The sequence below is a fragment of the Microcaecilia unicolor genome, chromosome 11, assembly GCF_901765095.1.
Source record: "Microcaecilia unicolor chromosome 11, aMicUni1.1, whole genome shotgun sequence".
Taxonomy (NCBI): Eukaryota; Metazoa; Chordata; class Amphibia; order Gymnophiona; family Siphonopidae; genus Microcaecilia; species Microcaecilia unicolor.
In genome coordinates, this window is record NC_044041.1 from 77,109,230 (window position 1) to 77,583,006 (window position 473,777).

A 473,777-nucleotide genomic window follows, 5' to 3' on the forward strand; every position below is an offset into this window, starting at 1 on the left:
GAATGTTAGCTGCAGCAAACACCTTTTTTAGGTGTATTTCCCGGCACCAAAAATTGACCCCTTAATAACAGACACAAACAGAGTTTGAATTAGGGGAAGTGAGAAGTAAGCAACGCCAATTGTGAAGACTTCAGTTCCGGCTCCTGTACGTTGGCTCCTCTTTCATATACATTCATAGCAAAATTAAATTATTTGAAATAACATTTCTGAGAAGTAAAAGTGAAAATTGATGAACTGAACTTAGAAGGGATTTTTTTTTTTGTAATGATAAATTTAGCCTGTGGTGGCTGCCTGAAAACCCAGCAGGGGGAGACACTGAGCCCTTCAGCCCATTGGAAAAACAGGCAAGTAGGGGTGGGGGGTGGGAGTGGAGGTAGAGGGGGCTGTGATGGGCTGGAGTGCCGGGGAAGGAAACAGGGATCCGGGAGGAGTAAAGAGAGAAAAGAACAAAGAAGATGCGGTGAAAAAAAGGGGGGAAGTGGGAGGCGATCGTCCTTGCCAGGCTCCGCAATTGTCAGGAACTGAACCGTATAAAACCATTTTACACTCTTGCCACAAGAACAAAAAATAAATATATATATATATATTTTTTTTTTGTTAAAGCTCCGATGGATGTGTGAAGCAGCAGAAAGGAAAAAAAAAACGGAGAGTCGGGTCTGGATTATACAAGCAATCATTAACCAAAAAGGGGGGAACAAAACGGGAAATTAAACTGGCCGGACAAGATATTGCAACATTTCCCTGGAAAAAGTGTTCTAAAGTTCGTCGTAATTAGAAGCCCTGGAGTTCCCGAGCTCCGATCCTAGCTTTCGGATTTCTCGTTTGTTTGGGGGTTTTGTTTTTTTTTGTAACTCGGCCTCGGAAAATATCTTTTTTTTTTTTTTTCGGAAACTAACAAACCTGAAAGGATAAATCTTAAACAGGCAGATCCTCAGAAGGAGCCATACACAGAAAAGGGGAAGAAGAAATTAAAACGTCGCTGGAAGGAAATGGGGTGAGCATCCACCCATTTTTAAACTATTATTTAAGACATATGAGCAGGGGCTTTAGAGAGAAGGATTGAGGGGGGGGGGGGGGGGGGGGATGTCCCGTTTTAAAGCCCTGAAAGTTGTTCCGTTCAGATCTGTGGCTGATGTGACTGGTTGATGGATGGTGCCTGGTTAAAGAGGGAAGGGGGAGGCTGAGATGGGACGGATCGAGAGCTTTTGTTACTGAAACAGCGAAATATCCAAGGGTTTGTGAAGGAAGTTGAAGGGAGGAGAGTTTGAGAGAGCTCTTTATATCTTGGAAAGATTAATCATAAACCCCCATCCCTCTTATGGACTGCCACTTCAAGCCATGGTTAAGATGAGCACGAAGAATATAAATATCAATTGTTCAGTGCCACCATGAGTGTACAGGGTACTGTATATAATAAGCAAGTGAAAGCAGAAAGTTGTAGGTCCTTTCCTCAGGGACCTTACAATCCAGATGTGGGCCTGGTTTACAGCCCAGGTGTAAGGGAAGGGAGTTGGGTTTCAAACTCCTGCAATATCCAATATCCTTTGGTGAGGAAGTATTGGCAGAGGAGGAAGAGGACCAATTCAGCCTTAGCATCAGCAACATTTCTGTGGTGCTGCCCCTCCCCCCATGCCCAAACTAAATTAGCTTATAAGATTTCTCTATAAGCACAATAAAGTGTCAGGTGTAAAATACCAATATTGTTATCCCCTTCACCTTTAAGTGTCTCCCACTCATGGCAGGCTCAATGCGGCTTACATGGGGCAATGGAGAGTTAAGTGACTTGCCCAGAGTCACAAGGAGCTGCCTGTGCCTGGTGGGAATTGAACTTAGTTCCTCAGGACCACAGTCCACCACCCTAACCACTAGGCCACTCCATGTAAGCCACATTGTAGGCTCTTTGTGGCTTACATGGTACCGGAGAGGCGTTTGCTGACGCCGGTAAGAACAAATACAAAGTGATGTTGTCGTAAGATAAAGTTTGTGTGGCACAGCCACAATTAGGGGATCATACAACGGAAGAATTGAGTTATGTCCATTACGTACTTAAGTTTTGTTGTGTCGCAGTGATCAGGCATTTAGGTTGGATCAGTAGCCTTTTTAAACAGGTAATTTTTAGTGATTTCCAGAATTTTTTGTGATTTCCGGAAGTTTAGGTGGTCGTGCGTCATTTTCAAGGCTTTTGGTAATGTGTTCCACAGTTGTGTGCTTATGTAGGAAAAGCTGGATACGTAAGTTGATTTGTATTTGAGGCCTTTGCAGCTTGGGTAGTGCAGATTTAGATATGTTCGTGTTGATTCTGATGTGTTTCTAGTTGGTAAGTCGATCAAACCTGTCATGTATCCCGGGGCTTCACCGTAGATAATTTTGTGAACCAGGGTGCAGATTTTGAAGGCAATGCGTTCTTTGATTGGGAGCCAGTGTAGTTTTTCGCGGAGGGGTTTTGCGCTTTCAATTGAGTTTTTCCAAATATAAGTCTAGCTGCCATATTTTGAGCGGTCTGAAGATTCTTTAAGGTCTGTTCTTTGCATCCCGCATAAATTCCATTGCCGTAGTCTACATGGCTTAGTACCATTGATTGTACCAGGTTGCGAAATGTTTCCCTCAGGAAGAATTGTTTCAAGCGTTTGAGTTTCCACATTGAGTGGAACATTTTCTTTGTAGTGGATGCCACTTGGCTCTCCAGTGTTAAGTTACTGTCTATTGTAATGCAGAGGATTTTCAGGCTGTCTGAGATAGGATGGGTGTAATCTGGGGGTTTTCCATTCTGTGAATGGATTAAGGTGCGCTGGTGAAAGTTCCTTAAACAGATAACAGCAAATGGGATAAGTGCATAGAATCCCTACTGCCAAAGAATAAAGAGGAAAAACCTAAGCTGGAGTCTGACATCATAATAGGAAAGAAATTTGGCAGACTGAATGGTCTTTATGGACCTTAGCTGCCATCATATCCTATGTTTCTGTGCATGTCCAATGCCACCTCTGTAACTTTGTCACTGGCACATTCTTCTGTTAGCTGTTGGTTCTTCTGGTTTTGGGTGTAAGTGCCTGACTCGAAATACCATCATTCCTGCAGCCACACTAAAAAGGCAATTCTATAAGTGGGTACCTCCATTTAGGCACTCAGAAGCCATGCAGTGAGAACCTATTCTGTAACACAGGTGTTCTCAACCCAGTCCATGGGACACACCTAGCCAGTCAGGTTTTTAGGATACCCACAATAAATATGTATGAGATAGCTTTGCATACAATGGAGGCAGTGCATACAAATTTAATTCATGCATATTACATAAGTACATAATTATTGCCACACTGAGACAGACCAAAGGTCCATCAAGCCCAGTATCCTGTTTCCAACAGTGGCCAATCCAGGTCACAAATACCTGGCAAGATCCAGAAAAGCTCAATACATTTTACGATGCTTATCCAAGAAATAAGCAGTGGATTATCCCAAGTCAATTTAATAATGGTTTATGGACTTTTCCTTTAGGAAGCTAGCCAGACCCTTTTTAAAGCCCGCTAAGCTAACCGCCTTTACCACATTCTCTGGCAATGAATTCCAGAGTTTAATTACATGTTGAGTGAAGAAACATTTTCTACAATTCGTATTAAATTTACTACTTTGTAGCTTCATCGCATGCCCCCTAGTTCTAGTATTTTTGGAAAGAGTAAACAAACGATTCACATCTACCAGTTCCACTCCATTCATTATTTTATAGACCTCTATCATATCTCCCCTCAGCCGTCTCTTCTCCAAGCTGAACAGCCCTAGATGCTTCAGCCTTTCCTCATAGGGAAGTTGTCCCATCCCCTTTATCATTTTTGTCGCCCTTCTCTGCAGCTTTTCTAATTCCACTTTATCTTTTTTGAGATGCGGCGACCAGAATTGCACAAAACATTCAAGGTGTGGTTGCACCATGGCCCGATACAAAGGCATTATAATGTCCTCATTTTTGTTTTCCATTCCTTTCCTAATAATACCTAACATTCTATCTGCTTTCTTAACCACTGCAGCACACTGAGCAGAGCATTTCAACTTATCATCAACAATGATGCTGAGATCCCTTTCTTGATTGGTGACTCCTAATGTGGAACCCTGCATTACGTAGCTGTAGTTCGGGTTCCTCTTTCCCACATGCACCACTTTGCACTTGCTCACATTAAATGTCATCTGCCATTCAGACGCCCAGTCTCCCTGTCTCATAAGGTCCTCTTGTAATTTTTCACAATCCTCCCGTGATTTAACAACTTTGAATAACTTTGTGTCGTCAGTAAATTTAATTACCTCAATAGTTACTCCCATCTGTAAATCATTTATAAATATGTTAAAAAGCAGCATTCCAACCCCACTGTCTACCCTTCTCCATTGAGAATACTGACCATTTAACCCTACTCTCTGTTTTCTATCCTTTAACCAGTTTTTAATCCGCAATAGGACACTACCTCCTATCCCATGACTCTCCAATTTCCTCTGGAGTCTTTCATGAGGTACTTTGTCAAATGCCTTTTGAAAATCCAGATACACAATATCAACCGGCTCACCTTTATCCACATGTTTGTTCACTCCTTCAAAGAAATGTAATAGATTGGTGAGGCAAGATTTCTCTTCACTAAATCCATGTTGGCTTTGTCTCATTAATCCATTCTTTTGAATATGCTCTGTAATTTTCTTCTTTATAATAGTCTCTACCATTTTGCCCAGCACCAACGTCAGGCTCACAGGTCTATAATTTCCCGGATCCCCTCTGGAACCTTTTTTAAATATTTGCGTTACATGGGCTACCCTCCAATCTTCCGGTACCATGCTTGATTTTAAAGATAATTTACATATTACTAACAATAGTTCCACCAGTTCATTTTTCAATTCTATCGGTACTCTGGGATGAATACCATCCAGGCCAGGAGATTTACTACTCTTCAATTTGTCAAATTGCCCCATTACATTCTCTAGGTTTATAGAGATTTCATTCAGTTTCTCCGACACGTCAGCTTCGAATACCATTTCTGGTACATGTATCTTCCTCGGTGAAGACTGAAGCAAAGAATTATTTTAATCTCTCCACTATGGCTTTGTCTTCCCTAATCGCCTCTTTTATCCCTCGGTCATCTAGCAGTCCAACTGATTCTTTTGCCGGCTTCTTGCTTTTAATATACCTAAAAAATTCTTATTATGTGTTTTTGCCTCCAACGCAATCTTTTTTTCAAAGTCTGTCTTTGCCTTCCTTATCAGCGCTTTGCATTTGACTTGACCTTGCTTATGCTGTTTCTTATTATTTTCAGTTGGTTACTTCCATTTTCTGAAGGATTTTCTTTTAGCTCTAATAGCTTCCTTTACCTTACTTTTTAACCATGCCGGCTGTCATTTGGTCTTCCTCCCTCCTTTTTTAATACTCAGAATATATCATTTTCGCCTTCACACATGGAATTTCAATCCACAGGGATTCCAAGATGTGTTTTGTTTCCTGTAGAATTTTCAATCCATTTGATTCAAGGCGTTCCTTAACATACAATGCTACCCCTCCACCAATTTGATCCACCCTATCACTACAATATAATTTGAAAACAGTGGCTAGTTATGGCCCGAGGACTGGGTTGAGAACCTCTGCTATAGCAGCATTTGAGCACCTGGCAGAATACTAGTGTAACCCAGCATCAGCATACCTTACAATTTAAATACCTGCAGTTACACCAGCCATAGACCTGGCATAACCACAGCTGCACAAATGCAGCAAGGACACATATAGTTTACAGTAATCTGTAAGTTACGTGCATAAGTGGGAGCCCTGCCCATTGCCTGCCCATGCTCCACCCATATGAACGCCCCCTTACGTTTACTCTTTATGCCACTTGCAAATGCTCTTATGGGCTGCTGCTCAGAACTTCCACAGTAAGCCAACAGTGCAGAAACCTAGCTCGCCAATGCTCAAAGGAAACGGTATTCAAATTATATGTGCACTGAAAAAGCGAAAGCAAGGGGGGGGGACATGCTTGGTGCGTGCACAGAAGAGTTTTGCAGTAAGCTTAGGTCCTGTGCACATGCGCCTGGCACACCCGAAAGTTTGGTGTCTGTTTTCTGCACCTTTTAAATATAATTGTTTCAAAAACTTTTTTAACCTGGAAGGCTTATATTTAAGCACAGGAAACAGGCGCCAATGTATGCTTTCACTTCTGGGTTTGCTCTGACTCACACATTCGTCTCACTACAAGTGCTTAGGGGCTTGCACAGGCTTCCTTCTGCATCCAAAAATATAAAACCGGGCAGATTTTAAAGACACCCTAACGTCTGCTCCAAGCTGGCATAATTTTTTCAGCAACAAGGTGGCTTTGTTTTGTGCGCTGTTCTCTGAGCATTGGGAGGGAATAGGAAATTACCTTATTAACATCTGTTTGGCAACATTAGCTTGCTATTTGCACTAATCTTTGGAATACTCATTGTTTCCTGTGCTAAAGCCTCTGAGCATTCTGCACTCACTAATGCGGGTGCTAATCGATTGCAAAATCACCTCTAGCACCCACATTTGGTTCTGAGCGTCAGCCCATTATTTTTTATTTATTTTATTGTTGTTACATTTGTACCCCACACTTTCCCACTCATGGCAGGCTCAATGCGGCTTACATGGGGCAATGGAGGGTTAAGTGACTTGCCCAGAGTCACAAGGGGCTACCTGTGCCTGAAGTGGGAATTGAACTCAGTTCCTCAGTTCCCCAGGACCAGAGTCCACCACCCTAACCACTAGGTCACTCCTCCACTCCACATAGGTGTCCTGCTAGCACTTACATGTGTAAGTGTATAAGTAAATGTCCTTTGAGCACAGACAGATTTCCTATGATTTGCAGTGGTAGCATTGTCCATGAATTGCACTGTTGTTCTTGGATGGTCTGTTGGCTGTTGGAGTCTCTCAGGAGCACTGACATGCCACCATCACAGTTCATCAGGGATCTGAATTTTCCCTAAGCACCGGCATGGTATGTCTTATGTTCTTATGCCAAAGTCTTCAGCCTTTATAATGAAAGAGCTGGCTAGATTCAGATCCATCTACCAAGCAGTGGAAGCAGCAGGAGTTCCAGGTCACTGACAGCTCCTTATACTTCTGCAGGCTTTATCAAAGAGATGTTTCAGACAGTCTGCAAAGCTGAAACTCTCCCTGAGGCTGTGCAGCCCTGTGTGCCTGCAGGAGACAAGAACAATTGCATTGAAAAATGTGTTTGAAGATGATCACCAAGACATCTCCTGTTCCCTCCCATCCCACCACAGTCTATCAAGGTGTCCCAAACTCCCATGGCAGCTCCTGAATGGTCTAGTGCAGGGGGGACTAGAGGGCAATTCTCAGATCAACACTTCAGCGCTGTGGACGTTCAAGGGACATTTCAATATGACCCATTTCTGGAGTCAGCCATAGATGTAAAGTCTTTGCAATAACGCTGGAATGTGTTCTTTGGCAAACCCTCACTGTCAGAAGGACAATAGTTGTATTTTTGGGTCTCAAAAAGTCTGATGAGGCTGATTTGGGCTGTGAAGACTCTATTACAACTTGCTTCTGAGTGGGATGAGTGACTCTAGGTTGTTGAGTGGGTCTGTAGCAAATTGTTTCTGCAGCTCCCAGTTTTCCGGCTCCCCTTGCCATGGTGTTAAAGTTCTCACATATGGAATACACAAGAGAAATAAGTCATGTCTGGATCCCAAATGTAAGTAAGGGGGAGGGGAAGTGCTGTGGTGCTGATCTTCATCAGAATCTCAATCCTGCCCCCATGCAGGCACTAGTTCTTGGGTCACACACTCAGCCAAACATGTTTTACCTGTATATAATTTGTAAACCGCTTTGATTGTACCACAGAATGGCGATATATCAAATCCCTTCCCCCTTTCCCTTTTCAGGATATCCACAATGAGTATGTATGAGACAGATTTGCATACACTGCCTTCCTTGTGGGCAGATCTACCCAATGCATATTCATTGTGGATGATCTGTAAACCCGACTGGGTAACTGTATCCAAGGGACTGGATTTGAGAACCCCATCACTAGACTGATATATGTACTGTGGGGATGGAAATTAAAAAAAAAAAAAAAAAAAAAAAGAGAAAGAAAACAGAGGTGAAACAGAGGTGGTCTAAAAATAAATCCCAAAAGGATGAGATGGATTTAGATGCTGACCATTTGCTATTCAGTAATTGTAGCCTGCTTTACTCTAGAAGGAACCACCCCTGTCACGTCCTTCCTCTTGGGCTCCTCCCCAGCCACCCGACCAAGGACAGAAAGTAGAAGTTGGTAGGATAGGCTTAAGAGCAAGTGGTCTCAGACTAATAATCTGTAATAGAAAAAGTGCTGAATGATGGGAAATGGGGAGGGGAAGAGTTCTAAAATAGAACTGAAAAGTGTTGTGTGTGTGTGTATGCTAAAGATAAATCAAGACTTATTCATAAGGTTTTGCTTCATGAGGATGGTGCAGCCACCTTGGGGGGGGGGGGGGGGGGAATGTCATGGCAGCAAATAGGGTGTTAGGTCACACTACAGGACAGCCATGTGGGGAAGACAAAGGGGGAGAATATTAAGATTTGTATGATCTAGTTACTATGTTCAGGGCTTTCTCATACTTTCCCTTGTATTTTCCAAAACCACCCAAACATCCCCTCCCTTATCCTCTTATGTTTGTGTGAATCATTTGCATTTTGTTGGCTGCAGTGCTTTGTTCACGATTCTTCAGTCTCTCTTTAAATGAATAATGCTTCAAGTCTCTCTTTTCTTCCAGTTTTCCCTTCCCCTCTTTCCTTCTTATCCAGCCTTGCTCTGATCTCTGTCCTTTTTTTCTCCCCTCTCTTCACCTCCCACTCACCCTCTTCCCTCCTTTCACTGTGATTTGGCATGAGTGCTTTTTGCTACTGGTCTGATTCTTTGATTTACTTCTCCTATTGAGACTGACATAGGGAAGCTACTGCTTTCCCTGGGGTTGATAGCATGGAATGTTGCTGCTATTTGAGTTTCTGCCAGGCACTTGTGACCTGGATTGGTTGGCTACTGTTGGAAACAGTATACTGGGCTAGATGGACCATTGGTCTGACCCAGTATGGCTATTCTTACGTTCTTATGTGGGATTTTTTTTTTTTTGGGATAGAACTCATTGATCAGAACGCTCTTGATGGGGGTTGCTATCTTTAACACCTCCATCCCCCTAAAATAGAAAAAGAATAAAGCTAATTGCTGCATTTTTGATTAATAAGGTGACAGCAGATATGAGTAGGGCACGAAGTTGGCACTTCCAAAACCACAAGGGAAGCATTATCAGTCCAAAAAAGGGATGTTTTATTGAAGATACATCAAACAGCTGTGTTTTGGCACTCAAGATGCCTGCCTCAAGAGTCTGGATATTGAAATGTAGAGATATACTTCTACACAAAAATAGGTACTTGAGATATCCAAGGTGCACTTGTTAAGTACTCGCATGCAGTCCTTTATCTCTACATTTCAATAAACACAGCTGCTGTGTCAAGTCTGTTTGATGTATCTTCAATAAACATCACTTTTTTGGACTGATAACGTTTCCCTTGTGATTTTGGAAGTGCCAACCTTTCGCCCTACTCCTTGGCCTTCTGTGTTATAATCATAGGAATTGGTGCTCCTCCACCTTGTATAGTTGCTATACCGACATCAGATAGGAAACATCTGTAAATTTCAGTCCTTTGCAGTGCCACAGATCCCAGGTGAGCTCTGGCCCTCTCCCCCCTCTCTTCTTCAACCACCGATACAGAGCTGCTGTGATGACCTGCTGCTTCTTGCAAGAAGACAATAGGCTATCCCTGGGATTTGACCTTCCAGTCCTAGTGTACTGTGGGATTTATAGTCCTGCTGCTTCTATTAGAAATCAGCATTACAGTTTCCAAGATGCATCAAGAGGAAATGTCTGAAAGGCAGAACCAACCCAAAGTGGGGTTATTTGGCAGCTCTGGTAATATGAGGCAGCAGAAAGGTCGTCACTGGTAGACAGAGCTGAGAAACAAAAGCCCTTGTGATTAGGAGCACAGCTGCACCCAGCAAGTGCTGAAATGTCATGAAAGGGAAGTGTGAACACTGCTGATCCGGTGTACCAAAATATCTCCAAACAAATGAGGATCCTCCCACTCAGAACAAAAACTGTGCTGAGCCAGGCATGCACACCACACACCCAACCAGACAGACATGTATCGCACACACAGCACCCACCTAGCCAGGCATACACACAATATGCACACACTCAGTCAGGTAGTCACACTGCATGTGTACACCCCTCCAACTGTATGCAATGCATATATATATGTATATATATACACACACACACACAGGACTTTTTTTTTTGAGGGGATGGGGTACTTGAGGGTACTGAGTACCGGCACCTTTTCCTTTGTCTGCTAAAATTGACCCATGGTTCTCATATTTTAATGAAAAAGCTCAGGCTCTACCTACACATTCTGTGTTGTCATAGATTCTGTGACTGGTGGCAGGAGACCTGGCTATTGTGGGGTGGGTTCCACCCCACCCCTGAAAGGTGGCCTGGCATTTGAGTACCGGCACCTTTTTCGCTAGAAAAAAAATGCACTGTATGTACACACCCAGTTAGGCACAAACACCACACACGTACACCCAACCAGGCACATGCACCAGATGCACACACCAAGTCATGCATGTGTGCTCTGCATACTTACAACCTCTGAGCCATGCACATCCGCTATACACATACCCAGTTATACACAAACCGAAAAATCTCCCCACTCAGTGTGTCTTCAGAAAATGAGCCATCGGACATGGAACATTCCATACCTGTGTATCTTCAATATTAGCATTTCATCATCGGTCCTTCTCTCTTTTTGTTGTTTATATGATATACATTTTTATATTCAGTTGAAATATTCATATAGTATTCATATTTAACTATCTGGATTTAGAATATATAGCAAACACTTATAGTGGATATACAGCAAAAAGGAGAGAAGGACCGATGATGAAATTCTAATGGGAATGTACACCGATATGGAGCTTTCCATGTTTGATGGTGCATTTTCTAAAAGACACACGGGGTAGGGCGATTTTTGATTTATATATGATTGTTCAAACATGTCTCAGATTACGGGATAGTACAGATACACAGAACATGTACCGTGTGGACACACTTCACTGTACCATAGGTGTACATCGCAGTGCTGTATCTGAGTTTTTTTGTGCCACTTGATATTATCTGTACATCAGAGGACAGCTATGCTGAGTGTAACAGTGTCTCGCTGGCATAGTCTGTCTTCAGGTGGTGATCCAGATAAGATGCAGTTCAGTCCCACTGAGGCACCTTTTTTTTTTATCTTGGGCAAGTCAATCTACTCTTTGTTGCCTCTTGTACAATTGTAAAATTGAGTACAGACTTGGAAAGGCAAGTCAATAAATCTGAAATTCAAATAACCATAAAGTTATAACATTTTTGAACTTTTAGGGGTTTTATCCCCACTTTATTAAAAATGATGTTTTTTTTTTTCCCTTGGAAGGGCTGTGTAGAGTAGCTTGCATAAGTCTAAAATCCCTTCAGATCTACTAAAAATCAAAGCATGAATTGAGATGTTAGATCACTTGCTGAAGGTCACACAATAACTAATGCAGAGCTTCCCAAATTCAAAATCTGAGTGGGTACTCCATTGGACATCATTAGTCCATGCTACCCAGGAGTCGCATGCTTTCCGTGGCTGTGTAATTGGGGTCTCAGGCACTAATGGCTGTGATGTGATTAGAACCTGGACCCTCAGCCTTGCAGCTGGGTGGTCTGGTGCAGTAGTCCAGTAGCTTGTGCCTTGGTCTCTTTCGATAAGCCTCAGGGATTATTTTCTTGTCTGTTCATGGACAAGTGGCACTGTTATCTGACCCACCACATGATCCATCTCAGTGAACTTCAGTAGCATCACCCTATGAAGTACAGTAAGTTGTAAACCTCTCCTCTGCCATGGGGAAGGCTCAGGAGGTTGAGAAGCAAGTGCACCATTTCAGTACCATTTTAGTTGACTTCTTGCAGCTCATCTGGGTAAGACCATTGCTGCTGGAAAGAAGGAGGTTCCTGCTACAGTTTCTGGCAAGCTTTGGGGTTTGCTTGCTTGATTGATGGTAGTAGATATAGTGAAATGTTCTGACTTGGCATTTATTCAGCTGCTGGTAAGACACACCCCAGGTGGTTAACAGTGACTGCAGATTTACTGAATATTAGTATTGTAGGTTCTGCTTCTGAGCTCCTGAAGCTGATAAGGGTGAAGCTGGAGGGTGCAGGAAGCTTAATCCTCCAAGGTGTTTAGGATCGGTAAAAGAACCACAGGACAGTTGTTTCAGCATCCTGAGTTGTAAACAAAAAAAAACAACAACTCTCTACTCATTGAAAACTGGGTAGATTCCACTGGGGTAATCTGTGATCCTCCTCCCTCTCCCCCCAGCAAGTCATGGATGAGTTAAACCCAGCTTTCCAATAGGAGGAGGAGAGCTTGACTCTTACAAGGGTGAAGACTCTGAATCCTTTCTGCTGTATTTGTATATGTGACATCTGTGTTCCTAAGACTGGATTTCTGTGATAGTATAAGCACAGAGAGGTCTAATTATACCTTCTGGTAGCAGCTGACTCTGAGCTGAGAAGGATGGCTGTGTGTGTGAAATACTGGAGAGATATAGGAGGCAGTTGTGGAGAAGGGTGGTGAGCAGTGGTTTAGTCAGGAATTTTCAACAGGAAGTGCATCTGTAGCCTGGCCCACAAAGCTCTGGCAATTTCCTCTCTCACCCCCCCCCCCCCCCACCACAGTTTACAGTCCCTTATCTTTCTGTTTCCTTCCCAGTCCATAAAGCTCTCAGAATTTCCTCCCTCCCAACCCCCACCCCGTTTACATTCCAATATCCCTTTCCACCCTGCAAAGTTCTCACATACCTTCAAATCATCTTCAATCTTTTCCTAGGCAGCATTAGTGGCAACGGCACTTATAGGCTGCCTGTGGTCTGCACTGGGGCTTTGTCTCTGAACCGTCCCGCCCTTCAGAAAACAGGAAGTTGGGTCAGGAGGGGCAGGATGGTTCAGAGAGAAAGGCCCAGTGCAGGCTGCCGGTAGCTTATGAGTGCTACCGCCACCGGCGCTCCCCGGGCAAAGACTGGAGGTGGTTTTAAGGCATGGGGGGAGGGAGGGAATTGTGACCGTTTTTTGGGGCCAGGAAGGTAAGTGAAAGATCCTGGCCATATGCAGAAGACGGGAAGCAGACGGAAGGGAATGCAGCATGGCACCATTAATAGTAATCGACTAACAGGAGGTGCATATGCAGCACATACACCTTGAATGACTGGCTACATCACTGGCAGTGAGCATTAGAGCACCTTCACCAGTACTCTGTCACACACACATCTTTGTGAGGATGTTCAGATATAAACTCAAAGGGACAAACGTCTTCAGATATAAAGAATGTGAGGACCTTTCATAAAGGATGAACTGCCACATAAAGCAAACTTTGAAATTTTGGGGCTTAGTTGGTTCAGTATTGGAAACTTTTCTAAGTTTGCTTTATGAGGTGCTGGTGTCTTCCATTACTGGGAAATGAATCACTGTGGATGTAGCCAAAATTGTTCTGTGGCCAACATATCCATACCAGCTTGATTTAGTAAAGCCCAACCCAGCAAGATTCAGGAGGAAATGAGCTGGACTGAGCCCAGCAAACTTCAGATGGAGACTGTTGCTTAACTATTGTATTCTCATAGCCTGAGTATGATCCATGAGCCTTTGAATTAACTTTCTAACCAATGTCAGCAGTGAGGCAAGTGTTGCTGCTTACAGTGGGCTTTGTGTGAGTTTAAACAAACAAAAAGATTTGCAGTCAGAAAGTTCAACTCCTCACATAATACATGTCTTGAAGGCCTGGTGGAGGTGCCAGCTGGACCATTCCTGACTGACCAGGCCAGAGGAGGGATATAGGTAACAGGTTCACACATTCAGGCCTGTGATTCATACATTTCAATTATAAGATCACTGAGCTCCAGCTAGGGGAAGGGAGCATTACAGCAGTTCTGCTATGCAGCCTTTCTCACCCTGCATCCCTTTCCTAGAGCTCATCTCAAACACCAGACAAAAAGAATTATTTTTCCTGGAGCAGTACGACCTCCCTGCGTTGCTCTCTTCTGCTTCCAGACTCTGTTGGGCACCACCAGAATACAAAACAGAGACTTTATCCACTTTTTCCTGTTCATCAATTAATCTGCCTTGTTAGCAAGAAATCCCTTTTCTAAAAATAACGGTGGACAGCTGCAGGCCAGGCATAGAGATGTGTCTCCAGCACAGGGCACACTCCTCCTGGAAACTACAAATCCATGCCCATCTCGTTGACATGAAGTGAACACGACGTTCTTATGCTGGCAAAGAGAAGGAAACTCCTTCTAGGAAAGCTCTGTTTAGTAAAGATCTGGCTTGAATGGGACAATCTGGCAAAGAATACTCACATAGAGATAGAGAAACTGTAATTTCTAAGACTGGAGGGCTCAGGGGATGGACAAGGATGCAGAGCCTGTCAGCTCTAGGACAGGAGAGTTCAGGTGATGAGCACAGGATATTTATTATTTTTTTTTTTTATTTGCTTACACCTTTTTCAGTAGTAGCTAAAGGTGAGTTACATTCAGGTACACTGGGTATTTTCCTGTCTCTGGAGGGCTCACAATCTAAATTTGTACCTGAGGCAATAGAGAGTTAAGTGATTTGACCAAGATCACACGGAGCAGCAGCGGGATTTGACCTGGGCACCTCTGGATGTCAAGACCAGTGCTCTAACCATTGGCTACTCCTCCTATACAGAACCTGGCACCTCTAGGACTGGGAGGGTTCAGGAAATGGACACAGGGATACAGAACTAAACAACACTAAACAGAGCTGTGGTGCGCCCCCTACTGAAAAAGAGCCCACTGGACCAGGACAAGCTTGAAAACTACCGACCAGTCTCTAACATTCCTTTCCTGGCAAAACTTATAGAATGGACAGTCTGTAGTCAACTCGACTGACTAATTGAAAGTAATTTGCTAGACCCATGTCAATCTGGCTTCAGACCTGGGTACAGAACAGAGACAGCAGGCAGGAAGAAGCTTGCTGACACCAGGCTCAAGCCTAGGTGCCCCCCTTGGAGGCTTGGCCCGGGGAATTTGTTTCCCCCCCCCCCCCCTTGGCAGCCCTGGTGCAGATAATTAGCAAAACTGGACAGTCAGAATTTAACTGACTTTCTCAGATCACCCGAAGAACACATTTAAAACAGCCTCTTCTTTTCTATCTTCTGCCGTTTTCCAGGGAGGAGGGATTCTGATTAGGCTGCACCTGCAGCTTAATTAGGAGTGATGATCATTAAGTCTGTGTAAGAGATGCTGATGAGCTTAGGAAGTTCATGGAAATGTCCCAGAGTTTCAGATATGTTCTTTGTTCATAGAGCTGAGATGCAATCTGTTGAGAACACACTGATTGTGTGGATCTGACTAGGAGACCTGATTTAGGTAATACTGTGTCTGTAAGTAAATCTCAGGGGTGTGTGTGTGGGGGGGGGGGGGGGTGCTCTCCTCACTCAAAGCCCCCTTCCGTGATCTGTGAATGCACGGAACCCATCTAACCATTCACCTGGGGGTAGATGTTTCTAGGGGGTAGCAGTGAAGACCTGCTACCAAAGCTAAGTAATAAGTCCTGGCAGCCATCTGGGTACAGTTTTGCCTGCACAAAGAGTAGGGAGTATGCAAACAGCCCCATTTATCCAGCTAGTCAGTTTTTGGAAATTTCCCTTGGCTTATTATATATTTTATAAGAAATAGATTTTAAGTATGATATCCAATTATGGGCCCTGTTTACTAAGCTGCGCTATAGGTGTGCTAGCGTTTTTAGCATGCGTTAACGTTAGAGACACCCATAGGAATATATGGGTGTCTCTAGCGTGCTAAAAATGCTAGTGCACCTTAGCAAACAGGGCCCTAAGTGTTTTATACGATTTTTGATGACTGAGTGTAACTATCAGTGTCTTTTGGGGGGAGGGGACAGTGGTATAGGGGGCCTAAATGATAAAGAGAGAAAAGGAAAATGTATTTACATCGGAGTAATGTACAGGTCACCTTCACAGTCAGAAGAAATGGGCAGAGACTTAATTGAAGACAACCACAAGATTGCTAGGAAAGGGGAAGTAGTACTGTTAGGTGATTTTAATATGCTGGATGTTGATTGGGGCGTTCCTGCTGAGGGGTCGTCCAGAAGCAAAGGGATCTTGGATTCCCTACAAGGGTAACAGAACCAACGTGGGATGGAGCTATTCTGGACCTGGTGCTTACAAACGGAGAGAATGTTTCTGATGTCACGGTGGGAGACAATTCGGCATCTAGTGATCACCGAATGGTGTGGTTCAATATTAAAACAGAGGAGAGAGCTTATTTGTGATTGAAGGTCCTGGATTTCAAAAGAACTACTTTTGCCAAGATGAGGGAATTTCTCAAAGAAGAGTTAGCAGGATGGGAACAGCTGAAGGATGTAGAACAGAAGTGGACAAGACTGAAAAGAGCTATTTTAAAGGCAGCTAACATTTATGTTAACAAATTACATAAAGGAAAGAAGAAAAGAAGGCCGCTCTGGTTCTCAAACATAGTAGCCGAAAAGGTAAGGGAAAGGAGGTCAGTCTTCATACGGTATAAGATGACTCAGAAAGAAGACAGGTGAGAATATCTGGATAAGCTAAGAGAAGCTGGAAAAGCTGTCAGGAAAGCAAAAAGGCAAATGGAAGAAAGATAGCTAATACGGTAAAATTGGGGGATAAGACTTTTTCAGATATGTAAGCGACAGGAGGAAATGCCAAAATAGCATTGTGAGGCTCAAAGTAGAAGGAGAGGAATATGTGAAAGCTGATAAGGGTAAAGCTGAACTGCTTAACAATTATTTCTGTTCTGTGTTCATGGATGAAAGGCCGGGTGTAGGACCGCAGAAAACAAATGCAAAAGGGGATGGATGTATGGTAAATCAAAATCTGTTCTCAAATGACAGTGTTCGTGAGGAGCTAGCTAAACTAAAAGTAGACAAAGCAATGAGGCCTGATGGGATACATCCGAGGGTGCCCAAGGAACTCTGATGTATGCTGACTGACCTCTTCAGTGCTTCTTTAGAAACTGGTGTGGTCCTGGAGGACTGGAGAAGGGCACATATGGTCCCTTTGCACAAGAGTGGAAGTAAGGAGGGGGTTGGGAATTACAGACCTGTCAGTCTGACCTCGGTGGTGAGTAAACTAATGGAAACGCTTCTAAAGTGGAGAATTGTGAGGTTTCTCGAATTGAATGGAATGCAGGACCAGAGGCAGCATGGCTTCACTAGAGGCAGGTCGTGCCAGATGAATCTGATTGATTTTTTCAGCTGTGTGACCAAACAGTTGGACGTGGGAAGGGCTCTGGATGTGATGTATTTGGATTTCAGCAAGGCCTTTGACATGGTTACACAAGGCAACTCATAAATAAACTGAGTTACCTAGAGTAACTGACTGAGTTAAAAATTGTTTGAACGGAAGGAGACAGAGGAGCTTGGGATGTTATCAGAGGAGTACCACAGGGATCGGTCCTAGAGCTGGCTCTTTTTAACATCGGTGTGAGTGGTATTTTGGAAGGGCTGTCTGGTAAGGTTTGTCTCTGTGCGGATGATACCAAACTCTGCAGCAGGGTGGACACCGCGGAGGGTGTGGATGTCATGAGGATGGACCTAGCGAAGCTTGAGGAATGGTTTGATATTTGGCAACTAAGATTTAATGCTAAAAAATGCAGGGTCATGCACTTGAGTCACAAGAATCCGAGGGAATGGTATAATATAGGGGGTGAAGTGCTTCAGTGTACAAAGAAAGAACGGGACTTGGGGGTGATTTGTGTCTGATGACCTTAAAGTGGCCAAACAGGTAGAAAAAGCGATGGTCAAAGCCAGAAGGATACTTGGGTGCATAAGGAGAGGATGACCTGCAGGAAGAAAGAAGTGATGGTGCCCTTGTATAAGTCTGGTGAGGCCCCATTTAGAGTACTGTTTGCAATTCTGGAGATCGTACTTACAGAAAGATATAAACAGGATGGAGTCAGTCCAGAGGGCGGCTTTAAAATTGGTAAGTGGTCTTGGATATAAAACATATAAGGACAGGCTTATGAACCTCAACATGTATACAATGGAAGAGAGGAGGGAAAGAGGAGATATGATAGAAACATTTAAATATCTCAGGGGCATTAATGTACAGGAAGTGAGCCTTTTTCAAATGAAGGAAAACTCTGGAATGAGGGGGCATATGATGAAGTTAAGAGGAAATAGGCTTAGGAGGAGTCTAAGAAAGTATTTATTTGTGGAAAGTGTGGTGGAAGCGTGGAATGACCTCCCGGTGGAGGTTGTGGAGACGAGGATTGTATCAGAATTTAAGAGAGCATGGGACAAGCATGTGGGATCCCTTAGGAAAAGGAAGAGTAAGGGTTATGGAGGATGTGCAGACTGGATGGGCCATTTGGCCTTTATCTGCTGTCATATTTCTATGTTTCTAAATGACCAGATGACCACTGGAGGGAATCAGGGATGACCCCCCCTTTTCTCCCCAAGTGGACAATGACCCTCCTCCCATTTCCCCAAAAAATGTGAATAAAAATAGTAGTTACCAACCTCTATGACAGCCTCAGATGTTATAGCTAGGTCCATTAGAGCAGCATGCTGATCCCTAGAGTAGTGTAGTGGTGGGTGCAGTGCACTGTAGACAGGTGGACCCAGGCCATACCTCCCCCTACCTGTTACATTTGTGATGGAAACTGTGAGCCCTCCAAAACTCACTAAAACCCCATTATACCCACATAAACGTGCCCCTTCACCCATAAAGGCTATTGTAGTGGTGTACAATTGGGGGTAGTGGGTTTTGGAGGGCTCAGCAGACAAGATAAGGGAGCAGTGATGAGATGTGTACCTAAGAGCATTTATATGACATCCACAGCAGTGCCCCTTAGGGTGCCCCATTGCTCTCCTGGGATGTCTGGGGACTACTACTATTACTACTATTTAGCATTTCTATAGCACTACAAGGGAACCAGTCTGCTAAAAATGCTACCCCCTCCTACATCCCAATGGCTTGATTTTCTACATTTTTCACTTGTGGGGTTTTTTTCTTTCAAAAATGACCTGAAAAGATAAATGCAAAGAGCACAAAACCTTGTTTGAAATGGTATTTAAAAAAAAAATAGAGACGTTTTGCTTTTTTGAAAATGATTACATTTCCTATTCGAATTTTGGAGTTTTAGCGCAAAACGTCCAAAGTCCGACTTAGACATCATATCGTAAATGCTCCTCCACAATGCTCTATGTGCCAATGTAAGTACTGTAAAGGGGTTTTTAGTGCAGTGTTACATTTATTACACTTTCATTTTTGCCTTCTAGAAGTTTCAGGTACCAAATCCTTGGACAAGACTCTGTTTCAAAGAATGTGATCAAACTGACTTGAGAGCGTTCTGCCCCTTTTATTACTCCCAGACTTAAATATGACTCTCAATTGGCCAACGACCTCTGCAGCTGCACCCCAGAGACCGTATTATGGGCCTGATTCTATATTTGGCACTGAAAAAAATCAGCGCTGATTAAAAACACACCTACATATATTCTATAAACCCTTATAGAATACGCGTAGCACTGTCCACATGACTAAAATTTAGGTGCAGTCGTTTATACCAATGAAAAGCTGGTGTAAATGCCCACGCCTAAGTTTAGGCATGGAACAGGTTATTCTATAACACTGCGTGTAAGTTTCAGGAATGCCCACCACCCACCCAAGCTCCTCCCATGACCACGCCCAGTTTTGAGATCTGCATGGTAGAATTTACATAGACTATGTTATAGAATACACTTAGCAAGTAGTGTGTGTAAACTTTAATTAGAGGCAATTACAGTGGTACCTCGGTTTTCGTTGACTTCGGTTATCGTCGTTTTCAGTTTTCATCATTTTTTTCTTCGAAACATTTGTCTCGGTTTTCAGCAGTTGCCTCAGATTTCATCAGCGTGCCCACGCTGCTAATTTTGCGTTCTCCTGTGGCGTTCTATGGCATTCTCCTGTGGTGTCATTTCTCGTTGTGTGATCATCACCCCTAGCTCCATCATGGGTCCAAAAAAAGTTTCCACAGCCAGCAGCCCTTCGAAGAAGAAGGCCAGGAACACGATAGAGTTGAAGAAGGAAATCATTGAAAAATACGAGAACGGCATAAAGATTGCCGAAATCGGCCGCATGTATGGGAAGTCGCCATCCACGATAAGTTCCATCGTGGCAAAAAAGGTAGCAATAAAAGAGGCTAATGTAGCGAAAGGCGTGAATGTGCTAATGAAACAAAGATCAGAAACAATTGAAGATGTGGAACAGTTATTATTAATTTGGATCAGTCAAAAACAGTTAGATGGCGATTCTGTTTCTGAGGCCATCATATGTGAAAAGGCCAGACTGTTGTATGCCGATCTCATTAAGAAAATGCCTGGGACGAGTGCTAGTTTACTTAGTGATTTTAAGGCCAGCAGAGGCTGGTTCAAAAAATTGAAAAGGCGCACTGGTATACACGGTGTCACTAGGCACAGCGAAGGTGCAAGTTTGGACAAGTCTGGGCCCGAAAAATGTGTGTCCGAATTCAAAGATTACATAGAAGCTGAAGGATTCATCCCCCAACAAGTCTTCAATTGTGATGAAACTAGCTTCTTTTGGAAGATAATGCCAAAGAGGACGTTCATTACACAGGAGGAAAAGGCACTGCCAGGACATAAGCCTATGAAAGATAGGCTAACTCTTTTGTTGTGTGGTAATGCTAGTGGTGATTGTAAAGTGAAGCCCTTACTGGTGTACCATTCAGAAACTCCTAGAGTGTTTAGCAGAAACAACGTGATTAAAAGTAAATTGTGTGTGATGTGGAGGGCAAACAAGAAAGCGTGGGTCACGAGGCCAATTTTCATTGCGTGGATGAATGAAGTGTTTGGCCCGAGTGTGAAAAAATACCTCCAGGATAATCAGTTCCCCTTAAGTGCCTCCTGTTAATGGACAATGCTCCTGCACATTCTCCAGGTTTGGAAGACACATTGTTGGAGGAGTTCAGTTTTATCACAGTGAAGTTCTTGCCCCCTAATACCACACCACTCGTCCAGCCCATGGACCAGAATGTCATTTCCAATTTCAAGAAACTGTACACAAAAGCAATGTTTCAAAGGTACCTTGAAGTGACATCAGATACAGAATTGTCCTTAAGAGAGTTCTGGAAAAAACCATTTCTACATTCTCAACTGCATTAGCCTCATAGATAAGGCTTGGCAGGGAGTGACATCCAGGGCGATGAACTCTGGCTTGAAGAAATTATGGCCGGGATGTGTGCATAAGAGAGATTTAGAAGGGTTTGATGACCCTACACATGTGGTGCAGTCAGTTGTTTATTTGGGGAAGTCCATGGGTTTGGAGGTGAATGGTGAGGATGTGGAAGAGTTGGTGGATGACCACAGTGAAGAGCTCACCACTGAAGAGCTGCAAGACCTTCTCCTAGAAGTGCAACAGAGGGCAGATGAAGAATTTGCTTCAGATGAGGAGGAAGAGACGGGAGAATGTGCCTTCCTCAGAAATTAAGGACATCTTCTCCATGTGGAGTAAAGTACAGGGGTTTGTGGAGAAAAATCACCCAGACAAAGCTGTTGCAGGCCGTGTCTGCAACTTGTTTAATGATAAGGTCTTGCCCCATTTTAGGCAAATCTTAAAGAGGTGGCAGAAACAGACCTCTTTGGACAACTTTCTTGTGCGATATGGGTCCACTGACTCTGAAACTGGTCCTAGTGCCAAAAGACCAAGAAGGCAAGTGGACCCCAGATAGTGCCTTGATACCTAAGGTCCTTATGGTGGGGGATTCCCCTTCCAAACAATAATACGCCAAGAGGCTGAAGGATTCATCCCCCAACAAGTCTTCAACTGTGATAAAACTGGCCTCTTTTGGAAGTAAATGCCATGTTAAATAAATGTTCCTTTATTCTTTACAGTAGTCTTTTGTAATCATTTTATATTAATTTCTTATTGCCTCGGTTTTCGTTGGTTTCAGATTTCGCCAATTGTTTTCAAACGGATTATAGACGAAAACCGAGGTATCACTGTAGTGCCGCTGATTGCTTGTTAATATCCATTTATTGGCACTGATTGGCTTGTTAACCAATTGAGTTGCGTGCGTGAATCAGAATACGCCCAGATTTGTGCGTGCAACTCTGGTCGCACTACATAGAGTTTGCAGGTATGTGTTTATTTTGCATTAGGGTTATAGCAGGCACTGTTGCTCCAGGTGGAGGCTGTAGTGACTTGACAAGCTACATGCTGTATTCAGACTGGTTTATATCCTGTTCTCTGGGGGAAAAGATCTGAAACTGTAATTCAAATTTCAGAGAAGGAAGGAATCATAGCCCTTTGCATTTGCTATTGTTTTAGTGCAGGCACACTCTAGTCAGAGGGTTCAGTAATATCTGTTCTTTGTGCCAGCCGGAGTCTTTGTTGCATTTCTAAAATGTAATAAAAATGGGTAATTAATCCACAAAGCAGTGCTCAGTGAGAAAGCATCATCCATGTTCACAGTATTGTGCAGTCACAAATCTGAGGATGATTGCAGAGTTTCTTCTTCAGAGTATAACTATGTAGAGGAAGAGGAATTGGACCTGGGAGGGCAGTAGTAGAAGAGGCATCACCCATGAACTATGGTGTTCAATTCTTAATGTTTTGGGAAATGCTGAAATGCCTCTCTTTTGTTCAGATATATGTTTTCAGGCACTGGCAGGCAGCTGGTCCTCCTGAGTGTTACTGATTCCTCCCAGGGCAATTGGACAACTTGGCGTACTTCTGTATTCATCCCCAGTGCACTGCACCAGCCAATGCCCAGCCAGAGAACTAGAAAGAAGGGTTGCTTGTTCATTGGCAGCGGCAGTTCTGATTGTCTTAGGGAAATGGAAAGAAAGTCGGAATTACCAATGCCCACATTGCAGTGCAGGAGCATGACTAAAAAGGTGTGGACTCTCAAAAAAGAAGAAAACCAGCTTAGGACAGAACTACACAATACCTAAAGAAACAAGCTTTTCAATAAGGAGGGAATAACTCACCAGGTCAAAGACAGCACTAAGATCCAAGAAAATATGTATAAACATATACAAAAGAATGTTTTACATATAAATTCACCACATTACCCAACGCCAACACCCAAATCTTTCACCTTGCATACTTTGACTCTGATAGCCCTATACAGGTAACCAAATCAACCCTATCCCCCTCCCCACCTATACTCACACAAACCCCATAAGATGAACTGAGATTAGACAGTATTGGGAAAATCCATTTCACATATGTCCCAACTCCCCTCCCAGTTTGTTCAAGATCATGCACTTTCAAGAAGAAGGGCTGAATATAAAAGTCACAAATTTGCAGGAACTTTCTCCTCCATTTAAGGGTGTTTCTTGCAACCTGAAGTTCCATCAATAACAAAGTATAAAAAGTATTCTGCCAATTCCAGAAAGAGGGCAGGGCTTGCCAAATTTCTTTTTTGGAGTATGCATTTTTTCCCCCACAGTAATGACCTTAACAATAAATATTTTGGTACCTTTCCCTGTGATATGGAAGGCCTGTTTTCCCAAATAAGAAACTCCAAGCCTGGATACAAAGAGGTTGCCCAATCAAGTTGAATAATGGAGCCCCAAATTATTTGATTTTAGTACAGGTCCAAAATGCATGAACGAGAGTATTGCATGCTGTATTGTACTTTAAGTACACAAGAGTGGCCACCAGGCCCACCCTGTGCTGTACCTGTGAAAAGTATGCCCTATAGAGAGTCCTAAATTGACATTCCTGCAGTTCAGCACTATAGACTATTAAGAGACTTTGCCTTACTAAAGTGACCTGATTAAGAGCTCCCCTGGCGACAGAGGGTAGTGGTAAATGGAACGCATTCTGAGGAAAAGAATTTTACCAATGGTGTGCCTCAAGGTTTGGTTCTTGGGACGGTTCTTTTTAACAGTTTTGTAAGCAATATTGCTGAAGGGCTGTCTGGAAAGGTTTGTCTCGTTGTGGATGATATCAAAAGCTGCAATAGGGTAGTCAACAGGAGGAAGGACTTAGCGAAGCTAGAGGAATGGTCTGGAATTTGACAGCTTAGATTTAATGCTAAAAAATGCAGGATCATGCATTTGGGCTGCAAAAACCCAAGGGAACGGTACAGTTTAGGGGATGAAGAACTTTTGTGCACGAAAGAGGAGCAGGATTTGGGTGTGATCGTATATAATGATCTTAGGATGGCCAAACAGTAGATAAGGCGATGGCGAAAGCTAAAAAGATGCTTGGGTGCATAGGGAGAGGAATGGCCAGTAGGAAAAAGGAGGTGATAATGCCTCTGTATAAGACTCTGGTAAGACTTCATTTAGAATATTGTGTACAATTCTGGAGAGCACACCTTCAAAAAGATATAAACAGGATGGAGTCGATCTCGAGGGCGGCTACTAAAATGGTCAGTGGGCTTCGTCATAAAGCGTATGGGGACAGATCTAAAGATCTCAATATGTATACTTTGGAAGAAAGGCAAGAGAGGGGGAGCCATGATAGAAACATTTAAATATCTATGTGGCATAAATGCACAGGAGGCAAGTCTCTTTCAATTGAAAGGAAGCTCTGGAACGAGGGGGTATAGGATGAAGGTGAAAGGGGACAGACTCAGAAGTAACCTGAGGAAATACTTCTTCATAGAAAGAGTGGTGAATTTGTGGAATGGGCTCCCAGTGGAAGTGGTGAAGACTAAAACAGTATCTGAATTCAAGAGAACTTGGAACAAGTACATAGGATCTCTAAGGGAGTGATAGGGAGAGTAGATGGCATGGATGGGCAGACTGGATAGGCCATATGGTCTTTATTTGCTTACATTTTTCTATGTTTCTATGTAAGTGCCTCTAATCCCAGTATCAATATTATATTTAATGGAGGGGGTTCTTCATAGACAATCTTTTATACCCAACTCCAAATGTTTCTGAAAAATATTCTTACATAGATCTCAAAGGGATTTGAGTAATGGATCTGTCAGATAAACATGTCACCACCATTCAGGCTATATATATGAGCCAGGCATTTTTTTCTTATGGTGGGCATGTATTCCTCATTGACCCATACTTTTTAATATTTAAACTTTCACCCATCATTTTAAATCTTAAATGTTCTATCTTGTAAAAAATACACTTAGCCTATGTGAATCTTCTGTTCTTTTTTTTTTTTCTTCTTTCTTTTTTGTTTATCTCTTGTATACATTGAAAGAGCCCAGGTTCTGCACACCCAGTGCTGCCTTTTCATAGATTCTGTGACTGGTTGCAAGGTGCCTACTTATTGTGGGGTGGGTTCCTCAGTGATCAACCCACCCCTGAAGGATGGCCTGGAATTTGAGTACCGGCACTGTTTTGACTAGAAAAAAATGCACTGTATAAAACTGCCCCTGAAATCCATAAGGCCTAGGTATCTTATGCAAGGAACTTTGTTGTATGGCCCAACAAATCTTATTATCTGAAATAGGTAGATTAAACAAATGTTTATCCCTCTCATCCACGGTGGGCAAGCCCATGCTGGAGAAGTAAACATCCAGCTCCCCGCCAGGTAGATTTGAACAGAATGAAGTATAAAAATCTCTGAAGACATTACTAATTGCCTGGTTGGATCTCTCTTGTATCCTAGAACTATTTTTCATCTGAGTGACCCTATGATTTCCCTGCCATATTGTAGCTAGTTTAGCCAGCAATTTTCCCCCTTTATTGCCATAGCAGAAAAGATTGCATTTATAATAAAAATATGATCATCCTGTCCGCCTTAAAGCTAGTTGTATTGCTAGGAATTGGGCCTTATTATGGGAGGATAGATTCACACCATAGACCTGGTGATCCTGCCTAACCTGTCACTCTAATTCAAGAAGCTCCTGGTCCCTTCTTGTGACTGGAGTAAGCCAATATCTCACTTTTGCTATTTATCATAATAAAATAGGTTGGTCTCTGTGCTCCATGGTATTCCTCGCAAAGTCATGCCACCTAACAGTCAAAAATTCACGAAACTTCATATCTAAATAAAGCTCTTGCAGGATATTCTGTGCGATTACAGAGTTTACAAATCCTACGTGCCCCGGCCATGAGAGGAGTTAGATTCTCGAGGATAGTTTATTCCATTTTTTCGTTTTCTGCAATTTCTTACAGAAACTCGCTTCCTGTAGGTATTAGATAGGAATCTTATCAGCTTTTTCTTTAAAAAATTAACATTTTTTTTGTTCACTTGAGGTTATTTTTAGCTTGAATTTAGCTTGTAATTTTAATATTCTATTGATGTAATTGTACTGTATTTATAATGACTGGTTGTACCGCCATGGACCCCTTCGGTGGAATATTGCAGTATATAAGTAATATATTGATACTGATCATTTACACTGATAGGGCCTTCGAGGATTAGTCTGACCCTACCCAAATCACTACAGAGTGCACATCTGAAAACAGATTCTGAGCCACAAAGTGATAGTCAGTATGCAACTGAGTTGATTTAGTCATGCTCTTGTGGATGTGGGACTCTCTACACATCCAAAAAGGTCCACAATAAGGGAATGCCTTTGGAAGGATCATATATATCTCGGGGTTGTGGATGGCTTTTATCTGGTTCAAGAACTTGATTAAAATCTCTCCCAGGTATGGTTGGAAGATTATCAAACTCTTGCAGATGATTCAACAGTAGTTTGTAAAACTTCATGACATAGGTATTTGGGACATAGAGCTTACGCAATAATAATTGCTGTCTCTCTACTGTGACATGAGCTATAACATAATGACGCCCAACTTCCATCATTACTTTATACTTTTCCACTGCCAGTTCTTTACAAAAAAAAGAATAATCATCCCCACTTTCCTATCTACCATAAGTGCCTCTATATAATCACCATCTCTTCAGCTTACTGCGTTCTACGGAGCCAATATGTGTCTCCTGCAAAAATACTGTGGAAGTTTTTTTGTTTATTCAGAGCTTGTAGAATTTTGCTGTGTTTAATAGTTGATGAAACACCCCCTATGTTCCAGGAGACAAGTTTAAGCATAGCCTAAGCAATAGCACCAAGGTATGCTGCCCAGATGCTATATATATATATACACCCCTGAGAAGGATTGTCCCAACCACCAACCTCTCCATTCATCTGTCCCACAGAGAGCTCACTCCCACATATGAGGAAGTGTCCAAATTTGTAAAGGTCAAGAAATCTTAAAACCTACCTTTCCAACTTGCCGCTCCACACAAGTTACCCTCTTCCATGTCATCAGCTCTCAACCTATCCAACTTATCTAGTACCTTATGTCCCACATAAGGACCTATCACATATCTACACCCTCCACTATTATACTCAACCCTCCAAAGGAATAAAAAAGCGAGAAAAGTGATATATCTAAAAAGATCTCTTGACATATGTTACGTCATCCCAATGTCAACCACCCTAACACAGGGAGAAATGTGCAGACCAAACCACACATGCATGTAACTCAAAAGGTCCACTCCAATAGCAGACAATCATTGTTCCCTCACCCCCCCCCCAATAAAAACAAACATATGTCACATAAGTGACAGACAATCAATCTGGCCCTTACAGTCCTTGGCCAGCTATGAATCTCCATGCCTTAATGCCTTACCGATAACAATTGGAGACCCAGACGTTGCTAAAACTGCTGCTGGAACTTAAGCAATACAGGCCAGGCACCTTGTCAAGTCCAGAACACACAAGTCTGTCCCAAACCAGGCTCCACCAAAACCAGTACATGTAGGACAGGGGCTATAAGTGAAATATCCATCAAGCGAAGTGGTCCATGGTAGTAATCAACAATGAAACGAGAAGAAAAATCAAAATAAAATAAACAGATCCAGGAGCCGGCTAAAACTTGATGGCAGATGTGAATTTATTGTGTGTGGATTCAAAGGAAGACTGTAGGATGTGGCAAAGCAAAGAGTCTCAGTGTAGAAGTCCATTCAAAGCAAAGCAAACCAAACAATTCAATGTGAGAGAACAACAAACAATCCATCAAGCAATGCCAGTCCTGCAGACAGAAGACTCCACCAACGCTTAGAAATTAGATGTGAGTGATCTGGGCTAATTGAAAGAAACAATTGTGAAGGTCTATTTGACAACGAAGTATGTTGAAAGTATATACTTAGTGCTCTTACACAATCCAGTGTGTGTAACTGCTGCTCTCTGGGTGACTGATGAGGAGGAGGAAAGAAAACTGGATTGATTAATATGAAAAGAGTATGCAACCTTTGGTTGGAACTTTGGATGGGGCTGTAAAATGAACTTGAGGGGGATAATTGAACGGGCGCCCATCTCTAAGGACGGCCCTGTAAAGGGGCGGGGCAACCCGTATTATCGAAACAAGATGGACGTCCATCTTTCGTTTCGATAATACGGTCGGGGACGCCCAAATCATGAAATTTAGGTTGACCTTAGAGATGGTCGTTCCCGGTTTTCGGCGATAATGGAAAGCGAGGACGCTCATCTCAGAAACAACCAAATCCAAGCCATTTGGTTGTGGGAGGAGCCAGCATTTGCAGTGCACTGGTCCCACTAACTGAATGGAAAAAGCCCTTCCCTTACCAATCCGGAAAGGAATGGGCATGCAAGAAGGAAATTGCATGCAAATGATCTGCTCGCTGTTAGCTCATTTGCACACGATTTCAACCTCAGTCTGTCCCTGTCCTTTATACTTCCTTGTTCTGATCCCACCCTTCCTGGCTCACTTCCTCCCAGGGCAGGACTAGTGTTCTTATGGGGGCTCAGGTTATCTGAGGGACTATTCTTAAGGGTGAGGGGCAGTGTTCTATAAACCCCCTCATAGGGTTCATTATCTGAGTTTGTGTTAAATGACTTGCCCAATGTCACAAGGTGCTACAGTGAGAATCAAACCTAGTTCCCTTGTTCTCAGACTTCTGCACTAACCATTAGGCTACAGAGGGAACAGGGAGATAAGGTAAGAGAGATGATAAGGTGATTAATGAGTTAAAATTGTACATGCAGGTAGAAAAGGGTGCATATAACTATCTCAGCTAGAGTAATGTGTTAAGCAAGTCTTGCTGCACTATATTTACAGCGGAATTTCAAACAGATGTCAAAATGCGTTGAGTTTTCCTTCCTAATCTTATGAAATAACAGGGTGTGGAGGAGTTGAGTGGGGATTTCTCAGCTAGAAAGGCAGAGTTTTACCACTTGTATTATTTTGATTTCTGCTGCACCGTTCTAGGGAGCAGCCAATTTTCAGCACACGAGCCCACGTCTTCCAAATTGATCCTGCCACCAAGAGGAACTGGATCCCAGCCAGCAAGCAAGCGGTCACAGTCTCTTATTTCTACGACGCCACACGCAATGTCTACCGGATTATCAGTGTTGGCGGCACTAAGGTACCTGGGGTAGAGGAAATGGATTTATCGCTAGCCATCTGGGGTAACAGGTTTCTAGTTACACTGGGCTATTTTTATGTCTTTACTGTACCATGGGTCCACATCTGGATTTTATTTGCTGGTAAAGGTCAGTTCTAGTTAATGACTTCTCCCAGTGAATAAAACCCAGTCCTAGTCTTGTCAGTTCAGCTCCATGTTTCCCAAATGGTCCTGTTTATACCCTATGCACTTTATCAACTTGTAATTCATATTTCACGGTAAAAATAAAACATGGAAAATTAAGTCACTTGGCAACCCCACCCCTCTACCAGGTGTGCAGGCTCTCTGGGACTATTCCAGAGGCTTGGATTCTGGCTGTCTGGGTGGAGAAAGATTGAGCCAGGCGGTGAAGTTGTAGGAATTGTATTCCTTGGATCTCTCAGGTCCATGTGCATGTGGAAGAAATGATTCCCATGGGAATTTATAGGGCAATGTTTATTTATTTATTTATTATTAGGATTTATTTACCGCGTTTTTGAAGGAATTCACTCAAGGCGGTGCACAGCAAGAATAAGTGAAACATAAGCACTAGACAATTACAGCAGTAAAAATATTCAAATAACAATACAAAGTATGGCATAGTATACTACTTACAATGTCAACACAATATGTAATAGAACATTTTAATAGCGTAGGGTATAAGCAAAGATGGAACATATAGATAGGTAAAAGAGTAAGGAAATAAGGGGACTAATTTAAAGAAAGCTGCACATGAGGTCAGAAAGGTGATTAAATATTATCTCAGGTATGCTAGGAATGGATATGTTTGTTTATTAAATGTAATATACCAGCTTAACAATACAGTACCAATAATTTACAATACAGATAAGACATTAAAGAACAATGTCAAACAAAATATAAAATTAGGCACACCAACATTTTAATAGGAAAACCTAACCTAATCAAAAGATAATACTCAAAAAAGCATACTTCCTATAAACAATGACATTTCTTTACCAAACAACTTGCAGAATCCCACCTGCACAACCTTCACAAATCCTCTTAAGGAAAAGCCTGCTTAAAAAGCAAGGGTTTTAACGCTACCTTAAATTGTTTAACATCATCCTCTCCAGGGACAGCTCTGGGCAGCTCAATGCAAAATCGCAGAGCCAGCCAAACAAAAATGCCCTTGTATGGGTCCATTGATATAATGCTTGTGTCTGACAAGGCTCCATCAATCTGTGCTCCCGTAAAGAATGCAAAATATCAGGAGTAATCAAAAAACTAAAATAAGGTGGTAATTTTTGATAAAATGCTGCATGAGTCAGTTTCAGCAGTTTGAACTGGCATCGCTGCCAAATGGGGAGCCAATGGTAATGCGTAAACAATGGCATAACAGCAGTCTGATTGCTACGTTCTGCACCGATTGCAACTGCTGCAAATTAAATCAAGACAGACCCACATAAATGATGTTCCCATAACACAACCGAGAGATCAACAAAGCATGCATGTATTATGTTGAAACAATTTTTATTGAACCAATACAAACACATCAAAGCAAACATACGTATGAGTTGTTCAATGTGTACATAAGTAGGGCTCCCCTGAACCACCCCTCCCCCCATTGCATGTGATAAAGCAATTGCAATAAACAAACATAGAAATCAAGCAGCCAAAGAGAAGACTTTCTGGATGTCTTGATCTATAAACTCTCCCAACCTACCCACTCCCTCCCCCCAAAAGAAGAAAGAAATTTGTTGTCTGTCTTTCCCCTGTTCCTTCTCGTCCCCTCGTCCTCCCTCCCCCTCTCTCATCCTCTCCACCTTGGCTTTAGTCAAAGATGGTACCAAGGCCCATCTCAAGAGACAACAAAAAAAAAAGGAATAAAACAAGGCCAAAAGAGAAAAAGGATGAATTCTGGTCCTTCCATTGACTATATGAGATAACCAAGGCTGACTCTCATCAAAAATATGTTTAATAGAAAGCAACTGCCAACCCCCCCCCCCCCAAAAAAAAACAAACTCTCTTTACAACTGCAGAAACCTGCTCATCAAATGTGAGCTGAGAGTCAATAAAGACAAGATATTTAAAGACCATAACTGTGGGAATTGTCTTTCCAAACAACTGTGGCTCCATTGTCAGGACCGGTAATCGTCCAGTCAACGAACACGTAACAGTCTTTGCTACATTCAAAACTAATTGATTATTCTCCAACCACAACATTTGCATAAACAATGACTTTGCTATATGTGGGCCTGGGTGGGCACAGGCCCATCCATTCCTGGCTCAGGCCCACCCAGCGGCGGAACCCCACATCAACATCTCTCCTCCTCTATGGCACCCCGGTATCTGCCCACCCATCGCTGAACCCCCATCCCTCCCTGGTGTACCTTAAAGGTGTCCCTGGCGCCTGCAGTGATCCATTATTGCTGCCTAAGCTGGTCCCACAGGCTTCCATTGGCCAGGTCCTGGCTTTCTGATGTCATTTCTTGATTCCTGTCTGGCAGGATCCAGCCAATGGAAGCCTTCGGGGCCAGTGCAGGCAGCAATAATGGATCACTGCAGGCACCGGGACGCCTGTAAGGTACACCGAAGAGAGACGGGGTTCAGCAAAGGGCAGGCAAGTTCCGAGATGCCGAGATGCCACGGGATCAGCACAGGCAGTAATAATGGATCACTGCAGGCACCGGGACGCCTGTAAGGTACACCGAAGAGGGATGGGGTTCAGCAATGGGCGGGCAAGTTCCGAGATGCCGAGATGCCACGGGATCAGCACAGGCAACAATAATGGATCACTGCAGGCATCGGGGATGCCTATAAGGTATACCGGGGAAGGATGGGGTCAGCGACGGGCAGGCAGATGCCGAGACGCTGCGGAGGAGGAGAGATATTGATGAAGTAGGTGAAAAAACCTACATTTTAGGTCTATGGGGGGGGGGGGGGGGGGGTGGCATGGTGTGGAAGGACCCATCTAAATTAACTCTGGGCCTGTCCAAAATACTGGGTCTGGCTATGCCACTGTGCACAAATAGCCAAATCTAGATGCAGAGAATTAACCCTTCCTACAATGAGTATATCATCCATATGTATTCTCTACACTTGACTGCTTAATCTATTCTGTCACTTATGAACTTTAATGCAATACCTCTCTGTATTTCTCATTCCGGAAATGATGATCGCCATTACGGAACAATGTAAGCCACATTGAACCTGCAAATAGGTGGGAAAATGTGGGATACAAATGCAACAAATAAATAAAAATAAATAAATATAACAATACGCATTAAGACCCAATGCTTGAATCAATGAAATAAGGGGGCTAAAAAAATATTAAACAATATTGGAGAAAGTGCAGACCCCTGAGTGACGCCGAATCACTGAATATGCAGTAGGTCTCACTACCACCTGAAACGTCCTTTGACTAAGAAAAGATCTAAACCAGTCTAAGGCCATATCTTTAATCTCAATACTTTCTAATCACTTGATCAACAAATCAAACTCTGAAGCCAAATCTAATGAAAATACCAAAGCAACAGCACCACCGGAGTCAATAATTTTGTAAGTATCATTAAGAAAACAAGTTAAAATAGACTCTGTACTGTGCCCTGTCTAAAAGCCCACCTGAAATTCATGTAACACATTAGTCATCTCCACACAATTAACAAAGTGCTGAAGCACTACTTGCTCAACTTTCTTAGTGGGCAAAGTCAGATTAGAAATAGGTCTATAATTCTGTACATCTACAGGATCACTGTGAAAAGATTTCAGAATAGGACATACACTAGCATATTTCCAAGGCTTAGGCACTGATCCAGAGAGTAAACTATTACTTACCATAAGAAGCAAAAGAGGGGGAGAAAGCGACATACTGTGGTACATATCACAAGTGACATTAAAGTGTGCAGGAGTAAGGGGCTGGTTTCAGGGACCAAAACTGCCCCCTGAGGTAGAGTACAGGTGGCAGCTGAACATCCACTGAGAGTAGTCACTGCTGGTTGTACCCTTATTTCAGTGTTTTTACTGAGGTCTCTTAAATTTATGTAAAATAAATCAAGATGAATTGACTAAAAGTCTTTTTTGGAGGTAGATAGTGGGAATAAAATTAATAAGGCCACAGGCAAAGGACATCTTGGCCCAGCCAGACTGTCCACTTGCCCCAGTCCACTGTGTCACCACAGACCCTACTCAGATTTGAGTCATCGCAGGTCTAATGGACTTGAATTTCTTCCATTTTTGCTGGTTACCAGCTCAGCTGTGTCCTGACTGTCCAGTCTCTGTGCTAAAGGTTTCCTCTCGTGATCTTTCAGGCCATCATCAATAGCACCATAACCCCCAACATGACCTTCACGAAAACCTCCCAGAAATTTGGACAATGGGCGGACAGCAGAGCCAACACGGTCTATGGGCTGGGCTTTGCATCGGAGCACCACCTTTCTCAGGTAAGACTGAAGGCCATTAATCTACCCTTTCCCTCTGGCTGGCACTGAAGAGGTGCTGAGCCCTGGCCCTTCATCCTCCCAGGGCAGGCTGAGTTTTGCTGGGATTTTGCAGGAGGTTTCTTAGGAACTGAGAAGATTGGAGCCCTCAGCCCCACAAATGCTGGAAATATGGAGGGTTGATTTCTGTATCCTGGGTTACTGCCCGAATGCTATGAACAAAATGACCTATGTGGAGGCATTAACCTTGGACACAGAAATCAACCTTCCTACCTAAGCCGGGATATATTGGAGATGATTGTTGCTAATGCTATGATGATTAAATGGACAGGATTTGGCGGTTTCACGCAAAGAGAGATGACTACTTTCCTTATATTACAAAAACAAGGAAGCACAGAGACACTGTAGTCTGACTCCTCTTGTGTGTGTCTCCTGTGTTTGTTAGAGGTGCTTACAGATGCAGAGCTAGCCAGATTCATTAGGTTATCGAGATGCCTTCCCTTCACGGCCTTCTTTCCTGGTTTTATTCCAAGGCCTTTGCTCTTTTTTGGTCTCACTCTATTTTCTCTGTTATGTTTTCTACTTTGTTGGACTAATACTATTGAGATAATGCCCCTGAACATAATCTCCTTTCCTAAACGTGCTTGTCTGCTGTCTGTGCTGTGTTCATGCTTTATATGGGACTTTGATGAAGAGCAGCACAGCAGCACCTCTGACTTGATCAGGATGGAAGCCACTATGCTCTAAAACCTCCTGAATAAATTTTAAAGCAGCTGCAGCCAAGAGGATCTTTGGGATTCAGCTGCTCAGGGTTTAATATACAACTGTCTTGTCAACCACCCTTGGGTCTGTTGTGGCCTGCAGATTGACAGGCAAAATGGCAGAGACCCCAGCTGTGTGGTAACACTTCAGCTCTCAGAGTGAGGAGATCAATGTTGACTTGTTCCACAGATGGAATGAGTCTGTCGCTCTTAGCCCAGTCCTAAGTGAAACTGAATCAGGGCATTAGTGGCTGTATTCCCAGCTAACTCAGGGCTGTTTTATGTGGGCATGCTGGATTAGGTTGGTGTCATGTTTAGCGCATGATAATTCTTTGTCCTGCATATGTACAGTTTGCAGAGAAGTTCCAGGAGGTGAAAGAAGCAGCCCGACTTGCAAGAGAAAAATCTCAAGATAAAATTGAGCTCACAAACTCGGCTCTGAGCCTCACATCTCAACAGGTGGGTATGGAGGGAATGGTGGGTCTATGATCTACTTATCTAATCCTCACAAACCCAACTCTGAACCTCAATCTCAGCAGGTGGGTCAAGACAGAGAGGAAGTTTAATGGTGGGTCGATAATTAGTCCTGGACCTCCAAAGAGCATAGATGCAGAAAGGGTTTTGGGTGATTCAAGAAGAGGCACTCTTACCTCCTTCATGACATTTTAAAGACAGTACATCCTTCCTGCAAACCCCTCTTGCTTCCTGCTCCCCCTCCCTCCATCATGATAAGAATCATTGGTGGCTTCCTGAACTGATAAAATTGACCAAAAAAAAATCTCTGCTACGGACTATATGAGACATGCTTATTTCCTTGCACTAGACCTCTGATAACTTGTGTTCAAATGTTTAACATTTGTTTTTAAAATGTTCTGGTCCCAGACATTTGTGGTTTATAGTTACACGGTATGGTCCATCCAGAGCATTACGCGCACAATTAGGTGTCAGATTGGCCAGTCCCTCAGCTAAGGAGATTAAATATGTCACAACTCAAGAACAAGCAATTACCGGGCTTGCTCCACACGTTTGGAATTTCCTTCCTGGAGAGGCAAAGCGCTTTTTGGTCAGTTATTGAGCAGGAAGTGATTGGATGGGGTAGTATGTTTTGTTTATATTTTGGCTGGTTTTAATGTTGTTTTAAGATTGTTAGTAGGTTGGGAGTGTTTATTTTATTGTTCTATGTATTTAAGGGTCCCTTATTCAAAGCGATTTAAGCTTCCAGAAATGGCTCCTGGCCAGTTAAATCACTTGTTCGGGGCTGTCTTAACCTGTTAGTGCCTCTGAATATCACCACAGACCACTAAATTCAAAGTGTCCGGGGGCACAGTCGGCATTTTATGTGGTTAAAAGTGCCAATATTCAGCACTTAAGCGCATAAGTTTAGTGGTCAAATTGGAATGCATAAAACAAGGCCCTATCTTTATGCGGTGTCGCTAAGGCAGTTAAGAGCTGAATATCACAGATAAGTGTATAAGTGACAGCCAGCCTCATCAACCTGGATATTCAATGCTGGTGCCTGGACATGGCCTGGAATTATATATCCAGGCGGTATATCAAGTATCAAGAAACTTGAAGTAACACCTGTGGCAGCTAAAAAAAAGTTCACTGCCACTGCCTGAATATCAACTCATTAGTTTATAATTTTAATATTGTATTGTACTGTATTATTTCAGTTTTATGTTGTGTTATTGTTATACATCCTTTATCCCTATAGCAGGGTAAAATGCAGTCTGAATAAGTTGATTTAAATACAATTTAAATCTTCGCCCAACACGCAGACTAGCAGATATCTTATGCTGAGTTGGTTTGATTTTGAAGGTGACTGGACTAGCGTGGTGATGCCATCCAGGACTCTAGAAGCCTCTTTGCCACTGGGTCATGTGATCTTTTGCCACACATCCTGACAATGTGATATCTGTATCAAGTCATAGGGGAAAGGCGGCATGCTGGGGAGTTATCACCTTAAATATTGTGCAGAAAAGCAGGTCAGGGACCATGGCAGGTCCCCGTGTTCATTTATCTTTCAGCAGCACATGACCAGACAGGAAGAGCTTAAAATACCACAGTTGCTGCTTGGAAAAAAAGGAGGGCAGAATAGGGGAAGGGAGGGAGGGAGAGAGAGGCAGCGCAAAGATAAGATTAGGCTACAGCTGTTTGCATAACTGGGTGTAGAGAACTGGGCCTTGTACAGGCATTAATGTGCCACACTAAACCTCTCTCTTTGTGTAGAAGGAAAGTAGGCCAAATTTGAAGAATCAGTTTTTTAGGTAGTGAGGACACCATGTGATGGATGAGACACAGGTTCCAGATGTGTCCCTGTTACCTGGAGTTCCCTCCTTGCCTGTGGTAACTTCTGATGTTGCTGTCAGCCATCTGGTGACAGATGAAATCACAGATCACTCTTTCATGTACACTGTTGGGAATATGTAACTGAGAATACCCAGGCACTCTTTTATAATGAACCTCTTTTCTAAGAAACCCTTGTTGTAAGGTATAGTCAATCTTTCTTGCCTCATGTGGTATTTTCTAGGTCTGCAAGACTCTGCTGTAGTAAAGAGTTTGTGAGAGAAGAGATTCAGTTTGGTTTGTGTCCAGCATAATAAAACCTAGCACCAGGACTCCTGCCAGGGATTGCTCTGTTCCCCAGTGGGGTATCTATGCTTTCCACACGGGCTTAAGCAATAATGAACATGCCTGCTAACATAATTACCGCATATTGCATCAGGCTCCCTTAGCTGAAGGAGAATGCAGTGCTTTTCTTCTCATTTTTGTATGATCTGCCTATATTTGTTATATGATGTTATAAGCTGCCCAGACTGTCTCTAATAGGTGGGATATTAAATAATGAATGAATTTGAACTTGGAACCGAGGCTAGAGGGCTGGTTTCAGCCTAGAATATCCTTAACTTCCAGTTCTAAAAGTTCTTTAGTAGGAAACAGAACAATGTCTATTTATATAGCCTGGTACAGGGGTAATGCCCACAGAATCTAAATTTGCATAGAGAGGGCAAGATTATTGATGCCCTTGATATTAATATCTGTGGCAACTTTGGATCATTTTGTTGCATCCTAAATTCATTTTTCATCTAGTATCTTAGTTGTAATCTGCTATGAACTATGTTACTGGTAGTAAGTAGTGGGCTATAAATAAACTAACTGTATAATAGGAAGTAGAAATGGGATTAGAACTCAGCTTTGCCCCCCCTCCCCGCCTCTGGTGAATTTAGGGAAAGAAGAGTGGCATAATTCCTAAAAGTTATTCTTTCCTGATCTTCCCTTTTTGTCAAACCCTTTCCCTCCCCCTCCCCCTTCCCCTTCTATCTGCACCTCCTCTCTCTCTGCTGCATTTCCTGCTGGAAGCACAAAGCTAACTTTGGGGATTTGTACTCAGCTCCTGCTTGCTGACTCTGAAAAGCTGAACAGAGCAAAGACCTCCTGCCTTCTCCTCATAAATCTATATTTCCTCACTCTCTCTCCAAATTCCCAGTATGTGTTAGGAATATGTATTTGATTATTGATGTACTCAGCACACTGACTTTTATTGCCCAATTGGTCTTCAGAAAATAAATGTAGGGCCCTTATTCTAATGATCTTTGGTAACATTTTTGCTTGATGTTTCTGTCCGCCTTTCTTCCTTCAGCTTTGACAGAGCAGCCAAGGTTACCAGCCAAAGCAAGAGTGTAGGGCTCATTACATGCCTGCTATTGTGTATACCTGTGGGATGTCTGTAGACTTCACAGGAGACAGAGAGACTGCACTGAGTGCCCCTCCAACAAGCTTCCCGTATCTGCATGGTGTCTGATGTCCTTGTGTCAAGGTCATCTGGGTGGGCCGTTCTGCAAATGAGCTGTCAGCTGCAGGTCTCATTACTCATTTTGTTATGTTGTGTGAGAGCCAAACAGGTCAAATACTTTACCAGCTAACACTTGTTTAACCAGGCAGGACTTTCCTACTCTAAAGAGTTGTTTCTTAGGGACTTAATGGCACCAACAGACCTAAGAGCCTAACTTTGTCCTGGTGAAATGTTACCAGTCTCCTGGTATTCTGTTACCAGCCAGCACACATATGTGGACTTCTGACATATTCACATGAGTGACCTTGAGGATGAGGATCTTATATCATATGCAGTCCTAACTGGAAAGGCACTTTACCTCCAACCTAATTAACACACAAACTTCCAACCTGCCCTGCAGTACATCATCTTTCCCTCTCCCCACACCCTAATATACACAACACAGCTTTATCAAAGTCCTGATCTAATGCGAACAGTGAAGAGCAGTACAGAGAAGAAGGATTCATTATCTCTCTTTGTTTCTAGCTCTCATACTATAGACTTCAGTCCAGGCTGAGGCTTTTCAGTGGAGGAACTTGGTCTGTTCAATACAAAGCAAGAATGGAGCCTTCAGGAGGAGTTTACTGACATGGTCTGTGCTTCCACTGCAGTGCACTAACACCATACAGTGCTCAAGGTTGCAATGTTTTGCAGCTGACTGTACAGCATGCTGGCTGGTGATCTCTACTGGGCTATAGAAACATCCATGTAACCCTGCAGTTTGCAGGAATGCAGATTTCTTTACATGGAGGCATGACGTTTATTCATATTTATGTAATCCCCTGGGAAATTGGAAGTGGTTAACTGAAGGGATTTTCCCCAGGGGATTACTAAGAATGATGTTAGGAGCTTTCCAAGTTCACTGGGGGGAGGGATAGTGTTAGTGTATGGGGGGTGAGAGTAAAGAACCCAGCCTAAATGGAGGAACTGAAGGGTGTCATATGTGGGTGGAGTTAAAATGTTATAAAAGTGTAGTGTTATAGATCACATGGTCTTTGGTTGCCCTCACCCCCGCCAGGACCCGTGAGGAGAGGGGATGTCCTGATCAGGCCCAATAAACTAAGGTTGAATAAAGCGGGAGTTTCTGCCAACAGAGCATTAACTGATAGGAGAGATATGGGTGGATACTGTCTCCCAGAAGCGTAACATTCACCCCAAAGTCTGGATCCATCCTGTGTAGCACCTTATAAATAATCATTAGCCATGTGAAATGAAAATGAAAAACAGGTAACCAATGGAGGGATTTGAGTATGGAAGAGACGTGCTTGGGTAAATTTCTTCAAAAAGTCAGTAAATAAATCCTAATTAGTATGGTCATACTGACTCAACTCACCAATGAACCTGGATGCCATTCTGCAGCTTGTGTACAGTTGGGGTAATCCTAAATAAACTGCCTTACAATAATCCAGTTGGATAAGCATCAAAGACTGCACAGCAAGTACCAGATTGGCAAACGACAAATAAGGCTGTAAATGCCACAAGGTGTAGCAGCACAAAAGTGAATTTAACTCCGAGCAGACCCCTGACAGCTCATACTTATTTTCCTCTCTGAAATTCCATACTTAAAGAGGAATCCATCCACACCCTGAGATTCTATACATAATCCAACCCCTCCCCCTCTCGAGATTCCATACTTAAAGAACCCATCCCCCTCAAGATTCTATACACTTAAGAAGAATCCATCTGCATTCTGAAATCCATACTTACAGAGGAATCCATCCACACCCTGAGGTTCCATACTTAAAGAAAAATTCATTCCCCCTCCCCCGAGATTTCATGCTTAAAGAGGAATCTATGTGCACCTTGAGATTTTGTATGTAAAGAAGAATCTATCTGCACACAGGAGCCAACTTTCCCAAAAAATTGGGTGCCAAATCCAACACAAATTACCCTCCATGTACTCAGTGAAGGAGTTTGCTCAATACTAGACGTACTCATTACCCACTGCACCCACAGAACTGGGACCTATGTATCCACACCCTAAGATTCTGTTCATAAAAAAGAATCTATCTGCATCCTGAGATTCCATAGTTAGAGGAATCCATCCATACCCTGAGATTCCATATTTATAGAAGAATCCATTCCCCTCAAGATTTCATACTTAAAGATGAATGTATTTGCACCCCAAAATTCTATATGTAAAGCAGAATCCATTCTCCTCCAAGATTCCATACTTAAAAAGGGATCCATCCACACCCTGAGATTCTATAATCCACCTGTACCCTGAGATTCAGTACTTGTAAAGGAATCCATATGCACCCTGAGATTCTGTATGTAAAGAAAAATCCATCCACATCCTCAGATTCCATACTTAGAGGAATCCAAGATTCTATATGTAAGGAAGAATCAATCCACATCCTGAAATTCCAACCTTAAAGAGGAATCAATCCATCTGCACCCCAAGATTCCATAGTTAACGAGGAATCCATTTGCATCCCGAGAATAATCCATTCTCCCCCAAGATTCCATTCTTAAAGAGGAATCCATCCATATCCTGAGGTTCTGTATATGACTCCATCTGCATCCTGACATTCTGTACTTATAAAGGAATCCATATGCACCCAGAGATTCTGTATGTAAAGAAGAATCTATCCACATCCTGAGATTCTATACTTAAAGAGGAATCCAAGATTGTATACGTATGGAAGAATCCATCTACATCCTGAAATTCCATACTTAAAGATGAATCAATTCACATCCCGAGATTGCATAGTTAAAGAGGAATCCATCCATACCTGAAAATTTATACTTGAATCACCTACGGAATTTCATTCCCCTGCAGTCATATATTATATCCTGTAGAAGGCCCTGTTCCTCTAACCATATAACCTCTGTATCCCCAACATTCTGCTTCAAAGATGGTCATAAAACTACTTTCTCACATTTTCCAAACACGCATTCAACTTCTGAAGACCATCTCCCTTCTTTGCAATGGGACACAGTATCTGAATGTCATCATCAAAAAATAATAATAATAAAACCACCAAGACTCCCAAATAATCTAATGCAAAGGGTGTTTATACAAATTTAAAAGGTATGGAGATAACAATGTTGACCCCCATGGCACACCCTATCTCAACTCCCATCTCTTTCAGGTATAAGGGCCCATTACTACCCCTTGTTGATGGACAAGGCAAGAATGGAGCCAAGAAAGAACAGAACCTCCAGTGCCAACTTTCTGTAACTCACTCAACAACAGCAACAGATGGCTGACCATGTCAAATGCTACTGGCAGTCAATCACTACCAACACTGTACTCCCTCCACCCCTACCCCATTCATCTAGCATGAAAAATCATTAAGTATAGACTTCTGTCCCAGAATTTAATTGGAGCTGTGTTTGTACAGCGCTGCGTACACTTTGTAGCGCTCTAGAAATGTTAAATAGTAGTAGTAATAAGGATCCAGCAGGTTCTGATCATCCATAAACTCCAATAACCAACGAGTGACCATTTATTCAGTAATCTTACCCAAATAGGGAAGATTTGAAGTAGGATGATCATTCTCAAAACACCTTTCATCAGAGCTTTGCTTTTTCAAGAAACGTCTTATAAAAGGCAGTTTTGATTTATCTAGGAAAAAAACCATCTGTTAAAGAGCCGCTCACGAGTCCAAGCAGTTTCTGCAATATACCTGCCTCATCTTACAGCTCCTCTAACTAACAAAGATGGACAGGGATCATCTGTCCTAGTAGTTGGTTACATATCAGTACTCCAAAATCTATGAAGGCCCTACCATTTGGAAAGGATCCCAAATAATCTATTCCACTGTCCTGGTAAGAGATTTGCAACTCTCCAATAGCATTTCCCAAGTATCTACATCCTTCCAAATAGATCCTGTCCTGAAAAGCTTAGCCACTCCTTCACACTGTTTTTGATTCCAGTGCTTTACAGACAGACTCTGAGCTTCAATCAACTTATGTGTGCGAAGAAACAATTTCCTCACATAAATTTTTATTTTCTTCAGTTTTTCAAGACCAGAAGACCCACTTTACTTCCTTTACTACAATCTCATATTTAGTAGCCATTGACTTAAAATCTACCCTACAGCAACTTGGTCTTCAAGGGTCAGATGTTTGTTGAGAATGATTCCTAGTATTTTTTATTTGTGTTTTGATTGTGTAAGATTGTTGATCTATTATGAGGCTTTGGTAAGTAATGGGCTAGATAAAACCAGGAGTTTGGCTTTGTCTCGGTTCAGTTTCTTTGACATTTGTGGCCCAATTTTCCATAAGGTTGAGTCCTTTTTTGGCCTTATCCAGTATCCCTGTGATACTGTTGTTGAAAGGTACATAGATGGTGACATTGTCTGTGTATATGAATGGTTTTAAACCCATTTTTTCCCAGTTTCTTGCCAAGTGCAGCCATCAGGACATTGAATAATATTGGTGATATCGAGGAGCCCTGAGGGACCCCACATTCAGGGATCCAGGAGGCTGAAAATTCATTGGACATCTTGACAAGGTAGGATCTAGTTCTTAGCCGTTAAACCAGGCTGCTACCGCTCCAGTTATTCCTATGTTGTCGAGCAGGGTGATTAGCATTGTGGGATCTACGAGGTTGAAGGTGCTTGACATATTGAATTGTAGTAGTAGTATTGACTGGCCTTGGCTTATTATTCTTCTGAATTTTGTGATCAGCATGGTTAGGACTGTTTCAGTGCTATAGCATGGTCTGAAGCCTGATTGAGAGCTGTGAAGGACTGAGTAGTGCGTTAGGTATTCTTTAAATCGCTACTGTTTCTCATGGAGCTGTGCACAAATAGGTGTAAATTGTCTCCTGTGCTGTTATTGTTCTGTGGAGTAATCTTGACAAATTTTTATCTGTTCCCCATCAAAATCAAGGTGTCTCTCTTCAAGCGGTAACCACAGAGTATTTTCTGTTTGTGGATATAATTTTGAACTTTGACCACCACCTCACAAGGCTGATTGTGCCCATTTTGTAGACAGCCCACTTGATGTGCCCGCTGAAGGTACAAGGGCTCAATGTTATTGGAAAGTGCAAATTCGATCTTGAGCCACATCTCCAACAACGCGGGCAGTGTGCAGTCATGTAGGTGTTCCAGTAGGCCCACAATGCAGGGATTCCGTCTCTGAGAGCGAGTCTGAAGTTCATCAAGCTTTTTTGCTTGCGCCTGCACCTGCACTTTGAGTCGAGTGAGCGTAGTTGCGGCCTTTGTCCCTGTATCCTTCCCCATGGAGACACTTGTTTCTAGCTCTCTCATTCTGTGAGTAGTTTCCGCCAATAAGGTCTCCAAATTGGTTAACTGCCCTGATAATTGACCGAGGCAAGGCTCAAGAGCTTTGCCCACTGGCTCCACTATTTGTTGGAGCTGCTGTTCCAAAAATGCCAGCAGAGGTGAAACCTTTATTGCCATCTTCTCGTCCACTCCTTGCTGCTTTTGCCATTCTTGTCTGGAGAGTTCCCCCGACGTTACCCTGTCCATTTTTTGGAGGTATCTGTCCATTCACCAGGGGTAAGAGGTCCATTCACAGGCCATCTGAGAAGAAGGAGCGATGTTAATGCAAATAGTATTTGCATTTATATAATCATGCATGTTTGTTGAGGCATATTAGGGATTAACTTTTTCAAAGACCATGATATACCCCATTAGATTTAGAAAGGACTTATTATACTTCTTTATAATTTCATCTCCTTTCTACAAGCCCCGATCAAAAAACTTCCCTATCAACTGGGCCATAGTATTATTTTGTGCCCTTTGAGAGAGGCATGCAGGTTACTTGTACAGCAACTGGGTTAAAACCCTTTTATCACTAACTTGGTTTCCATTAAGAGCAACATAGCATTTGAACCAAGCTTGGATAACACAACCTTTCTAGCTGGGAAAAAGCTGGGCTGATCATGTTAGAACACATTATTACTGGAGAAAGGTTGTTATTAACCTTTGAAAAACTCCAACTTCATATAGAAGAGTGCTGGGGAATCAAATCTGCTTTTTGTCAGCTGCAACATTGTGTGCGCTCCCTGGATTGGAACCTCTTAACCAGAGGTGTAGCTGGGGGGTGGGGGGGGGGGAGTGCAAAGAGAGCAGTCGCTCCCCCAAATGGATTTTGAATTAAATGGCGTCTAGGTGAATTGTCCCTTCAGCCTCACACCAGCATCTATTTTGCAAAAGATCTGCTTTCCCTAATGACAAAGCCTCACTATGTTTCTGCTTTCAGCCCTCCATACAGGAGACAAATTAAGGGGTTTTTTAATAATGAAATTTTGGAGAGGGGTGTTCCCGTTTCAGGACTGCACAAAGCACTTTATAAATTACAGGATATTAAAGATATGGTGGAGGTTAAGCAACAATGGAAAAAAAGACCTTGGCAATGGATGGGTGATTAGGTGATGCTCTACAATATAAAAGGTATACCAGGGTTTACGTCCAATGCTCAATGCTAATCTTAAGGAATGTTATTTTCGTACACTGTATAGAGTGTATTTTACCCAATCACATTTATATAAGTTGTGTAGAATACAGTACCCTTCTTCATATGGTAAATGCCTGGGCTCTGAAAATACTCTATATCATTAATTTTGGGCATGCCCCAAGATTAGACAATTTTGAACTTGGATAGTTCAGTACATGTCTATTATTTCAGGATGCACTATTACTAATTCACCGGAACATCTAGTACTAGATAGAACAGGGACTTATAAAGGAAAATCTAAGGGGATACAGTTCTAATTCGTAAAATGTGTTTGGTAGTCAGGAAATGTGTTTTGCAGTTGTGGATGACCACTGAGTCCCCCACTTACTGGAAATGGAGGAATTGAGTGCATCAACTCCTTGTTTAGGAGGCTTGTGGTTTTCCCAAGCATAGAAATTGTTTTCTGATGGTTTGGAATAGCTTTATTCAAAATATGACACCGAGGGGGAGAAGTCTTATTTTAAGTACTTTATAATCAGATTGGAACAGGAGCCAAGTAACAATTTCTGTTTTTCTACCGTAATCACCAGAAGCCATAAGAAACCAGGCTGAAGGTGATAGTATATTTAAAAGGTTTTTCCTGAAGTATTAGGGGTAGTCTGGGTTGGGGAGGAAGGGAGGGGTGTGATTTACTGTTTATTATTGCATTGTTTGTTAAATTTGTGGATATTAAAAATGTTTTACAGTACATTTCATTTGCCATTTGGATACCCAGGCTTCCAATTTCCTAATGTCTTCCTGTAATTTTTCACAGTTCACATGTATTTTTACAACTTTGAATAGTTTTGTCTCATCTGCAAATTTAGGGCTCCTTTTACAAAGTGGCAGTACCCGTACCACTGTTTTGCCTTACGCCAATCTGGCATTGGTAGTCTGCAGTAAGAGGGGGCTTTGGCGTACTTTGTAAAAGGGACCCTTAATACCTCACTTGTTGTTTCTATTTCCAGATCTTTTATAAATATGTTAAATATTACTGGTCCCAGTACAGATCCCTGCGGGCTGCGGCACTCCACTATTCATCCTTCTCCATTGAGAAAAATGGCCATTTAACCCTATCCTCTGTGTCCTGTCCAATAACCAATTCCTAATCCACAACAGAACATTGCCTCCTATTCCATGACTCTTTAATTTTCTTTCTAACCTTTCTCTTCAGTTCTCAAATTTCCTCTGTGTGTCTGCCCAGCTTTAATCTCAATTTCAGTGCTGTACAAGTTTTAAGTTTAATCAGGACTTGCCTATCCCACCCATCAAATAGAACATCTAGGTGGTTTACAATCGAAAAAAAATATTAAAAGAGGGGAAGAGGGGAGAGATAAAACACGAATAGAGGGGTAATAGGGTAGAACTACAATGGTGATAGGACAGTGGAGGGAGGCACAGAAGGAGGGGCAAAGTTGTTCAGGCTCACCCTTGGGAAGGAGAGACCTTAAGTTTATATGTCTGTGAAAAGGAAGGTTTTAAGATCTGATTTGAAGTTCTGGAGTGATGTCTGTTGCCATAGGGACTGCAGTAGTTTGTTCCAATTTTCTGGGCCTTGAACTGAGAAGATCACTTTCCTAGTATGCTCGTGGAAGATTTCTCTGAATGAAGGGAGTACCCAGCGGTTTTGGGATGATGACCTTAGAATTCACGTCTGAAGTTAAGTAGAGAGCAGGCATAGGTATTGACACCAAGTGAAAATTGTGTACCATCATTTTATTGCAGGGCCTACAACTCCTGATTCTTTTTCTCGATCCTTTCTCTGGAAATAGACATATATATGTTTGTAATTTGAAAGATTTGGATCCTCTTCCCTTCTGTCTGAAGGAAACATCCCTGTGGAAAGTCCTGGGGTGTACCATTAACTTTAAATAGTTCATATATCAGTTTGTTATTTTCCAGCGCATGAAGTCACTAAAACTAGGAGTGAGCAAATGTTTACTTAGAGAGGATGAAAATATGATGTATGTAGCAGCATCTCATCCTGTCCCTCTGACACAGGGCAATTTTGGGACCTTCAGGTAGAGAGAGGAGGGGGCTGTATGATCCCATCACTCTGTGTTTGCTTTATGGATACCCTCCCACAACAGACAGCGAGTCTAGCAAACCTGTTGCTGCTTCATGGCCTAGGCATTTCCAGAAGTGATTTTCCACTCTGTTCAGAGACTACTGCAAGAGAGGAATCTGTTTTCTCACAGGTTGTGCTGCCTCTGTGGCTACTCTGCTTTATTGGTGCCACTTAGGACAAGTTTTGTATATGGTTTTTGTCAGGGTACAATCAGTGCCTCTCTAACCCCAGCATCACTCTGAGGCCTTCTGAAAGAGCTGTAGCCCTTCTGTAGTCACTGACACACTCATCTTTTCAGCTGTCAGACAAAAGGATGCATTTATGTGCACAAAGATGTGTTACATGTCTTGTGTACCCCCCCCCCTCAACACACACACAGAGCTGTCCAAGACAAGTTTATGTGCACACACAAAGATGTGAGCTATGTCTTTGCCTATTCCCTCCCAGCTGTCCAGGGTGAATTTACATGCACGCACAAAGATGTGTTATTACTTTTTTTAATGCAGATTTTAATGCAACAGTCAGTGAAACACAAAAATGAGTCAGTTTACATCATGAGGAAGTATAACCAAGAGAAACATGAGCAAACACAGTCCAACAACAAGGCAAGTAAAAAAAAAAAAAAAAAAGAGAGAAAATACCAACATCATAAAATAGGCCACACATGACTGTTGTGATTTTAAATTTGAAAACCAGACTCAAACCCCAACTAGCAAACCTGCAGACACGTCCAAACACCCAGCACAAACACACCCCATCCACCCCTAGCAGTCAGACACCTACACCCCCCCCTCCCCCAGAAAAGGACCACGATATTCGGAGTAGTGCTAAATGGAAACATGCTCAAAAATCAGCACCAAAATGTGACATATTGACTTTTTTCAAGGTGAAAGTATTGCTGATACAACCATATTTCAAAAAAGGCTATCCTTTCTCCCTCATACCCGCCAGCCATTGCCTCTGTGATTTATTTATTCATTCTTGTGTCCCACTGTTATCCAAAACCAAGTTTCGGTTCAAAGTGGCTTACAGTTTACATTCTGGTTGAAAATGACAATGATTTACATTTGCATTCTGGTAGAAATTACAGTATTAATCTACAAATAGGAAGCAACTAACAATTAGGAACCTACTATCAATGATGGTTTGCGATTAAGAAGCGAAAAGGTTTTCGATGGCTTATTTACTTATTGTTTAATTTTTTAAAGAGACTCCTCCCCCCACCCAGCGGGAAAGGATTGCTTTTTTAATAAACAAAGATGTGTTATGTGCCTTGCGGGTATTCCCCCAGCTATCTGGGATATGCTGTTGTAACCCTCTCTTTGCTGTGTCCATCCATCAGGTTGTATAATATACCGAAGGACATGTGTGTAATGCTGTCTTTGCCCCCCCCCCCCCAGGTGCTGCCATCACCTGTCATTAGTTCCAATGGACCAGGAGAGGAGAAGTTTTTCAGAAGTCAGAGTGCTGACGTGGAGCTGACAACAGAGAAGGAACGGCTGAAGAAAATGCGCTCAGAAGGGTGACAACTTTATTATGTCTTTTCTTGGGAACATTTTGATAAGTTTAGATATACAGTGACCTCTTCCCCCAGGGTCACTATCCAGCTTATAATCGAAAGTAATCGCCGGCTATTTCCCGACACAAATCGGGATATGGCCGGCGATTTTGCAAAAGCGGCGAAAAGCGTATAAACGAAAGCTACATTTGTGATAGCTTCGCCGCTTTCCCTTCGCCTCGCCGGCAAAAGTTCAAAGGGGCGTGTTGGTGGTGAAGCGAAGGCGGGACATGGGCAGGCTTGGGCGTGGCTACCAGATGGCCGGCTTTCGCGGATAATGGAAAAATAAAACCCGGCAATAAGCAGTATTTCGCCGGGTTTACTTGGTCCTTTTATTTTCACGACCAAGCCTCAAAAAGGTGCCCCAACTGACCAGATGACCACCGGAGGGAATGGGGATGACCTCCCCTTACTCCCCCAGTGGTCGCCAACCCCCTCCCACACTAAAATTATTAAAATGCAAACCTTTTTTGCCAGCCTGTATGCCAGCCTCAAATGTCATACTCAGCACCCTGACAGCAGTATGCAGGTCCCTGGAACAGTTGTTGTTGGTTGCAGTGGACTGCAGAAAGGCAGAGCCAGGCCCATCCCCCCCCTACCTGTTCCACTTGTGGTGGGTAATGTTGAGCCCTCCCAAACCCCCCAAAACCCACTGTACCCACATGTAGGTGCCCCCCTTCAGCCCTTAGGGTAGGGTAATGGTGCACACTTGTGGGCAGTGGGTTTTGGGGGGGATTTGGGGGACTCAGCACACAAGGGAAGGGTACTATGCACCTGGAAGCTAATTTGGTTGTTTATAAAAGATGTTTGAAGTGCCCCCTAGGGTGCCCGGTTGGTGTCCTGGCATGTGAGGGGGGACCATTGCAGTACAAATGCTGGCTCCTCCCACGGTCAAATGCCTTGGATTTCGTCGGGTTTGAGATCGCTGGCAGTTTTTTCCATTATCGCGGAAAAAGAAAACTGGCGATCTCAAACCCGGCGAAATCCAAGGCATTTCGCCGGCCCACACCGTATTATCGAAAAAAAAGATGGCCGGCCATCTTTTTTGAAAATACGGTTCCGGACAGCTGTTGCGCCGCCGCCAAAATAGATCGCCAGCGACGTTCAATTATTCCCCTCCACGGGAGTAATTGTATAAAGAAGGTGCTACTATTGACATGGCAAATATGTGCCTACGTATGCACATACATGCATAAGTGCCAAAAACCTGGTTATGTGCTGTATGTATATTCACTAGTGTGTATTTTATATGATGTGCAAAGTCTGGGTGGGTCACACTTTATAAGTTATTATTACTTTAGATTTTGCTCACACCTTTTTCAGTAGTAGCTCAAGGTGAGTTACATTCAGGTACTCTGGATATTTCTCTGACCCAGGAGGGCTCAAAATCTAAGTTTCTACCTGAGGCAATGGAGGGTTAAGTGACTTGCCCAAGATCACAAGGAGCAGCAGTGGGATTTGAACCGGCCACCTCTGGATTGCAAGACTGGTGCTCTAACCATAGGCCACTCCGTTGTGTGCTTATCTCCCAAATCTTAGCACAAGCATTTCCGCTAGCTCCATGGCTCGTGTAAGTTCTCATTCCTGCACATATGCTCGTATATACCTGGCCATTCTATTATTCTGTAAAGGACATACAGGCCAACTGAGTTTCAGTTCTGGTGCCAAAACCTGTGCTGAAATCCTAATTTGATCCTTTTTCAGTTTTGTCCAAAAATACAACTACTACTACTATAAATCATTTCTATAGCGCTACCAGTCGTACGCAGTGCTTCACAATTACAAGTGTGTTTTCAACTGAAACTGAAACTCTGGTGCGGTCCCTGCTCCCTCCCTCCCCCCGAGCAGCTCCTGTCTGAGGTCCAAAGCCCTCCCAAAGCAGAAATGAGCTCCCCCCCCCCCCCCGTGGGGCTGGACCCCCTCAACCCCAGACTTACCTTAAAAGCATTGGTAGCACAGTGGGGGCAGGAGCAATCCTTACTCACCCCTGCTGGCTGCATTGTCAACATGACTGCCAGGACTTCATTCGGAAGTCTTGCGAGACTGCCGCATGAAGTTGCGGCAGCCAGGTTGATATTGGAGCCAGCATGGGTAAGACTGATTGTCTATATGTGCCAGCTGCAGTCTGATTGCCTATACATGCCTTTGTTCCGGGGGTGGGGCTTGCCTTTGTTCTAGGGGGAGGGGGTCAGGCCTTGGAGGCAGTGGTGTACCAAGGGGGGGGGGAGGGGGTGGTCCACCCCGGGTGCACGCTGCTGCTGGGGGGGGGGGGGGGGGGGTGCCGCGCGCGCCTGTCCTTCGTTCGTTCCATGCTCCCTCTGCCCCATGGAGCACGGAACGAACGAAGGACAGGCGCACGCGGCACACCCTCAGTGGCGTGCACCCGGGGGGGGTTCTTTCACGGGGGGTGTCCTTTCGCCGGGGGCGCTGCACCCGGGGGGGCGGGGCGCATCAGCGATCCGCCCTGGGTGTCAGCCCCCCTAGGAACGCCATTGCTTGGAGGTGAACTAGCTGGGCCTCAGAGGTGAGCTGCTCCTGTTCGGGGGTAGGGAGCGGGAGGGAGGGGGTACAGTGCAAGTTCATTTACAGTTTCCATTTTGGCAGAAACTGAGTGACAAAATTTGGTCACAGGTTTGGGTTCAGCTGAAACCGAAAACAATGGTTTTAGTCAGCCTGTAAAAGGAAATAAACACCTACTTTTCTATAGAGAATAGGTTTCACAGAGGTGGCTCTTTACAGAATTTTCCTCTCTCTACATGGCTTAACATGTTACTGCTGGCATGGATGCATGTGTTGGGGGGTGGTGGCTTGGAATAGAACTCTGAAAACTTGGTTTGGTCATGTGTATGCCTGGTTCTGTACACATGTGCATGTGTGTGTTTAGCTGTATATACATTTCTCTGTGTGAGAGCTCATATATGTTTTTGGCTATGTGTACATGTCTGTAAGGCTCTACACACTGGTGTATGTATGTAATAATGTGTGCACATGGCTTGGTACGTGTGTAAGCTCTGAAATGAAGTTCCCTGTTGGTGCCAGAGGTGAAGCAATATCTGTACCTCAGACGCAGTGACTCCCTTCTACCCCAGGGACTTGAGGTCATGTCTTTACTAATAATAAGCACATAGACATGTAACCTGGCCTCTTCCAGAGATGAATTTCCAGCTGTTCGGTCAGTCACTGCTGAGCCACTCTTGTTCTTTCCCCTCCACCCCTCCTCCCTGATCTGTCTCCTCCCTCCCCTCCATCTCTAGGCCTCTCTCCATCCCTCTCTGCCTCTCTCAGTTTCTAGCTTGCTTTAGAGTTGGGGGTGAAGGGATACATGCAAGCCATAGGACTGTTCTGAGTCTAGCAACAGACAAGAAAAATCAGGGAAGGCTGAACTGGGCTGGACAGGGTGGCTGAGATCAGCTCACGTAGTCTCCCTTGGGCTTTTTGTGATTAACTTTCACAGCACTGAGAAAAAGTGGAGCCGCCCGCCTTGTCGGGACCTGTCCGCTGACAGCTGTGTGCTAAGGCTTCAGGAGAGAGAGAGAAAAAAAAGCAATCATATAACGAAAGGATTCTCAAACATCCTGTGAGTGAGTGTGTGTATATGTGTCTGAACCTATATAAATGTATGGAATAATTGGGACGTGAGAAGGAAGAAACAGCAAAGGTGCTCAGTCCTGGAACTAAGCAAAATTATCAGGTTAACCAGAGTTTGAAGAATGAGTTGTTCTGGACTAGGTCACACCCTTTTACAGTGCGGGAGGAAAGAACATGCATAAGCCAAATTGTTACATCTTTAAGCAATTTGTATGCTTGCCACACAGAAGCACTTTTCTTTTCCTGCATGTTACACCAGTTAATTAGAAAGCCGTCACCTGTGAAGGCCTGAGGTAGCCTCTCACAGCTGGGGTCAGATTTGGGCGCGAATGGACAGGCGGGGCAGCTGTCTAGGGCCCACTTGGCCAACTTGCGTGATGTCACTGAAGCAGAGTTTCAGGGTTTCTGGCACTTTCTGAGCCTAGTTCTGAGGTTCTAACATCATAGAAGCCTGCTCTGTAGGTGCGGTAGGTGCGGTAGGTGCTGAGCACCCCGCAAGCTTCTTTATTTGTGTCCAGGGAGGGGTAATTTTTGCATTGTGTTTGGCACCCCCAATAATTTTGAAGTGTTGGCATCTATGTCTCACAGCAGCCCTGACCACGGTGTTCGTCTTCCCTCGCCTTTCCCACCAGTACTGCTGAGCAGGTGGCTACTTGCATGATTTTCCTGTGGAGTGAAGCAGCAAAGTGTTTAATCTCTGAGGGAGAGGTGTGTGTGCACTCAGTATGCTCAGACAGTTAATTGAACGGAAGGAGGAAATGGAGAGCAACCAACAAACTCCATGCTAAGAGGAACAAGCCATGCCATTCCTGGTTTTACCTAAGAGCATTTATGAATCTGGAACTACAAGTTCTTAAGTGCAAAGGCAGGACTACCTTATCGTCTATCCAATGCCATGGAACTTCTTGGTGTCCTCCAGGTGTATATGATGCAAGGGACTAGGGGCCTCTGATGGAGGGGACAGGGCTGCATGAAGCCAGGGATTTGGGCAGGGGTTCTCAAATTCAGTCCTCGTGGTCTTCGACTCAGCCTGGTTTTGAGGATTTCCACAATGAATCTGTATGAGGTGTATTTACATTCACTACTTCCATTGCATGCAGATAGAGCTCATACAGATTCATTGTGGAAATCCTGAAAACCAGGCTGGGTTGTGGACCTCAAGGACTGGATTTGAAGATCCCTGGATTTGGGCACCTGACCTGACCTTTGGTTTTGATGTCTCCTCAGCTCAGTGTGTGATGTACAGTGGGAAGCTGAGTACTTCAGTCTCCAGGACAACAACAGTAAGCTGCTGGCAGCCCTGCAGGAGGCCAGCGCTAATGTGGAGCAGTGGAAGAGACGACTTGGGGCTTACCAAGAAGAGACAGAGAGACTGCGCCAGCGGGTATGCACAGATACGGTAACCCTCATGCCCCACAGCTGTGCTGCACCTAAGGCATGCTGCATTTCCCCCTCCCTCCACCCCACACTTCAGATGTTACAACTGAACTTATATCTGGCCTGACATCTTTTAGTAACATTTACATCTGTTCTGTGGATGTCCTTAATACAACATATCACTTAATCAGTGGGAATACTGATGTCTTGTGTCCAAGCTTGTCCCGATCATACATCCTGCAACTTTCTTAAAATCAGAAGGAGCAATGGACCCAAAAAACACAGGCATATGGCAACCTCCCTGCAAAACTCCTGCCTGGGAGACAAACCACCTTATAATCGAAAGAGAAAAACGCCTAGATTTCGACCCAAATCGGGAGATAGACGTTTATCTCACAAAAACGAATAAATCGGTATAATCGAAAGCCGATTTTGGACGTTTTCAACTGCACTCCGTCGCGTTTGCGGACAAAGTTGATGGGGGCGTGTCAGAGGTGTGGCGAAGGTGGAACTGGAGCTTGGTTATCGACCGAGGAGAGATATATGCGTTAGGGCGATAATCGAAAAAATAAAGGCGTTTGTAGCGAACATTTAGGACACTTTTGTTGGACCCTTTTTTCACACGAACAGGTCCCAAAATAGTGCTCTAAATGACCAGATGACCATCAGAGGGAATCGGGGATGACCTCCCCTGACTCCCCCAGTGGTCACTAACCCCCTCCCACCACAAAAAAATTATGTTTCACAACTTTTTATTTTCACCCTCAAATGTCATACCCACCTCCCTGGCAGCAGTATGCAGGTCCCTGGAGCAGTTGTTAGGGGGTGCAGTGGACTTCAGGCAGGTGGACCCAGGCCCATCCCTCCCCTACCTGTTACAATTGTGCAGCTTAATGCTTATTAGTCGTCCAACCCCCCAAACCCACTGTACCCACATGTAGGTGCCCCCCTTCACCCCTTAGGGCTATAGTAATGGTGTAGACTTGTGGGCAGTGGGTTTTGAGGGGGATTTGGGGGGCTCAACACACAAGGGAAGGGTGCTATGCACCTGGGAGCTCTTTTACCTTTTTTTTTGTTTTTGTAAAAGTGAACCCTAGGGTGGCCGGTTGGTGTCCTGGCATGTGAGGGGGACCAGTGCACTACGACTCCTGGCCCCTCCCACGAACAAATGCCTTGGATTTATTCGTTTTTGAGCTGGGCGCTTTCATTTTCCATTATCGCTGAAAAACAAAAATGCCCAGCTCACAAATTGTTGAATAAAACATGGACGTCTATTTTTTTGCAAAAATACAGTTCGGTCCGCCCCTTCAAGGACCCGTTCTTGGAGATAAACGCCCATGGAGATAGACGTTTTCGTTTGATTATGCCCCTGATCTAGGCAGAATTATAAAATGAGTGCTACTACTGGCACTATTTTTAAAAAGGAATGCAAGTTCTAGCTGAGCTCCTCTTAGGGTAAGTTTGTACTGGAGACAGTTACAAAGCTGTTAATATTATCAGTGCAGTACGCCCTCCTTTAATAACTCAGTGCAGTATTCCAAACTAGAAACAGGTATACTGCTGTTAATGTTATCAGTGCAGTATGCAGTTTTTTTGATAAATCTGTGCAGTACTCCACACTGGAATCAGGTACACATCTGCTCCCTCAATCAAAGAAAGGCAAAGTAACAAATTACCTCTATAGTGCAGGAGAGCTGTAAGCCTTCATGGAGTTGGGTGCAAGGCGTGGAGAAATAGAGCAGGGCCTGGGGCAGGGCTGCCCCACCCACTTGGGCCGCCTCCCCCGCCCCTTACCTTCCTGCATCTGCTCCTCACTCGGTCTGTCACTCTTCTGCTTCTGTGTGCTGGGACCCGGGTCCTGACACACAGGAGCAGGAGAGAGACAGACCAAGGGAGAAGAACCTTCTGCCTGCCTCTGGAAAGGAGGAGGAAGGGAGGGGGGGCCGGGGCTGCCTGAAGTTATGATTTTAATGCAGGGGGGAGCGGGGAGCAGCGGCGACCTCGGGGGGGGGGGCAAGGCCGTCGATAAAGGACCTCGGGCGGGGGGAAGTGCAAGGACGTCCATAAAGGACGTGTTTGGTTTGTTTTTTTTTCTGACGTCCTTGGCATGCGCAGAGCAGCCAGCATAACGCTTGGCTGCTCTGCGCATGCTCTACGGGCCGATTTTCTGACGGTTTTACGAAGGGTTAGAGAATGCAAGTGAGCTGCAACGAGCAGCTCATTTGCATTCCCTTTCCTTCGTGCATAGCCATTCCGTACCGATTCGTTATGGAATTCGGTACGGAACGGCTCTACCGAGGACTTTAGTGCATCCCCCCATCAGTAGGGACCTTGGGTAGCACTCCTCACCAAGGTCAGCTTAGCTTCATCAGAGGAAGGAGAAAACACAACTGAAGGGCAAAGTGGCACAGAAGCAAGAGAGAAAATATAAAATAATAAAAGGATATTATCACCGAGAAACTGAATTACTGTAACACTAGAGGAGCTCCCCTGTGAGCCCCTGGTCTGTTGCTCCCCTCCCCCCTCATCCTGTAACATTAGAAAAGTTCCTCTGTGACTTCCTGGGCTCTGCTGCCCTCTCCCTTCTATATTGTAACACTAGAGGAGTTCCCATGTGTTCTTGTACCCTCCTGGTCTCTGCTCCCCTCTCCCCCTCCCCCCATACTGTAACACTAGAGGAGTTCCCCTGTGATTCCTGAGCTCTGCTGTTCCCCCTCCCTCATCCTGTAACCCTAGAAGAGTTCCTCTGTAACCTCCTGGGCTCTGCTGCCCTTTTCCCCATATACTGTAACACTAGAGGAGTTCGTTCCTCTGTGTCCCTGTGACCTCTGGGGCGCTGCTCCCCTCTTCCTCCTATATTGTAATACTAGAACCGTTCCCCTATTCCCCCCTTTCCCACCTGTATGCAGGGCTGATAAACCAGTATGGGGCTGTCTAGGTAAATCTTAGGGTTTTCCTTCCTTCAATTAACTTTCAGACCCCTCCCTCAATATGGTGACAATTAAACTCAACAGACATGACCTCTCTTAGTACAATCATGTATAACCATATAATTAAACATCACTATCTTAAAAAAAAAATTTTTTTGGGTGTACATATACATAGTGAAAGCAAGACAGCAAGTTCCAAAAGCTGGGTACCCAGTAGAGAACTGCACGGGAACGGGATTCACGGGAATCCCGCGGGGATGGAGGCAGTTCCTGCGGGGTTCCCGCAGGGATGGAAGCAGCTCGGAGGCAGTCAAAAAGGCGTGGGATGAACACAGAGGATCTCTAATTAGAAAATGGAAGTTATATAAAACCTAACCTTAAATGGCTGCATGTGTGTGGATGTGTCAAGTGACGCTTAGATGGCGACTCTGGCTGTGATGAACTAGGGCTGATACCTGAGGCTGGCAGACTTGCATGGTCTGTGTCTCATACATGGCAATCTGGTTTAGGATGGGCTGGAAAGGGCTTAGACAGCAACTTCAGTGGCTGGAACATGAGGACAGTGCTGGACAGACTTTTACAGTCTGTGTCCCACAAATGAGAAGATGAATAGACTGGAGTGGGCTTCAACATAAGGAACATAAGGATAGGGCCAGATAGACTTCTGTGGTCTTTGTTCCAGAAACACGAAAGAAAGACCATAATCATGTATATAATATCACACTCGTTGATTTAATGATGAATTGATCATGAGTGTGACTATTGGCAGAGTGGATGGACCGTTCAGGTCTATTTGCTGTCACTTACTATGTTACTATTAATCCTCTTTGCTGCCAGGCTGGTGCACAGACTTCAGCTCTGACACAGGCATGAGAATCAGATGTCACCTGACCTACTGGCACGTGCATGTGGCGACCTCTTAGCACACAGTGCAAGTGAATCGGAGACAAGTCTTAGATGTGCGCACCAGAGTGTTCCAACTTCCGTTCCTTCCTTGCCTACAGTGCTGTGGCTCAAATCCACAGAGAGACTGAGGGAGCTGACTGGAATTTTCTTTTATGTACCATTAACTTCTTACGGGGATGGGTGGGGATGGGTTAAATTTTTGCGGGGATGGGTGGGGATGGGTAAAATTCCAGCGGGGACGGGTGGGGACGGGTAAGATTCCAGCGGGGACGGGTAAGATTCCAGCAGGGACGGACGGGGATGGGTAAAATTTCTGTCCCCGTGCAACTCTCTAGTACCCAGGTCCATGGACTATTTGAACATTGCATCCCTGTGGGTAAAAGAATGCACTGATAGTTCTTTGAGTTTTTCTGTGCATATCAAGCTCTGTTGATTTGCTTTGGCTGCAACCGCTCTTTGTCGTCGTCGTGGTCGTCCCCCAGGAGCTGCCACCATGGGTGACCACCTAGTTTACCTAAGGGTGAAGCCTGCCCTACTTAATCAACAAGTGAAAGCTCCTTCTTTTTAGAGATCAGGGTTCCCTGTGCATAGCTGCTGGGTCTGTGAGTACATGAGCAGCCCTGATATTTGAACTAATTCCTTCAGTGTATCCATGCTTAATGTGGCTGACCCCCAAATCATTTTGAAAAAGTTGTCTCCTGGATCATTTCAGATTTTTAGTTAAACTGAGGCACAGAGAGTTACCTTTCCAACAGCGGTATTATTTTATTTATTTGGATTTTGTTTACACATTTTTCAGTAGTAGCTAAAGGAGAGTTATATTCAGGTACACTGGGCATTTCTCTGGCCCTGGGGGATCTAATTTTGTACCTGAGGCAATGGAAGGTTAAGTGACTTGCCCAAGATCACAAGGATTTGAACCAGCCACCTCTGGATGGCAAGAGTGGTGCTCCAACCACTAGGCTACTCCTCCACTCATACATACAGTGGCAGAGCTGGGATTCATATTCAGGTCCCAGGCATTTTCCTGGCTTGGCACCTGTGTTTTGAGCATGTGTCTTTGTCTAATCTGTCCTTGGCTGCTTTTTTGCAGGTGTCAGAACTGGAATCTCAGGGGACTCCAGAACCTACCCCGGAGGGTCGAAAGGAGGAGGTGAGCCATGCGCTGGAGGATCTGGAGAGCCGACTGAGGGCCAAAGAGGAGGTAAGGAGGGAATGGAAAAGGACAGGTTCTCTGATTTCAGCCTGCCCCCATCTTCAGCACTGTTCGATCAGTATTATTCTGATACTCTTGTATAATGCTGTACACCCTGTTGCCTGGTATTTTTTCACAAAAATACAGAAAATATTACAATGGGAAGAAAAGAAACCTGAGAATAAGATCAGGAGGAATCAGAGTCCAGAAAGACAGGAGGCGGATTTTGAATTGCGTTTCTAATCTAGGGAGTGTTATTGGCAGATAGAGTGCTCAAATTGATACTAGCCGTATTTCAGAGAGAGGGTCTAAAAAGCATTATGTACACACTGAACACTGCCAGGCCTTGAAGCCTAAAAGCAGGTATGACTAGGGTTACCATATTTTGTCCTCTCAAAAAGAAGACATGTGCCCTGCCCCCTGCCCCGCCTACACTCTGCCCCTTTCACATTCTCACCACGCCCCCTGTCACATATTCCCCTCCCCCCGGGTCACATATTCTCCTCCCTTGCCCCCCCCCCATCACCTCCCCTCCCCTTACTTACTAACTACTGCCCTGGTGGTCTAGTGACCTCTTCGGGGCAGTAAAGAGCCCCCTCTTTCCTGCCCGGAGCGCTGCCCTTGCCCTGCATCCTGTTGCTTTGATGGTCTCGGGATTCAAAATGGCCGCCGAGAGTTGAAGTCTTGTGAGGCCGCTTGAACTCTCGGCGGCCATTTTGAATCCCGAGATCGTCACAGCAACAGGATGCAGGGCAAGGGCAGTGCTCCGGGCAGGAAAGAGGGGGCTCTTACCTGCCCCGAAGAGGTCACTAGACCACCAGGGCAGTAGATAGTACGTAAGGGGAGGCTAGGATAGGCCCGCCGCCCGCCCATTTGTCCAGAAATCCGGACAAACGAGCGGACTGGCAAAACCCGTCCAGACGCTTGGACATGTCCTCAAAAAGAGGACATGCCCGGGTAAATCTGGACATGTGGTAACCCTAGGTATGACTGAGTTAGGAGTCTGATGACATCTTAGCGGCTCCTTCCATCACACTGACATGTGCCATTTCCTGATTTCTTGAAAGGAAAAATCTTTTTTTTTTTTTAACTGTTCACCCTTGATTTTAGGAGATTCGTGTGCTGAAGAGCCAGAAACCAGATGCCCGGGAGCTGGAAAGCCAGAAGGAGGCAATGGTTCAGAAGTTGCAGGTATTTCCTGTTCTTAGCTTGCAAGTAGCTTGGGGGATAGAGCAGCAGAGCTCAGTCCTCACACTCTAAAGTTACCATATTTGTGGAGAAAAAAAAGAGGACGCAAAAAATAAAATGCCACCCCGCCCCCACTGCACAGTCACATTGACCCCTCAAGAAAGCCAGACTCTATAAGCAGTGAAAATATTGGTAAGAGTAATAGAAATGCATTTTCTTCTGTAGTCTAAATACAAAATGAGTAAATATGTACTTTTCCAAAAAAGCAAACATCCATGAGCAGCATGTCACCTTTCCTTTCCCTCCCATCCATGAGCAGCATGTCCCCCTCTCCTCTCCATCCTCTTCTATCCATGTGCTGCATTTCTCTTTTCAGTTCCCTTCCCTCGCCTCCATGTACAGGTTGGCTCCCTCTCCTCTCCCTTCCTTTCCATCCACATGCAACACGTCCCCTTCTCTCCCTCCCATCTATGAACAGCTTGTCCCCTTCTCTCCCTCCCATCCATGTGCAGCATGGCTTCCTCTTTTCTCCCTCCCATCCATGTGCAGCCTATCGACCTCCCTCCCCTCCCCTCACAGCCCTGGTGGTTTAGAGGCTTCTTTGGGGCAGGAAAGAACCCCACTGTTTCCTGCCCACACCTGCCACTTCTTGAAAATGGCTGCCGAGAATTCAAGCAGTGGCCTCGTAAGATTTCCGTGAAAGTATTGCGAGGCCGCCACTTGAAGTCTCAGCAGCCGTTTTCAAGAAGCAGCGACAGCAGGCAGGAAAGAGTGGGTTTCTTTCCTGCCCCGAAGAGACCACTACACCACCGGGGCGTGTTATGATAGGTTTGGGGGGGGGGGGGGGGAGAGAGAGAAGGCCAGTCTGCCTGCCAGCCAACCAGCCTGCCCACCCACCCATCAGCTAGCCAGACTGCCCGCCTGCCCAGAAACCCAGTCAGACGGGTAGGCTGGTAAAACCGTCCGGACCCCAAACAATCTCCTGAAAAGGAGGATCTCTCTGAGTGAATATGGACGTAAGTAACCCTACAACAATCCCAGGTTCCAATCTCACCAGTTTTGACTTTAGCAAGTTGCTTAACCTTTTTGGGACATTGGCTTAGAAAGTGTAATGACCATAATAGTGACATTTTGACCTGTTCACAAAAAGTGAGGCACATGAGACAGCCACACACTGAAATTTGTGGAACCACAGAAATTGTGTACTAGGGACACAGAAGAAAATCATACTTCCCTTTGCTCTCTCATATATTCATATGTTCAAACACTCGCACGGACATACACACACATGTTGCCGAGAATTCAAGCGGCATTGGCGTGCCAGGCAGGAAAGAGGGGTCTCTTTTCTGCCCCAAAGAGGTCACTAGACCACCAGGGCACCACACTAAGATAAAAGGAAGGGAGGGGAGGGATAGTGAATGGAGTCATGTGGGTGGAGAGAGGCTGGAAAATTGGGGAGGGGATCTACATGAGGGAGGGGAGAAAGGGAATCTGGAGGGGGCAAAGTGACAGGGGGCAGGGTGGGGTGTGACAGGGGATGGGGCAGGGGGCGACATGGGGCGGAGCATGTGTCCTTTTTTTTCTTAGGGCAAATCTGGTAACCCTAACTCAGAGTACATGCACACACTTACATTACTCACTCATTGCTGACACACTCAATCACACACCTTCTCAGGTTAGAAACACACACTTATTTCAGACAGACATTCTCAAATGCACATATATATATATATATATATATATATATATATATATATATATATATATATATATATATACGCTGTCTGAACTTGTTACAAGCACGCACTTGCTCCCATCCCTCCCCCATCCCTCTCTCTGTCTGTCTCTTTCTCGCTCTCTCATTGTTTCACACGTCCATTCCCAGTAGATGCCTGTAATATATATATCTCATGAATTATAAAACCTGAACACACATTAATGTCAGCCTTTCAGAATGTAGCAGTAAGTGGATTTTTATTTTCTTTTGACAGCTGAGAACAGTTTTTTGCACTCTGCCCTTCTGCTTTTTTACCTTCGGATATGCTTTCAGTCCCCAGTGTGTCTTGAGGGGATCAGTGCCTTAGGTTTGGCCTTGATACTAGGTTGCTGTGTACATCATGGAGAAATGGTTTGGACAAATCAGTGTGTGGCCAGTGTGTGCCTGTTGGAGTACAGGCAAGGAAGGGCTGGCTCTCAGCTGCCGAAAGCTCTGTCAGCAGGAGTGAAGTAACACTGCCGGTGCCAAGTCATTTTCCCCAGTCTCTCTGGAGCTTAGATAGTTCCAAATAGAACTGTCTGGGGAGTTTTGTTTGTCTCTGACTCTCATGGTACCTTAGTGTGTTATATATGCACTGCTCTCAAAACTAAAATGCTGGGGCCCTGCCTGGGTGAATAGGAGCTAATTGGACTCTCTGTGCTCTGTGGCTGGCTTCTTGGTTTGCTGTTGCTTGGGGTGGGACAGCAACCTTCCCAGAGCGCTGATCCTCTCTGGAATATGGCAGAGACAAACAGAAGTATAATAGCAGCAACAGCAGCACACCTGCCTCCCCATCTGGTTTCTGGACCCCGTGCAGGAGCTCAGGCAGCACACCTCTGATAGATTAGGCAACATGTGTCATATCTTTAGATTTAGCCGCTGCATTTGATTTTGTTGATCACCTCATCCTACCTGCTTATTTGAAAGATTATGGCATAGGCAATACCATTCTGAATTGGTTCATCCTGTTCCTGACTGGCAGAACATTTAAAAGTTCTAGCACATCCTTCTTTTCCTTCGTCGCGTATCCTCCCACATGCAGTAGCGCAGAGCCTGGTCCTGGCAGATGGGATCTTTTTTTAAAAGCCTATTAGCTCCCTTATCCCGTACAGACTGTAGCACCCTGAACGTTTTGCATTGGCACTCCCCTCCCCTGCCTGTGATTTGGTATCTCTCCCACCACTCCCTCCTCCCTCCCTGCCTGCGATCCAGTTTCTTCCCCCATTTCTCAAGCCCCCTACCCCCCTCCAATGATAAAGGATGCCAAAATCCCAGTCCAGCATCTCTCCCTCATCTTCTCTCCCCATGCCTCCAGTTTGGTGTCCCTTCTCATGGTCTACCTTCAAATTCCTAGAGGGCACTGACAAGTGGCAATGATTCACACACATTAGCTGGAGCCCTCCCTCCCTCTGCTGTCTGCCATCCTGGTCCTATTGGAAACAGAAAGTTGTATCAGAAGGGTCAGGCTGTGGTAGAGGGAAGGCTCTGGGCCAGGCATGGGCAGCGTGTCTGAATCTCTGCCACTGCCGACGCCCTTTAAGAGTTTGAAGTTTGAGAGAAAGAGAGGGAGGGGGATACTGCACCATGGGCAGTGGGGTAGGGTGGGGGGAGGAAAGAAAGAGAGAGCGATTGATGCCACACTGGGATTTTGGTGCCCTTTATCACCAGCACCCTGAACCAGTGCCTCACTTGGTCCATAGGTTGAGCCAGCCCTCACCAAGTCCCTCAGAGTTAGTCCTTACAGTTTTACTGGTGATATCTAACAATTTTGTGTTGACTCCACTTCAGGCGTTCCTCTGGCTGGTTATTAATCATCTCAAACTAAATCCACAAAAAAGTCATATGATGTAGATCAGGGGCCTTGCTCCATCTTTACAACCTCTCCCTTCCAGTCCTGGGAGTAATTATTGATTCTGGTTTATCTTTCCACACTCGGATCTCTGCATCGATTAGGTCATTACTTGACAGAGAAACTGCTATGATGCTTCTCCGTGCTTTCGGTCATTAGCTGTCTCTATCACTCTAATGTGCTTTATAATGGCGTTCGTAAGCTTGCATTACATAGATTCCAAATTATTCAAAATACTGTGATTCAACCATCACAGGCTTGCTAAATGGAATAACCGTATAACTCCATTACTCATAAAAAATCACTGGTCGCCAGTAGCCTCCAGGGGTAAATTTAAGCTTCTGTATTCAGAGCAACCAGCGCCACTCTTTAATGTCCTGATACCTCATGCTCCCTTGTGCTTACAGCATTCTCAGTCTGACAAATTCTTAACCATTCTTTCTCCAGCACGAGCACAGTTTGAATCTACTCATAATTCTGATTTTTACATTTTGACCCTATTATCGTGGGATTGATACCCCAAATACTTATGGATAGAGAGTTCCCTGGCCAGATTCAAGTCCAATTTAAAGGCATCCTTTTCCCCAGGTGTTTGATGACTGAGTTTCATGATGTGTGATATGGGGGGGGGGGGGGGTGCTATCGACAACAGGGCTTTAAGTTCTGTCTTCTCTTGTCAGTTCCTATCTGGTTGTTGCTTTTATTTTCTGTTTTAATTGCTGTTTGGAAACCGCAGTGATGTGTAACAAGTGGAGAAAGTATTACAATTTGTAATGAACACAAACCTAGACCCAGTACGACTCTTCCAGGGTCAGCGGGGGGGCCACAGTTTTAATTTCAACCTATTGTGTTCCTAGAATGGTAACTTTCCCACTGCACACCCCTTCACCCCCACCCTAGGGGGGAACTTCTGCCAAACCAACTTGGGAAGCCTCTAAGTAAATTAATTTCTGAGAAAGTTTTCTGGGTAGATTAATTAATAAATAATGGCCTGGCATGTGCTTCAGTGCGATGCCAGAGGCTCTGCTGTATGAGGGCTGTAGCTTTAAAGGCAGTGGAGGAGAGGGGGGAGGGAGGACAGGAAGAACCTCACTTTCCAGGTACAGGGACTAAAACCATGGTGAAGAGGTGCTGGTCCAGTGCTAGGGCCATGTCTGTGTGCTCCTGATTTTAAGTGTTGGTGCAGCCCCTTCTCAGCATTATCCTTGCAGTGTGCGCTCATTTAAAATTCATTAACTCTTTTAAATGACTGCATTCCTGAATAAAAGTGTAGAGTCACTTGGCAAGCCTTACTCCAGAGAACAGGAAGCCACAATGGTCCTCTCATAGTACAACTTGCCTTGAATATTTTATAACAATATTTACTGCTGGTTAGAATTTGTGGGTATGTACTGCAATGCAGGAGAAGATAGATGACCTGACAATGAGCTCCCTGCCAACACCAATCAGTGTTTCTTTCCTTGGAGGTTAAGGAGTTGCTGAAGGTTACGGTGATTGGTAGCAGAAGCGAGACTAGAATCAGGGTCTGACTCTTTCTACTGCCACAGTCATAAGTTTATAAGTAGTTTGGGTGGTTGTTTTTTATCAGGCTTAGGCACTGCTTGAGAACTGTGTATCCTTCCTTCGTAGGAGATCGAAGGCCACAATGCAGAGCTGGAGAGAAGGCTTCTGCGTACAGAACAGGCACTTTCCCAGTCCCTCTCCGAGCGAGACCGTGCACAGAGTGAGGTCAGCAAGTTCTCGCAGTTGCTGGACACCAAGATCTTCGAGCTGAGTGAGCTGCGGCAGGGCCTGGCGAAACTCATCGAAAACAACTGAGTTCTGGACTGAGGAGCAGTCATTACTATTCCGCTGGAGGCAGTGCGTGGGGTGCCGGAGCCTCTGTTGGGCCCAGAGGAGACAGGAGCTCATCCTAGCACTCTGCTGACTGAGAGAGTCAATGACCTTAAGGTCCTGAGAAAGAGATTAGCACAAGTTCCAGGTGTCTGTGTCATATGGGCTACATGAAAAGGATTTGTAGGTGACAGTAGAACACAAAACCCAGGTTAGCTGATCTATGCTTGAATCATTTAGGATATATTTTAGAAGACTAGACAAGAACTGTTCTTTGCTTCACATTTCAGTACAGAGCTCGTTAATGCAGTGGATGTGTTTGTCTGTGGGGAGGGGGGAAGGTGATGGGGAAAAGAAATTTGGTTTTATATTTCTGGTGATAGAGGATCCCTTTGGTTTACCCATGTAGCGGCCTGAGCTCCTGTCCTTGGATAACTTTTGACACATTTATGGGAGTTTGTGAAAATCCAGCTGTGAAAGGGCTACTGAAACGCACAGCTGGTTGTGTATAGCGCTCTCAGACAGTGCTATCTTTCCTTTGGAATAGAATAAACTCCTGAGAAAAGTGATTTCATCTGTACTTTCAGTTATTTTTCTGGTGTCTGACTTCTAACCAAAGAGGTGTTTAGAAAGTGCAGTATCCTTCGCCTGCTGGAAACCGCTCTTGGTATGCAGAACTGAGAAAATGCAGAGAAGAGTCTCTTTTGCGGTTCACTTATTTTGATAGATATATTGCACTAACAGATTGTCCTTGGCTTGGCTGAAGTGATGCTGAAAAATTTTGAACCTGTGAAAGTGTGAAAGAACACAAGGAGGTGCAGTGAAGCCCTTTAACCCCTGATATGTTCTCTCTGTTGCTCCTAACTCCCCAGGCATTGCCCCCACATTCTGTGGATTCCTTCAACAGTGCAGATTTAGTTGGAGACTATCAAGTCTGACTAGCACTGGAGATACTGGTAAGATGCATCCAGGAGCCTGACAGGGATCAGTACACTTTTATATGGTGCCAGTAATGTACACAGCACTGCACAACATAAGGACAGACATGTCAGTACAGGGACTCTAGGAACAATGATTGCACATGAGCCTGGCACACACAGCTGGTCCAGAGCAGCTTTGGCAGTAGCTCCTGAAAGAGGAGGTTTTCAGGATCTCCACAATTAATATATACGAGATAAATTTGCATACATTGGAGATTTTGAAAATCTGACTGGCTGTGGGATCACCAGGACAGATTTGGGAAGCTCTACATTCGGCCAGCTGTGATTGGGACTGATCAGTGAGAAGTTGTAGGTGTTTCAGTTTTGCACTGTATCAGGGGCGTAGCCAGACCTCACAGTGGGAGGGGGCCAGAGCCCAAAGTTGGGGGCACATTTTGAGTGCCGCCTCCCACTGCCATGCCTCCTTGCCCACACCACCGCCTCGCTTCGCCTCCTTGCTGCTTCCCCTCACAAACAAATACCTTTGCTGGCAGGGGTCCCCAACCCCCACCAGCCGAAGCCTTCTTTAGCACCGGTCTTTGGTGCAGCCGCGTTCGCTGCCTGCCCCCTGCTCTGCTTTCTTCTTGCTCCTCCTGCAATAACTGTAATTTTCTGTACATAGGTTTGCCTCTCTCAAAGGACTTCAACTTATTCAGTCCACTGCCCTTCAATTGCTCCACAGATCCAAACCATTTGACCATATCTCCTCACTCCTTCATCTCAAACACTGGCTTCCATTCTCCTGCATACAATTCAAGATCTTAAGCCTTGTCTCTCTTCTGCACCCATTTGGCTTGCTTTTTTATTCCTCATGCCCCATCCCAAACCCTCTGCTCTGTCAACACAGGTTAACTTTGAATCCAGAATTCTACAGGAAGACTGCTAGAAGGTTGTAAACGATGTGACCACATCACATCATTTTTGCATAAACTTCACTGGCTACAATACAGAGTCAAATTTAAAACTCTATGTTTGACCTTCAAGGCCCTTAAAGGAAATGACCCAGGGTACTTGAAGAACAGGATCTCCATCTACACACCTTCAAGGTCACGAAGATGCTCCCAACGAGTTTACCTAATCACACCCTCCAAAGGACATCATATGATGTGATACCCGCAAGCGAGCCTTCTGCGGAGTAGCCCCCACACTTTGGAATGCACTGTGACTATTTGCACTTCAGGAAGCAGGTGAAAGCTTGGCTTTTCCACAAGGCCTTTAACAGAAGAAGTAAATAACATTGACTGCACATACTATAGCAGGACATGTGTATCCACTCCTACCCTATCTAAGATAATGTTCAAGCAACTTTCTTTAAACTTGGTCCCTTATTTTCTTACTCTTGTTACTTTATATGTTCCATCTTTGCTTATGCCAAATGCTGTCCATTAAAATGTTTTATTTTGTATTGTGTTGACATTGTAATATAGCATACTATATGCCATACTTTGTATTGTTGTTTGAATATTTTTACTGCTGTAATTGTCTATTGCTTATGTTTGACTTATTCTTGCTGTACACCGCCTTGAGTGAATTCCTTCAAAAAGGCGGTAAATAAACTCACACTTCCACACCCATCATTCGTCTGCCTGGACATCACCCAAACTCTGGAACTCCCTCCCAGTTCATCTCTGTCTAGAATCCTCCAAGCTAACTCTGTGCTCAAACCTCACCTTTTCACTCAAGCGTTTACTACAGCCTAAACTTACACTCCTGTGACACTGCTTTAAAATACTTCTGACCTTCCTCCTTCCCATCTCATCGCCTACACCTTTTATTATTTCTCTATTCATCTTTGTTTGTTTATTGTAACCTGCCCAACCTGAGATTTGAATCCTTACTGCAAAAACAGTAATTGATGGGTTTTCTCTCTGAACCACCAGCAGCTCCCAGTAGTGAGTTTCTACCCAGTATTCTTCATTCTCCTGCAGAGTGCTGCATCCAGACAGGGGGAAGAGCAGTTCTGAAGCGCTATTGGGGTGGGAATCTGGGCTGGGTTAGTAATACTACAGATCTAGGTTCAGTTCCTAATGATTTGGAGTCTGTGTGTGACATGTAAGGCAGTAGTCTCAGACAAACTTTTACCATTGTTTATAGGGAGAAGAAAGAAGCATAACCCTGGCTGGTTGTGGACTGAGCAGTTATTATGAAAGCAGGTGTATGTAACCCTCCACCCATTTGCACTAGCCCCACTTAGCTTCTGTCTAAACTAGACTAGGAGTCACAATCTGCTATTCTGTTAGAAAAGTTAAGCCCCAATAGCCTGCTTTTGATTCCCCTTGCTCAGCTGTAAAACAGGCAGGGATTTCTCAACCTTTATAAAACTTGAACCCCCCCCAGACAGAAAGCAGATACACTAACAGAAAAAGCAATCAGCTGGTAACATTCCTTTCCCCTCCCCCCCTTTCTTTTCTGGCCTCAGCTATACAGCCCAAGTCTGGGTGGATTTGAACACCCACAGATTGTCTACTAGAAAACAGGGACATTAACTACTGAGCCACCAATCAATTAGTAATACCTGCCCTCTGTTTCTCCCTTTACACCTTTCCTTCTGAGACTATCTACTATAATAAAACTCACCCTCAACTTTCTGAAGACACTGACGTCACTGCAGCCACTCAGACACCGGTTCGTAAGTTCATGGTGGTGAAGCCACAACACTCACCATGTCTCCATGCCCCGCCCTCGCGTCACACGTGATGACGTCGAGGGCGGAACAATTACAAAACAACGAAAATGAACAAATGGGGAGGAGTACTCCTCCCCTTCCAACGAATAGCTGCAGACTGCTAACAAACAAAAGCGGCCGAGGACGTGCCCAACCGAAGCCATCTCTGCCCATGTCTCCTAGCCCCGCCCTCACGTCAAACGTTATGATGTCGAGGGCGGAGACATGGCCAGAGATAGATGGCTTCAACCGACGAACCCCACAGTGACCACCGACTAAAAACGTGCCAGCAACCCTCCAACCACCCCTCCACAAATGGCCCCGCCACAATTGCGGTTGTCGTTTGTCAAAGTGGTGAGTTACAGGGGAGTGGGAGAAGAGAAGGAGCAAGGCCTTGAACTCGGAGGGGACGAAAGGAGGGCGTGGGACTCGGAGGACAGAGAAGGAGACAGCAACGGAGGGAGGTGGGAACCCTTGCTAGCGCCCGTTTCATTTCAGGCAGAAACGGGCCTTTTTTTACTAGTGATATATAATAGAGAAAGAGACCCAGCAGTTGAAAGGTTCTTAACCAGAGTCCTGGTTGACAAGCAAGGACACTAACCACCCCAGCTACCAGCCCTCCCTCCTTTATTTCCCCAGTATACCTCTCTCTCACAAAACAAACAAATCCTTAAAAAAAAAAAAAAGGATATGAACCCACATAATCTTCACTATACCACAGGACCCTCTCTCATTGAGCCACCCATTAACCAACAGCTCAGAGGTTCCTTTTGCTCTCTCTTACAACCTTTCTTCCTTTAATTCCAAGTTTTAAAAAGACCTCCGGGAAGCCACCTGCAGGGGAAGATATTGAATCAGGCCCTTTCCCTGTACAAAACAGAGTCTCTTCCCAAGACATCACAGAGACACATCTGTTACAGCAGAATCAAGTGCCTTTAAATAAAACATTGTTTGTTTTGGATTTGAGGTTCTGTGCCTCTCTGTTTTGAGGGGGAAAGAGCCACCACTGAGGTAACAAGTGCAGAGAGCAATCTTATCCCCAGCTCTGGAAAAGAAGCATGTGACAGCAACCTTAAACAGCCCACCTTCAGCTCTTCAACCATCTTTATTAAATGCCCAAATGTTAGCTTGTATGCAGATTTAAAAAAAGGGTAGATTCATAGTTCTAGTTTTGAGTCCCACTTCTGAGGGAGTTGGAAACCCAGGGCGTCTTTTACTAAGGCGCGCTCACGTTTTTATCGCTAAATTTACACGCTAAAATTGTGGGCGCTCTAAATGTTAGAGACGCCAAATGGAATGCATGCGACAAAAACGTGAGTGTGCCTTAGTAAAAGATCCCCCCCCCCCCCCCCAGCAAAGGAGTAAATGGGAACACTTTACAACTGGATTTAATCACAGGTTGTCTTTAAGAGTAGCTTAAAGAATTAATTCACAATGTCATCATTTTTTTTTTTTTGGGTGGGAAGGGGGGCCAAGGCAGTGGTGCCTGAAAGAGGTGTAGTGTGTTAAAATCACATCCCACAAAAACACCTCTGATTCTAACATTTGATTTTCGCAAGCGGGAGATGTGTTAAGAGCTACAGTGTATTTTTGGAAATTAGCTGTATTTGTGTTCTTCCTTAACAAAGCACAAGCTCCAACCTGTTTGTAATCTTCTCTTCATATACAATGCAATGCAATTGTATTTATTCAATGGGGAGAGGGAGGAACTCGGATTCTAGATTTCAATTGCTAAAGCTGTTGGCCTTTTGGAGTGTCACAATTACATCTGAGTTTGTGATGTTGGACGCTGGATATCCACAGTGGTGTTTTAGACATAAATATTTGGGGTGGCAACAAGGGGGCAAGCTAGTTATTTAGGGAGGCAAGTCAGAGTGATATTTCCATACATAACCCCCTTCCCCCTCCCTTTCCCCTGCAGCCTGTTTAAACTACCAGTAAAGCCATCGCTATGTAATTGATAGCATCATTCAACAAATTCTTCTATGTGAGCGTGAAGTTTGGATTCTCTACAGGATTGGTCAGAATCCCAATATAAGCCTTGAAGCTCCAATTCTATATCACAAACATAGCCGCCGAGAGGGGGGTCGGGGGGGTCAAAATTTCCCAGGTCCAGGCCTCCGGGGGGGGGGGGGCACATTGCAGGGATCTCTCTCTCTCCTGGTCCTGACAGGACCCGGGTGATCGCATCCCGACAGGAGCAGGAGAGAGAAAACTCCGGCGCTGGGTCCTCCTTGCATTGCCTGCCTAGCAGCTGCTGGGCCCTCAAGCTGCACAAGCTCAGTTTTGAGACTGAGCCTGTGCAACCTGAGGAAAGCAGCTGCAGGGGCAGGCAATGTTGGGCAGAGGAAGGAGCCACGCTGCCTGCAGCTGGCAGGCCAGCCAAGGTACTTCGGGTAGGTGGCAGGGAGGGGAGGCAGTGGCGATGACGATTTTTTTATTGGGGGGGGGGCAGTGGCGATGATGATTCTGCCCCGGGCCTGGCGGCAGCAGCCCTGCCCCAGGCCCAGCTCAGTCTCTCAGCGGACCTGTTCACAAACTCATATTCCCCAACAATGAAGCTACAACTGGCCACAAAAAGAATATTCAAATTATGACAATCAGCTCAGGAACAGCATGCACTCCTTCCACTGCCAGATACCTTGTTTAAAGTAGATGTTTTTTTGTTTGTATGGTGACTCTCTCAGTGCTTCTCAACCAGTCTTTGGGGCACGCCCAGCAGTTGGGTTTTCAAGATATCTACAATGGAGATACATGTGATAGGCCTGTATAGCAAGGAGGCATTGCGTGAAAATCTCTCTCATGCATCTTCACTGTGGATCAGGGGCGTAGCTAGGTGGGGTGCAGGATGTCAGGAGTCAAGACTCACAGAAACAGATCAGCGAACGCGCCGGAGACTGGCGCTGAAGAGGACTTCGGCTGGCGGAGGTTGGGGACCCCCGCCAGCAATGGTACCTGGCGGTGGCGGGGGAAGAGGGGGGTCGAAAGAGGTGGGGGAGGGGCGGTGCCGGGGGGGAGGGCTAAAATGTGCCCTCTTACCTCGGGCTCTGGATCCCCCCCTCCCACTGAGGTCTGGCTATGCCCCTGCTGTGGATATCCTGAAAACTCATCTGGCTGGGTGCTCTACCAGAAGTGGAGATCACACTAGTGCTGAACCTTTTTATTTTTCAAACAGGTCAGACACTTTGAAAAAATAACAGTGTACCTGAATGTAACTCACCTTGAGCTACCAATGGCGTAGCCAGACCCAGTATTTTGGATGGGCCCAGAGTTAACTAAGTCAGGCCCTTCCACACCATACCACCATACCACCTCCCCACCTCATCAATATCTCACCTCCTCCTCTGCATCTCAGCATCTGCCTGCCTGTCACTGAATTCCCGTCCTTCCCCGGTGTACCCCACAGGCATCCCCGATGCCTGCAGTGATCCATTATTGCTGTCTGCTCCTGCCCTGCGGCATCTCGGCATCTGCACGCCCGTCACTGAACCCTGTCCCTCAGTGTACCTTGCAGGCATGCCCGGCGCCTGCAGTGATCCATTATTGCTGCCTGCGCCAGCCCTGCAGGCTTCCATCAGCTGGATCCCGCCAGACAGGAAGCAGGAAATGATACCAGCAAGGGTGGGACCCAGCTGAAGGAAGCCTGCAGGCAGCAGTAATGGATCACTACAGGCAACGGGGATGCCCGTAAGGTACACCAGGGAATGATGGGGTTCAGCGACGGGCAGGCAGATGCCGGGAGGTGCCGCGGAGGAGGAGAGATGTTGATGTGGGGTTCCTCTGCTGGGTGGGCCTCAGCCAAGAATGGGTGGGCCTCAGAGACGGCCACAGTAGAGAAGAGGCTGGTGCCGGTAGCAGGGTAGCATATGGGAATCGCTGCCGCCAGCAGCTTTTGGAACATGAAGAAAGAAGGTAAACTCAGGGAACAGAGTGAAGGAAGGAAAGAGGCCAGAACTTGGCCAGGGGGCGGCAGCACTGTCTCAGGTGGAATCTTGCCTCGGGCTGCCCCTGCTCAAAACCTACATAGAAAACTTACCAAATCATAATAGCCCTAACCCACCTATGAACATAGGCCCTAGAGCACCAAAATAACCTACTACTGGGAAACTGGAACAAAATGGACTGCTACATAACCCTAAACAGACACCACATGCCAGCAGAATCCTTCACCTCAGTTGCAAATGCAAAACATGACTCTCACCTGATGCCAAATAGGGAACTGCAACAAAACATGTAGACAAACCTAAAAGCAGATACCAGACTCTGCATGTTGTGCAACACCAGAGAAATAGAAAGAAATGCATGTGCTCCTCTACAGTGCAAAATAAAGCCGACAGATGTAAACACCGACAGAATTCAATCAGTAAACTGAACATAAAATAATTTTTCCTACCTTTGTTGTCTGGTGGTTTTATTATTCTAATCATCTTGTTCCCAAGCTCTGGTTCTGCTTTCCTCTATCTATGCTCTTAACTCTTGTTTCCAGGACCTCATTTCCATTTCAGTTGTTATTTCTTTTCTCACCTCCTTCACTTTCTTCCTTATGTCTGTTTGGCACTGATCTTTCACATTCATCTTTCCTCAATGTTTCTGCCTTCTTCTCAAATCTATCTAGCTTTCTTTCTTCCCTTCCCTTCATGTGCAGCCTGTCTCCCCTCTTCCCTTCCCTATATGTGCAACATGTCTCCTCTCTTCCCTTCATATGCAGCTTTTCATCCTCTCTCTTTCCTTCCATTCTATCCATCCATGTACATTTCCCCCTCCCTGCCCTCCTATCCAAGTACAGTCTTTCCCCCTCCCTTCCCTTCCACCCGTGTACATTTCCCCCTTTCCCTTCCATTCATATGCAGCATTTCCCCCTCTCCCTTCCTTGCCCTCCTATCCAAGTGCAGCACTCCCCCTCTCCCTTCCATGCCCTCCTATTCAAGTGCAGTCTTTATCCCCTCCCTTTTCTTCCATGTACATTTCCCCCCTCTCTCTGCCCTCCTATCCAAGTGCAGGCTTTCCCCCTCCTTTCCATTCCATCCATATACATTCCCCCCCCTCTCCCTTCTATTCATATGCAGCCTTTCCCCCTCTCCCTTCCCTTCTATCAAAATGCAGCTTTTCCCCCCTCTCTGTTCCCTGCCCTCCTATTCAAATGCAGCCTTTCCCATTCTCTCTTCCCTGCCCTCCTATACAATTGCAGCCTTTCCTCCTCTCCCTCCCCTGCCCTCTTATCCAAGTGCAGCCTTTCCTCCTCTCCCATCCCATCATGTAGCACCTCTCCCTTCTTGCTCCCGATGCAGCATCTCCCTCCCTCGAGCAGCAGCGATCTTCAGTCACTGCTGCCTGTGCCGGATCTGAGAATCAAAATTGCAGCTGTGACCTCTCACAGTAGTCTCGCGAGAGTTTGCAGCCACCATTTAGAACCACGGAGCCAACATGGGAAGCAGTGATTGGGGGATCACTGCTGCCTGACCACACACCAAAGCCCTGAGTCTCCAGACCTACTTGAACCATGCAGGTAGGTCCAGGAACTTGGGACTTTTGTATGCGGCTTTCACTGGAGGTGCAATGAAGATTTTTGGGGGTGCATATGGATGGATATCCAAGGTCTGAGTATGAAATTACAAGAAGCCATTCTCTGTGACCTCCATGGCTCCTAACCCAGCAGTGTCTTCTGTTGACTGCAATCTTTCTCATGCATATTCGTGATGGTTATTCACTGGCTGGAAGATGCCTATGGGCTCAGTACAGGCGCATTGTTTCAGAGCAACTGGAACCTAGAAAATAATACAAGTTCATATTGTAAATTCCATCCAAGAGAGCCCATTTATAGACATTCCTGTATCTTCTGAGGCGGATCCAATATTTTCCATGAGGACAGGGCCCTGAATTTGATCTTCTGCTACTGTAAATGTTACAGTATAGAAACTGACAACCAAGAGAACAACCAGCATGTTCCTAGCTTACCTCTCCGTCTGTCTGTTTCTCATTGGATCCTTTTCTTTTTTACTCCCTATCAGTCCATCTCTGCCAGTCCTTCCCACAGTGCTCAGCTCTGGAGCCAGGAAACTTTTAGCAGGTTGATGGCAGAAGTAATATTTTAAAGCCAGAAATATGAACTTCTCCAGATCTGAAAGCACTTTTTAAGTTTTGTTTTCTAATGCAATCATTGGATCCAAATAAAGCCCCAAATTTTCAACCTGTGACTATTTTTTACGTAAATAATCCGCTTTCTAAAAGTCCAAGAGCTCTCTGTTTAAATCACTAAAAAGACAATGTGACACTGGTATTTCTATTAAATGAGCATAAAGCTGTCCTGTGGTCAGAATATCATTCTATAGGTGTCTTCTTATCACAGCAATCATTAATGTATGGTTAGAAGGACACATCCTAGCTGAGCAACAGTACTTCTGATCCCTACACATCATCAGGAACCTGCTCATGCATCCAACTCAGCTTGAGAGATGCCATTTTTGCTGGACAGGTTAAGCAGAGCTATGGTGGAAATGATAACCCTCCCTCTCCTTCTCTGCACATATCCAGCAGATAGCCAAGACCTGTCGCTTCTTCCTCTATAACATTAGCAAAATTCGCCCTTTCCTCTCTAAGCACACCACCCGAACTCTCATCCACTCTCTCATTACCTCTCGCCTTGACTACTGCAACCTACTCCTCACTGGCCTCCCACTTAGCCATCTATCCCCCCTTCAGTCCGTTCAGAACTCTGCTGCACGTCTTATCTTCCGCCTGGACCAATATACTCATATCACCCCTCTCCTCAAGTCACTTCACCGGCTTCCGATCAGGTACCGCATACAGTTCAAGCTTCTCCTACTAACCTACAAATGCACTCGATCTGCAGCCTCTCACTACCTCTCTACCCTCATCTCCCCTTATGTTCCTACCCGTAACCTCCGCTCTCAAGATAAATCCCTCCTTTCAGTACCCTTCTCCACCACCGCCAACTCCAGGCTCCGCCCTTTCTGCCTTGCCTCACCCCATGCTTGGAATAAACTCCCTGAGCCCATACGCCAGGCCCCCTCCCTGCCCATCTTCAAATCCTTACTCAAAGCCCACCTCTTCAATGTCGCCTTCGGCACCTAACCACTTTACCTCTATTCAGGAAATCTAGACTGCTCCAACTTGACATTTCGTCCTTTAGATTGTAAGCTCCTTTGAGCAGGGACTGTCCTTCTTTGTTAAACTGTACAGTGCTGCATAACCCTAGTAGCGCTCTAGAAATGTTAAGTAGTAGTAGTAGTATGCAGTTTGATGACCAAGCCAGCACAGACTTGGATGCATGAGTGGGTTCCCGATGATGTGTAGGGTACAGAAGTACTGTTCAGCTAGGATAAATGTCTTTCTAATCACATGTTAATTGCCAATATAGAATTCACACTTAGCATGCATCATTCTGGCTCCTAACATTAGGCAGTCTTTTGAGAATTACCCCTATAGGGGCAGTGCCAGCCCAAGGCAAGATGCCGCCCTCCCCCAATTCACAGCATTTACCTGTTTTGTCATGTTCCAAACCCGGCAGCAGCAGCAATTCCCATATGCTGCCCTGTTGCAGCACCCACCTCTTTTACTGCGTCTCTGACAAAACAGGAAGTTACATCAGAGAGGCGGCTGCAGTAAAGGGAAGAGGCGGGTGCAGGTGACAAAACAGGTAAACACTGCGAACAGAGTGGCCAATCCCTGAAGAGTGGGGAGATGCTGCCCCTGAAGAGTGCTAATGATTGGGCCGCCTCTGTATAGATGGTGCCTACTATCCTATCCTGTCTATCCTCCCTTATCCTAATCATACATTATCAAGCTTCAACTTTATCATGTTTCATTACTGTTTAAATTTCTCTCACTATAAGACTTTGTATTTCGAATTACTATGTAAGCCGCATTGAACCTGCATTGTGTGGGAAAGCGCGGGGTACAAATGTAATAAATAAATAAAAAATCGGTGCCAAAAAAATAGCATTTAGTGCTATTCTATAAATAACGTTTAAAGTTGGGCACCACTTATAGACTAGCACTTAATGCCATTAACCGTGACTACATTTAGGTGCGGCCAGTTACACCAGTGAAACCCTGGTGTAAATCCTCATGCCTAAATTAGGTGCAGATCCGCCGAATTCTATAACAACGTGCGCTCATGACCCTCCTATGGCCACGTCCCCTTTTTAGACCCACACATAAATTTAGGCACTTAACTTTGTAGCGACGGATTCCCCCTGCTTCCCATTCCCAGTTTCTTCAGCTTCTAGGTAATGCTCAGTCAAGGTTGGAGCCTCCTCTATTGTCTTTAATCCTTGCTGAGCTACTCAAACTTTAGCTGGGGAAGGCAGAATGGTTAAGAATTGTTCCAAAACAATCAGTTTTACTATGGCCTCTGAAGTTTGTTGCTCGGGTTCCAACCACCAAGTGGCCCAATCCACAAAGTTTTGGACTACTGCCCTTGGCTGCTCCCCCTTCTGAAATTCCCTTTTCCTACACTTCTTCCAATATTGCTCAGGGGAGAGTCCCAGTTGGTCCTGTATTGCAGCCTGCACTTCTTTATAGTCCAGGACTTTGGTGGTGTCCAGTTCCCTATGTGTTGCTTGGGCTTTGCCTGTTAAATATGGAGCCAGTCTACTAGCACTGCTCAACTGGCTACCCAAACTGTTTCAGACGCTACGATTCTGCAAATAACAAGGAGAAAACAAAGGCACAAATATGGGTCACCCAGTTTTGGAGCCCTCCATTCCCAGCACCACAAAAGCCCCTCGAGCACACTTCCCCCAGTCAAGGTACCTTTTACCTGGTTTTCCTGGGTAGGAGCGCCTTCCCTGAGGAGACATATAGCCAATGCTCTTCAGAGGCAGGGCTTTTTTTGAGTACTGGGGGGTACTGAATATCGGCACCTTTTCCATTGCCTGCTAAAATTGACCCATGGTCCCCAAGTTTTAATGAAGGCTCTACACACCAGTTCTGCCTTGTCATAGATTCTGTGACTGGTTGCAGGGGGCCGGGATATTGTGGGGTGGGTCCCTCAGTGATCACCCCACCCTGAAGGGTGGCCTGGCATTTGAGTACCGGCACATTTTTCGCTAGAAAAACTGGACTGTTCAGGGGGTTTCTGCAGATCCCACCCTTGCCACAACTTGTCGACTGTTGTTCTCCAGCCTCTCTTCTCCAACCAGAAAACAAAGGGTAAGGAAGTCGTAACAGTGGGAAGAGAAGGGATTTTGGATTTGGTTTGAGTCTTTTTCAGTTGTAGCTTCAGGTGAGTTACATTCAAGTACAGTAGGTTTTTCCCTGTTCCTGGAGGGTTTACAGTCTAAGTTTGAACCTGAAGCAATAGAGTGAGTGACTTGGCCAAAGTAACAAGGGGCTGCAGTAGAATTTTAACTGTGACTTCCCTGGTTCTCAACCCATTAGGCTAACCCTCCACTCAGTGGGTAGAGGGTGAGGGTGGGGGTGGAACAGGGAACAATTCAACATTGGTACCACCCCCCCCCCCCCCCCATGGCTACCAGAATATATACTTATGCTGAGGACTGGGTTGGAGAATCCACCGGAGCAGTCTCAGTGTCATGTTCCAGGTTTTGGCTGTTGCCAGCTCAGGGGATTGCATCCCTCATGAGAATGAGGTTGGTGGGATGATGTCACAATACTGCTTTCTCCAACCTTACATTTTATTCCCAGATTTATTATTTTATTTTATCAGCAGTTAAATTATTTTATTTCAATGAGCTGTGAAGGCCTGGTCAGAATTTTAACAGAGTAGCTGGCCAATAATAGCAGCCTTAAAAACCTAATGGCAGCTTTGCTGAGTACACAGATGCTCTGGTCTCCTGCCTGTCGATAATGAACAATAAGCAAAGGACTGCGACCAAGATTTTTTTTTATCATATTGGAAAAAAATGCCTTTACTTTCTGAACTGATTTTAATATATCAGAGATTAAGATAGCTTTTACCTACAGCGACTCAGTGAGACAGCTTCTGCTTTATCCTGACACCATGACCCTGCACAAGTCCTTTTTTTGGGTGGGATGAGCCCTATAAGCTGGGATGAGCCCCTGGAGAGTCAGCAAGCGGCTTCTCTCTCTCTCTGGCTGCCTCTCAGACACAGACAGTACAACCATGCCATGCTGCTGGCTGAAGGTGATCGAGCTGTGTGGGGCGGGGTGAGTGGAGATGGACGGACAGAGCATCTTAAAATGCAGCTCACAGAAGTCCACGGCGGCCCTGCTGGGGTGACAGACTGCGTCTCATTATTTTATGGTATCTGCAGCCCCCGCCCCCGCCCCCACCCCACAATCCTCTGGCTCAGACTCAGCAAGCATTAGCTTGGCTGCTTCTCATAGCGTCTGTCTGAGGCGCTTCACAGCTTCCTCAAGTTCCCTCATCTCAGTCTGTCGTGGCTCTGCCACGCCATGGGAAGACAGTACTGCAAGAAGAGACATCGCCACTAGTTACAAAAGGTCAAATAACCCAGGGGTCATTTTCCTAAATGTTTATCTGCCCAAAACCTTATTCACATTTTACAAATATTCCAAGTTCCTTTTCATTTTTATGCCTTCAAAAAGCAGCCATTTAGCATTATGTCCTCAGCAAGGTCATCTGAGGACACATCTGAAGTGATAACACTTATTTCTCATGGTCTGGGCTTTAGCCCAGTACCCAGCTCTAGTTTAAAGCTTAATCAATACAAAATAACTTAAATGCATTCACATCTTCTTTGTGATACAAAGCAACAATTGACTTTTTTACACAAGGTCAGTGGGATGCTGCAGAGAATAGAATTTATGGTATCAAAAGTGGAATTTTAAGACATTAAGAATTCCTTCAGGGAGGGGGTAAGGGAGATGGAAAAGTGACTCTTGGAACTGGAATCCTACATTTTATTAACACCTGAAGCTGAGCCAGGGAATGTCTGCTTGTAATACTATACACTCCAACGTCAGTGCATTGCTGCTGCTCTGCTTCTGCTACGTGGCTTCACATTCCCTACAAGGGCTGCAAATTAGGAGGGTGTGGAACAGCCCCACACATGCTCAATTTCATCCAAATTGCTTGCCACAATCAGAAACAGGATGCTGGCATGAATGGACCTTGGCAAGATAGATTTTCTAGCCTCTTTAGTGGTTAAGAAAGCGTGAACCTTTTGCCCTGCTTTATATGCAAACACTGCCACCTACAGGCTGCTGTATCACATAGCAGCTTTTATCTATATCCGGTCACTGGCACCACAGATACAACAGGTTACAAGACCACAGTAAACAATGAAATATGTACCATAAATATTTGAACTAGTGGACAGATTATCAAGCACAAAATTAAGACCCTGTTTTACTAAGCTAAAGTGATGTGAAAAAGTTCTCCCCCTCTTGATTTCCCCAATTATAGCATATATGTCACAATGAATAGATTCTGAATTTTAACATAATAAATAGAAATAAAAAAAAAGAAAAGAAGTTGATACCTTTTTTTATTGGACTAACAATACATTTTTGATGAGCTTTCGAAATTCAGAACTTTAAACAAAATGTAATGGTAGTCAAAAGGGAACACAGTAAACACATAACACAGTTTTTTTTTAAGTAATAACTTAAATGATCTAAGGAACAAAGTTATCCATCACCCATATGAAAAAGGGTCCTCTTGCAGTTTTTCCACAATCCTCTTGTGATTTAACAACTTTGAGTAACTTTTGTCATCAGCAAATTTAATTACCTCACTAGTTATTTCCATCTCTAGATCATTTGTAAATACGTTAAAAAGCAGCAGTTCCTGCACAGACCCCTGGGGAACCCACTACTCTTCTTTGAGAATACCGACCATTTAACCCTACTCTCCGTTTTCTATATTTTAACCAGTTTTTAATCCACAATAGGACATTACTTCCTATTCCATTTGCCCTATCCTAATTTCCTCAAGAGTCTTTCATGAGGTACTTTGCCAAATGCCTTTTGAAAATCCAGATACACAGTTTCGACCAACTCATCTTTAGCCACTTGTTATTCACCCTTCAAAGAAATGCAGTAGATTGGTGAGGCAAGATTTCCCTTGTCTAAATCCATCTTAGCTTTTTCTCAATAATCCATGCTTATGTATGTGCGCTATAAGTTTGTTCTTTATCATGGTCTCTACTATTTTGACGGCACGACGTCAGGCTCACCGGTCTATAATTTCCCTGGAACCCTTTTTAAAAATTGGCATTACATTGGCCACCCTCCAATCTTCCGGTAGTATGCTTGATTTTAAAGATAAATTACATATTACTAACAATAGCTCTGCAAGTTCATTTTTTTCAATTCTATAAGTAAACCGGGATGTATACCATCCAGTCCAGGTGATTTGATACTCTTTCATTTGTCAAATTGCTCCATTACCGGTATCAAGAATTTATTATCTTTTACTCTATGTTAATCAATAGAAATCAAACAAAATAAAACATGGAAAATAAAATAAAATGATGCCTATTTTATTGGACATAACTTAATACATTTCTTGATTAGCTTTTGAAGGTTGCCCTTCTTCGTCAGATTGGAAATAAGCAAATGTGGTAGATGACAGTATATATAAGTAAAACATCCAAGCATTTCATTGACAGTCTAACAGGGTGGGGATGACTTCTATTGATTACCTTTAAAAGTGGACTAACACAGCTACCACACCACTCTACCCTATGTTAAGAAATCTATAGGTCAATTATCAACAACGAATCCTGAGATACCACTTGATGAGTTAAATTTGTTTGTTTGTTGCATTTGTACCCCACATTTTCCCACCTATTTTCAGGCTCAATGTGGCTTACATAGTACCGTGAGGCATTACCCACCTCCGGTGAATCTGTCTCAGACCACAGAAGATGAATCTTTGGGAGTACAAGCTGCTACTTAATTGTAGATTTTGTTCTTCAACCAGATCGTGATTGGATTTCAAAGACTTTTTTTTTCACTATAGACAAGAATTATTTTTTAATTATAAAATTAAGGCTTTTCCTGATGTATCTAAACAAACTAAAAAAAGGCATCAATCCTTTTTAAAACTTCGCCCACGTGTCCTTCAATTAGGGGGAACTTTCTGGCTTAATTTTCCTTGTGTCTTATTAAATTGGAGTCAGTTAAATATGTTTTTTTTGAAAGTGAGCATTTGGAGTCTTTTCTGGACTCTAAACAAAAGCCCGGTCTCACCTCCCCTGTTACTAGCTCCTGTAATATCTACTCCGTAAAATGAATTGTAAAACCTGGGGGGTTCTTCCTTCACTTTTTTCCTTTATTATTTAAATATGATTCCTTGAATTGTGCTTTGCCTCCGATAATTTGTGGACTTAAAAAAAATTGCTCCATTACATCTTCCAGGTTTACAGAGATTTGTTTCAGTTTCTCTGACTCATCAGCATTGAATACCATTTCTGGCACTGGTATCTCTCCTACAGCTTCCTCAGTGAAAACCAAGGCAAAAAAATTATTTAATCTCTCCGCTATTGCTTTGTCTTCCCTGACTGCTCCTTTTACCCATCGGTCTTCTAGCAGTCCAGCTGATTCTTTTAAGCTTCTTGCTTCTAATATACCTAAAAAAGGTTTTGCTATGTTTTTTCCTCCAATGCAATCTTCTTTTCAAAGTCTCTTTTTGCCTTCGTTATAAGCGCTTTGCATTTGACTTGCCATTCTCTATGCTATTTCCTATTATTTTCAGTTGGATCCTTCCGTTTTCTGAAGGATTTTCTTTTAGCTCTAATAGCTTCCTTCACCTCACTTTTTAACCATTCTGGCTGTCATTTGGCCTTCCTTCCTCCTTTTTAATACATGGAACATCTGGTCTGGGCTTCCAGGATGGTAGTTTGAATAGCATCCATGCCTGAAGTAAACTTTTAACCTCTGCAGCTGCTCCTCTAAGTTCTTTTGGTTACCACTCTCTTAATTTTATTGTAGCCTTCTTTTTGAAAGTTAAATGCTAACGTATTGGATTTCCTATGTGTACTTACTGCAGGGCTTATCTGATCATGTTATTGTGCACACTTTGGGTAAATATGAAAAGCTGGTAATCATGATTTTTATTTTAATGTTCCCACAAAGTGCCTGTCTCAGATGATACTTAACTACATCTTCATTGACTTGTTGAGAAGTCCTTGTTAAAATGGTACTCCTGCATGTTAGACTGTACCTGCAGATCCTGGGACTGGAGGTTAATGATCTCCTGTGGGTTTAGCACAGGGCTGCCACCTCTGCAAGCTCAGACAATTGCCAGTGGGCCTCATTGGCTCATATTCATACAACCAAACTTTAGATTTTGGTTTTGGCTTCATCACCACCACCATCTTGGTGCCGTGGCAAGACTGAAGGGCAAAGCCCTGAACTGGAAGTGATGGCCCAGCACTGCAAAATGTAGAAATCTCCAATGCGGTGGATATGCAAGTACGCCTCCTTGAGACCAAGGACTGTGAGAAATTCTCCCACTTGAATCGAGGCTATGACTGCTCTTAGCGTTTCCAAGTAGGACACTCAGAGGCAGTGGTTTAGACATTGAGATTGGAGACTGGATGAAAGGTGCCCTCCTTCCTTGGGACAATGATGTAGACAGAGTCCCTATTCAGCCTAGGGAACTGAAACAATGGCCTGGATCACCAACAAAGAATCTACAGTGGCCTGAACCTCGACTGCCTTGGTTCCCTTTTGACAAGGAGGCTACAAGAAGAGATGAGGAAGCAGGAGTCAATCTCTCAGAATCAGAGACTGAAAAGTGTGTCCATCCACCTGCTGGAGACAGAAAATACTGAACAGCTGGACTGGATGCCGAATGTCTCAGCTCAGTTTTCTATCTCCAACTATCCCACAGGTTCTGGAATAGTGGGAAGCTATGTAATGGAAGATTAGTGTAAAGTGATTCCACATCTACTGTAAGGAGTAGATCTGATTTATCCTCATCAAATTTATCCAAAAGATTAATAACATGGCTAAAGTATCATGCATAGGATTTGATGAGTAGTAGAAAAGGTTGCAGAAAGGCATATATAGTCACCATAATTTGAGGCCTGCTGTATTTGTCTTACTGTACTCAGAATATGAAATATTCCCAGCTTCGGCAATTTGTGTGTGGTAAAACACACAAGCATACTGTTTTACCACAGGATAATAAAGCCCAAAGACTGTGAACAAATCATCTAGAATAAGTAACTTTGGGAGCCAGGGCACTAGAAACATGGATACTTAATCTGAGTGGCTACTGGGGGGGGTTAATCATAATTTTTATTAGTAACAAAGCAGCATAACATGAGCAGTTATAAAACATTGGTTTATACAATTGTCAACCCCAAACCCTCACCTACCCTTCCCTTCTCACCCAAGAAGAAACAGAAGTTCCAGACTTGGTATACTCTTATCAAAGTCCGAGAGTAATCTTTGTTTAGGATGGGTTGCAAAAACCTTCAATCAGTCAGCAATTTAAAAATGCAGGTGTGTGTTCCATGGGGTAGGGCAGTCCACAGTGGTTCCCCTATTTGCTGGAACTTTTTCCAACATGCAGGTTGTTTCCAGCTTGCTTTATAATGTTCTAAAACCATAAAGGCATACAAAACGTTCAACCATTATGTCACATTGGGGGTGATATTGCTCAGCCACTGCAGGAGACTAGTTCTCTATGCCATCAAGACCATATAGTACAATAAAGATTGCTTTGTCTTGGATGGGTTAGGCACATCATTGGCATAGTTATCAAACAAAAAAAAGTCTGTGGTTGAAGAGGAATACGAAATCCGAAAATATGCAGTACTTTGCTGGACATGTCCCCAGAATCATGGGATAGCCGGACAAGACAAAAACATAAGGCCAAAAGAAGGCACTTGCTCAGCAATGTTTCCTCTAAGGAGTTGCCTGGTGTGTGCAAATTTTTTTCATGTGAGCAACAAGTTTTAAAAAACAATTTTTGGGCACCAGTATTAGCAATTCATTTCTGTATATAGCACAAAAAAAAAACATTTTCGTAAGCAACGCTCCTAACACAAATGAGCATTTATTTTATTTTAGTTACATTTGTACCCCACGCTTTCCCACTCATGGCAGGCTCAATGCGGTTTACATATACAGGTACTTATTTGTACCTGGGGCAATGGAGGGTTAAGTGACTTGCCCAGAGTCACAAGGAGCTGTGCCTGAAGTGGGAATCAAACTCAGTTCCTCAGTTCCCCAGGACCAGAGTCCACCACCCTAACCACTCCTCCACTCCTCACACACTCCACATAGAGGGAACATCACTGCTCAGTGCATGTCAAACACTGACTGCTTTTTAATATTCCCATTTGAAGAGCTCTTCTAGGGGATATATAGGCTTGATAGAGAAATTTATATTGCTCTTCCCTGTGAATCACAGAGGTCAGTTTTACCAATGGCTTATATATCAGCCCCTGCATTAAATCCTCAGACACATCTATCCCCAAATCCTGTACCCATGCTTCTGCCCATTTTTGAAAGCTCAAGGACAGCAACTCTGCTCTTAATATCTTGTGATAAAAGGATACCCTCTGAGTCTTATCACCCCCCCCCCCATAAAATATCTTCCTATATTTGTTCTGTATAGGTGGTGGGTGTTTAAATAACAGCACAAAGGATCCTGTGCACCTTCCCATCTTGATAGTACCTTAGTGCTTAGTTCCCAATCACAGCACCATTCCAAGAACAAGCCATTCCATATCTTTGAAGAAAGGAGAAAAGGATTAAAAGATGACATGACAAGGGCCAGTAATATGGCTGCCTAAGGAGCTTGCTTGTGCCTTTACCAGCTTCAGCACATTTTCAAAGGGAAAGGCAGCAGTAAGAGAGACCTTGAAGCAGCTAAACTAGTACTGATAGAAAGAGCGATTCCCCTGGAGGCATCCCAGCCAGTCAGGTTTTCACTGGAAGCAGTGCATGCAAATCTCTCTCCTGAATATTCATTGTGGGTATCCTGAAAACCTGACTGGCTGGGGTGTCTCCAGGACCAGGTTTGAGAACCACTGGATGGAAAGTTGAATGAAATCCTTGGATAAGCCACAAATCTTAAGCCTTCTTGGTAGCTCCAGTTCCACATTTTACCAAGGATCCACAAGATCAGCCAGTGGCCAAAGTTTTTAGCTGTGTTCACTATTCACATTCCATGTTTACCTCCATAAAAACTTTTATTTCTCCATATGTGTAAAATAAAACAAAATCTATTCTCTTTACTCCATAGTACCCCTCCCCCACCTTACACCTTTTAAAGGTAAAAGCAGTCAGTTAAAAAAAATATATATATTTAAAGTTTATGGGTTTTTCAAACTCACTAAAACAGAACAAAGGAATGGTCAGCTCTTCCAGGCTGAGACAGAATTGGTCTCTCTGTTATTCAGCTGTGATGGTCAGTGTTTAAATCAAATTCCAGCCACCAGAGGTTTTTATACTCAGATATTCAGTACCAGTATCTAGAAGACTATCGGTGTATAACCTGCCCTCTGGCAGTCAGCCAGGTATCAGCAATATTCAGACTGGTACCCAAACAACTAAGCAGATAAATGTTAGAACAGCTTAACTTTATCTGGTTAGCAGACTGAATATCTTTACTAACCAGGTAACCTGCAACTCTGCTCAGGTTCTGGTTAGAGTTAGGGTAGTCAAAAGGGGATTTTCAGCCCCATTACCCCTGGATAATGCTGTTGAAAACCTAAGTATGGCTGCAATCCACCCCTACCCTGATAAATCCCGAGTATCGACACGAGTGCTTTCATGGTCTGTTTTATTAATGTAACTGATAAGCCTGACTGGAGGACAGCAGAGTATGCCTCCACCATCTCATAGCAATTATATGGTATGAATCAAATGACAGAAACTCCGCACACAGGAGCCTGTATGCACATGACCAAAGCTGCCAAGTACACACCAATCCAAACTATGCTGGGCGACTGGAGAAGAAATACATCTCCCCTCCCTCCCTCCCTCCCTCCCAGATATTCAAAACCATTTAACCGCCCAGGAACGACACTTGGCTAGTTAAATGGTACTTAGCCAGCTATCTGGCAATATTCAGCTGGCTGTCTTCCACTGAATACTGCTGGATAGTGCCTAGCAGATAACCAGTTATATAGCGCGATATCCGTCAATTTTCGGCACATCGCCAGCTAAGTTTGGCAGCCAAATTTGGCTGCGTCAATAGCAGGCCTATTTCTGGACAGTTCCAACTTAACCAGCCAGTGCTGAATAGTGGCTTGGTCAGTTAAGTTGGAACCGGCCAAAAATAAACCGGATATGCAGTGCCGCTCACTGGAAATGGCCCAGTATTGAATATCCAGGCTCAGCACTGACCATAGGAGGCAGCATGGCTACCTTCTGCAGTCTGAATATCAGCCCCATCGCATCGCAGTATCTGCATAACATGAAATATCTGCTCACACACGGTCCTGAGGATGCAGACATAGCTGGTCTCTGGCTCTTTCATTCATACACAGGGTGCACATAGTCCGGACCCCACCCCCCCCCCCCAGCCTCATCTATGCACACACTATCTCCAGGTGTGAGCAGGTCCATGGGAGACAGCTGATCCTTTGGCACTGCCCTGGGACATGTAGTCAGCTGTGATGCAGCTGTATCTCACCACACTGGTTCACATATTCTCCCAAAACTAGTCGCCACCAGCAGCCACTCTCACAGTCCAATGTGGCAGGGACAGGAACTGGCATATAGCTACTGCAGGAAGAAGAGGAAGCCAGTGACATCACGCCTTCTCCAGGATCGCCTGCTTCTGCTTTTGTTCCCGCTTCCTCTGCAGCTGTACTTCCTGCCTCCGCTGCAGCGTCTCCTGGATTTGGTCTTTAAATTTTCGCTTTTGTCTCTTGATTTTCTCCAGCTCAGCTTTTCTCTTGGCTTCCAGATCTGGATCCTGGAAAAATTGATAAGCATTAAGGAGGCACTTTGCCAAAGCATTTTCCATTGGTAAAGCATATTTTACAACAGAATCAGGCTCTTATAAAACCGAATGGAGGAATACACCTGCATAAACATTCCTGTCAATATGATGGTAATAGGGGTTACCGAGGGCACACACTAGAAGCGGGTGTAAATTTGTGTGGAGCCTGCCTTATTGCATTGCATATGGATTTTTCAGTCTTGTTCCCTAGAGCAGATGCAGACCCAAAATGTGAATTCATGTTGGTATTTATAGATTGGCTGTGCAGAGCAGATAACAGAACGGTGATATCCTTAATTTATAATGTTTGTGGAATTTAATGATAAATGTGTGAAGAACTACTAAAATGGACCGATGATGAGAAGCTGGGAAACCAATTCATGCCGAATAAGGTAAGGGGGTAATTATATATAGATAGCCTAAAATTAACCAGGGCCCTAGTTTGGAGGAGTTGGGGGGTGGGGGGGGGGGGGGGGGGGGGGGGGGGAGAGAATGACACCACTCTCACAGGGTGTAGAGTGCTGAATAAAGCTAAGGGGGTAATTCTGTAAAGATCACCTAAAGTTAGGTGACAGGATGGGGAGAACTAAGCACAGATGCATCAACTTACACTAGCTCAATGGCTGACATAAATGCTTGCGTCTAACTGGTGCGCATAAATGCTAGTATTCTATAACACCCGTGCGTAACTGCCTGACATGTCCTGACTCGCCTATGCCCCTCCCAGGTTCACATCCCCCTTGAAGCTATGTGCTCTGGAATTTGTGCGCACAACTTACAGAATACCGACTAAGGGCAGTTATGCATGTTACTACTAACGGGAGCCAATTAAGTTCAATTATTGCTCATTATTAAATTACATTGCGCGTGCAACTGAGCTTATTGTATAACCTGTACTAGTTGCAAATTTGCACGCTAGTCGCCAATTTGGGCATGCAACTTCCTAGAATTTTTTTTTGAGGGGGGGGGGAATGTCTTTCTCTGTTGATGGTCCATATAGTCACGTTATGAAGACTGAAGAGGGAGGCACGCTATACATTTGGCCTTTATAAAAACAGTCATAACTTTGGAACTTTAACAGGGGTTACTTTTTTTTATAAAGATACACCCTGTATAAAATTACACTCTTGGGTGCCCTATTAAAAACAGCCTCTCCAAAATCTCTCTCACAAAGTTACAACTACTCTAAAGCAGGTATTATAACTTTTCCATCTACATTTGCAAAGATGTGTGTATTAAAAAATTGTTTTGCCACCCAAACCTTCCCCCGGCAAGTCTGGCATCGCCTAACCTACCTTCCTCCCCCCCCCCCCCCCACCCTTCAGTTCTGGTTTTTCTCCCCTCAGCTTGTAGCTGTTGCCAGCAGCAATTATATCAGGCCTTCCTCTGCCAGCCCCGGGGTCCTTCCCTTGGACACAGCTTCCTTTTGTTGCATGGGCGGGGCGCAGTAGAGGGAAAGCATCGGGGGGGGGGGGGGGGGGGGGGAACCAAAGGTGGTGTAATCACTGGAAAGCCTGATGTAATCACTGCCGGCAACAGCTACAAGTTAGTAAACTCGTGGCTGAGGGGAAAGAAACTGGAAGGAGGGGTGAGGAGGAAGCAGGTAGGGAGACTGGATACCCGGGAGGGAACAGGGGTGGAAAGGAGATGAGACATTCTTCATTGAAGGAAAGGAAAAGGTAGAGGCAGAGACAGAGATATGCTGCACACAAAGGGAAGGGAGAGACATGCTGCACAGGAAGGGGAGAGGGAGAGACATGCTGCAAAGGAAGGAAAACGAGAGACATGCTGCAAAGGAAGGAAAACGAGAGACATGCTGCACACAAAGTGAAGGAGAGACGTGCTACACATGAAGGAAAGGGAGAGGAAGAGACATGCTGCACACAAGGAAAGGATTGGAAAACTGCACATGAATGGAGGGGAAGGGAGAAGTGGAAATGCTGCACATGAATGGAGGGGAAGGCAGACAGGAAAACTAGATAGATTCGAGAAGGAGGCAAAAAAATGGAAGAAAGCTGAATGTGAAAGATCAGTGCCAAACGTAGACATAGGGCAGGAAATGAAGACGAAAGGAGATTAGAAAAGAAATAGCAAATGGACACAATGCCCTGGAAACAGAGTTTAGAGGGAAGCAGAACCAGAGACTGGGAACAAGATAATTAGAATAATAAATTCACCAGACAACAAAGGTAGAACAACTGATTTTATTTTCAGTTTAATGACTGAATTGTGTCATTGTTGAGAATTTTCATCTGTCAGCTTTATTTTGTACTGTGTAGGAGGACATGCATTCTTTCTATTTCTGCACAACATGGAAAGTCTGGTATCTGCTTTTGATTTTTGTCTACATTTCAGTTTTTGCCTTCATGTTTTGTGGTCCCCTATTTTGGATCAGGTGAGTATCATGTTTTACATCTGCAACTGAGGTGAAGGAGTTTGCTAGCATGTAGTGCCTGTACATTCTATAAAAGTCTAGCTTGTTTCAGTTTCCCAGTAGCAGGCATTTTGCTGTGGAGAGTTCCTGAAACAAGGGAATAGGTCACATGCAGGCCCTTCATATTCAAGACACTGCTGAATTAAGGAGAGAAGTAATCAGCCTGGTGTTACTTAATGTGGATGGTGTACCTTTCTGCACTGCTGAACTCCAAGGTGAAATCAACATAAAATATGTGTGACAAACTCTTAGTATTTTTTTTATTATTATTTACATTTTTTTAAATCAAATCTGTCCTTCTTTCTATGTTTTTACAAGAACTGACTTTCTCTATGACAATAAATTCAAACCTTATAATAAAACAGAGAATAGACTGCCCCCTCATCCCCAAATTTCCCCTACTGTTTCTCTCTGGTATACATCTTTCAAATTCTGGCTCAATATATTCCATTCCTGTTCACATTTTTCATGAGTCTTATGCCTGAGAGCAGTCAGTTGCTCCATTAACATCACTCTCCTAAATCTACTGATCCATTGTCCCATACTCTGGGAACTCAAACACTTCCAAACAGAAGGCAAGTTCGCACATAGCTGCAATGAAGCAAGTCTCTATTGTTTTTCTACATTTTTGGGAGCTCTCTTCTGACCATAATTTCGTTTAAAAGTAAGTTGGGTTCCAGCCTTCCAGAAAACTTAAAAGATATGCCAAATTACTTGCTGGATTTGAACCCATATTTCTGCGCAAGTGCACCCACCAGATACGAAAAAGGTGCCAACTTCCCCACAACTCCTCAAGCATTCTTGGAGGTAGTCAGGAACATCCTGGGTAGTCAAGCAGGTGTTATGTACTATCTAAGCCAGTTTTTTTTTTTTTTTTTTTTTTTTAACTACAACCGACAGAGATGACCTGTCAACCTTTTCACATATTATCTTCTACTGTTTTCCATTAACAAATTCCCCAGATCTTCTTCACATTGAGTCATAAATTCAAACTTCTCAAATGTGTTACCCCGTATTATATCATATAATTCTGATATCAGCCCTTAAAATATTTGGCGTGTTTAGCTCTAGATATTTAGTCTTAACAATATCATCCATTTCAGACCCTCCCTCACAAGGGACACTTGCCCACGTTCAGTCATTTTCTAGAACCCTGCAGTCTGCTTCTGCCTCCTTGTCACCTCTTTCAAAAAAGAGTTTGCTGTTGGCTGACTCCTGGAAGCAACCCTTCCTTCCAACACGTTCTCAAGTTTTGACTAAAGTGGACTATCTATGCCGAATATCTTGCCTTACTGCACTTCGTCAAAATTGTATGCTACATTTTACCCGAGTTTGGGACCCTTATGTTACATGGCAGGAACACAGAGCTGTTTGGAGTCTCCCTGTTCACTAATCCTTTTCCTGCTATTTCTCTAGCGTTAGGGGTGGGGGTTTATCCCTAGGTATGTGCTTAGCATTGTACCTAAGAGTGCAGCTATGACTTGTTTGTATTTTTGGGATGATGTTTGTCTGTTTTTCTTTCTTCATGTTTGAAAATGTGTTAATAAAGATATTTTAAAAAGTGCTTAGGGAATCCTCTGTAAAACCTAAAGCAGTTAATAAATAGTCAGAACTCACCTTTCCGTCCAAGATCAATTGCTTCCTTTTATTTTTTTCCCTCTTTTCATCAAAGTCGGTGGATTCCAGCTTCTGAAGAAGGAAGAGAAAGTGTTGAGTGCACAGGGCTGACATATGCCTGTAATATTCTCCCAGGTGAAGGGCGAGAGAGGTGGCAATAAACACAGTGGACCTAAGAGGCAAGACACTCACAGCAGCTGGCTGGAATTTAGAAGAGCTTTTTGATTAGCCAAAGGGGATCTGGGGACTGGAGGGAATTAAGTGGGATCCAATGTGCTCTTCTAACCATCTTGATGTGAGAAGGAAAGAGAAATTCTGTTCTGAGGCTTGAAGCTGGAAAATGTCTTTAGAAGTGTGGGTAAAATAATTGGGCAGACTGGGTGGGCCAGAGGGACCAGGAGGTTATGTGCTGGGGCTTGAAGCTAGAATGTTTCCTTAGCACTGTGGGCAGAATAACCAGGCAGACTGGGTGGACCAGATAGTCTCTCTCTATGCCCTCATCTACCAAGATACCATGGAGTTAATAATCAAGCCGTCCCCAATTTGTACATAGATATGTGCAGGTTTTACTGTTTAATTACTACACTACAAAAACCGCTCACACAAGTTTGCACCTGCTTTTTGCAGACATATTTTCCTGGGGCAAAACTAATGCGTGTAGGTTTGATTATCAAAATCATGCATATATTCTTCTTCTTTTTATTATTATTAAAACCTTGCTATACCACATATATCATACCTTTGGACCTAAGCAGTGTACAAATCTAAATTAAAATAAAAGAGAAGAGAATGCCATAACGGGAAGATAGTCAAACCAGTCTCCCAAACACAAACAAACAGAAGCGAGAGACTCTCAATCATCAATCATAAAACCAAAAAACATTTCTCAGGTCGGACCCATCCAGCAAACTCACTGGAGATTAACACTGAAGGCCTGTATGAAGTGTTTTTAAAATGGGGAAAGGACTCTTTGGACCGGATATGTGCAGGCAGGAAATTCCACAGGGACGGAGCTCTAGTTTTCTCCCCTGACCTAGCCTTACCCCAAGAGTGTCTCCTAAAATACCCAGTTAAATGTACATGCGATAGTTAACATGCGCAAACTCTTCCCCATGTTTAGGATAAGTAGTAATCCAAAAGCCTATTCCCACAAGTAAATCAATGTTTTACTCGCTGACGGAGCCTTACTGTCCTTCCTCATGACTGTCAGGCTAAGGAGATTAGAGATCCCTCAAGACCAACCCTTCTGACTTTGTGGCAACTCTTTATAAATTAACTCAAGGGAAGGAGAAAAAGAACCCAAGTATCATCCGCCATTAATTCTGCAGTAGTGAAAAATACAATATAAATATACAATACTATACTTGTATTCCACGATTACAGAAATACTGTTCATTGCGGATAACACATAAGACCACCAATCAAATATTGGGATGTAACAATATACAATAAATCAATATGCAACCCAATTGGCTGCTTTCTGCAGAAACTGAAGCCAAAAACAAAACTGCCTCTCCTGAGCCCCATCCTCCCACTCCCGGCAGCAACCCTCTCCTGGGATTACCTTTCGTTAGTGGATAGTGGCCGGCTTCAGCTGAAAATGGCTTCCAGGACTTCTTGGCAGTAATTCTGAGATTGGAACCAGCATAGGCAAGAGCAATCCTCACTCGCTCTTGCCAATGCCGGTTCCAATCTCAAAATAGCTGCCGGGACCTCCCGCAGCACTCACAAGACTGCTGTGGAAATCCCTGAAGCCATTTTCATCTGAAACTGACCATGCGCAGGAGTGAGTAGGGATGCTCCTGTGTCCACTATCCACCAACAAAAAGGTAGGCCCAGGAGAGGCTGGTGTGGGTTTGGGGTCCAGATCTAGATCTGGGAGGGAGCTGCCGTCAGTGATCCTGTCTGCTGCTTTTGGGGGGGGGGGGGGGGGGGGGGGAGAAAGAGTGATCGCAAGGAGAGGGGGAAAAGTTTCAGTTTTCACACTGGCATTTTCAGGCAAAATCTGAACCTGAATTTTGGAACTGTTATGGTGCCAAATCCGAAATTCGGTCGGCCTCCAAAATCATGAAAACTTATATAATTGATATCTATCTTTAGATCTACAGGTAAAACTGTTACAGAGCTTAGCTGCCTGATAAGAAAATTAAGAATTAAAAACTCGTTTAGATTTAATTTTGCTTGCTGAGGGAAAAGAGTGATCAAACTTTTATCATGTAAGGGACCAAATAAGGAGACAAACTGTGTATTATTTTAATACAAAAGCACTTAATTAAAGAAAAAAAAAAGAGCCTCAAATGGTAGTCGGGGTAAGTTTAACAAAGGGGCGCTCAATGACATTTCTGAGCTCAACACAACCTTCCATGTTTTTCAACATTTGCAAGTGCTTAAGCAATTTAACTGTGGTACTTACATACAAAACATTACAATAAATAAAATTTTAAAACTCACTGATATTAAATATAGTCTGACGGCATCACTGCACATAACAATGTCATTCTTCATGAAAGCCTTATCCAGAATCCTATAAGAATAGCCCGGAGAGGTGGGAAGGATAGAAAAGTGGCAGTGAAGAACAGGATGAGTGAGGCCAGGGTGTGGATGAGAGCTGGAGCGCTTGAAGTCACAGAAGACATACTTACAATTTCACACTCCCTGCGTGTCACGTTAACCTGGGTCAGGATTTTTAGCACCTCGCTCTCTTCCACAGCGAAATCCTTCAGTTTTATTTCTGTGAAAGGAAGAAGACATATAGCACAGGTCAGAGTAACTACAGGTTAAAAGGAGGGAGGGATACAGCTTCTGTTCACAGAACTACCATGATGCATCAGGGACCTCAAACTATACAGACTGCATTGCACACAGTGAGACAATGAACACTGCAACCCTCCTTCAAAAGCATTGGAACAATCCTACTCACAGGAAGCAACATCCAGTTCCTAACCTACCGTTCTCTACCCTTATGACACACCCCACCACTCATTTTTTCACGATATCCACCATGAATATGCATGAGATACATTTGCATGCACTACCTCCCTCATGTATATTTATTATAGATACCCTGAAAACCTGACTGGCTTGCTGTGCACAGAGGACTCAGTTAAGAAGCCCTGCTCTATGAGCTTATTTGTAACAAAAGCACAAAAAAGCGCCAAGAGCCGTCAATAAGGACAAACAGTTATTCCCATCTCTAGATCATTTATAAATATGTTAAAAAGCAGCTAAATATATTATTTGAAACGATTTTTATTGATGATCAAACATATGAAACAAAATTAGTAAAGACACACAATCAATACTCATAGTGACACAACATATGCCTTAACGTACATCTTAACTATATCATCAGTTTTACAACATTTACCCCCCCTCCCCCCCTTTTATACACACTGTATCTGGAATCTCTTACATAACATAGTAAATGACGGCAGAAAAAGACCTGCATGGTCCATCCAGTCTGCCCAACAAGACAAACTCATATGTGCTACTTTTTGTGTATACCCTACTTTGATTTGTACCTGTCCTCTTCAGGGCACAGACCGTATAAGTCTGTCCAGCACTATCCCCGCCTCCCAACCACCAGCCCCGCCTCCCACCACTGGCTCTGGCACAGACCGTATAAGTCTGCCCAGCACTATCCTTGCCTCCCACCACCGGCTGGCTCTGCCAATCTCGGCTAAGCTCCTTAGGATCCATTCCTTCTGAACAGGATTCCTTTATGTTTATCCCACGCGTGTTTGAATTCTGTTACCGTTTTCATTTCCACCACCTCCCGCGGGAGGGCATTCCAAGCATCCACTACTCTCTCCGTGAAAAAATACTTCCTGACATTTTTCTCGAGTCTGCCCCCCTTCAATCTCATTTCATGTCCTCTCGTTCTACTGCCTTCGCACCTCCGGAAAAGGTTCGTTTGCAGATTAATACCTTTCAAATATTTGAACGTCTGTATCATATCACCCCTGTTTCTCCTTTCTTCCAGAGTATACATGTTCAGGTCATCAAGTCTCTCCTCATACGTCTTGTAACGCAAATCCCTTACCATTCTCGTAGCTTTTCTTTGCACCGCTTCAATTCTTTTTACATCCTTCGCAAGGTATGGCCTCCAAAACTGAACACAATACTCTAGGTGGGGCCTCACCAACGACATACAGGGGCATCAACACCTCCTTTCTTCTGCTGGTCACACCTCTCTCTATACAGCCTAACAACCTTCTAGCTACGGCCACCGCCTTGTCACACTGTTTCGTCGCCTTCAGATCCTCAGATACTATCACCCCAAGATCCCTCTCCCCGTCCGTACCTAACAGATTCTCCCCGCCTAACACATACATCTCCCGAGGGTTTCTATTCCCTAAGTGCATCACTTTGCATTTCTTCGCATTGAATTTTAATTGCCAAACCTTACTTCATGGTAATGATGCCTTCCAAAAGGTTTTATCATACCTTACACGTCTAGCAGCTAAATATGTTAAAAAGCAGCGGTCCTAGTACAGACCCCTGCAGAATTCCACTATCTACCCTTCTCCATTGGGAATACTGACCTTTTAGCTCTACTCTCTGTTTTCTATCTTTTAACCAGTTTTTAATCCACAATAGAACACTACTAGTAGACCCAGGACAGCAGAGGAGGAGAATGGAGCACAAAGTATAAGCTGTGTGCCTCCTCCGCTTGCTTGATCGCTGTAGAGAGGGAGGGAGGGAGGGAGGGAGGCTGAGCCACTGGAACCATTGCCACTTTTGTCTCAAGGCTGCTGCCGCCTCTGCAGTATTCTGCACAAGTTTTGCATTCCACAGTTTCAGAATGTCAACATTCTCAAAATATTTGGGCTCTTTTCTAGAAAGTGGCACCACTGAACAGCAGCACGCTGAATGACAAGAAGCCCATTCAGTTCCCATGGGCTCCCTCAAATTCAGTGCATGCTAATCAGTAGTGCCACTCTGCAAAAAGAGCTCTTAGCTTCCTAGGTTCTTTGTGGTTTTAGATTTTCCTTTTCAATTTTTCTGTCAATCATACTTGCCCACCCAATGTGGTGCCTATATGCATTTTTTAAACAGCCAATGTAAAAATAAATACTTTTAAAGTAAAATACAGCAGGCACTCCTGTTTTAAAATTAATACTTTTGGTAGAACAAAAAGATGTAGAAGAACAGGAGTGTGACCACTGCAAAAGCAAAAGGTGGAGGAGTCTGAAGGGTCATATATCTTCAAAAAAAATTCTTAAATTAAGATTGCCTGCCAGAGACACAAGAAAAGATCCTTATCTAGTTCAACTGTTTATTGCCACAGACCCTGTGCGGGACTCAGCTGCCACCACAGGCTTTCTGTGGTACAACCAAAGCGGTTTGCATAGTACATACGTGTACATCACAACTTTGCAGCTGCTCCTCCCAAACTGCCTATCCCCCTCCCAGTCCCTTTACTGTACGTCATCAGCACTGTTCTGATATTTTTTTTTAGTCATGGTATAAACCACTTACATAAGTACATAAGTAATGCCACACTGGGAAAAGACCAAAGGTCCATCGAGCCCAGCATCCTGTCCATGACAGTGGCCAATCCAGGCCAAGGGCACCTGGCGAGCTTCCCAAATGTACAAACATTCTATACATGTTATTCCTGGAATTGTGGATTTTTCTCAAGTCCAGGAATAACAAAAATAAACCTTCATACATATTCAACTATCCATTTTCACATATAAAGCACACTTTATAAATTAACTCCGGTCACGTGATGGAGTAGAGGAGAGCGGCAGCAAGTTGTCTTTCCTCCTGAGCCCCTTCCCGGTTCTCCAACTTAAACAATGCGAAAAGGGACGGGAAAGGAAGAAACAGCAAGCTAAGCAAGTTGCTAGTATATGGATCCTTTCTTAATTCGCGCAGAGGCGGGCATGCCAAGCAAAACAGGGAAAAAAGAAACAGCGAAGCCGTGCGGGCCTCCCGAAGCCAAGATGGCGCGGAGTCCCGGGGCCGAACCGTCATTGTTCAGCGAACCCCAGCTGCAGCAAATAATAGCAGCAGTTAAAAGTGCGACGGAACCGCAATTTGCGCTATTAACACAACAAATGTCAGTAATGGACAAAACGCTGGAAGAAACAGTGAGACGCACAGGAGATCTAGAAAACAGAGTGGCTGAGACGGAAGATCGAGAAACAACAATGGCATCGTCAGTACAGGCCCTACAAAAGCTGGTAAGGGAGCAGGGACAACTGATAGACGAATTGGAAAACCGCTCACGCAGATCGAATATTAGACTTGTAGGCTTTCCGGAGTATGTCCCGGATCAAAATTTGCCAGCGGTTCTGGAGCGCTGGATAAATACCGAATTAGCGCTGACGGATAGCATAGGGAAATTATGCCTGGAACGGGCCCATAGACTCGGCCGCAAACAAGAAGGAGCGCAGCGCCCCAGAGTGATAATAGCGAAGATCCACAATTTTTTACATAAAGTGGAAATCCTCCGGGGCGCAAAACAGAGAAAGGACGATCTTCAATATGAGGGCCATACTGTGAAGATATTTCAAGATTACTCTTGGGCACTACAACAGCGTCGCCGAGAATTTAACCCTATTTGCAGTGTGCTACACAAAAAAAAAGAAAAATTCATGTTGGTGTATCCAGCCACATTAAAGATTCACCATAATGGGAAATGGCATGCTTTCACAACACCTAAAGCAGCAGCAGTTTTTCAAAAAGCAATGCACGTAAAAGCAGAATCCCACCAAAACTAAATAAAACCACAAACACAGCATCTGGAAAAGGAGACCATGTGGATTACAGTAAATGGAGGAATTCCAAGAACTAAGAGGCAGTGAACAAGAAGGTGAATGGGGAAGACTGCTAGACTCAGTCATGTCCATAGACATCGCCACCGCTGCCAGGTTTGGGAGGTGGTGGAATATAATATTATTCTGAGTAAAAGGGTCGAGACTGTAACGAAACAAGCCAAAGGTTCAAGTTGGAGTTATATGAAAGTGTTTGTTTGTTAAGTTAACATGTAAAAATGAGGAATAGCAATGTTTATAAATGTTAAAGATCATATGATGGGAAAATAAGGATTCGGGGGAGGACCGGGGGGGGCTATCACAACGACCTATGATCATCCAAGATCCAGGGGGAGACGAGAAAGGTAAAGAGGGGTGTAAGGGAAGACAGAGAAGAAGATGGGGGAGGGATGGGGGAAGATTGGAAGGGGAAAAGGGAACCAGGGACTACATTTAACAGACCAGGAAAAGAACCAAAGAGAAAAAGAAAGGCTCTATCCTTCAGACCAAGTCATAGGCACACAATATAAACAGATATCCTCAGACCAGGCAAAACAAATCAGAAAGGATCAGGGCGAGGCTGGGCGCCCGATCCACCACTACAGAACCTTTTCTTATAAGAACCCAATAAAGGATGTAAATGGCTAAAACCATTAGATTTAATACCTGGAATGTAGGAGGAATTACCTCTCCTGTCAAGCGCGCTAAAGTACTGACAGCGTTACGTAGGAAGCAAACCGATATAGCATGCATCCAAGAAACCCGCCTGTCCCAGGCAGAAAACCAGAAATTAAAAAGGAATTGGGTGGGCGAAGTATATGCCTCTCCAGCAGTGGGTCGCAGAGGGGGTGTAACTATTCTCATACGAAAAGGGCTAGTATCAAAATCAGAACTAATCACAGTAGATCCAAAGGGCAGATATGTATTATTACATGTATGGCTACAGGGCAGAGAACTACTGCTGTTAGCCCTTTACGGGCCTAATATATATGACAATAATTTTTATAATCATTTGATACAATTATGTAGGCCGTACAGATCTCTGAAGCTAATGGTCATGGGAGATTTTAATCTAGTGGCGCGACCTATGGAAGACTGCTCAGATCCAAACAGGGCCCATAGGGGAGGCCCAAGGGCTAGGACACTATCATCATTCATGCGAGCCTTAGGCCTGGTTGACTCTTGGAGAACCCTGCATCCGGGACAGAAAGATTTCACCCATCTGTCGAGAGCTCACGGGACGTATTCCAGGTTAGACTATATCCTAGTGGATCGCTCTTTATTTCCTAACATGACCTCAGTGGAAATAGGGGCTGCTGACATATCAGATCACGCTATGGTCTGGTTGGACTTAGAGGCGCCAAAACACTACCAACAGAATGGAAGGGGATGGAAGTTCCCGGCCTATCTATATAAAAATCAGGAATTTGTAAAATACATGCAGGTAAAGTGGGATGAATACGAGCAATTTAATGGACAACACAGAGACAACCCCACATTGTTCTGGGCTACGGCCAAAGCAGTGATGAGGGGTGAGGTGATTGCATATGTAAATGGTAGAAACAAGAAAATTTCTAAAGCTATTATAGATTTAGAGATGAAATTACGAATAGCTAAAAAGAAAGTTATAAGATCACCTACAGGGGCAAATAGAGATAATATGCAGTCGGTGCAAGTAACACTTAATTCCCTTTTACACGAGAGAGCTACAAGGGGAATCTTATATAACAAATACAGACTTCAGAGATTTGGGAATAGAACGGGCCCAATGTTAGCGGGGATGGTTAAGGCATGGAGTAATCAACAGGTAATAACAGCATTGAAAGATGATCAAGGGAAATTACAACACAAAAGTGAAAAGATAGCAGAAATTCTAAGACACCATTTCTCGAGAATATACTCAGCCCCAAGTAAGAGTGATACAGGAGAAATAAATCAATATTTGAGACAGGCCCATCTGCCAGAACTTACTCAACAGGAGCTAGAGTCCTTGAATGGTCCAATCACAGGCAGGGAAGTACAGGAATGCATAAAGACCTTAAAATTAAATTCAGCGCCCGGCTCGGATGGACTGACGGGAGAGTTTTACAAATTGCTAAGCGCCAAGTTAGTTAAGCCACTGATGTTAAATTACGAACAAGCAGTACAGCAGGGACAGGTGGCGGATCATGCCAATGAAGCCCTAATAGTTCTTATAAAGAAACCAGGTAGAGCAGAGGAACTCCCAGACTCGTACAGACCGATATCCTTAATAAATGTTGATTTAAAAATATTATCAAAGATAATGGCAAACCGCCTCTCTAGGATATTACCCCGGGTGATAAGCATAGAACAGGTAGGCTTTGTTAAAGGGAGGCAAATAGTAGGAAATGTCAGAACACTACTAATAGGAATGGCCTCATGCCAGAGATCTGAACAACAATCCTTGGCAATCAGCCTGGATGCAGAAAAAGCTTTTGACAAGCTGCACTGGGATTACCTGTTTGCAACCCTACAGACTATGGGATTTCAGGGCTGGTTTGTTCGGGCACTTCAAGTATTATATACGGATCCAACAGCTGCAGTGTTAGTTAATGGGATAAAAACACCATCATTCAATATAGCTAGGGGGACACGCCAAGGTTGTCCGCTCTCACCACTTTTATTTATCTTGTCCCTAGAACCACTGTTAAGGAGACTATGCCTCAGGACAGACATCATGGGAGTAGAAGTAGGAGATACCACAATCAAAACATTAGCATTCGCAGATGACTTATTAGTTCTTCTTAAAAACTCTAGATCCTCAATACCGGCACTATTACAAGAGATAGAATCCTACGGGAGGCTCTCCGGGTTTGTGCTGAATAGACAGAAGTCACAGGCACTTCTAGTATATGGGATGCCACCTGAAGGGGGAGGAGGGGAGATACCAGTATTACCAGAGGGGGTGCCTCTGAAATACTTAGGAGTATATATCTCACAGAACTTGACCCATCTTTATGATAGTAACGTTCAAAAGCTACTACGAGACACAAAAGACAGACTGACTACATGGCAGGGATACCCACTATCATTGATGGGCAGAATTGCCTTATATAATATGGCAATAGTACCCTGCTGGTTATATGTATTTCAGGTTCTGCCGTTATACTTGAAACATAGGGATGAGAGGGAACTTAACAGGCAATTGCAAAAGTTTCTGTGGAATGGGAAAAAGGCGAGGCTCCCTTTGAGGACATTACAAGTGCCTGTTGAATATGGAGGCTTAGGCCTTCTAAGCATTAGGCAAACGACAATTGCAAGTGGGATGAGACACATAGCAGATTGGTATAGGAACACGCAAGATTTCTCGGATACGTCACTGGAGTTAGCTTTGACGGACAATGTACATTTTAGTTGTATACTACATGAAACAGGAGGAACCCTGCCTTATGAACTTGGACGATCAATGATAATGCCTACAGCAAAGAAAGTTTGGCGATGGGTCTGCAAACTCCATAGATTCAACGCGGGAGCAACTCCATTCATATCCATAACAAGAAACCCAGCTTTCCCAGCAGGATATATGTATCAGATCTTCAAGAGATGGCAACAGCGAGGAATACAATATGTGTACCAGATCATAAACGAACGGGGACGCTTGATGCCCTTTAAGGAACTGCAAGACAAATATTCTCTCCCAAATGCAGATCTCTTTCATTATGGTCAGTTGAAACACTATATTGACAGCCTAAAATGGCAGAATTTGGCTGAAGATGTACAAGAAGAACTAGCCGCAGCATATTCCTTATCTGCCCAACAAAAGGTTCCCTTGTCGCTATATCATAGACACATCCGGGATACTGCAGCAGAGCTGCCTTATGAAAGGCTAGCTCAGGCCTGGTCAGATGAACTAGGGGCGACCATACCAACAGACATCTTCAAAATTCATGTTCTGAACTTGAAGAAATCTACAGGCTTTGTTTGGTGCTGGGAACTACAATAAAAGTTTGCAGTCCGAATGCATATAGCCCCCAGACGGGCATTCCACATGGGATTGTCCCCGGCAGGGGAATGCCCTAAATGCAATCATGTAGGGGCCACGTTGGGACATATGTTCTGGACATGCCCGCATATTGCAAAATTTTGGAGACAACTGTTAGCAAATATATCACAGATGTGGGGCACTCGCTGGCTTCCGGATTACAAATTATTATTCGGCCACGTTAAAGTTGTGGCCCCAAAACCCAAAGGACTTAAAGAATTTACAAACAGGGCGGTCATTGCAGCCAAAAAGGTGATCCTGCTGGAATGGATGGCATCAAAGGCTCCAACATTACAACAATGGAGATCTCAGATGATAATGTTAATGAGAATGGAGAGAATTGATGTAGTCCACTTGGACAATAAAAGAGGACAGCAGTTTGAACGGAGATGGGCACCATTCTGGCAAACACTAACACCAGCAGCACGGGGACATTTGTTGAATCTATGATAATTTATAATAATCTAAAATAATGTTACGGAGGGAGGATAGAGAAATACTGTGTAAAGTAGTCTCGGAGGGTATGGGAAGACGGGAGGGAGGGATAGGGAGGGATTGGGGGGGAAAGGGGAGATAGAGGAAGGGGGGAAAAAAGGAAAATGTATGGAGCAGGATGATTATTGTATAGACAGCTGGAAATTTGGTAACCATTGCAATGATGTACGGTTGAAGTAGTGGATGTATCTAGTTGATGTGTCACAATATGTCTTGTTCCAGAATAAACAGATTTAAATATAAATTAACTCCTACACGTGGTCTCTCATTAGCAGGCAGTACAGAAGAGAAAAAGTTTTGTTAATGCCAGTTCTCCCTTCAGAGGGCTGCAAAACCGCTACCCCTCCCCCAAGGAAGAACTCAGCACCAGGTCACAGGTACTCACTGATCTGCTGTTCAATGGTGTGCACAAGGTGAATGTCATACTGCGTCACCAGGGTTATAGCGATTCCGTGGCGTCCTGTGGAGAGAAGGGAAAATGAAATTTCTTAATACAGCACCAGAGCACAAGGTTTGGAGACAGTGGCTGGGCCAAATGCCATAGGTTACACAGGACAGGAGGTGTCCTGCCAGCAGCCCCCTCCAACCCACCTGCTCGAGCTGTGCGGCCCACACGATGGACGTAAAGCTTTGGCAATCCAGGTGTGTTGTGATTTATCACCACTTGGACAGTTGGAATATCTAACCCTCTACAGGGAAAGGAAAAGAATAAAATTTAGGTTTACATAGTCCTGCATCACTCCACTCATATGTTTGCTTTGCTGGCTGTTGTGTGCTGCTTCCTTAGGCCCAGCACAAAATGCTGTACCTGCAGCAAAAGCAGGAGAGGTTGAGACAGTCAACTTAAAACCCAACCATAAAAATTTGAGTCAAATTCTTGCATGTGCTCTGCTATGAGCCTGCCAGGTTGTTGAAGATATGCCTGGAATAACTGAGGCTTTAACAGGGAAACATTCTCAATGATTCTAATAAGTTCAAGGGCCATTCCTGTGTTCTGGTATCTCTTAAAATCCATCCAGATGAAGAAGTCTTATTTGTAATTGCTTATGATTTGTTATTTTATCTATTGGTAATTATATATTTTTTCTGTATAAGATTTTCTGCTTATATGATTGCTAACCACCTAAGGCCCTTTGTAGGGTATGGTGCAGGTTATAAATACTAAACTAAATTGAACTTAGAATATCTTTTTGCTTTTGTAGTATCAGTAATACAATTTCATTTTTATTTAGATTACTGGACATGGTTTGACCACACACCCCCTGTTGTATTTATCACCATTCTCAACTCCATTTTTCTCTTAGCCATGCTATATCCATGGGTGTCTGTGTGACACTTACACCAGGCTGTTCATAACACTGAGTGCAGAAGCACCCTTGCTTCACTCAAATGCACAAAGATGGATGTGGCTAGGTGGAAGGAGCATTTAAAACCTAACACTATAGCCTCAAATGGACTTAAAAAAGCTAGATTTTGCTGGCTGTAACTGACAACTAAGAATGCATTTATAATTCAGCAGGTTAAAAATTTGTTGTTAACTTAATATATCAGTGTTTCTAATATTCAAAGTCAGAAGTGATTGCTGATATGTATCTATCTACCATGTCACAAGGGAGTGAATTAGATATAAACGTTTGTGTGCACTAAGTTAAATCATTTTAAATCCACAGTGATTCTAAAAAAAATATGTTAGGTCACTTGATAAATGTGATTGTTTGGTGCTAATCGGATATGACAGGCTATATAGTTGATTAAATGTTTCTTATGAGCCATATAAGGTAAAGCACAAATTCTCTGTTGTCTGTACAGTGTCCTTGAGAAGGGAGCAGCTCTCTTATACATAATCCAAGCTGTTTTCCTAAGACCAGTTTTGTCTGGCTGTGTTTGCTAATTTCCCAGGTAGTCCCAGCAAAGGGTCTCCCGTCATCTACCTTGCAGCCACGTCAGTCGCAATAAGTATCTTGAAAATGCTGGACTTGAATTTGGCAAGTGTTGCGAATCTCTGTTTCTGTTAATAAAGAAGAAACTAGGATTAGAAACGCTATTGCAGGTGGCACAGCCTCATGGGTGAGGTGTAATTGTATCTAATCCTAAGTATATTGTACAGCGTGTTGTCTTCTTTTTACTTGGAGGAAAAGTCTCGCGTATCATGTTGTGACTCTGGGATTTGCAGTTATACTGTCGTACACTTACGGAGTACTCACTAGCATCATTGGCATAAAAACCTCCAGTGTGTTTATTTTACTTAATTCTATCATATTTCAAATCCAGAATGTGTGATATTCAAATAGTTTGACTTATCGTGGCAGTCATCCAGTCTAGTATTGTCCACAGCCAACTGTGGCCAGAGTTTCCGGTCCTTCTTCAAGGCGGACCCCTGAAGGAGGACCTGAAACTCTGACGATACGTGAGGCTTTTCCTCCAAGTAAAAAGAAGACAACACGCTGTAGAATATACTTAGGATTAGAATTGATTAGTGTATAGAGTATAAGTATCCTTAAGTTTGCTCATTTTGAGGTGTAATTGTACCAGGAATCACTATGAAGGAATTCTGAAACAGATAAAAGCTATTTCAAACTCCACTGAGGTTAAATTGGAAGCGAATAAATCAGTGTTATGTTGATCTGAGCTGGCATACCTTCCATCCTATTTCTGCTGATGTTAAAGTACCCCTAAATAAACTTTTGCATTCTCAATGTATTTTAGATGTTGCTCCAAAATATGTTTTCAGTAATCCTACTACTACTACTACTATTTAGCATTTCTATAGCGCTACAAGGCATACGCAGCGCTGTACAAACATAGAAGAAAGACAGTCCCTGCTCAAAGAGCTTACAATCTAATAGACAAAAAATAAATAAAGTAAGCAAATCAAATCAATTAATGTGAACGGGAAGGAAGAGAGGAGGGTAGGTGGAGGCGAGTGGTTACGAGTCAAAAGCAATGTTAAAGAGGTGGGTTTTCAGTCTAGATTTAAAGGTGGCCAAGGATGGGGCAAGACGTAGGGGCTCAGGAAGTTTATTCCAGGCGTAGGGTGCAGCGAGACAGAAGGCGCGAAAGTCTGGAGTTGGCAGTAGTGGAGAAGGGAACAGATAAGAAGGATTTATCCATGGAGCGGAGTGCACAGGAAGGGGTGTAGGGAAGGACGAGTGTGGAGAGATTCTGGGGAGCAGCAGAGTGAGTACATTTATAGGTTAGTAGAAGAAGTTTGAACAGGATGCGAAAATGGATAGGGAGCCAGTGAAGGGTCTTGAAGAGAGGGGTAGTATGAGTAAAGCGACCCTGGCGGAAGATGAGACGGGCAGCAGAGTTTTGAACTGACTGGAGAGGGGAGAGGTGACTAAGTGGGAGGCCAGCAAGAAGCAGATTGCAGTAGTCTAAACGAGAGGTGACAAGGGTGTGGATGAGGGTTTTGGTACAGTGCTCGGAAAGAAAGGGGCGGATTTTACGGATGTTGTAAAGAAAGAAACGACAGGTCTTGGCGGTCTGCTGGATATGAGCAGAGAAGGAGAGAGAAGAGTCAAAGATGACCCCAAGGTTTCGAGCTGAGGAGACAGGGAGAATGAGAGAGCCATCAACAGAAATAAAAAACGGGGGGAGCGGGGAGGTGGGTTTGGGGGGGAAAATGAGAAGCTCGGTTTTGGTCATATTTAATTTCAGGTGGCGTTGAGACATCCAGGCAGCAATGTCAGACAAGCACGCTGAAACTTTGGTTTGGATGCAAGGTGAGATATCAGGGGTAGAAAGGTAGATTTGGGAGTCATCAGCATAGAGGTGGTAGGAAAAGCCATGGGATGAGATTAATGAACCAAGGGAAGAAGTGTAGATAGAAAAGAGGAGGGGATCAAGAACAGAACCCTGAGGTATGCCGACAGGCAGAGGGATAGAAGTAGAAGAAGATCCACCAGAGTGAACACTAAAGGTGCGGAGGGAGAGGTAGGAAGAGAACCAGGAAAGGACAGAGCCCTGGAATCCAAGTGAGGACAGGGTATTGAGAAGTATGCTGTGATCGACAGTGTCAAAAGCAGCGGAAAGATCAAGAAGAATGAGGATGGAATATTGACCTCTGGATTTAGCCAGTAATAGGTCATTGGAGACTTTAGTAAGCGCAGTTTCGGTTGAGTGGAGAGGGCGAAAACCAGATTGTAATGGGTCAAGAATAGCATGTGAGGAGAGAAAATCAAGGCAGCGGCGGTGAACAGCACGCTCAAGTAATTTGGAGAGAAAAGGAAGGAGGGAGATGGGTCGGTAATTAGAGGGACAAGTAGGGTCAAGTGAAGGCTTCTTAAGGAGAGGTGTGACCACAGCATGTTTAAAGGCAGCAGGGACAGTCGCAGTGGAAAGTGAGAGGTTGAGAATGTGACAGATAAAAGGAATAAGAGTAGGAGAGATGGCATTAAGAAGGTGGGTGGGAATGGGATCAGAGGAACAGGTGGTACATTTTGAGGAAGAAAGGAGAAGTGTAGTTTCCTCAATAGTAACTTCAGGAAAGGAGGAAAGGGAATGAGGGGAAGGAGAGAGAGGGGAACGAACTAGTGGAGGGAGAGCTAGTGAGGTAGAGAAAGCAAGGTTTATCTTTTGAACCTTGTTGTGAAAGAATTCAGCAAGGGTCTGAGGAGATAATGAAGGGGGAGTTGGGGGAGGGGGCACCTTGAGGAGAGAGTTCAATGTGGTGAAGAGAAGTCGAGGATTAGAGCCAAGAGAGTTGGTCAGTTGGATATAATAATCCTGTTTGGCACATAAAAGAGCAGATTGGAAGGAGGTCAGCATGAACTTAAAGTGTAAGAAATCAGCAAGGGCCCGAGATTTCCGCCAGAGGCGTTCGGCGGAGCGGGTACAGGAACGTAGGTAGCGGATATTAGAAGTCAGCCAAGGTTGGGGTTTTGTACGCCTTACAGGGCGGGTCATCAAAGGTGCAAGAGTGTCTAAGGCAGAGGATAGAGTATTGTTGTAAGAAGAAACAGCCTCGTTGACAGACGTGGATGGTGCCACAGTAGAGAGGAGGTTTGAAACATGGGAGGATAGAGATGAAGGGTCAATGTCGTGAAGATTCCTAGATAAATTAGATAGGATAGGACGGGACTGGGAGGGAGGAGATTTAAGTGTGAAAGTTATAAGATGGTGATCAGAGAGGGGAAGATCGGAGGCAAGGAAACTAGAGGGTGAACAATTGGAGGAGAAGATGAGATCAAGACAGTGACCATTTTGATGAGTGGGGGAGGTGGAGCATAGTTGCAGATTAAAGGACGACGTTAAAGCGAGTAACTTGGAAATATAAGAGTTGGAAGGATCATTAGCAGGAATATTAAAGTCACCAAGGATGAGAGAGGGGGAGGAAGGATCATGGAAGAAGGCAAGCCAGGCATCAAAGTCACTGAGAAAGGATGAAAGGGACTTATCAGGGGGACGATAAATGACCGCTATTCGAAGAGGCAGAGGAGAGAAAAGGCGGATAGAGTGGACTTCAAAGGAGGAAAAACAGTGAGATTGAGGTGGAAGAAGGGGTTGAAATCTGGAGGAGGGAGAGAGAAGTAGTCCAACACCGCCCCCACGGCCAGCAGGGCGAGGAGTATGTGAAATAGATAACCGCCATGGCACAGGGCTGCGACTGAAGCAGAGTCATCAGGGCAGAGCCAGGTTTCTGTTATGGCGAGCAGATGGAGGTGACGCGAGATAAAGAGGTCCTGGATATAGGGGAGTTTGTTACAGATAGAGCGGGCATTCCATAGGGCGCAAGAGAAGGGCAGAGAAGAGGAGGGGAGTAGAGGAATAGAGATGAGGTTAGTTTTTATCCAATGGGTTACTTCAGGTATTAATGATTTGTTAAAACTAGGGTCTTCCCTTTCGATATGGATAAAATTATTTTAACACCTATACTCAAGGGTTCTGAGTCACATCTTACTCTATCTTCAAGTTTTCATCCAGTTGCCAGTATCCCTTTTCTTAATAAACTCATGGAATCTTATGTGAGCCAACTATTTGCAGAATATTTGGATACATTTTCATGTTTCCATATCTCTCAATTTGTTTTCAGATCGGGTCACAGTACAAAAACTCTTCTTTTAGTGTTGACTTCTCAGATTAAGAAGCAACCAAGTTTGGGAAAAAAAAATTGCACTGCTCCAATTTGATATATCCGCTGCATTCGATGCGGTAGATCATAATTTGTTATTGGAAAGACTGAGTGGGATTGGCCTTGGTGGCTCTGTGTTGAAGTGGTTTCAGGAGTTTTTAGTAAATCAGAGTTATAGTGTTTGGAAGAATGATGCTCTCTTCCATTTTTGGTTTCTGGGTTGTGGGGTGCTCCAGGGCTCCCTCCTGTCCCCTCTTCTTTTTTAAATTCTTTTATGGTTTCCTTAGGTGACATTCAGCTCTATTCAGACAAGATGTTGTTATCATCCTATGAGGATGATATTTTGATTCAGGTACCAGTCTTTGACGATCTGAATAAACTGTTCATCGAACATCTTCTTGTATGGAAAGGATTCAACACTGGGTCTTAGACAATACGCTGAAGCTCAATTCCGTTGCTATTCCTAAGCAGATTGTTCTTACCCAAGACAAGATCTTTCCAGTTGAGGATAAATCTAGAATCCTTGGAGTGATTCTAGATTGTTCTCTGTCTTTTCAGCCCCAGGTCAATCAGCTCTGGAGGAAATCCTATATAATAATTCTCACCTCCAACGTTCTAATGTGCCTGGTACCGTAGCTCCCTCGGAGGTGGTCTGCTAGGCAGTTTAGAATGCACTGACATCAGTGATGTCACTGACAGCTGATTCCAAGGCAAGGGGAGGAGTAGGGAAACACGCGGTACTCCTCCCCCTGCCTGGGAAACAGCTGTCAGTGCCCCCCCCTCGGCGCAACACCCAAGACCCTGCCCTGCAAAACCGCGAGCCAGGCAGGGGGAGAAGTAGGGAAACACGCTCCGCGTTTCCCTACTCCTCCCCCTGCCTACCAATCAGCTCTCAGTGCCCCCCCTCGGCGCAACACCCAAGCCCCTCCGCCCTGGCGCAGCACCCAAGCCCCTACCCCCCCTCGACGCATCACCCAAGACCCTCCCCCCGGCGCATCACCAAAGCCCCTACCCCCCCTCTCGGGCACATCAACTCCCTCGCCACCCGCAGCTGCCAATACTAACGCTGTCCGGCCGCTGCTGCTTCTCCTGTGGAGCAGCAGTGGCCGGTACAAAAAGAAAAAAAGCCAAAAAAAGATTTTTAACCTGAAACGCGGCTCCGTAGACAGCCATCTGGCATTGGCTGTCGTCATTGAAGCCGCTCCTCCTCTCCCCTCCACGTCACTGCCCCTGCAGGAAGACCCCGGAGGAGCACAGCGACATCAGAGGGGAGAGGAGGAGCGGCTGCAGAGATGACAGCCAATGCCAGATGGCTGTCTACGGAGCCGTGTTTCAGGTTTAAAATCTTTTTTTGGCTTTTTTCTTTTTGTACCGGCCACTGCTGCTCAACAGGAGAAGCAGCAGCGGCCGGACAGCATTAGTATTGGTGGCTGCAGGTGGCGAGGGGGTTGATGTACCCGAGGGGGGGGGGGGGGTAGGGGCTTGGGTGATGCGCCGATGGGGGAGGGGAGGGTTGCTGGACATGGGTGGCTGCAGGGGGGCAGTGGAGAGGAGGGTCGTTGGACATAGGTGGCTGCAGGGGGGGCAGGGGGAGAGGAGAGTCGCTGGACATGGGTGGCTGCAGGGGGAGCAGGGAAGAGAGGAGGGCCGCTGCACATGCGTGGCTGGAGGAGCAGAGGAGGGTTGGTGGGGAGGGGGTCCTCAGACCAGATGGGTGGCAGGGGAGACAGGAAGGACGCTGGAGGGGGGGGGGGATTACCTTGCTAGCGCCCATTTCATTGCCTACCGAAACGGGCCTTTTATACTAGTGATTTATAAATTGAGACAACTAAGATTGGTAAGATCATATTTTGATCAATCTGCTTATTCCCTGTTAGTCCAGATGTTTGTCCTTTCACATTTAGATTATTGTAATTTTCTCTACCCAGGTTTATCAACCAAACTGTTAAGGAAACTACAACTCATTCAGAATACATCTATTAGGCTGATTTTTAACCTCAGAAAATTTGATAGCATCTCATTTCATAGGACAGCTTTGCACTGGCTTCCAGTGCAACAGAGAATTCTGTTTAAATCAACTTGTATAGTGTTGCAGGCCATTTATGGTCTCACATCTTCCTTTATTACCGATTTAGTTTGTATTCCTATGGGTAGATTTTCTATGCGATTGCATAATTTGTTGATCTTATGACCTTTGGCTTTAAAGGGAATTCAATTCTCTAGTATAGTTAAAACTATTTTCTCTATTTTTGCAATTCATTACTGGAATTCTCTCCCTACTGGTATTTATTTATTTATTTACAGCACTTATATCCCACAATTTCCCACCCAAGGGTAGGCCCAATGTGGCTTACATCAATCTACATAATCATACAGCAGGCAAGGTCAAGACAGTAATGTTCTAGAAGTATAATGGGAAAGGACAGAAGCGAGATGAAGAAAAAGAGAAGAAGCAGAGGTGGTGGTATGACAGCGGGGAAGACAGTTCAGAAGTTAGAGGTGCCAGGCGGTAGTGGTGTGTACGCTTTGCCAAATAGAAAGGTCTTGAGGCGCTTTTTGAAGGTAGGATGATCAGTGGTAAATTTCACTAGCTTAGGTAGATCATTCCAGAGATGGGCACTAGTGTAGGAGAAAGTTGATGCGTAGGTTCTTTTGTACTTAAGTCCAGAATATACTGGGTAATGGAGGTTTAAGTACGATCGTGCAGACCTATGTGAGTTCCTTGGTGGCAAGTTGATCAGGGTGTCCATGTATGCTGGGGCTTTGCCGTAGATGATTTTATGTACTAGGGCGCAAATTTTAAAAGTGATACGGTCCTTGACGGGAAGCCAGTGCAGTTTCTCTCGCAATGGTCTTGCACTTTCAAATTTAGTTGCACCGTAAATTAGCCTGGCAGCAGTATTCTGAGCTGTCTGTAGTTTTTTCAGTATCAGAATTAAAGTTAATTATATCTGTCCTTTCATAAAAAATTGAAGGTCTTTTTTTTTTTTTAATTATTTGTTTAAAGTGTTCTATAGGATGAACAATTTTACATGATTGGTGGGTTCCTCAATCATTATTATTATTTCTGGGTATGTTGTAACTGATCTTTGTTTTCTATATAATGTAAACCGAATTGGACCCTTTATGGGGATTACTGCATTATATAAGAAATGTTTTGGTATTGGTATTAACAATTTAAAGGACCCTGACATAAAACGTGAAGGAGTTATCTAACAGTAGCAGCTGTATTTTAAGTAGTACATAACTGTATTCTCCATGGTTCCCATTTATAAGCATTATATCATTTTGTTTCAATTTAACAAAAACAGAAACTTGTAAAACTTCTCTCCAAGACTGAGCTGGGGGGGGGGGGGGCAGTAGTACCCCTCATTCACATGTGGGCCTAGGACCCTCCTTACCTGCTTCATCATAGAATGCAGTGCAACAGACGGGAAATTGAATTCTCGTAGCATCATGTTCAAAATTTGGCAGGTCCTGAAAAATCCAAAAGCAACAGGAAGAGAGGTGAGAGGAAGTAGTGCTAGCTCCTCGTTTTTACATTTCTTCTCAAAGGAAAGAAAGGAAAATTATGTCTTACCTCAGGCCTCAATACATTTTCATTAAATCTAGGAGCCAGCCACTGAGACCTCTCTCACTTCTCCATCCCCACCACTCCAACATTGTCCGCAGTGAATTTTATGTTTTCTTGGGGGGTTCGGGGGGAGAAGAGGGAAGAGAATCCCCTGCCAGATCAGCAATAGCTATTTTAGAAACTGATTTACTAAAATTCTTTTCCTATTCTATGTCCTTGGGTAAAGAAACTTTAGTAAATCAGTTCCTCATAAGTACACAAGTATTGACACACTGGGAGAGACCAAGGGTCCATCAAGCCCAGCATCCTGTTTCCAACAGTGGCCAATCCAGGTCACAAATACCTGGCAAGATCCCAAAAAAGTTCAATATATTTTATGCTGCTTATCCTAGAAATAAGCAGTGGATTTTCCCCAAGCCAATTTAATAATGGTCTATGGACTTTTCCTTTAGAAAGCTGTCCAGACCTTTTTTAAAGCCCGCTAAGTTAACCGCCTTTACCACATTCTCTGGCAACGAATTCCACAGTTTAATTACATATTGAGTAAGGAAAACCTTTCTCCGATTCGTATAAAATTTACTACTTTGTAGCTTCATCGCATGCCCCCTATTCCTAGTATTTTTGGAAAGAGTAAACAAACGATTCACATCTACTCCACTCATTATTTTATATACCTCTACCATATCTACCCTCAGCCGTCTTTTCTCCAAGTTGAAGAGTCCTAAATGCTTCAGCCTTTCCTCATAGAGAAGTCATCCCATCCCTTTTAACATTTTTGTTGCACTTCTCTGTACCTTTTCTAATTCCACTATATCTTTTTTGAGATGCGGCAACCAGAATTGAACACAATATTCAAGGTGCGGTCGCACCATGGACCAACTCAAAGGCATTATAACGTCCTCACTTTTGTTTTCCATTCCTTTCCTAATAATATCTATTTGCTTTCTTAGCCGCCGCAATAAATAAATGTAATAGATTGGTGAGGCAAGATTTCCCTTCACTGAATCCATGCTGGCTTTGTCTCATTAATCCATGCTTTTGAATATGCTCTCTAAATTTTGTTCTTTATAATAGTCTCTACCATTTTGCCTGGCACCGACATCAGGCTCACCGCTCTATAATTTCCTGGATCCCCTCTGGAACCTTTTTAAAATATTGGTGTTACATTGGCCACCCTCCAATCTCCCGGTACCATGCTCAATTTTAAAGATAAATTACATATTACTAATAATACCTCCACCAGTTCATTTTTCAATTCTATCTGTACTCTGGGATGAATACCATCCGGTCCAGGAGATTTGCTACTCTTCAATTTGTCAAATTGTCCCATTACATCTTCTAGGTTTACAGAAATTTCATTCAGTTTCTCCGACTCGTCAGCTTTGAATACCATTTCTGGCACCGGTATCTCTCCAACGCAGGCGCCTTCCAAGTTACTGGCAGAGCCAGCAGTCTCCCTTCCTGAAGCATGCTGTCAGCTGTGTGACAGCAATGCCTTGATAGGCCTTGATAGGTTCACATATCACCATGACCTAGGTCCCCTATCAATCTCTCTCTCTCGTCTAATGTTGTAGGTTACTGGGGCCACACTCTCAGGGGTCCCACAATTCCTAGAAAGCACCCACAGACCCAACATACAAACCACCAGGATTCTTAGTCAGTCCAAGACAACAGAGCCAATAAACTAACAAGGTTTATTGTTACAGAATTAGAACACTGAACCATATAAAACAGATGGAAAAGTAACAGGCAATAAAGGGAAACTGAAATGGGACTTGATATACCTCCTTTCTGTGGTATTTTGCAACTACATTCAAAGCGGTTTACATATATACAGGTACTTATTTTGTACCTGGGGCAATGGAGGGTTAAGTGACTTGCCCACAGTCATAAGGAGCTGCAGTGGGAATCAAACCCAGTTCCCCATGATCAAAGTCCGCTGCACCAACCACTAGGCTACTCCGCCGCTCCAATAACAAGTAACTGAATCTAAGGATCAATATTAAAACTGTCTACCCACTTTGTCACTACCTGGGTAGCGCCTGGGGAGTTTCAGGATAATAACTGCTCACAAGCCTTGAACAGTGTCTCAGGACAGAGATGTTTACCTCTGTGCTCCCATACTGAAACTACAGATTACCTAACAGCTCAGGCGGGAAAAAATAGTCACTTCTTTAACAGTTTTATAAAAAAAAAAAAAAAAAAGTCACCATCTGCTGGCCAAACAAGGGAAATGCACTGGGGAACAAATATGTCATACATTCACAAAAGTCACAGATATAAGTCCCCTGTCTCTCTCGCATGCCCCGCCTCCAGCCTAAACTCAGTCTCTCTCATGCCCCCCCTCCAGCCTTAACCCAGTATCTCTCTCATACCCCACTACAGCCTTAACCCAGTCTCTCTCCCATGCTCCCCCAGTCTTCCCCCAATCAGTCTCTCTCATGTCCTTTCCTCGTGTCTTACTCCAGTCAGTCACTCTCTCATGCCCCCTTCCCCCTCTCATAGTCACCTTACTTCCCTACTTGTAGCGCCGTCTCTGAAACGGCTTTCCTGGCTCTGCACAGCGATTGAGTTTGCCATACACTTGAGCCACGCTATGCAGGAAGTTCGGGACATCTCGCAGAACTTGAAACTGTGAGATTTCCCATTCTTCCTACACAGTGCGGCTCAAGTATGTGGAGAGCCATTTCTGAGGTACAACTTTTGGGGGTATGAAATCCTGGTTGCCATGGCGACCTGGCACTTGGGATTTGTCGAGCCCTGTCTTACTTAATAAGTTTCTTTCCTTTAGTCACAGCAGAGCAATCCAGAGATTTGTGGGTTATTATTATCTACCAGCAGGTGGAGATAAAAAGTACCAAACTAAACTCTGCCACATAGGACGGTATGCTCCTTGGTCAGTTGGTATTTCTCATAACAAAGTACAAGGAATAATAAGGCAAACATTTCTCTCTCCTCACAGAAAACTGACAACTAGCATAAACCTGACAACTAGCAGAGCTATGTATAGGCAACCACAGCAAGAAACCTAAGCAGAGAAACAGACTTAACTGACAGTGTCAATCTTGAGAAAGGGTGGGACTCTGCACTCCTCTGCTCTGACTAAAGGAAAGAGAATTATCAGGTAAGATATCAGCAGCAGACAAATTCAAAGACTCATGGAATGTAGCAAAGCAGTCCATAAGTAGGGTGGGAACCAGACACAGCTGCGGAAAGAACTAATGCCATGAAGAATGTCTTAGACCTAGCCAAAACCATTAACTGGACAAGGTCTGGAAAATGCATGCCACAAGGAGCACGTAGGGAACCTTCATAGAAGATAATGAAGAGAGACGTGCCCAGAGGACTTACGCCCAAGCGATAGGCGCCTGACTCCAGTGAGCTATGGCTGCATTGCCCCGACTGGGGCCCACCAGTATCAGGAAGGGAAACTGCGCCCAGTATATCCATTGATAACAGACAGGCCCATAGTGACCACGATATAAAGCGGCAGATGAAACCTTCCAGGATGATTTTCCTCCCAAATAGTGGAGGAAACAATTGATTAATGGAAATGGAAACGTGGATATCACCACAGACAACAATGGCAGGACAGTGCTGACAGTCACCCTTGACTCCAAGATACAAATAAGGGATCTGCACAGAACACTATTAAGATTTCAAATTAGCAATGGAACTAAGCAAAAAATGTCAAACTGGGGTCACGCTAACCAAGCAGAGACGGAGCCAGTTCGACTATGATGGCACACAGGAGAACTCTGACATAAGACAGGGAGGATCCTGTTGCATGATAGGGCTGAGACCCAGGATAGGGTAAGACTGTGCCCCAGACTCGGAGCCAAGCAGAACCCTATAGACATATGATGAGCTGAAATATGACGCCAGCTAGCAATATTCTGCACAGAAAGGGCTGAGCTGTGCAATACAGAACACCAGAGGTATAATCCCCCAGCTAGAACAGATTACCCAACGAAGTGGGAAAAGTCATAAATGGCAAGGATGAGACCAGTACGAGAGTTAGATATGGAACAGCATCCAAGCTGCTGTGCACATTCAGAGACGGGTGCATTTACACCTCCATTAATAGCACAGCGTTCCTCATCCAGAGATAGAGCCGTACCCCAGAGCCAAAGAGCACTGTTTCATAATCAGAGATAGAGCTGAACCACACATCCAGAGACAGAGCTTCGGACAACTACAAGGATGAAGCTACGAGGCATAACCGGAGGAAGAAGGAGCTCCACTTCCTGCAATGAAACCTCATTGCCGTTTGTAAAATGGTAGTCCTTCCTAAACTGTTATATTTGTGTAGCACGTTGCCTATTAGCGTTTCTGCCTCTCAGCTTAAAGCTGCTGGACAGGAAGATGTTCTCTTTCATGGAAGAAGTGTCCATCTAGGCTAGCTAGGACTATTTTGACCTGCCTTAGGGCAGTGGGAGGATTGGAGGCAACTAGACTTAGGTTGTACTTTTAAACTGCCCTGGTACTATTTTCCCTCAAGCAAAAGCTATTTTCCAGTGCATTGCTATCTTGCAAAGGGAACTTTCCAGATGTTGGTGGACCAACCACCTACCAGCCAGAAAGGACCTGCTTCACAAGCTCTGGCAAGCTTATTACCTCATCAAATTGACAGCACACAGGGCCACTGAGAGTATGGGCAGGGGGGCATCATTCCCTGGGTCTGGCCTCCAAGGGGGCACCAGCAAGCTTCTTCCGGGACTGTCTCGCTCTGCTCCTGTGTACCGGCGGGGACCCGGATGATTACATTAACGCGATAACCCAGGTAACCCGAGATATCGCATTAATGCAATCATCCAGGTCCCAGCACACAGGAGCAGTCAAGACACAGAAGGGAGAGGGCAGCCTGAATGTGTGTGTGTGTAGGGGGAAAGCTTGCCTCGGGCCTGGCTGTGTCTCTCGGTGGCCCTGACAGCACATAGACAAGAGAGACTAGTACTTTGAAAAAGTTTGGCAGTCTTTTATTGACTGGTATGCACAAGACAGGGTACAAACGTAGTTCTCTTCTACGCTTATGCGGTACTGCCATGGGATATTTTTACACCACAATCCTGGATGCTATCATTTCTGGATTCTTATTCCACCTAATGGGGGGAGGTTTGGGAGTTAGGAGGGTTTTGTTTATAGTCCCCTTTTGGCTCTGTGAAGGTTTGATGTTTTATTGGCTTGGAAACTATATACCTTTTTCCAAAATTTAATAAACATTTTAAGTTAAAAAAAAAATTCAGAGAGAGCAAGCTTCGCTAGACAAATACAGAGACATTCAGAGACAGAGATGCGCTCTAGATGTTAAGATGGAGCAGCAGTCTTCATTCAGTGATGGAGCTGCCTTCAAACATGGATCCCCAACTGACATATATGGAGCTGAGCTTAACAGTCATAGAAGGCAAAGATGAAGAAGCGCTCAAAGGGCAGCTATGAAGCTGCACCTTGTCAACCAAAATGGAACTGTGCCACATAAAGAAAACACAGCCACAAGTCAGAGATGGTCATGTTCAGAGTCAGCACTAGGGCTGCATTCCACACACAAAAAAGGAGGAGTTTGCCCGCATCCAGATACGGAGCCATTCCAAATGACAGAGAAAACTGGGAACGGCACCCCCAGATGCAAATGAACTGAGACTGGGACCAGCAAAGCAAGTGTGGACATGCTAGATATGGTGATGTGGCCACTGGGTGTAGCCAGAACTGAGCTGTGAGATGGAAGTGCTGCTGTATGCTGAAGTCAAAGTCTGCGAATGCAGTTGTGAGTTAAAGGTTGACGATGCCGCAAGGGACCGAAAAACAGGCCAGACAACTGGGAGTCTAAGGCTCCTGATGCCGCGTGGGATCGCCGCCTTAGGGAGACCATGCCAGGATGAATGACAGGCTGCTCAAAAAGAAATAATGATTTACCACAGGTACACTAACCCGAACAGCACAAACCTGACAGAGGGAAAGAATGAAAGCTCAGACTCACAATTTTGCTGGCCTTACCAGTACCCACAGGCCTTCTGACTCCGATCAGGTGGCTGAATCCAGACAGTTGAGGGAACACAGATGCACCCCCTCTCCTCCAGAATGCCACATAAGCAGAAATCTGCTCTCTTCCACCATTAATATTATTTTTTTTAAAGTTCTATGAGAAGGAGGAGGAAAGGCGTGGCAGGAAAGGGGGGGACTTCACACCACCAGGTGTACCCTAATTCAAGCATCTCTACTGACCTAGACACCCCTCCAAACTCAACTGAACCAGGGAACCCGGAACAGGAGCCACAGAAGCAGGCGAAACCAGGAGCTCGTGAGAGACTATCGTTCAGTTTAGTGCTCTTTATTTCCACCTGCTGGTAGAGGTCATAACCCACAAGTCTCTGGATTCATCTGCTGCTAATGACAAGGAACGTGTTTATTTTAGAAGCATCAGTGGACAGGACTGGGGGTCCTCTGCTATTTGTGACAGATTTTCTGGGATTTCTGCTCAGGATTTGATGGGACAGGGTGAAACAGGGCAGTAGAAAGGATCGTAGGGACGTCTAGAAATCTTTGAAGGTTGTGACCATTTTACTAAACAGAGAGATTGTAGCCTATGAGCTTTTTGAGATCCATTGTTTAAAAAGGGATCTGCATGGTCTGTGAAACTATTTTTTTGCAGCCAAAACCTGCTTCAAATCTCAGTTTTCCCCAAGACTAACACACCTACTTAATTTGTGCACTACAGACAGACAAAACATGTTTCCAAACTCACTTGCAGGTGCTTGTGAAGATGATAATGGACCAGTCCTCGTGCTCATCCTGAAATTTCTGGATTAAGTGGACCAGGTATGCATCCTTAACTTTCTCTGGCACAAGAATGTATCGCTGATCCAGTTCATCCACTGTCCGCACCCTGGAAAACAAATCCCAGAGCTGATCGGGTTCGAAGGAACTGCTCATTCTGTTATAATTCTGATTAACTCCGTTCTGTGCCATACAGGAGCATCAACCAAAGACTCACTCTGAACTGGACTCCCAGAAGAAGGGCTTGTTCATGGCAATTGTCTTCAGCTGCTGCAGGGTGTCAGTCAGCGTAGCACTGAAGAGCAGTGTCTGTCGCTGTGCGGGGATGGCACCCAGGATCACCTCCAGGTCCTTTGTGAAATCCGTGCAGCCCTGCTCAAGCAGGCGATCTGCCTCATCCAAGACCTGATCCATGGGTTGGTCACACAGCACGGTAAGAAAAGATTTTGAAAAAAAATATAATAAAGTTTAGTACAGTGCTAGCATAATCTTATGATGAAGTACACTGTCACAAAGATAGTGATATCACAACATTCAATACTATTCAGCCTATACAGTTAGTTATATTTTTTATATTCTGCTCTAACCAACCATAGTTCTAAGCAGATTACAAAAACAGAACTAGATCAATAACCTAGGAAATCACAAAAAAAAAAAAAAAAAAAAAGAATAATATCTTTACTTAGCATAGTAATGATATAACTATCTAGAAAGAATGTATTTGTGAAACAAAATTGTTTTAATTGCTTTTTTTTAAAAGATGCCACTAATTTTAATTGTATATAAGTACATAAGTATTGCCATACTGGGACAGACTGAAGGTCTGAGAGTGAACACTAATTGTAAATCTGACTATGTCGTCTATTGTTTAGTTTGCCCATGCGGTTTACTGTATGTGGGACAGACCTCAAGGACTCTTTATGTCCGATTGATTGAGCACCGTAGTGTGTTAAACACACAAAGAATGCTTACACCTCTGGTACTTCATTGTAACACAGCACAACACTCCTTTGCTGAACTAAGATGTTTTGTCTTACAACAAATAGAAGCATCTCGAATCCGCATTGGGGTTGATAGAAAAAGGATCCTATTCCAATGTGAACAAAAGTGGATATACCGTTTAAATTCATTAACCCCTATGGGTCTGAATGCAAAAATTGAATGGGGACATTTTTTCTAATTAGAAATATCCTTTCTTGTATTAGGAGTATATTCTGTATAGTTGACACCATTATTTAGGAACATACCTTTTCGGTTAGAGTGCTCAGATTATTTACTAATAGCTTTTTGACAGAGTGTGTTCCGCACAGTTAGAAGGTAAGGTGAAGAACACAAGCTGATTGGTCTAGCTAATCATTGGCGGCTGACGTAACAAAACCTTTAAACGAGCGAAGCCATCTTTACTCTGAGTGGGTCCGTTGAATTGTTAGATCCTTCAGCGTAGGTGGTTGAGTAAAGAATTTCGAGAGAAATAAGTAATGCAGCGCTGTATGGAGGTTCCAACGCTCTAACATTTGTGTTTTTCTTTTCTAGTTAGACGCAGACCATCTGACCCTGACGCAGGCGACGAAACGCTGGCCATTGTTGGTCTTGGTCGCGTCCAGCATGTAACTAATGCACTAACTAAAAGAAGGATTGGACCTTATAAAAGCTAAGTAGCTGTTACGTAGAAACTTTACGAATGCCCATCATAAGCTAAAAATTTAATAAGAAAAAAAGAATAAAAACATATGTTGGGTACAGGCTGTTTTTTCTATGTGGGGGTGTTGCCGATGATGAAGCAGTCCAGCCCTCATGAGCTCCACATAGAATAGAGCCGGGGGCTTCTTGAGGCAACATCTCCCTTAATCAATTTATTGTATTTTTTGGTCAGAATATTAAGCTGATGTTATTTTTCATATATCTCCTCCACATTTGAATTTAGTACAGACTGAAGGTCCGCCAAGCCCACCATCTCATTTCCAACAGTGGCAAGATCCCAAAACAGTACAATACATTTTATGCTGCTTATCGTAGAAATAAGCAATGGATTTTCCCCGTCCATTTTAATAATGGCGTATGGACTTTTCTTTTCGGAAGCTAGCCAAACCTTTTTTAAACCCCGCTAACTGCTTTTACTACATTCACTGGCAACAAATTCCAGAGTTTAACTGCACATTGAGTGAAGATATATTTTCTCCAATTCATTTTAAATTTACTACTTTGTAGCTTTATTGCGTGCCCCCTAGGCCTAGTATTTTTGGAAAGAGTAAACAAGCTATTCACGTCTACCTGTTCCACTGCACTCATTATTTTATAGACCTCTATCATATCTCCCCTCAGCCGTCTTTTATCCAAGCTGAAGAGCCCTAGCCGCTTCAGCCTTTCCTCATAGGGAAGTCGTCCCATCCCCTTTATCATTTTCATTGCCCTTCTCTGTACCTTTTCTAATTCCACTATATCTTTTTTGAGATGTGGTGACCAGAACTGCACACAATATTCGAGGTGCAGTCGCACCATAGAGAGATACAAAGGCATTATAAAATCCTCATTTTTGTTTTCCATTCCTTTCCTAATAATACCTGCCACTAATTTTACCACACTGTTACTACTATTACCCTTCTCATTGTTAAGGATTGTTCTTTGCTGTACACTGTAGTCAACATTTTCATCTACATCCTTGTTATACTTATAACAACTTACTAAACAGGTACTACTCTGACCCTTTCCACCGTTATATTGATTATTTTGCTGTAAGCCACACTGAACTCAAGATTCCTTGGGATAATGTGGGATATAAATGTCACAAATAAAAAATTTGAAGTTTGACTTCCTTAGGCAGAGTAGCCCAGATGTTTGCTGCTTGATAAGAAAAAAGAGAAACAGATAAAATGCCTTTAGGACTTGGCAATGACAAAAGAATTAGGTTTCAAGATGCATACTGATTAATAGTTGGTCTACATATAAGGATAAAGCAATCTAATTATGTGTCTCTTCAAAAGTTACTGAAAATGTTATTTAGAAAATTTTTAAATATGCAGTGGTTGTGTTATACGATGTATATGTTTTTTTTTATTAATTTGTATAATAATTCCTGGAGATGTTCCAGTTTCTTTTTTTTGTGAGCCACAATGATATGCGTGGGCTATAAAAGTGTCATGTAATCTCCAGGCCATTCCTCTCTGATGTGAACACCTCTCAAAAACACAAGGAAGGGAGGCAGCCCATCTCCAGGGCCTGGAGTAGTTCTGATGAGGCTCTGATCTCCACATTAACCAGACTTTAAATAACAATTTTAATCTAAACAGTGATCTAAGATCTAGAAACTACATGCAGTTGGGAGGAAGTGATGTCACTGAACAGCATGGCTGCATAAGCGCTGAGCTCCCGCTCACCCGCACTAAAATTGTGGCGATTCCCTAACATTCGGTGACATTATCGCTATCCAGAATATCAAGGGGAGACTGCTAACAACTGCATCGCAGCAAGATGAGCGCCCGATCAGAATCGACACTTGTCCCGCTTTGCTTTTTCGGCAGGGTAACATCGCAGCATGCACGCAATCAAGAGATGGAGGCCCCGTGGAACCCGGCTGCCTCCCAGAACTCGCCCCGGAGGTAGTTGTTTGCATAGGGGGATGAGTTAGAGGTCCAAGAGATGCTGAATCTACCTGAGCTAAAAGACTTGCTCCATGAAATCAGATCTGACTTAAAGGCACTGCGGGTGGATTTAGCCACGTTAGGAACAGACCTGCGGGGTGATATTCAGGAGCTGGGTGGCAGATTGGAGGAGGCAGAGGCCCAGCTGGAAGAACACTCTGGGAAGTTAACCCTAGCGGAGCAACGACTAGCAGAGCTTGAAGTGAGACAGCAATCTTTACAGGACAAACTTGAAGACCAAAAGAATCGCAGCCGCCGCCGAAATCTGTGATTTCGGGGTCTCCCGGAGACTCCTCTATATCAGGACAACGAATCTGTTGTTCAAAAAAATAGTAAGCTCTTTGCTGGTGGGAGCAGGGACCCAGGTCGAGCCTAGTTTGGTCATGGTGGCGAGGGCGCGCAGAGCGCTGGGGCAGGTGCACAACAACACTGCTAAAGATATAATTGCCTGTTTTCAAGATTATAAAATCAAAGAGCAAGTGCTAAAAGCCGCACGACAGGCACAGAACTTTCAACGAGACTTGTACAACATAGAAATCTATCAAGATCTGGCAGCGGCAACCTTGGGGCGCCGAGCGGAGTTGAAACCAACGGTTACCAGGAAGCTGAGTGAGATGAGCCTCCGTTACAGGTGGTGTCACCCATTCGCTTTAATTTTCTACAAAGATGGTCGTCAACACTAGATTAAGTCAATTGCTGAGGCATGAGAAGTTCTACCAGAGGGAGATACGACTTCACAGCGGCTGGCCTCTAAATCAACTGGAGCCGCTCCTGCCGGCGCCCCCCCCCCCTCAAAATGGCAGCGAGTTATGAAAGGCCATAAGTGTCTGCAGAGACAGCAATCAGCAAGTTAACTAACTTGAAGCAATTTTCTTTATGATGTGCTTTTCTTTTTTTTCTATGCTTTCTTGCTGGAACTATGTTATGAACAGGGGTCCTTAGAACTTATATGCTAAATGTATATATAACGAAAGTGCTTGAGGGCACCCTCTTTGAAGAGTTATGTTGTTGTTCCGGATGGTTGGGGTTTCATGATTTAATAGCTTTGTCTGAATCTGGGATCTATACTGCATTTTGAATGTTAGTACTTTGATATACTGTGTGGGTTGGGCGGAGGTCTTATGCTTGCCTTGCACTTCCTTTGATGACACCCCCACCCTCGCAGGGGGGGAGGGGGGGGGGGAGTCTATAGAAAATTGTGCCAAAAGGTTTTTGTTTGTGATGTGAGTGAGATTGGGGGCAGTCTGGGGAAGGGGAGCGATACTCGGTGTGTGAATGTCTTAAATGCCTAGTATTTCATTGGTGCTCATGAACACTAGGGGACTGAACTGTCCACGAAAGCGTCAGCTCTTTTTTTGGGAGCTACTCCGCCTTGGGGCGGATGTGGCCCTAGTACAGGAGACTCACTTAAAGCCCGTTCATGAGCACTTATGTTCTCATCGTAAATATCCGCATCTGTACTTGGCTTCTAATACTGATAATACCAAGACCCGAGGAGTTATGGTGGCATTCAATAACTCCAAACCATGGCAAAATTTGAAAGTGGTCAAAGATAGAGGGGGGGGGGGGGTTGCTATATACTAGTGGTCTTTAAGTTAGGGGGAACGATATACACTTGGTGAATGTATATGGTCCCAATGCGGATCATGGGAAGCACTTTTCTAACTTACTACTACTACTTATTTCTAAAGCGCTACTAGACGTATGCAGCGCTTTACACTTGAACATGAAGAGACAGTCCCTGCTCGACAGAGCTTACAATCTAATTAGGACAGACAAACAGGACAAACAAGAGATAAGGGAATATTAAAGTGAGGATGATAAAATAAGGGTTCTGAACAAGTGAATAAGGGTTAGGAGTTAAAAGCTGCATCAAAAAGGTGGGCTTGCAAATTTCTTCAATGGAGGTTGACCTCAAGTGGGCTACCGACACTCCCAAACTTAGACCAATTGCTGTTAAAACAGTTTTGGTCTAGGATAGTGAAGTTTATCTTTCAGGTTACCTTGGTCCAGTATCCTATGAAGATGGACCATTGTCTTTTACACTTCAAGCCATGGGGAGTAAAAAAGCCAGTACACAGTTTTGCCGTGCAGGTATATTAGTCTTGGCAGCAGCGTGGAAGAGCCCTACACTCCCGGGTTTGCAAGCGCTTCTTATTTTTTGTTACATTTGTATCCCACATTTTCCCACCTATTTGCAGGCTCAATGTGACTTACATGATACCGGAGAGGTGTTAATAGACTCCGGAGTAAAGCAAATACAGATAATGGTTAAGTTGGGGTAGGAAGGGTAGGGACCACATGAAGAAACATGTGGTGGGGCCATATATTCATATTCATCTGATGTCCAAGTTAACAGCTATGCACACAGGCCAACTGTTGACTTACCATAAGATTTGGGACTTATATGTTCAATGGATCTCACGCCAGGCTGCTTCCTAGAATTTCTTTATTTTGCTGGGGAGGCTTTTCCTTGAGGATGGGGGGAGGGGGGTGTTGGGATCTGAGGAATTGTACTAGGGAGAGAGGTTATGGCTGTACAATTATTGTTATATGAACATTGGCTGTTTATGTTGCTGTTATCTTTTTTCACATTAATAAAGATAAATACATGTTAAAAAAAAAAAAACTACATGCAGTTATTTCTAGGTAGGAATACTTGGGTACCAGTTTTACAGTCCAGGCGATAATTTTCCAAGACAGCAGCTTCCTGCAGCCCCTAGAAAACCAGAAAGCAATGGAAAAACAAACAAAAAAGAATCTTTCCAACACTTTTTCTTACCAGAAATTTGATTTTTTTGATACTGAAGGTGTCAGAGCTCCTGATGTGATCTGCCAGGCGTCCTGGTGTCGCCACAACAATATGAGGCTTCCGAGAGAGTTCCAAGGCTTGAGTGACCATATCTAAAAAAGCAGGACACAAAGCACAGGGAAGCAGTGCTGCACAGAACACTACAGTTGGGATTTCAGAGACAGATCAAACTGCAGAATCAGACTTTTTCTGAGAGGACAGAAGGGGAAGGGCCCTAGAGAAGTGTCCAACTTCTCCCTTTTTGGGAAGAGAGCCATTTTCAAACAGTTCACACAGCTTCAAACTAGGCAAGTGCTTTTAAAATATGTTTAGCCTTTTGCTTAGCGGATAGATATTAGAGTGAATTCATCTATGACACGACAAGCAGTGTGCACAGCCAACAAATGAGTCCACCTTGGGTACAGTCTGGCTGCACACTGTGATTAGACCTTAAACAGCTGGAAAGTGCAGCCTATGGACATACCACCAGCCACACAGAATTACATGGGCTTCTGTTCTGACATATGCCCAGAATCTTTCCAAAATCCTTTCATAAGAGGCTGAATTAATTTTTTTCAATATGAAGATTAGTTTTTTATTTTTTTTTAATTTGTAAAGTTTATTAAACATACCACAAATATAGCAACATTACAGTGACTCACCCCATTCACCATTATCATCCGCCACTCCAAAATCTTCACTTCAGGGTACAGACACATATTCAATAAACAATATCAAAACCTATTTCCCTTTCGTTTTCCTCCCCCACCCATACCCCCTTCCCCCTCTACCTCAGTCCCAATCATTCCCCCCTTGTCCTCCCCTCTGTTCCCTCCTCCTTCTGAATTTTCCCTATTAGTCGGTCAAAGTGTACCCATTCCTCTGCCTCTGGGTTATACCTTCCCCGCCTTTTGTCTGTCAGTTCTTCCACCGTGATAAGTCCCCTAATCTTCCCAATCCAATTTTGTACTGTGGGCCCCTCAGTTTGCTTCCAGAACGCTGCTACTATAGATTTTGCAGCTTCAAGGCCTACCCTCTTAAACCTGTGTTCCCATTTTGCCCCTCTCTGGTTCCCCCATCCTAGTAAGCACCATTTGGGATCATACGGGAATGGAGTGTCTAACACCTCCATCAATAACCCTGTGATGCCCTTCCAAAATTTCTGAATTTCCATGCATTCCCACCACACATGATAAAAGGTACCTTTTCCCTCCTTGCACCTCCAGCAAATATCTGAGGCCCCAGGATACATCGCTTTTACTCTCTCTGGCGTGTAATACCATCTACTCATTATTTTATAGGCATTCTCTTTGAGCAATACACATAAAGAGGCTTTTTTAACCTCCCTACATACCCGCCCCCATTCAGCATCCGTCAATTCCTGTTGCAGATCCTTCTCCCAGTCCTGCATACATGAATGTTTTACAAATGTTGACCCCCTGATATGATCATAAATCCTGGAAATTCCCTTCCCCCATAAATCCTCCATCTTTTCCTTTTCCACCAATTTGTCTTTAACACACCTAGCCGATATAATGTAGTGCTTGACTTGTGTGTAGGCATAGATATCAGAGGGCGATAGCTCGTAGGCTTCCTTCAATTCTGTAAAAGGTTTAATACCCTCCTCTGTCAGGAAGTCACGAAATCGTATCTGCCCCTTATGAAACCATGTGGTGAACACCCCTCCTTGAGCCCCCACTGGAAAGCCCGGGTCCTGCGTGATCCATGCAAATGTGGATCTAGTCCTAGATCCCCTCAGCCTATATTTTAGTGTTCCCCATAGAGTCAAAAGCTGTGAAACAAAAGGATTTAAAGTTAACCTCTTGTATGCGTTATCCGGGAGAGAAGCCCACAGAAGCCCCTCCAGGGCCCCTTCTTGGACAAAAATCTGCTCCAACCTAGTTATGGGAGATAGGTCTACCTTGCTCCAGGCCGCTATTTGCTTTAACTGAGAGGCCCAATAATACCATAAAATATTTGGCATCCCTCTACCCCCTTGTTCGGGTTTCCCCCACATTATTCTTCGTGCTAGTCTTGCTGATGTTCCCCCCCAAACAAAAATCTCTAGATCCGATTGCAGCCGCACTATTTCCCTTTTCGGAACCAGGATTGGCAGAGTTTAAAATAAAAATAAGAGCCGGGGCAGAATATTCATTTTCACCGACGCAATGCGACCTCACCAAGAAAGCCACCCCTTCATGTCTCCTCTCAGGTTTTTCAGTAAGGGTATGTAATTTAATTGGTATAATTTGTTTAGGTCCTTCGGGATCCATATCCCTAAATACCGAAAATTATCTTTGGTAACTTTAAATTTAAACGCCTCTTTTATGCTCTCTTCCTCCGCCTCTGATATAGTAACCCCCACAACCTCGGACTTATCGTAATTCACTTTGAACCCCGAAACCCACCCATAATTTTGAAGCTCCTCAATCAATGCGGGCAGCGCCGACATTGGAGATGAAATATAGAATAAAATATCGTCTGCGAATAATGCGATCTTATGCGCCCAACCTCCCATCTGGACCCCCCGGGCTTCGTGAAATGAGCGAATCCGCTGGGCAAATGGTTCTATGGCTAGGGCGAATAGTAATGGGGATAATGGGCACCCCTGCCGGGTTCCCCGTTGAATACTAAATTGCTCTGAGTATCCCCCATTCACTTTGATTTTGGCCACCGGGTGTGCATATAATTTCCTCAACCAACCCATGAAACCCCTCCCCATCCCCATGTGTGCCAAAACCTCCCATAGGAACTCCCAGTCCACCCTGTCGAATGCTTTTTCCGCATCGATCGCTAAGAGTGTTAAGGAGTCCCCTCTTCTTTAAGCCCCTGAAGCCTGAAGTTATTGCTGGAGCTCAGGAACAAATTGATTCCTTATTACAGCAAGGTATTATTGAGAAGTGTAATTCACCCTACAATACTCCATTATTCCCTGTTCCAAAGAAGGAACCTGGAACCTTCCGCATAGTGCAAGACTTACGAGCGCTAAATGACCTCACTTACGCCACATTTCCAAATGTGGAAAACCCGACTACGCTCCTCAATAGCATCTCCTTGCAGACATATCATTCCACTATTGATTTATCCAACGCCTTCTTCTCCATCACTCTCGACCCTGTAAGCCGCCCATTAACGGCTTTCCAATTCAATAACACAACATATCAATGGACCCGTCTTCCCCAGGGGTTCACCGACAGTCCTACCATCTTTTCCCAAACTTTAGCAGGGCACATACAGGAATTTAAACGTGACAGGTATGTTCTTCCACCACATACTTCTATTGTTCAGTATGTGGATGACATGCTTATCACATGCCCTGACTTTGACACTTGTGTTCAAGTCACCTGTGACTTTCTTGGCTTTCTTGCTACGAAAGGCTACAAAGTTAACAGGAAGAAATTAAAAGTTGCTCAGACACGTTACCTTCCTTGGCCATCACATTGGCCCCCGTCAGAGTCCGGCGGATATTGTCCCCAACTTGTCTATGCGGTATAAATCCCGCTTGGTCTTCATGAATCAGAGTGGGCAAGAGCTTACCTAAGCGGTCTGCCATCACCTTGGCCAGGATCTTAACACCAATGTTTAACAAAGAGATTGGCCTATAGGACCCACATAGAGCTGGGTCACGCCCCGGTTTGAGGAGAACTGTTATCCCTGCCGCTTGCATACTGGTAGGCATGTCTTCCCCAATAAAGCAAGCATTTCCCACTCTGATTAGTAGAGGAGCCAGTTTGTGTTTAAACACTTTATAATACTTCCCCGTGAACCCATCCAATCCCGGCGCTTTCCCTCCTTTTAATCCCTTAATGACTCCTAGCACTTCCTCCATTGTAATTGGGGATTCCAATTCCACCCTTTGATTATCTGTTATTTTACTGAGGCCTAGATCCTTTATGTAATTTCGTATCTCCTCCAGATTTGCCCCCTTTTCTTTAGAGTACAGTTTCGTGTAATACTGCACAAACTCTGCCCTTATGTCTCCATCCTGATGTACCAGGGTTCCTCCTCCCCTTTTTAATTTAGTTATCGTATTCTGTACTTGTCTGTGGCGTAACCTCCTAGCTAGCATGTCACCTGCTTTATTGCTATATTCAAAAAATTTCTGTTGTAATAATTTCCTCTGAAACTCCATTTTCCCAATTTGTATCTTTTGCAATTCCGCTCTACAGGCCAGTAGTTCTCTAAATACCTGTGGGTCCCCCTTTTGTTGATGGTGCGCTTCACAATCCGCCAGCCTTTGCCAGATCTGTACTTCCCGTGCCCCCTGCTCCCGCTTTCGTTGAGCCCCATTTTAAATCAAGTGCCCCCTCATCACTGCTTTGAGGGCATCCCATAAAATCCCATCTGAGACCTCCGCGTTATCATTAAGTATTAAATAGTCTTTAATAATCTCTCTCACTTCCTGACAATCTTTTCCGGAATCTATCAGAATTTCATTTAATCTCCATACCGTTCCCCCTCCAACCTTACCCAGCTCTACCCACACGGGAGCATGATCTGAGGCGTGAATGCTTTCAATTTCAGACCCTTTAATTACCCCCCATAATGATTGACTACCCCAGATCGCATCTATCCGAGCATGTGAATAGTGGGTAAAGGTTTTTTGCCCCGGATGTTGCAGCCTCCAAATGTCTAATAAGTAGAGTTCTCGCATTAATTTAAGAAGCTTTCCCCGCGTATACTTCGCCCCCAGTGGTTTCCCCTTCGAATGGTCAAGCCCCGCTGCAGGGAAATTGAAATCCCCCCCTAGAACTATCTGGCCCGCTGCAAAAGATACTAAGTCTGCTCGTATCTGGTCATAAAAATCCCCCTGCCCCTCATTTGGTGCATAAATGTTAATGAATGTGATTGGTTGGCCCCTAATTGTTCCTTTAAGTGCCAAGCATCTACCATCATGCCCCCTGTAGTTCTGCTCCTTAATAAATTGTAAATTGTCTTTGACATATATGACCAGCCCCCCCAGTTTCCCCCCTTTAGGATTTGCACACGGGTACCCCTCGCCAAGTACCCTGTTCCTTAGCAATCCTTCATCCCTCCTCTGAATGTGCGTCTCCTGTAACATTACCACATCTCACTCCAACCTACGTAATTCTCGAAAAATAATACTTCTCTTCCCTGGGTTGTTGAGACCATTCACATTCCATGACCCTACCCTCAGAATCCCCCCTCCCCCTTCAACTGGCTGTCCGCCCTTCCCGCCAGTTCCTCCCGGAGTAAATGAGTCTCTGCCAGATACTTCCCCCAACGTTAGACTCCCCAATATTTCCCCCCCTCATTTATACATCACCACTCATCCCGTGTATGCAGTAGCTTCCAACTCTGCTTTTCAATTTTTTTGCAGCTTAAGCCGCTGGCTGTATCAAGTCCCAAAATGTTTCTTATCTAGAATAGTTCAGTCCACTCCATCTCCGGGCTCTCTCCGCCTCTTCTTCACAATAGTATGGCCCTTCTCTCCTCTGGGCAACAAGTTTCCTCCACCGCGCTGGTCCTTCCCTGATCCCAGCTTTGGATGCTGCACCGGGGCCTCTGCAGTCGGTAGATCTTCACAACCCATTTCTCTCAATATCTTCCATGCCCCCTTTGGCATTTGTAATTTTCTGTGCTTGTCTCCAACTGAGACCTGAAGCCCAAATGGATACAGCCACCGGTATCTCAATCCCATCCTCTGCAAGTATTGAGTCACCTCTTTAAATTCCATTGCGTTTCTGGAGGGTGGTGTGAGCTAGATCTTGATAAATTTTTGGTTTACAGTTTGTCCAGCTAAAGTCTCCCAAAGCTCGCGCTGCTTTCCAAACAGCATCTTTCGTTCCAAATTCATGGTAGCAAGCAATAATGTCACGGGGTTGGTCCCCCCTCTGTGGTCCCAGGCTTCGATGGGCTCTATCTATGACCGGTAGTTCTCCTTCTGCTCGTTCTCCTCCTCCCGACAGTTCTTTGAGGACATGTGCACTGATCTCTTGCACCACTTTCATCACATCCCTAAATTGTTCTTCTTCTGGGATGCCCTTGAAATGGAGATTGCACCTCCGGGAGCGATTTTCTAGGTCTTCCACTGTGAATTCCATATCTTGCCTGAGTTGCTGCTCTTTCTTCAGTGCTGCCTGCAGTGCCTGCACATCCTCTCCCAGCGTATCTACTCTCTCTTCCGTCTCTGCTACCCGTGACCTGATCTCTTTCAGCTCCTCATGGAGCTCTGCTACAGATGACTGGATTCCCTTCCGGGTAGTGATCATTTCCGCTTTCAAATCTTTAAACCAGCGTGCTATTTCGTTTTTATCTACATCTGCATCACTCACTGTGGGATCCTCGGGGTCCAGGTCCGACTCGGAGTCTCCGGCCGCCATCTTGTCGCCTCGTGGTCCAGATCGCGGTCCCGCGATCTTGCCCGCCTCGCCTTTTTCTCCCGTAAAATTTAAATTTTGCAAGTTTCTTTTGGGCTGCCATGAAGTCGTGCTTCTTGCTAGTGCAGTGCTACGGGCATTCCGCTCTATTTTAGAGGAGGTTTGGCTAATTGTAACTCCGTCGAGTGCAGAGCCTGTCCGTCAGACGTCCATATCCTAGCACTGACGTCACTTCCTCCCAAGATTAGTTTTTTAATGGTTGCAATCTCTCACATTGTTTACACCAGGGCACCATCAGCAGAGATTATTTCCATAGAATCATGATCATGAATTTTGCTGCATTTATCATTTACTTACATAAACTGGCATACAGGGCTCTTATCCAAGCATACAGTGCTCTTATCCAAGCTGTGAACTGGCTAGAGCAACTGTGCCACCACTAGCCCCTGAATTGTATTCTTTTACATTGCTAAATATCCCGTGCATATTGGCAGTCAAGAGCCCGCCCTTCATAAAACTAATCAGGTCTGCATCTGTGGGCTCAGTCATCAGCTTTTGTAGTCTCATCTGGTCTGGTCTGCAGCTGTGGGCTCAGTCATCAGTTTTCCTGGTCTATCTGGTCTGGATCCGTGGGCTCAATCATCGGTTTTCCTGATCTATCTGGTCTGGATCCATGGGCTCAGTCATCGGTTTTCCTGGCCTATCTAATCTGTTATCCATCTGTGGGCTCAGTCATCAGCTTTTCCAGCCTGGTCTGGATCCATGGGCTCAGTCATCAGTTTTCCTGGCCTATCTGGTCTGGTCCGCATCTGAAGGCTCAGTCATCAGCTTTGGCTGGAACTTTAATATCTACATTTAAGAATGCTATTGAAGTCTAGAATTTAGGACATAGTACAAACCTACCTTTTTCACACGTTAACATGATTGCTGCATCGGTCAGGATATTTGACCAGTGTGGAAGCTCTTGAATATCTTAAATACCTCAAGTATCACAGTAGACAACTCTTGGAATAACAATATTTTTGACCGAGTCTAAATGTTTCAGGAAGTTTACCATTAGAAAGATCTACCATAGTTTTTTCCAACTCATACAGTAGGGGTGCACAAGCTCTGTCCTACAGGGCCACAACCCAGTTGGGTTCTCAGAATTTTGACAAGGAATATGAATGAGATCTATTTGCATACACTGTCTCTGTTATATGGAATAAATCTCCTGCATATTAATCACAGAAATCCTGAGTCATGGCCCTTCTACATAATGTAATTGTCTGAGACAGGCAAGCATTTGCTCTTCTGTGATCCCTCAAGAAAGGGTTAATTTTTGCTAGTTTATGACTGCCCTTCCTACAATATAATTTATTTATTTGCTGCATTTGTACCCCACAGTTTCCCACCTATTTGCAGGCTCAATGTGGCTTACATAGTACCGCGAGGCATTACCCACCTCCGGTGATGAAACAAATACAGATTGATGTTATAGAGAAATGAGATATATGCGTTACAGACACATTAGAAAATCAAGAGAAGAAGAGTTAAATAATGTTCGTTGCAAGTTATGGTTTTGTTGTGTAGCTGAGTTCGGCACTTAAGCTGGATCCGTAGGGTATGCCTTATAATGTGAGAAGTGAAACAAAAAGATGCCTTTGATCTTACAGGAAAGGAGGGCTGCACCCTGTTGAGTGTGGATATCTGCAATTGTATTGTTTTTTTTTTTCCTCAGCACTTTAGCCAGCAGTGGCTCCTCTCTGTTACCATTTTGCCAGGAATGTCTAAAGCAGGCTTGTCCTAGTTCAGTCCTCAAGGGATATACTGAAAATCTGGGCTGTTTGCGGCTCTCGAGGACTGAACTTGGACAAGCCTGATCTAAAGGATCTTGCAATCTGATCAACTTGCGAATGTAGTTATTAACATGGGTTACAGATAAGACGTGCTATTTTACCACAGGTCCCATCTATGCAATCACCTAGTTTTGAATAACTTCCCCCCCTTGGAAGTCTTGCCAATCAAAAAATCCCTGAAAACCCTGCCTGAGCAACCTGCCTTATGCTGTGTCTCCACCGTAGATATTTAGTGCTCAAAATATTCTTCTCTCTGCTGTTTCCTCCTCTGGGCCTAACTAGTAAACTTTATCATCTTTCTTTTTAACAGCACCCTGAGGTTCTCCCATTGCAACACAAAATTATTTTTGTCAGCTGAATGAACTTTGCCAAAAACTTTCATAGCCCCAGAGACCAATATGCAGAAATCTACACTGCCCAGATATGTTTAGTATAAACATGCTTTATTAGCAGATAATATGCTGCCTCATAACCATCACTAGATGACTTAGTATAATAATAAGCAAGCAACTTTATCAGATCAACACAGAACAAGTTCTCCACCCCCCCCCCACACTTCCTCTCTTTCCCTTTACTACCCTAGCCCCCCACCCTCATCCACTCTTGATCAAATTTTTAACACACTGAGGAGAATACTGCAAGAAGCCATGTTGTTAATGTTCCCAGAAATATGGCCCAGTTGTGTTTAAAGAGAAGATTGCAACTGTTTTATCTTTGGTAAATATTAAAGGCTTGGAGTTTGAGGCTTGGTTAATTTTAGGTTCACCGTCAAGTAATGCATCTTGGTGAGACCACCCCCCCCCCCCCCCCCCCCCGGGAAAGTGTTCACTCACTCTTGGTATGTGATAACCACACTTACCCATGCCCCCAACAATAATACAATCCTTCAGCCCCAGGGGTTTCCCGAGCACTCGGAACTGCTCTGCTATCTGGTATGCCAACTCCCTGTTAAAAAAAAAAAAAAAAAAGAGGCAAATTGCATGGGAGCTGTTGTTTACGGAAAGATGCCAACAGGAACTGCACTGCAAAAGGAGGAAATAAAAAACACTAATTCCACACACATACTTGTCAAAGCCACGACTCTTCACCACCACAAGACCTAACTATAATAAATCAATTATTTCAAAGCATGTTAGCCAAATAACTTGCTCAGATCTGAACTTAAAAGAGAATTCATACTTTCAACACAAAATCATTGTTTGCTTATTTGACTTCCAAATCTTGTCAATTACATTTTATTGCTGGGCAGACTAGATAGGCCATGTGGGTCTTCATCTACTGTCATAAACTATATTATGTAACCGCATGTCCAAAGTTCTGTACCCTATCAGATACTAGACTGTGTGTGCTGCTGCCCTTCCTCTCCAACCTACAAAAATAGAACATGATGGCAAAAACAGATCATATGGCCTATCCAGTCTGCCCATCCATACCAACTACTAAGCCCCCCAATCCCTTCATCTTCCTTTGCTGATCCCATGTTTTCTTTAACTCTAATACAGCCCTAATCTTCACCACCTCCGCTAGGAGGTCATTCCACACAACCACTACCCTTTCTGTAAGAAGAAGAAGAAATTAAGTCTTACCTGATAAGTTTCTTTTCTTTCCATGAGTCCTTCCCACTATTCCAGAACCTGGTTAGTGTTAGGTTAGGAGTCACTTAAGGTGGTTGTGTTTATTGAGTTTTTCCCTTACTTCTTGTCTAAGTAAATACTGAGGAACTGGACTGGATGTCAAGAGAAATATGTCTCAGCTCAGTTTTCAATTCTCTATCTCCACCTGCTGGTTGATGGACACAACTATCCCACAGGTTCTGGAATAGTGAGAAGCTAAGTAATGAAAATATATTTCTCCCGAGTCTAACCCCTTTTACCTTCATCCTATGTCCCCTAGGGACATACACATTCACATCTTTTCCACTAGATTCTGCATATTATCCAGGAAGAACTGCCACAGCACTCACCTGGTAGGTGTCATCACGAGACAGAAGATGCCATAAGGATCTTCTGAGAGCTTCTGCAGGATGGGAAGCACAAAGGCTGCTGTCTTCCCACTGCCAGTCTTGGCACAGCCCATGCAATCCTGACCTAGGAGGAAAGATGTGGGCATAAATATTTCATCTCAGACACAAAATTCGCTCAAACTGCATTCCCACCTGGACCCGTAGACAAAGGTCAACAAACATGTTTGCTACTTTTCTGTTGGGTGAATTTGATAAGTTTTGGACTGGCTTTCAAGCACTTTACTGATTTTGTTGAATCAGTTTAAAGATGACAGGTGCATAACTCTTCAGTACTAATCACAAATACATTATACTACTCCAGAAAAAAAAAACCTCTCTCCTACAGTTTTTTTGACCATTGGAAGATGGAAAACATGAAAAGGGATCTATTGAAGCTTGAGAAATAGTGTAGAGTTTGGCAGCTGAGATTTAATGCCAAAAAAACAAACAAAAAAACCCCCAAACAAAACATATACAGGGTCATGCATTCTGGCTGCAAAAAACAAACAAAGCAGTATAGTACAGAGAATCAGGGGGTGAAATTTTTTTGTGCACAAAAAGAAGAACAGGAGTTGGGGGTAATCATAACTTAAGGTGGCCAAGCAGGAAGAAAACTTGATGACAAAAGCCAAAAGGATTTTTGGATACAAAAGGAGAGGAATGGCCAGCAGGAAAAAGGAGTGATAGTACCCCTGTGTAAGTTTCAGGTGAGACCTCATTTGGCATACAAATCTGGAATCCCACCTTCAAAAGGATATAAACTACGGAGTCAGTCCAGAAGGTGGCTACTAAACTAATAAATAATCTCAACCATTAAGCATATGGGAACAGACTTAGGGGTCCTTTTACTCACATGTGCTTACCGAAGCACAAAATGCCTTACTGCAGGGTGTGTTCAAGCATCCCGCGGTAGTTTTGGGATCGATGTGCACTACCCATACGCTAAAAAAATAAAATGTATTTTTTTTAGTGCTGAGGCAGAGAGTGGACATGTTTCTTCATTAATCAGTTAGTGCAGCTACATTACTGCGCAATTATTTAGATAGTGGTTAGGACATGCCACCTACAAAATAGGTGGCAATAGGGGCTTCTGCTAACTGGAATATTAGCACATATGAAAATGAAAGAATTGGCCATGTTACTCTCATGGTAAAAATGGCCTTAGCATCCAGGAATGATCCACGTAAGGACGCGCTAAGGCCACCTTTTACCACAGTTTAGTAAAAGGGCTCCTTAAAAATCTAAATATGTATACTTTGGAAGAAAGGTGGGATTAGAAAATATAATAAAGACATTTATTTTGAAATATCTTTATTATGTCATCAACAGTTTGAAAAATGACAGGTAGAAAAGTCAAACAAGAATGTTCAAAAAGCACATAATAACTGTGTCCATAACAAGCTTTTGTCCACTGATTTTTCGATTTTTGGGAGACTGTATGAAAACATTTGAGTCAAATGCATTATCAAAGCTGGGCAATAATCCACAGAGAAGCCTGTTGGAACTTATGGAAGTCGTGGTGGAAGGGATCCATGTTTCAATTCTCTTTTTGCATAAGGCGCACCTGATTGCTAAGCGATAAGTATTTATTACAGTAGATAAAAAAACTCTCCACGCATAACCAGATACACAAACTAATTGAGAATAGAGAGAATGTCTGTAGAAACTATGGACCTAAAAGCTAAAAAGAGATTTGTTAAAACCTGGGACCCCCTATCTATGTACTTTAATAATAAGGATATGATCCGCTTTACTGAATAACTTAGAGTTATGATGGTTTGTATTTTGTGGGGAATAAGAGACATGATGTATACCTTAGAATTAGTAATTGTAAGAAATGAGATAAGGTTGTGCAAGCAGTAGACTTGTGGGAATAGGGATGAGACTGGGGAGGGCGAGGGAGAGAAAGATAGGGGGGAGATGATAGAGACATTTAAATATCCCCCATGGACAAATAAATGCACAGAAGGCTGATCTCTTTCAATAGAAAAGGAGCTTTGGAATGAGGGGGTTGTGTGTTGTGGGTGAAAGTAGGATGCCTCAGGCATAAACTAAGAAAATTTCACTTTACAGAAAGTCTGTAGAACATAAAAAATGAAGCTTGGGGCAAAATGGAAGATCTTGAGGAAGAGGAAGGGATTGTAACATTGAGCAGGTAGTCTATGGGCAGTATGATCTTTACCTATGGGAGATGATTAAGATAAAAATGGTGACAGAATTCAAAAAAGGTGTGGAATGAACACAGAGAATCCCTAATTAGAAATAGGAAGGTATAAAAACAAGAAATTAAATGAATGCATGCATGCATGTTGGTATGTTGAGTGGTGCTTAGACGACAAATTCAGCTATGAGGAACTAAGGCCAGTACAGGGCAAAACTGCTATAATCTGCGTCCCAAGAAAGGTAAAGAAAGATCAGGTTCAAGCATGTGCATTTTATACCACATAAATGCCTCAATTCCACAACACATCAATACCAAAGGTCGTACTGGACATTATCAAACCCTCCCTATCTTTAACCCTATGTGCCTGAATCTTATCTTCCCTATTCCACCATAACATCTAATTGTATGTGTTCCCTACCGGACTTGGCGAATGCCTTTACAGTACTATGTAAGCCACATTGAGCCTGCAAATAGGTGGGAAAATGTGGGATACAAATGTAATAATTAAATAAATAAATGTGACTGTCGGGTAGACTATACGGACGGACATCAGGTCTTTATCCGTCATCATCTACTATATTACTATGATTCATCACAGAAAATAAAAGTATGCATACAGGAGGAACTAAATATGGGCTATCTCAAACTGGAAAGAGAGGCAGGATAGCTCTCCCTATTCCCTCAGATTTTCAGAAGGGGAAAACCTGGGCAACTTTTGAACCAGAAACAACTTTCAGTTTTGCACAATATTTACTGTATTATGCTCCTTAAACTGAGCTACATTTAATGAAGCCAACAGAAATTCAATTATAACACAAAAAGCTGATGAGACACAAGGACACTCTGGAAGCACACAGAAATGTTCAGGAATGAGCTATGACATGTAGAATAAAGAAGCGACAGTATGAACTGTTACAGGATGATCGCGATTGCAGAGTTTAAGTGGGGAGTGGGTGAAAAAAGGACAAGAAAATTAATTGAAGGAGCGGGATGATGGGGGATGCAAAAGGCTGAAGGTTCGCCAAGGGTGCCCAGTACGCCTGATTTCTCCCACTTCCTGGGGTGCTCCGGAACATAAATAAACAAGGCCCACATCCTCGGACTCACCATTCAATATGACTGGGATGCAGCTCTCCTGCACCGGCGTTGGCCGACTGATACCCAGCTGTGCGCACTGCTCCCGCAGCCACGGTGACAGACCGAGCGCCGCGAACCCTGCCATGCCTGTGAAGCGTGCTGCGTGCGCGGCCGCAAAACCGACTCCCTTTAGGTCCCCCTCAGTTTTACCTTTGGCGCACAATGCTTACGTCACTACAATTAAGCGCCGCAAATTAGTTCCCGAATCCTAGAAGCAAAGAGAGGACAGTGCCCATTGCCTACACTTCCCAAGCTACCATTCGCCTATCACTGGATATGACGTATTCGGGTTACGTGGTCGACTGAGACAGAGCAGGAAAATGGCAGGGCAGCAGGGAGAGGTGGATGAGCTTTTCGATGTGAAAAATTCGTTTTACATTGGTAGCTACCAGCAATGCATCAACGAGGCGCAAAAAGTGAAGGTGAGAGTTGAGGGCAAATTTGGGACAAAACAGCCCACAAGTAGGCTTAGGGATCCCCCCCAAAAAATTCCAGGACAGCTTCTAGGCCGAACCTCTTCTGAACTTTGTCTTGCTGCTCAGGTTACAAGCCGCTATCTAAGCCCATAAAATCCCATGGATTTATAAGCAAAGGGAGAAGGTAGAAAGGATGGAAGGAGTGGAAGTGTTCTTGCTGCCCTGTCTGGGGCAGCTCTCTCTCATCTTGGGGACTACGCGCCATCTTCACCGGTTACTACAACCCCTCTCCCCAGTTTGAGGTCCTGTAGCTACTCCTTTTCCGATTGTCCTAGAGCCACTCTCCTGGGATCTCCAATCTCGCCCCTCACAGGACCTCATTAGCCTCAGAACTGCGGGGCCAGTGTCTGGATCATTCTGTTTTTGTAACGGATCTGCCGAATTTGTGCTTGTTTTGTTTTTTAATTTGTTCCCGCTGCGAGGTTTATCACCTGTAAAGTAGGAAAGAGAGGAGTGCTGCCAGCAGCTCCAGGATATATAGACATCGGATTTGGTTGGCAAAGAGATCCAATTGCACTGGAAGATGAAAAAAAAAAAGTGTGGGAAGTTCGTCCTTTTATGCAGTGATTCTCAACCCTGTCCTGAGAGGGACCACCAGCCACTTCGGGTTTTCAGGATATCCGTAATGAATATGGTCCAAGATAGAGTGTAAAAAAAAAACTCCGGGGATAGAGGAATTGTATTATTATTTTTCAAAAAAGTCCATTTGATTTTAGGTGTTAATGATTAGATTGTGAAAAGAAATTTTATATATTTAGAGAATTGATAAAGTTAATTTTTTCAAAGATAATACAGTGAAGAGTTAATATTTGGGGATAATGAATATGAGTTGCAGATAATGGAGGTGATACACATGCACCTCCTGAAAATCTCTGAGGACAGATTTGAGAACCACTTCAGGGGACTGGGGAAAAGCTGAATCCTGTGCGTTTCACCTTAAATCAAGTCCATGCATCAGCAGAGTTGGATGATGCAGTTTTTAGTTTGTTGAAACTGAAATGGAGGCTTTTTGCCAGATCAGAAATTAGGATCTTGTGGGCTGTAAGTTGTTGCCATTGTCATTCACAGAACGTCAATAAATGGTTTTTGTCCTCCAGATTCTACTTAAGCCAATGGAGCTGTTCCAGATCCTTCGAGTGGGGGTCCAGAGGATCTGACTCCTTTTTCTTCTTTGCCAGCAGTTTACTCAAGCATTCTCTGCATCACCTGGCCACTTTTTGAAGTGGAAAACATAGGATCTGGGGGACGCTCCCTTTTCTTCTCTGTGTTCCTGATCACTTTGAAAGCCATAGGAGGGACCTGGAGGACACTTGGATCAATTGCTGGCAGAGAAAAAAGGAGCTGCATCCTCTGGATCCCACTCAGAGGATTCAACATTTCTTGATCGGGATCTGGAGGATTCTTGGGTAAACTAATCACAGAGAAGAAAATGGAGCCGGATCTTATGCTTTCCACTTGGAAGATCCAGTTCAGTTCTGGCAGCTTTTTATTATTATTATATTTGTTTATAAATTTCAGTTATACAGTCACAAGAATAAACTCTTGTTTCCATATCATCAAGCTGATCAATCCATAGACTGGTGGGTTGTGTCCATCTACCAGCAGGTGGAGATAGAGAGCAAACTTTTGCCTCCCTATATGTGGTCATGTGCTGCCGGAAACTCCCCAGTATGTTCTCTATCTCAGCAGGTGGTGGTCACACACAGCAGCAGCTCTGGCTAGGCCTCCAAGCCTAATCCTTAGGTTTTGTTGAGGCCTGGGGTTGAGGGCTCTTTTGAGCAAGTGCAAACCTGGTGGTGCCAGGTCCCTCCTTTTCTCCCCCCTCCCGCTGGCTCCGTTTAAAAAAAAAAAAAAAAAAAAAAAATATTTTTAAACGTCTTTAAAGGCGTTTAATTCGACGTTTCTTTAAACGTTCATTGCAGCTACTCACTGGGACACCAGTTCGTTACAGCTCGGAGCGGCAAGCAGGTAATTTTACCTTTTTATAGCGGGCAGGGGGTTCCCCGATTCTTCTCCTCGTGGCAATGGCGTCGGAGGGCGAGGGCGCAAAGGGTCGCTCCCCGGATCGCTGGAGCGCTTCTAGAGGGGATGCGGGGGTTTTACAACCTGATTCGCCCTTGATGGGTGATAGTTTAGTGACCGATGAATGTCCCGGTCGTTCCTCCGGCGTGGCGGTTTTTTCCCGCCATAAACGCCCATCCCCCGCTCCTCGCCTCCGCCATCTTGGCCGGCCACGCGGCTCGGACGGCTTCTTCGGGGCCGCCCTTGAGGTTGGAGACATTAATGCCATGAACGCCCTTAATTTGGGCGACGGCACAAAAGCGGCTAAAGTTAAGCGCCGTTCTTCCCGCGCGGCTCCTTCACGGAGTTTCGCGCCGGACGCCATTTTGGATGCGCAGCATGTCTCTCCCCCGCTATTGCGAGCGCCGGTTGAGAGTGCGTCTAGGGCTGTTGCCCAGGCTGCGGAAGTGCACAGTCTGGGGGGTTTCTCCCCCGAGTTTGTTTTGCTGCTGCATCAGGCTTTCCTCATGCAAAACGCTGCCCCTGCTCCCTCTTCTGATAAAGAGGTTGAGGTTCCCAGAGGTAAATGCCCTCGGGTTGATTTCCAGGCCTTGGAGGACTTTTGTCTCCTCCGATGTAGATGAGGGCAGCGTGTCTGAGGTCTCCCAACGATCCTTTGCGGATTCCTTGGAGGAGATAGATCCCCGCTCGGATGGAGCGGATGACCCCTCTGCAGCGCGGCTTTTTAGCCCAGAGGATTTGCCCAACCTGTTGTTACAGGCCATGGACACTTTGAAGATTTCCTCTCCGGAGGACGTCTCTCCCTCAGCCCCTGTTGGCTCTGCCATTATGCTGGGGACGAAGCGCCCGCCTAGAACCTTCCACGTGCATGATGCCATGCACACCTTAATTGCGGCTCAATGGGATGTCCCGGAAACGAGCCTTAAAGTGGCTAGGGCTATGTCCCGCCTCTATCCTTTGGCTGTGAGTGAACGTGAGGCCTATCTGTGGCCTACCGTGGATTCTTTAATCACTGCGGTGACTAAGAAAACGGCGTTGCCGGTGGAAGGTGGCACGGCCCTAAAGGACGCCCAAGACAGAAGATTGGAGGCGGCCTTAAGGTCGTCCTTGGAGGCAGCTGCTTTAAGTTTGCAGGCCTCAGTTTGCGGCTCCTATGTGGCCAGGGCGTGCCGGACTATGGTGCAGCGGGCTTCCCCCTCGGATCATTCCTTGAGGGCTGATTGGCCGGCCCTGGAATCGGGCTTAGCCTATTTGTCAGACTTGCTGTATGATGTCTGGAGAGCCTCAGCTAAAGGCATGGCTCAGACAGTCTCTGCGCGGCGGTGGCTTTGGCTGAAACATTGGTCTGCTGACCACGCCTCTAAATCCCGCCTGGCTAGATTGCCTTTTAAAGGCAAGCTGCTCTTTGGGGTCGAGCTGGACAAAATCGTGACCGATCTCGGCACGTCTAAGGGCAAGAAATTACCAGAGGTCAGGGCTCGGGTTAGTACTCGTCCCGATACCTCCATACCGCCCGGGCAAGTCGGGTTCCTCTGCCCCCTCTTCCTTCAAGAGGAATTTCTCCCCCAAGCAGCATTCCTTTCGCAGAGACCGCCGTCCCGGAGGTGCTCCCTCCGGTCCTCCCCCAGGGTCTCGTACCCAATGACGGGGCCTTGGTCCACGCCCCAGGGCAGATTGGAGGACGGCTGTCCTCGTTTCTGGGCGAGTGGACCACTATAACTTCAGACGCGTGGGTGCTGGAAGTCATCAGAGACGGCTACAAGCTAGAGTTCTGCCAACCCTTAAGAGACGGGTTTGTACTCTCTCCCTGCAAGTCTCCGGTCAAGCTGTGGTAGTGCAGCAGACCTTGGACAACCTGATCCGCCTGGGTGCGGTCGTTCCGGTGCCAAAAAATCAGATTGGCAAGGGACGTTACTCCATTTACTTTGTGGTTCCAAAGAAAGGAGGTTCTGTCCGGCCTATCCTCGACCTCAAAGGGGTCAATCGGGCCTGGAAAGAGAGGCACTTTCGCATGGAGACTCTCCGCTCTGTTATAGCGGCAGTGAAGGCAGGAGAGTTCTTGGCTTCCTTGGACATCAAGGAAGCGTACCTGCATATTCCCATCTGGCCTCCTCTCCAACGCTTTCTGCGTTTTACAGTCCTGAGACGACACTTCCAGTTCAGAGCCCTCCCTTTCGGGTTGGCTACTGCTCCGCGGACCTTTTCCAAAGTAATGGGGGTCATAGCGGCCTTCCTGCTAAAGGAAGGAGTACAAGTCCATCCTTATCTGGATGACTGGTTGATCTGAGCCCCCTCTTATGCAGAGTGCGGCAAAGCTATGGACCGGGTAGTTGCTCTTTTGAGCTCCCTGGGATGGATCATCAACTGGAAGAAGAGCCAGCTGCGCCCGACTCAGTCCCTGGTGTATCTGGGAGTTCGATTCGACACCCAAGTGGGCAGAGTGTTCCTGCCAGACAATCGGATTGTCAAGCTTCAGGCTCAGGTGGACTAGTTCCTAGTAGCCTCTCCTATTCGGGCTTGGGACTACGTGCAGCTGTTGGGCTCTATGACGGCCACGATGGAAGTAGTGCCCTGGGCCAGGGCTCATATGAGACCACTACAGCTATCTCTGCTGCTGCGCTGGACTCCGATGTCGGAGGATTATGCTGTGCGCCTTCCCGTGGACCCAGCAGTGCGCAAGGCGCTGAGCTGGTGGACGCAGACAGACAAGTTGTCTGCAGGATTGCCTCTGGTGACCCCGGAGTGGATTGTCGTCACGACAGACGCCTCTTTGATGGGCTGGGGAGCCCACTGCTTGGGAAGGACAGCGCAGGGGCTCTAGTCTCCTGCAGAGGCAAGTGGTCTATCAACCTCCTGGAACTCAGAGCCATTCGCTTGGTGTTATTGGAGTTCATCCCGGTACTCGTGTTGAAGCCTGTACGGGTCCTGTCGGACAATGCCACGGCTGTGGCCTATATCAACCGCCAGGGAGGTACCAGAGCGCCCCTCTAGCCAAGGAGGCTATGAGTCTTTGCCAGTGGGCGGAAGCGAGCCTGGAGCAGCTTTCAGCGGCCCACATTGCCGGAGTCATGAATGTCAAGGCGGACTTTCTCAGTCGCCATACCTTGGAGCCCGGAGAGTGGCAACTATCTGCTCGGGCGTTCTTGGACATCACGAAGCGCTGGGGCCAGCCGAGCCTAGATCTGATGGCGTCATCGGCCAATGGCCAAGTGCCGCGCTTTTTCAGCAGAGGACGGGACCCTCGATCCCTGGGAGTAGATGCTCTTCTCCAACAGTGGCCGACACAAGAGCTCCTCTATGTGTTCCCGCCCTGGCCCATGTTGGGCAGGGTGCTAGACCGGGTGGCAAAGCATCCCGGCAGGGTAATCCTGGTGGGTCTGGATTGGCCCAGACGTCCCTGGTATGCGGACTTGTTCAGGCTCTCAGTCGACGATCCTCTGCGGCTGTCAGTGGAGCAGGGCCTGTTACATCAGGGTCCCGTGGTGATGGAGGATCCCTCTCCCTTTGGTCTTACGGCCTGGCTATTGAGCGGCAGCGTCTGAGGAAGAAGGGCTTCTCAGACAAGGTCATCGCCACTATGCTGAGAGCGAGGAAGCGCTCTACTTCTACTGCTTACGCCAGGGTTTGGCGTATCTTTGCAGCATGGTGTGAAGCAGGCTCACTTTCTCCCTTCACTGCTCCAATTTCTTCAGTGTTGGCGTTCCTGCAAGAAGGTCTGGAGAAAGGCCTGTCGCTCAGTTCCCTTAAAGTCCAGGTAGCGGCTCTGGCTTGCTTCAGGGGCCGCCTGAAGGGTGCTTCCCTGGCTTCGCAGCCAGATGTGGTGCGCTTTCTCAAGGGAGTTAATCACCTGCGCCCTCCTCTGCACTCAGTGGTGCCTGCGTGGAATCTCAACCTGGTGCTAAGAGCATTGCAGAAGCCGCCTTTGGAACCCTTGTCGAGGGCATCTCTGAAAGACCTGACGTTGAAAGCAGTCTTTTTGGTGGCTATCACTTCAGACAGAAGAGTTTCCGAGCTCCAGGCGCTCTCATGTCGAGAGCCTTTTCTGCAGTTCACTGAGGCAGGAGTGACTATTCGCACAGTGCCTTCCTTCCTGCCCAAGATTGGTTCTCGCTTCCATGTGAATCAGCAGCTCTGTCTCCCTTCCTTTCGTAGGGAGGACTACCCAGAGGAGTACTCTGCTCTTGAATATCTGGATGTGAGACGAGTCATCATCAGATACTTGGAAGTGACCAATGATTTCCGGAAATCGGATCATCTGTTTGTCCTGTTTGCAGGTCCTCGTAAGGGTCTGCAGGCTGCTAAGCCTACAGTGGCAAGATGGGTCCAGGAAGCCATTGCAGCGGCTTATGTGGCCGCGGGGAAGGTGCCGCCTATCCAGCTGAAGGCTCACTCCACGAGAGCTCAGGCGGCCTCGATGGCAGAGGCCGGATCCGTCTCCTTGGAAGAGATATGCAAGGCGGCAACGTGGGCTTCGGCTCATACATTCTCCAAGCATTACCGTTTGACTGTGGCTGAGGCCCGGTTTGGAGCTTCAGTGTTGAGGTCAGGGATTTCTATGTCCCGCCCTGGGTGAGTACTGCTTCGGTACATCCCACCAGTCTATGGATTGATCAGCTTGATGATATGGAAGGTAAAATTATGTATAATCATACCTGATAATTTTCTTTCCATTAATCATAGCTGATCAATCCATAGCCCCTCCCAGATATCTGTACTGTTTATATTCTGGTTGAATTTTAGGTTCAAGTTTAGCCTTCAGTTACTTCAGGAGGACTTCGTGTTCAAGTTCTTCTTTCACTTGGATTCTTCAAGAGTTGAGACGACTTTGTGTTACAGTGAGCTGCTGCATTCCTCTCCCCTCCGTTTTACGGGGCTGGATTGAGACATAAATTCTGCCGGCACTCCCTCCCGCTTCGTGCGGCTGTAGGGCAGCTTTGTACCCCTCCCGCTTCGGCGGTGTTAGGGTCAGTCAGCTCCTCCCGCGGTTGCGGTTGCAGGATAAGCCAGATCCCCCCGCATCGGCGGGTGTGGTGTCCCTCCCCCGCTCCGCGGGGATGAGCTGGACGGATTCCCCTCCCCCACTTGTTTGGGGATGAGCTGGGTTAATTCCCCTCCCCCGTTTCGGCGGTGGTGAGCTGGGCAGAGTGTCCCTTCGTGGGTGTAATTCTCTAAGTGCTGAGTCCTGCGGATGGAGCTTTGATATCGACATACTGAGGAGTTTCCGGCAGCACATGACCACATATAGGGAGGCAAAAGTTTGCTCTCTATCTCCACCTGCTGGTAGATGGACACAACCCACCAGTCTATGGATTGATCAGCTATGATTAATGGAAAGAAAATTATCAGGTATGATTATACATAATTTTACCTTAAGCAACATGAACAGAAAACTTTTATGAGGTATATAATGAAATCAAGAAAATAATAACAAATCTTCCTTAGACTACTACAATATGGGAAGGACATAAAAGCCAGGAGAAAGCAAAAAAGAAGAAAATGGATAGAAAACATCCAATATTTAAACAAACATAAGACTTAGCAGACTAACTCCCCCCCCCCCCCCAACTCATAACTACTAATAAGTCCAATAGCCGTTGCTCAAAGTATCTTCTTAATATCTAGAAAAGCCCTTTGTTGTTCTGGGGCAAAGAAGACATATTTAGTTCCTCCAAATGTAATCATTCATTTACAGATAGTCTAATAAAAATGTAGCGCCAAGGTCTCTAGTCTCTTTCCTCATAGCCAAAAATTGTTTACTCATCTCCTGAGTAGATTTTGTTCACATCAGGGTAGATCCAAATACATTTACCATGAAATAAGTCCAATGCATGTCTAAAATACAATCTTAAAATTGCATTTAAATCTTGTTCAAAAACCAGAGAAATTAACAATGTAGCTCTTTCTGAGGCCAGCTGAATCCCTTGTTCCCATCCGCTCTCACATTCTCCCAAGGATTTCCATGCAGTTATAGGCACATAATATGTTTTATTAACTGGGGAAATAGCTTCTAGGGAATATTTCAAAATGGTAATAAGGTAATGCTCAAATAAATCAAGAGGTGGTATTCCAGCAAGCTTATTTTCGAAAGAGAAAGACCGCCCATATTTCGACCCAAATCGGGAGATGGGCGCCTTTCTCTCATGGGCGCCCAAATCGGTATAATCGAAAGCCGATTTTGGGCGCCTCCAACTGCAGTCTGTCGCGGGAATGGACAAAGATGACTGGGGCATGTCGGAGACGTGGTGAAGGTTGGACTGGGGCGTGTTTATCGGCCGAGGAGAGATGGGCGTGCTCGGCCGATAATGGAAAAAAGAAGGGCGCCAGAAGCAAGAATTTGGGTCACTTTTTCTGGACCCTTTGTTTTCACGAACAAGTCCCCCCAAAATGCCCCAACTGCCCAGATGACCACCGGAGGGAATCGGGGATGACCTCCCCTGACTCCCCCAGTGGTCACTAACCCCCTCCCACTAAAAAAACAAAATAAAAGAACTTTAAAAACTTTTTTTTGCCAGCCTGTATGCCAGCCTCAAATGTCATACCCAGCTCCATCACAGCAGTATGCAGGTCCCTGGAGCAATTGTTAATGGGTGCAGTGGACTTCAGGCAGGTGGACCCAGACCCTTCCTCCCCCCTACCTGTTACACTTGTGCTGGTAAATGGGAGCCCCCCAAACCGCCCCCAAAACCCACTGTACCCACATCTAGGTGCCCCCCTTCAGCCATAAGTGCTATGGTAATGGTGTAGAGTTGTGGGGAGTGGGTTTTTGGGGGGGGGGGGTTGGGGGGCTCAGCACCCAAGGTAAGGGAGCTATGGACTTGGGAGGTATTTTAATTTTTTTTTTAATTGTTACAAGTGCCCCCTAGGGTGCCAGGTTGGTGTCCTGGCATGTGAGGGGGACCAGTGCACTTGAATCCTGGCTCCTTCCATGACCAAATGCCTTGGATTTGTTCGTTTTTGAGCTGGGCGCCTTCGGTTTCCATTATTGCTGAAAACCGATACCGCCCAGCTCAAATCCGCCTAAGTGCGATGCATTTGCCCGGCACCAACCGTATTATCGAAACAAAAGATGGACGCCCATCTTTTTCGAAAATATGGTCTGGCCCGCCCCTTCGCGGACCCGTCCTCGGAGATAGACGCCCATGGAGATGAGCGTTCGATTATGCCTCTCCAGGGGATCTCGGGAAATTCAGAAACCTTGAAAAATCCATTTTAACTTGCTCCACTACCTTAGATCGTCCATCTTCTGCCCCAGTGCTTTTACCTCGGTAGATATATTTCCAGTCACAGAGTACAATTTCTGCAGCATTCTCCAGACATTTTTGAGTATGATCTCCATGGTAGAAGATGAACAAACACCTTCTCCAGATCTCTTTCCCTCTGGTCGAACAACACTGTCAGCAACACCCTCTTCAATGGTCTTACCCATAGCGGGTGACGCCGGACACAGAGGCACTGAAGATGTTGGGGGTGAATTCCAGCCCCAGTGAAGTCGATTCTCCTATCTCATTCCTTAGGAGTAGATGCGTTTCCCCAAATGGCAAGGGGGCCTCAACTGTGAAGCAGTCTATAGGCTGCTGACTCAGGGGGTGGCTCCCAAAGCACAGAAGGTGTGTTCTTGACTACCCCCTTCCTCTTTGTATGCGGCATTAGCACTGGCGGGTGGGGGGGGGGGGTAAATTACCAGCAACCGAAACAGCAAGCCACTCACACAGCCAATACTGCCACCATCTTGGACTCCTCCCTTTGGCAGCTTTTTTTAAAAGTGGAAAGCATAAGATCTGGCTTTTATTTAAATTCTTTTGCTATACAAGATGCTGCTAGTGGTACTAGAGTGCAGCTGCCTGCAGGTTTCAGGGGCTGCCATTCCGAATAGGGCACCAAATTAATTTTTCCCTGAGAAGTCGGATTTGTACAAACAAAAGGATTTGCTCAGGGTAATTGAAAAATTTGTTTCAAGGATTGCCAATAACTCAATGTCAACACTTAGTTTATGCGCTCAAACAGATCTTATTTAAGGTGGGAATACATTACATTAACATTCTGGTCTTATGACCCGCTAGAACCAACAAGTTCCAAGCGGGCAGCAATCAAGAGAAGGAGCATACTGCAGATAATTATAACAATGATAAATTATTATTATCACAAAACAGGAAAGTATAATATCTATAAAATTAAGGGAGATATTTCCTAAAAAGGAAAGTCTTTAACAGCTTCCTAAACTCAAAATAATGCCCTCTTTGCCTAAGAAAAGAGGGAAGGGAATTCCAAATGGAGGCTGCTTGATATATTAATGAAGATTGTAAAGGATGTTACGAACAGTAGGGAAACTTAATATAAACAAGTTACGTTTGACCGTAGCATTAGCCATACTGACTAGGGAAATGTCCTGTAAGATCTAATGTTTTGATTCAGCAGATTCACTATACTTAGGAAAGAACAGTGGAGGAGGAGAACATTCATGGTCATTAGCCATGGAACAAACTCCCTGGGGTTCGTAGATCTCTTCAGACTTCCATATCTTTTAGGAGAAGTTTGAAACTCTTTTCGTTTTGTGATATTGAGTACGTTTATTATTATGGTATTTTGCCTATTTTTTCTACTGTATATCCTACTGTTATGCTTTTTTTTTCTTCTACTGTGAGCCATTTTGAATGGGTTTGTTCCACAAAGATGGTATGTGCCAGCATAAATAAATACTTTTATTGTTTGTGCATGACAACATGCTTACCAAATGATATTCTGTTATTTTCAAGAAATGCTTTTTTTGTACATCTTGATGTTCCTTCCAGGTTTCCAGTTCAGAGAAGGAAGTTGAAAGAGATGTTTTTCTGTACAGAGCATACATTGCCCAGGTATGTGATCCTAAATGGACCTGTGTGCTGTTTATAGTTCATTTCTATTTATGTATAACTTTATTTGCAAATAAAGGACCTATTGGTCCATTCAACCTGCTGTGTCACTATAGATTAGTGGTCTTCATTATTTTTGAAGTAGGGGCCACATTGTCAAAAAGGTTTGTTTAATAGCCTTGACCACTTGTCTTAATATGTTGATTCAAATTTCTATTGAAGAGATATAAAGTAATTAGGTGGACTTTGTAGTTTTTAATGGAAGCCTAAGTAGTAATTTTGTTAAATTTTAACAGAGAAAATATGGTGTTGTGTTGGATGAAATCAGGTCAAATGCTGGTGCTGAGCTCGAAGCTGTTCGAATGTTTGCAGAATATCTTTCAGATGAGAGACGCAGGTAAACTGGTTATCAAAACACTAGTAAAAAAAGGCACGTTTCAGAAAGCAATGAAATGGGCGCTAGCAAGGTTTTCCTGTGTGTGTGTGTGTGGTTGCCGGTATCCGAGCCCTACTCCCTGCCCCCATGTGCTGCAGCGCGAGCACCTACCTGCACCTTGAAGGGCACTCGCAGGGAGTCCTTGGCGATGCTGTGGCCGCATTTCTGGCAGGAACGTCGCGCGCTGTTTGGGTACGCTCCCTCCCCCCCAGGGCCGTCGCTCACTTGGCCCCCCCCACCCCTGGAGGCCGACACCCCCCGAGGTAGACGGAGGCAGCGCTTTAAGGTAATGCCAGCTGAGAGGAAGAGAAGTACAGTACAGCAGCCCCGCGTTCAGCTTTCCCCTTCTCTCTGCGAAACCGGAAATGAGGGCGGGACACAGAGAGAGAAGGGGAAAGGTGAACGCGAGGCTGCTGTACTGTGCTTCTCGGCCTCTCAGCTGGCATTACTTTAAAGCGCTGCCTCCATCGACCTCGGGGGGTGAGTGGCGGCCTCCGGGGTGGGGGGCAAGCGAGCGACGGCCTTGGGGGGGGGGTGTGGGAGCGAGTGCGCGTTGAGCCTGTGTTTGTGTGTTTGGGTGGGTGGGAGGGGTTACAATTGCCGGGGTTCTGTGAAGTGCGAGGCAGTGTGGGATGCGGGCTCCGTATGTGAAATGGGCGGCGAGAGGCAGGGGGAGATGGAGCTTCCTGGAGTGTCAGTGCTCCGCCCTTGTCGTCATCACGTAGTGACGCGAGGGGGGGGCACACAGTCATGGGCAAAAAGGATATCTCGACGCCTCACACTTCCGGTTGAGGCTTCATTTAGAACGTTGGGGTTGCGAATTACTGTATGTGCAGAAGGGGCATGGCTGAGGGCGGGTCTATGAGTGACAGTAAGTGGTGCTGACAGCCTAGCGTACCAACAGTGCAGGGCTTCAGTGTTTCCCTGCCACAGAGTAAACTTCAGAATGTTGGAGGTGAGAATTATTTAGCTAGATTAGCAGCATTTCTAGGATTAAGTAACAGTCCACTGGTACCACCTGCAGGCTGATTGTAGCGCTGCACAAGTGTCCTGCATTAAGGAGATAATTTTATAAAGGTTGTTTCACATGAAAAGCCTGCTTTACAAGAAGAAAAGGCCTTTTATACAATTGTGTGGTGATATACATGCGTATAAATATCATGCCATGTGTAGGCAATCCCAGAGCCATAGCAGCGATGTGTATTTTATAAAATATGCACATGTGTAGAGTACCAACTTTAGAGTAGGGTTAATGCGTGTGGTGGCATTTTGCATGTTACAAGGGCTGGTTCTAAGAGTCTATTTTATAAAGGCACTTAGGTGCCTATGTTGTGTTTATAAAATACTACTATAATGACTGTTCAATAACGATTTCCACCATCCAATTAATAAGTACGGACCTTGGTGCATCTCACCAGCCATATACTTTTAGCTAATGAGTCTTACGCACTCACCTCCTCATCAGTCCAATGGATCAAAAAGTTTCTTTTATATAAACTTTTATAACTTTTTCAGCTTTTAGCAATTAAATATAGTTTCTCTTATTCATAAGAACATAAGAATAACCATACTGGGTCAGACCAGTGGTCCATCTAGCCCAGTAACTTGTTTTCAACAGTAGCCAATCCAGGTCACAAGTTCCTGGCAGAAACCCATTTAGTAGCAGCATTCCATGCTACCAGTCCCAGGGCAAGCAGTGGCTTCCCCCTTGTCTGTGTCAGTAGTAGACTGTGGATTTTTCCTCCAGGAACTTGTCCATACCTTTTTTAAAACCCATATAAGCTAACTGCTGTTACTACATTTTTACTACATCCTCTGGCAAAGAGTTCCAGAGCTTAATTATTTGTTGAGTGAAAAAATATTTCCTCCTATTTTTTTTTAGTATGTCCTTGTATCTTCATTGAGTGTAACCCTAATATTTGAAAGAATAAAAAATCGATTCACTTCTACTCGTTCTACACCACTCAGGATTTTGTAGACCTGAATCATATCGCCCCTCATCTGTCTCTTTTCCAAGCTAAACAGCCCTAACCTCTGTAGCCTTTCCTCATATGAGAGGAGTTCCATCCCCTTTATCATTTTGGTTGCTCTTCTTTTAACTTTTTCTAATTCCACTATATCTTTTTTGAGATTTGGCGACCAGAACTGAACGCAATACTCAAGCTGAGATCGCACCATGGAGCGATATAGAAGCATTATAGTATTCTCGGTATACTTGGGTAAAGTAAATTCTAAAGTATGAATAAGAGAAACTATATTTAATTGCTTAACGTTGAAAAAATTATAAGTTTATGTAAAAGAAACTTTTTGATTTGTTGGACCGAAGAGGAAGTGGGTGCATAAGACTCAGCTTAAACTATGACTGGTGAGGTGCACCGCTGAGGTCCACGGTATATTAGTTGGATGGTGGAAATCATTAGTGAGGAATATTAGCATTTAGAAAATAGGCGTCCCGTTAAAACCAGGCTCTAAATGTTGAATGCTACAGGAAAGAGCTCGGATCTTACTTTCTATGCTCTTTCTTTTCCAAGAGATGCTATTGTTGCTGAGTTGGATAAGAAGATGGCAAAAAGCGTGGATGTCACAAACACAACATTCCTGCTAATGGCTGCCTCAATCTATTTCCATGACATGAACACAGATGCTGCTCTGCGCACACTTCACCAGGGGGACAGTTTGGAGTGGTAAATGATAAGCAATTGGTCTCCTAGAGAATGAGCTGCTCAGGCTTCTGGAATCAGGAGGAATGGGCCTGTAATATTGGCTGAGACATATCAGTGGTAGAGCAGAGCTAATGCTGGCCCTCTGTTCATTTATTAATTACTACACTGTGGTGCTTATTTTAGAAGCTCTGTTTGTGTTTTGGATGTCTGAAAATCGGCATTTAGACATTCATATTGCATGGACGTCCAAATCCTGATTTTCTAAAACCATGATATGGACCTCTAAAACTGCAGTACAGCCATATGGCAAGAGGGTGTGGTCTGGGCAATTTTTGGGCGGGACTAGGGAGGGGTCAAAATATGGATTTCCAGCTCCAATTTTAGAATGGGTAAGGACTTCCCATGTCCAAAAAGAAGGATGCCTAATTTTAGACCTGATACTTGTAACAATTCTCCACTGCACAGAGTAAGGGAAGTGACAGTAGGTGTTTTTCTGTCCCTTGGGGGAGGGGCTCACAATTTAAGAAAAAAAAAGGAGGGGGGAATTACAGCTACAATGGGATTTGAACTGGCAGCTCTAGTTCTATGCCTTGGTTCTCCTGCGGATGCTCTAAACATTAGACATCCACATGGAGGTATAGCCTGTGTGGCCATTTTATAATATAGACATTCCTATGCTGCCACAAAGATCCACATCCCTTGTTTTGCCCTGGTCATAGTTCAGATGTTTCAGTTTGTAAAATGGATGTTCATGCTGGATGTAGCCAGCACTTGGACGTCCCTTTCTAATGTATTTCAAAACAGGCCGTATGTCAGCAGATCCTGTTCTAAAAAACATAAAAAAATTACATCCGTATCTGACATACAGCCTTGGACTTCCATATTCTGAGTTGGACGGCCTTTCTGAAATGCCTTTCCATATGTCCTGTTCAGTGACAGATCGAGATAAGAAAAGAAAAAAACACTACCTCAGATCAGTGTTGTCAGCCTGCGGAGGAACTGCCGCAGACAAACACCAAGAATACGTCTGAGGCTGCAGAATAACAGTTCAACATTTTTTTTATATCTTTATTTATACGAGAGGATTACAATGAACAATAATCACTTGTAACATTTTCCAACATTTTCTTTTGTTATAACATCCCATAATTACTTCAACCTACTATTCATACCCCTCCCCTGCCCCTATACCCTCCCTCACGGTTCAACATTTTTATCTGCCATCTGTTTTCTTACAGCTTAGCTATGATAATACAGATCTTGCTGAAGCTTGACAGGCTGGATCTAGCCCGGTAAGTGACTGTTCTGAATGACCTTCGTGTTTGTTTAGAAGTGAGACACAAATGTCTTAGCACAGGAGACACAAATCTAGTATATTAAAGTAGAAAAAGACTTGGACCCTTCCAGTCTGTCCATTTGTTCTGTTCACAGTACTAAGGATATGTCCCAGTTCCAGCAGCCAGTTACAGAGCTTGGAAAGCTGTGTGGGTTTTTAGTACTCCGTGAACATTTGTGCCATGGGAAATGGGCCATGTTCAGAACAAAAGAGCATAAGACTCCCTTGGCACGGTGATGCTGATCACTTTTATCTCATATTACAATAAAATCCCTACAGCTGTACCTGCGCAGATAAGGAACCTTAATGTGCATAACAAGTTACACGGTAGAAGCTGTCATGGAGCAATGATGAGGGATTTGGATTAGCTCAGGCCTTTTTCAGTAGTAGTTGAATATGAGTTACATTTAGCTTCAGTAGGTATTTTTCCTTTCCCCAGAGGGCTTACAATCTGTTCATTCCTAAGGCAGTGAAGGGCGAAGAGACTTTGGAATATGCAGTGGGAGCTGTGAAGTTTTTCTGAAGTGAGGTTGCTATATGTCCATGTATTTTATTTTCCTTTTTCGGAAGCAGCAGATTTTATTGAGGCTTTTAAGTTAGGGCATGTAAGTCAGGTGATCGGCACTCTACAAATGCAGGCCGAATTACCCTTTGCCATCAGGGCAAAACAGAAAGAGTCCAGGGCATAATGAAGAAAGTAGGCTTTTATAAGCTCACATACAGTAAAATATGTGACACGAATTGGCAGTGGAGTAGTACTGTGGGATGTAAACAGCTTTGGTTGTACCCACAGAAAGGCAGTATATCAAATCCATGATCCTTTAATTCAGTGAATGCAGGGTATAATTCCAAATGTATTAGGAGTCACATAGAGACATATTTTCAAAGCACTTAGAGTTTCAAAAGTTCCATCTGTTACTATATAACTTTGTAAATGTAAGTGCTTTGAAAATGAGTCTGATAGTGACATCTGGGTAATGAGGGATCTGCTTTGCAGAGGTACTTGGATGAGGCTTATTCTTCTGGTATTCTTTTATTTAAAGAGATTCCTGCCACTTTTCTAACGTGAAGTTATGTTGTGTTATACAAATATATGGCCACCTAATACTTAAACGTCCTACAATAAATACCACATTCAGGTGTTTCTTAGTGCTAGCCCCAGGAGCTTCTGTTCTGCATCATCCTGTGATCTGACTCTGCTTATCCAGTCTCTCTCTCCCCCTCCCCCCATTTTTATATTCTCATAGACATTATACTTGGCATCTTCCAGTATTTTAAATGAAATTGTTTGCCTCGCTCTCATGTTTCTCTCCATCCTGTCTGGATTCTTCTTCACAGCAAAGAACTGAAAAAGATGCAAGAGCAAGATGAGGATGCTACACTCACACAACTGGCCACAGCCTGGGTGAATCTCGCTCTGGTAAGTGCATCACTAACCATTTTCTGATGTTGCCTGTTTGGCAATTGGGCTTCACTGGTGCTTTGCTTGAAACTTGAAACTTTTCTATCTTGAGCATTGATAACACCCTGCCTTGTAGTATTTCATTGGAGAGTAGGGCGTTTCAGCTGCTGGAAGTGGTAATGGCAAGTGTCTGGGGATTTGGGCAGGAAATTCATGCAGGCTGTAAGCACTGTGCAAGCTCATTACTGTAATGGAAATTCAGATTGTCCAAAGCACTTAAAGACAAAGCTCAGTATGAAACCATAGCTAATGGGTCTCTGATAGTAATTACATGCCAGCAGCTGATGCGGTTACATGTTTGGGAATGCAGTGGAGATGTATCTGCAAAGTTAAAATTGTTCCCAATGAGAATAGGGTGTGTGTTGTGTGTTACAGTTGTGTTAACATTTGCATAAAAGTTGACTGTTTTGTGCCCCACCTTGTCACTGCTGGATCTTTTCTAGCAGCAGTGTGCCAGTAGCTTTGTTTGCATGTAATGGTAACTTTTTCTGCATCTCCAACTTCTTAACCTGAGGTTCTTTTGCAGTTTAAAAATTTGAGTTATTTGTATGGTACATATAGTTTTTGGAAATGGAGAGCATCCATAGCCACTGAGGTCAGTCTCTTAACAGTTTTTGCTCTGCATTGTAGAATTGGATAGATGCCTACAGAGCATTGCTCTTGGCCTGACCTGTGAGTTGAAGATGGGCCCCTTTGGCTGAGATTGAAAACCAGTGCCGATCAGGGACCCAGCACTTGATTCCTTTAAACAGACAAACGTAGAATATGACAGTAGCTAAAAATCTTATGGTCTGTCCAGTCTGCCCATCTCTATCATCCCTTCATCTCCCTTAGAGACCCTATGTGCTTGTCCCCATATTTACAGTCCTTGTCTCCACTACCTCCACCGGGAGGCTGTTTCATGCATCGACCGCCCTTTCCGTAAAGAAACATTTCCTTAAATTACTGCAGAGTCTGTCCCCTTTCATCTTCATCCTATGCTCATTCCAGAGCTTCCTTTCAGTTGAGAGATTCACCTCCTATGCAGTTATGCCATAAAAGTACTTAAATCTCTGTATCATATCTCTCCTCTCCTGCCTTTCTTCTAAAGTATACATATATACAAGTGGGGTTTTTGTTTTGTATACAGAGCTCGAGCAATTGGTGGGGGGGGGACAACAACAAAAAACACCTTTAATTCCTTAAAAGATGTGAATACCTACAGCACATGAGAAATACGGCATAGTCAGAATGGAAATTGGTCTAATGGAGATATCTGTTTAAATTTAGACATCTCCGCATATCAAAAATATAAGTGATGGTGATTCCTCCACCAGGATAAAGACTTCCAAAACTATTTACTCAAGAAGTGGACTGGGTAGGCAGACTTTAACTTCCAGCACATTGATGAACCCTTGCCTTTCTGAGAAACTAAGGTGATTCTGCATGGCGATATCATAGCAAAGGGAGAAAGAGACCCAGGAAAGCGGTACACATCTAAAGTCACACCTACTTTATTGGAACCACCGAAAAGGAACACACCAATTGCAAATGTACAACTTCTGCATTAAAGAGGACAGGTACACAACAAGCAGAGTTATACTTCCTCCTAGAAAAAAACAAAAAAAACAGGGATTAGGGAGCACACCAAAAGAGAGAAAATGCACATCACAAGACTTCTAGTAGGGCTATCAACCCTAACGCTACTAACCACCACAGAACCTTAACGTGAGATGAAAACAACAAAATACAAGTACTATGCAACCTGCGTCACCCAGGTTGAGCTCAAATAGATAGTGTGACTGGGTCGTCCTTCCAGGACCCAGCCAGGCTCGACCCTGCTTAGCTTCCTTCTTTACGCGGCCGTTGCCTCGCTCCACACCACCTTGGGCTGCTCTGGGACTCGGCTCCAGACCCCTGAGAGCTCGCAGGACTCCCTCCTCCCTCTGTTCTTTCCACAGAGGCTCAATCAAAGCAAAACGTTTATAAGTTAAAAAAAACTTTATTTTCTTGCTTCCATTCAACATAAACACAAAGGAACACCTTGATTCCAGGTTCTTGCAGGTCCTGCCCCTTTTCAGGCCCAAGCAGCTCCTACAATGTCCTTACTTTAACACAAAAGCAGTCTTCTTGATTAGTCCTGTTCTAATCAGGACCTAGCACATTAGTTAAAGTTTGCTGCCAAAGTACCTTTCAGGTTTAAACAGTCCATGTAACTTCACTCCTTTTAACCAAAATTACTTCTCTTTGGAACAGAGCATAAGCAGAAAGAAAACACAGTCGCTCTGTATTTTGTAGTCACAGCACTTTCCAGTATCAAACAGTTTATACAGCTTTTCTTGCTTCATCTTACAGCACAGATAAACAGCTCTTTTTCACCTTGTTCATGCTGGGGTTTGAATTGTACTCAGTTCCTGTCTCTTCCCTGAGGTCAGCACCTGTCCCCTTTTTAGCAGAGACCTTCCCCAGTGCCTCAGCCTCTCTCCTCCGGCCTTCCACCACCGTCTCCAAGGAGCTGCCAGCCACCCCCTTACAATACCTTCCCCGGTTTGGGCCAGAGCCCCAATCTCCATCTGTTCCTCCCCCAGTCCTTCAGTTACCTCCATTTTATCCTCATCTCCAGCTTCCTCCGCCCCCAACCTCTCCAGCTGGCCCTCATTACCTTCCTCAGAAACCATTTCCCAATCTTCTATCTCCTCCCCTAGCTCCTGCACAGCCGGGTGGGGAAGAGAGGGATTCTGGGAATGGTAGTTCCTCCCCTTCTTCCTTAACCCTGCTAACCTCTCAGCCTCCGGTAGCCCGGCTTTCTGAATGCTGGAGTTCCCCTGCTCTCTGCACCCCCTTTCCTCGTGACTTTCTTGATCCCTTTTCACCTGCCTTCTCACAATAGGCGGGGTAATCCAGTCAATGGAAATCACCCAATCACAACAGAAGACCAGAAAGGAACCCAAAAAACCCAGAAACCCAAATGAATGCCAATTAATGAAAATTACCACAGACTCATTAACAGAGGACGATTACCTACCAATACCAATGGGATCTTGGACCTGTGCCCACCAGTCTATAAAATCTTGCATTGGAACAGAAATGGGAAAAGAGGTGGGGGAATTGCAGTGTTCTACAGATCCTTTCTAACAGTGGAAGCCATAGCGGAATTTATAACACCGCAAGTGGAAATCGCCTCAATTAAAATTAGGGACCATACTCTACACCAGTGGTTCCCAAACGTTTTCAGTTCATGTCACCCTTTGTGTCTGAGCAATTTTATGCGTCCCCTCCCCCCCGGCCACACAGGTCTCTGCCTCTTCCTCCCCAGCCACACAGGTCTCCATCTTTTTCTCTACACAAATATAACAGTGCTAGGTTGTCCCTATAACCAGCCCCTCCAAATGACACACTGATTATGATTTATAACAAATTACTACTCTACCTATGAAAAGTTATTCTGTTATTAAACTTCCTCTTTGTACATCTGTATGCTGCACAAGCTAGCCTGTTTAAAAATATAAGTGAGATTAAATAAAAAATGCTACCAACAATAAAGAATGACAACTCGGATGCAGCAGCTAATAGGTTTGCTTGGTTTTTTTTGAATGGGAAGGGAAAGAGACTGACCTATTGACTTCAGTTTTTTGACTTCATCCCATCACCTGTTTTCATCCAACCTCCTTGGCAGTCACCTCTGCGAGTCCCGAATGCCACCTGCTCCCTGTTCCCAGTGGCTGCAAAAAAAAAATAGCCTTCAGGCATGCGCAGTCGACTCTGCTGGTCCTCTGCCCTCGCTGACATCAACTTCCAGGGGCAGAGGACCGGCAGAACTGACAGCACATGGCTTACCCCCCTTGCCCAATCACTATCCAAACAAGGTTTCATCCCCTTTATATATATATATATATATATATATATATATATATATATATATATATATATATATGCTGATGATTTGTCAATCTATATCCCTTTCAAAAAGAATGTGCATGAAATCATGACCAGGATTGTGGACAGCTTAAACCCCATGGAGTCCTGGGCATCATTGTTCAAGCTTAGACTGAACAAGTAAAAAACACACTGCCTGATACTCACATCACCACACAACACCGACCACTTCACAAATATCCGCCATGGGAACACCCCTACCAATATCTAAAAATCCTAGGAGTCACCATAGACCACAATCTATCCTTCGAAAACCAAATCTCAGATACCACAAAGAAAATGTTCCAAACTGTGTGGAAATTGAAACGCATAAAAAACTATTTCCCAAGAGATGTATTCCGCACACTTGTTCAATACAGCAGCAAGAAAAAATATTCAGAAAAAATCAATTTGAAAGTACAAGACTGTTACTCCAAAACTTACACTGGCTGCCTTTTAAAGCATGTATATCCTTCAAGATATGCTCTCTGGTCTACAGAATAATCTTTAGCCTATCACCGGAATACATGACAAACCTAATAGAACTACAAATGCGCAACGCAATCAAGGGTTAAGAACCTATCTCACCCTTCATTTCCCCAGATGTCGAGGCCTAAAATACAAATCTACATACGCAGCCAACTTCACATACATTTGCCCCAAGACTTGGAACACACTTCCGAAAGACCTAAAATGCACAAACAAATACCCAACATTTTGAAAACACCTGAAAGCCCACTTCTTCAAAAATTCTTTTTCAATGAACCCACACAGTCAAGCTGACCACCAACCAACACTTGATCACAAACAGAACTGAACTACTACTACTATTTATCATTTCTATAGCGCTACAAGGCATATGCAGCACTGTACACCATACACAAAAAAGACAGTCCCTGCTCAAAGAGTTTACAAGGCCTGCATCAACACTAAATGGCTATGAGGCATATTTTCAAAGCACTTAGCCTTCCAAAGGTCCATAGAAACCTATGGACCTTTGGAAGGCTAAGTGCTTTGAAAATATGCCTCTAAGTAACATATCTAATTTAAGTAAATTATAAGCCACATTGAACCTACAACTAGTTTGGAAAATGCGGGGTACAAATGCAGATATAAATAAAAATTAAGTCTCTTCCTTCACGCTTTATGGTGAAGAACACTGACCATTTTAGTAGCTGTCCTCTGGACTGACTCCATCCTGTTTTATATCTTTTTGAAGATGCATTCTGTTCCACAAAGAGCTCCATCTTAACTGAGATGGCAACAGGCTACTGGTGCTGACATTTAAAAAGAAGATAGAGCAGCTTTTAAATTAGAACCTGGGGAAAAGCTGACAGTCACTCAGGAATGCATGGTTCAGAGTGAGCTATTTTTGAAGGATACTATGAAAACAGGGAAGTTAAGCATTCTGATAGAGAGGTTGCAACAAAGGTGAAAGAAAGCCAGGAGCCTTTAAGGGGAGAGCAGAGTAAAGATTGCAAATCATCCTTGTCAACTTCTAATCAGCTTGTAAATACAAACAAAAATCACAATTTCCTTAGCATCCCTCTAGTCCAATCCATATGCTTGGGTTTACGCACGCCTACTAGCAGATGGAGACTGAGAACTATTGATTTCAATGTGACCTGTAAAAGCCCTGTGCAGCCCACATCCAACCAGTATTTCTCAGTTTCCAGCAGATGGAAAGGGAATGGGATTTGATATAACGTCTATCTGTGGTTACAATTAAAGTAGTTTACATATTATATACAGGTACTCATTTTATACCTGGGCCAATGGAGGGTTTCATGACTTGTCCAGAGTCACAAGGAGCTGCAGTGGAAATGGAACCCAGTTACCCAGGTTCTCAGGCCGCTGCACTAACCATTAGGTAATCAGAAAGGGAAGGTTTCCGACAGCCCTGGGCTTGACAGAAGAATATTTGCATATCCCTGTACAGAAGGCTCATCAGAGATTCCTTTGTTTTGCGGTTTTGGGCCAAAATTTCAATTCTGTGTCCTGCCTTTTGGTCTGGCAAAAGCTAGGCTAATTGCCCTGGTCTCTAATCTCTTTATCGTCCAGTGGTTCTTTTCTCTGGTCCAGATGCTCTGCGCCACTTGACCCTGGAAATGCACCCCCAACCCATGAGTGGCATCTGTGGTGACTACGACCCAATCTGGTGCGTCCAGATCCCCTTCAACAATGCTGCCTCCTGCAGACACCATGTTAAGCTCTGTCTCGCCTCTCCTTGAAGTGGAAGCTTCACATCCAGCTCCTGCGACTGCATCAACCACTAGGACAGCAAAGCCCTCTGTAGAGGCGGCATGTGAGCTCTACTCCAGTAGTGGCTTTCCCTTTGACTACCTTAATAGCAGTTTAGCAGTTAATGGATTTTTCCTCCAGGAACTTGTCCAAACCTTTTTTTTTTTTTTAATCCTGACAAACTAACTGCTGTTACCACATCCTCTGGCAATGAGTTCCAGAGCTTAACTATTCATTGAGTGAAAAATATTTTTTCTCCTATTCATTTTAAATGTATTACGATGTAACTTCATGGAGTGCCCCCTCATCTTTGTACTTTTTGAAAAGTAAACAATTCAGGTCTATCTGCTCTACTCCATTCAGGATTTTGTAGACCTCAATCATATCCCCCCCTCAATCATCTTATCTCCAAGCTGAAGAGCCCTAATCTCTTACGCTTTTCCACTATGAGAGGAGTTCCAACCCCTTTTATCATTTTGGTCGCCCTTTTCTTATTCCACTATATCTTTTTTGAGATATGGCAACCAGAATTACATACAATATTCGAGGTGAGGCCACACCATGGAGTGATGCAAATGCATTATTTATTTATTTCTGCATTTGTATTCCACATTGTCCAATCTAGATATCAGTTCAATGTGGCTTACAATTTATTTAGGGTAGACTTGTTACACTGATGTGTGGAGTAGATGTGGGATTATGTTCGTTTTCCGCTAGTGGTGTTCTTTGTCTTATTTTCTATCCCTTTCCTAATAACTCCTGTTTACTTTTTTTGGCTGCCACTGTGCACTGAACAGATTCAATGTTTTGTCCAAAATGACGACTCTTAATGTAGAACCTAGCATCAAGTAATTATGATTTGGATTATTCCCAAAGTACATTGCTTTGCATTTGTCCACATTAAATTTCATTTGCCATTTCGATGCCCAGTCTTCCAACTTCCTAAGGTTCTGCAATTTCTCACAGTCCGCATGTGATTTAACAACTTTGAATAGTTTTGTGTCATCTGCAATTTTCGTCATATTACTCATTTTTCCCATTTATAGATCGCTTATAAATAAATAGTACTGATCCCAGTACAGAGCCACGGGGCACTTCGCTGTTCACCTTCCACCATTGAGTGAAATAGCCATTTAACTGTGCCCTCTGTTTTCTGTGTTTTGGAGTTAAACAATTTTATTGAACATTATGAAGAAAATACAAGCAAACAAATGCAATGTTCAACATTTGACAATGGCATCCTAGATCCTTACTCTCCTCCCGCTCCCCAGTAAGCAGAAACTGTTGAACAAGAACTGTGAAAGAATGAAAAGAACCCCCCCCCCCCCACCACCAAACCCAATGAGAATCTGCTTCACCCAGTGAAACCACACAACGTTGTCCACCCTCTCCACCCCTACCCTCCACCTGAGCTCTGACCAAAATAAAGAAAACACAGCCTACCCAAATGAGCAGTGCAGGACCCCCACCCCAGTGGTTTAGGAGTTAAGAATTAAGTGTTTTGCTTTGTTAGGCAAGGATTGCAAATATAGGCTCCAAACCGATAAAAAGAACTTTTTTCTGTTGAGAATCCTTAGCTTGACCTTGCTCCAAAAGCATTAAACCATGAAAATGATTGTGCCAAGCCCAGTAGGAAGGTACATCTCCATTGGTCCAAATACCCAATATAACTTTCTTTTCCAGCACCCCCACCTTCCACATTAAAAGCAGCTACCATGATTCTGTAACCCAAAAGCTTTATATTTATCCAGCAGCAGGCCCACTGGCAAAAATGGAACAGCATGGCCCAATAGTGATTCCATATACCAAAGTACAGCCCGCCAAAAAAGTTTGATTGTGGGATACAACCAGAAAGCATGATGAAAAGAATTAACATCTTTTGCACATTTGAGACAAATTGGGGTATTGAGCCTACGGGAATTATAGACCTAGTCCTGGGTAAAGTATGCTCTGTATAATACTCAAAACTGGCATTCCCTCAACTCCGCACTAACCGAAATTTCAGGACTACGTTTTACCAGTGTCAACAAATTTAATGCCTTCAAAGGAAGCCCTAAATCCGCACACCATCAATAATGCAAAGGGCCACGGTCGCAAAACAGAGACAGCCGTTGTAGTTCCATATGTAATGCAGACACTGGTAAACCATCTTTAGGAAACTTTCCAAAAAATATTCTGCAACTTGTCCCTCAAATGAAAAGCCAAACCCTCCGAGTTCAAAGACCGAACATAGTAGTGCAATTGACCAAAGGCAAAAAAAAAAAAAAAAAAAATCCCCAGCAGTGGTTTGATAATGATGCTGAAATTCTTGACATGAAAAAGAGACCCATCACTCCGAGGAACATGTTCCAACAGAACTATCCCCTGTTGAGCCCACCAGCGAAAGCTAAAATTATCCTGTCCTAGCGAAAAGTGAAGATTGCTACGTAGTGGAAGCTGATTGGATACTATAGTATTACCCCCCAACAAGGTCACCCATTCCCTCAAAACACTGTGCATCAGACAAAGCAAAATGCTATTTTTCAAATGTGTGGGAGGACTTCTGAGAGGAGTCTGTCTTCTATATTTTAACCAATTTCCAATCCACAATAGAACATTGCCTCCTATGAGGGACTCTGTCAAAAGCTTTCTGAAAATCTAGGTACACTTGTATCAACTGGCTGTCGCTTATACACATGTTTATTCACTCCTTGAAAGAAATGAAACAAATTGGTGAGGCAAGATTTCCCTTGGCTGAATCCATATTGACTCTGTCCCATTAAACTATGTTTGGTATTCTATCATTCTGCCCAGCACTGACATTTAGATTTACCAAGTCTTTAATTTCCCAAATCACCTCTGGAACCCTTTTTAAAAATTGGCGCTATATTGACCACCCTCCAATCCTGAGGTACCACAGATTAATATAATGACAGGTTGCAGATTACTGTTAGTAGATCAATAAGTTTGTGTATATTATAATGCTTCTGTATCACTCCATGATGAGACCTCACATTGAGTATTGTGTGCAATTTTGGTCGCTGCGTCTCAAAAAAGATACAGTGGAATTGAAAAAATGATATAAAGAAGTGCAACCAAAATGATTAAAGGGATGGAACTCCTCTCATGTGAGGAAAAGCTTAAGAAGTTAGGGCTCTTCAGCCTGGAAAAGGAAGCAAGGAAGTCAGCAGGATGCCTCCAGCCACCAATGCTGGCACTCCCCAAGCATACTCAGTTAATGAAAGCTTTGGCTTTTGGAGGCACCCCACTGACTTCCTCACTCTTGAGGCAGTACAAGGAGGAAGGGGGCTGTTTTGGGAATGGATATCTTACATTGGTGGGGCTTCGGCATCTCCACCAGCAAAGGTATGATATCTAATGTGGAGGGGGGGGGGGGGTGAGGGAAGAGAACGTAGAGGAAATGCATGCCCTCTTCCAGTCCATCCCTGTGCACACACACCCCCTTCCCCCCCATGGACTGCTGGCTATGCCCTGCGATTAAGCGCAATTACATTATTATTATTTTTTATTTCCATAATTCTACAATACAAAATAAAGAAAATAAGTAAAACATTCTATGTCATAATTATAAAAATAGAAGAAAATATACAGTTAACCATGGTCCACATCTAGGAAGCTGTAGGAAACAGAAAAGCAAGATAGAAAAACAAAAAACAAAGGTAAATAACCATCTAAGCCAGCAAAACAGCAGGCACATATCAATATATTTGTTGTACTCCAATAAAGCTCAAACAGCCATAATAAAACACTAAGAAACTTACTCAGAAAGAACTGGTTTATGTGAAAGAAAAGATACTAAATAGTGAAGAATCAACAAAAATATATCTGTTGTTCCCATGATGAATCGGACATTTACAAGGAAATTTAAGAAAAAAAGTTGCTCCCACAGCTAAAGCTTTTGGCTTCAGCTGGAGGAATTGCTTTCTACTAAACTGAGTGTATCTGGCTACATGTGGGAACATATAAACCAACTGACCACAGAAAGGCACAGATTTCTTAGAGAAATAAAGTTTAGGAATGGAGGTCTTTTCAATTTCAGAAGAAAATTTAACCAAAAGAGTAGCCCTTTTTGTTATCAAATCCTGTGAAGATTCCAGAAACTGATAGAGATCTAAAGTATCAACTGGAGTAGAAAAACCTGATCTATTTTATCTTCCTTTCTAACCTGGACAGAACTCATAAGAATATAATATATACTCTCAACAGATAACGTCTCTGCATGAAGGTATTATAAAACATTCTTCAAATACATTTTTAGGAGCTTCAACGGAGCCAGGTAGTGAGTCACTGGAAAATTAAGTATCCTAAGAGTTTTAATCTGCAATTTATTCTGAATAGCTTCCAGATATGAATGGGTCAGACTGCCATCTTTTAACAGAAACAGCTGTAGATTGATCAACAACTGATTACAATCTTTGGGGAAAACTGTTTCCACTTTCACAAGTTTCTGGTCCAACTCCTGTATTTTAGCTGTACTCTCTTGAGAAAATTTGCAAAGTGAAAGAATAGTCCCTTGCACCAAATGTTCAGTTCTGTTTACCACTTGCCATATAGCCTGAAGTGAAATCCCTTTATCAGTCAAAATAGCACCTTACTGGGATAAATCAGAGGAAATTTGAACAGGCATAGGGAAAGGATCACTAGTGCCCTGCACCACAGCAGTTACTGAAGATTCTTCAACAGTACCAGTCAATGGGAAGAGTCCACGCCCACCGGAGAGGGCTGTGCACCAACTAAGGGCCCCTTTTACCAAGGTGTGGCACAACGGAGCCAGTGCTGGCAAAACACGCACACCAAGGCCCCCTTTTACCGCAGCTGGTAAAAGGGAAGTCTCGCTTTCCTACAAGAAACGGACGTGCGGCAAGTAAAGCACTTACTGCACAGCCATTTCAGGGGGGAGCCCTTACCGCCACCCATTGAGGTGGTGGTAAGGGCTCCTGGGCATCGTGCGACACTGCCCAATTACCGCCGGGTACACTCCAGCGCTACAGAAATAAGTTTTTGTAGTGCCGGAAATGATGGCGGTCTAGGGGTGGGAAGTACCGCTGGGCTGCTGCGGTAGCCTGGCGGTACTTCCTGTATAGCGAGCGGTAAGCCCGCATTGGGCTTACTGCCGTTTAGTAAAAGGAGCCCTAAGGAAGACATACCTGGTTGAGGAAGTGGAGTATGTTAGAGGAGAAAGAAGCCCCGCCAGGAGGGGAAATGCTCAATGCTCCCAGAGATGTCAATGCTGTAGTTGAAATCGCATGTAAATCCATCGGACCACAAACCATAGAAGATCCAGCACTTCCACCTTGAGAGCCCTGGGCTTTCCTCTTCTTACCTATCTTGGGGAAATATACTCTCCTGGCCCTGCTCCTGCTCTCCTGGCACTGATGAGGCTCTAAAGGAGCATGGCCTGCCCCTTCAGGCACACGACCACAGGCCGCGTATCATGGCAGAGTTCCGCTGTTAAGGGACTTCAAGACCCTACACTAGCTTCACAAAGCGGAAGGGCCTCTCTCGATGCCTGCTTTGATGTTAACAGGTCCACACTCAGCAGATTCCTGCAGCTCTCGTAATTTAAAATTTTAATCAAAATGCAGCCCTACAATTTATACCTGTGAGGTCTTTTTTGTTTTTTTTAATGCTGTTCTTATTGTAGTAGTGATGGGAGGATTACATTACCGCTGCATGTAGTGTAGTTCATGTTAATCTTTTTGTTACCTTTGCCTATCTGTAATAACTTTCTTTTTCCTAGGGGGGTGAGAAGCTGCAAGATGCTTACTACATCTTCCAAGAGATGGCAGATAAGTACATGGCAACGCTGCTTCTGCTGAATGGACAAGCCGCCTGCTACATGGGGCAGAACAAGTGGGATGATGCAGAGGGTGTCCTGCAAGAAGCCCTAGACAAGGTGCTAGTTTACCCTGCTTAATTCCTGCCTCTCTATTTGTGAGTTTGCTCTAGTTGTATGCTTCCAGCTGCTTGTTCTAGAATTAAAGCCACAAATTACAGTTGGGGGGAAGGGGGAAATGTTTTAAGTCGTTTTTCCATTAAATACCAGGAAAATCCCTGGTCCATAGTTAACAAAGAGATAGTGTGAAAAACATATTTCATCTTTTATATGTAACAGTCAAGCTGCTGCGCAGGACCTTTTCAGTCTCTTGCAGCCGTCAGCATGAGGTGCACTGGAGAGGTCCTGTGCTTGGGTTTCAGTGAGAGGCGGGTGGGTGCCTACCAAAGTAGTGATCCCTGTTGGCAATGAGAGGACCAGCAATGGGATCTGCATCTATCAAAACTAAGAGCAAACGGCCCAGAAGAATTTGAGTTTATTTCCTTATATTTTAGGGTTTGAAGTTTTTCAGCTAGAAACAAAAAGCTGCAGAAATTTGGAACTTTCCACATAGTTAACAAGGGCTCATGTACATGTTTTTTTTTTTTTTTTTCCCTCTGTCCAGGACAGCAGTTATCCTGAGACCCTAATCAACTTTATTGTCTTGTCTCAGCACTTAGGCAAAGCTCCAGAGGTAAGAACATTGGAGAGGGGTGGAAGTTATTTCTCTATTTTCTCTCATATCTCGTCTTGTCATCTCTCTTTGGCTCAGAATTTAAAGTAGTGGAGGAGTCACTTCCTGGTTAGAGCAGTGCTCTGAGAGCCACAGAAGCCAGGGTTCAAATCCCACTTTCACTGCTTTCTGACCTTTGGTAAATCACTTAACCCTCCACTTCCTCAGGTACAAACTTAGATTGTAAACCCCCTGGGGACAGGAGTGGAGGAGTGGCCTAGTGGTTAGGGTGGCGGACTTTGGTCCTGGGGAACTGAGGAACTGAGTTCGATTCCCACTTCAGGCACAGGCAGCTCCTTGTGATTCTGGGCAAGTCACTTAACCCTCTATTCCTTAGCATCCCTCCGGACCGGCCCAGGATTGGACTGATGGGTTGTGCTCGCCTTCCAGCAGGTTGGAGACTGAGAAAAAAACTCTGACTCTAGCGAGCCAATAGGAGCCCTGGTCACGTGACCCTAGCCCTAGCCTCAGTATTTTCTCAGTCTCCCAGCAGAAGTGAATTCTTTGGAGGCTTGTTAGAATTTCAATTTTGCCTCAGGGGTGTTATACTCGGGTGTCCCGGGTCCCTCCCCCTTTTCCTCCCCACCTCCCTGCTAACCAGTAAAAATTTTCAGGGAAGGGCCCCCTTTTGACAAGCAAAAGGGTGTTGCCTTTGGGAGAGGCAGCCAGGTTTAAAATATAAAATATTTAAAAAAAAAAAAAGAGAAAGCTAAGCAGAAGCAGTGCTTCCCCATAGACCTAACGAGCAGACAGCTCCGTTTAGTGTTTATTATTTTTCTGTCTGTGTGCATGTTAGCAGCTCCTTAAAAAAAAAAAAAAAAAAACAAACGCTGAGAACTTTTCTGTTTCTGGTTCTCCTATGGTTGAGTTTCGCGGGTGTGTAGTTTGGTAAGCGCTACGTTTGTCTTCGGAGCGTCTTTTGCTTTAAAAGATTTTAGGCGCCAACTAGTTTGTCGCGTGCACGCGCATTCCCGCGATGTCGGCAAAGCTTAAGCGGTGCGCTGTATGTCAGCGTCGGGGGGGGTTGGCTCCTCCGGCGCTTGCAAATTTTGTACAGCGGTGAATGGAGCGTCGGGCTCTACGGTTCCTTCTGCTTCGGGGATTCAGTCTTCAGCTCCCGTTCCTTCGCCGTCGTGGTATGCGCGCCGCCGCCATGTCAGAGATGCTGAAACGATGTGCTGTCCGCCAGTGTCGGGGTTTTTCTTCCAGCTCCTGTAAGTACTGTACCGCTCTGGCGGGTGTGTCGAGCCCTTCTTTGCCTTCGTCGTCGGCAGTTCCATTGTCGGTTCAAAGTTTATTGCCGTCGATGCCGGTGTCAGTAAGTTCTGAGGGGTCAGGCCAGAGGCCGCTCCCGCGGTTTTTGGCGCGAACAGCGGCCATTTTGAATCTTGCTCCATCTTCGCCATCGTGTGCACAGACTTCGGACATCAATGTCTCCAATCCGGATTCTGGTATTTTGGGAGCTCTGGTGCAATCTGGGCCTACTCAGGCAAGGGGGTTTCCTCCTGAGTTTGTGCTCCAGATGTACCAGGCCTTTTTGATGCAGCAGCTGGGGCAGGGAATTCTGTCAAGCCTGCTCTTCCACCTCCAAAAAGATTTAGGGAAGGTGATTTGTCTGGAGATTTTTATGGCAATCAGGAGAGGTCCTATTTGGTAGAGCAGGAAGAGCTTGCAGAAGATTTCTGGGATGGTCTCTGCTCTGCAGATTCAACTTAAGCGCCATAGTAGCTCCAAACATGTCTATTCACCTATTCTTAGGGCATAGGTTAAAGCATCTTTGTGCTTGCTTAAAGAATTGTTATACAAAATATTACTTTTTCCATCAAGCCATATACTTTGCATGGCTTTACATGCAGCAGGTTTTCTACAAGAAATGCTTTCTTTTGGCAGGAAGGCCCTGTGTAAATTGACATGGCTCTTTAAGCCTATCATGCTGTATTTTCTTTGCACACTGGGACGCAGCTGTTACAAGCATGTTTTTTCTGTTGGAACTTCACAGGCCCAGGTCCTCCGAAGTAGTAAAGAGAGTCATTTTAGAATAATGCAGTTTATTGTTTTTCTTTTCAATGCATCTTAACAAAAGCTCACATTTCCCTTCTCCTCCTCCTTCCCCCTCCCCTCCCCCAAGATTATTATTTTACTGGACATTCCCACAGGAAAGCTTAGGAACAGTAGGGAGAGTAGCACTGCTACTTTCAACAGCTGTTTACAACGTCTTAACGGTAATACTAGTCTACTCTTTTTACATGTTCATAGATCTTTAAATACAAAGAAAATACAGAAACTGTTTTTTCATAAACCGCTCGGTGCAAACCAATTGAGCATAGTTTTTGGGCAATTCACTGGCTGTGCACAATGCTTCATTTGTTGGCACATTTCCAACTTTACTTCAAGCTGAAGCCATCTTTTGTTCCCCTCTCCTTCTCAGAATGTCAAAATGCTCATAATTCTGTTTATTCAAACAGCAAAAGTATCCTTGGATCCTGGTATAGGCAGTTGAGGGAAGTTCTGTACTAGTTTTCAGATTGAAATACTCAGAGGGATTTTGTTGAGCAGTATAACTGCAACTTATTGTGGTCTATGCTACCAGCCTTCTAGATCTATGAAAATTAAAAGCAGTCTTCTGGTACAATTTTGCACATCTCTTCAACTCTGCATGCTGCCTGAGAAAAAAAAATGTACTCTGGTTCAAGACATTCTAGTCAGCTGCATTGTATTTTAGCCTACTTATTTCCAGGCAAGAATGATCCACAAAACTAGTAATCCTGTAGCACTTATAAGTGTTCTATTTAAAATGCCCTATGCCTCCACACAATTTGAGGCATTCAAAAAATGTTACTTCTACTATATTAAGTGTAAGCATTGTGGATCCATACTTTTGGTTTTCACTGACCTTGCTACTGCAAGTACAACTTTTCAGGGCAATACGCACAGCGCAAGACGGTTAATGGGATGTAGGTGCTATGAGAACAGTAAGAGGAGTTTGCCCATCCCTTATGGAACCCTCACAATTCACCAATTTTGAAGCCGGTTTTCCACACAGATGTGCAGGTTAAAGTTTAGCTTGTTCAATCTCAGCTCTAAGAAATTTCATATTTGAAATCTTGTAAACAAATAGCAACTCTTTATTTCTCTATTACGTGGGATAATTGTAAGAGGTACCCTGGGGGAAGGGGGTTCACTATATTGGGCTCCAGCATATCTCTGGTTGGACTGATGATTTATCAGTGAATGGCACCCAGTGGCTTGGTGGCCTGGGAAGAGCACTAGGGGAAGATTAGACTACTAATTTCACAATGGATAGGACCTTGTTACAAGACAATATCAATTTGGTTTTGGGAAGGGACAAGTATTCTTTCCCCCATTTTGCATGGTCTGCCAGGCAACTGCAGATTGACTATATCCAGGTCCTCTTTCTTTCTTCAAGTGCATCTTCTTTACAGGCGTAGTTTCCTGCTCTTTTGTCTTTCTGCCGGTTATAAGGCTGGTAGTTCTTGACAACGCCTCGGCAGTAGCCTATATCAATCGGCAGAGGGTAACAGGGTGCCGGTAAGAGGCGGAGTGTTTCCTGGTATGGGCAGAAGCTCATCTCACTGCCATATCAGCCTCGCATATAGCAGGAGTTGACCAATATTCAAGCGGACTTTCGCAGTCGTCGCACGCTCGATCCAGGCGAATGCGCTCTCAGCAATCGATGCGTTTTAGTTGCTAGTACGTCATTGGGGCACTCCAGTTTTCCATCTGTTTGCTTACAGACTCAACTCAAAGTTCCTCTGAGTTTCTTTACGCACTTCCTCCGTAGCCTCTATTAGGTCGTTTCCTTCAAAAGATAGAGGAACATGGGAAGCCAGTAATTCTGGTGCTCCCAGATTGGCCTTCAAGCTCTTGATACGCGAATCTGCAGCGGCTGAAGGTGATGTCTTCTCTTCGACTTCTGCTATACAAGTCCTTGCTGGTTCAAGGGCCGACTTTCCCCGGCTCGATTTTGTCTTACGACTTGTTTATTGAACGAGCCCGTTTAGATCATAGGGGTTTTTCTTTTTATTTCCACCGTGCTTCGGTCTCGTCGTCGCTCCACCTCTCTCAGCTATTTTCGCACCTGGAGAATTTTTGAGACTTGCTGGGCAGATGCTGGGATTGCTCCTTTTCGAGTTTCCGTGGCTCAGATGTTTTTCTGCAGCGAGGATTTGAGGAACGACTGTCTCTTTCTTCACTTAAAATGCAGGCGGCAGCTCTGTCCGGCTTCATAGGTCGGATTTGGGGTAAGTCGGGGGTAGTCTTCCCAATGTCGCCCATTTCCCATTTCTTAAAAGGAGTTAGCCTTCGGCCACCGGTCAGATCGATCTTTCCATGTTGGGACCTTAATCTGGTGTTTTCGGCTCTCACGGGGCCTCCGTTTGCACCATGGCAAACTTGTTTTTTGAAAGACTTAACCCTAAAGGCAGTGTTTTTTGGTGTCTATTGCGTCCGCTACGAGAGTTTCGGAGTTGCAAGTTTTTTCCTGCAGGTCTCCATTTGTACAGTTTTCTAAAGAGCAAGTGGTCCTTCTCTCTCTCTCTCAGTTTCATCTGTCACAGTCGGTTTTCTTCCTGTTCTGGGATTGGTCTCAGGAAATCTGGACTGACCCTACTCGACATTTCGCCCATTAGATTGTAAGCTCCTTGGAGCAGGGACTGTCCTTTTTTTCTTAATCTGTACAGCCCTGCGTAACCCTAGTAGCGCTCTAGAAATGTTAAGTAGTAGTACACACGAGCAGTAGACATTGCATGCTTTGCATGGTAAGAGAGTGCTTAAACGATATCTCGCAGTCACTGAGGTTTTTCGCCGCTCGGATTGTCTTTTGCTTGTTGCTGCTCACCATAAGAGTTTTTTTTGGCTTCTAAGCCTACGTTATCTAGGGGGTTTTAAAGAGATGATAACTTCAGTCTACCTCTCGGCAGGCAAGGCAGTCCCGGAGGCTAGTAATGCTCATTCCACTACAGCGCAGGCAGCATCATCCACGGAGTATTCCTTGATGCCTCCTGCAGAGATTTGTAAGGCGGCGACTTGGCCCTCTCTCCATTCTTTTTTCTATACATTCCAGAATTGATGTTCATTGTTGGCAGGAGACGGTCTTTGCATCGCGGGTACTCACTGCGGCCTTGCTGGGGTCCCACCCATAGAACTACTGCTTTGTTATGTCCCATCAGTCCAATCCTGGGCCGGTCCGGAGGGATGCTAAGGAAGGAGAAATTAGACCTTACCTGCTAATTTGCTTTCCTTTAATCCCTCCGGACCGGCCCAGGCCCCTCCCTGTTTCAGTTTTCTGTCTGGGTTTGCATGTTCTATTTATTTGTTTGCAGAGCTGTTTTTTGCTAGTTAGTTAGACAAAAAAAAGAATCATTGATCTTCTGTTATGGCCATACCGCTGCTCTGGTAAGGGTACGTGGTGAGCCATTACAGTGAGGCCATACCGCTGCTCTGGTGAGAGTTGTCGGTGAGCCTTTATTAGAGCACGTTTTCAATAGTGTTCCCTGGTTGCTGGAATTCCTTGGGGCACAGAATGTCTTGTTCTTCTTTCTGCTTTGTTATTCAAATACTGAGGCTAGGGTCACGTGACCAGGGCTCCTATTGGCTCGCTAGAGTCAGAGTTTTTTTCTCAGTCTCCAACCTGCTGGAAGGCGAGCACAACCCATCAGTCCAATCCTGGGCCGGTCCGGAGGGATTAAAGGAAAGCAAATTAGCAGGTAAGGTCTAATTTCTCCTTGCCCCATGTAAGCCGCATTGAGCCTGCCATGAGTGGGAAAGCGCGGGGTACAAATGTAACAAAATCAAAGATACCTACTTTACCAGAATATAACTTGCTTCAAACTACCATGGAAAAGGCCTGAGCTGAATCCAGTCCTAAAACAGCCTACTTGTGTTAAGGATGGTGGCTAAACTGTTATGGGACAGTTGTGACTCAGAGAGGGTATCACATGTACATGGGTGGGGGGGGCCTTGCTCTCTGTATTCTCCTTTACTCATGTACAGAACTGCCAAGGGGGTCCCGATTTCTGAGAGGGAGATTTTAGTACATGCCCCAGCCCCACCCTACTCTGCCTTGGCTCCACCCCCTGGCACACCTCAATTCCAGAAAATATTTTATTTACACCAGTGACATCAGGGATGGCCAAGAGGGAGTGTTTCAGTCCACTCTATTGCACCCCCTATCCAGCATCTATTCCCCACAGGTCTTAAGTGCACTTCAAAATTGTGGCACTGATTGAATTGCTGGTGGAGATGCCCAAGCCCTGCTAGCTGAAGAGATCCACTGCATGAACCCCCTACCACGTTAGTTGAGCAGTGCAGCAGTTGGCAGCATGCTTCAGCTCTCCTGCATATGCTCGGTTCAGGTACTTGAAAATGGAAAATAAGATAGTACCTTTTTATTGGACTAGCCTAATACCTTTTTCAATTAGCTTTCTGAGGCCAGAACCTCCTGCCTCAGGTCGGGTCAGGACAGTATACTGCTGTTAGGTATCCTCTCCTGACCTGTTCTCTGAAGGCTAATCAAAAATATATTAGTCATTCCAATATAAAGGTGTCCCCTTACTTTCTATTTTGTTTTATTTGCATGTATTAACCACCTTTATTAACACACCTATCCCATTACTTTATCCTAAATTAAAAAATAAAATTATTTTCTGTTCCTTTGTTGTCTGGCCACTTACTTTTTCTAATTGTGTTGGTCCCAGACTCTTGATTCTGCTTTCTTTCGTCTTCTCTTAACTCTCTTGCAAAGGTTTCCTGTCCATTTGTCATTTTTCTCTCTCCTTTTTCTTTTCTTCAGTGTATTTTTCTGCCTCTCTATCCAGATTTAATTCATTCTTACTATCCATTCTTTAATTTCCCTCTTTTTACTTCATCTACCTATGGCTTTTTATCTTTTCCTCACCCTTGTTTTCCTCATGCCCCTTCCTCTTATTCTCCAGTCTTTCACTAACTATCCTTTCCTCCTTTCCATCCAGCAGCACCCCTTCTTTCTCTCCCTACCCTTCCATCCAGCTTCTTCCCTCTTTCTCTCCCCATCCTTTCTTCCATCCAGTGTCTGTCTCTCTCCCCTTCCTTTTATTCAGTGTCTCTACCTGTTTCCGTTCAGCATGTCCCCTCTCTCTCCCCATACTTCCAGTGTCTCCCCCTTTCTCTCTGTATCCTTCCACCCGGCGTCTCCCCTCTCTCTCCCCATCCTTTCTTCCACCCATTACCCTCTCTCCTGATCTTCCATCCAGTGTCTTTCTACCCTTTTCCGTTCAGCATGTCCCCTCCCTCTCTCCCTTTCCTTCCACCCAGCATCTCCCCTCTTTCTCTCCCTACTCTTCCATCCAGCATCTTGTTTCTCTCCCCATCCTTCAATCCAACATCTGCCCTCTCCCAATGCTTCCATCCAGTGTGTGTCTCTCTCTCTACCCTTTCCCATTCATCATGTCCCCTCTCTCTCTCTCTCTACCCTTCCATCCAGTGTCTTCCCTCTTTCCGCTCCTTTCTCCCCAGCAGCTTCTCTCTCTCCAGCCCTTTTTCATGTCCCCACTTTCTCTCCCCATCATTCCCACTCATCTCTCTCTCTCTGTACCCCTCTTCCATCCAGCATCTCCACTCTACTATCTTTTTCCTCCCTTTTACTCTTTCCATTCAGCACCTCTTGCCTCCCTGTCCTGCTTCCCCTTGGTATCTTTCCTGGCCACTACTGCTTCTCCTGAATGAACAGCAGTGGCCGTGACAAAACAACAACAACAAAAAAAAAAAGCAAATGCGGGGCCGCAGCAGCCTTCAGGCATGTGCTATGATGTGCCGGTCCTTTGCCCTTGCTGACGTCAACTTCCTGCTGGGGGCAGAGGACCGGCAAAACCGACAGCACATGTATGAAGGCTGCTGCGGCCCTGTGCTTGCTTTTTTTGTTGTTGTTGTTTTGTCACCGCTGCTGCTAATCGGAAGAAGCAGCAGCAGTGGTGCTAGTGTGGGGGGAAAAAACGATTCCCTGACCCAGTGTCTCAGCGGGAGATGACCTGCCAAAGCGGGAGTCTCCCACTGAATGTGGGAGGTCTGTATGTACCATGGTCAAGTAATGACATAGAAACATGATGGCAGATAAAGGCCATATGACCCATCCAGTCAGCCCATCCTCTGTAACCCCTAACTCTTCCTTTTCCTAAGCGATCCCACATGCTTATCCCATGCCTTTTTAAATTCTGGAACAGTCCTTGACTCCACATCCTCCACTGGCAGGCCATTCCACACCACCACCACCCTCTCAGTGAAATAGTACTTCCTTAGATTACTCCTAAGCCTATTCCCTCTTAACTTCATCATTTGCCCCCTCATTCCAGAGCTCTCCTTCAGTTGAAAAAGGCTCTCTTCCTGTATATAAATGCCCTTGAGATATTTAAACATCTCTATCATGTCTCCTTTCTCCCTCCTCTCTTCCAGCGTATGCGTGTTGAGGTTCATAAGCCTGTCCTTATAATTTTTGCATTCAAGACCGCTTACTAATTTTGTAGCCGCCCTCTGGACTGACTCCATCTTGCTATGTGCTGGAGAGCAGAAGATCTTAAGTTTGAATCTTATCTCATGCTTCTGCACCTTGAGCCAGCTAGGGCTAGGAGAATGCAGAATGAGCAATATGATCAGAGGGCAGAGTAGCATTTTACGTCGGTGGCATGAGGTGCCAATTGTTCAAAGATACTGTGTTGTTTTGTGAACACATTTAGTTGTTTTTTTTTTCCCTTCCCAAGTTCCAGGACAACAGGTCAACCCTTTGATTAACTTTCCTGTCATTCTCTTCTTAGGTTACAAACCGCTATCTCTCACAACTTAAAGATGCCCATAAAAACCATCGGTTTATCCAGGAGTATCAATCAAAGGTAACACGACAGTCTTTTGGTCCTGATTAGGCTTCCCTAACTTCCCATATTGTGGCTGGGAGAATAACATTTATCTCTGTTAAACCCGGTAACAAGTTCCAGGCCTTGCAAGTCAGCCTTGTTCATACTTGATGTTGGTGCTCATTGAGAGTGTAATTCTTAAACATGAACGCAGCTGCCTATTGGGTAGAAATTTGCTTTCTATTAACAACAACTTCCAAAGGAGCAAAAGAGCCAAATTATCAACACCACATTTAAAGCTGGGTAAGCTGAGGCACAAGAAGATTGAGTTGTCACACATTCAGTGGCAGAATTGAGATTTGACCTCATGCATCACTCACACTTTTGAGTTTAACACCACACTACCTCTTCCAGTCTGATCCAGGTCATAAGAGTCTAAAGATTAACAAGTGTGGCCTGCATGCAGGAGCCCATGTTCAATAAACCAGTGGTCTTGACACAGTTCCCAGTGAAATCTGCACTCAACAAGTGTTGCCTTCTTGGTCCCACCAGGAAATCGGTGATCAAGTTGTGATGGAGCGTGAACTCCTCACAGGTTCCATAAAATGGATCTTAGCTCTTGCATGCTTTATTGTAATCTGTGTTGTCCTGGTATTTTAGCCAGGAGATCATGGCTATTTGTTTAATTTGCAGGAAAATGAATTTGATCGACTGGTTCTGCAGTATGCACCCAGTGCTTGAAGACCAGTAAGGGTCTGGTGCTGTATGGATGACCGTGATATCTGGAGAAATGGGAAGGCTCTTTAGTCATGTGATAAATGCTGTCTTTGGTGATCCGTATATAAAGTGGAAACCGATAAATTATATGGATAAAGAACAGAGCAAGGACCAGCAATAGAAGTGGGGCCATGTTTTGTTATCAAGTAACTGAAAATTATTTTTAACTGTTAGTGCTTTTCAGAATGTGCTCATGTTGCATGTTACTGGCCAGTGAATAAAGACTTTGATCCTTACACATTGTTCTGTAGCTGTGTGCTCTGACCTTGAATTTGCTTCATCTATCCCAGCAAGGCCAGCTCAGAACTTTCTTTACTAAGTGTTACAGAGAGAGTCCTAGCCAAAGTGGTTTGGTTTCTTAATATGTGAAAAATGCAGAGTCTGCCCCAGTGGTTAATGTCTACATTGTTTTCCTAATAACAGGGTGTGGTTAAGGAGTATCAATGTGCTCCCCAGAAATGTTTGCCAGCCTGGTGGGGATGGGGGAAGTACTCTGCAGTATTACAACATTTTCTGTTAATTTAGCCAGATGGTCAGTAAAATCAGCTGGGTGGTATGTTCACTCAAATGGTCCTGGGGAAAACACTGGCCATTGTCTGTTGTGTAAGATGAATTCCTGTGTACTGGGGCCATAGTTTTGTGTTTTTTATACATTTCCGGGCCTTTTCTTCAGTCAGGTTTGCATTTGTGACACTGGATGGATGGATGAAAGCATAGTTTGTCTTTCCAAAATCCTCCATTCTCAAGACATCATTGATCATGCTGAAAATGTTTCTGCTGGGCTTTTCCTTGGTGAACTTCTCAGTTGCTAGAATTCTAAATGAATGCATTGTGTGTATCTCATTGTCTGACTTCTGGATTAGTGCTGCTCCCAGGTGAGCACCTTCAATGGAGGGGCTATTTCATGGCTTGAGAGGGAAAACAAAAAGAAAGAAAATCAAGTCCCTTCTATTTTTCAACCTCCTTACAGTGGTCTGGTGCTAAGTATTATCTGATATCCCTCTAGCCTGAGGCTGGCAGGAGGGAATTAGAATGTGTGAAGCTTTTCTTTCATCCTCAAATAACCTTTCATCTCTTCTTGGGGGAAAAGGGTTTTGGGGTACCTAGCAGTGGGCATTGTGACCTTACTGCTAGGGTGAGGGTGAAGCTGCTGTCAGACTGCCTCCTACTGGGCATAAGAGGGAGACCATGGTCATGTGAGATTTTCATTCTGGGTTATAAGCAGTTTAGCTAAAGGTGGACTTCCCTGAGGTGGTGGCAGGCTGTAGCCAGAAACCTAATTTTGGGTGGGCATGAGCCCAAAGTGGGTGAACATGACAACCCTGCCCCCAACCATACATCTCTTCTTCTATTCCCCCCCCCCCCTCCCTCTTGCTCAGGCCAGCTCTAAGACATCCCTCTGATGCAACTTCCTGGTCCCATGAACAGGAAGTTACACCAAAGAAAAGGCTTAGGTCAATGTGAACAGGGGCAATGTGTTGCTGCTTGCAAAGAAGGTACCAGGGGATTGGGAGAGTGAAGTTTATTACCCTCTAATCTAGGAAGGGATCCTCCAAACACCTCTCCTTCTAGGAGTTTGGAGGATCCCCTCCAGCCACATTAATGTTGCCTGGGCCCACCTGTGGCCTCGCCATAGGAGTGTGGTAACTTTTAATGCACTGTTTTAAATGCAACGCATGAGCTTGTGGAGGAGTGGCCTAGTCGTTAGGGTGGTGGACTTTGGTCCTGGGGAACTGAGTTCAATTCCCACTTCAGGCACAGGCAGCTCCTTGTGACTCTGGGCAAGTCACTTAACCCTCCATTGCCCCATGTAAGCCGCATTGAGCCTGCCATGAGTGGGAAAGTGCGGGGTACAAATGTAACAAAAAAAAAAAAAAGGGGGGGGGGGACCCATGCCATCTTTAAAAACTCACTGCATCCAGCACTGATTCACAGTTTTGCTTGAGGTGTGGTATGGCTATTTGATCAAGCTCTACCTACACACAAAATAGTGTTTCATTGGAAAGTTAAGTATTGTATTTGCTCTGTTATCTGGTAGGTAGTCAGACTTCACTGCTCACTAGAACTGTGTGATTTTGATAGGCATGAGTATTCTGTTTTATGCATCTCTTTTTTTTCCTTTTAAAGTTGGTCTGAGGGCTGGAAAGGCCAATTGTAGCTAGACTGAAGCCAAGCAATAATAGACAAAAAAAAAAAAATTCAAGTTCTGCCTGACCATGTGATCATTTCCAATTCTGCTTCCTTATGGGGGTCTTCCATTCTGAAAATGATAGTATAGTGTGCTGTTTAGGCTAATCTGTTATAGAGTGGAGGAGTGGCCTAGTGGTTAGAGCACTGGTCTTGCAAGCCAGAGGTGGCCGGTTCAAATCCCACCTCTGGGCCTTGTGATCTCGGCCAAGTCACTTAACCCTCCATTGCCTCAGGTACAAACTTAGATTGTGAGCCCTCCTGGGACAAAGAAATATCCAGAGTACCTGCCTGAATGTAACTCACCTTGAGCTACTACTGAAAAAGGTGTGAGGAAAATCTAAATAAATAGAGACACAGGACAGCACATGCAATACCTGTAGCATACAATAAAATGCAAGTCAGGTTCCTGCCCTAGGGAGAATACTATCCACCAACTCAAGAAAAATGTCAAGCAATAACAGCAGCAGCAGAATCTGGCTCTTCCAATGACTTGCCCTAAGCAGAAGAAAAGTCATGCTCAGTCTGGGTCCATCAGCCCCTGTGGCCGGCTGCTCAGCCACCTCCCACCTGTTGTGGCAGCTCCTCCTTGGCCAGACGCCGGGCTGCATGTAACCTCGCACGCACGCCGGCACCACGCACGTCACCACACTGCCGTCTCACCCCCCCCCCCCCCCCCAGCCTGGCCGGGGCCCACAGTGTGCAGTTGCGCACAGCACGATGGCGCCATGCCATAAGCAGCGCCGCATGGGAAAGGTCACGGTAGCACGAGAGCAAGCAGGAACTGGAGCTGTTTCAAGGCATCTCCACTGGAATCAGCCCTACGCTGCACTGGGGTCAGCACACAATAGTCTTGAAACCAGAGAGGGAGGAGCAGGGGGCTGTACTTAAGTTTCAGGAAGGAAAATGTGTTGGGAACAGAGCAAAACGACCAATTCTTTCCCCTCAGTAAAAGGCTGTGCCCTGTCCTGCTGGCTGGGTCTATGATTTTCAGTCAGTTCTTTTGGGGAGTCAATCAATCACAGCAACAGCACTCCCCCCTTGGCCCCACAGAGCTATGGGAGCCAGATAATAAATACATATGTATTTTTAAATTTTTTTAACGTGTCATGTATTTATTGATATGTGTTTGTACTCATACTTGCTGGTGATGGTGGGCTTCTGGGTGGGGTAATCACCACTGCCTAAGGCAAAAAAGGTATATTTAATGATTAAAATATACCTTTTTTTGGCCCTAGGTAGTGAAGAGCCCACCCCCAGCAAGCATTTTGATTACTCTTGTAACCAAAAGGATGGCTCTGGTGGTGGGCTTCTGGGTGGGGTGGACTCTTCACTGCCTAGAGCAAAAAAAAAAAAAGGTATATTTAATCATTAAATATATCTCTTTTGCCCTAGGCATTGAAGAGCCCACCCCCACCCAGAAATTCACCAAAAATAAATGTTAATAGTGCCCAGGTTAATTTTTAAAAAGTTGTCTATTTCTCATGTTGGTGGGTTTTTGGGTGGGGATGGTCTCTGCAGTGGCTAGGTTAAAATGGAAAAAAAAAGTGTAGGCAGTTTTCTTTGGGTGGACTGGTGCGGTGGAGGTGGGTTCTGCAGTACCCAGAACATTAAAAAAGTCTTATATCTAATGCCAGGGGGATGGGTAGGGAGTAGGACAGGGCTGACACTAGGCAACAGGGAGAGGTGGGGTGGTAGGATAGGCCTGATGCTTAGCTATGGGATGGATGGTGGGGAAGGGAAGGATTGATACTGGGCTACAGGGATGGATTGGGGGGGGGGGTAAGGTAGAGAAAGGAAGGGCTGATACCAGGCTGCTGGGATAGATGGGGGTGGGGGGGTAGAGAAGGGAAGGTCTTTGTTTTTTGTAATATGTTTTAAAATTATGTGTGTTGAATTGTGATCTGCTTAGAATTGCAGATAGTGTGGCATAGAAATTTAGAAAATAAATCAAAAAATTTCTAATTTTTGGTCCTTTATTCTGTAACTGATGAGGGTTGGTATGTGATCTGCATGTGACCGAGCAGGTGAGCGTTTCTGCTGGCATGTAGTTTGTATGGGGATCTATGGTCTGACTTTTCTGGCTTTTCCAGTGGGATGTGTATTGCTGTTGTGTATATTCACTGCTGCCTTTTTAAAGGTACTGTTATTGACAGTTTGCAATTTAGGCTCTAAGAAGCTTCCTTGCAGGATTTAGTGTTACTTCACAAATTACTGGCAGTGATGGGATTTTATTGTCATTATTGAGATGCTACCAGAATTTGAATATATTGTTATATGTCATTGCTGTGATTATAATGCAAGATTTATTTATTTTGTTGCATTTGTATCCCACATTTTCCCACCTCTTTGCAGGCTCAATGTGGCTTACAATACATCATGAATAGTGGAAATGTATGAGAAAATATACATTTAGTAATAGCAGAAGGATCTTGGGTAACATGATAATGATAAAACATGATAGTAGTTTAGCAAGCAAATAATGTAAGAAATATATAAGAAAATATACATTTAGTAATAGCAGAAGGATGTTGGGTAACATTACTACTACTATTTAGCATTTCTATAGCGCTACAAAGCGTATGCAGCGCTGCACATAGAAGAAAGACAGTCCCTGCTCAAAGAGCTTACAATCTAGTAGACAAAAAATAAAGCAAACAAATCAATTAATGTGCAGAGGAAAGAGGAGGGTAGGTGGAGGCGAGTGGATACAAGTGGTTACGAGTCAAAAGCAATGTTAAAGAGGTGGGCTTTCAATCTAGATTTAAAGATGGTCAAGGATGGGGCAAGACGTAGGGGCTCAGGAAGTCTATTCCAGGCATAGGGCAGAAGGAGCGAAGTCTGGAGTTGGCAGTAGCAGAGAAGGGAACAGATAAGAAGGATTTATCCAGGGAACGGAGTGCACGGGAAGGGGTGTAGGGAAGGACGAGTGTGGAGAGATACTGGGGAGTAGCAGAGTGAGTACATTTATAGGTTAGTAGAAGAAGTTTGAACAGGATGCGAAAATGGTTAGGGAGCCAGTGAAGATCCTGTCATGTGTGTTGAGATGTTTGCCATTATTGTAGACTTATGTCTGATCATGTTTGATATGGCATAATGTAACTATATTAACAAATTTTGGGGGTTTTTCCATTGAGTATGTATGTGGTTTATATTGATGCGGGGCAGCTGTTGGGCAGCATTGTAGTATCCCAAGAAACACTACTCATACCTATTTACATAGTGCCCACCCATATTAGCTCTGGGCCCACCCAAAAAGTCAGGTCTAGCTAACCATGGGCAAGTACCTGGCAGTTCCCAAAATGTAGATTGTTCTCATAGCCCTGTATGCTAGTAAAGAAAGGGGGTGTTGATGCCCCTGTATAAATCGTTGGTGAGGCCCCACCTGGAGTATTGTGTTCAGTTTTGGAGGCCGTATCTTGCTAAGAATGTAAAAAGAATTGAAGCTGTGCAAAGAAAAGCTACGAGAATGGTAAGGGATTTGCGTTACAAGACTTATGAGGAGAGACTTGCTGACCTGAACATGTATACTCTGGAGGAAAGGAGAAACAGGGGTGATATGATACAGACGTCCAAATATTTGAAAGGTATTAATCCGCAAACGAACCTTTTCCGGAGATGCGAAGGCGGTAGAACGAGAGGACATGAAATGAGATTGAAGGGGGGCAGACTCAAGAAAAATGTCAGGAAGTATTTTTTTCACAGAGAGAGTAGTGGATGCTTGGAATGCCCTCCCGCAGGAGGTGGTGGAAATGAAAACGGTAACGGAATTCAAACATGCGTGGGATAAACATAAAGGAATCCTGTTCATAAGGAATGGATCCTAAGGAGCTTAGCCGAGATTGGGTGGCAGAGCCAGTGGCGGGAGGCGGGGATGGTGCTGGGCAGACTTATACGGTCTGTGCCAGAGCCGGTGGTGGGAGGCGGGACCGGTGGTTGGGAGGTGGGGATGGTGCTGGGCGGACTTATATGGTCTGTGCCAGAGCTGGTGGTTGGGAGGTGGGGATAGTGGTGGGCGGACATGTAGGTCTGTGCCCTGAAAAAGACAGGTACAAAGCAAGGTAAGGTATACACAAAAAGTAGCACATATGAGTTTATCTTGTTGGGCAGACTGGATGGACCGTGCAGGTCTTTTTTTTAGCCGTCATGTACTATGTTACTATATAATTTTAGTGGGGGAAACAAACCTTATTAAAAGAAAGAACGGCCCGGGTTTGAGAAGGCTGCTCCACCTTGTAGTATTTGCTTGTCAGAGCCAGACTGCTTGTGCAGAAAAGAGAGGCGTAGTGCCCCCTCGGGTGCACGGAGCCGAAGATAACATGGCGCCGTGCACCGAGGTGACATGCGCGTTTGTGCCAGCGGGGCGCCCTGGGAGGAGCAAGGTGGGCTCGATCCCGCTGCAAGAAGGGCACCCCGCTGAGAGAGGGAGGAGAGGAAACGGGGCTTAAAAGCCCCGGGGAGGAGCCCGGACAACCTCTTTCACGTCCGGGCTCCAGGTGCACAGGTGCAGCTCACCTGCATCCAGGTACGATCCAGACGGAGCGAATTACGTCCCCAGACTGAGCGGATTCGAGTGGCCGGCGTCGCCTATCATCGGGCAGGCTCCTGAGTGTTTCGAGCCCCGTGGCCCCTACAATCCCGTCGGAATTCCCCCTCTTCCCCACCTCAGGAGCACGCAAAAGAAAGGCAGAGCAACGAGCAAACATCCTTGTCTGTCGGCTACCTTGCATTCCCTCCCCCATCAGAATGGAAGCAGGTACAGAGGCGATCGAAACCCGTCCCACACAGGAAGTCAGAGCGGAGGACGGACACAGCGCGTCACCCCCGCCGGAAGTCGAGCAGACAGTGTACGACACAACTGAGACGCCACCACCGAGCACTGCAGACAAAAAGAAGCAAGCGAACAAGAAAGCAGCCGCCACCGAAGACACCATAGCAGTCAAGAAAGACAAGAAAAAGAAATCCAAAGGAAGGCAAGATGCAGCCACTTCAGGAAGTTGGCCGTTCCCACCAGCTTTCCCCGGATGGACAATGCCTCAGAACTTAGCGGATCAGGCGACGGGGAGCTCGGGGCCAGTGGGGAAAGGGCAGCGCACGATCGCGCCTCCATGGCCGTATGGGATGGGGCTACCCCCAACAACCACCATACTATGGGGCTTGGCCAGGATTTGCCCCCCCCCTTACCAGCCATGGCAGGCGACAGGTGCTGCCCAACACACAGTGGCCTCGGGCAAACCAGACCCTAGTCACGAGGACACTAAACCGGGTAACCCGATACAGGACCCAGCTAAGAGAGACGATACGCAGATGCCGGATGCTGCAGGTACGTCCGGTAGCGCACATGAGAATGTAACTGTTGGGGTGAATGCTGGGGAGAGAGCGGGCTTGTCTGGAGGGAGCAATGCAGCGATGGTAGGGGAGCAGGGCGCACACAATGAAAGAGAGGGCTCCAACACAGGCCAAGGTGTGTTGGCTAGCGGGGCTAAGAATACAAATGACAAAAAAGCGAAGAAGAAAAAGAAAGGGAAAGGAAAGAAAAAGAGTAGGCGAGGAGACTCCGACACAGAGAGCAGCTCAAGTTTGTCGTCCTCATCTTCCTCTTCATCGGATGGGGACGACGAAGCGCAGAATTAGCGACAGCCAGGGACGAACGACCACCCCCCCCCTAGCAGCATTACCGCACATATGGAGGCTTGTGCCCAAGTCCACCCGAAAAAAGATAAAGAACAAAAAATACTTCGACATGTTTCAGGTACTAGAGGGGAGAAAGAAGAGTAAGATTAGGGGAAAAGACTCAAAAGAAAATACAGTTACACGAGCCAGCAGCACACCAAGAACGTTATTTAACTGGATACTGGCATTCATCAGGGTAATAGATGCTGCGGGTCATGCCGACCCCAAACAATTTAGCCCGATGCTGGCATATGCCCACAACATATTGCTGGCCTATAGGGATTACGAAGGGTACAGATGGTTAAAATATGACGAGGAATATAGAGACAGGATGGATGGTGACTCTGCATTAGGGTGGGGATGGAAAGACGCAGACCTGTGGATGCACACTATGACTAACAGAGGAGCGGTAGCTGGCACACAAGGTAGACCCTTTCGGCCTGGGGGGCTACACGGAGCAGGGAGAGCAGCTGGTCCACAAGACGGAACATGCTGGAAATTCAACAGAGCCACATGTACCTTACCGAGCTGCAAATTCAAGCATGCTTGTACCTCATGCGGTGCACCACACCCTACCAGCAAATGCCTTAAGAAGGCCCCTGATAGAACCTCTGCACAAATATGACACACATAACAGAGTAAAAGCTCCTTCCCCGGTTAACCTAGCTGCCATGAGGCCTTGGTTAGCATTATACCTACGCAGGAAGGAAGCATTACATATCGAAGAGGGTTTTGCACATGGATTTAGAATGCCATACTACGGCACACAACAAGGGAGAATTGCTAGGAACTCCCCCTCAGTAATGCACTTGCGGCTGGAAGCCAGACCGCGCATTACTAAGGAATTAAGCTTGGGGAGAGTAGTGGGCCCCTTTGGCCAGCAGCCTTTCGAAAAGTTCATAGTCTCCCCGCTAGCAATCATTCCCAAGAAAGAGCCTGGTAAATATAGGCTTATACACAATCTATCTTACCCGGCGGGTGGATCAGTGAACGATTTCCTTCCCCCCCGAGGCTAGCTCAGTGCAATATGCCACCTTTGACATGGCTGTACAACTACTGAGGCAAGCAGGACAGGGAGCACTCATGGCCAAAGCGGACATCGAGTCAGCATTCCAGCTACTACCGGTACACCCAGACAACTTCCCCATACTAGGTTTTAAGTTTGAAGGGCAATACTATTACGATAAATGCATGCCCATGGGTTGCTCAGTGTCCTGCTCTATATTCGAAACCTTCAGCACATTCTTGCATTGGGTAGTCGAGATAGCCTCAGGGGAGAAAGAACATCATACATTACCTGGACGACTTCCTATTTGTCGGACCGGCAGCCAGCCTAGCTTGCCAGAGCACACTTACTCATTTCTGTCAGTTAACAAAATCATTCGGTATACCGTTAGCGAGTGAAAAAACGTGATCTAACTACATGTCTACAGTTCCTGGGCATCGAGCTGGATTCCTGCTGCATGGTATCACGAATCCCATGGGATAAGATTGAAAAGCTGAAATCACTCGTAGCATTGACTACGGAAAAGGTCACCCTGCGGGAAATGCAATCATTAGTTGGCAGCCTCAATTTTGCGTGCAGAGTGATCATTATGGGTTGAACGTTCCTGCGCAGGTTATCCAGCTCGATGTCCACAGTGCGCAAGCCCTCACACCATATCAGGATGACGAAGCCCATGAAAGAAGACCTTAGAGTGTGGAACACGTTCCTGAGAGATTTCAATGGCAGAGTAGTCTGGCTAGACGCCCCCATATCCAATACCGACTTACAGCTGTATACAGATGCGGCCGGCAGCATCGGTTTCGGGATATACTTCCAGGGCGAATGGTGCGCGGACGTGTGGCCACCAAGTTGGAAAGAACACCCCATTATTAGAAACATCACATTCCTTGAGCTATTCCTGATAGTAGTTGCGTTAGCTATTTGGAGGGACAGACTACGCCAGGGGCGTAGCTACGGGTGGGCCCAGGCCCACCCAATTCCAGCCCAGGCCCGCCCAGCGCCAGCTCCCATTGCAGCGGCGCGCGGCGCTACAAAAAGAAGAAGCGCTGAGCTGACTGAGCTGAGCGCCAACGCGGCGATAAGAACAAGAAAAAATGTTTTAAAAAAAACGCGGCACTGCACGCAGCCTCGAAGCATTGGCTGCTGGCTCTGTGCAGGCTCCTCCCGTCTCTTACATCACTGCCCCTGTAGCGAAGCAGGGGCAGTGACGTAAGAGACGGAAGGAGCCTGCAGAGCCAGCAGCCAATGCTTCGAGGCTGCCTGCAGTGCCGCGTTTTTTTAAAAACATTTTTTCTTCGTCGGGTTAGCGACGCGTTGGCGCTCAGCTCAGTCAGCTGAGCGCTTCTTCTTTTTGTAGCGCCAGCCCTGCTGCTCATCAGGAAAAGCAGCAGTGGCCGGCAATGGGAGCTGGGGCTGGTGGGCCTGAATGGGAGAGGGAAAATGGATGGCAGGATGGGGAGAAAGAGGGAAAATGGAAGGATGGGGAGAGAAAGAGGGAAAACAGATGGGAGGATGGGGAGAGAAAGAGGGAAAACAGATGGGAGGATGGGGAGAAAGAGGGAAAATGGAAGGATGGGGAGAGAAAGAGGGAAAACAGATGGGAGGATGGCAGAGAAAGAGGGAAAACAGATGGGAGGATGGCAGAGAAAGAGGGAAAATGGAAGGATGGGGAGAGAAAGAGGGAAAACAGATGGGAGGATGGCAGAGAGAGGGAAAATGGAAGGATGTGGAGAGCGAGGGAAAACAGATGGCAGGATGGCAGAGAAAGAGGGAAAACGGAGGATGGGGAGAGAAAGAGGGAAAACAGATGGGAGGATGGCAGAGAAAGAGGGGAGATGGATGAAAGGATGCAGAGAAAAAGGGGAGAGTGGAAGGATGTGGAGAGAGAAGGGACACTGAACAGAAAAGGGTAGAGAGATAGACACTGGTTAGAAGGAGGGAGAGAGACATTAGATGGAAGGATCAGGAGAGAGGGTAGATGGGTGGAAGGATGGGGAGAGAAAGAGGGAAGACGCTGGATGGAAGGGTAGGGAGAAAGAGGTGACACTGGATGGAAGGATGCAGAAAGAAAGAGGGGAGACTATTGGAAGGATGGGGAGACACTGGAAGGATGGGGAGAGAAAGAGGAGAGCTGCTGCATGGAAAGGGGGAGTAGTGAAAGATTGGAGAATAAGAGGAAGGGGCATGGGGAGAACAAGGGTGAGAAAAAGATGAAAAGCCATAAGTAGATGAAGGAAATTAAAGAATGGATAGTAAGAATGAATTAAATCTGGACACAGAGAGAGGCAGAAAAATATTGAAGAAAGCAAAGAAAAAGGAGAGAAAAATGACAAATGGCCAGGAAACCCTGGCAGAAGAGTTAAACGAAAGAAAGCAGAATCTAGAGACACAATGAGACAAAGTAAATGGCCATACAACAAAGGTAAAGAAAATAATTTTATTTTTAATTTAGGATAAAGTAATATGGTGTTAATAAAGTTTCAGAGACCAATACTTCCTTCCTTAGGTCAGGAGAGGATACTGTAACAGCATTATACTGACCTGAGGCAGGAGGTTTTGGCCTCTGAAAGCTGAAAAGGGTGTTAAGGCTATTAAATAAATTGTCTGAAATCTGATGCACTGAAAAGCAGCACTTTACCCTGTGTGACAAATGCATCTGAGTGTGACTACATTTTGCTGGGGGGGGGGGGGGTACAGAGAAAATTTTGTGCCCACCCACTTTGGGTTCAGGCCCACCCAAAATTGGCAGTCTGGCTACGCCACTGGACTACGCAACAAGAGGGTAGTTTTTTGGTCGGATAACAGGGCAGTAGTCAACATATTAAATAGGCAAAACGCACGTTGTCCGTGAGTGGTGGACCTAGCGCGCGAGCTAGTCATGCTGTGCATATTCAATAACATATTGGTGCGTGAGACACGTGCCAGGCGCTAGTAACCCAATTGCTGACGCTCTTTCTCGTTCAAAGTGGGAAGATTTCCGGAAACTGGCGCCACAAGCCGCGGCGGAGGGAGAGCCGGTGCCCAGCTACCTATGGAAGTTCGGAGCCCCGAGGCCTGGCAATTGTTGAAACAATCCTTGGCGCCACGAACATGGGCAACTTACACAGCAGGCTACCAGAGGGTCAGCGCCTTCCTATACACACAGGGATGGCAAGACGGACCAGTGTCAGACAGCGCGATCACGGACTACATAATAAGCGCAAAAAAGGCGGGAGGGTCCCACAGTTCCGTAGCCAGACACTTGACCGCATTCTCATTCTTCTCAAAGATCGCGGGATGGGGTGACCCAAGAAACAGGTTTCTAGCCAAAAAGTTGCTGGAAGGGTGGCGGCGCGAACGCGGCGTTAGGCCCGATGGGAGACTACCAATCACGCATGACTTGCTATTGGAAATCTGGCGTGCACTGCAGTCAGTGTGCACATCAGAATTCGAGACTCGGCTTTTCCGAGCAGCATTCACACTGGCCTTCTTCGGAGCATTGAGGGTGTGCGAATTGGTAGCCACATCCAAGAAAAACGCCAATAGAGCGGGCCTCCTGCTAGACGTGGTCAAGTTATCAGATAATATATTACGGATTGTAATCCACAGATCTAAGACGGACCAGCTGGGCAGGGGGCAGTCAGTCACCTTAACCCAGGTAGACGGTTTAGAGACGTGTCCTGTAGAAAATGTCAGAAAGTATCTAGCAATGAGGCTGACTGGTTGCGAAGCTTTGCTAGTACACAAAGATAGATCCCCATTGACCCTATTCCAATTCTCCGCGGTGTTGCGCAAGTGCTTGCTTAAGACGGGACGCGACCCAAAGAGCTTTGGAATGCATTCCTTTAGGATAGGAGCCGCCACATGCGCAGCAGCGTTAGGCTTCCCACCGACATCCATTCAAAAATTAGGCAGATGGAAGTCTGACGCTTTCAGGGGATACATAAGGGATAAGTCACTGGGTAGTCAGAGCCCTCCGGGTGACATGTAATATACACATTATTCTATATTGCAGGGTTTCCAACCGTGTGGATTGTTGGACACTCGTTCATTAAGTGGGCGGCGCGCAGAGCCGAGGCAAGACCAGGTGGCACACATTTAGGCTTGGCTACAAGAGGAGTGAGGATTCATTGGGCAGGAGTGCCAGGCATGAAATGGCCCCAGCTGGTACCACTACTCCGCCGCAAAGCTGACGTGCTGGCCGAGGAGCTTAGCCGAGATTGGGTGGCAGAGCCAGTGGCGGGAGGCGGGGATGGTGCTGGGCAGACTTATACGGTCTGTGCCAGAGCCAGTGGTGGGAGGCGGGACTGGTGGTTGGGAGGTGGGGATGGTGCTGGGCAGACTTATACGGTCTGTGCCAGAGCCGGTGGTGGGAGGTGGGGCTGGTGGTTGGGAGGCGGGGATAGTGGTGGGCGGACTTGTAGGTCTGTGCCCTGAAAAAGACAGGTACAAATCAAGGTAAGGTATACACAAAAAGTAGCACATATGAGTTTATCTTGTTGGGCAGACTGGATGGACCGTGCAGGTCTTTTTTTGCCGTCATCTACTATGTTACTATATAATTTTAGTGGGGGAAACAAACCTTATTAAAAGAAAGAACGGCCGGGTTTGAGAAGGCTGCTCCACCTTGTAGTATTTGCTTGTGCAGAATGCAGCTTCAAGAGCGTGTGTCAAGCTGGTAACAGAGCTGCCCCTGCTTGCTTGCTTGCTTTCTCTCTCTCTCTCTCTCTTATCGCCACTTGGGGTTGGAAGCCTCGCTTTTCCCCACCCCCTGTCATCATTGCATAGCTGTTGGATTGGAGAGCGGGGTGGTGGTGACTTGAGATCTTGCATATTCCCCTCCTCCCTTCCAGGGAAGCCCTACAAGAACAGGTTGCTTCTGCTGAGCTTGGGGATTCTTCACTGGGAAGGAGCCTGCCGCCTTTGGCAGATGCTGCTGAGCCGTTTGTTGTAAAGTCTGGCAGGGAGAGGGTGGAACAGGAGCAGCAGCACCTACAGGATTCAGGCAGCAGCAGCAGCAGCAGCTTCATTAACGCGGGAGAAGGGGGGAAACTGGAAAGCCTCCCTCACTCCCTAGCTATGGCCGTGCCCGTTGCTTACACGGATGCCTTGATGAAGAGCACGTCCTGCTTGCTGGGGGCCTGGAGGGACTGCAGGGATTGCGGCTGGGACCTGGCTCTTAGGACCCTGCAGGAAAATGCTTCTCTCACCCGGATCGAAGTCCTTCTGTTTCTTCTCGGTGTCATCGGATGGACCCTCCTGCGCCACGCTACCTCCCTTTGGCTCTTTCGGGTCAGTACTTTGTCATTTGGGGGGTTTGTGTGTGTGAATTTTGGGAGGGGGATAGTGTGGAGATTTAATGGTATCATTTCTCCCTCCGAGTCAAGCGTGAGCCTCGTTTGTATGCTGCGGCTGTCAGATGCCTCTTGGTGGGTGGCAGTGAGATAGACACTGGGGGGGGGGGGGGGGGGGGGGGGGGGCGCTTTTCATGTGCTAAGTATATGATGGCACTTGGCTATTGCCAACCAGGCTGAGTCCTGCTGTAGCCATCTTCGCTTTTGTCATTTTGCTGCCCAGGAAAAGGAACAGCTAAAGCCGATTCTGGGCTGACTGCAGCTCCTCTCATCCCTCCCCATAAGCAGCAGGGAGAGCGCCAGATGTAATTACCGCTTCTTGATTTCCCAAATGCGATCTTGCTTGGCTGGCTGGGGATTTAGCGATCAAGGAGGGTATCGTGTACCTGTAAAGCTGCCTCTTTCATAACCGGCAAACTGTTCCACAGGCACCAGTTAGTTTAATCCAGAGTGTTGTGTTTTAAGGACACTTGGTTACTAAGGACAAGATAGCAATTTCGCCAGTATTTGCCTTCTTCGTCTGGGTGACCTTCATACTATTTGAACCAAATTAATGGACTTTTGCTCCTAGTCAAATTATTTGCAAGAGAATCACAGTAATGGGCATGATCGTTTAAGCGCTGAGCCTATGAGATTTTAGAAGCTGAGTGGGAGGTGGTCAGGCTTGGTCAGTTACTTAGAAAGACAGCCAGCAAGGATTGAAAGGAGCTATAGAAAGGCATATATGTGATAATTCTGAGCTGGCATTGCTTTAATAAGCCAGTATCCAGCTAATAGGCACTGTGGCAGTCAGGTCCAAACTGTAAAAGGGGGTTTGGTGGAGAGTTTACAAGGTTTTGCCTGCCTTAAATTTGCTATCCTTGACACTTTGTGGGGGGTGAAGTTATTCATCTGGACACTGCATTCCTAGTGCTTCACTGGGAAGTCTCACACACACTCACACTCCAAGAAAAGCAACAATGCTTTCCTAATTTGACATTCCAAGAAACCCCATTCTCCCACCTTGAGTCTAGTGTGACAGCAGCTGTTTGCAAGGCTTTGAGACCCTATGACCCCAAGGTGTGCCAAAGTGTAGCACAAATGAACACTTTTCCTAAATTTGGGTAAATTCTTAGGGAGTTTCCTCCCCCACCCATACAGGTAATGAATATCATCTCAGTTCCTTCCCCTGTATCTGAAAGTACTGCAGAATTGCTGGTAGGCAGGTGACTGATGCAGGGCCGCCGAGAGGGGGGGACAGGGGGGGGCAAAATTCCCGGGGCCTGGGCCTCCAAGGGGGGCCCGGCGCCGCAGTCCCACCCACCACTGCCACCGGGCCCCTTCCACCCGAACCCCCACCAGCAGAAGTGCTGTCTTCTGACTCCGGCGTGCATGGCCCACATAGACGCACTCCTCTCAGCTGATCTTCGCTGTACTCTGCAGGGCTTCGGTGCGTCTGCAGGACGTCAGAAGCACAGAAGCCCTGCAGAGTACAGCGAAGATCAGCTGAGAGGAGCGCGTCTGTGTGGGCCGCACACGCCGGAGTCAGAAGACAGCACTTCTGCTGGTGGGGGTTCGGGTGGAAGGGGCCCAGCCCAGTGGAGGAGGCAGGTGGGACTGTGGTGCCAGGCCCCCCTCAGGGGGGGCGGCAACAACCTGGGGGGGGGTGGCAGTGTGGCGGGGCCCAGGGGCGGCCTTGTCCCAGGCCCAGCCCAGTCTCTCGGCGGCCCTGGACTGATGATGCCAAGTCTAGAAGACTGAATGGAGCCCTTCTTTCCCCCCTCAAAGAACATCTCACATTATTATGGGATTTTCACCTAGTTCTCATCTGAAGAGGTGCAGCAGTCTGTGAGTTGCCCAAATATTCAGGAGGGTGTTGCATTTTAAACCTGTCACAGGCTGTCCACTGGATTTCTGCAGCTCATGGGGGTGGGGGCTCCCCTAATAAAGCACTGACTGTACACACAAAGACAACACATACAAGTCAATGTAATGATGGTAAACAGAGGGACATGGAGTAACAAACGTATGAGGTCAGAGATCCAGTGAAGAGAGAGAAAGTTGGAAAGGTGTAACAGTCCATAATGACCAAAGGATAAGTAAAATGTGCGTATATGTATTTTGTATCTTAACGAGCATGAAAAGTCCAGTTGATGCATCGCTGACTGTCTTCCTCCATAAACACAAACAACCCAGCACTAATCTTCAATCACTTATTCTTAATATATATAATCTGATATGTGGTAGAATCACAAGGACAGAAGCCTTGGAGGCGGCTCTTTTCACACTAGGAATACTGCCTAGTGCTTCGCTCAAATTATCATCGGCTTCTATGTATGTCCAAGTGCCAAAACATACCAATTTTTTTCAAATCATACTTGCACCACTTAAATATCTTTGATATAAAATTCATAAAACAGCATTTACATTTTAAGTAGTATGCTATGCCATACTTTGTATTGTTATTTGAATATTTTTACTGCTGTAATTGTCTATTGCTTATGTTTGATTTATTCTTACTGTACACCGCCTTGAGTGAATTCTTTCAAAAAGGTGGTAAATAAATCCTAATAAATAAATGATCTCTTAAACAGGAACATTAGGTAAACAGGACCCCCGATATGAATCATCGTGGTAAGGTCCCGTACTGGCGCACCCACATCACTTCGGTGCCGCTAAATTCTACCACATAGCAGACTATATATATATATATATATATATATACTTTAAGAATAAGTAATTGAAGATTAGCGCTGGGTTGTTTGTGTTTATTGTTTTATACACCCACTATATAAAATTTATGGGACTATTGAAATGCTTGTCTTCCTCTGTATATACGTACGTCTAGGAAGAGCTCTGATAAATGCAGGCAGTCTGGTGCAGGATTTGTAAGGCTGTAAGGGGGCTCAGGGGTACAGTGACGATAAAAACTGCACAAAACGTTAGATTAGCACAAACTAGAAAAAGAGGCCTAGAAATAAGACAGAATGATCCAAGAAGTAGGTAAGTTGACATTTTGAAAAATCCAGCTCATTCTTTAAGGGTACATGCATGCCTCTCAGTGTCCCCATGCCATCTTAATTGTGTGGCTGAATTCATGCACTGTGCACAAATGCTGTGACCATCTTATGTCACTTTCAGGGCTGGCTTTGCTGCTAGGCAAATTAAGTGGACAGCTGGGGGGGGGGGGGGGGGGGGGAGAGGGGCAGCTTCTAGGTAGGCAGCAAAGAGCAGCTGCTCACAAAGAAAAACAGTAGGTTCTGACAGCCACACAATGTCAAGGAACAATCAGCATATACTTTTCTGGGAAAGAGGGTGGGCTGGTGTTGGGGGTGACCATAATTGTTGAGTTTAACTATCAGGTGGGAGGCATGCTAGGGGCCTGAAAGTTGAGGGGTACAAGGCTGAAGGCTAGTATCCTTGCACCAGCCCTCAGCCCTATTCACTTAAGACTGCAGCCCATGGATCAGTGAAGATGTTCAACACCCTTGTGAAGAAACAGTGTGTTTTTTTAAATTATTTGCATGAAGTCTTTATTATCAGTTAAAACATATGATACAAATTACAGTACACGAAGCGTCGTGAACCTTACAGCACGCTCCAGGTCAACATAAAGTACACCTATGTACATCAGTTCTAACTTGCAAAGGAAAAAAAGTATAACTTCAATAGTTTATAAACTTTTTAACAATTCCAAGTCCCCGGCTCCCCCCCCCCCTAGATCCCCCCCTCCCCCCTGCCAAAATACTCCAACCAACTTTCAAGACTCCATCTTCCGTCTCCGCTTACATTATGCGTGGATGATAAATGGTTCCCAGATCCTGTGCCACCTATGTATCTGGTTACGCCGCTCCACTACGAGCCTCTCCATTTTGCAGACATACCTCACTTTATGAAGCCATCTCATTATTGGAGGAGTCGAAGACAACTTCCAACAGGAAGCTATTACAATCCTAGCTGCACTTGTTGCATACCGTATCAATACCTGCTGGTGAAACAGTGTGTTTTAAGCCTGTAAAATTTATTGGATATTTTCCTGCATTATGTCTTGAAGTATATTTCTCCTATTTGGCCAGCAGGTGGTGTTTCTTTATTGTAAGCTGTTACAGAAAAAAAATTGAATGTTCTCTCTTTAATTTAACACAAACAGGAAGCAAGAAGCAGTATATTTTTGAAATTTTCTTGTTCTGGGCTCTGATTTGCCCAGGAGCTCTTTTTCATTTGGAGAGTACTGACTTTTGCTCCAGTCTTAGCCAGGGAGGAAAGAGAGACAGATCTCTTTGCTGAGGCTCGGTGAATTATATGGTTGTAGGTCAATTCCTACTAACCAATTCCCATCTAGGACAATTCCCACTGAACCAATTCCCACTCATAACCCAACAAAATACAAAACACACTAGGACAAGTAATCTTCCTGCCTTTTCTCTTCCAGATCATTTGGAGGGCCAGTACCCCCTCACACCCCCAACATTATCTTTTACACAACCCTTTCCCCTTCCAGACATGCAATTTGTATATGGGGGGCAAGGGCAATGCCCCCACACCACCCCAAACTAGGTTTCAACCTAATTCATGTTTAATATAGGATCTAAATGTCATAAATATGTAAATAAATAAATACATTTTTTTGTTACATTTGTACCCCGTGTTTCCCACTCATGGCAGGCTCAATGCGGTAGGCCATGGAGGGTTAAGTGACTTGCCCAGAGTCACAAGGAGCTGCCTTTGCCGGGAATCAAACTCAGTTCCTCAGGACCAAAGTCCACCACCCTAACCACTAGGCCACTCCTCCACTAAATGAATAGATGAATACAAACTGCAGTTCATGTGGGGGGGGGGGGGCAACCCCCCCAAACTAGGTGTCAACCTAATTCAGCTCCTCAAAATGACACACTGATTATGATTTATAACAAATTACCACTCTACCTATGAAAAATTATTCCGTTATTATACGTTCTCTGTGTACATCCATATGCTGTTCTAACCTCCTTCTTCCAGACACCATAAAAAAAAAAAGCACCGCCAGGACTTATGGGACTGAATACAAGAAAGAAACTATGGCAAAGGAGGGTGGGAAATGTCCAAGAGGGGAAAAGTCCTTGGTGGGAATTGTCCCCCTTGTGGGAATTGTCTCGGGGGGGGGAATTGGTGGGTGGGAATTGTCTGGATGGGAACTCACCTGATACCGAATTATATGTCCAGATCTTTCCAGGTACTTTTTAGAAATTAAAACAAATGTTTAGTTAGTGTTATAATTGATTCATATGTCAGCTACCTGTTATTGTTTGCTGATTGTACTTCTTTTTGTTCATTGTTCAATATTTTTTAATACAATCAATAAGTTTCAGTTTATTGCCTCTTTGTCTGGACTGATAAAGAATCCTGGTGGTTTGTTTGTTGGTTCTGTGTGCTTTCTGGGAACTGTGGGGCCACTAGGAGTGTGGCTCCAGTAACCTAGAAATCACTGGGGAAAATTTGAGAGCAGGAGACTAGCCCAGAGGCAGTTGGGACTCAGTCGGAGGGAGGAGGGTGCTAGTGTAGAGCACAAGCATCAGGTGTAGGTAGACCTGAGCTATGCTGGGGATAGACCCTCTAAGTGGCCATGGAGTAACCCCAGGCAGGTGGCTAGGTGTTTTGTGGCAACCCTAAAGAGGGGTACACATGGGGGAAAGATGATATGTGCCTTGGGAATGGGACTTGATATACTGCCTTTCTGTGGTTTTTGCAACTACATTCAAAGCGGTTTACATAGTATATACAGGTACTTATTTGTACTTGGGGCAATGGAGGATTAAGTGACTTGCCAGAGTCACAAGGAGCTACAGTGGGAATCAAACTCAGTTCCCCAGGATCAAAGTCCGCTGCACTAACCACTAGGCTACTCCTCCACATGATATGGGGCCCCTTCTCACCTATCAGGTTCTGGAGAGAGCTATGGTGTGTGGCCCCTGGCTGATGGGTGAGATAGCAGTTGTGGGAGAAAGCTCTTGTCATGGTGAATGAAGGCTCTTGGTGCTAGTGACTGTGTTGGAAGCCTGAAAGAAGCAGTAACCTGAACTTTCCTGAACCTCCACTTCCCAAATTGCAAAGGCATAAAATACAAAGTGATGCACGCATCAACCTTTTCTTATATGAGCACACAATTTTGGAACAATCTTCCACGTAACCTGAAGATGACCAACGAGCTGACCGACTTCCGCAAACTATTGAAGACTCATCTCTTTGAAAATATCTATCGAAAGGATCAAAACACATGAAATCTACGCACACTGTTAGTAATACATCAACACATTCTCATCTGTACTCTCATTTTAACATACTTAAACCTTAATCTACAGATAAAATGCTATACCCGAAAGTTTTTCGCGCTATTGTTCTATAGTCCTATCAGTATCCGTTGTTCTTCCTTTATTCCATTGTTTTGTTCCATTGTACTATTCTCTTGACGATACGTAGACTCTGTCTTAAACTCAATGCATAACAATGTAACCACAATCGAGTTGTAACAAATTGTACTTCCATTAATACTATGTATTGTAAGCCACACTGAGCCCACAAATAGGTGGGAAAATGTGGGATACAAATGCAATAAATAAATAAAAAATAATAATAATAATACCAAGGCCAGAAAAGGGATGGGTACTGAGTTCAGACTGGTAATCACTATAGATACTGCAACAGCTACCAGTTTTGATTTATTATTTGGATTTAGCCCTTCAGTAGTAGCTTGAAATGAGTTACATTCAAGTATGCTAAGCATTTCCTTATCTCCAAAGGGTTTCCAGTCAAAGTTTGTACCTAAGCCAATGAAGGGTTAAGTGACTTACCAAAGATCACAAGGAGCATCTGTGGGATTTGAATACTAGCTATGCTAGGGCTCAGCCCACTGCTCTAACCACTAAACTACCAGCAGCCATCTTCTCTGCAAAATACCACATCCTATTCGGGTCTGCTGGGTCTAAAAGTCACTACCAACTGTAAACTGTGTGCTGGCCTATGTAAAATGAGTTGGTGATAGGAGTCCACTGGATAACTAACCATGCCACTAAAATCTTCCATAGGACCCCTGCATGGAGATTAAATTACCCTAGGAGTGGGAGGGACAGGGAAGCTTGCACAGCTTCTTCCTGCTCTGTGGAGAAATGGAAGACTTATCAGTCTGGCACCTGGCATTTATAGTAAGGGACATGTGGCATGTTGCAGAACCCCTGGGAAGTGCCTTGGGCTGGGCGGATCATTGAGGCACAATGTGCCATGTGGAGTTTGACTGGAAAGAAGGAAAGGTGTAGCTATACCAGGAAGCATTTGCTGGGTGTGTCGGGGTCATATGTTGAGTGTGTATATATTATATATTTGTACTGTTTCTCACATTGAGACAGTTTAAGAAAGGCAAGATGTCAAGTTGCAGAAATCAGCAGTTCAGCACCCAAGTTGCAGGAGAGAGGTTTTTCCAGAACTACAGGGCAAGTGTTCCTTTCTATACGCAGGCTGTTTTTCTGTGAATATGAAGAGTGTATGGGGAAAGAGAGAGGCAGGATTTACTGCCCACATTCCCCCTCCCCCAGCTTCCAGCTTAAGCAGAAAAAAAATGGGAGTCTGGGGTGGAGGGAGATCATTGATGAGCTGGTTTCCCTGGCAGATCTCCTTAATTAAAGTCTTTACTCAGTAGTCATTCAGATTATTTTAATTCCATCTTCTCAGTGCATTTCAGCCATGCGCTCCTTCCTCCCACCTCATCTCCTTTATCTCTGGTGCAGATTTATGGATACTGTGGATAGCTTTACATCACCAAGTGGCAGGAGGAGAAGGGAATCATTAACAGCTGCCCCTGGCAACCCTGGCATTGCCATGGCAACAACAGCCCTGACTAGAAAAGGGCAGTAGGAATGGGCATCTGGGTTGAGAGAGAGAGAACAACAGGGATGAGGGTTAGAAATGTGTATGGGACAAGAGAGTGCAGCTGGGATAGAGGGTGTAGGAATGGGCATCTAGAGAGATGGGGGTATAAGAGTGGGCTGGGAGGGGAAACAATTTCTGCTCTGCACATTTGAAGCACTCAATTCCGCTTTCATGCAGTGACAGAAAGACAGGGCTGGAGGAGGCCTCAAGGGCTCAGTCATTCTCTGCCATCCCTGAGGGCCTCTGGGCACTTATGCTCTGCTTCCTCCAAGCTACTCTGCTTTGGAACTCAGAGTGGGTATTAATTATTCAGAGCTGACTAATTATCACTTTTATCTTTTTTTCTCATTAAGTTTCCTCTCTCTGGCTCTCTCTCCTCCCTCCTTTCCTCCCCTGCTTGCTCTTCCCTTTCCCTTCCCTCTTTCTGTCTTTCTCTCTTTTTCCCTTCCATAGGATCCAACTCAGTGGGTTCTTGAGTAACCTTCAGTACTGAGAAAATTCCTTCACTGTGGTTGCTAAACTAATTACCCCTCTGTGTATAAAACGTTGGCGTTTATGTTCCCTTCCATCCCTCCTCTCCCTCTTATTTGCCCTTCTTCCTTCTTACTCTTTATCCCTTCTTCCCCCTTCCTTCTCCTGATTATCTTTCTCTCACCTCTTCCTTTATCACATTTTAGGTGGCTGAAGGCTACTTCTAATATGTTGTCAGTCCTAAACCAATACTTTATGCCAGTGGCGTTCCTAGGGGGGCTGACACCCGGGGCGGATCGCTGATGCACCCCGCCCCCTGGGTGCAGCGCAGACCCCCCCCCAGCGAAAGGCCCCCCCCCCCCCGGGTGTATGCCGCTGGGGGGGTGCCACGCGCGCCTGTCCTCCGTTGTTCCATGCTTCTTCTCTGCCCCGGAACAGGAAGTAACCTGTTCCGGGGCAGAGAAGAAGCATGGAACAACGGAGGACAGGCGTGCGTGGCACCCCCCCCCCAGTGGCGTGCACCCGGGGTGGACCGCACCTACGACCCCCCCCCCCCTAGGAACGCCACTGCTTTATGCCCAGAGGTTAAATTTCTTGGCTCAGATACATCCACTGCTCTGGTTTGGACTCATCTTCATAGTTTGGAGATCAGTGGCAGTGACAGGGTATGTTCTTACTGAAGCGTGACACACAGAAGATGAAACACCCAGTGTCTGAGGCTGGCAGAGTAACCAGTCCTCTCAGTCTCATTGGACTACAGAAAAGTTCTTACATGCAATCCCATTTTTCAAGGGTGATCTGATTTTAGGCCAATCGTGTAAAGAGTTTTTCCCCTTAGACACCAAGGGCCAGATTCTATATATGGCGCATAAAAAATCTGCACAGAAAACATTTCCACCGAGGTGTATTCTGTAAGATTTAGGCGCAGTATGTAGAATACGCTCAGTTGATATCCCAGCGCCTAATATTATGCTCCTCCATTTACACCAATGAAATTATGTGGTGTAAATCCCTGCACATAGATTTACATGGACTGGGCCATATTCTGTAACAACACACATAAATTTGGGAACGCCCATAAAACACCCATTTCTCCGAGGACAAGCAGGCTGCTTGTTCTCACTGATGGGTGACGTCCGATGGCAGCCCCAGGATCGGAGATCTTCCTAGCAACAAAGTTTGCTAGCCCTCGTGCGCACATGCACGTACTGTGCATGCGCGACCGTCTTCCTGCCCGTAGCGCGAGCGTACTCCTCAGTCTCTTTTTTTCTGTGGCTCAGGACGGCTGTTTTTCGGTGGCTCTGCACCTCAGGAGACCCTTGCAGCGTTTTTCTCCGCTTTTCGCCATTCTTCGGAGTGTTTTCTGAGCGAGTTCACTCGTTTTTACTTTCCTCTATTTCCTTAGTTTTGTTCCACGTAAGTTTCCTTTCATTGTCATGTGCGGCCATTTTGGCTGCCTGTACGGGTTTTCCCTGGTTTTGGTGCCTTTTTTCGGCATCATCGCAAATTTTGATTTCGCCGGTGCAAGTTTTCCGCCCATGTCCTCGAAGCCTACCAGCGGCTTCAAGAAGTGCACGCGGTGCAGCCGGATGATCTCGCTCACTGATAGACATGTTTCGTGTCTTCAGTGTCAGGGGGCTGGTCATCGCCCCAACGCCTGCACTTTGTGTTTTCAGCTGAAGAAGAGGACCCAGGCGGCGAGATTGGCTCAGTGGAACCTTTTGTTTGGAGCCCAGTGCGGTACTTCGATGGCGCCAGCGGTAGCGAGGTCATCGTCGGTATCCATGTCAGCATCGGAGACTGCGTCGACGTCAGGAGTGCAGGCGATGGCTGTCCACAGACCCTCCCACGCTGGTAGCAGTGAGCCATCGAGTGGGTCTCCACCTGCCTCGAGGGCTCCTGCGGTACAGACCCCCCGGGACCGACCTCTTTCGGACCCGGCCCCGAGGAGACGTGTGGATTCCACGTCCTCCTCGTTGGTACTGGGAGGTACCGGTGACGTCCTTTGAGCGAAGACGAAGAAGCACCGTCATTGGTCATCTTCCCGTCAAGGTACTGAGAGCTCTGGGGCACCGAGGGATTCGGCACCCAAGAAGCGTCGACACCGGGAGGACCGCACACCCTCCATACAAGAAGTGTCGATGCGCTCTTCTCCGGACAGTCCGGTACCGCCTCCTCGCCCCAGGCAGATTCTGGCTTCGTCGCCTGTACCAGCTCCACTGCCTTGCTCGACAGACACTCTAGACGAGCGCCTCCGAGACATTCTTCCAGGGATTCTGGAAGGGCTGCTGCGACCATCTGTTCCAGTACTGCCGGTGCTTGCGCCGTCAGTACTGTCGAGAGATGTGGCAGTTGGCTCCCCGCTCGTGGTGAGGACTGCGACGCCGGTACCGCTTGCAGCATCGGCCTCCGCTGCCACCCAAGTTGACTCCCCATCGACGTCGCTGGAGGGAGCTTCGTCGCCGGCGGCAAGGGAGTCTTCTTCTTGACATCGCCTTAGAGGACTTAGTTCCTCGGCGTCGAGACTGGCTCGGCTTCGGACTTAAGTTTAGAGAACTTGTGTCCGATACTGAAGGTGAGGCCTCTTGGGAGGCAGAGGAAGACCCCAGATATTTCTCTGATGATGAGTCTTGTGGTCTTCCTTCTGATCCTACTCCTTCGCCAGAGAGAAAGCTTTCTCCCCCTGAGAGTCTGTCTTTCTCTTCATTTGTCCGGGAAATGTCTACGGCCATTCCCTTCCTAGTGGTTACTGAGGATGAGCCCAGGGCTGAGATGTTCGAGGTCCTGGACTATCCTTCGCCACCTAAGGAGTCGTCCACTGTTCCCCTGCATAATGTCCTGAAACAGACATTGATGGCGAACTGGACGAAACCATTAAGTAACTCGATTGAGTCCCAGTATCAGATCCACGAGGACCCAGAGTTGATGAAGACCCAGTTGCTTCATGACTCTGGAGTTGTGGATTCAGCTCTCAAGAGAGCCAGGAGTACTAGGGATTACGCCTCGGCACCCCCGGGGCGGGAGTCTAGGACTCTGGACTCTTTTGGGAGGAAGGCCTACCATTCTGCTATGCTCGTGTCCTAGATCCAGTCGTACCAGCTCTACACGAGCATCCACATGCGGAACAATGTGCGGCAGCTGACGGACTTGGTCGATAAGCTCCCGTTGGAGCAGGCCAAGCCTTTTCAGGAGGTGGTCAAGCAGCTGAAGGCGTGTCGCAAATTCCTGTCCAGGGATGCTTACGACACTTTTGATATTTATTTATTTATTTATGGGTTACTTATATCCCACATTTTCCCACTCATGCAGGCGCAATGTGGCTTACAGAGAATTAAATAAGAGTACAAAGTTAAAAGCTTAGGCAAGCATAAAAGAAGCAAATAGGGGGGGAGAAACTAACAGCGTGAACTAGGCAGGGTAAGGTACAAGGGATGCATCAATCAACATGGTAAGTTGGGGGGTAAGTCTTAGCAAAGAGGAATGTCTTTAACAACTTCTTAAAAAGGGCATGGTCCACTTGAGTTTTAAGGTGATGAGGTAACGTCTTCCAGTGTTTGGGACTCCAATTACGGGAGGACGAGGCGAAGATTTTCTTGTACTTGACACCCTTACAATTCGGAAAATGGAGGTGGAGATAGGACCGAGTAGCAGGGTTGGCATTTCTAGGCGGAAGGTCGATCAAGGGGAGCATGTAATCCGGGGCAGCCCCATAGATGATTTTATGTGTCCAGGGCCGCTGCTCAAGGTATAGTGATGCGCAGACTCTCATGGCTACGTGCCTCTGACCTGGAGAATAGAGTCCAGCAGTGGCTTGTGGATGCTCCTTGCCGGGGGGATAACATTTTTGGCGAGAAGGTCAAACAGGTGGTAGAGCAACTCCACCAGCGGGACACCGCCTTCGACAAACTCTCCCACCAGATGCCTTCAGCATCTACCTCAACAGGTAGCCTGCTCAGGCTAAGCCCCAGCGCACTTGTTCACGTTAACAGCATGTGCCCCAGCAGGCCCCTGCAGCTCCCCAGCAAAAGCAAGGGACAGGCTTTTGACTGGCTCCAGGCGAGCATAGCCGATATAAAAGTGTCTGTGCCGGACGATCTGCCGGTAGGAGGGAGGTTAAAGTTTTTTCACCAAAGGTGGCCTCTTGTAACCTCCGACCGGTGGGTTCTTCAAATAGTCCGGCTAGGATACTCCCTCAATTTGAGCTCACAACCTCCCAATTGCCCTCTGGGAGCTCAGTCCTTCAGCTTCCAGCACAAGCAGGTACTTGCAGAGGAACTCTCCGCCCTTCTAAGCGCCAATGCGGTCGAGCCCATGCCACCGGGGCAGGAAGGGCTGGGATTCTATTCCAGGTACTTTCTTGTGGAAAAGAAAACAGGGGGGATGCGTCCCATCCTAGACCTAAGGGCCCTGAACAAATATCTGGTCCAAGAAAAATTCAGGATGCTTTCCCTGGGCACCCTTCTTCCCATGATTCAGAAAAACGATTGACTATGCTCTCTGGACTTAAAGGATGCTTATACTCACATCCCGATACTGCCAGCTCACAGGCAGTATCTTCGATTCCGTCTGGGAACACAGCACTTTCAGTATTGTGTGCTGCCCTTTGGTCTTGCCTCTGCGCCCAGAGTGTTCACAAAATGCCTGGCAGTCATAGTGGCGTCTCTACGCAGACTGAGAGTGCATGTGTTCCCTTATCTCGACGATTGGCTGGTGAAGAACACGCCGGAGGCAGGAGCTCTACAGTCTATGCGGATGACTATTCGATTCCTGGAGCTACTGGGGTTTGTGATAAATTATCCAAAGTCCCACCTTCTTCCAGTTCAACGACTAGAATTCATAGGAGCTCTGCTAGACTCCCAGACTGCTCATGCCTACCTCTCCCAGGCGAGGACAGACAATCTCCTGTCCCTTGTTTCCTGGGTACAAGCGTCTCAGTTTATCACAGCTCGGCAGATGTTGAGATTGCTCGGCCACATGGCCTCCACAGTTCATGTGACTCCCATGGCCCGTCTTCACATGAGATCAGCTCAATGGACCCTAGCTTCCCAGTGGTTTCAAGCTGCGGGGGATCTAGAGGACGTGATCCAACTGTCCACAATTTTTCTCAGATCCCTACATTGGTGGCCAATTCGCTACAATTTGACCATGGGACGTTCCTTTCAAATTCCTCAGCCGCAAAAAGTGCTGACTACGGATGCGTCTTTCCTGGGGTGGGGAGCTCATGTCGATGGGCACCACCCAAGGGTGTTGGTCCCTCAAGGAATCAGGTTTTGAGATCAATCTGGAGTTATGAGCGGTCTGGAACGTGCTAAAGGCTTTCAGAGATCAGCTGTCCTTTCAAATTATTCAAATTCAGACAGACAATCAGGTTGCTATGTACTACATCAACAAGCAGGGGGGCACCGGATCTCGCCCCCTGTGTCAGGAAGCCGTCAGCATGTGGCTTTGGGCTCGCCAACACTGCATGTTTCTTCAAGCCACGTATCTGGCAGGCATAAACAACAGTCTGGCCGACAGATTGATCAGGATAATGCAACCTCACGAGTGGTCTCTCAACTCAAGAGTAGTGCACAAGATCTTCCAAGCATGGGGCACCCCCTTGGTAGATCTTTTTGCCACTCAGATCAATCACAAGGTCCCTCAGTTCTGTTCCAGACTTCAGGCCCACGGCAGACTAGCATCAGATGCCTTTCTCCTTTGTTGGAGGAAGGGCCTCCTGTATGCATATCCTCCCATACCCTTGGTAGGGAAGACTTTGCTAAAACTCAAGCAGGATCGTGGAACCATGATTCTGATCGCTCCCTTCTGGCCACGTCAGATCTGGTTCCCTCTTCTTCTGGAGTTGTCCTCACAAGAACCGTGGAGATTGGAGTGTTTTCCAACCCTCATCACTCAGAACGAGGGGGCACTTCTGCATCCCAACCTCCAGTCCCTGGCTCTCACGGCCTGGATGTTGAGAGCGTAGACTTTGCCTCCTTGGGTCTTTCTGAGGGTGTCTCCCGAGTCTTGCTTGCTTCCAGAAAAGATTCCACAAAGAGGTGTTATTCTTTCAAATGGAAGAGGTTTGCCGTCTGGTGTGACAACAGGGCCCTAGATCCTCGTTCTTGTCCTACACAGACCCTGCTTGAATACCTTCTGCACTTGTCCGAGTCTGGTCTCAAGACCAACTCTGTAAGGGTTCACCTTAGCACAATTAGTGCTTTTCATTATCGTGTAGAGGGTAAGCCTATCTCGGGACAGCCTTTAGTTGTTTGCTTCATGAGAGGTTTGCTTTTGTCAAAGCCCCCTATCAAGCCTCCTACTGTGTCATGGGATCTCAATGTCATTCTCACTCAGCTGATGAAACCTCCTTTTGAGCCACTGAATTCCTGCCATCTGAAGTACTTGACCTGGAAGGTCATTTTCTTGGTGGCAGTCACTTCAGCTCGTAGAGTCAGTGAGCTTCAAGCCTTGGTAGCTCATGCTCCTTATACTAAATTTCATCATAACAGAGTAGTCCTCCACACTCACCCTAAGTTCTTGCCAAAGGTGGTGTCGGAGTTCCATCTGAACCAGTCAATTGTCTTGCCAACATTTTCCCCCCGTCCTCATACCCGCCCTGCTGAACGTCAGTTGCACACACTGGACTGCAAGTGAGCATTGGCCTTCTATCTGGAGCGGACAAGCCCATTCAGACAATCCGCCCAAATGTTTGTTTCTTTTGATCCCAACAGAAGGGGAGTGTCTGTCGGGAAATGCACCATCTCCAATTGGCTAGCAGATTGCATTTCCTTCACTTACGCCCAAGCTGGGCTGACTCTTGAGGGTCATGTCACGGCTCATAGTGTTAGAGCCATGGCAGCGTCAGTGGCCCACTTGAAATCAGCCACTATTGAAGAGATTTGCTAGGCTGCGACATGGTCTTCGGTCCACACATTCACATCTCATTACTGCCTACAGCAGGATACCCGACGCGACAGTCGGTTCGGGCAGTCGGTGCTGCAGAATCTGTTTGGGGTTTAGGATCCAACTCCACCCCCCTAGGCCCAATTTTTATTCTGTTCCAGGCTGCACTCTCAGTTAGTTGTTTCTGTTTAGGTCAATCTCAGTTATGTCCTCGCCGTTGCAAGGCCCAATTGACCAATGTTTGTTGTTTTGAGTGAGCCTTGGGGCTAGGGATACCCCATCAGTGAGAACAAGCAGCCTGCTTGTCCTCGGAGAAAGCGAAGTTACTTACCTGTAGAAGGTATTCTCCGAGGACAGCAGGCTGATTGTTCTCACAAACCGGCCCACCTCCCCTTTGGAGTTGTGTCTTCCCTTGTCTTTGCTTTCTACTTGACTGAGGAGCACGCTCGCGCTACGGGCGGGAAGACGGTAGCGCATGCGCGGTGCGCATGAGGGCTAGCAAACTTTGTTGCTAGGAAGATCTCCGATCTTGGGGCTGCCGTTGAACGTCAGCCATCAGTGAGAACAATCAGCCTGCTGTCCTCGCAGAATACCTGGTACAGGTAAGTAATTTCACTTTCCCTGCCCATGACCACACCCCTTTTGAACTGCACGCTTTAGAATTTAAGCACAGTTCATTACAGAATATGCTTAGCGAGTTCTGCGTGTGTAAATTCTAATTATTGCCAATTAGTGCTCATTATTACTGTGCTGTTAAAAACACTGATTGGCTTAAGCCAATTAAGTTACACGCATTGTTATGGAATATGCTTAGATTTCAGCATGGAACGCTAGGCACGATATATAGAATCTGGCAGCAAGGGAGTAATTCTCTACAGGTCATGAAAAGCTAGGCGCCGGGATGCAGTGCACTAAACGAAAATTTTATGTCAGCAGTTATGTGTATAATTGCCATTCTAGCATAAGTTGGCATTGATGTGGCAACCTTTAGATGCGGCCGCTTATACCATGTCAGTGCCTGGTGTAAATGTCCATGACTCAATGTTACAGTTGCATGCATAACTGCTGATATTCTATAACCTTTTCGCGTAAGTGCTGGGCACGCCCTGACCCACCCATGTCCCTCCCATGTCCACATACCCGTGCAGTTACGTGCTATAGAATCTGCGCACTAAGGTTATAGAGTACCGAATAAATACAGTTATGCACAAAACTGCAAATTAGTGCCAATTATTTATTTATTGGGATTTATTAACTGCCTTTATGAAGAGATTCACCCAAGATAGTGTACAGCAGGTACAGTTTAACATAAAACAATTTTGTTAACAGCACAACAATAGCAAAATGACCAAATATAAATACAATGTAACTGCCTTGAGTGAATTCTTTCAAAAAGGCGGTAAATAAATCCTAATAAATAAATAAATGCAGTACAATGCAAACAATTCCATAATAGCATGGAAGAATGAATTTCTTAACACCAGTAAGTAGTAAATTTAAAATGAATCGGAGAAAATATTTCTTCACTCATCGAGTAATTAAACTCTGGAATTCGTTGCCAGAGAATGTGATAAAAGCAATTAGCTTAGCAGGGTTTAAAAAAACGTTTGGCTAATTTCCTAAAAGAAAAGTCCACAAGTCATTATTAAGATGGGAAAATCTGCTGCATAAAATCTGTTTCACTGTTCTGGGATCTTGCCAGGTACTTGTGACCTGGATAGGCCACTGTTGGAAACAGGATATTGGGCTTGATGGACATTTGGTCTGTCCCAGTAAGGCAATACTTATGTTCTTAATTATCACCAATTAGCAGCTAATTTGTCAATTAAGTTACATTTTTAATTGTCGGTGTTCTATAACCTGTGCATGAAATTTTGCACTCTAAGAACTAGATTCCTTAGCTCCGAGTTGGGCGCTGTTTATAGAATATCACCTAGCAATGAGATTCGTGGCCAAGGTTTAAACCAACAGAAACCTGGTGTAAATCCTAACAGGTAAATTAGGCACAGATCTACCAAATTCTACAATACTGCGCACATCTTCAGTGAATGCCCCGACCCACCCATGCTCTTCCCATGGGTACGCCCCTTTTTCAGTTGGATGTTAAAATATTTACTCGCACATCTTTATAGAATAGCAAGATAGGCGTGTAAATCCAAATTGTTGCCAATTAACACAATCTTGCTCAATTAGCACTAATTGGGTTGTTACTCAATTGAATTGTGCATGCAAATTGGGCGTGTGCCCAAATTTGTACATGCAATTTTGAGCACTATATGTAGAATCCAGGGGTAAGTGTAAAATTGGGCATATAAAATTCTAGAATGAGGAAGCAAATGGATGAATGCAGGCCCTAATGGTGTATGAGGCAGATATAAAAATCTGGGTTTCACAAGTGTTAGGGCCAGCCGGAAGTAGGGTAGAAAGCCTCTAAGTCAGTTTGGTAACTAGAGATTTTCAGGAAAAAATCTGCTCGATTTCAAAATGTTGTCCTTTCAGGTGAAAGTTCAGCAGTGCTCTTTTGCCCTGCATTACCTGTGAAATATTTGGTCTTTAGTCTCCAGAATTGGCTTCCTGTTTGCCTACTGAGAACCCCCATGTTTCTGTGCCCTTTTAAAGTCCTTTCTTAGGCTGGGCCTACAGTGTTTTGTTTTATTTCTATTTATTACATTAGGCTGGGTCTATAATAGAGGTATAGCTGAGTGGTTATATCAGCAGGCTGAACCCTAAGGAAGCCAATGTTCAAAATCTTGCTTCTCCTACTGATACACCTTGGACAACTCACTTTACTCTCCATTGTGTCTGGTATAAATTTAGACTGTAAGCCTTCTGGGGCAGGGAAACACCTACTGCACCTAAATATAACTTGCCTAATGCTACCGGTGAAAATATGTGCGCTAAATCCAAGTAAGTACAGTACTAGTAATCATTTTGATCCTCAAGAGGAATAATCAATGTATTCTCTAAGCCTCTGAAATCCAAGAGGTGTTTTATTTGTCTCACAATAGAAAGTTTCCCACGTGGATCTGCAAATATAAAACAGGTCAATATGTTTCACTGTCGGAGGAGCTTTCAGGCAGTTCCCTCACTTCTGAAGAAAGGACCCTCATGAATAGAAGCTCATATCTTGCCTAATTTTTTTATGTGGAATATCCGGTTACCCATCACCACCTAATCTAGGACATACAAGACTGCTCTTTTTCAGTGATAGAAGCACAGAATTCATATTAAACTTAGAGATGGTAATGGGAATGCTGAGCAAGTGTCAGCTAAAGCTGCATTTGTTTTATGTGGGTGGGGAGTGGGGAAGGGGGGATTTGACTTACAGTTTTTCTCCTGCTCCTTTATAGTTCCAACTCAATTAAACTCACTGCTGGAATTTGGCAATCAGCCCTCATTTAAAGCTATCCAGGCATTTTTATTGCTTTTTATATACCCACCCCTCCCCCTCCTCCCCCAGTGCACCTGAGTGCCTTCCACAATCCTGCAATCATGGGCTCTGCATCCAGTCAGAAGGTGTTACACTCAAGCAACGGCCACCACCATCACTCCTTCTGCTCCCCCTCCCCGGGCTCAGAACACATCCTCTGCTGCATCTCCAGCCAGCTTAAGGAGTGGAAGATCTAACTCAGGGATGGAACTGGGGATGTTCTACAAGGCAGTGCACAGTATTTTTTATTTTTCCATATTTATTAAGTTTTGCATAATGTCAGTCACAACATTCATGACAAAGAAAAATAGCACAAAATGCAATAGGAAATATAACAAAAAAAGGAAATAAAGGATACATTTTCACCCACAATAACAAGGTAAATATGGGATCAAGAAACAGGAAAACAAAACTTCTTCATTATTAGAAGGTAAAAGAAACATGCAGACATAACTTGAGTCCAATAACCCCCACCAAGCCAGTGCATAGTATGTATATCACCTGTGCCACCAGGCTGCTCTACTCAGGCTATTTTTAACAGCAAAAGACCAGACAGAAGTGCAGGATGGCTGAGGTCTGAGAGCTGTTATTGACCCTGAAAGGTATTGATAAGGGGCAGTTCCTGATGCAGGCAGTGGGGTGAGAGGTGCTCCAGCAGCACCTTCAGCGACATTTCTTGACAGATGGTGGCTAATTAATCCTTAGATCTATGCAGACGATGTCACGATTTACATCCGTTCAAACATGATCTAACAGAAATCACAAATGAAATCAAGCACATCCTCCAAATAATGAATTAATGGGCAGATGCATTCCAACTAAAGCTCAACGCAGTAAAAACACAATGTCTCATCCTCTCTTCACAATATACCAAGAACAAACCCACCACCATAAACACCCCAAACTACACCCTTCCTGTTTCGGACAGCCTGAAAATCCTTGGAGTTACAATTGACCGAAATCTAACACTAGAAAACCATGCAAAAAATACAACAAAGAAAATGTTCCACTCAGTGTGGAAACTCAAAAGAGTAAAACCTTTCTTTCCAAGGGAAATATTCTGCAGCCTGGTACAATCAATGGTGCTAAGCCACCTAGATTATTGTAATGCCATCTATGCCGGGTGCAAAGAACAAATCATTAAGAATCTCCAAACTGCCCAAAACACAGCAGCCAGACTCATATTTGGAAAAACAAAATACGAAAGCGCCAAACCCCTAAGAGAAAAACTACACTGGCTCCCAATAAAAGAACAAATTGCATTCAAAGTTTGCACCCTGGTCCATAAAATCGTTCATGGTGAGGCCCCGGTCTATATGTCAGACCTCATAGACTTGCCAACCAGGAACACGAAAAGGTCAACACACACATTCTTGAATCTTCACTACTCCACTTGCAAAGGACTTAAATATAAATCAACCTATGCATCTAGCTTCTCCTACATAAGTGCGCAACTATGGAACCCACTACCAAATGTCATAAAAACAGTGCATAACCTAACAATCTTCCGAAAATCACTGAAAACCAACCTGTTCAAAAAGGCATACCACAATGATCCATCCTAAGCACTACCACTAGATTTCTTATGCCAGAATTAACTTTCTATATCTAAATGTCTAACTTACTCTATAATTTACTCTACCATTTATGAACTCTAATGCAATACCACTCTGTAATCTATTTTATCATTTATGAACCTTAATGCAGTATCACTTTGTATTTCTCAATCCGGAAATGGCAATCACCATCACGGCATAATGTAAGCCACATTGAGCCTGCAAATAGGTGGGAAAATGTGGGATACAAATGCAACAAATAAATAAATAATTATAGCCAGTTGTGGGCCCCCATGTGCCCAACAATTCAAGAGAGAGGGTGTGGTATTGCAAAGCTGAGAAAGAGGTATCATTACAGTCTTACCATGTATTTTTACAGTCTTGTACCTGTTGGTCATCTGTTACATGTCAGACATACCTTGCCAGAAACAAGGCTGGGATGACAGGCTTAGCAGTGTGTTTTAGGAAGGAAGTGTTGCCACCTCCCCCAGCTTAGTTCAAACAGGCTGATCTAGATCTACTTTTAAGGAAATGCATGATGGGAGATGTAGTTCCTGTTGGATGGAACTACATTTTCAGGAACCAGCAGGGCAGAACCAGAAGAGGGCCAGCCTGTCCACATTGACTTGAGGGAGGTTGCAACACCTCTACACTCATTGTCAGTGCTAGGCATTTAAGTAAGTTAAACCTCTCAAATTAAAAATGACCCCTTCCCCTAGACTGGGTAAATTGAATCTGCTAAATACCAAAGGTTCATAAATTTAACCCGAAAAAAAAAAAGGATAACTCCAGGGGTGTTCTCAGGCCATGTTTATTACTGATTTTAAACAGTAACATATGCAGGAGGTTAAAACAAAGAAAATAATTTCAGTCTTTCCAGTGTAGATTTCACAAGTAGTTTAAACAGTGCAGTGCTTGTCAGTCTTTCTTATTTTGTGGCACTTTTTTTGAGTTTGTGTAATCTGTGCGGCCAAGTTTTAGACAAGCCCCTCTGCCCACTCCCTCCCAGTGACAGGCCTCATTCCAAAGTCTGAACATGCAGGGGACAAGGAGTCCTGTGAGATTACACAGAAGTTGATAGAGGAGGCACACAGGGAAGAAGTGCCTGCTGTTTTACCAGTGGGAGGAAAGGAGGGGCCTTAAGCCTACTAGATATCCAGTGGGCCAGAATAGGATATTTGTTCTTTCCCTATCATCAAGCCCATCAATCCATAGACTGGTGGGTTGTGTCCATCTACCAGTAGGTGGAGATAGAGAGCAATCTTTTGCCTCCCTATATGTGGTCATGTGCTGCCAAAAATTCCCCAGTATGTTCTCTATCTCAGCAGGTGTGTGGTCACACAGCAACGGCTCTGGCTGGGTCTCCAAGCCTAATTGTTTAGGTTTTGTTGAGTACCTGGGGTTGAGGGCTCTTCGTGAGCAAGTGCAAACCTGGTGGTGCCAGGTCCCTCCTTTTCTTCCCCCTCCCGCTGGCTCCGTTGAACAAAAAAAAAAAAAAATTTTTTAAACGTTCAAAAAGGACGTCCATTTGCAGCTGCTCACTGGAACAAGTTGTCGCTGCTCGGAGCAAGAAGCAGGTAATTTTACTTTTTACTAGAGGGCAGGGGGTTCCCCGAACGGTCTCCACGTGGCTATGGCCGCGGATGGCAAGGGTGCGAAAAGACGCTCCCCAGAATGCGTTCGCGCGCCTAGCGGGGAAGCGGGGGGATCGAAGGTAGAGTCGCCCTTTTTGGGCGCCCTTTCGGAACCGGGAGAGTTCACCGGTTTTTCCTCTGGCGCGGCGGCCTTTCCCGCCTTAGGCGCCCATCCCCCGCTGGCTGCCCTCCCGGTCGTGACCGGCCACGCGCCTCGGTCGGCTTCTTCTTGGGCCGCCCTCGAGATGGGAGATGTTAACAGCTTGGTCGCCCTTGAATCGGGCGACAGTAATAAGTTGGCGAAATTAAAACGCCCTTCTTCCCGCGCGGCTCCTTCTCGGAGTTTTGCGCCGGACGCCATTTTGGACGCGCAACACGCCTCTCCCCCGCTACTGGGAGCGCAGATGGAGGGCGCCTCTAGGGCCGCCGCGGCACAGGCTGCAGAAATGCACAGACTGGGGGGTTTCTCCCCTGAGTTCATTTTGCTGCTGCGTCAAGCCTTTCTTATGCAGAACACTGCCCCTGCCCACCCCCCTGATCGGGGTGATGAAGCCTCTATGCTTAAGCGCCCTCAGGTGGATCTTCCACCCTCGGGGGACTCGGTCTCCTCTGATGTGGAGGACGGCAGCGTGTCTGAGTTCTCCCAGAGATCCTTAGCGGAATCGATGGAAGAGACTGATCCTCGCTCGGATGGAGCGGACGACCCCTCTGCAGCGTGGCTTTTTCGCTCAGAGGATTTGCCCAACCTGCTTGTGCAGGCCATGAGCATTTTGAAGATTGCCTCTCCGGAGGAAGGCTCTCTCTCAGCCTCTACTGGCTCCGCCATTATGCTGGGAACGAAGCGCCCGCCTAGAACCTTCCACGTTCATGAAGCCATGCAGACCCTAATTTCAGCACAATGGGATGCCCCTGAGGCGAGCCTGAAAATAGCCAGGACTATGTCCCGTCTGTACCCCTTTCCTGAGGGGGAACGGGAAGCCTTTGTCTGGCCCACGGTAGATTCCTTAATCACTGCCGTGACTAAGAAAACGGCGCTGCCGGTGGAAGGTGGCACTGCCCTGAAGGATGCCCAAGACAGGAGAATGGAGGCGGCCTTAAAGTCGTCCTTTCAGGCGGCTGCTCTGAGTTTGCAAGCCTCGGTTTGCGGCTCCTACATGGCTAGGGCGTGCCTGACTGTTTTGCAGCGGGCTTCCCCCTCGGATCCTTCCTGGAGTCGGGTTTGGCCTACTTGGCAGACTTGCTGTATGATGTTTTGAGAGCCTCGGCCAAGGGCATGGCTCAGACAGTCTCTGCGCGGCGGTGGTTCTGGCTTAAGCACTGGTCTGCTGACCATGCCTCTAAATCTCGCCTAGCCAAGTTGCCTTTTAAAGGCAAGCTGCTCTATGGGGACGAGCTGGACAAGATCGTGCCGGAGCTCGGCACGTCCAAGGGCAAGAGGTTACCGGAGGTCAGGGCTCGGGCCGGCAGTGCCCGTCCTGGTCCCTCTAAGGGCCGATTCCAGGAAGCCCGTCGGTATCGCCTGGGCAAGTCGGCCTCCTCTGCCTCCGCTTCCTTCAAACGGAACTTCTCCACCAAGCAGCATTCCTTTCGTAGGGACCGCCGTCCCTGAGGTTCGTCCTCTGGCCCGCCCCCAGGGTCGCGTACCCAATGACAGGGACCTGGTCCATGGCCCAGTGCAGATAGGAGGAAGGTTGTCCTCGTTTCTGGGCGAGTGGACCAGGGTAACTTCAGACGCGTGGGTTCTGGAAGTCATCAGAGACGGCTACAAGCTAGAGTTCTGCCGACCCCTAAGAGACGGGTTTGTAAAGTCTCCTTGCAAGTCTCAGGTCAAAGCAGCTGCCGTGCAGCAGACTTTGAGCAACCTGATCCGCCTGGGCACGGTGGTCCCGGTAGATCAGCTTGGCGAGGGGCACTACTCCATTTACTTTGTGGTGCCAAAGAAAGAAGGATCTGCTCGGCCTATTCTCGACCTCAAGGGAGTCAATCAGGCCTTGAAAGTTCGGCACTTCCGGATGGAGACCCTCCGCTCCGTAATAGCTGCCGTGAAAAAGGGAGAATTCCTGGCCTCCCTGGACATCAAGGAAGCTTACCTACATATTCCCATCTGGCCGCCTCATTAGCGCTTTCTGCGCTTTGCAGTGCTGGGCCGACACTTCCAGTTCAGAGCCCTCCCGTTCGGGTTGACTACGGCTCCGCGGACCTTCTCCAAAGTAATGGTGGTCATCGCGGCCTTCCTCCACAAGGAGGGAGTGCAAGTCCATCCCTATCTGGACGACTGGCTGATCCGAGCCCCTTCCTATGCGGAGTGCGGGAGAGCTACAGACAGGGTCATTGCTCTTCTGAGCTCCCTGGGATGGATCATCAACTGGGAGAAAAGCCAGCTGCGCCCGACTCAGTCCCTGGAGTATCTGGGAGTTCGATTTGACACCCAAGTGGGCAGAGTGTTCCTGCCGGACAACCGGAGTGTCAAGCTTCAGACCCAGGTGGGCCAGTTCCTAGCCTCCTCTACTCTTCGGGCTTGGGAGTATGTGCAGTTGTTGGGCTCCATGACGGCCACGATGGAGGTAGTGCCCTGGGTCAGGGCTCATATGAGACCACTACAGCACTCTCTTCTGCGGCGGTGGACTCCAGTCTCGGAGAATTACGCCGTACGCCTTCCTTTGGATCCAGCAGTGCGAAAGGTGCTGAGCTGGTGGCTGAGGCCAGGCAACCTGTCCGCAGGAATGCCTCTTACGACCGCGGAGTGGGTTGTCGTCACGACGGATGCCTGCTTGACGGGCTGGGGAGCCCACTGCCTGGGACGGACAGCGCAGGGGCTCTGGTCTCCTGCAGAGACAAAATGGTCCATCAACCTCCTGGAGCTCCGAGCCATTCGGTTGGCGCTTCTAGAGTTTCTTCCGGTACTGGTGCTGAGGCCTGTACGGGTCCTGTTGGACAATGCCACGGCTGTGGCCTATGTCAATCGCCAGGGAGGTACCAGGAGCGCCCCGCTAGCCAAGGAGGCCATGAAGCTATGCCTGTGGGCGGAAGCGAATCTGGAACAGCTGTCGGCGGCCCACATTGCGGGAGGCATGAATGTCAAGGCGGACTTTCTCAGTCGCCATACCTTGGATCCCGGAGAGTGGCAACTGTCTGCTCGGGCGTTCTTGGACATCACGAAACGCTGGGGCCGGCCGAGCCTGGATCTGATGGCGTCCTCGGCCAATTGCCAAGTGCCGCGTTTTTTCAGCAGAGGACGGGACCCTCGATCTCTGGGAGTCGATGCTCTTCTCCAGCATTGGCCGGCACAGGAGCTTCTCTACGTGTTCCCGCCCTGACCATGATGGGCAGGGTGCTAGGCCGGGTGGCAAAGCATCCGGGCCGGGTGATCCTGGTGGGTCCGGATTGGCCCAGACGTCCCTGGTATGCGGACTTGGTCAGACTCTTGGTGGACGGCCCTCTGTGGCTGCCAGCGGAGCGGGGCCTCTTACATCAGGGTCCCGTGGTGATGGAGGATCCCTCCTCCTTTGGTCTTACGACCTGGCTATTGAGCGGAAGCGGCTGAGGAAGAATGGCTTCTCAGACAATGTCATCGCCACTATGCTGAGAGCGAGGAAGCGCTCTACTTCCATCACTTACGCCAGGGTTTGGCGTACCTTTGCGTCGTGGTGCGAGGCAGGCTCTATATCGCCCTTCACTGCTCCAATATCTTCAGTGTTGGCGTTCCTGCAAGAGGGGCTGGAGAAAGGCCTGTCGCTCAGTTCGCTGAAAGTCCAGGTGGCGGCTCTAGCTTGCTTCAGGGGTCATCTGAAGGGGGCTTCCCTGGCTTCACAGCCGGATGTGGTACGCTTTCTCAAAGGAGTTAATCACCTGCGCCCCCCTCTGCACTCGATAGTGCCTACGTGGAATCTCAATCTGGTACTACGGACCTTGCAGAAGCCGCCCTTCGAGCCCTTGCCAAGGGCATCGCTGAAGGACCTGACGTTGAAAGCAGTCTTCCTGGTGGCTATCACATCAGCCAGAAGAGTTTCCGAGCTCCAGGCGCTCTCGTGTAGAGAACCGTTCCTGCGATTCACTGAGGCAGGAGTATCGATTCGCCCAGTGCCTTCCTTCCTGCCCAAGATTGTTTCTCGATTCCATGTGAATCAGCAGCTTTACCTACCCTCCTTTCGTAGGGAGGATTACCCAGAGGAGTACCATGCGCTCAAATACCTGGATGTTAGACGGGTCATCATCAGATACTTGGAAGTGACCAATGATTTCCGGAAGTCGGATCATCTATTCGTGCTGTTCGCAGGCCCTCGTAACGGTCTGCAGGCATCTAAGCCTACAGTGGCACGTTGGGTCAAGGAGACGATCATGTCAGCTTATGTGGCAGCGGGGAAGATTCCGCCTATTCAGCTGAAGGCACACTCTACTAGAGCACAAGCGGCCTCGATGGCGGAGTCCAGATCTGTCTCCTTGGAAGAGATTTGCAGAGCGGCTACTTGGTCGTCGGCTCATACCTTCTCATGACATTACAGCTTGGATGTGGCTGCTCGGGCCGAGGCCCAGTTTGGGGCTTCAGTGTTGCGTTCAGGGATTTCCATGTCCCGTCCTGGGTGAGTACTGCTTCGGTACATCCCACCAGTCTATGGATTGATTGGCTTGATGATAGGGAAGGTAAAATTATGTATCATACCTGATAATTTTCTTTCCCTTAATCATAGCCGATCAATCCATAGCCCCTCCCAGATATCTGTATTGTTTGTGTTCTGGTTATATTTCAGGTTCAAGTTCAGTCTTCATTTCCTGTTCACGAGGACTTCGTGTTCAAGTTCTTCCAATTGAAGTCTCTTCGAGTTGAGACGATTTTGTGTTACAGTGAGCTGATGCTTCTCTCTCTCCCCCCCATTTCGGCGGTGGCTGGATTGATAACTAAATTATGCCGGCGCTCCCTCCCGCTTCGTGCGGCTGTAGGGTAGCTTTGTATCCCTCCCGCTATGGCGGTGTTAGGGTAAGCCAGCTCCTCCCACAGTTGCGGTAGCAGGATAAGCCAGTTCCCCCCGCGTTGGCGTGTGTGGTTTCCCGCCCACCGCCCCGGCGGTGGTGCGCTGGAATATTTCCCCTCTCCTACTTCGGCGGTGGTGAGCTGGGCAGAGTGTCCCTTTGTGGGTGTAATTCTCTAAGTGCTGAGTCCTGCGGATGGAGCTTTGATATCGACATACTGGGGAATTTCCGGTAGCACATGACCACATATAGGGAGGCAAAAGATTGCTCTCTATCTCCACCTGCTGGTAGATGGACACAACCCACCAGTCTATGGATTGATCGGCTATGATTAAGGGAAAGAAAATTAACAGGTATGATACATAATTTTACCTTGTACTGCCAATAGTGAACCATCAGTTCAGTTTGATGGGGATGATGGGAGGAATCTAGTGCACTGTCTCCACGGAAAATTGTAGTGATCTAGTTTCAAATTATTTGTAAAAGTACATTCTTTGTTTTGTTACTACAAAACTATTTTTGTGCCAAAGACAAGTATTTCCTGCGTACAAAAGAATTCATTATGCACACACAAAAAGAAAAGTCAAATTAGCAAACACAATCCAACTGTATCCAATGTGTAAATTTTATGTAGGAGTTACCTCCAGGTCAGAAATTTTGAACTGGATTCCCCAGGTGGTATACAGCTACTGGATCCTATATTCCAATCACTAAACTTAAAATAACATGCATTTTGTCTACCTGTAGAACAGAAGAGAAAGGGGCTACAGCAGAGAGAATAGAGGCTTTTGTTAGCTCTGCTCCGGTCCCTGAATGATAGGATAGCAGGGGTGATTTAAGTGGCTTTTCTTTGCTCCGGCTTCTCCTCCTCCCCCTTCTGTTCTGTACATAGAGAAAGGAAATGGTACTTGATATACTGCTTCTGTGTTTTTTTGTAACTACATTCAGGGGCCCTTTTACAAAGGTGCACTGAAAAATGGCCTGCAGTAGTATAGACGTGTGTTTTGGGCGCGCGCAGAATCATTTTTCAGCGCACCTGTAAAAAAAGCCTTTTTAAATTTTTGCCGAAAATGGACATGCGGCAAAATGAAAATTGCCACACGTCCATTTTGGGTCTGAGACCTTACTGCCAGCCATTGACCTAGCGGTAAAGTCTCACGTGGTAACTGGGCGGTAATGACCTACATGTGTCAAATGCCACTTGGCGCGCGTCCGAAAATAAAATTTATTTTTCAGACATGCGTATTGGGTGTGCTCCAAAAATGAAATTACCGCAAGAGCCACATGGTAGCCAGGCGGTAACTCAATTTTGGCGTGCATTGGGCATGCATAGACGCTTACGCAGCTTAGTAAAAGGGCCCCCTCAAAGTGGTTTGCATAGTATATACAGGTACTTATTTGTACCTGGGGCAATGGAGGGTTAAGTGATTTGCCCAGAGTCACAAGAAGCTGCAGTGGGAATTGAACTCGGTTCCCCAGGATCAAAGTCCACTGCACTAACCACTAGGCTACTCCTACATACTGCCTTGGTGGAGCTGGGGCTGTAGCAGGAAGCAGAAGGCTGTTTTCTATGGCACTTTCCAACAGAAACGGGACATGGGACAAATGCCTTATGAGCCTATGCCTAGCTGGGCCCCTGGCTGACACCACCAAGACCTTTCCTAAGGAATTCCAGTGAGCTAGGCAGACTGTGGATGTGGAGTTGGTACACCAAACCTTTGACTCCAACTTCTCTATTCTTCTACTGTCCAACTCCGACTGCAGCTCCGACTGCGACTCCTACTGATAAGGCTTCAATGGATCTAAAGTATTGGTAACTATAACTTTAGATCCAAGACAAAGATATGTATATATATAAGTATAAAATGATAAATTTACTCTATATTATAATGTTTGTTTTTTTTATTTCAAACCTGGATTGCTTCTGACTCTGACTCCATCCATAGTCTTGATGCTAGGGCACACTTATTGAAAGCAGCACTTTATAATACAATAAAGGCTGCAACCAACTTCATTTTTTCAAGTTTATATTTATTTAGTTTATTAAACAAATCCATAAACACTAGAACCATAGGTCTACGTATTCCCCCCTCCCCCACTGCAGCTCCTTGTGACTCTGGGCAAGTCACTTAACCCTCCTGCAGTGGATAATAAAATAAATAACATATCTTTAATCGCACAATTAATCGTGATGATAAATTTTAATTGAAATTCAGCCTTAAAAAAATTAAAGAATAAAACGTACTAAAAAGATAAGAAATATAAAATGCAAATTGAAAAATTACATAAATTACATAAAACAGCATGCAGAATAGCTATAAACAGCCTTAAAGTTTTCAGAGCCTACTTCAGAAAAGCAAGGCCACTTCCAATACAGTTCAACATTAACATTCAGCAATTATACCCATCCTCTCACCCCTGCCTTATATCTCTGATTACATTAAAGTATCACTTGTTTACAGGCTTGAGAGTGTGGGAATTGCTCACGTCACACTCCTTGCAGCCAAACCCATCCTATATAATAATTCTCACCTCCAACGTTCTGAGGCTGCCTGGAACCGTGGATTCCACCGGATGTGGTCTGCTTCATGGAGTAGATCGAACTGACGTCAGCAGCAAACAGCAACACAGCCAAGAGCAGGAGTAGCAGCTGTTTCCCTACTCCTCCCCCTGCCTAGGAATCGCCCGTGTTCCGAAGCACCTGCGGCGCGCACACTAACCGCTGTGGAAAAACCGCCGCCGCCCTCCCTGTCCTCTCCAAGTCCGGATTCGGACTGTCGGAGAGGACAGACAGGGAGGGCGGTGAGACAGCAACCGACCGGCAACTGTGAAATGTGGAGGCGGGAGGCAAAGAGAGGATGGACAGGGAGGGCGGCGACACGGCAGCCAACCGGCTCCGGCAACTGTGAAATGTGGAGGGGGGAGGAAAAGACCAGCGCGTCCCACTACAGTGCATCCATCATCCCCGTTCACTCACAACAAAGCAAGCTATGAGATGCTGCAGGATGTTTAAGACACAGGAGTGGAAGACAGCATAGCAAGTCTACCGTAAGCAAAGAAGCCCATTGGTAAATCTCTGTTTCCACTCCCCTACGCAGCCGTCATTGCCATACACTCAAAAACAACCAAACCTAGGAGCTCCTGCTGCACATTGTCGTTTTTACATTGCTGATAATGCCTTAAAACATCAAGGACACAAGGAGGGGGCAGACAGACAGACCCTGCAACTGGGAGGGAGGGGGGAGGGATGGGAAGGGAGGGGGCAGGGGGGAAGGAGGGAGGACCCTGCAACTGGGAAAAAGGGAGGGAGGGACGGAGGGGGGACCCTGCAACTGGGAAAAAAGGGAGGGAGGGAGGGCCCCGCAGCAACTGGGAGGCAGGGGGGACCCTGCAACTGGAAGATGGACCGGGGGGGGGGGAATGATGACCCTGGAAGTGGGAGGGAGGGGGGACCCTCGCACATACTCTCATTCTTACACACACACTCGCACCCACTCTCATTCTTACACACACACTCGCACCCACTCTCACTCTGTCACACACACACTCACACATTCACTCTCACACAGTCACTCTCACACACACTCACTCAAACATACACACTCCAAGGGAAACCTTGCTAGCACCCGTTTCCTTTAAAACAGAAACGGGCCTTTTTTTACTAGTATGTGATAAAAGACACCCTGCAGGGCATGGATTATCTGTGTGTTTAATTTGATGTATCTTTGTTGTTTTGCAGCCATTTGCTCAGTGGTGTGGTCTACAACCCAAGGATGCGGCTAAGGTTCCGGAGAGTGCCTGGAAACTTCTCTTCTACACAATCTCCTGGTCCTACAGCGCTTACTTGCTCCTGTGCAAAGACTATCCCTTCTTCCATGACCCGCCTTCTGCCTTTCATGGTAGGGTAAGCGCTCCTGCATCTTGCAGTTCCCCCTCCCTCCTCTGCATCCATGGTATAGATAATGGAGAAGGACTTGATGCTGTTCTGCACAGAAATTTTATAGCTGCAGAGGTGACTCTGAATCATAGCTAATAATCCAGGCTGGGATATCTTTTTTAACTTTATTTTATTGATTTTATGAATAGGTATAACTAGAATAGGAATAATAATACAAATGATGTACTGTGACTCTTCAATACATTGCTGAAACTTAGATCTTAAGTTCTCAATATATCTCCTCCCCTCCCCCACCCTAGGAGAATAATCTGGTGCAGCACAGTACAAGGTTATATGTAGGAACTGATGGGGCTAAGCCCCCTGGAGACACAGTTGGCAATCACAGTTGGGGAGGAGCTGGCTGTCTTGGTACATATGGGTACCAATGACATAGGAAAATGTGGGAGGGAGGTCTTGGAAGCCAGATTTAGGCTCTTAGGTAGAAAGCTGAAGTACAGATCCTCTAGTGTAGCATTTTCAGAAATGTTCCCCGTTCCACATGCAGGACCCAAAAGGCAGGCAGAGCTCCAAAGTTTCAATGCGTGGTTGAGATGATGGAGCAGGGATGAGGGATTTAGGTTTGTTAGGAACTGGGTGACATTCTGAGAAAGGGGGAGACTGTTCTAAAAGGATGGGCTCCACCTTAACCGGATGGAACCAGGCTGCTGGCACTAACTTTTAAAAAGGAGATAGAGCAGCTTTTAAACTAGAATGGGAGGAAAAGTTGACAGCCGCCCAAGAGCATATGGTTCGGTATGGAGTATCCTTGGATACTATTGAAACAGGACATTTAGGGAATCCCAGTAGAGAGTTTCAACAATTCTGAAAGTAAGCCAGGTGTGCTTAATGAAAGAGCAGGATAAAGGATGCACATTATCCCCTTCAACTTCTAAGCAGCTTGTAGATCCAAGGAAAAAAACACAATAAGATGGGAGAGTTACAGTATATAGCACTTAGAGGCAGATGCAGCAACCAAACGTAAAAAAATCTAAATCGTTAAAGTCCCTAACGATTTTAAAATAACGAAAAATGCACCAAAAAAAAAAGTCACACATGCTGGAATCGGTATTGAAACGTACAATGTATCAAAGAATCACAATACACATCGTTAATCGGCCCCCAAATCATGCGCAGAGCAGCCAAGCGTTATGTTAGCTGCTCTGCGCATGCCACAAACAGTCAAATCACAAGCACATGGCAAATTGAATTGACACATAAAAAAATAAAACTAAAAAAAGGATCGGGAGGGGGCAAGGGCGCTCATCAGGAGCGTCCTGTACGGACGGCCTTGCCCCCCCCCCCCCGCCGCTGCTCCCCACTTTCCGCCGCTCCCCCCACCCCGAAAAAGCAAAATTGTAGCAGCCCCTGCCCCCCTCCCTTCCTCACTACTCTCAGCTCCGCCTCCCGACATCCTCCGTCTGTGCCCCGCCCCCTTTGGGGGTCGTCGCCGCCATTCCCCTTCTCCATCGGGCCCCCCTCCCTCTTACCGGGCCCGTGCAGCGCCTCTCTCCTCTGTCCGAAGGCGCTGCACGGGCAAGAAGAACGCTGAATCAGCTGATGCCTGCCTTCGCGATAGAGCGTCTTTCTCCTCCTGGGCCCGCCCCTGTCTGACGTCAGTAACACTGACGTCAGACAGGGGCGGGCGCAGCAGGAGAAAGACGCGCCATCGCGAAGGCAGGCATCAGCTGATTCAGCGTTCTTCTTGCCCGTGCAGCGCCTTCGGACAGAGGAGAGAGGCGCTGCACGGGCCCGGTAAGAGGGAGGGGGGCCCGATGGAGAAGGGGAATGGCGGCGACGACCCCCAAAGGGGGCGGGGCACAGACGGAGGATGTCGGGAGGCGGAGCTGAGAGTAGTGAGGAAGGGAGGGGGGCAGGGGCTGCTACAATTTTGCTTTTTCGGGGTGGGGGGAGCGGCGGAAAGTGGGGAGCAGCGGCGGGGGGGGGGGGGCAAGGCCGTCCGTACAGGACGCTCCTGATGAGCGCCCTTGCCCCCTCCCGATCCTTTTTTTAGTTTTATTTTTTTATGTGTTTTCTGAGGTCCTTTGGACCAATCACAGCGCTTTTAGCTCTGCTAATGCGCTGGGATTGGCTCAAAGTTTGTTTATTTTTTCACTTAACACTTTTTCCTGGCACAGAGCTGTCCTAACGAGAGGTCCAGACCTCTCGTTAGTTTTCCTGCCTTTTTCCTGCGTAAAGGCAATCGGAAAAGGTTAGTGCATGTCGTTTCAATGGGGTTTTCACACTAATTGCTCATCTCCATTCCGTTTTCGTTAGCTGCTACTGTCGTCGGAAAATAGGCTTAAGTGCATGGAAAGGATCGGAAATTCTTCCCCGAGGGCTCATTTAACGATGAAAAACGTTTAGTGCATCTGCCTCTAAATGATGAGGTAGATATAATGGGCATCTCAGAGACTTGGTGGAAAGAGGACAATCAATGGGACACTGTGTTAACAAGGTACAAATTGTATCGCAATGATAGAGAGGATCAAATTGGAGGGGAGGTGCACTATATGTTAAAGAGGGATTTCAGTCAAATAAAATAAACATTCCACATGAAACAGCAGCATGGAATCATTATGAATAGAAATTCCATGTTTGAAGGGAAGGAGTTTTCTTGTAGGGCTGTACTACCATCCGCCAGGACAGAACGAAGAAACATATGAAGAAATGTTTACAGAGATTAGGAAAGCTTGCAAATTAGGCAACACTGTAGTGATAAATGATATGGAAATTGGAACGAGTGAGTTGATTAAATTTGCAGATGACACAAAACTATTGAAGGTTGTTAAACATGTGCGGACTGTGAAATGTTGCAGAAAGACCTTAGGAAAATGGAAGACGGGGCATCCAAATGGTAGATGAAATTTAATGTGGACAAATCCAAGGTGATGCATATTGGAAAGAATAATCCGAATCATAGTTACCTGATGCTAGGATCCAACCTGGGGGTCAGCACTCAAGAAAAAGATCAAGGTGTCGTTGTAGATAATATGCTGAAATCTTCTGCCCAGTGTGTGGTGGTGGCCAAAAATGCAAACAGGATATTTCCCTTGCTCATTCTTGCAGTTTGCCCTTGACAGTTCATTTCCTGGGCTCCAAATCTGCTGCAAAGAAATATAAGGGTTAGCAGGAATGGAGCAGCTGCCCTGTTGTAGGTGGGAAGGAGGGACAGCAGGGCAGTGCAAGAAGTAAGAGAGCCTCATAAATGTAAGAGAAACTTTTAACTGGCTGAGTAAATTCACCCCAACCTAACAGTCATTGATGAAAACTAAAAGCCAAATAAACGCAGCCTGGGATAAACTTAAGAGAGGAGTCATTTTCTAGAATGTCTCTGTAAAGTTTTGGATTATTTTGTCTCTTTTTCTTTTTATTCTTTTCTTAGCTTGAATTTTTATAGATATTTTAAATATAAACAAACTTGTAGGAGATTCCCCAAAACAGTAGATTCACAAAAGGTGATTCAAAGTCCATACAGTGATAAACAATTTACAACAGTCTGCATTTGACATGATTAGAGTCAAAGAATATAGGGCACAGAACCCACCCTTGATACAAGTTTTACTTTCTTAAACAGAGATACTTGAATTATTCCAAATCCAAAAAGGGTTCCCACATTTTATCAAATGAGACTAGGTGTCTACGCTTAAGTGCTGTTAATTTACTCAAATAACAAGCTTGCTAGGGTTTAGGTTTTATGTTGTCGATCTGTGATAAAGCATTAGTTCAAATCAAATCAATTCTTGTATATCGTTGATATCCTCTTTCCAGGGTTCAGTGCGGTTTACATTCTAGGTGAGACAAAAGCCGATAATGTTAGTTTGAGGTATGAGAACAATTAGAGACCACTGGTGTGTAATGCATGAGACCAAAAACATTATACGAAAGGATAATGGATGATACTAGGAGGGTAGAAGTTAATGGATTGTTATGAAGCAGTCTTTGGAAAGAGAAAGGTTTTTAGCCTCTTCCTGAAGCTAAGGTAGCTGTTTTCTGTTCTGATGGCAACATGTAGAGAGTTCCATATTTTAACTCCAAGTACAGGGAATAGAGAGCTGAAAATCTTCTGCTTTCGATTGTCTTTTGAAACGTTGACACTAGCATCAGTTGTTCTTTCAGTTTGTTAGACTGGACCAAATGTAGCAAAGTGGTCTTAGCAATTCAGAGGTGAAACCCTGAAAGATTTGAAAAAAATAAACAAGCAGCTTTGAACCTGAGTCTTTCTGCTATGGGAAGCCAGTGCAGTTTGTTAAGATGAGTTGAAACACTAGTATATCTATTCAATCTGTATATTAGGCTAGTAGCTGTATTCTGTATGATTTGCAGTTTTTTTCTGATATTGGCACGTAATACCAAGAAATAGAACGTTACAGTAATCTAAGTGAGGTAGGACTAACATTTTGGTCAAAGAATGATCTGACTAGACCTAGCTGCAGGGGCCCAGGCCCACTCAGATGTCACTGTGTCTCCTCACCCTCTCCCACCCTGCTGTAGCGCTTGTCTTCTACGCTATCGGCGCTGCCTCCTCCACATCACAGTCTCCGAGTCCATCTCCCACTCCCGTGGCAGCTTGCGATTTGCTACCGACACTGCCTGACAGCTGACAGACGCAGCGCAACGTCCTGCTCCGGGGGCGGGGCCTTCCCTCTGCCACGCTGATTCAACTTCCTGTTTACGCAGGGCAGAAGAACGCACGCAGCAGAGGGAAGGTCCTGGAGCAGGTCGTCGGCTCTGCGTCTGTGATGTCAGGCAGCGCCGGTAGCAAATTGTAAGCGCTGCCATGGGGGGGGAGGAGACGGAGACTTGAGGTGGAGGAGGCAGTGCCGATAGCATCAAATACAAGCGCTGCGGCGGGGGTGGGAAAGGGTGAGGAAGACAGTTGTCTGCTCGCCCTGCAAGGGGAGGGGGCTGAAGGGAAGAGAGAGGTTCTGGACGTGTGTGGGGGCAAGGAGAGGTTCTGGACATGTGTGGGAGGGGTGAGGAAGACAAAGGGGAGCAGACTGAAGGGAAGGGAGAGGTTCTGGACGTGTGTGGGGGAAGGGAGAGGTTCTTGACGTGTGGGGGGAGGTGAGGAAGACAAAGGGGAGTGGGCTGAAGGGAAGGGAGAGGTTCTGGACGTGTGTGTGGGCATCAGGGAAGGAGTGGGGGAAATCCTGGCCACACTGGATCACAGGAGAGGGGGGCAAGATGAAAGAGAGAAGTGACAGGAAGATGCTGGGAGGGGGTGAAGGTGGGGAGAAGAGAGGGAGCAGATGCTGGGCTAGAAGGGTGGAGGGAGAGAGACACTGGGAAAGATGGAACCATGTGGGAGAGGCCAAGGGGGTGGCAAGGAAATAAACGCAAGGAAGATGGTGATTACAGGGGAAAGAAATATGGCAATGGGGAATAGATTGAAGATGGAAGGGAATGGATGGCTGGGGAAGTAGAGAGATGGGGAATAGGAGAACTAGTGTGTGGAAAGGAAATGGAAATCTGACAGATATCTGAAAAGTAAAACAAAGGAAAAGGGGTTAGGATAAAATTTGGGTGGACAAAGAAAAGAAAAAAAAGAGGAAAGAGCTAAAATGGAAAGGTCAATATGTCAGAGGCAAGTGAAGTGAGGGAATGGAACAAGAGAGGAGGAAAAGACAAATGGACAGCAGCTGCTTGAAGGAGAAGTAGCAGAAAGATTGGAAAGTTCAAAAGAGAAACTGGATCAACATGATGGAAAAAGAAAATGACCAGACAACAAAGGTAGAAAAGGCATTTTATTTTACTTTGAATCTTAACTGAAATATGATGGCTTGAGAAATGTGTGGATGTCACTTTCCTCATGAGCTAAAGTGTTTCTGTTTCTATTTTGAGTTGGGAGGTGCTGGGGGAGAGGTGGAGAATAGGGGGAGGAAGGGGCGGGGCAGAGAGAAAATTTTGTGCCCACCCACTTTGGGCTGAGGCCCACCCAAAATTGGCTGTCTGGCTACGCCACTGCCTAGCTGTCTCATTTTAATAGTGTTTTCTTCCATAGGTGGTTAATATGAGAAGGGAAAGTGAGTGAAGAATCAAGCAAGACCCCTGGAACTCTGGTTTCAGACCTGACTGTAAAGCTTTGACTGTTGGACAAAGATAGTGATGATGGGACCTCAACCCCCTGATTTCGGAACCACAGGACCTTGTTTTTATGAGCATTCAATTTCAGTTTATTCTATCAGCAGTCATGCCATTCGCTATAGTTATCCAACAGTGAGCTGAGTCTTCTTGTAGAATGGCAAAACAAGGGAGGAGCACCCTGAATTGGGGGGGGGGGGGAGGGAGGGGATAGATAAGTTTGGTAGGTGCCAATGCAATAACCACAGTTTTGGATTGCCACGAATGCTCTTATGCAACATCTGCAAAACAGTGCTTATGCACTTTTGGACAAAGTTCTGGATAACAGGACACTCCCACCAAATATGAAAATAGGTGCCAAGCCTCCTCCCTCCCCCCCACACACAACAGCCTCTCCAGCAATTTTGAGAAACCATAGAGAAGAATTCCTTTTTATTTTTAAGGAAAGTAAGCATGCAGTAGTCTGAATTTTACAGGCAATGCTGTAGAAGAATTTAAAGGCACCAAGAGTCCGTGCTTTTTAACTATTTGTTAACCTTACAGTAGGATCATTTTTATTCATCTGCTTTATCAATGTATTCAGTCCATTTCTATGCCACCTTTCCATAGCAGTTCAAGGTGGCAAACAATATGAGCGAAATTGGAGGCAGTGCATGCAAATTTATCTCATGTATATTCATTGTGGATATCCTGAAAATCTGACTAGCAGGGGGTTCAACAGTACAGATTTGGTAGTATTGATTTAAAATAATTTCATTGTTTTTTCTGACGAGTGATTTTATGGCAAGCACAGAGAATTTTTCCAATTGGGATATATTAATTAATGTATTTTAAAATAATTTTCACAATGCAGAATTTTCTGGCGGTCTTGCTAAACCAAACAAGTAGCCAATGAATTCCCTTTGTTTTTCAGACTAAAGGACTCCTTCTTGGTTTTACCCCCAGAGGAGTTACACTTCCCTAAATGCACTGGGGTAAATCCAGGTTGGACTCTTCCCTTTGCTGAGAGTTTATGTACATTTCTGTGTTATGTTATAGACTGGAAGAGGGGGATTCAGGTTCCTGAGGACATTGCCCTGGCCTACCTTTGGCAGAGCAGTTTCTATGGTCATTCCACATATGCCATCTTCTACATGGACGCTTGGAGAAAGGACTCTGTGGTGATGCTGGTTCATCACATTGTAGCTGTCATCTTAATCACCTTTTCTTATGTTTTCAGGTAGGTGAAAAAGCCTGTGTGCATGGTGGTTGTGCATGTTAAAGGTAATTAGTCTGTATACTGTACTCAAATTGCAGGTTTGGGAACTACAGAACTAATCTTTGTGGGGGGGGGGGTTCCCTTACCCAGTCAGATTTTCAGGATATCTACAATGAATATTCACAAGAGAGAATTGCTTGTAAATTTCCCTCATGAATATTTATTGTGGATATCCATTAAACAAAAAAACAACTGGATGGGTGGCCCCCAGGGCAGGTTTGAGACTCACAGGTCTACTTGTTAGAACAGTGGGCTAAAAACCAGGGAAGACAGGGTTGAAATCCTGCTTCTCACGCTGATGCTCCTTGTGACCTTAGGCACATCACTTTAGCTCTGTTGCTTTAGGTGACTCTAAGCTGTTCAAGGAAGGGATTTATTGTACCTATATCACTAAGGATGTTGTAAGCAATCTTGAACATTATTTAGATAAATGAGCTAAAACATCATTATCAAATTATTGAAGGGACTGGTATGTGTACAACTGAATGATTATTTAGTAAGGCACAATGTTTTGCATTACTCTCAATCTGGATTTAGATCCTGGCACAGCACAGAATCGGTATTGGTGTCAATTCTTGACAAAGCTAGGTCTCTGTTATGTAAAAACTATAGAGCCCTTATTCAGCAATTTGATCTTTCCTCTGCATTCGATCTGGTGGACCATAATATTTTACATTCTGAGTGGTCCTTTTACTAAGCTGTGGTAAAAAGGACCCTACGCTAGCAGCAGGGGCCTTTTTGCCATGCATTGCAGCCCTTTTTACTACAGCGGGTAAAAATGCCTGAAAATACCATGGCCATGCAGTAAGATTGCGCTTACTGCGTGGTCATGCAAGGGGGAGCACTTACCGCCACCCACTGAGGTGGCAGTAAGGGTTCCCGCGCTAACCCTACGGTAACCGGATAGCATTTGGCACTGCTCAATTACCGCCAGGTTATTGCCGCGCTAGAAAATAGCCAGCTATTTTCCCCTGACATGAAAAATGGTACACGCTAGGTCTGGAACTACCACCAGTGCCCACGTTGGGCCAGTGGTCGGTCCAGATTAGCGTGTTGTAAGCCTGCGTTGGGCTTACCACCACTTTGTAAAATGGCCCCTGAGTTAGGTAAGGTTTAGCGATTTGTATTCGGGATCAAACAACTGCAACATCTGACAACAAAACAACAAATCCAGACAAAAACAGCAAGCGAATACAAAACAGCAATCAGGCATAACATAAAAATAAGTGAAAACATCATACAGGAAGAAGCTGGATAACACATGATCCCATTTTTATTTGTGAGAAAACTCCTGTACCCTCCCCCCTCACTACCTGAGGTTCCTTTCTGCTTTAGCGGTTGGGCCCCTGAGTTAGGTAATATCAGTATTACTGATAAAGTTTTGGATTGGTTTAGAAGATTTTTGTCCACCAGCAGAATGGAGTGTTATCTTGGACAAATTATCCCTGTGGTATCCCACAGGGGTCGCCACTTTCACCAACTCTTTTCAATATATTTGTAGACACTCTTAGGGGCCCTTTTACTAAGCCGCGTAAGTGTTTACACGCGCCCAACAGGTGCCAAAATGGAGTTACCGCCCATCTACTGCATGGCTGTTGCGGTAATTTCATTTTTGGCACGTGTCTAAAAAATATTTTTTATTTTCGGTCACGAGTAACAGGCGTGCACCAAGTGGCAATTGACGCGTGTAGGTCATTACCACCTGGATTCTTTACTGGTAGATCAATGGCTGGCAGTAAGATCTCAGACCCAAAATGGACATGTGGCAATTTTGATTTTGCCGCACATCCATTTTTGGCAAAAAAGGCCTTTTTTACAGGCATGCTAAAAAATGGATCGTGCGCGCCCTAAACCCGCGCCTACACTACTGCAAGCCATTTTTCAGCGCACCTTAATGAAAGGACCCCTTACTTGGAAGTTAGCAGATAAGGGATTTTTCATTCATATTTTTGCGGATGGCATCACCATTCTAATTCTTCATGAAACACTGAGGCATATATCTTCATCTGTTCAGTGTTATATGTCAACAATAGTGCTTGGATTTTAGTGTAGAAACAATTTTTATTGATGACATTTCCAACATATAAATCCAACATTGTCAGTAATATGAACAAGTTTTTTTTTGTTTGATTTAGACCAACATCGTCATCACTTTTTTCAAACTTTTGTATGTAATCTAATAATAAAATTATCAAAAACAACATCCTTAACACCCATCACATTATAACATTCTATCTCGTCTTTAACACTTTACAGAACATTAGATGTCGAATCTCATCATGGATAGTATGCCCTCCTCCCCTCTTCGTTTATTATCCCAATCGAATTAATGAAGTTCTTCCCTCCCCCCTCCCTACAAATTCCCTCCCCCCCTCCCCCCCCTTTTTGAAGCATCAGTTCCTGAGTCCTAGGGATGTTGGACCACCTTTTTATTTGTTATGTTACAGGATTTGTCAGGTAGGAATGCGAGGGTCCCCCAATCTGTTAATAATGTTACTACGTGCGTGGGGTGCAAGGACCTGTATATAGTTTCTCCAAATAAGATATAATTCTTTTTGTCTCTTAAATCGCAAGGCGACAGCTCGAACTTCCATCAACAGTAAAGCATGAAATCTATTACGCCATTGCCAGTATGTCAGAGGCTCCTGCGTAACCCAGTTGACCAGTATGCATTTTTTCCCCACTAAGCAGGCCTTGTAGACCAACAAATTATGGTGGACAGCACCAGCCCCAGACCCTTCGTCCATCCCTAATAGGGCTTGTTCCGGTTTCAGCGAAATTCTTTTGTGTTCCAAATACCCTAAAAAATTAAATATTTTAGTCCAGAACTGCTGGACTTCCGGGCACTCCCACAGAGCATGGTAATATGTACAGGGCACATTTCCACATCTCCCACAAGTTGATTCTCCTACTCCTCCCATTTTGAAAAGCCGTGATTTAGATGTATAAGCCCTGAAAATCACCCTTCCTTGACATTCTCTTAATTCTGCACTGTTTATTCGTTTAGGGATTTGTCGTAAACAACTCAACAGCATATGCAATGTCACCTCCCTTCCAAAATCTGCTGACCATTTCAGTAGAAGCTGGCTCATAGTTTGATGTTTTTTGTGTTGTATCAGTCTTTTGTGAAGGAGTGATATTGAGACCGCTTCCTCAGTAGGCATCTCATACAATTGTTCTATTTTATTGGGCACATCTGCTATGAGAAATTGCGTGGGAATCCCTATTATATAGTGAGATATCTGTTGATGTGCAAAGACATCCGTCCACGAGACTTCACCTATCCCCAATGACTCCACTCCTCTCAGCCTACCTGCAGAGTCTACCAGGTCTTGTATAATTTTAAGCCCTTTTTTCTTCCAAATTTTAAATCTAAAATTATCCATTCCTGGAAGGAAGTCTCCATTCCCCACTATAGGTAGTAATCCACTTTGATGTGCATCAAACGCCCATTGGCGGCTCAATTCTCTCCATATCAATCTAAGTGGTCTAACCAACAGACTGTTCTTTATGTGTTTTGGTAGTGAGGACTGTTTGGCCTGCAGCACATACTGCAATTGCAGAGGGCTAACCCACCTCTCCTCCACTGCCCGCGGTGTGTGGTAAGACGTCTCCCTGAGCCAATCCCCCACATGCCTCATCAAACATGCTCTGTTGTAGCGTAATAAATTCAGTACCCCCACTCCTCCTTTTTCCCAAGAGTCTAACATATTTTGCCAATTTATTTGTGGTCGTTTATGATTCCAAAAGAACTTTGAGAGCATGCTCATCAATTTCCTCCAATCTTTTTTTAAAAGAAAGAGTGGTAAAACCTGAAAGCAATACAGCCACTTCGGGAAGAGTATCATATTAAATAAAGATATGCGGCCTAGTAGGGATAGCGGTAATTTAGTCCATCTATCTAATAAACGCTTTGTATACTCAAACAATTTAGCTATATTCCTCTGGTATAATCCAGAAGGCTCCCCCGGCAATTGTATCCCTAAGTATTCAAACGAGTTATTTGCACGTTTTAGTGGACATGCTAATCTAGACCACTCTGTTTCTGTCATATTTATCAATTGAATCTCAGATTTGTCCAGATTAAGACCAAACCCTGAAAAGTCCCCAAATTCTTGTAAAGTCTCTAAGATCACTGGTAAGGATAGTTCAGGTTGTGTTAGGATGACCAGTAAATCATCCGCAAACGCAGATATCTTAAAATGTTCGTGTCCTATATGTACCCCTTGTATCTCTGGTGATTTCAAAATATCCCGAATTAGAGGGTCTATCACCAATACGAACAGAAGTGGAGATAAAGGGCACCCTTGTCTAGTGCCTCTAGCTACCTCAAATCGTCTAGATGTCAATCCATTTGTCATCACCTCCGCCATAGGGCCTTTATATAACGTTCCAATGGCCCTCCCAAAAAACCCATTGATCCCATATGCTTCCAGTACTCCAAACATAAAGTCCCATCGTACTCGATCGAATGCTTTGTGTGCATCAAAACTGATCAGTATAGACGGATCTTTGCTCAGTGTTATGTGTTCCAATGCTAATAAAATTTTTCTCAGATTTTTTGCTACTGATCGGTCTCGCACAAACCCCACCTGTGGATCCAATACCAGGTGGGGCAGAAATCTAGCTAGTCTATTTGACAAAATTTTAGCAAACAGTTTGGCTTCATAAGCTATTAAAGAAATAGGTCGATAAGATTCTGTTTGAGTTGGGTCTCTGCCCGGCTTCAATAACACGATGATTTGCGCTGTTTTCAGCGAGTTAGGGAGTTCTCCTCTTTCTACATAATTGTTAAAGACCTTAGTTACACAAGCTCCAATCTCTTCAATCAGAATTTTGTATACTTCTGATGTGAAACCATCCACTCCTGGTGATTTATAGAGTGGACTGTCCCTTATACACCACTGGACTTCCTCCTCCGTTATGGCTGCATTTAAGATGTCTTGTTGGTGGCTTTTGAGTTGTGGAAGTATCTGTCCCCCTAAATATGAAGTCGCCTCCAATCCCTCGTCTTCTGGTTGAGAATACAAGCGGGTGTAAAATTCCTCAAACACTCTATTAATATCTTCATTAGTATGGAATCTAGCACCTTTCTCATCCTGAATTTGTGTTACCCATCTCCGCCCCCCCACCTGACAGACCAATCTCGCTAAGAGTTTCCCTTGTTTGTTAGCATGTTGGTATAACTGGTATTTATAATATATCAAAGACTTTTGTGTATGAGAGTGAATCAGTTGATTGAGTTCTACCTGTGTCAGCAGCAGTAGTTTCTTATGGGAATGGGATTGCGTTCTACCATATAGTTGTCGAAGCGTTCGCACCCTTTTCTCCAACCGCCTCAGCTCGGCTTCTCTCATTTTCTTTTTATGGGAGGAGTATGATATTATATGTCCTCTCAGTACGGCTTTGGCTGCCTCCCAAAAGAGAACTGGGTCTGATTCATAGCTTTCTCTATTAAATTCCCCATACTCCCTCCATTTATCTTTCAGAAATATATGGAATTGAGAATCATAATATAAATTTCTTGGGAACCTCCAATAATATGGGCCCTTTGGTTCAGCTTCCCATTTCAGGATTACCGATATCATTGCATGATCAGACACCAGAGTAGGACCGATCTCTGCCCTCTCCAGCTGGGTCGCCATGCGTTGTGATATTAGCAGGTAATCTATCCGTGACTGAGTACCATGGGCTCTTGATAAATGGGTATAGTCACGGTCCCCTGGATGTAGCAGGCGCCAGGAGTCCAGCAGCTCCAACTCCGAACATACCCACGGTACTCCCCTGGAAAAATTCACTGGTCTTATCCGGGAGGGGCCAGTGCTATCCACCAAGGGATCAAATACTTGGTTAAAATCTCCTCCAATTATTATCGGCATCTGGTCAAAGCTTTGTACATGTTTTAGGAGTGTCTGGAAAAAATTTTTGTCATACTGGTTCGGAGCGTATATATTAACCAGTAACAATGGCTTATTGTTTAATGTAATATGTTGAATAATATATCTGCCCTGGAAGTCTTGAATCTTTCTGTGCTTCACATACTGTGTTCCTTTCCTAAATAAAATGGCTACCCCTGCTTTTTTGTTTGAAGTTGGGCTATCAACCAGGTCTCCCACCCACCAACGGCACAGTTTTTTATGTTCATCTGCATTCAAGTGCGTTTCTTGCAACATGACTATCTGGGCCTTATGTCTATTCAGCGTTTGCAATATCTTTGATCTTTTAATGGGTGATGAAATTCCCCCCACATTCCATGATATTATCTTAACCACAGTTGTTTCCACAAAAGCTCATTATGTTAACTCTCATTGAGCACAATTGTTCTGGGAGGCGAGAGCATCCCAGCTTGCCCCCGCCCCCCACTATTAGGTGGCTCCCTCCAATCCCCGTATACCTGTCCATGTCTTTACATTGAATTCCCTTACGTTGATCTATCAGCTTCCCCCTCTGTCCCTGTTCCTGATCCAAATCCCTCCCCCCTAGTGCTTGGATTTTAAACTACAAGCTTAAACTGAATTCCGAGAAAAACTGAGTTTCTGTTTCTGGACAATAATCCTGATCTGCCGATTGATCACATACTTACAGATCAAGTTAAATATCCTCTTTCTCCGGTCATCAAAATCTTTGGTGTTTTTCTGGATCAATCTGAGGTTAATTCTTTGGTTAAAAGCTCCTTTTTCTAATTAGAAAATTAAGAACAGTCAGAAAATTTTTTGAGATCGAACAGTTTAGATTGCTCGTTCAATCTTTACTTTTGTCATGGTGCTCCTAGGTATATCTACTATAACAAAAAGCACCTCCAACATTCTGAAGCTGACTCCGTGGCAGTGAAGGGTTTGAAGGGTTCGTGCTGCCTGCTGTATCCATCTCCTGTCCTGACGTTTGCATGCTTCCTGGTTCGTCACAAGCAGCAGTGACCAATCACTGGAAGGGAACGCTGCAGAGTTGCCAGGCAAAGGAACATGACATCACACACATGAGGGTGTCGTCGTCCCTCCCTTCCTCCCTCCCTCGCTCCCTTCCAGTTCCAGGCCCCCTCCCTCCGAATTTTAAACGTCATCTTCACTTACCAAGTCGAGTTTACGGCGGCCGGCAGCAGCGGTAAAAGGCGTGCAGGCTTGGCCCTTCTCTCTCTCTCAGCTCTGGTCCCGCCCTTGCGGAAACAGGAAATGAGGGCCGGACCAGAGCTGAGAGAGAGAGAAGGGCCGAGCATAGGCGGTCGGTGGCCCAACTGTTTGGGGAGGCTAAAGGGGGCGGGGTTTCCAACCATAATTGTCTGACAACACACAGAAAAAAAAATAAGTAAAAATAAAATAATCACAATTAATACCTTTTATTAAATTTAGATATTAGATATGTATCATATGTCAAAGAATAAAGTGGTTGCTCAAAGCATATACTAACCATAATTGCTCAACTGCAAAACACTATGCACAACTTTGTGCAAAAACACACTCATAACCTTACTGTACCATAAATATTACACTGGGCAGACCTAATACACCAATATACCACCATACGGAAAATGCAGACCGTCAACAATATGAAACAAGGGATCATAATACCACAATTCTCATGTAGAGCCACAAAACACCCTCTTAGTGTGGATAGTGTTCACAATGAGCTTCTTTTATTAACGACCATATATAGATCCTTCAAGAGGTATTTAGGCACCCTTTCTGATGTTTTGGTGCCACCTCAGTAAGGCTCATAACCTTACCAAACCATAACAGCACTAATTCCAAGGACAGGCCGAGCTACAACCATATGCGTGGAAAGGCAGCACTATAATTACACCGGGCTCTAAAACACCAGTACACAACCTAGTGAAACAAAAAAACAAAAAGGGCTGCAAATACTACACACTAGCAGAGTACTGCATCTTGATCACACATGAAAAACACATGACACAACAGATATGAAGGCAAAATACTAAACTGAAAGTTACCTCAAGAAGCCAGACTCAGCATGCAGCAATACTAGAAAAATTGTTATCAGGCTGGGTAGGGGATTGTGGGGGGGGGGAGAGATGAAGGAGCAAACATACGAGGCAACTTTTAAAAATGATTATGGGTGCTGAACTCCAATCAAGTTATCCCTCCCCGAGCATAATGAAGGGATTTAGTTATGAAGCAGACCCGAGAACACGGCAAGACCACCGTCCCAGCCGGAGGGAGTAGCCGGGCCCAAGCAAGCCGGATGTGCTCCCGGCAGCCACTTCCGCCCCTCATTCGTCTCCGCTCCGCGGTCGCAATCTCCCTCCCTGCAGTCCCTATAATTAGCATTGCATCTCTATCCCTCTCACTCCCTCCAATGTGCTTTAAATCGCCCATCGCTGCCGGTAGCAGCACCAACCTTATTACAGCTTGCTTCGGGGCTTCTCAGCTTGACGTCATGACGTGCCCTGCCTCCTCTGACCAGCCTTCCTTATGATACGTCCAGCCCTCGCGGAATCAGGAAGGCTGGTCAGAGGAGGCGGGACACGTCATGACGTCAAGCTGAGAAGCCCCGAAGCAAGCTGTAATAAGGTTGTTGCTGCTACCGGCAGCGATGGGCGATTTAAAGCACATTGGAGGGAGTGAGAGGGATAGAGATGCAATGCTAATTATAGGGACTGCAGGGAGGGAGATTGCGACCGATAAACAGTGCATCGGGGGCATGGGGCCGGGGGGATGAGAGAGAGAGACGCGACTGGGGAGGCTTAGCCTCCCCAAGCCTCTTATACCGGGCGCCTATGGGGCCAAGCCTGCACGCCTTTTACCGTTGCTGACGGCCGCCGTAACCCCAACTTGGTAAGTGAAGATGACTTCTAAAATTCGGAGGAAAGGGTGCTGGAACTAGAAGGGAGGGACGACGACCCTGGAACTGGGAGGAGGGAGGGAGGGGGTATCCTGAAACTGGGAGGGAGGGTCTTTTGATATGTCAGAAATCGGGAGCATTTTTTTACAATATTATCCACAGGCGGAGTGAGTTAATGCTAAATCCAGATCTGCTTTGCTGTTTCTTCATGTTTATGTTCTCTTTGATGTGACTGTTATGTGTAGAAGGTATGCTGGGAAGATGGGAGGTGGGGAAGGTGTGTGGATGTATGAGCATGCATGTGATTGTTGTTGGATGTGATTGTTGTTGGAATGATTTTTCTCTTTTTCCAGAATTTTTATTGAGATTCAGCAATGCCAACAAAAACACATAGAGGCATATTTTCAAAGCACTTAGACTTACAAAATTCTATAGTAACCTATGGAACTTTATATGTCTAAATGCTTTGAAAATGAGCCCCATAGTCAAAGCATTTGGTGTACTGTAGTAAAGAATCAAAGGTAACAATGAAAAATCACTCTGAACAAACCCCCCACCCCCAACAATGCCTTAACTCCCCCTCCCTAATTCCACCAAGAAATAGGCGCTAGAAGAGTTACACTTAATATGCCTCCATACACTCAGGTAGTATCCCCCCCAGCTCAAATGAAGCTTCCAAACATAGTAGAGGTCCCACACTTGATGAAATCGTGTAAGCTGGCCGGTTCTCAGTGCCATAAGTTTAGACATCTGGTAGATAAAATCCAACTTGCGAAGTACCATAGGTATCTGGGGCATCAGGTTGCTTCCATGCCGCTATGTGAGTGAGTTTGCTGGCTACAAAAAAGCTAGTAGCTAATCTTTGCAGATCTGGTTTAACACCCAGAGGCTTCAAATGAAAAAGACACTATTCAACCTTGGTGGGATAATTCACCCCAGTCATTTGTTGAAGAGCCAACAGTATGTCCTTCTAAAAAGTTATCACCTTGGGGCAAGTCCTCTAAATATGGTACATGTCACCTTTCATACCTCAGCCCCTCCAACAAAGGCTGCTGCCAGAGCCAAACATTTTATCGGTCTGCTAGGAGTATAGTACCAACGGTAGAAAACTTTATATCAATTTTCAACCAGAGAGCTAGACAATGAAACCTTTAGCAAATAATATAATGCCGTTTCCCAGCATTTTTGTTCATAAGTGACCCCTAGGTCCTGTTCCTACTTGTGGATATAATGCAGTAGGGGCATAGTGTAAGATAAAAAGAACAATATAAAAATGCCTCCCCTAATCGCCTGTTCAAGCAATGTCTCCTCAAGGTTCAGCTACCCTCTAGCTTTACGAAGTATGTAATCCCTCACCCTCCTGTAGTGAAACTGATGATGAGAAGGTAGATCATACTCCTCATGCAAGTCCGAAAAGGACAACATCTCTTCTTATCATAAATGTCCCAAGGTGCGAAGCCATTGGCGTTTCCACCCCACATAGATTGGAAACTGGTGAAGCCCGGGGCAGTAGGTATGGCTATCTGTCTGAAGTGGCGGTGTTCTGGGAAGAACTTATCCTGAATGGGAAGCTGTTTGAGAATAGCCAGAAATTTCTGTTTTGTTAGCCACAAGACAGACCAGAGGGGATCATACGGCAGTCAATTCCTTGTCATCTGCAGCAGATGACTCCATTAACTGATGGGTTGTATCCGCCTACTAGCAGGTGGAGATAGAGAACACTGAAAAACCCTAGTGCCTCTTGGATGGCTAGCCCCAACTGCCTTCAGTATTTCTCTATCTCCCAGCAGGTGTGGACGTAGCTTGATCAGCTTCTGGATTTCAGACTGCCTGGGGTGGCTCCTGTGCTTTGCCAGTTGAGCAGGGGTGTTGTGGCTGGTGGTGCCCACTTTAAAGGCATATAGGTTCGCCTTTCCCTGCCTTACCCATTCTCCCTGCCTCCCGGAGTCCCTCTGTTGCTGCCTGCCTCCAACTTTCCTCACAGCGTTAAAAAAAAGAGCGCGCTTTTACTGCCTGGCTGTTCTGAGGCTTTTTCCAGAAATTCTGATTCTGTGCAGCTTGACTGGAGCTCGTTGACTCGGTCTTCTGAGGTGAGAGTGGTGCCCAGCTCCTCCAGGGAGGTCCCGCAGCCACCGTTTTATTGCTATATTTCCGTCCAGTCGGGTGATGGCTGCTGAGGGAGTTAAGCACTGCTCCCGTTGTGGTAAACGCAGATCAGCAGCGTGGCTGTGTAAAACGTGCTCCTTAGACGCTCACGCTAGTATGAGCATGTCGAGCGATGTTTCTTCCCGCTCGATGGAGCTGGCAGCGGGCGCCACGTTGGAAGGACCGCATGCCTCGACCCTCGCGGTTGCGGAGGAGTCTGAGTGCAGGGGGACACCTCGTTTAGAGGCTGCCAGAGGAGCTCCTACATCCGTTTCTCCTAATTCGGAGGCGGAGGGCCAGGGTGAGCTTTTCTCCCCTGAGTTTGTGCTTTTAATGCATAAGGCATTCATGCTGAAAAGAGCTCTGCTGCAGGTGTCTGGCACTGCGATGCATCTTGGCTTCCCTCCGGGTGCTGAGGCCCCAGGGATGGCTTCAGATGTTATTTCCTCCCCTGAGCGTTGGAAACATGCTAAACATAGATGGGTAAATTTCCCGTCTGAAAGAGGCGCATATCCTTTTTCCCCCCCATGGTCGGGCTGTGGGGAGTCTGAGGGGTCTGGCAGGCCCTCAGGGACGGATGATCCAGAGGAGGGTGTCTGTTTGCCACTGGATTTGGATGATCCCAATGCGGTCCGGATTTTCCACTGCGACGAGCTGCCAGCTCTTATTTCTGACGCCTTGCAGGCCCTCTCGATGATCCTGTTGAAGGCGAGGCCTCCTCTGTTAATCTTAGGATGGCAAGTACTAAGAAGCCTACTTGGGCCTTTCCGGTGCATGACTCCATCCAAGAGCTTATTTCTGCTCAATGGTCTGACCCTGATGGGCCGTTGAAAGTGGCCAGGGCTATGAGTCAGCTTTACCCTCTGCGTGAGGAGCACTTGGCCCCTTTGGGGATGCCTAAAGTGGATGCGTTGGTCATGGCGGTGACATAAAAAGATCACCCTCCCAGTAGAGGGAGGGGTTGCTTTGAAAGACATGCAGGACCGGCGGCTGGAGTCCGCGCTGAAGCGGTCCTTTGAAATTGCGGGCCTTGCCTTGAGGGTGTCTATTTGCAGTTCCTATGCAGCCCGGACATGTCTTTCCTGGCTACAACAGGCGGTGGAACAGCCTGTCGATGGTGCGGGTCCTCTTTCTGAGGTTGCCCCATGGATGGAGTCGGCCCTGTCATTTTTGGCTGACGCCCTGTATGATCTGGTCAGAGCTTCGGTTAAACAGATGTCTGTGGTGGTTTCTGCCCGCCACCTTTTTTGGCTGCAGCATTGGGCGGCTGGCATGGCTTCTAAGAAAAGGCTGGTGAGGCTACCCTTTCGGGGCATCCTGTTATTTGGAGAGGAATTGGAGAAGATTGTGAAAGACCTGGGGAACTCTAAACCCCAGCGGTTACCTGAGGATAGGCCGAGGCCTTCTTCCAAAGGTTATTATTATTATTATTTATTGCATTTGTATCCCACATTTTCCCACCTATTTGCAGGCTCAATGTGGCTTACATAGTTTTGTTATGACATAGTCATTCCAGGTTATCAGATACAATTGGTAATGTACAAGGTTTAAGTAAGGGAAGAGAGAAGGAGGATGTTATGCAGGATAGTATAGAAGGTGGACTATAATACTGGCTGGGTTGGTGAGGTAGTTTTGTAAGGCTTGTTTATTTTCTCCGAATCTGCCTTTGCTAATCCAGCAGCGGAAGCAGTGGCCCGTCTCATCTCTCTGGGCAAAGTTACATATGCCCTCCAAATATCTAGCTTTCCCAACCTTGAATCTGCTCATGACAGGCTTACACCGTCAGGCAGTATGGACTCTTATAATTAGAAAGGAACCCAGTATGTAGTAGATATAATAAGATAGTTTATTACAATCTTACCAATGGTAATACAGGTAGGTTAAGCATTCACATAATGGAACCACATATCATGGCACGTCCTCTCTCTCTAGCCTTCTGGAGTCTCCCTTCTCTGTTCGTCTTCTCCTCTCATCTCCTTCTTCTTCTCGTCTCGTCTCGTCTCGTCTGAACTAATACTCCTCAAACTGCTGCTTATATACAATTTTGGCCCTATTCATTTCAATGGACCCCAGCTGTCTCAACTGGGCTCCTAGTCCTTATCAGTTGATCAGAATGACTTCACATGTTCCCAAACCTTCCTGTAGCCCCCCCTTTGGATGTTCTCACCGGGGGGTGCAGCTGACCCAGCACTATCTCCACGTAACCATAGCAACTCTCGCTTATGACGTCTTGCAGGTGCCAATCTCAGGATTGTTTATAGAGTAGATTGCCCCCACCCTTGCCAGTTCAGCACTTGTCACAGTGAAATGTAACTGTGTCAAAGGTGACCTCTGATTTTTACAAGCTAGCTCTCTTTTGTATCAGAGATGATTCTGATTTTAAGAAGCCTAGCTCTTATTATGAGCCATTGGCCTGTATTTTACTGAGAGCAAGAGCTAGCATAACTCTTCATTCCCCTCTTGCCAGGCCCCTCAGAGGGGGCTGGCACACATGACTACTAGTGGATGTGGCCATCCTTTCCAGAGGGCTCTTAGAGTTCTGTGGGGAGGAATGTATAGGATTGAGGTGACATGGGTGCTCTGGCACAATAAGGAACAAGGCCATAGCAAGAGTCAGTATGTGGATACATAATTATATGCTGGATGAAATGCAGCATTAGGTTTCCCCTTTTATCATAACCAACCTAAGGGGCCCAACTTTCTTACACCCACCCCTCTAGGGCGGAGCTAGACTTGGAAACATGTGAAGTCAATTAAGTCTAGGTACCATACAATGGAATCAATAAGGTCAAGTGCATATGATTGTGATTGATTAATATATCATGATTATAAAGCTGATGTTGGAAGGCGGGGGAAAGAAAACTTTCAATCAAAGTTTATCATTAGTCAAACTTTGAATGTGTAAATATAGCCAAAACTGGTGTTAAGAGGGCAGAAATATTTCATTTTAGCATTGAAAAAGGATTAATATTGGCCAAATAATGAATAACTACTGCAAACTCATGAGTATGATAATTACAGGTAAGCTATGGGTGTCATAGGCCTACATTACATATGAAGGGCCTGCTGCTTAACCTGCAGTAGTCTTATAATTATGGGCAGGATAATAGTTTTGTAATTATCTTACTGCTAGGTGTAATGGATCTAGATCATATATGAAGGCATTATTGAGTTATAGTGTTTTTGGAACATACATAGGAACATAATCTTCTTGTTCCTTTATACAGAATATGAAGCAAATATGTGTTAAATGAATTGATCTGCTTCACTTTCACTTGATGATTAAGAAATCATCAACAGTAGAAAACAGTCTGCTTAGTTACTATTTGAGGTATAGCGAAGATGAAAGGCACAACAGTTCAAAAATGGAGAGAAAACAATCCAAACCCGTCTATACAAATTAGCAAAATATAACAAACTAGAAAGAAACATATGATAGTTCAATGAAACAGCATAAGCAGAATAAATATCTTCCTTAATAAAAGAGGTGTACTTGCGTTACAGGCAATAAGAGTAAAATAAGTAAAATAAATAGCAGTGGTCCTACATTTATGGTGGAAATGTAGTTTGTCTTGTACTGAGAGTAGTAACAAGGAGGCTTAAAACAAACCTCTGAACATAGGGAATAATGCACCAGATAACAGTATCAACACCTGATTTAGTAGTTAATTTTGTCTGCTAAGGCAAAAAGGTCTTATAATATCTTTATAATGGAATCATCAGTGTCAGTATTACTGGGAATGTAAGTATAACAATGATTTCTGGCTTTAAATTAATCAAGTACCCCTCTTGATAGTGACAATAGAGGATGAAAAACCAAGGATGCCACCCACTTTAATCAATGTTATAAGTGGCATACCAAAAGTATACAGGTTCTCTATTAGAGAGTCTGATTATTGGATATGTACTCTGTTAATTTTAATTTGTCTACATCCCTGGAAAATTTCAAAGTTATCAAACAAAACATATGATGATTGGTATTGTCAGGAATTATAAAATTAAATAGAATTAAAAAGGCAAGTAATGATTAGATATAGGGTTTCAATTAAAACAAGGTAAGTCAACTGTTGGGATACCTAGGGTAGATTCTTGTGATTATTACTATGTATACTGAAAAAAACTGTGAGTCTTTTCAAATGTATAGCAGATTAGTCCTGGAACCAAAATTAGGAATAATATAAGTACAACAAGTCCCAATACAGTTGGTGGAGTACAGTGTCCTCTTGTGGGTAGGTGGACTTGCATCACACGGTTCCACTGGAAAGATGGCATGTGCAGTAGTAGGCTCTCTTTGATGGGAAATGTTCCATTCAGGTAAGGTGGTAACGTCTGTAGTTGTCAGATGCTTGGAAAATGTTCTTGTAGTCCATCAACTTGAAGTGGTGGCGAAGGCTGCAGAACCAGTGGTAACTGCTGAGCTGGTGGAGATGGCTTGAAAGGGACTGAATCAGGAACCTTGTAGATGCAGATGTCTGTTAGGTGGACCCAGGATGTGTGGTCTTGCAACTTGACTAATTTGGAAGGGTCCTACGTAAATAGGGATGTAGTACTTCCGGTGAACCAAATCTCCAACTTTGAGAGCTTTTGGATAACCGGTGGCAGGGGAAGGGCTATCATTACCCTCCCCTCTTCTGACTGAGATTTCCTGTGAAAATCGAAGACAGAAAAAGTAATGATAATAAACAGAATATTGGCAGACAAGTTGTTATCAGGATTAGCTTTAAAAAGGCAGATGGGGTGGCTTGAAGAGCCATCAAGGCAAGCGGCATTGTAGTGCTCAACTAGGCCATTGCTAGTAGGTTTGTAAATACAAATAGTATGATGTGAAATACTTAGTACAGGAATAAAAAGACTTTAGGAACTCATCAAAAATGAAAACCATTGTCTGTAGTAATTTTGCAGGGATTGCCAAATATAGGAATAATCTCTTTGATGCAAGGATAAGCTTCTATTTATTATTATTATTTTGTTAAAAAATTTTAGAAAGCATCTATGCAGACAAGCAGGTACCTTTTAACTTTGATAAGTATCTGCATATCTGTAAAATCAGCATAGGCCTGGCCCTTGCACAAGTGACCAGTAGGTATACAGCAGATGATACACTGATCTGGAATAACATTAGATAGAGAAGCTTGCTCATGTGGGATTCAAATTTGTTGCCAGTAATTCTTATACATTGCTTGAGAAACAGAAAAGCATTATGAACAGAAAAATTTAGAGAATTAGGGAAATACAGTATTGGGTAAATTGTAAGGGATACCCCTTCTTGTGAAATACCTAATCCAGGAAAGGGTACTTATTATTATGAAAAAGAAATAAGCAGTTTGTGTAGAGACTTCAACTATTGTTGTGTGTAAATAAATGTGATCTGTTTGAGAGCATATACAGAGAAATAGAAACAAGATATAAATATTATATGGGCATAACACTGTTTGTTGTTATTGTGTAGACAGACAAAAAGCATTATAACTCAAAAAGCTTAAGGTAGAATAGAAGGCCTCATATAAATAGAGCACAGAGGATAGCAGATACATTACCACATTCAAACTTGTCAAAATTCCTCTGGACCTTCTACGACTTTTCTCTTCACCATCGCGAATTGCGAAAATCTTTCTTAAGGGTCTGTCATGTGAATGTCTACATATATGCACTTATAGAAAGCACATCCAATGATACATGAACAGCTAAACCATTTTACATTGCAAACATTTCTGAAACCTATCATATTTGAAAATATCATTTCCTTATAACCTTTATAATTATCCCAAAAATGAATGGGATTCTCACATCCAATTACCTTCCTCCGCAACTTAATCAAAACTATACTGGAAATGTGTATCATGGTAGCCCCCATGGTGGCTAAAAAGAAAGAAAAAAAAACAATTTGCAAAGTCAGAAAAATATAAATAAATAAATAAATTAAAGTTGAATGGCAGGCTTTGAACCCATCAACTTGGTCATAAGGAATGAGTGCAGTAGAAATGAGAGTATGGACTGAGTAAATGAGCAGGATTGAGAAAGCAGCCTGTTCATTTCCATTGCATAAGTTTTGTTTGTGTAACTGAAGACTGCAAAATAGAGAAAAAAATAAAAAATAAAAAAACCTTGTGAAGGGGGTGGAGGGGACGTCAGGGGGAGGGGGTAGGAGGCATAGAGGAAGGAGGGGCCATGCGGGGAGAGGAAGGGAGGGCTGAGGGAAGAGGAGGGGCTATGTAGGGAGAGGAAGGGAGGGCCGAGAGGGAAGAGGGGGGCTATGGAGGGAGAGGAAGGGAGAGCTGAGGGGTAGAGAAAGGGAGGGCTGAGGGGGAAGAGAAAGGGAGGGCTGAGGGGGAAGAGGGGGGCTGTGTAGGGAGAGAAAGGGAGGGCTACGGGGGATAGGGGAGGGGTAGAGGAGGCAGAGGAAGGGAGGGCAGCGGGGGATAGGGGAGGGGTAGGGGAGGGAGAGGAAGGGAGGGCTGCGGGGGATAGGGGAGGGATAGAGGAGGGAGAGGAAGGGAGGGCTGAGGTGGAAGAGGGGGGCTGTGGAGGGAGAGAAAGGGAGGGCTGAGGGGGAAGAGGGGGGCTATGGAGGCAGAGGAAGGGAGGGCTGAGGGGGAAGAGGGGAGCTGTGGAGGGAGAGAAAGGGAGGGCTGAGGGGGAAGAGGGGGGCTGTGGAGGGAGAGAAAGGGAGGGCTGAGGGGGAAGAGGGGGGCTGTGGAGGGAGAGAAAGGGAGGGCTGAGGGGGAAGAGAAAGGGAGGGCTGAGGGAGAAGAGGGGGGCTATGGAGGGAGAGAAAGGGAGGGCTGAGGGGGAAGAGGGGGGGCTATGGAGGGAGAGGAAGGGAGGGCTGAGGGGTAGAGAAAGGGAGGGCTGAGGGGGAAGAGAAAGGGAGACTTCATTATTCAGACGTTTGAAGTAAGGGAAAAAATAAACAGAGGATCACATTTTTTCTTTTTTCCCATTTTGTTTCCAGTCTGTGAATAACAAGGTAAGGAAAAAATCTAAGTGTAACAGAATAGCTAACTCTATCTGTAAACCACTAGTTTGCGGGAGTTCATAGTGAATGTTTAAAGAACCAGGCTAGGGCTTCCGGTGGCTTTAGGGGGAAGCGCCGTAGAATTCTGTCTCAATCAGGTAATAAAGTTTTGGAAGTAGCGGCACTTCTGCTAGGGGAGGGGGAGGGGGAAGAGTACTCAGCATAACCTTGAAGTACAGAAAAATGAAACTGTCAGGCTTTCCCAGTGTGAGCATTTACACAGAGAAAAGCAGAGATGCAGCTTTAAGCATGAAGCACAGAAGAATGCATTTGTAGGTCTGAGTAACTCGGGCTCAAACCAGATGGACACAAGACCATTCAGTTGTATTTTTTCTCTAAGAATGAGTTGCACAATATATTTAAAAAGTTAGCTAAAAACAAATCTATTACAGGGGATTCTGGAGTGGAAAAGCCTGATGAACTGGGACCATTTTATTCCTAAGTAAATATCAGATAAAGTAATGGCATTAAACCATGGCATGTTAGCACAAGGTATGGTAAAAAAACAAATATGGATAATACAGTAATTCAAGACAGTGTAGGAAGTAACCACTATTTAGAATTAAGTCAGAAGAGACAGTAGGACTACTAAAACTAGAATATTACCAAACACACTCAGGATAACTTCTAATCTTTAATCTAATAGTTTAAGCATTGTTCTTCACAATAGTACAGTTGAGCAAAGTGATTATAGGGTCCAAATAATTTGCTCAGGTACGGTCCACGCCTAGTTATTGAGAATGGCTTTGGTCCGGGTTCCACAAAGGGAATGATTGCTGGACAGGGGGATTATTACGCCGGGCATGCTTATGAAAAGATTGTTGACATTTGGCAGAAAAATGGCCCAACCTATGACAGCGCCCACACCTAATATGCTCGCCACAATCTAGGCTGGCAACTTCTGGTTGTCGCAAGACATTGGGAGCTTTGTCTATTTTGTCAAGGGTAGACACAGAGTTAATTTGTAACTGACCTAGATTAGCATTGCCCGAAGTGATAGGGAGTGACAAGGGGTTCACTGGTTTAGATGGTTTAAATTTTACTGTTTTAGAGGGTTGTTTAAAGGTTACAGATCTCGGGACTGAAGGGCGGGTCTGGAGCCAGGATTCTGGTCCAGAGCTAGAAGGGATTGCAGTAGTAGGGACACTTGGCAGGGGTACAGTTTGAGGAAGAACGGGAGGAGGAACAGGTATAACAGCACCTGGGATGACAGGTTGAAGGATAATAGGGATAGCAGCACCTGCAACTGTGGTGACGGCACCTGGAACAATGGTTGGAGGAATGGCAGGGATGGCAGCACCTGGATCATTGGGCTGGGGGATGGCAGGGGCAACAGCACCTGGAATCATGGGTCCTGGACCGGAAGGAACAGGGACAGGTGACAGATCTACCGTACCGGAGATCTGTACAGATGTGGGCTTGTTCAGAGTGATGGGATGGGTGGGGGGAAGTGGAGGTGTGGGATTAAGAAGGTGGGGTGGTATGGGCGTATATCCAACGGCAATGCCACAATTTAAAAGTTTGTTGGAAAGACCTGGCTCATATGGAGGCAGAGTCACCTCATATGAAGGTACAGCCATGGGTGCAGCGTCATCCAAAGGTGGATGTGCTGGGCTTTGGGTGTTGAGCAGAGGATTAGAATTACCTTCTTGCTCCCCAATAAGAATAAATTTGTCTATGGCATTGAGATTTTTATCTCTGGACTTCATTTTTTTATGGGAGTTGTTGTAAGTAATTAAACCACGTAATTTGGCAGGTTCAAAAAAGCTGGACACGGGCCAATCAAGGGTCTTATCCTTGGCATTCCAAACTTTGAACCATTTCTTACAGATACGGGTGAGAGCCTTTGTTTCATTCTGGAAGAACTTTAGAATTGTGTCTAAGGGCTTGGGCTTGGTCATAGTCAGAAAAGTATATGGCACAAAGGGTGGTACAACTGGTGTTGTGTAATTATGTGCTTAACTTTATTACAGTGTGAAAGGAGTTTAATAGACTGACTAAATCTTCATTAGAAATTGATTCTAACAAAAATGAAGTGAATTTTATACTTACCTGTCTTCAGAACTTTCCAGTGTGCAGGGATACTTCACAAAAGGGAAGGAAACCTATGAATAAGTCTAAGTAAAAAGAAAAGGTTGCCTAGGGCAATTTCATAAAGGTACAATTATAGCTGAACCGGTCAAAAACAAAAAAGAAAATTACAATGTGCATGCAAACAAAAAAATTTTCAATATGTGTTTGTAATAGTCAAGGTACTTAGCAAAACCCCGCGGTCTAAACCTGGCCCATCAATTAGTGCGTCCACTTATTGAGAGTACACTCAGGATCCATTACAAGACACTTAAGACAGGGTGGCTAAAGGTTACCTGTATTACAAAAAAAACCGCGGTTCACCTGGAACCGGAAGAAAAAAACCCTCAACCTCTGTCAGGAGATCGGACAAAAAAAACAACAAACCCTCAGTTACTCTGAACTGGACAAACTCTCGGTCACGCTAGACCGGGGAAAAGAAGCAAACCCTCAGTTACTCTGAACTGGACCCTCAGTGTCACTGGACTGGACCCTCAGTTTCACTGGACTGGACCCTCAGTCTCTCTGGACTTGACCCTCAGCCTCTCTGGACTGGACAAACTCTCGGTCACGGTAGACCGGGGAAAAGAAGCAAACCCTCAGTTTCTCTGAACTGGACCCTCAGTGTCACTGGACTGGACCCTCAGTTTCACTGGACTGGACCCTCAGTCTCTCTGGACTGGACCCTCAGCCTCTCTGGACTTGACAAACTCTCGGTCATGGTAGACCGGGGAAAAGAAGAACCCTCAGTTCCACACCTAGAACTGGAATAACCCTCAGTCAATTTAGACTGGAATACAAAAATATCCCTCAGTATTAAACTGGAACTGTTGGTCACCTTGACCAATATAAAACCTCTCGGCCAACTGTAGACCGGTGAACAAAAAAAACAAAAACCTATTTAAAAAAAAACGTAATGGTCAGCTAAAATTATAGTACCTGAATGAGGACAAACCCAAAAAACCACTTGTTAGTATTCACAATAAAAAATTAATCTGGGGGACAATATGGAGAGTACCCCATATAGAGGCACCTAGACAATCAATTCTATATATTCACAACGGGCTGGGACAGTAAGGATAAAAACTACTTTTAAAATCAGCGTGGCTATGCTGCTTCAGCAGGGCTGAATTGGTAAGCAAGCTAGGATTGGCAGCCTTTCCAGAAACAAGAAACCCTGAAAACAAAGTAATATCGGTGCCCAATATTAAAGATGCCCAGATTTAAAGGTGGCAGATTTAAAGAGGGACCCTAAGAGAAACCCACAGCTGTGCACAAGGACAGTAAAAAGTGTGTTTGAAATCAGCGTGTCTATCCTGCTTCAGTGAGTGTCTTTAGACAGCACAAGCAGGGCTGAATCGGTAAACAATGTATGGTTGGCCACTGGCCCAGAAACAAGACAAAGAAAATGTACTGTGCAATGGCCAGTCTCAAAAAATTGTCCTGCACAAAGCCTAAAACCTTCAAAAGTACCTTGGTAGAGGTTAGAAGGTGCTTCTTACTCCCTTTATTAGTACTGGGGAAAGTGCAGCAACCCACAGACTGTAAGAAGTCCGGAACCTGCACAAAGGGTGGGATCAGTCTCCAGTAATTGGAAACTGGCTAACTAAAAAAAATTAACCCAGCTAAAGGTGGTAATTTGGGACCGCAGCCAGGGGAAGGCTGTTTGTGTATCAGAAAGTGCTGCCAAAGGAGGCATACTGAAAATCTAGAGATAGGGAATCATAAATCTCATCGGCGTTAAGGGAAGGACCCTTGCATAAGTCCACCGTCGAGAATATGTTGAAAAAAAAAGTTCTACCAGTTTCGAGAGATGAAACCGGAGTTGAAAGATATGAAAAAGATAAGAGAGGGAGTTAGTTAGATGGATTTAGGAGCAATACAGTTGACAGAGGATAGACAGCGGGAGGTTAAAAAGAATACCTGTGTAAATGACTGTTTAACTTGTACCACTTCAGCATAGAACAGGGACAAAAAACGAACGGAAAAGGGGGGAAAAAAATCACTTTCTGAGCTTTTAAAAGTGAACTGTAGAGCCTCCTCTGCCGAAGCAGTGCTGGACTGATAAGGCAGCTAAAGTGGGCAAGCTTCCCAGATTCTCATGTCCTTGAGATAGCGAACTACAGCACTTGTTAGGGAAAACCTTTAAAAGCTACAGAAAGAAATGGCAGTTTTGGGACCCTGGATAAGGATATTTAAAAAAATGTGAGAAAAAGGGTTTAGAACTTACAGCTCTTCGGTAGGGTTACCATTCGTCCGGATTTCCCCGGACATGTCCTCTTTTTGAGGGCATGTCAGGGGCGTCCGGCGGATTTTGCCTGCACCCACGTTTGTCCGGATTTCTGGACAAACGTGGGCGCGGGTGCGGGCAGGCGCGTGCGTGTGGGCGGGCGATCGGCGCCGTGGTAACCCTACTCCCGTCCCCTCCCCTTCCTTACCATGTTCCCTGGTGGTCTAGTGACGTCTTCGAGGCAGGAAAGAGCCCCCTCTTTCCTGCCTGGAGCGCTGCCTCCCCTGTCTATCATCCTCCTCGGTCTGGCTGGGGATTCAAAATGGCCGCCGAGAGTTGAACTCTCGCGAGGCCACTTCAACTCTCGGTGGCCATTTTGAATCTCCAGCCAGACCGAGGAGGATGCAGCAGGCAAGGACAGGCAGCGCTCCGGGCAGGAAAGAGGGGGCTCTTTCCTGCCCCGAAGAGAAGACCCTACTAGACCACCAGGGCTAGATAGTAAGTGAGGGGGGGAATATGTGAGGGGGGGAACCATGTGATGGGGGGCGGGGAATAGAGGGGCGGAACGAGGACCCGAAGGGGGCGTGGCGGGGGCGGGGTATGAGTCGTGACGGGGGCGGGGTAGGGGGCATGACATGTGTCCTCTTTTTCAGAGGACACAAAATGGTAACCCTACTCTTCGGGCAATTTTAAATAAAGTTACAAAGGCAGATTCGAAGCCCAAGAGGGAGTAACCAATATGTTTATTTTCTCCGAATCTGCCTTTGCTAATCCAGCAGCGGAAGCAGTGGCCCGTCTCATCTCTCTGGGCAAAGTTACATATGCCCTCCAAATATCTAGCTTTCCCAACCTTGAATCTGCTCATGACAGGCTTACACCGTCAGGCAGTATGGACTCTTATAATTAGAAAGGAACCCAGTATGTAGTAGATATAATAAGATAGTTTATTACAATCTTACCAATGGTAATACAGGTAGGTTAAGCATTCACATAATGGAACCGCATATCATGGCACGTCCTCTCTCTCTAGCCTTCTCTGTTCGTCTTCTCCTCTCATCTCCTTCTTCTTCTCGTCTCGTCTCGTCTCGTCTGAACTAATACTCCTCAAACTGCTGCTTATATACAATTTTGGCCCTATTCATTTCAATGGACCCCAGCTGTCTCAACTGGGCTCCTAGTCCTTATCAGTTGATCAGAATGACTTCACATGTTCCCAAACCTTCCTGTAGCCCCCCCTTTGGATGTTCTCACCGGGGGTGCAGCTGACCCAGCACTATCTCCACGTAACCATAGCAACTCTCGCTTATGACGTCTTGCAGGTGCCAATCTCAGGATTGTTTATAGAGTAGATTGCCCCCACCCTTGCCAGTTCAGCACTTGCCACAGTGAAATGTAACTGTGTCAAAGGTGACCTCTGATTTTTACAAGCTAGCTCTCTTTTGTATCAGAGATGATTCTGATTTTAAGAAGCCTAGCTCTTAGTATGAGCCATTGGCCTGTATTTTACTGAGAGCAAGGGCTAGCATAACTCTTCAGGCTATGGGTTATCTTTGTAGGCTTTGTTGAAGAGATATGTCTTCAGAGATTTGCGAAAGTTAGTTATTTCGTCAATAGATTTCAGGGCTGTAGGTAGTGCATTCCACAACTGTGTGCTCATGTAAGAGAAGGTGATGGCGTGTATCAGCTTGTATTTCAGTCCTTTACAGCTGGGGTAGTGCAGATTGCAAAATTTGAGGGCTCATCTTATGGCGTTTCTGGGAGGCTGGTCCACAAGGTTTAGCATGTAGATTGGGGTGTCTGCGTGAATGATTTTGTGTACAATTGTGCAGATCTTGAACGCAATTCGTTCCTTGAGTGGGAGCCAGTGAAGTTTCTCTCTTAAGGGTTTTGCACTTTCTGTGTTTCCCTCCTCTTCCAGATCTTGCTTCCGTGAAGCTCGCAGGTATCGTCCGGGGCGCTCTGCTGGGTTTTCTCAACGTGCCCGTTTTTAGCAGAGGAACTCCTTTCTCTCGGACAAACGTTCCGCAGGGGCCGGTTCAAGGCCAGGAGTTCAGGGGCGTCCTCCACAATGATGGGACGCCGGTCCACTCCTCCATGCCTGCAATAGGAGGACGTCTTTCCCTCTTTCTAGAGGAGTGGACCAAGATTACCTTGGATCAGTGGGTCCTGGACCTGATCAGAGAAGGTTACCAACTGGAATTCGGTACCCCGGTGAGAGACATGTTTGTGGAGTCCCGTTGCGGCACTGCCGTAAAACGGGCGGCAGTAGAGGAGACCTTACAAGTCTTGCTGCACCTCAGAGCGGTGGTCCCGGTGCCTCCTGCCGAACGTGGCTGTGGCCGCTATTCCACTTATTTTGTTGTGCCTCGAAAAGGCGGGTCTTTCAGACCGATCCTCGACTTACGAAGAGTCAACGAGGCTCTCAGAGTACGACATTTTCGCATGGAAACCCTGCCTCTGTCATTGCGGCGGTTCAGCCAGGAGAGTTTCTCACGTCTCTGGACCTAAAAGAAACATATTTGCACATTCCTATCTGGCCTCCACACCAGCGGTTCCTCCGCTTTGCGGTGTTGGGAAAACATTTCCAGTTTCGGGCCTTGCCTTTCGGCCTAGCCACAGCTCCCCGTACCTTTTCCAAGGTAATGGTGGTCGTAGCTGCCTGCCTCAAGCGAGAGGGTATCAGAGTTCACCCTTATCTCGACGACTGGCTCATCAGAGTGGATTCGGCAACCGAGAGTCATCTTGCCACAGCCAGAGTGGTGGCAGTCCTGCAGGCGCTAGGCTGGGTGGTCAATATACCCAAAAGTCACCTGACCCCCCTCTCAGTCTCTCGAGGTTTTGGGGGTCTGATTCAACATGGCGTCGGCGTTTGTCTTTCTCCCCGACCAACGACGGTGCAAGCTTCAGAATCAGGTCCGTCTGCTCCTGCGGATGCCTCGCCCGCGAGCTTGGGACTTTGTCCAGCTGCTGGGGTCGATGACGGCCACCTTGGAGGTGGTGCCTTGGGCGAGAGCGCATATGAGGCCACTGCAGATTGCCCTGCTTCAACAATGGTCTCCGATGTCCCAGGAATATCAACACAGACTAACGTTGCTCCCTGCGGCCCAGCTCAGTATGGAGTGGTGGCTCTCCGACAGAATGCTGCGCCAAGGAATGCCTCTTGCGCTTCCTTCTTGGTGCCTGGTAATAACAGATGCCAGCCTTCTGGGCTGGGGAGCGCATTGCCAGGGAAGCTGTGCTCAGGGTCTGTGGACACCCATGGAAGCGGGGTGGTCCATCAATCGCTTGGAACTGAGAGCGATATTCCAGGCTCTTATGGTCTTTCAAAAGACTCTGAAGGGGCTTGCTGTCCAGGTTCTGTCATACAACACGACAGCGGTGGCATACATAAATCGTCAGGGAGGCACTCAGTGCAAATTTGCCACTGGGCCGAGCTACACCTGCAACTTCTGTCAGCAGCTCACATAGCAGGTCAGAGCAATGTGCAAGCCGATTTTCTCAGCAGGCATCTGTCACAATGGTGACTATTTTCCTTGGCTGTGCTCACCTCGCCCTCTGGCGGCCAGAACCGGTGGCTGCCATAGACTGTCTTGCTGTCTCCCTACACATTCCAGACTTTCATTCATTCAGTCCAGATATTCTAGCCCTCCAGACTTGGTTGGAAGTTTGGCAGCTAGCCTCACCCTTAGCTGCCTTGAGATTCCTGCAGCTGAGCCTCAGCTGCTGATTGCCTTTATTAGGCACCTGGCCCTTTCAGCAGGGCCTTTGTATTGCCAAGGGTCTCGAGGTACCCGGTGCGCAGTTGCACTCTTGCCTTGTTCTGTTCTGTGCTTATTTCTTGGTGCCTGGGTGTACTTTAGCCTTGTCCTGTTCTGTGTTCAGATCTTGGTGCCTGTGTGTACTTTAGCCTTTGTGTTCTCTGTTTGTCTGCTAGGTTCTGCTTTCAGTCTAGCTTTATTGCTTGTATGTATGTCTTTCTTAGTGGCTGCTTGGCAGCTTTCAGTCATTGCCCTAGTTCTTGTCTGTGTAGCCTAGCTTTGTGTCCTGTCTAGTCTGTCTTATTTGGTTTCCTGTTCACCTTGGGCTTCTTGCCCTACCCTGGTTAGTCAAGCTTGTCTTAAAGTCCTTTACCCTGTATAGTGTCCATTCTTCCTCTTTTTGTGGCTGGCTGTCCTCAGCTTCAGTTCCCCTCCTGCTTGTATCTGCCCTGCTTGCTTTCAGTTTCCTTCCAGCCAAGCCTGTTTGGAAATCCTGAATCCTGATTCCTATCCTGAACCCTGTTTTGGCCATGCTTGTTTAAGAATCTTTTCTAGTTTTTTGTTGTTCCAGCCTGCTTGCTCCAGTACCAGCTTTCCTCTAAGTCCTGCCGGCTGCCTGCACCCAGGGGCTCAACCCCTGGGGAACGGCAGTCAAGTGTAGGTGAAGCCTAGTTCCAGTCCAGTGTGTTCCAGTCCGTGTGTTCCTGCTTGCTTATCTGCGTCTGCAGTCCCTGCCTTGCTGGTGTGCTTGCCCAGTGCTGGTTGGGGGGTTTTGCCTGCCGCTCCTCGGCAGTGGTCCAAGGGCTCACAAACCCAGTGTTTCCGTGAGAAGCCTAACAGCATCAAATCGGCCTGGTGGAATGGGAACTGGCAGAAGTTTTTCTTCAGATTTGTGCCAAATGGGGGACTCCTGGTATGGATCTAATGGCGTCACGTGCAAACACCAAAGTACCTCGCTTTTTCAGCAGAAGGAGAGATCCTCACTCGGCGGGGTTGGATGCACTGGCTCAACCCTGGCCCTCGGGCCTCCTGTATGTGTTCCCTCCTTGGCCCTTGATAGGGCGAGTCCTACTACGGATTCGACAGCACCGAGGTCTGGTGATTCTCATCGCTCCAGATTGGCCAAGGCATCCGTGGTATGCGGATCTCCACCGGATGCTGGTGGAAGCTCCAGTTCCGTTGCCCCTGGTGCCGAATCTATTGGTTCAGGGTCCGTTGACTATGGAGGATCCCTGCCGATTTGGTCTTACGCAGGGGCGTAGCTATTTTTGGCTCAGGCCCACCCAGTCTCAGTGATCACCAATCAGGTGCCAGCTGCCCTGCACATCACATTGCCGCTGCTCCAGTCGCTTAGCTCAGAGTCAGCCATGTGTAGAAAGTAGTGAAATACCTTTTATGAGCTGAGCCCTGCAGCTCTGGTGTTATTTTTTTATTTTTTAAAACTTACCAGCGCTACAACAGGCCTTTGGAAGCAAAGTAGCAGCCCACCTGCCGCACTGCCTTGTTTGCTACTTTGCGCTGCTCTGGAGTCAGGCATCGGGGTCTTCGCTAGTTCGCTCACTGCTATGCTCTTAAGGCGGCTTACCTCCATCGGCTGCTCTGCTTCCATTTCGCATGGCTGCTGCAATTGCTGGTCCCAGAAAACAACAAGGCAAGCGATCTTCAAAATCCAATGTGGAAAACAAACCAGCAGATCAATATAATATCCAAACAACTTTATTGAAGATACCATATGTGAGACAAATGCCCGATACAGGTCGTGTTTCGCCCAACAATAGGGCTGCGTCAGGGGCTAATCTGTATCTTCATTAAATGAGAACGGTGGTAAATTATATATCAGGACAAGGATAAAAGGAGTTTCCTTTATAAAAAACCAGCGTAAGCAGCACAAACCGGCGTATTCCTCCAGCATCCAGCCTTCTCACTGCTTGCCAAAACACAACACTAGCAGCAAACAATCAGACACCATGCACTCCGCTGCCACTCCTTTTTGCTGTCCGCCCGATAGTGAGGGTTACTCAGACGGGTAGATACACCTTTAAGAATGCTCCGCTCACCTGCTTCGCCACCACCACCACCTCGTTTCTTGCCCTCAGGAGCGGCAGCGGAGTGCATGGTGTCTGATTGTTTGCTGCTAGTTTTGTGTTTTGGCAAGCAGTGAGAAGGCTGGATGCTGGAGGAATACGCCAGTTTGTGCTGCTTAAGCTGGTTTTTTATAAAGGAAACTCCTTTTATCCTTGTCCTGATATATAATTTACCACCGTTCTCATTTAATGAAGATACAGATTAGCCCCTGACGCAGCCCTATTGTTGGGCGAAACACGGCCTGTGTCGGGCATTTGTCTCACATACGGTATCTTCAATAAAGTTGTTTGGATATTATATTGATCTGCTGGTTTGTTTTCTCCATGCTGTAATTGCTGGCAATTCCTTTAGTGTTCGCTCACTGACGCTTGTCTGCCCCTGCAGCACGTACAGCATGCAGATCCTGCACGTCTAAGGTCTCAGCGAGCCCCCCAGGACCCAAAACTGCGGCAAAGTCAGGGAGTCGGACGTCCCGGAGGCTGGTGCTGCCTTTAACTTAATAGCCCTGTGCAGCTGTGGAAATCTGGGCATTTGTTATCATCCAGCCCCAGACACCAGGAGTAAGTCAGTAGCCGCTGTAGCTGCATTGGATTGAAGCCTACTCCCACATGGCCAACCTCAGCCGATGCTAGGAGCCAACTTGGGCCTTCTCCCCTACACTGCACCACGTACACACTGATCGGGGTCTGTAGACTTTTCTGAAATCTACAGGAAACTTTCTCTGCGTTGGACTCAGGTACAAAAAGAAAAGCAGTTTTATATTTAATGGTGGTGGGCTTCACAATGTTCAGTTTAAAGAAAAGCTGTATATTTCCTGTTGGTGGTCTTCTTGGGTGGGGTGAGCTCTGCAGTGGCCAGGTTAAAATAAATAAATATATATATATATATATATATATATATAATGTTGTGCTTCTGGGTGGGGTTGGGTGATTGGGAAGGAAAGAGGAGATGTTAGACTATGGGGGATGGGGAAGGGAAGGACAGGACTGTTCCCAGACTATGAGGAGTAGGTAGAGGAGGGCTGATGCTGAGCTATGGGGGGGATGGGGAAGGGAAGGACAGGACTGATGTCGAGCTACAAGGAAGGATGGGGAAAGGGGTAGGCAAGGGCAGGACTGATGCTGGGGTATGAAGGGTAGGGAAGGGAAGAGCTGCAGAGATGCCAAGTTATCCAGTTCCAGGCTAGAGATTTTGGGGCAAGCCTGGTTTTGAATTTATATCCCAAAACAGTGTGGAATTTGTAGTGCCCATTGAGTGCTTCGAGTCCCATAAAGCAACAGCATGAAGTGGGCAAAAATCCAGGACTGTCCCAAAATTTCCAGCCTGGAACTGGGTAACTTGGCATCTCTGGGGCTGATGCTGTGTTACAGGACAATTCCTAATTTTTGATCCTTTATTTTGTAATTGGTGAGAGTTGTTCTGTGTTTTGGCATGTGCTTTGTGTGTGGAGGAGTGGCCTAGTGGTTAGGGTGGTGGACTTTGGTCCTGGGGAACTGAGAAACTGAGTTCGATTCCCGGCACAGATAGCTCCTTGTGACTCTGGGCAAGTCACTTAACCCTCCATTGCCAGCCGCATTGAGCCTGCCATGAGTGGGAAAGCGCGGGGTACAAATGTAACAAAAAAAAAAATCTGACTTGTCTGGCTTTTACAATGGGACATATATTGCTGTTGTGTATATTCACTGCTACCTTTTGTGTGTTCAGAATTGGTGGTGTTAAGGTTTGCTATATAGGCTCTAAAAAGCTTCATAAGATTTAATGGTACTTCACAAACAATCTGGCAAGGAAGGGATTTTGACAATGTCACTATTACTGAGGTCCTACCAGAATTTGAATACACTTTTTTCCAATGGAAAACTGTAAGAGGAAACATCTTAGTTGTGGACTATGACAGATCTGCCAAATATTTTTAGGCCGGTGTCCAGTTTGCCATTTTTGTCTAAAGTTTTAGAAAAGGTAGTTTTAACATAGTTTAATCAGGCATTTACATTTGTTATAAAGCAAAGTTTGACAGATATGTGCCATTGCTATAATTATTTTGCAGGATACTGTGATGTGTGTTGAGATGCTTGCCATTATAGTAGATTTATGTCTGGTCAGGTTTAAGTGCTGTTTGTCTAGTAATTGCCAAGAATTGTGGGATAGTGCAGGATAGAAATTTTTAAAATAAATTTTAAAATGGTGGTGTTCCATAAAGTACGTACGTGGTTTATGTTGGCACAGGACAACTGTTGGGAAGATTATTTACTTAGAAATACTTCATCAAGTGCATTCTAAGGCATTATTTTGTAATACCCCATGAAACACTACTCATACCTGTATACGTAGTGCCCATCCAAAATGTCAGGTCTGGCTACGCCACTGGTCTTACGGCCTGGCTATTGAGAGGGCCCAATTGAGAGACAAAGGCTACTCTAACAAGGTCATCTCCACTCTCTTGCAGGCCCGCAAGCGGTCCTCCTCCGCAGCTTATGCTCGGATCTGGCGCAAGTTTGAGGCGTGGGGTGTTTCAAAGGTGAACACACCCATGCGGGCCACAGTCTCGACAGTGCTGGACTTTTTGCAGGAGTGCTTACAAAAAGGCCTGGCTTACAATTCCCTGCAGGTGCAAGTGGCAGCATTATTATGCTGTCGAGGGAAAGTCGCTGGCTTGTCCCTTGCTGCTCATCCGGACATTGCCCAATTTCTCAGAGGGGTGCTTAGGCTCCGTCCTCCCGTCCGGTTGCCCTGTCCGGCCTGGAGCCTGGGGCTGGTGTTGAAGGCTCTCCAGTGTTCGCCCTTTGAGCCGCTTAAGCGAGCTTCGGAGAAGGATGTGACTCTCAAGACAGTCTTTTTGGTGGCCATTACATCGGCTAGACGCGTGTCTGAGCTGCAGGCGCTGTCCTGTCGGGACCCTTTTCTGCAATTCTCGGAGTCCAGAGTAACGGTACGTACAGTGCCTTCCTTCCTGCCTAAAGTGGTTTCAGCGTTTCACCTGAACCAGCCCATTTTTCTTCCTTCCTTTTCTAGGGAAGAGTTCCCAGACTCCTTTGGGTAGTTACATCTTTTGGATTTCCGCAGGGTGCTGTTGCAGTATCTACAGATGTCAAATGACTTCAGGACTTCTGATCACCTTTTTTTCTTGTTGTTAGGTCCTCGGCATGGAGGTCTGGCGTCTAAGGCCACTATAGCCCATTGGCTCAAGGAAGTCATTTTTTCTGCGTATCAGCTGTAAAGGTCGGTCTCCGCCTGAAGCGTTTAAGGCGCATTCCACGAGAGCCATTTCCTCCTCGTGGGCTGAAACGGGTGCACTCTCTCTTCAAGAGATCTGTAGTGCGGCTACTTGGGCTTCTCAGCTCTCTTTTGCCCGGCATTACAGGCTGGATGTTGCAACGAAGCAGGACGCTGTTTTTGGAGCTCAAGTATTGGCTTGTGGTGTGGTCTGTTCCCACCCTAAGTAGGGATTGCTTTTGTACATCCCATCAGTTAATGGATTCATCTGCTGCTGATGACAGGGAAGGGAAAATGGTAAAATTATGTATCAAACCTGATAATTTTCTTTCCATTAATCATAGCTGATCAATCCATAGACTGGTGGGTTGTGTCCATCTACCAGCAGGTGGAGATAGAGAGCAATTCTTTTGCCTCCCTATATGTGGTCATGTGCTGCCGAAAACTCCTCAGTATGTCGATATCCAAGCTCCATCCGCAGGACTCAGCACTTAGAGAATTACGCCCACAAAGGGACACTCTGCCCAGCTCACCACCGCCGAAACGGGGGAGGGGAATTAACCCAGCTCATCCCCACACAAGTGGGGGAGGGGAATCCGTCCAGCTCATCCCCGCGGAGCGGGGGAGGGACACCACCCCGCCGATGCGGGGGGATCTGGCTTATCCTGCAACCGCAACCGCGGGAGGAGCTGACTGACCCTAACACCGCCGAAGCGGGAGGGGTACAAAGCTGCCCTACAGCCGCACGAAGCGGGAGGGAGCGCCGGCAGAATTTAAGTCTCAATCCAGCCCCGTAAAACGGAGGGGAGAGGAATGCAGCAGCTCACTGTAACACAAACTCGTCTCAACTCTTGAAGAATCCAATTGAAAAAACTTGAACACGAAGTCCTCCTGAACAGGGACTGAAGACTAAACTTGAACCTGAAATGCAACCAGAATATAAACAGTACAGATATCTGGGAGGGGCTATGGATTGATCAGCTATGATTAATGGAAAGAAAATTATCAGGTATGATACATAATTTTACCTTCCATATCATCATGCTGATCAATCCATAGACTGGTGGGATGTACCAAAGCAGTACTCACCCAGGGCGGGACATTGAAATCCCTGACCGCAACACTGAAGCTCCAAACCGGGCCTCCGCCCGAGCAGCCACAGTCAAGCGGTAATGCCTGGAGAAGGTATGGGCCGATGCCCAAGTTGCCGCCTTGCAAATCTCTTCCACGGAGACGGACCCGGCCTCTGCCGTCGAGGCCGCCTGAGCTCTAGTGGAGTAAGCCTTCAGCTGGATAGGCGGCACCTTCCCCGCGGCCACATAAGCCGCTGCAATGGCTTCCTTGACCCATCTTGCCACTGTAGGCTTAGCAGCCTGCAGACCCTTACGAGGACCTGCAAACAGGACAAACAGATGATCCGACTTCCGGAAATCATTGGTCACCTCCAAGTATCTGATGATGACTCGTCTCACATCCAGATATTTGAGAGCAGAGTACTCCTCTGGGTAGTCCTCCCTACGAAAGGAAGGGAGACAGAGCTGCTGATTCACATGGAAGCGAGAAACAATCTTGGGCAGGAAGGAAGGCACTGTGCGAATAGACACTCCTGTCTCAGTGAACTGCAGAAAAGGCTCTCGACATGAGAGTGCCTGGAGCTCGGAAACTCTTCTGGCTGAAGTGATAGCCACCAAAAAGACTGCTTTCAACGTCAGGTCTTTCAGAGATGCCCTCGACAAGGGTTCAAAAGGCGGCTTCTGCAAGGCTCTTAGCACCAGGTTGAGATTCCACGCAGGCACCACTGAGTGCAGAGGAGGGCGCAGGTGATTAACTCCCTTGAGAAAACGCACCACATCTGGCTGCGAAGCCAGGGAAGCACCCTTCAGGCGGCCCCTGAAGCAAGCCAGAGCTGCTACCTGGACTTTAAGGGAACTGAGCGACAGGCCTTTCTCCAGACCTTCTTGCAGGAACGCCAACACTGAAGAAATTGGAGCAGTGAAGGGAGAAAGTGAGCCTGCTTCACACCACGCTGCAAAGGTACGCCAAACCCTGGCGTAAGCAGTAGAAGTAGAGCGCCTCCTCGCTCTCAGTATAGTGGTGATGACCTTGTCTGAGAAGCCCTTCTTAGACGCTGCCGCTCAATAGCCAGGCCGTAAGACCAAAGGGGGAGGGATCCTCCATCACCACGGGACCCTGATGCAACAGGCCCTGCTCCACTGGCAGCCGCAGAGGATCGTCCACTGAGAGCCTGATCAAGTCCGCATACCAGGGACGTCTGGGCCAGTCCGGACCCACCAGGATTATCCAGCCCGGATGCTTTGCCACCCGGTCTAGCACCCTGCCCAACATGGGCCAGGGCGGGAACACATAGAGAAGCTCCTGTGTCGGCCACTGTTGGAGAAGAGCATCTACTCCCAGGGATCGAGGATCCCGTCCTCTGCTGAAAAAGCGCGGCACTTGGCAATTGGCCGATGACGCCATCAGATCTAGGCTCGGCTGGCCCCAGCGCTTCGTGATGTCCAAGAACGCCTGAGCCGATAACTGCCACTCTCCGGGATCCAAGGTATGGCGACTGAGAAAGTCTGCCTTGACATTCATGACTCCGGCAATGTGGGCCGCTGACAGCTGTTCCAGGCTCGCTTCCGCCCACTGGCATAGATTCATGGCCTCCTTGGCTAGAGGGGCGCTCTTGGTACCTCCCTGGCGGTTGACATAGGCCACAGCCGTGGCATTGTCCGACAGGACCCGTACTGGCTTCAACGCCAGTACCGGGAGGAACTCCAAAAACGCCAACCGAATGGCTCTGAGTTCCAGGAGGTTGATAGACCACTTTCCCTCTGCAGGAGACCAGAGCCCCTGCGCTGTCCTTCCCAAACAGTGGGCTCCCCAGCCCGTCAAAGAGGCGTCCGTCGTGACGACAATCCACTCCGGGGTCACAAGAGGCATTCCTGCAGACAACTTGTCTGTCTTCAGCCACCAGCTCAGCGCCTTGCGCACTGCTGGGTCCAAGGGAAGGCGCACAGCATAATCCTCCGACACCGGAGTCCAGCGCTGCAGCAGAGAGTGTTGTAGTGGTCTCATATGAGCCCTGGCCCAGGGCACTACTTCCATCGTGGCCGTCATAGAGCCCAACAGCTGCACATAGTCCCAAGCCCGAAGAGGAGAGGCTACTAGGAACTGGTCCACCTGAGCCTGAAGTTTGACAATCCGATTGTCCGGCAGGAACACTCTGCCCACTTGGGTGTCGAATCGAACTCCCAGATACTCCAGGGACTGAGTCGGGCGCAGCTGGCTTTTCTCCCAGTTGATGATCCACCCCAGGGAGCTCAAAAGAGCAATCACCCGGTCCACAGCTTTGCCGCACTCTGCATAAGAGGGGGCTCGGATCAACCAGTCGTCCAGATAAGGATGGACTTGTACTCCTTCCTTTCGCAGGAAGGCCGTGATGACCACCATTACTTTGGAGAAGGTCCGCGGAGCAGTAGCCAACCCGAACGGGAGGGCTCTGAACTGGAAGTGTCGGTCCATGACTGCAAAACGCAGAAAGCGTTGATGAGGAGGCCAGATGGGAATATGCAAGTACGCTTCCTTGATGTCCAAGGATGCCAGGAACTCCCCTGCCTTCACTGCCGCTATAACAGAGCGGAGAGTCTCCATGCGAAAGTGCCGAACTTTCAAGGCCCGATTGACCCCTTTGAGGTTGAGGATAGGCCGTACAGAACCTCCTTTCTTTGGTACCACAAAGTAAATGGAGTAACGTCCCTTGCCAAGCTGATTTTCTGGCACCGGAACGACCGCACCCAGGCGGATCAGATTGTCCAAGGTCTGCTGCACTGCCACAGCTTTGACCGGAGACTTGCAGGGAGAGAGTACAAACCCGTCTCTTAAGGGTCGGCAGAACTCTAGCTTGTAGCCGTCTCTGATGACTTCCAGCACCCAAGCGTCTGAAGTTACCCTGGTCCACTCGCCCAGAAACGAGGACAGGCGTCCTCCAATCTGCACTGGGCCATGGACCAGGGCCCCGTCATTGGGTACGAGACCCTGGTGGAGGACCGGAGGGCGCACCTCCGGGACGGCGGTCTCTGCAAAAGGAATGCTGCTTGGGGGAGAAATTCCTTTTGAAGGAAGAGGGGGCAGAGGAGACCGACTTGCCCGGGCGGTACCGACAGGCTTCCTGAAACCGTCCTCTGGAGATACCGGGGCGAGCACTGGCCCGAGCCCTGACCTCTGGTAACCTCTTGCCCTTAGACGTGCCGAGATCGGTCACAATTTTGTCCAGCTCGACCCCAAAGAGCAGCTTGCCTTTAAAAGGCAACTTAGCCAGGCGGGACTTAGAGGCGTGGTCAGCAGACCAATGCTTCAGCCAAAGCCACCGCCGCGCAGAGACTGTCTGAGCCATGCCTTTAGCCGAGGCTCTCAAGACATCATACAGTAAGTCTGCCAAATAAGCCAGGCCCAATTCCAGTGCCGGCCAATCAGCCCTCAAGGAAGGATCCGAGGGAGAAGCCTGCTGCACAATCGTCAGGCACGCCCTGGCCACATACTGTAGGAGCCGCAAACTGAGGCCTGCAAACTTAAAGCAGCCGCCTCGAAGGACGACCTTAAGGCCGCCTCCAATCTTCTGTCTTTGGCGTCCTTTAGGGCCGTGCCACCTTCCACCGGCAACGCCGTTTTCTTAGTCACCGCAGTGATTAAAGAATCCACGGTAGGCCAAAGAAAGGCCTCCTGTTCACTTTCAGGCAAAGGATAGAGGCGGGACATAGCCCTAGCCACTTTGAGGCTCGCTTCCGAGACATCCCATTGAGCCGAAATCAAGGTGTGCATGGCATCATGCACGTGGAAGGTTCTAGGCGGGCGCTTCGTCCCCAGCATAATGGCGGAGCCAACAGGGGCTGAGGGAGAGACGTCCTCCGGAGAGGAAATCTTCAAAATGCTCATGGCCTGCATTAACAGGTTGGGCAAGTCTTCTGAGCGAAAGATCCGCGCTGCAGAGGGGTCATCCGCTCCATCCGAGCGGGAATCTGTCTCCTCCAAGGAATCCCCAAAGGACCATTGGGAGAACTCAGATACGCTGCCCTCATCTACATCAGAGGAGACAGAGTCCTCTAAGGCCTGGAAATCCACCCGAGGGCGTTTACTTCCGGGGGCCTCAACCCCTTTATCTGACAAGGGAGCAGGGGCAGCGTTTTGCATAAGGAAGGCCTGATGCAGCAGCAAAATAAACTCGGGGGAGAAACCCCCCAGACTGTGCACTTCAGCAGCCTGGGCCACAGCCCTAGACGCACCCTCAACCGGCGCTCGCAAGAGCGGGGGAGAAACATGCTGCGCATCCAAGATGGCGTCCGGCGCGACACTCCGCGAAGGAGCCGCACGGGAAGAACGGCGCTTAACTTTAGCCGCTTTTTTGCCGTCGCCCAAATCAAGGGCGGCCATGGCATTAACGTCTCCCACCTCAAGGGCGGCCCAAGAAGAAGTCGTCCGAGCAGAGTGGCCTGCCAAGATGGCGGAGGCGAGCAGCGGGGGATGGGTGTTTATGGTGGGAAAAACCGCCGCACCGGAGGAAGAACCAGGACACTGACCGGCCTCCAAACTGACACCCAACAAGGGCGAATCAGACTTTAAGACCCCTGCATTCCCGCTAGAAGCGCACACGCGGTCCGGGGAGTGATTCTTTGCGCCCTCGCCCTCCGACGCCATCGGCCACGTGGAGATTGATCGGGGAACCCCCTGCCCGCTACAAAAAGGTAAAAATTACCTGCTTCTCGCTCCGAGCTGTAACGAACCGGTGTCCCAGTGAGTAGCTGCAATAAACGTTGAAATAAACGTTGAAATAAACGCCCTTAAGGACGTCCAAAATTTTTTTTTTTTTTTTTTAATGGAGCCAGCGGGAGGGGGGAGAAAAGGAAGGACCTGGCACCACCAGGTTTGCACTTGCTCAAGAAGAGCCCTCAACCCCAGGTACTCAACAAAACCTAAAAATTAGGCTTGGAGACCTAGCCAGAGCTGCTGCTGTGTGTGACCACCGCCTGCTGAGATAGAGAACATACTGGGGAGTTTCCGGCAGCACATGACCACATATAGGGAGGCAAAAGGATTGCTCTCTATCTCCACCTGCTGGTAGATGGACACAACCCACCAGTCTATGGATTGATTAGCATGATGATATGGAATAGGTTCTTACCTTGGTAATTTTCTTTCCTTTAGTCACAGCAGATGAATCCATAATCCCTCCCTGTCTGACTTGTTTTTTGTTCAGATCTTTCATGCAGATATAAATCTCATTGGGAGAAGTTGGAAATCAGTTCTCAGAATTTCTACATGATGTTCTACTACAGGTTGAGATTGTCCCTCCTTTGTATGGTTATTGCTCCTGTTCTGGGGCGTTTGTTCGCTGTGAGGAAAGTTTATGTTATACCTTTATGGTTCACTCTGCTTTGGAAATCTCAAATACTGAAGGCAGTTGGGCTAGCCGTCCAAGAGGCACTATGGTTTTTCAGTGTTCTCTATCTCCACCTGCTGGTAGGCGGATACAACCCATCAATTAATGGATTCATCCGCTGTGACTAAAGGAAAGAAAATTACCAAGGTAAGAATCTAATTTTCCCCTCTGTTCCATTCAGACCCAGGTTTTCCGAACAGGCCCTGGCTACTCAGCCAGTATCCTTAACTGGGCAGCGTACAAACAGAGAAGAAAAATAGGGACTCCCATACCCCCTCTCGCCTTAGGTTGATATAACATAGCTGCTTTTTTTCCCCCCATATATAAGAGAAAATCAGTTTCTTCAACTTTACGAAAAAAATAAGGAGGAATGGGGAAAGGGAGTGCCATGAAAGGGTACAATAATTTAGGAAGTGCCATCATTTTCACGGTCGGTATCCTCGAAGCCAAGTTATAGTGAGACTGTCCTATCTGTCAAGATTAGTAAATAACTCCTGTAGTTTTGAGGGAAAGTTAGCCATATACAGCCCATCCAGTGTAGTTGCGAGATTAAAACCCAGGTATCTAATGCAGTGGGTTGCTCATCTAAAGAGAAACAGGTGTTGTAATTGTCTTGTCCGCAAGGAAGGTGAGCCCTTAGGTCCCGTAAGGCCCCGAAGGACCTCAAAGGACAGCCGTGCAACCCCAAGTCTTCACCCGCGGCGACCGCCGTTCACCAAGGGTTGAGCCCCCAGCTGCAGGCGGTCAACGGGACTTCAGGAACCGCAGGGTTGACGAACTGACCCGGACTGGGACCAGGAGAAAAGAGGGCAGATGGAAAATGGAGACGTCCATTAACAGGCAACAGTTCAGGGCAGGCAGCTAACAGCGTAGTCAGAATCAGGCAAGAGGTCAAGGCAGGCGGCTAGCAGAGTAAACCAGGAACAGTCCAAAAGTCAAAACCAGAAGCACTAGGAAGCCAACGGAGCACAGGAACAAACGGAGACTGGCCTCGGGAAACAGAACCTGAAGCAATGTCCTATCTCAGGCCCGCTCCTTAAATACTGTTCAGCATTCAACCACCCAGCCCCCATAGGCATAGCCGGCCAATCAGAACCTGGTTATCGACAGAACCCTTCTGATTGGCTCTGTCCGACCTCCCAGTCGGGACTACCATACTGGCCTCCCAATCTAACTCCTCTGAGGCGGAGCTTCGGGTTCCCGCGCCCGAGAGTGAAGGAGACGCCGGCCATCGTGCCTCGGCGCCATTTCCCCTACTGGCGCAAACACAGCCCCCATAGCCGGCGATCGAGAGACCGGCAGCCGCGATCGCCGGCCTCCGGCCCCGGACTGGGCGGCCATCACCACGGCGAGCCCCGGCTCCTCGCCGTGACCTCAAGAAAGCCGGCCTTCGTTGTGGCGGACGCCGGCTCCTGCTTCCCGCGGAGGAGCAGCCGGAGGGAGTGATGGATGTGACAGTAATATAACATAGTAACATAGAAGATGACGGCAGAAAAAGACCTGCATGGTCCATCCAGCCTGCCCAACAAGATAAACTCATATGTGTATACCTTACCTTGATTTGTACCTGCCTTTTTCAGGGCACAGACCGTACAAGTCTGCCCAGCAGTATTTCCCACCTCCCAACCACCAGTCCCGCCTCCCATCACCGGCTCTGGCACAGACCCCGTATAAGTCTGCCCTCCACTATCCTCGCCTCCCAACCACCAACCTCTCTTCCCCCACCTGCTCCGCCACCCAATTTCAGCTAAGCTTCTGAGGATCCATTCCTACTGCACAGGATTCCTTTATGCATATCCCACGCATGTTTGAATTCCGTTACCGTTTTCATCTCCACCACCTCCCGCGGGAGGGCATTCCAAGCATCCACCACCCTCTCCGTGAAAAAATACTTCCTGACATCTTTTTTGAGTCTGCCCCCCTTCAATCTCATTTCATGTCCTCTCGTTCTACCGCCTTCCCATCTCCGGAAAAGATTTTTTTGCGGATTTATACCTTTCAAGTATTTGAACGTCTGTATCATATCACCCCTGTTCCTCCTTTCCTCCAGGGTATACATGTTCAGGTCAGCAAGTCTTTGCTCATACGTTTTGGAATGCAAATCCCATACCATTCTCGTAGCTTTTCTTTGCACCGCTTCCATTTTTTTAACATCCTTCGCAAGGTACGGCCTCCAAAACTGAACAGAATACTCCAGGTGGGGCCTCACCAACGACTTGTACAGGGGCATCAACACTTCCTTTCTTCTGCTGATCACACCTCTCTCTATACAGCCTAACAACCTTCTCGCTACGGCCACCGCCTTGTCACACTGTTTCGTCACCTTCAGATCCTCGGATACTATCACCCCAAGATCCCTCTCCCCCTCAGTACCTATCAGACTCTCACCGCCTAATACATAAGTCTCTCGTGGGTTTCTACTCCCTAAATGCATCACTTTGCATTTCTTCGCATTGAATTTTAATTGCCAAACCTTAGACCATTCTTCTAGCTTCCTCAGATCCCTTTTCATGCTTTCCACTCCCTCCCGGGTGTCCACTCTGTGGCAGATCTTAGTATCATCCGCAAATAGGCAAACTTTACCTTCTAACCCTTCGGCAATGTCACTCACAAATATATTGAACAGAATCGGCCCCAGCACCGATCCCTGAGGCACTCCACTACTCACCTTTCCTTCCTCCGAGCGAACTCCATTTACCACCATCCTCTGTCGTCTGTCCGTCAACCAGTTCCTAATCCAGTTCACCACTTTGGGACCTATCTTCAGCCCATCTAGTTTATTTAAGAGCCTACTGTGGGGAACCGTGTCAAAAGCTTTGCTAAAATCTAAGTAGATTACGTCTATAGCACGTCGATGATTCAATTCTCCAGTTACCCAATCAAAGAATTCAATGAGATTCATTTGGCACGATTTCCCTCTGGTAAAACCATGTTGTCTCGGATCTTGCAACTTGTTGGCTTCTAGGAAATTCACTATCCTTTCCTTCAGCATGGCTTCCATTACTTTTCCAATAACCGAAGTGAGGCTTACCGGCCTGTAGTTTCCAGCTTCTTCCCTATCACCACTTTTGTGAAGAGGTACCACCTCCGCCGTTCTCCAGTCCCTCGGAACCTCTCCCGTCTCCAAGGATTTATTAAACAAATCTTTAAGAGGACCCGCCAGAACCTCTCTGAGCTCCCTCAATATTCTGGGGTGAATCCCATCCGGTCCCATGGCTTTGTCCACCTTTAGCTTTCCAAGTTGTTGATACACACTCTCTTCTGTGAACGGTGCTATATCCATTCCATTCTCAGGTGTACTTTTGCCAGTCCCTCGCGGTCCTTCTCCAGGATTTTCTTCAGTGAAAACCGAACAAAAGTATCTATTTAGCAAATTGGCTTTTTTTTCATCATTATCTACATAGCGGTTCGCTGTATCTTTTAGTCTCACAATTCCCTTTTTAGTTATTCTTCTTTCACTAATATACCTGAAAAAATTTTTGTCGCCCCTCCTTACATTTCTAGCCATAGGTAGAATCTATAAGCCCAGAGTTTCTGACTTAGCCTGATTAACCTTGAACCCAGAGACCTCACTATAGTGACTTAATTCCTGTATGACCTGCAATAGAGATGTAAGGAGCAACGTCAAAGGTAATAAAATACGTTAGAATGATTATTGATTAGGAATCTTTGAGGTTTTTAAAAATACTTAATCTTGGGTTTCAGTTTTGCTGTTCCTCTGTGGATAAGAGTCCCACCACAGTGGAGTTGTGAATTATTCTATTTGCTGTATTTTTGATGATCTTATTTCTGTTTTCCAAGATTGCTGAATAAAAACAACAACAAAACAAAATAAAAATAGCTACATTAACTGCTTTTACCACTTGCTCCAGCAGTGAATTCCAGAGCTTAACTATATATTCAGTTAATTTTTCCCCCCATTTGTTTTAAATATGCTACAATGTAACTTCATTGAGTGTCCCCCTAGTCTTTGTACTTTTTAAGAGAGTAGACAATCGATTCACGTCTTCTCTAAGCTGTCTTTAAAAATGCTTGCTATCTCTCTCTCTCCCTGCAGGTACCATAACATTGGCCTTCTAGTACTTTTCCTACATGATGTTAATGACATTCAACTGGAGTTCACCAAGCTGAATGTCTATTTCAAAAACAGGGGTGGAAGCTACCACCAGCTGAATGACTTCATCTCCAACATTAGCTGCATCATCTTTAGTGTCAGCTGGTAAGATTCTTTAAAAAGACCTTGCACCCCCACCTGTACACTGGGGAGCCTGCTATAAAAGAGTTTATGCTGCTGAGCAAGCAGAATGACAGGTGAGAAGAGAGATACTGCTTAATCAGTGGATCTTTTTATTCTAGTCTAGTGGTTCTCAACCAAGCCCTCAGGACACACTCAGCCAGTCAGGTTTGAATATACATGTGCTATATTTGCATACAATCGAGGCAATGTATGCAAATTTATCTCATGCATATTTATTGTGTATATCCTGAAAACCTAACTGGGTGAGTCCCAAGGACTAGAGTGAGAACCCCTGTTTCACTCCTAGCTGTGGTATGTCTCCTCTTGAGTCAGGGTTCTCAATCCAGTCCTTAGGGATTTCCTGGCCAGTTGGGTTTTTAGGATATCCACAGTGATTATGCATAAGATAGATATGCGTGCACTGCCTCCATTGTATTCAAATATATATTTCATGCTTATTTATTGTGGATATTCTGAAGACCTAGCTGACCAGGCAGTGCCCAAGGATTCGGTTGATAACCACTGCTTTTCATGGCACTCAATAGAGAGGATTTGAACCTCTGGATGTCAGGTGCTGTCTTGTATGTATGAGTGGATGAACAATGCATTGCTTTGTCTGAGTTTCTGCACTGGGTATTGAATGGACTTGAAAGATTGAGGTTATGGCACTTCCACTGCTTGGCCATTAGGAGACTTCTCTGTGACCATGTCGTAACTGATTCTAGTTGTGACTGAGAGATGTTTTCCTCACGCTGGGTGCACATGGATGGGATACCCACTACTGCCATTTCTGCTTCTTCTGTTTTTAATTGTGGCAGGTTCTGGTTTCGCCTGTACTGGTTCCCTCAGAAAGTTCTGTATGCCACCTGCTGCTCCAGTCTTCAATCTTTTCCCAACATCCCCTTCTATTTCTTCTTCAACATCCTGCTGCTTCTCGTCTTCCTGATGGACATATATTGGTTCCTGGTGAGTGGGAGCCATAGACTTGCCAAAGTTCATCCCTGGTGTGAGGGTGGGGTGAAAGCAGAAGGAATGTAAGGAGCATTCATTTCCCCCACAGAATCTAGCTGAATAGAGCATGAAGCATCCAGATTCCAGTGGCTTGGCCCTTGGGCAACTGGATTTGATTAGCTGTCTTTCCAAATTTGAGCTACCTTTTGGTAAGTTCCTTCCTCAGGAACCTTACACTGGAAGAGTGGCCTAGTGGTTAGGGTGGTGGACTTTGGTCCTGAGGAACTGAATTCAATTCCCACTTCAGGCACAGGCAGCTCCTTGTGACTCTGGGCAGGTCACTTAACCCTCCATTGCCCCACGTAAGCCGCATTGAGCCTGCCATGAGTGGGAAAGTGCGGGGTACAAATAAATAAAAAAAATAAATAAGCTTGTTCCTGAGATAATGACAGGTGAAGTGAGCAGCAATGGGATTTAAACCTGGCGTCCCTGGTTCTCAGCTTGCTGCTCTAACCCTTAGGCCACATCTCCATTGCCTTACGCTTCAGTTTGCTCATCTGTAAAGCTGCTGATTGATTATGTTGTTTTCTTAACACAACACTTAGTTTGCATTTCACCCTGAGGAAAAGTAAGAGCTTAAGCTGTGATACGGTCTTGCTCTCATTGGGTTCTGCAGAGATGCAGGATGAACGTCTTTCACCTGAGGCTGACATTTGTAGCTGATTTTCAGTGATATCCTGGAGGCAATCAAATCTGGCTGGGTGTGATGATGAGGTCAGGCTCCAGGGAACTTCAGATTTTGAGTGGGAAAAGAATTTGTATAACTGTTGCAGACTTGTTGTGATTTTCCCATAGAGAGAGCTGCGATGTGGTCAGGAGAAGAGTGATCTTGAGTAACCCCTGAGCTTCTGCCCATCCAGAACTATGGATGAGCAAAATATCTGTAATGCTGAAGACTGAGGAATTCTTGTCTCTTTTTCTGTCCCACCAGTTCATTGTGGTGTTTGTTGGAAAAGTGCTAGCTGGGCAGATGCGTGAAGTGAGCGATGTCCGAGAGTACGATCATGAGGACAGTCAGAAATTGACTCTGCAGAGGCAGAAAGAGGAGCTTCACTCTGCAGACTCCTCCAAAGGGTGAGTCGCCCTATGGGTCATAAGGTCTTCCTCCTGATTCCCATCATGGGTTCTCATCCTGAGAAGTAAGGAGGAAGAAGAGATGGCTGAGGAGAGATAGGATAGAGGGTTATAAAATGCTAAATGGAGTGGAATGGGTACATGTGAATCGATTGTTTACTCTTTAAGAAAGTACAAAGACTCAGTGTTTCCCAAGTCCAGTCCTGGAGTACCCCTTGCCAGTCAGGTTTTCAGGGTATCCACAATGAATATGCATGAACTTGATTTGCATACACTGCCTCCATTATATGCAAATCTCTTTCATGCATATTCATTGTGGATATCCTGGAAATCTGACTGGCAAGGGGTACTCCAGGAGTGGATTCGGGAAACACTGACCTAGGGGACACACCATAAAGTTGCATGGTAGCATATTTAAAACAAAAATGAGAAAATAATTTTTCACTCATTGCCAGAGCAACTGGTAAAAACAGTTAATGTAACTGAGTTTACAAAAGGTTTGGACAATTTCCTGGAAGGAAACCATTATTAAGGTAGACCTGGGGAAAGCCAGTGCTTATCCCTGAGGTTGAGTAGCATGGAATCTTGTCACATTTTGGGACTCTACAAGGTACTTGTGACCTGGACTGGCCACTGTTGGAAACAGGGTAGTGGGCTAGATGAACCCATGGTCTGACCCTGTAGAACAACTCATATTTTTATAAACATTGACGGTTTGATGGCACATGCCCCACTGAAGTACTGCCCTCTATAGCAGTCAATAGATCACCTACCAGGCAACATCAATAAGATATTGGATTGAGACGTCTTTTTCCTTCATGGTTCAGCGTCATCTCCTAAATACAGGCTGCTGAAAATATCTGGACTCCTTAAGACGGGAATGGTAACCAATATATCAGTGCTGGCCATTCGTGTCTGAGTCAATGTTTTCTAGTAATGACCACACTGGTAGTATAGGGTTACTATATTTGCCTTGACAAAAAAGAGGACACAAAATAAAATTCAGCTCCGCACCCCTCCTTACCTCCTACTCTGCCACACCCTTGCACCGCACAGTCATCACACCTTTACCCCCCTGAAGAAATCCAGATTCTACAAACAGTAAATACATTTTCTTCCGTACTCTGCTAAATATAAAATGAAAAGATGTGCATTTCTAAGCATTTCATTCTCCATCCCCTTCTATGTATTTCTCTTTTCCCTCCCTCCCTCTTCCCCATGTACATCCCTCCCAATCTTTTTTCCAGCCTCCCTCCACCCACCTTTTCTTACAGCTTTCTCATTTCCTCCTTCCACCCACATTCCATCCACATCCCCTCCCCTCACATACCTGATTATGCCCTGGTGGTCTAGTGGCCTCATTGGGGCAGAAAAGAACCCCACTCTTTCCAGCCTGGCACTGCCACTGATTACTTGCTGCTAGCACCGCTTCAAAATGGCTGCCAAGACTTCCAAGAAGTGACCTCGCAAGACTTCTGCAGAAGTCTCATCAAGTCACTGCTTGAAGTCTTGGCAGCCATTTTGAAGCGGCGCCAGCAGTGAGCAGGTAAGTGGCTGTGCTGGGCAGGAAAGAGTGGGATTCTTTCCTGCCCCGAAGAGGCCACTAGGACCATTAAGGCAACCTGAGGCCCGCTAGCCTGCCTGCCTGCTTGCCCACCCACCCACAAGCCCGGACAAACAGGCAGGCTAGAAAAACCCACCAGTATGCCCCATGGTGCCCTCAAAAAGAGGACATGTCTGGGTAAACCCGGACATGTTAATCCTATGGTAGTACATATTTGGCACATGCTATCAAAAGGAAGGGGGAAGAATATGCAACTGGGCGGGCTCTGTATAGTCAAAGAAGGGCATGGAGAGAGAAGAGGCTAACTGAGCAGGGTTCACAGAAAACTGGAATCCAACACGCTGCAGTTATATAGGGTGGAGATCTGAGCTGGACTCAGCCTACACCAAAATCACATTGAAATCTGCAGCAGGAGTGGACCTGTGATTTAGCGTTTATGGTTTTTTTTCCCCTGTATCTTCTCTTACAGGCAGCATTTGAAGAATGGCATCATAAAAAGTAAGGAGTTATAACAGTGTGGTGGCCACCGTTTGTGAGCAGACCAATCTGCTGCAACCTGCTAGGATCTTGACTAACCCCAGGCAGCATTGACTCAGGAGGGCTATCGCAGTACAGCGTAGGCGGAGAGCTGACAAGGAGCTGATGGTTCTGCTTCATGTCCTCTGATGTATGGCCTGTCCTAGCCCTGTTATCATCATCTTTTTTTTTTTTATTATTACTTGTTGTTCTGTGGCTCTGTTCTGGTGATGTCATGACACTCCCACAGGTATAAGGACTTGCTTGCCACCTGCAGTGTCCCAGCATCACCTTACTCCACTGTTGCAAGGTACCATGTACATCAACCCTCAATTTCTTAGTCTTTATTCATTTGAGTGCAGGGTGTGAACTCTTTGCTGAAGACCTATTGGCTGAGATTCAAATCATGTACAGTATCGAAGTGGTTAACAGACTGCCACCTGACCCTTTTAAAGGCATAATGAGACAGCAACCATGATCAAAGGAGGAAGATTATACATTTCTTTTAAAACATAAAATCTCCCCCATCCTAATCAGACCACTGACTATGCAGATGATGTAAGGAGACACTGGACTAGATGTCAGCTTTTTGAATCGAGGCTGATTTGTACTGTGAAACTGCTTATTTGTGCTGTAAAAATTATTTTCCTGGCAATTTTGTACTCAATGAAAATATGTTTGTGGTGGGTGCTTTACCCTTTGGATATCTGTTTAAAAAGAGGTGGAAGGGGTAAGGATGGAAATGAGCAGAGACCAGGTAGAATCTGTGGTGACACTAGGGCCAGTGTTAGAAATGTGCAAATAGGACAAATGCCCTGGGCCCCAGGCCACAAGGGACCCCCAAGCCTGCTCAAAGCTAAAGGAACTGTTTGTCGGTCAGTTTTGGGACCTCATCCAAAATTTCTTCCCTGGACCCCAACATGTATAACACCAGCCCAGAGGGATGGGGACAACTAACAGACTGGCTGGGCTAAGAGGGTCTGATGTGGTACAGAACAAAAATCATGTTTAAAGGTCTACAGCATTCACTCAAAATAGTCTCCCAAAGAACAAGTTTAAAGTACTTTGTAATCAATAAATCATTTGCGGAGTACAACAAATTTGAAAGGGAAAAGGCCTTGGTACCCTTGCCTCCACCTGTTTAAAAACTTACAAGGTGAAAGAACTTAATAAGGGCCAATTTTCTTCACAGGCATAAAAAAACCTTCCAAAGAGAATTGTTAAAAATCCACTTGTGTTCAATTACATTGGTTGCACAAACTCATACATTACTCAAAAAGGAGAGAAAGACAAAAACTTAGCTTTCAAAAAATAAGTGCTCTTCCACTTTTCATATCAATCACACCCACTGTGGCCAGAGTTTCACTGCGAAACAGTTTCAAAGTGTGACCAAACAAATCAGCGTTTTCAGGCACAAATTTATCCGTGGCACTCGAGTGACTTATTTGTTACAAAATGATTTATTGATTTACAAAGTATTTTAAAAGCTTGCTCTGTGAATATTGATATATAGACTATTTGTCTTTACTATTGAACATAAAGGTCAACAGCAAACTCTTCCATTTAAAATCTTCACTTCCTGGATTCTGGCTAATGCTTAGTGGGTCAGGGGAGGGAAATTGGGTTGTAGTTTTTGTAGGCCTAGGGTGGGATGTTGGGGTCGGATCAGAGTCCGTCTATCACCTACTTTATGGGAGTTGTTATGACCCTTTACTTTCCCTAGGATAGACCCCTCTAACTCAAGCCAGAGTAATCCTGAACTGCTATAGAGGAAATGTAAGTTTTGGTCAGAAGCAAAAGAAAACCCAGTGTGACAAGGGGAAGAAAGAAATGATTTTCTGCTTTTCCTTTGAAGAGAGCTGCACCTATATGATGGTATCATTAGATTATCTACTTGCATACAGGACCACCGAGAAAGGGGGAATGGAAGGGGCAAAATTCCCCAGGTCCAGGCCTCCAAGGGGGGGGCCCGGTGCTGGGGTCTCTCTCTCTCTCTCTCCTGCTCCTGACGGGACCCAGGTGATTGCATCCCGACAGGAGCAAGAGAGAAAAAACTCTGGCGCCAGGCTATCAGTCCTCCTTGGAGGCTGGGGAGGACCCGGAGAAGACACAGCAGGGCCTCTGGTTTGGCTGTCAGGGGCACCCCTAGGCCCTGCCAGCAGAAGAGGTCTTTCTCTGCTGCATTGCCTTCCAATGGCTGCTTTGCCCCTCAGGCTGCGCATGCTCGGTTTTGAAACCGAGCATGTGTAAGGTGAAAGAAAAAAACACCTGCAGGGGCAGGCAATGCGGCAGAGACCTTTTCTGCTGGCGGGGCCTAGGGATCTCCGCCAGCCAAGCTATTTGGAGTGCCAGTAGGTGGGGGGCAGCAGCAGCAGCAGCGATCCTGAGGGGGGAGCGGCAACGGTGGCGATCCTGGGAGGGGTGGTGGCCCTGCCTTGGGCCCGGCTCAGTCTTTCGGCGGCCCTGTTTGCATACATTGGAGGCACTGCAAACTATTAGATTACATGCATATTCATTGGGAAAATCCAGAAAACCTGACCAGGTTGCTGCTCCCGAGGACCAAGGTTGCCCACCCTTGTACTATCCCTATCACATTGATTAGAACTGGGGCCACCTCTGCTTCAATATGTGGCCTCCACCTGGTGAATACTCTCTGCACAATATAGAGCAAATTACAAATAAAAATTAAAAAATGCTGACTGCAAAACTTCTAACATTCTTGTAGAAATTTGGTAAAATACAGTTATTTTGATTAAATAAAGGTAGACATGTCCTAACTGAGTGTTTCCCCAAGTCCAGTCCTGGAGTATCCCTTGCCATGCAAATCTCTTTCATGACTATTCATTGTGGATATCCTGAAAACCTGACTGGCAAGAGGTACTCCAGGTCCAGACTTGGAAAACACTGTCCCAGTTTGCTCTCAGGATGGCATTTTCCTAAGCCAATGTTCTCAACCCAGTCCTCAGGGCACACTCAGCCAGTCAGATTTTCAGGATATCCGGAATGAATATGCACGAGAAAGATTTGCATGGAGGCAGTACATGTAGATCTTTCTCATGCATATTCTTCGTGGATATCCTGAAAAACCATGAGGACTGGGTTGAGAAGCACTCATTAAAATTTGCATGCACATCCAGATGCGTGCTATTCTATAAGGCACGGTGCCTAACTCCCATGGTGCGTATCTCAAAAGGGAGCGTGGCCATAGGCGTTTCGACACATTCTGAAAATTTGCATGCAAGCTTACTGAATACACCCAACTTGGGTGCTGGCATTTACACCAGGTTATAGTAGGCATAGGTTCGGTGCCAAAAAGTTAGGTGTGGGATCCGCACTAAATATGATTCTATGTAAGAATAGTGCTTAGCGCTGAAATTTTTCAGCACCCAAGTTTTGTCACCATTTATTGAACTCCATCCTCAATATAGGGCAGTTTTCACCTTGGTTAGCTGGCCAGATGACTTGTATATGGGGAATATGCTTCTATATCAGAAGCGTAGCCAAGTTGTGACGCCAGGGAGAGCAGAGAGTGGACTACGTAGGCGCACGCGCAACAGACCACCTGAAAAATAGATGCCGTCTGAAGTCCGTTTGGGGGAGCAATCGCTCCCCTGGCGCCCCACTTAGCTACTCCTCTGTTCTATATAAGTTTCTATGTGAGGTGTTGTCCTATCTGTTGCTGGCCAAGTGCAATACAGCTTATATTATGTGAATGACACACTATCACAGTCTCTGATGAACCTCAAGGACTCTTTAGACTGCCTCTGTGTATTTTGCCTGCTTTATTATATAGGTGGGAGTATTGCTTACCCTTCCAAATCTCTTTTTCTTAAATCGCTTCAGTTATTGGAGGTGGAAAGTGGCTACAGTATAATTCAGGAAGCGTTTTCCCCTGCAGGGAACTTGAGTTTTCTCAATCTTCAGACTTCCTTCCTGTCCTACTCGTCTATTGGAGAATCAGAAATCAGGCTGGATTGACGGATAAGAATTTAGGGGGTGAGAGGTTTTATCCTTAAAATAAGTTATATTTTAAAACTTTTTCACCTTTCAGCCCATTGCTGGGGAGTTGACATTACAACATCCCAATTGTCCCCATTAAGAGTACAATTAAAAGATTTCTTTCTGCCCCTTGGTATCAAAAACAATTTTTTTAAATTTAACATTTCTGCAAAAATTAGGGGGAAAATGCTTCCTAAAATGTGTCAGCCTGCAAAGTGACCAAAAGTACATCAGGCCAGGTGAGTGGGACTAGCATGAGGCCCTTACAAAGTATTTATACAGGAACCCAGGAAAGTGGAAACATTCTGGAGAAAGTTATATGAGGACCTAGTAGAGTATAACAAAGAATCAGAATGGCTATCCTGCATACAGAAGAATTTGGAGCAGGTAAACACCCCTATGGAATGGCCAGATTAAAAAGAGCCCCATATTGGAAGAGTCTTGGCCTAGATGGAGTGACCAATTTTTGGTTCCAACATTTAACATCCGTCCACCAAGACATAGCAAAGTGCAAGAATCAATTGATTAGGCAGCCAGATTTGATACCACATTACCTAATAACAGGCAGAACACTTTTTCTTCCAATGAGAGATCCAGGCAGCACTCCTATAAATCGGGGCGGACTGAGAGTGGTCTGGGCTCTGGGGAAATGAGGACCATTGCCCCCCCCCCCCCCAGTCCTGCTGTCTCCCTCTCCCCCTGCCACTGACCTGAGTTTGATTCCCACTGCAGCTCCTTGTGACTCTGGGCAAGTCACTTAACCCTCCATTGCCCCTGGTACAAAATAAGTACCTGAATGTATGTAAACCGCTTTGAATGTAGTTGCAAAAACCTCAGAAAGGCGGTATATCAAGTCCCATTTCCCTTTGGTCCTGCATCTAAATCAGCCATCTGCCGCCGACACTAGAACGTTCCTCTGCCACGGCCCGTGCTTGTGGAAGAAGGAAGTGATGTCAGAAGGGGGTGGGCCGCAGCAGAGGTAAGTTCCAGTGTCAGCAGCAGATGGATGATTTAGCTGCTTGTGCCCCCACCTGCAAAGGGGGATTCAGGGACGGAAGCGCAGGAGGGGAAGGAGATGGGAGCGTCCCGGTTCCAGATGAAAGGGAAGGACGTCACACATTGGTGACATGGGAGGGAAGCACTGCTCCCCCCCCCCCCCCACACACACACACACAGGTCTGGGCCCTCAGGCACTGTCCAGTTGCCCATATGGTCTGTTAACCCTGCTATAAATTATAGATCAGTAACTTGTCTACCTACAGTCTATAAACTCTTCACTACAATAGATTGTGATAGATTATGTGATCATATAGACTGTAATAACATCATAGCAATAGAGCAGAAAAGCAATATGAGGAGCACAGGGAATGAAAGACAACTTAATGTTGAATAAAACCATCATGGCCAGTGCCAAGAAAAGCAGACTGACAATAAAAAAAAAAGCCTTTGATAGCATCTCACACTCCTGGATAATAAATTGCCTTGGAAATTTATAAAATCCTGAACTGAATACATCACATCCGCCATGAAAAGGTGCCATATGCATATGGACAACTTATCATTCCTAACATCAAGATGCAGCGAGGCATATTTCAGGAGACTCCCTGTCCTCATTTCTGTTTTGTTTGGCACTTAATCCACTGAGTACTCTTATTAACTCCTTGGGCTATGAGTTTTAGCCTTACTCCTAAAGGTGCCAACGATCCAGAGGTTATATCACACTTACTGATTGTAGATGACCTCAAGCTCTACAGTTCCAGTGACCAGCAATTAGCGGAACAACCTCAAGTGGTGAAAAGCTTTTCATATGACATCAAGATGACTTTTGGTCTGTACAAATGTGCTAAGGTGATTTTCCTTAGGGGAATGTTGAGAAAAACTGAAACATCTCCGACTGATGACTGTGAGATGAAGGAATTTGAACAGGAAGGTGTACATAAATATCTCGAGTGCAGGAAGGAACAACTATCAAGCAAGCGTCACTGAGAGAAAAAAATCAGCAAAGAATATTATAGGAGACTAAAACTGATACTGAAGAATGCACTAACATCATGGAATAAGATACTGGCTATTAATCAACTGTCACTTCCTGTACTCGTATAGATTTGGTATTGTAAACTGGCCTCTTAAACACCTTGAAAAACTAGATGTGTGAACAAGAAAATTTCTCCATGCCCACGAGGTCATCTATAAGAATCAATATATGCCTTTCCTAGATCTGAAGGAGGAATGGGTCTCATAAAAATAAACTATACCTAACAAGCTACTATCATAGGCCTCCATGCTTACTTAATAGTATCATCACATCCCAATGCACAAAAGGTCTTGAAATATGAAAGAAAACTTCCAGAATCCAGTTCCATTATTAAACCTAGACAAGCATTCTGTTGAGTAGAAGGAATTTGTGAAAATCCATAGGTATCAAAAGGAAAGGAAGCAACAGAATTTGCAATAGAAGAGAACAAAAATTAAGAAATTGGATCAGCAGGGGAGAAACAAGAAGCAGCAATTGCATAAGTACAGCAGGAAATACAAAGTGTTACTCCGGAACCATTTGTTGATCAAAACCAGACACATGAATGCTTAAGGAGAGGTGACTTGAAACCTATGATTGAGTGATTAATAACTGCAGCCCAGAACAGTGGATTATAAATGAGATGGTTTACAGCAAGCATTGAAAAACAAAATAGTGCAACAGACATCTGGAATGCTAAAAACTCAGCCTGCACATTCCTCAATCTACACCTCCCCAGCTGCAAAGGACTAAAATACAGACTAACACACACGTCTAGCTTTTCTTACATGAGCACGCAACTGTGAAACGCATTACCACTTAGCTTGAAAACAAACTACGAATCAATCAATTTCCGCAAATCTCTGAAGACCTATCTATTCAACAAAGCATACCACAACGAGCAATAACTTAATGATTACACAACACCACTTCAACTACACTCTTAACAGTCACTCGCTATACCCATATGCTTAATTCTATATTGTTATTCATGTACTCCATGCAACTCTAATGTATCACTTACTCCAGAAGGCGAATGCCATAACGGAACTTTGCAAGCTAATTCGATATTGTCATCCTTGTATTTCATGTAACACCAATTGTTTCTTTTACTCTGGAATGGCGAATGCCATAAAGGAATATTGTAAGCCACATTGAGCCTGCAAATAGGTGGGAAAATGTGGGATAACAATACAACAAATAAATAAATAAATAGGTTCTGTAAGAAAGAGCTAGAAACTCATCTTGTGGCTGGCAGCAAAGTGCTGAAGGTGGAACATTTTTATACAGAAAGGCACAACAAAGTGGCATTCATTGGAACCACTATAAGCATTACAACATCAGTGTACCAGAAAAGCATTGGGATCATGACCCTAAATGAATTGTGGAAAACAAAGACGTTATGGTCACCTGGGACATCCCCATCCCGACTGATGAAAAGCTGGATACAAGAAAAGTTGTAAAAAAGAAAAACACCATAACGGCATTGATTACAGAGGTGTCAGTCCCAAGCAATTACTTGGTGAACCTTGTGGAGAGAGAGAAGATCCTCAAGTTCCAAGAAATGCAGTTGGAAATCAAGAAAATGTGGCAGAAAGATAACGTTTTGGGTGTCACAGGCTTGATCAAGAAGAACCTCCAAGCACACCTGAATAAGTTGCCTATACATATTACATCTTATGAATTCCAGAGGGAAGCTCTCTTTGGCACAATGCAAGTACTATAGCAAGTGTTGGCTTTAATTTGAGATACTGAAATCATACTACACATGCCCTGGATTAAGAGTGAGGTTCATTCCTGTTATGGCATGCTCAATACTAACCCATTTGGAGAAATTGCCCCCAAGGACACAGGAAAGTGGATGTATTAGAACATCTTTACTAAATGGCTTCAGGTCCTCTGGGGTTAAACTCTCAGCTCTTCACTCAGAGATGCTATGGGAGCTTTTGGCTTTCTGGCAACTGGGCCATTTTGTGTCAAAGGTTGTAGCCCCAAACAGCAAAGGGGGACTGGTTTGAGGCCCTGTGTCCCAGACATAAGGACATCCAGAACACTACAGCAAAAGTGATTTGGGGACAGCCAAGGTGGGTTTGGTCTAGCCATTGTTGCAGCAACTGCATTGGTTGCCTATTGCTGCAAGAGTCAAGCTTAAAATCTTGGCTTTTCATATGAGGGCCAACAGGCTTCATTATTTGACAGAAAAGCTTTCCTGGTATGTCTCTAGTCAGCAGCAAAGGTCCAGTCGAGTGGCTCTGCTGTTAATGCCTCATATCAGAGAGGTTACTTCTCCTTCTAGCCACTGAAATTAGACATGAACCTTTCTGCTTACACTTTTTTTTTTTTTTGTTACATTTGTACCCTGCACTTTCCCACTCATGGCAGGCTCAATGCGGCTTACATATTATATACAGGCACTTATTTGTACCTGGGGCAATGGAGGGTTAAGTGACTTGCCCAGAGTCACAAGGAGCTGCTGAAGTTTGTAATTTTCTTCGGAAAAAGGATGGGATTTTTGGATTGAACTCATACCCTTTTCAGTAATAGCTGAAAGTGAAGTGAGTTACAATCAGGTGCAGTAGGTATTTCCCTGTCTGTAGAGATTTTACAATCTACAGAAAGCTGCAGAAACCTACTGCAGACCTAACCATGCGGTTACTGTGGGTTGTACATGGGTTATATGCGCTGAGCAATGCAGAGAGAGATTGAACGTGGAATACAGGGCTGCACATTGCATTAAAATGAATGCTAATAAGGCCATGAGTATTCCACAGCAATGTAGAGAGGTAAATGGGCTTTTGATGCGGAATTACCATGAGAAATTTGTTGCTAGGTCTGGGGCTGCATAAAATGGTTCATGAAGAGGATTTCATGCTGATTTTTGAGATTTAACTGCCAGTTTTGTCTCCTTTTGCAACCTGAAGAAAGCCCCTGCAAGGTTCAAAGGCAGACAGGAGGTTATAGACTTGTGTGTATGTCTGAACAAAACTGATAGTGAAAGCACACAGTGAGGCCTGTTCTGTGTTTAAATATGAGCCTTGCAAAAATTGCCTGGCCATAGATTTATATGAGGCTTGTATCTAGGCACAGAAGAACAGGTGCCTGTCAGGGGCATTATCGAAAGAAGGGTGCCCATCTTCCAACACAAATCGGGAGATGGTCGTCCTTAGGGTCACCCAAATCGGCATAATCGAAAGCCGATTTTGGGCACCCTCAACTGCAGTCCATCGCAGGGATGACCAAAGTTCACAGGGGCGTGTCGGAGGCATAGCGAAGGCAGGACTGGGGCATGCTTAAGAGATGGGCGTCCTCGGCCGATAATGGAAAAAAGAAGGGTGTCCCTGAGGAGCATTTGGTCAACCTGGTCCATTTTATTTCACGACCAAGCCTCAAAAAGGGGCCCGAACTGACCAGATGACCACCAGAGGGAATTGGGGATGACCTCCCCTTACTCCCCCAGTGGTCACCAAACCCCCCACCCTCACCCTAAAAAAATTATTTTTTTTTTTTTTTGCCAGCCTCAAATGTCATATCCAGCTCCATGACAGCAGTATGCAGGTCCCTGGAGCAGTTTTAGTGGGTGCAGTGCACTTCAGGCAGGCGGACCCAGGCCCATCCCCCCTACCTGTTACACTTGTGCTGGTAAATGTGGGCCCTTCAAAACCCACCCGAAACCCACTGTACCCACATGTAGGTGCCCCCCTTCACCCCTTAGGGCTATGGTAGTGGTGTACAGTTGTGGGGAGTGGGGTTGGGGGGCTCAGCACCAAAGGTAAGGGAGCTATGCACCTGGGAGCAATTTGTAAAGTCCACTGCAATGCCCCCTAGGGTGCCTGGTTGGTGTCCTGGCATGTGAAGGGGACCAGTGCACTAAAATGCTGGCTCCTCCCATGACCAAATGGCTTGCATTTGGTCGTTTTTGAGATGGGTGTCCTTGGTTTCCATTATGGCCGAAAACCGGGGACGACCATCTCTAAGGTCGACCATCTCTAAGGTTCACCTATAAGTTGAGATTTGGGCGTCCCCGACCGTATTATCAAAACGAAAGATGGACGCCCATCTTGTTTCGATAATAGCGGTTTCCCCGCCCCTTCACGGGGCCGTCCTGCAGGGACGGCCTCAGGAAAACTTGGGCACCCCGTTTGATTATGCCTCTCCACGTGTACTGGCAGTTCTGTTTTCTTTCGGACATGCGTACAAGAACCGGCACTTACCACAAAACAATTTTGCACATACATCTGGCACGCTCCTCTCATTAGCCATAAGTTGATGTGCACAGAATTGGAATACATTTTATTTTTGCATCAGCCCCTAAGTTTGTACCTAAGCAACAGAGGGCTAAATGACTTGCCCAAGACCACAAGATGTAACAGAGGGATTTGAGCCCAAGCTTCCCTGGTTCTACCTATTAAACTAGTGCTTCACTCCTTAGCTTAGATCATTTTTCTCTTAGTTTGATAACTGTAGGCTATTTTTGTTGTTGTTAAGGTTTTATGACACTTTCAACGCCCACGATTTGAACTGGGATTGTGGTCTGTAAATGTGCAGAAGAAAAAATAAATAAATAACCAATAGACCGAATCAAGAGCTGTCCCTGAAAGGAAATGTGAAAGGCAAGAGACAGAGAGAGAGAGAGAGAGAGAGAGAGAGATGTGCAGCCAGAAAATGTTTGTTTTGTGTCTTTTATGTGATGTTAATTTTGTTTGTGGTTTTCTCAGTATTTTAACATTGTGGATACTATGATGTCCTTTTACTAAGCTGTGGTCTTAGTGCTTCCTTACACATGTCTTTCCCACACACTAAGGCGATTTTTAACACAGCCTTAAAATTAACAATTTTCAGGGCTGCCAAGGGGGGGGGGGGGGGCAATGTTCTCTGGGCCTGGCCACCAAGGGGGGGCCTGGCACCAGAAGGTTCTGTTCCCTCAGTCTATCTGTCTCCTGCTCCTGTGTGCCGGACCCGAGGGAAGAGCAGATGCAGGAAGGTAAGGGGGTGGGGGGTGGTGGCAGCCTGAGTTGGGGGGCGGCTGCAGCGGCCCTACCCTGGGCCCGGTCCTATCGCAGCACTGCTGATTTTCTATTTTTTGTATTAATGGCCATGCACTAATGTCACCCATCTTGTAGGCAGAAAGGGTTCACATGGTATTTCTGTTCTAACCAATTAGCATTCAGTAATGTAGCTGTAACATATAGTAACATAGTAAATGACGGCAGAAAAAGACCTTCATGTGCTGTTTGGTGCACGGACACCCATTCTCCACCCTCTGACATTCCTCCTCAAAAAAATATTTTTAGTGCACGATTAGTGTGCACAATTTGGGCAGTTACCACAGGACACCCAAGTGCATCCCGCAGTACGTTATTTTAAGCTGAGGGGCACATTAGTACCTAACACAGCTTAGTAAAAGGGCTCCTATGTCATTAAGATCTCTTTCTAAAGAATGCATGCTGTTTGCAAAGAGGAAACACTCTTCTGGAAAGAGTTCACACTTGTGAAAAATGTGCACTTTTTTTGAAAAAGTGCACACTATTGACAGCACATGAAAAAAAAAAAAGAGAACATTTTGTGATTTTTTTCTGTTTATTTATTTTATTAGGATTTATTTACTGCCTTTTTGAAGGACTTCGGTCAAGGCAGTGTACAGTAAGAATAGATCAAACATGAGCAATAGGCAATTACAGCAGTAAAAATATTCAACTAACTACTAACATTTCTAAAGCGCTACTAGGGTTACGCAGCGCTGTACAATTTAAACATAGAAGGACAGTCCCTGCTCAAAGAGCTTACAATCTAAAAGACAAGAGAACAATCTAAAGAATGGCATGGTATACTACTTGCAACGTCAACACAATACATTATCATTTGCTAATTAAATGAAACAACATGAGGAATGTTTCAAATTAATGCATATGCCTAGAGATAGGCACAGAGAGGGAGAAAGACAGTCTATGATCTAAAGTCAGAAGGTGGAAGAGATTGGGGAGGGAGGGAGAGAGAGAAATTTGGAGGGAGTTTGCTGAGGATGCAAGAAAACCATGGGCCCTGTTTACTAAGCATTTTTAGCACTTCCTAAAAATTAGCACAAAATGCTAGATACACCCATATATTCCTATGGGTGTGTCTAGCATTTCGCACACGCTAAAAATGCTAGCCCGCCTCTAGAATGGCTTAGTAAACAGGAACCCATTTAAGTGCAGGCAAGGGGTGACAGGGCTTCAACCAGCCCTTGCTTGACGATCACAACATAAAAAAAAAAAAGAGAGAGGGGGGGGGGGCTGGGGAGAAATAGGATAGATTTTGTCCAAATTGAATTACACCTGGGACAGTGTACCTGAATGTAACTCACCTTGAGCTACTACTGAGAAAGGTGTGAGCAAAATCTAAATAAATAATAATTTAAAAGTGGTATTGGGTAGGAAATTCAGGTGTCTTGTAGATCTGTTTTCCTACATGACACCCAGGGCTGGTCTGGTCTTGGCAATTGTGGGGCCCTGTGCAGACCAGTTCAGTGCCCCCCCCCCCTAATTGGCTTACCATATTCTGTTATGGCATTCGCCATTCCAGAGTAAAAGAAACAATTGGTGTTACATGAAATACAAGGATGACAATATCGAATTAGCTTGCAAAGTTCTGTTATGGCATTCGCCTTCTGGAGTAAGTGATACATTAGAGTTGCATGGAGTAACATAGTAACATAGTAGATGACGGCAGAAAAAGACCTGCACTGTCCATCCAGTCTGCCCAACAAGATAAACTCATATGTGCTACTTTTTGTGCATACCCTACCTTGATTTCTACCTGTCCTCTTCAGGGCACAGACCGTATAAGTCTGCCCAGCACTATCCCCGCCTCCCAACCACCAGCCCTGCTTCCCACCACCGGCTCTGGCACAGACCGTATAAGTCTGCCCAACACTATCCCCGCCTCCCAACCACCAGCCCCTCCTCCCACCACCGGCTCTGGCACAGACCGTATAAGTCTGCCCAGCACTATCCCCGCCTCCAAACCACCAGTCCCGCCTCCCACCACCGGCTCTGGCACAGACCTTATAAGTCTGCCCAACACCAGTGGCGTACCAAGGGGGGGGCGGTGAGGGCGGTCCGCCCCGGGTGTCAGTGGGTGGGGGGTGCTCCGTTGCTGACTGCAGTCAGCCCTCATCTCCTCTCCATCCTGTGCCTTTAAAATAATCTGAAAAGCAGCATGGCAGACAGCGCTTCGCGTTTGCCCTGCCTGCTTGTAAAAGAAAGCGCCGGCAAACCTCCTCGTCGACGTCACAACGTCGCGTCAGGTCTTCCCTCACTGGGTCCCGCCCAGTGAGGGAATACCCAACGCGACGTTGCGACGTCAACGAGGAGATTTGCCACTTTCTTTTACAAGCAGGCAGGGCAGACACGAAGCGCTGTCTGCCATGCTGCTTTTCAGATTATTTTAAAAGCCTCAGATGGAGGCAGGAGACGAGGGCTGTCGTCGAAGGTGGTAGGTGGGTCGAGTTGGGGGGGGGGCTTAGATGGGCGAGGAGGGTTTCAGATGGGAGAAGGGGACTTGAGAGGGGGGCCTCAGATGGGAGAAGGGGACTTGGGGAGGGGGGTCTCAGATGGGAGAAGAGGGGAGAAGGGGACTGGGCTGGGGAGAAGGGGGTGGGGGTCTCAGATGGGAGAAGAGGGGAGAAGGGGCCTGGGCTGGGGAGAAGGGGGGTGGGGGTCTCAGATGGGAGGAGATGTGGGGAGGGGGGTCTCAGATGGGAGAAGAGGGGAGAAGGGGCCTGGGCTGGGGAGAAGGGGGTGGGGTCTCAGATGGGAGAAGGAGATGTGGGGAGGGGGTCTCAGATGGGAGAAGAGGGGAGAAGGGGACTGGGCATCTCAGATGGGAGAAGGGGACGTGGGGAGGGGGTCTCAGATGGGAGAAGAGGGGAGAAGGGGACTGGGCTGGGGAGAAGGGGGTGGGGGTCTCAGATGGGAGAAGGGGACGTGGGGAGGGGGGTCTCAGATGGGAGAAGGGGACGTGGGGAGGGGGGTCTCAGATGGGAGAAGGGGACATGGGGAGGGGGGTCTTGATGGGAGGGGACTGGGGTGGGGAGGGGGTCTCATGGGAGAAGAGGACTGGGCTGGGGAGAATGGGGTGGGGGTCTCAGATGGGAGAAGGGGACGTGGGGAGGGGGGTCTCAGATGGGAGAAGGGGACATGGGGAGGGGGGTCTCGATGGGAGAAGGGGACTGGGGTGGGGAGTCTCATGGGAGAAGAGGGGAGAAGGGGACTGGGGTGGGGAGGGGGATCTCAGATGGGAGAAGAGGGGAGAAGGGGACGGGTGGGGAGAAGGGGGGTGGGGAAGGGGCCATGCGAGAAAATGGGAGCCATGCCTGGGGCTGGTGGAAAAATGGGTCTGGAGCAGAAAAGGGGTCCCTAATGCAAGGCATGTGGATGAAGGGGGCTGGAACTGGGGGCTGAAAAGGAGGGTAGGTGGGATAAGGGGGCTAGTACTGGAACTGGGGGCTGAAAAGGAGGGTAGGTGGGATAAGGGGGCTAGTACTGGAACTGGGGGCTGAAAAGGGGCAGAGGCTGAAGCTGGGGGGACTGGGGGCTGAAAGGGGGACAGGGAGAAGTGGCTGGGGCTGAAGCTCGGGACTGGTGAGAGAAAAGGGCTGGGGCTGAAACTGCGAACTGGTGGGATAGTGGGGCTGAAAAGGGGGAGCAAGTGGGAGATGTGGGCTGGGGCTAGAACTAGGGGCAGGTGGGATAAGAGGGCTGGAACAGGGGACTGAAAAAAGGGGCAGAGAGAGAGAGAGAGAGGGGACAGACGATGGATGGATGGATGGGGGAGAGAGGGAGGGCAGACCCTGGATGGATGGGGGGAGAGGGGAGGGCAGACCCTTAATGGATGGGGGGTAAGGGAGGGCAGACCTTGGATGGATGGGGGAGAAAGAGGGAGGGCAGAAAGTGAATGGAAGGGGGAGAGAGAGGGCAGACAGTGAATGGAAGGGGCAGGGAGAGAGGGCAGACATTGGATGGAGGGGACAGCAGAGAGGGCAGACACTGGATGGCAGAGAAAGAACGAAGACAGATGCTGGATGGAAGGAAGACTGAAAAGAAGATGAGGAAAGCAGAAACCAGAGACAACAAACTGTAAATAAAATATATATTTTTGTTTTTTTTGCTTTAGGATAAAGTAGTATTGTAGCTGTGTTAATAAATGTTTATAATAGAAAATGTAAATAAGGTAATCTTTTTATTGGACTAATTTTAATACATTTTGACTAACTTTCGGAGAACAAAACCCCCTTCCTCAGGTCAGGTTAGGACACTGTAACACACTATACTGTATTGACCTGAGGAAGAAGGTTTTGGCCTCTGACAGCTAAATGTATTAGTCCAATAAAATGGTATTTTATTTTCTATTTTTGTTTTATTTCTATTTGTTAATTTGTAAAGTGGTGATTGGTATTTGTTAGGTTTTTTTTCCAAATTTACATCTGCTGCCTTTATATTTTGCACAGTACTAGGGGACATTTTCTGTTTCTGTGGTGTTGCATTGCATGCAGAGTCTGGCATCTTGGGGGTTCAGTTTAATTTTTGCCTAAATGGAAAGTTTATGATTACTTGTTCTATAGTGGATTAGGGTGTATCTGTGTTTGTGAAAAAGACATGGCTTTCAGTTGGCATTGACTGTGCAGGATTGACGATCTGTACTATCTGTCTGGTTTCGTTTTACAATAGGTGAATTGATGTTCTAGTGCTCACTGTAGTGTTTAAGATTTCTTTTTCCATGTGTGACTCATAGAAATGACTGCTTATGGTATGGTAGAATTGCTCTATAGGTCCTGAGTGTTTTGTATTCTTGGTATGCCTAGTACTGGAGTTTGGAGGGGGGTGTTAAAAAATGACCGGCCCCGGGTGTCAACTACCCTAGGTACGCCACTGCCTAACACTATCATGAATAACAATATAGAATTAAGCATATGGGTATAGTGAGTGAGTGTTAAGAGTGTAGTTGAAGTGGTGTTGTGTAATCATTAAGTTATTGCTTGTTGTGGTATGCTTTGTTGAATAGATAGGTCTTCAGAGATTTGCGGAAATTGATTGATTTGTAATTTGTTTTCAAGCTAAGTGGTAATGCGTTCCACAGTTGCGTGCACATGTAAGAAAAGCTAGACGCGTGTGTTAGTCTGTATTTTAGTCCTTTGCAGCTGGGAAAGTGTAGATTGAGGAATGTGCGGACCGATGTTTTAGCATTCCAGATGTCTGTGCATCCCAGAGGTGGCTGCATCATTATTCCTGAACAGCTGTAAGTCTAGCATAGGCTAAAATCCCATTTAGAAGGTGGAGGCTTTGTACCCTCAGTTATTATATTTTATAAACTTTCCACCTGCCCCTGTTCTTCATAGGACAGGTGTTCTTAGCACATATCCCCACAGCACATGAGTGAGCCAGAGACTTCCCAGTACAAAGAATCATTGTTCACTGTAGCCATTTCACTAAACTTGTCAGCAAACCTAGTAATTCACAGGAGGAGTGGCCTTGTATGCAGAACAATGAGCTACAATTTAAGGAAACCAGAGTCGAAATCCCACAAAATCCTCCTGCTTACTTTAGACAAATTACTTATTTCCCAAGGCCTCAAGTACACACATTAGAATGTAAGCTCTTCGAGGAAGAGACTTGTACATGTAATAACATAGGCAGCCGAGACCCCTCGGGCCTATAGGTTCTTGGATATAACAATAATCATACAATAATGACACGACACATGGTATTTATTTAACATGGCACAACTTGTCCGCAGCTTTATTTATGTACACAACATCATAACCCTGGGTATACCCAAGCCGATCCAGCCTCTGGCTCATTATCCAAACCCAGTCCGCTGTCATAGCAAGACTGGCCAATCGTAAACCAGTTCCCCGCCGCACAGCAAGGGAGCTCAACCGTAAGCGCAGCTACCCCAGCTGCCTAGCTTATACCATCAGGCTTGGGTACCCCGCCACCAGCCCGGGGTAGCACGGCTTGCCCCAGGCCCCCCACCAACACTGCGGCCAGTTGAGCCAATTAACAGGGTCTAGCACATTCAGCGACAGGTCATTTCGACTTGCAGATAAGATGGGTCCATCTCTTCGAAAGAACCCTGGGCAGATCTCTTCTGCCCCATCGCGCGTCACATGCCGATTTGCCGCTTCACTTTCTTTCTGGGCCTGCCGGCGTTGGATTACTGGGATACGGAGATAGCCCTGGGCCCATTTATCCCTCTGACTCCCGTCTCGTGCGTTCTTATGCCTTCGCTTTCCTCATTCCAGCCGAGTGTGTGCCGTACGGCCGCCCGATTTTTTCGCGTGTCCAACTTCTCACCCTGCAATATAAATTAGTGGTTGGTAGGCAGTCATAAATACCAGCATCCTGGCCACAACTGGCGGCCAATCCCGCCAAGTGTTACTGAGTATCCAACATCTATCCCCGCAATGTAAAATAGTGGTTGGTAGATAATCGTGAGTACATAAGTACTGCCACAGTGGGAAAGACCAAGGGGCCATCGAGTCCAGCACCCTGTCCACTACGGCGGCCAATCCGCCCTGTGTTGCCGCGTGTTCAACATCTCGCCCTGCAAATAAAATAATGATTGGTAGCTAGTCATAAGTACATAAGTAATGCCTCACTGACTGGGAAGGACCTAGGGGCCATTGAGCCCAGCATCCCGTCTATGCCGGCGGCCAATCCCGTCATGTGTTACCGAGTGTCCAACATCTCACCCTGCAATATAAAATAGTGGTTGGTAGACAGTCATAAGTACATAAGTAATGCCAAACTGGGAAAAGACCATGGGGGCATCGAGCCCAGCATCCTGTCCCATGCCTTTGGCCTGCCCCTCCAACGGCACTTGGCCATCTTCCAGACGCCCAAACGTTCTATGATGTTATTCCTGGCTCCGTGGGTTTTCCCCGGTCCAGTCCGTAGTGGTTTATGGACTAGTCCTCTAGTAAAACTGTCCAACCCCTATTAAACTCTGTCAAGCTAACCACCTTCACCGAGTTCTCTGGCAAAGAATTCCAGAGTTTATTATGCTTTGGGTGTAAAAACAAGATTATATATATATATAATTGTTTTTTGTTTTTTTTTTAAACATTTGGTACCGTGTGGTTTCAATGTGAACAGACGCTTCTCATCCACCCGTTCTATTCCACTCGTTATTTTATACGCCTCCCCTTAGATGTCTCTTCTCCGGCCTGAAAAACCCTAACCACCTAATCTTTCTTCGTAGGGAAGTAGTCCCCTAACTGCTAGCGTTTTTGTTTTTGTTTTTTGTCCTTCGCTGCACTTTTCCAATTCTACTATATATCTCCTGAGATGCGGTGATCAGAGCACAATAATCGAGGTGCCTATCCTCACCTTTACAATGTACCCCTTGACCATTATCTGGGAGAGCGCCTGGGCCTGTACAGGTTGTCATCGGTTCATGAGGCATTTGTCCATACTACTCTAGCCTTGGAGTTGCTCGAGAACCTGTCCACTGCACTATGGTCTTTCCACGTGGGCCAAGGAACATGTTCTATGGCCGAAGGTTGTTCTCTGTGTGCTTAAGTCGCCCCAACTTAATGGGAAGGCTTTCGAACAACTCAGCACCGGGGCGTATCCTTATGGCTGAATGTCTTGCCCTGATGATCGCCCAGCCCGTTAAGGTTACCTACTAGTGATTGCATGTCTTGCCTTGTTACCTTTTTCCTTTATCCAGAAGCCCCTGCCCTGAATGCTTTGCCTGGTTGCCGACTAATGATTGCCTTTCTCGCCTTGTTACCTGTTCTCTACCACAAGGCTCCTGCTATGAGAGTTTTTTTTTTTGCCTATAAACTCCATGTCACGTGCACACCACTCAGTGCCCGAGAATTGCTGTCTCGCATATGTGCTCCAATTTTTGTGTTTCACTAGGGGAGTACCGACTGACTCTGCTAACAGGGGAAATGGTTTAGTGAGGACTAGGATGCTTTGTTGCCGGCAGTGAACTTTATTCGTACTCGCCGGGGCTCACTGCGCGCCCCAGTGCGGCTATGTGCTGACGCATTCGCACCCGGAGCAGGATGCCAAGCAACTCATGTGCATGCGCTTATCATAGTTGCATTAAACCCCCACTTACAGATCGGACATCGTCTCGGTGCACTGGCAACAATCGTCAGGCCGACTCAATGTCTGCCTTGACCATGCAGGATTCCCGCCCTTCTATCCCCGGGAGGGATCCCTGCCCTACTTGCCCCATTTGAACATCTGATTAGGGGAAAAAAGGGGCCCGCCCCTTTCCTTCGGATCACTACCTTATCTGCTCATGACCGAGCCTCCCTGCACTTGCGCATCCCTAAATGTGGAGTTCCTAACGCTCTTCCAAGACCCAGGCTGGAATCCGGAATTCTAAACACTGGGTAAAACCTTCTTCAAGTATGTGGGCTTCGGTCTTGTGCCAAATCACAACCGCATAGTGATTATGTCATTCTCCTATGCCTTCAGGCTACAAGAGTCCTCCTGTCAGTTGCTTTGCCCCATTCAAATGGTACCTAGTTCTCAACTGCTGGAAACCTGCTGCATCCAAAATTACATCCGTGAATTGAAACGGCGAGGCCCCACAATTGAAATGTCTATTTATCACTATCTTTTAGTGTATCTTTTATACATAGCTATACCTGTACATATGTTCATACCAATATACGTATATACATACACATATACTTGCCATAAATGTTGCCAACGGCATGATCTCGCTGTCATCCAAACCTGCTTTTGAAATATGAAAGAGGGAGAGAACGATATGATTGAAACAAGCCACTTTACACTCCGAATTTACCCCTTCTTCTGTGCAATTCTCATAGCTATGTTATGCTCCCATCCGCTGGTGGCTGTTGGGGACATTTCTTTAAAAGGCGATGACAAATGTTATGCTGATGCTAGTGAACCTCTCTTTAACATGCAAAGCTACCTGCTTTTATTAGCAGTGGGGGCCCAGGTTTTCTCTCTTTTTGTTGAGAGGAAGGTTTTGGTTGCCATCTCCTGTGCATTTAGAGAGCTGTTACTGGCTGGCCTGCAATCCACCACCCCCCAGTCACAGGACGCTACTCTTGCTCTCTGTAAATTTAATAAACAGGCCCCGTCTAAGGGTATTAGCACCCGAGAGGTGGCATACCTTTAATTTCCTTCCATTACATTTATTGAATACTATTTTACTCGGGACTCTGTAAATTTTAGAAACAGTCCCATTCTAAGGTATTAGTCACTCTAAGTCAACTGCGTCTCCTAGATCCATAGGGACGAGCTCGTGGACTCGCTGCTTTTTTTTTTTTTTTAATATATACCACTTACCTCCTTGTGTTCAACGTGAGCTGTAGGACACTACGGTTTTGTTTTTTTTGCATTGTTACCATATGTTGCCATCGGCATTAGAGTGCTGCCAACTGAACCTGCTAAATTGCGAAAGACAGAGAAAGAGATGAGACATAAGCCAATTCAACTGCTAACAGAAATTTCCCTGTTCTTCTGTGCAATTCTCTTATCTATATTCAACTGCGACCTGCTGGTCACTGGTGAGGACATCTCTTTCAAGGCCTTGCATTTTTTTTTTTTACCTCAAACATGCGTCTGTCCTGGGAAATGTCAGAAACAAATCAAGGTCACGTACACACACAAAGTATCACATACTAGTCTAAATTGCTGGGCAGACTACATGGACCGTGCAGGTCCCTTCCTGCTGTCATACACTCTGTTACTATGTTTGTTTGTTTGTTTGCTTGCTTTGTTTGAATGAGTGGCAATGACGGCTGCGTGGGGGAGTGGGAACAGAGATTACCCAAATTGGCTTCCTTTCATACAATGGACTAGACAGCCTACTGCTACTACTACTACTATAGCATTTCTATAGCGCTACAAAGCGCACGCAGCGCTGCCCAAACATAGAAGGCAGTCCCTGCTCAAAGAGCCCACAATCTAGTAGGCAGAATTAAGGCAAATGAATCAATTAATGCGCAGAAGGAGAGGAGGGTAGGTGGAGGCGAGTGGGTACAATGCCCACTTCCACTGCTGTCCTTGCAGCAACAAATACCTCAAATCTCATTGCACCTGGCCAATGTGAGGAACATAAACCCACAGAAGAGTGAAGAGTAATTTGACGGTGACATCTTCAACTGGGTGGGTGGAGGAAAGATAGGATTTTTGTGCATTGTTTGAGTGTACTGGATGACGGCTGCTTAGGGGTAGTAGAAACAGCGATCAACCACTTGGCCTCTATGCTTACCGCGCCGCGGATTAGATAGGCTCACTTACACTCCTGTTCATTAAACCTCCCTGCAGCAGCTCCTAGGTTTGCTTGCTTTGAGTGGAAATAGGGAGGGATTAAGCAAACAACTGCTCTTACCAAGACTGGTGCCCGGACGCCTTAAGAGGTCGTCCGGGCTTCGCTCAGGGGTTTTTAACCCCTTCTATCTCCCCTATCAGCGGGGTGCCCTCGGACGGCGGGAACGTGCCCACCCCGCTAGCACCCTGCTGGCCCCGGAGCGCATGCCCATCGGGGCACGGCGCCATGTTATCTGTGGCTCCGTGCACCCTTGGGCACTACGCCTATCTTTACTGTAAACTGCCTTCAACATTAGTTGGAAAGGTAAGCTAAAAATCACTTATTATATGACTTAAATTGTCTTGTCCATGATGATGCTTTTGATCCTTCTCCTAGGTCGTGACTCCTATGGAGACTAGCCTCTTGCAGCTATAGCTTCATAATTTGATCGGGCATTTATAGCCATCAGCTGTCCCCCTGGACACCCACAGTCCATCCTAAGTGAGCATGTTGATGGCACAAGCAACATCAGACAGACCGCCCACCGCCACGAATTAAGCAGTATCTGTCAGCTAGTTAAAATGTTCCATAGTACTGTTTGGCATCCCCCTTCCCTTAGAGAAAAGAAGGAATTCGATGGAGAGGTAATTTAAATTCCATTCAGACAACCCCTGCAGTGCCCAGGGATGGGGAGGGTCTGGGTAAGGAAGGGACCGTTTGTAGTTGTTCTCACATCCCCTGAGGTGGCTCCCTCCTGCTGTGAGGGCTCCTTTTTGAAATTTAAATGGAACTTCTGCCATTGGAGGTAAAATTTATCGGAGAGGTGAATGTCAAAAATAAGGAGGAAAAAAAAAGGGGGGGGGGGGGTCTTGGAAAGACCTAGCAACATATTACTTCTAGGGCAGTTTTTCTCATCCAAACCAGTTCTGACTGGATTTGAGATTACCTCCCCACTGGGCGATCAATTATCGGTATAAAGTCAAAGATCAATCAGAGGCAATTCAGCACCATGTGTGAAGAAGCATCAAAGATTAGCCCCGTCCGTTCCCCCTTCCCCCTAAACTCAACAGAGTCATCTGATCTCTATTCTCACTTCCAGAGCCCATGCGGTCTTCTATCAGACAGCTTTCCCAGCCCATAGCCAGTGAGAGAGGACTAGTAAATATGTTTCCAGTGTTTGTAGCTGTAACTATGGTGCTGGTATCTCTGGTAAATTGCTCTCTCATAAAGCAGCAGGAAAGCCTTTTCTTGAAGTCACTAGGTTTGTCTTCACGGCCTAATCCAGTCTCCCCTGCTCCTGTACCGTCACTGCTGTGGAAAATTTACAACCGGATGGCAAGCTTACCCCCGGAGAAGAGAAGACTGGGCCTATGCCACGTGGAGGAGCTTCAGGTGCCCGGGAACATTATCCGCTTGTTTCCTGATCAAGGTATATTTTTGGAAGAGAGAATGTCTTCCTTCTCTATTGACCCAGGTCTGCATCAGTGTAGTTTATATTGCATTTGTATCCCACATTCCCCCACCTATTTGCAGGCTCAATGTGGCTTACATAGATTTGTTAACATTGTTATATAAGGAAATCAGGTACAGTTAGTAATGTTAGAATGCTGACTGGGGGATTTAAACGTACAATTGTGTGAGTGAGATAGTAAATGACGGCAGATAAAAACCTGTACGGTCCAGCCAGTCTGCCCAACAAGATAAACTCATTTTTACATAGTGATGTTGGTTTGGGATGTGAGGGATGTTACCAGAGGAAGGAGATTGCACAGAGACTGGTGGACCTGTGTGTTTATTACTTATGGTAATGTACAACATATAAGACCTTTATTACACCAACAGAGTTCTGATAAAGCCTGTAAAGCAGAGTGGCTTAGTGGTTAGAGCACCGGTCTTCTAATCCAGAGGTGGCCAGTTCAAATCCCACTGCTGCTCCTTGTGATCTTGGGCAAGTCACTTAAACCTCCATTGCCTCAGGTACAAACTTAGATTGTGAGTTCTCCTGGGACAGAGAAATATCCAGTGTACCTGAATGTAACTCACCTTGAGCTATTACTGAAAAAGGTGTGAGCAAAATCTAAATAAATAAAGATTACAAAATGGTATTGGGTAGGAAATGTAGGTGTCTTGTAGATCTTTTCCTTTATGACCCCCCAGGGCCAGTCTTGTCAATTGTGGGGCCCTGTGCAGACCAGTTCAGTGCCCCCCTCCCTCCCGCCATAATTTATCAGAGTTTAAAAGGAAGTTTAGAACTCTTGAACCCACCTCTTCATGTGTATTCAGCACATTTCAGTAGAGTCATTTCATATCCCTTCAACTGCAGAGCCCAGAGCCTCCTCACTGCTGCAACCTGCCTTTTTGGAAGCAGGAAGTGACATCAAAAGGGGGTGGGACACAGCACAGCAGCAAGCAGTGTTGCCAGGTGGGCGGTTTTCCGCGACCCGCCGCGGGAAATTTTTGCCCGCGGCGGGTTGCGGTTTTTTGGGCTGTTTTTGGCCTTCAGGGCGGTTTTTTCGGCCGCGGGGGGGCGGGGTTAGTGACGTTTTTGGGTGGGGTTAATGACGTTTTGGGCAGGGTTAGTGACGTGGGAGGCGGGGCCGATGATGTGGGAGGCGGGGCCGATGACGTGGGAGGCGGGGGCGATGACGGGGAGGCGGGGCCGGTGACGTGGGAGGCGGGGCCGGTGACGGCGGGGGCGGGGTTGATGACGCGGGGGTGGGGGTGTCAGGGGCGGGGTTTGTGTTTGGGCGGGTTTTGGGCTGTTTTTTGGGCTCCATCGGGCTGGAAAAAAATTTTCCACCTGGCAACCCTGGCAGCAAGGAGGCTCTGCACTCAGCAGCTGACAGGATATGAAAATCGCTTCCTGATGCTCTCGACTGAAATGTGGATGCACATTAAGGTACAGAGCAAGAAGATGTTCATAGCCAGGAGAACAGATGTGCCAGAAATGTGTGGCCCCTAGGCGCGCGGAGCCCTGTGTGACTACCCAAGACTGGCCCTGCTCCCCCAGCCTGCCCACCTATTTAAGCCACAAGTAAAATGGTTAATGCTCTCGGGCTTAATTTGTGTCTCGTTTGGGTCCAACCAGTGTCCGTTTTGGTTCTGAAAGTAGTACCTCATGGAAAGTAATTAGATCTGATCATGTCAAATCCCTTCTTTCCCAGCCCCACTCCCTAGCCTGTCCCTTTCTTTTTTGCCACCCCATCAATATGTTTTGTGTGTGTGGGTGAGGGAGGGGTCTATGAGCTAAACTTTATATATTCTCTGGATTTTCCAGCAGAGCTGTATGGCTGCAGACCTGGGCTACCTTGCAGTTCCTAACGACATCACTTGTTTGAGTGTCCACTTAAAGATCTATAGCATTGCTTACATCTATACATAGGAACTAGCTCTCTGGGTGCCCCTTCATTGTGTCCAGAGAGGGGTAATTTTGTATTATGGCACCCACAATTATTTTGAAATTTTGGCACTTATGTATACCTATATCTTAAGGGAATACAAAAATGTGTCCTCCTCATGGTTACTTCCCTCTACTTACAGGGGTTCTCAGTCCAGAGGTTGGGATGCACCTAGTCAGCCAGGTTTTCAGGATACCCTCAATAAATATACATGAGAGTTTTGTATACAGTGGAGGATAGTGCATGCACATTTCTCATGCATATGGATATCCTGAAAAGCTTACTCATTGGGTGAGAACCCCTGAGTTAATCTTGGCTCTGGATTCTCACTTAGGGTGGTTCTGGAGCAGGTCGTCTGGCAAAAGGACATCAGAATTCATGGTTAACATGTTCTTTTTGTTTGCAGGGCGTTCAGTTCATAACACAGATCTGAGGAGCCCGCTTTGTCTAGATAAATGCTTGTACTTTAACCTGTCTGCAATTAGGGAAGAGGAGCAGGTAACCCTGGCACAGCTGGAGATCAGGTTCAGCCACAATTCATATGACGGACAAGTCTTTGAACTGCGCTTGTACCGGGCCCTGCGGCTGAGCCTGCGAGATGTGCCAGCAAGCCCAGAGAGCCGACGGCTACTGGTAGCGCAGTCCTTCCGCCTCCTGCATCGCTCACTTACCTTCAATCTGTTGGAGGCAGTACGAGAGTGGCAGAACCCCAGCAAAAATTTGGGACTCATCCTGGAAATTGCTGCCACTGATTCTGTATCTGTTCCAAGACAGTTAGACCAGTGCTCAGCCATGCACTCCTTTCTCTATACCTCTCTGCTGACTGTTTCTCTGCAGCCAGGCCAGTGTCAGGCTCCTCGTTATCGAAGGGATGCCACCACCTCACTTGTCACCCCTAGCAGCATTTGCCGCCGCCGCCGACTCTACATTGATTTTCGAGATGTGGGCTGGCAAAACTGGATTATTGCCCCCCAGGGCTACCTGGCCAACTACTGCCAGGGGGAATGCCCATACCCACTGGCAGAAATGTTGAATGGCACAAACCATGCTATCCTGCAGACACTGGTGCACTCACTGGAGCCGAATGAGACCCCCCAACCCTGCTGTGTCCCCATCCGCCTCTCCCCCATCTCCATGCTTTATTATGATAATGATGATAATGTGGTGTTGCGACATTATGAGGAGATGGTGGTGGATGAGTGCGGCTGCAGGTGAGATAAAGCAGGCCTGATCAGCCTATGCCTTTACCTCACTCTATGCCATGGGTTTTCAACCCAGTCCTCAACACGGCTGGCACCGTCAGATTTTCAGGATACCCATGATAAATATGCATAAGATAATTGCATACAGTGGAAGTAGCGCATGCAGATTTCTCATATATGTTCATCGTGGGTGTCCTAAAAACAAAGGTCGGGGTTGAGAACCTGTTCTATACATGGAATTGAATATCTGATACTGCATGAGCATGAAGTAAATCTGGATTGAATCAACGTTCCCATCAACCTAGAGCAGTGCTTCTCAACCTAGTTCGTAGCGCAAACCCAGCCAGTCGGGTTTTCAAGATGTCCACAATGAATATATGCATGATATACACTGCCTCCTTGATATGCCAATCTGTTCACGCATATATTTATTGTGGATAACCTGACTGGCAAGGTGTGCCCTGAGGAAAACACTGACCTAGAGCAGTGGTTCTCAGTCTAATCTGGACCCACCCAGAAAAGGGGGTTTTCAGGATATCCATAATTAATATAGATATCTCATCCATATTCATTGCGTGTGTCCTGAACAACTGACTGGCTGGGTGTACCCTGGGTTGAAAAACACTGTATACTCAGGTGTTGGAGTTTCTTCTGATCATTCCTGAAATGTATTTATTCTTTCTTTCTGTTGAAGTAAAATGCTAACTAAACTGTTCTTTTACAATAGTTTTGGATCTTGTGCATATGTTTTAGCCAGGACCCTCCTGAGGCAGACCTCTGCCCTGTGTGACACACCCCCTAGAGCTCCTATCCCACCCCCCTGCCTCACAGCCAAGCAGGAAGACAATGGATAGGACACCTGCCTCCTTTGCACCCGGTGTGGCAGCACTGCCCTCACCTAGCTTGCTAGGACCCTGCTTTTAGCCCAGCCCTCTTCCCTCCCCCTCTTTTCAGAAAAAAAAAGTAAGTGCTGTCTGAACCAACTTTAACTGAATTGATTCTATTCTAATCTCAGCAGTTATAGGCTGCTTGATCCCAGAAAATGGTCTGAAGCAGCTTACACTAGCAATAAATAAGAAATTACATAAAACATATTTGAGTTATTGTCTCCCTGCTCTGTATTCTAAGGTTTTGGGAGGGGGTGAGAGAGGTGCTATCTTATCCTAGCAACCACATTGCTTCTGGCTCAGCCATGGTTTCATGGCACCTGCCAACAGTGGGTGTTTCCAGAGTACAAAAGATTTGAAGTTACTGCCCCTGTACAGTAAGGGAACAGGTTGGAATGAGGGGAAGGGAATTGGGACTTGATATACCGCCTTTCTGATTTTTTTTTTTTTTTTTGCAACTACATTAAAAGCGGGTTACATATATTCAGGTACTTATTTTGTACCAGAGGCAATGGAGGGTTAAGTGACTTGCCCAGAGCTGTGCCTGGAGTCCAAGTAACCCCCTAAATACTTAGTCTTCACTCCCAGTCCTCACAGGCTGCCAATGGTTTAGTATAGGTTTTCAGAGTATCTGGAAAGGGAATGAAGTAGGAAGTACAGGGTTGAGGTTGAGGAGCAGATGCCTCTATTGGTCTGTACAAATGTAGTGAAGTTTGGGGACTGTAGCAGAGTAGCTTAATGGCTAGTGCAGCAACTGCTTGATTGGTCAGTAGTAGTATATGAAATGTAAATAAACTTTTAAGAACTATGGAAACCAGTGTTTAAATCCCACTGTGCCTCCTTATGGTCTCGGGCAAGTCACTTAACCCTTCCCCTCTTACAAAGCCGTGCGGCAATACCAACACAGCCCATTCACTTTGAATGAGCTGTGTCAGCATTACCCTACTGGAAGCTGCTAGTGAGGCTTTGTAAAAGGAGGGGGGGATAGGTTGTAAGCCCTCTGGGTCAGGGAACTACATTCAGGTAACTTGCCTTGAGCTACAAATGAAAAAGGCATGAGCTAAATCCCAAATCCTTTCCCTTTCTTCAAAAGAACAACCTACTAGTCTGCCATCACTAGGCATCTTTTTTGAGGAGCTTCCTTGAATCTCTGAAAGCCTGAACCAGACTCTGCTTCTCACTTTTTGTATATGTGAGCCAAATCCATTTACCCTATTGTCTGAAAGCACCTTATATAGGGGGAGATGCATCAACCAAACGTTAAAAAATCTAAATCATAAAAGTGCTTAACGAATTTGAAACAACGAAGAATGCACAAAAAAAAACAGCTCAGAAATGTTCGGTGCGGTATTGAAAAGTACAATGTATCATACGTTCGTAATCCCCGTCGGTAATTGCCCCCTTAAGCATGCGCAGAGCAGCCAAGCGTTATGCTGGCTGCTCTGCGCTTGCCACAAACAGTCAAAACAAAAAAAACATGTGGCTCCCAAAACAAAAATCAAAAAAAGGATCGGGAGGGGGCAAAGGCGCTCATCAGGAGCGTCCTGTATGGACGGCCTTGCGCCCCCCCACCCCGCCCAAGGTCGCCGCTGCTCCCCGCTTCCCCCTGCATTATAAATTAAAAAGCAAAACAAAAATCAGCAGCCCTGGCCGGCCCCCCTCCCTTCCTCTCTACTCTTTCGCCCCACAGCTCCGCCTCCCGACATCCTCCGCCCCCTCCTGGGGTCGTCGCCACCATTCCCCCCCTCCACTGGGCCCCCTCCCTCTTACCGGCCCGTGTAGCGCTGTGTGAAGGCGCTGCACAGGCAAGAAGAACAGCTGATGCCTCTGTCTGTGCCCAGTCTTCCTTCGTGTCTCTCTCCTCTTGGGTCCGCCCCTGTCTGACGTAAGTAACCAACGTAGGTTTCTTACGTTAGACAAGGGCAGGCCCAGGAGCAAAGGAGGACGTCCTTTCCTCTTGGGCCCGCCCTTGTCTGAAGTAAGTAACCTACATTGGTTACTTACGTCAGACAGGGGCGGGCCCAAGAGGAGAGAGACGCGAAGGAAGACTGGGCACAGACAGAGGCATCAGCTGTTCTTCTTGCCTGTGCAGCGCCTTCACTCAGCGCTGCACGGGTCGGTAAGAGGGAGGGGGGCCTGGTGGAGGGGGGAATGGCGGCGACGATCCCAGGAGGGGGCGGGGCACAGGGCAGAGGATGTCGGGAGGCAGAGCTGTGGGGCGAAAGAGTAGAGAGGAAGGGAGGGGGGCCGGCCGGGGCTGCTGATTTTTGTTTTGCTTTATAATTTATAATGCAAGGGGAAGCAGGGAGCAGCGGCGACCTTGGGTAGGGTGGGGGGGCAAGGCCGTCCATAAAGGATGCTCTTGACGAGCCCCCTCCCGATCCTTTTTTTTTTTTTTTGTATTGCTGCATTTTGGTTTTTACAATTAAGTTTTTAGCCGGACAGCCCTAACGAGAGGTACAGACGTTTCATTCGGTTTTCCTGTGTTAAACAAATTGGAAAAGGTTAGTGCATGTCATTTCAATAGGGTTTCTACACTAATTGCTCACCTGCATTCTGTTTTCGTTAGCTGCTACCATCGTTGGAAAATGGGCTTTAGTGCATGTAACGGTTTGAAATTTCTTCCTTAAAGGCTCATTTTTGGCTCGTTAAAGCTTAGTGCATCTGGCTCATAGTGTACAAAGCAAGCATCACAAAAGTAACGGTACAATAAATAGAACATCCCCAAATCATCCTTCCCTCTCAAATGCACATTCAAACAAGTGGAGGGGAGGAGTAGCTTAGTAGTTCAAGCTCTGGGCTTCCCATCCAGCAGTGCCTCCTTTAAATCCCACTGTTGCTCCTTGTGAACTTTGACAAAGTTCCTTAACTCTGCATTGCCTCGGGTACAACATTAGGGAAATATATAGTGTACCTGACCAGAGGTGTACCTAGCTTGGTTGCCATCCAGGGCGGAGCAGCCCCCTTTTCCAAGTGTGCCACTACCTCTCTCTCTCTCTAAGCAGTATAGGGGTGCACTGGGCGGTCACATGCTTTTGGCTCTGCCAGTCCCCTGCCCCAGAACAGGAAACTGATGTCAGAGGGAGTAGGGGACAGGAAGAGCTGATAGACGTGTGACTGCTCAAGTCACCTGTTTACTGTTTGCACCCAGGGTGGACTGCACCCATCACCCCACTCTTGCCATGCCACTGTAACTCACCTTGAGCCACTACTGAAAAAGGTGTGAGCAAAATCCAACTATATAAATAAATACATAAAAATGCAGATTCAAACAAGTGAATTGTAGAATTACTTGGCTCCTTTTGTTCCTCAGTGCAACAGAGGGTGTATTTCACTACTATGGCACCTATCATCTCCTGTGAGGAGATGGAGACACAGTGTAGAACCAAACAGTCTTTATTTCAACCAGCACCAAAATGATGACCTGATGGCTGTGTTTTGGCCTGAGAAATGCCTGCATCAGGGGTTTCATCACATAGACTGCTGATATAAAGGGCAGCGTTTGCATGTAAGAACTGTTCCTTCAAGTCTAATAATGGCAAGCGATTAAGCAAAGGAATGCGGGAAGCTTAAGCATTGTTGCTGTTCTTTATACCAGCAGTGTACAAGGTGTCTCCATCTCCTCACTGTATTTGGCCTATTTGATCTCTTCCCTGAGGTGTTGCTCCTTCTTTGTTTTCTTGACCTATCATCCTGTTACAAGTGGAAGGCTCTCCGTGTGGCATAAGTCAACTGACTTATCGAATAACTTGGCGCAAATTCATTCAGCGCCTTACAAACCAATGTAAGAATCTTGTACTAGGTACAAAATGTAGGTGTCTGTCCATGTATTTGGATCAAAACCAGTGAGAGATGGGCTAATTTCCAAAGTCCCTTAATTAGTTTCTGCACCATTTGCAACTGGTGTACATTTTTCTGTGGTAGCCCCATTAAAACAGAGTTACAATAATCTAACTGGGGCATTAGTAGCACTTTCCTAAGAGTGCAAGATTCTGTATAGAGAGAGAGATGGCCATTACTGATGGATAATTTGCAGAACCCAAAAGGATCCTTTCACTGCAAACTCGTATCCACCCAGGTCCCCAGATCACAGCAGGACCCCTTAAAGGCCAAGCCAGATTGATAACTTTATACTGGAATGAGTTTTAATGTGATGACAAAGTAATACATTTACTGGTTATGTACAGAGAACTTTATTTTATTGTTATTACTTTGTAAATTGTGTACAGAGGGGGCAATAACGAGAACCATTTCCTGGGTTTTGATCTGCTCATATGCCTTGCCTGGTGGCACGATGCACAGATTTTTGCAGCTATAGCTGCTGTTTCTTTTTTTTCTCCTAGGCTTACAGTGAGATTTTTCTGCTCATTCTTTTTTTGGGAAGCCTTTGATTCCCCAAAAAGGGAGGGGACCCCCCTCACCTGGCCAGAAAACCACACAAACTCGGTGTTGGCAACAATACATTTCAACCACATGTCCAAAACTAATGGCACAACGGATCCATTTTCTCTTGCAGAACTAGGTTCACCTGCTCCATATTCAGCACGTGCCTGTAACTAGCATACAAGTAAAAGGGCAGCCCAGGGTTGCACATGGCTAAACAAACTAGTAGCTGATAACATTGAACAAATAAGTGGATAGAACAGATTTTAAGGCTCACCCTCAGCCATGGGCTAGTCTCTAAAAGATTCATTCCTCCCTCTCACATCATCTAAGTTCTGCCTATCAAATATGACTCTCCTCTGCCAAAGGAGGTCATATGTAATCCAGGTCAAACATGGCTGCTCCCAGGGGCTCTCAGATGTTCACAGGACCCCACAGTCATTCACAAAGGAAAAATATTCAACATAAAGGAATCTTTCACATGCTCATCTTCCAATGTGGTATATATCATTCAGTGTAAAAAATGTAATGAAGGATGCTATATTGGAGAAACAGGCCAGATGCTTAGGACAAGATTCAATCTGCACATACATCACATGAAGATAGCCGGTGCCAGTCAGGTTCCCACCCCGGTGGGCCAGCATTTTACAAGACCAGGACACTGCACCAGTGATTTCATAGTTAGAATCCTGAAAGGTAACTTTAAAACAATACAGGAATGTAACACCTTTGAAGTCAGAATGATTGAATATTTTGACACCCAACAGACAGGACTTAACAAGGATCTGGGTTTTCTAGCCCATTATAAACCATAAAATTTTATTTATCTGTTTATCACCCTCCTCTCACCCACCCACACCCATCCTGTTAGAATATCAATGAAATGCTTTGATGTCCCCATGCATACCTCCTGCCCACCCCCACTCTCCCACCCTGTCAGACTGTCAAAGTAATGCTTGGATGTTTTTCACTTATATATACTATCTGCTACCACATTTGCTTATTTCCGATCTGATGAAGAAGGGCAACCTTCAAAAGCTAATCAAGAAATATATTAAGTTATGTCCAATAAAAAAGGTATCATCTTATTTTCTTTTCCATGTTTTATTTTGTTTGATTTCTATTGATAACCTTAAGAGTGGACTAACACGGCTACCACACTTCTCTACTTAAGATGTTGTAGAGGAATTACTTGAATTAAGCCAGAGTGCTTCCCTATTAGGTAAAGGACATTCAGTCAGTATGTGTACTTTTAAAAACTTAGTACAGAACATGAAATTGACAACTTTGGTTTCTAGGAGAGTAGCCAACATGTCAGATTCTGCCACCCATTCACAGCCAAGTGCTCTGAAGTCATGATTGGCAAAGTGTTTCTAGGCTGACCTCTGCTGAAAGTGATGGGTATTGCAAGAGGAATAGAGCACAAAATGAATGAGTCTGACCCATGCAATGGCGCTTGGTTAGAGGGACCTGCTTTATCTACAACCAGTGCGTGTTTTCTAGCAAAAAAGGTGCCGGTACTCAAATGCCAGGCTACCCATCAGGGGTGGGGGGATCACTGAAGGACCCACCCCACAATAGCCAGGCCCCCTGCAACCAGTCACAGAATCTATGAGAAGGCAGAATTGGTATGTAGAGCCTGAGCTCTTTCATTAAAACTTGGGGTCCATGGGTCAATTTTTGCAGACAATGGAAAAGGTGCCAGTACTCAGTACCCCCAAGTACCCCCTCAAAAAAAGCCCTGTCTACAATCCACCTTGGAAAAGAATGTGCAGGCTGTGTGATGCCAAGATATGTCTACGGACCAAGGAGAGAAGAAGACTAAATCCAAATGAGTAGGAGCTTCAAAACAAGTTTATTAGGACCCGACACGGTCCTTGTTTAGGCAAAAAGCCTTCTTCAGGGGTCGGGCGATGTGAAACTTCGGCACAACTCAAACGAAAAGTAGAGGTGCTAAATAAAGCACAGACAAAAGAACTCTGTATCCGTATAACTTGTGTATATCTGTAAGTGTTAATAGTTGGATTCTGTGTAATTCCTGGGCAGTGGGACTGAATGGGCCCCAGGCAGAAAAATTGAGGTGGACCTCCTAGGTCACCATCGCTCCTTAAGTGGTGGAGACTGGGGGGAGGGGGGGTGGATGCACACTTTCCAAAACTGGCATATAGAAGAAAATATGTTTTTCTTACTTTGATTGTCTGAGCAACGCTTTGGTCCTAGTGTCTCTCTTCTGCTTTTTTCTGTGTATTTTTTTTCTTCTTAACTCTCTCCAGGGTCTCTCTCTATGTCCACCATCCATCTTTCCTGTGTGTCCATGTCCATTCTGTCCAGTGTCTCTCCTGTGTTTGTGTCCCTGGCCCTATCCCTTCCCTTGTGTCCACTATATCCCTTCCCTTGTGTCCACTATTGCTGCTCTGTGGCCCTGTCCCTATGATTCCTCCATGGCCAGCATCTCTTCTGTGTCCCTACTTTTTTCCTCTCTTCCCATCCTCCTGCACCCCCTACCCTCCGTAGTGTGGCTTCTTTCTCTACCTCCCTCTGTGGTGTGGTGTCTTTCTCTACCTCCCCCTGTTGGTCCAGCATTTCTACCTCTCTCTCCCCTGGTCAAATCTCTCTTTCTCTTCCCTACCTCCCAGTCCAGCATCTTCCCCCTCACTTCTCCCTCCCCTCTGGCCCAGATTTCTCTCTCCACCTCCCCCAAGTCCAGCATATGCCCATCTCTTCTCTGTCCCCTTTGGTCCAGGTCTCTCACTTTTCCATCTGTCCCCCATCCCAAGGTCTAGCATCATTCCCCCTCTTTTTCCATTCCCCTATGCTTTCTCTTTCTCTCTCCCCCACTCCCTTAGCATCTCTCTTGCCCTCCACCCTCACCCCCCCCCCCAATCTCTCTGGCTTCTCCCTGGTGTTGTGGCGGGTAGCCGGCAGAGGCAGCACTGAAAACTGCCTATCTCCAGAAAACAAGGCCTTTCCTCTGCTGTGTCTCACCCATAAGAAGCTGCATCAGAGAGGCAGGACACTGCAGAGGAAAGGCCCCGCTGGCCAGAGACAGCCAGTTTTCAGAGCTGCCTCTGCCGCTGCTGGCCACCTGCCATAGCACTGGGGAGAAGCCAGAGAGACGGTGTTGGGGGAGAATGGAGCGATGCCAGGCTGGTTGTGTGGGGGGGGGGGGGGGGAAGAGGAGGAGAGTGAGAGAGGAAGATACAGATGCAGGACCTGTGGGCAGGAGCAGCTTCAGGCGGCCCCTACCACTGGGCATTTTGCTGGGCTCCCTCAATGGTAGCTACACCCCTGTTTCCTGGGGAAAGGCTACAAAGTGTTTTAAAGAACTCTTACTGTTGCTTAATGCATTTATAGAACTTATCTGTTTCTAAGTTATTTTTTCTCCTTTGCATAGTATCTCCACAGAAATATAGAAGACAAATACATTTCATTCTTTTGTTTGTTTTTATGTAGACTCAAAGCCATTATTCTTTTTTTTTTTATTCTAGTATGATAAATTCTGTTTTAAATCTTGAAAACGTAAGAACCTAAAGTCTTATGTTAAAGGAAATTCCTGCACCAAAGCTTATGGTCGGAGGGGGGTGGGCAGGAATGATGGAGTTGAAGAAGGCATACTGTATAGGCTAACTGGAGGATTTTTACTTGCAGAAAAGTGAAAAGAAAGAAAGCAACACACACTGAAAAGGCCTCATTTTCCTATGCCCTTTTGTGGGGACAGATTAAAAAAAAAACATTGTAATTAGCTGCATGGCTGTGCAAATCGACACTGTATAATCAGAAGAAAGTCTGAAGATTTGCTTTTCTGGGACTGCGGTGGTGGTTTTATTTTTATTTTTATGGTTCTGCTAAGACTCATTTTCCTGTCAAATGTCTAGATCAGCGCTTATCAGACTTTCTGTGGCCATGACTCTATTTTTGCAGCCACAGAAAATACGTGACCCTGGAGGCTTACCTTTCCATCTGTGCTACTGCTTCCGGCCCTCGTATAGCATTGCAGCTGGTGCTGCTGTCATCTCCCACCTTCTGTGGAGCCTGCACAGGCATCATTTATAGCATGGGCTTGTTGGGAGTCCCAGGCCAATGCATTTTTTTTCTAGACCACCACGTAACCCATTTGGGAAGCTTTGATCTAGATGGTTTTCTTTAAGAAGTATGTTTTCTTACAGATTAATGATTGCTGAGCACTGGAATGGGTAAAATAATGGTATTGGGTATGCTCTGGCTATTCTTGATGTTACTTGCATTGAACCTTTTGGATATATGTGGTTTATAAGACCCATGATATAATGTAATGTAAAACCCTTGCTGTACTGAACTTCCACTTATTGTTCCTCTCATCTCTGGAATTGGAACTGCATCCTGTGCAATATGTGCTCTGGTGCCCCTTCCTCGCCCACTGCACTGCAGCCACTACAGGGGAGACAATGGATGGGAAACCAGTGTTGTGCCTCTGTCTCCCTTGTGCCTTGTGTGGCTGCATCTCTCAGCTGGCTCTTGAGACAGCTCTGTCCTTGCCCCCTTCCCCTAAAACTTTTAAAGTTTAAGGAGTAGAGAAATTAACCAATCTGTGCTATCTTTTGCTTTTATTTACTTTTGCTGTTGTAAAGACAAAGGCCCTAAGGCCTCGATGCTCAAAAGTAAATGTGTTCAAATATCATTGTCCCAGACACTATCAGTCTCATTTTCGAAAGAGACGGACACCCATCTTTCAACATAAATCGGAAGATGGACGTCCTTCTCCCAGGGTCATCCAAATCGGTATAATTGAAAGCCGATTTTGGACATCCCCAACTGTTTCCATTGCAGGGACGTGCCTAATGCTAGGACGTCCTTGACCCATAATCGAAAGAAACAAGGACGTCCCTGACGAACACTTGGACTACTTTACCTAGTCGTGTTTTTCTTACGACCAAGGCACAAAAAGGTGCCCGAAATGACCAGGTGACCACCGGAGAGAATCGGGGATGACCGCCCCTTACTCCCCCAGTGGTCACTAACCCCCTCCCACCCTCAAAAATATCTTTTAAAATATTGATTGCCAGACTCAGATGTCATACTCAGGTCCATCACAGCAGTATGCAGGTCCCTGGAGCAGTTTTAGTGGGTGCAGTGCATTTCACGCAGGTGGACCCAGGCCCATACCCCCCTACCTGTTACGCTTGTGGAGGAAACAGCGAGCCCTCCAAAACCTAACACAAACCCACTGTACCCACATCTAGGTGCCTCCCTTCACCCGTAAGGATTATGGTAGTGGTGTACAGTTGTGGGTAGTGGGTTTTGGAAGGGTTTGGGGGGCTCAGCACACAAGGTAAGGGAGCTATGCACCTGGGAGCAATTTATGAAGTCCACTGCAGTGCCCCCTAGGGTGCCTGGTTGGTGTCCTGGCATGTCAGGGGGACCAGGGCACTACAAATGCTGGCTCCTCCCCAGTGGCGTACCAAGGGTGGGGTGGTGGGGGCGGACCACCCCGGGTGCAGCTCGTGAGGAAATGCTGTCTTGGACGTCTTCCTCCCCCCCCCCCAACTGGTGTGGTGCTGCCGTCTTTACCCTCCCCCCCCGGTGCAGTGCTCCATGGGTGTCCTCCCCCCCCCCCCCCCGGTCCCCCAACTAGTGTGGTATCGCTCTCCCCCTCCGCTCCTGCACGTCTTTCAACTTCAAAGCTTCTAGTAGCAGCATCAGCAATGTAAGCGCTGCCTTCTGCCTGCCCCGGAAGCACTCTCTGTACAGCTTCCAAGGCTGGCAGAAAGCAGCGCTTACATTGCTGATGCTGCTGCCAGAAGCCTCAAAGTTGAAAAACGTGCAGGAGTGGAGGGGGAGAGCGATACCGCACTAGTCGGGGGGGGGGGGGGGGAAGCGATATCAGCCAGCCAGCCAGACCAAAGGGAAAGGGGGGTGGAGAGAGGAGGATGTGATGCCACATCTAAGGGGAAGAGGGGGTGGATACTGCAATGCCAGACCTAAGGGGAAAGGATGGTGGAGAGAGGAAGGAAAGCAATGGCAGGGGAATGGGAAAAGGGGGTGGAGAAAGGAGTGAGAGTGATGCTAGTCTAGATCTAAGGGAAGCAAGAAGGGGAGGGAAGAGAAAGGTGGGATGCATGAGGGAGAGGAGACTGGGGAAAAAACTGGATCACGGGAGGGGGAGAACAAGATGAAGTACTATGAAGCAGAGGAGAGAGATACTGGCCCTGGGTTTAGAGTGCAGGAGAGAGGGAGAAAGAAGTGTGAAGAACATGGGAAGAAATGGGGACACAGAGCAAATGCTGAACATGGGTGAATAGGGACAGAGACACAGAGGGGAGGTTATGGATAGGAGAAAGAGGGAGTAAGAGGGAATGACAGTGAACATGGAGAGAAAAAAGTAAAATAGACAGGAGATAAGCAGAAGATGGATATGTATGGGGAACAGAGGGAACAGAAAGTGGAGAGAGAAAGATGGCGAGAAGGGGAGATGCTGGAATGCATTTTTTTTAGGGGGTGAACAAACATGTGGACAATGGGGAGCCGGTGGATATTGTGTATCTGGATTTTCTAAAGGCGTTTGACAAAGTGCCTCATGAAAGACTCCAGAGGAAACTGGAGAGTCATAGGATCGGAGGTAGGGAATTACTATGAATTAAGAGCTGGTCGAAAGATAGGAAGCAAAGAGTAGGGTTGAATGGTCAGTATTCTCAGTGGAGAAAGGTAGTTAGTGGGGTCCCACAGGGGTCTGTGTTGGGACCGCTGCTTTTTAACATATTTATAAATGATCTAGAGATGAGAGTAACTAGTGAGGTAATTAAATTCGCAGATGACACAAAATTATTCAGGGTCGTCAAGTTGCAGGAGGAGTGTGAAAGATTACAGGAGGACCTTGTGAGACTGGGGGATTGGGCGTGCAAGTGGCAGATGAAGTTCAATGTTGACAAGTGCAAAGTGATGCATGTGGGTAAGAGGAACACAAATTACAGCTATGTCATGCAAGGTTCCGCGTTAGGAGTTATGGACCTAGAAAGGGATCTGGGAGTCATCGTGGGTAAGACGTTAAAAACTTCTGCTCAGTGTGCTGCGGCGGCTAAGAAAGCGCACTGAATGTTGAGTATTATTAGGAAAGGGATGGAAAACAAACACAATGATGCTATAATGCCGTTGTATCGCTCCATGGTGCGACTGCACCTCGAGTATTGTGTCCAATTCTGGTCACCGCATCTCAAAAAAGATATAAAGGAATTAGAAAAGGTGCAGAGAAGGGCGACGAAAATGATAAAGGGATTGGAATGACTTCCCTATGAGGAAAGGCTGAGAAGGTTAGGGCTCTTCAGCTTGGAGAAAAGGCGGCTGAGGGGTGATATGATAGAAGTCTAGAAGATAATGAGCGGATTAGAGCAGACAGATGTGAAGCATTTGTTTACACTTTCAAACAACAACAAAACCAGGGGACACAAGATGAAGCTAGAATATGGTAGATTTAAAACAAACTGGAGAAAGTTTTTCTTTACTCAGCGTGTAGTTAGACCCTGGAACCCGTTGCCGGAGAATGTAGTGACAGCAGCTGGCCTTACGGAATTTAAAGGGGGTTTGGACAGATTCCTGAGGGAAAAGTCCATTGAACATTATTAATTTTGGTTTTTTTTTTGGGGGGGGGGGTTGCCGGGTTCTTGAAGCCTGGATTGGCCGCTGTCAGAGACAGGATGCTGGGCTTGATGGACCCTTGGTCTTTTCCCAGTATGGCGGTACTTATGTACTTATCATATAAAAAGGAGAGAGGGAGGCACATGCTGGATAGAAGGAAGAGAAAAGGCAGGCACTGGATGGAAGGGGCAGAGAAAGCTGGCAGACACCATATGGAAAGGGGGAGAGGGCAGACAGTGGATGGAATGGGCAGAGAAAGCACACAGACACTGGATGAAAAGGAGAGAGAAAGAGAGCAGATGCTGGATGGAAGGGAGAGAGTGAAGAGAAGACGAGGAAAGCAGAAACCAAAGACGACAAAGGTAGAAAAAAATATTTATTTATTTGATTTAGAATAAAGTAGTATTGTGGCTGTGGTGATAAATAGAAAATGAAAATAAGGTGATCTTTTTGTTGGACTAATTTTAATACATTTTTGACTAACTTTCAGAGAACAAAACCTCAGGTCAGGACAGGACCATAACAGCAGTATACTGTACTGACCTGAGGAAGGAGGGTTTAGCCTCTGAAAGCTAATTGAAAAATGTATTAGTCCAATAAAATGGTATAATCTTATTTTCTATTTTTTTGTTTTATTTCTATTTGTTAATTTGTAAAGTGGTGATTGGTATTTGTCAGTTTTTCAAATTTATGTCTGCTATCTTTATATTTTGCACAGTACTAGGGGACATGCGTCACTATTTCTATGGTGTTGCATTGTATGTGGGATCTGGCCTCTTGGGGGTTCAGTTTAATTTTAGTTTGTGGTTACTTATTCTATACTTGGTGAGGATGTATCGGTGTTCTATATACATGGTTTTCTGTTGGCAGAATAATTTTTACTAATGTCTTGGTTAGTTTTACAATGGGTGTATTGATGTTCTAGTGCTCACTGCAGTGTTTAAGATGCTGCCTTTCCTAGGTACACCCTTGTTGTGTGACTCGTGGATTATTACTAAAAATAATATTTTCATATAGAGGAGGGGGTGTTAAAAATGATGGCCCCTGGGTGTCAAATATACTAGGTATGCCACTGCTCCTCCCATGACCAAATGGCTTGCATTTGGTCGTTTCTGAGATGGACGTCCTTAGTTTCGATTATCGCCGAAAATCAGAAACGACCAAGTCTAGGGACAACCAAATTTAAGGATTTGGACATCCCTGCTGGTATTTTCGAAACAAAAGATGGACGTCCATCTTGTTTCGAAAATATGGGTTTCCCCGCCCCTGGATTGGGACGTTTTGCGAGGACGTCCATATCAAAACATGGATGTCCCTTTTGAAAATGCCCCTCTACATGAAACTAATAAGTGCACACTTAATAATGAAGCTCACTTCTTAGATATTACATATCAAATGATTAGCACTTTTCTTAATATCATACTAAGTAACCCTTAGAAATTTTAAAATTTGGTAGAGGGGATCATCAGAATATCCTGCAGCTCACACTGTTAGAAATCTTTGTTTCTTTTCAGTGGCAGTGTGGCACAAATCATTATTGATCCACAAAAGTTTTTTTTTCTTTTCTATTTACTTAACTTTCACATTCAAAAGATATATTGATTGTATAAAAATGTCTTTAAATGTAGTTATGATAGTATGCATGGTATAACACTTAGCTGGCAGCAACTTTCACCAGAAGAGAACCTCCGCCAATGTGGCCAGGTTTCAGATTCTTCTTCAGGGAAGAGGTTCGGCCACGTTGGCGGAGGTTCTCTTCTGGTGAAAGCTGCTGCCAGCTAAGTGTTATACCATGTATACTATCATAACTACATTTAAAGGAATTTTTATATACAATCAATATATCTTTTGAATGTGAAAGTTAAGTAAATAGAAAATAGAAAAGAAAAAAAGAAAAAACTTTTGTGGATCAATGACAATTTGCGCCACACCACCACTGAAAAGAAACAAAGATTTCTAACAGTGTGAGCTGCAGGATATTCTGAAGATCCCCTCTAAAAAAAATTAAAATTTCTAGGGGTTACTTATATGATATTAAGAAAAGTGCTAATAATTTGATATGTAAGACCTTTCTTCCCAAGAACCGTCTTCCGCAACCTGGTACAATCAATGGTACTCAGTCATCTAGATTACTGCAATGCACTCTACGCTGGCTGCAAAGAGCAAATAATCAAAAAACTTCAGACAGCTCAGAACACCGCAGCTAGACTCATATTCGGCAAAACAAAAGACGGAAGCGCCAAACCTCTACGAGAAAAACTGCACTGGCTCCCACTCAAAGAACGTATCATGTTCAAAATTTGCACCCTAGTTCACAAAATTATTCACGGAGACGCACCAGCCTACATGTCAGACCTGATAGACTTACGACCCAGAAATGCCAAAAAATCATCCCGTACATTCCTCAATCTTCACTTCCCAGGTTGTAAAGGTCTTAAATACAAACTAACGCATGCATCAACCTTTTCCTACCTGAGCACACAATTCTGGAATGCGCTGCCGCAAAACCTAAAAACGACCTATGAACAAACCAACTTCCAAAGTCTACTGAAGACCCATCTCTTCAACAAGGCGTACAACAAAGATCAACAAATATGAATTTCTGTACTAACATGTTTCTTCATTATCATGTTACCCAAGATCCTCTTTTATTACTAAATGTACATTTTCTTTATAACTCTTATATATTTCTTAAATATCTCTTAAGATGTCTGCTTGTTAAAACATTTCCATGTTCTATCACTATCATGTTACTAAAAATTCTATGCTATTACTAAAGGTATACTTTCTCATGTATTCTCACTATTCATGATGTATTGTAAGCCACATTGAGTCTGCAAATAGGTGGGAAAATGTGGGATACAAATGCAACAAATAAATAAATAAATAAATGTAACATCTAAGAAGTGAGCTTCATTATTAAGTGTGCACTTATTAGTTTCATAATAGTGTCTGGGATGGTGATATTTAAACATGTGATATATAGTCCCCACACGAAAAATTTGTAAACGGTCCTATAAATTGGATTTTTCAAAAGTAAACGTGGGCACTATTGCCGTACTAGCGCCCACATTTACTTGCACAGAATATTCAGAGGCCCGGAGTGCGGAAACAAATGAGCATGCAGATGAACAATGCAATTAGTATGTTAATGTATGTAGTCAAGCTCATGTTAATAAGGTCATTTTGTATTCCTCCCCAATACTCAGAAAAGAGCACCCAAAACAAAACTGTAAAAAACAATGCCAGGTCGGAGCAGGCATTAGGGTGTTGGAAGAGAGGACTTCCCATGGTTCTCATGCCTTTTTCTGCAAAATCTGCTGGTTTTGATTGCTTTTGGAAGCAGAAGGAAGCCTATGCAAGCCCTTAAACGTTGGTCGTGAGAAACAGCAGACCCAAATTAAAGCACACATTGGCATCAGTTTCCTGCATCTAAATTTAAAGTGTTCATGCTATAAAAATGTTTAAAAACACCCAAAGTGAAAACATACATTGGTATCTTTCCTGTATCTAAATATTAGTGTCCAAGCTAAAAAAAAAAAAATTTAAATACAAAATTAAACACTTTTAGGTAGGCCACAGTAATCAGACGTCAATATGTGCTTAAGTTCAGGTTTTACCAAGTGCATGTGTACAGGTCCTAAGCTTACCACGGAACTCTTCTGTGCATGCGACAAGCACAATCCTCTCACGCCAAAGCACAATCCTTCCACCGAACCCCCTAATGCTCAATGCTATGAGTGTGCTTATATTTGCATCTGGTGTTATTCTTCTGCTCTGTTCCATGGTATTTTTACAGCGCTATTTGGAATAGTGCTGGACTTGTGAACATCGAGGCCTAAGTTCTTACAGAAAATGTTGCTGTATGTGATCACAGGCTGATTTTCTTCCCACCATTTGGAATTCTCTAATAATTAAAGACTGCATTCTCTCCAACAAGCTTTCAGGATCTGGACTGATAAAAAAGGGTGGTGTCCTCAAAGCAACCATACTTTTCGTCTATTGACATTTGTAGCGATTGTGTCACCAGTCGTGGAACGTATTCTCCAGTTCCAATCCCATTCCTCATCTGCTCTCTCTATTGTGCAGATCAGTGTTACTGCAGGATGGGAGCAAAAGAAAAGGCCTTGCATCTTGTCAAATTATTTTCTAGCTAAAGACCACATGAGGGTATTATTTTATAACCTATTTCTGTACATAAAACAGCATGGTCAGTGCAGATTTTGCCTTTTGTACAGCTGCTTAGAGAGGACCTACATTTATGTACATCCACCCTCTATGAGCATAAATGTGTCGAGCTGGGTGGGGTTTGCACCTCTGTATATATTATAAATGTTTGTAAAATACCATTTCTCTGTGCTAAAAAATAACTAAGTGTGTGCACGTACCTTTCATGGGCTAACTTTTCAAAGAGGATGTATGTGTACATTTTCCTTTGGAAAAGTGCTATAACTTATGCATGTTCCTGGCAGTTGCACAACTGAGGTGACTTGGTATAGAATTATGCCTTCAGTTCCAGTATGTCATAAAGGTGGCTTGTTCACACTCCTCTCCACTAGAGGCCAGTATAATTCAAGGCTTCAGTGGTTGTTACAGACCTCATATTGAGCCAGTATTAGAACATTATCGCAAGTGATCCTGCACCTTTTTATACTTCACTTAAATCAAGGTTCCTACAATACTAATCTAAATGGCTCCTCCCATCCCTATTGATAACATACAAAGCACACACAATACCATCATTGGTCTAGGATATCTTTATTTGGAGATATCTTTATTGCCTTCATCCCCAAATAATAGAACCACAATGTTCTCACTACAGCAAAGACAAAAACAAACAGTAATAATGGCAACAATGTTTGTATGTTTACTCCCCACCTCGCTAACCCCAGATTCCCTCCCCCCCCCAGCCCATACTCCTCCAAACTTCCAAGCACTATTTCTAAACTAGGTATTTTATATCTGGTACCTTTGAAGCAAAGACCTATCTTTGTCCAATAAGAAACCCAACACTGTTTCCATGCTATAGCCTGCTCGAAAACCTTACTGAGACTGGTGTAGAATGTTACGCTGTCATAAAACAATAGTTTAACTGAACACAAAAACAACCTTCCAAAATCTTAACAAACCATGGTATAGATGCAACTGGTCTATAGTTGACCTGTTGACTGTAATCCTTCAGATTTTTCAATATAGGAGTAATAATTATAACTCCTACATTTTCTGAAAAATAGACCATTAGAAAGCATAGATTGCATCCACTCCAAATCCAACAATCTAAATTTAATAGAAGCGACTGACATTAGATAAGAAATCACCAACAAAATTAGCCTCGGCTTGCATACCATGAACTCATGGGCAAATGCATTCCTGCTCAAACTCAATGCAGAAAAAAAACACACTGCCTCATCCTCTCATCCCGCTACAATTCAAACATTCCCATGAACCTAATCACCCCAGACTATACTCTCCTTATTTCAGGTAATTTGAAAATCTTCGGTGTCACAATTGACAGGAACCTTACATTTGAGAGCCAAATTAACTCTACAATTAAGAAAATATTCCACTCAACGTGGAAACTTAAACAAGTGAAACCATTCTTCCCGAGGGCAATATTTTGCAATTTGGTTCAATCGATGGTCCTAAGCCATGCTGACTACTGCAACGGAATCTATGCCGGATGCAAAGAAAACCTTATGAAAAAACTTCAGACCGCTCAAAACAGGGCAGCCAGACTTGTATTTGGAAGACCGCGATTCGATAGTGCCAAACCTCTTCATGAAAAATTACATTGGCTACCAAAGATCGTATTACTTTTAAAATCTGTACCTTGGTCCATAAAATTATATATGGTGATGCCCCAGGATATATGTCTAACTTCATAGACCTGCCAACTAGAAACTCAATCAGATCATCACGTTCTTATTTAAATCTCTGCTACCCTAATTGCAAAGGTCTCAAGTACAAATCAATTCATGGATCCAGCTTCTCATTTATAGGCACAAGACTCTGGAATGTACTCCCAAAAACCATGAGGACTACGTATGACCACCTCAACTTCCGGAAATTACTAAAGACCTACCTGTTCGGAAGAGCATATCCCACTGACCCAACTTAACTACCTAAATCCAGCAACACAAAGATATCCAGACTTGTATTGAACTTTATGATTGTTATATAACCTCCCTCTCTATGATTCCCTGATGTGTCTGTTCATATATATTTCTCATTGTAAATAACTTCACTCTATATTTGTTTCTTCACCGTAGGTAGCTATCGCCTCACGGCACTATGTAAGCCACATTGAGCCTGCAAATAGGTGGGAAAATGTGAGGTACAAATGTAATAAATAAATAAATAAATAAATAAGTTGGACAAATGTCTAGCTGACAATAGGGCTCATTTTCGAAATAGAAAAACGTCTAAAAAGTGGCATAAAGCAGCATTAATCAGTATGTTTGAAACCTATTTTCAGACTTTTTTTCTATGCTGTTCATCTGCAGTGCATCCAAATCTCAAGGCAGCATGTTGGGGGGGGGGGGGGGGTGTTAAGGGCAAGATTTGGGCGTTCTTATGACTTAGACGTTTTTCAACCATAATGGAACAAAACAAAACTAAAACTAAGATGTTTAAGCTAGACCTGTTTTTATAATGAACAATGCACAAAAAGGTGCTCTAAATGACTAGATGACCACTGAAGGTAATCAGGGAAGACCCCCCCCCCAATACCTCCCCAGTGGTCATTGACCCCCCCATCCCACCCCCCCAAAAATGTGAATAAAAATATAACTTACCAGCCTCTATGACAGCTTCATAGCCAGGTCTATTACAGCAGCATGCAGGTCCCTGGAATAGTATAGTGGTCGGTGCAGTGCACTATGGAGTGGGGGACTCAGGTCCCGTGGAAATGTTGACCTCTCCTAAAGTCACCAAAATCCTACCGTACCCACATATAGGTGCCTCATTCACCCATAAGGGCTATTGTAGTGGTGTACAGAGAGAGGGGGGCAGTAGGTTTTGGGTGGGTTTTGCAGGGCTCAGGGGACAAAATAAGGGAGCAAAGGTGAGATGTGTATCTGGGAGCATTTTTATGAAGTGTGCAGAAGTGCCCCTTAGGGTGCCCCATTGCTCTCCTGGGATGTGTGCCAGTCTGCTAAAAATGCTGATTCCTCCTACATACCAGTGGCTTGATTTTCTATGTTTTGAACTTTGTTTTTTTTTATGGACCAAAAACAAAACATCGAAAGCACAAAACCTTGTTCAAAACAGTATTTTCAATAAAAAAGATACACATTTTTCTTTAGACATCTTCAAAATGACCTTCTTTCCTATTTGGAATTTGGACGTTTTGTGCAAAACGTTCAAAGTCAGACTTAGATGTCGTATCAAAAATACCCCTCCACTTGATTTAGAATATTGTGAAAATAAGGAATTAAAGGTCTTTCAGTCGACAGAAGAAAAATCAACCCGTAGAGGGGCATAATCGAACGAAAACGTTTATCTCCATGGGCGTTTATCTCCAAGAACGGGTCCGTGAAGGGGCGGACCGAAATGTATTTTCGCAAAAAATAGACGTCCATGTTTTATTCGATAATTTGTGAGCTGGGCGTTTTTGTTTTTCAGCGATAATGGAAAATGAAAGCGCCCAGCTCAAAAACGAATAAATCCAAGGCATTTGTTCGTGGGAGGGGCCAGGATTTGTAGTGCACTGGTCCCCCTCACATGCCAGGACACCAACCGGGCACCCTAGGGGGCACTTTTACAAAAACAAAAAAAAGGTAAAAGAGCTCCCAGGTGCATAGCACCCTTCCCTTGTGTGTTGAGCCCCCCAAATCCCGCTCAAAACCCACTGCCCACAAGTCTACACCATTATTATAGCCCTAAGGGGTGAAGGGGGCACCTACATGTGGGTACAGTGGGTTTGGGGGGGTTGGACGACTAATAAGCATTAAGCAGCACAATTGTAACAGGTAGGGGGGGATGGGCCTGGGTCCACCTGCCTGAAGTCCACTGCCCTAACAACTGCTCCAGGGACCTGCATACTGCTGCCAGGGAGGTGGGTATTACAGGTATGACATTTGATGGTGAAAATAAAAAGTTGTGAAACATCATTTTTTTTGTGGTGGGAGGGGGTTAGTGACCACTGGGGGAGTCAGGGGAGATCATCCCCGATTCCCTCTGATGGTCATCTGGTCATTTAGAGCACTTTTTTGGGACCTGTTCGTGTGAAAAAAGGGTCCAACAAAAGTGTCCTAAATGTTCGCTAAAAACGCCTTTATTTTTTCGATTATCGCCCTAACGCGTACATCTCTCCTCAGCCGATAACCACGCCCCAGTTCCACCTTCGCCACACCTCTGACACGCCCCCATCAACTTTGTCCGCATCCGCGACGGAGTGCAGTTGAAAACGTCCAAAATCGGCTTTCGATTATACCGATTTATTCGTTTTTGTGAGATAAACGGCTATCTCCCAATTTGGGTCGAAATCTAGGCGTTTTTCTCTTTCGATTATAAGGTGGATAGTCTATCACCAGGGGTACCCTTTACAACAATATCAGCAATACTTGTATTAAGCTCCGTTAACTGATTTGAAAATGTAGGTCTTACCATCTGAATTTTTGATTGGAAAAAAGTAGCCAGTTGTAAAACTGTAGGGGGCGTATCCAGATTAAATGAATGATAATAAGACGTATCAGTTAACTTGTTGACTAACTGAAAAAGATATTTAGTATCAGTTACATACAGTCCAATTTTCTTTTATAAAAGGTACGTATTTTGGATATAAGCATAATTTTATAGGTATGAACAGCTGATCTCCAATTGGATCTATCTTCTAAAGTCCCACTTTTAATCCATTTACGCTCTGTCTACACCTTCTTTTAAAACTAAAGAGTTCTTCATCAAAACAATCATAATCTGTCCCCTAGTTTTAGTTTTAATATGGATTGGAGCAATGTCATCTAATATCATCTACTATAATAAAAAGCATCTCCAAACAGGAGGATAGTGGGAGGAGGAGGGGTGGGAGGGGGCATGGAAGGGTTGGGTAGGGGGAAAAATACAATGTTGATTATGTATTACAGATGAGTTTGAGGAGTTTTGGAGAGATGGTAGCCTTGTGGCTGCAGTTAAGTGTATTGTATGATTTTCTTTATTGAAATGTTGAATAAAAACAATCTTAAATTAAAAAAAAAAAAGCATCTCCAACATTCTGAAGCTGACTCCATGGCAGTGAATGGATGTAGGGTTCGTGCTGCCTGTTAACGCTGTATCCATTGCCTGTTGTGACGTTAGAGTACTTCCTGGTTCGTCACACGCGACGTCCACGCATGAGGGTGTCGTCGTCCCTCCCTTCCTCCCAGTTCCAGGCCCCCTCCCTCCGATTTTTTAAAGTCATCTTCACTTACCAAGTCAGGGTTACGGCGGATGGTAGCAGCAGTAAAACATGTGCAGGCTCGGCCCTTCTCTCTCTCTCAGTTGTGGTCCCGCCCTTGCGGAAACAGGAAATGAAGGTAGGACCACAGCTGAGAGAGAGAGAAGGGCTGAGCCTGCACGCCTTTTACTGCTGCTGGCAGCCGACGTAACCCCAACGTCATAAGTGAAGATTACTTTTAAAATTCGTAGGGAGGGACAACGACCCTGGAACTGGGAGGGACGGAGGGGTGGACCCTGAAACTCGGAGGGGGGGGCTCTGAAACTCGGAGGGGGGACCCTGAAACTCAGAGGGAGGGAGGGGTGGACCCTGAAACTCGGAGGGAGGGATGGACCCTGAAACTTGGAGGGGTGGACCCTGAAACTCGGAGGGAGGGGGGTGACGACCCTGGAACTCGGAGGGAGGGGGATGACCCTGGAACTCGGAGGGAGGGGGGTGCCCCTGGCACACACTCTCAATCTCACAGACACACTCACACCCAGTCTCTCTCTCTCTGTCACACACACACACTCGCACATTCACTCTCTCTCTCTCACAGTCACTCTCACACACGCACTCCGAGGAAAACCTTGCTAGTGCCCGTTTAATTTCTTCCAGAAATGGGCCTTTTTTTTACTACTCTGACTATATTGCCTCCAGTTTTCTTCAAAACTGAGAGGATCCAAAGCAACCCAAGAGTGATCAAACTTATTCCCAAATAAAATACTGTCTATTTTCCCTCTAGAGGAGAATCATACTTTAGGCTTAACAATTTTCACCTTAGGGTGAGAACAACAGGTTTTAAACCGGAGCAGAAAATGGTCAGACCAAATCATCTTTGGCCAAACTGCTTCTGAGAAGATAGTGTTGCCTAATTTAAGGCCAGATGAACACATAAGTAAATAGGTCTAAATGGTGACCCTACTCTACTACTACTAATCATTTCTATAGTGCTATTAGACATATGCAGCATTGTACACATTATATGCAGGTACTTTCTCTGCCCCTAGAGGGCTCACAATCTAAGTTTTTGTACCTGGGGCAGTGGAGGATTAAGTGACTGGCCCAAGGTCACAAGGAGCTGCAGTGGGAATTGAACCCAGGTTGCCAGAATCAAAGCCTGCTGCACTAACCATTAGGCCACTCCTCCCTCCTCATGAGTAGTTTGTGATGGAGGTAAATAAATGTATCCAAAGATAAAACAATATCTTTAACCTTAGAATCAGTGTAGTCCTCCAGATGAATCAAATTGCATGTTGAACGTAAAGAATTCCGAGCAATAAAAATCTTCCTTTGCTAAGGACCAACTTCCAGGAGGGTAATAAAACACAAAACATGTAAGGAAAAAAATTGATGGGAAGCCAAAATTTCCAGGTTACAGCTAATAAAAGAATCTAAAACCTTTACCCAAGATCCTTTCTAAAAACAACAACTATTCCTCCCTCTTTCTCCTTACGTGATAAAGAAGCAATTCAGTAACCCTTAGGACAGAGCTCATTAATTACTGGGTCTTCAGATGAATTAAACCAAGTTTCTGTTATAAAAAAACAACCTGGCTGATGTTCCTTCAGCCAGTCCTTAATTATATATATCAGGCTTTCAAGGCAGAAACTAGGTTCGTGAGCCCTTGGGCCACTGCCGTGGAGCAGCAGTGGCAGGCAAAACCACCCCACACCAGAGACAAGGCAGAACTCTGACAGAAACAGCTAGACTTCACCTGCGCTTGACCGCCCTTCCCCAGGAGTTGAGCCCCTGGGTGCAGGTGGCCGGCAGGACTTACTGGACAGGGCAGGCACTGGATACCAACTAGGCTGAATAGGGACGAAGGGTCAGAGGGGAAAGAAATATACATGGGCAGCAAGGCAAGAAACTGGGCTAGGACTCACAGACAGACAATACTACACAAAGCAGGAAATGGGCAAGCTAAAGGACAGGAACTGAAAGCTGCTACACAGCCACTAAAACAGGGTACAAATACTGATAGTCAAGAGACAGGACTGAAAGCTGCAGAGTAGCCACTAAAACAGGGTACAAACACTGACAGACAAGAGACAGGACTGAAAGCTGCAGAGCAGCCACTAAGCAAGAGACACAGACAAACAGAAACTAGACAAGGAATATAGACCAGAAACAAGACTACGGCAACAAGCGAATAAACCTAAGCTAAACTACACACAGACTAACTAGAATCAGACAAGGAACTATACAAGAAACCAGACTAGGCAGAAGTGCAACAAAGCACCAACAAACCATGAACCTTAGACAATGCAAAGGCAAACTCAGAAGGTTCCAGATGGTAATAAACCCATCAGCAGCTGAAACTCAACTGCAGGAATCATGAGGCAGCTACGGGTGAGGCTAGCTGCCAAACTTCAAACCAAGTCTGGAGGGCTGGAATATCTGGACTGGACCAGAAAGAAAGTCTGGAAAGTCTATGGCAGCCACCGGTTCTGGCCACCAGAGGGCGAGAGGAACACAAACCAAGACACAGGCAGAAAGCATACTGAAGAACAAAGAGAGGCTTAACACACACAGGTGCAGTATAATGGAGTAATCAGAGTCATGCTGGAAGCAGTCGGCACACAGAGACAGAGACAGAACTAACTCAGGAAGAACAGACAGAAGCCAGCACAGAAGCTGACCGCCGGAAATAAGGTGAGTCTGAGAGGGGTCGCGACCACAATCGTGACAATATAGGTTTTATTGCAAGCTGAACATACATTAATATAATAGAATAAAAAAATAAAAGTAATTACAGTGCACTCCATTTAAGTGCATGTCGGATAAGCGCGTGCTCTGTTTAACTACATGCAGTACTTGGGTCCCATTTTTGGTGCCATCAATTTCTATGGGGACAAACTTCTGTTTAGCGCACCACTGATAAGTGCAAGATTCGCTTACATGCATGATTTAAGAATGATTTAAGACCGCTTCTCTGCAGGGAAGACTCCGCATAAGCGTGCGCATGGAATATGGAAGCCGATTGGTGCGTGACAACCAACGAGATTTCAAATTTACCGCTCCTTTAGCTGCCACAGGCAGAATAAGTGAAAGAATGTTGTTAGAGTGTACACTGGGGTCGTCGTTGTTGTCGCGGCGGAACTGTAAGACTTTAACACTGGTTGAACGAATAGAAGTTCCTAAAAAAATTAGAAAACAAACAAAGTCAAGCATCTATTGCTAAAGAATATGGTGTCAATCCCAGTCAAGAAGCAGAAAGACCAGCCTCTGGAAGACTGGCAAAACAATACAAATCCACAACGGAAACAAAAATGGGCAGGAAAAGCTGAGGAGGTAGAAGATGCTCTTCTTCGGTGGTTTTCTTGAGTCAGGAGCAGACAGTTTCCTGTCAGTGGTCCACTGCTTATGGAGAAAGCTAACCAGCTAGCTGAAAGTCTTGGACTAACTGAATTCAAAGCCACTGTTGGATGGTTGGAAAGATGGAAGGAGAGGAACAACATAAAATTCAAGAAACAGCATGGTGAGAAACAAGACGCTGATGACTTTGGTGCTGAAAATTGGGTTCTTTCAGTTCTTCCTACCATCTTGAACAAGTTTGCACCTCGTGACATTTTCAATGCTGACGAAAACAGTCTCTACTAGCGAGCGATTCCTGATGGAACACTTGCATTCAAACATGCGGAAACTACTGGAGGTAAAACGTCGAAGGACCGACTGACTATCCTCCTTTGTGGCAATATGGATGGGAGTGAGAAGTTGGAACCCCTCGTCATTGGAAAGAGCAAACAGCCCCATTGCTTCAAGAAAGTTAAGCGACTTCCTATGTCATACGAGGCTAACACAAATTAATGGATGACTAGGGAAATTTGGAAGCAGTGGCTAAAGAAGTTAGACACTAGAATGCGGGCACAAAGGCGTCAGATTTTGTTGCTTTGTGATAACTGTGCTGCACACAGGGATGATGTCAGGCTGTTTAACGTCAAGGTGGTCTTCCTGCCACCAAACACTACCTCTCTGATCCAACCTATGGATCAGGGCATAATAGCCAATTTCAAACAACATTATCGGGCTCTTGAGCTACGTCGCCTGATGAGCGTTATGGATGACCAGACTGGCAAGGATAAACGTGCTGTTGAACTGGCTCGTAATCTATCACTGTTGGATTCCCTACATATGCAGAAAGAAACCTGGAATCATGGGCGTAGACTGGGGGGGGGGGCGAGGGGGGGCAATGCCCCCCCAAACGCAGGGCCGGCACCGGGCAGCTCTTCCTTCGCTCCGCCCTCTCCCCGTTCCTTCTCCTCCCTCCCTCCGGATCCGTCCCTCACCGACCTGATCTTCGAATCCTTTGTCTGCCCGGCACGCTAGCGCTCTCTCCCCTGCTGGTTCGCGCTTTAAAAATGGCCGCCGAGACTTCCAGAGCCGGCCTCGCGAGACTTAGTCTCGGCGGCCATTTTGAAGCGTGAACTGGCAGGGGAGAGTCAGCGCTAGCGGGCAGGCAAAGAATTCGAAGATCAAGTTGGTGAGGGATGGATCCGGAGGGAGGGAGGAGAACTGGCTTGCTGCGGGGGGGGGGGGGGGAGAAGGAACAGGGAGAGGGTGGGATGAAGAGAGGGCAGGGGAGAGGAGGGTCACTGCTGGACTGGGTGGATAGAGGAAAGGGGAAAGGAGGGCCACTGGGTATGGGGACAGGGGAGAGGAGGGTCACTGCTGGACTGAGTGGATGGAGGGAAGGGGAAAGGAGGGCCACTGGGCATGGGGCAGGGGAGAGGAGGGTCACTGCTGGACTGAGTGGATGGAGGGCAGGGGAAAGGAGGGGCATGGGGACAGGGGAGAGGAGGGTCACTGCTGGACTGGGTGGATGGAGGGCAGGGGAAAGGAGGGCCACTGGGCATAGGGACAGGGGAGAGGAGGGTCACTGCTGGACTGAGTGGATGGAGGGCAGGGGAAAGGAGGGCCACTGGGCATGGGGACAGGGGAGAGGAGGGTCACTGCTGGACTGAGTGGATGGAGGGCAGGGGAAAGGAGGGCCACTGGGTATGGGGACAGGGGAGAGGAGGGTCACTGCTGGACTGAGTGGATGGAGGGCAGGGGAAAGGAGGGCCACTGGGTATGGGGACAGGGGAGGGGAGGGTCACTGCTGGACTGAGTGGATGGAGGGCAGGGGAGAGGAGGGTCACTGCTGGACATGGGTGGATGGAGGGCAGGGGAAAGGAGGGCCACTGGGCATGGGGGAAGGGGAAAGGAGAGTCGCTGGGTATGGGTGCTTTCAGGGCAAAGGGAGAGAAGGGTCGCTGGACATGGGTGGATGGAGGGCAGGGGAGAGAAAAGGAATGCTGGACATGGATGGAGGGGAGGAAAGAGTGAGGAAGGAGATGAGATGAGGGAAAAGGAAGAGAGGAGAAAAACTGCACATGGATGAAGAAAATAGGCAGAAGCTGAGGACCAGAAATGAAGAAGAAAGGAGGAAAGGAAAGAAATAAATGGAAAGGAAGCACTGGAAACTGAGTTAAGAGGACAGATAGCAGCAGAATCAGATACTGGACCAGCATGATCAGAAAAACAGTCACCAGACAACAAAGGTAGAAAAAAATTATTTTATTTTCATTATAGTGTTTGGAATATGTTCACTTTGAGAATCAGGTGCTCAACATTAAAAGTTTATATTTACTTATTTATACCCCCCCCCAGGCTCTCTCCCCGGCTAAAGCCAGCTCTGCAATTTGGGGGGGGGGGGCGCAGAGGGGGACCGGGGGGGGGGAGAGTCTGTTGTTAAACATTTACCAGCACACCACTGCCTGCCGCCAAACCCGCTGCCTCTCCGATTCAGTGGCTATCCATCGTCAAACGAACACTGGTTATTCCCAAAAAAGCCAGCTCTTGCTCCCTTCCTTCCTCCATATTAGCATAATTTGCATATACATATATGCAAATGAATATGCTAATATGCCCCGCCCCTTCCTTTGTCCCCCCCCCCCCCCCCAAATGAAACAGTCAAACTACGCCTATGCCTGGAATCATGTTACACAGGCAACCATTGTGAACTGCTACAAGCGGGCAAGCTTTGTTAAGGATGTGGAGAGGGACGAAACAGATGCAGCTGTTGAAAACGTGTCAGATGAACAGGTTGTTGACATCCCAGCCGGTATTACTGAAGAGGAGTTTCATCACTACGTAGCTGTTGATTATGATCTACAAACAGCTGATGACAGCACTGATGTGGAGATATGCGCCTACACGCAGGCAACAACGGCTGATGATGAAACAGAGGATGAAATGAGCAGCGAGGCACATGCTGATGAAATTCAACAACCTCCACCTGTCACTTTTGCAAGAGCGCTGGAGAGTCTCAACACCGTGCGGGCCTATCTGGAGGCCACTGGATGGCAGACGTAGTCTATGGAACTCACAGACCCATTAGTGTACAGAGGACTATAACTGATTACTTCAAGTAAGCCTGTCAGTTAATGGAGACTGTATACTGTACGTATAATAATAAACAGTATTGTACATATGTTTATCAGATGTCAAGCTTCTTTGGGTCACAATGGTTAAGTGCATGCTCCGGTTAACTGCATGCATTTCTTTGGTCCCACACCCTATATATCTAATATCTTGACATGGTAGAATTCTCTTTAAATTGACCCTGTTCTTAATGGTCAATGTTTTCTTATTAAAGGATCTTTGCTGTCATTTTTATCTAGAAACATTAAGGACCTCAATTTGTCTTCGTAGAGCTACAGCACAGTCCACTAGAAACCTAGCTGAAGGTACAAAATTAGTATGTGTAGTAGTATAACTCATAAAAGATGGGTAAGAAGTGGCAATTAAAAATATTTCTCTCGGTAGAGATAGTAATCTCCCACCCAATTATAAAAAGCAGTATACAAATCCAAACTCTATAATAATAAAACTTAAGCCAGTACAGATAAAGTATAATCAAAAATGAAAACAGTTCTAATACTCTCACAAATGCACAAAATTGTAAATGAACACACTACTAAGTCCCTAGCGCTAACATCATCAAAAGCACCATGGAAATAGCACTTCCACCTCCTACCTCCCACAATACAAGATACTAGAGAACTAATGCAGTCAAAGTACACTCTACCAGGAGGGGTTCAGATGTTGAGCAGTAACATGAACTGATACTACCAGACAGCCTCTTAATATCCTCTTGGTTGAATTGACCACTCAGCCTAGATGCTGCACCACTCAGGCCATATCCTGTTTGCTCTCCTGAAGCGATTTGGCTCAGATCAGCCATTTGATCAGGTAGGGGTAAACCAGGATGCCTTCCTTCCGAAAGGCTGTAGCCATGACCACCATCATCTTGGAAAAGGTGCGTAGAGCCATAGCCAATCCAAATGGGAGGGCATAGAACTGAAAATGCTGCCCCGGAATCACAAATCAGAGGAAGCACTGATGCACCAGATAAATGGAAATATGCAGATAGGCCTTCATGAGATCCATGGAAGTGAGGAACGTACCTGGGCTGGACTGTGACAATGACTGAATGCAGGGTCTCCATGCAAAAATGAGGCACCTTCAGGGCTCAGTTCACAAACTTCAAGTCTAGAATGGGACGGTAGGCACCCTTCTTCTTGGACACCACAAAATAGATGGAATACACTCCAGAGCCACGCTCCTGCTGAGGCACTGGAACCACAGCATGCAGCAACAGCAACTTTTGCAAGGTGGACAACCACCGTGACCTTCCAAGGAGCCTTCAGGAAAATGTCTGTAAGCAGTCGCTCGAATTCTAAAACATAACCGTCCCGCATCACTTCGAGGACCCAACGGTATCCCACTCAGCCTCCCACTCAGCCATCTATCCCCCCTTCAATCTGTTCAGAACTCTGCTGCACGTCTTATATTCCGCCAAAACCGTAATTCTCATATCACCCCTCTCCTCAGGTCACTTCACTGGCTTCCGATCAGATACCGCATACAATTCAAGCTTCTCCTCCTTACTTACAAATGCACTCACTCTGCTGCTCCTCACTACCTCTCTACCCTCATCTCCCCCTACGTTCCTGCCCGTAACCTCCGCTCACATGACAAATCCCTTCTCTCAGTACCCTTCTCCACCACTGCCAACTCCAGGCTCCGCCCATTTTACCTTGCCTCACTCTATGCCTGGAACAATCTTCCTGAACCCCTACGCCAAGCCCCCTCCCTACCCATCTTCAAATCCTTGCTTAAAGCTCACCTCTTCAATGCTGCTTTCGGAACCTAACCTTTCAAACATATAGGCTGCCCCAATCTGCCTGACCTATCAGATTGACTGTACATTTGTCTTTTAGATTGTAAGCTCCTTGAGCAGGGACTGTCCTTCCATGTTAAATTGTACAGCGCTGCGTAACCCTAGTAGCATTTTAGAAATGTTAAGTAGTAGTAGTAGAGGTAGTAGTGGTATCGTGGCCCACCTCTAGTAAAGATGACTCAGCCTTGTTCCCAAGGCGAGTGAAGGAGGGCCCAAGACACCTTCACTAGGAGGCGTGGGACTGTTCTGTCGCAAGGGGAGCTGAGACCCTGCCCTCGAAGACCACTGCAAAAGGACTGCATCCGCTGGTAAAACCTACCTTGCTGAGTAGTCCTAGACCGGCCTGGCCTATAAGGCCGTGCATCCATCAGGGGATGGAATCGGAAACAGCTTGGGCATTGCCCTCTGGACCCTACAAAGGGAATCCGGAGCATTCCACTTCACAAAGACCATGTCCTGGAGATCCTGATTCATGGGAAAGCCAATTTGCTAAATAGATACTTTCGTTCTGTTTTTACTGAAGAAAATCCTGGGGAAGGACCGAGAGGGACTGACAAAAGTACACCTGAGAATGAGGTGGATAGAGCACCGTTCACGGAAGAGAGTGTGTATGAACAACTTGGAAAGCTAAAGGTGGACAAAGCCATGGGGCCGGACGGGATCCACCCCAGAATACTGAGGGAGCTCAGAGAGGTTCTGGCGGGTCCTCTTAAAGATTTGTTTAATAAATCCTTGGCAACGGGAGAGGTTCCAAGGGATTGGAGAACGGCGGAGGTGGTCCCTCTTCACAAAAGTGGTGATAGGGAAGAAGCTGGAAACTACAGGCCGGTAAGCCTCACTTCGGTTATTGGAAAAGTAATGGAAGCCATGCTGAAGGAAAGGATAGTGAATTTCCTGGAAGCCAATAAGTTGCAAGATCTGAGACAACAAGGCTTCACCAAAGGGAAATCGTGCCAAACGAATCTCATTGAATTCTTTGACTGGGTGACAGGAGAATTAAATCAAGGACGTGCTATGGACGTCATCTACTTAGATTTCAGCAAGGCTTTTGACACGGTTCCCCACAGGAGGCTCTTGAATAAACTAGAAGGGCTGAAGATAGGACCCAAAGTGGTGAACTGGATTAGGAACTGGTTGATGGGCAGACGCCAGAGGGTGGTGGTAAATGGAGTTCGCTCGGAGGAGGGAAAGGTGAGTAGTGGAGTGCCTCAGGGATCGGTGCTGGGGCCCATTCTGTTCAATATATTTGTGAGTGACATTGCCGAAGGGTTAGAAGGTAAAGTTTGCCTTTTGGCGGATGACACCAAGATTTGCAACAGAGTGGATACCCCGGAGGGAGTGGAAAACATGAAAAAAGATCTGAAGAAGCTGGAAGAATGGTCTAACATTTGGCAATTAAAATTCAATGCGAAGAAATGCAAAGTGATGCACTTAGGGAGTAGAAATCCAAGGGAGGCGTATGTGTTAGGTGGGGAGAGCCTGACAGACACGGACGGGGAAAGGGATCTTGGGGTGATAGTATCTGAGGACCTGAAGGCGATGAAACAGTGCGACAAAGCGGTGGCCGTAGCGAGAAGGTTGCTAGGCTGTATAGAGAGAGGTGTGACCAGCAGGAGGTTTTAATGCCCCTGTATAAGACGTTGGTGAGGCCCCACCTGGAGTATTGTGTTCAGTTTTGGAGGCCGTACCTTGCGAAGGATGTTAAAAAAATGGAAGCGGTGCAAAGAAAAGCTACGAGGATGGTATGGGAGTTGCGTTCCAAGACGTATGAAGACAGACTTGCTGACCTGAACATGTATACTCTGGAGGAAAGGAGGAACAGGGGTGATATGATACAGACGTTCAAATATTTGAAAGGTATTAATCCGCAACGAATCTTTTCCGGAGATGGGAAGGTGGTAGAATGAGAGGACATGAAATGAGATTGAAGGGGGGCAGACTCAGGAAAGATGTCAGGAAATATTTCTTCACAGAGAGGGTGGTGAACGCTTGGAATGCCCTCCCGCGGGAGGTGGTGGAGATGAAAACGGTAACGGAATTCAAACATGCATGGGATAGGCATAAAGGAATCCTGTGCAGAAGGAATGGATCCACAGAAGCTTAGCTGAAATTGGGTGGCGGGGTGAAGAGGGGTTGGTGGTTGAGAGGCTAGGATAGGGGAGGGCAGACTTATACAGGGTCTGTGCCGGAGCCGGTGATGGGAGGCAGGACTGGTGGTTGGGAGGTGGGAAATACTGCTGGACAGACTTATACGGTCTGTGCCCTGAAAAAGACAGGAAAAAAAGAAAAACACAAAAGGCAACAGTCTACTTGCTACATAAAAGTCTGTTATAAAAAATAGACCGATACACATATATAAAAACAAAGAAATAATTTATTCAAACCATGTGTATCGGTCTACTTTTTATAACAGACTGAAAAAGACAGGTACAAATCAAGGTAAGGTATACACATATGAGTTTATTGTGGGCAGACTAGATGGACCGTGCAGGTCTTTTTCTGCCGTCATCTACTATGTTACTATGGTGGCTGCCAACTCCCTTTGACCAAAGGATCCACCTTTCCGGACAGCAATCTCAGCAACCGGCTCATCCTCAAAGTGAAGGACCGAGCACAACTGGGTAATGAGCTCTGCCAGCTCGTCCCGGTGGAACACCCTAGCCATTGAGGGATCTTCCCCTGGAAGAAGCTGCTCATCCTCCAAGCCTGGAAGAGCCAGTCAATCTTGCTCCAGCTCACCGATCTCCTCTTCAGAAGGTCACAAATAGATCTCCTCCAGGACTTCCAGTCCTCCTTACTGCCATACAGCCGGAGGCAGTGGAGCCAGACCAGGGACCACCTGTGTGTACACCCTAGGAGTCACAGTGGCCCCCATGGACCATCACCCCTACCAAGAAGTCCGTGTGAGAACAGAGAGGGAGGGGAAATAAAATAAAACTACTCCTTTTTTTTTTGTTTATATCTCTCTGCTTCTGTAAAACTAAGGAAGAAAATCCTCAACCAAAGAAAAGAAGCATCTGAAGGAATTACCCCCCTTTCAGGCCTACTGGACTAGCTGCAGACTGCTTGACTACCATCTGCTGGAGACTGAGAACATACTGGCTAGCTATGAGATGGTACAAGGCTATTAAATAGGTCTCAGAAATTGTGTTCTCAGTGTCCATCTGCTGGTAGGCGAGCATAACCCATGTGTCAACAGCTGGATCAGTCTGGAGGGCTGATAAGGACTTTTCAATTTTATTTAATGATATCATATGGATATGGGAAGCTTTAAAATAAAATGTTAAAAAGCTGTCAAATTAAAAAAACGCACACACATAGGCAGTCATAAGCGTTTGCTGTTGTTTATATATATTGTCATCATAAACTAAAATAAAAGGCATATAGGGTAAAAGGAGGACGGATTGAGCCAGCCGGGTTTTACTTCCATTGCTTTCCATTGAAAGCAATGGAAGTAAAACCCGGCTGGCTCAATTACTTCCATTGAAAGCAATTGCTTTCCATTGAAAGCAATGGAAGTAAAACCCGGCTGGCTCAATCCGTCCTCCTTTTTCTGGAGCCATATGGTAACCCTAGGTAGCACTAAAATCCACAATACAGCATTGCAAATAACAAAGCAAGCTCTGAGCACTGACAAACACATTTTGAATATAACCCTACCCCGCCTTCACAGAACCGTCGAAAACTCCCCCAATCCCCCTTACATCCCCCCACCAACAATACCCTCTTAACAGAGAGAATGCAACACCTAGGAAGTTTAATAAAACGATATAAACCTCACTAGTTTGCTATTGTTTTGTTCTGACCAAAACGGCGGCAAGCTCCGCCCACTGCCTTCAGCCCAGATAGGATCATGCCGTCTCCTGTCATTAAATTTCCTTGGGTCGGCTACTCCTCGTGACTCCGCCTTCTCCCTCCCGGCCGTCACTCGAGACCGGAAAAAGGTGGGCTCGGCGCGGCGTCAGCTGACTGGCGTCCATTTTGTTTCCGTTTGCTGCCTTGCTGTGTGCTGTGTGACGGGAGCGCGGCGGAAGGAAAGGCACCGACCCGTTCCCAGCTGCCGCCATGGCGCTGAAGATGGTGAAGGGTAGTATCGACCGGATGTTCGATAAGAATCTGCAGGACCTGGTGCGCGGTATTAGGAACCACAAGGAGGATGAGGTGAGCAGGGCCCCGGTACCGACGGCCTTCCTCGCGCGTGACATCCGCAGAGTTTCTGGATAGTGCGATCCCACCGGTGCCTTGGGAGGGACAAACACCTCGTCGCCTTATTGTAGGGGCCAGTTTCAGGAGCTAAATGTCATGATGGGATGGGATGGGGAGGGGAAGAACAGCCCTCATATCTGTCCCGCTGCAACCTCAGAGGAGAGAGGACGGAGTGGAGAGTCTGCTCTTGTCGTTTCCTGTACATGGAAGTGATACTGGCATTTTTAGCACCAGTGTTAGCAGGTGCACAGACATCAGTTTAACTTCCCTAAATGAAACTTCTCTTCCCGTTTCCTTGAGTTATTGGACCTGTCAGGCTAGGATGGTATGATGAGGGATTTTCCTCCAAACCTATAAGCTAAGCAAACTTATTTGCCTGCAATGGAGGTTTTCCGTGGACAGCAGGGTAAGTCAGCCACAGTGTAGGTGAGTTACTTTTTAACTGAATAAGGGACTGAAGGGGAGATGAACAGAACTCTGGTGCTGTAATAACGCTGGAAAATACCGGCTCTCGCAAGGTGAAACAAATAGCAAAGATGCTTAATACAGCGTGCAAATTATATGTATGCTGTTACTGTTGAGCATTGGTCAGTAAAGGGGGTCAGACTGTTCCTGTTGCATTCCCACATGAGCTGTGCGTTTGGTAGTTCTAAGGAGCTGGCCATAAGCTTGGAAATGGTGCTGACCCTCTCTGCCCCATACCTCTGCAATCAGTGAGAGCTTTTAGAGTACTGTTTTCCTTGCAGCCCTCAGCTTGGAGCATAGAACATCCAACAGAAATCCTGGGCAGAGAGGGCTGGTAAAGTCACCCTGCCGTAAAACCTACTGACAGCTCCAGAGCTGTCGGTAGGTTTTAGCTGTTCTAGCAGAGGTTTTCTGTGTGCTGTTTCTCTGTGCATTGCACAGAATTCATAATGAGCTTCTAGTATTGGTCACTGCCTCTGTGCATTAGCCACATAACGTTTCATTTAGACTGGCTAAAACCAGTCTAAACAAAAGTTGCAAGCACTGTAACCTTTGAGCATCTCCCTCTGAGTTATTACTCCTTTGTTAAAGAGGAAAAGGAAGATTCCCTAGAACACCAAAGTATATGAAAGCACTATTTTGGTATTTGCAGCTTCGAGCATAGGCACGTGAAGATGTGTATGATCTCTTTATTTAACTCACAAAGCAAGAATTGAGTTAATGGTTTTGAATCCCAATTTTACCAGTGACTAATCCAGTTTAGACCGATACAGGGCTGGTTCTGATGCCTTGAGTGGGAATGTCGGTGGTGCCCCAGTATCCTTCCCTGTCCTCTCCCCTCCCCATTGATCCCTAAACTTGAAGGTAAAGATCTATCTTGCGGTGGCCACTTTTTTTGTGAAGGTAGTAGTGGAGCAGAAAGGTTAGGGGGAGAGTAGTGGCAAAGCAGGAACTGAAATCTCATTGATTGGGACAAACCATGTTGACATTTTCAGTTAGAGTATCCTGGTTCTACATCTATATAGATATGAGCATTGTATTATTTTGGAAGAGTAGCCTAGTGGTTAGAGCACTGGGAAAGCCCGGTTCAAATCTCACTTTTCTCCTTCTGGTTTGAAACAGATTGTAAGCCCTCATGGGACAGGAAAATACCTAGTGTAAACCCTCGGAGCTACTACTGAAAAAGGTGTTATAATCCAAATACAAAATACTTTAGTAATGAAAGTAACAAAATATTTTTCTCTGATTTTATTTAAGTTGTGGGCTGCCTGTGGTGTTCTGTTTGCCCAATTCACTGTTGCTAGTCCTGCTTATGATCTGCCTGCAGCAGGTTGGTTGATATGTGTGTGGAAGGTTTTTATTTTTTCCTCCCTGTACTGCACCCATTAACCCCCTACCCCGTTTTAATTAGAATAGCTCTCCTGAACCGTTGGCAGACTGCGCCCTGTGTCAGAGGAAGCTAGTGGCATTTTCCTTGCCTTTGCCTTGCCTTTGCCAGATGACACTAAACACAATCAGGCCCAGATGCACTAAACTTTAATGACCTTTTAACAACCCTTTAACGAAGAATTTTTGAACCGTGGCATGTCTTAAAGGCCATTTTCCGACCACGGTAGCAGAAAACGAAAACGGAATGCAGATGAGCAAATTGTGTAGAAACCCCATTGAAACGAGATGCATTAAAGTTTTCCGACTACCCTAATGCAGGAAAACTGCCGGAAAGCTAACGACAGGTCCTGTCATTAGGGCTATCCGATTAAAAATTTTAATGTAAAAAAAAAAAAAAAAGCGAGGGGGCGAAAATGCGCGTCAGGGGCGTCTTTTATTGACACCCAAGGTTGCTGCTGCTCCCCGCTCCTGCATCACTATAAAAGTGAAAAAGAAAAAAAAAAAGGTTCGGAAGGGGGCAAAGGCGCTCGTCAGGAGTGTCCTTTATGGACGGCCTTGTCTCCCCCCTGCTCGTGGTCGCCGCTGCTGCTTCCCGGTTCCTCCCCCAGCATTAAATAAAAATACAAAACAAAGCTTTAGGAGCCCTGGCCCCCCTCCCTTCCTGTCTCTAAACTCTTTCTCCACACAGCTGCACCTCCCCGCCCCCGCCACCCCCCCCTGAGATCGTCGCCCGCCCCCTCCACAGGGCCCCCCCCCCGCATTACCCCCCAGCGCCTCTTACCTCTGTATGAAGGTGCTGCACGGGCAAGAAGACCATCAGATCACTGCAGTCTTCAGGACGTCTCTCTCCTTCTCTGACATGGCCCCGCCCCCGTCTGATGTAAGAAACCTACGTCAGACGGGGGCGGGCCCAGGTCAGGGAAGACGAAGGAGACAGACATCCTGAAGACTGCAGCGATCTGATGGTCTTTTTGCCCGTGCAGCGCCTTCATACAGAGGTGAGAGGCACTGCACGGGCCCGGTAATGCGAGGGGGGGGAGTGACGGCGACGACCTCGGGGGGGGCACAGGGGCGGAGGGAGGCGGAGCTGTGTGGAGAAAGAGTTTAGAGACAGGAAGGGAGGGGGGCCAGTGCTCCTAAAGCTTTGAGTTTTGTTTTATGCTTTTATTTAATGCTGGGGGAGGAAGCGGGGAGCAGCAGCGGCGACCAAGGGGGGGGGGACAAGGCCGTCCATATAGGATGCTCCTGACGAGCGCCTTTGCCCCCTCCCGATCCACGTGTTTGTGGGTTTTTTTGTTTGTTTTTTTGACATTTGTGGCATGCGCAGAGCAGCCAGCATAACGCTTGGCTGCTCTGCGCATGCTTTAGAGGCTGATTACCGATGGGGATTCCACCAGATTGATGCATTGTACTTTCAAATACCGCACCGAACATGTGCGACTTGTTTGTTTGCTGCATTGTTTGTTTTTTAAAATTCGGTAACAGCTTTTACGTTTTTGCTTTTTTTTACGTTTGGTTGATGCATCTGGGCCTCAGAGTCCACATCTGCAGTTTGTTGAAATAACTTTTTGTGTGTCCCAGCTCCAAAAACAAGGTTTTCCTCCTAACTAAAGGGTCACAGAAATCATCTCAGATCTATATTCTGAGCCTTAACACAATCGGTGTTGGTTCTCTCCATCTTTCAGCTGCTTACTTGGACCTGCTTACCCCTTAGTTCTGGTGGGATCAAGTTTCAAAGAAATACCTCCTCTTTCTTCTCCTTTTGGTTATGGTGCTGACTCACAGGTGCTAATTTTCAAAGCATATAGACTTACAAAGTTACATAGGGGCTAATTTTCAAAGCACTTAGAAAATTCCATAGTCTCTGTGCTTTGAAAATGAACCTCACAATATCTTTCTCAATGTGCTTAAATCTTTCAGATATGTTTCTGGATGTCTGAGAGCTTGTGACTTTGGTATCTCTGCAGGAACGGTTGTGGGGAATTTCAAGGCCAGAATTTGACTGTAGCTGATGGCAGGCAGGACTTTGACAGAGGCTGGGGAGACTTCTGATTCTAGTTTTGTTTCCTTCACTAGCACCAACCTACCTGGAAATCCCGGGCAGTGCCCCTTATCACATAGTACACATTGTTGCAGCCCTGCTCACTCTTTCCCATATTCAGTGCTAATTGAGCAGGTTTTTGCTTCTTCTCATGGCCATTCACCAAAGGCTTTTTTCTTTCCGCTGACGGCACATTCAGTATTCACTAAGTTGGTTACAGAAAAATACTGCATCTTGTAATGGGCTGTCTCGCATCAGAATCACAGTTCTTAGGTCTGGTAGTGTCTTAGTTTTTGCTATTTTATTTCCTAATCTTGCCAGCCTGCCAGGTGGCTTAAGCTGCCTCCTGGTTCTGCAGTAGCTGCTTGGTTGCTTTTGGTGACCCATAGTAATTCTAGCAGCAAGATGGACTTTAACCACCTTTTATGAAGAGATTCACCCAAAGTAGTATACAGCTTGACTTAAAACTTGCAGTTTTGTTAACAGCATTACCAGTTATGTATTATTTTTTGTCTGCTTCCTTACTTAGGCATAGTTCAGCCCAAATTGTTTGCAAAATATAATGCAGCAAACCATACTTCATAAAAATACATCCAAAATACAATCTAAAAGCACAATTTATGGACATATAAAACATTTAATACTTTGTGGTGGTCCTGAAGAAAATCCTCTGTGACTTATGCCAGCAACAGCCCTAGAAAAAAATGCATTATCACTAAGATGGTAAGGTTATCTAAAACTATTTAGATTCAAATTAAGCAAGGTACATTATTACCTTTCCACTTGGTGGTTAAATAGAGGGTGGCTTACCAGGTTGTTGGTTATTCTTAACAGTCACAGTTAAAGTAAGCTGGTGTGTTAGTGGAACTATGGTCTGTGCCTCACCAGTTCATTGTGTCATGGCAAGAACAGGATTTAATGTCCTTTAGGACTGATGTATAAAACTCGCTTAAATTAGTTATATAATTACTAAACTGTTTCCTTGGCAAAGCTTCCTAAAGTGGTATACAGTAATAGACACAGATGATTAAAAATGAAAAATTACAAACAAAATCAAACAAACCCAATTTCACCCTACTGGTCTGAGCATTAAAAATGACTTAATTACAAAAACATCAAGATGGCATTACAGTGGTCATAATATGGCCCTGAATCACCAGTCTCAGTTAAACCACAACTCCAAGTACCTGCCTATTTCAAATCTCACAGAAAGGGGTACAGAGAATTGGGAATATCAGCAGAGATCATCAGATGTTCAGTCTTTTTTTTTTTGGGGGGGGGGGGAGGAGAAGAGGACAAGTTTTGGCTAAGAATTAAGCTCAATTTCACATTTGTAGATAAATGTGGGCTTGGCTGTAAAAAGACATCACTAATCTTATTATGCAAAATTAACCTATGAGGAAACATTACCATCTGAATAAAAATGTATGTGATGTGGGGTATGTAAACTTGCCATACAAGAGATGAAATATTTGTTGCTACTTGGTGTGATATGGCATGATATCTGGCTCATTTCTCTCCAGTCACAAGATCAGATTGTGTGTACAAATATTGAACGATTTTAATTTCAGATATTTGCCAGAGTGAAGATGAAAAGATGACTTTGTGGTTTTATAAAGTAGCATATCACATTTTGTTTTTCTCCATTTTATGTTGTGATAACCTTGGTAACCCCATAGAGGGAAATGAGCTTTAGAAATCAGGTTGCAAAAATTCCAGCAAACCACAGAATTTCACACTTAATGGAAACAATTAAAGCAGGCTAGCTAGTTGGTTGACATTTTGATGATTTAAAATGTTGAGAACTATCATCTGTCATGGATTTGAACCATATTTTAAGTACATATCTATACCCAAATATTTGAAAGTTGAGAAAAAGTTGACTAAGCTATTAAAGGCAACATTATGGTGATGCTAGAGAATTGAGTTATGTACGTGTATATCGAGGGAATTTATGGGAAGGGTGGGATTTATACTTACAAACAACAAACAGGAAACAGCAGATGTATTCAGGTGGTCATTATCTCTGCTTTTTGCTGGTTATGTATTCATATCATGTAACTGCCGGATATGAGAATGGCAGACAGTGCCTGACAAGACTCCACATTGGTGAATGCTGTATATATAATTCTGGGCTGTGATTAGGTTTTCAAAATCTTATTAACTATGAAAAATAATGCATAAATGCATTACTCGTGCAGTGCCTTATGGGGTCATGTTTACTTAGACACAATATGAGGACAGCACTGACACAAGTCAAGAAAACCATGCATTAGGTGAGAATGGGTGTTGTTTGCACAGTTATAGTGATGCTGCCACCTTCTAGGGACTGTAGACATTTTCGTACAGTGGACTAATAATCTGTCTCTGCCTGAACCAAGAATTAAGGCCCAGGTTTCTGAGCTTTAAGGGAGAATGAATCACTAGGTATTTAACTAACACTGACTGTGCAAATGTCACATTCATTTGATTCCTTATTAAGGTGTTATGCTCTTGTGTAAATTGGCTAAGTTTGCTGCTTGAGTCATCTCAAGTACAGACCACAGCTTATTGTGTATGCTATGGTGTTTAGGTACCATAAGCTTTCACCAAATCCTCAGAGTTTAAATTTTCAAGGGCTAAAAAAGTCTCAACGCTTTTCTTGAAAGAACCGACAAGCTAGATCACAAGGATAAAGTAGGTCATCTTTCTGTGGTTACAAAGTGAATAAGTTGGTGGTTTAGGGTAGGGCTCCTAGGGTCAGAGGAGACATTACAGCTTGATCTAGGTCTGCCCTGCCTCACCAGGAGGAGCCATTGCATATAGAAGTTGTGGTTCAGTACCCATGCCTGGCAGCATTGGCTCCATGGTCTAACTGGGGCTAGGGAGGAGATCCAGTGAGTATACCATGGTAACACCTTATTGCTGCCCAGGCTGTACCCTGCCAGTCAAAGGATTGGAAGTGGTGAGTTAGGGAAGAGAGGAGAAGCTGAAATGGGCACATTTTTTTATCGTTTATTAATTTAATATACTTCTTCTAAATTGCCAAATATCAAAGCAGTTTACATCAATAAGAGGAAGTAAGAAAATAACTTAATTATTTGATAGGAAAGAGCATACAAATTAGGAGCTCAGGCAGTTCAAATGGAGACAGTCATACAGAGAGAATCGCGCACAGTCATACATCAAGCAACAAAATCCTGGTCAATAGTGCACCACAACTCACAGCCAGTCGGACAATAATCTGTATTCTGTCCTCGCAGGCTCGCCTGCTACAGGGTCAATTTACTGGAACACTAGCATTCGAAAGCTAATTGAAAGAGGTATAGCTTTAAAGAAGAACGAAAGTGAGTATACGACTTCTCAATGCCAAGACACTGTGGAAGGGAATTCCATAGGGTGGGTGAAAGGAAGAAGAAAGCGGAGGATTGTGTTGATTCCCACCTCGCCTTGGATGGGTGGGGGAGTACTAGTCAGTTGTCATTCAGTGATCGTAATGTGCGAGTGGACATATATGATGTAACTGGAGAGGCTAAATACAAAGGAGTAGCAGAGGAAAAAACCTTGTGTTAACATGAGCACCTTGAATTTGATTCTGTACTCTATAGGGAGCCAGTGGAGGTGTTTAAGGAGCGGAGTAGCATGGTTATGGTAGGATGCATGGCAGATAATACAATCAACAGTATTCTGTAGGGTCTGGAGATGTTTAAGATTGGCCCTAGTGATTCCTGCACGGCAGTGTTGCAGTAGTCATAACAAGTATTTATATGGAAAGCAAAATAAAAACAAGGCAAAAAAAAATGAGCAAAGAAAGAAGGAATGCATTTTTATTTGGCTCCTGAATGTGGCTGGTACCTCCTGGTGATAATTTGCTTTTAAAAATCTGACTTTCATGGCTGTGTTGGTCTAGTGAATGCTCAGTGGAAGTAGAATGTGGCACTGAACTGTGTTATAAAAAGTTGCATTAGGGGCCAATTTGGCCATTGTTCCAGTGCAGAATGAATTATTGACGTTCATAGGAGGCCCAAAGGGGTTTACAAAAAAGAAAGCACGTGTATAATAATTATATCATAAAGCAAAAGTGACAGGCATAATCTCCCACTGAAAAGTAAGACCTAAAGAAAATGTGAAATAGCATTAGTAAAATGTTTAAAAAATGTAAAGATGAATAAGCTAGATGAACAACTCTTGTATGGTACAAGTTATTTTCCATTATCTATTTTAAAAAAATCCCAATTAATAGAGCAGGGGTGGAGGTGTTAGCTTTGTATCCATGAAGGGCCTGATTAACTCATTAGTGCCCAGTGTTCCCATATTTGTTCCCACATATGGGAACATCGGGCACTAATGGGTTGTTAAGTCTTTTTTTTTTCCCCTAAGATGTTGGTGGGGGAGTCTTCATAAATCAGGCCTCAAGTATAGCTCTTCCCGACTGGGTTGTTGCTAAGTTGTCTTAAGACTACTGATATTGTGTCAAGCTTGATTCAGCTTGATTAAAGTTTAGCAGTGTAGCTAGTAATTTGCCTTAAATTTAAATGTGTGCAAAATCAATTTAACCTGCATTAACCTATAATTTAGCGCATACAGAAGGAATTGCTGATACAAGGATGATAGGTTGATGGTTTGTTAGAATTGTAAGCAAACTTGATATCTGTTACTGTTTTATCAGGTGAAAAGATTTTAGGAAAAAAATTTGAAACCTTCACTGAATTCTGAAATCTTGGATTTGTACTTTTCTGCAAAAGGACTTGTTCTTAGTATTTTACTTTGCACATGGTCATCCTTTGAAAGTTATTTCTTAAAAGTGTTGACCAGTGGAAGCCTATAGCATCTTAAGAACATAAAAGTAGGCATACTGGGTCAGACCAATGGTCCATCTAGCCCAGTATCCTGTTTTCCAAACAGTGGCCAAGCCAGGTCACAAGTATCTGGCAGAAACCCAAATTGTGGCAACACTCCATACTACAAATCCCAGGGCAAGCAGTTGCTTCCCATGTCTGTCTCAATAGCAGACTACGGACTTTTCCTCCAGGAATTTGTCCAAACCGTTTTTAAACCCAGATACACTAAGCACTGTTACCACGTCCTCCGGCAAAAAGTTCCAGAGCTTAACTATTTGTTGAGTGAAAAAATATTTCCTCCTATTTGTTTTAAAAGTATTTCCATGTAACTTCCTTGAGTGTCCCCTAGTCTTTGTACTTTGGAACGAGTAAAAAATCAGTTTACTTCTACTCGTTATACACCTCTCAGGATTTTGTAGACCTCAATCATATCTCACCTCATCCATCTCTTTTCCAAGCTGGAGAGCCCTAACCTCTTTAGCCTTTCCTCATACGAGAGGAGTTCTATCCCCTTTATCATTTTGGTCACTCTTCTTTGAACCTTTTCTAATTCTGTTATATCTTTTTTTGAGATATGGCGACTAGAACTGAATGCAATACTCAAGGTGCGGACGCACCATGGAGCGATACAAAGACATTATAGTATTTTCAGTCTTATTCACCATCCCTTTTTTTTTTTAATTGTTTTTATTGACAGGAGAGATGCATGAATAACAAAAACAGGCAACAAGAGAACCACATCTCTTATCCCGACCGTACAGATACAGTGATATAACGTGAAACAGTGAGATGATGAACGTCTATTACAAATACTAAACTATCTGTGCCACACAGAACTCCAGCAAAATATAACAGTCATGATACACTCTCCCCCTCTTTTCCTTTTTTTGGAGCGATTTACATACCCCCACCCTTACACCCTCTCCCTTCCCCTGAGGCTGAGCTACAACTCCTATCAATGAAGCCACACCTTATTTGTTAGCCAGCTGCGACAAGCAGTCCTGACATCTCCGCCAGATGCTGATATAGGCTTGGACACATTTTCGAGTAGGGTCCAGAGACCCCTCCCTCTCCCACATCCCCATTTTGTAACAACCCCTCCCTCTCCCACATCCCCATTTGTAACATACTTGCATGCCACTTAGCAATGGGAGGGGGATTTCCATTCACCCAATGCTGCAGGATAACTATCTTAGCCAACACCAAAGCTAATAGGATGAACCTACACTGCATTTCAGAGAGGTCCTGTGCCACAAGGTCTGAATCCGACCCCATAAGCAGGATCCTATAGGACCATTCCAATGAGGTGCCCAAGACCTCCTCCAAAATAGCCTGGACTCCCCATCAAAAGTCCCGCAAAAGATGGCACTCTAAAAAGTACTGTACCAGTGTTCCCCTCCCACGCTTACATTTATCACAATCCTCAGAGTCCCATAGCTTTGCCTCTACATCTAGTGAGATAAGCATTATGTAAGATTTTAAATTGGATTTCATGGAGACCTACATTTGTAGTGATTTTAAACGCTAATAAAAAACAGTGCGCAAGTTCCTGTGCTGTTACCTCCTTCCCCAATATTGCACCCCATTGTCTCGTGAGCTGCTCAAAAAAAGGAAAGGGGCACCATGCTTTTCCCATATGGTACCATTTGGAGAGTTTGTTATGCTCACTGGGCATCTGGGTGAAGGCCCTATCCAACGCTGTGAAAGACACCATCCCTTTCTTAATAATTCCTAGTATCCTGTTTACTTTTATGGCTGCCGCCACACACGGAGCAGAACATTTCAGTGTATTATCTACAATGACACCCAGATCTTTTTTTTGAGTGCTCACTCCCCAAGGTGGACCCTATCATTAGGTAATTATGATTTGGTTTATTCTTTCCAATGTGCATCTCCTTGCATAAATTTAATCTGCCATTTGGATGCCCGTCTTCCAATTTCCTAAGGTCTTTCTGCAGTATTTCACAGTTCTCATGTGTTTTAACATCCTTGAATAGCTTTGTATCATCCTCAAATTTAATCACCTCGCGTGTTGTCCTGATTTCCATATAATTTATAAATATGCTAAATAATAACTGTCCCAGTTCAGATCCCTGTGGCACTCCACTGTTCACCCTACTAAATGACCATTTAACCCTACCCTCTGTTTTCTGTCCAATCACCAATCCACATCAGAATCTTGCCTCCTATCCATGACTCTCTAATTTTCTCAGGAGTCTCTCATGAGGAACTTTTATCAAAAGCTTTCTGAAAATTTAGATACACTGCATCAACCGGCTCACTTTTATCTGTATGTTTATTCACGCCTTCAAAGAAATGAAGCAGATTGGTGAGGCAAGACTTCCCTCGGCTGAACCCATGCTGACTCTGTCCCATTGAACCATGTTTGTCTACCATGTTTCCACTATTTTGCCCAGCACCGATGTCAGGCTTACCAGTCTATAATTTCCCGATCACCTCTAGAACCCTTTTAAAAAATCGGTGTCACATTGGCCACCCTCCACTCTTCAGGTACTACGGACGATTTTAACGACAGGTTACATATTATTAACAGCATTTCAACAATTTCATGCTTGAGTTCTTTGACTACCCTTGGATGTATGCCATCCGGTCCAGGTGATTTACTACTCTTTAATTTGTCAATTTAGCTCAGTACATCTTCCATTTCCTGAGATTTCTTTCATTTCCTCCGCATCATCGCCCTTGAAAACTATTTCCGGTACAGGCAGATCTCTTACATCTTCTTCCATAAAGACAGAAGCAAAGAATTCATTCAGTTTCTCTGCTGTGCCTTTGCCAATGGGAGTGAATAATGGAGGAGAATGGTTTTATGCATGGAAACTTCTTCGGTATATGTTTTCCTCAAGTATCAGGAGATTGCTGCATCTATGAAGCTGGAAGACTTGGTGTGTGTTCACTTCAGTTTGATGCACCGAAAAGTTTGAAGTTCATGACTTCATAAAATATTGTGCCTGCTTCTACTGCCAGTCCATTCTTTTTTTGTATAATAAAGTGCATAAGAAAACTCTCATGAGTTATAGGGGATCTGTCATAATTGGAGGAAAAATCTCTTGATATTTAACTTGGTGTAACTTCAGTTGGCTTCATGACCTTTTTTGGGAGTGAAGATAAGAGGAAAACAGAGAATTAGAAGACCTGTTGGCATCCTGTCAGCCTATTGTGAACAAACCGGTTCTCTGTCTAATAGTAGCCAAGGTATAGGAACCTGATCCTCACTAGGAGGATCCAGTGACATTTGTTCCACTGCAAATGCTACACTATCATAAAATATTTAATCCAGTATCCTTTCTTTTAAAGATGTCCAATGCCATGCAGATCTGTATATTTTTTGATTGCTGTAAAGGAGGGGGTGGGGTGAGGTGGTCTTAGCCAGTCTAACCTTAAATTCATAGAAAGATCCAAAGATCCTTACTGCTTAGCATGACTAGAAGCTTGGGCTTAATTTCTTACACCAGCATTTTAATTTTAATTTTATTACAGGCTGCCAGGGATTTGTGGGATTTTTCTCATTTTTAGCACCTTTACTGAAAATGAGCATTAAAAATTGGACCTGCTACAGCAGCTGACTTGTCTGATGAAACGATGGCTTCTGTGATGCACTGGAGGGTTGTTTTCTCTAGCACATATTACTGTTATATCTGCATATATGTTAAAAATAGGAAAATGATGAGGAGGTCACGTGATGCTGTGAGTGGCGAAAGACGTGAATCACATCGGCTGCTGGGGCCCCATCCGCAGTTCGGCTATTCCACCCCTCTCCTAGACTTTAAAGCCTGGATTTTGGGTCTATGAGCTGGTAACAACATATAGACAAATACTTAAAGTGAGCTGCGATGGCGCCAGCAAAGCTCGAAACGGAAAGAGGAGCAGCAGAAACCTCTGGATTCCAAAATGGCGGCTGCCTCCCCGGTGGCCTTGCCGCCCCACTCGCCCCCGGACAACATGGTCTTAGAACTTACAGAGTCGGTGGTACGCGCCCTGGACCCTAGACTCACACAACTGTCGGAACAACTTACAGGATTGACAGCTCTAACTTCCAAGCTAACACGCAGGACTGGGGAGCTGGAGGAGCGAGTGTCCGAGGTGGAGGATGTACAACAGGCCCACGTAGGAGAACTAGAAAAACTGGAACACTTGACCCAAGAATACCATCAGAAACTGGAGAATTGCTCCCGCCGCAATATTTTGAGGTTTGTTTGCGGAGAAGGTGGGGGGAAGAGGGGTTGGTGGTTGGGAGGCTAGAATGGTGGAGGGCAGACTTGTACGGTCTGTGCCGGGGCCGGTGGTGGGAGGTGGGACTAGTGGTTGGGAGGCGGGAAGTACTGCTGCGCAGACTTGTACGGTCTGTGCCCTGAACAAGGCAGGTACAAATCAAGGTAAGGTTTACACATATGTTTGTCTTGTTGGGCAGACTGGATGGACCGTGCAGGTCTTTTTCTGCCGTCATCATCTACTATGTTCCAGAATCTATTGCTGAAACAAAACTTAAACACTGGAAACATGGCTTCTATCAACTTTCCCGGAAGCAGGGGAGGGAAGGGCGATCCGCCTTGAATGGGTCCATTGCATCGGCCAAAAGCCCACGAGAGATCTAAGGCCTCTGGTTGTGATCGCTAAATTTCACAGCTACTCAGAAAGCAGCACTGCTGCAGCTCTATAAAACTTGCAGAGAGGATACAAAATTTGATGGCGAACTGTTAAAAAGTTTTAGGACTATTCTGTGACCTTGACGGTTAAGCGCCATGCTTTCTCTGTAACCTGTGCGAAACTGGTTGAAAAACAACTCCGCTTTATTCTGCAGTACCCGGTCACCCTGAAAATTCTAATAAATGGCACATGGAAATCCTTTCTAATGCCTGAAGCAGCGTCGGAATGGCTTAACCGACCGGATACTTGAACAGAGTCAGACACAAGGTTGCTGCCTTGGATTACACGTTCCCTTGTGCTTGGAAGAGCATGTTTGAGAGTTGCCATGTTGGCAGTTTTGCGAGTTTAGAATTGGGAAGGAACTATCTGAAGCCGTAACTGGGCTGCAATATGAATGCTGTATAAGGTTCACTTATGTGCTGGACAGACTCGAATGCAGATGGAAGACCTACACACAGGAGCAGTTATGATTACTGGGGACCAGCAACCCTGGGACCCGGTGCAGTGAGTGACCGGTTTGCGGAGAGAGCATATAACTGGTTAATCTGCATTTAGACAGATTCTCTGTTTGTAACTCTGGGAGACATGTGTTACGGATTTAAGTCTACAATGGCGGACTGGAATGGGGACCGCACAGCATTCTAGATCTCCTTTGACTGTCCTTTCACAGGAGGGGCGGTCATAGTTATCTAGGAGTAGGGCAAGGTCTAGTGGGATTGTTATGTTTGGTGGGGGGGGAGAAGGGGGAGGGTGGGAGGAGGGGCGGTTGGGCGGGAGGGGACGCCTGGGGGTGGGATTTGGTTTACGAGGCGGGGAGGAGAACTGACTGGAGGGTGATGTGAATGTTGGGTTGTTGTATCGAGTGGTGGAAGGCGTGCGTGCTGAGCGTAAGGATCTTTCTGCAACACAAGTGGAGCTGTACACCCCCCCCCCCCCCAAACTGGCTGTTTGGATGGCCCCTGGCTGAGGCTGGGTAGCAGGGGGTCTGAGAGGGAATTGAAAGTATTAGTAGTATGGGCTCTGGATGAATGGGATGGCTAGGACCCCACCAACGCGTTTAATTTCTTGGAATGTGGCAGGGATCACGTCCCCTATTAAGCGCTCCAAAATCTTATTGACTCTTAAGCGCCATGGGGCCTCCATAGCATGCCTACAGGAGACAAAACTCTCAGACACAGAACATCAGAAGCTGTGCCAGCAGTGGGTGGGGGAGTGCTACTTCTCCTCCTCTGCTGGTTGATGGGGGGGGGGGAGTGTGTTTGGCGATTTTGCTTAAGCGGTGTCTACCCTGTGTGTCACGACTGGTGGAGAAAGACTCTGAGAGCAGATATGTATTGGTGCACCTTAATTATAGAGTGGAGGAGTGGCCTAGTGGTTAGGGTGGTGGACTTTGGTCCTGGGGAACTGAGGAAGTGAGTTTGATTCCCACTTCAGGCACAGGCAGCTCCTTGTGACTCTGGGCAAGTCACTTAACCCTCCATTGCCCCATGTAACATAGTAACATAACATAGTAGATGACGGCAGAAAAAGACCTGCATGGTCCATCCAGTCTGCCCAACAAGATAAACTCATATGTGTACACCTTACCTTGATTTGTACCTGCCTTTTTCAGGGCACAGATCGTACAAGTCTGCCCAGCAGTATTTCCCACCTCCCAACCACCAGTCCCGCCTCCCATCACCGGCTCTGGCACGGACCGTGTAAGTCTGCCCTCCACTATCCTCGCCTCCCAACCACCAACCTCTCTTCCCCCACCTGCTCCGCCACCCAATTTCGGCTAAGCTTCTGAGGATCCATTCCTACTGCACAGGATTCCTTTATGCATATCCCACGCATGTTTGAATTCCGTTACCGTTTTCATCTCCACCACCTCCCGCGGGAGGGCATTCCAAGCATCCACCACCTTGTAAGCCGCATGGAGCCTGCCATGAGTGGGAAAGCGCGGGGTACAAATGTAACAACAACAACAAAAAATATATGGGTCAAGAGCATTACATATGCGCTGTGTATGGGCCAAATGCCAATGAAGCTGGGTTCTTTCATGCACTTGTTAGTTTAGGTCTTAATACGACATGGCCCCATAGATTATGGTGGGTGAGTTTAACCAGGTCTTTGATCCAAGTTTGATCGCTCCTCGCCTGGGGCATGGAGTGCACTGGCTAAAGGTAGGGGTTTGCCCTACCTTTGCAGGCTTCTGGATTTGGTGGACCCATGGCGTTTGCTACACCCGACACAGCGTGATTACACACACTTGTCCCGGGCCCACCAGTCCTGGTCTCGTATTGATTATATTCTGCTAGCAACCTCGATTTTCTCAAGGGTGGTATCAGCAGATCTGGGCCCTATGGCGATATCAGATCACACTCCAATCTGGGTGGAATTATCATTGGTTCTAAACGTAGGTATAGCTGGTATTTGGAGATTTCCATCTTACCTCTTGGATGACCCTGATTTTCAGAACTTTCTGGTTCAGAAATGGAACCTTTTCGCGGAAACCAATGTAGGCCATAGGGAGACCCCAGATTTGTTCTGGGAAACATCAAAGGCAGTGATGCGGGGTGAGATAATTAGTTATGTGAGTGCACAAAACAGGAGAATTACCCAAGGGATTCTTTTGTTGGAACGTCGGTACCAACAAGCTAAGCAGGCCCATTTGAAGCATCCGTCTGGAGCCACCTTTGAGAATGTGAAAGCTGCTCCGGCTGCTCTGAACTCTTTGCTTCATGAGCGAATGAAAAAGCAATTATTCTCTCGATGTTGTAAAATTCCATAAGTTCGGTAACCGGCCGGGTAAACTACTTGCCCGGGTGGTGAAAGCGTGATCAGCTAGAACATTCATTCCTACGCTGGTGGCACCGGATGGGGTCTAGGAAATCTAACCCCACTGACATTATGCAAATTTTTCATGACTATTTTTCACAGATGTACCAAGTGGCTCTGGAACAGGGGGGCCCCTCTCTGGTAGACTACCTCGTGGACTTGGGTCTTCCTACTCTTTCTCCTGAGGCTAGCAACTCCTTAAGTGCCCCGTTGCGTGCAAGTGAGGTCCAACAGATAATTAAGTCTCTGACATTGGGTACTGCCCCGGGAATCGACGGGTTCTCCCCAGAATACTATAGGATGCTGGTTCAACAAGTGAGCGCACCACTTACACTATTCTATGAGGAGGTGATCTCAGGGGGAACTTTCTCTGCATGAGCTAACGAAGCACTTGTAGTACTCATTCCCAAACCTGGTAAAGCTCCTGATTTCCCCTGAGGCTTATCGCCCAATTTCACTGCTCAATGTGGACGTAAAAATCTTGGCAAGGGTGCTGGCAGATAGGCTAGCTAAACATATTCCCGATCTGGTGGGAGACCACCAGGTAGGATTTGTCAGAGGGCAGCACCCAGGCCTAAATGTTCGTAGAGCGCTGTTGGCAGTGACCCTGAGTGGGGCCTCGTGGATGCCGATGCTCCTTGTTGGTCTAGATATGGAGAAAGCCTTCAATCGTGTATCCTGGGAATACCTCTTTAAGGTGTTGCGATATGTAGGGATGAAGGGGTGGTTTTTGCAGGCAGTGTGCACCTTATACATGGAACCGGTGGCTCGCGTGCTGGTGAATGGCTTGTGCTCTCCTAGCTTTTGGGTGGGTAGAGGAACCCAACGGGTGCCCGTTATCTCCTCTTTTTGTTATATTTAGAACTCCTACTCCACACCATACTAAGAGATCCGGCAATCATGAGAGTTCTGCTACCCCATCTCTCTATTAAGGTGTTGGCCTTCGCAGATGACATATTGCTTACCATTACAAATCCCCAGAACTCGTTGGCCGCTGTGCTGAATGTTATCACAGAATATAGATATTATTCGGGCTTCAAACTTAACTTATAGAAATCGGAGGCCTTACCAATCCCTGTTTCAGTGAGGAAGGAATGGGAGGGATTCTTCTCATTAAAATGGGCAACTGGCCATATCAAATATCTAGAGTCCCAGCGGATTTGAAACAACTCTATGCTATTAATCTGGCTCCATTTCTCTGAGGATGTGGCAACCTCTTCCTGTATCTCTGTGGGGAAGGATAGCTTTATACAATATGATAATAGTCCCTAAGTGGCTCTATGTTATTCACGTATTGTCCCTCTTTTTGCTGCAACGCAATGAAAGTCTGTTGTATCGATTGCTGGTGAAATATTTTTTGGAATGGATAGCGAGCCCGGGTCTCTTTTTTGCAGACCTATCTTCCTATGGCCAAGGGTGGCCTCGGAGCGCTCAGTATTAAAGTATTCTCAGTGGCAGGCTGTATGAGACATCTGAGTTACTGGTTTAGAGGTACGACTTTCTTTTCCTTCCCGGCTACTGAGGGTATGGTGCTGAGCCCGCACCACTTTAGTTATTGGCTACATGTGACCCCTGGTCGAGTGGCTGTGAGACCGAGTTTTGCCCCCCCCCCCTTTCTTCCCCTGCGGAGGGCATGGCATTGGGTCTGTAGGCTTTACAATCTTGACCCTGATGTATCCTCATTGTTGCCAATTTGGGGGAATGCAGACTTCCCTGTGGGTAGGTCCTCGGTGGTTTTCCGCAGGTGTGAGGGTGGAACATAGTAACATAGTAGATGACGGCAGAAAAAGACCTGCACGGTCCATCCAGTCTGCCCAACAAGATAAACTCATATGTGCTACTTTTTGTGTATACCCTACTTTGATTTGTACCTGTCCTCTTCAGGGCACTCTTTTTTTTTTTTTTTTTTTTTTTCCCATCTTCCAAGTTTTAAATAAGGATGGCATATGTAAAGCTTTCCAGGACTTATGTACTAGTAAGCACTTGACCCCTCTGACCCTTCTCCCCTATCTGCAACTGCGTCATATTGCCTCGTTAGCACAGGCCTCCTTGTCTATGACAAAATGGGATCAACTTGTTTGGGATATATGACCTAGAAGCACAATTGGCAGTTCCTTTGAAATATTTTCACAACCAATTAAGAGAGGCACTACCTGAGGCGTGCTATGGGGACCTGGTGCAGAGTTGGTCTGGAGAGTTGGGATACCAGATACAAAATAAAACACTACAAGACAGCCTACGAACTTGTTATGGGGCTTTTGGGAGTGCTGATATTCGGGAGTTGCAGTATAAATTTACTATGTGCCTATATATCTTGCCACATATGGCTTTTATGGCTACCCTGCGCCCCAGTGATGGTGGCCCGAAATGTGGGGGAACTGGAGCTCATTTGGGCCATATGTTCTCATTTGGACCATATGTTCTGGCTTTGTCCTCCTGGCATGCTGGACGACCCTTTGTGCCCATGTATCTGGGATTTGGAGGATTAGGTGGCGACCCTCCTTCACTGCTGTTCGATGTATATCATACAGGGGATCCCGCAGAGCGGGCCTAACAACTTTCCTAAGGCGGGCGGTTCTGATGGGGAAAAAAACTATATTGAGTGTCTGGCTGCTTACCGATCGCCCCTCGGTTCCGCAGTGGCGGTCCCTTATGATCTTGAGTGCAATGGAGCGTAGGGATGTTCGGGATCTGGCCTCCCAGCGCAGGGACCATCTCTTGCAATGCTGGTCTCTCTTCTGGGACACGCTAACGCCGACTTCTCGGAGTAGAATTTTGAATGGTTGATGCCCTCTAGGGGAGAGAGAGGGGGTGGGGGGAGTGGGAGAGGAACTTCAGGGGGGAGGGGTTCGATTTACTCTGTTTTCAGAGGGGGGGAGGGTTAAGCAAATGTAATATGGATGTTATGCCAAAATGATAAATTTCAAAACTGTTGATTACCTGATGTTATTATTGTAACCACATACATTTGCATAAATAAAGTAAAAAAAAAAATAGGAAAATGATTTTATTTAATTCCCCTCCATCTTTTGCACTGAGGTAGCTGCATGCAAGTTGATGGAATGAGAAGGCTGCACTTGTTAATGTGTGGTGCAATCACAGTGTTCCCCTGTTCATCAAGGTACAACAAACTCTTTTACGGAGCAAGGTTCCAATTTTCTGGTGTAGTAAAACATTCAGCACTGACTTCTGTTTACATATGAGAGTTGTGGTTCAGTACCCATGCCCAGCAGCGTTGTCTTCATAGTCTAAAACCATGGTGCTGGACTTGGGGTATGTGTCTTGAGTTCTGGAGGGAGTTTTAGGTTGTGGCCACCTGGTTGAAGATTCTTGCTCCAGAGAATGGGATAGACATGGTATGGAAGAGGAGTCAAAAATAAACATCCCTAGTAGGTTGTAAATGAAGGATACAAGATGAGTCTGATTGAGCTAGAAGTTCAGAGGAGCTGGAAGAAACCCAGTTGGTAGAAAAAGAGATGAAGTTCAGCCTTTAGAAGTGATGAGTAATGGGTGAGACGTGGAGTATCTTTGTACTCTGTAAGCACATTTGGACTTGGGCCTTTTATCTTTTAATCATGAGTTTGAATTTTTCTGCCTACATTCCTTTTACCATCAAAAATCATATTTATCTGCTACATCAATCTGCAAAGTCTGGGGAATAATTTAACTTCAGCTCAGGCACTGCTGTAATAGCCCAGGAAAGGAGGGAGGAGTTCTACTCCCACACTAAAGCATACAGGTAAATGAGCAGCTCTAGACAAGCCAGATGGAAAATAGCCTTGTTGAGGAAGGATAATAGAAAATCTGATTCCTGGCATGTTTTACATGCATCAGTTTTCAACTTCTTGTAATGACATGCATTATAAAGGCTATAACAGCACAGTCATGTAAACTGACAATTGGTATAGAAGACCTGTGTATAGCAGAGGACAGCTGAGTATCTTTAGAACTCTTATGACATTTACGTATGTACCTTGTTGGTCCTTGCATGAAGGTGCAAACTGTGACAAAAAACAATATGCTTCTAGGTGTTATCATTGTTCTACTTCCTTTGCTTGGACTGAACAAACTGTACTGATTACATAGCCTGGAAAACTTTATATTTGTAGCTTTTCTTTCCACATGTTTTGAGAGAAAACAATGAACATTTAATAGATGTATTCAAAACCTTTGTATACAAAGTAACAGGCTTGTGTTTTGATTGGCATATGAGCAAAGGCAACTTTTTGAAAAGTGAATACAAGTGTTTGAGTTTTTTTTTTTTTTACTGTATTGGATCATTCTCAAAAGTACAACAGAGGAGGATACATTTCCATTGCCAACACCAGATCCAAATAAAACATTTTTCATGCATAAACACTTCTTCTGTCTATAGCAATGAATCAAGAACCCCAAAGAATGTTTGGGTTTTAAGGTGTAAGCTTTGATATTTGATGAAAGGAAGCCTGGAAGTCTTCTATTACAGCCTCGTATTAGCAGATGTTGGTCCCATTTTCCTTCCCTATCTCCTTGCTGCTTAGTTTGTCCCAGATTCTCAAAGGAAACATTTTTATTGTTGAAATTAGATGGTAAGTGCAGTGCCCTTGTTTTGCAAGGACGGGAGGTATGTCATTCCTTTACAAAATATTTTGGAAAGAGTTCTTCTCTGAAACTATATGACCATATTCTCTTATATTTTTTTCAGGCAAAGTACATTTCTCATTGCATTGATGAGATCAAACAGGAACTGAAGCAAGACAATATTGCAGTCAAGGCAAACGCTGTCTGCAAGCTCACATATGTAGGTATTTTGCAAGTCTGTGCTGTACATTGTGCACAAATAAGTGTTAGTGTTTATTAATGTGTTATGGATGACACCAGGGTGTTAGGTCTGAGTAGCATTGGGGACCAGTACCGAGATAGGAGATACTTCATTGCAGAAATGGAATACATTTGCAGAGCTGTAAGGTCACCATGAATGGCAGGGAGAACCAGCAGGTTTGTCAGAGCTGTGGAGGGTCTGCTATAGGTCAGATTTGAGAGATCTTGGTATGAGGACAGTAAAAGATAAGTTGAGGGGAGTTTGATGCAGGGTAGGATTGAAGTACATTGGCAGAGCTGCAGGAATCTCAGTAGGAGAAGAGCAGTGGATGACGCTGGATAGAATATTAGTGCAATTGCTTGACTGTGCTGTGAGCCACTTATTTTCTTGGAATGCTGAAAATGCTTGTTACATTTTTTGTTTTTAATCTGCAGACGGATTTAATAAAAGTAATGGAGGAAATCTGATCTGTTCTATTTTCTTTGGTAACAGTTACAAATGCTGGGCTATGATATCAGCTGGGCTGCATTCAACATTATTGAAGTTATGAGCGCATCAAAGTTTACATTTAAGGTAAATTCTGAGTAAACAAAGATGGCCTGGGGTTAAATGAAATATCCATTGAGTGATGTAAATCTTGTGATTTATGCAGAATGCACAATTTCGTCCTGTGTTTAGGCTTGTGCTGTGTGTCTGTATGCAACTTCTCCTTGGGCAGAAGAGTGTAAACATCTTTTCTTAAAGCCACACTTCAGAGTGTTGTTGACTGTTGATTGTGTTAGAAAGTGTATGTATATAGATATATGCCTTGAGAGCAGGAATGAGATTTGTTTGAAATGACGGAATTGTTTTTCTTTCGTCTTTGGTTTTGAATGATATAGCGAATTGGTTATCTTGCTGCCTCCCAGTGTTTTCATGAAGGAACAGATGTAATCATGCTGACAACCAATCAGATTCGAAAGGTAAGGTGTCATGTTCGCTTTGTCATTGTGTGGATGGTATTGTTGAAACATTTGTCTCTCTGTGCTGTGAAATGGGTGAGATCAGCAAAGGACACATGGTGGTTTCATTTTGAAATTTCTGCATGAGCTTTACATTGTGCACTTTTCACTCATAAGGTACCTGTGGTGCACCAGTCTTTTTAGCATTTTTCAAAGGGAAATTGTGGAATTTATGGGAGCAATCCACTATCTGTGATTGTATATGAGGCCCCTTCTCTCCTAAAGGCAGCAGTCTTAAAATTGTTTTTCCTCTATTGGGAGCTTGATGTTTATATCAAGAAAAAAAAAAGACAGAGTACTTTGTTTCACATTATATGGGAACAAATGCAAAATGTATATGTAAAGGCCAACCGAATGTGCCCCCCCCCCCCCCCCCGCCCCAGATTTCTCCTGCCTATGCCAGTTCCAGTCCTAAAATGGCAACTGTGATCTTCAGGCAGTCTGAAGCTGCTACGGGAAGTAGCGGGCACCGTTTTCACATGCAGCTTGTGGGGGGCAGGAGCAACTTGAGATGGCCTGGGGAAAGCCTATGGATGGGGGTGGGGGCCGAGACTGGCTTGGTTGGACGGACTTGCTTTGGGGCCATAGTTTCGGCTTCCGCTGAAACCCACACCCAGATTTCGGGTTTGCTTCAATTGGCCTCTATTTGCATGTTTTTAAATCATATGTATACTATATATATATATATATATATATATATATAGTAACGTGCTGGCAAGTTGTTCATTTAATATCCTGTGACTTCACTACATTGATTGACATAACATTTCACACAACTTGGCCTGTGCAAGCTCATGTAGATGCAAGTTTTAATTAAAAACTCATGTAACCTTGTTCTTAAAACTCTAAACTTTTGAAACATCCAACAGTTCTGATGCATATATACTTATGGGCAAATCACTTAATCCTCTATTGCCCCTGTCAGAGGCAGGCCCCCTCCGGAGACAAACACTGCAGTCCAGCTGACTGCAAAGCCACCAACAGCCGGAAAGTGGGAGCCATGTTGGGAGGCGCCAAAAGAAAATGGCGAGCGTGCCTGATGCCTCAGAGCGGGAATCCCACTTGGGAGAAAGGAAGTCCCTGGTGCATGCATGTGCCTCCGTGCACCCGGCAACACATGTCCCCGCTGCCGCCAGTGCTTGCTCACAACACGAGCCTCCTATGGTGGTCTCCGCCGCCAATACCGTGTACCCCAATGGCAGAAAAAAATGAACTCACCGGAGACGCGCAGCCAGACTTCACACACACACACAGCGACTCCAGAGACGCTGCCCCAAGGCTCCTCTTAGCAACCTGTTGCAGCTTCAGAGCCTGCATCCCGAATTGCTCTTTTAAAAAAAATGTTTAAACAGTTGAAAACATAGCAAACACGAAGTCTGTTGTGGACTAGAGGTTTTTTTTTTTTTTTTTTTTTGGGGGGGGGGGGGGGGGGGGTGTATGAGGAAACTTACAATCCAAACAGCAGCCCAAACTCTGGGATGAAAGGGACCTTAGGCCACCAGGTATGCACAGAGGGCAAGGGAAATGGGACTTGATATACCATATTTCTGAGGTTTTTGCAACTACATTCAAAGCGGTTTACATATATTCAGGTACTTATTTTGTACGACCTCTCCTGATTTGGGGGAATTGTTTTGTGCCCAGATTTTGTCCTTCTTTCTCCACGTCCACTGGTTGAAGTGGCTTTTGCCCCCTCAGCATTTGTCTGTAGCCTGCCCCTTTTGGGGGTTTCTTCGGGCTACAGAAGTGGCTTTGCTACCCTCAGCTGTACATCTGGTGTTCCAGGAGAGGTGGCTGGTTACCGTGTTGGAGGTGGGGGTCATTGGGACCCCTCTCTGGTTCTCCCTCGAAGGCTCGGGGGAGTTTTTACGCCCATCTCGGGCGGATGGGTTCTAGACAGCAAGCTTTTCCAGAAGGAATCTGATGGTCTTTTGCGATGCACCTTGTTTTTCGGATGCACGTCAGCTGATCTGGGGCTGGGGTCTTCTGACCTTTCCCCTGAGGTCTTTCTGCTGCTGCTTATGCCTATATGTTGCAGAAGTGTGGTAGGGGAACTGACAGTTCCTATTTAGTTCAGCCTTTGGAGATATCTGGCCTGTTCCCTGTCTCAGTCTCCGCTGATGAACCCTGTCCCAAAGAGGGGTTGTTTGCTCTCCAGCTCAGCAGTAGGGTCTATTGCTCCCCTGTCTTCCTCTGTTCGGAGGAAGTCATTTCAGGTCAGTCTCTTGAGCTGGAAAGCCATGTTTGCCTAAGTGGGTGCGTTGATGGCAGCAGTCTCCAATAGGCCTTGCTGACTGTGGTGAGTTAAGATTTTCTTATAGTTCATGCATTGGTTAAAAGCAACAGAATCAGAGCAGGGCTCCTTATGTGTTGGGCCTCTGACAGGGCCTATTTCGTATTTTCATTTACAGACTTTATGGTCCCCTCTTTTTTTTTCTCAGAGGGCAGTTGCGTAAACACCCTGAAATTTTCCCTCACTTCCTTTGTAGAACTCTATTTTTATTGACAGGGCAGGTATTGCCTATGGGCACACCACCCTGAGTGTGCCCAATCTCCTGTGATCTCAGAAGCTCAGCAAGGTTGGGCCTGGTTTCTTATTAGATGGGAGACCGCCTGGGAATGCCAGATGCTGTAGGTTTCTTTTTCTTTTTTTTTTTTCTTCTGCACATTTACAAGGTGCTTAGTGCTGTTGGCTCCAGGTTTCTGTGGGAAATGTTACATATTGTTATTTTGTGGGGCTAGTGCTATGGTCTCCATGCTAACCATGGAACCTCTGTGCTGCCATGGAGGCATTATCTTCAGGTGCAGTAGTTTCAGCAAAATAGTCTTTCTGAAAGGTGGCTGGCTTTCAACCTGAAGGTCATAGGTTTAAGGCTGGTTTGTGCCTCATATTAGAAGCTGTGGATGTCTGCTCCTTTTCATATGGGACATGTTTTTTACTTCACTCTCCCATAACACTATGCTACCAGGGCCGTGCCAACACAGTAAGCGCGGTAAGCGCTGCAGGGGGGCGCCTGCCTTCAAGGGCGCTGCGCCGTCGAGCTGTATTTAAGAAAAAAAAAAAAACACCTTACTCCTCCGCTCCATCCCCGATTCCCCGGCGCTTTAAATTTACCTTGCTCCGCCTCCGACGTCTGCGCAGCGTCAGTGAAAGCGCTGCCTATCTGACGTCTCTCCACCAGTCTTCCCTTCGCTCGTTTGTTCCCTCTGTCCCGCCCTCAAGGAAATGACGTCAGAAGAAGGCGGGACACAGAGGGAACGAATGAGCGAAGGGAAGGCTGATGGAGAGACGTCAGACAGGCAGTGCTTTCACTGACGCTGCACAGACGTTGGAGGCGGAGAGAGGTAAATTTAAAACGCTGGGGAATCGGGGATGGAGCGGAGGATGCTCAGGCCAAACCCAGCCATTTCCTCCATCGCGCCCCAGACGGCAGCTTGGGGGAGCAGCGCTCGGCTCTTTGGCACCGCCCAGCTCTTCACGTGCCTTGGAGCCAGGCGGGGGGGGGGGGGGAGCGCTCGCGCCAACTGATGGTCTGCAGGGGGGGGGGGGGGGGCAGAGACCCTAGGCACGGCCCTGTATGCTACAGTGCCAAAAGTTAGCTGTGTTGGTTTCCCACAGCAGCTCTGCTTTTCTAGTATTGCGCTCTGACACTGGTCAAACTATTGCATACCAGCTCCAGCCTCCACTGTATCAGCGGCACCTCTAGCTAGCTGTATGTTGTAGAGTCTGTAAGGCTTTTTTGCACGTTTTCACTTGTTCTTTGTATTGGACAGCTAACTATATTGCAGAGCTACTTCAATTTAACATTCTTACCTGCACTTCTAGGAAGCATTTCTGCTCTTTCCTCTTTGGCCCCCTCATCTGTGGTTTCTCCAGTTGGCCATTCTGGGCCCTCATGTTCAGTTCCGGGTGTTGCCTTTCAGCATGGCTATGGCTCTATGCACCTTTTCCTAGGTTTGGGAGTGTTGTGGCATTCTTCGCAAGGATGGCATCAGAGTGCACCCCACTCTAGATGAGTACTGAGAGTCAATCTTCCTGGGTCTTCTCGCTGGAATTCTTAGACTGGAGAACCCTTTGCTTCCTTCCACCTCTAGGTGGTGGATAGCACGGGGGACTGTGGCCAATCTCCCCACCTGGACCTGCTTTTGATGCCATTTGTCTTCTAGCCTTTCGGGACATGTTCCGGGCCAGGCGGTGCTTGTGCCATCCGAGAACACAACGGTGTTGGCTTTTTCTTCAATAGGGTGGTACTTAGAGTTGGGCCCTGGCCACCGGGGCATGTCGCCCATGGAGTGGGTAGAGGACCTTGTGTTCTGTTTCTCTGAGGCTCATTTCACAGCCTCTTCCTAAGTTGAGTTCTCTTTTTCTGCCGTCATCTCCTGGTCTCGGCGGAATGATTATTCTGCACCACTGCTTCTCCAGTTTGGCCTCTGGTAGAGAGCTCCGGAGGTAGATCTGATGGTGTCCTGGCTGGATGCCGAGATGCCTGCTTTCTTCTGTGGTTGGAGAGAGGGCGATCAGGGCTGGTTGTTCAGCTGTTCCTTTAGCCAGAGGATGTTCTTCAATAGTGTCTCCTCCGTGGCCTCTCTGCACCCAGTTCTTTTTGGATCGATCACCACCGGGGTCAAGTTATTCTGGTAGCTCAGGATTGGCCACGGCGCCCTTGGTATGTGGATCTGATGTGGCTCCAGGCTCTTCCTTCAGGGTCTGTTACAGAGTGGAGCATTCCTCTCTTACGGCCTGGTTTTTTGAGAGGTCAACTCTGAGCGGTCCGTGCTTGGTCTCCACTGCAGGCATCTGTTCCTCAATGATTGATTTTCTTTCTGCAGGACAGGTTGCAGAAGGGCCTGGCCTCTAATTCGCTTCGGGTTCAGGTGGTGGTAGCCTACTTCTGGGAGAGAGTGTCAGGTTTTTCTCTGGCTTCGAAGCTGAATGTGGTGCACTTCTTGTGGAGTTCTTTGCTCCTCCGCTGCTGCGACCTTATTCGTCCTGACCCCTCGTTCTTGTTCTCCGAGCATAGCTTAGGGCTCTTTGTCTACTGAACATTGCTTCGGATTCCTTTTGATCCTTTGCATAAGGCTTTGCTTAGGAGCTTACTCGCGAGCGGTGTCCTTGGTTGCCAGTTCTTTGGCACACAAAGTTTATGAATTTTTAGTGCAGCCGTGCTGAGCTGCTTTTCTGCAATCTGTCTGGAGTGACCTTGTGTATGGTTCCTCCTTTTCTTTCCAGTTGGGATTTGGCATTTCTTCTTTATTAGCCTCTTTCTTCCCTCCTTTTGGGAGGGGGATTTTCTTGCGGAGTACGCTGTGCTTTGTCTTCTGAATGTTCAGAGGGTTCTCTGGCATTTACAGATGTTGCATTTTTTTTGGCGTTCAGATCTTCTCGTTGTCCTTGCCTTGGGACAGCAGCCTTTTATTCGACTATTTCTCATTGGATTGCAGATACTTTGTTTCCGTGGATTTTTTGGAAGGTTGCGTCCCGCCAGTGGCATTGCAGGCTTGTTCCACGAGGTTGCTGTCTACCTCTTGGGCAGAACGGGTGTGCTTTCGCTATTCAGATGCTGCCTTTGCAGTGGAGGTTCTGTTTCGGGGAGCGGTGACTTTCCACCCTAGTTAGGGATTGTTTTGGTACATCCCACCAGTTCCTGGATTCATCAGCTTCATATGCTAAGGAAGGTAAAATTAGGCCTTACCTACTGATAATTTTCTTTCTTTTAGTAGCAGCGGATGAGTCCAGGATCCCGCCCTGTCAGTCGCGATTGTTTTGCCTGTCTGTCCTTGTCCTGGTCTTTAGTTAAAAAAGAAAAGAACAGAAACCACTGAGAAGTTCATTGCAGTCGTGGTTTCTCTAAATCGGACTGGTAAGTTTCTCTTGTGTTTGGTTGGTGAGGAAGGCTTCTTGGTTTCTTGTCTGATTCTGCTTGGTGATGAGACATATATACCGAAGTGAAGGAGGAACTGACCGTCTGCTATCACTGCCTTCAGCTTTGTAATCTCTATCTCCACCTGCTGGTAGATGGACACAACCCACCAGTTCCTGGATTCACCTGCTGCTAGTAAAGGAAAGAAAATTATCAGCAGGTAAGGCATAATTTTACCATTTGGCCAGCAGGTGGTGTTTCTCTGCTGTAAAGCTGTTACAGAGAAAAGAATGTTCTTTCTTTAGTTTTAGCACAAAAACAGGAAGCAAGAAGCAGTATATTTTTGAAATTTTGTTGTTCTGGGCTCTGATTGGCTCAGGAGCTCATTTTCATTTGGAGAGTACTGGCTTTTTTGTCTATTAGATTGTAAGCTCTTTGAGCAGGGTGAGCAGGGACTGTCTTTCTTCTATGTTTGTGCAGCGCTGCGTACGCCTTGTAGCGCTATAGAATGCTAAATAGTAGTAGTAGTAGTACTTTTGCTCCAGTCTTAACCAGGAAGAAAAAATGAGACAGATCTCTTTTGCTGAGGCTCGGTGAACAGTTATGTCCTGATCTTCCCAGGTACTTTTTAGAAAGTAAACAAATGTTTAGTTAGTGTTATAATTGATTCATATTTCAATTTTCTGTTAGTTTGCTGATTTCACTTTTATGTTATACTGTTCAGTTTTTAAGACTATAAACAATTTTCAGTTTATTTCCTCTTTGTCTAGACTGATAAAGAATCCTGGTGGTTTGTTTGTTTGTTTGTGTATTGGGTCTGTGAATGCTTTCTGGGAACTGTGGAACCACTGGGAGTATGGCCTCAGTAACCTAGAAATCACTGGAGATAACTTGAGAGCGAGAGACTCACCCAGAGGCGGTTGGAACCCAGTCGGTGGGAGGAGGGTGCTAGTGTAGAGCACAAACAGCAGGTACAGGCGGACTTGAGCTGTTCTGGGGATAGACCCTCAAAGTGGCTGTGGGGTAACCCCAGGCGGTTGGCTAGGTGTTTCATGGCACCTATATTTTATTCTGCAAGGAGGGTATATCGCTGAGCTTGGAGCTGTAACACCTAGTGGCCTGAGTTTCAGATCCCGTCATAGAATTGTGATTTTATTTCTAAATACAAAACAGAATATGATTTCAAGTGGTGGTTTATTATATTGGTTGTAATATTGAATGTGACTGGAGTAATGTAATAAATATCGGCAGATCTGCACGGTCCATCCAGTCTACACAACAAAGGCCAGAGTTGTATCAGGTATTGGTTTTATAATGGGTGTGGGTCTTTATGTCTATCTGCTTATAAGCATTTCCTCCTTGCATTCATGGTTATATTCCTGTATTTTACTGATTTTTGAAAGAATACTATCCCCCAAGACAAACTCAAGTGCGATGTGTCTGAACTTTCTGCTCCACTTGGCATTGCAATAAACAGTGATTTTTAGCCCTGTTTTGAGTAGTGCTACTCATATAGTTTTCTGAGATTGTCATTTAAGGCAGGATCTTGAAGTCAATAGCCTTACCAATTTATTTATTTTTTTACTCCAGTCCATTATTGACGACATTTCTGGAGTAAACATGTTAATATCTTCAATTATTTTTTGGTGGTTTGAAATTACAGCATATCTGGTTCCTGAGGCCACGATTAATATCCATTTCCCTGAGTTTTTGGTTTTGTTCCATTCATTGGTGTACAGGAGTATAGACTGTGTTTATTTTTGTTTTTTCTCCTCTGTTTCTAGGATCTAAGCAGCCCTAATCAGTATGATACTGGGGTGGCACTGACTGGTTTGTCATGTTTTGTTACGCCTGACCTTGCTCGAGATCTGGCAAATGACATCATGACCTTGGTAAGTTGTTGATGACAACAACACATTGCAGATAATCGGAACTGTATAGGTGAAAACTCACTGCAGTTGGTTATTAAGTAGTGTTTTCAAGATATAGAGGGTAGTTCTGTACAGGGTGCCTAAAGTATGTGTGCCAAGTGTTAATTTCATTGAATACTAGCATAGTCTGCATTTACTTGCTTAACTTTAGGCACAGCCACTTAAGCCATTCAAAAGCTGGTAAAAATGTGCATAACTGGCAGAATTGAAACAGATGCAAAATAAGACCAAGAATATTATAATGCCTCTGTATTGTTCCATGGTGTGACCTCACCTTGAGTAGTCACCATCTCTCTTTTGAGATATGATGGGATTAGAAAAGGTTCAAAGAAGAGCGGCCAAAATGATAAAGGGGATGGAACTCCATATGAGAAAAGGCTGAAGAGGTTAGGCTTTTTCAGCTTATCAAAGACGGTGAGGGGAGATATGATTGAGGTCTACAAAATCCTGAGTAGTGTAGAGTGGGTAAAAGTGAATCGATTTTTTCACTCTTTCAAAAAGTACAAAGACCAGGGGACCCAGAACTACATGGAAATACTTTTAAAACAAATAGGAGGAAATATTTTTTCACTCACCAAGAATAGTTAAGCTCTGGAACTTGTTACCGGAGGATGTGATAATGGCGGTTAGTGTACCTAGGTTTAAAAAAAATGTTTGGACACGTTATCGGAGGTAAAGTCCATACATAGTCTGTTATTGAGATGGACATGGGGGAAGCCACTGCTTGCCCCAGGATTGGTAACATGAGACGCTGCTACTAATTGGAATTCTGTCAGGTACCTGTGACCTGGATTGGCCACTGTTGGAAACAGGATAGTGGGCTGGATAGACCATTGGTCTGACCCAGTATGGCAAGTGTGCTGGACATGCCCCTAAACCCCCCCATCCCCCTCCCACATGCTTAGGTTATAGAATTACTACTAAGTGCAGTTACACATGTAAATGCAAATTAGTGTCAATTAGCAACAATTAACTCCAGTGCTGATAATTATTGGTAGTTAGTGCCAATTCGAGGCTAATTTATTAAGTTACGGACATAACTGACACTGTTCTATAAATGTGCAAGATTATAGAATGGTAGGGACGAGGAGACTCAAAATATTCAGCACACAGGTACTGCAATGTTTCTTGGAATGTTCTTTCATTAAAGCTCCATACAAGAATTGGAAGATTGGGTCATGCTGTTAGATTAATATGCAGGAAACCAGAAAATGAGTGTTTGGGTTTGGGAGAAATAGTTTGAGCAGCTGATGCCTATTGAAATATATGGTGGGGTAGAATAGAGTAGTATAGTTGGTAAGCAAAAATTTACATGCAATATCATAAAGGCAGTGGGAATTGAACAAATGGATTATGGGAGGATTTTGGTGGGAAAGGGTTTGGGGGGCACAGTGTTTTCAGTCTCTCAGACAAATGTTCTTGTAAGTGCAGGACACTGACTACAGCTGTTTTGCTAACAGATGTCCCACACAAAACCTTACATCAGAAAGAAGTCTGTTCTGATCATGTATAAAGTGTTTCTGAGGTACCCAGAATCCCTCCGTCCTGCATTCCCTCGCCTTAAAGAGAAACTGGAAGATCCTGATCCTGGTTGGTTTATTTTGTTTAACTGAGCTTTCTCTGTTTTTGTCTCTGTATTGGTTCCTGGGATGCATCGTAAATTGAACACAGAAAATAGCTTGGGAAGGAGTCCAAATGCTCAGCAGGCATTGATAGTTGCTGATTTTATAACCATTTTAAATGTGTGATTTTAAAAATATTTTAGAACCTGTAGCTTGGGTGATAATTTTGCTTAAAGTGAAATGGTAGTTGTGATGGAGAGCAATTGGTGGAAATTGTTCCTTCCATGTTATCGGGTGAATGCTTGAAATGCCACTCACTTCTGTAAGATAGTGACACTTATTTTTATTTTTCTAAGATAGTGACACTTATTTGGGGGGGGGGGGGGGGGGGGGGGGTTCTGTGCTGAAGGGGGAGGCAATTGTATGTGTATGTATTACTTTTGCAGTTCCATTTTGTAGAATCTGTATTTTTGTGAGCCTTTATAAAATTAGCTAAATTAATGTTCCTGTTTTTGTTCGTAGGTGTCCAGTCTGCTGCAGTGAATGTCATTTGTGAACTGGCAAGACGCAATCCTAAAAACTACCTTTCCTTAGCACCGCTTTTTTTTAAGCTGATGACCTCATCGACCAATAATTGGGTCCTGATAAAAATTATAAAACTGGCAAGTTTCTCACTTCTCTGCTAGCTACCGTGGATTCCAGGCTCGTGTGCTTATTAGCACATATGTGGTGAGGAGGAGCAATCTCTCACTTCAGGATTTTATTAATTAACACTCTAATAAAGTGAGAAAAAGCTGCATTATGAAGATGGCAACATAACACATACAATCACTTCCCTTTCCCCAGTGACACAGTACTTGACATTGACCACCAGGCTTCCAGAGCCATGCAGCAGAAATTCAGTAGCCTATGAAAGGTTTTGGCTGTTACTTTTTATTAGCAGGCATCTACATGATTGCCAGGCTGCAGAAAGGGGTGGATCTCTGTTATAAGTCATTGTATCTACATAATCTGCTGAGAATTTTATTTGTACTTTAATATTTAACAGTAGGTGTAATCCTTCCACCTTAACAATAATTCTAATGCTTCTGCCTCCATAGAGAGGTTAAGTAACAGGGCATTAACTTTATCCTTCCATTCCTTTCCAGTGTTGTACAGGTTTTTGGTTACAAGGGACCATGCTTAGTTCATAGGTCAGATGTTATATCTTAGCCAGAAAGTGGCTGCATTGTGCCTCTGGATAGTTGTAGTCTTATCAAGTGCTTGTAAGAGAAAATAATTCACTAAGAGAACTCTCTCGCCAAGTATTAATTTAGAGCCAACTTAATGCAAGAGTGAACTGACCAGCCTAATCATGTTATGCTATTGTATACTGCAAAAATGAAGCATTCATGTACAGTCTGTTGTCTCCTGGCAAATAGGGGTAGGAGATGTTCCACCAACTGTATAAAGGAATGTGTGAACATTTTTCAGACGGTGCTTTGAAAGTTTCTTCACCTGGAATTATCTCTACTAAATGATGAATTCTGAAAAACGTACTTTTTTTCCCCTTATACAAATAGTTTGGTGCACTTACTCCACTAGAACCTAGACTGGGGAAGAAGCTGATTGAGCCGCTCACCAATCTCATACATAGGTATGTTGAAAAACCCCTCATTTTGTATATGTAAACTCCCTATAAAGCTTGTGGCAGGAGAGCTGTAAACCATGGCTTACTTTGAGAGAATGCAGCAAGATATGTTTTCTTAGGCACCTGACACTCGGATCTGTGTTTTGATGCCTGCTTTTTCCTGAACTGTCTAGTGTGGTGGGTGGTTGTTGTTTTTTTTGTTCCTTAATTTTTGTTTCGGGTGGGAGTAGGGGTTAGACTACCCTATACATTTCTGTCTAGGGCAATATCTCCAAATGGATTCATTTTGCATATGCCGTGGTAGTAATAAACCTTACTCTTAAGCCAGGGCATATGGAGTATGTTCTCAGTCTCTCAAATTTACTGCGAACACTTGCTGTGGTACTTGCATCAGGCTAAAGAGCTTCCTTCTGGAGTTCGTTTAGACAGGTGTGCTTGAAAATTCTTTTTAATCAAGCCTGTGGCACCAATATAATGAGGCATATTTCTTATCTTTCTGCCACATTTTCGTGGTCTCTGCACTGGTTATTACTTGAAGACTCCTCTCCACTAGATGCACAGAATAATCACTTTACCTGTTTTGCGGATGGGGAGAGATTTTTATTTCTGAAATAGTTTCTTTCTGCTCCTTTAGCACTTCAGCCATGTCCCTTCTCTATGAATGTGTGAACACAGTAATAGCAGGTAAGAATCAGTGTCTGCTATTAATACTCCTATGTTAAAATAACCTTTTTCTGATCTGTGCTTCTTGTCATACAATCATATGAAGAGTGCTTATGGCCATTTTTTTTCCTGGGGATTTTGTGGGTGGGGATTGTGGCATTCACTCTACCGGGTTCAGAAAGATTAGTGCCATCTTTAGAGCTGCAAGATTGTGTCTCTCAATGCATGATGTTAAATGGGTTATTTAATGGTGGTAAATAATGTGTCAGAGGCAGGGGGCCTTGTGGGCAGAGACCTTAGGAAATTTGTAGGGCAGCTGTTTGGTCTTTGATGCATTCCTTTGTTAACACTATTTAGTGACTGTTCAGGCAAGCAGGGTGCAGCCTTTGATGTGTGAAATTTGTCTGCCCTTAAAGCTCACTGTTTTGGTACTTCCCATCAGTCTGGGTCAGACTGGAGGGACAGTATAGGAGGAGAAGTTAGATCTTACATGCTAATTTGTTTTCCTGAAGTCCCTCCAGACTGGCCCAAAATCTGCCCTGGTTAAGTATTGCTTCTGTTGGGAATAGAGAATTTTCTATTAAGTAGCTTCCCACTATTCTAGAACGTGTAGGATTGTTGTGCCAATCAGCTGGCAGGTGTAGATAGAGAAATGAAAACTGGGGTGAGACATATCTCTTTTGGCATCCAGGCCAGCTGCTCAGTATTTTCTATCTCCAGCAGGTGGATGGACACACTTTTCAGCCTCGGGTTCTGTTTGTTTTGCTCCTGGTCCAGTTGGTCATCTGGTCCCCAGTTGAGCTTTGCGGGTAGCTTGAGTCTATAGAGTCATATCTGGAGGTCTTCAGATTCATGTCTAAGGTGCCCCGCAAATTTACTTTTTTCCTCCCTTCACCTCATCCCTGTTTCTCGTGGAAATCTCCTTTTCCAGAACAACCTAAAAAAAAAAAAAAGGAAAGAGGTTTTCTGGAGAGTGTGGGATAGAGTCCTGAGCCTTCCTCAACTGGTGAGAAAGGCGTGAATAAACATGTGAATAAGGGTGAGCCAGTTGATGTAGTGTGTCTAGATTTTCAGAAAGCTTTTGACAAAGTTTCTCATGATATTCCTGAGTGTCCTTAGGTGGAACTGGTTAGTGGACAGAAAACAGGATAAAGTTAAATGGCCATTTTTCTCAGTGGAGGAGGGTGAATAGTGGAGTGCCACAGGGATCTGTAGTGGCACCAGTGCTATTTAACATATTTATAAATGATCTGGAAATCAGAATGATGAATGAGGTGATTAAATTTGCGGATGACACAAAACTATTCAAAGTTGTCAAAACACAAGCAGATTGTGAAAAATTGCAGGAAAATCTTTGGAAACTGGACTTGGCATCCAAATTGCAGATGAAATTTAACTTGGACAAATGCAAGTGATGCACATTGGGAAGAATATTCCGAATCATAGTTACCTGAGACTAGGGTCCACTGTAGGAGTTGGTACTCAAGAAAAAGATCTAGGTGTCATTGTAGACAGTACGCTGAAATCTTCTGCCCAGTGTGTGGTGGTGGCCAAAAATGCAATAGGATGCTAGGAATTGTTAGCAAAGGACTAGTAAATAAGACCAAGAATACTATAATGTCTCTATATTGCACTATGGTACAACCTCGCCTTGCGTACTGCTTTCAATTCTGGTTGCCGTATCTCAAGAGAGATATAGTGGAATTAGAAAAGATTCAAAGAAGAGCAACCAAAATGATAAATGGTATGGAACTACCGCCATATGAGGAAAGTAAGGTTTAAGGCTCTTAAGCTTTGAAAAGAGATGGCTAAGGTGGGAAACACTCTTTCAAAAAGTTACAAAGACTGAGGGACACTCAATGAAATTACATGGAAATACTTTTAAAACAAATAGGAGGAAGTATTTTTTTTTTCACTTTTCATTTTTTTAAGCTTTGGAACTCGCAGAGGATGTGGTACAGTGGTTAGCCTAACTGAGCTTTAAAAAAAGGTTTGGACAAGTTCCTTGAGGAAAAGTCCATAGTCCTGTTGTTGAGATGGACATGAGTAAAGCTGCTGCTTGCCCTGGTATTGGTAGCATGGAATGTTTCTACTAATTGAGTTTCTGCAAGGTACTTATGACCTGGATTGGCCACTGCTGGAGGCAGGATACTGGGCTAGATGGACGATTGGTCTGACCCAGTATGGCTGCTGTAATGACTTGTGGAGACTGTAAACTTGGGGGGAACAGCTGGCAGTGGTGAGTCTGACTAAAGTTTGACTCAGAGCCACTTGGAGGGCTGCAAGTTCTGCATGGTGCGGGGGAGAGATCCTGTCACTGTTTGGGACATGTTGTGCTGCACTTATGACAGTCGGGGTGAATGGCAATTCCTGTGGAGGCAGATAAGCAGTGTTCCTACTGTGGGACCTGCCAGCTGGCATCAAGGTGTTGCAGTGCATGCAAGCTGGGAATCCCACAGGACATGGAGGAAATGGTCAGCAGCAGCACATCTTATGGTTTGGCGCAGCACCTGAATATGCTGGTGTCTTTGGGCTCTTCGGCAGGCTGACGCAGGAGAGTGCGGGAACTGGTGCCATGCCATTGTGCAGGGGGCAACTGGCAGTGAAGAACAACCTTTCTACTCGCATGTGAAGCATAGCTGCCATTTTTCAGCCTCTGAGCCTGTCAGTGTGTTCAGCTGCATCAGGATCTTTGTTTTCTCTAGAGTTTATATGGCTCTTACAACTGGGTCTGTTTATTGAAGCAGGGACAGTTAGAGTTGCTGCAAGGTGCTTCAGTTTCTTGCCATGCTGCTTCTCCAGCTCTTAAGAGATCTTATTTAGACCTCCAGGAGTGGGCTGGTAAGGCTATTTCTGCTTCTCCCTCCTTATCTGATGTTGCCTTGGTCTGTTCAGAGGAGCCATCGTTGAAGGAGCCATTAGAGGAGGGGGATGATCCAAAAGTACTGAGGTTCTTTCATAAAGAGGAGCTCAGTACTCTTATTTCTGAAGCACTGGCAATGCTCTTCCATTGAGGAGCCTTCTGCTTTGGCATCAGAAGTTCCATCTTTGTTGATCATGAGGGGGGCTTAGAGGTCCTGATTATAGCAGAATGGGTCTCACTGGACACGGGGCTTAGAGTGGGAAGAGCCATGGCTTTCCTCTACCCATTAATTCTGGAGGAGAAAAAAATTGCAGCTTTCCAGGATATCCTCTCTATAGGACAGGAAGCCAGAAGGCTTGCTAAAACAAGCCTTTGAAGTGGCATCAGTGTCTGCAACACAAGATGGCGCCATAATGCCCAGCTGAAAACGGAATCCACCTACTTGTTATGTCCTCAGTATGTCTTTGGCTGTCACTGCACATCATCAAGTCTGGTTGTGGCATTGGGCAGCAGATGGAGCTTCAGTGTCACATCAAGTTAAATACTATTTGGAGAAGATCTCAGTAACTTAGTGAAAGAACTGGGGGAAACTAAGATACAGTGGTTGCCATAGGATAAGCCAAAAGCATCTGGTTGTCTGATTTTGGGGGGGCTTTCTATCTCGATTTTGAGACAGCAGATGGTACCAACCTGGTTGTCAGCAATATGATCAGAAGTCCCGCTTTCAGGCATGCCAATTTTCTTTTCCTGAGGGCAGGAAGTCCTCCTCTGAGTCAGCTAGAGCACGCAATGCCTCTAGAGCTTCACAGTGATGTAAGACTGGTCCACTCTTCCTCCTGTGGGAGGACATCTTCAGGAGTTTTGGGAGGTGTGGGCCAAAATCATGTCAGACCATTGGGTTCTGGATTTTTTTTTTTTACAGAAGGTTACAAGTTTTGAGTTCTCCAGCCCGGTCACTCCTCTTGTAGTCTCCTTGTCGAAAGGGACCCAAGGTGGGCGAGGTTCAGAATCCTTGCTGATGTTCCAGTTCCCCAGGCTGAACAGGGATAAGACAGATACTCCGTCTACTTCATTGTCCCAAAGAAGGAAGCCACTTTTCGTCCAGCCTTAGATCTCTAAGGTCTAAACCACTGCCACTTTAGTGTCCCGCTTTCTCATAGACACACTAAGAGCAGTCATAGCCTCGGTACAAGTGGAAGAATTTCTCATTGCCACTTGATCTCGAGGAGGTGTACTTGCCTATACCCATATGGCTCCCGCATCAGAGATTTATACGTTGTGTAGTCCTGGGCCGTCACACCCAGTTCAGGGCTTTGCCCTTTGGTCTCACTATGGCTCTAAGAACATTTACCAAGATTATGGTGGTGGAGGCCTCCTTCCTTTGGTGCCAGGGATCGGAGTTCGCCCATATATTGACAACTGGCTCATTCATTCATTGTCCTAATTGGACAGTGTCTGTGACAGATGAAGTTATCTGCAGTCATTGGGTTGGGTGATCAATTTTAAGAAGAGCAGACTAACTCCATCGCAGACACTGGTGTATCTGGGCATTCTATTCGACAAGGCATGGATCATTCTCACAGAGTGCAGGAGATCAAAGGTGGTTCAACAGATTTTTCTCTGTCAAGGCAGCCTCAGGGTCTGGGGTTACATCCAGGTTCTAGGGTCATTGATGGGCAAGGGTTTATATGTGGTTGTTCATCTTCCTTGGATTCTGGTTACCAGACAGAGTATGCAATGGTGGTTGTCACCTAGGAATTTGACCATTGGAGCTCCTTTTCTAGTAACACAATGGGAGGTGGTTACAACAGACGCCAGGAAGCCAGGTTGGGGAGCTTATTACAAGTTCCTTTTTCCACAGGACACCTAGACGGAACAGGAGTCTTAGTGGTTGATAAATCACTTGGAGCTCAGTACAGTGTTGCCTTAATTTACTTTGCTGCCTTTCTGGCACTGGCCCTGGTCTGAGTTTTCTCAGACAGTGTGATGATGGTGGCTTATATCAACAAGCAAGGCAAGACTCGCAGTCATCTGGTGGAGGTGGCCTCCGTGAGTTGGGCAGGAAAATGTTTTGGGGGTCATTGAATGTGGAGGTGGATTTTCTCAGCAGGCACCCCTTGGACCCAGGAGAATGGGAATTATCCTGCAAGGGGTTTCAGCTGATAGTGAACTGATGGGGTTCTCCTCTTCTGGCTTGATGGCAATGAAAAGGAATGCCAAAGTGCCCAAGTTCTTTGGCCATTGGAAAGAATCGGGCTCGATGAGAATCTATGTCCTACTACAGCCCTGGCCGGAGACACATCTACTGTATGTCTTCCCTCCTTGGCCCATGGTAGGCTGTGTGTTGAAAAGAATCACTTTGCAATGGGGTTGAATAATTCTTGTGGCCCTGGATTGGCTGCAGAGGCTGTTCTACACAAGCCTGATTTGACTGCTGGACCAGGGTCCTCTGTTGTCTTCTGTAGATACACAATCTACTGAAGCAAGGTCCAGTGCTCATGGAGGATCCATTCCCCTTTATCTTGCGGCTTGTCCATTGAGAGGGCTCGGTTGAGATGAAAACATTATCCTGATTTGGTCATTGTTACCTTGCTTGGAAATGCTTTACACCCATGGCTTACGTGAGGGTGTGGAGGACATTTGAGGGCTGGTGTTCTGTCTCCTGTCTCTGCTCAAATTGCACACATCCTAGTGTTTCTCCAAGCAGGTCTTCAGAATGGATTGGTGTTGGGTTCCCTAAAATTTCAGGTTGTGGCTTGGGCCTGTTTCAGGCTCTCTCGTTGGGGTCCTTTTCTTGTTTTTTGGAGACAGGGATCTCTCCCTGCTCACGGTTCCTGCCTTCTGACAGTGGTATCAACATTTCGTCTTAACCAATCTGTGGAGCTTCTGTCCTTTCACAGAGAGGACGAAGAGGCTTAGTATTCTTCTTTGATGCATAGATATCTGGAAGTCATGAATCGGACAGACTGTGTTTTCTTGTAAACAAGGCTTGGCCTCATGACTTCCGAGCTCACGATTGCTAGATGTAAAGTGAAAATATGAAACGTGTAAAAACAAGCATGAAATACTGCAGGAAAGCGACAGCAAGGCAGAAGACAAACTGAACTCTCCTAGTGATAGAATATATAAACAGATTGCTCCCAGTGGTAGACTATATAGAAAAATGTGTTTCTCTAAAAGAAAAAAAAAGAGATTCAGGATGCACAAAATAAATCCTGCACAAAAATATAAGTGGAAAATAAAAGGCTGAAATGAGCCTCCTTACTTAAAATAAATATATATTGAACATAGGAAAACAAAATAGTGTAGGACTGGAAATACAGTGCCCATTACTTAAAAAAAATAAATAAATAAAAAAAAAGTTCAAAAGAAGGTCCAAATGGCTGTGTAATAAGTATCTCAGAAGAAGTTGAAAAGGGATAAACTAAACCTCCTTGCTTTATAAAAAAAACTAGTAAAAAAGGCCCGTTTCTGACACAAATGAAACGGGCGCTAGCAAGGTTTTCCTCGGAGTGTGTATGTTTGAGAGAGAGTATGTGAAAGTGACTGTGTGTGAGAGAGAGTGTGTGCAAGTGCGTATGTGAGACAGTGTGTGAGACTAAGTGTATGAGACCAAGAGAGTGTGTGAGTGACTGTGTGTGACATAGAGCGTGTGAGAGACAGTGTGTGAGAGTGAGAGAGAGAAAGACATTGACTGTGAGAGAGAGATAGTGTTTGAGAGAGAGTGTGTGTGACAGAGATACCTCCCCCCCCCCCTCTGGTGTCAGGCCCCCCCTCTCTCTCTGGTGTCTGAGCGTTACTGTGCAGGACCCTGAGCTCTGGCTGTGCTTCAAGGAACTGACCAATCCTATTTAATAGAATGCACCTCCAACGTTCTGAAGCCGAGAAACCTCGTGTGGTTGGTCACTTCTGCTTGTGATGAACCCGGAAGTACGTGATGTCAATTCAGGAGATGGATACAGAGAGCAGGAATGCCTCAGCCACGCAGTCAGCTTCAGAATGTTGGAGATGCATTTTATTATATAGGATACTGTCCAAAAGATTACAAAGCACAATACTGCTCTAGTTGCAATGCGAATTGCTGAAACAGAAAGTAGAGCATACTCTGCGAAGTTATGCTGTGTGGCAAAAATGAGGGGTGTTTAACACACACTTGCATATGAAGGTATTAGTACCTTGAGGCAAAGATAGTCAAAGTAGTAATAAGATGTGTTCAAGGGAAAAAAAAGGAAAAAGTGATGTCTTTATTTTTCGTGATCTATATAGGTTTTCTTCGGTTTTTACTTTGTTATATGTCACGTTTATTGCGTTTTGCTTTCATTCCCTTTTCCTCCTTTTCTCGAACACATCTTATTACTTTTACTTTATCGTAAACAAAACTAAAATTATTTTTTCTCCATTTGTTGTCTGGCCATTTATTTATTTTTTTCTGATTGTGTTGGTACCAGTTTCTAGTTTTTTTGCTTTTCTCCATCTTCTCTTGCCAGGATTTCCTCTCCATTTGTCATTTTTCTCTCTCCTCTTCCTTTTAGCTTTTTTCAATTTATTTTTCTGCCTCTGTCCAGGTTTAATTCATTCTTACTATCCAGTCTTCAATTTCCCTCTTTTTACTGTGTCAACTTAGTTTTCCATCTTTTTCCCTAATCCTGACTCTCCTATTTCACTTCCTGTTATTCCCCTCAGTTTTTCACCAACTGTCCTTTCTCTCTCCTCCTTCCTTTCAGATTGAGTTGGAGGAAACTGCCAATTTAGATTTTGCAGGCAATTAAAGTTTGATAGCGTGCTGCTTGTGTGAAACTGCTTTATTTCCTTTAACTCTTAAATTTACCATCTTGTTTTTCATTTTGTGATTGATGCTGTTATATAATTTGCACATTTTGGGGTAATAAGTAGAAATAAAACAAAATGGAGGTAAGAAAATAAAGTAACCTTTTTTTTAATCAAGCTAAATACATTTATTGCTGTATTTGTGTTGATGTGCAGAATTAACCACTGCAAACATTTCATGAGTAAACCCATAGTATTAATCTGCTAATTCTGCTTTGACTTGGAGTTTTGATTTATTTTTTTCTTCCATTTGTAATCTAGTGTTGATATCTTTATCTTCTGGAATGCCCAATCACAGTGCAAGCATTCAGGTACTTCATAAAGATGTGTTTATATTAAATATACCTTTAAATGTATTAAATATGCAGTAGAGGTGTCTCTCAGTATTAGTGGTAAACCAGTTATCCTGACTAGAAATACCTTTCTTTTCAGCTTTGTGTTCAGAAGTTAAGAATTCTAATTGAAGATTCTGACCAGAATTGTAAGTATGACTTGTGGCTGACAGGCAGAAAGCAGAAGGTTTTATCCTATATAGCGTGAAATTCTATTTTCACTCTGTGTTAAATTTTGTCTTGCATGCTTCAAAAATATTGATCTGATCAGTGTCTTAGAAATGTCTCTACTTAACCCACATTGGGTGAGAGATTATTCAGGAAAGTTTTGTGCCTGCTTTGCCCAGAATACTCTTGGATGTGTGCCGTCACTTTCATTTTTTTTCTTATGTGAGTCTGTTCATTGTGTAAACTTTTGTGCCACATTCACCAAAATGACTAAGACAAGAATTGCACAGGAGCAGCTTGAGGAATTAACAAGATTTGGGGATGGGTAGATGGGGGTGGGGATGGGGAGCTGTCTACTTTTGATGTTCTTGGAATTGTTGTTACATGTCCATGTGTGCATTTTTCCTCAACATGGTGAACTAAAACTGATTAAGGTGTTGTCCTCCTTTTCCAGTAAAGTACCTTGGTCTGTTGGCAATGTCAAAAATCCTGAAGACCCATCCAAAGTCTGTCCAGTCCCACAAAGACCTTATTCTCCAGTGTCTGGATGACAAGGATGAATCCATTCGCCTCCGAGCTTTAGATCTTCTCTATGGAATGGTATGCTCCTAAGTTCTTTACTTGCAATTCCTCTCTATTCTTTAGGTTAAAATTATTTAACCCTGATGCATGGTTTATTAGTTTGTCATTAACAATATAATTTGGTGGATTTATTTTAAGTATGTATACAATCAACACAGTTACTAGAATGTAAAAAAAAAAAAAAACATGAAAAATATTATGAAAGTAGATGGGCACATCTTCCAGTAAATGACATGTAGAATCCACTGGTACTTTAGTATTGCTGAACGTCTTGTATCAGATCATATCGCAGTGCACAAAAAATAATACCCTCCACTTTTTAGCAGTTTATTTTTGTTTCTGCATTTGTACCCTACATTTTCCCATCAGGCTGTTGGTACAATGTGGCTTACAGTTTAATACAGTTAGGCTTGTAACATTATTGTTAGTGCTTTTTTGTATTGCTGAATACTTAGCCTGGGTGGGATCTTCGAAGAAAGATTGTCTGAAGAAGTGGGCTTTTAGGTGTTTTCAAAAAGTTTAGTCATGTCACAAAACGCTTAGCCATCCGCCATTTAGAGGGTCTATCCCCAGCACAGCTCAGGTCCGCCTGCACCTGCCGCTTGTGCTCTGCGTTCGCACCCTCCTCCCTCGACTGGGTCACAACCCCCTCTGGGCTATAGTCTCCCGCTCTCAAATTATCCCCAGTGATTTCTAGGGTACTGGGGCCACACTCCCAGTGGTTCCATAGTTCCCAGAAAGCACTCATAGACCCAACATACAAACCACCAGGATTCTTTCAGTCCAGACAAACAGGGCGAATAAACAATTATTTTGTTCTCTTAAAAAAAAATGTTGAACAGTGGAACAAAATAGTGCAAATAGCAAACAATAACAGGTAACTGAAGTATGGGTCAATTATAACACTAACTGAACATCTTTATACTGTCTAAATAGTGCCTGGGAAGGTCAGGACATATAATTCACTGAGCCTCAGCAAAGAGATCTGTTTCTCTTTCCTCCCGGGCTAAGACTGAAGCAACAACCACAACAACAACTGCTGGGTAATTTCAAACTCTAAGCCAATCAGAACCCAGTCTTTCAAATATATACTGCTTATTGCTTCCTGTTTGTGTCAAACTAAAGAAAAAAGCAGTTCTTTAACAGCTTTACAGCAAAGAAACTCCACCTGCTGGCCAAATAGGAGAAGTACATTCAGGACATAATGCAGGAAAATATTCACTACATTTTACAGGCTTAAAACACTTTTTCTTCACAAGTTGGTAGTGCATTTTAGTTAGGATTTTCAGGATTGTGTTCTAGATTTTGGGACAGGTGTATTTAAAGCTGGTTGAGTGTGCAGATTTGTATTTTGGACCTTGGCATTTGGGGAAGTGAAGAGTGAGGTAGGTTCTTGTGCCTTCGATTGCATTGCACATAGGTAGTTCTATTAGGTTTGTCATGTATTCCAGTGCAAGGCCAAAAATTATCCTGTGAGCTAGGGAGCAGATCTTGAAGGATATACTTGCTTTGATGGGTAGCCAGTGAAGTTTGAGGAGCAGTGGTCTTGCGCTTTCATATTGATTTATTCTGAATATCAGTTTGGCTGCTATGTTTTGTGCTGTTTGCAGTTTCTTGAGTAGTTGTCCCCTGCATCTGGCGTATATTCCATTGCAGTAGTCTGCATGGGTGAGGACCGTGGATTGGACTAATGTGCGTGATACGTATCTCAGGAAGTATTTTTTTTTTATGCGTTTGTTTCCACATGGTTTGGAACATTTTCTTCATTGTGTTTGAGGTTTTCTTTTTGAGGGATAGTTTGCTGTCAAATAGAGACTCCTAGGACTTTTAGATTGTCAGACATTGGGAGGGATGTGCCGATGGTATCAGTATTTGGGTATCGTTCGATATTGTGAGATGAGTAGGCAGTGTGTTTTTTTTTTGTTCTGTTTGAGCTTTAATGATGATGCCCAGGATTCTATTATGTTTAAGCCATCGGCAATTCTAGATGTAATTTCATGCAGATTTCTTATGGAAGGGGATGTAAATGGACACGCCATCGTTGTCGATAAGGGGGTTGAAGCCTTGTTTAGATAGTGTTCAGGCAAGGGGGGGTCATCATTAAGTTGAATAGCATCAGTGAGAGTGGCAAGCCTGGGGGTCCCCAAATTCTGCTTTCCATGGAGGGAAGAGAGAAGTTGTTAAATATTGAGTCATTCCGTGTCAAGTGGACCAGGGGTCCCCACCTCACCATCTCAGATTTTGATGAAATTTGGTACATAGTTTCTTTATGATAAAAAACTAAGCTGTGCAAAACTTTAGTTCAAAAGACTAAAAATTGGAGGTTCTAGGGGACCTCAAGTAAAGGGTTGCAAAATGTCGCCTGAGCAAAAATGACATTTTGGGCCAACTTCCAGAAGCTGTAAAACTGGAAGTTTTAGTAGTACAAGGGGGATATTTGGAGAACCTGCACTACTTTTAGGGCTTAATGAACTGGCAAAACCCCATGTTCCTAGTCCTCTTACCTTTTGAATGGTTTAGGCTCAAACGTTGCCAAAAAACGGCAAAAAGCAATTTACAGCGATGTTGAGGCTGCTGTAGTTTCTAAACTAGTTGGCCTTTCAGGTTGATTTTTGGTAGGTGTACTAAATGCAGGGCTGTAATGAGGCATTCCAATTTGCAGCACTTTCCTTCAAGTGGTTGATAAATTATAAGCGTTCAAAGTTGGTATAAAAAGCATTTTTGCCCATTTTGGGCTATCTTTGATGCCCTTGATCTCCAGTGGGACAGCTTCAATATTCTTTCTTTTAGCACCATTAGAAAGAGCAGATGTCCTTCTATCAGAATATTTAGTTTTCATTTTGGAGTCTCATCATATAAGGATTGCAAAAATGCCCTCAAATGTTTGCGGGCAGCAGCCTGTGATTTCTTCACTACACCCTTGATACAAGTGTAGTAAAAGTGATTCTTCTTTCAAAAAGCAACAATTTTTTAAAATAAAGAACACATTATGTTATAAAACTGTATTCAAGAAAACTAAAAAACAGGAATGTTTTTTAGGATGTGGAAGGATGAGGCCAGGTTTCATGACAGGTTTAAAGAAAACTGCAGTCAGTTAGGATGACCGACTTGGCCAATTATGATTGGTGGACCCTGTTGCAAGGCGTCTGAGTGTCTGTTGCTGGTGTTTCTTCACCCTTGCTACAGTTTGACCTCTTAGTGAACTGTAGGCATCAAAGTAAGCCTAGCAACAGACACTCAGGAGCCAGGAGGTACCAGAAGCATACAATTGGGCAATGAAACAAACAATTCTGCCTTGCAACAGGGTTCACCAATCATAATTGGCCAAGTCTAACTGGCTAAAGAAGTTTTCTTTAAATATTATGTTATAAAACTGTGTTCAAGTAAACTAAAAAATAGGGTGGAAACCATTGTATACATACTTCTTGTTGAAGAAACTCGCACCTGCACCGACAGGCTCATTTATATTGAATTAAATGCCACAAATGAAGATATTAATCACTTTAGACTGAAGTAAAATTTTACCCATTGAAAACCTGATTGCAAGAATAAACGCGTTTGTTGAACTGATGCTAATGGTCATCAATGGATCCAGAAAGATCAGATGAATTTCCACTTTGCTCAGTTGGCTGTTCAAGCACATCAGAGTGTCATTTACTGACATACAATAAAAATAAAGGTTTGAAATTAATTGAAGAGCTTCTGCCTGATCAACAGAAGTTGTTACAAGAGCATTCTGGTCAACTTTTCTATGCTGGATCAACTATTTGCCTTCATCATGAATCTTTACTGTTGAAAAAGTTTGAATTTTTGCAAAGAACCTGCTGTAACCCATTTTCCAAAGGTGGTCATAATGCAAAAAGGGGCTTAAGAGTGCTGGATGACACACTAGCAGCCCAGCTAAAGGCCTTAACAAGCAAAATATTTGTGCCGGGTCAGAAACTATGTCCATCTTGTTGAAAAGACGTCAGTAACAGAGCTGCTGATTCTTTATCATCATCAACAGCAGCAGATGATGAACACAGTGACATTTCTGGCAAGTTGAACACAAGTTTGACATCTCTTGGTTTTTCTCCATTAAAGTTCAAAAAAGTCAGCAAGCGTGATGTACGAGGCTACACCAAGCGCAAAATCAGGCGAGTGCAAAATACTTTGAGAGTCATCATCTTGCAGTTGCTGGTGGCTTAGACATTCTACCAGTCAGAAATGTGACAAATGTTCTGATTATGATAACCTGCTAAACGAGTTGAAAAACAAAGTCCAAGTTTCAGCAAATCATGCAGAAAAACTGCAAATACTAACTTTAGCACCAAACAGCTGGTCTATTCAAAGAACTGCCTCAGAATTCATGGTTTCAACTAGAATGGTTAAAAAAGCAAGAAATCTGAAATCAGTTTGTGGAATTCTGGCAAAACCAGACAAGAAGAAAGGTAAAGTTTTACCAGAAGAAACAGAAAAAAAAATTCTTGGCTTTTTTGAAGATGATGAATTCAGTAGACTGTGCCTAGGGAAAAAAGATTTTGTCTCTGTCAGAACTGGCACTGAAAAAATTCAAATGCAAAAGCACTTGCTGCTTAGCAATCTAAAAGAAATGTTTGTTGCATATCGTACTCGAAATGGGCCAGAAGTGGGTTTTTCCAAATTTTGTGAGCTAAGGCCAAAATGGTGTGTCACTGTTGGCTCATCTGGTATGCATTCAGTGTGTGTTTGTGTCATTCATCAAAATGTGAAGCTTATGCTTGCTGGAAGCCATCTGCTGAACGAAGATTACAAAGCACTGATGGCTAAAACTGTGTGCAATTTGGAATGCAAAGAATGCATGCTTCACAGGTGTGAAATATGTCCAGGTAAAGATGTGCCTGAAAATTACCTGACAGAAGTGTTCATTGATGCTGACCCAGGTGAAACAATCGAGTTTAAGCAGTGGGTTCATACAGATCGCACCACACTGGAGACCAAACAAATGTATGTTGATGATTTTGTATCTGAGCTTGCATTGAAAGTTTCAAACCTGTCAATTCACCATTACATTTCCAAACATCAGACACAATACTTAAAGAAAACCTAAATCCTTGTGAAATTGTTGTTCTCTTGGACTTTGCTGAAAACTACTCCTTTATTGTCCAAGATGCTGTTCAAGGTTTCCACTGGGAAAACAGTCAAGCTACACTGCATCCATTTGTTGGGTACTTCCGTGATGCTTCAGGTGAAATTCAGTGCATAAGTGTTTGCAAAATAAGTGACAGCTTGCGGCATGATGCAGTTGCTGTACATGCATTCTTGGAAAAATTAATCACGTTCTTGAAAAGCAAAATTGGAGAAATAAAATATGTAACATACTTTAGTGATGGCTCAGCTGCACAATACAAGAACTTCAAAAACTTTGCCAACTTGTGCTATCATCAAACAGAATTTGGAATAAGTGCACAGTGGAATTTCTTTGGCAGAAGCCATGGCAAGTCACCATGTGATGCCATAGGTGGTACAACAAAGCGACTAGCTGCTCAGGCTAGTTTGCAACGACCTAAAAATAGCCAAATTCTCACAGCACAAGGCTTGTTTGAATTTTGTGATCAAAAAATAAATAAAATCAAGTTCTTTTTTGTTTCCAAGGATGAAATTGAATCTTCAAGATCTGCACAAGAGGAAAGATTCAGTAAAGCTTCCACAGTTGCTGGAACTAAATCACCAGTTTATTCCCATTGACTTGAACCAAATTTCAGTCAGTAGAATGTCAAATGATTCCTCCTCATTTGTTGTCAAACTTTGTCAGTCGGATGACCCAGTGAGTGTACCTGGCATAAATGTGTCTCAACTTCAGCCTGGGCAGTATGTTGCCTGTGTTTATGACAACAAATGGTGGATTGGCAATGTCTGTGACACATCATTTGAAGAACATGATGCCTTGGTCAACTTTATGCATCCATGCGGGCCTGCACGATCATTTCATTGGCCTAGCAGAAGAGATTCTTGTTGGATTTCTGAACAGCATATTCTAGCAGTTCTTCCAGTACCAGCAACTACACACTTGGACGACAGTATACATTTCCAGAAACAGCAGTGAAACTTATCAGTGAAAAATTCTTGTCACTTCAGCACTGAGGTTTTACTTGGGAACCATTAAGACACCCCCATTAGGCTTGAGAAACTAGGCAAAGACAACCAAATGAGGCTTGGGAACCTCAAGTAAGATGCCCACCTTCAGGCTTGGGAACCTGTGCCAAGTGGCTGGACTTGCCTTGCTATCGGGCGTGACCTCTTGGCGATGAGGTTGCCACTTCCTATTGAATTGGTAGTGGCATAGCCACCATGGACCAACGCATGCTTAAAGCAACTGAGTGACTTATACAGCAATTAGAAACATTGATGGGCCCTATATCCGTTTCATCTATCATTCAACAATACTGGCCAAAAAACACTTTTTTTGCAATCCTTATATGGAGAGACTCCAAATTGAAAACTACATATTCTGATAGAAGGAAATCTGCTCTTTCTAATGGTGCTAAAAGAAAGAATATTGAAGCTGTCCCACTGGAGATCAAGGGCATCAAAGATAGCCCAAAATGGGCAAAAATGCTTTTTATACCAACTTTGAACGCTTATAATTTTTCAACCACTTGAAGGAAAGTGCTGCAAATTGGAATGCCTCATTACAGCCGTGCATTTAGTACACCTACCAAAAATCAACCTGAAAGGCCAACTAGTTTAGAAACTACAGCAGCCTCAACATCACTGTAAATTGATTTTTGCCGTTTTTTTTGGCAAAGTTTGAGCCTAAACCATTCAAAAAGTAAGAGGACTAGGAACATGGGGTTTTGCCAGTTCATTAAGCCCTAAAAGTAGTGCAGGTTCTCCAAATATCCCCCTTGTACTACTAAAACTTCCAGTTTTACAGCTTCTGGAAGTTGGCCCAAAATGTCATTTTTGCTCAGGCGACATTTTGCAACCCTTTACTTGAGGTCCCCTAGAATCTCCAATTTTTAGTCTTTTGAACTAAAGTTTTGCACAGCTTAGTTTTTTATCATAAAGAAACTATGTACCAAATTTCATCAAAATCTGAGATGGTGAGGTGGGGACGACCTTTAAAATTGGTCCACTTGACACGGAATGACTCTATTACTTAATAAGTTAAGCACCTTGCCTCCAATTCCAATTTTATCAAGGATTCTTTTGAGAATTATGTGGCCAACCTGTCAAATGCACTTGACATTTCAAATTGTAGTATAAGTATGTTTTTTTCCATTTGAGATTTCGTTTTTGAAGTTGGCCAGTAGTGTGGTCAACACTGTTTTGGTGCTGTGATGGGGTCTGAAGTCTGATTGGGAGTCATGTAGTACGGAGAATTTGTTAATGCAGTCAGTTAGTTCGTTGGCCTCTATTCCTTCCATTATTTTAGTTGTTAGAGGTATGGATGCCACCGGCCAGTAGTTTGCGATACCGTTCATGTTTGTCTTTCTTAACGTATTTTGGGATTGGTGTAAGCAGTATGTTGCCTTTTTTTTTTGTGTGGAAACAGCCTGCCTGAAACATGTAGTTCAGATGGGAGGTGGTCTATGAATCTGTTTGGGGCAGCTTTTACTACGTGGTTGAGACATGTATCTAGCATGCAGTAAGTAGAGGAGAATTTCCTTAACGCTTGTGCTACTATCTCATTTGTGGGTTGTGTAAAGGTGGTGCATGTTGTGTCTACTGGTGCGTCCTCTGAGGTGTGGTCAAGTTCATCAATTAGGGATTCAAAGTTTGTGTAGTCTTCTTTAAGGTTTCTCCTTAGGTTGAGAATCTTTTCTTCGAAGCATCTTTCAAGAATGTTAGCTGACGGGGGTGGGGGGGTTCGCTGTTGTCAAAGGTTTGGTGTTGGGTTGTTAACGATTTTATATAGTTTATTTGTGTCTTTGTAGTCTGGGCCTACTTGTTCTTTATAGAATTTTGTTTTTGCCAGTTTAATTTTGGTCTTGTACCTGTTTTGTGCATTTCTCCACACTTTTGTTTTTAATTTTTATTTTTTTGCCATTCTAGTTCTAGTCTTTTGCAGAGGGTTTTAGCTTCTTTTAGATCCTCATCAAACCATGGGACTGATTTCCGCTTCTGTCTGGTTTTTGTTTTCATAGGTGCTATTATGTCCAGTGTGTTGGTACACCTTTCGTCCCTTTCTGATAGAAATTCTTCAGTGTTGGTCATTGGAGACCATTGGTCTTCATATATGGCAGTCCAAAATTTGGTTGTGTCAATCTTTCCTCGTGATTTGTATGTTATTTGTGTTTTTATTGGGTGTTATTTGTGCTCTTTCCAGTAGAGGGTCATATTTAGCTTAAAGTGATCAGACCAGGGGGATGCTATCCATATCGGGTTCTGTATTTTGAAGTTATTGTCCTTTGAGAATCTGTAGGCTAGTAGGTCTATGGCGTGGCTTTTGACATGGGCTGTGGTCACTAGTGGTTGCTGAAAGTCCAATAGTTGTAGGAATTTGTTACATTCTTTGGAGCTGTCTATATTCTGGTCATCTAGATGTAGATTAATATCACCTATTAGCAGGATATTGGGGTTGGCAACACATGCGCAAAATGAAATCCATGAAGTTTGTTTGGGTCACTTTTCAGTTTCCTGGGGGTTTGTAGAATAGGATGCAGCACAGTTGATTATGTAGGGTCTAGTCTTTGATTTTAAGTGAGGTGATTTCCAGTTGTGGTGTGTTAGATTCCGCTGTGGCTTCAACCCTTAGGAAAGCTCTATAGATCAATGCGATTCCTCCTCTTCTTTTCCCTTTTCTGGTCCAGTGTAGGATTTTATAACCTGGTGGACATAGATCCAGTACAATAGGGTCTTCTTTATCATGGATCCATGTTAAGAAAGATGAGACTGAGGCCTTTGTCGGTTATCCAGTCCCTTATTGTTTCTGTTTTATCTACCACTGATCTTGCGTTGATATATCCCACTAGTATTGGTAAATATTCGTCCTCTGTCAGTGCAACTGTGGTAATTTTCATTAATTGTCGTTTGTTTGGGTTTCTGTGTTTCTTGTTCTCTTTTCTGTTCTTCTATTGTGATTGTCGAGAGAGCGATTTTCCATTTTTTTTTTTAGAGTGCCTCTACTGGCTGTCCAGGCTCTCCCCAGGAAGTGGGTGGCTTTTCCTGCTGGGTGATGTAGGTTGCAGAGTATCAGTATGTTGTTATGCTTGCTTTGACTTGGGGTATCTAAAGATGTTATTAGTGTTAGGGCTGATAGCCCTATTAGTATTCTTCTGATGAGCATTTTTACCTCTCTGGAGTATGGGGGAGGTTGACATATACTGGAACACTGACTTTTTATTTTTCCTTGGGTGCTTATGTGTGTAGGTGTGTGAGGGTGTATTAGGTAGGTCTTCTCTTGTTAAGTGTGTGTGTATGTATGTGCAAGGGTTTTGGATAGACATACTTGAGCGCGTGTGTGTGTATCTGAGTATAATAGGTAAACCTGTAATTAGTTCTGTTCCCGTTCAGAGTGACCCTCATGCAAGGTAGGGAAGAGAGAGGGGCATACCAAATTGGAGATCATGCTGAGTAAAATAGTACAGTTTATATATGCTACCTTTTGCCTTGTATTCGGTAACTGAGGCCTCTTTGCAGTTTATGCAGTAACAAGAAAATTGACTCTTGTGCTCTCTGACTCTCAGCGCTTTAACTTTACACATACGCTACTTTAATTGGTTTTATGCTTTCTATGAGAGCATCAGGTCTGTAAGCTGTTGCAACTGAGTTAGTTAGTTATGCACGCAGTATTAAAAGTTCTGTGCCTGAAAACTTCAGTTTATGAGCAGGCAGTGGTTTCCTAGAAGTCACTGCTACTGAACATCACTGGTCTAGATTTTGATGTCGCATTACTTGAGTGTGGTAGGGGGTCATGGCAATCATTTCACAGGCCTTGTAGGAACCAAAATATTGAATATTTTGGTGAAATTTTTTTTAGGGTGTGCAGCTGTTAATTACTTGTCCAACTTGAAACCAGGTATCAAAGAAGAACCTGATGGAGATTGTGAAGAAATTAATGCTACATGTGGACAAAGCAGAAGGAACAACATACAGGGATGAACTGCTGACCAAAATCATCGACATCTGTAGCCAGTCAAATTATCAGTACATTACCAACTTTGAGTGGTTCGTAGATTTTCTGCTGTGTTCTTCTAAAACCAAATGCACGATGGTCACAAAATATATTGAGTAATGGGAAATGGAACCAGTAGTCTTAGAAGTATGGGAGCACAAGTGTCTAATTGTTTACATTTATGTTCCATTATTTTAACAGTTTTCTTTGTTGTGCAAATTGTCTTTTAAAAGACAGTTCTAAAAATTGTGACTGCCTTAATTTTTATGCATTAGGTACATAAGCATCCTGGTAGAACTGACTCGGTTGGAAGGTACTCGACATGGACACCTCATAGCAGCTCAGATGCTGGATGTAGCTATCAGAGTCAAGGCCATTCGAAAGTTTGCAGTGTCCCAGATGGCCATGCTTCTGGACAATTCTCACCTGCTGGCCAGCAATACCCAGAGGAATGGAATCTGTGAGGTGCTGTATGCGGCTGCCTGGATTTGTGGAGAGTTCTCTGAGTAAGTGCCACTGAGCTGGTATTCCATGAATAACATGTAGGAGGTAACTAGCAGACTTATATGAGGGTAATATGAAAATGCTAGGGATCATCTAATCCATTCTAAGTATTGACTAGTGTTTTTTTTTTACATAGGACTCTGGTTAAGGTAGTGTTTGAGGGAAAAGTTGACGAGGTGCTAGAGATACAAAAAGGAGTTGCTGTCACAAAATTAGAAAGTTAGCATTCCAGATGAAGTGGAAGCTTTTTAGAACTGTAAAGATTTTGAGGATGGGGCATTTGAAGATGAATGACTGGGAAGATTGGACAGAGAAAGAAAATGAGTTCTAGGGAGCATGTTACTAATTGAATATTCAGAATTGTTAAACAGAATGCTATGATTGTGACATTTGTCAAAAATAAAACTTTAAAAGTGAGTGTTAATTTCCCTCTTCATAAAATTTTTGGTCACATTTTTACTATAGTAGAAAGAACAATAAATACATACATAGGTTTAATGTAACATTTATATCCCACACCATATCCACAAAAAAGAACTAGGCAAGTTAGTTTATAACAAATTTAAAACGTATGCACATTGTACCACCCAGAAAAGCCCTTCCTTAGCAGAAGCAACCATAAATCCCATATACTCTTCCAGGAACCTGTCAAAGAAAAATTTTAAATAACAATAAAAGGAAACTAAACAGTACAAAATATCCTCCTTTCCCCCCACACCGTATCAAAAGATCAGCATTTATTTATAACTAGTAAAAAAAGGCCCGTTTCTGGAACGAATGAAACGGGCGCTAGCAAGATTTTCCTGGGAGTGTGTATGTTTGAGAGAGAGAGCCAGAGTGAATGTGCGGGTGTGTGACAGAGTGAGACTGTCTGTGTGACAGTGTGTGTGTGAGAATGAGAGTGTGTGACAGGGCCCCCTCCCCTGCCTAATACCCCTCACCCCGTTCCCTCCCCTCCTTTTCCTGCTCCTTCCCACACTTTGGGTTCCTTAAGGCTTTCAAAAGTCTATGTACCCCCGTGGCCCTAACGCCCAGTATCCGGATACCCCACCACTTTCCTCCTCTCCCCTCCCCCAAGTTGTAATACTTTCACGTCCTTCATTTTTTAAACAAAGTGTCCTGTCTACCCTATGTACAAATGCCCGGCATTCAGATTGTGTTTCTCTCCTAAATTTTCATTTCTTTCATTCATTCAGAACTCCTCCCCCCCCCCCCCCCCCTCCCCCTGAACACTTTTGGTTCCTTCAGTCTTTTAAAACTCTCCTATGTACCCTGTGTGCTAATGGCCGCATTGAGATTGTTTTCCTGTCCCAAATTTGCATGTCTTTCAGTCATTCACAACTCCCCCCCTACCCCCATTTAACACTTTTCTGTTCCTTCAGTCTTTTAAAACTCTCCTATCAACCCTGTGTCCTAATGGCCAGCACTCAGATTGTTTTGCTTTGCCAAATTGTCTGTCACTGATGTCACTGAGGTCAGTGCCTGCCTGCCTGCCTAGCAGACCACTTCCGGCAGGCACGGTCCCAAGCACATCCTGTTGGAGGTGAGAATTATTATATAGGATCTCCTTAATTCATCAGAGACAGATCTTGAGTTTCCTCCGAGAGAAAATATAGCTAGTCCCCAGTCTGAGATCCAGAGAAGAGAAATGTAAATCATTGGTACTTTTCGAGTAATTGCTCTATCCCTAGTAGATCAACTTCCTTCACAGATGATATCTCCAATCTGCAAATTTGATTGATTAGATCTGACTTTTCTCCGAGGACAAGTAGGCTGCTTGTTCTCGCATGTGGGTCGGCAGCGGCATTTTGCAAGCAAATATTAAAAAGTTTTGTAAGAATCTTCTGGCGTGCATGGACTGATTTCCCGCCCATCGCGTGAGCACTTCTCTTCAGTTTTTCTTTCTCCGCGTTGAGGTGCGGCAGTGTTAGTTTCTGCTCCTCTTCAGGCCCAGGAAGAGTCTTCACTGTTCGCTAGTTCGTTCACTTCTCTTTATTTAATTTTTTTCTTTCAAGAAAAAAAAAATAATAATAAGGTTCCCGTAGTTTCCTTTTAGTTTTTTCACCTGTTTCAAGTTTTCTTTCTTTTTCGTCACGGCCGGCCTTTAGGCCGCATGTTCGGGTTCTCCCCTCTTCTCTTTTGTGCCTTTTTCTGTTTTTTTAGGCACAATCGCGTCTTTTGATTTTGCCGAAGCCGTTTTTCCTTCCATATCATCAAAGTCTCCCAGCGGCTTCAAGCGTTGTACTCGGTAAAACCGGACTATCTGAGATACCGATACCCATGCCTGGTGTATTCAGTGACTTGGGCCCGACCATAGCCCAGCCGCTTGTATTCTCTGTGTTCGTATGAAGAAATGGACCCAAGCGTCTCGAGAGGCCCAACGAGAAAAACATTTTGGGGCTCAGTCCGGTCCTTTGACATCGACATCGGTAACGAGGTCGTTGACGTCGAAGGGAGCATCGATGTCGGGGAGAGAGGTAATGGCTGCTATGAGACCAATTTGTGCTGGGAGCAGTGAGGTTGGAGTGGGTCTCCACCTACCTCAAGGCCTCCTGTTTATGCAGGCCCCCCCCCCCCCCCCGGGACCGGCCTTTCTCAGACCTGGCCCCTAGGAGGTGTGAGGATTCCACGTCCTCCTCATCGGTACTGAGGAATCTCGATGACGGGCGTTGAGCGAAGGCTAAGAAGCACCGACATCGTTCTCCTTTGATGCACAGTATCTGGAGCTCCGGGACGTCGAGAGAGTCAGCACCCGAGAAGCGTCTGCGCCGAGAGGATCGCTCCCCCTCGATGCAGGAGGTGCCGATGCGTCGGTCTCCTAGCAGCCCGATGCCTGCTCCCAAGCCTCCATGGATTCTGACACCGCCTGTCCCACCGACCCTGCAGCCTTCTTCGATGGCGGTGTCACATCTGTCGCTCCCTCCGACTGCTCCTCTGCAGGAAGCAGGAACCGGTGTCCATCATGGCGAGGGCCGGCCTTCTTGAGGCCGCGACGGAGAGCTGGGGCTTGCCGCGGGCCGGTGATCGCAGTTGCCGGGCTCTCGATCGCTGGCTATGGGGTCCGTGCTTGCGCCAGTGGGGAGAATGGCGCCGAGATGCGATGGCCGGCGTCTCCTTCACTTTCGGGCGCGGGAACCCGAAGCTCCGCCTCAGAGGAGTTAGATTGGGAGGCTGGTGCTGTAGTCCCGCCTGGGAGGTCGGACGGAACCAATCAGAAGGATTTTATCAGTAACCAGGTTCTGATTGGCCGGCCATGTCGGCTGGGGCTGGGCGGTTGAATGCTGATGGTATTTAAGGAGCGGGCCTGAGACAGGACATTGCTTCAGGTTCTGTTTCCTGAGGCCAGTCTTCATGTTTTCTAGTTTTCAGTTTGTTTCCTTGCTCTCCTGGTGTTGACCTTTGGACTGTTTCTGGATTACTCTGCTTGCCGCCTGCCTTGACCTTTTGCCTGTATCAGACTACGTTGTGAGCTGCCTGCCCTGACCTGTTGCCGGTTTTGGACTCCTCTGTTCTCCACCTGCCCGCTTCGCTCCTGGTTCCAGTACTGGGTCAGTTCGTCAACCCCGCAGTTCCAGAAGTCCCGTTGGCCGCCTGCAGCTGGGGGCTCAACCCTTGGTGATCGGCGGTCGCCGCGGGTGAAGACTTGGGGTTGCACGGCTGTCCTCTGAGGTCCTTCGGGGCCTTGCGGGACCTAAGGGCTCACCTTCTTTTCAGACAAGACAGGCGGCTCTCAAAGAGCACATCCGGGCTTTGTTTCCAGAACTTCTTGAGGGACTGCTACGTCAGTCAGCTTCGGTGTTGGGGGGTGCTTACGCCTTCTGTACCATCTGCTGCAGCAGTGTCTTCACAATGGCATGTACAATGGCTGCCATTTTACAAAAAAAAAAAAACAACAACAACAAAAAAAGAAACTCAAACAGGGCTGTGGAGTCGATACACCAAACCTTCAACTCCAACTCTTCTATTTTTCTACTGTTCAACTTCTACTGATATTAGACTTTAAATTTTTGTGCGGAATCTAAATTGCTGGTAAATATAACGTATATTTATCAGTTCTTTAGATCCAGGACAAATGTATGTATATATGTGTGTGTGTGTGTGTGTGCATAAAATTATAAATTTATCATATAATGTAAAATTTTATTTTGAAGCGGGAGTCATTACAGTTTTACTGACTCCGGCTGCATGCAAAATTGCTTCCGACTCCACAGTCGGAAAAGAGAAGGATCATTAGGTGGGGGAGCTTTGTACATGTATGTATATCATTTTGCTTACTCATCTAGTTATGGGATTTTTCAAAACAGGGGAGCCAGTTAAGGAGCCAAGCTCAAATTCAATTTATGTGCTGTTTGGAGTTGTTTTGGGCACCACAGAGGTTTGATCAGTTGGCTGACGGTTATGTATGACTCACAGCAGGTGTAAATGTTTTTTCTACCCTTGTAAATCTTCAAAAATTGCTCCATTAATTCCCTCTGAAAACACATTTTATATTTCATCTCTCCAGCAAATTGAGACACGTTGTTCTGTTTGTAGATGGAAGCTGTTTCTTGGGGTATGCAGCAGTGGCGTAGCTACGTGGGCTACTTTTTTTTTTTTTTTAATTATTTTTATTTTATTATAACAATTCTTCAAACATCGATCAACAACATCAAAGACAGCAACCTTTGCTTACATTTCACATCAATGATAAATTCCTATCAACAAAACTTTATACCCCTATCTAACCTTCCCCCCCATTAACTTCCCCCCCCTCTCCCCCCCTACCTCACATTGTCATAGTTTCCAACAGTTCACTTTTTACATTCTCATATGGTTGCCACATTTTCTGGTATATGTGCAGTTGACCTCTTCTGACAGCTGTCAATCTCGACATCAGGTGTAGGTAGTCTACTCTAGTTAACACCTCTTTCATGGTGGGCACTGCTATTTTTTTCCAGGCCTTCACCAATGCGATCTTTGCCGCCACAAAAAATTGGATTGCTAGCTTATGCCCATATTTCCGGCTTTTCGGAGGCCTAGAGTGTAGTAGACATGTATCTGCCTGACGGGGGTATTGCATCTGCACTACTTTCCTCACTAACTCAGTGATCTCAGTCCAGTAAGCTTGTATCTTTGGGCATTCCCACCAGATATGCATAAAGGTTCCATGCCCTCCACATTCTCTCCAACAGTCCAGAGGCCTGGGGATACATTTTATGCAACCTGTCTGTGGTATAATACCACCAGTATAGTATTTTATAACTGCTCTCTATTGTGGTCTGGGCGATGGAGGGCTTAAGCAAGTACCTATAACTACCCGCCCACCAACCTGGAGAGCTGCGGGCTACTTTTGATGGCAGGGGACCCCAACCCCCGCCAGCCGAGGTCCTCTTCTTCCGGCACAAGGCTTCGTTCTGTTTCTGAGTCTGACGTCCTGCACTCACAGAAACAGAACGAAGCCTTGCAGATCAGCCAGCAAAGGTAGGGGGCGGGGGAGGGTTGGCAGCGGGAAGGAGGGGTCAAGAGGGGCGGGGGGGTCAAAGTTGGTGGTGGTGGTGCCGGGGGGGGGGGTGAGGCTAAAATGTGCCCCCTCACCTCGGGCTCTAGACCCCCCCTCCTGCCGAAGTCTGGCTACGCCCCTGGTATGCAGAATAGGACTTCCTTGTCCTTCCTGAGCTTCTTGACTTCTTCTCTTCTAACTTTCAGTTCCATTGGATGTTTTCTAGACATCTGCCAGAACCGAGCCAGACCCTGGAGGCAATGCTACGGCCCAAGGTCACAACTCTACCGGGGCACATCCAGGCTGTGTATGTACAAAATCTGGTAAAGCTCTATGCCTCTGTCATTCATCATAAGGAACAGGCTGGCGAGAAGGAAGCGGCACAAGAGATCACACAGCTGATGATTGACCGAATTCCCCAGTTCGTGCAGAGCGCAGATCTAGAAGTACAGGAGAGGGTAAGGAAAGTTTTATGCTTAAATATAGAGAACAAAAGGTGGGCTCGATCCTTGCAGTTCTTGGTTCCAGCTTTTTTCCCCTCAAATTTTCTTCCTTCCCTTGGGATTTCATTTCAATTTACAAGACTTTTTTGTCGTCCTTTGCAAGGGTGAATCCAAGCTCGATGCAGAGAACACACACTAGGTCAGAGGTTTTCAACCCAGTCCTCTGGGCACATTCAGCCAGTCGAGGTTTTCAGGATATCCCCATTGAATTCAATTGGGATATCCTGAAAACCTCAACGGGCTAGGTGTGCTCCAAGGCCTGGGTTGAAAAGCCCCTGCACTAGGTTGTATAAAAAATGAACACAATATAAAATCAGGTAAATATGCAGCAAAACATGTTAAAGACAAGCACAATGATACAAATAATGGTAGAGCAGTTCTGGCAAGGAATGTACAAGAAGGAAGGCAGTAGCAGAATTACATAGTTTTATGATGGCTATTTCTTGGCCTCCCTCAGATTTTACCAGCATGGAGAATACAAATTCACTGCAAAAGTTCATTGTAAGTCTTTGAAATATATTATTAGCATGCAGTTTGACTGCAATTTCTGAGGGCCTCTGACTGGATAGCTCTGTATTTTTGTTATGGGAGATAAGGGCATGGCTGCCATTTCTAATAATTTGGATAACTGTTAGTGGAGCTTTTGGTTGATGCAGCAAAGTGTATCTAAAAATGCATAGAAAATATTCAAAATGTCATCTTTTTTTGCTAGTGACAGATTTGTATATTCTATTGAATGATTCATGCCTTGCATTTTTCCTAGGCATCCTGTATCTTGCAGCTGATTAAATACATTCAGAAGCTTCAAGTGAAAGAGGTTCCAGTAGCCGAGGAAGTGCTAGCATTGTTCGCAGGTGAACTCAACCCTGTAGCTCCCAAAGCCCAGAAAAAAGTACCAGTTCCAGATGGGTAAGTTCCTTGTGGAACCTGCAACACAAGTAATTTTGGATTGAGTGAATAGTAGTTCCTTATCGTCCTTACCACTCCAGAACCCGTGGGTCTGTACCCGCCAGCCAGCAGATGGAGACGGAGGACAGATTTGTGAACCATGACCCGTCTTCAGCAGAATAGTGATAAGCTTACTGTGCATCTCTTAGACTGGTTTCAGAGCAAGGCTCCTGGGCCAGTTGGAGAACCGGTACTCAGGTGAGTAAGGGATGTCCTTTTAGTGGCTTGTGCTCCATTAAACAAACAAAAAAAAAACCATTAGTGGAGCAGTGGGATAACTCAAGAGTTTGAGTTCTCTCCCAACCCTTTTCTCTCAGTTTATTTCCTGGGCAGGTTTTTTTCCTTTGTAAAAGGCAGAAATCTTTTAAACAGGACAAAAACCTTGCCCTTACTTTGCATTTTTATCGGTACCTAAGTAGTCTAGGAGGAGAATTTAGAGGGTCCTTAGGGAGGGGAGGGAGATCCCTCTCCTTGGTTGGTTTTTCCTGAGGGAGCTCGAGTGTTTGGCTGGATTTTTGTGCTGTCAGAGTTGTTCTATCCATGAGTAGACTGCAGCACCAGCCAAATTTTCACTAATGGCTGGCATACCTCAACAGAATCTCAGATTGGGGCCCAATGGAAGACCTGGCAGAGTGTGCCAAACGCTGCTCCTGGCATGAGAGTCATTAAAATGCTTCAGAAGGTACTCTGCTGTTTCGTAAGATGTACCTTATTGGCGAGGAAGTGTATTTTGCAGGAGTGGACTTCAGTGCAATCGCCCGATTTTTGGCATTGGTGTAACATGGTACACTTACTGTTGTCCAGGGAGGCGAGGGAGACAAGGGGTTCTTTCAAGCACAAAGCCCGATTTTTTTTTTTTTTTTTTTTTAATTTGGGGGGGGGGGGGGGGGGGGGGGGGGAGTGGTGTCTATCTAGATACATTATCTCTGTGCAGTAGGAGTCTGGTCCTTAATACATTGGGAGATTAATTTGTATGGTTTTCGTCCCCTAAGAGGTGATTTGTTATTTTCCCTGGACTTAGTTGGGATGGGCATTTAAGTAGTGGGGGTGGGTTGAGGGGGGGGGGAATAGTGAGTTGTTGGGGAATAAGGAAGGAAGTAGTAATTTTATGGTAGTACAGTTTTGGCACTAGGATCTTGTGTCCCGGAAATTATGGTGTTTGCTTGTTGTTTTCATAGCAATGTTTTATATATAACTTGAAGGAGGGGTGGGAGGGGAGTTTCTTTAGGGGATGAGTTAAAGTGTTTTAAAAACAAATTTGGGTTGGTTGATGATGGGAATATTATCTTGCTGTTGGTACGACGGTTTTTGTGTGTAAGGTGTTGCTAATGAAGCCGGTTGGCAGGTTGTGATGTGGAACCCACAAATTGAAATATAAAAATGATTTCAACTAAGGGTGATAATATAAATGAACTGGGACAAATCTCAGTGAATCGGGTTGTAATTAGTCAGTTGACAAATAGAGTAACAGCAATTCACCTGGTCCAGTTGATATTCACCCAGTGGTACTAAAAATTCAACATGCAGTTGCTGACACACTATTAGTAACTCTGTACAGGGTAGAGGTTCTGAGTTCTAGTGAAGGGCTATAAGAAACAAGGCCCTTAGCGGTATATTCTGTTGATTTGGACTTTGCCTCATGTACTGTGGTTTTATTTGTTTTGTTGTTGAATCATGTTTATAATCTGGAAATATCAATAAACAGATTCAAATATAATCGGGGGAGGGGGTGGGATGTGGGATTTCAATGTTAAATGTTATCAACATGATTGAATTGTTTCTTTCATCTGGCTTAATAAAAACGTTTGAAATAAAATTTTGCAGAAGGATGTGTATCATGTCCTGAAGTAGCTACCTAATGTTCTGATTTGTGGTGAATCCCCAGTGGGGAGCAAAAGACCTGGTTTGGGACAAAGTGCAGATACCTTGACAAGGTAAAATGCTGCAGCCATAGGAATGGTGGCTATTTCCTCCTCTTGAGGCCAAGGTCAGGCAGTTCTTCCCAGAGAGAAGGGCCAAGCTCTTAAAATCTAAAGTTGGACCAGGGAAGGTCCCTTCATACTGAAGAGGTTTCTTTAGAAATTATGCAACCTTCTAGAGATGCTAGAGGGTCCCTGGGAGCAGGGATGCTATTTTCTCTAGTGTTTGTCTTGCTTCTCCATAAAGGTTTTCTTTTGAACAGTTCTCAGAGATAAAGCACCAGACGTTTATCCTGTTTCAGTGGAGGTTCTGAAATCAGGAATGAAGCACAGATGTTTGCAGGCTCTAAATTGTAAGTTTTATGTTAAACTGTACCTGCTGAACACTGCCTTGGGTGAATGTCTTCATAAAGGCGGTTAATAAATCCCAATAAATTAATGATTGGGAATACCAGTCTAGTTTATTGGTTTCAGATCAGGAAGCTTCTTTTGTAACTAAGGCCAGTTCCACAGCAGTATTCTGTGGAAAAGGAGATGATTTTCAATAGAGCTGTACCGAATATTTGTATTCGATTTGATTCGGCTACAAATAGTGCCCCAGATATATTATTCGTATTCGGCCGAATACTGATTTAATTTCGAATACGAATAATCTGGATTTCTACTTTGTTAAATCCTACTGAAATAAACACTTGGGGGCCGATATTCAGACCGTGGGAGACAGCCCAGCTAACTCCTGCATTCGGCGGTGAGACTGGATATTCAATCTCAAGCTGTCTCCAGTGACCGGCATTGAATATGCAGTGCATTTTGAGCCGGTTTAAACTTAACCAGCTAAGCCAATATTCAGCGCTGGCTATTGAAGTTTAAATTGACCAAAGATAAGCCTGCTATTTTGCCGGCCTGATTTGGCTTCCAAACATATCAAGCGATCTGCTGAATATTCACAGATAACTGGTTAAGTGCTATTTAACTGTTCTGGCTGGTTAAATAGCACTGAATATTGAGGGGGTTGATCTCTGATTTCATATTGCTTCTTTTATTATTTATGTTAAAGCTCGATGCCCAGTATTTGTATTTGGCCGAATAATATTTTGCATTATTCTTATTCGGCCAAGTAGTAAAATATGCGATTCGGTACAGCTCTATTCAATAGTATGGCTCTTTCCAAAGTGAAGTACTTAACTGGAGGCTTTCAGCATTCCAGTGGCTCATGTGCAAGATACCTGTTCTTCAGGATCCTTCTGTTATAGGAAAGAAGAAGCCTTCCAAAGCTTTTCCAGTTCATCAAACCATTCAAGCCGTTAGAGTGGGAAACTCCCAAAGCAGGGCTTAAGGTAGGTAGAGCCATGGCTAAACATTATCTGTTTCTGCCTGAGCACAAAGGAAAGCTTAAGCATCCTGAGGTAGATGCCTTGATGATGGCAATTACTGAAAAGACTATCCCATTTGAGGGAGGTTCAATTTTAAGGGACCTTCAGTATCACAAGCTGGAGTCCTTGTTGAAGCAAGTGTTTGATATTTCTTCTTTGGGTCTCTAGGTGCGTGTGTGCAGTATCTTTGTTTTTAGTGCTTGCCTTTGCTGGATTCACCAATGTAGAGGTCGTCAGGAAGATCTTGAGAGAAGTATGGCTTATGTTCCAGTTAACTCTGATCAATCATAAAGGATATATGCAAAAAGTATGGCACTGTTTGTTTTCTTCAAGGCACCTTTTGTTGGTAAATAATTGGTTTGTGGATTCCACTTCTAAAACTCAGTTAAGTAGACTACCCTTTAGGTGTAAGCTTCTATTTGGAGACAATGGAAAAATTGGTTAAGAGTTTGGGGGAGTTCAAACCATAGAGATTGCCTGAAGATAAGTTCAGGCCATTGAAACATTCTCCCTCCAGATTTAGATTTTGGGGAGACTGATATAGGCTGGGAAAATTGGGCTCCTTTCACTGCTGATGTTATCAATCTCATTTCCTACTTTTCAGGATACAAAAAAGGATCTGTTCAAGAACCTCAATCCTCAGGAATGTCCTGGATGTTGTGAGCCTATTCCTTACATCAGAAATAGGAAGAGCCCATATATTTCTAGTAGAATGGGCCAGAATCATATCAGACCAATGGATATTGGATGCCATAGTGCAAGGTTACAACCTGGAATTTTCTTGGTCTTTCACAGATTCATTTCTAATGTCACCCTGTCGCTCTAATGCCAAAGTAGCAGTGGTGTAGGCCACTCTTTAGAACTTTATTTACCTAGGAATGATGGTACCAATTTTAAAGGATGAGTGGGGGACAGGAAGGGATTCCATTTATTTCATTGTGCCAAAGAAGGAAGGTACTTTTTGTCCCAATTTGAATCTAAAAGCATAAATCGTGCTTTATGGGCGACACATTTCAGACTGAAAATCTTAAGATCTGTGATTGCAGCTGTGCACCCCAGAGAATTCTTAATGTGTTTGCATTGCAAGGAGGTTTATCTTTGGATGCTGCATCAAAGATTGAGACTTGTAATTCTGGGATGACATTTTCAGTTTCAAGCAATGCTCTTTGGTTTAGCGATAGTACTGAAGACCTTTTCCAAGGTAATGATGATGGTAGAATTTTTTTCTCTAAGAAGGAATCAGGTTTCACCTATATTTAGATGATTGGCTCTGTCATGTAACGTCTTAGCATTACCCTTAGCACCCACCTGGGGTTAACCCTGTGGCCACCTTTAGGGTCTGACCCAGCACTGCCCAGGTCCATCTGTGCACGTGTCCCTACACTGGCATACCCTCCACCCGCCTGCTGGGTCCCGCTTGAACTCTGGAAACTTTATCCCACCCATAAGTTATTTCCCCAGTGGTTTCTAGGGACACTGGGGCCACAATCCTAGGTGGTCCCACAGTTCCTAGGAAACACCCACAGATCAAGAACACAAACTGCCAGAATTCTTAGTCAGTCTAAGACAACAGGGCTAACAAACTAATAGGTTTATATCCAAAAAAGTAGAACTGTGAATGGTAAAAGTTCTTGAACAGCAAACATGAGCAGGTAAAACAACAAGGATTTGGTGTTAAATCTAGCCAAACACTTTTTACTTCCTAAGTAGTACCTGGGGAGGTCAGGAAAAAGAAACTGCTCGCAGGAATTGAACAGGGCCTCAGCTGAGAGGTCTACTCCCTCCACACTCTGAACTGAGACAGTAGTTCTAGCACATTCTCGATTAGGTCTTTGGCTTCAGGGGCAATCAGAGCACACAGCATTAGCACTAAAGATGTTTGATCAGTGACACTGTAGGTTATTTTTCTCTTTGGGGACTGTAACTAAAAATAAAACAGACCTCTGTTACAGCTATAATACAGAGGTCAATCTCCACCTGCTGGCCAGCCAAGGGAAATACCCTGAAGGGAAAATGTGTCTTAGGGCAGCAATACAAATCACAAAGCATGGAAGCCCCCTGTTCCTGCCACAGGCTCATTTCAGCACATTTGCAAAAAGAGGGCAAGGAAGTGACAAAACAGGGTTGTGATTCTTCTGCAGTTTTTGGGCTGGGAGTAAACCTTAGGAAGAGTAAATTGATTTCTTTTGAGGATCTGCAGTATTTGGGAGTGAGATTCAACACCAGGAAAGAATGTTCTTTTTCACCCAAGTCACAGAATGCTGAAGCTTCAGTCCCAGCTCCTGAGATTGAGTTTGGAGGTTCCCTCAGGGTGTGAGACTACATACAAGTCCTGAGCTCATTGGTGGCAACCATAGATCTTGTCTTATGTGCCAAGGTTTGCGTGATACTGTTAGACTTCATTGTTATTGCTCTGCACTCACTCAGTTATGAAGTTCATCTCTCTTGGATTGCACAAAAGAAGTTTAGCATGAATTGTTGGCTTTAGTCTAGCAATTTTTCAGGACGTGTCTCTTTAGACTTGCATACATTCTAACCACTGGACTCTGTTCGGCTGGAGAGCTTGTTGCTTGTAGCACAGGACACATGAACCCCCATCTGAAACCTCCTGATCTAAAAACCGCCTAGAGCTCAAAGCAGTAAGACTATCCCTCCAAGCCTTTGATTGTGTGTGGCGTGAGGCAAAGCAGTGAGTTTTCCAACAGTATCACTGAGGTAGCATACGTTAATAAACAAGGAGGTACTGTAAGTGTAGCAGTGGTCCAGGTAATGAGCCTGTCACTGAAGTGGGCAGCAGTTTACCTATTGACTCTGTTGACAGCTCATATTTCTTGAGGTCAGAATACACAAGCAAACTTTCAGGAAGCGTTCTCTCGATACAGGGGAATGGGAGCCATCTTTTTGAAGCTTTCATGCTCATAACAAATCAGCGGGGCAATCCACTGCTGGATCCCATGGCTTCAGTCAGCAAAAGAGTGTTGATCTGAAGGAACAGACATGCTGTTGTAACTTTTGCTAATGAAGCAACTTCTGTATGTGTTTCCTCCCAATACTAGGTGGGGTGGTTAATTGGATTTTATCTTACTCCTATTGGGTGATTCATAGTTCCAGACTGGCCCAGAAGACCTTGCTTTGCACATCTGATTTGATTCAAAGATCAACTGCAGCTGCTTCCCCAGAGGAAGAGCCTATCTCTTCATGGGCTGGTAATCATGAAAGCCCTGGCTTCCTTCCATCTTACAGCTTGGTTCTTGAGAGTTCACGTTTAAGGCACAGAAGATTTTCAGAAGTTATTTATTGCAACTTTACTTGGAGCTAGGGAGCGTTCCTTTTCCATAGTATTTGCAAGAGTCTGGAAACTTTTATTTTTTTAATTTGATTTATTTTATCTTAGTACATTTATCAAGCAATATCTCCTTTTGCATGAACAGCTCATATTTTGGCTTTTTCTTTGATGGGACAACATTCTGGTTTAGCCCTTGGATCCTTAAAGGTAGCTGCTGTTTCCTATTTTTCAAGACCATAAAGAGAAGTCCTTTAGCAATTCACTTGGGCATAACCTGCTTCCTTGGGGAGCTTCTCACAAATTCACCCTCCTATTTGCTCTTCTCCTGAATGGAGTTTTGAATTTATTGCTGAAGGCCCTGGGGCTTTCACTTTTGAGCCCTAGGAGAGCAGCGTTGAAAGATCTTATTCTTAAACCAATGTTGTGAACTCAGAATTTGAGTTGCAAGCCTTGTTTCGTACGGACCTTTTCTTCAATTTACGGAAGCTAGAATTTCAGTCAGGCCAGTGCTTTCCTTTATGTCCAAATTCATATTTTCTTTTCACGTTAATCAAGTTCTTGTTCCTTCTTTCTGCAGAGGAGTGCGAAGAGTTAAATCTTTGCATTTCTTAGATGTTCATTGCGTTCTTCTCAAATATCTGAAAGTAAGTAATGAATTTCGGAGGTAGGATAGATTGTGCTTTTTGGAGGTGCAAGGAAGTGTGAAGCAGCTTTGAAAGCAACTATTGTTGAGTAAGAGAGATGATTTCTTCAGCCTGTATCCTGAAGAGAAAGCAACCTCCTCAAGGTTTGAGCGTGCTTTCCACTACAGGCATGGCTATTTATTGGGCGGAATTGTGTGTGGTGTCACCAGTGGATAACTTTAAAGTGGCAACATATTTCATACATTTGTGAAATACTATAGGCTCAATGTGGGTGCATGAGCAGAAGCTGGGTTTGGAGCTGAACTTTGGGTAGGGACTGTCTGAGGTTTTGCTACATCCCACAGGTTCTGAACTGGCCTGATAAGGAAGGAGAAATTTTGCCATCTATGAATTTATTTTTCCTTTACTTCTACCAGACCAGTTCAGAGGTTCTTCCTGAGACTAAGGCAGTATTATAAGTAGCTGTAGACTAATGATTCTGATGTGTTGTTTTATTTTCTTCTGCATTTGTGAAGAGCGAGGTTTTCTTCTCATATTTAAGCATCTAGTTTTGTTATATCAAGAAATAATCCATTTTTCCTTAGCGTCCCTCCGGACCGGACCAGGATTGGACTGATGGGTTGTGCTCGCCTACCAGCAGGTGGAGACTGAGAAAAAACTCTGACTCTAGAGAGCCAATAGGAGCCCTGGCCATGTGACCTTAGCCTCAGTATTTTCTCAGTCTCCCAGCAGGTAGGAAGTGAGCCCATTAGTCTCTCTCCTTTCTCTTTAGATATTACAGATATTTGTGATAATTCTTCTGTGCCTGGAATCTTATTTAGAGGCTTGACAGGGTTTCCTTTCTCTTCTTTCTTTGACAGCCTCGGGGGTGTTAAACTCGGGTGTCTCGAGTCCACCCCCCTTCCTCCCCATCTCCCTGGCTTAGCAGGGAAGGGCCGTCCCTTTCTCTGGAAAGGTGTACCGTCTTTGGGAGAAGCAGCCACTTTTAACAGGTAGCTGCTTTAAAAGAATTAAATCAAATAAAAGGAAATTCAAAGAAGCAGCCTTTCTTTCCCCAGACTTCTAACGAGCAGGCAGCTCCAGTGTTTTATTATGATTGAGGGGTTATAAAAAAAAAAAAAAAACAAACAGAAGAAAATAATTCAGTATCTGTGACTTTAAACAGCGATTTTTCTCGTCAGATTTAATTTCCTCCATTTTCTTGCGTTTTGGCGGCGGCGGCAGTTTAAACAAATGAAAAAAAAAAAAAAAAAAAGAAAGGTGCGAACCGCGTAAGCGCGGCCACCTGTTTTTTCCGATATGGCTTAAAAGTTCAAACAGCTGCTGTCGGTCAGCGTCGCGCAGTTCACGCAGCCGGAACGTGTAAATTTTGCTCTCCCTTCTAGGTTTCTTCGGGTCCGGTGCTGCCTCCGGTTTTTTCGGGGCCTTTTTCGCCGGCTGTTGTTTCTTCAACGTTCCACTGGGCTCCGCTTGTTCGGAGGTGTTGGGCGCGCTGTCGATTGCCACGGGGCCAGTGGCGCGAACAGCGGCCATTTTGTTTCTCCCTCCATCTTATCAGTCGGGGATCTCTCTGCTGAAGGTAAGGCTGCAGTTCATAGAGCAGTTCGGCTCCAAAATGTGTACACTTTTGTATGTGCTGAACGGCGTATTCTAAAATGCTCTTCACATCAGCAGGCAATATTTGGTTGAAAGGGGGCTCCTTTCATATATGGATATATAACAAGCTTTTCTTCTTTTAAATTTCTATGTATCACGGGGCTGTTAACACTAGTTTTTTCTGGTGCTCAGTCATTTTTCATTGCCTGGTGGAAAATCTACATCTTATCATAATATAATATCATAATTCATTTCAAGCATTTTCCTCAATAGCTGTAGTATTATACAGTGTTTTAAGAACTTTAGAAACTTTCTCTATAGGCATAGAGTAAATTTCTGTCTTTCTCATTCCCTGATGAATAGGACTACATTGTCTAAGAGTCAATTGATTGGTACTTTGCAATTCTGACCATAATATCTTAGTTCCTTTCAAGCATTTTACTCCATGCCTATGATGTTATATAGTGTTTTAAGAACTTAACAGACAATCACTCTCAATGGCTGTAGTGTTATACAGTGTTTTCTTTTTCCGGCTTTAAGAAGCCTTCTCTAGAGGCATACAGTATATTGTTCAGATGCCATGGGGATATATCAGCTCTTTCATATTCTCTGAGGGACAGTCCTGTCTACCAAGCTCCCAGTCACTCAGCTGCCTTAGCAGGCATGCTTTATTCATGTCTTCCCTTCTTTTCCAACTGCCTTGAAGCCTCTCATATTTCATTTTAGCTTTCTTCTGGTTTTTACAGGACATATGGTCACTTAGAGAATAAAGTCATCCTTTCACTTAAAGATAGTGGACGGTCCTCAAACCATCTACTCGTGTTTGTCTCTACTCTATCAGTTCAGCATTGGCAGATTATAAACATCCTGGTTTGGTCCAGTATGCCTATACATACCATCTGCTATCTCTTCCTCTTCCTTAGAGACCTGATGTTATATCAAGCTTTCTTGAATTCAGATACAGTCTTGTCTACACTGCCTTCACCAAGTGGCTGTGGCACAACTTCACTTTTTTCGTTACAGGTAATTTCCAAGTTTGTCCTTTTTCATTTTCATTCTATGCGCCTTCACTCCAGAGTGTTCTTTCAATTGGAAGGGGATTCACTCACTTCCTGTGTATTTATACCATAGGTACATAAGTATGGTTATGCTGGGTAAGGCCTAAAGTCCATCAAGTCCAGCATTCATATCTAATGGGCATAGGTACATAAGTTTTGCCATTCTGGGGAAGCTCAAATGTCCACCTTTCTACAGCCAGAACAGCATTAAAGAAAAAAAAAAAAAAAAAACCTCACGAGAGTATCGAACAGAAATCTCTGCTCCAAAAGCAAGGCTTTGCAGTAATTCTGCAAACTAACGCATACAATATTTGCCATGGCTGTTCACCACTAGGAACACCGGGGACCCTGGGCCTAGGTTCGGTGTTTTAACCTGAAACAAGCTCAACATTCATATCTATTGGGTGTGAGTCTGGTACTACTACTACTACTTAACATTTCTAGAGCGCTACTAGGGTTACGCAGCGCTGTACAAATTAACAAAGAAGGACGTTCCCTGCTCAAAGGAGCTTACAATCTACATCTCAGTGAGGGAGGACGCATGACCGTGGTACGTGGATTAGTGGTATGTGGATTAGGGAGATCCAAGAAATTACAGGCCGGTGAATCAGACGTTCATACTGGGACAATTTTTTTCTGTCCGGAGCGTACTACCATAGCTGGTGGACTCCTATATTCAGAACTTTCTATATTCAGAACTTACCCAACTATGGAACGCCATAGAGATAGGGTTGGAGTTTGTAGCCCTATTTAACTGGTGTCCTTGGTCACCCTTCCTCTTCTCCTCAGGGTCCAGAGAATGGCTAGTTTTTTGCTTATGCATTAACCAGTCATTTTCAGCAGTACTCTCTCTTCCGTTCTTTTATAGATCTAAGAGGATGTTCATTGCGCTCTTAGGGTCATTTCATTCTTACCTAGACGACTGCCTAATTGGAGAAAGTCTTATCAGCAGAGTTCTCAGGTCACGCACCGGGTGTTGCATTTCTTACAGTCTCTAGGTTGGGTGGTGAGGCCTCTCATTTGATCTCTCATTTGATCTCTCATCAGATATCTCTGATTTTCTCTTTGTTTAGTCAGGTTGGCGCACAGTCTTTTGTCTCCTCTGCAAACATCCCAGTTTATATTTTTCTTGGTGACCTTGGGCCTTCGGCCATTTCCTCGCTCTATTCTGCAGAATGCAATTTTACTTTCTAATGCCCAAGAAGGAATTTTCCTTCATCCTATTGCGAATCTCAGGGTCATCAATCGCGCTATTTAAGTGTCATCTAGTTATCTCAAGAACCTTAGTTCTGTCATTGGGATGCTTCGTGCAGTACACTTTTGGCAGAAGCTTGTTTTTATATATTTTTTTTCTGGGGGACCTCAGCAATTCGTTTTACCTTCGGGTGAATTTTGTTTTCCCTACTGACAAACAAGGCGGAGAGAGCTATGTTGGTCCTTGCCTTGGCAATGGGTTATGTCATCCGCCAAGGAGGAGTTAAGAGTATACTCTTGAGTTTGTACTCATTTTTTCTTAGTTGTGTCACCCTGCGTTTAGGTGAATGGACTCTCATTTTTTCAGCCTTACTTCCTCACTGCGACACTTCAGGGCTATCTCTTTTTGCCTTCAGGCTCACGAACATTCTTGCTCTTCCGTTCAGCAACAGTCTTGACGGAGACAGGGACAGATGCCAACGTCCAGCAGGGGTTTTTTCAACCTTCTTTATGCGTTTCTTCCATCATCTCACTAGGTGTTTACGCAGAACCAAGGCACCCTTCTACATCCGGACCCCCAGTCACTCAAACTTATGGCGTGGTTACTGGGTCTGCAACATCTTTGATATTTTCGCAGGAAGTACTTCAAGTTTTAATTGCTTCCAGACAGAAATCTACATTAAAGTCCTATGAATCAAAGTGGCGACGGTTCACTCTGTGGTACTCCTCTCGCCACTTCATTCCACAAACAGTATCCATTTTGCATGTTTGGATATCTTCGCATCTTGCGAAATCTTGTCTGTCTTACTCATCCTTAGAGTTCATTGGCAGCTCTATCAGTGATGCATGATACTGTTGACAACCGCACGCTTATGCAGCATCCACTGTCAAAGCGGTTTCTTAAAGGAGTCCTGCACCTGTACCTCCCGCTTCGTCCACCAGCTAGGTGAACTAGGTGAACAGACTCTTAAAGTTCTGTTTTCTAGTAGCCATAACTTTTCTATAAAGTTTTCCTCTTCAAGCAGTATTTCCCAGTAGCCATTGCAGCAAGTAGATCTATGTGTGGAATACTTCTACGGTTGGTAACTTCTTTTCGGTCTGCTGTAGTTTAAAGTTTTCACCTTTCCCAATCGGTTTTTTTCTCTATTGGTTTTGTCCTTCTAGCCAGTAGGCGTAAAAGTTTTTCATTGTTTCTAACCCGCTATATCGCGAAGGATCAAGGAAATGAGAATGTCTATTTCTCTTCTCGCTGAGAGGGCAGTTCCACAGCGTATACAACATATTCCACAACTTCAGAAAGCGGGCTCTATTCTTACTACGGCGATTTTTGGTGCTCTCGGTGCACATTGGGTAAGTTGGCAACTTAGTCCTAGTTTCATTTTATTTGCCATTGGGACACACTACATGTTAGTTGTCGCCAGGTGTCTATGCAGCATGAACATTTCTCTGCAGTTTTCATAGGGTCCCTCCCTTCAGATTACTGCTTTGGTACTTCCCATCAGTCCAATCCTGGTCCGGTCCGGAGGGACGCTAAGGAAGGAGAAATTAGATCTTACCTGCTAATTTGCTTTCCTTAGTCCCTCCGGACCGGACCAGGCCCCTCCCATGTTCTCTCTACTCTTTAGCTTCTTTTATTAAGTAGGAAGTGTATTCATTCCTTTACGATTCGTGGAACAATACTATATATATACAGAACTTTACGTGGTCTATACCACATCTCTGGTGGTTGCTGGTGAGCTCAATTGCTGGAATCTATCTATAAAACCTTAAATACGCCATACCACTTCTCTGGTGAGAGTTGTGGCTGAGCTCAGTTGCTGGAATATCTATAAAACCTTAAATATGATTTACCACTTTTCTGGTGAGAGTTGCTGGTAAGCTCAGTTGATGGAATATATATAAAATCTTAAGTGGGCCATACCACTTCTCTGGTGAGAGTTGCTGGTGAGCTATAAGACAAGTGAGCCATACCACTTCTCTGGTGAGAGTTGCGGGTGAGCTATATTATACGTGAGCCATACCACTTCTCTGGGGAGAGTTGCTGGTGAGCTATATTACATGTGAGCCATATCGCTTCTCTGGTGAGATTTGCTGGTGAGCTATAGTACAAGTGAGCCATACCACTTCTCTAGTGAGAGTTGCTGGTGAGCTGTAATACATATCGGGCCATACCACTTCTCTGGTGAGAGTTGCTGGTGAGCTCTGATACTTGGCATTGCCGAGTGCTTTGTGGCTGCTAGGATTCCATACGGCACAGAAGGTCTTTCTTTCTTTCCTGCTTTGTTATTCAAATACTGAGGCTAAGGTCACATGGCCAGGGCTCCTATTGGCTCTCTAGAGTCAGAGGTTTTTTCTCAGTCTCCACTGCTGGTAGCGAGCACAACCCATCAGTCCCAATCCTGGTCCGGTCCGGAGGACTAAAGGAAAGCAATTAGCAGTCAGATCTAATTTCTCCTTTATGTTTTATTTAAAGTTTGCAAAGCATACAAATCAACTGCAACAAATACAGTACACAAGTTTGGATACTTACAAAGCATTTGACATACCATATTCCTTCAGTATGTATTTGTGTATTTATGAGGCACTGTTAGGGTTTTATAACAGAGAAATAATCCATTAATAATACATTTCAGAAGAAAGGGAAAAAATACCATGTCTCCGATTGCTTTGTCATTCAAATACTGAAGACCTTGAGGGCTGCATGGTACACAGGGCTCACAAGTCTTCGTTCTCAGTCTCCATATGCTGGTTGGTGTGCAAGACCCCCCCCCCCCCCCCCCCCCCCCCCCCCCCCCCCCCGGATCTGAACTGGTCTGGTAGGACTAAAGTAAAGAAAACAAAACAAACGGGTAAGACCTAATTTCTCCTTTCTGATTGAATCCGTGAGTAGATGGTAGTATTTCTTTTAATGTGTCATTTGGACTTTCATTTCTAGTTCTATGGTGGAATACAGCATTGACCTTAACATTTTGTATTCTTTGTGTTGCCTAAATTACATTTGTGTCCTTTATTTCATAAATAATTTTATTTGAATAGAAGGCAGCAAATATTTCTGACTCTTATATAAGTCACTTTTGGGCTCATTTTCGAAAGAGAAGGGCGCCCATCTTTCGACACAAATCAGGAGATGGGCGTCCTTCTCCCAGGGTCGCCCAAATCGGCATAATCGAAAGCTGATTTTGGGTGCCCTCAAGTGCTTTCCGTCATGGGGACGACCAAAGTTCCCGGGGGCTTATCGGAAGCATAGCGAAGGTGAGACTGGGGCGTGCTTAACACATGGGCGTCCTCGGCCGATAATGGAAAAAAGAAGGGCATCCCTGACGAGCACTTGGCCGACTTTACTTGGTCCATTTTTTCTTACGACCAAGCCTCAAAAAGGTGCCCGAACTGACCAGATGACCACCGGAGGGAATCGGGGATGACCTCCCCTTACACCCCCAGTGGTCACTAACCCCCTCCCACCTTAAAAAAAAACTTTAAAAATATTTTTTGCCAGCCTCAAGTGTCATACCCAGCTCCCTGACAGCAGTATGCAGGTCTCTGGAGAAGTTTTAGTGGGTGCAGTGCACTTCAGGCAGGCGGACCCAGGCCCATCCCCCCCTACCTGTTACACTTGTGCTGGTAAATGTGAGCCCTTCAAAACCCACCACAAACCCACTGTACCCACATGTAGGTGCCCCCCCATTCACCCCTTAGGGCTATGGTAGTGTTGTACAGTTGTGGGTAGTGGGTTTTGGGGGACTCGGCAGGGAGCTATGCACCTTGGAGTTTTTTTCTGAAGTCCACTGCACTGCCCCCTAGGGTGCCCGGTTGGTGTCCTGGCATGTCAGGGGGGCCCCAGTGCACTACGAATGCTGGCTCCTCCCACGACCAAATGGCTTGGATTTGGTCATTTCTGAGATGAGCGTCCTCGATTTCCATTATCGCTGAAAACCGGGGACGACCATCTCTAAAGTAGACCTAAATGTTGAGATTTGGGCGTCCCCAACTGTATTATCGAAACGAAAGGTGGCCGCCCATCTTGTTTCGATAATACATGTTTCCCCGCCCCTTCACGAGGACGTCCGAGGACACCCTCAGGAAAACTTGGGCACCCTGATTATACCCCCCTTTGTGTCCCTGTCCAATTGTTATACCACATGTTTATTACTTTTGTCGTGCAGGTCACACACCAAAACTGGTACCTGGGGCATTTACCTCAAGTGACTGAATGCACATTTGTGTGTTTGAGTTGGTATTATTTTGAAGAAAACATATGCACCTCAGAGGTACAATAAATATATTTGCTATTTGACAGTTTGGACCTTGATGCTTGGATCAATGAACCTCCATCAGACAGCGAGTCTGAAGATGAAAAGCCCAAGACCATCTTCCAGGATGAGGAGCACCGGCAAGTTAAACAGGGGCGGCCAGAGGTTGATGAGGAAGAGCTAGCCAGGGTATGCTGGTACCTAAACTTTGACAGTGCTTCTAGTAATGTGTGCACATGCTTTTGGGCTCATTTTCGGAAGATGGGCGTCCTTCTCACAGGGTTGTCCAAATCGGTATAATCGAAAGCCGATTTTGGACGTCCCCAACTGCTTTCCGTCACAGGGACGGCCAAAGTTCAAGGGGGCGTGTTGGAGGTGTAGCGAAGGCGGGACTTGGGCATGCCTAACACATGGATGTCCTCGACCCATAATGAAAAAGCAAAAGGGTGTCCCTGATGAGCACTTGGATGACTTTACATGGTCGTTTTTTTCTTGAGACCAAGGCACAAAAAGGTGCCCAAAATGACCAGATTACCACCGGAGAGAATCAAGGATGACCTCCCCTTACTCCCCCAGTGGTCACTAACCCCCTCCCACCCTCATAAAATATCTTTCGCCAGCCTCTGTGCCAGCCTCAGATGTCATACTCAGGTCCATCACAGCAGTATGCAGGTCCCTGGAGCAGTTTTAGTGGGTGGAGTGCCCTTCAGACAGGTGGACCCAGGCCCATACCTTCCCCCCACCTGTTACGTTTGTGGAGGAAACAGCGAGCCCTCCAAAACCCACCACAAACCCACTGTACCCACATATAGGTGCCCCCCTTCACCCGTAAGGGCTATTGTAGTGGTATACAGTTAGGGTTAGCGGGTTTTGGGGGGCTCAGCACACAAGGTAAGGGAGCTATGTACCTGGGAGCAATTTATGAAGTCCACTACAGTGCCCCCTAGGGTGCCCAGTTGGTGTCCTAGCATGTCAGGGGGACCAGTGCACTACAAATGCTGGCTCCTCCTACGACCAGAGGGCTTGCATTTGGTCGTTTTTGAAATGGAAGTCCTTGGTTTCCATTATCACCGAAAATCAGAAACGACCAAGTCTAGGGATGACCATCTCTAGGGACGACCTAAATTTCAAGATTTGGACGTACCTGACTGTATTATCGAAACAAAAGATGAACATCCATCTTGTTTCGATAATACGGGTTTCCCCGCCCCTCCATCGGGACGTTTTGCGAGGATGTCCTCAACAAAACTTGGACGTCGCTTTTGATTATGCCCCCCCACATCTAACTCCTCCTGTTTATACTATTTGATGGTGAATATTCCAAACACAGTGTGGATTTGCAGAATTTGGTAATATTGAATGCAGAAAGTGACTTGCAAAACTATCAAGCTGTGATTCTTTCAACTCTCACTACTTGACAATCCCTGAAGGGAAGACGGGGTTCTTTCCAGAATGTTTCCACATTAGTTTAGAGACTCAACTTCGGGAGAATAGTTCAGTTTGGGATTTTGTTACTTGAAACCCAAGTCTGAGGACTTGGACAGACATCACTTCGGTTTCATAGACTTAAAATGAAAAACCTTTGTAGAGTGGGAGGAAAAATCTGGAACTACATTTTCCAGGTTAATATTTCTCCACATACCTCACCATGATTTGATTCTGTATATTTGTTTGTTTAAAAGCTTTATATACTGCTTACCCTTTCTAAGATCTAAGCGACTTACAATGTAAATAGTTAAAATTAAAAGGAACTCCGTAAAAGGAAAGACCTACATCACTCACATCAGGGTTATAATTCACCCCCACTGTTAACATAAAACAATACTACGTTATTCATGTCTGGTGGGAAGGAGGACCATGGATGGTGGTTGATCGTTCTTTTTGTTGGTTTATTTATTTATTTATTGCATTTGTATTCCACATTTTCCCACCTTTTTACAGACTCAATGTGGCTTGCATGCTCCTTCCTGTATTTATATATTTGAACGTGTGTTTTCATATTTGTCCCCTTGGGACATACATTGTGCATTTGTATAGCAATTTTTGACTTTGTGTTTTTTTTTTAGCGGCGAGCAGCACGAAAGCAGGAGCAAGCAAACAACCCATTTTATATCAAAAGCTCTCCTTCCCCACAGAAGGTACAGTCATGATTTCTTTTTATCATAGTTTTTAAAAACATTTTCCTTATTCGTTTAAAAAGAGTATCAAACTAAACAAAATAATGGGACAATATAAAAAAAATTGAATTTTACAGGATTGTTGCCATTTGCTTCCTTAATGTTGGGCACAGTAAACAGGAAGAACCTCTATGACAGCATCACAGACAGGTGAAAGTAGAGGTTGGCCAAAGGATGATCCACCACAGGAAATGTTACTTAAATGCACTTGATTCATATTCACAGCACTAGTTTAGGGAGCCAACGTGATCCATGTTTCGGCGGAGCAGACTGCCTCAGGGGTCACAAATCAAACTCTCTGAAAGCGAAGGAAGGTATAAAAATTGCTGGTGCACAAGTGCTTGTAACATACAGGAAATCAAGTAAAATCAGGTGGCTGTTTCCTGGCTGATCTGTTTTATTTATGCTGCTTGATGGTGGATTGTCCTTTGGCCAGCCTCTACTTGTTCCTTAATGTCAACCAAACCAGTGTAAACAAATGGGCTTCTGCCCCACCTAGCAGCAGATAGACAGCAAACACTTATGCATCCTGCCCAATGCTGGGTTCTGTGCAGCCATACATTCCTCAGTTTTTTTGGGAAGAACTGCATGACCCATCCAGTCTCTCTAGAAAGGTGGCTAGAGTTGAACCTGCTGCTCTATACAGATTACCTCCCTCTGTTCTTACTTTTGTTTTTGTTCCTTTTATTTGTGTGAGTCGTTTGTTTTACTTTGAATGGAAATACTATATACTTTTATTCCATCCTCTTCCATATAGGTATTCTTTGTGTATATCCCATGCCTTTTAAAATTCCTGCATTATTTGCAACATGGAATCCTGGTATTGGCTTCTGGTCCCACCTGGAGAACTGGTCACTCAGTTGAGCATTGACAGATGGAGGAGAAGCTCCCTGGTCCCTGTTGAAGTCCATTTCTTGCACTCACCAGGAGGCATCCAGGGACCTCTCTTCTCTGGCAACCCCCAGGGTGGAGACTCCTCTCTTAGCCAGACTCAGATCCCTGCTTAGTTAGTCTTGTGGGGGGGGGGGGGGGGGAGTTCTTTTATAAAGGTTTTTTTTTTTTTTTTAATTTGGGAGTCAGGGCTTGATGGGGCATCTCTGTGAGTAAGCTGGGGCATTGAAGGTTCTGGCACATTCAGTGGGTTCAGTGATGGTGCTAGGTGATGCTGTGTTGGGCAAAATATTGGTGGAGCCATGGCCCCTATGACCCACCCTATTCCGCTGCCCATGTGTTGCATAGTATGGCAATATACAAAAGGGCAGCATTGGTATGGGGACATCAGTGGTAGCCAGGGATAGCAGTAGCTCAGACAATTCTCTCTGGCAGAGATTTTCAGAACAGTCACGTGGTTATTCCTATATTAGTTTTTGAGGCATTATAGGCTTGATGTGCAGCCAGAAAGATTGGGCTGGTGTCTTCAAAGCATGTACATACTACAGCCACGCAATCTAAGGGCTGCGTTTGCTACATTCCATTCATCTGAACTGGTTTGGTCGATAAAGAAAGGAAAATTTGATCTTAACTGATAATTTCCTTGAGTTCTATCAGACCAATCCAGAGTCTCACCCAGGTTAGGATCTTGATGTAGTATATATATACATAGGGCCTGTCCTGTTTGCAGATTTTTGGGTATTTGGTTCTGTGCATGTGGTTAGGCTTTTCATTGAGGGCTACAGGGACTCTATCCTGGTGGGGTGGGGTTGTTAAAGCCTTTTTCTGTCTTTGTTGCATGGTGCCCTGTGTTGAGCAGGGCACATAAGTACATAAGTAGTGCCATACTGGGAAAGACCAAAGGTCCATCTAGCCCAGCATCCTGTCACCGACAGTGGCCAATCCAGGTCAAGGGCACCTGGCACGCTCCCCAAACGTAAAAACATTCCAGACAAGTTATACCTAAAAAGGTGAAATTAGATCTTACCTGCTAATTTTCTTTCCTCTAGACCCTCCAGACCGGTCAAGACGCGTGGGTTATGTCCTCCTACCAGCAGAGGGAGACTGAGAAAACACTAAGCTTTTGAAGCCTGTATATATAACCTGTGCAGAACCTCCACTAGCCAGTATAACCCTGACAAAGCAGAGAAACAAAAAACACTAACAACAACTAGCAACCCTGTACGTGGTCACAGTAAACTGCAAAAACAAGAAACATCTTCCGCTTGCTCTTACAGAAACATGTTCCTTTGCCTTTGATAAAACAGTTGGGCTTCTACAGGTGGACTATCAAAGAAGAGCCCCACCAGTCCCGGACTCCTATCACAAAACAGAAATAAACAGTCTGCAATTAGAGAAACAACAATCTACAGCAGCCAAGAATTATCCAACAAACACACCTCCTGGCCTCCAATACAGACAGGGCGGGCTCTTGACCGGTCTGGAGGGTCTAGAGGAAAGAAAATTAGCAGGTAAGATCTAATTTCACCTTCCTCAGCGACCCTCCAGACCGGTCAAGACGCGTGGGACGTACCAGAGCAGTAACTAACTTACGGGAGGGACCTACTAAGGCCAGAGGTCAAAACTGCTGCCCCAAAGTGCACCTCGTCCTTTGCATGCACAGGAATCCTATAATGCTTCACAAAGGAATGCAACGAAAACCAAACCGCAGCCCGACAAATATCTAACAGAGAAATCATACTATTCTCCGCCCACGAGGCTGCCATTCCCCTAGTGGAATGAGCAGACTAGCCCCTAGGCACCACAGGACCCTTCACCAAGTAAGCAGATGCAACCGCCTCCTTCAACCACCGTGCTATGGTCACCTTAGGAGCCGCTGCACCCTTCTTTGGGCCACCCTGAAGAACGAACAAACGGTCAGAGGCTCTGAAGTCCTGAGTTCCAGAGAGATAACAACTCAAAACTCTCCTGACATCCAGCTTGGCAATACCACGCTGCTCCGAATCTCCAGCCATATCACCCAACACTGGCAGAGAGATGACCTGATTAACATGGAACTCGGAAACCACCTTGGGCAAAAAAGGAAAGCACCGTCCGCAACGAAACCTTTCCCTCAGAAAGGACAAAAATGGTTCCCTACAAGACAAAGCCTGAAGCTCTGAAACACTCCGTGCTGAAGTAATCGCCACCAACAAGACCGTCTTTAAAGATAAATCCTTACAAGATGCCGATACCAGCGACACAAACGGAGGCCTGTTCAAAGCATCCAAAACTAGCTTCAAATCCCACGAAGGCACCATCCGTCACTGAGGCGCACTACCTCAGGCACAGACGCGAAGGACTTTCACTGAAGCTTCCCACGAAAACATGACAAAGCTGCCACCTGAACCTTCAGTGTAGACAAGGCCAGACCCCTATCAACACCATCGTGCAAAAATTCCAAAACTTCCGCCACCGAAGAGCGAAACGGCCGAACTCGATGGTCTTCACACCAGTGCTCAAAGATTCTCCAAACCCGGACATACGCCAAGGAAGTGGATCGTCTACGGCAACTCAACATCGTAGCAAAGCCACTGGACGAAAGCCCCTTCTTCTTCAACTTGTGCCGCTCAAGAGCCAAGCCATAAGCGAAAACCGAGCCGGATCCGGCATGATTATCGGGCCTTGACACAGAACTGATCCCAACAAAGGCAGGGCCGCCACCCCTGCCAACCGCACCAGGTCTCCGTACCATGGTCGACGCTGCCAATCCGGAGCTACCAGAATCACCCGACCGAAGTGATGTTCGATGCGCTATATTACTCGACCGACTAACAGCCACGGAGGAAACACATACAGTCACTCCCGAGGCCAAGGCAACAGAAGAGCGTCGATTCCCTCCGCTCAAGGGTCTCTTCAGCGACTGAAAAAAAAAAAATCTCTGAACTTGCGCATAGCGAGCCGTTGCCCTAAGATCACCGAAAGTCCCCAGACCGACACAACTCACTGGAACACTGACCGAAGAAAAGACCACTCTCTGGGATCTAGAGTGTGCCTGCTGAGATAATCTGCATCTATGTGACCTACCCCGGCCACATGCGCTGCCAAGAGAGCCTGAAGATGAGTTCAACTGCGCCGCCAAGGCTCTTCGTCCCCCCTTGACGGTTGACATATGCTACTGCCATGGCATTGTCACAGAGCACTCGGACTGCCTTGTGGCGAACCACCGACGTCAAGGCCTGGAGCGCCACCCGAATGGCCCGAGTTTCCAGCCGGTTGATGGACCACTCTGTTTCTGCCCGAGACCACCGGCCTTGAGCTACCTGACCGAGACAATGTGCCCCCCAACCTTGCAGACTGGCATCTGTGACCATTACCAGCCCCTGTGGGGACTCCAACGGCATTCCTTTTCCCAAATTGCGCGGGTTGAGCCACCAGCGGAGACTGAGACGAGGGGCCACCGACAGCAGACAACACATTTCCAAGTCCTGCGACAGAGGGGACCAACGACTGAGCAGAGCTGACTGTACCTGACGCATGTGCGCCCTGGCCCACGGAACTACCTCTATGGTCGCCGCCATCAGGCCCAGGACCTGACGATAAGTACGGGCCGTCGGCGCCTTCTCTGCAAGGAACCGACGAATCGGACCCTGTAACTTGGAACCAAAAGGCTGCACGAAGGAAAGTGAAGATAAGCTTCCGTCAAATCCAGGGAAGTGAGAAACTCTCCTTTCCGGACCGCACCAGTGACCGACCGCAACGTCTCCATCCGGAAAGAGGGCACCTTGAGTGCCGCATTGACCCTTTTGAGATCTAAAATGGGACGAAAAGTGTCCTCTTTCTTGTGGACCACAAAATAGATCAAATAGCACCCTGAGCGTTGCTGATCTGAAGGAACAGGAACCACGGCTCCCAACGCGAGCAGCCACCGCAGAGTGTCCCTCACTGCTGCCCTCTTGCTCCAAGACCGACAGAAGGATTCCAGAAACACTTCGGGAGAACAGCTTTCGAATTCCAGCGCATATCCGCCTCGAAACACCTTGAGAACCCACTGATCTGACCTGATTTGGGCCCAGCTCTGGTAAAACAGACTCAGCCGAGCCCCAACATGCACCAGAGCCTGAGCCCGCACACCTTCATTGGGAATTGCGGCCTGAATACTAACCTCCTGCGGAAAAGCCACGCCCTCCGTGACGACTCTCACGAAAGAACTGTGCGCGCTGGAAAAACCGACCCCTAGAGGTCCTACTACTATTAAACATTTCTATAGCACTACTAGACTTATGCAGCGCTGTCCAAATTAACATGAAAAGACAGTCCCTGCTCAACAGAGCTTACAATCTAAATTGGACAGACAAACAGACAGCTAGGGGTAGGTCCCACTCGATCTGCCCGGCCTATACCGCTGAGCCTCCCTAAACCGTCCCCGAGAGGAACTAGTTCTGGCCCCTGCCTTGAACCGAAAATCTGGAAGCCATAGAACCTTGGTATCACTAAGACCTCACACTAACTTGTCCAAATCTTCTCCAAAGAGCATAGCTCCCTTAAGTGGCAGAGACCCACAACCATAGCCATATTTTTTGTCTGAAGTAGGCAACAAATCATAAAAGCCTCAGACAAAAAGGATGAACCCATGTCCAAGTCGGCTAACTCCTGACCCCCAGAAGAACCAACATCTACCGAATCATCCAGGAGCTTCTTGGCCCAACGAAAACATGCCCGAGCTACCAGACCCCCACAAACCGAGGCCTGCAGGGCTAGAGCCGACAAAACAAAATTACGCTTGAGAAAAGATCCCAACTTCCTATCCTGAGGATCACGGAGGGCCGTTCCTCCATCAACCGGGATAGCCGTAGCTATAATTACTGCCGTCACTACTGCATCTACCGTGGGAGCCTTAAAGGAATCCCTATCGTCCTGAGGGAGGGGATAAAGCCTCGCCATTGCCTTTGCCACCATACACGGCAAATCCCATTCCTGACAAATCATCTCCCGGAGATCCTTGTTCATAGGGAAGGATCACGCCTGACGCTGAATGCCCTTCACCAACGGATCCTGGACAGTTTCCCCCAAAGCCACCTCAGGACCAAACTGAAGGGTGGACGACACCTGATCTATGAGTTCTGACAGCTCATCTCTATGGAAAATCCGCACTATTGAAGGATCCTCTCCAGGAATCCACCAATCCTGCTCCTGAGAGCCGTCAATTCCATCTGACTACCCCAGATCACTAAGCACAGCTTCTGCAGCTACAGGAAAAAAACATTGCCTGTCCTCTGACCACTCTAACCGTGGTCTCTCAGCCAAGATGGAAATAGCCCCCTCTTCCAATTAGGGGGGGGGGGGTCCCGATCTCCAGGCCTGATACCGCGTCCAGACAAAATCTGGAGGAAAGCCCACCATTCCTGGACCGTCAATAGGCCCTTTTGTGCCAAAAACGGAGGCCGCAGGCCCAAAAACAGCTGGCTCCACGGGCCGCGTCAGTCTCAAGATGGCGGCTGTTCCCGCCGAAACTGTTCCCGCTGACAGCGGCCCTGCCTACGCTCCCGCTGACCCGGAGACTCCCGACACCATCAATCCCTCCGCGGTCAAGTCGGGGGGTGCCGCAGCCACCTTTATAGGTGCACCGCAAAGCTACACTGAGCGCCCGGCGCCTCTACCCCTCGCCACGAGCACGCGCGCCATCGGAGGAGCTGGGCCGCCATAAACCACGAGGGAAGGGAAAAGCTGTTCCGCAAACGCGCCAAACCAAAAACTCACTCACACTGCAAAAGCACTGAAGCGCTGCTCTCTCGTTCCAGCAAGGAATCGAAACCCCCGTTCGGTCCGCTGAAAATAAAGAAATAAATGCCCTTAAAGGCACAGTACTCCAACTCTGGCAGCTGGAAATTGTAAGGCACTCAAGGCTACAATACTGAGAAAGCAGCCGAGGCACAAAGCTGCCAAGCAAAACGAAATAGAATAACTGACCTTAAAGGCACAGTACTCTAATTCTGGCATCTGGAAATTGTAAGGCACTCAAGGCTACAATACTGAGAAAGCAGCCGAGGCACAAAGCTGCCAAGCAAAATGAAATAGAATAACTGACCTTAAAGGCACAGTACTCTAATTCTGGCATCTGGAAATTGTAAGGCACTCAAGGCTACAATACTGAGAAAGCAGCCGAGGCACAAAGCTGCCAAGCAAAATGAAATAGAATAACTGACCTTAAAGGCACAGTACTCTAATTCTGGCATCTGGAAATTGTAAGGCACTCAAGGCTACAATACTGAGAAAGCAGCCGAGGCACAAAGCTGCCAAGCAAACAGAAATAGAGAGCAGCACAGGGGGAGGGACCCAAACATAGGTGTAACACCCCAGGGGGAAAAACTGGGCCCCACCAGACCCAGGGCCTCAAAGCACTTTTTTTTTTTTTTTTACACACACGTACAGGGTACTGCAACAGAATAAAGTTTGGAAGGAAAAAAAAAAAAAAAATCCTACGACCCAATGACAAACTACCTCACCAGATTATTGGAGACTGCACAGGCTGTCAACTGCTACCTCTGCTGAGACTGAGAAAATACTGGCTAGTGGAGGTTCTGCACAGGTTATATATACAGGCTTCAAAAGCTTAGTGTTTTCTCAGTCTCCCTCTGCTGGTAGGAGGACATAACCCACGCGTCTTGACCGGTCTGGAGGGTCGCTGAGGAATGCGGAATTTTTCCAAGTCCATTTAATAGCGGTCTATGGACTTGTCCTTTAGGAATCTATCTAACCCCTTTTTAAACTCCGTCAAGCTAACCGCCCGTACCACGTTCTCCGGCAACGAATTCCAGAGTCTAATTACACGTTGGGTGAAGAAAAATTTTCTCCGATTCGTTTTAAATTTACCACACTGTAGCTTCAACTCATGCCCTCTAGTCCTAGTATTTTTGGATAGCGTGAACAGTCGCTTCACATCCACCCGATCCATTCCACTCATTATTTTATACACTTCTATCATATCTCCCCTCAGCCGTCTCTTCTCCAAGCTGAAAAGCCCTAGCCTTCTCAGCCTCTCTTCATAGGAAAGTCGTCCCATCCCCACTATCATTTTCGTCGCCCTTCGCTGTACCTTTTCCAATTCTACTATATCTTTTTTGAGATACGGAGACCAGTACTGAACACAATACTCCAGGTGCGGTCGCACCATGGAGCGATACAACGGCATTATAACATCCGCACACCTGGACTCCATACCCTTCCTAATAACACCCAACATTCTATTCGCTTTCCTAGCCGCAGCAGCACACTGAGCAGAAGGTTTCAGTGTATCATCGACGACGACACCCAGATCCCTTTCTTGATCCGTAACTCCTAACGCGGAACCTTGCAAGACGTAGCTATAATTCGGGTTCCTCTTACCCACATGCATCACTTTGCACTTGTCAACATTGAACTTCATCTGCCACTTGCACGCCCATTCTCCCAGTCTCGCAAGGTCCTCCTGTAATCGTTCACATTCCTCCTGCGACTTGACGACCCTGAATAATTTTGTGTCATCGGCGAAGACAAGTATTGTCTTCATCTGTTGGGGAAGTAGAACCCATTCATCTGAGCAGGGCACACAAGTATTGTCTTCATCTGTTGGGGAAGTAGAACCCATTCATCTGAGCTGGCCTGGTGGGACTCTAAGAAAAAAAATTGGCAGAAAAGACCAAATTTAGCCTTTACCCATAGAAATGGCCTCTTAAACTATTGCTAGCCTCATATTTGGCTAAAGGTGTATGCATATTGCTGTTTTATGTGCATTTTTACCCCTGGTAAGTAAAGATATTGTGAAAGGTGCTTGCACATACCTACTTGCATACTTCTTGATTTTTCAAACGTACATGGATGTTTTCAAATTGGAAGATGCAGTTGTTTGCAGGTACAAAACTTAGATTGTGAACCCATTACATTTCTTTGAATGGGCAATTGTGACTTGCCCATTGCCTCAGGTACAAACTTAGATTGTGAGCCTCTCCTGGGGACAGAGAAATATCCAGTGTACCTAAATGTAACTCACCTTGAGCTACTACTGAAAAAGGTGTGAGCAAAAAATCTAAATAAATAAATAAAACATGGATAAAGGTGATTCAGTCGGTATTGTGTATCTGGATTTTCAAAAGACATTTGACAAAGTACCTCATGATTGACTCCTGAGCCAACTAGTAAGTCATGGGATAGGCGGTAATGTCCTATTGCGGATTAAGAAGCGATTAAAAGATAGAAAACAGAGTAGGGTTAAATGGTCAGTTTTCTCAATGGAGAAAGGTAGATAGTGGGGTTCCCCAGGGGTCTCTGCTGGGACCAGTGCTTTTTAACATACTTATAAATGATCTAGAGATGGGAATAACATGGTGAGTTACTTAAATGCTATTAACCAAAGTTATTCAAAGTTGTTAAATTGCAAGAGAGGACCTTATGAGACTGGAAGACTGGGCATCCAAATGGAAGATGACTTTTAATGTGAGCAAGTGCAAAGTGATACATATGGGAAACTATAGCTACATGATGAAAGGTTCCACATTAGGAGTCACTGCCCAGGAAAAGGGTTTACCTGTCATTGTTGATACACTGAAACCCTCTGCTCAGTGTGCAGCTGTGGGTAAGAAAGCAATGAGAATGTTATAAATTATTAGGAAAGGGATGGAAAACAAAAATGAGAATGTATAATGCCTTTGTGTTTGGTGTGACTTCACCTCAAATACCGTTGTGCAGTTCTGTTCACCACATCTAAAAAAATATATAGCAGAACTAGAAAAGGTGCAGAAAAGGGCAACGAAAATGATAAAGGGGATGGGATGACTTCCCTACGAGGAAAGGCTAAACTGGCTAAGGCTCTTCAGCCTATAGAAGAGATGGCTGAGGGAGAGATATGATAGAGGTCTATAAAATACTGAGTGGAGTGTGGTAAATAAACGAATCACTTGTTTACTCTTTCCAAAATTACTAGCACTAGGGGGCACACAATGAAGCTACTAAGTAGTAAATTTACTTTAAACATTTTAATTGAAAAAACAGGTGAAGAGATGGCTGAGGGAGAGATATGATAGAGGTCTATAAAATACTGAGTGGAGTGCGGTAGATAAACATGAATCACTTGTTTACTCTTTCCAAAATTACTAGCACTAGGGGGCACACAATGAAGCTACTAAGTAGTAAATTTACTTTAAACATTTTTATTGAAAAAACAAGTGAATAACAGCGTGATTTTTGTCACCGTTTTCATCCCATATATACAGCTGAATACTATATTCCTTCCCTCCCTCAACCCCCTCCCCTCCCCCACAAATACAAGATCAGCCATAAACACAGGAAATAAGCCCTCCAAAACACCCCTTCCCCCCAAGTCCTACATAATACAACAAACTCAACTATAGAGGAACTGTGGTCTTATGTCTTATGATCCTCTGAGCCACAATAACCAAATACAGGGAAAACCCCAATCTGTAACCCTCCCTCCCCATCCTTACTCCAGTATAAGAAAGTGGATGGTACAGTAGATATATTTATTTATAACTACAGCCTCCCTGCATAAGGAAAAGGAATAATGTGTTAAGGAGCAAACTGCACCCCCGTGGGCTAAGTGCCAGCAGATGATAATCCCATACCAGCAAGAAATGTTTTCTACATTTGGGTAAGCCCCTAGCATCCCCAGCCTCCCACATGCCAGCTGATGTAATTGATTCCTCGAGTGTCCAATATTGTAGAATACATTTACAGCCCACCAAACACATTTTATGAACTAAAAGGGTTTCACCTTTACCTTTCCCCCAAAATGCCCCCGGGTTATCTAATAAGTTGGTCTACTGTCCCTAGCAACCCACCACCTAACAACCGTCCCATATATTGGGTTATTTTGGCCCAAAAACCCTGTATCACTGGACAAGACTAAAAAGAATGAAAAAAGGAGCCCATATCAGGTGTTCAGCGCTATACAAATGCTAATAATAATAATAATATACAGCCCACATTTAATACAAAGGGCCAATGAAGTGCCACCCAAGTGATGTAGTTGTTGTAAGGGAAGGTATACTCTTAAAGTTAGTCATACGTTCCCAATCTGCCAAGTGTGTTTAATGAGAGAGCAGGGTAAAGGATGCCCATTATCCCCGTCAAATTCTAAACTTGTAGATCCAAGGAAAAAACACAATTTGAAGTGTCTGAAACATCAAATGGGAGAGTTAGAGTATATAGCACTAAATGATGAGGTAGATATAATAGGCATCTCAGAGACTTGGTGGAAAGAGGACAATCAATGGGACACTGTGTTAACAGGGTACAAATTGTATCACAGTGATCGAAAGGATCAAATTGGAGGGGGGCTAGGGAATTGTCAAATAAAGTAAACATTCCACATGAAACAGCAGCGTGGAATCATTATGGATAGAAATTTCAGGTGTGAAAGGAAGGAGTATTCTTGTAGGGCTTGTACTACTGTTTGCCGGGGCAAAACGAACAGACAGATGAAGATATGTTTACAGAAATTAGGAAAGCTGGCAGATTGGGCAGCACTATAACAATGGGTAATTTTCAAATCTCCCAATATTGACTGGATAAGTGTTACATCAGGGAGTGCTAGGGAGATAACATTGCTGGATATAATAAATGAACCGATGAGAGGCTATTATAGCCAAAAGATTGTTCTTCAAAGAATGGAAAATGAAGAAAATAAGAAGCAGCATAAGTACTAGTGAGTGAGATGCAAAGCATTAATAAAGAAGGCTAAAAGAGAATATGAAGTGAAACTTGCCGCAGAGGCTAAAACTCACAGAAACAACTTTTTCAGGTACATCAGAAGCAGAAAACCTGTGATGAAATTGGTGGGACTGTTAGATCACGAAGGAGCAAAAGGGGCACTCAGGGAGGACAAGGCCATAGCGGAGAAACTGAATGAATTCTTTGTTTGTCTTTACGGCAGAAGATGTAAGAGATCTGCCTGTACCGGAAATGGTTTTCAAGGGTGATGATGCGGAGGAACTGAAAGAATTCTCAGTGAACTGGAAGATGTACTGAGCCAAATCAACAAGCTAAAGAATTGTAAATCACCTGGACGGGATAGCGCATATCCAAGGGTACTCAAGAACTCAAGCATGAAATTGCTGATCTGCTGTTAGTAATATGTAACCTCCTCTCAATGGAAGAGGGTGAACAGTGGAATGCCTCAGGGGTCGTACTGGGATCGGTATTATTTAACATATTTATATATTTATAAATGATATGGAAATCGGAACGATGAGGTGATCAAATTTGCAGATGATACAAATCTATTCAAGGTTGTACAACATGTGCGGACTGTGAAATATTTCAGGAAGACCTTAGGAAATTGGAAGACTGGGCATCCAAATGGCAGATGAAATTTAATGTGGACAAATGCAAGGTGATGCACATTGGAAAGAATAATCTGAATCATAGTAGGGTCTACCTTGGGTGTCAGCACTCAAGAAAAAGATCTGGGTGTCGTAGATGCTATGCTGAAATCTTCTGCTCAGTGAATGACAGTGGCCAAAAAATCAAACAGGATGCTAGGAATTATTAGGAAAGGGATGGTGAATAAGACCGAAAATAATATAATGTGTTTGTATCACTCCATGGTGCATCTGCACGTTGAGTATTATGTTCTTTATGGTCGCTGTATCTCAAAAAAGTTATAGTGGAATTAGAAAAGGTTCAAAGAAGAGTGACCAAAATGATAAAGGGGATGGAACTCCTCTCATATGAGGAAAGGCTAAAGAGGTTAGGGCTCTTCAGCTTGGAAAAGAGACAGATGAGGGGAGAAGTGATTGAGGTCTACAAAATCCTGAGTGGTGTAGAACAAGTAGAAGTAAATCGATTTTTTTTTTTACTTGTTACAAAAGTACAAAGACTAGGGGACACTTGAAGTTACATGGAAATACTTTAAAAACAAATAGGAGGAAATATTTTTTTCACTCAACGAATAGTTAAGCTCTGGAACTCTTTGCCGGAGGGTGTGGTAACGCGGTTAGCGTATCTGGGTTTAAAAAAGGTTTGGACAAATTCCTGGAGGAAAAGTCCATAGTCTGCTATTGAGACAGCCATGGGAAACAACTGCTTGCCCTGGGATTTATAGTATGGAGTGTTGCTACGATTTGGGTTTCTGCCAGGTACTCATGACTTGGCTTGGCCTCTGTTTGGAAAACAGGATACTGGGCTAGATGGACCATTGGTCTGACCCAGTATGCCTACTCTTATGTTCTTATGCTCTCTTATGTAAGCCTATTTCCTCTTAACTTCATCGTATGCCCTCACATTCCAGTGTGTTCCTTCATTTGCAAAAGACTCTCCTCCTGTACATTAATGCATCCAAGTTATTTAAACGTCTATCATATCCCACTCTCTTCCAGTGCAATACACTGGAGTATGCAACATCCTATCGCCGATATGTTGCAACAAACTAGCCTGGTTATACAACTTCAAATTAGGCAAACTTAAGCCTCCTTGACCCCGTCCTCCCCCAAAGAAATATGAAGCTGCAATTTAGGCTTCCTGCCAGCCCAACAAAATCAAGATATTAAACAATGAAGACCTTTTCAGATCTTTCTGCAACAAACGCAAAGGAAACGTTTGCAAAACATAGAGCCATTTAGGAAAAATTACCATGTATAATGTCAGAGGTAGGTCCCACCAGCTTTCTAGTTGGCATTTAGTGGCATCCGGCAATTTGGAGACATTCAAAGTGTGCAGTTCAGAAACCTCCGTTGCCAGATAAGTGCCCAGATATTTAAAGGAACAATCTGCCCAACGCAAGGGAAATTGTGCTCCCCAGGAGTTCCACAACATTAAAGAAGATGAAAGGGCTTCTGACTTGGTAAGATTTAGCTTGAAACATGCATAATCACAGTATTCCTGTAAAATTTCCAGTAACGCTGAGAGTGATTCCCATGGATTAATAAGATGAACCAGAAGTTGGTCAGCAAACGCCTTTACTTTAGATCTAACCTGACCTATTTGTATTCTTTGAATAGCTGGGTTGGTCATAAGGTCTCTAATCAAAGGGTCCAGAGTCAGTGCAAAAAGAAAGGGTGAAAGAGGGACAACCCTGTCTCATGCCTCAAAGGATTCTAAAATCCTCTGACTCCAAGCCATTAACTACCAGTCTTGCCCATGGGGATGAATACAGCGCCTTGATAGCTAATACAAAACAGCCAGAGAACCTATATTTATCCAGAGTACCAAAAAAGAAGTCTCAATTGATAAAGTAGTTTTCGGCATCAAAACTAATGAGTAAAGAAAGAAGATCTTCTCTTTCCCGAAATTCTAATGTAGTAAGACTTTAGATATGGACCGGCCTGTAACAAAGCCCTCTTGATACTCAAGTATAATAGATGGGAGGATCTGAGCCAGATGATTTGCCATAACATTTGCAAATAATTTTGCCTCGTAATTCAATAATGAGATTGGGTGGTATGATTTAGGAATAGTAGGTCCCGGCCAAGCTTAGGAAGTACTATTATATGAGCCAGATTGAGGGAGGGTAGCAGCAATTCCATGTCAGTCATGGAATTAAACATATTGGTAAGGGGCTTAACAATGTCCCGCGCAACAATTTACAGAATTCAGCTTGGATGCCATCTGCTCCCGAAGCCTTCAACAAAAGACTTTGTCTGATGGCCAAGACAACCTAAACTCTTCTGATCCAGTAAGATAATTGAAGGTCTTCCAGATATGAAGAACTAGTTGTCCCCTCATCCAGTAGAGCAGCATAAAGCAGTTTGTAAAAAAAAAAGGAAAAATGTCATTAATATACCCTTATCTGTGGTGACCCTCTTGCCCACCTCATCCTGTAAGGTCAGTATCTTATTTCTTTTATTGGAAGTTACTCCTCCCTTCTTCCCCTGTGCATGCACTACAACACAATCCCCCACCCACCAAGTTTTTTAAGTTTTGCATTTTCTCCAGCAGTAAGATGGCAATATTAATTTTATGATGTTGGAGGAGATGTAAAATTTTTGAGCGTTTGATAGAAGAATTAATGCCTCCCACGTTCTAAGTTACAATATACACCTTATACGACCGCTAAAATTTGCACAAACCAAAGACAAAGCTGTCCCAGCCACCTGCTTCTCCAAACACTGAACAACATCTGAGCCCTAGTGTAAAGAGGTCTCATGGCCAAGGACCAAAACATCCTTCCAGTCTAAACCACAAACAAATAGCAAATAGTGTCCCATAACCCCAAATCTTACCAGACAAATCTTCCCCTCCCTTTCCCACCCCCCCTAAAAATAACAAACCCATACCCACATTCCCAATAGCCCCCATAATAGAAGCCAACACGTTTGATGTGAGCCCTGCTACAAAGCCCCCCCTCCCAATGAGATGCCATGTCTTGTGCCCATATCCTATTCCCCCCCACCCAACAACTACAGAACAATGTTCAAAACCTTCAGGGTAAACAACAGGGTGAAATAATGAAGGCGAAAAATAAAACAATTTTTTGCATTTGTTTGTAGAAAATCAACAACGTAACAGAAATAAGAATCAAAAGTCCACTGCCCCACATAACCGTTGCAGTTCACTGGTCATTTGAGGGACTGTTCTGACTTGCACTCTGACCCCCACTCAAAGCATCCCATGTTCATCGTGATTGAGTAGGTGCACAAGGCATTGGGAGTTAGTATGCAGCGTTCCAAATAAACCATGAGCTACCCAGAGCCCAGTAACGAGAGTCAGTTCCCCTCTTAAACAGATGAAATTGATCCAGATTCATCAAGGGGGAAAGAGGAAGAGAGAGAAGGAACCAGGAAAAAATATGGTCATTCCCTCTACTGTAACAACTTTCAGCAGCTCCAATAACAAGTCTTCTGTGCAAAGTAACATGAAGAAAGTTGCCACCAGGTTAGGTGACGACATAAAAAAAAGCAAGCGGGACATGGAGCAGCAAAAACAGTATATTTTCTCCATCAAGTGGTAACTCAATGGTCAAAATCTGCCGTCCAGGTCAGCAACATGTGCATTCCAGTATTCCACAATGCTCCACAGAAAGCAATCTGGCTGTAAGCGCTAGTTGGAGAATCCAAGCCATCACTCCAGTAGTTGGCCCACTGTACAGGACAGAATCCAGATGTAAGCACTAGGTATAGAGTCCAGTAAATCAGGCAGAAATATGTTCCCCCACCGTTCCAAGTGAGTCAAAGAAATAAGCACTCTAAAGTATGACATGCCTCAAGCTATGTCCAGTGGTAGCCAGAATAGGGTCCTGCTTCAGTCCTCCCTTTCCACTCTTAGCAGCCCATAGCACTCAAGAAGACTTGATTCTCTTGCCAGCCAAAGTTCCAAAACTCCAGTGAGTTCTTTATCCCGTATGGACTCTGGCAGCCCTACAAGTCTCAGATTATTCCTCCAAGACCAGGTCCTCGTCTTTCTCTTCCAATGTCGCCATTTGTTTGACAAACTGCGACTGGGGAGTCTTCTACCATGGTAACGCGGTCCTCCACCACGTTGGCTCAGGCCTGGTAGGAAATAAAATCACAGCTCAGCCTGCAAATGCGCAAGATTGTTGTCAGTGGGGCTGAGCCACTTGTCCAGCAAGATTTCCAATGTGTGGAGGTCATCTTCGCTGTTCTCTCTGCCACCTAGGCTGATGAAACTGTTTGGCCCGCTGGGTTGAGAGGTGCCGCCATTTTACCTTCAGCTGCCTTACTCCGCTTATATGGTGTGAAGCCCCACCCAGCGCATCCCAGGATACACTGGGCAGAGCTGGGCGCCGCCATTTTGCAGGCGTCATCGAAGGAAGAAGAGGGAGGCAGGCTACCTCCCTCCTCCAACTCAAGATAGGGGGTGGTGGGGTAGGGGGATTGACACTGGACCACCAGGGACCCCTTGTTAATGTTAGGGTGGGGGGCTGGAGACCCACTGGATCTCCAGCCCTTCCTGAACTGTCGGGGTCCAGCGTACCTCCAGCTCCCTGTCGCTGGGGGAGTGGTGGTTTCGGTTCGGGGGTTTGCTTCATTGGGGGGAATGGGGACCTGCTAGCATGCAAATGCATGCTGGACAGGGCTCACCATTCCTCTCCAATGGTCTGCAAACCCTAACGCCAGCTCGGAGCTGGCGTAGGGTTTGCCACGGCCAGCGACCCAGTCTTTGGCGTGCTGGTTGCTGATAATTGGGGATGAATAGGTTTAGCCCTGTTTTGCATGCTAGTTGCATTCAGAGCTCTCAAGCGTGTTGTTTCACACGCTCGGGACTCTGATCATGGGGCGGTAGCAAACGCCAGCGCTAGTATGGCGCTAACAGCTTCTTGCGCCGGCGTTTGCTTCTGATCATCCATATGTGAGAGTTTGACATGTGTGAACTAGTTGTCTGTTCTTTACCATTCAATTGTATTTCTAGGATAAAATTTGTTTTACTGTTCTGGGATCTTGCCAGGTACTTGTGACCTGGATAGCCCACTGGTGGAAACAGGATACTGGGCTTGATCGACCTTCAGTCCAGTATGGCAATGCTTATGTTCTTATGAAGGGACAGACAGTATCAGTATATAATATGTAAACCGTTTTGGTTGTACCACAGAAAGGCAGTATATCAATTACCCTAGTTTGGGATAATTTTTAAAGGCGAAGTGTGTGAAGTACAAGGGCAATAGTCTCTTAGATCTGTGCAAGTTTTTTTTTTTTTAACCCCCTGAAAATGTATATCCCCCCTGGATCTGCGTAATCCCACACCACCATACATCACGAAAAGTTCAGAAATGGAAAACAATAATATTATCCTCTCTCACAATATGCTAATATATCAACCTAAGCGTTTATTATACTTCTGTATTATGTACTAGACTTCTACAAATCTAAATTTTGTAACCGCCTTTTTAGCAATATGTAAGCCACATTGAACCTGCCATTCGGTGGGAAAATGTGGGATACAAATGCAATAAATAAAATATGTAAATATATATATGTAAAGCCACACTAGTACACTAAGAGGCATATTTTCAAAGCACTTAGCCTTCCAAAGTTCCATAGAAACCTATGGAACTTTGGAAGGCTAAGTGCTTTGAAAATATGCCTCTAAGTGAGAGAACTAAAAACGAGAGGGGAGAAAAAAATCCCATTAATGAATTATTTTTGAATGAACCAAGTACACTTTCCAGAAAGTTGCCATGCTAGCATGGGATAAATATGTATGTTCTCCCTCCATCCCCAGTTGAAAGGAGTTTAACTCAGGATCTGCTGTGAGGACCTCAGAATAAAGCTGGAAAGCTAATCCCAATCCTAGGAGAGATCCTTCAGTTTCTGGAATATAACTGAACTTAGCAAGATACTTTAAGAAGAATAATGCTCTTTCATTTCATCCTCCATTTCTCCCTCTCCAGAGTAATGGTGCAAGTCTAACTGTAAAATTTGATGTCAAGTTATTTAAACAAAAAAAATAGAAAAGAAACCCAGTAAGCATGAGACTTACTGTACAGTTTTTTGTTTGACCATCAGGGTGATTTTTTTTTCCAACAACCAGATTTAAAGATGCCTCTAGTTATTGTGTTAGGAAATGAGGTATATCTTTTCTTCAGAATTTTGACTTGGAAAATGTAATATTCCTTGCTCAGAAATGGTTCATAAAATTCTTGAAAAACACACCTGCAGCGAAAAATGTCTATATAAGATAAGGGGAAAAAGTCTCATCAAACTGCGGCATAAACACAGTAGTCAGTTGCACACAGTATAAAAAGTAATCATTGACAAAAAAAGCCCCGTTTTTTCTTTTTCTTTTTTTTTGTTTTGTTTTGTTTTGTTTGAATAGTGAATTGAACTAAATTACATAAAGAAAACAAGAAAAAACGGGTTTTTTTTGTCAATGATTACTTTTTATACTGTGTGCAACTGACTACTGTGTTTATGCCGCAGTTTGATGAGACTTTTTCCCCTTATCTTATATAGACATTTTTTCGCTGCAGGTGTGTGTTTTGAGATTATCAATATTAGCAAGCGGTAGAATTATCCGTGTGGATTATTACTACTAATAAAATTCTTAAACATCTTTTGATCTGAAATAAGCAGTGGTTTAGGAAAATTTAAGTTGCTTGTGGACATGACTTCACTTGTGAATGCTAAGGGAACTTGGAGATCACAATGAGACTTCCTTTCTAAGTGAGGTGTAAATTTCATCTAGAGAAGGCAGAAGCAATGGCACAAATTCCACCCAAAAAACCTCTGCTGCACATTGGGAGCTCACTTAATAACACTGAGGTAGATTCCCCCCCGCTTCTTCTGGGGGACTCTTAAATTGAATTTAAGCCACTGGTGAGAAGTTTGGATTTATCCATATGACTGCTTAACAAATTGAGCTAAATCTGGACCACAGTTGAAGAATCAGTTGGTAGAGTTGGTTTCAGAATAAACCATTTGGTATTTTTTTGTTTTTCATTTCTAGATGTACCAGGATGCGCCTGGAGTGGAGCATATACCTGTTGTTCAGATTGATCTCTCTGTTCCTTTAAAAGTCCCAGGCAAGTACAGGAAAGGGGAGGAGATCTGTATTTAGTTTGTGCTTTTCCAGTAGTAGCTCGAGTTGTTACATTCGGGCACAGTTGGTATGGGAGTGTAAATGTGAGTGAAAACAAGGAATATAAGGGGATTGCCTTAGGTGTCCTAGTGTATTGGGGATAGAGGCCTGTTGGAAAATGAGGGCGGAACCCATGTGTTCTGGCATAGGGATGGTGAACAAAAATAAATATTTCATGACATTCATGTGCCTCATTAACAAGTGTGTGTATCAATAAATATATATCTAAAGAAGTCATGAAGATCCAAATCTTCTTTGTGCATTAGTGATAGATGATGGCTGCCTTGCTGTTACACATCTGCTCAGTCTCCTAGCCACATTCTTATAAAGTTGTGTTTGGACTCTAAAACTTCTCCTGAGCAAGAAGGAGTTGGTTACTGTGTGTTGTGATGTATGCGAAATGCCTAATTTGTTAAGATGGGCCATGGTCATTTAAGTTTTGCTATGGAGTGTGAACACTCACAAATTCATCTGTTCACAGCCACTTTCTTTTGGAGTATTTGCAGAAGCGTGAATGGATGCTTATTTAAAAGTTTTTGGGTTTTTTAAAATGGTTTTCTTGCCTTCTCTGCAGGAATGCCATTGTCGGACCAGTATGTAAAACTGGAGGAGGAACGAAGGAGCAAGCAGAAGCAGGAGAGAGACAAGAAGAAAAAGAAACAGAAAAAGGAGAAGAAAGGTGGCAAACACGGGCGACACAACTCTGTGCACACAGAGAGCGATGAAGACATAGCACCAGCGCACCAAGTGGACATAGTCACTGAGGAGATGCCAGAGGTGGGCAGATTGCAGTGATGCGAGGCATTGCTTGGGGGTAGAATGCCTCTATTCTAGTTTTAGGCCTTTAGGATGCAGCATAAGTTTTGTAGTTCAAGGAAATAGTAGCATTTGTAATGATTGTGAGTGCCTAGAATTGTTTTATTCAGATGTATGATGGTAGGATAATTGATGATAATCGGTTGTTGATAGAAAGGTAACTGACCCTGTTGTCAACCTTTTACCCTTATGTCTGCTGTAGATGTACAATGAGGGAACAATCCCATGCAGTTGAACTAAAACCTAGTTCTTACACAGTAAACCTTCTTTAACTTTTACATTTATAGGTCTTATTTGGCTTAAAAATCCAATGTTAATCTTACTAGGGGACATTTTTTTCCCATTCCTCACCCTACCTTCAAACCACTAGAATGCTCTCCCCAGTGATGAGGATGAAAAAGACCCCAACGATCCATACAGAGCTCTTGATATCGACTTGGATAAGTAAGTACATATGGTTATTGATGAGCGGGGTGGGTAGGACTCAGGTTAGAGGTTCTTGTTTGGAAGAATAATTTATTTGAGAAGCACTATGTAAATACAGTAACTGACAGGTTACTGTATTTACAGTAATAGAGGTGAGTTCCAAAATCTGTTGAGTAGGAAAAGCTATTTTCTGGATAAATGCAAATTTTTTTTTAAATTTCCTTCAAGAATTGTATCCAACATATGAAATTTTTAAAAACTGAACATCGTATACCTGACATATAAATAAACCTTTTAGTGCAAACTTCCCACATCCTAGGTCTATCTATAAAAGCACTCATTCTCCAGTTAGTCTAACCTTGCTGTCTTGATTTTGTGGATGGTCACATTGTAAAGAAGTGAATGAGGGCACACCCTAGTAACTCACGGTCTTGAAGTTAGCTTTATTTTTGTTTCAATAGGACCTTTTCTTAGGGGAATGGAAAAGGGATGTGGTTGTATATGTAGGAAGAGGTGCCTGTCTTACCTAAAGTTCAAGGAAGAATTTCAGAGGGATTGATAACTTTTGGTTTTTCCATAAGCTGTTGGTTTAAAGATTGAGGCATATTTTCAAAGCACTTAGCCTTCCAAAGGTTTCTATGGAACTTTGGAAGGCTAAGTGCTTTGAAAATATGCCTCTATGTAACATTCTGTAGTTACTACTGTATTGCATCTAGTGGACTCTATTGATGGATTGAAGTGAAGCTGTTCATTGTTCTCTTTATGCGGCTTTTCTTCCTAACTCTGAACTGCATATCTTCTGTTTGGTGCCTCATGTCCTTTCTCTCTTTTTCTGCTATCCCTGCTTATTCTCTGTGTCACTCAGTCTGATCACAGGGAAATCTCACAGGTAAGAATCTACTCTGTTATACTGAAATATACCTCTCAAGGGGCCAACTGGTTATCATAGCTTAAAACCCCTTAAGATTTTGATTTTAAAAAAGGTCTGTTTTCTTTACCTAATTCCAGTACAGTTCTGCTTATCTAGTAAGTAAAGTTCAAGTGACACCAGAAGTCATCACATTTGATCTGTTTCCCTGTCTGTGGGAGGCTGTATGGTGCTCCAGGAAAAAGTAAAAGAAAAGAAGAAATCAACCTAGCCTTGCAGTGGAATGTTGCCTTTAGGGATATTAAAATGCCAGATCAATGTTTAAAATCTGTCTTCAAACCCACCTCTGTTCTGGTATGTGGATCAGCTGAGAGAATCCACTTTCAGTTCTGAAAGAGGTGAACTGCAGCTGATAAATATATTTGTGTAGATGGTAGAGTAGTGGGAGTATGGAAGTAAACCTGCTTAGGAACTTTTGAAACTCATTTCCGCCATAAATTCAGCTTCACCTGGCCTGAAGTTTCAAATTACCTCTGATGGTTAGTGTAGCTGCTAGTACAGAGTCGGTGCACCAGTTCAAGCTTCTAAGCCTAATATCACATTTAGAGCAAGTCTAGAGCTGATGCCTCTGTTTTAAAGTTGTAACCATCATGTGTGTGTTTGTCACCAGAAAAGGTCTTTGTCCTCTCCTTGGGAATGCTGCTGTAACAGGGTACCCACAGGGGTAAGCCAGGCAGTGATTGGTGATAGTGACTTGCAGTGAAAAATGATTTGAATTATCAGTTTTACAGTGCCTTTTGAATGAAAGAGTTAAGTCCAGTTATTCCTGCTGGTGAGCCTTCAGTAAGTTTTACATAGGGCTCTTATTAATTTTAGCAGATAATTATAATGGAATAAATTCAAAAATATTGGAAAAGTGATATGAATTTTTAGAAGTATGCCAGTGTCTGACTTTATTAAGAAATTGCTGGCTATGCTTAAGTAGCAGTAAGGAACTGTCCTTTTTACATAAATGCACACATTGACATAACTACAAATTTCTCCAGCTGTAATTTCTGGACTTCCCTTATATTGGCTTCCTACTGCCGTAGGAAGTCAGTAGGATCTTCTGTGCTTGTCTGGTATCCTCTTTCTCAATTTCTTTTAACAATAATAATCATAATCCAAATTTTGATCATCTTCACCTAAAACTTGTATGTTACCGTATAAACTCTAATATAAACAGCGGTTTTTGGCCCCCCAAAAAGCCCAGAAATGGAAATCTTGGCTTATATCCTAGTCTCTCTTGTTTCCCCCCCACCCCCCCCCCCCCCCCCTAGCATTTCTCTTCCACATCCCCCCTACTGCAGTGACCAGCATCCCCCCCCCCCCCCCCAAGTTATGGGCATGTCTCTCTACCATCCTCGATGACTGGTGTTTCACATCCTATCTCTTCCTTTGGCTGATACTGACAAGATTAGGTTCTGAACCTTGATAATTTGTGAGACTCTGGAGAGGGTGGGAGCTGGCAGGCCTTGAGCATGCGCAGATGCGTAATTCTGTCAGTGCTTGCAGAGAAGGAGGTAAGATGTGAAATGCCAGCCATTGAGTATGGAGAAGAGAAATGCTGCTAAGTGTGGGGGGGGGGGGGAGGGGGAAAGGAAGAAATGCTGGTCAATGTGGGGAGGTGGAAGAAGAAATGCCGGTCTTCTGGGGGGGGGAGGGGAGGAAGAAATGCTGATCAGTGTGGGGAGGTGGAACAAGAAATGAAGAAATGCCGGTCTTCGGGGGGGGGGGGTGGGGGACACAGTTACTATACTATCCCGGACTGGTGATCCAGGGATACCGCTGAGTGAGAGACTCTGCTCCTTCTTCCCTTAGTCACTGGAGAAAGGTAAGGGTGAAATGCACACTATGGGGGAAGTGGGTAAAGGGAGAAATGCGAGATTCCACAGGGGAGGAGAGAGAGAGAAACATGTGAATGTAACACTGTTCCCCAGTTTATATTCAAATTAACTGTTCTCCCCCCCCCCCCCCCCCCCCCCCCCCCCAAAAAAAAAGAGGGCAAGCTTATTTTGGTTTATACTCTGATAGATTTGTGGTCAAGTATATACAGTAACTTAAAAGAAAATCACAGCAGACAAAGCAGCCAGATTGAGAGGTTTAGTAAACAACCACATTTTTCAATATTTTTCTAAAATTCCAAGGGGAGGAGTTCATTGATCAGGGGCAACTGCTTCTGTTTATGAATTGAAAGTTTATTGAAAGCTGAAGCAGAAGGAAATTGCATTTTGTAAAGATGCTCAGAACAAGATGAGCAAAATCTTGACTGAAAAAGTAAGATGAGAAAATTAGGACTAGGCCCATGAAAATATTTTGAACGAAAGGCAAAACAATCCAAACTCAATCCTTGATGAAACTGAGAGTCAGTTTAGCAAAGGGGTGACTCTTTCCTATTTGCGTTTATATAGAACTATTTTATCTGCAGTATTCTGGAGCAGTTGAAGCCTAATTACTGTCTTTGGAAGACCTAACTACAGAATGTTAACAGTAATCCAGTTGAGAAGATATGAAGGCATGGACTATTTTCTGAAGGTCTTGTAATGAAAAATAATGTTGAATTTGCTGTAACTTACATAGAAGGAAAAACGTGGATTTCATCACCTGTCTAATTTGGGATCTCCATTTCAAGGAAGGAGTCTATATGTACTCCCAGGCTTCTAATAGTTTAACAAAAAAAAAAAAAAAAACAACCTTTCCATCTATGATAGGCATTTCTAAAATCATAGAAACATGAAACAGGATTGAGCAGTGGTAGCAGATTTATGTATAAACTTTCAAAAACGCATTTCAAGAAAAAGTTTGCATCAGAAAAAAATATCAATATACTTGCACAAAACAGTATAATATCAGATATCTTAAAATCCATATGTTATGAATAAAGTTTCTGATTCTGTCTTTATAAACCATAAACCATAAATTTGCATGCTTATTTTTATAGATTTATGCTTATATACCACCTAGACCTATCCACAAGAAGCTTTTGAAATATTGTGCAACCACATCATCAAGGCCATCATACAATACAATAAACACAAAAATATATAAGTACAAACCCCACACCTCTCCAAAAGGCCCTCCACAGCAGCAGAGACTGGGTCATTCCTCCTCTAACAACTCCTTAGCATTCAAGGAAGAAGAATGGTCTTTAATTCCTTTGGAATACCCCATAATTCAGTTCTTCCTCAATTTCCCAGTAAGTCATTCCACAGAATGGCTATGCTTGGAAAAGCCCACATGTAGCCCCACCCACCAAAGCTGCCACCATGATTTGACTTTAGCCGCCTACCAGGAGCATACCGGCTCAATCTTCCAACTAGGTATTTGGGCATTTCCCCACAGAGGATTCAGAATACCAGTCTCAACAGATTTGAAATGAATCCTTGGTCATATTGGCAGCCATAAGAGCTGCCTCAGCAAAGGGGGCGTGGACTTATCTTGGTTGATATAAGATTATTCTGGCTTTCACATTTTGAGCCATCTGCAAATAGCAAAGCAGTTGCCCATGCAAGCCCTCATATTTCTCATTACAGTAATTCAGAACTGGAAATGTAGAGGTTTGCACCTCTACATGTTTGCTCCACTTTGCAAAAATAGTCTTTAATTTCCCATAGACTCATCTCACTCAGGTCACCTGTCCTTTCTCTGTCCATCTCTGATCCACTAAAATCCCAAATCTTGTACTTCTGCTTTCACCAGAAATGTCCCCCAAGCTAAAGCAATTTGCATCATAATCAAACCCAGATCACCCCTCCTACTAACAGAATTTTTTTTGAGCATTTATCACCAGTTTATTCTCAGCTAACAACTCTTCGATAACGAACAAACCTTAATTCAGTCTAGTTAGGGCTACTGCTGGATCTTTCCTCAATCTCATTATCAATTTTCCTAATGACTGCAGGAAAATATTAAAAAGTGGAGAGGACAGGCAAGACTGCTGGGGGACCTCACAAGAAAGCTTAAAAGGTATAGTTAGTCACTCATTTACCTCCATATAAGCTGTTTGACCTTGAATAAAAGATTTGTCATTCAGGGCCACCCCCACTTCATCGCCTCACATCTTTGAAACAATAGCTTATGCCTCACCAAGTCAAACATGGATGCAAAATCTAGAGGATCAACACCTATTCTGCCTTATCAATTCACTACAATATTTCATCTTGCACAGCCACTAACAGCCCTCCACACTGTAACCGCAGCAGAAACCTTCTGTATTGCAGCCAAACGTCCTGCATTCTTATAACCAGACCAGTCCAGAGCAAGAGCTGTGCCCATCAGCCAGTAGATAGAGACCAATGAGCTACGACATCTGCACTATAAAAGGTTCCATGCAGCCACAGCTCATCAATATTCTGTGTCGCCAGCAGATGGTGGTGAGCATTCTGTGCAGCTGTGTACTGATCTGTTCAAGTAGTTCCTGGGCCCAGTTAGAGAACTAATCACCCAGTTGAGCTTATTTGGAAGAATATTTGTCTTGAGTGGTATCTGGAGGAGTCCAGGTCTTCCTTTGTTGCGTCAGCTGTTTTGGTTTGAGGCTGATTTGTCCCCCGGTGAATTTTTTTTCTCATATAAAATATGAGAATTCCTTTCTTTATTTCAGTTTGATACACATTTAAAGGTCCCTTTTTTCTCAGTTATTTGGCTGTTGTCAGGAGGGAGCTTTTGAACTGTTTCTTTGCCTCTTACTCCCTGTTCTCTACAACTTAGCAGTAGGAGTGGTTCGCTTTTACATGGTATGTAATACTTTATCTGTTTTAAGCCTGTCTCTTTTTTTTCTGTGCTGACATTAAAGCTGGCTTTTCAATGGTGCTATTAATCTTTTCATCATGATAGAACCATGAGTACTCTTGGCTTGAGCCAGCTTGAGGGGGACGTCTCTGTTCAGCACTCTGCAAATTATCCCCAGACATCATAAAACAAGGCAAGGAATCCGCCAAATCCAACATGGAAAATATTAAAACCAGGAGGCAGATCATATAAAAAGGTAATCTTTAATGAAATGAAAATGCTGCCCAGGTCAATAAACATCTGTACCTGAAATGGCCTTGTTTGCCAACAGATACTGGCTGCGTCAGGGGCAGTATGACCCAGCTGGTGTGAACTGCACACACCACACTTCACCTAGTGTGGTTCAACACAAAGGTAAAATAACCACTTAGCAGCTAACCGTATTCTGTAAAGTCATCGGCTTGGACTTCTGTTCATCTTTCTTCTGGCACAAGCCTATGACTTTCTAGAATACAGTGAGCTGCTTAGTGGTTATTTTACCTTTGTGCTGGACCAGACTAGGTGGTGTGCAGTTCACACCAGCTGATTCATATTGCCTCTGACACAGCCATTATTAGTTGGCGAAACATAGCCATGTCGGGCACAGATGTTTATTGACCTGGTAGCATTTTCACTTTATTAAAGACTACCTTTTTTATATGATTTGCCTTCTGGTTTTATATTTTGCAAATTACCCCCATCAACTTCCAAGCAGCTCGTAGATGCAAGGAAAAAACACAATTAAAGTGTCTGTATACAAATGCTAGAAAATAAGATAGAGTATACAGCATTAAATGAAGAGGTAAATATAATAGGTATCTTAGACACCTGGTGGAAGGAGGGCAATCAATGGGACACTGTTAACAGGGTATAAATTATTTCGCAATGACGGTGGATCACATTGGAGGGAGCTTGCACTATATGTTAGAGGGAATTGATTCAACAAATAACAATTCCACATGAAACGGATAGCAGCATGGAATCCTTATGGATAGAAATTCCATGTGTGAAGGGAAGGAGTATACTGGTATGGCTATACTACCGTGGACAGAACAAACAGACAGATGAAGAAATGTTAATAAAAATTAAGAAAGCTGGCAAATTGGGCACTAATGGGTGATTTTAATTACACAGTATTGGATGGATAAGTGTTACTTTGGGAGCGCTAGGGAGGTAAAATTCCTAGATGTAATAAACTGACTGCTTCTTGGAGCAACTGGTCAGGAATCGCCAAGAGGGGGAGCTGTTGTAGATCTAGTCCTTAGTAGAATGCAGGGCATAGTATAAAAGGTAACCATGTTGGGTCCGCTGGGAAACAATGGTCATAACATGATCAAATTTGAGCAAATACTGGAATGAAGTTGGAAAGGAAATCTACTGTTGCAGCATTTAATTTTTGAAAGGGTGACTGATAAAATGAGGAAAATTGGTTTAAAACTAGACTAAAAGGATCAGCTTCAAAGGTCAGGACTTTAAATCAAGGCATGGACATTGTTTAGAAAGACTATTTAAATATACCATCTTGGAATCCCAGACCAGATGTATCACACGTATTTACAAAGGTGGAAAGAAGAGCAAATTACACACGGTCAAAAGGTGAAATGCAAGAGGCTATCCGAGCCAAAAGAATATCCTTCAAAGAATGTAAAAAGGACCCGAATGAAGAAAATAAGAAGCAACCTAAACACTGGCAACTTAGAAGCAAGGCATTGATAAAGATGGCGAAAAGAAAATACGAAGAGAAATTTGCCGCAGAAGCAAAAACTCAACAGTAACAACTTTTTAAGGTGCATCAGAAGCAGAAAGCCTGTGAGGGAATCCGTGGGACTGTTAGATAACGAAGGGGCATTCAGAGAAGACAAGGCCATAGTGGAGAGACTGAATGAATTCTTTGCTTTGGTCTTTACAAATGGTATGTTCTCAACTGCATTTGTAAAGATGATGTACGAGATCTACCTGTACCAGAAATGGTTTTCAAGGACGATGATGCGGAGGAACTGAAAGAAATCTTGGTGAACCTGGAAGATGTACTGAGCCAAATCGACAAATTAAAGAGAAGTAAATCACCTGGACCAGATGCCATACATCCAAGGGTACTCAAAGAACTCAAGCATGAAATTGCTGATCTGCTGTTAGTGAACTGTAACCAGTCGTTAAAATCATCTGTAGTACCTGAAGATTCGAGGGTGGCCATTGTAAGGCAAGTTTTAAAAGGGTTCCAGGGGTGATCTGGTAAATTAGACTGGTAAGCCTGACTTCAGTGCTGGGCAAAATAGTGGAAACCTATTATAAAGAATAAAATTACAGAACATGTAGACAAACATGGTTTAATTGGATAGTCACATGATTCAGCTAAGGGAGTCTTGCCTCACCAATTTGCTTCATTCCTGTGAGGCATGAATAAACATGTTCATAAAGGTGAATCGGTTGAGCCGTGTGATATAGTTGTATCTAGATTTTTAGAAAGCTTCTGATAGTTTCTCATGAGACTTCTGAGAAAATTGAAGTGTTATGGGCTAGGAGGCAATGTTCTGTTGTGGATTAGGAATTGTTTATTGGACAGAAAAAGAGGGTAGGGTTAAATGTCCGTTTTTCTCAATGGAGTGTGACGTGCCGCAAGGATCTGTACTGGAACCAGTGCTATTTAACATATTTATAAATGATCTGGAAATTGGAACGACAAGTGAGGTTAGAGCACACTCAATGAAGTTACATGGAAATACTATTAAAACAAATAGGAGGAAATATTTTCTCACTCGGCAAATAGTTAAGCTCTGGAACTCGTTGCCAGAGGATGTGGTAAATCAAGGAGATCATCTTCCCTTGCACATGCACTTCGTTTTTCTAGCACCACATCATCCAAATCTCAGTCAGCCTGATAATAATCGTCCCATCCAACCCTCCCCTCCAAAGACTGATCACCTACCTCTTAACTAAGCTCTCCATCTGTTCTCAAACATTTTCAAACCAATTAGGGGCTTTGGGAGGATACTAAGATCCTGAGTACATTAGTTTTTGCATTGCAGAATTAAATTTTAGGTACCTTCTTTTGGTGAATTCTATTATTTATTTATTTATTTATTTATTTATTTTACATGACCTTAAAGATCGATATATTTTGTCTTCATCATCCCTAGCAGTAATACTCCTTACCCTGTCTTTGCCCACTCTTTTTCTCAATCCCCCATCTTTGTGGTCTCCCCCTTTCTAATGCAATATTAATGCAGAGAGTGAGAGGTGTGAGAGAGGCAGAGAGAACGTGCTGGCACAAAGGGAAAACATACAGATAGAGACTATGGGGCTCATTTTCAAAGCACTTATGGGCACATGATCAAAGCCTCACGCTGGAAGAGTGCAGGGCTTTACCGCACCTATGATCAGAGATTCACGCAATTCTCTCGATCATGGGGTAGAAGCATTGGGAAACTCCCTTATAAAGTGTTGAAGCCCTTCCCAAGCGCATCCCAGGATACACTGGGCAGGTCTGAGCACCGCCATTTTGCAGGCGGCGCGATTGAAGAGGAGGGAGGCCACCTTCCCTCCTCCAACCTAAGGTAGGGGGGTGGAGAAGGGCCGCTAGACCACCAGGTGGTGTAGGGTGGGGATTGACCGCGGGCCACTGGTCCCCAGAGACATCTCAGGAATACTGGAGGGGGGTTTGGGGGGCTGGAGACCCACCGGATCTCTAGCCCCCCTGAACCTGTGTCGGAGGAACCGGAGGTCCACCAGACCTCCAGCCCCCTGTCGCTGGGGAGGGGGGGGGGGGTTGTCGGTCGGGTCAAGGTCCTATGGGGGCTTCTTCATTGGGGGAATGGGGGCCTTTTTAGCATGCAAATGCATGCTGGACAGGGCTCACCATTCCTCCCAATGGTCTGCAAACCCAACGCCAGCTCCAAGCTGGTGTAGGGTTTGCCACAGTCCAGCAAGCCCGTCTTTTTGCACGCTGATCGCTGATCATTGGGGATGAATAGGTTTAGAATGCATTTGCGCTGAGCCCTGTTTGCATGCATTTACATTCTAGTTGCGTTCAGAGCCCGCAAGCACGTGTTTCACACGCTCGGGGGCTCTGATCATGGGGGCAGTAGCAAATGCAGGTGCTAGTATGGCACTAACAGCCTCTAGCGCCTGCGTTTGCTTCTGATCATCAGCCCATACGACTTACAAAGATCCATAGGTTGCTATGGAACTTTGTAAGTCTAAGTGCTTTGAAAATACACCTCTATGTACATGTTCCAATACATTTTTTAATGCTTCATTCATTCAGTTCCCTCTCCGCTCTCATTAATCACATTGTTCTGTATTTGACTGGAGAGAGATTTTCAGTGAGGCTATGTTGGTTTTGGGTTTTTTTTTAAAACATACTGCATCAGCAGCTATGGCTGCAACTGTACCTTTTCCTTGTTTAGTGTTGCTGTGACACCTTTCTACTCTGTGCCTCCATGAGTTCAGTACAGCTGCAGAGGGAGAGGGAGGGTCAGCTGCTATGGCAGGAGCCAGATCACATCATCTGAATATGGCAAAGATAGGGCAGTTGTCAGGGGTTTCTCAGTTAGAACTGCAAAACATCCCCAAAGGGGAAAGTGAGTTTATTGGGGGTTTTCTGTTTTTATAACTAGGGCTTCTCATTCTGTTACAAAGACTACACTAAATTTGTTAAATGTGGTTTAACCCTGACTGTAGCCTATGGAAATGTCAGAGATCTTTGTGCAGACCCCATCCTGATACTTTTACTTCCCAATGCTTTTGGAAAGGCAATTCAAATATAGCTTATAAGGAATTGAGATAGAGGTCACTAAGGTGACAACACATAGCATCTGTTCCTCTCATTCCCATTCCCACTGTTCAGATACAATAAAATCACTCCTAGAATGTTACGATTTGGGGCAGTTCATCTAGAAACATGGAGACTGCTCTGGAGGTGTCGTGCATTGAGCTTTGGTTTTGCTACATGAATGACTGGCACTTTTTGTGATTAATTTCTTAAAATCATCTAAAACCTCTGACAGTATATGTAAAAACAGGGACAGGAAACAGATGGAAAAATCCCAACAGTCCTGTTACTTCCCCAATTTTTAAGTGCATTAGAAGCAACTAAATTTCTTGGTAAGTTTAAAAAAAAATAGATTAACATTTAAAGAAAAATAAAATTGGGGCATTCAGAAGTGCCAAAATGTGATCTTCAGCACATTTAGGAATGCACCAATGATTGAAGGAAAACCTTCCAATGGAAAGAACATTTTATCATCTTGCGGATTTTTTTTAGGCCTTTAGCAGATAGTGACAAGCTTCCTGTGCAGAGGCATCAGACCCCAGACAGCCTGAAATCACCAGACACAGACGGTACCGCTGCAAATGAGAAGAGTAAAAAGCCTAGCAAGAAGGAAAAGAAACACAAAGAGAGAGAGAGAGAAAAGAAGAAAGAGAAAAAGGTGAGTATGTGTTGGGGGGTGGGAGGAGACTGATTCATTATATTGCTGGAGGCACGTATTTGCTGGGTACATGATGGGTACTCATTAATTTAGCAAGGTGGATGGATGTGCAGGAGACACCTAGGGCTGTGTCCATGAATTGGAGAGAAGGCTCATAAATGTGAAACAGGGAGCATGTCATGTCGTTCTCCATCATCCCCCACCCTTTAATTCCTGCCTGTCTTAGCCTTTATGAGGGAGGGGTAGAGGACTGCAGGCCCTAGAATGCATTTGGAAGTTGGGTCAGAGTACAATGTTTGTATGTAACCAAAGTCTTGCTGCAAACAAATCCCTAATACAACAATTTGATGGCGAGAAATGCAACAGTTGTCATAGGCTGTGTTTCAAAACTCTTCAAAATGAATGAGTGGTGTACATAAGTTTAATGACCTCTGGGGGTAAGGAAGAGGAATACTGCTACAGAGGAAGAGGATTTAGGAAAGGGGCAGATAGATGCATGTGAAAAAGGACAGCAAGCAGCAGTGATGGATGGGGTTTTAGATCTGTGTTTGAACTTCAAAATGAATTTAACTAGTGCTGTACCAAATAATTTAGATTTGATTCGGCTTCGAATACATTATTTGTATTCGGTTGAATAGTGATTTAAATTTAAATACGAATAATCTGGGGCTAAATCCTACTGAAATAAACAAGTGATGTCTGATTTCACGTTGCTTCTTTTATTATTTATGTTAAAGCTCAGTGCCCATTATTCGTATTTGGCCAAATAGTAAAATATGCTATTCGGTGCAGCTCTGTTATTAACCCTTTCAGTTTTGTTGGTTAAATCCTGGAGCCTTCCTTTCCAAATCTGTGTATTTTGTCCTTAAACCTATCAGTGGAGGTACTGAATATCTTTGTCTGAAAATGCAGAAAAGCCGAGAGAAAGAGGAGAGCCAAAAACTTAAGAAGTCTTCCTCAAGCCTGGAGAACAAAGAGGAGCCAACAAAAGAACTTGAAGGTGGCCCAGCTGATGTAAGAAAGAGGGGTAGGGTGGTCCATTTTCAGTTAAAAAAAAAATTATAAAGGAGAGTAACACCTGGATTTCAAAGCACTGTGCTGCACCAATACAGCTGAAATCTTTCCTCCTGCTTCAGTAATAGTGTGTAGGCATGAATTTGTGCAATGTAAAAGCTTCACAGCGCGTTTTATTTTCATATCCTGCCCTCTTGTTTGTGAGCAGTTTTTTGTTTTGACTGTTGGTGTGTGTTAGATTTTCTTTTTCTCACAATTTCAAAGCTACTCTTCTGTCTGATATTGGCATTTTTACCTCCCTTGGTTTTGTTACTCGAGCTAGATGAGGGGGTTGGCTATATTGGTGAATGTGGACTTGTCCTTTTTTTTGTTGTTGTTCCTGTGGTGGGGTTTTTTTTTTTTGTATTTTAAATTTGTCTGCCCTCTGGGTTTCAGGGATCGAGACTTGGATTTCTGGTTATCAGCCGCAACCCCACCTGTTCAGTCCCAGGTTAGTATAATTAGGGAGAGGGGCTGTAATGAGAAAGCATTGAGGTCCCTGTGGATGAAAGGACATTTCATAAGTACAATGACCTTGCTATTTGTTCAGAGCCAGCCAGAAATCGGGTGCTGTTTTAGAGGAAGACAAAGAGGTAGACAATGCAGATGAAGAGGAAAAACGAAAAGGTGAGAGAGTTTTAGGTAAATCACAAATTACACGCTCTTATAGTGGAACTTTTCTCTTACTCAAGTATTGTGCAAAAATTAGTCGTGGGGTTTCGTTGCCAAGAAATTTCACTCACTCCTACCCACTTCAAAATTGGGCATGTTTATTTGATTACTAAAACAAACCATGTGATGCATCTAACAAGGGGAAAGCAACACTGCAGGAGGCAGCGGTGATGGGAAGTGGTATGAATAGGCATGGAAATCAACCAGCACACCATTTGTTTGACTTTAATAAATATTTATTCAGCTGCTGGAAAGAGCTGGTATGCAGATGATGCTGTAGTGGACTTTGTTCTGATCCCTTGTATGAACTAGAAAGGCACCAATTTCTCGTAACCTTTTCTTTATCTTTCTGTAAGAAACCTTCCAAGCATAAGAAGAAACACAAAAAGGAAAAAATAAAATCAAAAGAAGAAAAAAAATCTGGAAAGAAGTCGCATCGGCAGCAAAGTGAAGAGCAGCCAACTGATTCTCTGCAGAACGGAACAGTAGATGATGAAGCACTTCCGGTATTTGCCCACTGACCTGAGGCACTGCCTTGCATCTGCTCAGTAGCCCCCTTCCTTCTTTCCTTTGCTTTGTGACAAATAGTCTTTTGAACCAGAAACCTGCAGATAAAATTTGAAGAGAGAGCTTTAGTTCAGAGTTTAGTAAATGCTGACAATCACTTTATTTCCTGTAATCTTTCACTTTGCAGCGTAAAACGCTTCTTTAATGGTTCTGACTTCTGAACGGAGCTGTCTTGTTTTTCAGCCCATGTCCGCTATTGCCTCCTTGCTGAGAATTCTTACATTAAAAATGGTGAGTACACAATAGCAGTAGAGAACACAATGATGTATTACAAATCACGGGTTGTACTCCATAGAAAACTCTGGCACAGTTTGAATGGTCAGCAGTCCCATTGACATTGCCGCATAAACCACTTTGCAATTAAAGTAGTGTGCAGTGTGGTGCCCAGTGCAGGACGAGCTGGTGACATGCATTTTAAACCCTGATCATTTTTTTTCACTTTAAATATTTGTATTAATGAAGCAACTTGCAACATTCAAGACAGTACAGATAATGCCAAGTTGACCTAAAATATTGGACATCCATATAATATAACAGCAAAGAACAAAACAACAACCCAGTCACCCTTATGGTGAAAATTGAACTATCAACTCCCAATCACTATAAACAAGGGTCTACACCCTCAGCTCTGTCCTACCCCCTTAAATTTGTTCAAGCATATAATTGCCTCACTTCCCCCTCTAGCCCTCCTCTTCTGTTCCTCCCTTCCTTCCTCCCCCCTCCCCAACTATCACCCGTTCCTATCAAAGTTTGATTGTCCCCACCCATTCTTGCAGTTGAGACCATCCTCTCTTGCGCTGTAGCTCCCCATCTCTACGGTATGCCGTTAAGCGTTCCATAGCTACGAGTTGTTCTAATTTTGCTTTCCAATCCCCCAAGGAAGGAGGGCCAGTAACTCGCCATTTTCCGAGCTATCAGGCATTTTGCTGGCCGCCAGACCCCAACGTAACATTTGCTCCGTTCCCATGAGTCACTGTCATTATACATCCCCAGCAAGCACACCTGTGGGACTGCACACCATGGAATCTCCAAACATTCTTACCAATGCTTTCATCACTGCCTCCAAAACAGTATCAACCGGGGGCAGGACCACCAAATGTGCAGAAATGAGCCCTTGTCTTTACCACATCTCCAGCACCGGTCAGAAGCATTAGGGTACATACCCCTAATTCTCTCAGGAGTGTAATACCACCTCGATAGCACCTTGTATGCATTCTCTTGCACTGGAGCGCACGTGGAGGCCTTTTGAACCTCCCCACATATCCTCTCCCATTCCTGATCATTGAAGCAGCAATTTAAGTCTGATTCCCATGCTCCCTTGAAGCGAAAGGGTGCAGGGTCACTGCCTCTCATAAATTTGTATAGCACCGAGATGGATCTTGGCACCCTCCGTAATATACCCCATAAATTCTCCAAGCTCTCTTTATCCTGAGGGCTGCCCCCCCTCCATCCCATCGCTCCCATAAAAATACTTAATCTGTAAGTAAGAAAAAACGATCTCCTTCAGGGAGTCCATATTGTAACCTCAATTCCTCAAAGCTCTTAATCTGGGCCCCTTGGAGCACATCTCAAAAACTTGAAAGGCCCAAGTGATCCCATCGCACAAAAACCTGATTATGCTTCCTGGCCCCGAACTTCGGCTCCCATCTTATCCCCGCCCTAGTGGAGACCCCATCTCCCTGTCCCCACTTCCTCCGAAACTCCTCCCATACAGTCAAAATGTGCCTAAGATCCTGATCCATTTTCAGTAGTAGTGGTCCCATCAAAATATCAATGTATCAAGTGCCCATATTCTGTCTCTATCACAGACATATGACATTCAAGGTGACCTTCAGAAGGAAAGCCAAGTCACTGTCTCTGTCATCCTGGAAAACCTTAGCAGTAGCTTTGTCAAGAATATGGAGCTTAATGTCTTGGATTCGCTCAACACTAAAATGATGAGGCCAGATGGGGTATCCGTACATGATGGCATCCCAGTTCCATTCCAGCTGCCTCCTGGTAAGTCCAGTGGACAATAGGAGATATATGCAGAGGCCTGGAGCCTGAATCAGCTCTAGATCTTGCTGCAGGAAGGAATGAGACTGTCCATGGTGCACAGGGAGTTCTGTTTTATGTAAATGAGATACAGTAGTAGAGACAAACAACTTTTGTTTCTGTTATATATGTGATCTAAGTAAACAGTGGCAGTGATGCATATGGGGAATATGTTTTGCAGAATGATAATGGGAGACTGGAAAAGTTTTGCTTATTCAGTGATTTTGTTCAGTTTGAACACTGAGTGCGTATTCTGGAATTCCAGTGAGTGTGTTTTTATAGCCACTAGTCTCACGGACAGTCCAGTTCAGTTTGTTGTAAAACAATTTTATACAGCAAGAAAGTCATATTTAATTAAATATTCAACTCTTAACTACTTACGGTAGAAAACATGGATAAATTAGCTTCAGGAGGGAGGAACTGTAAATGGAAGAAATAGCAATGAAGAAATCTCGAACTAAATTGTTATGGGTGTCGGGAGGTCTTGATTTTGTCCTTGCATTTGGGTGCAAGCTAGTTATGAGTGAGCAGAAAGGGAGTTTGTGAGTGAGGAGGCAATTTCTCTTCACATTTTTAATATGCTGGTTCCTTCTCTTCCCCTTTCCCCATTGCAGGAATCTCTAATGAGGGTCGGTTTGTGTTCACTATCCAGAACATTGTCATGCCTCAGAAACTGAAAGGAACACTATCCTTCATAGTCAAGTAAGTACTGTGTACTTCCTCTGCTTTGCAGCAAACATTGAAAAGCCCTTGCACAAAACATTAGTGGACAGTTTAACTTGATTATCTATTATTCCCTGACTGTTTGGGAATGGGAGAAACCGTGGCATGATGATTACATTACGCATGGTGCATTGGTCCTATCCTAGCTTATATGATTTCACACTTGGCACTCTTTGCTAACCTGACTGCTTGCTTCCAGGTGTGCTGGAGACATGATGGGTGGGTTTCCCAAACAGTTTAAGGTTTACTAATTTTAAGTGCCCTTCATTACATAAACCAAAAGTGAACGGAAAACAGCATCTTCCATTATATAGCTTCCCATTATTCCAGAACATGTGGGATAGTTGTATCAATCAACCAGCAGGTGAAGATAGAGAACTGAATACTGAGTTGTCATTTAGTCCAGCTCCTCTGTATTTTCTGACAGCAAGTGGATAGACACATTTTTCAGCTTCTTGTTCTGAGTGTTTTGCTCTTAGTCCAGTTGGTCATCTGGTCCCCAGTTGAGCTTTACAGGTAGCTTGGGGTCTGGAGGTCTCAGATCCCTGTCTTAGGTGCCCCACGAATTTCTTCTTCCCTCCCTTCACATCTCCCTGTTTCATGTAGGGCTTTCCTTTTCCAGCACAGCAATCTTAAACAAAAGCAGGCTGTTGTATTTTCACAGCTAGGTGACATCATCCAATGGAGCCTACTGACGCTGACTAGCAGCAAGATCAAGAACTTTCTAGCAGTGTCCCCACCCGCATGCGCTGGTGCCTTCCTCCCCAACTCGCAGTTCGGGTCCTTCAGTCTTGGTTTCCGTGGAGCCAGGGAGGAGATGACTTTGTGTTTCCCACAAGTGTGATTTGTGCTTTTTTTTTTTCTTGCGCCTTCCTGTGCAGGTTTTCAGGTTCTTTTGGATAATTTTTCCTTTAATTTTTACCCTTTCTTCAGTTTTCCTTAATTTCTTTGTTTTTCGGTTCTTAAGTTTCCTTTATTTTTCATGTATTGCTTGGCCCTTTTAGGTCTGGATCCCTGACCTCGATTTGAAACACTGCCCCTTTTTCCATCTCAAAATTGAATTTAATTGGCCCCGATTCTTTTTCTCAATGTCCAAGAAGACAACCCCACCCCACCAGTGGCTTCAAAAGGTGCGCCTAGTGTAATTTGATGATTTCCATGACGGACCCGCACAACTGGTGCATCGGGTGCCTTGAACCAGGCCATGATCCTAACTCTTGTTCTCTGTTTGGAAATGCAGCTGAGGACACAGACAGCATAGCAGGTTCAACAGGAGAAGCGTTGTTGGCTCCTTGAGACCAATACATCAACATCGGCACCGAAAGCGTTGACTTCGATGGCTGCCAAGACTTCAGTTTCCACTGGGCATTCACCGCCATCGAGGAGGTCTCCACCCCTGCCCCCGACATCAGGCGGTGAGGAGTAAGCTCTGGGACCGTGTCGGCATCGAACCGAACACCGTGGACATGCACGGTTTGAGATCACCCTCATCGAGGACTGTGATGCTCTGCATTGGGGGAAGCCCAAGAAGCATAAGCATTGGACCTTCTCGGTGCACAGTGCCAGGGCATTGGCAGCGCTGGTACCTGGAAGAGGTGCCGGTACACAAGTCTCCCAGCAGCCAGGTCCTTGCTACTGGTCCCAACACCAACACCTCAGTCTGGCTGCCTTCCTCTTTTGCCAAGGTTATCCTTTGATGAGCAGTTCTGAGCCATGCTTAAGGAGGAACTAGCTCAGATGCTGCAGTTGAAAACTGCTCAGGCATTGAGGGCGCTTATGCTAACTGCGGATCTAGCCCAGATTCTTCCTGAGGCTCCTTCCATGCCAGTGTAGAGATCCTCGACACCAGCACAGCACCTCGAAGAGTGTCTTGTCAACCTCAATGCATATAGTACCGTTTTTGATGTTGAGGGAGGAAGCTTCCCCAGAGTTGGAGAGTAGGGCTATACCTCAGCGCTCTTCGAGGCACAGACATAAGGTCTACTGAGTCAAGGCAGGCACAACCTGAGTATGGTGAAGAGTCTGAATGGGATTGCTCATAGGATCCTGAGCTCATAGGATTCTCAGAGGAGGAGTCTTGTAGGATACCATCTGATCCCTTGCCACCTCAAGAGAGAGGTAAATCTCCATCTGAGGATTTCTTTCACCAGTTTTTATCAGGGAGCTGGCTTTTGCCATACCATTTAAGTTGGAAACAGATGTCTCTTAAATGTACCCAGTGCTATTTATCTATCCTAGACCTAAGGGACCTGAACAAATTCCTCATGATTCAGGAAAACGATTAGCTATGCTCTCTGAACTTAAAAAGGATTTCTATACCCACATTTCGATACTTCCCATTCACAGGAAGTATCTCAGATTTTGAATAGGGAAACAGTATTACCAGTATCGCATACTGACATTTGGCCTCGTGTTAGCTCCCAGGGTATTCAACAAATCTCTAGCAGTAATGGCAGCGTATCTACGCAGGCTGAGAGTATGCCTGTTTCCCTGTCTCAAGGATTGGCTGGTCAAGAACACATCACAGGAATGCTATTTGGGTATTAGGATTCGTCATAAACTACCCCACCTTCTCCTAGTACAGCGACTGGAAAACATAGGAGCCCTACTAGATACATGCATGCTTGGGCTTTTCTTCCACAAGTGAGAGCAGAGACCTTATCAGCACTCGCCTCGCAAGTCCGAACCAGCAAGCAGGTCACAGCTCGACAAATGTTGAGATTCAACAGTGCATGTCACACCCACGGCACATCTCAACTTCCGAGAAGCCCAGTGGACCTTAACTTCCCAGTGATCTTGGACATCTGAGAACCCAGTGGATGTCATCCAGAGTTCCTCCTCCAGAGTTGACTCATGCCTTCTCTGGTGGACAATTTGGATGAATTTGACTGTGGGATTACCATTCCAAATTCCACCTCCTCAGAAGCTGCTAACAGTGGATTCATCCAACCTAGGATGGGGGAGCTCATGTAGATGGGCTTCACACCCAGGGGACTTGGTCTACTTAGGAAACAGATCTCTATATCATTCTCCTTGTGCTCAGGGCCATTGGAACGCTCTAAAGGCTCTTGGAGATGTGTGTGAAACCAATTATTCTTATCCAGACAACCAGGTTGCAACATTTTGTGTCAGAAAGCAGGGGGGGATGTGGCCCTCCTTCACCGGATGGACCTCCAAGCCACATACCACCCAGGAAAGGACAACTGGCAGGACAGACTGAGCAGGGTTTTGCAACTGCGCGAGTGGTATCTCAATACGGGTGTAGCCTGTAAAGTCTTCCTAGAGTGGGGGACTCCCCATCCCCCGTGGAACTTTTTTGCCCCTCATCTCAACAAAAAGGTCCCCCAGTTCTGCTCCTGGCTCAGATTGCATAGCAGACTAGCATCAGATGCCTTTCTCCTACAGTGGGGTGTGGGTTTTCTGTATGTGTATCCTCCAGTACCTCTCATAAAGAAGACTTTTGCTGAAGCTCAAGCAGGACCATAGAACTCTGTTCCTAATTGCACACCGAGGTAGATCAGGTTCCCTCCTCTGGCATTATTCCTTGAAATCTGTGGAGATTAGACTATATTCTGACCCTTATCAAGCAGAACGAGGGGTCTTTTCTGCATCCCAACCTCCAATCCCTTGCCCTCACGGCTTGGATGTTGAGAGCATAGAATTTGAAACATTGGCTTTGCAAAATGGTGTCTCCTGCATATTGCTGGCTTCCAGAAAAGACTCCACTAGGAAGTTACTCATTTACGTGGAGGAAGTTTGCTGTCTGGTGTGAGAACAAAGCTTTAGATCCCTTCACTTGACTGCTTGAATACTTCTTGCACTTCTCAGAGTGTGGTTTGAAAACCAACACTGTAAGGGTTCAACTCAGTGCAATTAGTTGCTTATCACTGTGTAGGAGATAAGCCTATCTCTGTACAGCCTCTAGCTGCTCGCATCATGCAAGGTTTGTTATTAACAAAACCCCTATTAAACATCCATCTGTGTCATGGGATCTCAACGTTGTCCACATCCAGCTGATGAAAGCTCCTTTTGAGCCACTTGAATTCCTGTCATCTGAAGTATTTGACCTGGAAAGTTGTGTTTCTGGTGGTGGTTCACTTACAGGGTATGTTAGCTTCAAGCCCTAGTAGCTGACCCACCTTACACCAAGTTTCACCATAATAAAGTAGTTCTCTGCACACACCCTCAGTTCCTTCCTAAGATATTATCTGAGTTCTAGCTTAATCAGTCAATCGTTTTACCAACAGTTTTCCCAAAACCATATGCCCATCCTGGCAAGAGTGTACTGCATACATTTTATTGCAACTGAACCTTAGCTTTCTATCTGGAGCGGACTAAAGCCCATAGACAGTCCATCCAGCTTTTCTTTTGACCCAAACAGGATGGGGGTAGGCCTCTGCAAATTCACAATTTCCAGTTGGCTAGCAGATTGCATCTCCTTATGCCCAGGCTGGGCTGACTCTAGAGGGAAATGTCAAGGCTCAGAGAAATGACTGTCAGTAGCCACCTGAGGTCAGCTTCCATAGAGGAGACTTACAACGTAGTCATCTGTTCATACATTCATATCTCATTACTGCCTTGAGCAGGATACTTGATGAGACAGCTGGTTCAGGCAAGCAGTCCTGCAGAATTTGTTCTTTGTCTAGAATTCAGCTCCACTCTCCTGGGCCCAGTTTTCTTGTGTTCCAGGTTGCACCTCCACAACTGTAAACAAATTGTTTCAGGTTGATTGAATAGCAGGCCTTGACATTTCGAGCCTCTATTGTCCTAGCATAGGTTTCAGTGAGCCTGGTAGCTGGGGATTCTCAGCTGTGAGAATACAACAGCCTGCTTATCTCGATAGTCAGCGTCCGCACCAGGCTCCATCACTTTCTCTGGAGTTTATATTGCTCTTACACCAGGCCTATTTACTGAAACAGGGACAGTCAGAGTTGCTGCAATGTGCTTCAGTTTCTCACCCTGCTGCCTCTCTGGCTCCTAAGAGATCTTGTTCACACCTCCAGGAATGGACAGAAGAAGCTATCTTTGCTTCTCCCTCCTTATCTGATATGGTCTCAGTCTATTCAGAGGAGCCATTGTTGAAGGAACCGTTAGAGGAGGGAGATGATCTGAAAGTACTGAAGTTGTTTTATAAAGAGGAGCTCAGTACTCGTATTTTTGAGGCACTGGCAGGGCTTTCCACTGAAGAGCCTTCTGCTTTGGTGTCAGCAGTTCCATCTTTGTCAATCATGAGGGGGCTTAGAGGTCCTTCTAAGGCCTTCCTGATGCATCCAGACATTCGGGACCTGATTACATCAGAATGGGTCTCGCTGTACGCAGGGATGAGAGTGGGAATAGCCATGAGTCACCTCTACCTATTAACTCTACAGGAAAAAATAAATTGCAGCTTCCCAGGGTGGACTCCCTGGTTATAACGGTGACTAAGAAGACCACCTTGCTGGTGGAAAGGGCATTGCCCTAACAGACCTACAGAATAAGAAGCTAGAAAGCTTGCTAAAACAAGTCTTTGAAGTGTCTTCTTTGGGCCTTCAAGTGACAGTGTACAGTTTGTTCTTGGCAAGAGCATGCCTGAAATGGCATCATCAGTCGGCAACACAAGATGAGCGCCATAATGCCCAGCTAGAAGCAGGGTTGGCTTATTTGACGAATGCTATTTATGACTACGGGTTATAGCCCACAGTATGCCTTTGGCTGTCATGGCATGATGGCAGCTCTGGTTGTGGCATTCAGTAGTGGATGCGTCAGTCAGGGCTAGTTAAACTGCCCTTTCAAGACAGGTGGCTATTTGAAGAAGATCTCAGTTTCTTGGTGAAAGAACTGGGGGAAACTAAGCCACAGTGATTGCTAGAGGATAAGCCAAAAGCCTCTGGTCATCCGACTTCAGGGGGCTGTTGATTTTGAGACAGCAGACTGTACCGGTGTGGTCAGAAGTCCCGTTTTTAGGCATGCCAAATCTTCCTTTCGCGCGGACAGGAAGTCCTCTCAGATAGTGTGCCCAGTGCCTCCAGACCTTTGCAGTGATGTGAGGCTGGTCCACTCTTCTTCTGGTGGAAGTTTTGGGAGGAGTGGGCCAAAATCATGTCAGACCAGTGGGTTCTGGATGTTCTTACAGAAGGTTACATGTTGGAGTTCTCCTGCCTGGTTGCTCTTCTCTTCTTGAGTCTCCTTCTCGAAAGATAAGCAAGTCAATTGAGGTTCAGGCCACTGTAGAATCCTTGCTGGTGCTCCGGGCCATTGTTCCAGTTCCCCAGGCTGAACCAGGACAAGAAAGATTACATCCGGTCTTAGATCTCAAGGTCTAAACTGCTGGCCTCCAAGTGTCCTGCTTTTGCATGGAGACGCTAAGAGCAGTCATAGCCTCTGTTCAAGTGGGGACAGTTTCTCACCACCCTGGATCTCAAGGATACGTACTTGCATATGCCTGTGTGGCTGCCGCATGAGAGTTTTCTACGTTTTGCGGTGCTGGGCTGTCACTTCCAGTTTGAGTTTTAAGTTTAAGATTTCTTTATTTCTTGATACGTCGCCAAAGGGTACAAGCCATCATAGCAGTTTACATAGTAAGAGTTGAACTACAATAAATAAAGGAAAGCTAAAACACCAAACAGTAATGGAAAGGAAGAAGAGAAGATATAGAGAAGGTTCACAATTAATAGCCAGCAGGCCAAGTGTCTCATCCTGTGGGCCCACACCAAGAGGCCACAATCATGCCATAGGTTCATACAGTCACCTGAAAAAGTGAGATCTGAGAGCTGTTTTAAGAACCAGAATGGGAACGTATTAAACAAAGTTCCAAAGAGAAGGTCATTCCAGAGATTAGGACCAGGGGCAGAAAACATTGTTTTCCGATAGGTAGTAAGCGATATCAGATGGAAGGAGGGCACAACAAGAAAGTGTTGATCCGACAAACATAAAATCTAGGAGGGAATATAAGATGAGATATTGTAACAAAATGGGAGGCTGGCCAGAAATAAGCATTTTATGAATTAAGACCAAATTTTTGTATTGGATATGTAGGTGGACCAGAAGCCAATGTTCCTGGTTCAAAAGAGGGATCACGTCATATTTGCAAAACCAGAAATCAGCTTCACCACAGTATTCTGTATTTACAAACGATGCAGATCTTTGTTGCAATCCATTGAACAGAGCATTGTGAGAGAGGACCAACACATATGTCAAGACATGAAGAGCATTCTTTTCTAAGAAAGGGCGTAGCGATCTTATTTGGCACAATCTATAAAAGCGTTTTGAAATTAGAAGAGATATGAACAGAGCAGGTAAGGCCAGCATCGATCGTGACTCCCAAAAGAGAGAGAGAGGAACAACTCCAAGAACGTTTACCAAGGTTATGGTGGTGGTATCCTTCCTTCGGCACTAGGGAATTGGAGTTCACCCGTATCTTGATGACTAGCTTATTCATGGGTCGTCTTATTTTGCCAGTTCAGTGACGACAAAGTTGTGATCAATTTTGAGAAGAGCAGACTAACCATCGCAAATGCTGCAGTATCTGGGCGTTCTGTTCAACAACATAGGAGGTGATCATCTTCACGGGAGCACAGGAAGTCAAAGCTGGTTCAACAGATGTGTCTTTTTCTCAGTTGAAGTAGGTCCAGGGTCTGGAACTATGTCCAGGTACTAGGATCAATGACTATGGCAGTAGAAGTGGTGCCATGGGCAAGAGCTCATATGCAGCCGTTACAGGAATCTTTTTTTTTTTTTTTTTTTTTTTCAGCCGCTGTTTTCCGGTGTCACAGAAGTGTATGACCTTCATTTTTCTTGGATGCTGGTTGCCAGACAGGGTATGCAGTGGTGGTTGTTGCCCAGGAATTTGATCGTCAGAGCTCCTTTTCCGATAACACAATGGGAAGTGGTGACAACGGACGCCAGAAAGCCTGGTTGGGGAACTCATTACAAGTTCCATCTGGCACAGGGCACCTTGACAGAACAGGAGTATCAGTGGTTGATAAATTGCTTGGAGAATGTCTTACTTAACTTTGCTCCTTTTTTGACAGAGGCCCCGGTCCGATTTTCTTCAACAATGCGACAGCGGTGGCTTATATCAACAAGCAAGGTGGGGCCTGCAGTCCAGTGGAGGTGGCCTTCCTCATGCGTTGAGGGGAGAAAAATCTTCTCTGCTTGTCAGCAGCTCACATCACAGGGTCCTTGAATGTGGAGGCGGACTTTCTCAGCAGTCACTCCTTTGACCCGGGAGCATGGAAATTAACCATCTAGGAGTTTCAGCTGATAGTGGACCGATGGGGTTCTCCACTTCTGGACTTGATGGCGATGAAAAGGAATGCCAAAGTACTATTACTACTACTTAACATTTCTAGAGCGCTACTAGGGTTACGCAGCGCTGTACAAATTAATAAATAAAGTGCCCAAGTTCTTTGGCCATCAGAACCAGGCTTGATGCCCTACTGCAGCCCTGGCCAAAGACATCTCCTGTATGTCTTTCCTCCTTGGCCCATGGTAGGCTGGGTGTTGAAAAGGTCAAATAGTTGTCGTCCCGGATTGGCCATGGAGGCCATGGTACACAAGCCTGATTTGACTGCTGGATAAGGGTACGTGGCCTACTAAAGCAAGATCCAGTGCTCATGGAGGATTCGTGCCCTTTTGGTCTTAGGGCTTGGCCATTCAAAGGGCTTGTTGAGATTAAAAGGTTATTCTGATTCTGTCGTTGCTACCTTGCTTCGGGATTGGAAATGCTCTACATCCATGGTGTATGTGAGGGTGGGGAAGGGCGTTCGAGGGCTGATAGTCTGCGCTCAGAACATCTCCCTTCTCTGCTCAGATCACGTACATACTAGCATTTCTTTGAGCAGGACTTCAGAAAGTATTGGTGTTGGGTTCTCTAAAAGTTCAGGTTGCAGCTTTGGCCTGTTTCAGGGGCCAACTACAGAAGACATCTCTTAAAGCTTACGCGCATATTATTCGTTTTTTTGTGGGAAGCAGGCCGCTTGTGGCCTCCTTTTCATATGCTGTGCCCAGAGTGGAACCTTTAATTTAGTCCTTTGGGCTCTTCAGGAGCCTCCTTTTTGTGCCACTCTGTAAGGCCTCCTTGAAAGATCTTACACTAAAGACAGCATTCTTGGTGGCTGAGCTTCAGGTTCTCTCTTGTTGGGATCCCTTTGTTCGCTTTTTGGAGGCAGAGGTCTCCCTGCAGTACGGTTCCTTTCTTCCAAAAGTGTTATCTACATTTAACCTTAACCAATCACTACTACTACTACTACTTATCATTTCTAAAGTGCTACTAGATGTACGCAGCGCTGTACATTTGAACATGAAGAGACTGTCCTAATTAGATTGTAAGCTCTGTCGAGCAGGGACTAACAGGACAAACAAGAGATAAGGGAATATTAAAGTGAGGATGATAAAATAAAGGGTTCTGAACAAGTGAATAAGGGTTAGGAGTTAAAAGCAGCATCAAAAAGATGGCCTTTTAGCTTAGATTTGAAGACGACCAGAGATGGAGCTTGACGTACTGGCTCAGGAAGTCTATTCCAGGCATATGGTACAGCAAGATAAAAGGAACGGAGTCTGGAGTTAGCAGTGGAGGAGAAGGGTGCAGATAAGAGAGATTTACCCAGTGAACTGAGTTCCCAGGGAGGAATGTAGGGAGAGATGAGAGTGGAGTGGTACTGAGGAGCTGCAGAGTGAATGCACTTCTAGGTCAATAAGAGGAGTTTGAACTGTATGCGGAAACGGATAGGAAGCCAGTGACGTGAGGAGAGGGCTAATATGAGCATAACGACACTGGTGGAATATTAGTTGTGCAGCAGAATTTTTAACAGATTGAAGAGGAGAGAGATGGCTAAGTGGGAGACCTGTGAGAATCACGTGGAGCTTCTGTCCTTTTGCAGAGAGGACAAAGAGGTTTGGTATTCTTGAAACTTCTCAGTGTGCGTAGAAGCCTCAATATATATCCAGAATGAGTTTCACAAATTGGACAGGCTGTTCCTTTTGTTAAAGAGGCTTGGCCTCATGGCTTCCAAGCCCACAATTGTTAGATGGCTGAAGGAGATTGTGTCAGCTTATTTTCTTGCAGAGAAGCAGGCACCTCAGGCCTCTCAGGCTCATTCAGCAAGGGGTACAGTGACATCCTGGCAGTGGCGTAGCCAGACCTGAGATTTTGGGTGGGCCCAGAGCTAATATGGGTGGGCACGCACTGTCTATATAAGTATGAGTAGTGTCTCTTGGGATCGTACAAAATAATGCATAAGAATTCACTTGATGATGGATTTCTAAGTAGTCTGCCCAACAGCTACCCTGCATCAGTATAACCACATACATACTTAATGGAAAAATTGATATTTTTAAATATAATTACATTAACCCACAATCTCTCCACTGCAAAATGCTATACACAAACTTGTGCAAAAACACACTCATATCTTTAAAACCATAACAGCACTAATTCCAAGGACAGGATGAGCTACAACCTTATGCTTGAAAAGGCAGAACTGTAATTACACTAGGCTCTAAAACACCAATACAGTACCTCGTGAAAAAAAGCAAAACAAAAAGGGCTGCAAATACTACATGCTAGCAGAATACTGCACCTTGATCACACTTGAAAAACACATGACACAACAGACATGACACAAGGAACTAGAAATCAAAAAATATGAAGGCAAAATACTGAACTGGAAAGTTAACTCAAGAAGTCAGACTCAGCATGCAGCAATACCAGAAAAATTTAAACTTACATGCAAAATATCACAGATGCACATTTCCAAAAGATGACATATTCAAATTAATAAATTCTGAATAAAATACTTTTTTCTACCTTTGTTGTCTGATCTATTCGCTTTGGTCCCAGTGTCTTCTGTTTTTCACAGTGTCTTCTTTCCATTTGATATTTTTTCACTCACTATGTCCACCATCCTCCTGTGCCCTTATGTGTCCTGTCTACCATCTGTAGCCCTGCCCCTATCCTTCCTCGAGTTTCAGTATCTGCCCTCAACGTGTTCCAAACCAGCCCTTAAACTTAGCAGTTTTCCCTCCATCCATATCCAGCATTTCTCCTTACTCCCCTCCATCCATGTGCATCTACTTCCACTGTCTTCCTTCCCCTCCATCCATGTCCAGCATTTCTCCTCTCTCCCTTCCCCTCCATCCATGTGCATCTCCTTCCTTTGTCTTTCCTTACCTCCATCCTTGTCCAACATTTCTCCTTTCTTCCCTGCTCTCCACTCCATCCATGTCCAGCATTTCTCCTCTCTTCCATCCCCTCTATCCATGTGCACCTCCTTCCTGACTTCTGTCCCCTCCCTTCATCCATTCGTCCAGCAACTCTCCATTCTCCCCTATCCAGCAAATGTCGTCTGTCCCCTGCCCCCTCCATTCATCCATCCATGTTCAGCAATTCTCCTGTCTCCCCTCCCCTCCCCTCCATGTCCAGCAACTCTCCATTCTCCCCTGACCTTCCCTCCATCCATCCATGTCCAGCAACTCTCCATTCTCCCCTGACCTTCCCTCCATCCATCCATGTCCAGCAACTCTCCATTCTCCACTGACCTTCCCTCCATCCATCCATGTCCAGCAACTCTCCATTCTCCCCTGCCCTCTCCTCCATCCATCCATCTCCAGCAAATTTCCTCTCTCCCCTTTCCGCTCCATCCATTCATGTCCAGCAATTTTCTTCTTTCCCCTGCCCTCCGCTTCATGTCCTGCAACTCTCCATTCTCCCCTGCCCTCTCCTCCATCATCCATCCATCCATCTCCAGCAAATTTCCTCTCTCCCCTTTCCGCTCCATCCATTCATGTCCAGCAATTTTCTTCTTTCCCCTACCCTCCGCTCCATGTCCAGCAACTCTCCATTCTCCCCTGCCCTCTCCTCCAGCCATCCATCTCCAGCAAATTTCCTCTCTCCCCTTTGCCTTCCATCCATCCATGTCCAGCAATTCTCCTCTTTCCCCTGCCCTCCACTCCATCCAGCAACTCTCCATTCTCCCCTGCCCTCTCCTCCATCCATCTCCAGCAAATTTCCTCTCTCCCCATTCCCCTCCGTCCATCCCTGTTGTCCAGCAATTCTCCTCTCTCCCCTGCCCATCCTGTTTCTGTCCATCCCCTTTCCCCTTCTATCCAGCGTCTCCCCCCTCCCCCTTCACAGCATCTCCCAGCCAACTTCTGTTCCATTCTACTCCCGAAGTCACAGCGACGAACGGGCAGGCAGCGCTGCGGTAGTAAAAGCAACAAGTCGACTGGTTCGACTCTCCGTCCTTCACTTCCCTCCCTCTGCGTCCCGCCTTCCTCTGACGTCATTTCCTTTCGGGCGGGACGCAGAGGGAGGGAAGTGGAGGACGGAGAGTCGAACCAGTCTCCTTGTTGCTTTTACTACCGCAGCGCTGCCTGCCCGTTCGTCGTCGTGACTTCGGGTAAAAGTCGCCGTTCCAGTCGTCGTTTGGCCGGGCCTGGGCCCACCCAGGCCCACCCGTAGCTACGCCCCTGCATCCTGGGCATAAACTACCTTTACTGCCTTTGCCAAGCACTACAGGGTGGACATTGTGATACACTCAGAAGCCATTTTGGTCTTCAGTCCTCAGGGCGGTGGCGCCAGGTTCCCACCCACTCTGCATGATGCTTCCTGCATCTCTCTCATATCTCTGGACAACTTGTAGAGAAGAAGAGGTTCATGCATTTTCTTGTCTAGTTAGTGTTAGCAAGTTGTTTAAGGTTGTTGTCTTTATTCTGAGTTTCTCTTTACTGCTTGTCTACGTAATTACTGAGGAGCTGGACTGGATGCCAAGAGATGTCTTGGCTCAGTTTTCAGTTCTCTGTCTCCATCTGCTCATTGATGGACACAACTATCCCACAGATCTTGATATAGTGGGAAGGACTAATGGAAAGAATTATCAGGTAAGGCCTCATTTCTCCTTCTGTTAATTTCACTGTTGTCCGTACTAGCCTGGTCCCCAATTGTTTTTGTTTGAAAATGCAGACCGTTGGGAAATGTCCCTCTGCAGGTTACATTGTGCTGTCAGACTCTGTGATGATCATTTCCTTTGTTTTAGTTCAACAGTCTGTGTGGTGGAGGGTCCTTAAGTTCCATCAGTTGGACTAGGTGAAGGTGCCTCCAGGCCATTTTCTTAATGCAGTTTCCCTTGATCTGTTCCAGGATGATGAAGGATCATCCCATGAAAAACTAGATTTTAAACTGCATTTCAGCTGTACTTCCTACATGATCACAACGCCTTGCTATAGGTGAGAGCTTGCACATTCTCTGTCACTCTGAGACATTTCATACCGCATGTGACTGGTGCTTGCACTCTCCTTCCTAGGAGTGTGCTGAGCCCAGAAATAAGTACCTAAGGCAGGGCTCAACAAATCCCAAGCGCCAGGTCGCTATGGCAGCTAGAAATTTCACTCTGGTGCCCAGGATCCCCCCCTTCCCCCAAGTTGCAGCGCTTCTTCTGAAACAACTTTTCTGGCTCTGCACAGCGATTGGGCTGTCTGCATATTTGAAATGCACTGTTTAGGAAATTCGGGAAGTCTCACGGGACTTGAAACTGCAGACTTCCTGAATTTTCTGCATAGCGCAGCTCAAGTATGTGGAGAGCCCAATCACAATGCAAAGCCAGAAAAGCCATTTCAGAAGCAGCGCTATGAATAAGGAGGTAAAAGCTGGTGACTGAGGGGGGAAGGGAGGCATGAGAGATTGGGTTAAGGCTGGGGAGGGGCATGAGAGAAGCAGACTGGCTGGAGGAGGGGCATAGAGACTAGAGTTGAAGGCTTGGGGGGGGGGGGGGCATGAGAGAGAGAGAAATTGATGAGAACCCAGGCCATGGTGATATGTCTCCACATAACATAAAATTTGTTTCAGTAGTTTGAATTTTGCTGTCCATACTAATTTCTTGAAGCAGTACTTTTCAACATATGAATTAATAAATTGAAGTAAATAAATATTTTGCCTGTGTATGCCCACATCATCATATAGGTCTGGGACATTTAGTTTTGGGGCTGTATGTGTGGACAGATTACATTTTTTAAAATATTCATATTTGGCAGAAAAGTAGAGCACATGATCTTAAAGTTTTAACAGATGCACCTGTTTCCCCACCCCCACCCTTTTTCAGTGATGCATTTGCTAAGTTGCTGGAGTCAGGAGAGCTGAAGGCCAGCTCCTTAAAAGTGGATGGGATCACAATCTCTTTCCAGCACCTCCTAGCAAAGATTTGCTTCCACCATCACTTCTCAGGTCTGTAACTCGTAGGGCAAGGGAGGGGCTGCAGGGAGAGTCTTTTTGTGTGTGCGCGTGCGCACAATAAAATGTGCTGTTTTTACATTGCAGTTGTAGAGCGGGTTGACTCTTGCGCATCTATGTACAGTCGTTCTATTCAAGGTCACCATGTTTGCTTGCTGGTTAAAAAGGTGAGGCTTGAGGAAATGTTTTCATGGTCATTGAATCCCTCCTTTGGTATGAAACACTGAAAAGGGTGGCATCTACTTTGGAGCTGCTGTTTTTGGTAAACTTTGCATAGTATGCAGCAAAAGTAGGTTTTCCTGAGGAAAAATGTTCTGCTTTGTTTTGAAGGGTGAAAATTCATTGTCCATAGATGGGAAGTGTAATGAAGCAACACTGCTGGAAAATCTATTCAATGAGATGAGAGAGACGCTGGCAAAGTCTTGAACTGTCCTTTCCAATACCACAACTACAGAAAGACACACTAAAAGAAAAAAGGAAAAGGTTACAGGAAAAGCAACCTTAGCCCCCGAATGAACATGTTTCATTTCTCACTCATCGGCATGTATTCGATCAGGCTTGTGCTTTTCATTTACCTCCTGTCCTGTGCCGTTACATCTTCTACAGCTGTTTTCCTGTTTTATTGTGGATTGTTTCCCCACTCCTGCCTTCAGCTGTAGCATTAACCGGTTGCATTTCAACATTAAAAAAAAAAAATCAAAGCAAAAATCCTGTATTTCCTGCAGCTGCCTCATGTGAAAATGGTGGTACTTTACACCAAATCACAAACTCTGCAAGAACAACATGTGACGCACTGAGGCTTCATTTGGGGTGCCGGGGTACCATGGTGTCATGGGCTCCAGCTGCCTTAGAATAATAGCCAAGAGGTTCTACATGAGGCCATTGCAGGCCCCCTCTGCACATGCTCCACACAATAGCATTACTGGATAGGGTAAAACAAAGGCTTAAAGTTATCTGCTTCTTCACCCCAGAAGCTCTGTCACATTCCTGAATATGTAGCAAAAGAAACTGGAAAATCCAAAGTTGTTTTTTTTTTAATAGATATGTCGCTTTCATTTTGTTTTGTTCTTGCTTGTTTGGATAACTAGAGGAGATTGACCAGTACCTCTGTGAGATATGTTGATCTCCTGTTTTGACTAGCTTCAGGGTTGTGTCCCAAGCATTGTTCTTTCAAAGCTGTATGTTTTAGTGCCATGGATCTGACTTGGTCTCTTCTGAAATCCTTATTTCAAGTGCAGTAGCTGCAGGCTTAGGAGGGGTCAGTAAGGGCCAAGTTACGAGGCACAGTGAGCTTCCATATGCGTGTGCTCATTTGCATTGCTTTGATCTGATTAGCTTCTCTGTAGACCAATGTGCTACAATAGTAGCTTAAAGAAAAATTACTTGCTTAAAAATAAGCAGTTTCTATGTTATGGATGTAACAACAGAGTTGTATCTTGGTGAATACTGTCTGGTTGAGAGCTCTTGCTATGGGGTATGTGCAGGAGAGACTATGTATATATGCATCACTCCAGCACCTTTTCTTTATTCAGGCCTCATGTGCACATGAAGCCTAAATAAAGAAAGTTGCTGGAGTAATGAACCCCCAGTAGCATTCTTAGCCAGGTAGATCTGATGATGATCAGATCCGTGATCATGTAAAAACCCATAGAGAATCAAGAAATCCTTTTCAAGTAACTGGTGACATTTTTATGAGCTTTTTAGTATTTTGTTTTTTGTCTCTCTCCCCCCCCCCCCCCCCCCCCCCCCCCCAAAAAAAAAAAATTACAGTACAAGTAACTCCTTTTTATTTTAGGTTGATATTTTGTTTCAGGTGTTTGCTTTACTTGTGTAGGGCCACATTCTGGCATAGCAGAACACTTTCCATGGTGGTTCTGGGCTTTGTCCGTGGCAGTTAATAATCAAAGGGTGTACTTAAATTGCAACTAAAAACAAATTGGATTCTGGAGCTGGAGGCATTTGTTACTTACCATTTAGTCAACACTAAAAAATGTGGTCCTGGTTGCCCTGGAGACCCAATCTTTCGGTCCCTGCAGGAGTGAGCTGGTCGGTGATGTCTAAATATTTTTAAGCAGCCAGTCTTATAATGCTCTTGGCCAAACATTCCCTCGTTTTAGTTTAGAGCCTTCCGCTTTGTGGTGCATTGAAGTGGAAAAGCAATGCGAGGAAGAGAAAGTGCACTTTGCAGTTAGATGGGTGCAAGAGGAATCTGAAAATATATTTACGAATTTACCTGATACCTTCAGGTACCTAAAGGAAGACAGCATTTCCTGCTACAGGTGGTGTGATGTGAAGTACTGTTGTCCCACTGCATAGATTCCTTTATGACTTTGCAAATCTAATTGTAATAATAATTTGGGCAGCAGAGCCTTTAATGCTGCTCTTATTGAACCTCACTACCTCTTGTCCCACCCCCTTCTGTATTGAGTACATCTTCATGTATAGAAGGTATTTATTTAATGTATCCCACACTGAGAACATCTACATGTCCTCAGATGGACCATTATGTTGGTGGTGTTGAGGTGGAGCTCACCTTGGAAGTGTTACCTGCCTGTAGATTACTGTGAGATTGAGATAGAAGCTGGGTGGGCTCCAATAATACTAGTAATCTAATGTCAAAGGTCATAGAGTCCAGTCCCAGGCAGACTGGAAGAACTGGAGCACAGGAACCACATGCCATTAAAAACCAGGACTGGATCAAAATCTCAAAATGATATGGTGTTCCATTGGCATGTTTCATCTCAGCTGGAGCACTTTATTTCTTAGGGCTGCCCTGTGGGTGACAGTGTTTACTACATATGAGATAACAGATTTACCCCAACATGTCTGACGAGCTCCCTGCTCTGGTTAGTAGTATGTGGTATTGGTCAACTTCCGTACTCAGCCTATCTGTGTATCCCCGACTGAACATGCTAAAACTGTCTTAAAAGGCAATATTTCTGCAATTAGTGGGCTTTAAAAAGAGAATAGTTTTCAGCATCCTTGGACTGAAAACTTGTCACTTTAGCATGCAGAGTATTCTCAGTTACAGAATCCTGTGTGACGGTTCCTTGGAGAGTTTCACATACTGATGTATTATATTAAAGAATTTGTTATTCACATTCCCTAATTATACAAGAAAGAAATACCACAAAGCTGCTGTAATGATTTTGTGATCCAATAAAAATTGAAAACTATTTTGTTCTTATTTATCATGTTTGATTTTTTTTTTCTTGGAACCCACACTAAACTAGTGTATGGAATTTTTTAAAAGCATAACTATGTGAATAGTTGTTGAACATACAAGACAAACAGTATCTGCTCAAAATAAAGTATATTTTATAGTGTGGTACTGTAATCAGCAGAACCTAGCTTCTAATGTTAACATGTATGAGTGCAATAACCTTTACATTTTGAATGTGGAGACACGCCATTCTGCCCAAAGAAGCGCACTGTACCTTGTCATGTCCATCGTTAAAGGATGTAGAGGGGCATTTTCGATATGTCTAAATCTGACTTTGGACATTTGGCTCAAAATGTCCAGAGTCTGAATAGCAAATATAGCAATTTTCGAAATGGCAAAATGTCCCCCCCCCCCCCCCCCCCCCAAAAAAAAAAAATAAAATAAAATGGCAACTTGTGCGATGTTTCTATGCTCTGTGCATTTATCTTTTTGGTCCATTAAAAAAAAAAAAATGTTCATGTGAAAAACGCACAAAACCAAGCCATTGGGATGTAGGAGCCAGCATTTGTAGAAGACTGGCCACACAGACATCCCAGCAGAGCAGTGGGGCACCCTAGTGGGGGGCACTGCAGTGGACTTCACCTAACAGCTCCCAAGTACACATCTCACTGTTGCTCCCTTATATTGTATAGTGAGCCCTCCAAAACCTGCTGTACCCAACTGTACACCAGTACAATAGCCCTTATGTCTGCAGGTTGTCACATATATGTTGGTACGTAGGTTTTTAGTGGGTTTTGGAGGGCTCACACTTTCCACCACAAGTGTAACAGAGTAGATTATGGGCTTGGGTCTCCTTCATAGTACACTGCACTGACCACTATGCTACTCCAGGGACCTGCTTGCTGCTCTAATAGATGGCTATAACATCTGAGGCTGTAGTAGAGGCTGGTATGTACTGTTATTTATATTTTTGGGGGTGGGAGAGGGTCAATGACCACTGGGGGGGGGAGTTATTCCTTTATTCCTCCAATGGTCATCTGGTCATTTAGGGTACTTTTTTGTGGCTTAGTTTTTGTTAAAACAGGTCTAGCTCAGAATGGTGTAGTTGTATGGCTGAGAAAAGTCCAGGTCTTAGGAATGCCCATGACAAGCCCCTTTGAGATTTGGACAAACTACATAGAAAAATGTCTGGAAAATGATTTGGACATTTTGGAGAAAACAAATGTCCAAATGCTGCTTTATGCCACTTTTTAGATGTTTTTCTATTTCAAAAATTAGCCCCTTAGTGTGCTTTCTTATGGCTGAAGAATGGCAAAACTTTGGCAACACATTTGTCTCGCTTCAGAGTGAAAAAGGGAAGAGATGTGTCCGAGATACTCCCAACAACTGCAAAGAAAAAGACATGAAGCTGCAGTCAAAAGCCACTGGAAATGGACAACTGTTGTGTGTTACCATGTTACCTCCAAAGGAGAAATTAGATCTTCTCTGCTAATGTTCCTTTTTTTTTTTTCTCAAACATAGTTCCTCCAGATTAGTCCATGTGCCTGGGATTACATGGTCTATTTGGTATTGCCAATTTTGAAAAATTTTAAACATTGTTTTTCATTGATAAAGTTAAATCATCAATGTGCTTATCCCACAGACCTATATAGCCTCTAACTCATGGATTATGTAAATACCTTATTCATAAAATATTCTACCCATCCTTCGTAATCTCTTTGTTCATAGAAATCAATTCATTTAACAATTCCTAAGAATAATTTTCAAATCTCTTTATCAATTTAGTTGTGCATTCCAAGTTTGTCAATTAATTGATCAGTTTTGGTTTATAATGCCTCAGCCCAACTATAATACATATTGGCAAATGAGAGGAAGCCCATAGGAATTGAATGTAATTCCTCTCATTTACTGTGCAGGAATTGCTAGTGTGGCTTTGTAAAATAAAAATAAAAAGCCCTTAATTATTTCCATTTAATATGTAAAAATTAATTAAACCATCACTTAATCAACTTCTTTCAGTTAAGAACATAAATCTAATTCAACATTTTATACATTTATGTTATGATCAATTCATTATTGTATTGCACTCCTCATAATTCACTTCAAAACTGCCCATTTTGTAATCACAATATACCTTTTTCCACTTGTAGCTCAAGGCATGTTACATTTAGGTTACCAGTTGGTATTTCCCTGTCGCTAGAGGGCTCACAGTCTAAGTTTACATCTGAGGCAATGGAGGATTGGGTGTATATGGGGGGGTGGGGGGAGGAGGAGGAGGTCACTTAGAACCACAGTGGGATTAGAACCACACGTCCATGGTTCTCAGCCTGCAGTGTTAACTCTTAAGATACTCCACTCTTTTTGGTGAGAACCACAGGAAGATTTTCACATCTCTCTGGAAACCCCTAATTCTACAATCTTACGCATCTAGTTTCACTCGTGGCACATAAAATTGCACCTGCAGATTATTGAAAACTGCCAGTGACATGCCTAACTTGTTTCAGTGAAGTAAGGTGGTCAACAAGACGTCAAACACTCCATGAAGACTGTAGTAATTGCAAACAGTTTATTCCATTACGTAATTTTACTGGGCGCCAATGGAGTCTGATCAAGAGGGGTGAAGCAGATTCTTCAACAATCATCTTTGTCAGAACAGAGTTTCTTTAAGGAATTGGCTGACTGGTAAGCTAAATCCGAAATGTATCACCTGGTTTCAGCAGACCCTCCTTGTCAGGAAACTGAAGTGGATCCTCCACAGACACACAAGTTCTCTGTAGCATGGCCTCCCTCACTGACACATCTTTTGGAATGCCTTGACCCAGCAATGGGTGGGGGGGGGGGGCACATATAGGAAATGGACTTGGAGCCACAGCTGCACCAACATATTGATCCCTTCCAACTGAGACTCTTTCCTGTGACTAAAGAACCTGGACACCTTGGCACTGGCCATGGAAGCCATCAAAATACATCACCAGCTGCCCCAGTACCTCACTAGCCTTGTGAAGGCTTCCTGACCTAGACTTCACTCCCCTGGCTCTAGACGATATCTGCTTATAAAATCCACCTGAATATTGTTCACCCCAGCTACATATACTGCTGACAGATCTAGCAGGTGCCTCTGTACCCAGGCAATTAGGACTGCCACTTCTGCTGTCATCTGGTGCCTTTTCATACTGCCCTGCTGATTAACACAGGCCACTGCTGCTGTTTCATTGTCAGGCAGCATTCACGTTGCCTTGCCTCAGACCAATGGCTAAAAAACTAACAGCACCAACCTCACCACTCTGGTTTTCAGTCTGTTGACCACAGAGCTTCCTCTTACTAGAGCACCTGTGTCACCATGTATAGAATGTACGTTTGGGAAGCTTGCCAGGTGCCCTTGGCCTGGATTGGCTGCTGTCGTGGACAGGATGCTGGGCTCGATGGACCCTTGGTCTTTTCCCAGTGTGGCATTACTTATGTACCTATGTCCCCAACCCTTAAAACAGGCGTTTGTCATTACCATGGTCCACTCTGGAGGTTCCAGACATATCTTGTTCCAAGTGGCAGCTCTGCAGTCTATACTAAACTTTTCCTTACCTCCCCTTAGAGGAGCGTCACCTCTGGTTTCTAAGTCTGCAAAGACCACTGTGAAAGGAGCACTTCCTGGAGGAGGAGGACATGTGAACCGTGGCACATTAGACCACCTCTGCTGCTATGGATCACAATACCTGGAGGTAAGCTCGAGCCTGAGGTGCCCTGCTAACGAGAAGGCGCCAAACCTCTGCTTACAACTTCTGCATCCTTGCTTGTGGAAGGAACAATCACCCCTACTTAGTGTCGAACTGGCCTCCTAGGATTCTATCAGTTGCATAGGAACAAGTTTGCTCTTGGCCAGATTGACTAGCCTGACCAGCTGCTCTAGGAACTGTACCAGCCTCAAAGTGATTCTCTGATTTCTTAAAGGACTTTGTTCAAATCAGCTCATCATCTAGATAAGGGTGTATCAGGATTCCCTCTCTGCGTAAGGCTCCCTCCATCACCATCTCACCTTGAAAAAGGTTCTCTGTTGTTGTCGCCAGCCTGAACAGTAGCCCACAAAACTGAAATTGCTGCTCTATAGCTCAAAAAAAAATCTCTGATGGCCTGAACATATCGGAATATACAAATAAACCTCCGTCAAGTCCAAGGAAATAAGAAACTCCTCCCATCAGACCACAATGATGACAGGGTCTCCAGTCTTCTCCAGGGTGACTCTCATGTCCACCCCAGGGCTTCCAGGTGCCTTTTAACTAAGATCAGATGACCCTCA

The 473,777-nt window shown here is 45.0% G+C and overlaps 6 protein-coding genes across 8 annotated transcripts; 5 read left to right on the forward strand and 1 right to left on the reverse strand.

The window, feature by feature from the left end:
* The first annotated feature begins 369 nt into the window (after positions 1-369).
* On the forward strand, positions 370-66,603 carry HOMER3 (homer scaffold protein 3). The gene is made up of 9 exons (XM_030218630.1): positions 370-994; positions 29,284-29,440; positions 33,727-33,858; positions 34,968-35,075; positions 48,331-48,452; positions 53,304-53,460; positions 58,383-58,493; positions 59,595-59,675; positions 64,907-66,603. The coding sequence occupies exons 1-9, from the start codon at positions 990-992 to the stop codon at positions 65,093-65,095; spliced, it is 1,062 nt and encodes a 353-aa protein (XP_030074490.1). The 5' UTR covers positions 370-989; the 3' UTR covers positions 65,096-66,603.
* A 19,284-nt stretch (positions 66,604-85,887) lies between these two features.
* Positions 85,888-139,435, reverse strand: DDX49 (DEAD-box helicase 49). 2 transcript variants are annotated; one of them, XM_030217325.1, is made up of 14 exons: positions 139,254-139,314; positions 136,846-136,924; positions 135,944-136,067; positions 134,840-134,925; positions 125,793-125,914; positions 119,590-119,777; positions 119,341-119,481; positions 112,426-112,501; positions 104,883-104,959; positions 103,543-103,640; positions 103,337-103,411; positions 94,332-94,420; positions 91,690-91,761; positions 85,888-87,611 (listed from the first exon to the last, which is right to left on the reverse strand). In XM_030217325.1, the coding sequence occupies exons 3-14, from the start codon at positions 136,054-136,056 to the stop codon at positions 87,447-87,449; spliced, it is 1,302 nt and encodes a 433-aa protein (XP_030073185.1). In that variant the 5' UTR covers positions 136,057-136,067; positions 136,846-136,924; positions 139,254-139,314; the 3' UTR covers positions 85,888-87,446. The 2 variants fall into 2 exon arrangements, with proteins under 2 accessions (XP_030073185.1, XP_030073184.1); XM_030217324.1 differs by lacking the exon at positions 136,846-136,924 and having other exon boundaries at positions 139,254-139,435.
* Positions 139,436-139,553: 118 nt separating this feature from the next.
* COPE (coatomer protein complex subunit epsilon) lies at positions 139,554-179,065 on the forward strand. The gene is made up of 10 exons (XM_030217327.1): positions 139,554-139,705; positions 150,571-150,633; positions 150,927-151,027; positions 153,598-153,750; positions 154,968-155,021; positions 156,404-156,485; positions 168,403-168,558; positions 169,103-169,171; positions 178,015-178,089; positions 178,744-179,065. Exons 1-10 carry the CDS (start codon positions 139,604-139,606, stop codon positions 178,789-178,791), a joined length of 903 nt encoding a protein of 300 aa, XP_030073187.1. The 5' UTR covers positions 139,554-139,603; the 3' UTR covers positions 178,792-179,065.
* A 13,210-nt stretch (positions 179,066-192,275) lies between these two features.
* Positions 192,276-295,838, forward strand: CERS1 (ceramide synthase 1). Of its 2 annotated transcripts, XR_003943732.1 has the most exons (9): positions 192,276-192,964; positions 223,588-223,747; positions 230,905-231,085; positions 272,930-273,091; positions 273,928-274,075; positions 275,052-275,194; positions 277,228-277,487; positions 286,249-286,252; positions 295,828-295,838. XR_003943732.1 is itself a non-coding variant. In XM_030217701.1 (7 exons), the coding sequence occupies exons 1-7, from the start codon at positions 192,752-192,754 to the stop codon at positions 277,268-277,270; spliced, it is 1,050 nt and encodes a 349-aa protein (XP_030073561.1). In that variant the 5' UTR covers positions 192,276-192,751; the 3' UTR covers positions 277,271-279,967. The 2 variants fall into 2 exon arrangements, 1 of the variants encoding a protein (XP_030073561.1); XM_030217701.1 differs by lacking the exons at positions 286,249-286,252; positions 295,828-295,838 and having other exon boundaries at positions 277,228-279,967.
* Positions 295,839-299,457: 3,619 nt separating this feature from the next.
* GDF1 (growth differentiation factor 1) lies at positions 299,458-303,550 on the forward strand. The gene is made up of 2 exons (XM_030218819.1): positions 299,458-300,004; positions 302,380-303,550. The coding sequence occupies exons 1-2, from the start codon at positions 299,680-299,682 to the stop codon at positions 303,186-303,188; spliced, it is 1,134 nt and encodes a 377-aa protein (XP_030074679.1). The 5' UTR covers positions 299,458-299,679; the 3' UTR covers positions 303,189-303,550.
* Positions 303,551-337,676: 34,126 nt separating this feature from the next.
* AP3D1 (adaptor related protein complex 3 subunit delta 1) lies at positions 337,677-469,499 on the forward strand. The gene is given in 33 exon segments (XM_030219918.1): positions 337,677-337,853; positions 358,786-358,881; positions 359,395-359,475; positions 359,784-359,864; positions 367,549-367,656; positions 369,156-369,285; positions 369,780-369,919; positions 370,820-370,893; positions 371,522-371,571; positions 379,502-379,551; positions 379,673-379,721; positions 380,195-380,340; positions 390,305-390,453; positions 390,676-390,906; positions 396,610-396,841; positions 397,650-397,795; positions 413,202-413,343; positions 415,221-415,292; positions 434,595-434,670; positions 435,301-435,503; positions 435,913-435,986; positions 446,906-447,071; positions 447,984-448,085; positions 448,521-448,575; positions 448,677-448,751; positions 449,109-449,302; positions 449,547-449,594; positions 451,172-451,361; positions 452,012-452,103; positions 465,238-465,323; positions 466,196-466,317; positions 466,411-466,490; positions 466,654-469,499. Coding segments are annotated over 33 exon segments (3,732 nt in total). The 5' UTR covers positions 337,677-337,757; the 3' UTR covers positions 466,750-469,499.
* The last annotated feature ends 4,278 nt before the right edge of the window (positions 469,500-473,777 follow it).

Coding starts and splice junctions, on each gene's coding strand:
- HOMER3 (XM_030218630.1), top strand. Junction 29,441..33,726: donor TCAGTGTTGGCGGCACTAAG/GTACCTGGGGTA, acceptor GTGATCTTTCAG/GCCATCATCAATAGCACCAT. Junction 58,494..59,594: donor GACTGAGGGCCAAAGAGGAG/GTAAGGAGGGAA, acceptor CCTTGATTTTAG/GAGATTCGTGTGCTGAAGAG.
- DDX49 (XM_030217324.1), bottom strand. CDS start 139,368: ATGGCAGGGTTCGCGGCGCTCGGTCTGTCACCGTGGCTGCGGGAGCAG. Junction 103,641..104,882: donor GCGACTGACGTGGCTGCAAG/GTAGATGACGGG, acceptor CTTTCCCTGTAG/AGGGTTAGATATTCCAACTG. Junction 103,412..103,542: donor GGGCCGCACAGCTCGAGCAG/GTGGGTTGGAGG, acceptor TTCTCTCCACAG/GACGCCACGGAATCGCTATA.
- COPE (XM_030217327.1), top strand. CDS start 139,604: ATGGCAGGGCAGCAGGGAGAGGTGGATGAGCTTTTCGATGTGAAAAAT. Junction 150,634..150,926: donor ACAGAGCATACATTGCCCAG/GTATGTGATCCT, acceptor AAATTTTAACAG/AGAAAATATGGTGTTGTGTT. Junction 178,090..178,743: donor TCCAGGAGTATCAATCAAAG/GTAACACGACAG, acceptor TTTAATTTGCAG/GAAAATGAATTTGATCGACT.
- CERS1 (XM_030217701.1), top strand. CDS start 192,752: ATGGCCGTGCCCGTTGCTTACACGGATGCCTTGATGAAGAGCACGTCC. Junction 274,076..275,051: donor TGGACATATATTGGTTCCTG/GTGAGTGGGAGC, acceptor CTGTCCCACCAG/TTCATTGTGGTGTTTGTTGG. Junction 275,195..277,227: donor TCTGCAGACTCCTCCAAAGG/GTGAGTCGCCCT, acceptor CTTCTCTTACAG/GCAGCATTTGAAGAATGGCA.
- GDF1 (XM_030218819.1), top strand. CDS start 299,680: ATGCGGTCTTCTATCAGACAGCTTTCCCAGCCCATAGCCAGTGAGAGA. Junction 300,005..302,379: donor CCGCTTGTTTCCTGATCAAG/GTATATTTTTGG, acceptor TTTTGTTTGCAG/GGCGTTCAGTTCATAACACA.